Genomic DNA, 457,183 nt, shown 5'->3' with positions numbered 1-457,183 from the left:
AAAAGCCTGGCTGATGGCAGGCAGAAAGGCTGCAGCAGGAGCGGCCCCGGCAGCTGCTCCCAGCTGCGTGCTCCTGGGGGCGCACGCCAGGAGAAGCACAGAGGTGAGAGGTTGCCTCCCTGCACCCATGGGGACTGGGACCTCCCAAGGCAACAAGAGGCCCCTGTTGCATCACGGCTTCAGCCCCCCCAGCCCCCATGGGGAAGAGCAGGTGAGGGGTGGCGGGGTGGTACCCCCCCCCCCCCCCCCGAGGTCCCCTGGGGACTGGCTGCACTCCCCGTGGGAAGCACCTTGCCAGCGGGATGCGGCCAAGGATGGACTTCTGGGACACCGGCTGCGTGGGCCCTATGGTGCCGCCTTTCACCTCCATGGGTAAGGCCAGCCACAGCCCCTCCAGGAGCACGGCCATCACCCACCCTGAGAGCATTGCAGAGCTGCGCCCCTGCCAGCCGAGGCTTACCATGCAGCCAAGCACCATGAGGGCAAAACTTGGTGCTGCGCCCCCGCTGTGGGGTGCCTCCAGGCAGGCCTCTGCCACTGTGGCACTGGTCAGGGTGACCCGAAGGGCTGGGAGCTGGCAGGCGCAAAGGGTGACCAAGCCTTCACTTGCTTCCCAGTGAGAGCCGCCATCTGGGACACCGTGGCTGGCTATGTCCAACAGCAGCTCCTGCTGTGCAAGGTGGGCTCACACCCTTCTTCCCCTCTGCCTGGGGGCTCCAGGGTCCTGATGCTTCCCTGGCCAGGAACTGCCATTAAGCCTCCCCTCCCCAGAAGAGAGGGACCTCCCCTTAGGAGACCTGGCCAAGGAAGAAATAAGTCTTGTACAAGCGGGGGCTCAGTGCCAAGCTGAGCCTTGTTGCTGGATGCCCCTTGAAAGCCACAGGACTGAGGATGCTGCTGGCTCCAGCACAGCTTTTACGGAAACCAAGCAGAGTTGACAGCTTGTGTTCAGCACACCAGCAGGGCAGCCTCTGTTTTCCCTCCAGCTATCCTCACACTCCTGCCTTGCTGGGTCCATCTGCTGCTTGCAGGGTGTCCACATTCCCACCCTTGGTTCCTTTGACACCATCCCTGAACAAGTCCGGGTTCAGGCTGGTGACCTGACGGTGCAGCGCCCTGTCTTCCGCCTGGCCAGGAACCTGTCTGATGCCCACCAGCTGACGGATGACAAGGCATATGTGCCAGGTGAGCTGTCCGCCTACAGCCTTGGCTCCTGGCAGCTCAGGGAGGTGCATGTTCCCCCACTGCATGGCCGAGGTGACCAAATGTCTCCCATCCCTCTCCCAGGTCGGAGAGTTGCTGACAATCCTCAAACAGAAACTGCTTGCTGTGGAGCAGGTGTCACAACAGGCTCCTTGTGTGCCATAGCTGCAAGAGCCAGCATCCCTGAAAAACTGCCTGGAGGGAAGCAGGCCCCTGGAACCTGCTCCGCTGCTGGCTCCAGCCACAGCTCAGCACCATGTCCTCTGCAGCAAGGCATCCCCCGAGAGCCTGGGGGCTGCTGGGGTGTGGGTGTAGCCTGTGTTACTGCCCCATCCCCAGCCCTCCTGTGCGGTTTTCCAGGTGACAAACTTCTGGAACCCCTGCGGTACACTCACATAGCTGCAGCCACATTTGTGTCTGCAAAAAGAGTGATGGGGTGCATCCAGGCCACCATGTCCCTCTTCTCCCGCTGCATTGGGAAGGGAAAGAATGTAGCGCTCATCCTGAAGGACATTGGCATGCTCCTCATTGAAAGACCACGAGTGCAAATGAAATACTACCGTGACTTTCTGGAAATGATGATGGGGAAGGACACTCTGAAAGAAGCGCTGTTGAGGGTAAGCGTTTTTGTTCTCCACCGCTGCACCACACCCTTTGCAACCCCACTGCCACACACCTGCTAGCACTGCTCGCTCCTGGGCACCCGTGGGCTGGGTAGCCCCTTGGGAACTTGGGCCTTCGTCTCAGCAAGGACTGGTCCCTGCATCAGCATCCCAACTGCTGCGCTCACAAAACACCAGGCAGTTTATGATGCAGCATCAAGGCTGCCTGCTCATTAGGCAAACAGGCTATTGGGGAGGCGATGCGAGTGTTTCAGAGAGGCAATGTGGTCTTGTAGCAGTGGGAAGCCAGCTGTCCCAGTCATCTCCCCAGCATTGCATCTCCTCAGCTCTGCACTCCTCTGTTGCAGGTCCCAGGGATGCTGGACTTGGTGATCCCTCGCACAGCAACTGCAGCGTCCCTGACCTGCTCTGGGCACGTCATCATCTTTCCAGAGTGAGTGCGCATGCCCGAAGCCCTGGGCTGGTTCTGCTGGGCGGGCACTCAGGGCAGCCTCGTGCGAAGATGCTCTTCCCCACGACTGCCCTGGCTGCTTTTGCTTCTCACCCCTAAGTGTGCCTTCACACAGGGCCCACAGGAGATGGGCTGTTGCATGCATCCCTGGCACACAGCCATTGCCACTAGGCAGAGCTCAGCGGACATACAGATGAGTTTAGGCAACACTCCTAACTCAGAGCCTGGGCTGCTCCGCTGGGTGCTGCTGTGCCCCAGGACAGTCCCAGGGCCGTGCTGTGCTCTGCTGCAGAAAAGGATGGCCAAAATGGCTCTGCGAGCAGATGAGAGCTGCCAAGGCGCTGCGGTGCCTTGAGTCACACCAGTGTCTTCTCCTCACATCCAGGTTTGAACTGGAGAATGTCCATGACACACCGCTCAGGGACTACCACAATAGCCCAGGAAAGCGCCTCAATGAAGGCAGGCAAAAGAAAGCTGTGCTTTTGCGACCTCCCAGGCAGGATGAGAAAGGTAATGTAGCAGCTAGTGTCTTGCCATAGCGTGGGGAACCATTTGTTCCCATCTGATGAAGCAAATCCCGGTGCTGGTTGCAGAAAGGCTCCTAACTGGTACCAACACGTCGTGCCCCGGGTACACCGGGAGCAGAGCCTGGAGCCTGGCTTCCTTGGAGGGAAACCACCTCCACCAGAAGAGACTCCAACAGGCCACCAGCACCCAGCCGGGAGCACAGCCCTGGGTAACAGCTCCAGGAGAAAGGTTTGTGGCACAGGGGAGGCCCCAGGGCTCCCAGAGCTCGTGACTGCATAGCAAGCAGAACAGCCCTCCTACCTGTCCCCAGGGCAGGCAGTGGCATGGCCACGTGCTCCTGACAAGTTTTCTGCTCTCCAACACCAGGGACCCAGCCTGAAACGCACCTCCTTGGCCATGAGGGCCTTTCTCCAGCCAAGAGAAAGACGAAGGGAGTGATGGGGCAGAGCTGCGTGCCTCTGGGCAGGTGAGGCTTGTGCCAAAAGGCAGGTGGGACACCAGGGCTTGTGCCTGCGCGAGAGCTGTTTCCCTCAGTGCTGGAGCTGGCTTCCCTCTGGCACGCCACTGTTGCAATGTGTGAAGGCAATTGTGTGCAGGCCAGCTTCTTGGATCTCCACTGTGAAATAAAAATGCATCTTCATCTCACATGGCTGACTTCTTGCTGGCTTTGCTTTTCATGCTAGTTCAACTAGTCCATGTCCTGCCACTTTGACAGCCCAGGGTCATCTTTGTGCTGCCAGCAAGTGCCAGTCAGGGACTCCTGCTGCCTCACGGCCAGGCAGGGAAGTGTTGAAGGAGGTGAGGGGCAGGCATGACCCGCAGGGACGCCTGCTGGTGCCTGCGCCCAGCCCTGCGGCACCCTCTGCCACCAGCCAATGTGGCAGCCCCATCTCCAGGTCCCTGGCCTTGTCCTCTCTTGCCCCTTACAGCTTGAATGCTTGCCTACACCCTCCTCAGAAGATAATCACTTCCATGGCACCACGCCTGCAGCATTACTGACAGTCAGCAAGACTACTGCTACTATATCTAGCTCTCCAATGGAATATTTTCTGGGTATTAGAAGCCACATTTGTTACAACAAAAACAAAGGGCAAGGTAAGATGGCTCTCAGATCAATGTTGCATTGTTGCTGGTTGCAGCAACAGGCTTCCTGTTAGGGAGGCTTCTGTCCTTTTGTAAGAAACAGCTACAGGAACAGGGGCTGTACAAATCCGATCGTTTTACAGTCGGATCCCTGGGCTCTGAGGTTGTTTTCAGCTTTTTAAACGGTGCTCTCACAATCTAGCAGGCACTAGGACCTGCCTGAATCCTTTACTCCCAAGCCTGCAGGGAGGGAATAAATATAGCCCAGCCAGCTGGATGAAGGACAGCGAGGCTGGCGCACATTACTGCTGGAGGCAAACTGCCCCCCCCCCATACCCCGGGGCAAGTGCTGCTCGGCGGCAGCAGTCGGGGAGCTCTGCGGAGGGGTGCTGGTGGCACCGTGCCCTTGGCTTCCAATGCTCCAACTGGGCAAGGTGACCGCCTCGCTGCTCATCAGCAACGCCAGAACAGCCTGCGATGAGGACCTGCTCGCGCGAGAGGGGGTCACCTTGTGCGTCAATGTCACCAGGCAGCAGCCATTCCCCGGCCTCCAGCAAGTCCAAGGCATTCGTGTTCCTGTTTTTGATGATCCAGCGGAAGACTTGTATAAGTATTTCGAGCAGTGCAGCGATGCTATAGAAGAAGCTGTCCGGAGCGGTGGGAAGTGCTTAGTTTACTGTAAGAACGGCCGCAGCAGATCAGCTGCTATTTGCACTGCTTACCTGATGAGACACCAAAAACTCCCACTCCAGGATGCCTTTGAGGTATTGTACTTATACCTGCAGTTCTATTTAGACATCTTTTGGGTACTAAATGCAATGCTTATTATGAATAATGATGATTTCTCATGGAAAGACTTCTCCCAGCTCTTTTGGTGCTCTCACCTGTTTAAGAACAGTTATTTAGGTATGCAACATTTGAATATAATTCCACTGTAATTTTTTTCACACCCCCACTCCCCACACACACTTGGACAAATAAGCCTTCAATCTAAGGTTTCTGGGACAAACATAATTACAAACGCAGATATGCTTTAACACTGGTAGCAAAGGACACACTCCAAGTTGGTTGATTTACGATCATTTCCCCTATCATTTCCTTATTTATGATAAGTGAAGTTAAAGACAGAGACATGAAGCAATTCAGTGAAAATAAAAGGAGTATTTGAAGAAGTTGTTTTCCAGGATTTGCTCTTAAAGCTGTCACATACATATCATCTACGTGACATCTCAATGTAGCAAAGAAACATCTCTTAGGCCTGCTAAAAAGTGAGAGGCTAGCTAGCTACAAATAATAGCACCTACCTTTTATAAGGATTCTTGTATAATAAACAGGACTTGTGCTCTACAGTCTGTTAGTCTTCACCCATTTGGGTGAATATACATATATATATGTATAATTTAAGTGTCTAATTTAGGTAACTGCTTTGCCCTTACTACACACAGCCTTTCAGGTACATGGCAAAGTTTCACTTTGTGAGAGAGATTCACATTTCCAGCAAATTCAACAGCTCCTTTTCACGTCTTATCCATGAATCCATACTTTGACAAGGAATGTACACCAGGTGGTTTTAGCAAGCACAGAGTGAGGACATCAAAACTATCGATTTATTATTCCATCGCAAAATCAAAGCCAAAGCAAATCTCAAAAGTCTCAGAGGAAGAATCAGTTTGAATTATAACCTCCATTGCTTCTACAACATCTCTCCTTTTTTCTAGACGGTGAAGGCTGCCAGGCCAGTAGCAGAACCCAATGCAGGATTTTGGTCTCAGCTACAGAGATATGAAGAAGATTTGAAAATATCAAAGCAGTCTGATCTGCTGAACAAAGGACTTAACTCGCTTTAAAATATCTTCACGAATTGCTATTGTCAAGTGGCTTGCTACAGCTAAACTAGAAAAAAAAATCACTAACACTTCTCTTATCACCAATACATAAAATGTCTTACTCCCCAGACTGAGTGGATGGTCCATTAAATTCATTCAGAGCATTACTGTTGAAGAAAAAAGGGCAGATAAACAGGGGAAAACAGCAAAAACACAAAATTGTTGAAAGGGATATAAACAAACAGATGAAAGTCATGGTATCTGCAACGTTTATTTTCCCCTGAGTAACACTGAATACGAAGATAATGTATTGAATGAACGAATGAGTTACTACATGGAGATTTTTACTCATTTTTTGGTTTTCATTAAACTTCTCAGTGATGTCACTAGAAGATCCAATGCAAGACCGAGGAAGCTCTGGACTGCTCTCTCACCTACAGGATCATAATTCATCTTCATGAGCTGAAGTCTCTGGTGGGAAGCTGACAAAGGAACTGCTCCGCTTGAGATCTAAATTTTCCTTAATTTCAACTAGACTAAAGTACCATCACAAAACTACATAAAAGTCCAGAGGACAGAATATTCAGGTGATGGTAAGGTGTTCAGCTCCCACCTTGCAAGTTAAGTGGCTTTTCTGCTTTTGAAATTATTCACCAATACACCAAAGGGATGATTTTAAGAAGAATAGTTCATAGTGGAGGGATGACACTGGCAACACAATAGTAATTATCACTTCTTTTAGCTTTATTTACTAAGTTTAAAAAGATCTACAAGTGCCCAAATTCATGCTTTAATGGGTCAGTTTAACAAGTCAGCTGTTCAGCTGTACTTGTATGCAAGCAACGTGGCTAAACTATTTTTTCTAAGAGTACTTGCAGGTTGCACTGCGAAATTATCTATTTGGATAGACAAAGAAGGAAGGCTCAGGAAGATGCATGAAGCTTCTAAAGAAGACTACTGCTATGTTTTGCCAAAAGATGTTAAAAGCAGAAAGAAATACCAAAGTATTTTGTTGAAATGTATTAAAACATTTCTAATTTAAGAGGGAAGTTATGAACACCGAGAACCTACAGAGTGAAATTCCATTCCACATTGCTCAAAACATAAGGAAAGTTAGTTCATCTTCATGTCTTAAGTGCTTACATAAGCCAAACATATGCTCCCAATAGTGGAGTAGTTTAAGGCAGAAATTCTAAAGCTGGAATCACGACAGAGAATAAAGCAACTGATGAATGAGGCAATTCAGATGCAAGAGAAGTTCCCAAAGTGAGATTGCTGGAAGTTAAAATAGAATTATTTTAAAACCTGAAAACGCAGAAATAAAAATAAAAAATCAGGGCTGTCTTCTAGGTACAACAAGGCGTAGTCTGACCAAATGCTTTCTCCACTCCCAGCTGTGTTTGGTTCATTCTTGCATCATTTATCTTTCCTAGCTGCATTCCAACCAACAAGGAATTAGTTGCACATCTGCAGATATGGAGGCGAATGGAGGTTTCTAAAGGATTTTAAAAGGTTTCATACATTTTGACTATATACATAATATGTATTTCAGTATACCATGAGACTTCAAGCCCTGGTACGTAGACTGCATCTTCATTAATAGCCAGGATGCTTATCATCAAAAAATCTGTTTCAGTCAGTCAGTGGAATAAAGCTTTACTGTCAAAAGCCAAAGCTGCTAAACGTTAATGAAAATACAATACATTTCTAACAGTGAGCTATATTAACTTGTAGGCAGCTACAGCATATGAGTTCCACATTTTTTAGTTTTCTGAAATAGAAAAAGTTGGTCTTGATTATCAGGATGTACCACACTCTGTGATTCAATTTGACCAGGCTTCTCAGCACACAGACAATCTTCATGCTGCAGGATTTCATTCTCTGTAGAAACCTATTTCCACTTTAAAACCATTTCCAGGAGGAGGTGCTCAGATGTAAATCATCTCCAAATTAAGATGAAAGATAGCAACTTGGAACCGAAACACTGGAAGTAGTTCACTTTGCTAATTTAAATTCATAACCTACTAACATTACAAGTGATGTAAAAATATCAGTTTAGACATACTCCTTGGCACTTGTGACTGTCTCAGAGTTTTTGGTGTAAATTTGCTGCTGAAGGGCTGGCTGGCCTGCTGAATATCTGTATTTGCTGGCACTGTAAATTAAGAAAAAAAGATAAAAAATAATAGGCATTACACTCACAGCCACAGTATCAGATGATTAGGAAGATACTCATTATGGTCTGTATCCAACGCAGTGATAACACATGCTTCGCAAAGGTGCAGAAATTAAAAGCCTGTTGTTCTCATCAGTCTTGTAGTTAAGGGGAAGGAGATGGGCTCTTCAGCTTGTGGCACAACTGTCTCTCTGGTAGCTAGAAACGAACTCTGAATTCCTAACTAACATGTGCCTTTCCTTGAGGCATTTTAGTCAAGCACCTAAAGCACAAAAGAATCTAGACTTTAATACCTTTGTGCAAGCTGCAGTTCTTAATAAAGGAATTGAGATGATGAGAAAAGAAAACAGAACTATCTTCAGCCTAACCCCTTCATCTGTCATTCATCATGTTGAATGTGTTTTGCCTTCATCGGTTTTACCTGATTTCTCAAGATATTTCAGGGTATTTGGTACTTTGTATCAAAGCACGGTGAATCAGATCTAAAGTCCAACAAGGCTGATAAAATATTACCATAAAAGTTCACTGGTTTCAGATTAGGCAACAGAGTGTCAGAGGAACACTCTCACTTACTAGGTGTTTTGACATAACTTTCCTAAGACTAAATATAGTAGCAGTGATTGTGCTTCTTCCTTCTGTGTTATGATCCTCTCAGGCTTAGCCAGTACATCCTCCAAGCTATTTCAGTTCTTCTGGGTTGACATGGACAGTAGAGACTATTTCTGGCAATTTCATCCCTCTCTTTGAGTAAAGGATTTTCTGTATGTATGAATAATTAAAGATTGGAAAAAAAATCCAGGCAAGTTAAATATGTAGGCCAGAAATCTTGATTTCTCTGATTTGATGCACACTAAAACATTCCACAAGAAACAAGAAGATATCATACCTTTCTAACAATCAATTGGATACGTTTTGGGAGGAAAATGCCATTACATTTTCTTCAAATTAAATGGTGTTTGACCATTTTAATCATAGTGAGTATCACAGGATAATTTAATTACAATACACTATATTCTTTGATATACTTTTCTTCGGGCAAAACATAGTTTGCTCTTTAACTGCACATTTTCATCACATAGATATTAGATGCATCATCAGAATTATTGAAGACTAGCTATAGGTGACTGCTGATTGCAGTCAATTATCAACAGGTAAAGCATTTGGAAGGTACAAGTATTCAGTACAGCATCACCCCCATCACAAGTCTGTGATACACTGGAGCACTGAATTAATACGTGGAGTTTCCTGTTTATATGGGTGCAGATTTAAACCAGGGTGAAGGAGATAATAGTATGCAGGCAGAAAATGGTACATAATCAACAGCTACTATTTTAACTGACAAATTCAAGATTACCTGTATTCCAGTTTTTTCTTCCCTTTGCATGAGCAGGTTAGGAAGATACCACCAAGTATATAAAGAATAGATCCAGCCCAGCCTAAGTACAGAGCATCTCCTAGTTCGTATCTGAAACATGAAAGATTTTATGGAAGTAGCATATAACAGGATCACAAAGCCATTACTTCAGACTGAGCCATAAGCTACACAAAACATCCAAACAAACAAATTCCATTCTGGTAGAAGTCAGCTCACCGAAAGGTACTTCAGGAGATAACAGAGGAGAACAGATCTGGTTTCGTGTCTGTTCAGTAAAACTCTTAGGTGCATATTCAAGTGCTCTGCCAAATCGGTGACAGGACAGAAAGTACTGAGCAACATAAAGACAAGTAGCAATAAATAATTATGTACATTCAATAAACTGTTGATAATAAAAGAGAGAGATTGAACCTTAAAACAGAATCCATATAAAGCAATTGGTACGAGTACTTTGAAAGGAAAAGAGGAAAAGAAAAGTTGCATGCATACTCCTTTACATATGCTGAATTCCATATCAGTGGTCTGACTGTTACTCATCAACTGCCTTTTCTCCATCAGAGACCTGCCTCTTCAGTCCCCAGCAGAACGAAGCTACTAAGAGTCAAACCAGCACAAGGCTACCCAAAAACTGAAGAACTCCAGGACTTCAAGATAGCATTTGGGTAGGGAGCATGCTGAGCATAAATAAATGTGACAGAAGCAGACAAGAAAGAAATTTTGTCATACTTTCTCAGACCACAGAGATACACCTTTTTTGTACATATAGTCTTTGTTCATATATAAAAATGTGTTTTCCTCTTTTTGTCAAGCTCCTGTCAGACTTTACCAGGTTCAGTCAGGTCTAATCTTTGAGTTAAATTCATTATCTGTGAACTTCCTGGACTGTGGAATTTTCTGGAGTGTCTAGCTCTGTACAGTAAAACTGGGAACTGTTCTTTTTCATTTTGGGACTGTTCATAAATGTATTTCAGCCACAGAACCACAGAGAATGTTGAATATTCATTAGGATATGTAATTTTGTTATGAAACTATATAATAAACAATCAGCCTTTCCTGGTTTTCCTACTAGAAAGGAACAACTAGTTCTATACAAACAGCTACTTACAGGCAATCCAGTATCACGTACATAGAAAAACAATTCCTGTGGTTAGCTATTCCTCATGAGACAGACAGTAAGTAAGTAATATTTCAGTTTCACAAAATAACTTCAGTGGCAAGGCCAATATAAGGACAAAGTGTCATGGACTGTGCAGAATGTATACTGAAATCAGATTGTTTATATTCCTTCTATTTGAAAATATAAAGACACTACTTAACAGTGTCAATGCTTCTAACTCCAGAACTAGCTGGTATCAGGTAGGTTTCTAAGGTTTACACACATTCACTGCTCTCTGTGTTCCCATCGTACACTGGAGCCCCAAGTAGAGCTCACGTCTCCGCTGCTTTAGGCAGTATGCAGACACAGAACAGAGAGATAATCATTACCTCAAAAAAAAAAAAAGGGAAAAATTGCTGTAGGAATACTAAGGAACAATCAGAGAGCATCGACTACTGCATGCAATGGTCTCTGCTGACTAGTTGCCTGAAGATAGGAATGCTGTAGACATCATACCAAAGGGAAGTATAATAGGATGGATCCATGGAGGACTTAGGTTCACTTCATAGTTGTATGAGAAATTCCTCTGAGAATTAATAGAGGTTAATATTACTAATTTGCTTCAGTCATACCAGAAAAAAAAAAAAAAAAGTAAACTGAAAAACAGATTTCCCAGTTTCTTAAGACTGAAGATCAATACTGGCCTGCAATTGAAATTAAACCCTTCTCACAGACTCCAAGGAGGACAAACTTCCTTAAAAGAACAGAGCATGTCCAGCTTTACCAATGATCAAAGTTATTTCACCAAGAACTGCTTAGTAAACTGATAGTCTTAGGCATGAAGTTTAGATTAAAAAAAAAAAATCTTTAGCTACTGAATACAAACAATCTAGTAACTGATTAACACACACTGATGTTGGAGCCCAACAGCTATAAACAACTATAAAACTTGCTAGCTATTCTACAAACTGCAATTCCTTATCATCAGTCGTTTCAATCCTCTAACGTATTTATTACTCTTCAGATAATTCTCTCAAGGGGTCATAAAGCAAAACAAAGAAGTCTTAGAAGTGCAATTTCATTCTCAGAGCTTGTTTGGATATGCAAGGAAAACTTACAAACATCCAAGCAATTGCAGGAAGTACTTTGATTCGTAACAAAGCACTTCACTTCTGACTTCCCTGAACTGATCCTCAAGGGGAAACCTGTAAAACACTTCAAATATGATCCTAGGAAATAAAGCTTTATAGTTTACTGAGCTAAAAACTATATACTTGGTAGAGGTGCTGGCAAATTATAAACCTTCCCTCTTCCTCAACCCACCCCTCTCATGTTCCGCAGACAATGTGTTATTTGTTTCACTCACCCTTCTTCCCTCTTTGAAGGAGACACCCCGTCACCTCCCTCTACCCTTGCTCTTCATTGATAAATCCATTTGCCAAGATAAGCTATCCTAAACGGACGTTTAGTTTTGAAGATTGTTGCTTCTATATCAGGTAAGAATAAGGGTTTTTATGCCTCGAAACTTGGCTGTGTGCAACTGTATGAGCTGATAGTCCCACAAACTTTGTGTCATTTTAATTCATAAGACAATCCAACATTGAGCTGTTATTATATGGGGGGGATTGACTTCTTTAAGACAAGCAAGACACCTCAGTGGTATTCTTTATCTACCTACAGGCCTCTAGCACTCAGTTCAGGCTGTTTTATGTACTTTTGTTATATTTGCTTGTGAGACTCAATTAAGTCTACATCTCAGTGCTAAGAAAAATAAAAGGTAGAAGTCTTAACTTTCTTTGTCATTTAGACAAAATATATCCATGGCTGTTTGTATATCTGAGGCATTTAAACATCTTACACTATTACCAAAAAGGGAGCAGCACCACAGGTTAAAACATGAAAATACATGTTTGAAAAGTGAACAAACAGATAGTAAAGGCTGTTGGTACTGTGGCCTTCCCAGAAGCAGGCGTCAGCATTTGAACAAAGAGCAATGAATGATGGAGAGGGCAGACACAGATCATGAAGGACATGAAAGGGAACAAATGCAGCATATATTTGATGCCAATGAAGGCATAGCCATGAAAAAAACAAATATTTGAAGTGACAGCCAGGAACAATCCTGCTTCCAGCATTCATAACCAATAGTATAGCATAGGAAACTATATTTGTCAAGGGTACATAATTAGCAATTTCTGCAGTTAACATACATGGTAAAAACTGGAATCAGATGAGAAATACATGAGCCTTAGCTTGTGATCATCTAACCCTTATGTGGAAGTCTAGAGGGAAGATGCCTAACTTCTTAAGGCAGTTCACCAGGTCCCATCTGAAGTTGCAATAGACACAGTCAAGAAGTCTGCTGCTCTACTCACCACAGTTGACATGTAGGTGAATAACTCAGATTGTTTGCCTAAACCTCAGATAGCTAAACTAAGATGAAATGAATGCTTTCCTTAAAAACTGGGAGGTAAGGATCTAGCAGAAGTGCCATGAACATAATGTCCAAGATTATGAGCCAGTATGACAGAATGGTGATGCTGTACACAGAGAGGACAAAAGAGATGTATTTATTTTTTGCACTGTACCTGAGGATTAAGAACAGTCTTTTTTCCACAAATGGAATTGGAGGGAAAAAAAGCCGTAAGGAAAAGAGATTTCATGTTAGCATAAGAGGGTTCTGAAAAAGGACAGTAGATCTACCATTGTTTACCAAATCCGTATTCCACTGTCCTCTGTGATATCAGAATACCTACACAGGGCAAACAGATAATCAGGGGGACAGAGAGAGGCTCAGACAAAGATACAAGCAAGAAGAAAGGAATCACTTTGGCTCAAGCACAACAGCAGATCAAAAAAATATCTTGCTGGGAACTTCAGCACTATTAAATTCAGTTCTGGGTTTTGCAAACTGAAGAAGATCACGAGTTGCCAGTACAAGGGAGCACTCTGTGCCAACAACCCAATACAAATTTGGGGTTGATACTCCCCACACATTCACTAAACCTTCCAGGGAGACCTCTCCTCCCTCCCCACCAACAGCAAACAGCTCTGAGGTGAAAAATTTTCCTGACAACAAATGTTTCCTTCTGCAGGGCTGCATATCAGGATCCAGGTTCTGAAACACTGGAGCAGCTGAGGTTAGTCCTGCCATTTAACACATGCTGGAGTTTGGTATGACAGATCTATTAACTTACTTGGTTCCAGCGTACAGTGTGTCAAAAAACTGAGCAGTAATCATCGCAGCATACCAAGAAACAGCCACCATCGAAGAGAGACCTACCAGAAAAAGTTTTAAAAGCACACACTTGAGTGAGTCCTTTAACTTACAGACGTTACAGCTATAAACCAAGAGTAAGTGTTCATTTCATTTAGTCTAGTTGTGAAAGGAATGCAAAGTACTGATCGCATTCTCACTTCAGCTTCGATATTACCTCCTAAAATAAAGAGAAATCCTCCCGTGACAGCAAACTTCATTTTTCCATCTTCATCACTTAGCCCAATGTTTGTGCATTTTAAACCAAGAAGTGAGAGCACTGCAGCTATAAATCCCAAAAGGACGGAAACAATCATCAAGGCACGGCATGCCTGAATGTGGACTGAGTGAGAAAGAAAAAGAGAAAACAAATAAGGATTTATACAGAAATTACATTAAGCCTATACTGCCAAAGTATAAAAGATAGAAACAGTGACAAAATTACCAGAAGAAGCAATGAATCTTATCCAACCTTAACTGAGGATTTTACTTCACAATCTAGAAAGCTCAACTTACTGCTGTCTTTATCTTAAAAATGAGCTTATTGAACAAGATAAAGTCAGTTAATTAATCAATATTAATTGTAAGAAATTATCCTAAGCCCTGACATTGGAGGAAACACATACGACACCTTAAAAAGAAAAAAATATATACATAAAAAGCATTTGGTAGCTGACTAATTGATTTATCAAATGCTTCAAATTGTATCAAAATGTATCAAAAGTATAGCGCTAACTATACATAATCACGGTGTTAATCTTCTGCAATACTGCTTTAAAAAAGGTCCCCAGTTCAAACATTTGTGACCTGGGCTAATGGTGTGCTGAATTCAAAAGCTTTAAATCTGTTTCAAAAAAAAAAAGTAAGTCTGATATTTCCCGTATACAAAACACAAAAACGAACGTATACAATAGAGCCCAGCTGCCAATAAGGAAGCCTTTACAGTAAATCTTTATGGTCCTTCTGTTGAGACATCACCCCATGAACAAAGACACCTTTTTTTTTTTTTTAATCTGACATCTTCTGCTGTAATAGTTTCAGATAAGTTTCTGAGCAGCAATTTGATACACACCTAAATTAACCATGATAATTTCACTCCGCCTTGGCTCATATCTGTGAGTGCTACAGGCATTTCTTGGAGGTCTCACTATTTGCTTAGCTCTCATTGATCCAGCCCGACTCTCTTCCTCTATCCTGGTTTGCCTAGCTGTCCCCTCGACTTTTCCTACAGTTCTGTGTCTTCTAACTTATTTTTCAGTTGTCCTTTTATAAAACCTTTTCTTCTCAATTCTTCTCAGTTCTGCAAGCTGCTTTTTCCCTTCCCCTTTCCTCTGTCTACACCCCTCAAGCATACTGACATCTCCTTGACAGAGTAACTGACCTCTTCAGTGGATCACATCTAATCTCCACAAACTCATTTTCAGAGCCTGGCCTGTTAATTCACTTTCTGTCTGCCCCCATTTTTCCTTCGTGCTAATTCCATATTATTATCAGCAATTCTCCAGAAGCATTCCTGTTGTCTGCCTTCCTTTCTCTTTTGCTTTACCACTTCCACTCATGATGCTCTTTCCTGCCTCCCTCAGACGGCTTTAAAACCCACTTTTTCACCAGCAGCTCCCAACCTGATGTGGCCCTGCTGCCCACACCTACACAGGGAGCAGCAGTACAGCACTCTCAGGGAGGCAGTACTTGTGTAAATACCTCAGTGGCAAGATGCTGTGCAGTGTCTTGGACAGTAAGTTAAGAACCGACCCGTTAAGGGGGTTATAAATGAACGAAATGCATACTTGCACGAGCACCCTGCAGAGGAGAAAAACCTCATCCGGCTGGTGGTGATGCTAAGGAGTTTATGCAGGGTATCTGTTACGGTCCTATTAATACACACATGCATTTTAAAACCAACTGTTGGGTAACAACTTGCTAGAAAGATTGTTAGATAACTGTTAGAATAATGAAAAGAACAGATTATTCCCCCAGCATGGACACAGAGAGCTTCACAGCATTGCCGGGCTAGTTCCAGAGCTGGTCAGTAACAGCAGTTTAGTTCAGACTGAGAAAGAGAATTCAGTCCCTCATTGCCACTAATGCTGTGTCAGACATTCTTCAGATTAGGAAGATTTCTAATGAGTTGTATTGTATACAATTTTCAGTCTCAACGTGGAAAAAACACTACTCACTTCTTAGGTAAGAAATAGTATTTATAGCCCCTTTATGAAAAAACTCCAGATAACATTGGCTATCAACTACTGCAAAAGAATGCCCTTACAATAATTCCATGCAAATATGGAACTCCCACAAGATGTGTTAAAAATTACTTCTATTAATTCTTTCCATGCGATGCTAGAAAAGAGATTACACTATATTTAAAATGCCCACCAAATTAAATGCTTGATCAAGCGGCTTCATTTGCTTTATTTTAGAGCCCTTCCTAATGCATTCCACACATTATGTCAGTTAAAGATTTTTATAACTTCAACCTACAAAGTCTGTCTTGGCCAGAAAGACGTTATTTTCCAGTACTATCAGATCACAAAACCAAAAATCATACTATTTTTTCCCCAAAAATTCTTAAGCAATATAAACAAGACTGCACAAAGTCACATACCAGGCAGAGCAAACATAGAGTCAAATACCCTGCAGTTGGATACTCCAGTGCTGTCTTCTGCACAGCTCTTCCAGAGGTTTTCATACAACGTAGATGTTGTGATCACACTACCATGTATACTGGAGACTTTCCAATAATTATGCGGCAAAGTAGCTCCAATAAGTGCCCATCCACCCAAACACAAAAGAAAACCAACAATTTCCAGTGCAGCAGACATGCTTGTGAATAGTAACAGTTAAGTATCCCTATAATTAGATTATCATCAAGTGAAGTATTTCAGAAGCCTCCTTGCTGTTTTACCTCTGGGTTTCACTCCAAAATGAGGCTACCTTTGCTCTTTGCTCAACCCCAGAGATAAGGCTTACAGTCTACGACAATAAGAAGTGGGAGTAGTTCATGATAAATATATTACTATTAAAAAAACTCTACCAACAATATTAATTACTTTTCTAGTGAGAAGTGCCAAATTGAGCCTAATCTTACTCTCAGCCTAGAAAGTCTAGCCAGTATTCCTAGAAAATATTTTGTAAGAGTGGTGATATTGGCAAATATTTTCTCTCTTTCCTTCTCTTCAATCAACTAAGGTGCACACATGACTAAATTTGCTTGTAATTTTGTTAATGATCTCAAATTTAAAAAAAAAACAGCTTTATTGTGTTATTTTCTTGGTGACAAAGAGCTTGAAAACAGGAACACTTTTTCTGTTGCCAGAAAATTTAGCACATTTTTGGAATTATGGTCATAAGTGATCCACAGCAACTGTACTGCCAGCTTCTTTCATGAATGTTAAGTCTGTGGATGAATGGTTTTCATTAATATTTCACAGTCCATCGATCCATAGTTACACAGTGCTAAACAGTCCCACTGACACAGGAATACTACTGTGATAACGTGCATTCCATAGAAATGAAATATAAGGGATAGAACGAACCAGTGTGACAGAACTATCTCAAAAGGAGTACAATGATGAAGCAAAATAGCTATATGAGAATAATACATACCAGTTGATTGTATCTGTTCTTCAGATTATTATAGCATTAAAAAATCTATTCTAGACAAAGTAGAAGTATGTTAAACTTCGTTTGCTTGCTTCTGCTCTTCACTAGACAAAATCATATACTCAATTCACATCATCCACTAATGTTAATACCTTAAACAGCTTGTGTATCCAAGCAAGGTTAACCATCTCTCATAGTGATAACCTGCTCTTATCTCCAGGAAACAGAGTCACAGTTTCTTCATAAAATCACTCTGCTATGACACAGCATGGTAGCAAAGTCACGACATTTACATAAATACTCCCAGAAGGATTAGTTGTTGTAAGAGCCACAACTAGCCCGAAGCAGATATACCTGTTTTTTCAAAATTCACTGGTCACTTTGAGCCAAAGCTCAAAGGTCAGTAAGTTTTTTGCGAAAGGTTACTACCATGCCACTGTGATGATTTTCCTCCCTTGGCAGCCAAGAGGATCTTTGATTTAAGTAAGAACAGATTGGGCAGCATAGCCAGAATGACCTTCAGAAGTGATCTTCTCACGTGGTTTTTCCTTCCGCTAAATCACTGCAATTTGAAAATGATGGCACAGTAAAATGAATACACTGTGGTGGTATATTGGAATATCTGCATCCCGTTAAAAACCCTTCAAAGAGTCTCAGATTAATTTATCCACACACAGATGTTACTCTGGCAACCTCAGTAATCACTTCTGGTCATATGACTTCCAAAGCTGAGTTTAGTTAGGAACCTGAATCAAATGTCCCCAGATTTTACAATCCTGCCAAGGACTAAAAAATAATTTTAAAAAGATCATTTAAGAAATTCTCTCTTCCTAAAGGCTATTCAGAAGGCTATTTCAACAGGCAATCGTAAAGCACATGTATAAACAGAACAGATTAAACTGTAGACCTGGAATGCACAAGCTTTTCTTATGGGGCACTAGGCATTTTAATCATTCCCTTAAGGAAGACGCTCTTCTTTAAAGAAAATAAAAATGCTGTAGAATATAGGATTGTTATTCCCTAAATTTCATGAACTATGGTTTGGTAAGTAATGGGCTTGCCGGTGCCACTGTGCAATAGTATCTGCATCATCAGAATAAAAAAGTTGGTGTTGATAGCTTCACGTCTACAACATCCACGACTTAGGAGCTTTACGTCAGCCTTGGTCCAGCTGGTTGGGTGAACTGAATGCCCCCAGACGGCTGGCAGTCATGAGGTGCATTCCTTGAGAACTTTTCCCTACTTCATTTCAGCCAGGAGGGATCCAGTTTGTGCACTCCAAGGCCACTCCACAATGCAAACAAATGCACTCCATGTGCAACAAATGGAAATAATTGGAAAATTCACTATAAAAGCATACTCCTGCTGCAAGTAAAATGCTAACGCAGACATACCAATATATAGGCAATATACAATCAGAGACAAATTGCTACTCACCCCCCTCTGATATTCTCAAAACAGAGCATGCAATATGGCTGAGATAGGGCTTACAGGCAGAAATAGTACTTTTTTTTTTTTTAAATCAGATTCACCAATACAGGAAAAAAAAAAAAGTAATGAAAATATTAACACCTTAAATGTTTAGTCAACAGAAGCTTGTAACTTTTCGATCACTTCTGTACATTTGTTTCAAGACCCAGGAATGCTGACTTAGTGCTGTAAGAAGAGAAACTGCCCTGCAACAGACAGCAAGAACTCTCCAGACAGACACATGACCTGTCTGTTGGTTGTCACAAGGAACCCCACGCTGTTTTTAGGTGACAAGCAGTTCTTTGCACAGCTAAAGATGATCCACTGAGCCCTGCCAGCCAGGAGTCCTCACCTATAGTTCTGGGAGGAAGAATGAAGGAGGTGCCCTGGGGAAGGCGGCTGCTTCAATGCAGCAGGAACTCCTCTGTTCCTGTTGAATAATTTTTTTCCATGTTGGTTGCAATGAAACTGCATGAAAATATAGGAGGCTGTGCCACATTGACTCTGCTTGCCTCTCTAACAGGTTGGAGGCACCCGTTTCTCCCTGGTAGGTGAGGCAAGGCTGCCACACCATTGAACGCATCCATGCCAGCTTGCTACTGCACATGAGAACAGAAGGACTATTGGCCCCATCATTCTGCTTTCCAGAAATCAGATCTAAGTTTCTAGATGAATTTTAGGCAACCTGTTATCTACATAAAGCAAGTCTTGAAGAGGAGCACTCTGACAATGGGTACCAGAGAGGCAGGAAAAGCTGATTTGTTTCTGACTGAATGATCAGAGTTTTTAAAATCCTTGGAAGGATATAATTTGCTTTCTGAGGCTACAAATTCTGGCCTCATTACAGCATGCTGAATACTTAAGCTGGCACTATTGTTAAGAATGCAAATGAGGTCACTGGACTCAGGGTCCTGAGGAAGACCCATGAATCTTGAGAGTTTTCAGGAAGTCCCATTTTAGAGATCTGTATTACACAGTTAGGTGGTTCTGACTGCAGCAGAGTCCATGTCTTATCAAGAAAACCACATTTTCAAAGTCTGTGAGATGTGGTATTTGTAAGACCTGCTTCCAGTCTTGAGCACTGTGTGTTGAGAATAAATCAGCTGGAAAGAATCCAGAAAAACAGCAATGACAATAATCATGGATCCATAAAAAAGGGAACACCTGAAGAAATGCTTCCGTAACATAACGCGCAAAGTGACTGCCCAATACTGAAAGCTGAAAACAAATACATGGAAAGTTCTGTTTAAGACAAATATCGTAGGAAAAGACCAGTTTTCCAAGGTTATACTTAATTTTTTCTACATGCAATCTTCCGAGGAAAACTTACATGTCAGTCCTTTCTAGTCCTTTTCTATAAAAAAGGTGTTTACAGAAAAATATTTAAAAAAAAAAAAGAATAATCCAAACAAATAATTTTCAGTTCTTAGAACGACAATTCTTCTTTTTCTCTTTGCAGACAAACCACCACACTAGCACATTAATTCTACCTCAGAAAGCACAAAAGTACTACTCACATAGACATAGTTTATTTAAGCTAGCCACCTCTGAAAAATTCTAGAACAAATATACAGATTTATCACAAAGTCAAATGAGTTCTGGAATATCCAAGTCCTGTCTCGCACCAAAGAACAAACACTGACACTTACTGACATATTGCCTGCTTGTAGTTAAGAATGAAACTGAGTAAAACAATATGATATGGTATCAAAGCTGCCATACTTACTGACTTGAATTGTGCGGTAAAGTATATGGATTTCTCTGGGGTCCTTTAACCTGCCTGCAAGTAATAAAGGACAAATCCTGTCCATACGAGAACCTCTGTGACAACTGCAGTATATGCTGTCCAACTGCACTAACATACTGTCCAAAAAGAAGGAATAAAAGCATATCCCTGGATTTTATATACATATATACACTTACTATCTGAACTCAACATGTAGAGAAACTTCTTGCACTGTGTTGATCCAAAATCAGTAACTGTGCAGTCCATCCAAAGACCTTCAGAAATCCTTTCTGCAGGAACTAGCACTGCTGTAGTGTCAGAAATTTTCCATCTGTTGGACATGGTAGTGACAAGTAAAATGGTGAATCCTGTTAAAGCCAGCAGCAATGCACACATTTGTAACGATGATGCCATTCCTCTGACTGAAGTTGTTTTCAGGGTAGCCTCCCAAAATTTCTGATATTATAAACCTGTTGAAACAGTTTATACACATACAGTAGGTGGACTTATCTTTACACAAGTCACAAGTCCTTAGGAAAACATCACAAAGATGCCAACCTACAAATTTACCACACAAGAAAGATGTAGAACTGGAGCCTAAATCTCACGAAATAATTGGAATACTCGGATATTCCATGACACCTTAGTATTTGTTTGGGACACTTTTATTACTGTAGATGTTTACCCCACAAACTACCAACACGGCAAAACCAGAAGACCAAAATGAGGAATTCTCTATTTTGAAATTGCAATGCGTCACCAGTTCTTTACTTGTTTGCTAACTCAATCTTTTTAATTAAAACTATCAAATGCTTTTATAAGTTATTCACTCCCTGATTACAATGCCTATTGATACAAATTAAAAGCAAAATACATATTGATACTCACGTTTATGATACGTTTCTAACCTCTATCATTTCCTGCCAGACAGTAATGTCAGCACTTTGTGAGGATCAGTTTGATCAAACAGAAGGGTAAGTTTTGTACTCTTTAGGACCTTTCCCCCCATTCTAAAAATCAAGGACCCAGGGCTATAGCACTGCCCAACTGTTGCACAAAGGCTCAGACATGGCCTTTTGCTACAGCAAAGTCTCAGTGAAATGGATGATTCAACCAAGAAAATTACAACAAAATTGTGCAAGTTACTACCAAAAAGCTGATATTAACCTGGTAATCACTGGCATATAACTTGCTTTGTCAGTGCCACTGAGCTGCCCACGCACCATCAGATTCCAAGGAAATACAGAAAAATACTGTTACAATTTTCATAATGAGTGTTTTACTTGAAGCTTTTGCTGCACCTGCCACAAAGACACTGTTTTCATGAAAACCTGCATTTACTGTAAGACAGGCAAACAACAGAAGACAGGATTTGCTTTAGGATGTAGCCCACACTGCAATGGAATATACAAGTTTTATGCATTAAGAAGAAAAAAAAGAATTCAAGCCTCCTTCCATAATTGTTCATTTTAAATGACTACAACACATTGGGAATTCATTCACACAAGGGAAGCAGGATTACTTTTATTCCACTCCTAAAAGCATGTATATTCCACTATGAAAGTTTAATCTCCTGTTGAGGAGGGAGCACTTTTCTCTCAAGTGGTTGTGTAACCTCTTCAAAGCACACACAACTGTCAACAGAAAATATCTGAAATAAATGATAAATGTAAATTAAGCAATAAATTTAAGCAGACTTCGTACCACATGGGCAGACTGATAAATCAAATGACTGCTTCTGTCTTACGTTACATTGGTATGACCCAGGCAATCACAATTCACTCCTAACAGTAAGGAAAATAAGGTAAAACTAAGCCACCACTATGGGTAGGACATAGGTGTAAACATAAACCTCTCATTAAAATACTGTAATTTGAAATATCATATGCTTCAAAGTGAGGAAGCTTAGAAGTTAGATTCCACAAAAATACAGATGAACAACCTTCCTCCACCCAGCACACTTAAAATAACTGTCTAGTATTAATGTGTCTGCTAAAGGTAATATAACACAGAATCATCTAGGTTGGAAGAGACCTCCAAGATCATCTAGTCCAACCTCTGACCTAACACTAACAAGTCCTCCACTAAACCATATCACTAAGCTCTACATCTAAACGTCTTGTAAAGATCTCCAGGGATGGTGACTCGACCACTTCCCTGGGCAGCCCATTCCAATGCCTAACAACCCTTTCCATAAAGAAGTTCTTCCTAATATGCAACCTAAACCTCCCCTGGCGCAACTTGAGCCCATTCCCCCTTGTCCTGTCACCAGGCACATGGAAGAACAGACCAATCCCCACCTTGCTACAGCCTCCTTTAAGGTACCAGAGCCTCCTTTAAGGTACCAACAATAACACCCATGAGCTCTATACTGTGTGTAAATATTCCAAAGTAAAATGCACAATGGGTCTGAAACTAGAAGGTGATATTTCAATTCGATTTACATGGCAATGTAAAGTGGGAGGACGACTAAACCCTGATGGCGTGGTGCATGACAGATCAACTGAAAGATATCTTATTTTCCAAGCATGCAGAGAAAGCCTCTACTACTTGGAAAGTGAAGCACACAGTGCTGGTATCTGAATCCTTAGGGAGCAGGCGGTGGGTCTGGTCTCTCAGCAGGGACTAGGAGCCCGGTGGGGCACTTATCAATAGGACATACGAGGCAGGAACAGATAGCCCTACAGCCCCTCCTGAAATGCAAGTCTCCAGTGGGTATAACAAAGGCCAGAGGAAAAAATAGGGGGAGGGCATTTATTTGTTTAAACAAATCTACTTCCCTTACATTCTTTATATACTCCCAGCAGCATTCAAGCCATGCAACCAATACAGATGCCCCCAGCCCAGTGGATCACATTAAATACAAAGGTGTGGTTCATGATTTCAAACATGCCCTGAGGGAGGACAGAATCTCCCTGGCTCCCTCCCAAGGGAGCTCCAGCAGCACTGGAGGGCTCTGCAGCTTCTTGCTGCTGCTGTTCTTCCTGTTGTCTTCTTCATGGACTACCCCTGCTGCTGCTATGCAAAACTCAAGGGACAGTGCAGACAAGATACCTTATCTCCTCTGGGCCCTCAGTCATGCATAAGACTGCAGTCCCCACAGGATGGTCATGCTGATTTCTTACTGCTTGCACTTAGTTCAGACAGTGAAAACCACTGGCAAAAGAGAAGCTTTCAAAAGCAGCTTCTTTCAACTGACACAACATCTATCCCCCTCTTTCAACAAGTACTGCACACACCCCTTCAGGACTTGGTGCTATAACTTTTACTAGGTGCTATAAACTTTCACTGTTTATAGAAATGAAATGATAGCACAACAGCAAATATGCTTTGCAACTATTCAAGTATGACTGACCACAAAACAATGTTTTATGTTTAAACAAATACGTAACACCCAGAGCATCATCCCTAGCAAACTGCACCCATAGGCCATATACAACTAAGATCTGTAATGTGATAAAAATAAGCCCTGGGGACGAAAAAGAACACCTTAGTATGAAAAACAGCACAGCCAAAATGTATGTGGTTTGAACACAGGACAGGAAGAGTTAACAAAGAAAAATATTTAAGTCACTTAAACAAACAAAGCACTCTTGATAAGGTCTCTGAAAGAAAAAAAGGAAAAAAAAAAGTGATAAAAGACTCTAAGCTGCAAAGTTAAATCAAACATTTCTTTTTACTTCTTTTTAATTTTGTTGCATAGAAAAACAGAGAGCGGATTACCACAGTTTTCACGTACCTACACATGTGTGTTTTTTAACACCAGCAACATATAGCTTTGAATCTGCTAATCATTGCTTCATTCAAGCAAATCCCGAGGCTGACCCATGACCAACAGTGCAATTAGAAAGAGATAAAATACAGATTTAAATACAGTACTAAAGCACATAAGCAGTCCTCCATCACAAGCTTACAGAGGTTTCTTCAGGTCATGGCCTTGACTTAAGAAGGTAAAATCTTTCACTACGTGTTAAGAAAAAGGGAAAAGAGAAACAACCTCTATTACTTTCCCCTCCACTTCCAAATGATTTGGCTTTGTAACTGTATTCTTGAAGCAGGTGAGCTTACTAATGTTCTAATCAAGCTTGTAGTCACCTGCAGTTCCTAAAATATACAAATCCTTCCCATCTTGCTATTAACTTTCCTTCCACACAATGAATTATAGAACAACTGAGGCTGGAGGGAACCTCAGGAGATAGTACTGAGTCCGACCTCATGCTACAGCACCACTTTACAGATAGGCTGGGTGGCTCAAGTCTTGTCCAGTCAAAACATAACCGACTCCAAGCCTGGAGATTACAACTGCTTTGCATGTGAAATGTTTCCCTTACACGCATGCAGGACTTTTCCTGCAGCAACATGTGACTATCGCCTCGTTCTCTCCCTGTGCACCTCAGATAAACCACTGTTTGTTGAACTGTTTAATTTTGGCAGCTCTGCACTCTGATCTCTCATGACTGAGACGTGACTGGCATGCACTGCTCTTTGTTTTCTGATTTGTACCTCTACAGCAACGTATGTAACCAGAAAGGTGCACACTGCTTCTTGAAACTCAATTAAGCTATTTTCAAAGCAAATACGCTTTTTTTTTCCTTTCTCCATTTAATAAACCGTCGGTCTTCATGGCGCGCTGCTCACCCCGTGACAGCTTTTACTACCCCGTCACCGCCTGGGGACTGCTCTTCGCCTGCACGACGCCTGACGAGCCCTGCCGGGAGGCTGCGCCACCACGAGCGGCCCTGTGCCAAAGGGCCAGCCGCGAGGGGGCGGCGGGGCACCGGGGAACACCCGAGCCGAGGAAGGCGGCTGCCTGAGGGGCAGCTGCAGGCCGGCAGCGGCTGCCTCATGGCCACCGGTGCGCACAGGAACGGGCGAGACGGAGGAAGGGCGGCCTGGCGAGGCAACAACCCCAGCCTCCCAGTCTCGGGGGAGACGAGCAGCACTAGCTGGGGCCGCTCCGGGAGTCTTCTGCGGAGAACAAAGGCATACCCCCCAGAGGCGGCGCAGGGAGGAAGAGCAGCGCCCCCCTCATCGTGGCGGCTGAGGGCGGCCCCTCCCTCCCGCCGCCCCTCCCAACATGGCGGCCCCGCCGCGCCGGCCAGGGGCAGTCCCCCGGCCGCGCCCGCAAGATGGCGGCCGGCCGCCCCGGAAGCGCTCGGCGCGCGGGGAGGCGCCCAAGATGGCGTGGTGGTGCTGGGCCCGCGCCGGCGGCCCGCGGACGCACAGGTACGGCCGGGCCGGGCCGGGGGGGGAACGGGCCTGGGGGGGGCGGCGCGGCTCCTCGGCCGACCGCCCTCCCTCTTCCCCCACAGGCTGACGGTGCTGCTGGAGCCGCGGCGGGGGTTCCGGCGGGCGCGGCCGCGGGCCGAGGAGCCCCCCGCCGCCGAGCCGCCCGCCGCTGAGGCGCGGCCCGCGCCGCCCCGCCGCAGCCTCTGCCCACCGCCGCCCGCGCGCGCCGGCCGCCCCCCGGCCCGCCGCCTCGTCAGGCCGCTGCTCTTCGCCGTGGGGGTGAGTGGCTCGGCGGGCAGGGAGGGAGCCTCCGCGGGCCTCGCCGGCGGAGGCCCCGGCCGCGGGCCGCCGCCCCGGGCTGAGGTTATCCCGCCGTTGCCCAGTTCACAGGCACCGCCTTCGGGGCCGCTGCCATCTGGCAGTACGAGGCGCTCAAGTCCCGGGTCCAGACGTATTTTGAGGAAGCTCGGGCGGACTGGTTGGACAAAATCCGGCCGCAGAAGAGGGGGGACTTCAGAAAGCAGGTACGTGTGCCAGCACCGCCCGCACGGCTCCTGTACTCTTTGCTCAGGCTTTTAACGCTGAGAGGTGACAGGTGCTCAGCAAGCTGCTCCTCGTTCTAAGCAAATTACATTACTTCGTTCTCAGCAAATTACACTCCATTTCAGGAGAAAAATGGTAGAATCAGCAATAGAAAACTAATTCACAGCATCACTGCGCAACCTACATAGGAGATAAATACCATGTTCACCCTGAAATGCGTGGAGGAGAGGTCAGGAATAGTTAGTAAATATCTAAAGGATATTCCTTTTGCTTTTTCACTATCAAAAAATTCAAATTGCCATTTCTAAGCATTCTCAAAACCAAACTTGAGCTCCCAGAGATAATAGAACTAGCTTAAATTCTGAACATTAAGCATATTTTTTTGTTGTTTAATCTTCTGGCTTCAGAAACGCATTCAGATTTTCAGCCTTTACTGTACAAACCATCATGGTTTGAGGGGCTTTTGTAATGAAAGCTGACGTTTCCATCCAGCTGCTTCGCTTTGAAATTTGGGCAGTAAGAACAACGTGACTACTGCAAGACTTGCCATACAGTTAGTTGGTATTCTGAAAGATACCGGCCGTTCAGTTTTCAGTTAAGCATATTTAAAACTAAAATAAAATGCACGTGTGTTTCAAGGTTACTGCTGTAGCATGTACTAGACCAGGTTTGTTTACTTGTTCTGGTCTGCTTTTTCAAGGGAGGTGGGGCTGAGCGTGCCGCTGGAGAAGCACAGTGTCCTGGATGGCACACAGAGGAGCTGGTTTTGTAACGCCAATTGTGTGCATTGTGGTACTTTTTTCCAAATGGGCATGCTTTCCTGCTCAGTTTATATGAAGTGCAGGTGAGATTATGACTGCCCCTGAATTATACGTCAAATAATTTTGGTTTTGTGCTTCTGTTTTCCTTCAAAACCTGAAGGGGAAGATTTGCTGACTAGCTATCTAAAAATAAAACCACCCCGTTGTTAATAGGCTTAAATTCCCAACCCCTATCTTCAGTAGGTAAGTTCTGTTTTTAGATTCAGGATCTCCAATAGACTCTGAGGGCATTCTATTATTATGTTATAGAAAAATCAGGTTAGTGTCTTTGTACTGGAGAAATTGGTAGGAGATACTGATATCTATCCTGTGCCAGAGCATTAAACAAAATGCAGTGAAGCTGTTACACAGATACCAGATCGCACACAGGTAGTTTCATAGAGCATTATTTCTTCCTGCCTCCAGCCTATAACTGAGTTTTTGACGTTGCCCCCATTGATAAGATTGGAAGGTCATGGAGCTAGCAAGAAAATATTTGTCCAAAATAATTCAGAAAGCTTAAAAAGGGAAAGCGGGGGATGGAATTTGCGTGTGGGCTGACTGCACTCAAAATAAACTTTTTCAGGGGTTTTAAACTTGAAGGAGGGCTGGGTGAGCTGGACGCAAGGGGGAATGGATTCCACATCTTGTGAGCCACCTCTGCAAAAGTGACCCTGGCACAAAAGTGGAATCTCTGAAAGGTGGGTGGTGTGATGTTAGATAGCATTAGGGTGAGGCTTAGTTGAGGCAAGGTCGATGCTATCTTTGGTAACCTTCTAAAGTAAGCATTATGGGCTATATACCTCTTCAGTACAAGCAGAGGTAACCCATGCAGTTCTGCAAAATGATAATAACCCGCCCGATTCTTTTTGAAGAAACTCTTGATCTACTCTTGGATATTAAATGAGAAGGAAGGTAGATAACTACTCTTGAGTAAGGAAATGCTGACTTAAAAAGCTAAATCTCTAAGAAAAATAACAAGTTTGAAGCCGATTTCCTTGACATATTTCAAACAAATGCTTTTCTTAAAAAGGTAGACCTTTCTGTGACTATTTCTGAAGTTACAAATACCCTACGACGGCACTGATAAATACCAATTCTGTTTCAGGTTAACAGCTGGTGGAATAACCTGACTGAGGGTCAGCGGACTGTGACAGGTTTGTGTTAGCTTACAAGTATTAGACATTCACAGGAAGAGAAATATGGCAAACAGGTACAGTATGTCAAAACAGATGGCTTTCATACCACGTTTAGGTTGTTAGGCACCAAGCATGTGTAAACTTATACCTGCACATACATGGTTTCTGCTACACTTCCTTCTCAGAATATATTTTTATATGCATCAAAAATTCCTGTGCATCTGTGTGAGATTACAGAGGATTAACTAGAATCCTGCCCCTGGAATGTTTTTTTCAGGAACTGTGGAAAAACAGAAAATACTTTTAGAAGTAACATGAGCTAGTTATGTGCTTTTTTTGTGCAATTCTGTAAGCACTGTCTTGAAAGATTAGGTAGTTGTGAGGTGTCCCTAAATTGTGTGATTTTCTCACCCAACTTCTCACCCAACAAAGGCTGGCTAGAGTTGCATACTCTGTTAAATAATATGTCTGTGTTCACCACCACAGGGAGGAATATAACATTATGCTATGTCATTTATTTTTCTACATTGTACAATAACTTGAATTACTTTTCAACATGCAGTTGGGTCACGATACAGATAAGTGTTATATTGGGTCTGGAGGGTGAAGACTCCTATTCTCTAGTCTCTAGAGCATCTCTCAACGTTTAGTGAATCTGATAAACTATCTAAATTCTAGCTGGTATATCCTGAGCCATTGGGATACTTGCCCTTGACTGCCATCACAAGATTGGGCTTACTGTACTGAAACGGTTGACGGTTCTGTGACATCTTGGTGCAGCATGCAAGGAAAATATTTCCTCTAACATAATGGAATAAGATAGAGCATCAAGAGATGTATAAAAGTTTTGGTTCTAGGACTTATACATTGCGGTTTCTCACCATTCTTAAGTTTTGTTACAAACTTCAAATAGAGAATAATTACGTGATATTTACTATTCTGTAAAGGAAGCACAATTATTTTCCCCTTAAATGTTTTTAGCTATTGTAAAATGTTGTAAATGGCTAACTGTTTCTATAATAATAGAGGAGGCACTGTAAACAAGAAACAAATTTGCATCGCTGTATATCTAGTCATGTACATTCTCTTTTAAACTAAAATAAGACCACAGTAAACATTGGAAGTAAAAAGCTGCGTGTTTGCTATCTCACAGGGATGACTATGCTTTAGCAATACCAAGTCAACTTTTTTCGCTTTATATCTAACCGATATTATTAGAATCCCTTCAAAACCAAACCTGTCCGTAAAATGGAAGGGATGTATACTGCATGTTTGTATGGTTCCCCTAGCCTTCTCCCCTCCATGTGCAGTTAAGTGCATCTGTGCAGCTGGTTGGTGGCATTTGGGAATAAGCAGCTAGAGGCAAGAAATGGACCTCTTTTAGCTGGTTCTTCCTTCTTTGGTTCTATAGTGGAACATAAGTTTGAAACCAGAGCTTGAATGTTTTCAGTGCAGATTTCCTGGATTGTCACATTTGTTATATTGTACATCAAAATAAAACGGTTGCAGTTAAATGTTCTATTTCTAAGATTTCCATTATATAAGCTGAATTCCTGTATTTCTTTTTGCTTTTTCTAAACTCCATAAAGTTTATGGTATGATTTTTTGCAAGCATACTTCTTAATGCCTGTTTACAGTAAGTATTTTGACATGTTACATTCAAAATTTGTTTATACTTTTCTCTCTTACTAGGTATTATAGCTGCAAATGTCTTCGTATTCTGTTTATGGAGGCTGCCTGGTATGCGACGGATTATGTTTACATATTTCACCTCAGATCCATCCTCTAGTAAGTCAATAGTAATTTGGGTGACTTTTCTATGTTGGTGTATAATAGAGCCTTTGATCATACCACGAAAGCTTGGGATGGTGCTTTGCTTGTGGGTGATGGAGCTGCAAGTAAGCTCAGTCATGCCCAAACACGTCATTTTGTCTAGATAGGAAACACTTTGAATGGAGAAAAAGTTAGAGGTAATGGATCCATTTTGTAGGTTTTTTGTTTGTCTGATTGTTTTTTTTAAGTCAAAGAAGAAACCACCACCAGTACTTTTCTAAATACTCTAATATCAGAACTGTTGCCTGCTGCCTGGCCTCTTAATGCATTCAGTGGGATGCAGTTCCTGCCTTCCTAAAGATGAAGAGGCACTTCTGTTAGCGATATCAACACCAGCTGCTTTCCTGGACAGAACACTAATCATCCCAGTCTTCATAAAACATTAGTCTGTATGCTGTGTACAGGCACCTTGTTTCAAACTTTGGGTGGTCTTGTGTTTCCCCCTCCTGCCAAACAAACAAACTTGGCTTTCACTGTGTGTGAAATATTTTGAAGAGGTTAACTTAGGGAAGTAATTTACTAAAGTAAGTTACTAGTATTTAATAGCAGAACAATTAGCTTTCATTTCCACAGTAGAGAAAAGAATTAAAAGAATGAGACAAATGTGCATGAGGAAAGTTGTTTCTGCGGAAACGGAAACTCAACCAATTCCCCACACTCCAAAGCTAAAGCTAGCTATTATGCAAAGCAGTCATCCCAAACTCTCCTGCTTAAATAATGTTGACCTTTAAACCTGCTAATTGGCTTTTTTTTTTTTTTACATTTTCAAGGCTGCTGTTGCACAAAGAACTAGTTTTTTTTAAGAAAGTTTTCCTTTCTGAATCAGTCTCCCTAGTAAAATCATTTTATATAGTTTTTCCTATTAATATAATAAAAACTATCCCCGTGTACATTTATCCGAATCTTTCTTTCCAAAGCATAGAACAAGTGGTTTTAGATTCACGTTTTATGTGAAACGTTTCCTAGTAGGTAATTTAAACTTTCTAAAGTAGCTGTTCATACAGCTTGCATATTTTTGGGGTGTATGTTCTATTTTTCAAGAGGTATTGCATGGAATTTGAAGTTTGTTACATTTTTGGGTTTATTACATAGTTTGTATTTGAGGATTCTAAGTACAGTTAGCTTATAGTATCTCTTAACGAATATCTAGTCTGCATGACATGTTCAAGTTAAACACTGACTTTTTTCATTAATTTTTCTCTCTTGTAGGAGCCTTGTGTTCTCCAATGCTGCTCTCTACATTTAGTCACTTCTCTCTTTTCCACATGGCAGCAAATATGTATGTTTTATGGAGTTTTTCCAGCAGCATTGTCTCTCTTCTGGGATGTGAGCAGTTCATTGCAGTGTATCTTTCTGCTGGTAATGTGAAATACATATATTTGCAACATTTAAAAATATATATTCATGCAAATAAAGTGTACACGGTTAATAAGCATATGATGACAGATAGCAATTATTCAGCCCCACAAACTGCTCTATACTAACTGCAGTGCTTATTTGCTGTCACATGGAAGTCTGATGGCTTTAGGGTACTGGACTTCAAAATACCACAAAAATACAAGTATCTGGTTTTCAGTCATGCTTAGTTGCTGTACTGGGTTTGGCTGGGATGGAGTTAACTTTCCCTGTAGCAACCCATACAGTGCTGTGCTCTGCACTTGTAGCTAGAACAGCACTGGTATTATACCAGTGTTGTCTCCTGCTGAGCAGTGCTGGCACAGCATCAGGACTCCCTCTAATCCCCCAGAGCCAGCAGGCTGGGGGTGGGCAAGAGGGGAGGAAGCAACATCACCAGGGCAGCTGACCTAAACCAACCAAAGGGATATTCCATACCATATGATGTCACAGTCAGTAATAAAAGGTGGAAAAAGGAAGAAGAGAGGAGGGGTGGGCTCTCATGAAAACGTCTGTCCTCCCAAACAGTGGCTATGTGCATTGAGGCCCTGCTTCAAGGATGTGGTCAAGCATCACTCACTGGTGGGAAGCAGAGAGTAATTTCTTTCCTCTGCACTTCCATACGGCCTTTACTTGTTTTTTCCCCTTTTCCCTTTAGTATTATTATTAAATTAATACTTATTTTCCATAATAATTATTTTTCCTTTAATTAAATTATCCTTATCTCAACCTGTGAGATTTTTTTTCCTTTTCTTCTTTCCTTCCTCTTCTGAGGAGGGAGAGTGAGAGCGCGGTTGTGGTGGAGTTCAGGTGCCTAGCAAGGTAAAACCACCACAGTCACCAAAACAAAATAGCTCTTAGAGCAGACTCATGGGAATTTCCTATGAAAAGCTTACAGTTTTTTGTATTTTTTTTTTTTAATTTGAATAAAGCCCCTGCATTAGCTTCTTTAGAATGTGCCAATGACGTTGTTTAGTTTTCTGATGCTTGCCTGCATTGCAGATATCGTTTCTAATTGTCACTTTACCTTTCTAGGTGTTGTCTCTACTTTTGTCAGTTATGTTGCTAAAATGGCCACTGGAAAGTTTGAACCATCCCTTGGAGCTGTGAGTATCTAGAATATAAGAGACACTATATAGTTTCTAATGTTATTTTCATAGCCTGCTGTCTTCTTTTACCTGTCTAAAAGAATATATTCTGGATGATAGAAATGAGGAAGGGTTACTGAAACCAAGCAATCTAGCAGTTACTCTTGTGCAAGAACTTGGCTATTCTTCAAATATTTCAACTCTTGCAGTGACAGCCCAGAACTATATGTTTCTATATGTTGTAGTTGGTTGTAAATGAGTACTTAATGAGCAGGACCTCTTGTCACTGAGCAGATAGTTCAGTTCTACAACTTATTTCAAAGCTGTTATTACATAATTGTGTATAATTGTCTTCTCTAACTGAAAACACTACTTTTGAAAGAAATATGTAACCAGTCAGAATCAGCATGGGATGCTAGTGAAAGCTATAGGAAATACTGTGCAGAAAGCAGCACTGCTGCCCGAAGTCTTACTATATGAAAGGTACGAGGTAAGTCGAGGATGTGCTATGGTTGTCTGTTCTTTACAAGTATTTTTAGTACTATGTTTTAAAACACTGAACTTGCTATAAATTTTAAGTGAACCTAGCCATTTGCCAAGTTTTACAGCCTTCTTCTTTTACTAAACTTTTAGCTTTTAACAAAGGTTCTTGTTTTTCAATGGGAATGAAAAATGTTATGGGAAGTCCCTAAGTTAGAGTTTTGTTAATGCTGTCTTATTTTCCCTTTATGAATAAATTATATCTGGAGCAAGTTACTTTCCATTAGTTTTACTGATTTGAACTTACTGAAGTTGACACATGTTGCATTAGTTTATGGTATTCACAGCCTTTTCATTGAGAATTTTCATGGGATACAAAAGCCTGCAGTCACTTCAGTACAGACCAGGGATTTGTTGTTTCATTGACAAGAGATTTCTTGTTCCTGTCCCTCTTACTTTCCATGTTTTGTTTGGCACAAGCTTCAGACAGAATCCCTTCTTCTGAAGTGTTTGGGTCTGATTTAATGCATATACAGACTTCTATAAAGCTTGCTACAAAAAGCACATTAACGTTAGATATCTTAAGAACAGGAGGTTTTTTTTTCTTGATTATTGGAGGCTAGGTAAGAGCATGAGGTTCTTCCCAGTATTTGTAGTTCTAGATATTGACATTAAAATCTTATTTTTGTTCTCAACATTGCTGTGATACTTCATGACATATCACAGGGCTGTGTTAGAAAAATAATGAAAGCCAAAAGGAAAAAGGCTCACATTCAGAAAAATATTTTTTTCCCTTATGTAATATCTCAGCTTACTTCTATATATTTTAATGTTTTTACAGTCAGGAGCTATAATGACTGTCCTTGCAGCTGTATGTACAAAGATGCCAGAAGCAAAACTAGCCATCATATTTCTTCCAATGTTCACATTTACAGCAGGAAGTGTAAGTACCTTTGAACTTCAAAAGAAATCCTACACTTAAAACGTTTTTCTGTGTACCTATCCCTTATCTTAAGGCATGTCCTTTTCATTTGTGTTTCTAAGCTGTTAAATCTACTTTGAAAAAGACTACAAGGTCATGGAAGACCTGGAGACTGATTCTGAGTTAATGCAGCCTGGCAGAGTCACTTACACAAGTGTGCAGTGGATTCAGAATTATCCTAAATTTCATCCTCCATGGGTGTGTTGCAAATCTGATACTAAGAGGTGAAGGAAATTGGGAGTTCTTCTGTCTGAGGACTGTGTGCACACAAACTGTTCAGATATTAGAAAGACATAAGTCTTTCTGAAGGGCAATATTTTGTATAGCAATAGTGGTTACAGACTAGTATCTAGATTCTCTTTTTGAAGAAAGATTGGTCAAGACTGAGAAAAGAGTTTTGCTTCTCAAAGGAAATAACATTTTAGCCCTGGAAGAACACCTCCTGTTGATACTTCCAAGAACATTCTTGGGTTAGAAATAAACTGCTTAGACTTCCCTTTATGTGTACTACTAGCAGTCCATTTTTCATTAAATGCTTTGAGATGCGTTCATACATATACCATTTAAGAAAAGCTTCTCATGTATGTTTTGACTTGCTTGAATAAGTTAATTGCCTGTGGTCCACCACTTAACAGTTGCTTTCCTATGTTACCTAAGGTGGTTAATCTTTGCCGTCATAAGATGATGCGGTTTAATATATTTTTGTAAATACAGCTTACAGATGTCAACAACGTTCTCAAATATAGCCTTCATGTTTTTCTTGCCCTTCTGTTTGAGTGGATATGTTGTGTTGTTTTGTTAGTTGGTTGGTTTTTTTTTTTTTGCATGCTAACCTTCAATTGCATCTTTCCTGAAAAGAAACCAGGGTGAAAATACTGTCAGAGCCGCAGTAGCATTGCCATGAGGAAGCACTCGTTACAACAGTAAATAAAGAACAACATTGGCTATTATGGTGTAAATCTCAGAATATTTTCTGATATAGCCTTTAAATGCTAGAAGTTCTTAGTAATTTCTAAACTTCATGTACTCCTGTAGCCTACCTCATGTATACTGTAATGGGCTTTTCAAAGAAAAAAGCCAATATAGCAACATAGCTGCTATTTTAACACCTATGCTCAAGGAAAGAAATCCTACTTAAAGTAACACTTCATCCTGACATTACTTCTGTCAGTCTCTTGAAATGATGCATTTAGTAAAATGTTGCATAATTACAACTATGGTGGTTTGTCTCTCCTGAGAATGTTAAACTATTGCTCATGTTTCTTGCCATGGATTGTTCACTGTCATCCTGATTTTCTTCATTCTAACAGATGGATCACTTAGGAAAGTGTGATGATCAATAGCTATCAGAGGGGAAGACAGGGATGCTGCCCCACATTGTTCTGTCCAGTAGAGGGTTGTGTCATTCAGCTATGTCAGAATTAGTGAATGAGAATACTACAGTTTCGTATTTTATGGTATCTTTTATGACTGTACTTCTTCCCAGGTAGTTTTCTCTTTTTTTTTCTGACCTAAGTTTAGAAAATATGCTGATGTAAATTTAAAATATATGTAATTGTAGAAATAAAGCTTTGAACAAATAGATTATTTGAGAAGACAATGTTCCTCTCCAGCATTATTCTATGGTTGCTCATGACTGTATTTTGGCAGCACAGTACAGCTATCAGACTGAGTCCATTTTTAAAATAGTTTTTTTACAGCGTTTGCACTGATAAAAAGTTTAAGGGATGCTTTTTGATCCAAATGTTTGCTGTATATAAAGCTTTGTTACCAGTGTTCATTATATACTGTGGCTGATCCTATCTGTTGCATGTTCTCTTCCTTTCCAGGCTTTAAAAGCCATAATTGCATTTGACACTGCAGGGCTTGCTCTAGGCTGGAGATTTTTTGACCATGCTGCACATCTAGGGGGAGCTCTATTTGGAATGTAAGTCTGGTTTATATTTAAACTCCTCCTATTCACTTTCTGAATATTCGCAAATTCGCTTTCTTCCTGCACTTCCCTGACATAGTCTTCTCTTTGAATTTTGTGGGGTTTGGAAAGTTAAGTTGTCTTGAATAGCACTGAAGACAACTAGCCATTATTCTTGCAATGCCATAAAATTGCGTGGAAAGTACTGTTAACAGATTCCTAGAACTGAAAGGTGCTGAGCTGTCTTGAAATGACAGGTTAAACGTTTGATTGTCCTGTTACTGTAACCTGGACTGTCTTTCTCAGTCCTGCTCTCTCCCCAGAACATTGAAGAGAGTCGCAAGACAGAATAGTTTCTCACAAAACACGGCATGGACAAATTAAAACATCTCTTGAGTTGAACAGCTAACAAAATTCTCATGTATGAATGTTTATTTCTAATTACCAGTTTAGAAAGAGCTGAATGAGAATGAGCTGAGGCCAAGTTCTTCAAACAGCCTCCACTGTTGTTTATCAGTCTTGCTGCTTTCATCTTTTTGTGGAGCCTAATTGAGAAGAACTACTAGAAACTAGTTTCTAGCAAACAGTTCTGCATTGTTCATGTTTGAACTGTATTACCTAATGGGTTTTTCCCCTTTTCACACCGACTGTTGTCTTAACTTGCACACTTACTGCTAAGAGCATTTTTAAACATAGGTTAAAAGCCTACCCGAATTTTAACTAGGACAGGTAAAAAATGAATTTAAAGCTCGATGCAGAAGTGTGCCCAGTGAGTTTATTCTGCAGCAACCTTATCAAGGAACTTAGGATCCTTTTGAAATTTGCAGAATGTTGTTCCTTTGATCTTTTCATGAGATCAGACTGCACAGTGATTAACAATGTTTGTTCACGCAGTGTGATTAGTCTGGAAGATGTATTCTAGAAGTTGAAGAGTACTAATTTTGGTCTCCAGACTGGTTTGTCTTTTCTTGCTGTTTCTTTACTTTAGTGTAAATTTTGCTCTGCACAGCCTATTCTCCACCCTTTCTCTGGCATCACAGAGGCAGTTGATGTAGACTTGCCAATTTGTAGCTACTTTCTGCCTTGATGCAGCTATATCAGCTTCTTATTGTAATACGGACTTGTATATTATTAAAATAAGATAGCAGATGCAGTAAAGACAAGTTTTACAAGTAACTTTCTTTCATATATGTGTGCATATATATTCTCCTCAGTGATCATTTTGGCCATTTCATCCTTAAACAGGGCCTCTAGCTCACAGGTTGAACCACGTGTTTTCTATACGTTGCTTCACAGACAATTGTCCATTTCAGAAAGCCACTATATGACCTACTGGAATGGCCTGACAGTTCTAGATAAGCTAGTGGCTCATACAAAAGTACTTACTGACGGCTTGTGGGAGAACCTTCAACGTATTTTTATATAATTGCTTCCCCTTCCACTTCTCCCTCTCCTGTCCTCCATAACCTCCCTTGCTTAATCACTTACATTTATACAAAACTACATGAAAATCAGTATAAGTTGTTTCAGAACACTTCAATAGATTAATTTTTCATTGAGTTGTTTATAGCGGAAAATTCACTTTAAAGGAGTGTGGCTGTTTATGGGGGAGTTCCTGTTGTGTTTATGTACAAGAAAAATACCTGATGGTAGTAGTAAGGATTAGCACAAGCAACTGTACTGTTTTAACAGTGTTAAATGGAAGTAGGTTTTGTATCTTTTTAAATAGAATCCATGAGAGCGTGAAATTGGAAGGTGTTCATGCCTTTAATTCTCAGGACTGAGACAGGCAAGAACATAGAAGTTAAATGGAGTCAAGAGAACTGGTAGCTTAGCTAACATCGCTACTTTCCAAGAACGTTACTTGTGCCTCAGTTTAATCTTGTCTAGTATTACAAGCATCTAGCTGCCTTTATAGTGATCAGTCTGTTCCTCAGATGCTGAGAAAAGTTGCAGTTAAATTTTTAACTAGTACTTTCTTTCTCAGGTGGTATGTGACTTACGGTCACGAGCTCATATGGAAAAACAGAGAACCTCTCGTGAAAGCTTGGCATGAAATGAGGACAAAGAACACGGGAAAAGGAGGTGGAAGATCTAATTAATCCTAATCCTAGAGGTTCCTTGTGCTGAAGTGGTATATTACTTGAAGACGTGGGATTGAATTGGTTTTGAAGGTTGTTTTTTCTTGCTACTCCACATTAGAAACCTCGGCTCCTTAGAGGCCTAACATAAACTACAATTACAAAAATGCATACCAATAGAAAATGAACTCTGACAAAGGTGGAACGATAAAGATTTTTATCCTATTTCCCTGCAGTAGCAGCCTGTGTTACATTTTTTAAAAGATGCACAAAGCTTTCCAATAAAGTTGTCAACAAACTGTAAGTTTAGTATAGTTGGCTAATACTTAGGAAGGTACCTATTTGAAAAATTGAGGGAATTAACAGATCCCTATCCCCTAGCGTTCACCAGTCAGCACTGGGTGCTTTTCTAGATTTAGACATAGCCTACTTGGACTCAGCATAATGCTACTATGATGAAGTTCAGTGGTCTTTATTGTCGAAAAGATTGGGTTAGTTAAGACAATGGTCTCTTCTGATCTAAACTTGAAATACATGCAGCAATACTGTCAGGTTTGTACAGGTAGACATCCTGGTTAATGGTCCAGTTTTATTCATCAGCTTATTCAATGTCTTAATGTCTGTCTGCTTCCAAAATGCTGTCGTATCTTGTTACACTTTACTAACAAGATATGTTTAACTCTTTCATAATTATGTGAGTGGAAGAATTTCCTACACTGGGGTTTTAGACATTTTACCTTAAGTTATACTGCTTTCTCTCTCTTCTACTGCATTAATCTTTAAGTTGTGCTCTCTCGGTAGATTCCTTTAAGGTTTTTTGTAAGAATTTCAGAACAGTAACATTTGATTCAGAATCTGCTGTTAAAAAAGAAATAAGCAGCTTCAACAAAAATGGAAGAGGCTGAGATCAGTAATATTGTAACCAGAAGCAACTGCTAAAGTAAGATTGACCACAGTACTGTGGCCAATGTTCCTAATTACACAAATAAAAACACAAGTTGAATCTTGGGTCTGCTACTACTGTGTGCCTGTCCCTTGCAAGAGGCTGAGGAGTCTGCCCAGATACAAACTAGGGGAAACAAACCCTTAACTCCATGCTGTAGGTTAGATTAGTCATTCCAAATGGACTGACCTGCTGAGGAACATGCTGCATCTTTAAGTGCAAACAAATAGACCTTTTTTAAAAAAAAATTAAGCATAATGCAATACAGAAATTACATTTTCTGCATGTGTAAACAACAGTGCTAAACAGCACCAGCTGTTGTGATTGAGTACAAGCTTGCTGTGAACTCTCATACTGTCATAGACTAGTGCTCAGTCTGTCATTTTACTTAGCAAAACTTAAAGCATTTCTTTTCCTCCCTTGGAAAATGAGACACTTTGATTTGCTCATTTAAGTATCTGTTTACTTAAATGCTTAAAATGAAAGAGTACCTACTGTACCTTTTGCTCAATGCCAGAAGCTTTCCAGCTTCACATTTCTAATTCTTTTCATTTCTCCCTCCTTTTCTCCTCCCTTCTCTGATACTCAGGGCTAAGCAGGCCAGTTTCTAGGGCTTCGGGCCTGGTGCAATACTGCACACAGCAGAGGGCAGCTAGCTGTAGAGCAGGATGCACTGCTTCCAGCAGGAGCCACTGCCTGCAGCAGCAGGGAGAAGACAGCAGCAGCAGCAGCAGATGGCCATTAAACAGGCTTATGACACATGAGAGAATGCTTCATGCCAAAAGCAGCTCAAAAGCTGTAGCTCACAGTGTTTCCCATGCTGGTTTTGCTCATACTTAAAACACATGTGGTGTCTTTGACCACTTTTTTTTATTTCCCCCCTTCATCTTGTCTACTCTACAACTTTTAGTCTCTTCAGCAATACTTTATTTGAGAATGGGATTTAAAGATCCTGACTGAAAGCAGCAAGGAGTAACAGTGCAGGAGATGTGTAAGCCTGAAGGACATGATCTGCCTAGAAGAATAAGCCAAGATCATAGTTAAGTTCTTTACCACATTGGTCAATGCCTGCCTCAAAGTTTGAAAGTCATGTCCCTGTATTGCTGGCACAGACTGGAATCCTACTCTTGTGGTCAGTTAGACCTGCGAGAGCAGCATGGTATTGCTGTACCCTTTCAGCTTGCTGGAAGGTTGCAGATGAGTACCGAGATGTTTCAGGCTGATCCTTCAGAGGTAGTGCCTGCACTTCTGCTCGATTCTCAGAGCTGCAGGGGCTCAACACTCCTGAAAAGCAGCCTGGAACAGCCAGAGAGGTTCAGAAGACACTGTTTGTTTCAGGCAGCAGCTGTGGTTAGGGGGTTTCATGCTGAAGTTTAGTTTACCTTAAGCTTAGGGTTAGCAGGATTCACCTTTTGAGAGGTTAGTCAATATCTGAGTTTTCCACGCAAATGTTAAATACTTCTAGAAGTTCCACGAGCAAGGCGGTACAAAAGCATTCATGTGGCCAAGCAGCAAGTTCCGTGTCACCTTGTACCTCAGCCTTCACGCAGCACTGTCTACCAAAGTTAAATGGTCTTCTCTGGACCAAAACAACTTTCAGACTGCAATAGGAAAGTCAGTACTCAGTTCAGGCAGATGAGGAATGGCCTGGAGTTAGAACAGCTCACTACAGCAGATACCTTTCTGACAAAGAAGTGCCCTTCTTCCAAAACCTAGCATCAATATGTGCCAGTATCTCAATATTCAGTCACATCTTTGAATGGCAAAGAAGTTACAAGAATGCAAGAGCACCACCATCACCAACAAAACAACAACGAAAAAAAGCACATGCTGCACGGAAAGGCTTCTTTCCCCTTTTTCAAAGAGCCTATTATTGTGACTAAAGATACAATGTGGTAATTATACAGATGCTTGGCAGAGACATCATCTAGTGTTTGTGTTGGGGGGAAAAAAAACAGTTGTAAGTATGAAGTCATGGTTAAACATGAATAAGCACAATTGTTCACCTTTTCAAGGGTTTTAAGAAAGTCTAGCGTGGCCTTACCATGTTTAAGGAATATTTTGCTCCAGAGTACTGATCAGCTCCCCTGAAATTTCATTTTAGTATTAGAACAGCCTGACTGAGCTTTCAGTTCCCATCCCTGACAGTAAAAGCTGTTTTGCTTTATGATTTACAGGCTTGTCTTTGACTTACTGTTGCAGTATCCCCCCCCCCCCCCCCCCCCCCTTAATCATGATAAATCTCTTCTAAATGCAGTCTACTTTTTAATCTCGTCGAGCTCCTCCTGGTTTCCCTGTCTGAGATAGCCCCTTGTGCCAACCTCATCCTACACGCCGGCATGAGCAGCTACTCGAAGCCCTTGCCGATACCATAGCTGGGCTCTGAGACGCGCAGTGCCAGAGCAGTACTAGGAAGTGGCAGGCACAGTGGCAGCAGAGACATCCCATTTATTCCTTGATGTATTTTGCTCAATCAGGCCTACAAACAAGGATCAGAGCAGCATTTGTACTTTGCCAGTAATAACACAATCAAATGGATGTTCTGTTTTCGCCCAGACTGTAAAAACATTTTTCTTGACCAGGATAAAGTGTCTAAATTTTAAAAATAAATGGTATTTTGGTAACATTACTACATAGAGCAGAACAGTTCTAGGAAAAAAAATGTAAAGAGCACCAGAAAATTAAGTGGTTCCCCACTTACTCCTAGAACTAGGGTACTGTCTGAAGTTTGGGGGCAACAAGTAAAACTGAGCGTCTGATATCCCACATATTTAGGCAGGATTTCTCCATGGGACCACAATTTTATCTCAAATTTCTGAGCCTCCTTGCCCTGACACACATAAAAACAAGTAATTAAAACAGCTAGTAGCACCAGCAAGTGTCAAATCGTATGTTTTGGACAACAGGATTAGCTGTAAGGGATGTCTATCTATCCTTCTGTAGCTGTTTCACAGAGAGGCCAGACACTCAAGGAGAGGTCTGGTCATAGCCCATAGCCAGGTTTGTCTGTCCTTTCTACCGGAATCAGGTCCCAATCTCACCTAAGTTTGAGGTGCTAATGCACCACAGGTTAGATGGCTTAGCTGAATGAGAGCAGTAAATCTCAGCCTTCTGAGTTTCACTGCACAATTACTTTGTTTTTCAGTCTTACCAGATAACCAACCATCTGTAACTAGATTACTTTCTAAAATGAGGTACCCATTAGCTTTTAAATAGATGGTTTTCTAATAGGTAGAGTCTGCTTATGCTTCACTTTTACAGCCTCGTATTTCATAGTTCAGCAACCTACCACAAGATTCAGCTTTCTCCATAACACACTGAGTGGGGAATTGTGGAGGAGCATCATGGCCCGCAGCCACTTATTACATAAGATGTCCAATTTCAAAAGCCAGATTTATCCCCAGCGTAATTCTGTCAGCGTCAGTGATTTGCACCGGGACCGTTTTGTTTGAGACCCCCAAACGTGCAAAGAAAACCTGCAAGCTCCGGTCCCCAGCAAGCGGTAATATCGGTGGATCGTGTATGCAGTAGTGCATCCAAGAGGCGCTCGGGTTTCGGGCAGCAGGTAGCGCCTCCGAAGCCAAGCCGCTCTGTCGGGGACCCGCACCGCGAAGCTCGCCGTTCTCGCCGGGTCCCTGCGCGAACACCGCCCCTCGCAGCACGGCTGGGACCGACCCCGAGCCCCGGAGCGGGGAAGGGGCGGCGGGGGGAGGAGGAGGAGGAGGAGCCGCCGATGAGGACCGGAGCCGGCTGCGGGCGCCGCGGCCATGGCCTGGCCCTGCATCAGCCGGGTGTGCTGCCTGGCGCGCTTCTGGAGCCAGCTGGACAAGTCGGACCTCTCCGTGCCGCTCACCATCCACAACTACTCGGCCATCGACGAGCCCGAGGAGGCGGCCGGGGGGCCCGAGAGCGGCGGCGCTTCCCCCCCGCCCCGGGGCTGCCGCCGCCCGCCCGCCGCCCCCCGCCCGCGGGCCGCCCCCGGGCAGCCGGGGGGCCGCAGGAAGGGCCCTGCCGGGGAGCCCCCGGCGGCGGAGACGCAGTACCGCCGGGACTTCCGAGCCTGGCCGCTCCCGCGGCGGGCGCCCTTCCCCTGGGGCGGCGGCCGGGCCGGGGCCGAGCCCCCCGCCGTGCCCGCGGCCGCCCCGAGCCGCGCCGCCTGCCCCCTGCCCGGCCCCGGCGGCCCCGAGCAGCTCCGGCCCCGCTCGCCGCCGGCCGGCGGCCACACCACGTCCTACAGGTAACGGGCGGCTCGGGGCGGGGGGCGCCGGCTTCCAACGAGCCCCGGGGACTCGGCGACGCCTTCCCGGGCGCTCTGCCCCACCGCAGCCCCCCCGGTTCCCGAGCGAGCGGCGGGGCCGGGCGCGCCTCGGCGGGAGGTGCGGGGCTTTGGCTGCATGGCTGCGGCTCGTTCGTACCGCCCGCCCCCTCCTAACGGGGCTTGGGGACTGTGGTGTGCCGCGAGATGGATTCATAGAGGAATTCATCTCATTCTAACAGAGCCACAAGTGTTCAGACGCCGATTGTGCCGCGGGTACCCACGCAGCGCTTCCCTCGATGATTGCGGTTCACGACATTATTTAGTGCGGTGCTGTGAAGACGCGCACGGGGTGCCCTGCAGGAGCGCAGCACTGATCCTGCTCCCCTCTGCCCCGGCAGCTGCCCTGCACTCACAGTCCGCACCGGCTGGAGAAGGCACAGCTACACTGCTCGCCTTGTCTTGCCGCTGCTGCATCTCCCAGAACAGTCACAGAGCGATGGCTGGCCCTGAAAAGCACTTTGAGATTTCAAAGCAGTACAGAAATTACTGTGTCAAGGAAACCTTTCTAACACACCAGCGGCAAGGTTCAGCTTTCAGAAATGCAGCTGTCTCCAAATTGTTGCTGAACACCCCCCATGCAGAGTGCAGCAGAGCCACAGCCTCCCTGCCCAGCCACTTCGCATGCCTTTCCTCCCCGGCTCGGCTATTCCTACCCAGGGCTCCCTATGTAATAAAAGAGGGGAAAGTCTGCGGATCGCGGGACAAAGCTGGCTGCGCGAGATACCAGGGAGCAAATCACAGCAGAAATTTTACAAAAAGTAAGGCTTGCAGGTAGCCAAGGAACCCACCCCAGCAGAGCAGTGCAGGTCAAGGCAGGAGCAGGGCAGCTGCCCCAGAGCAGGGCTCTCCATGAGCCACATTTAAGCTGCCTGAAGGCTACATGCAGACAGGCCCTACGCAAGTCAAACCACATTTGTCTTATTCTAGTAATTCCCCCAGCTTTTTTGAATTACCACCTAGTGCAATACTGCAAGTGTAAGAAATCCCCATACCACTGACAACAACTGACTGTACCCTAGGTAAGTCACAGGAGCCACAACTAACAGCAAGAGAGAAGCCCACAATAGCCTTGCAGGCTGTGAAAATATTTTCTCATGCGTCATTGCTTTTCCTTTTTTCAAGGGAGACTAAGCAGGAGGGGAGCAGTTGGTACCTGTCTACTACTTGCTCATTTCCAGTTCCACTTGGGGCACCGGCAGTCCACAGCACGCACACAGTTTTCAGCCTGCACAACTACAAGGCCACCTTCACTAACTACAGAGCAGACCACTTTTCCTCTTCACCTTGTTGTCTTCCAAAGGCAGCATCACAGTGCGCAAACACTTACCTGCAGGCAGCAGCTGAACAGCACTGTTTGGCGTTGGTGCTCTTCATCTTCCCCTCTGGTGAAGGCCAGAGGGACCCCCCTTGTGCACACAGCAGCTCCTCAGTGGTCACATTCAAAATAAAAAAAATAAATAAAACGACATGGGGAGCAAAGGTGGAAAGTGCACACATTTTGGTGTGTGCCTTCATTTCCTTTCGAGGGAGAACCATGCCATAAATTCCCTCTTTTCTACTGTTGCTGTCTGTGACTCCAAGCAACCCTGAGGAGCAGGCTCTGTACGTGAACCAGCTGGGGCCACTCACAAGAAGTGGTCGTTTGATTTATATGCACTGCAGGTACATCAGCAGGCTCTGCGGCAAGCTGGGTCATCACAAGGGTGGGCAAAACAAGCCCCAGCTGGGCTTGTTTCATGTTAAAGAGATGAGGTCCTAAGGGAAGGACTGGTTTCAGAAGGACAGTGCAGAAAAGTTGGCATTGGTACCTGGTCCATTCCAAGCTTTTAATGACGTTGGCATTTTTTTGCTTAGTTCAGTAAGCTGATGGGGTTTTCGTGTTTGGGGTTCTTGTTCGGTTATTTTTAATTCGGGGATTTTGACGGCATGTTTCTACAACACTCCAGTGCACGTTTGTTCTCATGGAGCATACAAGTGCAGCAATGAATCCCCAGCACCATCCGGCATCGCTTGATCTGTTTTTGTGCATCAGTTCAATCCTTCGGTGAGACTTCCTTCTGCAAGTTCCTGCTACATCTTTCTCTCTGCGCTCTTTTTTAAGCACAGAAGGAAACCCAGCTGCATACAAAACCAGCTGTTTCCTTGCACGTGGTGCAGCCAGTCAGACCGACGTTTAACAGAACATCAGCGACCAAGACCAAAAGAGCAGTCCCATGCCTTGGGACTTTGTAGGAGTCTTTCCAGGGCCAAAAGAAACATAAACATAGAGGGGGGATCAGAAAAATGCCTTCCTCTCTTTGAGGAGGCAAATTTTTAATTATGAACTAACAACTCTGCACAAAGGGTAGGAGGCCACATGGCAGCCCACTCTCCAGAACATTGCCCTGTGTCCACAGCTCTCTGCATGGATTTTATAGCTGGAGCTCTGCAGGCTCCAACTGAAGTCAAAGCCATGCCGGGCTCCACAGGGGGAGCTCAGGCATACAGACCAAGGAGGATTGATACGAGCTGCACTTGAAAGGCTAAAATGGGATGTGCTCCAACTGCGAAAAGATCCCGGGAACTGCTGCAGAGGGTTGCAGTAGATTGCATCAGGTGGACGCAGGAGGAGGCAGAAGGAAGCACTGAGCCACCCCCTCCACACCTCGTTTGGGGTCATGGAAGGGGCTCCTGTCGTTCAGCAGTGAGTCGCAGGTGCTACATAATTCTGACACAGCAGAGATTTGAGTGCCGTTAATTGTAGCACTAGGTCCTGATTGCATTTAGAAATGGATGGGTGGCTTACTTAGCTCCTTGCTACAGTGGATGAGAGAAGCTGGTGCTATCAGCAACGCATCTCCAGCAGGTCCTGTTCGCTGGGCATCACCTGTTTTTGCCTTGATGGAAGGCAATGGGACGAGGGCATGACTGCTCTGCTGGGGCTGGTCCTGGTCCTGCTGAGAGGAGAGCTCTGGTTGAGGCTCAGCTGTATTTGTTTGAGTCACTTCAGACCTCAGTTTCCCCTTCCGTAACCTGCCAGCCTTGGGAAAGCGTTTCAAATGCATCGCACCAGAGCTGTGACTGTTTTGTCTCTTCCCCCAGCCATCAGCTTTTCTTGTATTTGCGCTCAGGGAAGGGGGAGGACAGCTTGAGTTTCTGCACACGCGCCCAGTGCCAGCCCCCAGCAGCGCCTCATCTCTGAAGCTGGTGTTCCAGCACCATCAGTGGTTTGGGTGGGCGTGAGGGCTGAGAGCACCCGGCTTGTGAGTGGATGTGGAGGCGCAGCAGCAAAGCAGACCAAACTGGAGGCCTTGAAATCAGCAAGGCTTGCTGCTCGCAGGGAGTGAGCAATTCTGGTCTGCTGCTTTGAGGAAAAGAAAACGTGTGAAGCGCTGGGGTTGTTCGGGGGTGAAGGCCTGATGTGCCCTCATGAACGGTTTTGGAAACAGCAGGGTGGGAGATCCCTTGGTGAGCTGAGCTCCCACCTTCCTCTGCATGTGCTCAGCACTGTGACCACAGAGCAGGGATCTCCCCACCAGAGGAGATACCACAGAACGAAGGGGAACAATCCTTGTTCCCCAGTGCTACTGGTGCAGTCACAGAGCACGTCATTTTGCTGTCTATACTGCCTGCCTGCCTTCAAATACTGCTTCCACAGAAGGCCAAGGTGAACTGTGGTCACTGCTGCCCAGTGAACACCATTTTATTTCAGACGTGCAGAAAGAAAAAAAAAATACCTGCACCGATGTTCAGAGCACACGTGAGCTGGCAGGGTTAGGAGTACTGTGTGCAAGAAGCTTCATCCGTGATCCAGCAAGATATTTAAACACATGCTTATCCTTAATAATAGGAGTAAATCTTTTATAATCAAGGCTTAATGTTATCTTTACATTCTTAAGTATCTTGCTGCTTGGGGAAATTAATACTGAAGCCCTGATTTTTATGGTACTTAACAAGTAAGCTTGCTTGGTGCAGGCACTGGGATAGATCCAGAGAGACGTGCTCTGCAGAGCCTGGCTGGGGGAAGGGGGACGGAGCCGTGGGAGGAGAGCACGAGGCGGGTGGAAAGGCGTGCGGGAGAGGTTGGCTGTGCTGCCAAGTAGGCTGCAGAACTGAAATGGGGAAGACTCAAAGCTGTTGCAGAAAGTTAGGAGGAATTTCCTCCAGTCAAAGTGCACCCAAACCTACATTAGATGAAAAGGAGAAAGAAGGGGAAATGGGAAAAGGCAGAAACCAAGACCCGAGACCTGCCCTCAGCTCCCCACTCCCATAGCTTTCTGATAAGAGGACGTCAGCTGCCCGTCCTCTCACCCCACCACAAGTGCTCCTTCCTTGGGGCTCTGTCTGGGAACAGATCAAACACCCCAAATTCCCCTCAAGCAACAGTATGATGCTTGAGGGTTTTTTTGGCCATCCTGCAGAGCTCTCGCCGCTGTGTCCATGCCTCGTGGCCCTCAGCTGACAGGGCCCTGTTGCAGCGCCCTGCTCTGCCTGGGCAAAACTTCCCCGTGCCCCCGCAGGGCTGGCAGCACGGCCACGCCAGAAGCTGCGGCTCACAGCCGCACGCACTGGTCTGGCTTCCCCAGCAGAAAGCTGGGCTACTGTGCACTTTGGAAAGGAAATGTGAACAACAGAAACTGCGCGCACAGCTTTGCCTCTGAAGGGAAATCATGGAAAATGTTAATGATGCTGCTTAATGCTCGCTGGTGTGCCAGCCATTAGAAGGAAGAGGTCAGTGGAGGACTAAAGGCAGTCTAGGTCAGGCAGTGTAGCTCAGAGTTACCTCCAGCTGTACAGGATGAGCCTTTTTCTCTACTTCTTAAAAAAAAAATGGGATTATAATGCAGCGGCTCAGAACACCACTGATAATTAAGTATACAAAGTAAGCCATGACATAAAGATGAGGTACCAAAATGCCAACAGTGATGGCAGTGGTGTTGTAGTACAGGGCAAAGGAATATTATAAATGCTGAAAGTAAATCTGCCTGGAAATGGCAGCCCCAGTACTGTGAACGGCCCAGGCAGTTTGTGATTTCCAGCCCTGGTAGAAGTGCCCTCCATCTCAGCGAAAGGCATTCATAGCGCACGCTGTCACCTTTTAACAACTAGAGAAGCAAAACAGTCCCCATCCCAGTGCTGCTCTGAGCACCCCCAAAGTAAACTGAGAGCTGCTGTCTGGGGAGGAAGAAGAGGGGTAGTGCAGGAAGGATGAAGATGACCACCTCCAGCAGCAGTCAGTGTCTCATGTTCATCCCCAGCAGCAGCTGGCTGTCAGACTATGCGGGGCTCTCCCCTCCTCCACATCACTCCTGTAATTTCCCCTCCCATGATGTCGTTCTCTTGCAAGTAAATGCAATTCATGTGATCTTGGACAAGGCACCTCCTGCATGCGGGTACCTCAAAAGTCATTCTGTCTCTCCAGGCTGTGAGGAGAACAACTCGGCTTCCGGCCAAAATGAGGGTCCTGCGATCCAAAAGAACTGTCTTTGGGGGCCTGCCAAATCAGCAAATGATCTGCCGCAGAGCACTGAGCCAGAGCTGGCTGCAGACAGTTGTTCCAGTTGTTCCTTGAAAGGAACAGGCCCAGTTGTTCCCTGAAAGCTGGGGACACGCTCCCCTGCAGGGCAGTGCAGCAGGGAGGCCAGCCGTCGCAAGAATGAATGGTTAAGAACCGATGCCATCAGCATCCTTGGGGCAGTCCAGCTTTCTAGGGGATAGCAGGCTCGAGTGGCTGGGAACTGCTGGGATGTAATTGATGGCTTTGTACCATTTTGCTGGTAGTTTGCCCAGCCAGCATCTTCCCTCTGGCTGTGCAGCAGAGCAGAGCTAGATTTAGCTCAGCATTCACAATTGTCTGGGATTCCCTGCTGAAAGGTTGCCTTCCTGGGGCACCAGTTGGCCAAAATCACCTTTCTGCAGAGGTGCTTCCTTACCTGGAGGTGCTAAAGCCTCAGGGGTTGCACCACTGCCACCAGGAGAGCCACGCAGGCACTTACCTGCTGCCTGAGATAGCCTGAAAAGCAAGACGCCGAGAAGGCAAGAGGTGGCAGCTCAGAACAGCAGGAACAAACTGATTACAGACAAGATTTGCAGTGCCCATGGACAGCCCCACCAGGGCCTGGTTGTGCTTTCCCAGGAGTGGGAAGCTCTCCTGTAGGGCAACATCTGTCACTAATTCTGAGTGCATTTAAGAACTCGCCCTGCCACTACACGAGCTGACGACCGGCTGCCAGCCCCGGCTGTGGGCTCCTGCCCATTGCCTTGTGCCAGGAGGGCAGTGCAGGCAGGAAATAAATAGCAACAACTCTTCAGAATTAACTTTGTTAGTTTGCAGGGTTGTCTCTAGGTTAGGTGTGCTCCAGGGCTGTACCCCACGTCTACAAATCAACCAACAAAAGAGGCAGCATTTTAAGGTTGAAACTGTGTTTAGAAATCAAGCACAATCCAGGCAGCGTGTATTCTAGCAATATATTAAAAAGATCAGAATCAAACTACACGTGCTAAACTACTACTCCACACTTATATACTTTAAATAAGACTTTTTAAAGAGGAATATGCAGTCACTATCAAAAAAGCAAATAGCATGCTTGGAAAAAAATGAAAATTAGAAGGGCTGTGGTCAAAGCTAGGCTCAGCATATTAAAAACAAAGCCTATTTTTCTAGCCTGGACATGGCTTAGGACTTGTGCCAGGGTCATGACTCAGGATCCTATCTACAACCATCAAGTGAAGTGCAGTTAAGTGTGGTTATTATCTGGGGTATGCCAGCGTGTGAACATCAACTTGTCACAGCTTAGTTAGCCTCCTCTCCTTTCGCTACAGAAGCTGCCTAAACAGGTTGTCAGAGCTTCATATGCAAACAGAGCGGACTTATCTTGTCCTTCTCTGAGAGCAAACAAGCCAGGTCAGCTGCCTGCTACTGCAGCATCTAAAAAGTCCTAACGAGGAAGGCATTAGCGAAGCCTGTCTGTGAGGAGCCAAAAAGCAGAGGGAAGCTGCATGCTCTTCAGTGCTCTTAAAACATACGCCTCTTTCCAAGCGCGCAGTCTCTGTACCCATTCCACAGATGCCACAGCTCTAATGATGAGGCACCCAAGTGCCTTATTCTCAGACATATCGTGCAAAGTCAAAGCATTTGTCCCCCGTTTGAAGGAAACCACTAGCTGAAGCATCTGGCAAGTGTGATGGTGTCTCCCTTCAGATGCATTTCAGCCTACATTGCTACAGAAGTGCAATACAGAACACATTGTTGAACATTCCTGGTGTCAAGAGAGCTAAAGGAAGGAACATCAGCAGATGGCCTCCCTCTGTGCATGCAAGGACGGCACTCCTGAATTGCCAAACCAAGATGGTTTGCACTGCAAGTGACCAATGAGTCAGTAAATGCTATCAAGCAAAAAGTTACCCTGACATTTTCTTATTCAGGAAGAAAGCACCGAGCACCTCCAAGACACAGCACATATTGCCAAGAATAAAAGAGAGAAGCCAGGGCAGCCAGTTAGACGGGTCTATGCCCTAATGCATCTTTCAGTTTGGGCTTTTTGAGAAAGTTAGTCCTCTAGGCTAAGATCTTTTGTTCCCAGATTGCGTTATCTAAGTTCAATATTATAAGCTGATTGTAACCCGACTTGCCTTCTGGGTTTGCAACCACTCTGAGCAGAGGTACCCTGTGAATATGTTGTGGTTTATAGGTTCTTTTGTCTTGACAATCTCATTTCAGGCAAGAGTATCGCCCTTGGACTGGAGCAAAACCATCCAAGCCTATAAAGACAAAGCAAGGCTTCATTATCCCAGAAGACCATTTTGTTCAAGAGACAAGTTACAAGGCAGATTTTAAGGTAAAAAACATTTTTTAAAATCCCAAAGTCAGTGTGGCTAAAACCCAAGGTACGCATCAGGAACTCATTTGCTACCAGTGTGGTGTGTTGTAGAGTAACGCCATGTCCTATCCGACTGCGGTTACCCTTTGCTTTCAGAAAGACATGCTAGAGGAAGCGATACCATGTCATAATTCAGCCCGAGACCAAGATTTTAAATTGCATGAAAGCCAGGAAGTCCAAGAATTGCCATTCCCACAATTGGGTATGTTGTGTAGGAAGTGCCATTACCTCTCTCTGCGTAAGGCCCATTTAACATCCTCTGCTCTAGCTAGCAGCTACTTGCATGAGACCACCGTGGAGAAGGGTGCTTCACAACCAGTGGCCAAAGGCAAGCACAGGCTGCAGCAAGTGGCTCAGGGAGCAGAGCCGGGGCTGAGCTCCCCAGCGCAGCATCTGCTGCCGTCTCTGACGGTACCACATCCTCCAGGGCCACATGTAAAAAGTAAATCTTTGCCTTGGAGGAGACAAGGAAGAAATGTTTAATCAGCAGACAGCAAAGTACCTCCTCCGCATAGGATTGCTGGCGTATTGCTGCAACGAGGCACACGATGGGTATATCCAGCTCCACTGAAAGTGGGACAGGCACCTCAGGCGAAAGAGAGAATTTGCAAACCTCACCAAAACTTCCTCCTCGCTCTGACTAGTCTGGGCTGCTTACTGAGGTGCAGCAACGAGGCCAGCAGGGTGGTTAACCCTTAAATCTTGTATTTTGACCCTCGTGTTTAAGGGTGTGTATTTTGGCCCTGGAGGGGCAAAAGACAGTGTCTTGGGCTCAGGCAACCTGAGACCCGTGCCCCTGCAGGAAGAGGGAGAAAGAGCAGAGGGGAGGGGAGGAGTGGGAGTCATGAGTCAGGCAGTACTGCCCTGGGGTAGAACACAGCTCCTCCGCTGGCCAAGGGTGCAGCACTGTGTGAAGACATACTCCCCTCCTGTGCTTCCAACCTGGCGGACAGGATCCAAAGGAGCTCCTAGATGTACCCTCAGAGTCTCTCTCCCACTTCTCGAGGAAGGGAAAGAGAAAACTGAAATCCCAGACATGAAAACACGCCACCGAGGACACCGTGCCTTGGACCATGCAGAGGCCCCATTTCCTGGAGCTCGTGGGTGCCACTGCAACACCTCTGGCACAGTCAGCACAGGCAAGGAATGGACAAGGTGCCGAAGAAACACCAGTTCAAACAGAAATGGGACTCCTCCCCAGTTTACACGTAGCCATTCAGACATTACCTCTTGCCTGAAGCCCATGGTTTCACTGGGCACATGAGCATCAGCTTTACATCATGTTGTGACAGCTTGCCTGTAGGACTCAGACTGCAGGTTGTATCCTGCTACTGAGCTGTGGACAGGTCATTTTGGACACTCCTCTTGCTCCTTAGCATGTCAGATGCATCCCCAGAGGACTGGAAAGCACAGAACAATGCAACAACAACAAACAGATCAATAGCTTTTTTCCTATACTTTTTCCCTGTGGCCTCGCTCTTCTTTTTTGCTTGGATGGTGCTATCAGAACCCCAGTACCCAGCAAAGCTTACCACCTGCTACATTTTGTGGCCAGATTCACTCAGTGTCCTGGGCACAGCACAACTAGGACCAGTCCTGTTTCAAATCCTTCGGGTTTTAAGCATTAAGAGGACACAAAGCATCCAGCCGAACTTCAGTACAACAGCTACATATTGGGTGAAAATTTGACTCCACAGAGGTGAGAGTTTTGATCACTTCTGTTATCTCTGTATTTCTTCCAGAGCTGAGGAGTTTATATCCCTGATAGAACTGTTGTAGTTTCACAGACTGGCACAGCCAGTGGTCTCCCAGTTTTCTCCCTTTCTCCTTCAGGTACTCCAGGTCTGTGCCAGGTCTGTTCACAACACAGTGAGCTTGTGGCTCCTTAGAGCATTGCAGTGGAGCACTTTGACAGAACCCTGATGGCGGTCTCCAAAAGGCTAAGGTGCCAGACACACATCACTAAAACTCCCCTCACTTTAATCCAGCACCAGTCCAGCAGTGAATTTGTCATGATGCTAGTCAAGTACGTGTCAGGGGGGATTTGTGAAGAGGGCAGCTCTTTGTCTTGCAGGGATTGGCACAAGGCTCAAGAACCCTCAAACTCTCTGGACAGTTGCACCCTGTGTCACACTAACGTTTCTCTCCCCCCTCACCCCACTAGATCCCAGAGGTGAAGACCAGGTTCTCCCCCAATCCTTCTGCTGTTTTCCAGGCACCATCACGGATCCTCAACGTATGAACATGGACCCTTCTCACACCCAGGCAGCTTAAATGTGTTTCTGATAAGATGTATCACTATGCAATTTTCATGAGGAGTGTTAAGATCAAAGCTCCGATATTATCAAAAGCAGCTCTAGTGATTAGTGATGTGCACACACAGTTACTCTGAACACGCAAAGCGCTCAATTCAGAACTGGCAAAACACACTGCAAGGAACGACCTAGTTTTTCACAGGAGCAGGTTCATTACTATGCCAGCTGGCATCACACTGGGAGATTGACTTTGGGCAGCAAAGACAGTATTGCGGACAACATCCCTATGCCTAACTGCACAGGGCAGGAGGGCAAATAATCATAATAAGCAGGACAGATGATTAAAAGCAAAACAAGTCTTATTTAGTAGCACCCTCTAAATAGGCCCAGTAAATAGGCCAGACAGGGAACATCTGGCTGACTTCTCAGCTTCTTGAAGTTTTTTGGAAACTAGAAGACAAACCTCTCACACAAACCTCAGATGGCATCACCAGAATTCACAGCATCAAAGGGGCTGGTCTGAACTTCCAGGTTTGTTTTAGAAGCTGGAGGAAGCACAGGGGCAAGCCAGCACTGATGAACTTTGAATCTGGCATATGCAGTGACCTGGGGCTTTAAGGATGGAAAGCTGGGTATTTGCAAAATTGGAGGGCTGGCGGCAGAGCAAGAGGGGACTGAACTTCTGAAGACAGCCCTGGCCATGCACCAGCTTGGTTTGGAGAGGATTGCATGGACACCGAGTCAGCTAAATATATACCAGGCTCCCGAGGATTTAAATATGCATGTAATTTGTATAGCTGTTGAGTGTAAATACTGTATATGGATTTTACCTAAAGCAATTCGTGATCCTTTAATAAAAAGGACATGCTAATAATTTTAATAAATGTTAACTCTTTGCATATGCAAGGTGGAAAATATTGCCTTGAAATTCCTAAATTACTGCCTGCATCTTGGTAATGCTAATGCTAGGAACAACCAGAAGTGAATGTTACTTATAAACTCTTCTTAGAAATGTAACATAGAATGTAAGACATCCTTCATTTTTAAGATAATACATTTTAAATGTTATTATTCTAAAGCTGATTTATTTATTTGTTAATATTAGCATGTTTTTAACTTTTGCTGAAGTACATGTGAGGTACAAGAAACCATTTTCTTTAGCCTTTGTTAATCCAGAGTGTAGTGGGTTTACAGTTTTTATCTCAAGGACTTATCCAATGTAAGTAGTTTACTGCTTACTTTATGTTTTTACTTTTTTTTTTGAGACAAAAAAGTCACAAAACTTTTACTTTGTGTTTGAAACATACAAATGCGTTGGCCAGAATGAAAAGAAACTCCGCAGACTCTAACAATGATCAGATATTCATTCATCTGTAATGAAATGGACTTTAACACAGGGGATTTCTTTCTTAACCTCCTCTCTAGCTGAAGTCAATGGCAAATTTAATGAACTTTGGGGACTCTGCAAACACATAACCATTGCTGAAGATTCCCATAAGAACAGCATTGAAAATGTTGGCATGTGGATTATATCAGGAATTCATGCAGACATTACCTTCTTACTGCATTATGTGAGAATTGAATATTGCCACCTCTGTTCATCATACCAGTAGGACCGAATGCAACAAGAACAGGTAACATCTGCAGCAAGCTGCGTTTGGTTGGACATGGGATGACACTTCTCCCACTCACTCTTGCTTTTGGACCCAGAGGAAAGTACAGTAATACCAGTGCTTGCCAAAATCATTTTTCAGGAGACTCATTTTTCAAGGAATTAATTTGAAACATTCAAACCGTACTAAATGTTTTGCATGTTAGATGTTTCTAAGAAAAAAAAAAAATCAATCTGCTTGATTAACCTCTTTATAATGTTTTTAACAGTTTTGTTCAAACAATTTCAGTCATTTCAATCCTGGGCTTTAACAGAAGAAAATAGTCTCTCCTCTTAATTCAGTGTATTTCTAAAAAAAATCAACCCAGTTTTAAATAAACTGGAAATATAATGAGCTTGTATTTTATCAAATGGACTGGATTTAATTTAATAAATTAAAATTTATTTTGGCTATTGGTTCTTTCCCAGCATTTTTTTTTTAAATTGTAAAACATAACCCTTGGATATTCAACCTCGGCAGCACAATTTTGTCACTGCATTTCTTTCCCACAGCTGCACCTATAGGACAGCACAGCACACTGGACACCAAGCCAGGTGTCAGGAAGATTCCCGACTGCATTACCAGCCATCAGCAGTCAATTCCTTATTCCTCAAGCTTATCTGCAGGCACAGCCTCCCCCCCCCCCCGTAACAATGGCTTGCAAAGCACATTTCAAGCTGTGACCTAAGTGCTGAGCTGAAAGCTGCAGAATTCATAATTACTTGTGGGATTTTTCCCAGACATTTTCAAAGGGAAATCAAACTATTCAGCATGCAGTTCATCAACACAGGGAAAAGGGGGCTGAACCATTGACACTGATTTGCTGCGTTCCACTACCAGACACACCAAGGCTACACCTATTCTAGTTCAGATACAGTGCTCTCAGGACTCCTTTTTCAGTGGTACCCACAGCACGTGCCCAGTTAACAGAAATGGACAAGCAACACACGGTTTCACCTTAGTTTCACTCTGCCAGCTCACACAGATCAGGGGAAAGTGATATTAGCTTTCAATTTTAACATGGACCATAGCTTTACAATTGTTCCTAAGAACATTTTAGTGAGTAAGGAAGGCACTGGCTGTGCAACTAGCTCCCCCATCTACTGCAATGCCAGCTCCTTGAGTGATGCTTCAGAAGACTTCTGGAAGAAAGCCAAAGACTCATGGTGCTGTTGCCTGACTTCAACTAACAGGAAGAACAGAAGGAAAACCAAGTAGGTACTTACCACCGAAAGGGACAGGGTGATGCAACTGGCTGCTGACATCTGCGACACATCTGCTTTTTCACAGGAAGTGCCCACCTTAGCAAAATCAAAAGGTATCAGCCCAAGTTCCTCTGAAGAGGGCAGATCTACAGATTTTGCAGGCTCCAGGGAGTCACGATGCTGGGACATCTTCCAACATTGCTCTCACACTAATATTCGTCTTCCCAATTGCTTTAGGTTAACATACAAGTCTATCTTGTGTTTTCAAACTGTGAGTCACACTGGAAATAGTGGTGATCTGATTTACAGAGAAACATCCTTTAAAAGGAAAGTCTTATACCTGAAGCTTTGTATTTACTACCTACAGCATGACACTGAACGTGCTTGTTTCGACTTGTCTTGCTGACAAGGGATACCTGGCCTGTTGGGATGCTGAGAGAGAGGTTTGTGCCTCAGTTATGCCAGGGAGCTGGGAACACCTGCACTTCTGCATGCTCAGGTGAAGCTCTGATGTGAAATACTGGATTACTCAGAACAATTCTCATCGCTTGGACTTGGAAACTTCACAAGCAGCGCATTAATGATTTTTCTGTGCATAACATGATTTCCTTTTATAAACTGTGCATTTCTCTTCGTGTTGCACGGATTCCTTGGGGCATGAAATATCAGATGCGAATTTTCTACCTCTGCCTTATTCAGAGATTTTCTCTGTATTGTCTGCCAATGTAATGCACAATCCTAAGGACCAGTCCGTTTTACAGCAACCGACTGTTGGTGCTGTTCATCCCAGAGAGGCTGTGCGTGCTTTCAGGGCAGAGGTGGCACAGAACGGACAGACGATCCCTTGCTCTGGGTGGTGCAGGCTCTCATGGCACCAAGACAGCGCACAGGGACCCAGATACACTGCTTGCTCCTGTGCCAAGGACTTCATTTCCTTGAGCAGATGGTTCAGTTTCTTCTGGGCACCCATTACAGGTCAGCCCGATGTTTTCCTTTGCCAATGGGGAAGGACCAGAGCAGGATACACACATACCTACGCATCAGAGCCAGAGAGCAGCTGCTTGGCAGAGCCCCTTCTTGCCAGAAGGGATGGCTGAGGGAGCATGAGGAAAGCAGGATGAACACGCACCTGCAGGAGGAGTTCTACATGATTACATTTCCACGTCGCCACTCTTTCATGTAGGTTATGAACGCGAGGACAGGGCTGCCACAATGCTCCAAGGGAGGCATCAGCTGGGAGATCCCAAAGGGGATCGGCATCAAGGAGCCAGCCCACAGCACTTCGTCAGCCTCTGCTGGCCAGTCATGGCTCTGGCAGCATAAAATGCCTAGCCTACACTCACACCGAGGAGGCCGCTTTTATGGGATTTAGTAAAAACAACTTTTGCAGCATCCTGAAAGACAACCGAGTGTGAAGTCTACTCACAGACAGCCCCTGCAGTCTGAGGAAAACTGAGAAATCCCCTTGTCTTACTTTTCTCCAGTCCTTTTTGTACGAGGTGCTGGTGCCCAGCTGCCAGCAGCGGCTCTGTGAGGAGAGTGTGGGGCTGCCGTGACCTGGACACAGCCGGTTCTGGCCGGTTCTGCTGACAGGAACAGCCTCAGCCCCTTGGGCCACCACGAGGGGACAGTGAGGGCACTGTGGTAGCAGGGCCACAGCAGGGTGGAGGCAGGGAAGGAGAGGAGGAATAGGAAGAGCAAGAAGTGTTCCCAGTGCCTGAACAGATTCCACCAGATATTATCCAAAACTAAAACATTAAAACAACACACTTATTTTTGTGAATTCTGAGAAGCTTGCTTTGAGTGACAGGTGACAGTCAGACAATCCCATCACAGCTAATAAAAGGATTTATTGTAAACATACGTATCTTACACAATTATACAGTATAATACAGATAACATAAAGGATTTAAACACTCAGCATTACAAAGAGTGGCAATATTTGTAAAGAGATCTATAACTCGTATTAAGACTCTTTACAGAGAAATACACCGTAACATTTCGGCACGCACCTGAGCAGGCGTGAGCAATTCCACCACCTCTCGTTCACCTCCAAGCCAATTCTCACAGGAACGTCTCGCTGACAGATTTTTCTCCCACCACTTTTAAAAAAAATCAAAGGATGCATTGCAAACATTTCCTACATCTGAAGGACTACAACAAATGTGTTATTTTCTATCTGCTTTTAACAGATTTTATTTTTAAAGCAAACTTTATGTATTATTAATATGGCATCTCCTAGGAGAATAACCTGTGGTTGCTAGGAAATGTTATCAGTAGATCTCCACCACAAGAACACCATTAGAAACAACAGGCACCCACCTGCCTGCTTCAGGACTCCAATTCAGAAAAACTGTTCCTCATGGAAAAGCAGAACAGAATCACAGAATGGCTGAGGTTGGAAGGGACCTCTGGAGATCACCCAGTCCAACCCCCCTGCCAAGCAGGATCACCTAGAGCACATCACACTGGATGGCATCCAGGTGGGTTTTGATTATCTCCAGAGAAGGAGACTCCACAACCTGGCCACAGGCAAGGAAGCCACAGCTTGCAAACGGATGCCCAAATACAAGCTCCTGCATTCTGAAAAACTGCTCTGGGCACACTGAAATCCCAGAAACTAAGCCCACAAAAAGACGGGGGCTGAAAACGTGTATCATCGCAGAAGATCCTAGCAGAACTGAGTTTGCCCAAAAGGCTGTTCCCACACAACCTGCAGGCTGTCATAGCGATAGTGACAGATAACTCAGAAATGGCCTCTTTTGTAAAAGCTGCATACAGGGGGGCCTGAACGCAACATGTACTTTGAGCTTGCAACAGCCTACAGACACAGTGTGGGGTCAGCAGCTCCCCAGTTACCTGGATTCCTCCCTGCTGAACTGGGACATAATCAATGCTCAACTCCTCCATGCTGACCTCCACCAGAAAACTAGTGTCAGGGCTAAGCTGTGCACTTTTCCTGTGCAGGCAGTCCTGCCCCAGGCTCACTGGAAAAAGCCAGGATTATCTTTTGAATCCAGAGTATCTGAAATGCCCTGCATAGGGAGCATCTAAATCCTTCTCTGAATGTTCTTTGGATTTCATCCATCAGTCTCATTTCACAGATTCAAGGACCAGGTACTGCCACTTGTATTCAAGCTAACTGCAACACCCCATCAGCTCTCATGAACTAAGAGGGGCTTATCTGCAGACCCTGGTTTTATTCCAGATGGAGAAGAAAGGCAGTATCTCATCTAAGGTACGCAGTACCTTCTGCAGATCAAGAATTGCATTTAACTTAAGTCAGCTCTCCTTGAAGCTTTTAATCATCCTCTACGTGAACCATCTTCCACTGTTCCTGCACACAGCTAGAGTTATCATCACCTGTCTTCTAGCCCAAAAAAAAAGCACCAAAAGATGACATTTTGAAGATTTCTGTTCCTATCCCAGACCAGGAAAGATAACTGCAGTTTAATGTTTATAAAAGGCTTTGTATTGCCAAAGCACGGCACCAACAAGAGTGAGAGGCCTCAGTACACCCCTGTGAGGTAGGTATCCTGCTCCCCATACTCAGAGATGGGGAAACTGAGGCACAGAGTGATTAAATCGAAGGCCATGCAGATCAGTGACCCAGCTGAGATGAGCACAATGGAGGCTCTGGCTATTTGACCCATGCTCCACCTGCCTGACAGCACTGCCTCACATGCCTGAAAGCATGAAAGTCCAACAGGGGTCCCATCCGACTTTGCCATGGCTCATTCACACCACTCGCAAGCACCCATGGGGCAGGACTGAGGGGTAGTAGAGGGGGTGGTGGTCAGGGTCTTGTTATGGAAGCCTTCTTCAGAAAGGTGTTGATAGCCAGACTGCAGACATTTCTCCTACACCATCAATGTTCCCAAGACAGGTAAGTGCTGGGGTTAGTAGCAGAATTTCCTCCCGTAGTCAGGATATCAGAGGAGGTCACCACAAGCAACAAACCTCTCGGTTTTTTGATCCTATCAGGCCTCTGTGTGTTCAGCAGAACTTTAGCTGAAGTGGCACTTCCGAATCCAAAGTGATCATTAAGAGAACGCTGTTAAAACACTAAGACTTGTACAACAGAGCTGGTCACTGGCCTTCCAGTGTAACACTCCAAAACTTCTGGCAGCCTAGAGAGGCACTTGTTGGGCAAACACAGGATTTCAGCCAGTCCAAGCCCACAGACACTGAATACTGTCCATGTTCTTCTCTTTACTTGTGCTGATGTAGCCAGACAACTCCTACAAAGCCTGACCACGGTTTACTCATCTTGACTGAGCATACACCAGTCTACCCATTCTGTGGTGACTGAGAAAAGTGAGATCTGACCTCCTCTAAAGAGGTGTCAGTAATTTGGTTAGGTTGCACTTAACTGAGTAAGCAAACAAGCCTCCCTAGCTGTGTTCTCAGCCACATACATGACAATCAAACAGGACTGGCAGAATTTGGTGCAGCCATCAGCCTTCTGCTCTCCTGCACCCAAACCTAACCAACTAATCAACCCATCTACTCAAACAACCCACCTTTAAAAACTGAATTTGAATTTTCTCATATTCTGAGTGCCAAAGCAACTGTTCTGCCCACTGCATGGGAAACCAAATGGTACGTAGACTGCATCAGAAAGCTTAATTTCTTTTCTAGGAAAATGTTCAATCTCATCAATACAGCTGCCATCACGGGACCAGGACAGTGGAGCCTCTCATAGCTAGCAACTTGACACAAACTGACAATGTTTGTTCAGCCACTGAACATACACTTACCAAGTAAACACTGACATTTAACAACTTGATTTGGAACAGAGCATCATTTTGTTGCATTAAGGTGCATCTTTAATTGGAGGTAACAATCTAGTAGCCCAATGTTATAAATGTATGTAATAGTGTCCTACAGAAATACTGGATTTGTCATCCCAGCTTCAGTCATATATCCACCTTTCCCGTAGCATCTTCTCTGCTCTATTTCATTGTTCCTCATTTAGTATCTTCATATGCTTGTTTGTGAGGAAGTCAAGAAAGGGAATGTTACAGATGGCTTTGTGAATATTCATCACTGTGATCTCTCTTGGAGTCCTGCAGGGAATGCATCAGAGTGTTTTTATAACACAGAAAAAGACATGCCCATAAAGAAGCAAGTCATTCAATTTACTAACAGGGAGAAAAAATAATAAAAATGAAAAACAGGATAAAAGAGCATGTGGTTAGAGCAACACACACACCAAAAAAAACACCATTAAAACATCACAGCACAAAAGAACCACTCAAATGACTAGGGGAAACATCTTGGGTGCTGGCACAGTAAAACAAAGTGCTGAAGTATTGATTCTTGAGCTTCTGTAGCACAAACTCTGTGTGCACAGTTACATTATAGATACTATATTTATATAGTGCATCTAGGTAATATTTAAACTGTCCATTTTCTCATAGTCACACTTTTTTCAATTTCATGTTGCCAAACACAAATCAAATGTGGTCCCATGGTTACCATTAAAATCACTCAGTATCTGAGCCAGAAGAGTGTATCAGTAAAATACAGAATATTGAGGTTGCTGAAGTAAGTTGTCACAGGTAAGTTGTCTACATGGTGACCTGAACTGGATGAGAGAAGGTCCTTCCAACACAGCTCTGCTAAAACAAGTTATTTGCCTCTGAGTATGGCAATACCAGCAGTCCTGCCTCAGTTTTTAATGTCTGTGTTTCCACTAATTTGCCACTATGGAGCTAGGAGATGGCTAACCCCTGTAGTTCATGCACACACACTACCCCATATCATCTGGAAATCCCTTGCTCACATGGTCTGAACCACACAAAATCTGACAGAATTCCTCAAGTACTTCAGCCCTTAGTGCTGGCGTAAGTAGTTCAAATGCTGTACCTGTTGTGAGGAGCTGTCTGGTACGCCACTGCCAGGGCTTGCCGTAGGATATCACTCATAAGCTGTTCAGTGGCCTGTGACAAAAGGCGACATTGGGTGACAGCATTATAAAAAGAGGAAAGCAGCGTGCTATTCGCTAGATTATCAGTGTAACCAAGCATCTGAAAATCTGACTCACTTCAGTCCTGTATTAAATTAGCAGGGGGCAGGCAGTTCAAGATGCACAAGTGACTTTTATTACAATCATAGAATATCCCAAGTTGGAAGGGACCTGTAAGGATCATCAAGTCCAACTCCTAGGTGATAAAGCCCAGTGATAAAAACTGAGCATATATTTAACAGAAAGTGGCCTATGGATACACACAGCTCATGACTACAACTGCCCAGTCTGGTTTCTCTCTGGACCCGCAGAGCACACGTGTGCTGCAGGATGGATGGATGGATGCAACGTGCATCCATCTGCACGTCGCAGGTGCATTTCCAAGAGCATTTTAGGGCCCAGCCTCACATGCTAGAGCTTGTTTGTAAGTGGCAGATGCCAGACGTTCTCCTGGTACTTGGTATATGCTTGTTAGCCTGGGCCCACCAGGTTTGCATTAAGACACTTACACAAAAACTTCCCATCCTAGACAGCAGATGCACAGCAGCTGTATGCCCTACATGCTGGTTTAATCAAGGTTCAATTAAAAGTCAGTTAGGGCTCTCGGCTTTCTGAGGCTATATCAAGACTACAGCAGAAGTTTCTGGGATTTTTTACTCAGGAAAGCTGGTAATACTCAACAACTATACTGGAGCAATCTGATGATTATAATCTATCTAAAATCAGATATATCTATATCAGACTTCAACTATAGTAAGTGACAGTACAGGAGAAGTGTGCACGCAAGTATATATATAACCTGGAATCAATTAACTTTATAAAAGTGATCTACAGCAGACTATATAACCTGTAAAAAAAAAAACTGTTGTATAAACAACCTAAAAAATCATCTTTGGCTTGAAATACAACAGAGCACTGCTAAAAATAATCTGTATTAGCCTTCAGTCCAAACTTGAGAACTCCAATTCCATGCTGTTCAAAGCTTTAGTAAGGAAGATTCTCTGCTTTTACAAAACTGAATGACAGATGAATGATTTCTTACACAACAGAGAATTGCTACTGACTTCAGGAATTCAGCAGTCTCCCAGTAGAGACAACTCAGGCAAAAAGCAACTCAATGGTATTTACGGAAAAACAGTTAATCCTCCCATAAAATAATCAAGTCTTATGGACCTTTAGCAGATTTTCCCCCTACAGTTCTAAAAGGTAGGGCAAACAAGATGGTAATTTCAAAGTTAAAGAGGAGCCAGTATCTTACTGGAAGTCAGGACGTGCAAATCAGCATCCTGTGTTCAAGCCAACAGATGATTAAGAAGCTGGAAACACACACACAGAAATACACAACTCTCTTCATCCAGCTATATATCCTTCTATACACATACATTATATTGACATCAGAATCTGCATCTCCTGATTTCATAAATGCATGTTACTATGGATAATCCATCTTTTTGTTTTTCCCCTACCTTACTGGGTTAATACATTTGTAGAAAATTTCTCATTGTAAAGTGATTTCTTACCTTTAAAATCATATCTTCTATTACTGATGCATAAACATTCTTCTGTACCTCAGCAGGCTGAAAAGAAATCCCTATCTATAAAATACAAGAGGAAAAAGAACTAGTACATCAAGTAACACAACCCACGTTTTGCTACAGATGAGATGGCAATGGTATAATAGAAACAATCTATTATAAAGGGTATTTAAAAAACAAGCAAGCAGGCTCTGCAGAATTTTCAGGCAGTATAATCTCACGCCTCATTTAAAAGAATTCTGGAGAAAATGAAGCTTGAACATTACAGTAGCCTGCAGAAATGCCTCTCAAACAAAAAAAAGAAGCAGATTTTCATTTTTGTTGCAGGGAGTCCGCAAAAAAAAAAAAGTTGTATTAGGTATTTTGGGTTACAAATAGAAGTTCCATTTTAAAACTGAACATACATTCAGTCCACGTATTCATAATCTTCCCTGCACCTATGACAACTGAAACAGCTTTAAACTACTTCTGGCACAAAAGTTCTGCATCAAAAGAATTTCATCCTCCAGTTCCACTCCCATCACACCTGTGCCCTTGTCACACATGTAGGAAGAGACTGGATATACTGCAAACCAAAATTTCATCCCTTGATATCAACATCTGAGGCAGAGACAGATATGCTGCTTCTTTCCCTCAACTGCTGCTTCTGTCTCTCAGTGGACAGCACCTTTTCCTACAACCTGAGTAAGCCTCCTCCTCTCTTTCCTTCCTGCTGCTGTGAGGGAAGACCACTCTCTCCCTTTCTTTTGCCTTAATTTGAGTTGGCGGGTGCAGGGGAATGACCAAAAAGCAGAGAAGTTTGCTGTGATCTTCACTTTACTGCATCCCCCTTTCCAGGAGCAGCATCAGTCCAGGCAACAAGCCCAGACCTTTCACAAGATAGGACAGGAGGCATTCCATGCCACTGCTTCTTTTCCCTTACTTCCCCTTGCTTCTGGACTTCCAGACCAATTTTTCTGGTGCTAAGCTTGGCAATGCAGCTTCTCTGAAATGATCTCCCAGCAGCTGGCATGCTTCACTTCTGCCAGCACTGGCCAGCTGAGCATCATGAACCAGAAGGTCAGATTTATCCAGGCCACTTATAAAAACCTTAATAAAGCATCCAGAGGCCCATACAGATGAAAGAAAGGCAACTAAATGAATGTAAGGGCACAACTGAGCAGCAATTCATACTAGCTTTATGATTCACTTATTACCTTCTCTGCTGTGTCCCTCACAAATTCTGATGCAGGCAAGGAAGACAAATAGAACTTCATCTCCTCTTGCTTCTCCTCCTGTTCTTTTTTAATGTTTATTTTTAATGGCTCACTGAAGTTGAGAACATCTACTTCCTCTTCATGTTCTGGTTCTCGTTTCAGAAATTGCTGTAGCTCCTCTAATTTTCGGCACAGATCCTCACCACTGCTATAAGATGACGGGCATTCTGAAAAAGAAGCAATCAATTAAACAAATTATAGATTATGGAAAGCTGCTTACAAACAGATGCATACCCAAAATATGGCAAGAAATTGAGGTAATTGGAAGTTATTTTTGTAGTTCCTACCAAACATATGGAGGAGCACAAACACTAAGTCACTGAGAGACTTCTAATTATGTCTTCATTACACTCAGTGCTCTCTCATCTGCCCCTACACCAATCAAGAAGGCTGTACTCCAAACAAAACCAGGCTCCTAAACATTCTTACAGAAGTTTTTTGACAACTGGCTAGGCAGTCTGATGCTCTTCAACTTGCTTGGAGATGGAGTTTTACTATGTAGGCACCACTTAACAATAAATCACACCTTTTACGTTGTGATGAGTATTATCAAGTTGTTTTTTTGTTCGTTTTATTTTTAAGAAAAATCAGAAGACAGATTCCCAATGGAATTACAAAAGCGTAACCTCTTCTCTGCACGATCAGCAAGAACCAGAAAAACCTCTTATGAAAAGCTAAGCAGTAAACAGATTGTTTTCTTCAAAGATAAACACAAACCTAGTTATTTAGACAAAAAGATTAAAAAGGTAGATATATGCTTCCTTCAACAATTGCAGTGCAGGACCAGGCTTAGCAAAGACTAATCACACACTTCCGTGAAATACAAGGACTTCAAGTACAATCAGGACAGAATAACATTCAGTTTTGGGAAAGGGATTATCTGAAGGTGAAACAAGGGAGCTTCACTAAACAGAACGGATGAAACTGAAGATGAATGTTTAATATATTCTCCAATGGGCTGTGCAGATCCCAGAGCTAAGCCTAGTGGACTAATGCAGAAGCTATATTACCACCACATGAAGTTTCACATACGCCAATTCACTTCACTTCTGGAGGTAAGTTAACCCCCAGTGTGCTCCACATTGCTGTTGCCAGACAATCTTTTGCACCTGAAGCTCATTCACACTGTTTGCACAGTAAGTCTTTGAACAGAGGCTAAGCTTACCCAATAATGAGTTTCTGTACCCACTTATAAATGATTGCACTGCAGATCTGGAATCATCTCTCATAACAAATACCTACACTGGGCCTCCAGGGGCCCCAAAGCACAACGAAACCCAGAAGAGGCCCCACAGAGCATCAGTATTTGTAGACATGAGAGACAGCTTCACTTGTATGCTTGCTCTTAGGGTCTCCAATATCTGTTATTCCTGAGTGAATTAAGTAAAAAAAAACAAAACAACCCTCTCCTAAAGAGGCAGCACATGGGTAAGCATACCCTTTCTTGAGCCAATTTAACCAACAGTGCCTTTGGATAAAAGGAATTTTCTGTCCCTGCTTGCTCACCTGGCTCGCTGTCTATCTGTGTCAGCACATCTTCAATCGAGTCTTCATCATTTCGCAGGGTCTCAGGGTCAGGTGGAGTGTAGCCATGGCATCGACACCACTGCACCACATGCTTTGTTTTCAGGGGCGTAATGTTGTGAAACCTGGGGTGCTTCTCTATGATTTCTTGAAGGATCTTCTTCACTGTCATTGCTCGTTGCCACTGTGACAAACCAAAGAGAAAAAGCTCATCACATTGGCTGAAGTGTTTAAAGCTAGATATGACCCAGAACAACAATGCGGGTTGCAAGGAAAACAAAAAAAATATGATTTTCTCAGAAGTCAGAATGACAAGGAAAAAAAAAAAAAACAAATGTGGGAGATGGTCCTAATCCTGTTATCTTTGGCAGTTCTGGGCAGGTCATTTAAACTCTTTCTCATCCAACCAAATCCTCAAGAAAGAGCAATATACAGGAACCCAGGCACACTTGCCTTGACTTGAACTGTTTCCTCTTCCAAATAACATCTTAAGATGGCATAATGCAAACAATCCAGTACAGCAAAAGATGCTTCTTAAAGTTTTGGCTAAACTCTTTTTTCACTTATGTTGGTGACAGCAGATCTAATCAGTTTTACAATCTTCCTTGTAAAAGTCCATGGCAAGATGATAAAATTGTTAAGAAACACAAGGAAATATAACAACCAGAATACAAAAAGATCCAGATTAACTGAAATATTTATCTCTGGTGAACACACAAGCTATGACATAGTATTTCAGTACTAGTACTCTCAATGCTCTTCCTACAAGAAAACAGCCACAATCCCACAAAAACATGGACAAAGTATATTGCAGAAAATTCACAAGACCATACAATGCCACAGAGGAATGATGAGAACCAAGTGTTAACAGGACAGTTTGCAAAAATTCTGAATTTTAAAATGTTCCAGAAGCGTCTTACTTTGATTCAACTGAAAAGTGACCTTCAGAGTCCCTTCTGAGAAAGGCTCCAAACAATAAACTGGATCATTAGCTGAGCAGAAATTAGTGTGTCTCGTGGTAAGGAATGCTTCCATTTAAAATACAACAGACTGCTTCAGAAAACAAGAACAACCAACAAGGCAGGTTCTGTAATTCAGAAACCTCTCTCATGCCCCTAATGACTGCTTATAAAACAAAGGAGAAGATTACCTCAGCTGCCCTCCTCTTCCCAATATTCCAACTGTAATACTGGTCCACTGAACTGGCACAAAAAGAGCTTGCGTCTTCACCTAGAAAACACAAAGACAAAAACAGTATTGAATTTTAGTAGGTGAAATAAAATACATCCTGCTTACAATGTTCTCTAGTGAGGAGGAAGGAGGAAATGTGTTTCTGCTTTTAGGTTCAAGGGCCATACAGATGTTGTGCTCACTCACTGAGAACACCACAGAGGTGTGCAGCACCTAATGTTCTTTGGATGCCAAAACAGCATCATTCTTGGTCACGATACCCAGACATCTGTGGCTATAGGCTGCTTTAAGTTTTCTCTCCCACCCCTGAACTGTAATGATGTAGACCTCTCAGTCTGTCTTATTGGTCAAACTCTCTTCCTTTGGAAGACAGATAGACAAACAGATAGATAGACAGATATAAAAACAAAATACATTCCAATATTGAGCTGTTATCATATTTGCAAGTATTTCTGAAACCCAGGCATTAAAAAAATAGCACATCTACTACGGAGAAAACCAGGGAAAATGAGGACCTACTTGCAACCATTATGTGAGGAAATACAATCTATTTGTAACTGAAGAAGTTAACTGCTTACAGCATACTTGGCTTTATTGGAAGAACCTAATTCTAAATGTGTTTATAATAACCCATGGAGTAAGCTCTCTAGGAGAATGGCTTCATTTCGTTCCGTTTTTCATCAATTTTTCAGCTACGGAGTATGCGAGGCATTCTGTTGATACATTGAAAATAGAGAGCAAAGCCTTTTCATGCACTGCTTACTTTTTTCAGCAATTAATGGAACCTTCTTCACTATTGCTGTTAAGAGCTGCTGGATGTTCTCCAAATATTCTATGCTGCAAAGGATAAAGAGAATCACAATAAAGAATACTGTTGGAAGTAATAAATCAGACGCAAAAAGTTTCAAAATCACTACACGGTTTAATGCCCCTAGATCCAAAGCATTATAGCAGTAATAGTGTGAGGATAAACTGTTATGCCCCAGTTTGGAGAAGGTATTTCAAGCAGCCCTTCCTCTTGCTGAAGCATGCACACATGAAGCTGCATTTGTCAATCCAAACAAACTGAAGACTGAAGGTTTTTTTGAGGGGTAAGAAGCACCTATTAGTGCAGGCTGTCCCAGTGGGAACATGGGATACTGCACGGGAAGCTTTATACTCCCTGCTGCTGCTCATCAGCTGGCTCTCTTAAAATTCCGTAAGGAGGAGAGGTTCCTGTTATAGACAAAGGTTGCACTCAGTGGCTCATTTGATGCCAGCACTTTTGCTTTAACATTAAAACTTGTGCTAATGGGAGTTTAGGTAAATCTCACTTAACCAGTCGTACTGTATTTAACTGATGGAAAGTACACTCCTGGCCATCTGTTTCATACAGCTGCAACGAAGACAATTTCCATTGTGTAGTGACTTGATATTTATTCCTGTCTGCTACACATACCTTCCATCAGGATAATGTTTACAGGGATGTATCAAGACAACGCTTTTCAAAACATGGAGACGGGGAAATATGCCAGTGAAGAATCAAGAGCAGAAGGACATCCTACGCATTACAGGAAATTTCCAGAGAAAAACTAAAAAATTGCAAACTGAGTTCTGGTGAAATACCTCTGAAAAGTACTTCCAAGAACATCACAAATAAGGCACTGGATTTCACAGAGTCCAGTGAACTAATGCTCCAATGATATTTATCATCTAATTCCAATTCTGAACTGAGAAGCCGTCATATTAAGTAATTACAGAAGTATATGATCTTATGAAGACTAGAGAGGCGAGAAGAGAGACAGTTCAACTTATTTCAGATGCTCCCTTTTAAACCTGAATTTCACTGTGTACAGTTTGGCCTCATTAAAAAAACATAGTGGCAATGGGAATTATCCAAGTGTTGGATGATAAAGATATCTTAGCAGCTTGAGATTTTAGCAAACCCCAAAACAAGTACAAATATTTATTCCCCCCCCCGCCTTTCCAGGAGCCCTGAATACAAATCCATTAGGGAAGACTTGCAACACTGCCTGAAACAAATGCCATCCAACAGGATTAGTACTGATACAATGGTGTATGTAACAGAAGATTTTACATTGTATTTCTGAGTCAAACTTTTAACAATGTTGCATGCATCCCTAGAGTCTCCTCCAACTCCCCTGGAGTTTCAAAGACCAGAAATCCTTACAAAGAAATGAACAATTACTTGATAACGTAATTCCCAAGTTCTGAACTCTCTTCTGTTTTTACTGCTGCTTGACCTTCTTGAGTACCCACAGAGCTGCAGTTTTGTCCCGTTGAATCAGGCTCCATCTTAACTTCAAAGAAACAGAACACGTTTCAAAAGAAAGAGCACCCATCAGCTTAATTATATGTCTTGAGTAAGACTCCAATAAGACTAAGTGTCTTACATATTAAATAACATCACTGAATTTGTTGTTTGCATTTTCTTTTAAACATGAACAAACCTGACCTTGTGAAGAACATAAGCTTCATCTATACTGCATGAAAGCCACAATAACATGACCAGCTCCCCCTCCAAATCTCAACATGATGATATCTATCCCTTTTAGAAAATATGTATGCACACCATCAATTGCCAATGTTTTGCATATGACTGCATGATCTAAACTGAACTGCTTAAAAATGTGTGCTGGCCTTTTTTTTAAGCAAAGAGCTGGACAGAAAGCTAATAACAATTTTAGCTACTAGTGGGATTTCAAATTGTCACCAGTGAGCTCTCACATCTAGGACAGAACTCTGCCAAGGCACGAGCAGGAGATGTTCCACACCCAGAATATCCAGGCAGTCTGGTCATTCAGCTGGCAGGGGAAAGACACAGCAATTCTGCAAGAATTGGACTTTCAGTCACTATTTTGAGGACAGCAGTGACTGTGATTACATACATGCTGCTCTGTGCTTTTCTGCAATGATGGATTGAAATGATGAATGTTTATAGTACTCAATAGTAGTTTTTCAGAATATTCCCTTTCCTCTCTGTACTTGCGCCTATGCTTTCGGCTTTGTTGAGGGGGAAGTCACTGTAAATTTCCCAGTCCCCAGATGTCATTGTAAATTAATTCAAACCCTGCTAACAACAGAAATGAACCCACAGTCACAAGGTCTAATTTCAGAGTCAGACCACTTGCATAAAGCAGCACTGGCATATTTCTAGTACTTATCTTACAGAGAAATTTCTTGTTACCTTTAGTAACGGATGCCGTAGAGGGACTCGGGACAACTGTACTTGCTGATGTGACAGCTGTAACAGCTGCAACTTTGCTGGTAGAAAGTGACTGTATCACTGGAGAGGAAATAAAAAGGACAACAAATTAAAAAAAATAAAAAACAAACTTTGGCATATAACCATATTCAGAAGCAATAAGATGTTTGCAACACAAAGTTTAGGGATGAATTTCCTTGCTACATTTTCTTCTATCTCTAACCTTTGGACCAGGTATGCCAACAGTGACGAAGAGCTACCCTGTGTCAAAGGGGATTTTCAAACACCATCTGTCATCCTCCTCTGCCCTTTACCTTTGTTCATAGGCATGAGTATAGTCTGAACACCTCCAGAAGCTGTGTTTACACCGAGCTGTTTAAGCTGGCTGGGAACTGTCAGAACAGCCTGCTGTGGACTAGACTGATTTGAGTGGATTTTTAGCAACCCTGCAAGAAGAATGGAAGACAAAACGTTAAATAAAACACACCATTTTGTTTATCTCCAGTTATTTTTCTCCCTTTCTGACTGAAGTAGGATGGCACGTAAGCTACCACTGCCACCGTCTTAACGAGCCACAGTTCAGCGAACTGCCTGTTAAATTTTTACTGACATGGATGACTGCTAAAGTACTGAGATGCATTATATGCTGCACAGCACTCTGACATTTGTGAAGCAAGTTCCCAATTACTTAAGTAATCTTAAGCAAAAGTTGATGTAAAACAAACCTTTCAAATGAAGCAGGCTCAGCACAGAGTAAAACACTCTTAACAGAACAAGACAAAAGCAGTTAGAGCATGACTCGCAGCTCTCCTCTCCTTTACTTGTGCTTAAGCATCTGGTAAGCCAGTGAATGACAGCTGTCGTACTTACACAGCCCCTCTCACCTCTGCAGCTCAGCTTAGCAGCACCCACTGCAGTTAGCAGAGCAAAATCAACCATGCTTTAACTAAACGATGAACCCAAGCCTGTGCAGCCAGTCTGACGAAGAATATACCTGAACTGAGCGTCCCATGTCTTTCTGTTACAAGCACTCAATGCATGCATCCATAAGGATGGCTGATTAAGCTATGAAGCACATTAAGAGGGGGGACTGAGTTAGATAACCGATTTTAGTTAAGTCTAGAAGAACAAGCAGGACATTGTGATATTAACAACATTAACAGTGGCAGCATCCAGTGACTTTGGTGGAAGCCAACATGGCTCCAAGCTGAACCACGGGACAATGACTGAGGAGCACTCATCTCCTGTTCCCCTAGCTCCCTCCTCCACAGTGATGACATCCCAAACCACCAAAACCAGAGCTCTAATACTATGATATGGGACTATGCTTATCATTTTTATTAGTAAACTGGCTATTTCCTATATAATTTTATTTAATGCTTTGACTGAACAAACTTTTATTCAGCTTTTGTTTTAGAAAACTGCAAACAACACACTTCTTAGTTTCGCAGTGGTAATTTTATACTCACAATGTGTTTCAGGAAAGTTTCTATTCCCCTTACAATCCATTACTATTGTTTAAGAAATGACTGCCTTCCAAGTACCAGACATGCAAGGTCTGATGAAAATGTCCCTTGGTTTTGAAAGATACATAACGCTGGTCAGTTAGACAATGAACACTGGGCAAGAAGGCTAGCCTAGTTCATTTTTAAACATTATAGAACTTTCTATTTGAGATTCATTTAAATAAAAAATACTATATTTTTAGAATTAAGTATCTGATGACACACATTTTGGCAAAACCTTTTCTTCTGCCTCCAGCCTTCTCAAATGTGCAGCACCACAATGCTCAAGCTCAGTGGCTGCTGGCTTCTTCTTTGATGCACTGCCCCCAAACAGCTCTTACAGGGATGTCAAACAGTAAACCAAAGCTCTCTTTGGGGACAGTCAGTCTTCAGCAAGCATTTAAATGTTCAGGGCTTCACAAGTTTCCTTCCAGAACAGTTTCTCACACTTCAAGAAAGTGTTATCATTTAGAAGTGTGGCTTGGGGGATGTCATAACTGTGTGATGCAAAGATGTGTCAGGACAGCATGGCAAAGGACCCAAACTGCAAGGCAAGTAAAAAGGGACATTTGCAACTATTCCTATTAGCCTGACAGGGAGGCAACTCTGCCCATTGCAAAACAACAGGAAGATTTGAGATTCTTAATGAAAAGTTGCCTTTAAAAATACAGATCTCAAGAATTCTAGCATAGTATTTCTCCCCCACCCGACACTGAAATAACATGTTTTATAGCAATTGCTTCTTTTGGGATTCCTGAATTTGCTTTTAATAATGAAGTCAGTGTCACAGACTTAAAAAAAAAAAAAAAATCTAGATGATATTCTTATATATGGCAGCCTTAATCAGAAAGCTATTTAGAATGGTGTATTCCCAACAAAAACTCTTGCTGCTTTGTTTGGAAAGAAGAAAATACTCAACTGCTTATTGCAGAACTGCAGCAGTCTTAACAGCTTCTGTTGTTTATTTTCAAGCTTTGGAAAACAGTGTGATGAAGAAAGGAAGAGTTTGGAACACTGCGTTGGAAATGAGAAGAGCTGCTTTAAAAAGGGACTGCTAAATGGGCTCCATGTCACTTAACTTTCTCTTTTTTGTATTTGTTTTGTTTCCCCTTAGTAAGGAGCCATTTCAAATGAGTATGACATACCAGCAGGTAAATTAGAAGTCAAAATGAAGATGTCTAACGTTAACTCATGATACTAAAATTAAACCTGCTATATTTGCTCTCCATAATACAAAATAAACTGGAAGACTATAAAACTGAATAAGGAAAACACCCCTCTACCTAGAGGCAGGCCATCTTTATTGCTCTATCTTTATTAAGTTGAAAGATTCCAGATCAAATCCATTTTGCTGTACTCAACAGATTATGACTTTAAAACATTCATTAACCTTAAATCAAAACCTCTCTTTTTCCAAGCCAAAAAGAGCAGATGCAAAGTCTCAGAGCCAAATTCTGCTTATGCAACTTCTCCAGCTTCAGTGGCAGTTCATTTTCACAAACTGAATCAGGTTTATAGTACCTCTGATACCTTGAACAAGCAGAATGCATCCTCTACAGAGGATTTGGCATGAAAACCTAAAATCCCTCTCCAATACCAGTAGGCAACTTGCACTGTTACTTGTATCAGATGCAGTCAATGCACTGTATTAGGATGCCAAATTATTTACACATCTCTTTGGCTAAGCCAAAAGTTATCCTAATAAGTTACGTTTTAGAAAGCATGACTCTACTTTCACCGCTCACAAAGGCGGATGATTCCACATTCTTCCTTTTACAGCAAAGACATCTAAAGAACTTGTACACAATTTTAACTTTCTGTAGAAAAGGCATGAAGGGAGAATACCTGATACTGCAGCTTTTCCAGTCACAGGCGTTGGTGTAGTCACCAGAGAAGCAACACTTACAACAGTAGAAGTAGCAGTCTTATTCACTGCTGATGAAGTAGACTGGCTCTGGTTTATACAGATTTGGTGTTGTCCAGACGTTTTTGCTGTAGGAGCTCCAGAAGATGATGAACTGGAACCTGCATTATCTATTTGCTGCATAAAAGAGGAAGACAGTGATAACATTCCTTGTAATTTCACAGATGATTCAGCAATAAACACAAGGAGAGAATATCTAGAAATAGCAAAAGCAGAACTCTGTTTTTCTATCACTAAGAAGAAAGAAATTAACAAGCACTTATCAAAAAGCCCATATACAATGATATACAACAATATGAAATGCAGAGAATGGAGACTATTTAAAGCAGAAATAACATGAAATTGTGCACACAGGAACCGTTACCACAATTGCTGCGATGATATCTGGAGCTAGGTCCCTTAACTCCAGCAAGCAAACCTCCAGATGAGATATCTCACAACATTAGCCACAACTTCTTTGACACTCATCAGCTCAGTCCCCAGGCAGATCCTGGTGTCCTGGCTGCTGTGTGGCCTAGGCAGGGATAGGTAGGCCAACAGGGTGCTAATAGCTGTCATTGGGAAGTCAGGTGGTGGTGGTGACTTTGGGATAAAGAGGTTGGACGGAAAATTGGAACCTCTGCAGCTTCACTGAGAGCTGTACAGAGTAAGTAGCATTTAAAGCAAATTTCAGTATTTTCACCAATATGTGCTGTGTATGCCAGGGTTCAGGTCTCTAAGGGAAGCATAGCCTCAACTCTCAACTTGTTTAAACCTTTGCCTCCCCATAAACAGAAGCAGGAAGGCTGGGAAAGCCTCCCAGTGAACACACTTTCCTCTTTGCTGCCTCATCCCCACCTCATGAACTCCATCTCCACTCCTGGTGGACAACCTGTACCAACTGGACACATGGCTGCATGCCCCCCTCACTCCAGGAACACAAATGTTTTACTTTCAATCTCACTTCATGGCAAAGCATCCTATTCCTACTCTGCACCGTTATGACTCCTCAGGGGTAGGGAGGAGTGACATCCCTTGAATGCGGTCAGAACCAAAGGACCATGAACCTTGGCCACCGTGAAGTCTAATCACAACAGATTGGGCACTGAACATTGTTGAGTCTGTGATCTCAGAGGAACAATCTACATTCTATCTACTGTTGGCTTTCACTGACCTACTGGATGCAGATCTTCAGGCATTTTACATTCTTCTGCAAATTTTAGAGCTAGTGACAGATTTGGTGTTTAAAGGCTAGGTAGCCCAAAAATATCATCCGTATGACTGCAAAGGCTGTTTCATATAAAGCTTTTCCTGCCTATCTGAATTTTAAAAGCAAGGAAGTGCAAGTTTTAAGTTTCCCTTCTTCCCTTGCTTCTTTACCTATTTTACGTAGAACAACAAGCAACTAATCTGCAAAGGAGTTAGTTTTGTACACAGCACCAGAAAACAACTAAAAAGCAGAAAAACCAACAATGCTGATTGGAAGAAAAACCACCAATAGATCATAAAGCAGAGGTCATCCTTTCCTGGGGATTATACTGGGTAGGGTGCAAATGTCATCTCCTAGTATGTTGGCAAGGTTGTTTCTCACCTGTGCCACCCCATTTGTGGGAAGGGCCACGGCAGGAGCAGCAGCTGTGGTGATAACACCTCCTGATACTCTCAGCACAGTGGTACCAGGTTTGGAGAGCTGGGATGAGGCAGGCACTGATTTCAGAGACCCATCTGATATTTTCATCAGTGATGTCTGTCCACTGGGTGCAGCCTTGGAAAAGAAATTCAGCATAGGGTAAACAATATCAATACTGTATCTGTTGTTTTTTGTTTGCTTGTTTAAAAAACAAGATGAATGCTTCTTATATTACTGGAAAATATTTTAAAATTACGTTTTTCAATGAAAGAGGCATTCTGGGACAAGAATAGTTGGAACAAAATTACTACCTCAAATTCAAATTTATCAAGCTGTAGAGAGGTTTTTTGTTTTGTTTTTTAAAGCCTACTGATTTTGAATTTAGGACGGTTTTCTGGCACTCTTGGTGAGTTTGAGTTTCACAGGGACTATTCAGAAAAGAAGGGTCTTTTGAGTGATCTCAAGATGACCAAGGCCAAAAATTTCTAAGAGATGTAACAGGTGATTCATTTCTAAGGTTCAAATATTTAAGCACATTTTTGCATTTATCTGTATTCACTCCTCTAATACTACATCATTAAGAAATCCTGGAGCACATTTAAGAACTAGCAACCTAAGCTTATAAATGACCCACTTTGAGAACATCAATAAAGCTGAAAAACTGTGTTCCAATATCTGCATATAGAAGTACACCTTTGTATGCTTTCATAGTGCAGCCGTAACTGTAACTGTACAAATAAAAAACTGACTACGAAAGGGGAAGCTCTCATAATGTGCAATTGTGGTTCCTATACTTTATCTGTCAATATGCTGACCAGTAAGAGATACACATCGTTTGCAAGTTACCTGTGTAAATAAAGCTGTTTTCTGTCCAGTTATCACTTTTAATGCTTGCCCTTGTGTGGAAGATGTCCCAACTCCGACATTGCCCTGAACAACAGATGCTGGCGTCAGCTGCTTCCCAGAACTTTGAGGAGAAGGTTGGCCAACCAGAAAGGTGCCCTGCTCCAGAAATAAGTCAGGGAGGTCAGCGTTTGAAACCACAGTTACGAGTCAACAGAAATCTAAGAGTGACAATACTGCTACAGCCTGTAGCTGTAGTGGAACAGCAACATCTGCAGGTATTCTGTGATGCAAAATAATGCTTTAAAAAGGTTTTTGACATTCTTTCTGTACTGCAATAATCACAAACGCTTGAATTAAAGAAGACAAAAAAAATCTGAAGTCCTCAACTTTGCCGACCCCACTGAAAGGTCTGAAAGGAAGTCTCCTCTCTGTCTACCTTCCAAAGGCAGGAAGCACGCCAGTGCCCCAAAACATTCTGTCTTCTAAAATAATGCATTGTTAATTACAATGGATGATTCTGCACTCAGAGCAAGACATAGCCGTGTCGGTGCAGAACCCTTTCGAACACAAAGGTAAAGGTGAAAAAGCTACAGTTCCCTATATGCTCAGAGGCATCCACTGCAATATAATACACATCATGCTCTTCAGGTTTATTCTTTGTGAAAAATACTGCTTAACCTGCAAGATCAGAGAGGCTACTGCTGGGCTAGGCAAAAAAATGTCAGAAATCAAACCACTGTCACCTTCTAGCTTCAAAATGCATTTAGTCACAGAATCACAGAATCATCTAGGTTGGAAGAGACCTCCAAGATCACCTACTCCAACCTCTGACCTAACACTAACAAGTCCTCCACTAAACCGTATCACTAAGCTCTACATCTAAATGTCTTGTAAAGACCTCCAGGGATGGTGACTCAACCACTTCCCTGGGCAGCCCATTCCAATGCCTAACAACCCTTTCAGTAAAGAAGTTCTTCCTAACATCCAACCTAAACCTCCCCTGGCACAACTTTAGCCCATTCCCCCTCATCCTGTCACCAGGCACGTGGGAGAATAGACCAACCCCCACCTCGCTACAGCCTCCTTTAAGGTACCTGTAGAGTGCAATAAGGTCGCCCCTGAGCCTCCTCTTCTCCAGGCTGAACAATCCCAGCTCCCTCAGCCGCTCCTCATAAGACTTGTTCTCCAGACCCCTCACCAGCTTCGTTGCCCTTCTCTGGACTCGCTCGAGCACCTCCATGACCTTCTTGTAGCGAGGGGCCCAAAACTGAACACAGTACTCGAGGTGCGGCCTCACCAGAGCTGAGTACAGGGGGACAATCACTTCCCTAGCCCTGCTGGCCACGCTGTTTCTTATGCAAGCCAGGATGCTGTCGGCCTTCTGGGCCACCTGAGCACACTGCTGGCTCATATTCAGCCGACTATCAACCAGTACTCCCAGGTCCTTCTCTGCCAGGCAGCTTTCCAACCACTCATCTCCCAGCCTGTAGCGCTGCTTGGGGTTGTTGTGCCTCAGGTGCAGGACCCAGCACTTGGCCTTCTTGAACTTCATACAGTTGGCCTCAGCCCATCGGCCCAGCCTATCCAGATCCTCCTGCAGAGCCTTCCTACCCTCGAGCAGATCGACACATGCACCTAACTTGGTGTCGTCTGCAAACTTACTGAGGGTTCACTCAATCCCCTCATCCAGATCATCCATAAAGATATTAAAGAGAACTGGCCCTAGTACTGAGCCCTGGGGGACTCCACTAGTGACCGGCCTCCAACTGGATTTAACTCCATTCACCCACAAAGGTTATATACTCAGAGCTCAGAAATCACAGCTAGATCTGGAGGTGTGCACTCTAACAACCTACCATCTGAAGCCTTGCATCCCTTTCTGTTTCACACCCCTATTTAGTTGTTGCTCTTTTCTCTTCATTCACCTACAGTCAAGCATGGATCCCTTCACACAATCTTCTGTTTTATCAGTTTTCTTCCTTTCTCAGCCTTGCCATTTCTCTCTAATAACTCTCCTTTATTCCCCTATCTATAAGGCTTTCCTAGAACTTCCATGCATCCTATTTATGTAAGATGGATCTTCTAATATTATTAGTCTTATCACCTCTCCTAGTGTGGAGACCTTGCTTCCCTGCCATCATGGACTTTTATTTCACCACCCACCAGTTGCCCTGAGAAAGTGCTCCATGCTATCTTCTCAGCCCACAAGGAGCCAAGCCCCAAGGGGGTCCCACCCTGTAAGGGGAGGTAAGGTGCAGATATGTGCAAATAGCTATAGCAAGCAGTAAAGCAGATACCTGGCAGAAGAAAAAGAGGCAAGGGTTGCTAGAGAGATTCAATGCAACCTGAAATACTGAACTGCTTCTATTAATATGCTTATGCTACTGACCTGGGGTGTCTGCTTCAGGATGTAGGATGTATAGGTGAGGTGCTGTGACAAGTTACTGCTTGTGCTTTGGGTTCCTCCTCCTCCACTATTCGTAGAAGAACCAGATTGGAGACCTGTAACCAGAACAAAAGGCTTGACTCTTTGGTAACCAGACAATGTCAGTTGCTGAAGTATCCCTGTATACACAAATAATTGAAAACAGCTTGCAAGATGCTTGCTGTAACACATTATGTAACCGAGTAATATCCAGGCATAAACACCGTAATTACCCAGTACAGCACAGTTCGGAAGTGCTGCTGTGCTCTCTTATAGATCAGCAAATACCATGAGCAAAAGGAGATATGGGGGGGAGTAAGGACTGGTGGGCATGAAAAGCTCATTTCAGGCTGATGTGAAATTTCTATTGAAGAAAACACTGTCCAACATGTAAACTGTTTTTAATCAGTCTTTTGCAGGTTATGAATATGCAGCAGAAGCTCTGGAAATACTCCAAATACTAGCTATGCTGCTGGTATCTACCTTCTTACATATTAAGCTGAATAATCTCTCCTCCCCAATGTCAGTACCAGAACTATGAGCAAACACCTGGCACCTAATCCATCTCCCATGTTAAACCCCAGCCCCAAAAACAGAGACATTCTGGGGAAGGCTCACAACAAAACTCTGCATCTTACACAGTCCAAAACCTGCCGTATTCTTTTCCTATAGAATCATAAAGGTTGGAAAAGACCTCCAAGATCATCTGGTCCAACCATCCCCCTACCACCAGTATTACCTACTAAGCCACCTCCCACAGCCAACCTTTTCTTAAGCTACACAATGCAATAAACTATAGAAAAATACTATAGAAAAAATACTGCCCATCAGAAGTATTTTAGCAGTGCTGTTCTCCAGGTATTTCACAGCAAGTTTGATTCATAAGCCCATTACCAACAAAGCGTTTCTGCTGGTGTCAACAGCTTGGGGTCAAACCTTTTATCAATATTCAAATCTATTTCTTTCCCTCATTCTAGATACAGTTAACTCATCCTTTTCAAAGCTAGCTTATTATGTTTCTAGTTTTTCCAGGGTCTCATTCCATTACTTATTAATAGATTTCACAACTGCATTCAAATCCAGCTCAGTTCTCCATTATGAAAACGCAGTTGTCTCCCCACAGAGAAAGCATCATTGCACAGTGAAGGCAATCTTTCACTGTGAATTACGGGGAAAGTTAGTCTGCTTTCAGCACAAATAGTAAGACATCAGGAGCCCTGAATGTAAAGCAGTTTCATCTAAGATGAAAGACACTTTTGACATCTCAGCTTTTCAGCTCCACGTACTGTGTTGTTGTGAACAAAGAACTCCCATCCCATTATTGACTTTCACAGTACCAGGATGCATTATAGCAAAAACACCAAACATATTAATTACACAGTGATTACATTATTTAAGGCATTAGATTTCCCACAAGACTAACTAGCATTATTTGTGGCTCTCAGTATGGCTCCTTGGGGTATCAGAAGCAGTTTTCCTTTCCCAGAAGGATTCTTGCTGTTGGTGGTGAGGTACAGTTTGGTGCCTGGTGGCAAGTTGGCCAAGTTTGCCAGGTTGGTGGCTGGTAACTGCAGTGTAGCCATGACTAGAAAGAAGGAATAAAAAGGAAAAAATTAGTGCTTGCAGAGGCCAGTATGCAATGAAGTCTGCACAGAATGAAAGTACTGGGAGTGGCACGCATCTAGCCTTTGATAATCCATGCTTAGCTGGCCTAACTGAGATTAACTCCCCCAGTGACGCACAAACACATTGAACAGGTCTGAAAAAAAACCTCAGTGTGCAGTACTTACGGCCACAGGCCAAAGAAGCACAGTGGTGGGGTTTGCAGGCTTGAGTCTAGAAGCCACACAGTACCTTTCAAACTGTCCAGAGTCTGAGCTGAGACGTGCAGCTAAAGCCAGCTGCGCGCACAAGCAGGCTCGGGGCTTCTGCCCACATTCCCGTAGTTGTAAGCATGGGGGAAGATGTGAAGATGCAGGAAGCACAGTTTGACTTTTGTTTGCTGGGTTCAAGAGTTCCTTTGAACATCCAAAGACCACAATGCTGGTCAAAAGTACAAGACCTGGCTCCATGAAAGTCCACCAGGTCTCTAGCACATTCCCCAGCATATCCTGCTGATCTCCACGCCCCACGACACCTCAAACACCCCCTGCCAATGTAAGTGAGGGCCATCTGCAGGTCTGACCAAACTGTGTCCTCTACTCATAGAACACTGCATGTTGTAAAGTACTTGTGCTCTCTTCCCTTACAGATAATGAGTTCAGATTTTCTTTATTACCACACTAGTCTCAGTCAGCCTGAATTTCCATAGACTTTCCTATTCATTGTCAAGCTTTACCATCAAACAATTATTTTAAAGTTGAAAGAATCATTACAGAGCCATCATGAGCCATTAACAAGGTATAAAATTACTCTACCTGATCCTTGAGATGTACTTTTCTGAGCACCTGTGGAAGCAACTTGCGCCTTTGTTATAGTCTGCACAGGCTGAGCAACAATTGTTCCTCCACCTCCACTCACGATGGCTTTGGCTACACCTTGAGTCACAACCTGTTTTGGACCAACAGCCTTTGCTACTGAAGAACTAGATTTTGCCACAAGTATCTGGCCACCACTGATAGCCACCGCCTGTTTCACTGTCGACTGTAAAGCAGAACCAACTGGAACGCCAACAACCTGCAACAAATAAGTATTGGGTGATGTGCTTCTTGCAAGAGGAACCACTTGAATTCTAGCTGGTATGCTACCTCCACCTCTAGACATTTTAGGACGCTTTCTACATGTCTACTCATGTAAAAAGGCTATTCATTCTGAAACAAAATCAGATTGGCAAGAGGCCAGCTCCAGGTAAAAAGCAATACACTGTTAAACACGATCAGGATTTCAGAGTAACCACAGAAGACTGAGTACATTCAAATTACAGAGCAATTTCATTTTTCTCTGATATATAAATAGCAGATTCATTCCAACTGAGGATAAAGCTTGCCTTGGTGAAATAAAGAAATCCAAAGATTTAGTTTCAACACATTCATAGGAACAGACTCCCTGGGAAAACTATGGCCTCAAATTAGAACCTGCCAAGTGCTTCAATTTTGTCTGTTGACAATACCCACAGGCAAACACAGAGTTTGCATACCTGCTCAAACAGGCAAATAAGGCAGTAAAAAGGGCAATGAACTGTTGAAAATGCAAATATGTATTTACTTATGCAAAATTCAGCCCTCCAAATGTAGTCCCTTGTGCTCGGCACATGATTTCACTGTATCTACCATGGAAATAGGCAAGAAGGGAGAGAACTTCTGACATCACTAACATCTCCATCTCAGAAAGGAGTCAGAACACTTTAAGGTTTCAAATACCTAAGTATTGTCCTGCTCAGAACATGCTATAAACCTGTCATCTTGTCACTGCACATTTACGATGCCTTCTGAGATGCTGCGTCACCCCTGTCACAGCAGCACTGCAATCACTCAGGTAGGATTACTTCCACCTTACACTAGCTCTATCCCAGCCCTCACCCCTACCCCTTATTTGTCCTGCTCTTTTATTGTTGCAGGCATGTTGTCCGAGGAAAGAATTCACTTCCTGTTACAGAGAGACCTGGATGAATTTCAGCAAGAGCTGATGATGGCAGCCAACTTGCTGGGTTGTCGGGACCCAGTTCAAAACCACCTCCACCCCACTGTTGCAATGGGCTAGACAGAGGTGGGAGATGTTTTCCCTAAACAACAAAATGCAATAGTCCTTGCTCACTCTGCTCCCTTGTCAAGGACAAAAGCTAAGCATGACATGAGCCACTCTGTGCACAGGGGGAATCTAGCCAGTCGGGGTGCCCCTGCCTCTTTCTGAGACGGAACTAACTCCACACCCCCAGGAGAAGCACGAGGTGTTGCAATGAAACTACACAACAGATGGCCTGCACCAACCCAAAGATGCCCAAGTGCCTCATACCTTAGACTGCACCGTCCCCTCGCCTGTGCTCACGACTGGCTTTTGCGGTGACAAGGCTAACATGTGGCTTCCTTTTACAGTGACATACTGCTGCACAGAGGTCTGCGGGGTTGTCGCTGTTGCTGGTAGCTGGGGCTGCTGGGGCAGCTCTCCTGGTTCCTGTTTTATTATCACCTTTTAGAGATGAAGAAAAAAAATAAATAACGCCACCACAACAGAAAAACAAATAACAAGCAACTCTAAATGACTGGGAGTCATTTCTGGAACAGCCTGTCTGTAAGAAAGGGCACACAACAGCGAGTAACTTGGATGTGGTTCTCACACACCATCAGGGGTAACTCACCTCCCAAACCTAATATGAGGGCTGCTCCCAGCACAAAAGTGTGCAGGCGATCTGTACTTACAGAGCATTCCAAATTTGAAAGGTGCTCACAGAAATTAAAGAACCACAGACAGTGGTAACAGTATTACAACTACTAGTTCTACTCACATACTAACATCACTAACATCTCCATCTCAGGAAGGAGCCAGAACACTTTAAGGTTTCAAATACCTAAGTATTTTCCTGCTCAGAACATGTTATAAACCCTTTTTTTCCCTCTATCTTGCAAAATTATAGCTAATATTATAGGTGTAGATATAACCAGATGTAGATATTGTAACTGGTTAAAGATCATATTATCCTCTTGTGTGTAGCTCAACATGACTATGTGTTTCTCTGGAACAGGCCCTAAATCTAATCACCAAAATCAGCAACTCAGGAAAGGCTGTTGATTTGGTGTTTTTTTTTTTTTTTTTTTTTTTGTAGACTGCTGTAAATAATGTAACTAGTAGGAAGCACTTTTTCAGCTTTTTAGCTGGATCACCAAATATTGCCCAAAGCCTTAAATTCAGTATGCTAACATTTAGGGAAATGTACTCACAAATGGCAACATCTGACACTCAGAAATCACTAGAGCATTTTGTTAGAAACTCTTGACAGATCTTCTACTGACTACTTTTCTGTATCCCACCAAAAAATACCTTTAAAAATCAGCCTCAATATGACAGCGATTCAAAGGAAAACAAGAAAGGATGAAAGAGATGATGAAAAGAAAGACCACAGGAACAGCAGAGCCACAGGAAAAGAAGTCAAGATACATCTTTTGAGAGGTGATAGAGAGCCCTCGGCAGCAAGACACGTTGGTTCCAGTTAAGTTTTACATGCACTGGAAGTTATACAGTCTGTGGCAAAAGTCAGCATGAAATGCTAATACTGTGCTCTTGTCCAGGCACAAAAGCCAAGAGGAATACCTTTGTAAAAGCTCCAAGTCCTCCAGTGACTGATTTGGGGCTTTGCACCTTGGAATGACTCCCAATGGGACAAAGGGGTGGCATGGTGGCAAACAGGGAATCCTCCTGCTGCAAATAGGAAGATGTGGCCAAAAAAAATTGGTGAAACATCCAACAAAAGAAAGAAAACAAGTCATTAGTAACAGAGGGTAGCATGGACAAGCTGGGCGATCCCAAATTACCTGTACAAATAAGCCACTTCCAAAATCAGTCAACATTTATGTAACAAGAATGTAACATACTTAATATAATTTGCTTAATTAAAATTTGTTTTCTAGATTGTATCTCCAACAGCAGTAACTGTTTCTTACCATATCATACACAAATAAAAGAAATTGACACATGTTCCCCAGCAGCTTTTTATACAAAGCATTTCAGAGCTGTAAAATTAAGGCAGGCTAATAACTGGCTTATTTTAGCCTTGAGATGGGAAGTCTAAGTGAGCATCTTACCGATGTGCAATAAATACCTGCGGGAGGGTGTGAAGATGACTGAGCCAGACAGAGCTCAATAGTATGCAATGAAAGGACAAGAGTCAATGGGCATGAATTGAAACACAAGAAATTCTGTTTAAACATAAGGAAAACCTCTTTCTTCCCGTCCCCTGTTCCCCCCCCCCTTTTTTTTTTAATGGTGATTGAACACTGGAACAGGCTGCTGAGAGAGGCTGTGGCCTCTCCAGCCTTGGAGATACTCAAAACCCAACTGGACACATTTGTGCACAACCTGGTCTAACTAACCCTGCTCTGGGCAGAGAAGTTGCACTGCATGGTCTCCAGAGGACCCTGCCAACCTCAACCGTTCTGCCAATCTATGCCCAGTCTCATAAAGAGAAGAGTATCTGAGAAGAAACAAGTTATGGAGAACACAAAAAAAATATATATATCCAATTTAATCTGCAAGCAAAATTATCTCAGATACTGATGGCACAGTCTTTTCAAGCAGAACTCGTGCATTGGCACAAACAGCGAGGCTACCTAACTAAATGGAATAAAAAACATTTCTACACCTGCAAAATGGTGCATCTGTCATTCCTCAGTCCGAGGCTGGCTGACACGTCACGTGCATCTGAGGAAGTCTGGCGTTGTTATGTTTTGCTTAATTAAGATAATTGTACTCTTTTACAAGCAATGTGAACTCTGAGATTGGTTTCACAACTACTTAGTCCATCCCGGGGTTGGATCATGACCAAAAAGGCCTCGGACTCTAAACCAGTGCTCCTGCCATCTTCCTTGTGCTGACACACACAGCTGAAAATAGGTTCTTTTTCAACCAGAGGAGTTGTTTGCTCTGGTTCACCACATAGCTACACAACTGCTAGCAAACAGGAAAAGGTGTGAAGATAAGTTTAGAGGCACAACCAGACTTTTCAAGAGCAACGTGCCTATTGGGCATTTTAAAGTGCCAAAAGAAACACAGGCATAAGTCATTTAAAAAAATACTGAGAAAACTTCCATATAGTGAAGGGATGAGAAAGTGATAAGTGAAGCACAATCTGTTAACGTCACATTGAACTATCAGACATCCCACCCTCTTTGAAGAAATCACCAAATTATCACTTTTCCACCAACCAGGAAACATATGGACATAAATCAAATATATTTCTGTTTACAGTTAGGATTATTATTTTTTAAATACCTTCAGATTTTAACTGACATTGCCCTGGAAATACAGATTCCAACTTTTATTAATGATATGCACCTACTTCGACTCACTTAAAACCTTACAGAAAGAACTGTCCCAAACCAGTGAAAAATAAATGTTTTTTTAACATTGTTAAGTAAAATCCTTAATAGCCAGGCTCTTAAAAGCAGAATAGCCAGCTGCACACCTGACATTTAAAATGCTACTCCAAAATAATTGTTTCCGAGAGCAATCTTCAACAAATTTTTCTTAACAGATGTAGGAAGCATTTCAGTTCCAAATGTGAAACGATTTGCTCTCTGCAGGCTGACTGAAAAACCTCCGCCCCTTCCCCACCATATCTAGCACTAATATCCTTGTGACTCAGAGACAGGGAAACGCTCCTGTTTTCAGCAGCACACCCACCAGATGCTTTCAAAAAGAACCTCACTTACGCCACTTGCCTGCCAGAAATACCGTTCCTTGTGCAAGACGTGGAAGAGGTTTTATCTGAGATAATTCAGTTTCATACCTTTTGGGCTTTGCAGCTAGAAGCGCGAACCTTATTCATCACTGTTTGTTTATACATTCAGTTACTCTACTGTTTACATGAACATTTTTCTAAATGTGGGCAGTTGTAAAGCCATTAAATGACCTATTTTCAGGCTGCTAGGAAAAGCTGCTGCACAAGATAATGAGCCAAGTGGAGGTTTTGAGGTAGGCACCTCTGGTTTAATCATATACTGTCACTAACAGAGTGAAAAAGATCAAAGTCAGTTAGAGAAGAGCTCTCTTGACAGATAAGACATTTTGCGAGCCGTGCCCTTTACAGATTTCCTTGTAGAAAAGCAAAAAATTGGTGCCTTTAAACAGAGGAGTAGGCAAGTTTAATTAGAGCTGCATGAATCAACGCTATCATCTTGTATAACCACCATGTTCTCACAGGGGTACAGCTGTTTGAGTAAATCCTCATCTGAAATGAGGACCAAAAGAGTTGCCTGAAATTCAGAATTCATAATACTAAAAAGCCCTACTGAATAGGAAGCTGGGTTTTAAATAGAAAGTATACACCTAATAAGAACATTACCTTGACAGCTGAGGTTACAAAGCCGCTCCCATGGGTCTTTGATACAGGAGATCCAGTCCTGTGAGAAGCCTGACAAACATTTGTCAGTTTGCTGGTTGGGCTCCCTGTGCATCGGGAAACAAAGCAGATTTCAGGTAAGGGCCGAATCTATATTGTCCATGAGGTACACATAACGAGGTCGGTACATCAGTGGGAGTTGGCATGGGCACAAAACAAGTCAATTTTCATTACAAATGTATTAGGTCTTTGTCTCCATCACCTGTACGAAATGAAAAAGGAGACTACTTTGCAGTGTTTGAAGAGTTTCTCACTTGTACTTCCCCCCAGCTGGCCCTAAAACCCAACGTGGCTCTGTGATACTCCTGAGGCCAGCTGCTGCACAATTTTCACGTGCAGGATCCACGCCCCAGACAACTCACTGCCCATGTCCACTCAGAGCTGTCTGCTGCAAAGGGTCGGGTAACTCCTGGATGACTGAGCATAGCAGCTACCGGTGAGATTCCAGGCAGAATCTGCTGATGCAAACGTAGCTCCCTCCACTGCCCAGAAACCCTCTGAACCTACACTAGCCTTAAACACGGGTATTGGGAAGGTTTGAAGGAAACTGGGAGGGAAAAGGAAGGTCAGAAAAGGAGGGACACTGGGTGAGGAGTAACCAGACGAATGGACAGAGCAAGGTAGGGAAGAGGAAGAACTAAAAACGAAGAACAAAGACAAGCTCCTGTGTCTGAAAAATGCTGCTCTTGGAAAATTGTGCCACAGCACTACCCTCGTCCTGCACCTGAGATGGGTGGGGGAGTTCTGGAATGAAAGGTCAGTGCTGAACTGGCCCTGTATTATTAGGGTATGAATACAACCTGTTGCTACTCAGCAGCACTTTGGTTACTGCTGCAGGTTTGATTTTGTAGCTCCATTTGTTTAAGAGATGCCACAGATCACACATGAAAACACAGTCACAGTCTCTCACACGGTTGTTTTACAAACTGCACTTACATTTAAAAGTAAACTGTGCAGCCATTTCTCAAAACAATGGGATTTGTAAAGGCTGGCTCACACAAAACATGAAGCTTCAGACCTTAGTCCTTTTTTTAAATACGATCAGCAGTTTTATCAAAAACACCCTGGTGACTTTGTTCATACACATTACCCTCAATCCCACCCGACTCCCAAAGCCCAGTCCCACATTCCCCTTGTTCCACATGGGGTCTAGTGACGTGGCTATCCCGACAACAAAACAATTTGGGGAGGGGAAGGTTTTAATTTTCTGCTCTGCTGCTGATCTGATTTGGCTCACGTAGGATGAAGGGAAGTGGCAGGAATACAAGGGGAAGGAGAGACAGCAGTCAGTTTCTTTCAGGCCAGTCTGTACTTAAATAACACTGATGTAGTGGGAAAGTGCACCTTTAGTGGCATTAAGACTTTCACATCCAAACCACCTGGTACTTCTACAGATCTTATCCTCCATGCAAAAATCACTACTATGAGAACACAAAAGTTACCCAAACCATGACAAACCATGTATGCAGAACAAAGTCAGGCTGGAGGTAAGGAAGAAACAGGAAAAAAGCAAAACAAAAATAAAAACCCTATCAGTAAAAGAGCTTCAGCATTACCACAGAAAGCCCCAAAACACACTTAAAACACTCAGCTATGCTTTCCCTACTAAATCCCCCTGTAATGAAATTAAAATGCGCACAACACGGCAGCTGTGTTCCCTCAGAAAAAAGAAGGGAATGTTACCAAGAGATCTATTTTTACAGCCGTGCACAACGAACACTTTGTGTCACACGCACACTGCAGTTCAACACACGGCTCTGAAGAACCATTGCTGGTAAGCACACACGTACACAAACAAGTGTGCTCTCAGAAAGCCATTCTTGGCCACAAGTCATAACAAATAAATGGCTTTTGAGTGACTTTTCCTCCAGCACCTCCACATAGATTAGCAGTTGACTACCACAGCCATCACCCAGTCTCCTGGGGTTCAGTCCTCTTCCCCTCCTGACCCCGGGCTTCTGTCCCCTTTAGACGCACCAAGGGAACCCGGTTCCGGAATTCCGGAACCAGGAATCCAAACTGGCTGCATTCAGACCAACTAGACGTTGAGAGCAGCAACAAAAACTAACATCTGTTCTCCTGGTAACCTGGCTCTATCAACCATTTCAACACACTTACAGCACAGGACTTAGGACTAGACCCGTAAGTTGCTGCCAGTTCCCCATGCTCTTTGCCCATGCCCAAGACAGAGTCCTCACCCAAGCACCTGCGCGCCATTTCTGTTAAAACCTCCGTTCATCACAACCTCTAACTCCCCTTCCCTTTTGGCTGTACAGAACAGGCTCTCTCTGAACAGAGATCTACGAATTCACTTCAGGCTTACACCACGTGCTGTTCCCTAAAGGGAGTCAGTCGTGTTAAACTCCACCATACCCTCGACCACACTACAGGACACTCAAGCAACACCGCCACTCTTCCTTTGCTGAGTACTCTGAGTACAGCGCAGACTGAAATGCAGTTACTGCAGTCATCACTTAAAAGGGAGAGCAAATTGAATGGGTAAGACTAAGTCACTGCCTTCTTTGATCACACTACACACCTGTGCTTGTGGCTGCTGCTCCAACCATCTGTCCAGGCTTGTCCACAACAACATACGGATTATTAATGACTGAACTAGCAGAGCCTTGCTTCATGTGCACCGGAGTGGAGGTTGGGGTACGAGGTAGCGGAGATGGACTAGGGGTCGATATTGGAGAACCTTCAGAAAAAAAGTCCAATGCTTCTATCTTATAAATGTCGTGAGAACACAAAAATACAGCAATAGTACTTTTGCAAATGGTTTAGAGAAGGAACATCTTTGAGGATGCACTTCCCAGCCTGAGACAAATGTTAGGATTTAGAGAAGAAAGGGTGAATAGAATGAAAGTTAAAAGAAGCGTAAAGCACTACGGCTCATACCTACCCCGGACATTCTCTGTCTGCCAGGACAAACAGGGTTCAAAGGGAACTTTAGAAGCTACCTAGTCCACCCCTGAATCCTGAGGTGGATTATCATCATGTAAATCATTCTCACTGCCAAGTCCGGTCCACCCAATGAGAAGAAGAAAGAGAGCAGAGTTCCTTGATGTGTGCTCTCTTTCCCTCTTGGAGCCCATGCTGCAGGCACCCCAAGCCAAGAACCAAGCAGCTCACACAAAAGGCCGTGTGATACAGCAGCTAGCAGGCAGGCCAGACCACTCTTGTCTCTTCACTGCTCTCATTACAGCAGACGACCTTGAAAGCAAACACTGTAGAATGTGCATCTTCTGGGTAAAAGGACCAGGAGAGAGAGAGAAAAACAGAGAAGAAAAAAGATGCACAAGGGGGTAAGCAAGAAATGCAGAGATAAGGACAGGCAAGAAAAGTCATCAGAGAAAGAAGGCAGCAAGCATGCTAAACTTCAAGTGCCTGTCAATCTGCTTTCTTGGCAGTAATTGACTATTAAAATGGAACATAAATGCTCATCAAATAAATTCTCTATGTCTTATAAGCTGCTCTTGAAATAGGAAAGGGGGGATTTTTCTCAGCAGACAGAGAGCCTTGGATAAATATTTTGCAGAGCAACATTTAAATTGCAAAGAGCAACAAAGAATAGTCCAAGGATTTTAAGAAAGAGAGGATGCACTATAATTAGTGCTTTCTGGACAGCCTTGGAGAAAGAAGATTAGGAGTAGAGCTTATTGGGAAAGAAGAAAACATTTGGCATAGGTTCAAATATAAATCACTAGCACTTTGAAGATATCAAGGAGAAATATTGAAATTTTGAACAAAAATGCACTCTTGAGGAAAATGAGCTGGGAGCGAGCTGATCATCAGAAATCACACACACTGATCACCTGAGGTGCTACATCCTCTCTAACCTGAACACCAGAAAATGAAGGGATGTAGCAGGTCATCTTTCAGCTTAATAATATGTGACACTGTGAGCTGTACATTAAAACTTTTTGATGTAAAACATCATCCAGTGGATGGCATCATGCCCAGGCAGGGAAGGGACTGTATGTAAAGTGAGTAAACAGCACCGTGATCATGTTTGGTTGGGAAACTATCAAAAGAGCATGACACTGCTCACTGCAGTCAGCTGAAAAATTAATCCAGAGGCTGGATGTCTGGAAGAGGAAGACCAAAGTTGTTCCATCTGAGGAGATATTGCAAGTGTAAGAGGGACCATTTGAGTGAACAAGGTTGAAAATTATTTGCCAAGTAATCAGAAAAAAATTTCTTCTTAATCCATCCCCATTGTCTGAAAGAGGGAGGGAGAAGAACGGCTTTTTCCCACATATAAACAGCCCGCATGGAAGTTGCGTCCTTGCCTGGGCCTTTCTGTGGGTAGCAGTCCAGCTAAGGACTACCATTTTCGCACCCAAAAGCATTCATGAAAAGGGAGAGAACAGCTCTCATCCCACTTTTGATCTCGTGCGAAGCATTTCACACTTGGGTTTTTTTCCTTGACCATTAAGAAGTGTGTTCAGCTCCTTACGCTAGTTTCCTACTGCCTGATGTTCAAACACTGGCAGGCAATCAGGGGAAGGACACAAACCAAGTCCAGCTTGCCCAATCTCTTGCTTTCCAGGGTGAAGCACTCAGATATGTAAACTAACATTCACCTGATACAATCTTGCAACTCATGGTGATAGGCTGGAAGGATTTTCCGGGTGACTCTGCAGGGCTTGGAATCTGACCTTGAGGCACTATTTTACAGCTAGCTGCAATGGGTTGAAAGGCTGAATTTCCATGAGAGCCAAAGGGAACTTTCTGGGTGGCTAATTTGGTGGGAGTCCGTTCTATCGAAGATGGCAGGGAATAAAACGTGGCATGTCTTTCGGTTTCAGCATTCCCAGGGAATCCTGATTAAAACAGGGAAAAGAAGAGAAATAGATCTTAGGCTGAGACATCTAATTCCTTACTGTGCTCCTCTACACAAACAAAACTAACGTATGACAAACACCCTCTGGAAGGAAGGAAGGAGAAAGCAACTGGTGGGCAGTGCTCAACAGGGAGAAAAAGGGGTGAAGGGAGTTCCTGCTGCGCACATCTGTCAGGTTTGTCTCTGAACCAAAGAATAAAATGTGAACATACACAGCCTGTTCAGCTTTGGTAGGTCATCAGCCACTTCTTACACATTTTCTTGAAAAGACTCTTCCACTGACAGAAAGCCGTGGATAGTTTCGTGTGCACAGACAGGGTTTCACACAACTAAGGCAGAATTTCCTTCACAGGGAATCTCGCAGTGCATTTTTTGGAGTAAGAGCACAAGGAAACCAACTGCTGCCTTCTGACCTGGGCTAAGGAATCAGTCTTATCTGATGTAGAAGGAGATGAGAGAAGCCACTGCCATTCAGCCTAAGAAAGAGGCAGTTTTAACTCCTTTCTCCACCTAAAGGTGCTGCTCATTTTCATGTTTTAATAAAAGGGTGTGCATTTAAAATTTGGCTTCATTTCCCCATTTTTGGCTGTGCTGCCACAAGAAAACACTGAACTTAAACAGCATTCTTCTTGCTAAGCCAGGACAATGCCCCTGGCATTGTACCACTGAGCAGAAAGCTCAACATGCAAGACCTGAGCATTACAGCCATTCCTTTAACACAGGAATTCAGGATAGATTACTAAAGGAATGAAACCGTGTTGCATGTGATCGTATTTTGAAATATACAGTTGCTGTTTCCAGCAAATTTCTCTCACTAAATCATGCAAACTATAAAGACTTCCTTGTTTCTCTGAGCAGTTAACTGAGATTTGTCTTAATATTATATATTTCAGAAAAAAAAGTTAAACACTATCAGAGGCACAGTTTTTCCTACTTCCCACGATCCAGAAATCAGAATAGTGTGCTCAAGTGGCCAGTACCTAGCTTGTTTCAGGCAATTCAAATGATGCTACAGCATCAATTGCCAGCACATTGCAGTGGGCACTGCATTTCCAGATCTTACAGGTGGGAATGAGACCAACAAATATACACTAAGTCTTCCACTCTCTACTTTCACCATCACAGTTACATAAAAAGTTTTTCTCAAACTCATCTCATGTTAGGAACCAACAAATACAACTGAACACACCGCTAGACTAATTCCTTAAATGAATACACAGTCCCCAAGACATTCAGAAACCTAAAAGCTCTCTGAAAAGTCTGCCAAGAACAAAACTGCTATTCAACAACCTTTTTCCAACTACGCATGCTGCATTCGAATGCTCCACATTCACTACATTTAACAAAACAGAGCTCGCTCAACAAACTCCAGATTAAAAAAAAAAATCAAATAAATGATAACGATTTCTAAATTATGTTTCCTAGTACATTAAGGAAAGAATTGTCTGAGGTAAGCAAAGAGCAGGTATCAACATTTAAGCCAAAGGAACAATTAAGAGAAAGTACCCAGAAGACGTTCCAAGAATTCCAGTCGCACCAATACCCATTTGCTTTACCTTTGTCTGCAGAAGCATCTGGGCTGGAGTCCCGCAGCTGTTTAATTGGTGAAGAAGCTTTAACTGGTGCTGGGATACTCAACGGCAGTGGTAAAGATGTAGGAACATCAGAAAGGTCGGACTCTGAAGATTGGGAAAAAAGATATTCCTCGCCGAGTGAATGCCTATGCAGCTCCACATCCACTACCTTCCAGAAGCAGGTGAAAAGACGACATTAATATCCGTTAGTTAGGTAAAGATAGTGAAAACAACTATGCCTTTTTGTTTTAAGTATTATTATTTTAAATGTCTGGAAATCTCTCCCCTTCCTCCCCCAAACTCTGCATAAAATTTCCATCCATTTTCATTAGGCTCCCCAGGGCTAAGACAAGAATATTACGACACTAAAGCACCATGGTAAAACAGAGCCTCTCTCAGTCCCCAGGGAAATATGAATAGCAAACATTGTAAGGAACACAGAGCCCAGGCTCCAGGTAAGCTCCTCAGGGACAGGCACAAAACTGTAGCTTGCCTTTTTGATAAGGTCCTCAAGAAAGGCACCACTACATCATCTACTCTTCAAAAATGTACATTCAACTTTAACATGAAATGCCTACGGTGATTTCTCTACAGATTGAAAAGCTGAAGCAATGCTATTTCAGAATAAAAATTTCCATTCACTAGAGTTTAACAGGGGAAAAAAAATATTAAAACTTCAGGGATATAACAAACTGAGTAATTCATTCATTTCTTTTATTTAAAGTTTTCAGAGTTAATTTTCCATGAAGGTACTGAATGTTGACGTGGGCAGACCTTTACTTAATTTACTGCATATTGTCAGCAGAATAGCTAGCTTTAATTTAAATTCTTGATGTTCGAGATCTGTAGCACATTAGAAAGCAAATCAAGACATTTGGTACCAAAGGCTCCAAAAAGAAACAAAAAACTGCAGTACAAGTTAAATTCTTTATGAAAGCTGGAAACAGTTTCCTCTGAACTAGGAAGGGAAAAATGATTGTTGTTGTGAACAGTGACAAGGTGTCATAATCATTTCACTTAACAAGAGCAAAACCTACATTCCAGAAATTGTGAAATCAAATGGGTCTGACTCCGTGCTTACTCCTTTCTATCTTTTTCTTTCTAAACATCTTTAAGGGTATCAAAGTACAACATCCATCCCACAACCAGCTGGCTCACCGTTTCTGCGCCGAGTGTCTGCAGGCCTGTGTAAGTCCTGTCCAACTGGATAAAGCAATAGAATATGTTTATATTAACCAATGCAGAGCAGCATGTTAGCTAGAATTCACAGTACGATCTGTTTGAAAGGAGTTGAAACTACATCACACAAGCAGCAGTGCATCAGGTTGGTTTTGAATCCATGGGGCCAGAAAAACGTGCGCTATTAAGGACCCTCTTCTGCTAAGAAGTCAACCACAACCCAAAGCCCACACTGAAGTAGAAAGGAGCAAAAAAGCTGAAGAAAATGAGATTTGTTGGGGAGACATTATTTCAGTCTAAGAATAGCCTTTGAGGAGCATCCTTTTTTAATTCCTGAGGTCTAAATAAAGAAATAAACAGCATGGATTTGCTGACTCAAGATCCTCACACTACTTTGCCAGGTATGAGCATCAGAGAGTTTTCTCGTGAATGCTTCTATTATGAAGCACGACAAGTAATATTTTCAGTTCTTTTTATGCCATAGACTGGCTCCGCTTTCCTCTGTAGGCTGCACAACACCCACCATGCTGTTACTGATTTCTTCTGAAGTTCAGCAGAAACTTGAGTCACACAGCCACACAGAGGTGCAGTGCATCACTGGAGGTTCTGTGAAGGAAGCTAGCCCACACAGGAGGAACGAGATTCAAGCACAAAGCAAACTGCATCAACTTAAAAGCTTCAAGTGTTCAAAGGCACATATTTTTCTCCAAACACATTTTTCTCATAGTCTACATTAAACGTTCCCAAGTTCCAGGGGAACATTTTCAACCTTCTCTACTGTCTCCATATGTGGTTACAACTCGGTATTTACATTAGTAGGAAAACCATCATTGCAGGTAGGGCTTAAATAAAACTAATCATGCTGCTCACATGAAAATAAACCAGCCCAGGACTTAATGCCTCTAATGCTAGGCACTGCTAATTAAAACAAAACCAAAAGGATTGGCCTAGTTTACCAGGGCTGCTGCATGCTATAAATCCTATTGAATGTCACAGGGCAGGTGAATGATTTGAAAGCAGGCTCTGTCCAGAAGGAAGGAGCAGCAATCTCAGCCTCTCCCTGCCCACTCTACCATCAGAGATAATCTCTAGCTGGTACGTGCAGGTGTGGAAGGAAGACAACAGTTGCAGCAATCACTGCCAGCAGAAAGACAGCCCTGCAGCAACCTGTCAAGCTAAAGCCAGGGAGAGCATGCTAAAAATCTCACGCTGTAGGGGGAACAATAGGTAAATGCTTTGCTTCTGCAAAGCTGGGCTCCTTGGCTACAGCATGGCCTTTAACATAGGCAAGGTAAGGGACTTTCCTGGATCTTTTTTGATTATTCATTTCAACTGTTCACGTGTAAAAGAACAGCAGGGAAAAAATACAGAGACAGAAGCACACACACACACAAGCAGATGCTCTTCTAGATCATGCAGAGAGATTATGCAGAGCTCATTTAATTGCCTTTCTCTCAAGCATTCTGTTCAAATACCTTCAGATTGTGTATGATATCAATCCTCTTGTTCTGGCTATCCTTGAAGTGTATCTGGACTCTCACAGGGAATTCTCCCCAGCCTCTCCTGGTCAGGTGGAACGGAGGTTCTCTGGAAACAAATGGCGATTCACATTTTGTATGCAAAACAGGTAGAGCTTTCACCTACCTCTTTTGCAGAAAGCTAAAGACTGTCTGTCTAACTGACAACCAAAGCTAGCTTTAGGCCTACTGTTCACGACAGAGAGAATGCAATCAAACCCACAAATTCTAATTCTGGGGACAGCTGAAAACATGCTTTTATTTCGCACAAGTGGACAGAGAAGGAAATGGTGTAACAGTTGGATGAAAGACTATGGGAAACAAACACAAAAAAGACTGTGTAATGACAAAAAATACTTGCTTTAAAAAAAAAAAAGCAAGTCAGCTCCTAGGACAATGCTCCAAGGTGAGTTTTCATTGCAACATTTTGCCATCTCTTTCTGATGTTCCCTGTCTCGTAGTAAAAAGGCATACGCTTCATGTAAGGCCAATGAAACAACATACAGACTACAAGGAAAAGCTAACTCAACCAATGTCATTCTCTAATCTGAAAAAGAAGGGCAGATTTATCTCTAGTATTTACCATCACTTTTTTCCTTTAATATTTTAGTTTGTTGTTGTAAATCCCAAATGCAGTTTTGCAATGAAACAAAACACTAACTTCTTTTTAGTCCAGAACACAAATGTTCATTGAAATGACTAGAGCTGTATGACTAGAAGAAATCTATTAACTAGAGGAGATTAAACAGAAGACAAACAGCACTGACACCAGATAACGGTAAACTGAGAAAGGCACAAAAAGAAAGCAGTCAAGTCTAATTTAGTATGCTATACCCGAAATGTAAAGGAGTTTGTTTTCATCCTGGTCGGCATCACCTTCTCAGAATCATTAGCTAGCACTAATACTTCTTATCTCAGATATGCCTTTCTGGAGTTGCCCATCAGCCAATTTAATTTTGCCAGAATTAAGTTGCCATTTTGTATGGAGGTGTTCTGCCCACTTCCCTCCAGGCAGGCAACTGAACCCTAAGAGAATAATTTCTTCAGGAAAACATGAAGCATTTTGGACCATCTTTTCCAAAGAACAAGAAAGAAAAACTGACAGGACATCTGCCTGCAGTAGCAAACACAGAACTGAGCCTGCTGATCACAACAGGGTCACAATTTTGACTACAGGTTAGGTGAGGACAGAAACTGCCCTGTTTCTGTAGCAGCAATACCGTGACACTGATGGGAAATTAATTCCACAAACCATGAAGTCAATGCCACTGATCTCACTGCAGTACAGAAATACCTGGGAGAAAGATAAAACTTGCCCAAACATACGTACGCAATTAAAACTACAGGTAAAACAGCTTTCTGAAACTTCTCTTTCTTTTCCGCGTACCACTGGGAGGAAGGTAGAGAACATCTTTCCAAATGCACCTTGCACAGCAGACAGCATAATGCATACAGATGTACAAACTCACGGGGATAACATGGGAAATGCAATAGATAACTTTCACCAGTACAAAAAAAAGGAAATGTTTGGCACATTTGATACAAAAAATAATGTAATTCAGCTTTTATTTTGAGAGTCTGTCAAGCCAAGCTGGAGGTTAAAGAAAGACATGAAACACAAAACCAGGACAAGAAGGTGCTAACTTCAAAAAAAAACAATTGGCACTGTAAGCCTGGCAAGCATAAATAGGAGAGTGACAACTGGAACAGCTCCTTATTACCTCACTTCTACCAGGTCATTAGGTTTGTAACTGGGATGTAAGAAGAACCAAACTTTCTTGACAAAATGATTTATACTGGGTTCTCTCCGAGAGCCTCGGACATACACCATCCATTTATGGGTTGACTGATCATTTTCTTCTCTCTTGTCAGGGGGAATGTACCTGGCAAAGAAATTTAAAAAAAACAGGGATGGTAAAATGCCCATGTGTAGCTTGTCCCCTGTATACTTCTGCTAATTATTCTATATTCTGACAGTTCATCAAGATCTGCAGAAAAAAATTCCTCCAGAAACAAACAGAAATCTCATAATTTACTCTATACTCCCAATATATTCCCTCGATTCTAGTGCACAACTGCCATAAGAAATTCATCCATTTAAAAAGTTGATTCTTAAATCAGGAAGACTTAATTTTAATATTTTGTCAGTGTCAAATGCTTCTCCCCATCTTTTGTGAGACATCAAGAAGTCACACTGCTCTAGAACACAGCGTCAGCAACTCTGCTACCATAACCCCCCCCCCCAAAAAAGCAATTATTCTTATACATTTTAAAGAAGCTTCTTAGTCAATAATTGGGTCTGGGTCCAGGATTAAATAGATTTTCAAGACAATTCTAATACCGTAAGTCTCATCAGCTAACATTTGCTACTTTCTATGCAAAAGAAAATTAACTTCAGTAGTACAGGGTAGAGTTAAAACCTTAACTTCTCCATAGCTTCCAAAAATGAATGCTTTTATTCGTTACTTTCCTCAAAGTTCAACAATTAGATAAATTTACCCGTCTTCAATTTTTTTGGGGGGGAAAACATGAAAACCATAAAAAATTTCTTCAGACTATGCTGTACTTTCACAGAGTTTTTCTCATTTTTATAATTTCTGATTTGGGGTTGGTTTGTTTGGGGCGGGGTGGAGAGTCGAGTGGTTGTCTTTTTTTTTTTTTTTGTTAAACGCATCCCCACGGACACATAGAAATAGCAATTAGGACAATTTGCTTTTCAGCATTTTCATGGGAAAACCTGGGATTTTACAATGGACAGAGAGGCTTAAAGACTCACCTCAAAAGAAACAGACCGTAAAACCTCTATTTATACTACCTGTTAAAACACCTCTTCCCCCAACAAAAAGCTCTTGCAGATACTCAAGGAGGGCAGCCTTGGGTCCAGTGTCAAGAGCAATACCTCCCACTGCAACAGCCTAACAACTTTATCTCCTAATTTTAACCTCTTATTCCATTTGATTCTGAAGTAAAGGCCCATCATGGAGACTTTGGATACTAACTTGGAGACGTTGCCAACCACAATCGTTTTCTTCACGTAGAGCCGTGAAGTCTCGTCAGTTGGCAGCCCGGCATTTCGTTGTCCTGGTTTCTGAGAGCTTGAAACACCCGAACTGTCCTGAGGGTAGGGGAAGAAAAAAAGGCAAACAAACAAACAAACAAAAAAAAACAAGCATTCCTCTTAAACATTACTTTGTTTGGCACTAGAAAAGTAAGGTGTTGTTAAAAAAGAAAACACGCATAGTTAAATGGGAGATCAACCCAGTGATGCCCCAAGCTGGAGCAAGGACAGTCACAGAAGCCTGGCATGGCATCAGCTTCTCCTCATCCTTCAGCCACCTCTGTGTTGGCCAAAGATGCCCCACCATGCTACAGCCAAGCAATCCAGCTGTTCCACCAAAGACCCCCCTGCTGAAGCTATCTATACTGGGCTGGTGGTTTACGGTACAGGTACATACTGTCTGCATGCTTCTGCTACAGACCCTAGGAAGGATTTCAGCACACCAAAGCTGTCACCCTGCTCACTGGATGCAGAAACAATGCTTTTTCTGCCACACCACATGGCAACTTGTCCAACTGCAGAACGCAGCCATATGCAGTGAGATACACGTCTCCAGTTTGGGTCAGAGGCTCTTCTCCTCTGGCAGGGCTGAGATGAAAGAAACTGAAACGAAACAGAAGTTTCCTCTCATCGAGCATTCAGCATTTCACCTGCAGCCAGTGAGCATCTCCCTCTGGAAGCTACCTGCCTCTGGTAAGGGAAGCAGCTGGGGCAGAGAGGGGCAGCAGGGCAGAGGAGCAAGCTGGGATGCTCAGCAAGCTGCAGCTTCTCTGCAGGAGAAATCACTTCTCTTCTGCAAAGTTTCTCTTCAGTTGTCTAATGGCCACTGTGAATAAGTACGTGGCTCTTTTCTATTTCCTAGAGCAAGAAAGACGAAAATAAGGGAAACTGGTGCTCACTGCAAGATGTAGGCTATGTTTTAATCACACGGTACTGAGGACACGGCTTGAGAAGGACCTTTTGGGCAGCTGTATCTGTTTCTAAGTGGGTTCTTAACTGCAACTGTACAATGATTTCTGCAGCTCCATAGTGAGCCATACACGGAATGGATCCATGTCAAAAGTAACACAGAAAAAAGCGCAGGGAAATATGAAAGAAGGTATTTTTAACGTGGATCAGTCTGGTTCAGTTAAGCAAATGGTAATATTAGTTCAAGAGCAAGCAGTGCCACCAAGAGAAAACCAGCACACAGTGCGCCCCCAGGCTCTACCAGCTCACGCCCCCAGGAGGAGCCAACCCAGCCACCACTAAATGTTCCCCACACAGTGCTAAGCAGCCCCAACCCCAAAGGTTCAATCACTCAGAGCAACGCAGTCCCCAGGGGCACCCAGCAGCATCACTATACAGAATATCACCAGCTCCCAAAGCACATTACTGGGAATGACGTTTCTCGCTCTTCTTTCCAGGCTCTACCCTTCCTGACCCGACTTCCATCCACACAGCAAAACCCTGTGCTCAAGCTGTGAAACAGCTCCTTCCCCAGAGACTACCAAGCCAGACAGCAGCAGATCAGCAGTGCTAACATGAACGCTGTCGCTGCTGCCTTGCTGACCTCTCTGTTGGGTAAGAATTAAGAGGAGTTACCCAAGTTACATACGCTTCAGTTAGCCTCACAGCAAAGCCAGGCTGAGAGTGGAAGCAAGCGGTTGGAGAGGGTAAGGAACAGATCTTCAGCAAGGTGGGTGACAACATGAAGAGCTCCTGGTGCCAGCACCGAGTCCAGACAGAGCACACACCTCCAACAACTTGACCACCACTCGCGTTTTACTTTACCCGGCCAGTATTTCTGCTCTGTCTCTGGTCCAGGCTGTTTGTCAGCCGGTCGTCTGCATCCAAGTTGCCATTGTCCTTGTCCAGGAGAAAGTCATTGTGCTGGGAGAGCGAGTCGCTCTCAGAGTGGTTGGCGGATGGAGTGTCTGAGCCCTGGTTAGCAGGGGACGAGGATCTGGAGGGCGATTCCAGGAACTTCTTGATTGAAGGGTGATTGAGAATTGTTGTGTCACACGTCCTGGTCCCCTGCAACAGAGGCCAGGCAGATCCAGTAATTTATTTTCCTGTAGCCCAGATAAAACGAGGCTGTGCCAAAGGGGAAAATTCAACATACAAATAACGAGCCAATATTTAATCAGCTGCCTTGCAGAAAAAAACATACACCACAGAAGAGAAAATCTTGCAATGGTTCTATAGAAGTAGGACCCCAGATTGAATCTGTTCCTTTAGAGCCTCTGATCCCCGAAATCCACCTGCCTTTGGAAAGGAGGGCTGCAGCAGACTGACACTTACAATGTCCCCTTGAAAATAACAGCATCCCCTCCTCTGCAGGCCTTCACCGTACACAGAAAGACCACAGATGCCTGATTCTTGCAGGCAAGCAGGGTATGCAAATGTATTAGGCTCCTTAATTTTGCTACCAACTGGTGGTCTTGCCAATGCCCATGAGGCAAGATACATTTATTAGCACCCTGCCTGCTGCCAAAGCTTAACAGAAGCTAAAGAGGAACGTGCTTACACACACTCACAGAATTTCATCAAAATGGGTGTTTCAGAGATAACATTAGATCCTCCTGAACCTGCGAGGTTTAACATGCAGCCAGTACGGGCACCAGGACAGGGCAGAACTGCCCTCAAGAGGTGGCAGCAGCAGTGGAGTTGAATAGTCCCCCACACAGAAGTTAAGGGCTCAGCTGACAGCTTTCCTCCCAGCTGTCCATGAGGCACATGACCTAAGCAACTGCCAACTCTCCCTGCTCAACAGCCCTTAAAAGAGTTTTGAAACCAAAATCCTGAACTTTGATATCTGGAGAACACAAATCCTATCAGTTTTCCAAGCATTTGCAAGAGCTCCATGTGAAACACACACACACACACATATATATAAAATCTTTAAAACAAGAAAATACCTAAGCTTCCTTCAAGTCAAAATAGACGTAAATCAATAAATAACCAACCCATTTTCCTTTCTTCCATCCAGTGAACTGACCAACACCTTGTCCACTTATTTATAGTAAAAACAAACAACCCAACACACAACTATAATTGTACAGAACCAGAAGCCTCAAAACCCAGAAGCACCAGGCTGAAGAACTGTTCGTGAGAACAGATCAGGAATTTGCAAATCATCTTCTTACAAGTTTACAAGCATTTACATATTAAGCACACTGAGCTAAACTACAAAAATTCCCATTCCCAAAAGTAGAAATAGAGGCAATCACTCCCTGCCAGCAGAATCAAGCACGTTAACCACACAACGAAAACAGACCTAAATGAAACCAGCAACAAGTTCAAATTAAAAAAAGACATGATCTAGCCAGCATGCAAAGCAGGACTTTTAGAAACAATATAAAATGCAATCAAAGGTACAGCTACACTAGCCATAAGCTCATAACAAGAAAACAAACACGAGGTCACACCAGTTTTACGAATGCTCCAAAACAATATATAATGTTAGCATTTCTGCAAGCTGTGAAACTCAGCAAGGAAAAAAAAAAAAAAACACCCTGCATGGCAAAACAAGTAAACAGGGGGCAGAACAAGCTCTTGCTGACACGTGACAACACTGGATGAAAGTACTTTAAAAGATCAGAATCTAGCTCAAATTCCTCAGCCACCCACACAAAACCGAATGCAGAGGAGAGATCTCCAAGCCTCCCAGTACCATCATAATCTTTCTCAGCTCCAGTTGCTCAATTCAAGTTCAGTGAGAGGAAAAACAAGGTGGACCATTACTTTTTTTTGTCCTCCACCAAGCCTTCTGGAAATCAAAATAGGAAAATAGGAATAACAATGAGAGCCCTTGCTTGGTAGAGAAACTCTTACGGCACTGGAGTGAAACCTCAGCTCTCAGCACACATTAACAGGTTTCAGTATCAGTTTAGATTTTTCCTGGAAAACAGCTATCATTTTTCCAACTCAGGGAGTTAACTAAAATAGGTAAACTGGCAGGGAGCTACATGTCAGTGAGGAGCCTGCATTCAGCCTCAGTGTGAGTCTCCAACACCCCGCAATTACCAGGCTACTAAAGAATCGGTGCTCAGAATGGGAGAGTTAACTCGTAGGGGCTCTGTTGTTTTATTTCTTAACCTCCTCGTGAATTTTTAATCTTTTTGTGATAGCTCCTTGATTTACCTCATGCTTCACTGCTGCCATCAGCCTGGTTAACACATCATTAACAGAACAACTGCCTGGGTAAAGGGAAGATTGTTTCACTGCCCAGGACTCAAGAAATGTGTTTTTTTTTTTCTGACAAGTTTTTAAGTCCATCTACTTCCACTCCATTTGTGAGATGGGAAAATTTGGTCTTTGCCCTCCAGGGCTTTGCAAGGATAACTGTGAAGTGTGGGAGAAGCCAGGTGCTCTGCCGCACAACAAAAAGTGACAAAAAGTGCTTCAAAAAGTGCTTCACAAAAAAGTGACAAAAGAGTGTTTCAGGAAACAGAACCAAGCACTGCCCAGAGACTTCTCACTTGAGTCAAGATGACTGAAGTGGCCAAGGCCCAGCTAGTGACACCTACCAGGTCACCTCTCCCACTGCTCTCCCAGCGGGGGTTCAGATTCCACTACTTCAGAAACTGCATCTTGAACCCCAACATTAGCTATATATCCAGAAGACTACACATCACTTTTCACAAATACCCCTCGAAGTCTTGTTTTTCACAAAGTAATCTTTACCTCTCCAGCTTTGAGAAGACCAGCAGAGGCATAATAGTTAGCCACGATACAGGCACGCAGCTTATCCATCATCCTTCTTGCTTCAATCAGGCGCTATGAAAAGAAAAGAAGTAACATATAGCAATGAATATAACATATAACAATGAACAGATAACCACTACCCCAATATCCAAAAGCAAATCACACCAGGACTTTAACTATTTTTTTTTTTTAGTAAGAAAACCTTTATACCTGATCTATAACTTCAATTTCATGTTCTTTATTCTTCATTTCGACAGCAAACTGTTCTTTAATAATTGTCTCAATCTTCTGCACAGCAACATCTCGAGCTGCACAAGGCCACACATGAAAAATAAAGAAAAAAATATTTCTATTTCTGAGGCTCCACTTGAAAAAAACAAAGATAAATCATTAACAAGTGAAAAGTGAAGTGATAATTTCAGCATCAAAAAAATGTCAAGGATAACTTCTTTGCAAAAGAAAGTAATTTGTCTTAACAAAAATCACATGCGTCTTTAAAAGCTGGCTTATGTGGAAGGCTATTTTTTTCTTTTTAGGTGTGAGATGACAAACAACATATGACCAAACTGCTTACTTCTGGTCTTACTGAAGCTGTAAACAGTAAAAAGACAAACAAAAATATGTTATTGTCAAGTGCAGTTACCACTGCAATTGTGCAGGAGTACCCTAGAATGCTATGTACATTTTTGTCTCTCCCTGGCCTAACTCATATCCAGGAAATTTACACTTCATGTAGCAATAATAATGCAAACCAATATTTTATACGTTTAGCACTGGCATGGAGCACAGCCTGCTCTGGAGTGCCTACAAGCTTTTTATTAGCCACAAAAGAAACTACATTACTGAAAGCTGGTGTACCTCCTACAAAATCCTCTCCCAGGAGGGCTGAATCAGAGCAATCCAAGCAACGTGTTCGTATCAGTTCTAAGTAAGGACTCGGAAGAGCAGTTGTACTTCTAGAAGAAAGCCTGAAAAAGGTCCTCCAGCTTGTGTCAGAAGCACAATGACCACACCACAAGGCAGAGGAGAGAAAAACAGCCTGGGTTCCCTAGAAAAATTTTATGTTGTTTCTAAATAGTACAGGAGGCAACAATACTAAGGCTGTGTTTTGAGCTTCAGAGGAAGCATCTGCTTGACTAAAGGGCATTTGTCTGTTCAAAAAGGCTTCTAAGATCCTACATGGAAAGAGCAAAGAAATCAAAAGCAAGTCAAAATTTGCTGGTATGATACAGCTATCAGGTAATTACTGTCACAAGGAATTTTACCGTCCGATCGCGTACCTACAATGTGAGTAACGTAACCTAGGCTTGCATTTGCAAGAGGGTATCCTACAGGTATTTACTGGTTTCCATATATATATACACACACATTATCTAGAACTAGAAATAGTTCAAGCCTACATTAAAACTGAATTATGATAGAATCTAGATGAGTAATGCAAAATTAAAAACCAGCAGATATAATTTCTCTCCAACCATGAACACCGTACTTGGGAAATTCGCACGTAAGACTACACTTAAACCTGAACACAGTAAGGCATGAAACGTGCCGTTCAGACAGAGACAACTGCATCTCTTCCCAAGACTGAGGCAGTGCAATACCAGGATTAAGACAATTAAAGCACTTTAGAATTTGTGGTTACATTACAGAGGCTTTTAAGAACACTTTATTTTCATATTTTGTCCTGCTTAGCATCAACCACACTCCTCAGTTAAGACTTAGTGAAATTTGTATACTTAAGGAATTCTTGTATGGAAAATGGGGGATCTTCTAAGAGAGAAAGACAGAAGCCAATTCGGAAGAATCACCTGAATAACAAGTTCCCTTTGGTAAGGACAATGTCCCAAGGCCCTAAGTCTGCTAACTGTTAAGATCTTCCAAAGAGTGGCTTCCAAAGCAGGCTACAAACACCTCTGCAGCGACAGGGAGACACAACCAGAGCGAGTGGCAGGTTCCAGCCAGCTCCAGCAATGCTCCCCTGCCAGCCCCTTAACAGACCTGCCTGAAAAACCTGCCCAGCAGCACATTCAACCTGAAGGTCAGCTTCCTCAGACTTGTCCGCTTATACAGTGTCCTCCAAAGCATCACCTGCAAAGCCGCTACCTGTCCCTCTCAAACCGGCAGCTGCAGCATCCTGCTGTCCCTGGATCTTCCTCAGGTCCTACAGCCAGATGCATTTTTCTCAGATCCCATTTCTTCAGCTCCTCCCATCATTATTCTCTCTCACCGGGCTCTGCCAAACCCCACTGGCCTACTCCCTGTGCCAGGGGCAAGAAGCTCTACTCTCATCTGCCCATAGACCCGCAACCTGCCCCAGGCACCCAGCCAGGGGGAGGGTTCCCAAAGCAGAAATTTCTGACAGCCCCAGTGCAAACCCACTCACCAGGCCACTACCTCCGCCTCTCCTTCCATCGCTCCTCCTCTCTTCCATCCTCCCAAGCACTTCTCTCCCTGACTTACCCCTTACGCTGGTGGGAAGGAGCATTTAGCAGCCATAGGAACCAGCACACACGGCTGGGGCCCTGGGGAGCTCGTGCTAACTGGTGACAGCACCAGAGGGAACGGCCTGAGGTTGTGCCAGGGGAGGTTCAGGTTGGAAACGAGGAGACATTTCTTCTCAGAAAGTGCAGTCAGGCATTGGGACGGGTTGCCCAGGGCAGTGGTGGCATCACCATCCCTGGGGGTGTTCAAGCAGAGGCTGGACGCGGTGCCTGGAGACGGGGTTGAGCAGGTGACATCGGCGGGGGGGTGACGGCTGGAGCAGGGGATCTGGGAGCCCTTTCCCGGCCGTACCGGCTCCTGTGCTCTGTGCCCTTGGCTGCAGCCGTGCCCGGTGCCCGCCAGGCCGGGCGCTACCACAGCCACAGCCCGCTGGGCGCGACCCCCGCCCCCGGGCCGCCGCCGCCCCCCCGCGGCCTTGCCCCCCCCCCCCGCCTGCCGCCTCCGCCCGGGCCCGGGGCGCCCACCTGAGCGCTCGGCCGCCCGGTGCCGCTTGCTGGGCTGCGCGATGGCGATGTCCTCGTAGTCGGGGTCCTTCTCCGCCACCGCTCTCTTCATCCCGGACATGCTCCCGGCCGCTGCGACGAGGGGATGAGCAGAGGCGTTACCAGCGCCAGGCCGCGGTCTCCCCCCCCCCGAACCCCCCCCCCCCGAGGGCCCGGTGCCGGCCCCCGCCGGGCGGGGCGGGGCGGGGCGGGGGGGGCGGTGCCCGCGCGGCCCCAGCCCACGTGCGCTGCTCCCCTCCCCTCCCCTCCCCCCGCCCGCGCACACAAAGCCGCCGCCGCCGCGGCCGCGCGCACTCCTCCCGCCCCCCCCCCCTCACTCCCGGTCCTTCCCCCTTTGCCCGCCGCTCACCCGCGCGCCGCCGCCCGGCCCCGGCCCCGGCCCCGGCCCCGGCCCCGCCGCCCGCGCTCAGCGCCGGCCCCGTCCCGCCGCCGCCCGCAGCGCCGCCGCCATGAGCGCAGGGCCGCGCGGCCCCTCAGCGCCGGGGCGGGGCCCGCGCAGGCGGACAGCGGCGGCGGGGCGGGGCCGGGCCGGGCCCGCCCGATTCCCCCCGGGGCCCCGCACCTGAGGAGCGGCCGAGCCCGCCCCGCGCCCGCCGCCTCCAGGGCCTCGAAGCGGGGCCCCCAGTGCCGGCCGTGGCCGAGCCCCCGGCCCCTCACAGCGTCCCCGCCCCGCCCCGCCTTCACGGGAAGCGGTTCGCTTTTCTTCCTTTTTCCTGCTAGCGGGAAGAGGAACAGGAGGGTGTCGTTAAAACACCGCTGCCAGTCTGTTTTTAAGCCTTAGAACTATCCTGTGGTGGACTTGCAGCGCTCAGAGGCGCTTCCCTTGCTCTCTTCTTTCGCCAGGAAAGGGCAATCCCCAAAACCCTGTCGGTTCCACCTCAGCACCACCCTCACACGCTGGCAAGCAGGAGCTGGGAGCAGCCCAGGCAGCAGCTTACTTCAGGAGAAGCACCTGTGTGCCAGTCTCTTTCCAAGCCGCGTTACCGCCGGTCACCCTCCTACCCTTATGCTACCCCTTCCTGATTTCCTGCACTTTTTGCCTTCAGAGCCCGTGCTCATCCTTTTCCCTTCCCCATACCCAGCAGTAACCGCCGTGTTACATCCCACCCGCTCTGCTTTGTCAGTTCTCCAGCGTAAAGAGGCTACAAATTGGCAGAATCTAACAAAAGACCTAAGAAAAAGAGGAAGGAATTTCCTCTCTACACAACCAAGCCCCTCCCTGGATCTCAGACCTAAAATAAAACACAGTCAATTATTCAAAAGGCAAATGTTTATTAGGTACATTGAACTTAAAAAAAAACAACTTCCAAAGAATTATGCAAGAAATACATTTAAACGTAACAGGTAAATGTTATTGCGATTGCACTACATTACAAAGTCACTCTCCTACTGTCAGCACAATCTGAAGACATACACGCCGCAACGTTGCGCCGACTCTGGCACACCCCAAGCAGTCTGCACTTCTGGTTCAGACATCGTTTGTGCTGTACCAGATCATCCTTGAAGGCGAGATCAGCTCTTAGCAGAGCTTAAACCTTTTCCATTTCAGTTAATAAAGAAACTGGCAAGGAAAAACATGAACTGCTGTTTTTTCTTCAGTCAAATCAAAGCATGATTTCAAGTGAAGAGAATATCATCTGGATAAAAGTTCAGGAGGTAAACTTTCTTTCCATGGCCAAGTAGTTCCTATTCGTCCAAAGTGCTACAGGTACACCAAAAAGGGAACAACCCGCATAGGTCTAGCATTTACATAGATGAAATTAGTAATAGTATATTACATTCAAGTCTCTTGATTTTGCTTATTGCCGTGCTGCATCATATTATTGCTTTGTATTGTGTATATTGAACAAGACACAACTGACAAGTCAGTGTGTTCAGAAACAGAGAACTGTACATATCAAGGACAGGAAGTCAAAGACTGAACTCCGATCTGTTGTCACTAAGAAGTGCTGAAAACAGCAAAGAGAAAAAAAACAAATTTCCCTAGATTAAATCTGCCATAGCACTGCAATAATGAAAGCATTCTAGGTGCATTCTAAGCAATAGCTTTAACCGTTCTTCTAACGAATGATTTATTTCTCTTAGAAGGACATCAACAGTCTGGACAGTAAGACCGATCCTAATAAACAGGAAGAATAATCCAAACTCTTTTTCACAACAGATAAAAATATAAGTGAATTCAAGGCACAGATATTTTTCAATATTAACGCACTATTTTCTTTGGAACTAATGATACAAAGGAAGCCATAATTACATTATCAACATGCTGTACACAGGGCCTTTTTATATGCCATACTCAGAACAGTTATCATAAAATGATCAAAAACTATTCACACACATGGATGTGCACACAAACATAGGAGTATAGACTGGAGCATTTCAGTAGAAAAAAAATGTTCCTGTAGAGTTCTTAGTATTTTATCAAGGCTATATACTTTGAGTAACAAATGTATGCATAGCGTTAGTTATGGAAGAAGCTGACACAAGGACATGGTACAGAGAACACAACTGGTTTGGGGCCAGGAAGAGGCTGCTTACTGTTTTGTGGTAACACTCGCAGCGTTGACATGACCATGATAAACTGAATGACAGTGAGATGGATATTTATTAATGCCATATGAAATCATGTAACTTGTGGAAACTTGTATATTAGATACATAAATTAAAAAAAAAAAAATCACTGTTTGGCCCCCAATCAGATAGCAAATTTTTGCATAAAAAATCTCATCTTATAAAGATCCTACTTTATAGGACCTTTATATATGTATAGCCCAGATTTTTTAACCAGGCACAATGGAACATTTTCTTTGTACTTTCTTGTATTCACAGGTCTACATTCAGACAAAAACATTCACGTTGCCTCACAGTGATCACATTTTAATGCTCTTAAATTGGCTTTTGCCATCTTCAGGCATGGAATAAAAGATATACTTGTCCAGTTAGGCAAGTAGGAGAACTGAACCATCGCATTTCCTGAACATCACCTCTAGAAGCCCTTGACCAAGTATGCATCTTTATTTGAGTTAGGAGTCTCGACAAATAGTAATTTATTTTTTTTTTAACCAACTGAGCTTCAGCATCTGGAATTGCAAGCTGAACATCCCAAATGTCTTGGTTCAGCAAACCCAGAAAATGCACAATCCCTCGTTTCCTCCTGCTGTTGTCCCCCACAAACTTCTCTGTGGTCTCTTTGGAGCTGGAGTTAAGTTCACAGCTCTACCTAGCCCCGACAAGGCGCAGCTCCAGCACACCCCTCTGCCTTGCCTGGGAGGGAAACTGAAAGCACAAGTGAGACTGCTTTCTTTTGTCCTTGCCCCTCAAATAAAACAAACACAGAATAAATTGAGCACTCATCTAAGATAAGGTGGTGAGCTCAGCTATTTGAGGAAGAAGCTGGAGCAGCCAGCAGTGCCCTTGCTCTCAAGCACAGGTGACCATCAAGCACAAGGTAATCAAAGCTTCCTCTGTGAGCCTGTCAAGGTGAGCACCACCTCCAGTTCCCCTCCAGTTCCCGCGTCAACCGCCTCTCTCAGAGTCTTGCAGTGGTAAAAACCTCATTTATAAAGCTTGAATGAATTATCATAAAGGCCCATATCAGCATCATTTGCATTAAAGATATCCACGAAATGAGCAGCCTTTGATGAGAATTGCATGGGTAATTAATTAAAAACAAACAAGGACAACTGTGGATTCTTGCTGCTATAGCCCAGAAAGCACAGAGCTTAATCGACAAGATGTACATGAGGTTCATACTGTAAAATTAACTGTCTAGTAGTACATATGGAAGAGATCCCACAAGTTATGCCTTTTTAAGCAGTACTAAGAGGGGAGCCTACAGCTAAGCCAAATGATTATTAGGCAGCATTGTATGCTTGACAACTGAGAGATGAAGGGATGCAGCGGCTGTCCAAAAGCAGGCGGCCATGGGCTACACTGCAACACAATACTCAAGCTTTCCATACAGAGCCTTCTCAAAGCCAGGCCACAAGGCAAGATCACCTTTCTTCTCAGTTAACATCATATTGCTAAGAATAGAAGGATGTCTCATGAAGTTTCAAGCAGGAAGTAGTGGATAGCAAAATGGAGAAGGAAAACATTCACTCTCGTTTCTTTTTAAGAGTGAAACTTTTAACATTTATCTGTTTAGTGGAGTGAGATACTAGACAACTCTTGAATTTTGTTCTAGGTGTGACTTTGGAGACACCTGATCCCCTCTTCTTGTGCACGGTTAAGCTGAAATTACATCTTAAGCAGGTGGCCCTGCTTTGGTGGTGCCAACCTGTTACCATGCATGATGAAAGTCTTGATTATACTAAAAGACATTCAAAGTTTTCTCTCCTGGCTGAGAGGAAAACAAACAACAGAACATGCAAACAACACAATTTACTGCTCAACCACAAACTAATCAGCTAGAAAAGTCAGAATTTTAATCTTTGAATCCATCTACACCTGAATGAAATGCATCAGAGAACAGGTGACTCAGGAAAGCAATTTCCTGAATAAAGCATCCTTCTAGGAAAACAGTACATTTTCATTAAACTGAAGTTGAATTGTTCAATTCTAGCACATCTGAAAGTACTGTTCTAAACAGAGCAGGGTTGTAAGTGAAAATTACTTAGATTCAAACCAAAGAACTTGTTTGTTTTGAGGAAATCACAGCATGAGTAACTGCCCTTTTAGCAATACTCCACACCTAACTGTTCAGCACTGAGTACAGGTTCAAGAACTGTAGCTGTAGAGGAAAACTTCTCTTTACATTTCTGCATTTACTGGTTCATTAAACACTTTCATTTTCAAAAATAGGTAACAGTACATAATTAAGAAATTTCAGTTTATAGCTGTATTTTCAAAACCAGAAAAAGCAGTATTTACATAGTGCAGTATTATAATCAGGTTAAAAGATACCTATACATTGATGACACTGAATCAAGAATGTTTAAAAACAGTTTAGCATGACAATCAGCATCACACATCTTAATACAAACAAGAAGGAAATCAAAAGAAGGGAGAATATTTTTCAAACTGCATCTCTAATGAAGTGCTCCTATCATTTTTTACATTGTCATTTACAACAATAGCACAAACTATACAGTGTTAGTATATAACATCATTAATTGGGCAATTACAATTGCTATCAATGGACCTTATTCACAGGTACTGAAATAACCTTTTCAAAGTAACACTTGGCAAGCAGGCACAAGAAACTTAGAAAAGGATTAAATTTAAGTCTTACGTTACCAAATGGCTTCCTATTTAGGGCATTGTGAATGTGTGTTCTCAGGGACCCATTTCCTAATGACATCACTGATATGCAGAGATTTGTATTTTATCAATATTCTTAACATATACAAAGCAGCGTTTGGTATTCAGCCCAAAACTGTTATTTTTGTCCTTTCCTGAGGTTACAAGTTAATGCATCACAAAGTGCAGCTCCCAGTGCTCTTTAAAAGTCATGACCATATGTTACTGAAAATGACGACTCCCAATTTGGCATAGCTTCACTGAGGGTCAGAATTTCCATCTCATGAAAAAATACTCTGGGAAAACAGATGGTGAAGAGAGTCCAGTGGAACAAACGACGTTCCAGACATGGTGCTTGTTTTCACCCTCCTGAGCAAGCATGTAGACCAGAACCCTGAGGCCAGGGTGCCTCTGCAGGAGCCTTATGTTTTTCTCTGCCCTGGCACTGACCAATTTCCCTACTGGCTGCTGTCCTCAGAATTCCTTTGAAAGGGAGTTCCTGAGGTTTTTGGTAATTAATAGCAAACTGGTACATAGAAAGTACTATATATTTTCCAACTCTCAAGTGCTATTTCAGTTTTCAAGAACTTGTGCCTCAGTTGTATAACTGTATACTGGAACTATGAGACATAGTACACAAATATGAGGACTTTAAAGATTAAAGAAATACCTTTACTACAAAAAATCCAGGTTGAAATATAGGCACTTTCTAGGCTTCAAAATTAGCCAGACATGTTGTGTGGGAGTTACCCTCATATGGCTACATGGTCAGCTCCACAGCTCTTTTCTAGTGACATAAGGGACCTTTCCAGAACCTCTTCCATCTGTGGCCAAGCAGCTTATACAGTAGTCGAATTGAGCTAGTGATTGTCTGAAGAAAGGCCAAAAAATACTTGGTGGGTAACTCCACCATCTCTTCAGATGACAGCTCTGGAAGACCAATTTGTAAGCTGTAGGGTACAACCTGAGTTCCTACATCTTCTACCAGGTAATTTATAATGCAATTCAAAAAAACAGTTGAATTCTGAGTTCTTTCCTTTATTCCTTGAGTAGTTTAGAGATGCTTCACATTGAGCAGAGAACAAACCCAGCAACTTTCTGGCTTCAGTCATATTATTCGGGACGTTAAAAACCGGGATTCCAAATCTGCTTCACAGATGCATACCTGCACCCCAGTAGTGGCTAGTTTTCCATGTCATGTAGCCTTGTATTTCTGACAAGCATTTAGTAACACTATGAATAAGGTCCATAGTGTTAAGGTATGCAATCAGCACTGTATGTTGCAGTGGCTCACAAAACCACCAAGATGTCACTGTTCTCCTTCAGAGGAAAGCATTTCTCAAGTATTCTAATATTTGTCCTATGTAGCTTAAATCATCCCGCCGTCCTCCCCCCCCCTTTTTTTAAAATCACAAATCATGCATGATCTTAAAATCTATTTGGTTAAGCCAAATAATCTGCTTGTAAGAATGCTTTGCGTATGTATTGTAATTAGACAAGCTTTTTCTTAACTGTAATTATTACTAGATGCTTCTTTGAAATTTATTTGCTACATATTTTTTCAATTAGCAGAACCTGAAACCTTGTAGGTATCGCTTCTTAGGACACAGGCACAAGTGCTTGTGAAGGCACTTTCCCCACAAAGCTTCCAAGATTTTAACTACTTAACACACATAGGGCAACATTTCTGATCACCAGTACAACATACTCTGGTAACTATACAGATTTGTAGACTAGTTTTAATTTTTAATTTAAATTAACCCCCTGCTTTTTTTTTTTTTAAAGGCACAGGATACACTTTTCATGACACTTAGGTAAGTAAAGGGCATTTTCCCACTTCAGGATTTAAAAACCTGTCTTGCAGCAGACCACTGGATTCAATCCTGCTATTTCCTCCTCCCCCCCAAGAAAAAAAAAAATTACAGTTTAAAGCCTTTTTCATTATATCTATGAATCGTCACACAGCCGTGATACGATACTGGCCTGGGCATAGCTGCTACTCCTGTGATAATGCCTGTTGCAGGATCATAGCAAAGAATAGTGTCTGTGGCTTCACCATTTTCTCGTCTTCCACCAAGGATATAGATTTTTCCATTACACACAGACATGCCACAATTCTCCTGTTTCAAAATATACAAGTGAATACATGATTATTAAAAAAAAAAAAACAAGATCTCAATTCCTGCACGTCTACCCCAGTAGAAGGACAGCATTGCAACTACCATTTGTAAACAGACTGTTTACGTTATTTCCTTCTAAAAAAAGAAGAGTAGAAAGCTCAGCAGTTGGAGAAAGCAGCAACACAATCCTACAGAAAGGGCTATTTCAGGTCCAAGCCTTCACTTTATGTAGCTCACCCAAGGGGTACAGTGGAATACAGCTGAATATCATACTCAGAGATGACCATTTAAATACCTGAGATAAGGAAAGGGGAAAGATAACAAAAGGTTTTCAGAAAAGGAACCACAGCAGGTACTATTAATGCAAAAAAAAAAAAGAACAAGCACCTTGGAGGAGTAACAGATAAAGAGGGATGTGAACAGGGGACAGGATAAAAACATGACTAAGAAAGAATGAATAAGAAGTGACAACACTATGTCTTATTTGAGACAAAAAGTTAAGAGTTTTATTTTTTCCTTAAAACCAGGCATGGAAGAATAGTAAAACAGAGAACTGGGCAGAAAATATAAAGAAGAGAGGGAAAGAAAAAAAAACATCTTTGTCAAGGTAGGAACAGCAGAGGAGGTGTTTGGCAGATATTAAAGAACACAGGGAAAAGTCAAATCAACACACACACACACTGTACTACTGAAGGGACACTTTTCTTTTTTAAGCGCTGCTAAGCATTCCATAAATTGAAGTGATACAGCTCTCACTGCTTAAGTCAGATACTTCATGCTAAATAGTATTTTTTCCCCACTGTAAACACATCCTTCAATGCTTTTTGTTGCATTGAAAGGCTTTAATCAACTAAAAGGAAATTACTATTTTCAATCTAAATTTAAAAAACCAACATGTAATAGAGCTTGACAGAGACCAGTTTCTAGACACTTAAATGTTATCCATCATACCGTTATACTGTCATCCAACAGTAACTGCTCTCAAACAAAGATTGGGCTGGCTAATTGACACTCAGATGAAATACTACTGGTTTAGAAACTCTTCTGTGAGGTTTTGGATTACATAGATGAAGTAGAATCAGAGATGCAATTTTGCCAGGGCTAAACAAGTCTCTACTCATTTCCTGTCAATATATTCACGTAAAAAAAAAAAAATACCTTTCAGGCGTCTACACCCTTTCAGTGTTTATTACCTGTCTGCTGAATGTATTCTGTACATGTATCCAGTAGTCCTCAACCGGATCATAGCAGTATATTGCCTTGGTAAGGCCACCAGCAACATAGATCAGATTGTTTAAAGACACAGCTGTAATGCACCTTTTCGCAATAGGGATAGTTGCACGGAGCAACCAAGAATTAGTATCAGGATCGTAAGATTGAACCTGAAAACAAACAGGCACATGGTATTAGAAGTCTAATTGAAATTATAACATGGCAGACCCACAGAGATTATAACAAGGGCAGAGAATCAATAACTCACCAAGAGAATGAAGTCAGTATTAATTCAATTCAGGTCCATATATCAATAACGTCTTTATATGCACTATATTTAACACCATTTTCCCAACACTTTGATTTAAGCATTCACACAGCTCACTTAATGCGTGAAGCCAGTGACAGTACCCACGACAGAGACCAAGTAATAGCACACTAATGAGACCAAGTAACAGCATACTAGCTAATGTTTTCTACTACATATTTTTGTACTGTAATCCCATCCTCCACTCAAACTGATTAAAACAGATCTCAGCATGATGTATTTTTAAACCAGCATTTCCCTTTACCGTGGATAGAAGATACAACCCCAGTTAACCAACCTTGTCAGAGCACGTGTTGTCATCAGGACCACCCCCGATCACAAACAGTTTGCCAACGCAGCTGGTGACTGCTGGAGAGCTCACAGCTTCTTTAAGGGGAGCCACCTCCGTCCATCGATTGGAAAATGAATCGTAACACTCCACGCTGCTGAGGCGGTTTTGCCCATCATATCCTCCAACAACATATACCTACGCAGTGGTGAAAAGTATCATCATTTCTAGATTAGTTATTACATTTAAATATTCAATTAATTTAATGCTGCAGAAATCCTGATTTGTTAGATTTGTGAAGGGGTACTATTATAAAAAAATTATTTGTAGGCCATATTCCTTATAATAGTTAAGAACTCCCAGGAGAGTTTCTGTTCAGTCACATGTGGAAGAATACTGCAAACAGACATCTAAAGCGTAGCATTATAATAAAACACAGAAGCTTCCTATTTGAATGGCACTTGTAAGAGAAGGCATTTCTCTGCATTTCACTTGTTAAAGACTACATTCAGCAACAGCAAAAGTCCACCTGCACATATCTTTGCTTTTCTCTTTCTTCCCCACCTCCCTTGCTTACAAAAATATTCCTTCTCAGTTCAGAAACCTGCTTTCTTTCCTGTTACTTCTCTCATACTTAAGAAGCAGAGTTCATTATCATTTGTGTCTACCTTCTTTCCTCCACTTGATCCATTTCTAAAAAAACTACTCCAAGGGGCAACACACACACTTTCCCTAAGTTTAATTAATGGATTCAGTTGCTTTTATGTTAAGGCATATATGCCTTTAAAATACAGCAAAAATTTCTATCTTCTCATAGAAATATATTTAATATAAAATAGTAAATAAAAGAGCATAGAAATGGATAACAGAAAGTAGTACTGCTTTAAATAACTACACAAACTATTAAACTTTGAAAGCACTTTTGAAATGGACAAATCCTGACACATCTTTGCCTGCAAAGAAGCTGTTTCTTGGAGATCAGACAGTTCAATGAAAAGATCACAGAAGAACCGTTGACTAGTAACATGATTTTCATATCCATGGATAGTATCTGACTGATCAAGAGTACAGTTATTTTAAACATTATTTTATTTGAAAATATGAAATGATTTGATAGGGAGTGCAACAAAGTAAAACTAAATATGTACATGTGTGTTTTCGCCACTATTTTCTTATACACATAGAATATCACAGCTAAAGAAATTATAAATATACTTCTCTTACTTTACCAAGAAGCACAGCCATTTTATGACGCCATCTGCCTTTATTTAAGGAGGCAACTCTGATCCAAATGTTAAGCTGAGAGTTATAAATCCAAACATCCCGACTATTGATTCTTCCACCTTTAAGAACAAATATGTCAGTCTGAATAAATTCATGCTTGAATGAGAAAGGTCAACTCCCAACATGCCCCTCCATAGTGTGTAATGAAATTATATCCTGTTTCAGTGATAAAGATCTTTGTACTTGATTGGAAAATTCAGTTTCAGTGGATTTTAAAAAATAAAAAGATACATTAACTTATTTTATGAGGAGTGGCTGAAGGAGCTGGGGTTGTTTAGCTTGGAGAAAAGGTGGCTCAGGGGAGATCTTACTGTATTTTACAATTACCTTAAAGGAAGTTGTAGTGAGGTGGGGATTGAGCTCTTCTCCCAAGCACCAAGCGATAAGCTGAGGGGAAATGGCCTTAAGTTGCACCAGGGGAGGTTTAGGTCAGATATTAGGAGAAATTTCTTTACTGAAAGGGTTGTGCAGCGCTGGAATAAGCTGCCCAGGGAAGTGGTTGGTCACCATCCCTGGAGGTCTTCAAGAAACATGTAGATGTAGAACTTAATAGCATGGTTTAGTGGTGGACTTGTCAGTACTAGGTTAAAGGCTGGACTCAATGCTCTAGAGGTCTTTTCCAACCTGAATGATACTATGATTTTACTTCTGTGAACCATAACATGCTGATATCACACTAAAATGCATTCCAATCTCAAGAAATAATCTAATGGCTTTTTGCCCAGATTTCCTTCAGTATCACTACCTGGATGAGACATTCAAAACAGTTATCTTAAGGGTTTGTGCCTTATGACACATTCTTAGCTGTTACCCTCTATTTGATCCATGCATCCACCTTCTTCATTTAAGTTTTGCTCAAATGACAAAGTGAGACAGATTCTTTGCTTAAACTAACATATGGTACTTACTATCTAAATTAGCAGCTGTACCATAATATCTACCCTTCCTAAAAGGCTGAATGAGAGGTGTCCTAAAACACATTGCCCATTTTGCCATAAAAGGCTGGCATGAATATATCCTCAACTCAGGTGCCAGAAGTCAAAAGAATTATTCACCTGAAACAAGAATATCATTCCGCAGAGCACACACTGCATACTCAGACTTGGTAAACTCTGGAAGTTTAGCCAGTGACTTCCACTCTCCTGTTACAGGATCATAGCACTCTGTATACGGCAGGTTAAACCCTCCAACTCGTTCACAGCCTCCAACGACAACTATCACCTCTGAATAACCAGTTGATCTAAAAAAGTGAAAACAGAAAACTAAGATGTTATTTATTAGAACATGAAAGCCAAACAGCACTGTCTACAAAAACTGCTTAAAAAGTAATAACCAGAAAGCTTACTATTTGCTCCTATACCATCCCTCTCCTCTAACCTCCACCCCCCACCAAAATCAGTGACAGGTTTTCATTGCTTCCTCTTGTCTCATTATATGAGATGTTACCACACAGACCTTTTTTTTTTTTGCATACATGGAGTCACACTGCACAGTAGTCTAGTAAAAAAAAAATCTCAAAAATTAAAAATACAGAAAGCCCATAGTCTAATAGGTGCATAGAGATATCAGAAAAATGTTCGAGGTCTTAGACAATTAGGTGAGTAACCTGTTGCAAAACTGTAATTATCTATTCTTCACACTGAAACCAGTCCCCGTTCCCATCAAATGTTATGAAATTAATAGCACTTCACATTGTTCAAGTATTACACAATTTAAAACACCTCTAAAATGTTTAGGTTATTTCCTGGAGAAGGAAGAAAACTGAAGGCAGAGTCACCAAAATAAAGAGGAGAGAAAAAAATCCTAGAAACATTGCAGTTTAAAAAAAGGCACCACCAATATAAAAAGCATAGTGACAGACTGAGACATTAAGGAATGATAAAACAAAAATTCACCCCTAAAATGAGCACTAGAACTTGGTGAAAAGTTTAGCATTAGACAGTCTGCAGTATATACAAATAAGCTTTTAAAATTGTTTCGTGCTCTTTTTCTCCTACTAGCCTGATCCTTCTGCATTATACCTATTCCATGTTCACGGTAATAGAAACTCATTGTATTTTAATCCACATTTGAATGTACCAGTCATCTTCCACATACAAATCAAATTATTACTCAATTTAATTGTTAAAACCTATAACTTACTAGCATTTCTCAAAATCCACTCTTTTCAGGGTTTTTTAAAAAGAGTTCTGCACTGATAGTTATTTCAAGGGCCGTTGTCTACTAACCAAGTATAACAATGCAACACTGACTTGATTTTTAGTAAGCCTTATTGTTGTCCTGTGCTTTCTTTTAACTTTGATCTCCAAATGAATAGAGAACTCATTTGTATCGTTGCTGAGGACTGCAGTCCTCTCAAAAAATTGCCCTTTGATTGTATTTGAGATAAGTCTTATGATCCGTATCCAAATTTCCTAATATGTGAACTTATACACATACTAGTTTATAAAACCTGATGACATTTCCCCCATTTTGAAGCATCAAGAACAAAACTAGCTCTTATCACCACACATCATAAGTTACGTTTAACTTCCTTCTCCAAATATTTTACATAAAGACAATAATAAATGAAAATGCACTATAAGATTACATAGTGAAGATCTGTAACAGAGGAAGCACACTTACGCACCTGAACTAGTCAGAAGAAACACTCTTCAGCTGCTCAGCTTTGAAGTGACACAGGTTCCTGGTTTCTATGTATTTACTGTTACTGTTTTTAAGAGGAACGACTCTGAAAAGAATCTCTCAAAGAGTAAGAGAGGGGAACTTTCTGTGCCAGCAAAGTATTACCCAGAAAAAGAAAAGAGCTTTCTCAAGAGCAAGATATTTGTCTCATAATTTGCCTAGAGGCAAGCCCAAACATATCAACTAACTGCACATACAGAAAATGTTTGTTCGTTGATTACTTTTTAGACTAGAACCAAGGCTTTGCCTTAATGAAAAGCTTACTGTGCTGGACTGGCAATCTTTATTTAAAATTAAATGAAAAACTTTGATTGGATAGGGCTCTTTATGAATTGCAATGAGAGTTTTACTATTTAAAGGAACTATTAGTTCAGTAGAATATTTTAAATCCACAGGAAAAGTAGTGTTTCCTCAAATTTTTATTACCTACATAGCCATATAATTACTTCAGTTAAGAAGTAAATTTTTTCTCTGTTACTTCTTGAAGGAGTCTTGTGCTGTAGAGGTTTTAAAGTTAGTTCAAAACCCTTCTAGTAGATGACAGAGGACGCATCAATTAAAAAGAGTGTGGGGGGGAATACACACAAAGAACATACATGCAACATCTAATTCCAGAAAAGAACTAATGGTATATATGAATGGAGATTAGAAGCTGTCATTCCCAGAGAAGACATGATCTCAGCCAGCAGTACAAGAAGCCCTCCTTGTAGCACTCAAAGGTAACAGTGAGAGCAGAGTACCAGAGGTGAGCTAAAACAGGCACTTAAGAGATTCCAGAAGAGACCCTGTGGTTAATTAGAGGCCAAATAATGGAAGAGTGGAAGACAGATAACAGAATATCATAATCCAGGACATCACAAAAAGAGGTTTCCGAGGGGGTCCTGAGCTGTATGCAGACTTTTAGCCTAGATGACAATGCTAACCATCAGTGTGTTAGCTGGACTAAAGAACCTTCAGTAATTCAAAGAGATTCCATTCAAAAACATTTTAAGCTCAGGAGGTAAGTTACAAGGTTTTTAAGTTACTACATTTTCTCCTGTTAATTCACTTGTGTAGCAAATGGGATGACAAATGTAAAGTGAAATAAAGTCACCTCCTTGGAGAAAAAAATAAGGAATTACATTAAAACTTTTCTAAAAGCAGCCAAAAAGAATGTGTTAAGATGTATAAATGTAGTAACACCTAACCTGTTAAAGTGAACATTCATGCCATCAGACATCTTTAAAGGAGCTGTTTGATTAAAGAACTCAAGGGTATATGAAAATCTGAAGATAATTTGAGCCATGCAGAATAAGAGCCTGTTTTGTTTTGTATATGGAAAATCACTGTTGCTCACTGCTTCACCTTGGCTTGGAGATTTGCTGTACCCTGCTGGCTGCGCTGCACAAGAGAGACTTGAAAGGAGTGAGACAACCTCAAGATGTCACTGTCATTGCAGGAATGTAACTGAAAAGAACTTCAGAAAGACCTTGTGTGTTTGTCAACAATGCCTAGTGGCATACAACATTAAAAGAGTGAGCAGGTTACCCCATGTTTTAAACTTCTGTTTACCTCAGGTTAACTCTTTAGTAGCTTAAAAAAAAAGAAAGAGTTAACCAAAAATGCAGTCTACACTGTTCTCCTAAAAAGAAATGTGTAGAACCCACTTTATCCATAATTGCATATATACCCATACAAGGAATCACAATTTCTGTAAGTTTCAGTAAAAACATTGGTTTGGAAGCTTCTGATCCTGCACAGTTTTGTTTTAGAAAGGGTTCATATATTAAAAAAGTATTTAGAGGAAGTCAAGAAAGAAAAAACCTTCCCAGTGTCCTCTCCTCCCTAAAACCCCAAGAAACACCCAGAAAAGGTGTGATGAGAACATCAGCAAAAGGGGACCTGGTAACTGTTTTACAACAGGATCTCTTTTTGCTATAGGCAACCGAAACAAATAGACAACAGAAACAAACGACAAAGAACTATTTCATGAATGTAATATAGAAAAGGGGGAAAAAATCCTGCTGGGAGGCCGGCCAGTTTCTCTTTGTAAATTACTTCTCTCATTCCTGCCTACTCAAATTCAGCATGGCTTATTAAGTCCAGCAGTGAAAACACAGACACCCATCCCAAAATCACCTGTATTAGACAAGGAATTTAATTTACAAATGGGAATGCTATGGTGAGAGAAAGGTTTTGTGTCTAAGCAAAGGTGCTTTGTTGTTTATCAAAGTGAATAATAAACTTACAAACACCACAAGATGCAGCCCCCTCTCCAATTCACAAAACAAGGTCTTTGGTCTAAGCTCTCAGATCACCACACCTCCCCCCCCTGTCAGGACCAAGCTCAGGGAAGGCTTCTGAAACTCGTATTCACCGGTTTCCAACCTGCAGTAAACCAAAAGCCTCCAGACCCTCCATGGCACTGTACAGCTTTGAAAGCCAGACAGCAGGGCTGCAAGGAGTTCAAGAGGAATTACTTCTCTCACAGCAGGATTCACGACTGGAAAGCCACTAATGGGACAACTGGTTTCCAGATGTTTTTTTCCCCTATAGGAAGGCCTATAACACATGCCAAAAAAATTAAGGTTTCCTGCACAGTCACTGCACAGCAACCACGTATGACTAAGAATAAGAATAAACAAAGAGGAGTAACTCCTAACACAACCTAACTGTTTGTCTAGACTAGAATATTGCATCACCTCAGTACAGCACATGAGGTTAAAACTGCAATTTAAATCAGCTGGAGTTAAACTGTCACGTCAACTACCACGTAGAGGTAAAGCTTTTACTGGGAAAGTTCTCTTTGGGGCAGGGGGAGGATCATCACCACCACTGAGCATAAATGCCAGGTATGGTCTTCCTCTTGCAAATTCAGTCACCATTTGCATTTTTGTGACACACAGTAATACTGGATTATTCAAATGTCATGGAATAAGTATGAAGTATTTCATGAACTGTTTTGTAATTCTTTAAAAATGAAAGATACAGTTTCTTTATAGTTAAGAACCTCTTGTTCTGTTGTCTACTGCAATTTTTTAATACTACTCCATTCGTAAAGCATTCTGCGATGCAACATGTTCTGTATACGTATCCTCATCCATATCCTTTATAGCACACCGTGCACTTACTTAACTGTTATAAAAAGAAAGAAGGCTGGGAAATGGAATTGTTTACTTGCTACAGCATAGTAAGCTGTTTTCAAGATGCTACCACTGTATGAAATAACTAAAGATCACATCCAGCAAACATTAACGTTCAGAAAATATTTTACTTACAAGGTCAAATAGCTTAACTTACCCGAGTGGTCATTTACTCCATAGCAACGGAACGATCTATGCAAAAAAACTCCTTTATTTCTATTTTGTAGACATGTGTGGGCTTCATGTGTTGTGGGGAAGTACACAGGTGTAACTGTAGTGCTCCAGAACAGAAAATAAAATTGTCTGAAAAATATTTTTGTTCTGGGAGTGTATACCAAACATCTGTACATCAAACCGTGTCCTCCTATTACAGGAAGAAGTCAAAAAAATTATTTCCTCACCTGCGTGGCCTAGTCCTGGGAGACATCATCTCATTTCCAAGGATATGGTACCGCCTGGCTTCATGCAGCAGCTGATAGCACTCAGGGGAATTCTGAATCAGCTGGTCCACCTCCACAGTCTGAACAAAGTAGTTTGGGTGTAGCAGTGGGAGCCTGACATGTGTCAGAAGCTCATGCAACACTGGTCTTCGCAACTCAACTGCCCGGTACACCCAGCGCATGACAGCTTCAAACACCATCTCTTCCTTAGTGATCACCAGTTCATCACTGCAAATGTAATCAATAAGCTCATCTTTCCCCAGCTCGAGGAACTCTTCATGCTGGGACACATCTTCAAAAGTCTGCAGCGCAAAATTCCTGCACTTGGTGAACAGTGTCTTGAGCGAGTGCGTATCTGCAAAGCGCTGGATTCCCAGGCAGTTACAGGGATCCAGCTGCTCCTCCAGGAACTTGGCACAGGCATCACGTAAAACACTAATCTGAAAGAGGCTTGATGTTTCAAAGAGATACTGCACATTCTCTGTGGTGATTTTCACCTTGCCAGTGTACACATACTGTAAAAAGCAATCCATAGCTTCAGCTAAAATGCCATTGATCTCCACCAACATCTCTCTGCTTTCTCTATGATCATTGCAAAACATAGCTCTGAAGTAGCTGCTGCAGGCTGAGAGAACCGCTCGATGGCAGGGAAACTCCCGTCCTTCCACACAGATAATGACATCTGTGAACAACCGGCTGTCTCGGAATTCATTGAAGATCTGGAGAATGCTTTCAGCATGTGATGATCCCGAGGAGAAGTCAAAAAACTCAGGGCCTGACAACGATTTTGGGTCCATTTCAAAAACTTTCCGCTTGGTTGCAGGGGAATCTCGTATCCCACTATCCTCTCTATTCAGTCTGCGTCCCAATATTAGTACCATTGTTACATTAGTTGGCTATAGAGTCATTGAGAAAAGTTGTCTGAGTTTCTCCTTTGCAGTGCTATGGTCTGAAAAATTAAAACACTTCAGTATTCAGTTTGGTATATTCTTCATTTCATCACAATAATTAGACAAAACACTTGTTTGGTCACTCTAATAATTGGCACAAGTTTTGACCTTTTCTAGAGGTGACAGTATTACTGGGCAAATGACCTTGTGCAGGGCAATGCAGCATCATCTGTTATGTGTTAAATACAAACCATACTCTATGTAGTATACATATATTATGCACAGGCATTATTGATGACAAATTCTGTCTGTACCAGCACCCCAGGCACTGCCTTAGTGTTCAAGATAAATAAAGTGAGGCCTCAGCTTTGGCAAATCACTTTACTGACAGAAACCACAGGCTTTCCTGGATAAAGATCCAGAGCTTGGCTTTTCTCATTTTTTCAGTGTAATCCTCATTTCAGCTGGAGCCTCCATTTAACACTATCAAAGGGTGAAAAAAAAAAAAAAAAATGAAATTTGCAATATAAAAAATCAGTTGAGATAATAATGAAAATAAAGGAGTGATTTATGTTGATCGTAATACAGCTTTATAGTACTACTGTTTAACAACCTTCAGTTATCTCAATGAACAGCTTGGACTGTAAGAACTGTTTTTACTTTTTTTTCCCTGCACCTAGAAGTTAGTTCACTGATAAGATTCAATCAATTATGAGTGTAAACCACTAATGTGCAAAACAGAATGGAGAAAGGATTAAATTTACTTGCATAAAAAATACTGAAACTTGGGACCAAGGGCAATTTACTGAGTAAAGGCAGATTTTCTGTTTTCCAAAGTACTACTAGCAAAAAATTACTAGCAACATTTCTGCTCACTTTCCAGTTTCAAGTACATAGTGTACAGCCTCCCCCCAGCACATAAACACACAGTAGTACTATCAGAGCGCTGAAGCTGCAAAAATACTATGTTAGTAAATGCCAAATCTAAAGTTCTCAAGTAAAGAAAATGCAGCTGATTTTGCAGATACTGCATATTAGACGTAACATGATCAACAAATCTAGCAGCAAGAGGGCTCTTTTCCGCTCCTGAACTTTAAAATGAACTCGATGACTGCCCACCAAAATATATTGAGGCAGCAAGAAGCTGGGTAGAATGCCCACATGGGGCTGACAAAGATGCCACTCCAAAAGCACTTACTTTCAGGTCTAGAAAGACATATACTGAATTATTTTAAAACGTATGGAAATTTTTATTCCCTAAATAATCCAAGAGATTACGTTCAGTTTCCCTCATTCCCCACTTACAGCCAGTAAACGTTAGCACCTAACTCAGTTTTTATTTCCTGACATGCCAGTGTCTTTAGAGCTGCAATTACCCAATCCGAATCTGGCTGCATCATCGCTTAATATAGAATACCAAAAAAAAGGCATTGTTCCTTAAGAAAAACCTTCTTTTAAATAAACACAGCCCCTTTAAAAGATACCGTCTTTATAAAGACCAAGAATATGCGCTATGCATCTACTCGTTGAGAAAAGACGTTTCTGACTTCTCATTTTCCATAAAGAATTTCTCACACATATTTACAAGGCAGATTCTCGGTACGGCTCATTTATCCTACAAAATACTTCCTTTAACTTGAATTAAAACAAGATCAAGTGTCACTTCACTGTCTGAAAAACACTGTTGTGATGAGCATATCTAGTAAAATCTCTCTGAGGCAATCAGTTAACAAGGCATAATTCCACAGCCTGATCTGCAACAGATACTCTATCCAAGATATTTCACAACTGTTCTACCCCGTAATGACGCAGGCCACATAAAAACCAAGAACAACAACCACCACTGCTGCAGCCACCCTCTCAACAGCTCTGTTGTTAACACCCTAACCCTTACACGGGGCTCAATCTGCAATTAACTCTACGCTACTCAGAGTGAGAAAGCGGGCAGAAACAAAGCATCAGAAGTAGAAAAGGGAAACGTACCTATGAAAACAAACACTAAAGGCTTGATTCCGGTGTCACACTTTTAAGCCAGAATTTCACTGAAGTTAATGGAGCTTTTCCAAAGCAAAGCTAGCCTGGAATCAGAAACAGGACACTGGCATATTGCATGAGAGGGCAAAAAACTGCGAGGGAAAAAAAGGTGTTCAAAACTCAATCTCATTATGTGAGCAGTTAAAGTCTTAAAAGAACCATATAACGCAATCACTAACAAATGGAAATAAAGCCTCTGGGTGAAGACTGCTCACTGGAAGAAGCAACATCATCTTTATGCTGGGAACTTGAAATAAGAAAAAATTGGTCAGCAAACGATGGTGGTTCTGTTTTTTTTTTGTTTGTTTTTAAATGCCGTAATGGATTAAAGAGATGGGAGACTGAAAAATCCATGGTGCAAAAACTAAGCTGGGGATAAATACCACATCATCACAGATAAGAGACCAGAATGGAAAAATAATTAAACTCCACTGCAAAAAGGACTGTTTTTGAATATACAAGGATTCGATTTCTACCTAGTCAATTACTTCTGTAGGTTTGCTTTAAGTAATTATGTAAGACTATCAATAACACTACCACATGTTCAGCTCCATCAGACATGCCTACAGTTCAGTCTTCTTGCAAATCTTGCTCTGGCAGTCTTAAAATGCCACTACTTCCAGCTGCCTGCCCCATCTTTCAGTCTCATAGCTGGCAGAGCAGAGGGGAATCTGTGCCTGATGCTGAGCTGTCTAGCACACAAAGGGGGGAAAAACTTGCAAGAAAATATACCTGGCTGCATCTTCAGTGTGTACAAAGGTAACTACACATGCCTGCAGACTCTGCATTATAAAGCATTTTTTGGGCGACTTTCACACTGAGATCTCTACAATAAGTTTAGACAAAGCAGAAAAATAATCCCTAAAGGCAGCTATTGGGAATTATTATGAGATATATAAAAAAAACACAGAACGCCTTGGACTGCTTGTCTGAGTAAAGGGCACCAAGAAAGGAGCTTAAACAAATCAAAGATGCTATTTATTCAAAAGAAATGGAAAGGGAAAAATAACTACACTTACATCAACAGGTTTTAAAAATGCTTTAACAATACGGACATGGCTCTTACATGAATATTACCTGCACACACATCTCTAGACTAAGCTGGGTTTACTGAAGATCAAGTTCCTCTATTTCCTTAAGGTCTACATTGTTTGTGGGCTTGTCTACAGAAGAGGTTCCTCAGAAATAACCCGAGGATAGCTGTCATTCAGAGGTCAGTAAATCAGGTACACAGAATGCTTGCCCTGACACCTTGTATCAGTAAACTGTTCCTGTACAAATTACTTTGTTACTCTGAACTCACCCTGCCTCTGCAGCAACACCCCCATGTTTTTTATCCCTCCCCTTTCCTCCACAGCTCTGTCAACAGCTAACCACGTACTGGCTGATTTTGTTTTGCTTTTTATCGCAGAGCCAGTTCGGCTCACAAGCAGAACTGACGGAGAGAAACAGGAGAAACGTGCGGCCTGCCCAGAGGTGAGGCTGCTCACCAACAGCTTGTCAGCAGGCGTGCCTGAGCGCACCCTCAAAGCTCACCCTAAGGGTGCAGTTTCAGAGTACCTGAAGCTGAGCCTCTGCTGCTGCCAAGGGAGGTGGCTTCCACCCAGTACCGGCACCCGCTGCTCCCTCAGGTCAACGCTGGCACTTGTGTGGCATGGCAGGACGTGTGACCATCTGTTCAGGGAGAAAAAGGAGGTGCTGGACATGTGCGGCTGCCCTCGGGAAGGGCGAAGACCGTCCCCGGGCCCCAGCACTGCCCTGCAGCAGCTCAGGCACGAAGCATCACACCTGCTGCTACCTGGCATGTTTTTAACAGCTCTGCTGAGGTAATGCAAACAAAGTCAGAAAACAAAGTTTTCTCCCCTCTCCATCCTGAATCCCAGTAACTCTAGTGCAGCTCTGGCTAATAACTTCAAACAACACAACCCGCAAGTGTGCTTTATCGCAGATGTACGGATACCACAGACATCAGTCAATAACTCTGTTATCTACTGCGACAAGCTAGCTAAACCCACAACATGTTCTCAAAGTTCTTAAAGAAAAAAAAGACAGAAAAAAAAATAAGCTTTTCCTCCAGCAAACACAGCATTTTTTTTTACTTCTCTGTGATATATATGAAGAAAGATACTGGTTTTAAGGGACTCATTATCATTATTTATTGTTTTGCAGGAGAAATTTAGTGTTTGGATGACACTCAAGTCTTCTACTAAAATATAAGTCACTACTATGGGTAAAAAATATTCTGAATGCCAACATTCAGAAATAAACAAGGTCATGACACATAAAAAGTCTGTGTCCTCAAAAATCATCAAGCAAAAACAGGAACTGATTTGGACATGAGACTATGATTAATTAAGTCCAAAAAAGCCACACGCACATGCAAAAAAAAAAAAGGCAACAAAGTAAGAACACCTTTAGCATGTGCAGATTTTAGGTAACTCTTTGGTAAATGAAAGGGGTAAAAAAGGGGCACGCCGCCAGCACCACGGCACGGAGCCGCCGCCGGCCCCGCTCCCGTCACGGGCGGCGCCGACCCGAGCACAAAATGGCGGCTCCCCCAACCCCCGTGCGCATGCGCGGCGCCGCCGCCCGCTCCCCTCGCCCACAACCGCCGCGCGCACGCGCGCCCTCCAGCTCACCTTCACCCCAGGCCGCCCTAGCGACGGCCCCCCCGCGCCCCGACCAATCCGCGGCCAGCCCCGCGCCGCGGCCCCGCCTCCCCCCGCCCGCCCGCCCAATCAGCGCCCGCGGGGACTCTCCCCCCGCCCCCCGCCGTCCGGGGGGCTCGGGGAGGCGGCAGCGGCGGAACGGCCGCGGGCACCGGGGGGCACCGGGACCGCCCGGCCCCGCGCTCCGCCGGCCGGGCCTCGCCGCCCACCCCGCGCGGGGGCCAGGACATCCCCCCACACACACACGGCATCCGGCACGGCCCGGCACCGGCTCTCCCGCCGGCCCCTCCGCCGCCGTGAAGCCGTGGCGCCGCCACCCCGCGTCTAACAGGCTGGGCCGGGCCGGGCCGGGCCGCGCCGCGCCGCCCTCGGCCCCCACCTCGGCGTAGCGCTGCGCCCGGTGGCCGCCCCTCAGCGACCGGGAGTCCGGCGCTGCCAACCGCCCCCCGCCCCGCACTCACAGCCGAGCAGGGGCCGGGCCGGGCCGCGCTGTGCCCCGCGGTGCTGCCGCTGCCGCCGTGAGGCTCGGACCCGGGCGCTCGGTGCGGAGCGGTGCGGGCCTCTCCCCGCCGCTGCCGGTCGCGCTGCCAGCGCCGCTCAAAACAAAGGGGCTGGCGGGGCACGTGACCGGCGGGCGGCACCACGTGATCCGCCGGCGGCCCTGGGAGCTGTAGTCCCGTGGGGGGTCACGGCCCGGCCCGGCACGGCCCCAGCCGCCCCGCAGGCCCTGGGCTGGCCCCCCGGGCCCCCCTGGCACCCCTCGTACACAACCAGTGCCGAGGAGGATCTTTGCCCGAGCCCCAGCCGTGCCCGACCTGTATTTTACGTTCCCCAGTGGCCGTGCTGCCCTCCTCCCGGCCCACCGCACAACGGCCGGGGTCGTGTGAGGGCGGCCCGAGCGGTGCGGCTGTGGCTGGGGGCCGCAAGCAGAAAAGCAGGACCCCGGTGTCATCGTCATGCCATTTCAAGGGCAGGTCGGAGCCTGTCCCGCAGCCCAAACTCACTTCATAGCCAAACTATTTGGACAGCGGCCCGCGCTCCAGCACAGGCTGATGGAACATGCCTGGGAGTATGGAAATTTATTTTTGCTCTGCCCTTTAGCATAAGCAAACTCGCAAGTCCGCAGCGCGGAGTAAGAAGGCGAGGGCAGGGACATGCATGCTTAAATTAAGTTTGTTACCGGGCACTAAATGAGCCTTATGCAACCCAGTGGAGCTGATGCAGGCAGGTAACGCTTGCGTTTTGCTTCCTAGAAGGATGCCCTCTCCGTATTGCCACTTCTTGCTGAGGGAAAGTAAGAAATGTGACATCTATTAGGTGCCACCTTCTTCGCTCTCCCAAATTCTGGGTATCAAGCAAAATGTACCTTTACCCTCCAGTGAACCTGCAGACTTCCGACCGCAGGCCAGCCCTGCCAGTTCCTCCCTTCGCCCTCCACCGGGAGTGCATGCCGTGTTGTGCTCTTTGCAGTGCCTGACAGAGCTCCTCCACTGGAGAAATCACCTGGAGGAGCAGAACGTGCTTGGGTCTCCCAGGTCGATCCGCAGTGGAGCAAACCAGCTTCAGATTTTCATAGGCTGCCTGAGCTCCGCTCTTCCCCCTAGTTGGGCAAATTGCAGCTTTGCAAAGCAGAATTAAAATCCCTAATTAAGAAGCTAAGTTTCTAAAAATAGACTGAAGATGTCAATCGATTCTGGCATGTAAATCGTTTTCACTAAGATCTTAAAAAAAATGAAGCCTTCAACCATTTTCCTGCTGCGCTAAAACTCAGAACTGCTTAGCACATTTAATTGTGAGACAATTCAGTCAATTTTTTCATTTGCTGCAAGAACGACCCCAAACTACATAAACAGCAAACAAAATCAACAGACAGTTCACCTTGTTTAGTACATTTGCATTACAATAACTTATTTCACCTACTGAAGATAGAGAAATTAGTAACCTGAAGTGTTACTTATTACAAAGACATTAGGTCCAAAAAGTACATGGACTAAGAAGAATATTTTTGCCTAACACAGAACTTTTTACCTGATACATCCTTTTGTCTGCCCCAGTCCTCTGATTCTTTAACTCCTGGGGTTGTTACGACTGTGTACAGATCACTTCAGAAAGCAGAGGGATTAAAGAATGAGTCATGGGAAGGAAAAAAAAAGATATCAATGAGTCGGCTTGAAGAAGTTATCTGAAAGGAGTGTGTTTACTCCAATCAAAGCTGCACGTGGCAAAAATACCTTGTGTGAAGAGGGTAAATGGGGCATTTAAAATGAAAATATTAATTAAAAATACTCATTGAGCAATCAATTGTTTCATAATGTGCACATGTATGCATGCAGTCACATCCAGGCACTTCCAGTTCTGAAAGCCAACGTCACTGAAATTAGGCATAGCTGAGTTGCTATGACATCCTATTGGTCTTCATTCCTCTGCTAGCAGGGGCATTGGTTGTTGTTTTTCAAGCTGCGCTGAGCATTTCTCTCAAAATAAGCAGTTGTGTGCTGCGTGAGAAGCTGAAGCCAATTATTAAAGATTACTCATTTCTATAAAGCTTTGTTAATACTTTTTTAACAATGTAAATTACTTGTAAAGCATTTAGGCCAATATTTTCAGAGGAGGTCAGGGATTTTGGAGATTTTGAGGTATCTACAGCTGGCCATTGGAAAGCTCTAAACTAAAATTAGAAGCCTACTTGAACATTCTGGCACGCATCCAGTGCTGTTCATGTGTTTTTCTGGCGGTGTTGTATTTGAATACCACCGCCGTCAGGCACTTTTCACACACATTTCAACAATGCAGTCAGTGCGCCACCTAAACGGGTCAGTGCATTCCTCCGGATGAAGACGTTAACTATTTTAAGAAGTCCTGTGCCAGTATGGTCCTGAGAATTTTCCTCTTTTGTGGGGAGCATCCTAACTCCTTATCGGGCTTTTCTAAAATTAAGCAAACCCCGATGGTCTTCAGGTAGTTAGTACACACAGAAAACAAAACCCAAGGACAACCCATGATTTCTTTTAGTAGCTATTGACTGCTAATGGACACCTACCCTAAACAGTCCAAGGAAGGGCCCTGAGCTGAAGGAAGGAGGAGATGAAGGTGAGCCGCAGCAACCGAGAGCTGAGTGCAGGAAGCTGGAGGAGAACATGCAGTGAGGTGACAACTGAACACCAAACCCCTTGCACTGATCGCTCAGCAGGGAGAACAGAGAGCAACAGAGACAACCTGGTAAGTGAGCAGCACTGAAAAGCCTCAATGCAACACAGGGATTGTACCAGAGCAAGAAGAGAGTGAAAAGAGACATTAGAGTTGAAGGTAGAGAACGCGGGCAGGTTAATGACTGACCCTGACTAAGCGAAGGCAGGAATGTCACGAAGAGCTGTGCAACACAACGAAGCAAACACCTCTCAGCTCCAGGAAGAATAGCTTCTCGTGTTGCTAGTAGTTTTAGGGGACAGAAAGCTTTGAAAAGAAAGATGTGTGAAGTGACGACATCACTGTACATCCTGACGCAAGCTGGCACAAAACCTAAAAGTAGCAACATCAGCCGTTCAGCAAGATTACAGACAGTCAGCACTGAGCAAAAGGAAAGGTGACATTAACAGCAATTTGTGAGGAAGAGCAAAAGAGTGAGTTCAGTAACTGTTGAGGAATTTACTTTTTGAATATGCCAGGAAAAAGGGCTGACTAAGTTGCAGTATGTGAAAATGAAGAGGCGTATGGAAATAGCATTGAAAGAGAGGCTGGATTTCGAGGAGGATAAGGGTACATCGAAGTCTCTTCCTGTGATAAAAGACCTCTCAGAGAAGTACAGGGAATACAACAAATCTTGCTAAATTCTTTCCCTCAACTTTGAATAGCCTTTCACCATCATCCTGCCAAAAGTTCTGTGGGTTCTGTGGGTCCCACTGACTTGCGTTAGCCTGCTGTGGATAACCAGCAGGTACCTGTGTTTCAGGGTGGAAGGAGACCTTCGAAGACCGCTCCCTGTCAGCCTCTCCTCCTCCGATCACCTGTTTAAAATGGCAGCTGCACCAGGTAATGCCATCCTCTGCCAAAGTGGCAGGATGAGCACAGGCCGTGTCCCAAGGAGCAAAATGGGACATCCTCCATGGCCACATGCGGCACTTGGGGCTGGGGCTGGGGCGCAGTCCCAACGCCTGCATGCTCAGCACCAGCCTGAATGCAGCAGAGAAGGGCCTACAGGCAGCACGTACCACAATGAAGGACGAGAGCCAGTTGGCAAAACATCGGCGACACATTTACCGATTCAGCCCTGCGATCAGCACTGCGCATCCCCCTGTGCATGCCAGTCCTCGCTGGCCAGCCCAGCCTCCAAGCCCATGCAAATCCTGCTCTTCCTGCTCATCCCAGCAGCCTTTCGCCACTGCACGAGCCTCAAAACAAGGTCCATGGGAATAGTCCTCCCATGCAGAGGGGAAGTGTCTACTTTTCCACACAGTATCTCCCATCTCCCAAGCATGGGAGAAGACTGGGAGTGGAATTCCAAACCTGAGAAGAACGAGTGTTGCATCACCGCTGCTATAAACACAGAACTATTTCCTTTTTATGGTCCTTACAATACCAAGAGAACATGAAAACAGTGCCTAACCCAGTGAGACAGGGACAGGATCTGCTGGTGTTTGTCTGGATCTTCTCTTCAGGGAGAACAAAGAGGCAAAGAAACAAAAGTTATTTGAGCTCTCATTAGCCACACAGGCGAAGACTTGAAGGGAGCTGGTCTTGCAGAAAGCAGAGAGCCGACACCCGCAGTCACTAACCTAGCACAACAGTGACCGAGGTACCTGCAAAAACAGTTCCCTGAGCAGCAGAGAAAATGTTCCCACCCAGCCCCATAACCACAAGCCCAACCACAGCTCCTTCATGTTTGCATTAAGGGCAATAGTATTTTTTCACTGATTCCTACACCACAAGCCTTCCCTTTATGCCACACTGCGGCAGAGCGCTGCACAGCTCCCACTCTGCCCTTCAGCCACACTTAATAGCTCTCTCCTCAAACCATCTGCCAATGCTGGGACCAATTAATAGGCAGGAGCATTGCACCTCTTCATCTATAAGACCTTCAGGCATTTCTCAAGTTAAATAAATCCTTTCTCCAGTGCAAATGACTGTGAAAAGCTTTGTCTGCCAGTGAAGCATAATATAAGGTAGGTTTCAAGAAAACAAGACTTTGAACTGATGTGCGCGTGCCACTCTGTCCCCAGTTTGGGAATCTCAGACTTGCAAAGCTAACAGTTGGTAGCATCTCCAGTGCTTGCAGATCCATGCCACCAGATCCTTCTGGTACACCTCCAGCAAGAGGGTGAGGACCATACCTGTTTAGCCACTGGTCAGCATGGACCTAGCAGTGGCCACGGGTCACAAGCTGCCAGCTGCAGGAGCAGCCACCCCGCGTGCTGAGCAGGTCCACACAGTAGTGATGCTCGGGCAAACCTCCAGATGGCCTTTGCCACCTTACAGTTTTTGCTACCCCTTCACTTTGGTCCTTAACAAGGCTTCAAAAGGTAAAGTTAATTCGGGAAGAGTTAGTTCTGCAGGTGCTCCGTGATTTTTCCCTCCTCTCCTTGCAGCCAGTCATGCTGACTGGCGCAGCCCCTCCTTTCTACCTCACGTGCAGCTGCCTTTTTCTCCATTAACAGCATTGCCATGCCAAGCAATGTTTCTCCAAGATGAGTGACAGGACTTGACTCTCAAAAGACAGATACCAGAAGGACAACCGACAAGTTTGTTCTTAAATCCCAGGCTTACTGCCTCCAGCAGAGCAGCACAGAAAAAAGCCCCCTATTCTCCAGAAATTACTGGTGGGACTAACCAGCCTGAGTTCCCAGCCCGCGTGGCCCGCATCCCTTGTCTGAAAGCAGGGGCAGCCCTGGGCATGAGCGGACAGGGAGCGATGTGGAAACAGCTGCTGTGTGGATGCAGCTGCTTTGGAAGGGCACACAAAATCCCAGCCCGGATCAATGCCCCGGTCACCAACTCCGTAAACAAGGTTTTGAGACCTGCTCTGAGGCCTAAAATGGGACTGCTCCCGGACCTGAAATAGCTCTAAAGGAAAGAGCTGTGTGCTTCTCTAAGACAGCTCAGCTCTGCTCAAAGTGCTAAGCCAGCCAGCAGCAACTGCTGATCTCTGGTCCTGGACAAAGGTTTGTCTTAGGAAGGCAAGAAAGAAGAGGGTAGCCCATGTAATCCCAGGAAAAACACCCTTAATGAAAGTCTGCAGATTCCAGTGCAGTAGCCAAATCAACATGTTGTTTTGCCAAGGAAACGTTGTGAAATCTGTGGTTTACTCTTTGATCCTAAGCCTTCCCTACGCATCTATTCATAAGAAGTATCATTAGACAGAAACGATTGTAAAAATAAGATTGGTCAGGTGGTGAGCTTCTGATAATAAACAGATTCTTTTCTCATGCCACAGGCAGCTATTACACTTTTCTAGTATACATCAATCCAGTACTGAATCTTGAAGGAACAATGAAATATATAAAGTACTGCATAGAGTATGGCAGGTTTTCTTAGCCCTTTTTATTAACATTTTTATGTATGAGACAGTATTTTGTAATTTTAAGAGGAGAGGAGAAGTGAAACAAGGAACAGGTCATTACTGTAGACAGGAAGCAATAAAAAGGCAAATACATGTCTCATTTCTCTAGATACTTGTTATATTTATGTTATTTTTATATATTTTTTCCTAAAATAAACCTATTAATATCCATCTTTTTTTTTTTTCTCACACTGAAGCACACTGACAAGAGTATGAAATTCTGAAGCTCTTCTGTCTTTCCCTGGGACAGGTATCAAGGAAATGGAAAATGCATAATGAAAATTCTCCATTTTCTTTTTAATGGGAAAACTACATTTTTAAAAAATCAGTATCAATTGGCAGAAAAATAAAAGTAGCATTTCTAAGGTTAAAATTCTAAAAGTAGAAGTGACAAACTTTTAAAAGTTACCTGCTTTCTCAAGCCTCTGATGATTTGGTCTCCTCTTTCTCCAACGCCATACCTCCAAAATCCACGCGCAGCCAGGCACACCTCGGCTCCCTCCCTGAAGCTCGGTGACACTTAACGCAGCCGGCAGGCCGGGCTCCACCTCCTGGCCCTGACAGCAGCCAGCACAAGTATCTGTCATGGTTTCCAAACCCAAAGCGTTGCAGCCTTCCTGAGCGGCTGGCCTGGCCTCGTGCAGCTGTCCCAATGCCCTACATTCCAGGCGGCTTCCCTGGCGTGTTGCACAGCCCCAGATAGCTCTCGTAGCGTCTCTCGAGGCCCAAGCTCCTGCCAGCCCTCAAGGCCTGCAGCCGCCACGCGACAGACTCGCAGGGTACGTCGGCCCTGCCAGCCAGCAGCCTGCAAGCTCCCGTAGGCACACCTTGCTCCACACCTCTCCTTGCACGGGGGGACTGCTGGTTTGTGCCGCACGGGGCCAGAAATCGGAGTGCTCTTCTCTGGCCGTGCTGCCTGGAATGTGCTGCACTCCCAGACAGAAAGCTGCGGCTAGTGACCTGGATTAAACCCAGATCTGGATTAAACCGCGATCTGGATTAAACCCAGATCACTCTCACTGGCTCTAAAAACAACTGACAAATGTGCAGGCTGCTAAGTGTAGAACTTTCCAATCCAGCATGCAGGCAGTTCAATACTCGGATAATTTCCTTTCCTTGTCAGGACATACTACAACTTCTTCAGCACTTCTGGTTTTTGTGTTTTAGATCACCGTACTTTGTGCAGCATCTATATTTGCATAAGGATATTAACAATTCACCTGCACTGTTTCTAACTTTAGATCATTCATAATTCCATTATGTAAAATGCAGTAACAATTTTTTGCTACTGGTAATAATTAGCTGGTTGTGCATTTCTATAGGATAATCTCTGCTCAGGCTGCTATTTTTTCTGTCGGCTCAGTTACTGTGCCAGCAATCTGGCATCTCAATTCCCCCACAGGCTGCAGGTAGCTGGAAGCTGGGAAGGAAGGAGGTGGCTACAGAGCCCTCCTTTGCAGAACTACTGCTGAATTGTCTTGAAAGCTGTCTGATAACACTGCCTGAAGACCAGTTTAACAGATGTTGAGATTTCTTGCAAAAGAGACAATTAAGACACCCTGATGAAAAATTGCAAAAGAATAAAATAATAATAATAAAAAAACTAACAGTATTTTAAAACTTGCTGAAATGAAACTGCAGCTGCTATAAGAGCGATGCGGAACTAGCTGAGCACTGTAATTGATATTTTTGAGCTAATGTTCAAGTTCATCAAGCCTTCACCATTTTTCTCACCATCAAGCTGAAAGTGTAAACCGCAACTGTAAGCTAAACAAAATAGATCTGGGGTTAAAAAATAACTGGAAATGAGACAGATATATACACTGATTTTGTACAGGACAGCACATGTGGAGTTGCACTAAGTCAAATTGCACTTTGACCAACATTTATATATTTATCTACGGAAAATATGTAAATTTCTGCTTCTTTCACCAGGTGGCTGCCAGGCAGCTGACTGATTCTGCCCTTCATTATGTCAGAAAATAAGACCCAAGAATTAATTACACAAATTTTGGTTTTCCAGTGAAAAACCCTTGTGTTCCAACAGTAGTAATAGTTGGCAACACCATCCTTATTTTTTGGATAATGAGAGAAACTTGTAAGTGGCACCTCATCAGCCAGCAGCGGGAACCACCTTGGACAGGGGTCAAAAGAAATGAATTCTGTGAGCTGCTGTGAGTATCACACAAAATGTCAGCTCCCTTTTGTAAGGTGTCCTGCCCCCTTCCTCTGTTACTGTCTGTGGCAAAAAATCTCATTTGGCTTCATCACGTTTAGATCTGGCTTCACTTGAACACTGTTTTTTGCTTTGGGTCCATGAGGGTTTCCAGTCAGCTATCCTTTTAGCCCTGCAGAGAGGGGAACAAAGCCGCGTGAGGCTAGGCAGCACAGCGGCTGGCAGGGCAGGCTGCTCTTCAGTGCCCACAGAGCACACAGACCAGCACACTGGCTTTTCCTCTTAAGATCTTCCCAAATAGTAGGTCGAGAGCTTTTACAGCCTGAAGAAGAATTCTGTGTTACAAACTAGCAGAAATCCATTGTGAAGAATGTAAGGACCACACTGATTCTGGGGCCAGCATTTCTAAGCTTCGGGCAGTCCAAAAACCAAAGCAAAATTCAGTCACAGCTCTGGAGCTTCACTCCTTAGTGTGAACTCCAGTCCAGTGTGAACTCATCGCTTAGGTATGTGTGCACAGAACTGGCTGAGATCGACAAGCTTTAATGAAAAATAAAGCCAGCACTGCTTCAGACTTCAATAAAATCTGAAACTGGGTTTATTTCCCATGCTCTGGGGTCACACTGTCAGCATTTCACCAGGCCACTTCACATATTCTGTGAATAGACTCAAGAACTGCAGTTTCAGCCCAACAGGTGTCCTTACCTCATTGACATCAAGCACAAGCTGTTAACACAGCCCTCCGTGTAACTCACTGTCAGTGGCAGTTTCGTGCATTTCCCAGCCCTTGCTATTCAGAACAGCTTTCCTTCATTTCACGTGGTACTGTTGTGATCATGTTTTTATCAAGCTGTGACACAAGTGCCTGAACTATAGCAGTATTTCTTCCTTCCAGGGCTGTGTTTCTTACCTGGGCACTCTGAACACCAGAGCCTGTCTGTAGCAGAAGATGGAAGTGCCCAAGGAACAGGAGATCGAAATATCACTGAGCACAACAGGCCTCTACTTCTACAATGGGTACAGTCCCTTGTGACCACTTACAGAGAGCAAAGGTGTAATTTACTTAGAGGGAGAATTATTTGCGCATAAATGGCCATTAACTAATAATACAGAGAAGATGCTTTTAAATTCAAATGGGCGGCATAGCAGCCAGCATTAGACAAGTGACCCAAGCATCTTGTTACTTACATAAACTAAAGCAGGAGGGATTTTGATGCTGATGACAAAACCTCTTTGTGAGTAACGCTGGCAAAATCTTTTCAAGAGCAATTCAGGACTAAGTTAAGAGCAAATGGGATATTTTCCTCTCTTTTAGTGAGAAACTAACTTGAAGAATCACATTTCTTTCCCTGTTTGCATACAACAGGGAATGGAAATAGTTGCTGCTTTTCTGTTTCAAAGACTGAATATCTTGAGAGTGAAAATATGAAGGGCTTTCCTGTTCTCATTAAACACCTGTAGTAGTATAAGGTGTTGAGGAAAGAATATCCTACTTCCATGGAGAAGGAAAAGACTGTTGTGAATGGGGAAGGCTGGCAACAGCACTCATCAGCTCCCATAGCACATACCTACTGCATTTCTTATGAGTCTTACCTTCAGCCCCATTCCTAGTCTCCAGTCCTTCCAGTTTCATCTAGGTGCATCTCATCTTGGGCTGTAAGGTCTTAAAATACGGTGTTAAATGATGTCTCAGCTTGTTCTGCCTGCAGCTTTGGGAGTGACCATACTGCACCCCCAGACCGCAGTTCAGCTTCTTCAAACAGAATAAGCACTTTATTTAATAGTAGTCTTCCTCTACCACTCCCTCAAAAGCCTGTGAGAAGGGGATAAAAGATTTCTCAAGCTTTACTGGCCCATCTATACATGAGGGTTAAGGACCTCTATAGCCAATAACACACAGGGGAACAATACGATTACGACAACAACCAGACTTTGCGTAGTAAGTCCAAATAAACTGGCATTTACTGTTTGGCTCTACTGGGACCTCTCCTCCATGCAAGGTGATAGCACAGTTTGGTGTCACTCATCCTTAACACAATGCCTGTCCTCCACACTGTGCCTAGGAAAACAAAAAATGGAGGCAGCGGTTATTGCAGAAACATCCCAATGACATAAAATACAAGGACGGTTTGCTAACTTGGAACAACTGCACATGCCCAGAGGCAGGGATATGAGAAGGCTCAAGGAGTGGGTTTTGAAATGGAAGGTGATGCTGGTGCAGAAGAGGGAGTACAACTGTGATCAAAGCAAAGATGCCAGCTTGCAGTTTATAGAAAATTAGGTCCACAAATTCTGGATGTCTATTCAAAAAAAAAAAAAACAACACATTTATTTCCTCATAGCTAAAATAAGGACATTATTTTAAGGTAGTGAACATTATCCCAATGTACTAGAAATACAAACAAAGAATCGAGCAACTTCCCAGGGTTGACAAGATTATCTCAGGCCTGGGCGATCTTACTTTGCACTGTGCTGGAAAATAGGCCCTGGTTAGATGAACGCTGACGTGTGTGCAGTCCTCATCTCTGCTTCCACACACAGGAACCACCTCTGCATTACGCAGTCAGTATTCCCAATGGCTCTGTGCTCCCCAGAAGGGTTCTGTGCATTGTAGGCTTTTTCGGCGGTATTTATCGGGCAGCACAGTGGAAATGATTACAATGCTGGGACTTCAGATAGGACACTTCAACTTCCCAAGACTCCTCTTCTGCCGTTGTTTCCTGCTTATGTTGGAGGCTGGTACCTTTCAATGGGCAACCTCAGATGAAAGAATGCTCCCTCCCACAACAACTAGGAAGTATGCTAAGATCGGAAGGTGCAGCTGCCAATATGTTGCTGGGTGGCATTGAGGCAGCTACATGCGCCCTTTTTTCTCTTGGTCCCTCTCAGGCTTGCTAAGTTCATCAAGTCTCTGTACAGGGACTGTGAGAAGCAAAACACATAGCAAGAACTGTCAGGAAGCTGCTTCTGTGTTTCTGCCTTTGCTTTAAGAGCGTCTCAGCTCCTTGCTGTTGGTTCATTCGTGGTGAGTGTCCCAGATGTGACTTCTTCTGTCTCTCTTTTTAATCATAGCCCCATGTCGATCCTTACAGAAATGCCTCTTCCCAGGGACTCCCTGAATCTTTCACTTTCCAGGATGGGAACCAGGATTCCTGGCCAGTCTAGGCAGATACACCTGGCACAGTCCAGCTTTACAGTACTGAAATGCCACAGTGATGAGATGCTGCTTTCAGCAGACAGCTGAATTCTGTCTGGTGTTGGCTGCAGGTCAACATTTAAGCAAAAAGCATGATCAATGGGCAACAGAGGATGCAAAGGTAAGAAGATCAGCGCAGGATACAAAGTAGTCTCTGCATATAGCTGGTGAAACATGTACAAAACCCAGACACATACATACCAGCAGTAATCTGTGATGTTACGTAGCTCTGTAAACTTACTATGCGAAAGAAGTCATGAATACATTATCTAGCCAGTAATTCCAACCAGTTTTCTCAAACTGGTATAGAATCAACACAGGTCAATTCAATATGTGTAAACCAAAGACAATAAACAAACACCTCAAGAACAGACAAGCCTTCGGCTCTTACCACATTAAGTGGTTCTTTTAGCTAGCAGGTAATTATTTAACGAAAACAGTAGGAGTGCAGCCAGAACAAGTTTCTAAAGGCCAAAAAGAAGCATGTTTTTGGAAGCTGCTACCAAGAAGTAACAACCTGGATTTGCCCCAGGATTAAATAACATGTTGCTGCTGCAGACTTGTGTGATGGAATGGCTCGGGCAAGCAGCTCCCGGATGATGTGTTCTCTTCTACTTGCAAAAACACAGCATTCACCTCAGTGCTGCCCTGGTTCTTGTCCAAATACTGAAACAAGCTCCTACGTTTACAGATTAATCCCTGAGCAAGGGATTCTGTAAACACCAGGCAGCCCTATAAAAACAAACAGAAAAAGGAAGGAGGGGAGGTGCTTGGCAGAAAAAACAACAACAACAGAATTTTAAGGGTTAAAAATAGATCACTTGGTTGGCAACACACAGGAGACAGTCTGCAGATAGTGATCAGTGCTAGTACTAGTCAACACTTGCTTAAAGAACTAAGATCCTTTCCACAGTGCAGTTAAAGAGCAGCATGCTGACAATACCACAGCTATCGACCGACCTATTTACTGCAAGGTTTCCGTTCCCAGTACTCACAGCTAACACAATCTTACTGCAACTTTTGCAACTTTTAATGCTTTGCTTAAAGCTTCGGCAACTGGAATCAAGTGATCGCTACTGAATCTCAGCTTTCACTTAAACAGATAAAGAAAATATGAAGTTTCTCACCCGCAGAGAAAGGCCTGATAAGATGAATTCCCTAAGGTCAAAAGTCATGATGATAAACAAAGAGAACCTAACCCAAGACAGGGTTAAAATATTGTGACTTCAAAACCACACCTGTTGTTTCTCAGAGGTCTTGTTCACTGCCTTATTGTATTCCCGGATCAGTATTTGGAGGGAAGATGGGACTAGATTAAAAAAGGAAGCATTCATTACCAGCAGTTAGCACAAAAGGCAGCAGGAACACATTTACATCAGCTGGGAAAGACAAACGCCAAAGCTGTGCACTGACTACACAAAATGAAGAAAAACATATTACAAGGAAATAGGGTAAGGCTGGCGCGAGATTTCTCACTTTCCTTCCTCTTGATCATCCACACACAAAAACTGCCTGAATCCAGCCCTCTCTGACTGCCGCTTTCACCTCCCTCTTCTACGCTGAGCTTCCCCTAACACTGTTAGTTCAGCTATACAAACTGGAAGACAAAAGAGGAAACCAAACACACAATTAAAACCTGAGGACAGGCCAAACCAGGATTCCTAGAAGTAAGTATCACAAAGGCAAGGTCTGTTGGCGCTCAGGCTACCAGGGTTAGAGGTTAGCCCTATATTCCTCTTTGCGGGGGTGATTTTCTAACCCTCCGGTGTGAGAGCTTCCTGAGCTTGCCAAGGGATTTACCCTGTTACTTTCAATAGGCTGTGTGGCTTATTATTTCAGTCAGCTTGTGTTTATGGGTCAGATGATGACATCTGATTCAATTCAGTCTTATGTTGAAGGGAAAACTTGAGCCTTGTTCTCGTGGGTTAACCCTGGTGCTACCCTGTGGCAACCCCACAGCCAGGTGCTTGCCCTGTGGTCCCCCCACCACCCACCTTCATCCTGGGGGCTGCAAGTTTGATCTAGATGTGACTCAAGCTGCCTCTAGCAGCGGGATGATGGGGATGAGCACATCCACTGCTCCCTGGGTTCTCTCCTTTAGCTTCCACTGCTACCCAGAACTGGTGGCACGGCACTGGCTGCACGGACCCACGAGAGACATCACTGTGCCTGGTAGCGTGGCCTGAAGACCCTCAGCTGGGAGCTTTTTGATACTGCTCCGTGTTCTGGAGAGAGTTACATTGATTTTACCTTAAAGAAAAGTGACCCGATGTTTGTCAGCTAACATGTCGTGATGGACAGAAACAGCCACCTGGAAGGCTTTCTGAATATGTGACCATATAATTAAACAACAACAACAACAAAATAAAACAAACAGCTCCATGATTAATTACCACATACCTGGAAAAGAGAAATTTAAAATAATACCCTCTTCCCCTTAGCTGCCCAGGCTGCCAGAAGTGACCTGATAGCCATGTGGTGCACCTATCGCTGCAACCAGCTGGCCTGGATAAGAGCAAAGGGCTGGTTTCAGGGTGGGAAGCAGGCCCTGCCTGTCACTTGTAATCTTCTCACATACAGAGGCATCTTAAGTCCTTTCTAAACACGTTGATACTGCCTGAAAATTCACGAAGAAAGAAAGAAAAAAAAAGTCTTTGTTTGTGTTAACAGGATGAGAAAGTGCAAGGCTTCCTGTTATGTGTGTGTGACAGCTACAGATAAGCGGAGAGCTCTGGACAGGAAATCCGCCTAACTTCTGCAGTGTGACTCGTCTGAAGCTCAGCGACTCTTTTTAGATCGAAGCCCCAGCAGAATGCGACGGTGCTGGCCAGAAAATGGGTGACACGCTGGAGAAGAGCTCTGAGGAGCCCGCGCTCGCTTTGGACAATGAGTGTTCGACGAAAATGGGGGACCTGGTGGAAGTCTCGAATGGTGAAAAGGTCAAGTTTGACGATACAGGACTCTCCCTGGTGCTCCAGAACGGCCTGGAGAACCTTCGGCTTGAAAACTCCCTCACAGACGTCATTCTGTGTGTGGACAGCAGGGAATTCTCTTGTCACCGAGTGGTCCTTGCCGCAGCAAGCAATTATTTCAGGTAAGGCACGTTAAGAACCAAACCGAGAAACTTAATTTGTGTCTTATGCTTGAACTGTAGATCTCCAAGGAGGGTAAACTGGGCAGTAAGCTCTGCAGCTTTGAGCGAGTCTGTGGTTCCTGATACCTTTTGGCTCTTTTTAAAGTTAAAGACTTAAAAAAGGCAGGCGTGAAGCTGTGGATTTGCTGGGGTTCTGGTACCAGCACCCAACAAGTCTGCTTGAGGCATGTAGAGAAAGGAATGGTTGGCAGGCAAGTGGAAAATGGTGTTTTAACCAAATATCTGGAACCATAGTCTCTTATATTATTCTTTTGAGACCGAAGCAAAGAGGGAATTTCGTTCAGATCGTGGGGTATTTTTACTGTGATAGAAGTGTTATTGCGATACTGTGATATCGTTCTGTGGGAAAAATATATGTCACATAAAATTATTGAGGAGGAAAGAGTTGGAATTTTTCAGTTTTCCTAATGTTACTGAAAATCAGCTGCAATGGAAAATATCAACTTGAAAGCAATTTTACCATTTCACCCCCTCTTTCTGGTCATCTTGAATATCGCATTCTTTCGCTACTACAGCATATAATTTATCTAAGCAAGAACAAATTTTAGACACACAGAGCGACTTGGTATCAGTTTTAACACAGATTTTCCACTATCGTTTAGACAATCACTTTTGCATGGCTGGGATTTTTTTTTTATTTTTTATTTTTTTTACTGCTGAAATAAAGTCAGATGACTGAAGAGCTACAGAGGAAATGTGAAAAAAGAACCTGTGACCACTTGTGACATGAGCAGAAATCTAATTTTAATGGATTTAGTAAGCTGTGCTGGCACTGCCTGGAAGAACAGTTCTGGTTTTGTCATCTCATAATAGAGATGGCATCTGTGAATATATAGAGATAGGTGTTATTTCTGCAGATGGACTACGGAGATAGTGTGAAAACTATGGATATATGTGAAAATATGCAACTAAAAGCAGAGATGCCCACATATGTCTTACCAGCATTGTGCGCAGGAGGGACAGCAGATGTGCAAATTAAAGTAAGAATGACCACAATTTTACTTTGAAAAACAGCAATTGGAAATAAGTCTCTTGGAAAGGTGCTGCAACCAGAAGGGACCTCAACAGTTAAAAACAGCCAAGACAGTTTTCTGCTATCTACTGTCAGTCAATTTTGCATTCAGCCCATGGGATGGGTCATCCCATCTCATTGCACTCGCACATGTGTGCAGGGATTGCCTCCCTGGTTGTTAGGGCTTCCTGGGGAGCTAGGATTCCTTATAGCACATTGTCTGCTTGTCTGTCAGCGCCTCTTATCATAAGTCTTCCAGTAACTTTTGACCAAACTTGGCAAAGGGGCAGAAATCTCAAAACTGTGATTTTCCCCCAGGTCTGATGGAAATCAGCAACGAGGCAAGGTGAGATGCTGGGGCCGGGCCCCCGTGGTGCTCAGCTGTGCAACCAGCACTGCGTCTGGGCCACCCACCACTTGGGTGCTCAGAAGTAGCCAATGCACACACTGCATTTGCTCAGTCAGACACGGGGAGAGAGGTGGCGAAATGCCTGCGAGCAGAATAACAAGAGAGAATGGAGGACTTGGGGAGGGGAAGCTGAGGTTCCCGTGGAGGGGGAAAGGAGGACAGAAGTCTGTAGGGGACTGAACTTCACTGGTTCTGCTCCTCAAAAAGTGGCTTGTTCATTGTGCCATCATTCACCAGGAGCTGCATGGGCTGAAAGAAAGAAACTCTTGAACCACACCGTTCCTGTGAGCACTTACCATGCAATTATAGGGCCTCTAAGACCCATGCACAGGAGCAAAGCAAAGGGACCCTGTGAACCATGGGCTGTCCCCTGCAGCAGTGTATTACACAATCCCCTTCCTGACCGTTGGGTGCCATAACGTAAGCAATCCATAGCAGCTGATATAAGCATGGTTAAACAAAGTTAACTTCTTCCTTCAGCACTGCTTGAGAGTAGGTAGACTAGTAGTTCTGACATGTCCTGCATCTGTGAACATAAAAGAATTAACTCTCTCACTTCTCCTGTGTGAAGGTACCAAAGCAGAGAAGAGCAGCCCCGGCTGGCCATGGTGGAGCAGGAGCTCTTCCCTCCTGCATCACCCAAGGCAGTGGGAGAACAGGGCTGGGAGAGGTTGGAGCAGTATTTTCCAGAGCATCCTCAATCTCCAGCACAGTTGTTTGAAGTCATTCATAATTTCAAGCACAAGCATTCCAGCATGGGTGGATGCTTAAAATGTGCTTCACAAACTGTAACCCTTAATTTCTTTCATTGAGATTTCTCCCTGTTTTTTTTTTGTTAATTTACCCATTTTTAGGCATCTAAATTTGGCCCTGAGCTCCTCACTTCAGACGTGCCTTTCTTAAAATAAACATTGGTTCAAAGGCCTAGCTTAGAATTACACAGGGAACGGGAACCACAGAAACAGACAACAAAATTGGTAGCCACATCTGAAGGGTTTAGAGCCCTGGAGAAAATAATGACAAACCTCTCTGGGTAAGCACAGGCAAACCCAGAGGATCAGAGGCAGCACATTTGTCCCCAGGAGCATGGTGTCAGGGTCTTCCCCCCCATCGGCTCGCAGGGTGAAGGTGCTTGCAGGCAGTACTGATGGCTATCCCCAGCTGACAGCTACCAAACACTCCAGCTTTGGGGGACAGAAGTGAAAGCTTTGCCTTCTCTCCCTGACAGAGAAGATTAAATACAAGACGGGAGCCACCAGTTTAAGAGATAAAAGGAACAAGAGCTGACAGCACCTGCACCCTCCGACAACCCATTTCTCGTTCAGACAAAGCTTCTGGTGCCTGTCAGCTCTGTGCAATTGAAGCAGCAGTTTTGTACAAAGCTCCCTTTCCGCACTGAAATACCATTCCCCTGGTGAAGTGGGCACCAAGTGCTTTTGTCTTCCAATAGCCACCTGCCTCCATGCCCCTGACTTACACACAACATTCAACACCACCACAAGTGGGAGAAGCCAAAGAGAAGCCCACTTTTGCGCCCACTGAGGTTAAGGAGCATTTCGTCTTCGTGCTTTTCAAGCACACGGGCTTCAGGGACAACAGCAACCGGCCATGGATCAGAGCAGTGCACCAAAAATCTCTCGTGAGCTGAGATGAGTGAAAGGAAAATGAGACTTTTGGCTGAACACCTTTTGCAACTAACTTCTCTCCCCAACTATTCTGCTCAAAAGATAGGTCTCTTTACCAAAATGCAGCCTTATACACTTCGGTATTTCTCTTGCTATAAAACCTCTGCTGAGACAAGGGGTGGGGAGCAATTAGAGCAGAGCAGTTGATTCCTCCCATCCATTTGCCAATCACCCTGCCTAACTGCTTTGCAAGAAAACCTGTTAACATTTCGGCTCCTGTAAGATGTGTCAGTCAGACAGCTTGCTTGCTGTAAAACCGGGACCACTTTTCCAAGAAGACCTTTGACCTCTAGACATCTCCCGGGTTGCAGCGTCCTGTCAACATTTTATGTGACTAATAAAGAAGGGCATGCAGTGCAAAGAACACCACTAATTACACTTTAGCTCTGCCTGGTTTTCCCCAATGCAGATACAAGGGGGCTCATGTGCTTCTAATCTGTTAAGCCAGGTTCCAAGTGATGTGAAATCTCACCCTGAATGCAGTGAGCAAGACTGGACTGATCGACCTGGTAAATAAAATGAAAAGCATTGCAAGAAACACTTAGAACTATGGATTGAAAATGCAGATGAAGATGTGTTTGCCTTGCATCTTCCACAATGCAAAGAGGATTTAAATAGCTCTTAGAGAATCTTATTATATCTCGCATGAAAAATCTGACTAGTGCCAAACGTGTATGTGGCTGTTGCCTTTCAAATGCAGCATTAGCCATTGAAGGAGAGCTGTTACCACCATGCATGAAAGCACTGGGCTTTCAGGCTAACACCAGTTCCTATTCATGGTTATCTAGACACTCCTCTGGCCCAGAGGTACTGACTCTGCAGTCCTACCAGAAGCTCCCAAAATTTAGCAGAGGAAAAAGTCAGCCTCTTAATTAAAAGCAAATCACTAAGTCATTCCCTCCTGGCCTATCCCTGGTATTAATGGGGTCAAAGATAAGTCGGGAAGCTTAGAGGTGAGGCTGTCAGACATGCGGATCTGGCCTGGACCTCAGGCTTCAGTCTGAGCAGCAGTCTGCATCTCTGAAGCACTGGGGTGTTGACCTTGCCAGGGTTATAAAATACATGTGCTACGGGTTAATGAAGTATGGAGAATGCCAGTGGCTTGGAGGCTTGGGCTTAATGAGCTGTGCCTGTACTGGAAATGTGAGGGCATCTGTAAGAGTCCAGTAGGTGAGACATCGGTGTGGGCACATCTGCTCTGCAGCATCAGCCCAGACACAGTGCACTTCTCAGGGCTGCCTTTTGCTGCCACGGAGCTCCAGGTCTGCTGCAAAGTCCAGCTCCATTTGTGTGTGCCTTATCAAATGAGTAAAAAGGTATGAAAACAACTAAAGGATTTTCCTTATTACTTTGCTACAGGGCTAATTGCATAGAATATGAATCAATCAGAGTATTTTGTTTTGAAATCTATACAATCAAATGTTTTCAGAATGCCTCATCCTGTCTGGGATGCAGTAAAAGACAAATGTCTTTCTTTCCAGGGCCATGTTCTGTAATGATTTAAGAGAGAAATACGAAGAGAAGATTATACTTAAAGGAGTTGACGCAGAAACCATGAATATACTCTTGGACTATACTTACACCAGCAAGATGCTCATCACAAAGCAAAATGTACAGAAAGTTTTGGAAGCCGCCAGCCTCTTTCAGGTACAGATAATCCCAATGCACTGTTCCAGTCCTGTCACTCTGGCAACACCATGCCATACCCAGTTTCAACACTGCGTGCTTCTCCAATTTCATGGCTTCCAGGGGCGTTTGGCTTCATAGGCACCTACACTGTGGTAAAAATAGGCCGTCCCATCCCTGGTCTGGGGTGCACAAACAGGCAGCCAGGTGGGCTCTGCCTGCGGGAGCTGCCCCCATGGGTGCTCACCAGGCAGCAGGCCAGGGCTGCAGCTCCCCAGGGCCCTGCGAAGGCTGGTCGCTCCTCAGCCCAGCCAAGTCAGTGGAGCAGGAAGCCAGCTTCATCCCTCTCCATCGCCTAGGCTCACCAGATAAAGTCAGCATCCTCCTTTGTAGGACTCGTGACGTAAAGGGTTTTAGTCCTGGCTGGCGACTGGTGGGAAGTCAGACTTGCGCAGCCTCACTCAGCCTTTGATCCATGAGGAATTCACGTGTCCTGTAAATCACCTGTGAGGTTTAGCAAATTGCAGTCCATGGTACCAAGCTGCAAATTGCTAACCAATTGCAACCAGCATAACCTGCCAAGTGCCAATGTGCGTATGTGTTCGGTCTGTACCTCCAGGAAGGTCAGAACACCCGACTCCATAGTCACCAGGGTTCATTATGCACTTAGGATTCTTGAATCTTACAAACATGGCACGTATTACTCCGAGATGAGCCTGTGGCCTTTGGGGTAAATGACCTGTGGCGCTTGGTGTGGGGAGAGAAGGGAAAGTTGTCTCAAGGTGCTCCCTAAGGTAGCAAGGAGAAGGTGGTGCAGCTTTAGCGTTGCCTGGGGCAGGAGTACAGTAGCTTATTGAAGTTTTCAGCAGCAGACCAATACTGCAAACTGGCAGCACTCAGAGGTTGCTTTTGGCTCATTTTCAGGACACTTTCCTATGTTTTTTATTGTTTATTTATTTGTTTGTTTATTTTTCTGAACCTTTTTTCCTTAGGATTATTCCTCAGGCTTTTTTATTTTTTTATTTTTTCTGAAACTATTAAGAGCATACACTTATGTTTTTTCTTCTCTTTTCCCTATTTTTCTTGAAAATTACGACTAAATTTGATTGCCAGAGCTGGTGCTTTAAGAAAACTATCAAACTGTGTAATAGTAATGGTAAAATCATGAGAGTGCCATGAGCAAGAAAAGGAAACTACAAAAACCTGGAAAACTAGGAATGTTTTACTGAAAGCAGTGATTCCAAGCCTTAATGCAACTGTCTTGGATACTGTGATTTATAAGGCCTTAAAGCCTCACATTAAAGAAGGGTGAGGTTTTTGGCTGAAAATGTGTTTTGTGTAAAAAAGATTTAGTAACTCTGAGCATTTTGCCAGTTTGCTTCTCCTATTTATGCTGAAGAAAAAAAAAAAAAAAGAAAAAGAGTCAAATGTTTCATTTCAATATATTATCAGCTAAAAAAATTAATGCTTCAATTTATTGTAATTGGGGGAGGGGGAGGGATTTCTTTCCTTTCCATTTAATAACGTGAGAAAACCGATTTCCAAACAGAACTTTTTTATCCAACTAGTAACAATTTTTGGCAGTGCTTCTCTTCAGTCTCCATGACTTGACAGAGAACCAGAAAAGGAGTAACTTGCCCAGCTCTCGAGGTTCCAATAGAGACACTCCACTTTTCTCTAGAAACTATTTTTGCCTGGTTTCCTACAGGAAATAGTTTTACATAATTATGCCTTCTCTTAGTCCCTTCTAATACCTTTTAGCCAAACGCAGCCAAAACTGACAGCAGGGAGAGGTGGCCGGCTATGCGGTGGGCAGGAGGCCACGCCGTCAATGTGCTCTGTGCACACACATTTCCTTCTGGGGTAAAGAGGTGAAGGGTTTTGAGCAGGGAGCTGCTGAACAGTTAAGCCTCACCCTGAAGTGACCCCGAGGAATTTTTCCACCTAGAGCACAGTTGCAATGTGAGTTCAGCAGCCACCTCCTCTGCTCCGTCTGTCCTGCCACCGCATCTGCACTGGCTGGTGCCGCCCCGGGCGGCGCCTGCTGCCACACGGAGCAGCAAACAGCACAGCTCATCCGCTCACCTCCAGTGCCAGCATCTCATCTGCTTCTCTGGGCTGCTATATCTGATGAAATTCCACAACAACCCTCACACCTGCCTACCTTCCTCCTGGCCCCCTGCGCCTCTCTCCTACCCCGCTGCCTCAGCATGGCGTGTGTGAGGCGGGCGCCTGAGTTGCTTTGCTGGAAACGAAGAGGTTGTGGGAAGAAAGCAGGCTCCTGCTCCTCCTTGGCAGTTATCTGAGGCGCTCCGTGTAGCCACGTAGCAGTGAACAGTGAGGGTGGTTGTGGCTGGACTGAGGTAGTTACACTGAGCTGCTGCACAGCGCCAGACCAGAAGGCCTGCTTTGCCAGCGAAGGGCTCCTCGGCAGTGCTGGCTCACGGGAGAAAAGGCTCAGAAAGCTGCCAGTCCCCAGAGAGCTGTCCTGCAAGGGTCACCGTGTCCCTTCGCTCCCTGCCCTGGGCCCCTGGGGGATGCAGGTGTCAGTTACGAGACAGGGCGTGCGGGGACAGAGCAGCTGCAGGGTGCAGGATCTGACCCCGGAGCACGCTGCACACAGCAGGATTATGAATATGGGCTTTCAGCCACCACTCCCCTCCCTTTCTGGGGGTCAGAGCAGGGGCAGGGCTACTGGCACTGCTTACATTAGATGGGCTGGATCAACACTGGGACAAGCAAGGTCTTAAACTGGGAGCACAAGGTTTTATTATTCAGAGAGAAGGCCAAGTGGAGACCAAGCAAGCATATGGGATGTCTCCAGCAAGTAAGAACCTGCATTCAAAAGGGTATTAAAAGAAGGACCCCATTACTGGGGAAACTGTTCTCAGGGAAGAGAACTTTCAAAGAGGCTTTTAAAATGCCCAGGTCACATGAGGAGGGATACTCATGGGAGAGAAAGGTGGAAATGTTGAGTGCCAGAAGCATACGGAAGGCAAATGAACTGGAGGCTCATTTGCACGCCCAGCATGTTTGGGGGAGTTTTGGGGGGAGTTTTGTCTCTACGTGGGGAGACAGAGCAGCACGGAGGTGAGGAGCAGCAGCCGGGGGAAGTCCTAGCTTGATACTCTCCTGGTCTCAGGCTAAGCCCCTGGCAGGGGCCGTTTCTCACACCCACGTCTCGCAGTTCCGCATTCGTCTGGCTGCATGTGCAGCGACCCAGGGCGATCAGAGGTGCCTGCATGGCCGTTAAACAAGCACTGCCTGGGAGAAAACCTCCGGTGTCACCTGATGAGTATTGCTCTGAACAAGCCATGTGTCAGTAATCAGAGCACTGTACCATGGCTGGGCCATATGGTGACAACGTCACACTAGGTCTGTTCCCAGACTTGTGAATGACTTCACGGGTGACCTTGGCAAATCCCACCTATTTTTTTTCTTGCATCTCATTACTGCCAACTTTGAAAGAGCTAATGCTTAACCTTCCTCAGGGCTGTGAACTGCCTGGTGTTGGTAAAATCCTTCCAGGTCCTCAGGGAAATGCACCGGTGGTTTCTCAGCACGAGCCTCTCGCTAGCCCAGAGAATGGCCAACGCGAGCATGGCCAGCACTGAGGGGCTGCTGAGCTCTGCTGCGGTCCCATGGTGTGCTGCTGACATGTGTTCAACACAAATGGCAACAACATGTTCTGAGACCATGCGTAGCTTCGTTCATCAGTCAGTTGCATTTCTCTAAACTCTTGACCACATCTAAATGTAAAACAGGAACCAGGTAGTCTGCACCCAGCGTCTGCGATCGTTCAGCTCTGGTAAACAGTCTAAATGTGTCAACACAACGTTGCGGGTCTAGAAGATTCTACCCTAATTACTGAAACAAATCTAAATAGTGCTCAAAAGTGCATTTCCTTTGTTTCACTTCCTCTTCCCCCTTGAATTACTGTTGTGCAACTTTCCCCCGTGGGACAGAATGAGTTAAAATGGTCTGCTCGATGACGTTGGATGGAAAAAGGACCCAAAAGACATGGCCAGAAATGCACAGCAACAGTCCTGACCCATCTTTCTGGATGTTACTATTTGCACTGCTCACTGACAAAACCAATACAAAATACTGATGTCCTGTCCACATCCGAAACCACAGAGGCAAAGGAAAGCCCAGGACAAAAACTTACAACCTTCCTACACAAAACAGGTTCCCAAATCCTGAATAATTACCAGCAACCCAGCTCACTTCGTAGTTCATGGCAAACGCCCCACCGATGGTCCAGGACCTGCACGTTTGGGACCCTCAGGTGGGGCTGTTGTGCCAAGCAAATTAATGACAGTAGTTTCGATGCCCTGTAAAACACAAACATGGGAAATTCTTTGATTAAGAAGACTCTGATTAAGAAGACACATCTATGTGTATGTATGTAGAAGGCACATCTATGTTTTTTGAAGGAAAACTAAGATCACTAAAATGTCCAAAGATCTCCCCCACAACACACCTTAGCCAGAAAGCCCTGGCTGTCCAGCAACTCAAAAATTTGCTGGTGCTGAATCTCTTGCTGCCACATTCCCCAGCAGGACAGCATGGCTCTGGGGAGGGCAGCGCTTTGGTCCAAACCTCGCAGACCTCAGCACTCATTTTCCACCACCCTTGCAAGGCCTCAGACACACTCAAAGTTTGGATGGTGGGAGGATGAATGCAGACAGTGTTTGGAGCCACCTGCACTCCAAAACCAGACTCTCTTCTGCTTGATCTGAGCTGTCATTCAAGCTGAAGGAGGGTAAGCACATCTGAAGCCTGAGGGTCTTATCTGTGCTTTGTAACTCCATGGTTGTTACTGCTTTGAGATCTCATGGAGGGAAGAATGGTAGAAATACTTTTACTTTTGTGAAGCAGTTTGAACTCATGACTGTCACAGGTTGTCTGCATCCAGCAAGAAGGAAAAGGAGCAATATGGATGCAGGGAAAAAAAAAAAAACAGTGGGAAGAGGAAAATTTTATTTCAGACTGCAGATTCTTGGAGACACCATGTCCTTGGATGACTGGTTTCTTGTCTCTCCCAGCTCCTTGCTGAACAGTGCATGGCTGATGCAGAGCTCCTAAGCTCTCCTGTGCTGTAGTTGTGTAAGTAACTGCTCTGTGCTATGTATGCTTTTTCTGTCCACAGTTCCTTCGCATGGTAGATGCTTGTGCCAGTTTTCTCACCGAAGCCCTTCAGCCAGACAACTGCGTCGGCATCCTGAGGCTGGCTGATGCCCACTCCCTGAGCAGCCTGAAACAACAAGTGCAGAACTACATTATCCAGAATTTCACCCAGGTCCTGCACTACGAGGAGTTCCTGGAGCTCCCAGCCGATGTTCTCTGCAGCACACTGAAGAGTGACGACCTTTATGTCACAGAAGAAGCACAGGTGTTTGAAACCGTAATGAGCTGGGTACGTTACAAGGAGTCGGAAAGGTTTCCTCTCTTGCCCTATGTGCTGGAGAATGTCCGTCTGCCCCTTTTGGACCCCTGGTATTTTGTAGAGACTGTTGAAGCTGATCAACTCATTAGACAGTGTCCAGACGTCTTTCCTTTGCTCCAGGAAGCAAGAATGTACCATCTGTCAGGCAATGAGGTGAGTAAAAAAGGAAGGTATTTGCTGCTCCTTTTAAATGCCTCATGCTTCTGCTCAAAAATCCCATGGGAAGGAAGCACTACTATGAGGCAGAAAAAGAGGTATTCACACTGACCTTTCACTAATTGGTACTACTGAGAAGTCAAGGTTGGCCTCACCAGTTATCCTGACGATTTAGAAAGCATGGAAGCTTTTGGTAGCTTGTTTTAATATCAAAGCATACAGCTTCCTGTTTGTGAACATCTGAGCTCAAACCTTCACACACAGACTTGAGGAGCTGAACAAAAACCCCAGATGACTTCCCTAGTGAAAACGCAAAGCAAATTGTACTGCTCCTCACACCTCACCACCTTAGCTAATATTTCAATCCCAAGAAAGGAAAAATAATTTCCACACTAAATTCTGTCACAAGTTGCAATGACCCTTTCACATCTGAGTATAGAACATCTCCGTCTATTACACATTGGTAGAAACCTTACAGAAGGAGGGGGAAGAAGATGGTCTCTCCACAGAGGAGAGTTGTGTCCATCTTCCTCACTTCACAGCTCTCCACATTCAAAGAGACAGGCTTGTCCTGACATCCAGTCGAGTCCTGTCCTGCCTGCTCAAGTTAGGCTGTGGTAAATCTCCAGTTCCTCAACTGCCCATCCTCTCTGGAAAGTTAGGTATCAGTCATATCTCCTGGACCAAAATGTGGGGTAGAGGGGAGAGCAACCAGAGGTTGGATTTCATAACCGGAGCAAAGGCATGTGAGAGTGTGAGGAAATGTGTGTGCCTCCCCAGTCAGAGAGCCAGAAGAAGGTAGGAGGCCTCAGGCAAGGTGCTGTGGATCCATCGATAGCATTGGATGTGAGCCACTGGAGAGGAAGAAGGCCAAGGGTGACCTGGGTGCTGGTGGCTGGGTTAGACGGTTCCCAGCCACGCAGGGCAAGGCTGGCTGCCCTGGCGGGAACTCCCCGAGAAGGCATTGCCCCACGCGCCCACAGACTGGGGCCTGCTCTTCAGTGCCAGCGGTGCTTCAGGTCGGTGCGGGACAGATAAAAGAAGTGTTGCTCAGGGCTGAACACTCATTGCACTCACCTTCAAAGGGGCAGCCGTCGGAGGCAGTCCTGCCAGCTATCCCGCCTGAGGCTAACGCCGGGAAATGGTGACAGATGGCTTAAAAAGAGAATTATGAAAGCCAGAAAGGTCTGAGATGTCTAAAAAAACTTGCCTAATGATTTGTTAAACATAGGGAGAAGAAAAGGTCTATGTCTGTGTAAATAATCTTTTTAAATATAGATACTTTATGCCATTTTATAGAAACATATTACAAGTAGTTTAAAACTGTAAGCAAGCTGCTTTTTGCCACAGCGTTTAACCTGGGGTTCACGGTCTGCTTCTCTAGGGCGTGCACAAGGGAACAATTGCAACTTGATTCTCACCAGGTGTAGGATTTCTGCAGAGCTCTCCCAGCAGGTTGGCAGATGCCCTGTTACATGGCAGAAGCAGAGGAACACCTTTATGTGTTCTCCTTACCTTTGAGACCACATTTCTTCCATTATGAATTACTGAGGGGGATGAAGACAATTATTCCTTTTCTCCTTCAGCACAGAGCTGGCATACCTTGGGACACAGTAACACACTCATCTGCACTTGTCTGCAAGTATTTCCTCCAAGCAGAGCAGAAGTTTCCAAGCACCCCTTGCATTCTTTGCTCCTGGTGACTTTTTCCCGGTCTCTGACCCGGGAAGTGACTTTTTCCAGGGTCTCTGAGACAAAGATCTGGTTCGATGGAGTGAGCCAACGGGCAGTAAATTACAACTAACCACGTATCAGAGTCTGGTGCTGGTTTTAAGTAAATCTTCACATTTTGGCTTACAATTAAAGCTTATAAATAAAGAAACAAATTTTTAAAAATACATTAGAGAATTACTATTGCTTTGACACTTTAACATACGTCTTCAGGACAAATAATGAGTGTTTAATTTCTAAGATTTCTAGTTTAATTGCTAGCACTCCCTGCAGCCTTGCTCTCTCCAGGCTCCCCAAGGCAGGCACAAACCCTGTGGCCCTCCTCCTACCTTGCCCTCGCTCTGCCAGCCCCAAGGAAACATCTCCTCATCAGCTACTCACACGCACGCAGCCTGGTCACTCCTGTTCTCACTGTAATGGTTCTCGGTGCCACACCGGGAGCTCCCAGGAGGGTGCTGGGATCTGAAAGGAGCCTTGCAGGTATTCAAAAATGACCAAGTCTAGTGCTGGAGAAATCCTGAAAGCAACCCCTACTGCAATGCTTCTAGGATGATTTCTAGGCTTTCAGCTTAGAGACCATCTGATAACTGGTTTGGCTGATTGTAAGCCAGTTATGATTTGCAAAATAGGTAATCAAAAAATAGGTCAGCAGACCTTTCTGTAATTGTAGGTGTAAGTGCCCTGTGTACTCACTCTGTCTTGCTTGCATTTTTGCTTGCATTTAGATTATTACAGAGAGAACCAAGCCCAGGATGCACGAGTTCCAGTCTGAGGTGTTTATGATCATAGGGGGCTGTACTAAAGATGAGAAATTTGTAGCAGAAGTGACTTGCCTGGATCCGTTGAGGCGAAGCCGCCTGGAAGTAGCCAAATTACCAATCACAGAGCAGGAGACGGAGAATGAGAATAAAAAATGGGTGGAGTTTGCATGCATTACGCTAAAAAATGAAGTCTACATATCGGGTAAGGAACAAGACCTGGGGAGTGGATGAGGGGCGCATACGGTTCTCACAATCAGTTCCAGCTTTTATTGAGAGCATGCCTGAGGCTGCTTTAGAAGAATTAAGCGCTACAGGTATTCCTAACGCTTTGGCTTTCAGCAGGCTCCAGAAAAGTGCCGGATGAGGACACTGCCTGACCCTGGCAAGAGTTTTAGCACAGGATTCCTTTTTAAACAATACTCATCTATATGCAGGGATACTTGTGTGCAGCACCCTAAACACCCAGTGACCATGGCCACAGAAAGGCCCTGTTTACCAAACATCAAATGAAGAATGCTTGCTCCAGCATCTTCTTATAAGAAGTCCACTAGCAGCTCTGCATGCGTAGAAATAATCTGCCAGAATTTGACTCACTCCGCAAGAATCAGTCCAGAATTTGCAGGGAACTGTCACCACTGCTTGGCTGCTACCTGAAAACTGCACTTTTGGGAGCACTTCTGCAGCGCATCGTCCAGGACTCTCGAAGTGCCCACCTGCTAAAGGCACTATTAGAAACCCAGGGGCCCAGACACACAGCATGGGTCCATTTACAGGCCCTCATCCTGAGAGCTTCAGGAGGTGTGTTTACCTTCCCACACAGCTACAGTCGAGCTCCATGTAAGAGTCTGATCTTGGAGCTACAGAGTTTTTACTTTGATGATCAGAAAGGTTAAACTCAAGCTTGTTAATCATTACAGTTTGACAGCTAGTTTTGATGCTCTGTCAAAAACAAGTTTGGTGCTCTTGATCTGCTTTCCTGAGGAAAATAAAAAAAAAAGACAGCAAGCTTGTTTAATTATTGTCACATTACAGACCATGATACAGAGCAGTGCCTCCATGGGTAGGAAACCTTTTCCTGCAAAATCATCCACCAAATGCTATTCTTGCTTAAAACAGGAAAGTAGAAAGGATGTGTGAATAGAGGAGGGAGGGCTAAAGTATGAATGCTTTGTTTAAGTATGATTTGCCTTCATTCAAATACTTTCCATTGCTTTTTCTCTTTCGGGAATCCAGATTTTTATTACTTCATTCCAATTTAAAGTTTATTAAATTTTTATCCTGAGATGAGAATTAGATTATTCCTTCCCTAGTTACAAATAAAGGAGTTTTTTTCTTTCATCCAGCCACAGGGAGTTTCTTCTTACTTTGGTGGCAGACCCTCTATTAAAGGTTAGCTCTGGAGAGGAACCTAAGTCAAACACCCTGACTAGGGAACATCCCTCACACCTTCACACCCTTGAGTGCTGAGGTCTCTTTTCCGTTTGCCTTTAATCTCTTACCCTTTCCTCTTTCTCAAGGTCACAAGCTTTTTGCTTTCTCTTATTCCTGTCATCTTTTCCAGTGACTCTTCGCTTTTCCTTTATGTTCTATCCAGGCTACCTCCAGGCCAGGCTAACATATACCCCGTTGCGGTGAGTATCAGCTGGCTTTCCTCCTGCTGCCAGTCCCACAGGTCCTGTCTTCCTTTTTTGCATTACCTCATGTCTTTCACTCCCTCCCTCTCCCCCTCCATTCCCTCTTGTTTTTATTATACCTGCTTTTCACCCTTTCCGCTCAAATAAAAGGTGGGCCAAAGTCCTCAGCAGTATCCTTCCAGCTAAACCAAATTATTCACAGTTCATTCCCTTTTAAACATCTGCCTCCTTCCACTCTGCTTGCTTTCTTCTAGCTCCTGTGGCTTGGTTCTTTTCTAACTTGACTTGCATCTCTCCTAACATGATCTCCCCTCCCACAAGTTCATTTCCCTCTGTATATTGTTTGGAGTCTCCCCTGCTCTTTTAGCTTCTGAACAATAGGAAAGTCCTTTGCACAATGCATTACTACTTTTAGATCACTATTTCCCCAAGCAGTTTGAATGGTTTGACTAGATGGATAGAAACACGTGAAGTGTAACTAAAAATGCCAGGTATCGTCCTCACCATTGTTACTTTTACTAACGTAGCTACATTTTTTCCTGAAATTAGAAAGAACTGTGGTCTAGAGAAAGAACAGAAACAAAATAAATCTCCAGTTCTCTCAAAAATCTCTCCCTGCTCCCTGATGTACAGCAAATTCGTCCCCCTGGTCCAGCTCAGGCTCCTGCCAGAGCTTTCAGCCTGTGCAGGAAAGCACAAACTCATGTAAATGGAGAATTTCAAGGGTGGGGGTAAGGGGAACACCTGCAGCCTCTCAGCCCTATTGTACGCATGAATGCTGCATTCAGGCCCTTCAGCCACTTGAGCTATTTGAGTGCAAATAAAATTCGACACATACATGTGAAAAATACTTAGACAAAAGCATTACAAACGGCTCTTTCTAGCATGCTAATTATCTCCTATTCAATCTGCTATTTGGCCCAGAGATGAGCCCATCACTTTGCAGTGATCTGGCTGCTGTACAGAATACCAATGAAGGCAGACACTTTCTCAATGGAATATGAATTCTCTTTTCAGTATATTCATCAGTGAAGCAAATGTTTAATCTGATGACAGAGCAAGCTACTCATCTGTGCATGGGGTTTCAGGCTTAACTAGTTCTGTTTGTATTCCAGTTACATCTAAAATGATGTGTAAACAAAAGTACTGGTTAAAACATTACTCTCTGCTTTAGAATGAGAAAGATTTACTTGCAAGTCAGCTTTAGGGTGAATTTACAGGGTCCAATTCTGATCTTCAGTGTATAAGTATGAAGTTAACCCACGTCAGCAGAGAAAGAGACCAGAAGGAGAGGTATGAAAATGAGATTCCAGATATATGGCCCCAGGCTGACTAGGAAAACTTCTAACACTCATGCAGGACTACTATGGACTAGGGGTTCAGGCAGGTCTTCTCCATTTACCATATAAAGCGCTAGCCTGGCTGAGTAGATCTGCCCTGCACAAACTGGCAATTCCCCAGAGCAGGCCTGCCTTCAAGGGATTTGGCACTCCTGACTGCAGCAGTCGCCACTATCTCATTTAAAGCACGTTTGCTTATTTGTCAGCTCTCAGCATCCTGCAGAGCCCCTGCAGTGCACAAAGATCTCCTGCATATTACCATGCCCTGTGCGGTTGGCATTTCACTCGGTGTTAAAATGGAAGTGCCAAAGTGGCAAAGAAAAGGTTGTGGTGCGCCGAAGTGAGGAACAGTGATTTTTATTTCCTGAATATTTGCTGCAGAAATTGTTCGGAGTTTCCTTCACTAGCAAATAAACCATAAATGCAGAAATTTTCTCCTTATATAACAGGGCCAGGCCATTGGTGTAGGAAGCTTAAGAAGCTAACAGTAAGGACCAATGATTTCTTTACGAGCAAGCCTTATTAAAATTTAAACATATTGAAGATTTTGAGGAAATACATGCTACGGTATCATATTTACATGTGTCATGGTGTCATGTGCACTGCAGGTGGCAAAGAAACACAGCATGATGTCTGGAAATACAACGCCTCCATCAACAAATGGATACAAATCGAGTATCTGAATATTGGGCGGTGGAGGCACAAAATGGCTGTGTTGGGTGGCAAAGTGTATGCCATTGGAGGGTTTGATGGCCTGCAGAGAATCAACAGCATGGAAGCATACGATCCATTTCATAACTGCTGGTCGGAGGTAAGATACTGCATCATACAACTTCTGACTTATTTGGAACATCTGAATCAGAAAACGTTAAGGTACCGAAACATAAAAATGAAGAAGACAGACTTGGTACAGTTCTTTTAACATACTTCTGGTTGGTGAATACCCTAACCATTTTCTCTCTAGAAATGCATATCCTTCCGAAACCAGAAATCACAGGATTACCTGCCAAATTGTGAGACACCTAATGCCTAACTTTACTTTTCTTAGTTGGCTTTTGAAGCTGGCACTCCATAAAACACCAAGTAAGAACACAGTGTATATGAACCACAGCACAGGCTGCAAACTATCCCTCTGATATATATGATACAAAATCAACCTGTGCATTATATATGCCATGGATTGCACATTTGTGTTGAAAGTGCAGGTTTCAAGGTAAACAGGATGGAGAAAAAATAGTTCTAACTACTTCAAACGCTCAGAGTATTAGACAGCCAATAATCCATGAAATTAGTGAGATTAGGCATCATAAAAGAAGATAAATCCTAGTTTTCAGATGATGCAACGCAATACAGAGAAACCTAACAATTGGAGCTGCAAGCAGAAAGATCAAAGATCACTATGAACAAGTTTCTTGGGTTTTCTTTTTGTTTGTTTTTGATGTACATAAGTATGTAAAGGAGATCTGGGGCATTTCTGACATTTCCTAGCTTTTGAATTGCTGACAATGTAATTTTAATAACAGCTTTTGAACTCAGCATATTTTTATTAAGGGATTTATGGTCTTAAAAAAAAAGAAAAAAGAAACAAATACTTCTCCCTTATTCTTAAATATATATTATTCTCTGTACCCTACTGATCACCTTAAAAGGATGTGTGACTTAAAATTCAGCAGGCTGCCACCCTATAGGTGTCAGTTTCACAACCTGAAATCAAAACAGCCACTAATCATTTTTTATGGTCACACAGGCTGCTCCCCTCATGGTCAATGTAAGCTCCTTTGCAGCAGCGAGCTACAAGAAGAAGCTCTATGTGATTGGGGGAGGACCCAACGGGAAGCTGGCGACAGACAAGACTCAGTGCTACGACCCTGCAAACAACACGTGGAGCCTGAAAGCTCCCATGCCAGTAGAAGCCAAATGCATCAATGCTGCAAGTTTCCGTGATCACATTTACGTTGTGGGTAGGTGGAGCATTAATGTTCTGTATTGTCCAGACACACCAGGGCTTGTTTCTGCGTGTTGGCTTTACCCACAAACTCTATGGAGTGTAATCAAATGGTCAGATGACCTCCCACTAAGCCTACCAAGGATGGGAATCTGGTACATTTACAAACAGTACTGAGGAGTCACCAAGTCAAACCCCCTGACAGCGTGGTAGCTATCTTGGAAAGCTGGAGATTGCTCAGAGACAACTTAAAGCCATCCAAAGGTGGGTGTGTAGTGGCAAGGGCATGATCTTGTGGCTGTGTTGTGTCTCCCTCTCCTCCCCAGGAGTATTACACAGCCCAATGCACATGGGATTTATGCAGGGAAATGAGTACTAGGAGCACTTACTGGGAGTAGAGCCACTGACGCCCACCTCTTCACTAGATCATGGCCGGGGCTAACTCTGCCAGCTACCAGAACTGGAAGCAAAGACAGAATAACAGGAGTTTAATAGCGGTGAGCTGTACTGTGGAGGGAGGAAGGAGCCTGTACACGTCTCCAGATGATGCCTGCCAAAAGGAAGAGGCCCATCTGTTTCAAAAACCTGAGCCCTGAAAAGTTCCCTTTCCGTCTCTCAGCCTTGGTGCAGAAAGTTTCTCACTTACAGTATCATCAATACGGTGCTGACGGCTGGCATATAGCCAGAGAATCACCAAATAGTAAGTGGTGTGCTGAAGGCAGATCTATAGTGTGCATGTGTGTCACAGTGGCTGGACCATCCCTCCAGTACTGGACTAGCATTGTCCAAAGCAACTTTTAGTACAATACAACAGATAAATGCTTAATTTGGCAACAGGTAGGATCCCAAGCTTTGTAGCAACTCATCAATAAGACCATGGCTTCTAGGTTTCCTTGGCCCTATTCAATATAGGTGATGTAGAAAACACACCCAGTCTTCGCAAATTTCAGAATAGGAACCATTTAGCTGTTAGTACTCTCAGGAGGAAATAAATTTCCAGAGATTTTCTTGGGAACTGAGGCACTGACTTTTTTTTTTTTCAAAAGAAAAGGACCTTGTAAAATTGGGAAAGGGGTACAAAACGTTTCAAGAATGACTGCAGATTTGGAAAACATGGAGAAAATGAAGGTCACTCTCTGTTTAGCTTATCCATAAGAAGTTTACAAGCTCAGTTTAATAAACCCCTAAAAGAGGAAGGGGCTTCTGAAAACAGCCAGATTCAGGCCAAAGGTAGTTTAATGGGAAGGTGGACAGTGACTTTAGAGGAGTCAGTGCAGAAATCACATATCCATTTCTAATCATGACAGCTTACCACACACAGTCCCTCATGATCTGAGCTCTTTTAGACGAGTTTGTATTTTTCTGAAGTCGTGTCCTTAGCTGAAACAGCAGATATGACAAAGGTCCATTGCTGGGTGCACTGTGGTCCTGCTGCATGTTCTGGCCTTAAATTCCACAGCCTTGTGAACAATAAGTGACCTTCTGTGGATCTGGCTGTCAAAACAATAAAGTATCCTATGACCTTGTTTTTTCTTAGCTTTGGGTCGTAAATCATTCTTACAAATGTCAGGAATGGAGCCTTGCTGAAGTGGGTTGTTTAGCTAAAATCTCTTACAGGAATGGCTGGCGCAAACTGATATCCATTTCCTCTCCAGGTGGGGCGATGAAAGCACTCTACTCGTACAGCCCCCAGGAAGATACGTGGTGCCTCGTGACTCAGTTCACCCATGAGAGAGCCAGTTGTGGGATTTCTCCTTGCAACAACAAGCTGTTTATCACCGGGGGCCGAGATGAAAAGAACGAAGTTATTGCAACAGTGCTGTGCTGGGACCCTGAAACTCAGAAGCTGACTGAAGAGTGTGTCCTGCCTCGGGGGGTGTCTCATCACGGGAGCGTTACCCTCAGGAAGTCTTACACACACATCCGTAGGATTGTGCCCGGGGCAGTTTCTGTCTGACCGCAGGAAAACTGCACGGAAACCCAATACCTCAGTGCCCCCATGGCACAGACTGCAATGATGATGTTTTTTAGCTGTAGGTAGCAATGGATGGCAATACAGCCGCTAGGGTCGTCTGGGGAATATCTGTATATATGCTCAGCCCTTGCATTTCCTCTGTACAGTACATCCTTAAATTATCTTAATTCCTTCCCTCCAGAAAAAAGAAAGGGACCAGCTGTAGTTTATTCCTGCCAATAAAGTACCTCCCATCAGGCAAAGAAATGTGATATGTAGGTGGGAAGTTTATTTCCCCGCTATATCTGCCCTGAGACATGCTTGAACTGGCTCAGCCTGGCCCTGAAGTTTATTCAACTATTTATTGTGACTAGTTGGATTTGCAGCACCTGCTAGTGAAACAGAGAAGATGCTTTTTGGAATGAAAGATTTGTAACTTTGGTAAAACTCAATGTAGTTTCCTCCAAAGCTGTGCTTTTTCTTAGTGATTGGCACATCAGCTTAAGTTAAAACTGTTTTGTTTGTTTGTTCACTTGAAGACACTTCGTTAGGTTTTCGGTTCTGAGTGATGAAAAAAAATCCATCTCAATTTGCAAGCCTTGCTGTCAATCCCAGGAAAGAGACAATGCAGGCTGCAAATATAAATGAACGCTAACCTTGTTCCACTGAACATTCATTGTCGCTGTTTTCTAATAAAGCAGACCAAAACCTAGCTTCCCCTTTGTTCTGTTCTGGTGTGGTTTACTCTTCTGTCTGAAAGGCTTTCTCCTCTTGCTAGTGAGGTACACAAGTGGAGAAGCAGTGTCCCCGGGCTGCTTACATCTCTGCCTGCGTCCCCGCTGGGTGGCAGTGCTCTCCAAGGCTTTTCCTCGTGGGTTTTGACTTCCTGGAATGCAAATGGACAGAACAGTCTGCTGGAAAGAAAAACAGTTCCAGGTACTGTACCCAGTCTTATCCCTGGGACCATCACATGCTGTACCAGAAGAGGCTAGGAGGCCTGGAGTCTCAAGCCTCAGCATCTGGGTCAGTTGCAGAGAAAGAAAAATAAACACTGAAGAGGTCATGCCTGGGACACTGGGACACTTATGGCCAAAGGCTGGGAACATATTCTCATCCCTCCTCCCCTGCCTAGCTGCTGGAAAGAGCCAACCCGCTATTAAATCAAAACTAGAGAACACTGCACAAAACAAATCTGTTCAAGCAGAGAGCACCAACTCCTTCCAGCTTCCCTCCCTCTCTGCAATGTCTCATTTTGCCTTATACAGTATTAAAAATAATCTCTCTCTCATGTTGGTCTGAGATAAAAATGTGTCTTCCTGAATTTCAGCACACTAGTTCCAGAGTGCTCGGTGGTACCATGGGGCCCCCGACCACACCGATGAGTCTGTCACAACTCTGCGGGGCTGTGCAGGATAGGCACAGAGTGTGGGGCAGGTGTGTGCCCCGCAGGGGGGCTCCACTGTGTCCTTCCCCCATAAAACCCGCTAGAAATCCGGTCTCTTCAATTTACCCCATTCCTCGAAACTCAGTTCTTTAATTCCAGCTCATCCCCACATTTTCGTATTTTAAATCTTCCTATAGACCTTCAATCTTCAGCTATTTTTAACTTATTTCTTATCCTTTATGCCCTTGTTCTGCAGGGTGCAGCACTTCTCATGCTCCCACACTGGTCCAGACTGATCCTGCTCTGCTTTTCAGAGGGTGTGAAGCAACGCCCTCTAAAAAAAACTATTTATTTTCAACAGGTTTTCATGAACAAGGCACCAGTTTTGACCTGGCTAGCATTACTGGCAGGTGTGCAGGGACAGAGAAAGCGGGTGGGTAGGGGAGTCTCCCCTTCCTCCTTGCAGATCTGCACTTCCCTACCTTCACCTGGTGCCAAAACTAATGATAGCTGCCATCAAAGCTGACCAGTTCCTCCTACTGGGAATCATCCTGAAAACCAGTAGCCCTCAAGAGCTGCTTGCTGATTTTCTCCCTGAAACATCAGCAGCCATTTTTTTTTTTTCTTGAGAAAAATAATCCACTGTGTTGGAAAAAGTTGTCCTAATAAACTTCAGCACACGAAATCCGTAGCTCTGCTTAGCAGAGACAGAAAACAGCTTCTTGTCTGATCTGTGCTGGCTCCCCAGACAAACCTGCAGAGCTTGGACAAGCACTTGCAAGACCATCCCTCGCTGACAGCCATCAGACCACAGAACCATAGCTTGGCTCCTTTTCCTCTCCTAGCTCCTGATATTCCCCCCGAAATTTGGATATTTTATTAGCAGTTCATGAAGAGTTGGTCTTATTTGCCTTTCAGATTGGTACCTTCTGTCCATATTGTACCTTTCTGATTTATGTTGCAATCGGAAGGACTAGAAGCATACTGAAAAACAAAAACACTCAGCATCTGTGGTTTCATGAAGACACCAAAAATCATCACGAGGCTTGTGAAAAAACTGCAACAACTCGCAGTGCCCTCAGCTACCAGCAGCGAGGTGAGGGTGGAGACTGCACACAGCAGAGACCAAGTTTCAAGGAAACTTGTCATTTCCTTTTCCTATCAGGTGTTCTCTCTCCTTTGTCACACACACCCGCCTCCCACAGGGAATGGCCACAAGCACAGTTTCTGTCTGAAGGATGCACGGTGTTTCAGAGTACAAAAAGAGTGACGAGCAAGGCCAAGAGCTGAGTGGGACCCGTCTCGGGGCAGCTGCTGAAAGGCAGCACTGGCTTCTCAGGGCTCTCTCCAGTGCAACCAGGCAATCGCTGGTTCCCTTCTGACCTACTGCTGTACCAAAGTTCCCTTTGAAAATGCCAAGGTAAACTGATGGAGCGGGATTGGGCACTCCGATATCAATTACTAAAACTGCAGGAGGCTAATCAGTTCTACTGAATAATTACTGAAATTGTAGCAAATGAAGGGAAATCTAATTCCAAAGCTGTACGACCGTTTATCTGTCTGGGGACTCTGTTTCTCATGACACTGAAACTGCTCTAATTTGGGGCGCAGATCTAAGCACAGATTTAGCGATTTTTGCAGCGCTGCAAGGCGCAGAGCCAGCTCCTGGGAGCACAGGTCAGACTCTCTCTAGTCTGCAGGTTACAGGCAGAATGCAGCTGCACTGTGAATCCAGCTTAAAGAGGGAAGAGAGATGCGGTGAGCTCAGTGACAATGTCGGCACAAGAAAAGAGGGGAAGAACTGACCAGGGGTGCAATACATTTAGGCTACAAATTGGAAGACTTTTCATGACTCACACTATAGCAATTTATTGAAGGATTACTGCCCCCAGCTGCCAAATCACATGTTAGAGTCAACTGCTCTCCATTTCACTTTAAATTAAAATGCTGGGCAGACACCCTGACATCCAATAAGTTCCCTTATGTGACCTTGGAGAGGCTGATAGCTGGGCTGTGGTAAATAGTCTCAATCTGAATTTCCAGAGCTTATCTGGGGACATCCATAGAAGGCTGCTAATCACTACTGCCCTGAAGCTCTGGGAAGTGAGGAGGCCTAACTATTTTTAAGATGAAACTCAAGACATTTATGAGAAGAATTATAGGAACCTCGTGCCTGTGATACTGCCCTGGTGACACCTCCCGTCCTATTCAGATATACAGGGGAAATCCCCAGAGGTAAATGATTCAGGTATACAGTGTGTTTCTCGTATGCATGCTGGTACATGCTGCTTTTGTATCAAACAGCACAGCAGTACATTATGGGAAGAAGTTATCTACAAGCAGTCACTTAAGAAAATCTTGCCTTTCTAATGTTAAACCACCTTAAAGTGAGTTAATAAAATAGCATCAGCTCTCCACATGGATGACTTTTTTAGGACTCAGTTCAACTTAACTAATTTCACTTCAACTAAACTCTTTTAGGCAAACACCCGTTCTAGGAAGGAGTTCAAGGACACTTATAAGACGACTGCATTCATCTTTCTTAGGTCATTTCCACAAAACTGTTTTGTTTGCTTGGTCGTTATGATATCACTGTAGACAAATTTCCTATGTACATAAACTTGCCATGATCACCAATTGCTTCTTTCAGTGTCCTTCTTTATGATACTGAACTTGTTGTTGCCTCAAAACACACCCTTGGGATGTATATTAAGAAAGAGTTACAGAATTGGCAATATATTCTTGTCTGAGTCTGTCCTGCAGGTTAACTTCATAACTGACAGAGACTAGCAGGGAAATCAAGCACTGTTAACCTGCAGCTATACAGTCAGCTTACTTTGTACCATTTACACAGGTTTCTTCACTATCCAGCACGACAATTTACAATACAGGCAAACTTTGGGCAATAAAGCTTGAAAGAATCTTCCATGGAGAACTATCCTGTAAGTTACTGGCCTTTCTGCCAACAGGCAGAGGTGTAGAGATTTGCCCCAAGATACGAGCAGCCTGGGGAGGTACTGGTATATCTTCCATATCTGATCGTACTGCATGTTAAAGAAATTCAGCAGAAAGCACCTACCTGCTGTACAGGTATTTCCCCCATCCTTACTATGGTATGGGAGACCCTTGTTAGAGGCTGAAACTGAAGGCTTTATACAAACATAACTTGTGTGGAAAACATCTACAGAACATTCATCTTGGAGAAAAATAAAAGCAGCCAATAAAAAGCAATTGTCAGGTCCTAATTTTTTATTGAAGAGGATGAAGAATTTTTTCTTGGAAAACAAAGCAATTGCTCAGTAATTTAATGTTCCTTTGGGTAAAAATAGGGGAAGCACAGAACCATGCTTAAAGCAAATATGCACTAATATGTTGTTTTTGTTTTTGTTTTTTTTTTCACTTACAACAACTTTAGCTTAAAGATGCTCTTACACAAGAAGTGTCCCGTCACAGCAAAGCCCCCAAGGTGCCCCACCTCTGACATGAAATTTGTCACCCCCTCAGTTGTGCTGACGCAGATGTTTGCAGAACATGCTAATAAACAGATCCCTGGGATAATCTTGGTCAAGATGAAAACAACACCACTTCTCTTTGGAGGGATATTTTTAGCCTGCAACCCCACGAGCAGTTGCATTAGCAGACTGGGGAGATCAGCAAACCGTGGAGTGAGGAGAGTAACCAGCACTTGGGGAATGAGGGGAGAGGGAGAGAAGCAGGAACCTCTCAAACAGGCTGCATTGCCAAAAACACCTCGTGCAACCAGACACTGATCTCCTGGCTCCCGCTTAGTGCCATTCTTCAGATGAGTGTGAAACACCCCAAACACACAAACAGCGCTTTTGGGGTATTGCTTTAAGTACAGAGAAGGCTGAGAGAGTCTGCAACCTGGCAGCACTGGCAGGGACCCGGCAGGGACCCGGCAGGGACCCAGGGCTCTGGGCTGAGCCTGGCACCCCGCAGCAGGCACTGCCTACTTGCCCCCTTGCCACCTGCTGCTCCTGCTCATCTTTCCTCACCAAGCTGCCCGACAGACACCGATCAAAGATGACTTCCCATCAAACTGAGATTTTACAAAAACACAGTGTTTTGCACATTGTCAGACAGAATCCATAAGGCAGAGAGTACACTAACACACTGCCTGAGGTGAAGCAGTGTTTCACTGAGTACGGCAGTTTCCAGAGGCATCTTTCATGATGTGTTACAGAACAGAACAGTGGCTACCAACCTTGCACAAATACACCATGAATGAAAAAAATAGCTGCTCTGCTCACAGTACGTTTGTTCAGTTAAGAACCCTGTCTCCTGTAGGCAGTGCTGCCAAGAGACCTGCGGTTACCCCCTTTGCTCTGCACCCATTTGCTTTGCACCATCTATTTTTCATTTTCTATTTTCCAGGAAGACATCTGCCATGGATGGATGGAAATGATCCTGACTCACCATGTCCTCCAAAATATGCTGCCCTCCCACATCACAACAAAGTGCAGAATTTTGTCCAGGGCAGCATCTGCTGTAATCCCAACTGTGATGTGATGAAAGACTTGTGCCCTTCTGGCACCAAGGAGGCAGAGTGATCAGCCCACATCTCACACTTGCAAAAGAAGCCGAGTGATTTCCACCAGGCTTGCACGCTAACAAGTTAAGGACAGCTCTTCTGTTGTAGCTGTCCTCTGCGTTGCCTCAGGATGGTGATGGAGCAGGTGACACCAGGTGAAGATGCTTCCTTCTGACAATGGATTTGAGAGATGCTGAGATCTCTCTGTATCGAAGTCCATACAGAAAAGGGAACAAAACTTTAGGCAGAATCATCAGGACATTGCAGATTGTCAGGGAGACCCAGATTCCTGTCTCCAGTCCAATGACAACGTTAACGTACAAGAATGATTCTACAAAAAGAACCAAGAATGGAGAGAAATAAAAGAACAACACAGTGTTGTGCATTAAGAATGTCACACTGGCTCTGGAACAGATGCTCTCCCATATACCTGATTGCCTGGTTTTAAAATAAAGAATAGCATAACAACAAAATATTAGAGACAGGAAGAGAAAGACAACCATAGCAGACAGCCAGAAACAGAGTTTCACAGCATCAGTCCCACTCAGAGTTAATATTATTATTAGTGGAATCGAGCACATTTCCAGGACACAGGGCACAAAGTTGTGAGTGCTGGATAGCACCAAGAAGAAAATCCCAGGGAGAACCCCCGAACAGATCCATAGCAATACAATCACTTTTTTTGTTCGTGAAGAAGGCAAAATAGTAACGTAGCGCAAAGGAAACAAAATAGCTATGTACGTGTCCAAGACTATGGCAGCAGCTGTGAACAGTCCCCCGCAGTAAGCCACTGCCAGCAGAAATAACTGGAGAACACAGGCTTCCTTTGGGAGACTTACATGTGCTGCGCTGAGAGTAGCTGACAGCGTGTAGAACAAAAGGTATATCAGATCACAAAGCAGAGCATTCCCCAGCAGCATGTACCTCGTTTCCTTTCGGATGCTAAACCTAGAGAAGATCACAAACAAGATGGAAGGAATAATGAGGACACCTGCCACGAGGCAGACAACTGGAGGAATTAAAAACATCTTCATGTTTGTGTCTTGTGGGTTGAGAGCCCATTCCTCCAGCAAGTAGTACAAAGAAGCTTCGTTCAAATTTGAGGAGGTGTTGGATGTGGTCTCCCGGAGGAGGTTTGCAGTTGCATTCATTCTTGTCGTCGAACCACAGAGAAAGAAGTTCATTTTCTTAGGATTTGGGGATGATTGTCCGACTTGGAGAAAAGCAAGATCTTCTATGCTGAGTCCTTAGACAGGCAAATGAAGCAGAGGATGCAAATGCCTTTGGAAGCAAAGTGATTTCCTTAGCCAATTCGACCAGCTCTTCTCAAGGACAAGCTGAAACTTGTAAGCAAATTCTGTGGTCCCAAAAGATGTTTTTGCCTGAAGTGGGGACTTTCTTTTCTTTCTGCAAAATCTAATGTTTAGAAGAGAATGAAGCCTTGTGGGCTTTAGAAAAAAAATCTAATCCCTCAGCTAGCTCTTTGATGAGAAATGAACGAGTTGTTCATTATCAGTGATTTGGGTTTGAGCTCATCACATTACACTCCAATGAAGCAGATGGAATATTAGCTCGATTAAACAGACGTGAAATGATACAGAACAACATTCCAAGTGTACTGAAGTAGGAGAGTCATAAATGGGATCAGATGATGTTTTGCACCGATTTGTGTCAAGCAACACAATTGATTTGAAGTCATCAATAAAAATGGCTTTCAGTCCTGTTGTAAAATTGTATCACAATGGCTCCAGTGAATTAAATGATCCTATTTATAGATGACAAACATTTTTGCTTCAGTGAATCAAAGCATCTTATTTACAGACGATAAGCCTTCCCCTGTCTTTATTAATGCATGATACACAAATACTGAATTCTCATCTATTGCTGCCTTACAGTCAATTTGTAAATTGTCCAGGCTGAGTGTCACACACTGTAACATACCAGCATACCCTACAGCACACTTGGCATTTCCAACGTCCATTTGGATACCTTTTCTTGGCTTGCTGGCCAGCACACTGCTGCCATGCTGCGCTGCTCTTACCATCAGACCTCAGTGTCAGAGCTGGGGATGCAATGAGAGAATGGGAAGATTCTCTGTTGTGGAGAAGGAACTCTTCATATTCTTCCAAGAGTGGTCTGATCAGAAGAAAAGTTGATTTTTTTCATAGGCTTCACATTGGCTAATAATGTTTCAGTCTTAACTAGTCAAAAAAGACTTTATTAATACAATTGTTCATCATCTTGTGTGATGCAAAGTAAGCAACATTGCTTGCATGTTGTGGAGAACACAGAAAGGAAGGTATTTGTATGTTGGTATTATGTGTTATAAAGAAAAGCCTCTGGTGGATTTTAAGCAGTCATAAAAAAGCATCCATAGTAGACTATAAAAGACCAAGCTGTGGTTTGGGCAAAGGAACTATTCTTGAAAAAAGAATAAGAGTAAATTTGTTACAATTCTTGTGTCTTGACACTTACTGTTTGGCAAGGACCAGATGAACCTGTGCTTAGGTTGGAGAAAGGCACCTCAGAGCTCTTTAGGTTTTATAGCATATCATGAGGTGCCACTGTTAGCAAGGGGAACTGGGAAATGCGTCCCACAACACACTACCTGAACAGAAGATATGCTCATTTATCTGTGTTGAAGCAGGACTGAGAGCCCTAATAACAGGGACTAGATCCCTCCATGCTCGGTGCTCAACACACAAAGGGTAAAAAGGTAAGACATGCCCCACAGAGCAGGATCAGGCCAGGGACTGATGCAGGAGGACATCAACTTGCCTCATCCTTTCAGTGCTGTGGAGGACGTGGTGGCCTCCTATAACACATCCTGAGAAAACTGCAGAGCATGCAGGCAATGAGCTAGAGTAAAGGACGAAAGCTGAGAAGGACAAAAAGAAGGGTGAAGAAGGTGCTCTAGGCTGCATGACAGAAAATTTGCAGTGATTAAAATAGAAGCAGAGAAAGGCGAACTTTGCTGATGAAGGTGTATGATTGAGTGCTCATTCTGAGTGATTTGCTAGGGCTGCTAGTATGCATTTATGGAAAATGAATTGTAATGTTCGCTTTAAATAAGAGTATGGCCCACTCCACTCTGACAGTAGCTGGCCTGAATGCCAGCAGCACAGAGGGGCTGCATATTGTCAGGAAAAAAAAAACACAGAAGACGACTCAGGTTATTTTTTCAAAACAGTTAAAAGAACAAGCTAAGACTTATCTTCTATTGGCTGCCACACTCCAGGGATAATCAAAGTAATTTGCTGAGAAGGCGAGAGGAGAAGTGGTCACTGGGCTTCAGGACAGAGCAGCTACCAGGCTATGATCCATTTGCTTATTACGTACATAGAAATTCCAGTGTGCTTCCTTGTTGCTCTTCATGCTTTACACCTGAGAGGAATGATTAATGCACGCACTGTTCTGAAGATGCTATTTCTGTGGCAGTATGCAGTCTCAGAAGAGTCCATGACAGAGCAGTCAGGGCAAGAGGATGGAAGCAGGACTGTCCTATGAAAGGGGTACTCCTACAAGGGTTTACTGTGGGTTAGGGTGTTCTGCCATAACAGCACTGTTTTATTTCACAGCCCACACCTCCTGCAGTCACTTACCTCTGGGTGAGCAGCGCACAAAGCCGCACATTGCTGCTACGACATCACGGTACTTTGTTGTTTACACGGAACACAAGCAACAAAGACAAGAGATCTGTCACCTCCCAGCTCTAGGTGCTCTTCTCATCAGGTGTGCAAGGGTATCCAGAAGCTTTTTAAGTAACAACAAACATCAAAGGATTACTCTCAGTATTTGAAAAATAGCGTGCACGCAAGCCAAGCGTCTAATACTATAGTCAAAATAGTCAGTGAAATCTACTGGCTGCTCAGCTCGTTTAAGTTACATTATTCATTTAGGTGCCTAAAATAAAACTGTCTAAGTTCAGACAACTGTTTTGGCAGTCTTGACAAGTCCACCAGAACCTCCCACATTCACCTGCATGGCAAGTCTAACTATTGTTGTAACTATGACTTTCCTTCTCCTCTCAAGCAACACAGAATGATTATTTCCCCAGAGCTCCCAGCATGCTTGAACACTTTGTCAGCATACAGTAATTCAGTGTGGTTCTGTCCATGCGTGACAGTGCATAGTCTCACCTCAGAGAAAGACATGCTGTGCCATGGACATGCTGTCTCATGGCATGCCAAGTATCAAAGCAGACAGCTTATGAAACTCAGCATCGGTCATCAAACCTTGTGTACAATGCATCTCCCTCCACACCGATAGCCGGCATCCATGGAACTGCATGTTAGTACAGTTTGACGGGCAGAACCATATGGAACAAAGGGATAGGAAGAAAAAGCAATGATTGTTTTAAGAGTAGCCTTTCAGTTGCTATGGTGCCTGGGTAGGCAAAACAGAAGGTGACTATTTTTTCTTGCTCAGTCCTGCATCCACTGGAAAGTATGGGAACAATATTGATGCAATTATACATTTGGCCTCAGGATCATGTCCTGTTTCTATCAAGTCACAGCACAGTTAATACCTTAAGTACACAGCAGCACCCCAAAAGCCCAACCGTTGAATTATACTACTCTTACAAAATGGAAAGGAAGCAAAGAAAACTCAAGTGTGTGTGAATCGCCTCCGGCTATAATTTTAGACTCTATTAATAGTGGAAGTCTCCTCTGCCTCCCAGCATTCCCAGGATGTCGTATTACTGAGCAGATTGTCTTGTTTCTGTGTAAAATCACGCCTGTATTTTCCACCAGCTGGTTAGAATTAAATGTGAACAAACAAAAAATCTCATTGTCATCTCAGCTGAACACTTGGGTGATGGTAAAAATAAATGCAAATACAACGTATGATGATCTGCTGGCATTTACAGGATTAATGCAGTCAAGTATTTTGCACACTGATGTTACACAGCAGTGTAGGTTCTGTAAATATATACATCAAGGACTTTTTGTTTGCATAGAGTTTTTCTGCTAACAAATAATTACTGTGTTTTCAATCTAACAGTTTTTCTCCTGAGGCCTGAACACAACCTCTTATAGCAGAGTTATTCCTTCCTCTTGTGTAAAAGAGCTAGTTATCATGGAAAAGTCAGCTAGATCTGGGAGAGCAATAAATGCTGACATCCTCACTACCAAAAAGTACAAAGCAAAAGTGGAAACTCCAGCAAACCTTCCCCTGAACCGCATAGCTGTTCTCCACTAATCACCACGGAGAGCAATAACTAAAGTTCAACCTATTACAGCGGTATTATGCGGAGAGCTTTAGTTCTGGTACAGCTGTGGTATTTGATTGTGTAAATTTTACCAAAAGAGTAATTTTTTTACCACTTTTAAAAGTCCACTTCTATGGCCATAAAAGCATGAGCAGGTATATAATATGAAGCGGAAGCAAAGGTATGAACTTGCAAATCATTCTGCAGTAGCTGGCTGCAGGTCCACTCTGAGCCCAGAGATCCTCATGGCAAGTGGGAAATGCTCAGTTCTCTCATTTAGCCTTCATGCAGAGTACCACAGTGCCCAGGAGATATCCCAAGTTCATAGCCTTGCACATCCTGTGCTCAGCTATTCACCTACTACAGCCTAAGGATGGTAGTGTAAGCCCTAAGGCTTATATACGGCTTCCCTTGTTTGACTTTAGTTGTGCTACTGTAAAAGCCTTAGGAGTGCAGGTAGGCTTTAGTTTTACAGAAATGGAAAATACAAATAACTGGAAGACAAATTAAACCTCATCAGACCTGGCCATGTCCACCCAAAGCCATTCCCCTCAGATTTCCATGCAAGTCTTATAACTGTTGAGTACAGTTCTGCTAGACTTAAAAATCCAAAAGATCAGCGCCTTGGTACACTGAAACAGAGACAGAATAGGTGGCTCTGGAGAATATCTGGTTGTTGTTTCTCTTAGTTTTCTTCAGCTTAGGAGGCATTCCACATCTGGACAGCTTGCAAGGAGATGGTGAACCTGAAGATCACTCCAGAGGATATTGACCTTGGACAGCTGCCTTGCCATTATGTTCAGTGTTTTGTGGTACCAACCAGAATGGTTCTCCTGCAATTTCCTGTAAATCTGGCCTTAATGCTCTACCTATTGATTTTTTTAAAATGTTCTCTGGTGAATTTATGTTAGATGGATTCACTTTTTACATATCTTGCTGATCCAGACCTATAGTATTAGCAACCTTTCTTCTGGTTCTTAGTTTACAGTTTATTGATTTTAAAACTGAATAATACACTGTTAATTACTTTACTCATTTCTGCTTCAACCAACATCCCAGTGAAAGCTTAGCTATCTTATCTGTTGAGTTTGGGGATCTAAGAAGGCACATATTCAGCCATATTGAGCACTACCAATCCAGCAAAGGCTGTACTTTATTATAGGTTGGTACTGATTATAAACTGATATTGCTAAATCGAAAAAAGGAAAGGTCAGAAATATTACCTCTTACAGTAGCTGCTATGGATTTAACTGTGTGCACACACAGGGAAGCCTCCTATTTCACGAAGAGTTTAGTGTAACCGATTCAACAGGTCAGAGACCACACTGCTGCCATGACATTATCCGGGAAGAATCATACAAGAAAGAGAAGGATTATTGTTTCGTGGTGGTATTTCCAGCCAGGTTTAGTAATAGAGTTTTGATCTCAGGAGCATTCACATGCCATTGCAGTTTCTTCAATTTCCTTCAATTTCTTCAGTTTTCTTCAATTTTTCTTCGACTGGGCTTATCGAGGTCCAGAAGGCACCTTACCTGCTGGTGAAGCTCTCCCAGCAGAGCGCCCATGAGCAGGTCAGCTCTCCCCACAGGGCAGGGAGAACCAGCTGTAATTCCTTCCTGGCTATATCCATATTCTCACTATGGGGAAATGACTGCCAGTGAAAAACAAGTAATCAGAACAGTTTACCTGTACTGTTTTCTGGTTGAGCTTTCTCATTATATTCTCCTTTTAATAGGAAGTCCATTAAAAGACATTTTTTTCTAAACCTTCAAGATTCCCTGTAAGCTTTTCTGCAAGTCTTCAGGGTCGGGAGCTCCAGGTGAAGAAGTACAGCTTGACTGTCCTCTTCTTATTTGCAGGTATCTCCATGTTTCAGCTATCTGTCTCCACTTGGCTCCAGAATTATTGAAAGCTGTTCAGTGTCTTGGCTGTTATTTGCTATAGATAAGAGGCACACACATTGCTCTTGTAACTGTACAAAGTTCATAAATCAGGCATATCAATTATTAAAGTTAAGGAAGTAGAGAAATGGGTGTGAAAACTAAACTCAGATTGCAATGATTTTAAAGGTCAAATGAAACCTGTTTTTCCCAAAGAAAAGAGAGGGTATTGAGAGACTGGGAAGGCTCAACATTAAATCCCTGAATCACTTTTTCTAATTCCAAATACCATCAGGGCATGGTGATCACAAAGCCAAGGCAGATTTTGTACCAAACTTGTCTTTCAGGTGCAATATAGAGAATTAAGCTGGAAGTCAGAAGGACAGGATTTTGGAATATATGACCAATATTTCAATAAAAGGGTGAAGAAGTTATACAACCTGAGAAAAAGAAGCAAACCAAGACAGGTTTTCTTCCTCTGCCACAGTGATTCTTTTGTGCTGAAAGGATCTGTATGATTCATCCGCTACCGTGTTTTCATGTGACGAGCTGCAGATATGACCAGGGATTTATGGTAACACCTGCATGGTCTTTTATGGACAGATTCACAGAAGACTAAGAGAAGCATCCTAGGCTGTTTCTGAGATTGAAAGTTCTCTCCTGCCTACCTTCTTTACAACAACGCATTTGCAAAACAGAAGAAACGCCTTACTAAACAAGGCCTGTGTTTAAAGTACCAGTCTTCTTTCCTAAAGCAGTTTAGTTCATATAGAGGAACCTTCATCAGTCTAATATTTCTAAAATAATTTCAAACACTATACAACATTGGCACTAATGGGAGTTACTTGCATAAAAATAAAGCCTTAGGTGAAGAACAATACCATAGTACTCTTACCCAAGGATTCATTGGCTGTCAGATAAACACCATATTCAAGATCACATGGAGTCAGGAGCAGAAGAAGAAATGTAAGTCTGAATTTGCGGCTCTCTGTCCTCTAAGTCAGGGAGAAAATTCCTTCTCCTGAGGGAAAGCTTCTCAAACAGGGAAGCTACATACATCCACCAACCTCCTAAGACCACCAAGCTTCTTTCATCTCAGGCTTTCTGGTTATGGCTGGCAACTAAATTCTTCTGTCTCTGTCTCACTCGCTGCCAGCAATGATCTCCAGCATTGCCAGGGAAGGACTGTTGCAAGCAGGCAAAAACAGTAGTTGTCTGGCTATGTCCCTGTCTTGAAATGCTTTGTCTCATATAAGAAGCCAGGTGGTACAGGATAAGTTTAACACGGTATTTCCTTTAAGGATGATTTGATGAGAAGGGAGACAGATGGCTGGAAAGCATAAAGTGGAAGATAAAATGAAATACCCAAAGAGAGATGGAAGGAAAAAAGGGTAGAAAAGACAGGTTTGCATATACAGGCAGACAGGCAGGGGCTTTGGTGGGGATTCAGCAGCTGGGAGGACCCCAGCCACAGCTGAGTGCTGTCTCGCTTCCTCCCTCCCAGCCAGGCAGCGTTTGCCTGCACTGTACAAGCTGGGGGCGAAGAGAATACAGGAAGCAACATGGAAGGAAACATGGTAGAATTGGAGTAGAAACAGAGAAAAGGGAGGAGAAAAGCAGCGAGAAAGCAAATACATCTGTTATCTCTTCCTATTTGTGCCTTTTGATGACAGATTGAATGAAGGGGTGTAATCTGTGCGGGGCATGGGTCAGCACGAGGCTCGGTGCCATCCTGGCCTGGAAGGAGCCTCAGTGCCAAGGCCACCACGCTCCCTTCCAGCTCCCCGCACTGTGTCTAGGAGCGGCAGTGCTTCCCAGGTGCCAGAGACGCTGAAGCGACATTGATTCTCCGAAATACCTGTGCCCGCAGGGAGACGCTGACCTTATCTCACACGGAAGAAGCAGGTGCCAGGCACAGCCGCCATATGGCAGGGAGATTAACTGCCAGCGTGTGCCCAGTGAGAGGCACCATCTCTTATTAGCCGAGTGGGGGGTTTGCTGTGGGTCACATACACAGCGCCATTCACAAGCTCTGTCATCCCTTCCCAGCAGTTCTTTTGCTACCTGTCCAGCACAGGTGCTTAAAATTAAATTTCTCTCCATGAGGCCTTGCTCTTCCTCATCCTCATCACAGCGGCTTTGAACTGCTCCCGCTCCTTCCCACAGCCGTGCGTTGTCCTCACCTCATGCGGGAGATTTGGAGCTCTCTGCAGGGAAGCGGCATTAGGGAGGGAGGAGGCCAGCTGGACATGTGCTCCAGGTTCATAAAGAAAACCAAGATTTTCTCTGTTAGAGAAAACTACCAATGTTTGGGCTACGTCAGTCCACACCAGTCTGACTCTCCTGGGGACCACCAGAGGCTCGAGGCAGAGGGCAGTCGCCTGCTGCATGCCCTGAACTTCTCGCCCAGCTGGTGGGGCTGCACTCACCGCAGGCAGAAATGGAGGCTTGGAGAGAACATTGCTGAAGGCAGCCCACAAGCTCAGATCTCCACTAAACGTGATCAAGTTCATTTCCAGTTTAGTTATTTGTTTCTTTAATCTCCATCCAAATTCCAGCTCATTAAAGGGTGTGCATGAGGAGCGCCGGGGAAAAAGGTGCCCTTTTTCCCTTTGCTGTCTTTAGCAGCACCGAGAGCCAACAAAGGCCCTGTGAACAACAGCGTGATGCTACCTGATGAAGAACTGAGGCCAGAGGCATTTTCAGCAATTTAACACAAATCATACTGACAAGCAGCAGCAGATCCAGGAATTATAATTTCATCTGCTGAGTTCTGGCTCAGTGCTGATGTATCTTACTCCCTTTTCATTCTCTCTGTGCTTGCAACCTACTGGCATGGTCACCAGCTCCAAAATACCTCCTGGGAGCTCAGGCACAGCTCAGCTATCCACTGGCAAATGCTCATCTTGTAAGAATTCTTGATATTTACAGCTACTGGGGTCAACTAGAAAACAAACAACTTTTCTAACCCATTCTTGACATTTTCCTGGGAATTCCTATGCCCCTTTAGTTGGGCTGCTTTTTCCTCCCATGGAGCAGCAGTTTCTTGCTCCAAAGAAAAGAGCTGAGTGCCAGCCCAGCACAACAGATAGCAATGAACAATGCAACGTGTACAAAACTGTTGTACAGGATCACAGGAGCTGCAGGATGACGTATACAGGATGAAAACAAATGAATTACCAACCCAGGTACAAACGTGCACCATTTTAACGAGCTGCGAGTTGAACCGTTTCAGAGCTGCACTGGTCCCCCAGCTGAAGCTCCTCGGTGATGTCTGGGGCAGTTCAGGGGCACCCCCTGGTGCAGCTGCCGCTCCTGGGAGCACTGCCACCATCGGATGTTCGGATGGTCACCCCAGTACCAGCCCCTTCCCTCTCAGGTCTCTTCCCTTCCTGCCAAATATCATGCCAATTCCTTTGGCTGATAGCTCTGAGCTGCGACATCTCCCTGCTTACTGCTTATTTCTCTCCGCTAGAGACTGCACATCTCGTTTTCACTATCGCTTCAACACCACTTTTCACTTCAGCTACCTGACCTTAAAGCCTCTTAGGCTGTGGATCTGTGAACCGCTTCAGCTCCTGCGAATGCCTCTGTGAGCCGGTTTCTGATACGTGTCACCGTGCCCCTCTTCTAGTCACAGCCAACACACATCTGCGGCTGCTTCTGCTGCTGGCAGCCCCAGGGGCTGAGCAGTTGGCCTGAGGGGCAGCCCCTCAGCACCGGTAGCTTCAGATCGGCATGGGCAGTAGCACACAGGCTTTCCACACCAACCAAATGTTCTTGAACTCGTGCTGTTTGCTTGGGCTGACAGCGGGGCTGCCCGTTGTGAGGTCTGCAGTCGGTTTCACAGCAGGCGCCTCATCTTGACATCTGCTAAAAACATTGCGGCAGCAGTGACCTCGGCCACAAAGTGAGAGAGTAAGAACAGGCCAGAGGAAAGTAAAGGCCCTCAAGTTGTTTACTGGCAACATTCCCAGGCCCACCCTTCCTGTTCCCAAAATAGAGAGCGGCCTGTCTCGTGAGCAGCCCTCAGCAAACACCAGCCCCGTGCCTTTCCCACACCGAGCAAAGCTTTTCAACCTTTGCAAGAGCAGCTGCAGCAGGACAGCTCCCTGTTTGCCAGGCTCCGGATAGGGTCCTTGGAGTCTTACGGCATGTCTGCAGTGACACAGAACTAGAAAAATGGATTTGTGTTTGTAAATGAACTGAGGGAGGGCCAGTTCCTCCTGCCCACCCTTTATACTGTCCTTTTCTGGTTTTAGCGTGCTGTAAATGACCAGCAGCTCTAACAATCTGTGCATAACCAGGACTGATTTCCAGCCAGAGGCCCAGCAAAACCAGCTCCTAACTACAGTTACTTTATTTGTGTTGAGATAATACAGTAGCCTAGGAACAAGCAGCCTGCTTTGTTTAGGCACGAGAAGATCTCTAACCTGACAGAGAGCTTGGTCTGAAGTTAGGCAGCATCAAGTCTGTTCAAGGTGGGAAGAAACATGTTCCTACACTCATGCACTGTATTTTTCTAAGGACTTCTCCTAATCTGGATTTTTTCTCCATTTTCATTTACTCTGGAACTTCCTTCTGCCTCTAGGTATTGTTTTCCTCTTCCCAGTGAAACATCAAGCCTGCGCTGAGCTTTTATTTTCTGGGTGTGGGAGAAAGGGGAAGGAAGGCCAGGGCTCTTGTGTACTAACCTAGTCCTAGAAGCTGATCAGCTCAGGCCTCCTGCATCTCCATGGAGTTCCACTGAAGACACCAACAAATGCACTCAGCAGATGTACCATGCTGCTGAAACCCTTGTAGGAATTAAGCCCGTGTGAGAGGATGCACAGCAGAAGAGGAGAGATGACAACGGGGCTCTCTGGCCAAGTAAGCATGGTCAGTGCTTTCATCTGATCCACTGACATTTCTGCACTATGATCTCTTGCGAGGACTTGACCTTAGAGGATTCTGGCCGCTGTGAGCAGCACAGAAGAGCCACTGGAACCTCAGCCTGTGTGACGTGCATTTTCCCCTGCTGGGTTAGGGCAGACAGGTTCTTGCTACCAGAGCCCAGGAGAGTTGTGAGTGGTAACTCCACGACTCACAAGGCTCTTTGGGGGTGTGCCTCTGACTACCTCTGCCTTGTACCGCTGAAAAGGATGGGCCAGCCTGGCTTGGACTGGGAACAGTTTGGCTCAGGACGATCTTTTGTTACACCGCTCTGGCCTGGGCCTGGCTCTGCTACAGCAGAAGATAATTACTAGGCCAACTTACCGTGATGATCCATGACCATGTGTAAGCACCCTTTTTCCCAGACTCTACTCCCATACTGCGAAGCAGTTGGGTTAACACTAAAGCTTGCCTTTTCCTTCACAAATGCACACTGGTGGTGACCCTTTTAGAGTTGTCTTTTCTGCAGTCCACATGTCTACATCTCTTGTTGGATGCTGGTTCCAGCCTTGAGGTTGTTCAGATTGTCCCTTTGTCTGTTGAAGACCTCTGCACTAACCATGTTAATCCACAGCAAGCAATCAAATCTGCCCATCTGTGCTTTTACTATTCCCCTTGGCGGCAGGGTATGACTTCTCTATTTTAATTAACGAGAGTTGGATGCCTTGTCAAGACTTACCTGCTCTGATTTTTCCTTAAGTTATCCTAATACCATTTAGCAACATCACCCTTCTCAGCAAGAGAAACCAATTCCAGTCCCTTAAAGGCAGTACGGCGAAACAAAGAGAACTCACCAGGGCCCACGGCAACATTCAGCTGCATTCTTGTTAACCTGCTGCAGTTCCTTCCCAGTGAATATACTAGTTCTTGCCTACTCACAAAAGTATGTTTAAAAATGCATTTTTTTTGATAGTCACAATCATTTAGTTCAAGTTTTTAATCCCTCTGTGCATTGCTTGGTGAATGCCTCCTACACATACTCAGTTCGTGACTTATTTACTTATTACAGCATCAGTTATTAATACCACTGTTTGCCCTTTTCAAGCCAAACAACCCATTCCAAATTGTACTGAGCCTATTTCATATTTTGCAGCAGTTTAAGACCAAAATTCCAAATGTCACAACATGAGAAGGAAGATGTTTGCTTTTGTTTTAGTACAGACATTTCCAAACCTGCTTAGCTGGGGTACCCCTGTTAGCTGCAGTGACTGAGAGGACAGCAATAGCTCCCAGCTCTGCAATGGGCTATGTGCACTGCACTGGGGAAGGATGCAAAATTCTTCTATTCCATCTTTTTACTGCAGTCTGCAACCCATAAACCTAGTCTCCAACCCCTTCCTTACCGCCAACCTAAAATACACCCAGCCTCAACAACACCTTACCCTCGGTCTCATGCTCTTCCTCAGGCCTGTTTCCATCTCTTAAATTGGTATGTGGTTCTTGCAGGTGCTGTGAGTTGCCATTTGTGCATACAACATCAAGTTAGCACCAGTGATGTTTTGCATTAACTTCTGGTCAGCTCTTTGGTGAAACTCCGTTTGTAACCACCTGCAAAGCAGCCGAATTGGACAGTCTCTGCTACACATCCCTCAGGCCCATTTATAAAGCTCTGGAGGGGCTGTGTAGCACTGCAGTGTGTGAGCTGTCCTCTGGGAATAAGCAGCACTGGAAAGAGCTGTGTGTACAAGGAATTTACCTACATGGAGCTCATGGCAGGAAGATGAGACTTGTGTCAAGCATCCTGCAATTTAACAGTAAGCAGCAGTAAAATGTAAGAAACACAGGAAGCCGTTGTTTGGACAAACAGCTGTGACCTGGAGCAACAAATATAAGGAAGTATTCTATGCCCCACTCCATGAAAGAGACCTCCAAAAATAGCCTCCTGTTGACTTGTCATGGGCAGATTATCAGAGGGGAACTCTCAGTATTTCTCAACCAAAGCCAAAGCTGAGGTTGAATAATGCAACTCTTTAAATGTGAATAGAGTAATGTCAGTTTACATCCTCTGAACGTTTAGTGTTTTTTTTTTTTTCTTTCTTTTTTTTTCCCTTAGGAAACCTTGTCAGATGTAAAAATGGTAAGCAGAATGGGTGCTGCATGACAAATAACAAGACTGTGACACTTTCTTTGTGCTCATGAACACACACAACAACCTCGCCACCTAAAGTCTCAGATCCCAGTTTGTTGTATGTGGATAACAAGAACAATTAAAAGCCACTTATATTTATAACTCTGTCGATAGCTCCCATATACAACTGGCAGGATTTTAAGCATACATATTCTGAGCATAGGTTGACAGTAAAAAACACAGGGTATTTTAATGTAGGTATAGGGTTGTAGGAATAGGGCTGCCCAGTTTCAGGACTGGGGGAGGCTGGAGTTTGGCCTATAAGAATCACGGGACAGAAAGTTTGGATCTCCTTGGACCTCTTGTTGACAAAGCTTAATATGAAATTCAAAGCCGAGAAACTGCAGTTTACAAACTGTATTCAGTGCTTGATGTAGAGAGCCATCTAGTGGAAAGTTTGCAACAACAGCCTGAACTACATGTAGTGCTTTGCAGCACAGTCTGAACAAAGGCATTCTTGTTTGTTAGCATCTTGGAAATGAATTTATGAGCTTTCCTTTTCAGGCGGAAGGCTCCCCTGTTGAGCTCCTACAGCATCCACAGATGAGCCTTTGGAACAAGAAATCAAGCCTGTCTTGCTGCAGGACCATTTGCAATAAAACGTGCATTTCCTAAAATTAATTCCCCTTGACGAATCACTTCAGGAAGCTTTCCCTAAAACAAAACCAAAACCAAACCACCACCAACAAGCAAACTAAAGCCCTCAAACCAAAACCAAACTAGTTTCAATTTTTGTTAGTAATACATGTTCAAAAAGTCTCAGCAAAACTATCAGGCAGCATACTGGGATAGTGCAGAAAGGCATTAGTACGTATGGACTGCTGCAACCTTGGTATTTGACTGAATTCATTGGATGGCTACTCAGTATTTTCCACAGAAATATTGAGTGTTCTGAGCAAGATTCTCTGGTTAAAGGACTGTAGTAACCCAGAAAATATTGGAACCATTTCAGAGAGGTTCAGATTCATCCTTCCATCTGCCCAGCTGGGCAATGAGGAGGGTGAGATGGGTAGTGCAGCAATTGTAGGGTTACCTGTATGTTCTATCACAAATCTGCAAAACACCTAGCATTTCTGAAAGCCTGGAGAAATCTCATATATTTAGGTTCTTACCATTTTCTCGTACTTTAATTACTACTGCATTAAAGCTTATAAACAATTGATGCTTCACAGATCTTTATTTTTTTCCCCACTGATATCCATATAAAGTAAATAGTTCAGGCACTATAACAACACCTTTCTGGGATCCTGTAATGTGTTATTGATTAACTGCTTTTGGTACCCAAGATGTTCATCTACCTGCAATGCTTTTTTTTTGTTTGTTTGTTTTGTTTTGTTTTGTTTTGTTCTGTTTTTCTTTCCAGACTTTTTTCCCAGTGGATGCAACTACATGGCCCCTCTCTGCTAGCTTGCCACCTGATTTCATGAAACTGAAAAAAGGTATTTTTTTAAGGGCTTTGTCAGTCAGTACTTCAGTTAGGAAAAACCTGGCTAATAGAAGCAGTTATTCAAAGTTATTCAAAGGCAGGGACAAGTAGGCAGGTATAAAACTGCAAGAATCTGACAGATCTGGAAATTCAAGCTAAAAAGAAATTACAATACTGATATAAATTTTCCTGTTAAAAACTCTGTAAGAGGGTGAAACCAGTTGCTTCATTCCATTAACACAATTATATTAAATATATTAAACAAGAACACACAAAGCTTAAGAGTATAGTTTGGACTGTTCTCTAACCAACCAAATAAAATGCAATAATTAATTTATGAATACGAATTATGCCAAATTCAAACAGCAAAAGGAAAAAGAAAAAAACAACCCCACAATAAAGAATTAATAGCAGCAATAATCCACAAATTTCCCTAAATATTTTTTCTGTGTAGGAATATTTCAAATGCTTATTAAACCAGGACTATTCTTACTGGCTTGCTTTGACTCTCCTTTTCCTCTCCTCTCTTATTGTACAGGGTCACTATGCACACACTGCCCCTGAAGCAGCAAGAAGACACTGGAGACCCCGGTGCTGCTCGGTGCCCTCTTGCAGCCCTCCTGCCATAGTAGCAATGCTGGCAGCTCGTGCACACGCTGTGGAGGCCGCAGACATATGTGCAGCAACCATGCTTCCCTTGCCCTGTCCCGTCTTCAGCCGTGTCACTGCACAGCCAGGCTGTCACTGAGCCTGTTACCCCAGTGCTGGAGGGGGGGCAGAGCACAAAGATAACCTAGTGCTGGGGTGCTAAAATGCAGTGTCATTAAGCCTATCTGCTTCAGCAGTGGATTCGCTCTCCCTCTCCTTCCAGAAAGTGCTGATGATTGCCCTAGTCTGACTGGCCGATCACCTCCACAGAAGGCTTCTGCCCAACCTGTGAGGCTGAAAAAAGAGTCAAAGATGAGAACTCTGAAATAAAACACACGTTGCTGCTCTGCTCAGCCCAGCCCCTTGCATGCTGAAGGGAGGTGACAGGCTAGCACCTTAACGACCAGAAACAAGTCAGACATATCAGGTGGAGACAGCAGCACACATTGGGTAGAATAGGCCAAAAAATCACAACTTCAAATTCACATGTAGGTCATGATGAAGACCTCGATGGGACGGGGAAAGGAAGAGCTGCAGTGGGTGCACTCACCTGGGAGCTGCTTGGACGAAAGAGGTGATTCTGGCCTGCGTCCCCTGCCGCGGCAGGCCGAGGCCTGCGGCAGCTGCAGCTTGCCTCCTTGCTGACTGATGTTTCTAGCTAGGGATCACAGCACCTTGTTATTTTAGGTAATTTCTAATTACTGGAGCAATACTTCCCAAGCTGGGGCAGGCTAACCTGGGTTTGATCCAGGTTGGCATTAGGGAAAATGCCTGTAATAGGATCGAGCCCAAGGCAGAGAAGACTGCCTGACTCAGGCTCCAGCCAGCAGCAATGGCTCCTGCGACTGCCCTGCAGGGTGTGAGGAGATGCAGCAATGTTTCTTGTACTCAGCACTTCAGGCTGAAGGAACAAATGATGAAATCAAGGTCCCCGTCCCTCTGCCATTCACATACCATTTCTGTGACAACACACATACCTACCTGTCAACCCAGACTCCACTCTTGGCTGGGTAACCCAGTCAGTGGGCTGAGGAAGAAGTTAACTCATTTTGTGGCTGCCTTCTGTCCCTTGTGGCTTACCACTCTCAGTTAGGTCTGAATGCACCAGGCTCTTTGAAATCCTGTCAGGCCCCACATGATTTCCTATGGAGCTGACAGTGCAGGCTGTGTAGCTGTCACAATGTGGTCAGCAGCAGTCTCCGCTCCATACATTTTCATACACCTTTACACCTAGGCTCTGTGCATTCATCAATCTTCCATCAATCTTCCACTTTTTTTTTTCCCCCCTACACTAAATCCCAGTAAGTACAGAGCTTTGAAACACCTTAAGGTGTCTGATTTTTAGGAAGAGTTGAACTCCCTATAAGATGTCTCAAACCAGGAATCCAGGAACAGACTTGTCAAAAAAATAAAAAATAAAAAAATCTAGTCCTCTTTAGAAGTATACATTGTAGTAGCAGTTCTGCAGGGCAAGAAAATGCCATCCCTGTATTTAAAGCTCAAGAATGATTTCTGAATTGCTTTTCCCAAATGAACGTGTCCTGTTTCACAGGCTTGGCACACCTGCCAACACACAGGAACAAAGAACATAGCACCCACCCTACCATAACGCAGTGCCAGCCAGCATAGCCCCAGCTTGCACTTGTCTCCCAGTCTCCTGTCCATGAGCATGTTGCTCCTGTCTTCCAGTCACCACACCATCCTGGCTTGCACTGACACTCTGCTACTGGTTGGAAAATGGCTACTGCACATTTGTAAGAGAAATATGTAACAGTTTAATACGCTTGAGTACTGCCTAGGTGTATCAGCTGGTTTAGAAACTTTAATAACTCCTCTGGGAAAAATCAAACAGCTGGGAGAGATCGTTCTGTTCCAGAGCTATGGAAGTGCCAATGCCATGAAAGCATAAAGCCCAAAGAATAGTTCTTGACAAATCACCCCTCTCTAAATGGCCTGACAGATAGAAGACCCATAACATACTGTATTTTAAAACCTTCTGGTAATTAGTGTGGCTCTAAACCAAATGATGACCTTGGCATTGTCAATACTCATGATACATTATTGAAGCATTCTGTCAGAAGCTGGGTTCTTTCAGTGTTACTGTTTTATTTACTGCCACTGCAAAAATATATTAATAGTCATATTTCACTACCACAAAAGCTTTACTTGGAATGCCATACTCCTACCACAAATGTCATTTAAAGACTTCAAGGACCATGCTCAGAAGTTTCACCTTCCAACTGCAAAGGCAGCTGAGGCAGCGGCAGGCAGCCAGCTTCTAGTGTTGGCCATTCCTGAACCCACAGCAGGCGAGAAAACAAAACAGATGCATATCATCAAACATCACTTCTAGGTCTGCTAGCAAACAGCAGTTCAAAGCCAGTATTTTATTCTAAGATATACCTCTTGCCACTTCAAAATAAAATTTCTCTCTGACATATTAATTACCACCACCAGTACAAATCCAACACACAGATCTCTTTCCAAAATGTATGTTTGATCAAGTAATCAACCATAAGCTTTTGTAACTGCATTATTACCAGCTGTACTGCTGGTGATTTCAAAGGCTTCATTTTCCATCTATCTTTCAAATTTTCTTTTGTTTGCTTGTTGTTAAACACTGATTGGCAGACACGTGGGACTGCATGTAAAGCAGAGGTCTCCTTGTAGCAATTAGCATCTGTAGTGCTCGTTTTCCTTGAGGTCCCACCAACTATACATTCAGCCCAGAGGTTTCTTCTTTCAGGACAGACATTGTGATTTGCCTTATGGCCCCCATACTACCCATGAGGACTCATTTGCAAGATCTGTGAAAAGAGCAGTATCTGCAGTGTGACCAAGCCAGAGTCTCTGTGCAACACGATTTATTTTTTTCACAGATACAAAATAAAAGCCTACAGACAATGAAATGCAGAAATGGGAGCAGCAGCCTGTGTCACTCACTGTTCAGTATCCCCATCTGTGCACGCAGATCTCAGCCTGCTGTGCTTCTGCGCTTAGCCTCAGAAACTTTATGTAATGGCTCATTTCTTTCTTATCGCGGCCTTTTTGGTTCTCGCCCTCCTTTGATCCCAGCTTCAGCCTTTGAAAGACGATTCCATTAGAGCCACTGAAACAGTTTCTCCCTTACTGACAGCCTGTTTGTCATTTGAAGCTGTGTATCTATGTCTACTTCATCCGTATCTTTGTTTTTGGTTTCCTGATTGAGTATTTAACAAAGCCTTCAGCGCACTTAATTATATGTGCCCTGGCAAAGAGCAATACAAAATCAAGCAGGGAAACCAAGTCCCACAAAACAGTCATTAAAAATTTCCTATAATCTTCCCTCAAGTCATCACACCAGCATCTTCCCCAACAGAAAATTTTGCTTATACGTTTTACTGGGATGCCTGTGGAACAGTGCATTTTGCCATCCCCCATGCTCTATGCTGAATGATTATTTTGCATTTGAGACAGCAAGTGTCTATTAATGTCAGTAGCAGATCAATAAAACAGAGCTATTTTTGCCTCATCTAGACAGATATCTATGATACAAAGGCATATCTGGAATGGAGAAACTTTTGAATATGTGCATTGGATATTTGTATTTAAACATTTCTGTAGTCAGGTCCTCGAGGTGTTATGCCCCTCCTAGGTGTTGTTTCTGTTCTCTAGAGCCTTGGCATTCTTCATGGTTTGGTGAAACAACTCTTCTGGAGCAGTTCTCTACTGCATTTAATGCAATTAATTTTTCTTATACTGACTGTATAAGTAAGCATTTATTTCCTGAGAGCTTTTTGTTTAAAGCAAAAAGTTTAATGGCAGCCACTATTTTAACATGAGCAGCTGGTGAAGTGTCCTCCTCCTTTCCCCCCCCCCCCCCCCCCTCAAAATCCCCTTTCATTCTCCTTTAAGGCAATAAGCAGTTTGCAGTCAGTCATCCACAGTGCCCAGAACGGCAACACTGAGAACGTGAGCAGTCCCACCTGGAGGCACTCAGCACTCCTTTGCATCTTCACTGGTGTCCTTGCTGGCGCTCCAAGGGCTGTCAGGCTGGCACGAAGGCCGAGCTCTTTAGTACTGATACTGAAAGAGGCTCTCACAACCCTACCTGCTCCATCTCATCCTCTTGGCAGCAATTATGGCAACAACACTGCCTCACAGGAAAGACAGACAGGAGATGGTGAGGTGGAATACACTTGCAGAAAGCTGTGAATAAAAATGCTTCTATTTTCTTGTTAAGTATTGATGTTACTAATAACAATCCTAAATTTTGCAGCAGACACTGGTTCACCAAATAACTGAGAAGAGAGTAGCAAGTAATGTAAGCCATGGAAAACAGTCAGATAAGTTGCAAAGATTGTTTGCTTCAACCTATGAGAGTCTTCTGCCAATGAACTGGAGAGAAAAACCTACATAGCCCATTACCAATTCTCTACAACACGCTAAACTAATAAATACTGATAGGAGTACATGAATAATTAAATTTAAGCTGATGTTAGCAGAAAATTCAACTAGATTTTTCACTGGCTCACTGGCAGGAAAAAGCCTGGGTCAAATTCATTCTGAAGTAATTCACTGGAAACAAGTACAGCTGTCCAGCAAACAACTTTTTCTGAGTCTCTGCAGGTTTAAAGAATCAGTTACATTCTTTCATGAGAGAAGATTCTAAAATAGAATAATTTGCTTTTTGTGAGTTTCTCATGCTAATAGTTGTCCTCAATCACTTGATGCAACCATTTGCTGCCCACACAGAGGAGATGCGGGTCTCCAAGCTCCGGCAGCCTGAGCTTGCTTCAGCTAAAGACTCCCTCGTTGTCTTTCCATACCTGCCCTCATGTGGATTTTCCTCCTCCTTTCCCCAGTCCTCCTCATTGGATACCAGGGATCTCTGCTGCCCTCCTGCCATGCCAGGGACTGTATGCTCCTTGGTCCCTCTTCTCTCAAGGGCCCTTTTCTTACTCCTTGTGCCAAAGGCTGCGTGCTTCTGCTGAACAGATGGCAGTTGTTCCACATGCCCCTCATCTGCAGTTTTCTGATTTCCCGTCTCTTTTATTCCCAACATGTTCAAAACAATTCTGAACAGACTGAATTAATCAGAGAGGATTAGATTCTCCAAGAAATAACCTTTTGAACCAAGGTGATCAATAACCACAGTGAAAGAGCCTGAAATGAAGTGACAGCAGAAAGGCATAGTCATGGAACTATAAGTTGAGAACTATTTAGGAAGAAAAAAAGCTCCATTGCAATATAAAAAGGCTACCATGGCTCAACTGCCAGTCAATGCACTGCATATTTACTGACACATGCAATGAGATTGTGATTTAGGCTTTTTAATGCTAAGGCTACGGACTGCTAAGGCCATGGACGGCTAAGGCCATGGACAGATATCGCTACATATGGCAACAGCGATGGATTAAGCCATTTCCATTGCAGAAGGCAAATAAACAGTTCCAGAAGATGGAAATGTTGTCCAGGGGGACATCGTAAAATATACAAACATCCTAAGATATGGAGTTCTTTCATCACGGGAGCTGCTTTACCTGAGTCACCATGAACAGATTTGGGTGTCTGATCCATGTCTAGAGTGATCTCCTCTAAGAGGCCCAGCAAAGTGGCAGCAGGTACTATTTGTTAGAAGCAGGGACATCTATACAAGAGCTATCCCAGTCTCTGAGGAGCAGTGATACACTGTCCTACAGCCAGCAGGTCCAGGACGTACCTGAAATGCAACTGGGTTGTTTCTGGGAGTTTCTCCCTGGCCAGACTCTCTTCTCTAGATACTTAAGGCTTGTCTTACTGAGCTTGAACTGAATATAAATTAGACCTCACCTGCAATTGTAAGTGCTCGCTGTTGTCTATCTCCCTCTCCATGTGGCATATTTAGGTATACCTTTTCTGATGCACCTTTAACTTGAGTGACTACACTTCAGAGTTCAGAAACTCAGCTCAGAAATAATGTGCATGCATAATTTTCAGGTCAAAATTCTAAAACTATGGTTTTAGGTTTGCTTGGACAATGATTGCTCTTAATTTTCTTGCCAGAGCTACTAGGATTCACCCACTACTTTTTCCCTCCTCCCTCCAGTCTTCTGGTGAACTCACTCAAGGACTTTCTACTTTCTGCAAGTTGGACTGACCCTGGGGCATTTTCCAAGATGTAACTTTCCAGCCTCTACCATCACTTGAGGCTTCCTGATGGGCATTCAGAGCAGGAGCACTCTGATCTGCCTCCTTTAATGTTCACTGGCTGACTTTTTAGCTTCGGAGGCTTAAACAGGACAAAATTTTAAGCTCCTTCCTTTCCCTGTCTCCAAAATTCAGCTAAAGCACACTGTAGAAACAGAAGATGAGTGTTGCCAGCATTATTCTTGTCCTAAAATCCAAAACACAGCATCGTACCAGCTACTAAGAAGAAAACTGAATCTATCCCAGCCAAAACCAGGAGAACAGGTAACAGGTTAAGTAATGCTTTTGTCCCCTTTCTGCTGTCATATGGGAGACAGAAGAGATCAGCTATGAATGATGCACCCTCTCCAGTTTCTAAGGGAATACTCACCTTCGGTTCTTAGGGAGATGGAGGATTTGCTAAATACCTGCCCAGATTAGGCTTGTCTGAACTTGCTCTGTTTCACTCAGTCACCTGAGAGCTGCCCAGTCATTACCAACAGTGATGCCAGCCCCTCTATTGGGTGGGTATGCTGCCCATGGGTACACCAGTCTGTACACAAACTACTGCAGGATCCTAGAGCACAGCTCTGAAACTCCAGCTCAAAGGAGAGCTACTGCAGTGGATTAAGCCACTGCTTCATAACATATACTTTTGCTTTTAAGAGGCTGTCTATCACATCCCTAGAAGACGTGTTTTAACAAACAGGAAGGAGAAGGCAAGGGATTTGAAGAGAGTTAATTGGGAGGGACAATCAAGATGTGATCAGGTTGGAAGCCCTTCATGGAGAGAGAGCTGGGGCAAGGATGACAGCATTACACTTTTGTGAAATTAAAGCTGTGGTGTTTGTGATGACATCATTCTTTGTTACGGAGATGAATTTATTGTCATCACATCACTGCACACTCAAGCAGAAGTTAGACTGTAAGGAGAACTTGATAAATGATGGTCAGCAAAGGCACTATGAGGCTAACACCAGGAATTTTAGCTTTGGGCAGCTGAGATACTTATTCTCTCCCCTTATGCCACTTTGCTCCCACATAAAATCCCCTTTGACTTCAGCATTAACAAAAGCCTTACTAACCACTTCTTCAAAGTGTGGCACAGTCCAATAATCTGCATCTCACTCACCTAGAAACACGTTATGACTGCTTTTCCTGAATTCTATCAGAAAGAAAAATCTTTGTGAGAAATGAAATTAATTTGGATGTATTCCTCCCCATTTAATAAGCTGTCATATAGAGAGGAACCAAAACGCTGGCTCAGAACTCCCGGGCTTATCTTCTGGGTTTTTATTCCTTAACAAAGGAGGCATTTCTGTGACACCAAGCAGATGGCTGAAATAAGCATCTTTCCTAAATCAAGCTACATGTGGAAGCCTAGCATCTATGTAAGGTATGAAAAAGCTGCAAGCAGGAGGAATGAGGGGGTGGGGATGAAGGAAGAAGGAGGAGGAAAAGACGGGGGGGTGGAGAGTAACACTGGAGAGCAGCAGTGATCCAGCCCCTCTGAATCTGAAAAGCATCACCGGAGCCTTTGGATAAAGACCAGCTTCAGTAGCAAAGCTAGGAGGGAGAGGATTTCTGCTCAGTGATAAAACATGGTGAGTAGGATTTTTGTGATCTGCCTTGTTTTTTGCTCTGGTGCAATGGCACTTCCTTTGCTCTGACAGACTCCAAGGGACTATTATTTGGGGATGACTGCTTGATTTTGAAGCATCACTTTTTAATTATTTTTCCATACATCTGACAAGTGTATGCCTGTGTTTATATAAATGCACACCTCCTTTTCAAGCAATAAATTGCTGAAAATGGCCAAAGCTGACAGGGTTAACACTTTGCTGTCTGGTACAACAGGCTGCTGGCCAGGGCAAGTAAAGATGCTCTGTTTCTCTTTCAGGTACACAGCAGAAATTTCTGCTCAGCTGCCTTCTCCTAGCAATAGGCTGATGATTCAATAGCTCCCTGTGCAGGAGTTTATGGTGCCTTTTATATGGTGTGTTTAAGAATGTTTTGAGCAGTTACATTTCTTTCAGCCTCAGGTGCAGAAGAAAACTGAAAGAGAGGTGCTGAGGTTTTGTCAGAGAAGGAGCCTCTTTTTGTCATGGTCTCACCCTCCTTCTGCATGCCTCACACTGGGCTGGGGAGCCAGTGGGTGCTGTTGTTCCCCCAGGGATCCCTCCTGTCAGCACACAGCAGGATACTATGTTGGGAGTAGAAATGTGGTTAATTTTACTATGCAAAAGCCTGAGCTTTACAGAACAGTTGGCAGGGCTTAAAAGAAGGTTCAGACTTCCCTACAGTACATAGCTAATAAGATTAAGCGTTTAACTACACATCCTTCTGGTATTCTGCTGGGGAATATAAGATTTTACTTTGTGTGCTCAGTGGAATTAAGATTTAAGAAAAAAAAAAAAAGCCAATGTGCTTTTTCCTGGTTCTTGTGAGAAAGCCACCGCCTGACCTAAATGTATATGCAAATAATTAGGCATCCTGGGTTACTCTAGAGAGACAAATGATTAAGAAGAATGATAAGATACAGCCAGAAACAATGATGAAAGGAGTACTCCTAACAAGAAGCATGATCTCAGTTCAGGTTTGTGTGTCACACAGGTTTCTTTCAAAATAAACATTCTTCTGCATTGTGAATCAAGCCTCTCCTGATTACATCCTCCATCCCTTCCACCCCGGTTCCACCCTGTTCTTCTCTGTTATCTGATGGAGATGAGATACTACCAAGAGTAATCAGTTCAAGTGAGAAGATGAACACTGCTTTAAAATCCTCTTTGGTTTTCACCATAGGAACTGTTATGCTTATTTGCTCACTAGAAACAGTGTACAATGACTGCAGACAGGATATCACCACCCACCAGCAAGCATTGTATTGATTTATAATTAAAAATGCAATTAACAGAATGGAATGTATGCTTATTATTTTTAGTAAGTATTTCCATTATTAACATTCATCTTCTGAGCTAGAGCTAAGGTTTTTAAACAGTAAATAAATGATCTTATTCCAAAAATAAGCCCCGCTTTACTGGGAACACAAGCTCTTCTTCATGCATTGCTAATTGATTGGATCCTAAGCATTAAAAATGAGTATCATCCATGAACCAACTGTAAAGGTGGCTGTGGTTTTCAGCTCCCCAGGCTTATTTGTTTATGCATTTTAGGACTTCCAACTGGTGCCCAGCAAAAATCCTCTTGAGATTAACTAGCCATAGGAAGTGAGAGCCTGCCAGAGCGCTCAGCTCTTTTCCCTCTCCCTTTGCACAATATGTCAAGAAATATTCTAAAATAAATTTCATTTTTAAGTGCACCCATTTCAACCATAATACATATCCAAATGCCTAAACCAGATAAATGTTGCCAGGAAATTTAATTATGCTACCATTTTCATTTGGAAAGCAGGAGTAACCTTTTCAGAGGTAACTGATACTCAGGATCTTCAGTCTCATTGATATGAAGCCACTTGTGAAAAAGGGATTTTGGAGTCATTCCAAACTTTTATCATAAAACACAAAAGCAGTGCAAATACAGTTTTCCCCATCTTTTAAAATTAAACAGCAACAACAACAACAACAAACTAGAGGAGTATGCAGGGTTTATCAAATCTATTTAATAAAAGGAAAATGCTTGGAGGGAGGTGAAATTAGACCCCAAGTGGAAAGCAGAATTCTGCTCAGCAAGGCAGTGAGGCATCACCTCCACAACTTGCCAGTTTTTATGAATCAACTACACGTAAAAAAGTGGAAAGGGCACTCCTATCTACTCTGAAAAACATCATCTGTATTCTGAATTTTGCTAACTTCTAGTCTCCAAGAGAGACAATTATATATAAATTACACATCAAACAAGCAAGTGAGAGTGTCCAAGGCAGGCAGCTGATAAGATTTTAGAATAAATGAACCTTAATTATACTTTTCCCTGCTTAAAGCAAAAGTAATTTTGAGCCAAACTTACTGAAGCCAGAAAGTTCATCTAAATTTCCTTTTCATAATCCTATTATTTCTATCTGTGCACTCAATGAAGCAAATATTCCTAATTTCCCATTAGGCTGATCTTCCTCGAATTACATCCAAGAGGACTGGTATTTTAGGTACTGACACATTAAAGCACAATCTGGTTTACCATTTCTTAGAAGACAACTTAACCTAACCTTTCCATTGACAGATAAGCTGTTAGTGTCTAAGATAATAACTTGGACACCAGCCCAAAAGTCAAAAACAGTCTTCCCCCATTCCTCCAGAGAGGGGGGATTTCAGCAAATTCCCATGTCTCAGCCTGGCTGAAGGCTTAGGGGTCCACGGACAGAGGCAAATGTGGCCCATCTCTCCTCCACTCTCCATGCCGGAGGTAATATTCAGACAGTTTGAATCCTGCCCCCACCCATCTTCCTCCTGCTTCGTAATGAATCTCCAGACCAGGCATACCACACTCCTCTCTAGTCTGCTCGTCTGTTGACCTGCACTGCAGTTGAATTTAGGCCATCTGAAGATGGGTCATATTAACCAGAACACTTATCTAATTCAGTCTAGTCCTTATAACCAGGACTATTTGCAATTTCTTTGACTGCCCTAAAAACAAGTCTCCTCAGCCCACACACGTGTTTACCTCCTCATTCTAAAACTTAATTCACTGTTAGGTGCATCACAGACACAGTAAAACCCTTCTGTGTTTATGAGAAGGCTGTCAGACACCCTGCACAGATGGTATACATTTGAGCACAAAGTATCTGCATGTTGCGAGCAAAGTTATCCAAATTTAAAGAAAATCCTTTTTTCCATATAAGCCCAACATTCAGATCTAATTGCATGCTTAGAAACTTGTATCCCAAAGGTGAGCAGCTAATATGACCAAGACAGACAGAAGTACAGGTTATGGTAGATTGGAAGCCTCAGCACTGCTGTACCTAACACCATTGCAAATGACAATTAATCTGCAGCCCAATAGAAGATTCAAGGATGCCTTCTATCTAAATACGTGTTCCATAAGTAATTATGTGCATGTAATTCCATGGAAAAGAGACCAAGAACCACTAATGAAGAAAACATCCAGAGTGTGTTGAAAACTGAACAAACCAGCCTTCGTAAACTGACCGCTGGTTTCCACAGGTTTCTGTTCTTTGTAGGGATTTTTAATTGCAAAATAAATTTCTATTGCAAAGGTGGAAATCAGTCCCTCATATACTCTTGATCCCTGTGGAAGAAGAGAGATAATGCAAGTTACTTCAAAGAGGAGAATAATTAAAAAGGAACATAGGCAATACTGTGGCTGAGTGCACATGTCAAGAAGTCCCAGAGATGTACCACCTTTAAATGCCCAGAATCATTTTTCATAGAATTTTGATTAGCTTTATATAACCACTGGAGGGTAACTTTTCTTTGCGCTGATTCTAACTTCACTGGTACAACTTCTGGGGTTACAATTTGCATCCCTATAGACAGAAAAAAAATATGTGTTGTGGTATAGCCCATTACAGTTAAAAGTGCTAAAAGCATTAATAAACATAGGAATAGAGTGGCAATGCATAAATATTTTTGTTCTATATTTGAAAAGAAGCAAATCAATAATTTATGTCATGAGGCTGCAGAGAAACTCATAGTAGGGGAAGTTGCAAAACAACACCTGGGGTGAATACTTAAAAAATCTGCAGGTTCTGGTAGTTTGCACTCCTTTCTTGGAGCTCATTTTTAACATTTTAATGGGGAAGATTCCCAAAGTTGTACCAGTGTTCAAATAGAGTAAGAACGATGACACAATGAACTAAATACTAATCTGGCATGAATCCCGGGGGAAATGAGAAAAAGAATACATGGAATTAAATAGAGACATTAAACAATCATAGTGCAAAGATGATGATTAAATGCATAGAAGATCATTTAACAATATATATACTTTTCTCATCAGAGGAAACTGTAAATTAAACCCCAAAACCTCTCAAAAATGTTTGCCTTTCTGCCTTATGACTTTCTGACTAAAAACTGATGCCATGCGATAGTGAAGGATGGCTCTGTCAGAATCCCTGGCAGCGCAGGCATACTATATGTATTCTCAGTACAGACGTTATTCAGGACATTTGGGATTTCATGTTACAACTGCCCACCTAATCTATAAAAAAGGAAAGAAAAACACGACTTGAAGTTTCCACACCCAGCTACCAAACCAGTAGTCCACTGTTTCTCTTATCAAGGAGATATAATCCAGACCAAAGTTTTCTTTTCTCAAAAGATTATTGACCAACATACTGAATTCTTTGCTTTAACAACTGTCGTACTTGACAATAAAACAAAACCACCTCTAAAAAGCCTTTTAAGACAGCAACGAAGTATTTATTCCCAAATATGCAATTTCCTACAAAAATTACCCTTGCTTAATACTCAGAATGGGTAGAAACAGCTGTAGGACACTTAAAGAGCCCTTCTGAGTATAACATTGCTATAATGCTGGCATTTGACAAGTCACAGGCCTCTAACGAACTTCTCAGCAGCAGGACTTCCCACAGGAACACAGTACCTGCTTCTACCGTTGCAAGAAACTGAAATGTCGGACATTTTATTTCTGGGTTATTATTAATTGGCCTTGTGTCGGCTGTTTCTGGTTATTTTCACAACTCTGTTGGAGTTCTGTGCACTGAATTTCTTCTCAATTGCACCTTGCTTTTCAGACAAGGAGTGTAATCGTGTCCCAGTGACCTATTTCTAAATATGCAAACCAGGTTTTCTGCAGCACCAGTGAACTCCAGCTAACTGACAGCGTAGTAAAATGTTTACCGGCTTTCATTAAGAATGCTCTGCAATCCTCACATGCAGCCCCAAATGCAAGTAAATATGCCAACATCCCAATCATACTGACAGACCCCCCATTACACCACCCACCACATTTTCCATAGCATTCATGCTCTTGATGTAGAATATTCCCACCCTACCCTTGTATTTCCTACCTGTTGTCACTGACCTACATTTAGTTGTAAATATCGCTGATTGCCTGCCAGTTTGCAGTTTGGATGAGAAGTCGGCTGTTACTCATCGGCCTGTTGGAGAAGTGCTGGGGGGAACAGAGCTGGCAGATACACAGACCTGTATCTTGTGAGGTGTTGGTCACAGTATCGCTATTCCCAGCAAACCCTGGCAACTGGTAAGCCTCTGGAGGCTACAGACAGCTGCTAAAGATCAAGGAAGCCTAAAGACAGCTTTAACTTTTACTTTAGGAGTATGCAAAAGCTTGTCTTGGTGCTGAATTTAAAAATTCCCTTGCTTACTTCATACTGGGTCCAAGGATCTTATATGAGATTTTTCTGTCGTGAGTATGAGCAATTTTCATTTCATCAGAGCTGATACACGTGGTTTGTCCAGGAGTGATAGGTATAGCACTGTTTTGTTTGTGCGCATTTCAGAGTTCAAGGCTTTAGGCAGTTTTAGTTATGTCTAAACAATTTAAAACAAGATAAATCTTTGATTGAGGTTTCATTAAGGAAAGTTCCAAGCAGACTCTTTCAAGAACGGGACTTAGAATTTTTGTTCTGCTTCCCATCCAGTAAAAAATGGTTTCTCTAAAATCTTTCAGGAAGTATTTGTTGTTATTGTCTTACTCACAATTCAAATTGACTTAAGGCAGGAAAGAATCAGTTGTCTCTATGAAATAACTGCTGCAAAATGGAAAGGTCACAGCTAGCATAATTAATAATTAGATGTATGAAAACATGAAACAGGTTCAATATTGCACCATATAGGCAGAGACCAAACTTCATATGGATACAAGTAACACAGTAAGTTTAGAAAAAGCTAAGCAATGCACAATGCAGATTCACCTTGCCAATGCCCACAGTCCTAATCCTAAATCCAAATACCCCTTCTTTCTAATGAATAAAATGTTCTTGGGGCCTCACCTCCCAACACACAACGTTCTGTCTTCTCCCTGTGGGATCTTCCTGCCTCTGCAAACTCAACTTCTCTTTCACTTGCTCTATTTCTCATGCAATACAAGTGATGGGAATTTCAGACAGCAAACAAAAACGATTATATAATGCTATAATGCTTAATATCTGCTCCTCTATTCCCCAGTTACAGTTGAGCACCTGTTCCAGCTGGTCTCTTCAGAGACTTTTAGCTGACTGCTCAGTGCCAGCCATCAACCTAAAAGTACTCTTGTTCTGCTGATTCCTTTACAGAAACAGATGTGAGGAAACAGCATGGAGCTCAAGAGAGGAAAAACTTTCATCAAATCCAGTGTGCAACACGAGAAAGTGCTACCAGAGCACACAGCTTCTACAAACAAAAATGATATAGGAAAAGAAAAAAAGGCAGCCCTGGAGGGAAACCAAAGTGCAGCTGAAGTCCAGCTGGCATACCTGGCCACACACAAGAACTACAGATTTTCCACCAGAGCAGCAAGGAATGGCGCTGGTGACAACAGCCTGGAAAAATCATCTGGGTCCTCCTACAAACTTGTAAGGAAGAGTAAAACCCATGACTGTGTTAGTGAAGCAGATAAAACAGAGCAGTGCAGCCCCAGCAATAGGGCTTGTGAGGAAGGTTTTTCTGGAAAGGGGAAGGGGCGACTCGTCAATAGCATCAGCTTTTCAGGGATGTCCAGTTCCAGCAGTAAGAAAGAGTGTGTAGTAAGCCCCAGCCAGTCTGCCTGCAGCAGTCAGATGATTGATTACAGGAACTTTGTGCCACAGATGCCTTTTGTACCAGCTGTTGCAAAAACCATCCCCAGGAAGAGGATATCCCTCAAGAGATCAAAGAAAGGGCTCAGAGATATATTTCATATTAAAAAAAATAAACCGGAGAGCCTCGCATTCATGGTTGAGAAGGACAAGAACCTATCCTCTCCAGGCTGCAAGAGTGAGTTGCCTGGGCGTCTCGCAAAGTACCTTTTCAAAACTGGAGAACCATTTGCAGCCGACTGCTTGTCACAAGACTGCTCAGACAGTGAACTGCAGTCTGACTCTTCCTATGACTGCTGCAACCCTCTGTGTGAAGATGTTGCATCACTGAAGAGCTTTGACTCCCTCACTGGCTGTGGGGAAATCTTTGCTGATGAGAGCTCTGCTCACCTGGAGCTGGAGAACAGCAAAGAAGTTCTGGTGAGACGAAGCAAGCACAAAGACAGCCCCATCATGGGCTCCTTCCAAGGGGGTGTGGAGCAGCTGGCCTCTCCGGGCCAGAATGAGGCCATTGAATTTGGGAAGTTTTGGGACAACATTAACAGATCAGTGAGGCTACATCAGAGCACACTGTTTGACAAGAAGTTACTGACAATGCCTGGTTCTGACATGGGACAGGCTGAAAGCCAAGCTGCTGCATCTGCGACAGACCCCCAGATGTCACCTGATAAAGATGGTGACAATTCCAAAGAGAGCTCCACAGAAACAGGAACACCAAAAAGTGACAACCAGGAATCCATATCCACGAGTGATGAAGGCTACTATGATTCATTCTCTCCTGGACAAGACGACGAAATGAAGGAAGCTCAGACCCCTGGAGTCCCAGGCAGATTTCCAAGAGACAGCTACAGTGGAGATGCCCTTTATGAGCTCTTCTATGACTCAAATGAAGTCAAAATAAACCCAGTCCTAGATGATGACTTGTGTACATCTGAAAGCATTTCAGAACAAGCCATTGAAATCCCTTTGTCCATCTACAGCTTTCATGTTGGAGCTGAGGAAAACACGGCTTCCCAACCAGCTGTAGACATCATTAGCCAGGGTTTTTTCCACAGCACATGGAAAGGCAAAGAATGTTTGCTAAAGCTCTGTGATACTGAGCTTTCACTAACCATGGGGATAATAAACTGGCTGCGAAAACACTCAGGGCTTGTTTCCTCCCCAGACTCTCTTCAGAGCCCTCAGTCACAGCCAGAAAAGGGTAATCATTCACCAATCCCTCCCGGCCCCGGTCCCGAGCACAACGTGAGCACAGCACAGCAGGAGAAACAAAGCAAGGAAGATACATTTAACCGAAGGGTGTCTTTGGACAAAAGTAAAGATGCAACCCAGGCCTCTTCAGTAAATGTTGCTGAAAGAGACTCTTGCACTAATACATCTAATCTGGATTTCCAAGGAAGGGAAGGTAGTCACCATGAGCATTCATCTACAGTGCCTGGGACTGCGGAAACCACTGCTGCATCAAATTATGCACCACAATCACAGGCAAATGGAGACAATCTGCAGACATCTTCAACTGAGAAGGCGACAATTTCAGAAGGATACGAGACATCTGAAGATAGAATTCTGCTGGCAGAGAACTTGAACAGACAGAGTGGCTCACAGAGCTCTGAAAGCCCTTTGTTAAATGATAATCATGAAGTAGAATCATGTTACTCCTATAAGACTGCTGCGACCTCACCTCTGGATACCCTTGAGAGGGAGGACAGAAATAAACCAATGTATCACTCTCTGTCTGTTTGCTGTGACAAACCACCGCAGCCTCTTACTCTCAGAGGCTTCCAGAGCTACATCAGCCCCACACCAAGGGACAGCAGCACTAACATAGTGCAGCTCTTAGAGCGATGCGTAACACAAGTGGCATCACTAAAACTCAGCTATGAAAACAAGCACCTGGAAGACAAATATATCGGGAATGAAATGAACAATATCATTTGTAAGATGTCTCAGTACAAAAACAAGCTACTGTTGCAAAATGAATGCAATTGTGTTGCTCAAAAGCCAGAATACTCCAGTATTGCTTGCACAAACCAATACAATTATGAAACAAGTTTCCAAGCCAGCAGTCTATATCATTTGAAACAAAATGGGGAGCAAATTTGCTCCAAGGACCAGAAAGGCAGAGCAAAAATCCTAGATGAAGTTGCTAGAGACAAGATCAGTTTTGAATATGCCCAGCTAAATAATCAAGCGTTCTCCTATTTACAAGACTTCACATTTGCAAGCGATTCTGCTCCCGCTACAATGCTCAGCAGGCCAACATTTTTACCTCTCTTTAACTCTCTCTGCTTAGACATACCTGCTACTGTTTCTTCAGCTCCGTATGGCACTGCCATCCCTCCAGCTGAGTCACTGCAGCCCAAGGAGGCCGAGCAGGGCAGCCCAGGGCCCTGGCATTATGCAGAGTCCCCTTGCAGAGGCCTGTCGGGGGTGACAGCTCTGTCCCCTCACCCAGAGGCAGCAGCCCCGGACACAGGAGTGGTGGGGAGGAACCAGCAATAACACACCTGTGTAGAGAAGGTGAGTGCTTATGGGAAGTCTGAAAATAAACGTGAAATGTGAATGTCAAACATATAATACACAATAAATGTGAAAAAATAAATGTCATGTTAATGTGGTTGGTAAGAGTGATCAGAATGTCAGTTACACAGTTCTCCATACCAGAGGCCAGGTACAGAAGGTATCACATTCACTGAATCTTATGAATGTCATGCAAAGGCTGAAGCCCAATCTTCCTCCTCAGTGCAGCAGATTTTACACAAGTTGAAGCAGGGAAACTTTCTCCTTTTCCTTCTCCAGGATCTGCCGTGTTTGGAACAAAACTGGGGATGTGGCTGCCAGGCCACAGACTGCAGAAAGCATTCAGCCTGATCTTCACCACCACGTCATGACATGCTCTTGCTGCATAAAGACAGCTTCAAAATTATGCCCTGCTTCCCCTCCTTGGTGACAACTGGACATCAGACAGCTCTCTGCTGGAGTCCTTATGCATGAGCTCCTGCACAGAGGGGTCACTTGAGAAAGCCAAGCACTGACAGTGTTGTCACAGGCAGTCAGACATACGCTGTCCTGCAGATGTGCGCATACGGTGCACCCTCGGGCACAAGGGAAAGCCCACAACAGTCCTCTGCTGCTGCTGAGTGTACCAAAAGGATGCTCTTCCCACCAGGGTTTCGGGCTGGAAGGCTCTCCTCAGCACGTGCAGCTGGTCTCAGGCCAAGCGGCACTGGGGTGGTGTGGAAGCTGGGGCTAAGACAACCTCATGGTTAGCAAGCACGACTTGACAGGCTGTGCAGGAGAGGGATTACAGGGTCTGTGCTGCACCTCTGGCTTTTGAAAGTCCTTGCACCACACTTTACATAGCAGAGGGACATCCAGCAACTGGTCTCTGACATGGGTTAAGAAACACCTCTGCGGTACAACAGGCAGATCAAGTATACAGCCTCTGTGCTCGTTTGGATTCGTCCATCACAGGAGGCTTTAGGCCAGAGCAGAGCAGACACTATCTATAGTGCTCTAACTCTACTCAAGCTGAGAAATCCTCTGTCCTCCAGCTGCTGATAGGAATCTGTCCTAAGAAGGAAGCCTTTGGATGTGGTGGAAGGTGGAGAAAAGGATGTAGCAAGGGCCAGGACAGAGAAATAAGGAACAGCTCATTATTGAATAGAGGGGCCCAGAGAGCACAGCACTTCCCTGGCTCTTGTTGCTCACAGCACTGTGACTGCTTCCTGGTGATCTCTAAAAGCTTCCCAAGAAGCACAAAAAAAAACAAAACAGTGTTTTTCTCTGTGTGAGCACAAAGCATCCTTACAATTTCGAGTCCTGGGAGGTTCAGCCACCCACTTTGCTATCCACATCTTCATGAAAGTGCCCTTCAACACTAACATGCATCTTCCAGTGCATGGGAGAGGTGTTTTTTAGGGGCGTCTGTGAAGTTAAGAGCCAGAGACTGTCAGTCTTCAATACCCTTTACTAATATATTATCCATTTATAACCTGTTCAGCAGTTTGTGGTCACAGATAGTGTATGCAAGATACCAGTGCTCAGCACAGCTTTTTAGGTTAGAACAGCAGATCAGTGTATGTATTGGCCCACTATTTTCAGTTTGTTGTGAATATTAATCCACAGGGTACTGCTAAGAATATCCCTGCATTTGCAGGCTAGGAATTCACAGAGAGATTCTAATTTTGAGAATTCACTTGCTTACTGGTAGAAATGGAGCATGGAGTCATAGCTGCTGTGACTGTCAAATGTGGCAACTGACTGTGTCCTTGCTCTGGACAAGACACTGTATGGCGAGTAGACATCACGGCACTCGGGGCACTTTCTAATGCATTGTATCAAATGGCAGCTGCTGTCTGTCACCGCCTGTCAGCACTCATACTTGCGGTGTCAGAAATGTGACACAGTTCGTGCCCTATTACCTGTGTCCCAGAGTGATAACTTAGGCTTTTTTTCCAAAAGGGGTCTGCCAATTTTTGATAGAGGTTTTCTAACAGTAAAACAAATGGCATTTTGAACTATAGATGGGATTTGAGTGACTTTGAGAAAAGGTCTCACCTAGAGGAATCATTTTACTACAGGCTTGCTGTTTGTTACAAATTTCTTACAGAAAATGAATTTACATAATAATTAAAATGGCATTTAACATTATTAGAAGAAATGGCTACGGTGACACATATAAACATTGCCATATGACTGAGTTTTCCTACCCAATGTCTTCTTGCCTGCCCACATTAACAGATGGCTTAAAGGTTTGCTGGAAATCTTAGTTTTTTTTGGAATATGGCTCAGGAGCTTTACCTTAACTATGGGGGTGGTGGTGTATGAGGCAAGATACAAACATGGTACCAGCTCTGAATCTATGGAGACAGACATCATCAGGAAACACTCCTACTTCAAGACATGACTGTGTAAACCCCAGGAGCTTATACACAAAGAATGCTCTAAGGTTCACTGCTTTAAAATGACAGACTCGGGAGCTGGGAGAAGTGACAGAGCCAGAGCCAGCTCCCTGCTTTGTCCCTTAAAACAAATGTCGCATGAGCAGCTCCAGTGCAGCCTCTGCTTTTCCCATGGACTCTCATGGTGGGGAAGAAAGTCAACTTTCTTACCATTTATCACAGGCTGAGGAAAAGCTGATGGAAAAAGCCATTGAAGTCTCCAGCTATTGCCACCCATCTCCACATGTCCCCATACATACAGGAACAAGTGAACCCATCCTCTCTGCTGCAACTAGTGTGTGGTGCTTCCCTGAGCCACACCTGGCCTCCTGGGTTTCTCCACCCTGCTAAACATAGATGCACAACTTCAGTGATGAATAGTGCAAGAAGTGGCAGTCCCAGCTCCTCTTCTGTTTCTCTCTTCCCTGTTTTCGACAAAAATTTGCAAATGTCTCATATTTGAGCTCAACAGGAATTTGAACCCTGATAGTAAACAGCACCCTTATATGGGGATACAGAAGGGTTATGTAGGCATTGGAAATTACCAGCTAGTTGTCTTCAAGCAGGAAACTCTTCAGCCTCAACAAGGGACCCCTGTCCTAAAGCAGTGTGTTGGTATCTCTTCTCCTGGCTGTAAAAATCTCTGGATCGGGCATAACAAGCAGACAACGCTGCATGTCACAGCAACTGACACAGGCAGACCAAAGCCCTCTCTGCAGACAGCAGCATTTCAGACCACTGAGCCATTTCTACCACTTAAGGTGGTTTGAACTGCATCTTCCATTGACTGGTAAACGTGGTGGAGTAACAAAAACCACACATGCTCCCACCAATACATGCTCATTTCATTCGAATGCTGAGCGGCCACATTATGCACCAGTTGATGCTTTTGGCTGTGTTTTAGCGATAGCACTAAAAGGAGTGCATTAGAATAAGCTTGCCCTCAGGTCAGAAAAGAATAGATAACTGTCGATCAAAGAGGGGCTGTCATAATATATAGGGCAGCTGTAGATGAAAGAAGACAGTATGGCATATGTGATTGCTGTTATCAAGGAACTGAGATTCAGAAGCTGATAAAATACAGCCCAGACACTGTGAAGTGACACAGGATTGTGTATCTGATCTTTACCAACAGCAGGGCTAGTCGCAGTCTAGGCAATTTCTGTAATGTTTTTTAATTGCCCCCTTGTTCAATTTTATCCCCTTTGTCTGAAATAAGGCTGCATTTCTGCCAGGCAGGTATTTCTCTATCAGCCAGACATAGGAAAGGAAGAGACTGCAGGACTTAAGTTAGACAAAAAGGCAATGCAGAATGTGCCTCATATGTATATAGGCAAATGTTTGATAAACTACAGTATTACTTCTCAAAATGGCCACAGAGATGCATCAATAGGTGAAAAAATAAAGGCAGAATCCCTCTGAAATGCACACATCAGAGAAAGAGCAGGGTAACACATTCAAAGCCTGGAGTAATAAATTCATATATTCTTATGTTTTCTCCATGGTATAGCAAAGAGGTCCTCTCCCAAGTCTCACATAATGAAATGTAAAAACAATAAAACGCATAGACAGCCAGCACATGCGCTGCCTTGGAAATGCCCCTGGCTCTGAAACGTACACCTTTATAATGTAATTTGCCCAGATCGTCCTGCACTGAACCAGATACTGAAATCTCATCTGACAGTCCACCAGCCACACACACACACAAGCCCACACACATGTGCAAGCACATACACACACACTCCCATTCAGAGGAAAGTGTTGTAATGTACATATGTACTGTTTGTCACATATGGTACCACATAACCAAGGAGCATGGAGACAGAGGTGACAGGTCATTGCCTCTGCTAATACATTGAAGTGTTAGTCACCATGTGCCCAGATACTTGCGCTAAATGCTAAATTAAACAATTTTCTCCTTCATTGAACACTGTTGCTGCTGGACTTGGCTCTGTCACATCGTACTGTCTTCATGGGACCTTGTCATTAATGCCTATTCTACCCCAAATCAGAATTCTATCAGGATGAAGAAACATTCTTGCCAGCTTATTTGCTAGAGAAAGGTTTTTCAACAGTTATCAGCACAGATGATTTCTTACATGGCAGATGCACAGTAATGTTGTTAAATGGGTTTCATTTTAAATTTGAAGAGATTGATTTGCTGCTTTACTTGCTATTGCAGTAGGATGGTTTCCATGGATACAGTCTTATAGGGACTCTATTTCTCCCCTGTTGACAACAGTACTGAAAGCTACATTCTCTTCTTCTTTGCACCAGTATGAATGTGAAGCCAGGGGAATGATTCCCAGATTTAAAACTGAGCAGAATTTGTCTCCCAGTCTCTGCAGCCTTGCATCTGAGATCTCGAGGCGGGTGGCGATGGAGGAAAGGAAAAAAAAAAAAGGAGAACAGTTTCTTTGGGCAGCCGCATGGGCTGAGGGATGGGACATAGTATACAAACACAGCACCTCCATATGAGACATGGGGAGAAACCAAGGCAGAATGCAAACAAATTAACTGTTTATTTGGGGGTGTGACACAACTGCAAAAATACAGATCAGGCTTTGGTTACGGAAGTTTATGACATTATAGTATCTGCATGGACTTTAGCTGAATATTGTCCCATTTGTTTTAATGAGAGGATGAATCAGTTTCTGCTATCCTGAATAAAACCTGCTTCCATTCTGTTTTGCTGTGATGCACAGGAAGACATAAGGGTGGGAAGAAAAGCAAAAAATTTGACAATCACAGTGAAAGGCATGAAGCTCTGCCATTGTGAGTCAGTTCTAATGAACAGTAAGTAGTTCAGGGAGCCTGCACAATGAACTGCATTTTGAAGGGCTCTTCTAAGGAAATATCCAAAATAAGCATAGTTTCCTATCGGGTCTCGTGGAAGGCTGTTTTGTTTAAGCAGCTCTCCTTCTCAGTTCTTCAAGAAAGGCTAGACTGCATACATCTGGTGTGGCAAATTTCTTGTTTCATTCAAATCATGGGGACTGCATCTCATTTACAACACTTGAAAGTTCACAGTTATTGGACAGCAATACAGCTCAGGGTTGGAAGGAGCGAAGAGGTGCTGCCTGTTAGATTCTTCCAGCTGAGTAAGGCATTAAATTTAAACCTCTCTCTCCAAGCACCGTGGGAGGCCTATTCAGGTAAAGCTCACTTAGTGACAGTGGCAGCCAGTGATGACAATTGCTCAAATGACACAATCAAATGGCAGCAGGTCAGGATAAGGATGTTATTTGAGATCTGAGAAAAGAGAAGGCCCTCTTTGTCCCTATATCTGATTAAATGATTCTCATTTCACAACGGAGAACAAAGTAGGAGAATGCAGATTTTAATTGCCTGTCTCCCTATTATTTATCTTCTCTAACTGTGTTAATTTTCCTTCCCAAATTTACCCCTTTTCCCTTCAGGACAACTTTCCCTCCGAGTTGCCTCGCACAGGTTCATCTCTTTCCTCTCACATTCTGTACATTCCTTTTGCTCCCTCCTGGTCGACACAACCTACTTCACCCCCCTTCCCTTTCCCCACCTGCCTGCCGAGCCTGCACCTCCTGGCAGCCTGGTGTCCCTCCCAGACAGCTCTCCCCACCAAGAGCCTGGAAACCCTACTCAGGCAGACACGGCCTGCTCCCCAGGCTCATAAGATCCCTGCATCCCCACCTCACTGGCTGAGCCTGGAGAGGTGGGGAAGCCCTGGGAAAGCAATTGCACACAGAAGAAGCAAAGCCATAATTTAGAAGCAGTCCTTTGCTCCAGCAAGGCTGCGGTACCGTGGGCTCCTCTCTCCTCCCTCTTTCATTCTGAAAAAGAGATGTGCTGACTCTACAGAATCTCAATCTGCAGCATGTTATAAATTGTTATGCACAAAATGAAATCGAGTGCTCAGCACACTACGAGAACAACCAGGTTTCCACAGCACCTGCAGTGCCATGCCCACAAAAGCTCTGTTTAACTCCAACAGCAGCCTCAAAACTGAGCCTTGGGTTCTGTGCTTTGGTCGCATTGGCAGAGGTGCAGGTGGTGCACATTGACTGAAGGTGACAGGGAGGGAAGGATCACAATCTGAGACTACACAGGATTAAGTATTTTTGTCCCACCACCCACCTTTGTTATGTTTTTCCATCTCACAGACAATAAAGGGAAAAAAATCAAGCTACGGAGGCTTCTGGGCTGTGATACACAACCACAGAGAAGTTTGCAGAGGAATCAATAGCAGAATATATATTTTTTAAAAACATCTGACTTCGGTAAGGACAAAGAGGGAGTCTCCTTTATGGCAGTAGAAACTCTGGACAAGACACGGCATTGTAAATTCGCAGAGCTCCATCTTTTTAAGGGAGATTGTGCCCTCTGTTTTCAGCTGCACATTTAGGAATTAATCAGTTAGGTGTTATCCTTAAGTAACCCTGGTGCAGTTGCATTTCTAAAACCACGTAAGGCTGTATTTTATAAAAAGAGCAAAGGGGTTTGTCAGCGGCAGAAAAAATGTTGAGGAAATGCAGCAGCTCTCACACATACATCCTTGACACAGGGGATGCCGCAATTTGTGGCTCAGGGAAATGCAAGCTCAATCTCGCTCCCTTAGCCATTCTGTCTTTCTTCAAACATAACGGCAAATTGGGTTTTCCTCTGCAAAAAGCACTAAATAGACTGTTGCTATAGCAACCAACTCCTTCAAATCCATTTATAATTAAGATGGTGATCTAACCACCTACAGGATACATCTTGAAAAAAAAAAGCCAAATTAAAATATGTTTACAGCTTTGATTCTATCCGATCAGGGCAAGGTTGGTTAGGCTAGTTTGCAAGAGCGATCAGCTATTTGGAAGTAGCTTGCTAAGTAACTCAGAAAAGATGGCAGGAAACAGCAGGGTTGAAATTCAAGGATTTTTTCTTTTTTTTTGCTAGCTTCCTCAAAGCCTCATTTAATAATGTGACAGTTCTTGAATCAACTCAGCTCTCAAAAGTGCTCTTCAACTACAATCTATAAAAAACTGGAACACCTAGTGAATCATACTTACAAATACAAAAATGCCCTTAACTTCTTTTCACAATTCAAAAATCATTTGACTTAAAAATCAAGTAATAAAGCTAATATAAAAAAAATTGTGTTAAAAAAAGGTATGTTAGTTTTTCCTTCAGTGTTTATTAAATGGGATGCCAGCTACACTGTATGATTGAGTGCTATCCTTGAAACACAAATTAAGCATGGATGAGATTCGTTTAGAAAAGACAGTTATTGTTGATTGAGAGCTGTATGATAAGAGTGATAGAAATGTGAAGGATTTATGTTAAGAGATCTTATAGAGATATCCGTATGTACAGACACTTAAAAGGCAGAAAAACGCAGTATTTGTATTCAAGAAATGTTGGTTTGACATTCTTACTTACTGCAGGCTAAAATCCACCCACGGACTGACCTCAAAATTGGAATTTAGGTCTATGATTTTGAAGTTCAGAAGGAATTTTAAGAATTAGGAATGTACATGTCCCACTATACTCCTTTTCTCTTCCTTCTCCCTCCAGAAAGTTCCAGGCAAATCTCTTTGAAGTGCTGGTAAAGTATCCCCAATTAAATGGACCCATTTGATTACTCTGTCAAACAAAAGGACTTTTAACATTCCCAGTAATATTGTACATAGCCTCATGCCCTTAGGGGAATTTTTTCTAGTACTTTTTTTGGTGGGACTAATCTATAAAAACAAGATAGAGATTCATGTTAACCAAGAGCTTGCACAAATCAAATAAATAACAGAGAGAAAGACACTAAATGCAAACCTTACTGCCTACTGCAGATTACGTTTTGGAACCCAAATGTTATCTATTGCTCTCTTGACCTCTGGAGCTTACGCTTCATATATTATAAGATATAAAGACATTGTTCCCATCAGTGTATACAGAAATTGTAATGCTTATGACCCCCCAGCAGTTCAATCAAATCACCATCAAATTATACAGAAACATAAAATGCTGGAGCAGCTTATTGCTTTCCAGGTAAGACTAGCCTCTATTGCAGTGTGTCTCAAACTTACTTAATTAAAGGGCCATGTAGTCAATGAATATATAAAAAAAAATCTAATGATCAGGCAGCCTTTTAAAAGAAGTCCAGAGAACAGGCAACTTTCCTCAATAAAATTTATTCTAAATATTGACTGCTCATTCACTTCTTCTATTTTCCTACTTTTTGTTTGTTTCCTTTGTAAAATATATGCTTTCCACTTTATTTTCTCAGTACTTTTACCAGCGATGTTCCAATATTTTACAGACTGGTAGTAACCCCAGAACCCCAAGCTATAAACTGCTGCTCTGCAGTATTTTCTGAGCCATCCAAAAAGTCTAGATTTCACAACCAGAAAAGGGAGTTTCCACCTTTCTAGTCAGCTTCCAATAAAAGCTTTTTCCTTCCAGCTTAGCTATAGTCCTTATCAGTCACCATTGTCTACCGTAACGCCTTTCCCATCCTGCTTTTCCTCTCTATGCCTTAATCATGTTTTAGGGAAGCTGTATTTTTGCAGTGCCAAATCCTGTAGTTCTTTTCCAGTCTAACAACCAGTAAAACTGATAGCATACTACTCCTAAGACCTGCAGGATTTCCTCCGAAATCAATGTCACAAATCCTCATCATGTGTACTCTCATGTGAACCGTGCTTCACTGAGCTGTGCCCTATCTCTTCAGATCAGCAGGGTAGGATTCTTCCCTGAACTGAATCGTCATATGTCTAGAGGTATGCTATCTTCCTTTATTAGCTAAAGAAATAAAGAAAAAGTGTACAATAGTGTTAGATGGTAACTATTATTGACCTAATCCTGAGTAGCAGAGGGACCTCAGCTGTTTTTGGCTTATCTTCAGGGAGGTCATTGAAATTCTAAGTTGCCCACATCGTCAGGCAGTACTGACAAAAATAAACAAAGAAACTAATAAACAGTTTTTCCATTTCTTTAGCTAATGTTACGCCTTACAGTCTACCAAAAGAAATGGAAAATCAAGCAATTCAAATGAATGTACCTGGCTGAATGTAGACTACAATTAAGATTTTTCGTCTAGCAAACATTGAAATCTTTATGCTGAAAGTCAAAAATGAATAATAAATTGACATGTATTGTGGTAATGTATTTTAAGCTTTAGAGACATCTTCTTGAGAGGCAATACCAATCTACTGGAGGAATACACTCTAAAACTACTTGCTTTTCTATTACCACCCAGAAAAGGCCTAGTAGATTATGGCAGGAGACAAATATAACAGAACAGCTGGGTTACGCTTCAGCTGTACTAAGAAGCAAGCAAGCCAGGAACACAATCCTCTATAAGCCAAAGCCACTTGGCTTGGGCAGGATGGATGTTGTACACTAGATGGACTTCTTGGCAATCCAGGAAGCCACTGGAACAGTTCCAAAATGGAGGTGGTGTCCAGACCTCCTGCATTGTGCTAGAGTTACTGTAGCTGTACTAACTCCAAAGAAGGAAGTTAGCAGAATTAAAACATTCTGTATAAACTTCAAAAGAGCAACCAAAATTATTATTACATACCAGCACCTTGAAAATCTGCTAGTGAAACACTGGCAATAACCTAAGCAGCACAATTCAGCTATCTTACAGGCACTCCTGTTGTTATACTTTTAAAATCACATACTTCTTTCCTGCAGATGCCCAGGATACACAGGCAGTGAGGAAGGACAGTTGTTTCTCCACAATCAACCCAACAGCTGTTTCTGTGTTCCTGAGGAACAGATTTCTTCAAGTCCTGACAGATCTCCATTCTTTCGAGTCTTCAATGGGCTGGGAAGACCTGGATAGTGTAAAAATATAGATGATAAAGGCTCTCAGGAGGGACCAAAGGTTTTTTTTGTTGTTGGTTTTTTTTTTTTTTTTTAAGGAACAGCTTCCATTTGGCCTGACCTGCTATAGGGGCTCAGAAACCCAGATAAACCTATGTTCTGGGAGAGCGGATCAGGTACACTATGCTTCCACGCACTTGCATCATTGCATCATGAGGCACCTTAGCCAGCCCTGCATACACAGCCTGCTTAATCAACAGTTTGAGTAACTGCCCATGGATCATGGAGCATTAACTGTAATTGCAAATCTACTTGTCACCTGTGACTCTATGCAGTGATTTACTGAAAAGCACCCTCCCTACAGTGTACATGCTATATACCATCCTTTCACATCTCCTTTTCACAATCTGCTTCACAGCCCAGCCATTACATAGTTTCTTTATGCTAGCATGTCTGTGAAATAGGCAACGACTTTGGCCCAAGAACTGCAGTGCTCAAATAAGCTGACTTGTTTAGTTTGTGAGGCCAGTTCTATCAATAAATGCACTGTTAGTCACTGGGATTTCTGATGGGATGCTACATGCGTTGAAAGGATGAATGCTTCATGTAGCTTCCAATTAGCTTGGAGATGTTTTCTGGTTCTTTGCCTAGAAGGACTCAGACAACAGTAGCATTGTTAGCAAGGAACTACCACCTCTTAATGTAGAGTTACAAGAATTACTGGCTTAGTAAATTACCACTGACCTTCTCTTATTAGTTTGTTTTTAATTATTCATGAAGCTTTTGGAAAAGGCTATAGAAAAGATATTTTAAATTAGAAGAGCTTGTATTTAGAATAGATGAGCGTTTACAACCCTGTGGTACCAAACTATTGTTCAGAGAAAAAAGACAGGATTCCTAAAGGATCCTAGACTGGCTTCCTTACTGGTCTGGAAAAAAAAGAAAAAGAAAAAGAAAAAGAAAAAGAAAAAGAAAAAGAAAAAGAAAAAGAAAAAGAAAAAGAAAAAGAAAAAGAAAAAGAAAAAGAAAAAGAAAAAGAAAAAGAAAAAGAAAAAGAAAAAGAAAAAGAAAAAGAAAAAGAAAAAGAAAAAGAAAAAGAAAAAGAAAAAGAAAAAGAAAAAGAAAAAGAAAAAGAAAAAGAAAAAGAAAAAGAAAAAGAAAAAGAAAAAGAAAAAGAAAAAGAAAAAGAAAAAGAAAAAGAAAGTTCAGCAAAACAGTCCTTTTAAAGAAAACTGCCTTTTGGCAATTGCATATCCTGAGCACTCTCCATAAGGATGGGGTGCCAGATTTTATTTCTAATCTTCAGACACAGCCTCTCACAATTCTGCATTACTGCCCTGGTTCTGCTGCCTCTTTCACTTAGCACCGATTCCTTTCTGCAGGGGGGGAAGAGATGACGACCAGAAGATAACATCACTAGAAACATTATCTTGATGTGCTAGCCCCAGGAAAGTGGCTGCAGAGAGAGCAGTTCCTTATCCACCTCCCTCTATCTTTTCTTGTATGTTGTTTGGACACAAAGTTGCAGGACTTCCAGGAACGGACTTCCAGACCCTACTCTACTCAAAGCAGAGAGAGAACTTACCCTTAGCCTGACTGCAGGCATGTGATGTTGTCTCAGTCCTCATTTTATTTAATTAACCTAGGGAATCTGTAAAAAGTATTGATTTCTAATAAGGTAATCATCCACAGAATATATATCAATAAACTTCACCTAACAAGACTTTACCACTCATTGTATCACTCAGCAAGCCACTTATAACAATGAAATGGAAGATAAGAAATTTAAAGTGGGGACAACTGAATTAAGAATAAAAGCACAATACAAAACATTTCACAGTGGAAAACAAATCCTACCATAAAGGGAACTTTCTCCAGCATACAGGGAAAAAATCCTTAATTTGATTAAGGATCTGACTATTATCAAGTCAAGTGAGGTGAATATAGAAAACCTTGATTTACAATGCATTGAGACAGGAGATTCACAACATTTTACAGGAAATAGTTTCTTAGTTTCTTGGACATGAGTCCATGATAATATAAATACCCTCAAACCAGCATAATCAATTGGCAATTTTTCTAAAAAATTATAGATCTGTACATAGTATATTTCCTCATGTTTTTCATTTCTTTCTTCACTTCTCTACCTGTCCAGTTTCCATGCTGGGAATACGACCACTTCACCAATCTTTCAGGTATGTTTTCAAATCTCTGGTCTGCAAGCTGGTGAAACCAGTCATTTTCCCAGCTGCAGCTGAATATTAAAGGTTTCTCAGGTGGGCAGTCTGATGGGCAGTGGCATTACATCTTCCTTTTCAAGAAAACTCAGTTCCAATTTCCTGTGACTATTGTTTTATTTCTCTTCACCTAGTTTTCCACATTTAAAGTTATTAATGGTATTGGGCTAACCTCCTTTCTACTGAACAATTCTAAAGATCAACCCAAAGTTAGGCAAAAGCATAAACCAACCAAGAATGGATAGCAATGGATCTGATTTTGCTTGAAGGGCTCAAGTCCTTCTTCAAAGACAATCTCTTAAGATGGGGAGGGATCACTAGCAAGACTGATTTCCTTCTGTTTTGTACACTAATGTCAAACACCTAACAAAGTCAAAACTCTGAACTCTCTAATTTATAACTTAGTATTATTTCACAACTGTATTTCCACAAGCATAAATACCTAAGAGTACAAGGTGCAATGGATGATATCCTTCACTATTTTCTGGAAGCCTTGTGCTTTTTATACCCTGGCAGATAACTGAAAATGAACAACAAATCTTTGCGTTTTTATCTAAATTGCAAATCTGGAAAAGCACTGCTCAGCTCAGCTGTAGTATCAATGAGGTTCACTTCAGTGGGAATTACAACTGATCAAGGCATGAAGGCCTAGATGCAATTTGTAACAAAATATTGCAATGGAAATAACAAGATTCTTGAACTTCTGTGCAGTATTTCACAAAGTTGAACTCACACCTTCCATAGTTCAACAGTCTACCGGAGGAATTCTGTACTCATGAGTGACAGAAGAAGAGACACAGTGACAGTTATGACACACAGCTACAGCAGACAGAAATAGACAGATTTTTAGGATGGATACTTTTATTAATAGATTTGACACTAATCATTTGCATTTATATGAATATGCAAAACATGCATATTGGATCAGATGAAAGCTCCATTTATCTTTTCCCCAGTAGTGACCAGGAGAGAACGCTTATGAAAGAGAATAAAAGTTGGGCAAATGAAAAGTAATCCACATTCTCTTGTGTTTCTCACTGTCTGGCAATCTGTGGCATTAAGCTATTTAAGCTAGAGGCAAACGACATTCATGCCACTATATATAATATAAAGATCTACCTCCCACTAACTATTTAATCTCATTTTGAACCAATACATACTTTGGCTTCCATGATATTTTGTGCTAATGAATTCTACTTTACCACTACTGCCTGAAGAGTATTTGGGAGACTATTAGGCCCTGTATTCTATGACAAAATGAATTGTTCCCTTTTCATCATTTATGTACCATTCATGTGTTATTTTCACATTTCTAGCAATGACCTTTCCAAAGTAATACAGAAACATGTATACAACTGGAATATTAACTATTCTCCTTGAAATTACAGAAGCCAAGATTATACAAACTTCTTAACATTTTTCATCAGGTGATGAAAGCTCAGCAGTATGCTACGTATTAGCAGGAGTGAGGGGTCATATGATACTGCTTTCTCTTCATTTTCTATTCTACAATTTCTTATTACAAATTTTACCCATGAAATTTAGAAAAACCCTGACTACTGTGTCCTGCTAACCTTCTAAGTGACTTTCTTAAGGCAATGGAAATAAAAACATGAAAACACAACAAAATATTCATTTAGGATGTCTAAGTTGCCACTTTTCATCTTTTAAATAAACAGGATGTCCATATACTGTGTTAATTATGCTGTATAGATGTAATGACCTTTTAATTGATTCATCTGCAAGAATACAAATAATTACCATACAGAAATGCTAACCATGTTAGTCATCTGCCTTTATCAAATAGTGCTTCCTTTCCCCAGAAGGAGCAAAAAAAAAGCCACGTTCAGCTGATCTTATTGCAGTGGGGAACCCCTGGACTTAATTTCCCATAGACTCCAACCCATACTATATTCACATCATTTGAAGGACATGCAAGTTTACAATAGGCCGTGTCCTAATTTTGGACAATGTTGGGGAGAGGCAACAAAACAGTCTGCGTTGCAGTTATGAGATGAAAATAGGTCACTGATTCAATGTTCTCTGACAAAGTGGTGGGTGAGCAACCCTAATAGGCAGTCAAGAAGATGGTAAATTGCAGGCCATAACCTTAGGTTTGATTAAGAACTGTAAATCCAGTGGTTCCTTTCTCCAAAGAGTGCCTTTGTGGAAAGGAACTAGCTGGATGGCTAAGAAAAAACAAACAAACAAACAAAACAAAACAAACAAACAAACAAAAAAACAAAAAAAACACCTTTCAACAGTATTATCACATTATCAAAAATCAGCAACATTTCTGGGTCACACATTCATACTGGCTAATCTCCTGTTGGCAGAGCAACTCTCTAGGATCTGAAACAAGAGCATCAGAAAAGCCTTCATAGATGACTGAAGCAGAGGAATGGAAAGATAACACAGAATTATTCTCTTCACCGGTCAGTGCAGTGCTGGTATAGCTCATGTGCTACTGCAGGAAACTTAGCTGCATTTGTGCTTTTCTGTTTGCATTTACCTCTAGGTTGTGATTGCTTTTAGAGCAAGTTCAGTAACACAGGCATTATCTTCTGTGTTTGTCATCATTATCTAAGCAGATCTGCCTGGATGCAACATCTGTGGCTCACTCTACCTGGCTCATGGTAATAACCAACAACAGAAAGACCTGTCAGTCTTCACAGAGGAATACCATGTTTAATATTTAGTATTAGAAAAAAAAAGAATACTGTCTGGAAAGAAGTATGTTAAAACATAACAGTGTTTGCACAATATCTAACGTAATGTGGATGTTTTCACCGTTAGAAAATCCAGCGATGGCTCAACGTAGTACTTACTCTACTGGAGTCTGTAGGAGAGACTCATTTTCCTTCAATGGATCTCCCTCAACTCCCAATATAAAATCCCCTTCTTAGTTCACAGCACTTGTAACCTATTGTACCCATCACTGGGCAATGTAAGCTATTCACCTTGGCAGAAACCTAGAAGTTATAAGCTCAAAGGAAATAATTTAGGCATTTGCCATTTGCCTACCCTGAAGTGTTTACCAAGATGTGTCCTGGACTGACTCACTTCTTTGCCTTCCTGTTTTTCTAAGAGGCTACTATTAAGTTAAACCCAAATAACCATACAGACAGTTTCTAAATAACAAGGTTGTAATACTTAAAGAACTTAGGACAGTCCAGACATATTGCTGTTTTACATCATAAACACTGCTGAACATAGCACAAGAAAACGTCTTTCTCTCTTTCTCCCTACCCTATGCATGGCTGACAGTTACATTTATCAGATTCCCAGCCCTGACAGTTAAAAAAAACACAAGAAGGTAGCTTCCAAAATTAAAACATTCTCCTTCAGCAATATGAATGGAGTCATTTATACTAGCTAAGATGTACCTCTACATTCAAATCTCTAGCTACCTGCATGACATATACCAAACTCAATAGTAAGTTTTGAAAATATCTCAAAAAAAAAGTCCTTAGAATAACATCTAAGTTTTGTTTGGATCTCATCTTCCTTTTTTAGCTTGTTGGAGGCAACTGAGTTTCTTTAACAGTGATAAACATAGTCTATTGCTGGAGTTTGTATTTAAGAAACAAAAATACAACTCCAATACTTCAGAATTCTGCAGAAACTGTAAATTAAATCCCTTGCTAAAAGCGATTGGTTCTAAACTGCAAAAAGCCCAAAACTCTAGCATTATCAGCACTTTTCCTTAAAGTCCCTAACACATTAATCACACTAAAATTTACAGTCTTGTGTGTCTAAATTTAGATTTCAAAAGCAGATCCAAAATTCTGACTCGGCCTGTACTTTTCAGCTGTACGTATTTCATTGGGTGAAAACATCAGACTAAAACAGGGACATTCTAATTACATTAGTCCAGAAATGAAAGAAAGTTAAAATCACCCTGACGCTGAGCTAACTGCACACAAGGGGGGCATTAGGTAGATCAGCTCATCAATAATGGAATATGAAGACTTTCAACACTAAGTAGGTCAGTGGTACATATTTCCATTTTACCACTAGTCACTTAGCAGCCTACTCACATTGAACTCAGACTGGCTGCTTTCTCCTCTCACCAGACAGACTTCAGCATCACAAAACCTATCAAATTTTGCCATCCCTGTTGAGAACTTGTCATCTGAACATGTGTGGGGATTGAAGCTGGGTAGTTTGAAGGCTGAGTCATCCAGAAGGTTGTGTCAGTAAGTGCATTGATATTGCTTATTCTGTGTCAGCTGGGGGAGTACAAGGAAACAAGTCTGTGTGGCTACTAAAAGGTACAAATCTGTATAAATTCGATCCCAATTTGCTGTATTAAATGGAAAGCTTCCCATCCACAGATACTCTAAAGAATCACAAATCCCTCCAGATCTTTCGAGCAATTTGAAGGGATTCTAAATCAATACATAGCATGACTGAAATATAATATTTTGAGATACTTACATGAAGCAATACTGATAGCTGCGTTACTTTTGGTTCTTTTACTAAGAAAATACCAACACAACAATGGAAGCACACTATTCTGGAAGTCCCACTTTTCCATAGTGGCTGTAATGAATGAGTTTTAATAATTTCATTTAAAGGAAACTTGCTTGCTCTTTTTCTTTTCAAAATTGTTGCCACAGGGATATAAGCAGAAAGCTGCCCAGGCAGCCTAACAGATACTTGCTGAGACTGTGCTGAAAAAAAGTTCAAAGCTGATAGAAAAGGAGCTGTCCAGTTCAAAGTCAACATCACCCAGCCCTGCAGGAGAGTAGAACAAGTGGAAATGTAGAGGCAACTGTCTATTCACAATTCATGACATCTAACATCTACAGTAAGAATGCTGCTGATTAACAGAAATCTGCAACGGGACTCTTGCTGGGTACATTAATAACCAGACAGGAGATCTAATAGCCAAAGGCAGTCTAGAAAGCCAAACAGACTATTAATCCCTGGAAACACTTACATAAGGGTTATTTTTACTGCAATCAAGCTAAATAGGAAAAGCAAAATCAAGCAAACTTAATACATCTCTATGGCTATGTAGATAGTGACCTCTCAGTGTGGCATACTGCACATAGCATGAATGAGGGATTCAAAAACATAACAATTATAAAGACCAGATATGCAGGAATGAATCAGTCTGGTAATTTTAACTGCTAAATAACATGTTTTGATTGGGTTAGCATGTGCTCCCACCAATACAGAATACATCATTTTTTCTCTATTGATAAACTTCATTGATAGTATCACAGTTACACTCAGGGAAAAAAAATTCTATTCATAAATCCTAAATTATAGAAAACATTCCCTAATCTATCTGTTAAATCAAAACATTTATTGGAAAATATGTCCAAAATGAATATATGCTCTAGAACATAACACTTTAAAGCCAAATCCGTTTGCCACCTCATGGCACTTTTCATTTGTTCTCCTCATTCTTTTTAACTGAACAAATTATTTATGTGAGTAATGAAAATAATCTTATTGTGCAGCTTTTAATCTATTATTCAATAGCTAAAAGAAAAGTATAAATCGCCCTTTCTATCAATAATTCAGGCCCACCGTAGCTTTAGTGCTAATGTAGCCATTCAGCTGTCCCCCCTTTACTAGTCTCATACATTTTTAATGCTTAGGTTGTTTGTTAGGAGGTCAAATGTGTGGATTGTGATTAGAAATGCAGTTATCAGGTGTGGGAAGGTCAACTGAAGAAAATATTCCTGCTGCCAACAAAACAAACTAGAGTTTAGGAATGGAAAGGAAGACCACACAGTAGGGTCCTCAATGCCTGATTTTGCTGGAGACAGGAAAGATAAAGTTCAGAGAATCCTAAGCTGCCTGTGCTGAGGTGGCAATCCTAGATCTTGGCATTTATGGCTTTATGGCCGTAGCTTTAGCTTTATGGTTTGAGGGGCATTTGAAGACAATTGCTCTTTAAACACCATAATAGTTTTTAAAGCCCTAGAAGTATGGATGGTTTCCTCATTCTACTTTTCCTGTAATACATAAATCAGATAATTGCAAGCTAAGCAATAAATTTGTTTGCAAGGCATTTTCATCAGCTGATAACCTCCTTTGAGGGTGTAATTTTCCCTGATAAATGTTAACTCCTGTGGAAAAGATTAGTATGTCATGAGATCTCTTCATGAGGGCTGCACAACCTCAGCTCAAACAGGCACCATCACCTCTCAAGGGGGGCACAGAAAGTTCCTCGGAACTGACACCAGAGAAATCTGTGAACTTTCAGACCTCTTCCATGAAACAGTGCACGTGAACCTGGCATTAAGGAGCTGCTATTATCTTTGCATGCCTTCCCATTTTGTGGAACACAGAGGTTCTGGTACACAAGATGGGACCTTTTCCCCAGTGTTCCTGGAATAAAACATTCGTCTCCCAGTATAACAGGCTGCCCCAGGGAGACTCATTCTTCTGCTGAAGGTTCTATAAATTAGCTGAAGTTCTGAATTGGAAATAATTCCTTCTTATTTTTTGCTCTTTGAAAACTTGACATGACCCAACACTTTTTAGAAAGAAGTAGTGATAGATTTGCCTTTATTTATCATCGCTCAAAATGAAGCAACCACAATTACATGTAACACTTGGCAATTTCTCTGTAGCTCTATTGCCTTCTGTTTGACCTTCTTCGATAAGACAGAGTGAAATTAGTTTGTTCCTGAAAGTGTAAGCATTCATTTTAAATCTGGAATTGTTCCACACGGGAAATTAAGCTGGTTCCTCTGTGTGTCACATCACTATTTCATGTAGATTTCCATTCCAATGAAACTTGTAAAAGCCCATATAAACAGCCTATACAATGGCTGTTTACTACCAAAAAAAGTATCAGAGCACTGCGGTGACTGGCAGGATAGTGGGCTATGCCCAGCAAAAGAAAAGGAGTTGGCTTAGGAAAATTAATTGCAAACATACTTAGTACGGTTTGGTACCCGCTACAATGATTGCAAGGGGCTTTTTCAGTGATCTTTACTTAAGTGAATCAGCAAGCATACTGCAGAGCTGCAAGGCAAAGATGATACAGGATTCACTGTGATCCACGCTGACTGTGCCCTGCAGACACAGCTAGCTTGTTCTGAACAGTCAATGAGCGAGATGCAGTTGTAACACTGCTAACTGCCTGTAAATACATTTTTGAAAAACTGAACAATTTGGGAGGCTGTACTTGCCTTCATTACCATTTCAATCAACAGCAGCAAAATGCAGCACTGACAAGATTTGAATGAGTATTCAGTATAAACAATCTGAAAGGCTCATGTTAGCTAGGGGAAGAGATTATTTACAGGCAATTGTATTACATGCCTCCTTTTTGGCAAAGATTTTGCACATGTGAACTTGTCCCGATGCATCAGATCCAGGTCTGTGCAGGCAGTTCTTTCATAAAGAGAGCTAAAAAAAGAAATAAGGTTGAGGAAGGTGGAATGGAGGCAAATTGATTTTCAGACTGCCTATGACCTTGTCTCAGAGGTTGAATGTGAGCTGTGAAGCAGACAATGAGGATGGGAACAAGCTGCAGACAGCAAAACTGCAGACTTCATTTGGAACCAGAGATTACAGACACAAATTCTGACAGCCTGATCCTGCCCACGAAATCATGTGCACTAAGCATGTGACGATACTTTAACTTACAGGGAGAGTTGGGTACCTATGAAAGCAGAACTGAGTTCAGATACTATTCCTCCCAGGGATAACACTTTACAAGGATGTCATTTGAGCCACTTGTGGTAAAAAAGGGGTGGTATGTGTGTGTGGGGGGAGGGACACAGACAGACAGACGGACAGAGATTTCTAGGCAATATATCAATTACATTATCACATTGTGATAATCACATTTGTTTACATGCTCATGGAATACTTCTACTAATTCACCTTCTGGTCTGAAATTTTTTAGGATGTGTCTGCAGAAAAGAAAAGATTCAAAGGAGGAGTACAGTCATGAAGGTAGAGAAAATTACTGACGTCAGGGAAACTACATGTGATAGAGTTAGGAAAGGCATGGAAAATGAAGAGTGGCTGCTTACATTTGAAGTCTGTCACTGACTTATGGGGACAGATATAAACTGACCTGATTACCAGCAGCACAACCAGGGACCACATTACTACTACATTACTATGTTTCTCCAACAAGAAACAGTTAAAGAGGCTGGTGGTTTTTTGTTTGTTTGTTTGTTTTCTTTTTTCCTTTCTGTGCCTTTTCTGTTGTGTAGCTTGGGGAACAGGAAGCTGTTCCTAGCAGGTTAGGTTAGGTCCAGACTGGGAGTGCTTTGTCAGCATAGGTATTATGCTTTATAATACGCAGTATATTATGCTGGCACAGCATTCTCAGGCAGATGTAGTTTGTAACAGCAGAAAATGTTTTTACAGTATAGCTTCTTGATTCCTTGGGAGTGACAGATGAGCTTTCTTACAAAGGTGGCTTCTGGCAACATTACTGACAGGTCACACCCCAGCATGTTGATCTCTGCCCAACTGTGTCATGGCAAAATCTGTAGTACTGTCCTGGCCTTTGAGCTATAGATGAATTACTCTTCTACCTAGAAAACACTTTTTAAGACCCCTGGAGGAACATATTAAAGGTTGGAGAAAGAAAGGGAGCAGAGCTTGCACTCTATTTCTTTCCTGTCATAAAACTCATTCTAACTCAAGTTGAGAATTTGAGGTCTACAAGGAAACAAAAATGCACAGTGTTCAGCGTTATAACATTATATAAAGGATTGATAGACATCAATATCTCTAGACTCTTATGCAGAGTTCCTCTTAACTCATGGGGTGCCAGAATAGCTGTGGGCTGTTTCTATTTGGATGGTGAGTCTTCAGCAAGACTGAAATCCAACCTAGTATTACCAATAGTATTGGAAGTTTCCTACAAAATGTGCTTCTGAATAGAAATCACTGTATTTATTTTTGTGATTGTGCAATAGTGTGCTCAAGGTGCTATTCAGAAATGATGCATGCCCAGAGAAACTGAGATGAGTGGGAGATAAAAGTTCTTCCTGCAACAAATGGGCCAATTTGTGATTACAGTATTTTAAAACCATATCTTTCATTGAAGAGGAGCTTCTGAATATCTCCATGGCAGTCTGTTGGAATAATTTCTCTGTGTGATTTGGATCTGCTGCTTTTGATCAATTCTGTACTATTAATGGGCAAGTGATTCTAGGCAATTCTAGGCAATGATGCATTTTTCAGATTTTCCTGGAAGGATTTTTTTTTGTTCCAGTAAATCTGAACTCTCACAAAATTCAAAACTTTTGAAAAGTAATGCATTCTCCATCTGCAAATCATTCCATCAAAAATATTCCCAGCTAACTTCTAATCTACATAACCAGCTTGAGCAATGAGGTCTGTGTGATAATGCTAAAGCAGAGCTATTAAATAACCTTGGCATCAAGGTTACAGCAATTCAAATGGCAAGGCTAGACAAAGAGTGCTTCAGGGCATTCCCTCGTGGTAGAAACAACTCCTGCAAAGGGCCTGCTTCAATTTCCCTTTCCAAGCATCTACTTAAATTAAGTTCATCAGCTATTTTTTTTTTTTAAGGGTTGGGGGGAGGCATTGGAGTCTCTACTGATCTCTTAACTGATTCTGTTATTAGTATTCCAGTCCTGACTTTGATTTAGAATCTCACCCTCCTGTCCCCTTCAGCTATTGTCAGCGGGCTTTTCTCCTAGCTTGGGGAGTACACATTAGCCCAATCTTCCTTCAGATATATGGTTAACTCTTCACTCATCTAACCACTCTGAGTCCTGAGGCTCATAATGCTGGCATATCTTTGTCCCAGATGAGAAAAAGAGAAACTTTATATTGCCCTACTACAAGATTCTTAATTCCATGCCCTTAAGGGATCAGTGACCCTCCAGTCTAACTTGCCCTGACATTAGTAGCTTCCAAGACACTCTTCTCTCTAGCAAAGGATACATCACATGTTTTTAAACAGATTTGCTTAGGCACATGAACAACCAATCTTGCAAAACATCCCCTCTGGCCTTAAAGGGTAAACAAAAGATTAGAACATGTTATGTTTCTTAGCAAAACTCTAGAAAACTATATGATTCGAAAAGAAAAATAATTGCAAAAATCCAAGTACATACAGTGAGGCTTAGAAATTTAACTGAATTTCTAAGAAATCACAAGAGAATTAAGAAAAATTTTCAAATGTGCTTGTTGGAGGCAGGACTGAGAGTCAGGACATCACTGAGACTATCACACAGTTTTAATTTGCTGGTACAGCTGAGATACCACAAAACCTGCAACACAAAAGGGGAGTCGCTAGGAGGAGCTGATTAATTAGGTGCCAATAAAGGCTGGGCTGATATTTACCCATAACTCTAGGGAATGCGCATCTGCAGATGAAATGACTAAGCTGCCAAGGGAACGTTAAGAAGCCAACATTCTGCCACAGAACTGGACTTAGCAGTGAAGATGGCAGCCTCAGAAATGGCAGGCTGCAGAGCCCTCTTGCACTGCCAGGCTGCGGCCGAGACTTGAACACCCAGCTTGTCGGATCTGCGGCCCTTGCTCACCCGGCTGCTATTCCTGCTCTGCTGTGCCACCTTGTGCTCGCCAACTGCCAATACACTGCTTCATGGAATGAGTTAGCTGCCCGATATGACCATTACAGTCCTTCCGGCTTAAACCTGGAGTCAATAATAATGCATAAGCCAGTCTGTGCCATATGACGCACCTATAAACAGGAAACATGAGTACTGGAATGCTGTACCATCAAAATCCTTTCTGTATTCTTGTGAAGGTCAAGATCTCCATGGATGTTTTCGGATGTTTCAGTGATTACTGGCATAGTTTTGAGTTCATTGCAAGTCAGATCATCAAGTAAAATCTGCACAGTGGACATTTCTCACTATTGCTACTAGAGGCTTTGTATTATTCTCTGTCCTTGCCTTCTGGGCTTTCAAGAAGCATGTCCCAGCAGGGGACACACATTAAGATCTTCCCAATCCCATTAACAAATCTGGGGCTGACTTGTAGTATTTAGAATAAGCACATCACCACCCTGAGTCTTACATACCTCACTGTAAAATGGATATAACATTTATTTCACCAGCACAACAGGGCTTTGGTGAGATTTTTCAGAGCAGACAATGCTTTTGAGATCTGCAAACCACGCTACTTGCAAGCTGACAGAAACACCTTCCTGAAGACAGTCCATGCACTGGGAGCTCAGCAGAGAACATTTAACCAAAATAAATCACAGGAATCCAAACAGATGAAGAATACCTTTGCCTTTAGTAGCTTTTCAGGTCAGTTTTACAGACACATGCTAAACCTCCCTATTGTTCAGGGACTGCCAGCATTCAGGTTATGTGAGGATTTTCAAATGCCAAAACCCTCTCATCCTTGGCAAGCACTCTGAATGACTGGGGCATGGAAAAGAAAATGTACTTGTTAGGAAAAATCTTAGGAGTGATAGAACCTGGGAGGCTACCCGATAAATTCCTAACTGCAGCCGATCTGGCCTCATCAATCTAGGCATGTGAAGCCCAACAGTTGAAACATGTTCGTTACGTAAAAATTGTGCAGGAAGGGCCCCCCTGCTCGAGGCTGCTACAGCAGACGCACAGAGATTACATCCCAGGGTCTTGAAGCTAGAAGACCAGCCACTAGGTGTCAGGGCTGTATTGCACAGTGCTAGATAAGAAATTGGTTCATCGGTCACTTAAACCATGGAAAAACAGCCCCCAGGTCAAGAAAAATAAACTGCAGAAAGCTTATGAATATCCCAAATTCCTGTGCTGGCCAGCCAAATTAAAAACAAAAACAAAAACAAAAACAAAAAACAAAAACAGCTGGGATGGACTTCACTGGTATACAGAGACTTAGGAGCTCCTGAAGCTGTGGCTCGGAGTATTGCTGTACTCTCAATTCCCTCAAGCTGCATCTAACCCCTGGACTTCTTTATGTTAGTGCCTTCCCACCCATGAAGCAAGTCACTTTGCTGAGCCTTTGCAAAGGACTCTGCTAAGTCTGCCCTGGCTTTCTGAAAGAAGACACATGAATGACTCCAGAGGAAAACAACTGGACCCATCCAAGCCTATTTGATGTGTTTTAGTGTCACTACTGTGAAAGCCAGCAGCAGAGACAGAGATGTGACATTTTGAGTTATTCCCATTTTTATTTATTACTCTTTGTTCATTCTTTCAACAATATATTGTTAAATAAAAAATCACACATAAATGTGAACTTACGCTATTTTTGTTTATATTGCAGGTGCAATGCTGAAGAATCCACATCTAGACCTGGATGCTGCCCCCCTTCCACACATTATATAGCATGACCGGGTACCACAACACTACATTGATGTCAGACTCAGCAAGGATTTCTCTCCAGAGATCCCACTTGAGGTGTCGCAGAAGCAGATCATGCCAGCCTGTCTAACTAACCAATACAGTTAGGAGTTCCTGACAACTTCACACACTTGAAACCATATTTGCAGATGGGTGGTAACTAATATTCCTTTTAAAACAAAAATCAGGAGAAGAAAAGTCACTTTGTTCCACATAGCAAAGGAGACAGTATTTCAAAGGAAACTATTATTTCTCCTACCTTACAGAGGCACAGGACAACAAAAGATTTGTCTAACATTATTTCTCCCTGAAATTGGTGTCCTCTTTTCTCTGCTCTTTTCCTTGCAAGTCCTGATAATCTGTCAGAGCTTCCCAATCCCTGCTGCTGCTCACATTAAAAGTACCCAGATCTCATTTCTTGTGATCTCTGCCCTTACTGCAGAGGCAAGTGAGCACTTCTGCTCTCCTCACTTTAAAGCTGGGCTATGTGGCACGGTCAATGCTCGGCCACTGATCCCTTGCGATATTACGAGTGCAGACAGGAAAGATGGGCTTTTTTTCCTCTTATATCCCAGCCTTTGAGTTTACGGGCACATCTAGCTGTAGCAGAAAGAATATTGCACTCTGAAATTCAAAGGTCCTGGGTTTGGTCCATGCTGCCAAATGAACAACTGTGGAACTGCATTGTAAACCACGGAAAAAAATGCCTGTGGGTAGTCTATTCTAATTCTCCCCATGGAGCTACATGAATGCCAGTGCAATGCTGGGGGAAAGCACAAAATCTTCATGGCTTAATCATTCTCCAGTTGAAGAACGAACAGAAAATCCACTTCCTTGAGATCATATTGAATCATGTGTTTACTGGGATTGGCTGCAAACTACTTTAAAGTAAGATGAACAACATCTTCTTAGGAAAGAAAGAGACGCTGGTGAAATGAACCCATAAATGCGAATATTCAATTTCGTATATGGGGTGTAGCTGTGAGAACATGTTCCCTCAGCCTGCTTAAGAGCCTAACATAGTACTATGCCCCTTGAGAATTAGAAGTCTTAAAAAGTACTTAAAAATTTCAAATAGATAATATAGAAAATAAAGATAAATGATGAAAAAACTTGCACAAACTTGTAACTATAGAATTTCAGATAAGTTTCTATGAAACTGCTCATCTGTTTCCTGTCCTGTTTTTACATGAATGGAAGTAGTGAACAGTTAAGTGCACAAGTAAGATCAGAATAATAATTAAAAAAGAAAAATATCTATGTACTAAGGACAACCTTGAAAGAGGAAAAAGAGGGTTTTTCCATCTCATGGATCACTAAAATGTAGAAAAATGTTCTGAGAAATATTATTTTTAAAAAGCTTTTTTCTGTTAAGGACATCAAGCTTTGACATTCCTTCTTTTAATGCAGCGTTCATTTGAGTTTCAGAGATGTTTTGGGAACTTCCAGCACATAGACCTAAATATCAGATATGAAGTATCAGGTACCTGAGTACCCTTAATAAAACACTACCTACTGCTGTGAAGGGACAGAACACTTAACACTTTAGAGAACCAGAGTGTAAATAATCTTATACAGGTAAAAACGTCCAGAAAAAAATGTATGAAGAAATATCACACATACATGCACTGTCGAGTAAGTAAGTGTTCCTTCCAAAAGCAGAGTACTAAAATGGAGTTTGGGTATTCCAGTCAAAGATGAGTGACGTGAAATTAACAAAAAGTTCAAGATTCATTTTTTTGCTTCACTTAAAATGTTTCATTCTCCTAAGTAAGTTAGAGTGGTGGCAAGATATTGTAAATCCTTACACTGTGCAGGAAAGGCACAAGAAGCAAAAAAAGCTGTAGGTCAACTAAGGGATATTCAGGAAAGAACGATGTTGCATATTCTGACTTTTGCTCAATTAAAAGGATATAGACCTGTGGTACTCTTGGAGGCTGAAATATGCATGCATACCGTATGTATATACACACCTAAAAAGAGGGTTCATGCAAATTTGTTGAGTTCAAGAATAGGGAAGAAATAAGAAGCATGTACCATTTAAAAAAATCCGACTAGCAGATTAATAAAATTTACCATATACATATTATTTATTATGTAATTATGATACATACATGCATTTATATGTTATGTTTAACGTATTTTGTTAACTATTTTTCATATATGTAATATTTGATATATATATGCTCTATGTATTATATTTTAGTTACCATATTCTACATTATGTATTAAAGTCACTTGAATTCTGTTACATTTGGTCTCTAATCAACATAATTACATTGTTTTACATGACATTAATGAATCGCTATTTTCCAGCACTGAAAATTCATCACTCGGAAAAAAATCTACTGCTTATGAAGAGTTTATACCTTTTTTTAAATCCCTAGCCTATAACAGAGGCTTATAGAGGCACTATCCCTCTAATTCTTCTCCTCCGTACAGAATAACCTGGCATATTAGTCAATCAGCATTGGTAGAATCAGAACACTGAGATCAGAATACTATGTACTCTAATCTTATCCTGAGGAAGTCATTTGGAAAGTGGATTAGTTTCTAAACTTAGCCAGTTACTGCTTTAAGAATAGCCATGTTTAAGAGGAACGGAAGTTCTGGCCTCTCTGAGAAATTACTCCTGATCTAACTATTTAACAAAGAATCACCCTTACCTTCTATGACATGCTTTACGAATTAGTTGGTTGACTCCTTGAAGGAACTACTAATTTCCAGGCGCATCTTTAAGTGTCCCATCTTCATAAGTCTTAACTGTCTGAAGAAATAAGGAAAATAAATTAAGGGTTAAATCACAAGAGAGCACAGACTGGAGTTTAAAACTTAACACAAACTAAGTATATACGCACGTCATATTTACTTGTCTTTCTAACTGTGGCAAACCATTTAAGTAAAAGTATATTTACAAACACTTCAGAATTTCAGCAAGTTGAAGATGCCTCATTTGTTAAGCTGAAAAACTGCTTTTATCAGTTTAATTTCTGTAGTAGTATTTTAAGTACATCTGTACAACTCTCATACTTTCTAAATACTTCAGAACAATACAATGAGAGCTAGCAGATACATTCCTTTAATTGTTACTGCAAACAGACTATTTAAAATAAAATTGTTACACTACTATTAAACTATTGTCAATCTATATTCCACCCTAGCTTCAGATTCATTTACACCTCAACACACATTGTGCAGGTGCCGTCTGAACTTCCATAGCATTTGCTGATTCAAACTATTTTGCTAACCAGGGAACTCCAAACTGGCTGTGTGGTGCTGAGCACCACATTTCCCCTTGAAGTTGGTGAGTACTCAGGATGCTAAGCAGGTTGGTCCCTGAGTACTCACTTGTCTCATATTGAGTATTAAAATGGATTTAGTCACAAGCATCTGTCATTCATTTACAAGGCTTTTTGAAGCAAGAATTTGCTTAATGCTAACATAATTATAGCCATGTATTAATTCTAATATGTAGAAAGTTGCAGAAAGGGAAGGAAGAAGCTCATCTTTCTATGATGGAACACCAATACAACAAAAGCTGGTATAACTTGAAACACTGAAGTAATCAACCAAATCTAATCACATATTCTTATGAATGGGCCTTCAGTAGAAGCAGAGAACCCTTATCAAAAACAAGGTAATGACAGGCACGATTACCACCAGTGAGTGACACACAATCTCAGACACACACTTAGTTTCTTAAAATATAAACAAACCAAAAGCCTCAAATATTTTCAGTCACCTTGTACCTCTGATTTTAGTGTTTGTCACTGTACAGGTAACTATTAAGTGGCTCTCAAGCAGGCCTTGCCCTGGTTTGGCGTAAACCTTGCAACTAGCATTTCACCAAGCTGTGGAGAACAATGCCAAGGCCTTAAAGTCTGCCGACAGCTGTGTGGCAGGGACACCCCCAAGGCCTCAGGGTTTCCTCATGCTGGCCCTGCACAAAAAGGAGGGCAAAACGGTGACCGCACCCCCCTGGCTGGTGGGGGGCTGTGAGAGTGCCTGAGGGCACTGACCTGCTCTTCCTGCCCAGCCCTCGAGAGAGGCTGCAGCCCCGAAATGGAGGCGTCACAGATGCTGCAGCCGAGCAGTTCAGCCTCCCGTCATGCTGAGGAGAAGCAGGCCCCGGTGACCACCCCTTCGGAGGGGAGGATCGGGCATCTGCTGGGAGACCCCTCCAGGGGGTGCCGGGCAGGCCCGGGGGGATCGTTCTAGAAGGTATGTGGAGGGTGCAGCAGCCAGGCTGGGGTAAGATGCTAGGGGTGCAAGCGGTATGAGCAGCGCATGGCTTTTCAGAGGCCTAGGGAGCGGATGGCAGCCTGCAGGGCCCTGCTCCGTCATGCCCATGGTTGGGGTGGGAAGGCTACGTGGTGCAGCCCGGGGTGGTGCAGGCTGGGAGATCTCTGAGGTAAGAAGGGGGGGGCGAGGCTTTTGGGCAAAGCCTCAGCAGTGTGTGTGGAAAGCTGAATGTTTTTCCCCTTTCTCCTGGGATATTGCAGAGATTCAGAAACAGAGAACAAAACATTCATTTACTGCCACTCCTCCGCACCAAATCCCAGGGCACTTCTAATAAGCTAGGAGTAAAGATGAGTGCTCAAGCAGGTGGCCAGAGCTCTCCCAAGGAAGAGTAACGCTTGCACAGGGTGTTTACATCCTGCTGTAAACTCTGAGTTTATTTCATGCCAGACCACAAGCTGCTGGTTGAAACCTCAGCTGAACTTCCTTGCTGATCAGAGGAGCTCCATTAACTTTGGAAACAGACAGTTTTCACTTTCACACCTTTTCAGCTGGCTGGGACAAGAACCAGATGTACCAGAATACAGCAAGCTCATGTTCCTGGGACACTGCTGACCCAATCCCAAGCAGCAAGCATCAGAGAGTATGTTAAAAAAGGGTGCTTTCTCTCAAAAGATTTATTGGTTTTGTTTTCTGAGGCTCGGGTGGTCTGTGGGGTTCATATAAACACTACGTTTTTTGGCTTTCTACGTTTAGCTAAACCAAGTCCCAGATTCTTTCAAATCTAGGCATTTCTGTGAGAAAGCCTCATATTTTTCATATGATCCGGTTTCATGCCTTAATATGAGGTAAAATGCTGCTTCACCAAGCACAAAGGCTGCTTATCCCCCAGAAGACAGTGTGTAGAGATCTGCCCATCCTGTCTTTCCTGTTACTGATGTTGAGTTCACTGCGTGACTAGATTAATTCCAAAGCTCCTCAGTGTTTTTTGTATAACCTATGCTGAAATAGCTTTAGTGCTATTGGTACACAAACAAGTTAACTAGCACTAGTTTGGGAGCATTTACATGTGCTGCACTCATACCTTCAGTTCCAGTGCAATTAAACGCTGTGTGTATCTCGGTGGAGGTTTCAATGGATGGCAGTCCGTCAATGACTCACCCATGGGGAAAAAAAAAAGTTTTGAATACTTCTGTGCATTTGCAAATAAGTATGAAGTGTTAAAAAGCTCAGAGAAATATGCTGAGAAATAATCCAGCCGGATGGAAACAGTCCATTGGATACCACAAGAAACCCACTTACAGTGCATCACTCCGTCACTGCAGATTAGAGAGACTTTTCAGTGTTACATGCTGATTAAATCTCTGTGCACTAATGCAGGATTGCCAGTAGGTTCAAAACAATCATAAGTATTGAAGAATACTGTAGCTTCTTTTAGGATTTCTGGTAGCCAAGATGCTAGAATCACAACAGTTTGGAGTAAGACATGCAACAAATCTTTTGTTTTTAGCAAAAGGCAGTGAAAAGGGCAGTGAAGAGGATAGCTTTCCGGTAGGTTAGCTCCATCCTTTCTCCTTAAGGCATGTTAAGTTTCCTTAATGAAAGGGTAGAGAGGACAAGACTGGAGGATGGCTGGTCCCAGAATCTGTTAAGAGTCAAGGGATATTACTCCCACCCTATTCATAGTCAAGTAATTTATAAGGAACTAGGACTCTCATTTTAAACAGATTTCTAACCATCAGAACCCTGGAGAAAATTTTGGGAATAAACATAAAATGCTCTGAAATATGGATGCAAGAAACTCTCTTCTGGTGGTAGGTGGAGAGTGGGAAGCCTTACTCTCCCAATGCTGAAGCTTGGTTTGTAATTGATAGGTACCTGGTCACTGACTCTGGATGAGAAAGGGCAATATTGTGGTGTTTAGTAAAGAAGTGAAATCTCCATCTGTTTCAGATCTTGAGTTGTCTCATCCTGGAAGGATTTACTCCTGTCTTTCCCTGTACACCTACCACAGCAATTAAATCAAAAGCTTCTTCTGTTTTTTTTGAACAAACAAACAAAGCTAAACAGTAGAAAATGACCATTGTGCCGTCATCTAGTAACTAGAGGTAGCATGATTTAACCAGTTATTTTTTGTAAACGTTCTAGGTACCATTAATATTAGTGCCAGCTTACAAGTATCTTTACTACTGTCACTGCTAGAACTAAGTCTGATAAAAGAAGTAATCAGTCATGATAGGAATGAAACGGGCTATACATCATTTCAGGATTTTACTTATATAGATTGTCAACATTTTGTAGGAGTTTAAAATGCTCTTTATTGCCATTTCAGTGGACCATTCGACTGTGCATTACTAGAGCCCGTGACCATCAATTGCTCACCTAAAACCTGATTATATCAGCTACATACAAATTTACACTACTTAACTTACGTATATACTCAGATTGTACTTTGTATGCAACTAGATACTTGACAGAACCTCTCTGAACTGGAGCTTTAATTTGATACACAACGACAGGATACCTGTTTTAGCTATATAAGCCGTCCGGGAAAATATCAGGGTTGAGCAGTCTTATTGTTTAAGTCAAGGTTAACTGCATTCCTGGGGCTTTAAGTTCAGTTAGATAAAGTTGTTGGAGCCTTTGAGCTAAGAGTCTCCATGCTTCAGAAAGGCATCAATGTAGAATCTGGCAAGCAAAGAGTGAGATTTAAACAGCTCCATTCACTCATTGTATGAGATCAGTTTATCACACCACCTAATTTAAGTCATCACAGTAGTGTTGCCAATATGTCCTTCCTAACTGGAACAGCTTCTCAACTGCCTTATGTCTCATTACCTTGTCTCTGTAAATTCTCTGTCATTACCTGGTATTTTAATTCATTAGCTCCTAGCTGCTTGCCCTTCAAAAATCCCATTCCTCTGAAATTTCTTGTCTTCCTCTATACAGCCCCTAGTTACTTTTGAGGATGGACTTGGAATAATTGTGATGTCAAACACTGTTCACCTCTTAAATACCTCAGAGCTACTTAATGTTATTAACAGGTCAGGGATGGATTGTCTAAGCATACCAGCAAAATACTGATTTGAAGAATATCAGCTACTTTCTGATTCCAGTTTGCAGAAAGTCTTCTTACAATATGCTTAGAAACACATGGAAAAATAAGGTGGAGGGGAGGGTAATTGAAATAAAAACAGTTTTTATTTTTTAAATCTTGGGATTGGGAAGCTAGTCTTCCTATCTAGAGCTCTTGTAAGCAGCTGTACTTCAGACTGGGCAGAACTGAACAGGGAACTGGAAGCTGGATATGGAAGCTGGATATGACCTGCCAGGAGCTTACATGCACCCTTCTGGAGTGTAACACCATGCTTCTGCTTTGATTCATTTTTAATTTTAAAAACAAATCTGCATCCACCATTGTAATTTCAAGCTCAGTTGGCAGTGTGTGCTGAAATTTGGAAGCTAGCTTAACTATTTGCTTCTTGACATTTCTTTGGTTTGACTTCTTTCCTGTCATATTCTGTCAAGCGTGCCTTAACTACGTGTGAAATTGGCAGCAGTGGAGATACAGGCTTTTGGCATGACCACAATTACTTTCAAACAAAGATAATAGACTATTCACCTCTAGAGACAAGCAAGCAAGCAAAGTTGTGAAACTTTCCTCTGCATGAACTAGTTTGCTCTCACAATCAGGAGAGAGGAGTGCTAGCTTGCTGTGCAGAGAAGACTACCACAAAGGCTGTGGTGGCTGCCTGCTGACATCTGTAGCTCCATGAGCAGTACCCCAAGCAGATGCAGGTAGGAAAAGATAGGGACTGCTGTTGAGGATATTTCAAATGTTGTGTTATATCCGAGTGAGCATCATGTGGGAATTGCAGGCACATGTTGTTGGCAGCGCAGGGATATGGCCAGGAGGGGTGAACGCTGGGATGCTATCCAACTCCTCGTGGTTGCTAGAACCAGCTTGCCTTCAACATCTGTACTGTGGGAGTAGAAATGGTGTTCTGCATTGTAACCGCAAGCAATCACAGCAAGGTTTGGCTCCGGAATTCAGTGCATTTTCTCTTTCTCAGATTGGTGTGAATATGAAAAGAAAGGGAAATAGTGGCAGCTGAACCCATCAGGGGAACCAGGTGAGCTGGATACCTCACAGAATGTCTCAGACAGAAGAAATGTGTTAGGTTTTCTGCATTTCATTTGCCATTCATTATGGACACACTGTATATGGGTGTGTAGTAACTGTCTTTACCTTTTATATTCTGAAACACCCATTCTAATGTTAAAACAATGTAAAAATCACAGGTAGTCCTGTAAAAATCATTGAGATTAGATTAAGGTTGTATTTAATATGATTGAAGGCTATAAAATTCGTTATTAAGTATTAATAATTGCTATGTCTGTTGCTTAGGAATGGTTCAAGGCAATGGAAGCTTTGGGTATCTGATCTTCAATATGTTAGAGGGCTATGTTCCTAGATACCAGGGCACTTGACTAGTTTTTCTGCAAACCACAATGATTTCTTCCTTTATTTGAACAGTGCTCTCACAGTGCCAAAAAAAAAAAAAAAAAAGTTGGCAGAAAGTATAGTTTGCTACATGAAATTATCTGGAAAATTAACGTTGATTAAAATGAAGTACTTAGTTGTTGATGCTGTTGAATTCTCAAAACTGATACAATTAAGCTGAAACCTTTAGATCTTTTCTATCCATCACCAAGAGTAGGCTAGAATTGTTCTTAACATACAAATTCGAGCTGCCACAAAGCACAAATGAGCTGCTTAATGTTTAGCTAAAAAATTGCTTAGTTGATCTCTTGCATATTTTCTTCATATTTTGGCCTTTGGAAGGGCTATTTGTTATGTCAAAATGTCTTGGCCATGGTATATCTGCAAGACCTCATTTATCCTTTTGAAATTTCTAGCCTTCACAAGCTTGGCATCTACAGCATCACAAACAATGAACTACTGTGACCAGAAGTCTCTAGAATTAAAAAAAAAGAAAGAAAGAAAACCCTCCTCCGTAAGAACTTTTTTTTTTTTTTAAACAGAATTGGAATTTGTTGTGCACATTTTTTTTTGTCACAGTTGGCAAAAAAAACAAACCAAAACAAACGAAAAAAACAAACAGATTTTTCATCTTCCCCCCCTCCCATCCCAAATGAATGAGGAAGTACTGGTGCTACGGACTTGCTCTTTAAATAAATGGAATCTTTCTTTTTTCTCTTGGCAACAGCAGGAGTATTCTTGTGCTGTATGACAAGGCTAGCTGGTGCTATATTTATCTTGCAGCTGTATGCAGGCTTGCAGGAGACTGTTCAGTAAGAGAAAGGCAAAGAGTCAATGCAGTGTAAAGAAACTTTGTTCTACCATAAGCTAACTTTTTGGATTGGCTTAAAGACAGGGCTACATAGTTTCAGAGGAGTGAGGAATATTGTTACTGATAGGAGATAAAAACTTTACTGAGATGTCTCTGGAAAGATCAGGGCTTTGTTAGAAGGGGGAAAAACATTCATAAAATGGAATTCAATAAATGTTTGGGTGCATCAGCAGCAGCAGCAGAAGGAAGAACAGAGGGTGGGGACGATGATATTAACAATGCTGGCAGTAGTGTTGTCCATGAAGAGCTGGATTTGGTACAAATGTACCTTACCTGTTTGCCTGAAAGATACATGAAAGCAAAATTCACCGGGGCAGCATACTTGATGTGCTGGTTATTGCTGAAACTGTACAAGGTAAGAGATTTTAGTGCAAATGCATGATATTTTAGTTAACTGTGTATGTGCTTAAAAGGCAAATTTAGCAAAGTCTCTGCTAAAGTATTTGATAGTTTGTTAATATGAACCATACAGTTTTGACAACTGTACCACACAGTTGTCTTCACTCTTTATTGTAAAAGAAGCACTGTAATTATTGATGCTATACCCAGAAATAGGTCATCCAACAAGGGAAGACTTGTAGGGACTACTAGTGGAGTAGTATACAAAGCAATACACTAGTAACTGCTAACCAGGTTATCTCTATATTCTGTTACTTACTTGCAAAGGATTTGGTATTAATTTAGCTTATTTTCTAAGTGCATTTTTCTAAGTGTAAATTTCTTGTGGTGATCTTCATTGGCTTATATTCATCTCTTGTTTTGAATAAGCAACAGAACGTATTTCAGGCCCAAAAATGTAAGCATTATAAAAGTCAAAAAATGGGGGTTTGGAATATTTTGTCAATTATAGTGGGGAATTAGTGTAGAGGCTGTGGTGGGACTTATTTTAAATGTGATCTGAGCACATCTAATTAAAATGCTTTTGCTTAATGTGTTACTCACTAAGGAAAAAATAAGGCATCAAACCAATTATAAATGCTATAGTTCAGGCCATTTCACTTTGCAGAAAGCTGCTTGGATTTGCAGACCTACGTATGAAACATTCGGTCCTATCCACGTGATCGGTTTAAGGTTTTTGATTAAATCAGAGAAGGACTTTACACTTGAGCATAGCATGTTGGTGTTTTTATGTGTAGCAATGCTATATGAATAAATTTGGAATGTGTATTATTTCTTCCTTTGTCTTCTGTATTGTTGCATTGAAGACTTACTGTTGTAAGTATTTAGTCAATGGGAAGATCACCAGATAGGCCAAAATAAATGTCAAAGCAGTGTTTCCTTTTTTTTTTTCTTTTTTTTTTTTTTTCAGAAGTATGTGGCAGACAGGAAATACATGATGATGATGTGACACAGACCACAGGTGTGGGACCACATAGTGCCTCAGCAGCAGCAAACCCTCTCCTACAGGCTCCTCTACATGTGTGTCAGTAGCTGCATCATTTTTTTCCAGCATAGCTATGCAAAACTGTTACAAAATGTAAACTGACCAGTGCTAACAGTTTTATCTGTTAGATTGTTAGATAGCTTTGCTTCCATATGTATTCCATATTTGTAGTGGCTGTGCCTGTTGGTAGGGTTTACCACATGGTGCCAATTCCTTGCTTTAGGGGGCAGATACAGACACTTTTCTGCATTTGACTTTTCCTTGTAATTTTTCTGCTTGCTTGCAGGCATCTTTTGTGAGATTGACTGAAAGGGGTAGGAACCCATTGGGTTATATAGTGGTGGGAGAATGAATAGCCCCCAGGGCAGATGCCAGAGCAACAAGTCAGGGCCATCATGTGGGCAGATGCCCAACGCTGGGGAAATGCAGGTGCTGTCCAGGTGTTTTGGCAGAGTGCTGATCCTGGGAGGGGAAGGCTGCCCCTTGTCTGGAAAGTTGCTAATTTATTTGGTTGTATTTGTTGTGGCGTGACCCCTTTGCAACCAGACATTTGAATATGTAGGTTTTAAGAGCCATAACTCTGTTGCAGAATGAGACAAAGCTAGTGGGCTTACATCCAGTGGTCGATCTGGGTGCATACGGAAAGTTTAATACCTTGGACTCATTGCCAGTGCATAGATTTTTTGGGCATTAATCACGATGCAAAAAACTTTGAGTGGCATGCATACAATAGTCTTGTGTGCATGCTATCCATTAGTATAAATGGTTGTTTTTACACCTGACAAGTGGCAGACAAAATGTGTAGCATTGGACCAATGGGGTGAAAGTTAGTGCTTGATGCAAGGAAAAGCATGAAATGTCAATACCATGCAGGGAAGCAGGAATGGACAATCTAGCCAAAGAAGCCTGATGTCCATTCACCTCCCTTCTTCATGTAAGCCTGTAACTACACAAAGATCTCCATGTGGACTGAGCTGTAAATTACACAGTGTCACTTAGTACTTTGTACAGATGCTTATGGCTGGAGTTTTCTATGGTTGCTCCATCACTGAGAGGATATTATTTTGTAAATAACAGGAAGTGTTATTAAAACACACAAGCTAGCAAAGATGCTCCTGCCTGTGATTGTATCTGCTTGCATGTAACATTAAATTTGCACAGTGTATATTAGTCCTTCAGTTCAGGAAGAAACAATTCATACTGCGTGAAAGAGTGAGGAGAGCTTCTGTTAAAATCACAGGCTTTTTCAGAAAGCTTTCTGAGAACCTTAAAATGCCCTGACTAAGCTGAGAGGATAACTAAACTTCTTTATTATAGCAACATTTAGTTCATTAATGCTTCTTTCTTGCTGAGCTTTCTTAAAGACTGCTCAGATTTGAGACCCCATTTTCTTATTTCCTGATGCTCTTCCATGACTTCAGTCTCTTCCAAGTCCTAGCTGACATTAAAGGAGTGCGTTATTTTCTCCTTCCCACTCATAAGAAGCAGCACAGTGTTCTGTAGCTTAGCAGGGTCCAGCAAGCCTGCCCCAAGGTGAGGCCGGCAGGCGTGAAATGGTGCTGTTGTGTACAGAGGCACCTTCATTTCATGGCCTGTCTACATCCCCTGCACATCAAAACCAACACAGTTCTTGGCTACACACAGGGCTCCGTGTGCTCATGGCCTGGAAATATATCGGGGCTGCCTATGACTTGTTATCAGCGCTGTCCCCGAAGGGGAAATAGAATTGCGTGGCCTGTCTTGTGGTATAAGTGGTGGAGGGAGCCACACAGCCCGCTCAGTCTTCTGCAGACTTCCACCTGGGAAACCTCTCTCTCACGTGTCTGAAGGTAGGCTTCGAATCACCACAATTTGTGAGGATGAGAGAGACAACTTGAATCTTTCTAAATGTTCCATACGCCACAAAGATTATTCTTTCATCCCTTCAGCTGGTTCTCCTTTTCAAGCCCCATTTATGAACACTGAAGTATTGTAAAGAAGGAATTCCTATGCACTGATTTATAGATGCCCATGAACAAATGTACCCTTTTGCTTCTATCCAAAGATGCATTTGGCTAGACAGCACAGCTTGTCGATAGGTGGGGCCTTTCTAATTTCCCAGATACTATCAAAATTAGTTGTTCTCAAGATATCTTACAAAATGGTGAGGTTCTCCTCTTGGGCTGCAGGTTTTGCAACTAGTAGTCCGAATTGTAATGAAATCTCTTGGATCTGTAAGGTTGAGTTGAAAACCTTGTGAGAGCCGGTCTGGTGCTGGATCTCAGACTTGAGCAGTGCTTCCCTCACATTGTAATTGCATTTGTTGCTGTTGCACAGGGGTAGACTTCAATTATTTTGGAACAAATTTTCTTGTTTCAAACTGCATGAGTGTGCACACAAATTGGTGTCTGTTTTCGCACTTGCTAAGCACAGTCTGTCTTCATTGTGCATCCTTTGCACCATAAATAATCCCTTCATTTTCCAGTTTTTGCCTGCTTACTGTATTGTGTCCAGAGGTACTTGCTCACAAAGAAGCAAACAGCTTTAGAAACTTTAGAAAAGTTTTAGAAACAAATGATTAAATTGGCACAGTCCCCTGTGGGCAATTCCCTTGTTGTATATAATGGTTTATATCGGTTTAAATAAGCTGATTCCTTTCTAGCTTAAATTAAATGAAATAGTCAAAATAATCAGTTCTGAAACACTAAGACAAAAAGAAGGTAGTCACAAAGGAGGGGGATGGATGTCCTGTTCTATTCAGAATTCAGGTCAGAATTTTTTCAAAACCTCAAAATAAAAGCAGGCTTTAATTAAAATTTAACATAACTTTAGTTTCTGTTTCAACAATTCAGTAACATCTAGTACCCCTGTATATCAAAACCAGTTGATTAATTCACGTGATATCCCTGTTAATTATTATACCTTAAGTATTTCCTGTCAGCTCAGCTGGTGTTCCTTAACAGTCCAAAATCTATATAAAAGGCAAAACAAATGGTGAGGCAGATCTGTAATCAAATTTCTTGTCTGGATGCATCCTTTTGTGTTTGTGATACTAAGGAGCTTCCAATTACTGTTGCTGCATAACAACTTGAACACTATGAACTTTGACAGGTTACATGAACCTGCCAGAAGGAATCCCAAATGAAAGATAGGAGTGCTTAAATCACTGTCCTGTGGTTTAAAGCATAAGGGCTTAATTCTCAGCTGTACAATGGATTAATTACTCTGCAATCGTAGTCTCACTGCCCATGGCTCAGCTCATTGCCTGTCAAGGGGAAAACAAATTTGTTGAATTTTTTTAGTTTGACTTTTAGTTCAGGTTATAAACATTGTAGGCCTGGATTATCTTTCTGTATGTCTGTGGCACTGTTAAAGGCAGCCTGTTCAAGAATATGGGATGAATCCCTTTCGAGAAGTAAGAGCAGTCTGGTTTTCCAATACTGTGAATAAATCCTCTAACCATTAGGCTTTGATCACAAGGAGGTTTGGTGGCACTACCTGCATTCGTTTGCCTTCCATTTGAGGGGGAAAAAAAAAAAAAAAGGATGCAGATAGAAAGTTCTAGTCTTTTGTTATTTGCTGACTTCTAAAAGATCTTCAGTGAAATTGTGGCCCCTTTTGGAGTAGTCAGTTATGTATCGTATACCTTATTTCTCATCCCAGGATCTACACACAGCAGACTGGAAGCTAGAGATGTAGGTGATTTCTTGAGGAGAGAGGTCTGTCTGTGGATTCCAAATAACAACCCCTAAGAAAGCTGTCTAGTGAAGGGGGAAAGGGACTTCAGATTGATCTTCTCTTCACTATTTTATACTGATTAGATAAAATTGTTGCCTGCTGTTACTCTCTCTTTAACACTCTCCATGTACTCTGCCGAGAACACTTATTGTATGTTTTAAGAAAAACAGGAAGTTGGCTCTGGAAAACCCAGTTTGAGGTTCTTTTTTTTCTTTTTTTTCTTTTTCTTTTTCTTTTTCTTTTTCTTTTTCTTTTTCTTTTTCTTTTTCTTTTTCTTTTTCTTTTTCTTTTTCTTTTTCTTTTTCTTTTTCTTTTTCTTTTTCTTTTTCTTTTTCTTTTTCTTTTTCTTTTTCTTTTTCTTTTTCTTTTTCTTTTTCTTTTTCTTTTTCTTTTTCTTTTTCTTTTTCTTTTTCTTTTTCTTTTTCTTTTTCTTTTTCTTTTTCTTTTTCTTTTTCAATATATTTTCTTAATTTGGTCCAAATGTAGCTTACTCAGGTCACAGAAAGCTTTTGGCAGAGCAGGGAGCTGAATCTTGATCTACAGAATGCGAGACAAGGGCTTAGCCAGTGGACCGTGTTTCCTGCCCTGTCCTGGTAGGTTGCAGTCTGATATCAAAAAATGAAAACACTGCAGTGGGACCTGGCTGAGGCCCTTCATAGTTATTTTCCAACTGTTTTAACATAAGTGTTTGTTGGAAACAGTAAGATTTTTTTTTAGTTATTTCATGGGTTTACATGATCTTGCTGTGTCTGTAACTGCTTTAACTCTTGAATAGTGGCCAATTTCAGCAAAATTTGAGTGAGGTAGAAGCTGCAGAGTTCATATCAGGGATGCAGAAGTAGGTAGGCAGGGATTGGAAGCAGAGATTTAGCTAATGCCCCTCCTGAGGGAAAGGTAAACGATTCCATCTCCACTGTGGAGAACTGCAGATCCCTAGAAAACCAGACTGTGTTGGTTCAGCTGCTTGCAGAAATATGTGTTTTCCCTGTAAAATGTTTTTTATTTGGCTGTTAATGGAACTCCACTGAAGCTTACTGTTAGCCTTCAGCCCTTGGAGTGAAAGCCAAGTGTTTTAAGAAGTGCAACTTGAGACAGCTGAAGAGGGATATATTTCAGGAAGCCCTAAACATTCTCTCTGACCCCCTTGAAATGCTGGATTGTTAAGCTCTCTCAGAGGTGAGAATGCTCAATCTTCTTTTGCTTATTTGATCAAAATTGCCAATATTTTATTTAGGGTCACAGGCTGTTAGGGTGAGCAGTCTGATCAGATACACTCTTAACTCATAAAACATCATGAGTAGTTCTATGGGACTTATTCTGTTCAAGGTAAAAATTTCTAACCTTATTTGATGCAGTTTTTCTTTCATTTATGCCCAAATATTCTGGGTTCATTTGGGCTAGAAATATTAAAACGGCCTGTCTTATCCTGAAATGGTATGTGCAGTGCTGGGTGGGACCTAGGGCTGTAGAAAGACAAAGCAATGAAAATGGAAAACAGCGGAGGAACCCATGGCAGGGGGGTTAGAACTGAATGATCTTTGAGGTCCCTATCAACCCAAGCCATTCTATGAAAATTTTCTTGCTCAATAATTACTTTCTAATTATGTAAGAAAAAATGACTGAAATCCAGAATGTCTAGTACAGTACACAAGGCGGACTGAGTACCTGTAAATAGATGACTGAGAACAAGTGATTTCTTCCTGTGCATGCTGAAATACTTTAAGCTCTTCCTAGAAAGTTTCTCATGATTACAGTCATCTAAGAAGGTGCTGTGTTTTTTTCTCTCCTCCTGGTATTTTCTGCCAGAATAAAAGCAGAGCTGGTATTGGACAAAACAAAACAAAAAAGGCTTCAAGTACGGTGCTCCAAATGCACTATTATAAATTCACAGAACTGGATGAAAATTGGCAAAGATTGCAGAATTGGAGGTGTGACAACTGCACAATAAAAGCAAACCCTGAACGAGATGTTGCCAGATAGCACAATATCTAGGTAACCACAAAAATGCTTGGGCAGGACAGCATTAAAAGTTAGCTAGATCACTCTACCATTTTGTAACAAGGAGCAAAATCAAATTTGAACATCTAAATATCAGCAAATGTATCCTTTCCACACACTCGTCTCTGATTTATTTGGAAACTTGCATTTGCGCTGAGGAAGAATGTGTCTCAGTGTGGAAAAGCTCCTTTTTTAAGGCTATATGACCTTCAAACACACTTCCCCACTTCTTGTAAAAATAATGTACACTAGTACGGATAATTTAAAACAAAACAACAACAACCAACCAAACAAACAAATACAAGCTGTCCCTTTGCTTTGAGTTTTAATAGATATGTCCATTTTTTTCCTTGTAAAAAAACAGGTTTTACTCTCCTTTAAGTCTCAGCTTTGTTTTGGATGGAATCAGTGAATTTATTCATAGATTAGAGAAAATTGTGTAATTCTGATTGTGATCACTACATGTGGACCATCATTTTGATTCTAGAAAAAGAAAAGAATGGGATAAACCTTAGTAACTTCTTGTGCAGGAGATGTGATTGTAGTGTTGGTGTTCAGAGAACTTCCTGGTAACAGAGGAATCGAGACAGTAACATTTCTTAGTATGGGTGCAAACTCTGGGCAGAAAGGCAGGTTCACAGGCAGATTTCCAAGAGGTGTCTGTCTAGGTTTACCACTCCAAATTCTCCTGTCGACACTCTGCCAGAGGATACTGCCACTGCTGCAGGGGCAGTGTAGTAGGATGTGAATCTGCCACCTGAACCAGTTTCTAGCATCGCTGCTTTCTTTAACCATTACAGCTAACTCTCTGTGTTAATGTAAGTGAAACTCTCTAAATCAAACAAGGTCAGTATTGCATCCACTTATATTGTACAGGTGTTATGAATCTGTCACTTGGACATCATCTGGAAAAATGGGATAGTATGTTGTGTTGCAATCTTAGCTAATAATATCTTACATATTGCTTAGTAACACACTATGATGGCATTGCATGAGACACCGAACAGCATAAAAGGTACAGCTTTATTTACAGCTCCTTCTGTATTTACTTTATCTTCTCCTTGTAATTGTATGTGATATTATTCTTCAGAAAGGAATATAAATGCCCTGCATTAATTACACAAGAGAGAATGTCATAGTCTTTGTTCTACTTCTTGTCTGTATTTTCCTGCGGAAATAAAAAAAAAAAAAAGAATGCAGAAAAAAACCATCTCCTAGTATTTGGAAACATTCGAAAATATTTCTTTGCTGCCAAAGCAGACAGATAGTTTTTGTGTGCAGGCAGAAAGTTATGGGGTGGGGCAGGCAAAAGGGATTAATACTGTTTCCATATTTTTTTTTCTTTTTTTAAGGGGTATTATTTGCTATAATCCTATTAGCAAAATGAGTAACCCCAGTGCAGTGCGGTAGCCAGTCTCTCCCTGCCTAAAAAGAGAGCAGGCCCTTAAGGTGTGGTGAGAAACGTGGGGGAGATAGACTGGAATGTGAAGTAAATATTATTAATGGCAATACTCAGGAGAAAATAGCTTTCATAATGTTGGCAGTAAAAGTTTTCAAACTGGAATTTTTTCCCTGAAAGTCCCAACTCCTGGAAGCAAGTAACTGAATGGGGGTCTTTTTTAAAAAAAAAACACACAAAGTGTTATAACTGCAGAGGAAAACTGAAATATTAGTTTACAATGGAAAGTTATCAAGCTATGAATATTTCATGCTTGGAAATGTCAGTCATCTTGCAAGTGTTTTAGAGCTTGGATTGGCTTGTAACAAATGCTGATTGTAATAGCTGCTGGATTGACTTTTGTGCTTTGCTTAGCCCAGATAAAAATTGTAAATGGCATAAGTACTGCAAGTGTTCATTTGAAAAGTGCAGCCTTTCATTTCCCAGCCCACGTAAATAACCAGCTAGGATGCCCAGCAGTGAGTGTAGGGGGACTGACATCAGCAAAATGCATTGGAAGCATGGAAAAGCTTCCTAGGAAAAAAAAAAAAAAAGAAAAGAAAAAAAAAGAACTTAAGTTGCTGCTGGAAACAGGCAAAGGCTGCACTAAAGACATCCTGGGAACTTTGGCAGTCATAAATGGTAGAATGTTTCACATTGTCCAGAAGTCCTGGATACACCACTCTCTCCTGGGGAGAGGACAGCTGCCTGTTGAATCACCCCTTTTTCCTACGGCACACCAGTGCACTTCAGAAAATGTCCTGGCTTTGGTACCTCTTTGTTAGAGAGGTACAGGAGACAGCACGTAGAAAAAAACAATAAAATAAAGTGATCTCAATGTGATCTCAATGTGATCTCATGACATTTCTGATCTTGCTGAAACTAGGGCTCTGCATACATCTTGTTTTTTGTGGACATGTGCTCAATTTCATCCAGCTTTCTTCAAGGTATCTGCCAGCCCAGGCACCTCTGACTTGCTTGTCATGTGTCTGGAGATCCTGTTGGGAGTGATGTTTGCTTGTGTTGGAGACCACTTACGTGGATCCGCAGGGACACAGCAGCCTGGCTGGAACCAGTGTGTGTGCAAACCCTGCTCTCCAGAGCCCTGCACTGGTGGTCCACACACATCCCAACAGCACTATATTACTGGATGTGCTCAAACCAGGTTTACGCTTCCAGTATGGTAGACTTCATTCTTTCCGGACTGAGAAATTTGCACAACACTCTGTGAAAGCACTAAAGATCTTTATTCATTCCTGTTTCTGATTGAAGCTTCCTATAGGGCTTTGGCGAAACACTTCATCTCTGTGTCAGCTCTTTATCTTAGAGGAAATACTGGCATATTCTCACCAGGAAGTATATAGCTTTTCTGGAGAAAGGATGTTGGCTTGCTGGCTAGCAAGTCTCCAGTTTGGGAAGTGGCCGGTAACTATCACTGCAGTATAGACAAATAGAAGATAAAGAGGAGGATTACTTGTTAGCTGGATAGAAAAAACTGAAATTTGAATGACATCTACAACTTGTAGGTTAAAAAGTGTCAAAAGTTATTGGAATATTTGGGGTTTTCAGGTTTATTTTAGAGCTGTATAATAAAAAATGGTAGAACATTCTAAGAAGCTTTCACAACTGTCTTTGGCTTTTAAAGTTTTTTTAATTTTCACACTATCAGTGAAATCTGAGTAAACGGACCTTTGAAATGGTTCAATACTGCCACACGATTTTTGGAACGCCACTAAGCATGTGTTATCATTACTTACCTAACTAAGCTTTTTGGGATGGAGGGAGTGAAAAAAATATGCATAACCTACTGTGTTTCTGTACCTGTTGATCTTTCTCGTCGTAAAGAACATAGTTTCTGTGAAGCTGATGAGTGAACGGAGTCCTTAGACATATAGGAAAAATATCTGGGAAAATATGTATAAGGAATGGGGTTTGGGATCACTGTTTAGAACAGAATACCATTTTTCTTTAAGGTATCAGCATTGACAAAATTTCAAGAAAAAAAAAAAAAGCAAAACCTTCAACTTGAGAGCTTTATTTTGCTTTTTCATTTCCAATGCAAAGTTCAGGGCAAGTGCAGTAAAGTTTGTGAACCCTTCAGCAGCAGCTGGCTAGGTTTCAAACAAGCCTGAAATGGTATATGGTTTTGGGTGCAAATCAGGATGGTTTTGATCCCGAGCCACTTGAAACACAGCACTTTTGGCTGTGTGCAACTTTGTATTTCAGTCTTCATTGCAGTCCAGACCCAGAGCTGCCCAGAATGAATCTTCTGCTTAAAGCCCTGTGAGCGGAGCCTGCTGTGCTCCTCGCTGCCTTACCACTTGCAGAATACATCCGCAGTTGAGCTGGATGGCCACCGTGGACACATCCATACGTCTAAACATGGACGCTGATGAGGCGATGTGTGGGCCTCATCCAGCTTTCCATGGGTAGTTTTATTCAGAACTCACCCCTGGTGCTACACTAAGGCTGGGGAGAAAGGTCTAGGACAGACTGAGCTGCTTCCAGATGGTGTGCATTGAACTCTTCCTAAGCATTGCTTCTGATTTAATTAATCAAAAGGAATTTTCAAGGAATTAATCCCTTACATGCTTTCTGGCCCTATGGGAGTAGATTTCTCCACATATGTCTGACAGGTTTCTCAGTTCTGTTCTGTGTAGTGTGTAGGGCCAGGGGAAGTTTCTTGAAGAAGCCACGTGTTGGCTTCTGCAGCTCTGAGATGTCTTTGTGCCAGCAGCGACAGTAAAGCCATGTGCCATGATGGCAGGGTTGCATCTTAGGTAATGCAAAGTGAGCAAATCATGGGCCTTTCTATGTAAAAGGCCTTGACATTTGTTGAGTTGAAGATCTAAACAAGATGTTATTAATTAATAATTATTAATATAATAATTATTCTAAATGATGGGAAGACTTTTACAAAAGCTGTTATGGAGTGACTTTTTTGCTGTAAAGTAGTAGTAGTATACTATTATTTTACTACATTGGGTATCCTGCCTTATTTGTTACACCTGTATTGCACAGCTTTGAAACTCCAGCTGAGTAAACCTGCAGCTTTTCTGAATTTGCATGGGATAATTATGCCTTGGCTGGGAGGTTTCTGACATGGTAATTTTTGTTCACATCCTTTGCTGGCTTGCTTTCTTGTCTGTGAAGGGCAAGCCTGTAAATAAGATGACTGGGAAGTAAATGCAAGAACCTGTTAAGTCATAGCACTAGGATTAAGTCTACAGCTCTTCTGGCAAGGGCTTAAAACGATGTCATATAATCACTTCCTTCCGAGCCAGCTCCTGTTAGAGAATTCCTGGGATACGCTCTCTGCGTAGGATGCTAAACCCTGGGGCTCAAGTGAGGCAGTTTTTAGCTCTGCTTTTTTTTTTTATTATTTAATTTAATTTAATTTATTTATTTTTTGAAGTGGGGTTGCACAGCAATCTTTCAGATTGTTGTAAAACTATCCGAACACTGCTGCCTTGATGTATTCATTTTGAACATCTTTTGTTCTACACTCCACAATCAAATCTAGCATTAAAAACAATTTAACATTGTGAAGCACCACTTTTTAGTGTATTTCTACATAGGTCGCATTCTGTAATCTCTTTTCATTTTGTATAGTGCCTTTTACTAGTACTGTAACCCAAAGAATTACTTCTACTAAAGAACAGACAACGTGGGCTTGTGATTTTGCAGCAGAGCAGGCTGCATGTGCCTGCAGGTAATACAAGGGAAAATTTGCCACTAAAATCTGTGTTTTCACCAAACCTTGTCTTCATCCTACCTCTGTTTGCTCTTCTCTTCCCAGACTAATCTCAGCTTCTAGCTGTCAAATGCTTCCCTCCCCGCCCCATCTGGGTGTTGGTTATTCTAAAGATTTTTTCCAAGTTCTTTTCAAGCACAAATACTTCTAAAAAGGGCGTAGATTATACACATGAATCCAGAGGCATATTCTGAACCTGTGAAACCAAAGCTCTTACCAGAAGCACTATATTTCCACAAGGCTTTATTACATCCAAACTAAGAGTATTAGTGGGAGCATTAAATGTTTGCAGGATAACAGAATTTCTTCACAGAGGCAAAACAAATTGCACCATACACTGCCAATCACTCTAAACTAATCTGCAAAACATTAAAGAATTTAGGATTCACTTCTAATCTGACACTAGTTTTTTCTAATGCTGGTTCCAAATAAGGGAGTTATGCCTGACTTAAATCACTCCGAAATCAGGGAATAGTTGGGACATTTTGGGATGTTCCTGCATGAATCTGCTGACGTTTGTGTACTTTATGGTTATATAAAATTTGCCTCAGAGAGCTTCCAAACTGAACTTCTTGTGTTAGAAAAATTCTTCTGAGTGCCCATCCAAACTGAGGTTTTGATGTGGTTGCACCATGTAAACATGATTGTTCTTTTAGAGGGCTCATAATCTTACAGAGAAAGGGTAAGTGAAAGGCTTATAACATGCAAACTAACTGGGATACTGCTGGGCAGGGACTCTAGTGTCTTTTTGTAGCATGTGCGTACAAAGCCTCCACTCCTCCCTCTTACGCTGAGCTCCTCTCTAGGTAACTGCTCGACTTCCTTTTTCTAACTGCTGGCTTTTCCCCCTCTTCTTTTCACCCACCCTCCCGGAGAGTCCTGAATACACAAAAAGCTTTTGCAATGTGCCCTGAAGCATGTATACTGATGAAGCACATACAATGTAATTATGGATAGCACAATGCAACATCATGAAGCGCCTTTATTTACAGCTTCTCTATCATGAGAGTATAATGAACAGATTCAGTAAGGAAATGCAAAAGCAGATGCCTTTGGCTGGCTCCTCTTGTTCTCTTTTTGGCAAAGACAGAGGGACGAGTCTACCCTGGGACAGCCCTGCTGAAGTCAGATGAGTTACACCAGGCAGGAACTGGAACTTTTTTCTTTTCTCCTTTTTCTTCTTCTTTTTTTAAAGAATGCAGTTGCCAGATCTCTTTCCCCTGACTGTCACAATTTCTCTTTCCACAGAAAGCCTGTGAGAAAAGACTCTCTGCTTCTGAAAAGGTAGGATAACCTTTTAGTCACTAATAGATAATTTGCTCAGCAGTAAACAGTGTGTACCTACCAATGCCTGTAATCAAAAAAATAATATCCAACTACGTATAGAAAAAAAAGAGATACTAAAATCCTAAAATCTAATTTTAGGGACAGGCATTTAGGAATCTAATTTGGGGACAGGAACAACAAAAAGCACTGTGAGAGGGTTGGAGTACTAACACACAGCTGTACTGCTCCAAGGGTATGAAATCTGCTTAGAGCTGGCCTAGGTATCGGCATATAGTATTGACTTAAAATGTATAAATATACCCTGCATGTGCTCAGGTGTAACATTGGACAGAGTTTCTAGGGGGTGTCTAAGGAAGCACCCTATTTTCTAGAAACTTTAGGGAAGAGGAACCTGTGGAAACTCGTAGGATCAGCCATATTTGCAAGTGGTAATCTTTAAAACAAATTTATTAGGGCACACCTGGGAATGCACTTCATAGAACAGGGTAGTAACAGAAGTTACAAGGACTGCTGATGCTTTGTGCTTGCTAGTGCTGTGGCCATACTTCTTGTTTTTTTCCTCTGCTGAGGGCCTGAATGGTGCCTCTCATATAAAACGTGCCATTTACAATTTGCCTTTTGCTGAGGCCTCCTTTGTGTTCACACAAGGCAGCTGGCAGGAGTGCTGACTCCCCAGAGCAGAGCCTTGCCAGCACTGGCTAATCAATATTCAGCAGATTCCACTGCTCATTACAGAGCCATTGATTATCTCTGGAAGGTTACTCCCCCTGTGTGAGTGTCATTTTTCAGTCTCTTCCCTTTACCCCCCTTCCCCCAAGCTCTCATGAGGACAGAGTACTGGGATGGAAATGAGGTTCCATTTCAGGATCTGAATAGCTTGTCCTCAGCTGTCAAAAGAGCCCTTGGAAAGTAGGTAATTTCCCCACTGCTGTGTTGGTTTTTGTTTGTTTGTTTTTAAATTTATTTATATCAGCTTTATACTTTTAATTTCTGGGACATATCTAATGATTGTAAGTTGTAGCACTTGTGGTGTTTGTTGTATTTGATGTAGGCAGGTTGTATTAGTTGAGACTTGGTCTCCTGTGATGACAGGAAAAACCCACATCTTTTACACAGCTGTAGCTAACCTTTCTGACCTCTGGCACTGCAGGGAAGAGACATGGATTCATATTCATGCTATTCACAAGCAAATGGACAGGGAGACTCATGGAGAGATAAAAACATAGTGCAAGCCCTCATCTGCTGACATGCTACACTCTGATTATACCCACATGCACTACACAGCAAATTCCCTGTCTCTAATGCAAGAGGAGAGGCCAGTGAGCAGGTTTGTGCGGGACAATACCTGTTCATTACCCCGCAGTCAGTCTTGCAAAAATCATAACTAGGTCTCTTTTTAAATGTGAATTGTCTACTTATGGGTGTATTAAGTCATCAGTGCAGCAGTAGAGAACTGAGAGATGAATATGCAAGTCTAAACATTTGAATTTATTCCAGGTGATAGAGTAGATGCCAGATATATGGACTGATACAAAAGACTTACTGGAACAATTGTTTTGAGTTCCTTACTTTGATTGTAAATGTGGCATTAACAATCACAGCAGAGATTACATGTGAAAAGTCTGAGGTCTCAAAGGAGGGGAGCAGGCAGCTGGAGTTAAGATACAGATGGGACTCCTGTGGAGGAGAGCAGTTTTAACTGTAGATAAAAAACATAGCAGAACATAGACCATGCCTTGCTGGTTAGCACCTTGCAGTAGTGCACCCTGGTGCATCTCAAAGAGAGGATTGTGGTTTGTCAGGTGCTGGTGATTTAGCTCCCGTCTCCCAGGGCGAGTTCAGAAGCCAGCTCTGTGACCATTGCCAGCAATCCTGTCCAGTCATTAGCACATACCAGAGAGATGATGACAGGGATTTGAAAAATGGCAAGCTGGCATTAACTGGGTTTTGTTTAGCCAGGGGGGCTTCCCGTCAACTCCCTGTCTTCCTGATGGAGACATGGGACACAATGGACCTGACTGACAGAGAAAGTTTGGTGAAGCATAAATCAGGAGTTACAGTGACAGTGGACAATGGAGAGAGAACTCAGCTGTCAGAGAGGGAGTTGTCCCTGGCATGGGAGAAGAGTGGCTCCCTATGCCATCCTGTTTGTCAGGAAGTGTTCTCTTTCCTGTTTCAGTTGTCAGCCCACTGGCATTTGTTAATGTTTTGGTAAATTTTTTGCAAAGAGGCTGTGTTGCTACTCAAGGGAAAGGATCCCTGAGATACGGTTTCGTAATAAGCTCAGAACAGATATCATTCTGAGCTTACTTGTACATCCAATTTGGCTTTCACCTTTCTTTTACTCACCTAAGATGTATTCGAAGGATGAGGTGAAGGACTGATACTCTGCCTTGGCTGGAGAACATTACAAAGGAAATCTTAACAGAGAGCATACTGTTCCCATTCCTCTATTAGGCAGAACTCTTCCTGTCCCATATATACTGACATTAGCCTGTAGTAATCATGTCAATGAAAAGTCCTAGAGGGAAATACAGAACTGAATATATGTAGTGATTGCAGCAGATAAGTTAGCATGCTTGAACCAAACAGCTCACACTATTCACTAGCAAATCTATCTAAGCAACACAAACATCTGTCTTCTGTATCTCCTTCTCTTAGTGTTCATACCACCAGTGCTTTGGGGAGGTAGTAAGTTGTTAGGGATACAAAGAGCTTTCAGGGATGCAGTGACAGCCAGTGGGTTAAAGAGCAGTAAGCTCTTCATGAAACACTATATGAAAAACCTCCAAAGAGATAGGAAATTCCCTGAAGCCATCTTACGTGTTTGGCAAGTGACATTCAACCAGAGTAGACTCACATTTTTCCATCAATTTTTTATTGTGCATATTATGCCTTCTAGCTGCAAAATGACATTTAAAGTATCAGAAAATAAAGATCTTATGAATAATGTGTTAAATATACTGCAATTTTGTAGAACAATGCAAATCCACACAGTTTCAGCTATAGACTCTCCTAATGTTCAATGAATGCAATAAAGTCTTCAGCACCATTGATTATGTTTATAATCTGCTGATGGAATTTGTATCAGACATAATCAGATTCATTAGACCTCATTATCAGGAGGGACTTTGAATTTTAAGATATATTTGTCTTACAGAGAGACCTGAACTACCTGTCAGTACTGGCAGTTCACTTGGCTAGCTTTATCTCGACTAATACTGGGTAAACCTATCTAGTCTAAATTCCTGGCTAAGCTTGTTCCAGTACAGTTTAGATATACTCCTTCAGGCCAAACTAAACTATTACCAGGATTTATATTAAAAGAAATGAAAAAAACCTACATGAAATTACAATAAAAATCAATATAAAAAAACATGATTTGGTGTACATGCGAGACAGAAAAATGTCCTGTGCGTGTGTTTTATTGAATATGAGAAGTCTGCATTTGTTTTGAGCACGTTTTTAGTGGAGAAAGATTATGTACTCCTGTCTTGGCAGCAAACATGGAAGGAGAGTTGCAGAAATTGTGCAAACTGTGTGAAGTTTTTTTTTACGTCAGTTTGGTCGTGCAGTAAAAATAACTATAGGACTGACTTCCACAAATGGCAGGTGCAGAGTATAAGTTCTTGTATTTTCAGTGTGGCAAATGAAATGTCTTTTGGGATTCATGACTGCAGAATAAAGTCTTGAAAGATCAAGAAGGCTTTTGTTGAGAATGTTATTCTTGCATTTTTGAAAATATTTCCCTTAAGGAACATAGATGTGAACTAATAGCCTATATTTTGGGCTATGTGGATTCTCAGAGCTACTCCATATGTCAGTGTGGCTAACAGTCTACACACTTTTCAGACTAATTTGGTCTGAACCTGTGAGTCTGTTCACACTGGAGACAGCAATAATCACTGAACACATGTGGACCCCATTTTATTAGGGGACTTTGTGAACACTTAATGTACCACTGTCTGGAAGTAATAAAACTCCAGCATCCAGAATTGTGTGGGAAGCCATGAAGACTTTAGTGGCAGGTATGCAAGTTCAGACACCTCTGTGTACTTCTCTGTGAAATACTTGGCCAGAAAGTATTTTCAGTAATCCAGCTGCTTTGTGCTTGTTCCCAGGCAGAGGGCTCCGTGAGCTATTTGTGCTAAAGTCAGCATTTCACATTACAAAAAAAAGTAGATTTCTGTTAGATAGAGGTGAGCTCTTACCCTGCATCAAGTAGTATTTTCTAGTGTTGTTTTGCTCTCTGATTAAATATCAGTAAAATACCTGCCAAGTAATCTGTCTTGGGTGTTTGTTACCTGAATTAGGATTATGAACGTGCTAGAATTGTCTCTTGCTTTCCATGCTGAAAATGTGCCAAGCATTTTCCCCTGCATAGATGAAGCGTAATGCTGGTTGTTCTGTTTGCTGTCAGTGCAAACTCTGAAAGGAAAGATAAAATCTGGATTAATTTGTCTGCAGTTAGAACTTGCTTGCATCCTGGCACTTCAAAGGCTGATGTAGGAAGAGTACAGTGGTGACTGGTTTGTTAGTACATGCCAGCTGAATCTGTCCCGTGCAATGAATAAACTTATCAGATTCTTGCTCTATCATTAGCTTTCTGATAACTTGTGTTAATTTCTAACATAAAGGAAAAGAGTGAAAGGAAAGACTGAGGTGAAACCTTGGAAGTTTTCAAATGACATTTGCATGTTGGTATTAAGACTGCTGCAGCTACCATCTGTGCAATTTTTAGTGTCTATGCTGTAAAGAGAATAGGGAATCTTGTTGCTTTCCAAATGGATCTACAGCCCAGTAAACACTTCTGGTGTTGTGTACAGCATGAGATATATCAGTAAACCAGGCTTAATCATCACCATGCAGCCATCCAGCCCATTTTTACCCAGCACAGAGGGTACCTGTCCAAGCCATGGGCTGCCAGCTTCTCCAGGAGAATACTGTGGGGGACCGCGTCAAAAGCCTTGCTGAAGTCTAGGTAGACTGTGTCAACAGGCTTTCCCTCATCCACCAGGTGGGTCACCCAGCCTTAGAAGGAGATGAGGTCAGTCGGGCAGGACTTGTCTTTCATGAACCCATGCTGACTGGGCCTGATCCCCCGGTGGTCCCGCATACATTGTGTGGTTGCATTCAAGGTGGCCTGTTCCATCACCTCTCCTGGCACCGAGGTCAGGCTGACAGGCCTGTAGTTCCCCGGGTCCTCCTTACGACCCTTCTTATAGATGGATGTCATGTTAGCAAGTCTGCAGTCATCTGGGACCTCTCTGGATGACCAAGACCACTGATAGATGATGGAAAGCGGGCCAGCAATCTGCCAACTCCCTCGGCACCCTCGGGTGGATCCCATCTGGCCCCATGGACAGGTGGAGCAGCAGGTCTCTTAACTGTTTCCACCTGAACTGTGGGGGGTGTTTCTTCTGCTCCTCATCCCAGACTTCCAGGTTGGGTGGCTGAGTACTCCGAGGATAAGTGCTCTGGCTAGTAAAGACAGATGCAAAGAAGGCATTAAGAACCTCAGCCTTCTCCTTTATCCTCTGTAGTCATGTTCCCCCCTGTGTCCAGTAAAGGATGGAGATTCTCCTTGGCCCTCCTCTTACCCTTAATAGATTTATAAAAACATTTTTTGTTATCCTTAACCATAGTGGTTAAGCATTTATGTATTGACAGGCCAATGTGTAAGGAGTATAGAGGGGAACATAGCTAATGTGGTGAATAGAGGGTGTATTAGGGGACAAAAATCTGTAGGAAAGCAGGCTTCATCAGTTCTGTCTTGTGGAGAACAAGCTGTTGTTTAGCAGAGGACAGAGATCCTGCACTGATGCAAAACCTCAGTTACAGTTTACCTTTTATCTTTCAGTAACAGAATATAATATGTAAAGATTCTTTCAACGTTTGGATAGTGCAGCTGAACAAAAAAGAGACCATTATCTACAATATCTGTCAAAACTAAAGAATGCTCTGTGCTAGCCTGCCAAATGCAAGATTTGTTCAGTGGAGGATTATCTATTTGTTTAGTCCAAAAGAGAAAATGATCTAATTTCTTTGGTTCAGTTTGTTTATTGTGACAAGTTATTTGAGGCTGATTATGACCTCTCAGCAAGTAAACCAAAGCTACTTTTTGCTTGTTTTACTTTTCAGGTCTGGAAATTAAATAATTTTAATATGTAGTAAATTGATTGACAGAAGGAGTCTCTGTTCTTGCGCTGAATTTTGCTTTGAGAGTAATGTTTTGCGACAGTGGCTGGGGAGCAATTTCACAGCATAACCATCTTGTTTCAGATTTATGGGAGAGAGGGCAACAATAGAGCACAGTAGGAATGTTCTGGGGGATTAAATTCATGTGATTCAGTCAGATGTAGGAAAACTGGACAGACCACACCCTGAATTATTGTGTTAAGTTTTGGGCACCTTGCTACAAGAAGAATAACAAATTGCTTGAGCGTGTATAGAGAACAGCAGTGAAGCTGGTGAAGGGACTACAAAACAAGACTTCTGAGGAGCGGCTGAGGGAACTGGGGCTGTTTAGTGGGAGAAGAGGCCGAGGAGAGACCTTACTGCTCTCTACAACTCCCTGTGATAGGATGCGAGCAAGATGTCTCAAGCATTGTAATGGGCTGCCTAGGGAAGAGGAGGAATCTTCATCCCTACAGGTATTTAAGGGATGTGTGGATGTGGCATGTTGGACGTGATGGATGCACTTGATGATCTTGAAGCTCTTTTCCAGCCTAAATGATTCCATGGTTCTATGGAACATTGGAGGAGGGGACCCTGACACAGCAAATGTTCAACTTCAGATGCTGGTCAATATTCAGCAAAGTGATAGGTCAGATTCAGCCCAGAGGTCTGCAGACTACCACAAAAGCAGACTGTTATGAGTGATCATCACCCCCAAGCTGGATCTTCCAGCTTCCAGAGGTGATTCCCTGGCAAAGCCTCACGTCACCACCAGCACCACCGTGCTGTGGGTTGTGGCTCATCACAAAAACTTCTTGGGCCTCGCAGAGAGGTCACAGACCTTCAGTACATAAGGCTTCGAGCAGATCTTATTGTTACCCTTTACCTGCAAGTCTTGGTAACTTAGTTTAGAAATATTTAAAATGAGGTTTGAAACTCATTTTGTCCCCCAGCTAATGGACTGCGTGGATTGAAATAGGGTCACTCGAGGAGCCTAGTTTGGAGAGGGTCTTCATGTCTGGCTCATCTTTCAGTTCTTCCTAGCCAGCACCAGCTTGTTACTGCCTCTCCCTTACCCCAGGTCAGTGCAAAGGTGCATTTGCTATAAGCTGTGTTAGAAGGAACTGGGAAGCAGGCCGCAGTTGGAAGAGGATCCGCGGGGCTGGAGGCAGCTTGCCCCCTGGCGGCCGCCGGGAGCCAGCCGGCTCGGTGCAGAGCAAACCTTCCTCCTGTTCTGCTGCAGGGCCAGCGGCTTCGTGAGCTGGCTCGGGGATCGGGCTGATTCTGCAGATGTCCTGGTCAACCAGACCTGAAGGGGTGTCCACATAAAAGCTCCTTTCGGAGCTTGCCGGAGGACACTCAGTTTTCTGCCTACAAAGCAACGTGCGCAGTAGCATAATCGTCCTCAGACTTGAACCATCAGGTGTCAGCCTTGCTCTGTCTCAAGGGCTTTCAGTGCTGCATTATACCAGTTGTCTTCCTCTTACAAGCTCCCTCTCTCTGCCCTGTCATAGACACAAAACAGTCAGATTCTCCCAGTGAAGTCCACAGCACCGTCATCTTCCAGCAGAGTGAACAAATGAAGGGGTGGATGGACAAGGCAGGAAGGGACAGAACTGCTTTGTGCATGCTGGAGTGTGTTGCTCTCTTTTATGAGCAGAAACAATATATACAAATGCTGTGCTTTCCTCCTGCTTCCTTTTCAAGTCAGAGGGAAGGGCAATAAGGGTGACACAGTCCCTCCCAGAGCTCTGTTGTGCACTGGGGGTTACATACACCTTGTGTTCATGTATGCAAGCCTGTCCACCCCACAGCTCCTCCCTTCCTTGTGAATTGTTTTTTCAGCCACCCTGAATTTGTTTCACCATGTCCTTCTGTCAAAAAGAAAGATGTTTCCATAAGCCTTATTTGTTATGTTTTGATGTTAATCCTGACATTCTTTACCTAAATCCAAAGAACGTGCATTGATTTCCTTTACAAATCTAAAGGAAAAATACTTATCTTGGATCTTAAATGTTTAATTGCATCTGATTAAATAAAGCCTTCTTAAAATAGGCCCCAAAAGGAAAAGATCCAATTGTCAGCCTGTTAAATACCAAAGAAAAACAAAACACTGAGGAAATGAATGGGTACCAGTCAATGGTGTTACTGTTGCTTAGGGACTGATAGTAAGAAAAGTGGCATGTGTCCAGAAGAGGCCCAGAGCAAAGAGAGGAAACCTCTGTCTCACATTCGGAAAGAGGAAAGGCAGCGCAGAAACTGATTTATATGTACAAGTGAAATCTGAGCGAAAAGTGTGTATACACTTTATAGTTCAAAGACTATTCATGAAATAATATGAAAGAAAGTGGAGAAGAAGGTAACTATGATGACAAGAAACAACTCAAAACACCGCTGTTTTTTTTCTTTAGCTCCCTGAAGACTGCAGGTCTTTGTTTTCAGTGCATGAGCTACTGTTTGGCAGGTTTCCTGAACCACTTTGTCTATTCACTTCTTGCTAATGTGAAAGTGCCCAGACTCCCTGGAAAGAGAGCTTTGTTGGAAACCTTTCATTATCAAGGATTAGCTGTTTGGTAAACCTGTGTCCCCTTTAATAGTCTGCCGGGAAGTGCTGGCTAATGAAGGGCTCATTGTGGTGATGCTGTGAGTGTGGGACTTGAATCCATTTTATTGCTCAGATATCAAGCCAGGATTTGTAGTGCTCCAAAGGACTGAAGGGAAACTGAGTCCTACCCTTTGGTTCTGCCACAATTTTGTTGAAAAATCTGCTTTCCTTTCTCAGTATTCTTGCTGAATTTGTGGTCTAAACACTTTACATAGCAGGAATTTTGCTTACTATATGTTGATATGTTAAAATTATTCATGTAGACTTAAAAAGTGTTGTGTCAATGACTGGGGACAGCTTGCTTGAAACATTTCCATATAACACCAACAAAAGAATTGAAATAATAAAAGCCATTAAGTATAAGCCATTCAATCATAAAGTAGTTGTAAAGCTCTTGGCAAAACCAAGTGTGAACATCCTCATTCCACCTCCAGTCAGGTAGAAGACATGGCAGGCAAGTGTAGGATTTACTTCTTCCCTAATAAACTTCCATGTTTGTTTTAAATCTCAAGAGATCTAAAGATAAGTTACCAAAGGTGTTTGTTCGTTTGTTTGATCGCAGTAATTTACTAGAAGTCCATTCTACATGAAAAAATATTTAAATACAACTTAGATCATGAAGAAATAGTGTTGCAGACCAGTCTGTAATATTAAACATATTCTTTTGTCTCAGTAATAAATCTCTCTTACTGAAGCTCCAAAGCCACAGTTACATTGCACCAGTTAAACAATCCACTCCTATGAATGTGTATGTGGATTTGTTTTGCTCATTGCTTCACAAATTCGATGCTCTTGGCAACTATCCAACTGTCTGCCACACTATCCTTCTTAAACGTGCAGTCAGAATCGTGATTACCCCAAATCAGGCCACAGAGGAGATACACGGTGCAGTGAAGGCCCATCAGAACCACCTGAGGTCAGCTGAAAAGCACTGCTGGACCCCGGTGAGGGGCTGTAACGGACTGTAGTGACCCAGAGGAATCGATGCATACTAAAAATGTAAGTCAGTGCAGTTGCACATGAGCCAGAAAGTCTAAATTTCCAGCCGTGTTCTTTGGTTATTCATGCTTAATATATGGGAAGAGGCAGTGTCTGAGAGGAGCAAGCGTTCATAAAAAAGCCTAATTATGGAGTCCTGACACATGCTCTCACGTGGGAGAGTCTGCACATGAATCAGTGCTCATTGCTGTGACTATTTAGCAGAGGCATCAGCATCAGATTTATATGTTTTTGCTGCGCTGTGTTACCATTAAGTTGAGAGGTGATGGATGGAGACCCCATGGGAATGATCGTCTCGCTGTTTATCTGTAGTTGGTTGCTGGCATAGACAGGATCTTCTGAATTTAGCCAAACCTTCCTCTGTGTCAGTGGGGAAACAGAGGTCAGTATGGAAACATTTGGAATGAAAGGGCTAATTTACATTCATTCCCACACCACGTGAAGAAAGCTGTGTGAGCTCACGATTTATAGTAATCCTCGCAGTAGGCGTGTGCCTCCTTCTGGGTTGCGTGGAGCGCAGCGAGGCTGTATCTGTGGGCTGCCTGGAGGCTGCGAGTGCAGTGAGCCTCCTGTGCTGGGCACGCTGTAAGATCTGATGGTTGGACTAGACGATCTTGGAGGTCTTCTCCAACCTTAATGATGCTAGGATTGTTGCTACAGCCTCAGAGGGTGCCTTCGCAGGGCAGCTGGTTCCTAGGGCTGGGCACAGCACCGCGCCGAGTGACCAGGGCAGCACAGCTGTGCTGATGGTGGTGTGCAGGAGTTTTCCACCCACCTGCAAAGCATTGTATAGACACCTCGGGTCTTCTTTGGTATGCCTCCTAGTGTGGCACCATACATCCCATATAGGGGAAGTCAGGTTTTCTGCTGGGAAACTGATTGGCACCTAAATATAGGTAGATGCGTGTGTAATGCTTGCCCAGAGTATTTTCTGCTGCCCCCTTCTTCCATTTTTTTTTTCTTTTTTTGGCAACTCTTCTAAGGTGCCTAGGGGTGCAATATGTATGTATTTAAATATCCTAGATCTTTCTAACATTTAGAATATCATTAAATGTAATTTTGCCCGTCAAACATAGTTTAGATGAGTGACTTTCAAAACTAGTTTAATTATTTAGTTGTACCCCCTTTGTAAGATAAGTTTTCACTCAAAAATATGTGGCAAAACCACATAATAACATCAAATTGGGATTTGCATACTTGTAGTAATGTAGACTCCATGAAATCTTTGCTGAACTTCCTGTGTTTATATGTTATCTAGTACCTTTTAAAAAAAAATTCTTATGTAATTTTTCTCTTCTCAATGGATTTTGCTATGCAGTTAAAGAACATCTTTCACATCAAGTCAGACTAGAATAAGGTATTTTTAGGTAAGAGGCTTGATCTAAAGTTAAAGCCTGCTTAATTCTAAAGTTTTAGAAATAAAATTGAAAAATAATTCTTATCCCATGTGGAAATGTCAAATGCACTATCTGGTCAAAGCAGATTTTGATTTAGGGACAATAAAAGCAGAAGAAATATCTCTTGTTATAAATACATGAGAGAGGCCTTTGTTCCCTGCTGACTTCCATTGTTGCTTGTAGGACTTTTCTGCAAAAATGATTTTCCTCTCATGAGTAATTTTTGGAACAAATTTGTTGTTCTACTGGAGGGTTTTCTCAGAAGCCTTTCTCTGTAAGCCCAGCATTAAGACTCACTGAAATTTGCACAAAATGGCAGCTAATCTTCAACTCTGTAGTTTCAGGTCTTTGAAGACATCCAGTCTTATTCAGACTCATTGTTTTTTCTTCATCCTTGAAGAGCTCCAAGCACTTTATATGAACAGTTTTGTTTTGCTGGCTTACCAGTGCTATTTAGGCAGTAGCCAGAGTCTGATTTGTAATTGAAATAACAGTAGCTCTCTAATCATTCTCAGTGTCATGGTGTTCCCTTGGAAACATGAAGTTCTGAGACTTTCAGCACCTCAGAAAACTATTTTTTGTCATACTTGGCAGCTGTTTGTCCCCCATCCCAACCCCCAGCTCCTTGCTCTGCAACTGGAAAAGCTCTGCCAAGAAGACCTCACCTTTGCTGGCAGATCCTGATCAAAAACCTAGGCTGGTAATCAATATACAGTTGTGAGGGATCCTGTGAAAGAAGTGAGAACTCTGTTATTGTCAAGTTGGTATATGAACTTACAAACTCACATAACTAGCATGGAAACCTCTCTATCACTAAAGGAAAAAAATGTTTTTTCTCTTGCAAGCTATACCTGGAGATAGCACCTCAATAAACAACAGGTATAGATAGTGTCATTTTTTCCACACATGAGACTAACGGGAATATTTAATTCACCAGTTAAATGTGACTACTGAAATTAGCATGAATCGCAAGGTTCATAACACAGAATATCAGTTTCAACTGTGTTCCAGCCCTCAAGCACAGTCTAGAAAGCAGGAAAGGAGTTCCAAGATAGTGATAAAATGGAAGACATGGAAAGAAAGATATGTACTTTCAAGATACAGTGTGACGATTAGGGGAAAGAAATTGTTAAAAAACAGAGCCATGTATCAGAGCCAGGATAACAAAAGAGTTTGCATGATGAAATGACCTGTTAAGTATCTCTGCCATATAGATGCTGCAAATGCATTACCAGAAGACAGTCTTCCTGAAGATAGTTCATAGTCTCTTTGGGTTCCAGTTTCTACCAGTTCAATAGGAGAAACCTCAGTTCCCCAGCCCTAAGTTACCTCCTGCCTGCTCTGCTGTCCCCCAGCAGAATTCTCCTTGCAGACCCACATGCTAGTTGATGTGGTAGTGCGCAAGTAGATTCTTCCATGACCTCCATGTCACAGAATTTCCAGCTAGGCAGACTCAGCTGTATTTACAGCTGATGTTTGCAATATAACTAGACAAGTCATCCCCGTATCTTCACTAGAAGAATATACAGAATTTTGACTAATATAGTGGCATTCTTTCACCCAAAGCCTGTCTACATTTGAAAATGTCATGTATTTTCCAAGTTAACAGTGAATGGTAACCTAAGTCCCTAGGATGATAATTAGTGTTCAACCATTTAACTGAATTCACGAGTGGCATAAAATATATTAAAACTTATTCTCTGTGTTTTGTTATTTTTTTTTAATCAATTGGAGTCTTATCCTATAATCATAATTTAAAGGATGGAATATACAGAGGAGATTTTGATGCAAGTGAAGTCTTTTCAAGATATCTCTTTAAAATTTAGTCTGTATCACAAACCTTATTTTATTGTGTTTTGATCTCACATATTTGTGCATCAGATCCAACTTTGATTGGTAATGGTAGGTTTCAAGAAGTCATATATTAAGTACAATAGAAATACTTACACTACAAATGCCTTTCCTTTTCATATGTTAATTTTTCAATCGTGTGAATATCCTCATTGTCCTTGCCTAATAAATTGTGTTCTTTGTAAGCATGCTTTGCTTGTGGTTCTATGCTTTAGACATTTCCTTTCTCCTTATTTACTCAATTACTCTACTTAAGATGAATGTCAGGCATATGTATTCAATATAGTATAGGCTCTCTTAGTTGTCTGGACTTTCCCATGTCTTTTCAAAAATGTTTGTGACTACATTGAAATTATCTTTTTGTCTTCTCACACCCAGGGATAAATGAAATTAAGCCGACAAATTGGTGGCCAAGTTTCTTCCAATTTCTATATCAGTTCTTTATAAATAGCTACTCAGAAGACTGTTTTATCTTCATAATCATGATTACTTCTTGTTGAAACAAGGCCTTCAGTCTCTGCCATTTCACAGTTGTTAATTTCATCAGTTTCCATCTAATAATGATTCAGCTTTCTCTTTTGCACTTTTTATTACCTGTGTAATAAAAGATGTCCTCTTTCCCCAGGTTCTCTGGCTCTTTTGTAAGCCTCTGACTTACTCTGCCCTAGTGAAGTATTTAGTTTTTCTCACTGTTTTCCTTTTTGTCAGTTGTAGTTCAGAGTTATTCTCAGTAGGCACATTTTAAATCATACTGAACTTTTCTCACACTTCCAAATATGCTTCAACAGAAGAACTGTATTCGGTTGAAAATTAAGTATTATAACTGCATTTCCCACCATGTCTAGACTACGTTACTGGCTACTTTTTGCCTTGGAATATTTCCAGGTTTTAATTCTTGGATATTTAAAAAAATTAAATTGTTACACTTAGGAATTCTATGAACTCAGTCCTGACATGGGAAAAAAAAAAACACAGACACTGTATTCAGCATAGTTATTTAGGTCTGTGTGATCATTATTATATCGTCTAATACTCAGGTCCCTAAATACTTATGTTGTCCTTCATTTTCTTTATGTGAGTCAATATTTTTTGCGTAGGTTCCTCAGGGAAACAAGTTGAGGTTGTACAGTTTGGACTGAAATATCTTACGATACCAAGTTATGAAAACATTTATTATCTTGTATTTCTTATACAAAGAGGGGTTAGAAGTGTGACATCTAGGGAACTGCAACTCCTGGACAATGCTTCAGGATCAGGATCAAAGCTGCTCATTTAGCTTTAAGGGCACTCTATTTGACTACCTCAATTACAAAAATATTTTCAAATTATCTGATGATGTTCACATGCTTCTGAGATGGAATATCATCCAGATATCCGTCTGCTGGCAAGATGGGTTAATACAGTAAGTACTACAAACACTACAGGACAGCTAAAAATTCGTCTCTCTGAAGATGAAATAGTACCAGCATACAGCCAGACTCAAAAGAGAAGGCAGTAAGAAGAAATCAAAGCTCTTACAGTTCAGTAATTACAACTAGAGTGCCCCTTTCTGATTAACATGGAGACCTTGCTTTAAAGCTTTGCAAGCATTGCTTCTGCTCAGAGTTTTAGAAGACGTGGACACAAATGCAGCGAGTGCTGTCTACCCACTTTTCAGAAACCGGGCGACCACATACAGAGGTGCTATGCTACAGGGCTGTCCTCTACCACTCAACCTCAGCCTGGCAAAGCTCTCCTGCCTCTGGGCTGGGGGTACCTGCTCAGGGTCAGTTCCTTCTAGTTCAGTCCCTCCTGGCTTACTCACAAGTGGCGCATCTGTAACCAAAGCCTGGCTTTCCAGTGAAGTAAGGCAGAAATGTGGAATCCACCTGTGGCCTTCACCTGGCCTCTGCACAGCACGAGAGTTTCCTGTTTGGCTGTTCTGCAGAACCTCCTTCCACCAGAGGGCAGCTGGCAAAAGGAGTGTGATGGCCTGGCCTGGCTCAAGATGAGACAGCACATAATTTGATGCCAATTCTTCTGGTTTTAATATCCTCCCTAACCAGATGCAAGCCCCTTTAGACATCTCCAATGGCTTATGGAATGCTTCCCACAATAAAGTGAGGGCAGTGTTCCTTCCCAGTTCCCCACAAGATCCATCCTCATGCTTACACAGTCCAATTAGTTAATGATATTCCTGAGTTATCAAAAGACTAAGCTTTAAAAATCCACTAATGCATCAGAAATATGAATTTTCAATGAGTGTATCCCTGAGTTCCATTCTTTGCAGATCTCGCACATTTTTTGTAGCCTAAGGTGGGATGAGCAGAGGAAGGTAGCAACTATTTACAGAATGGTCAGCACTGCATCTCCTGCCTTTGTGAATGGTATGGAGCCACTTCGGTGTCTAGACATAGAGCTTATGGTGAAAACTAGTGTAGGATCACAAGTAAAAATAAGTGACATCTGCTCCCTACTGTAGTAGTACATGAATATAGGGAATGAAGAAAAAATACTTGCGCTAAGTACTTATCCTGGCTTTCCTCATGGTAAAAGAAGGTGTAGTAGGAAATCAGTTCCCAGACGTGGGATCCATCTGCGCTAGTGTATCTCATACTCCCTGTTCTGATGTGTTTTATTACAAGTTTCAGATAATCACCTAAGACAGAGATAAGAGTTCAGTGTTTTTAAACAGAGAGAAGTAGCAGCTCCAACCATCCCATAGTGACTAACCTCAGTCTAGTTGTGTTTGTTGCTTTTTGTCTTTTCTCTCTTTCATAGTTTCTTTCACTTTCTCTTATGTATACTGTTAGTTGCTCTGGGGAGAGAGATTCGCTCCTCTAACTTGTGTTGAGGCTGAATTCAGCCAAAGTCAGTGAGGTCTCTAAGGCACTAACAGTAATGCTTCCTGTGGAAATAAATGGGACTTCAGGGGAGCTGGAGCTTGGTGATGCTTGCAATTGAAATTTTAATTTAATGCTTTCCTGTTTAATGTTGTAAACAGCCATATTGCATAAGCAAACCAAGTGAGACATCTCCACAATACAAGCCTGGGGGATGAGAACACAAATCTATGACTTTCAACCTCATCAGATGCGCACAGAAGTCATTTTTCGTGATAGACCAGACATTCAGACTTTCTTCTTCAGCCAGATGAAGCCACCTGCTGTATATCTCCCACAATAAATAGCAAAACATTACTTATTATCTCTTTCTCTCCCTCCAGAGATGCCACTAATGTCAAAGCTGAATGCTTATAGTTATTTCCAAAGTTTTAATTAAGACTGCATCAAACTGAATGGGGGATGTTCTCTTGGGGCTAAAGGCATTCTGCCACTTGTTACCGTCTTTTCAGGGTTTGACTGGGAACTTCACATTTACATACCCTTGGTCCTTCACTTGTGACTACAGGCTGAGGACAGATGGGATATGAAAAGAGTAGGGGGATAAAATAAGAGAAGGACTGCATGCTCTAAGGCATGCAGGAGAATGCCTGCACTAGTACGGAAGTGAGTTCCTCTCAGTCACCAGATCTATAAACAGCAGAAACCTCTGTCTTTCTGGAAACCCTTAGTGGTGCCCTAAAGAAGCCACAATTTATGCAATGGCTGGCTGCTGGCATGGGAGCAAGGTCTGTGCTTCTCTTTCCTGCCAGCATGCCTTCAGTTTTCCATAACACACAAGGCTATGGAGACGTTTTGGTGCCTAACATAGTTCTTCCATCTACTTTGTACACTGAACAATGATGATAAAGCTAAGTGCCTGAATACTAAGTGAGATTTATCCGTTCCTGTGTTGAATGCAGCTTGGAACTTCTGGAAAACACTTTAAGTTACATAATTAAAGACTGTACTGTAATACTTAAGAGAACTGCTTTAGGGTCACATGGGTAATCTTAATTCTGGTAATTCTTAATGTTCGAAAGCTTGATCTTGCAACCAGAGTGATCTTCCTTTAACCCTATTTCATATGTGTAATTTTTTACTTGACTTGAGAAAGTTTTTCTTTTTCTGTTTTTTTTTTTTTTTTGGTGGGCAGGTGAATTGAAAAGCAACTGTACTGATAGCTCCTTGCTTCCTAAAGCTGAAATTCCAATTGACTTTTTTCTTCTTCCTTCCTAACATCTCTGCATAGGAGTGTCATGGAAGTGTTGTAATAAGGACTGCTGGAGAAGCAGAAGAGAGTACTTCTGAGACGAGACAGCTCCACATCCAGGTGCAGAGTCCCTTTATGTATTTGAGCTGGGAACATGCTTTCTCATTCATGGTATAATCAGAGAGACCCTTTTATCTACAGGGACTGGAACTAACAAACTCTGTTCTACCAGGTTAAAACAAAATCCAGCTTCCTTTATGGGGGGGAATTTTTCAGCATTGCAAGAAAATGTGCAGAAAAAAAAACACACATCTATTTCAACACAGTCTTGTGATGGTCTTAACCTGCAGGGCTGCTAAACTGTACCACAGCTGCTCACTCACTCCTCCTCCTCAAAGGAAAAGGGGGACATGTGACAAGTGGTGAGTGATCTCCCTGTCCTTATTTCAACCCCTGAACCCTTTCCTTAGAAATTCTGCTCAGTTACTGTACAGCTGGGAGAACTCAGTAAGTTCCCCAGTTCTTCAGTATATAGTGGAACTTGAAAACAAGTGATTTCCTCTGTTCGTCTCACCTGAGGTTCTTTATCTGGTCAATATATTTATGGGTGTGGGCTCTGGATACAGTGAAAGGCAACTGATGTTGCTTTCACCTTTCTGCAGTAGTTCAGTAGTTAGAATACTCAGTCAGGACACAGATGCTGGCCTTTCATTTATTTCCTTCCTGTGAGTGCTAAAACCCCTTTTTCTCACTCTTTGGAAGAATACTCTCACCCCTCATAGCTCAACCATGTGTTGAACAGCTGGTAGGAATGTTCTTGTGCCTTCCCATTGAAACTGTTCTACTCTACATGTTGTAATAAAGGATCAACTGACATGAGAAAGATCACAAGAGAACATTACTCTTCAGTGGTTAGGACCTTGGGGGTAGAGGTGGGAGGGAGGTGGAATAGCTGCAATACGGCTTGTGTCTGCTCAGTCATTTTGCACAGTTCCCCTACTCAAAAGCTTATTATAGAGTCTACCATCTTGCATCTTCTCTGTTTCTTATTTATTACATCTGCATTCTTCCCAAAGTCTTAAACTACCTCAGTTCCCATATGTGCATCTTTTCTGCTTCCCCTAATCTGGCTTTTGTCTATCTGCTGCCAAAAGCATTTCATATAAACTTGAGCCAGGCTTCCTAGCTATAAAAGTGATTTACAAGAACATATTAATATATTGTTCTTCTAATTTAAAATAAGTGAACTTTAAAAAAAAAAAAAGCAATAAAAGTGGTGATGCAAGTAAGACTGTGAAAGCATCTGGCCGGTGAAATTCCTTTCTGGGAGGTTCCCTTCCTTCCCAAGCTGGTACATGGAGCAGTTCACACATCATGCTGTTGCACATTTCCTCTGTAACTAAAATTGCCTCATTATGTAAGGGAAATTGCTCTGTGTGCTTGTGTGGTTCTGTGTGGCAGTCTTGAGGGGAGATGTAAGTTGAGGAGAAGCCCAATTTAGAACACATTTAAAAATGAAAAATAAACCTAACTGCTTAATTCCAAGTAACGTTAAGAGGAAAGTTTGCAAGTCACTGCTATCTGTGGCTTGTTTGCAGCTTATGGCCTTTTCTAGCAGCTACCTATGTAAAGTGATTAAAATGCAGTCTCTTAATTTGAGTGAAATTTAAACAGCATGCAATTTTCTCTGGCAGTTTAATATGTGTGAAATATTCTGCCATTCCAATCCCTGGAATTTCATGCTACAGATACATAAATCTATCCCCTTCCTTGTATTCTTCTAAGACAAACATCAGACAACACCCTGTACATGCTTGCCTTTGAAAAGACAGAATGGTAAAACTGGTTTCATGGAGTTCCTGTCTGAGAGAATACCATTCTTCAGACATCCTGGATATTAAATGTTTCTGCTTGCTCCCTAGAAAATTAAGTAGTAAAACAAGCTTGTGTGTATGTGAAACCAGTTATAAAAGGCTTCCAGCTGAAAGTGAGTTGTCTGCTTATGGACAGTCTTGAAAATGTGATGTTTTTCATATAATGAAGTCTTCTCTGTTTGCTTTTAACATGGGAGCCTATTGGAAAAGTATAGCAACTGTTTGGGAAGATGTGGACCACAGTGTTCACAACAGCTGAACAGGTGCAGCTCACTTCCTTTACCGGTTCAGAAAGGTGACTGACTTAAAAGCAAATTCAGGTCTTGCAAACAGCATTGAGAATCCCTTGAGCTCAAAGGGAATGTTTGATACTTCTGATATCCAAAGAATGCAGTGTTTCTGATAAGAGCTGCACATCATGTTTAAATTCTAAACATTTTATGAGTTCTGGCCCCTGTTTGAAAATAGGGTACTACAGACAAACTGTGAAGTGACAGCTGAAATGTTCAGCCTCTTGGTATAGATTTAAAAGCCTGTACTTAGTATTTGTGTTTGAAAATTTTGGCTGGTACTTTTAGTCTCTACAGATTCCTCTCCTCACAAAAAGACATTAGATATTAACTCAAACCTACCCTGGATATTTATGGTTTACCAAAATTAGGATTTATGTAGAAACTATGCCCTCATTTATATTTAGGGCTCTCTAGGTAAGCAAATTTTCCTGGGGTAATGCTTATTATCAGTGGAAGCATGCCACATTTTGTTTGCTGAAACCATAAAAGATAAAAAAGCGTGATATCCCCTTCATTGATTTGCTGGAAACAGGAGGCATGGGCTTCAGGAAATAGCTGCTGACAAGGATGAGATGTACCACATAGGCTCATGTGATACAGAAGAGGTCATGGAGGACGTTATATTGTTTTTCAATCCGCATTTTCTTACTGGTTGTGTTCAAGTGGATATTAATTACAAAACCTGGGATCCCTGGAAGTAGAAGCACAAGTTCTCTTACTTGAGATAAGGCTAGCACAGAGTTTAAATAGAGGCAAATCAGTCTTCTCTGTGGTTTGAACTACAGTTAGGAAAATAAAAAGCTTAGAAAAAGCTATGCTGTGGTATAGAAATGTGTAATACAGACAGCTACATACAGAGATACCTCTAAGTGGAGATGTAGTTGCTTGAAGTTTCCAAACAAGTTAGCAGATTTAGAACGAGGAAAAAGTTGTCCACAGCTAAAATGGATTTGTTTAGTTGAGGAAGGTATCCGAGCATTATATGATTGGAAGGTAGTTAATTTAATGACAGTTAGGTAACACTGCTGTTTTTCTATGTGTATGACCTTGGTCAATTTGCAACCAGAATCAGTTTTTCAGCTGAAATGGATGTATCTAGAATTCATTTAATCCTCAGTGAGTGAGGTCAGTCATATGAAAGACTTTATTTTTTACTGTACAGTAGTTCAGCACTATGGTTGGTAGAAGAACTTTTAAGTACAACTTTAATAAAATAATACTTAAAAAGTTGGCATAGTATTGTCAAGACATGAAGCAGCATGCTGCTTTCCTGATGTATCAACACTGTCTGCAGAAGCATAAACTCTAGTGAACTTCAATTTGTAGAAAAGATTGTTGGGGTGAGATTTTCCTAACAAACAGCACATAGCATAGGTAAGAAAAAAGTGAGGAAATACTGTTAACATAAGATTTGCATTAAAGAAAAGATGGCAAATGGAGAATATGGCAAAAAGGAACTTGGCTTCTTTCCACGACAGTCTATGGGTTTCACTGTCCTAGAGCTGTGCAACTGGTTTTGTGTGCATGGGGCAGATGGGATATGACAAGCTTAATCTTGTTTTTCTTGTTGTTGGTGACTCACCTGAGCTTTAGTACATGTGATTTGAAGCTCAGTGATTAAACAGCAAGGACTGAAAGGGCATAAGGAATGACATATCTTGTAAGTCAGAGGGAGTGCTGTTTCCATTGTGGTTTGGTATATAGCTGAGAGCCTGAGCAAACCAGGTCTTCTGATTTGGTATTTTCTGCAAGCATGTGTGTTTTCTGAGAATCTTTTTTAGACTATATCATACTTTGTAGGAAAGAAACAGTTTATGGAGAACCAAAGAGAGCCCATTAAGGTAGCTAACCTTGAATGACTCATAAGAATGGTTTGTGTCCTGCCCTGATTTACTGCAAAATCAGAGACAATAAAGCTGGCTTTCAGTCAAATTACTAATGCCAAGCATACACAAGAACATTAAGACTGGGATGCAATGACTTCTTCCTAGCTTGAAACATTTCAATTTCTTGCTTGAACTGCAACTTTTGGGTCAGCATTTTCTCATCTTCATCTTTCCTCCTTTGGAAAGCTGATTGGAAAGAGATTTTTGTGTGATTCTCTTGCAAGATAGACCTGGTGCGGTCAACACAAGCAGAAGTAATGGTCACAGCAGGCAGTGGGTATGTGCAAACTGGAACTTGCAGGTCCATGGCACTATGTTAGTGCATAGGCAAATGCAAGCCAAAATATAGACATTGTCTTATACACACACTGTGTAAGACTTGTCCAGTTACTGTAAAAATATTTTAAAACTATTCTTCAGGGAATAATGTACTTGAATTTCTTTTTCTTATGCCTTGAACTCTCGAAGGGATCTAAAACATTCAATAGCAGTGTTTGGCAAAAATTCAACAAATCTTCTAAACTTGGCTCATTTTAGGTTATGGATTTGCCAGATCTTCAGCTTTTTTTTTTTTTCCTAACAAATTTCTGTTGTTTGGGATGTTTAGCTTGAGGGCCTCATCACACAGTATTTTTACTGGCATTTGTGTCTGGGTTCTTTGGGCTGTACTCACAAAGTATCCTGGCACTTGTTAGTTCATTCAAGTGTATAATGCTCTGCATCTTTGACTTTCTCCATTGCTTAGATCATCCAGATCCAGTTTTCCTCTCTAGAGACAAGTAACTATTTTACTTTTATCTCACTGTCAGCTTTTCTCAGATTTTCCATTTCTTGTCATGGAAACTTGCTCTAAGAATTACAATGTAATTATTGCAGTTTTTTCAGGAAGCTGAAAAATGGAGGGTTTTATTGGAAAACAATTTTTTTTTTGTCTTTATAGTTACAAACCTTTTCCCTGAGTTATTCCTGAGGTCTTCAAACACAAGTTGCATTGTCGTGTTTTTTTTTTTTCTTTTTCTCCTTCTGTGCTGGAATCCACCCTTATTGTAGAACTGTTTACCTCAAAGAGCAGATATGTTAGTTACTTGAATACCTCCTCAATTCCTCCTTGTTGTTTTAAACAAAATTATGGCACCTCTTGGTAAGCATACCACTGGCTGCATTTTGTTGGAGGACCTTGGTGCAATTTAAAGTGAGCTGGCTTGACTGGTTGCTTTTCTTTTGCAAAAACTGGATGTTTACTGTAGTTGTGAGGAATGGTGGCATGGGGAAGCAAGGCTGGTAAAGTGTTTCAGCTGGTAGGACTGGATCTGACCTATCTTCATTCCATTCTTTTATTGGGATCTAGTAACTTTCCTTTGCTGTCCTTAGTCTTCGAATTGTACTAAAGAGAAGCTTAACATCAGGTCAGCTGGCTCAAAGCAGCAACATGTTGGCGTTTGGGCTCTTCTGATGAGGTTATTCAATGTGGTGGTAACAGAACATAATAGTGAACATGAATCATGTCTAATTCTGTCTTGCCATTAAAGTGTGAGTAAACAGTTGGAATTGTGTAGTATCCAGAAGGATGAACCAATGTTTCTGGCTCTCTAGGTGTAAGAATTGTCTCTGTTCAAAGTGGTGAGGAAAGCTTTAAAAGCTTTCAAGTTTTGGAGCGGAGGTTAAAATTGTAATTAGCCGGGTTTGTACCTGTATGCATCTATCAGTGAACATTTTCTTTCCTGGCAGTTGTGCTCCCTTTGGCAGGATTTTATCCTTCTCTTAAAATCAATGTGACAAGCCTGGGTATTTGGCCAGTGTCTGAGAGGTAGAACTTGACCCACGATGAATGTGAAAAGTTGCTATCCCAAATATGTCAGATGCATGTAAGAAGAGATCTTGCTGTGAATAGACAGGGAGTGCTACATCATAGGCATCCCTTTTCTGTTCATCCAAACCTAACAGTACCTTACCAAATGGGAAATAATCCACATAACACTCAACAATGGGAATAACTGGAAGGGCAGCGAATGCCAGATGCAGGTCAGGAATGTCATTTTGTGCTTGGCATTTAACAAGTGGAAATATCTGTTGGACCTCAGCGGGCAGAGTTAAGAATACAACGACAACTTACAATCTGAGTGAAATGCAAGGGACGATAATAGAAGGCAACACTAACAAAATTCCTGAACTGCAAAAGCTGAGTATATAAAGACATTGTGTGACAGATGTTCTGGGGCAACTACATACTCAGTGTGCAGATTAGCAATTTAGGATTGTGTGATAGTTTTGTCACTGTGATGACGCCACTCTGAAATCTGAGCAGCAATCAATGTATCTGTTTTCAAGTGACTCTGCTTGTCCAAGTTCAGTCCATAAACGTGCAGAGATGCATTTATGAGCTTATAGTTCATAATGCACCTGGAAACATTACATGGTCAGTGCATATCTCTCCATATTCATTCTTGGATCTAGCAGTGGGTAGGAAGCAGGCCTTTGTTGAACTCACTGGGGCTCCTGATAAAACGTTGCGTGCTATCAGAGAGCATAGCCTGAATGAGGAGGAATGGCTATCTGTGACTTGCCATCTCTGGAAAGCAGCACACATTTAACCCTTCTAAGGTATGAAGAAATGTGAAGAATGACAAAACTTGGCAAGATTTACAGTTCTTAAAGTCCTAGCCAATAGAATGGCATTGTGCTAAGAACTTTAGTTTTCACTTTGGAAAGTGTTTCTGCTCCTTACTGTTGTCCAGAGCAGAGAAAGGCCAAATGTTAGAATTAGAAAGGTAACTAGAACAAAACTGTATTTCACTTCTTATATTACTGGGACCAGACTAATAGTCTTTGGGTAGAAGTTAGCAAATGTATATGTCTTTTCTGTTTCCATAGGTCTAGCTGCCACAATAACTCTCAGCTTGTTTTGATTTGTACATGACCTGGCTTTTCTTGAAAAGTAGAACCATATCAATATCCCCAAGCTGTGCATTTTGTGGAGATTATTCTAAGGACCTGTATGCATTGCAGCTATAGCAGACCTTGAGTAACTAAAATAATAGCCATGAAAGTGCAGCTGCCTGATATCATCCTGAGTTTCCCAGTAGACTGCTACAGGTTGTGCTGAAATGCATGTAGTCTTATCTTTATTATTATTACAGCATCGATATAGCCTCATAATTAGTTCAACTCTACTGGCATGTGAAGCAGGCCAGTATTATAAAGGTTGAGTAGAGGTCTAAGTATTTGATTTGGTATCTTTTTAACAAATATGCCCGGTTTTCCAAGATTCATCCAACTTGGATATGTCATAGAGAGGAAGTAGAGAAAGAGAAAAATTCCTGGTGGGATGAAAGAGTAGTAGTACTTACATGGTTACAAATAGTCTCTTTTCATTCCATGCTAACACTGCTTGACAACACTCCAAGTTCAACAGGAACTTCTGCAGTCCCCAGCCATATCACTCCAGTGGATACACAAACGCTTTAGGACACAGCAAGCTGAAAATTGGCATGTAAAATGTACCTTCAATACCAGTTGTGTCTGCTATCAAGAAATGTATTACAAGTCTTGTGGTACTGATCAGTGGAAAAGGTTGAATTCTTAGACATGAATTTAATTAATACCAGCAGCAGAGTTAATACACACACAGTTATTTCTTGGATCACATATTAAATGTGTGACAGTGACTTGGAACAGCTCAAAGATGAATAGGTTTTGTTGCCTGAGAAAGAGATCCCAACAGATGGTCTACTGCAGTATCAGTTCTGCAGCTGTAACTGAATTAATGCAATCACTAACAGAGCTTTATTTTTGTTTCACAAATTTGTTTTTTTGATCTTGAATGCAGAACTGAAGAAATGATGGCAACAGGAGCAAGCTAGGCTGGTAGTCTATGAACTTCAACCTCCCTTCTCCCTGCACAAGGCAGTTCCAGTCTGCAGCAACTTCTGTTCCAGTTCTCATCTTCCTTTCTCCTTTCTCAGTCATTTGCAGTGAACCAGGTGCATTGCAGTTGTGCAAGCAACTAATGAGGCTTGCTTGAGACTGTTCTCCTGCATGACTAATTCAGGATTCCAAAATATTTAAGTTAAAGTGATTCTGGGGGCTTTTGACACCTGCCCATTGAGGTGTTACTATTTGCCATCTGTATTATGACTCAAGTACAAGGTCACAACATGCCTAACAGCTACTAGTAAGTTGCCAAGAGGAATTAATGCTAGTAACTGTGTGTCTTTAACTCCTGTCAAGTGCTGTGCCTTGCTAGGAAACAGATGCATACCTTCTTATTTTAATTTGATTCTCTCTCATCTTTGTTGGACCATTTGTGTATGGGGAGTTTCCAGCAAAAGCTGTTGGTAAAGGCAGAGCAACACGTGGGGTTTCCAGTGGTGATTAAGTCCCAGTGCAAACCAGCAAGTTTGGTGGGATGTGCAGAGTTCTTAGGTGTCCGGCCTCTGTAGAAAGGTGGAAAATAGAAGCAGGGTACTTGAACACATACCACTTGCATTCTCTTTCAGGAGAACAAACTGTTGAGTTCTCTCCCATAGCACAAAAGGAAAGCAAGGCAAGAATTCAAAGATATATGTGAAAAAAATTCCTACTCAAATGAGCCAAATCTAACACAGAGAAGTGAAAACCAGAAAAACCAGGAAATCATGTACATGATATAATACTGCAGGAGAAGCATGTGCAGGAGGGCAGACACAATAAATGGATATTGAAGATAGTATAGAAAAAGTATGGCATGATTTCCTGGAAGTGCTGCCACACTAACAAAACAGGAAGAGGGAAAACAAATTAGTCTTAATTTTATATTCAAAATGCAGAGAAAAAATGTTTCTTATGCCTGTGTACGCAGTACTTTGGACTGTGTGCTTACAGGCTTGAAGGCTTGACCTGCATTTAATATTCGTCATGGTAAAGTGCAGCAATATATGACAATAACAGCATACTTTGTCTGTGACTGTACAATCTATTGTGTGTTGTGTAGCCATTGTCTATGTATACACAATCTAATTATTTCTACTACAAGTGAAAGCATACAATGCTAACACCTTGGTTGAAGACATATTGGTTAACAAGAACAACATTTTTATGCTAATCAAAGGAATAATTGTACAACGAGTACAAGGACTTTGTTTTCCTTGGTTTTGATGTAGTTCTTGACTGACGAACTAACCCCATCTCAGATAACTAACCTTGTGATGTCACCTGCTTGGGAAGAAAGCTCTCGACTTTCTCACTCCCCAGTGATCGGCTGTGGGATCTCACCAAAGAGGGACACAGTAGTTTATGGAAATCTCTCTGCTGTGTGTGCACTGTCAGTTTCTGGAATCATTTTCAGAGCTTCTGCTCCAGACAAGCTTCTCCATAAGGTACTCTGCCTCTGCCACACACAATAAACTTACTAGATTAGAAATCTGAATGCCACAAGCCCTTGAAATAGTATCATAGTCCTAACCAGCATCTATCAACTAATTAAAAAGTATTGTCTTATTTCCTTTCTTATCAGATCTCCCCAAAGGCCTGTTTTTTCTTGATTCCAGTAGAGTCAGGCCTTTAGAGTGGGATTGCATACTAGACAAGGACTCTAACCTGAAAACAGTCTTTTAATAGCCTTGGTATTGACTGTTTTCATTTTCAGTCTCTCGTCAGACTGAGAGTACATAGTGCTGGTTTATGTCTCTTTATGTCTGGGTTCCTAATGGCTTGGCACTACAGAATTAGCTCTTCATCTGGTATTACTGCATCTCACCCTACTGTGGGTGCCAGCAGTTTCCATGCATCCGGGGCTGATGCAAAGGTAGGAAAATGGATTTTATGTCCAGTGTAGGGTACATTAAGAATGATGGACTGGATTCTCATTTGCACCACTGTAATGTTTCCAGCCATGTAGAGGAGGTATTAACAGCAAACTTGAATCTGAGATAATGGTTATAACTTTGAAACAGTTTTCTAAAACCATACCAATAGCTCCCTATTGGACTAAGTTACCAGGCATCTAATTCCAAGTTACCTATGCTTCTAGTTTAGAAGAGTATCTTGGAGACCTAACAAGCTCTAAATTGACTTTGTAAGATTCATAGCAAGTCTGCTGTTTTTCACAATCTGGGCACAATCTTGAATAGAGGTGTCAAACTGCAGCAAAACTACCTTCATCTGCCTAGGGGACTGAGCATGTGGTGACAGCAGTGACATTCCTTCCACCTGTGGCATCACCAGCAACTCCCAGTGCATGTGGTGAGACAAATCAGCGCTGGGTGCCTTTACTGAACACATTTGTAGCTTCCTTTTAGGGTTAGATACGTGGCTGTTGCTGCACAGATTTTATTTTTCCATAGAAGCTCATAATTAAAACAAACTTTTCATCTGCCCTGTCATGTAAACTATAGCCTGAGAAGTTCTAACTTAGTTGCTGTTTGCTGATATGTGTCAGCAATGGGATTTTCTTGGGTGATGGTGGCCAGTGTTGATACATGGAGATTTCTGGCTTAGCAGTCCAAATGTTTACCGAGCTGAGAGCTGAGGCTGTGGTAAAGCACTGAAATAACCATCTCAGCTCCCTAAAGTCCAGTTTCTCATTATAAGTCCAGAATCTCTTACCTTCTATGAAGACAGAAAACTTACATTACAGGAGGGAAATTCAGGAGGATTCGAAGAGTACTTGAACCAACATGTTAGGCTGCATCAGGAGGTATAGTTTTATGATAATGGGAACCAAATGAACTGCCTAAGGGCAAATAAGTAATTACACAGTAGATGAAAGTGTCTGACATGATCATTCAGAAATTAGAAGACCTGTTTGGTCGCATAAGTCATCTTGCTCAGGCAGTTAGTGATGGCTGCCTGCAGTATGTCCCTTACCGCCCAGGTCAATGTGACAGATAAAGTCTTCATTGCTCGAGCTTGTTGTTTCCAACTGCAGCATTTCAAAATATGAGTCTGGGGATAAGAGTGATGATTTCACTAAGCCATATTAAATGTCCTTTTTAATAGACGATATTTGTCTTTACTGGCATGAGAACATTAACATCTCTAAACTTTGTATTCTAAGGGGAAGGCAACATATAGCAAAAATTGTTATTGTGTAACTAATCACCATCCTGAACTACAGTCCGCTTCCTCAAAATACAGAAGTTGCTCCTTGGAGCAAATGATGCTCTCAGAAAAGGCAAGAAGACAGGTCCGGTCCCCATCCTTACTTTATGCTATGCAGTATGCACATAAGACTTCTTGTGTTTGACCCTTGCAGCTATTAAGCTGGAATGACTATCAGCATATTTTCTAACATTTGTTGTTTTGGAAGCCAACATGATAGAATTTACATAATATCCATCTATGTTAAACTAACCCTAGTGAAAGGTAAATGAAGTAGTCAAATATTTGAAATAATGTGAAGAAAAGTGTTTTACCAGTACAGTAGTGGAGTTTCAGTGTCACTTGCCTGTCTTTAGAGAATCCCAGTCTCAGTGCTCCACAGAGTTTTGGTACCTAACGTTAGACAGATGTCTGTGGTTAAGGCACCCCATACTGCCTGATCGCTGATCTGCTGGAAGCAGTGTCTCTATGTTTGGGTCCATGTCCTTCTGGTTTTTTGTTTGTTTTGTTTTGTTTCAGTGCCAGTTTGAACAGTAATCTTTGTCTGTGGTTGTAAATGGCAAAATGGATTTTTTTTTGTTCTGTGATTCTGTGACAGTTTTCAGCTGCTGTTCTTTAAAAAGCAGAAAAGGCATGCAGATTTAGATAGCGTATCACTAAGATACACTATCTTAACTATAAGCAACAGTGACTGGCAATGGGCACTTGGGGATTAACAGCTATATGCCTGTGCTGACAAGAATACATCCCCATTGACCAAATGAAACATCAGGATCATACGCTAAAAAATAATCACTGTGATTTTGCAAGCAAAGCTTATGTCAAGGGACAAACTCCTCACTCTGAAAATAGACTCCATAATAGCGAATGGACTCTGTAATAGTGAACTCCTGGGAACCCATGGTTTGCTTTTAAGCAGGGGGATAGGGAGAGAGGTGGGGAGTGAGGAACCATGAAAGGTTAGCTACAAAAAAACAGCGTACTGGCAGTAGGCTGATGTTCTAGAAAATGCACAATTTTAGGCAGTTTTTTTTATACATTCACAAATCAAAGTTACTGTCATTAGTAACTTTGTTCATTAGATGTAGAATAAAGGGGGAAGGGAGACCTTTTAGTCATTTGTACATATCCTAACACAGATTAATTCAGGCTGCAGGTTCTCTTGGTTATGCTAGGTCTGCCTGTTTTTGCAGTGCCAGACACCCACCCAGCTGCTCTCTCACTCCTTGTCCTCAGCAGGACAGGGGAGAAATAAAACGATGAAAAAGCTCCTGGGTTGAGATAAAGGCACTTAAAAATTACCACCATGGGCAAAACAGACACAACTTCAGGAAAGTTAACTTATCACCAGTTAAAATGGAGTTGGATGGTGAGAAACACAAACTGAGAGACCTTCTCTGCACCCCTCCCCTTTTATCCCAAGGTTCACTCCTTCATTCCTTCACCTCTACTTCTTTTCTCACCCCCAGAGGTGCAGGGCAATGGGGAATAGGGGCTGTGGTCAGTCCATAACAGCCCCCCTGCTGCTCCTCTCTCCTCACACCTTCCCCTGCTCCAGCACGGGTCCTTCTCGTGGCCTGTTGTCCCCTAAGGGTAAACCTGCTCCACACGCACTCCCCAGAGGCTGTAGGGGAACCTGCTGAGGTGCAAGGAGCACCTCCTGCTCCTCCTCCTACTCCCCTCTGGCCCTGGCACCACAGCATGTGCCCCTTCCCCACCAGGCAACCCTCACCCTCGCCCTTTCCTACATCTGAGGCGCCCCCAGCCTCTGGTTGGCTGAGCCTCGCCTTGCAGCGGAACCTTCTGGAACCGTCTGGAGCAGGCTGGAACCAGCCAGAACCGGCCTCTCCTCACAGAGCCCCTCTCCTCACAGAGCCCCTGCAGCCACCTGCTGGCACCTGGGCATGGGTGCTGAATTTAACCTGTATTGTTCGGGTAGGTGAAGAGATTAACATAGCCTATAACGATGGGCTGAGATGCAGATTTGCAATGGGCTGATTTCTAGGAAGTTTCTTGCAATTTTTGTGAAGTTTTGGACAGCAGACTTCTCATAATAGTACTGTTGTCTTTAAAGAGTTGCAGGATTAGGGGAATGCATACAGGCTGCACATCCTATTTGGTGAAGCAGAATGAAGTAAACTAGTCCAAGAAATGTAGCAGTCTCTGAAGAACAGATCTCATCTGATTTACAGGAATCTGGTGAAAGGGTCAAATATCCTTATTTCCAACCCCAAACGAGTAAAGCGTGGATGAATAGGGTGGGAGATGAGCATTTCAGAACCTGAAAGGGGAGTCAAGAGCTGTGGCAGCCCCCCCGGACAGAGGCAATGTCCTGGTTTTGGTGTGCTGTTTGCAGTGAAGGAGGCTCTCCAGGCAGTAGAAATACTTCACGCATGTAAGTTGCTTTTTTACTAAAACCACTTCACACGCAAATATGGCTTTATTTTCCCTTTCATTTGTGAAAAATAAATGCCAAGGTGGCTCAGAGGTGGGCTACTCTTAGTGGCCATCTCCTTCTGCTGCCAGCCTGAGGTCAGCTTCGGCTTCAGCTGCACCTGGGCAGAGAAGCTCCCTGGGCCAGTGGGCAGGAAGGGTGAGTGCCTGACAAATCTCCAATAAGTGGAGTGTAAATGAAAGATGGTAACTTCAGAATTAATCATGAAAAGTAATCTTCAATTTCAACTTCAGAATTAACAAATAAAAGCATTGAAAACACTCCAGCTGGGCCCACTCACTTCTTAGGACATTTTAAAATGTCCATTTAAAAAAAGATGGATTTTTAATTGTTGTTGGGTTTTGAGACTTTTTAGGATTTAGGTCTGTCATTTACCTCCCAATTTCTTATCTAAATTTTACTTAAGAAGATTGCTACATATATATATTATTGATGTGTTTATCTTTTAAAATTGAGATTTAAAGGAAAGCCCTTTAATCCGTGAAATCCTGTGAGATAGCAGGACTGATTTCATTGAAGAAATACTGCCGTTTGGCAAATCAAACCACTGACTTTATTGTATTTCCAGCCTTATGTTGCAATTTAGAAATTATTGGCCTAGTTTCTAACAAGTTAGGTGTGTCCTTCCTTATGACTGGGTATACTTAACTTATGCCGTTCCCACAATGGCAGAAAAAATGCGTATATGTTAAAATACAGCTTCCTGCTCTAAAGTATTTGATTTATGCATAAATGTCTTATTTGCATGTCCTACCAAAACAAAAATATTTCTATTTAACATAGAGCAGCAAGAAGAATGGCTGCTGGAAGCTATAGAGGGGTTTGCAGTATTGCAAATCCAAGGCATGTGGGGGACGTGGTTGCTGGTGGGCGGTGACACAGAGATCCTCCATTGCACAGGGCGGATCAGAGAGTGTGTTTCATGAGTGGGCGTTCCTCTCTGCGGGTGTTCTGGGACGTCAGCTGTGGTGTTGGATTTTCTCCCTCCTCCTGCCTTGATGTGCTGGATGCACAGCACATCTGTCTGCTTAGCCTAATTTCTCTCCTGTAGCCAGCAGCACAGAGTATCAGGAACTACTCTGGGGCAGGTTCCTCAAACATCTCTTCTTGGTGTGAAGATTTTAGTGTCAGGTATTTTGAATAGTTCAAATATAAGCCATGGATCAATTAAAAATAAATGAAAGCATGCAATAACAGGCTGTGCCTGACAGTTGTTGAGGTGTAGAGTGATCCTGCTCTGAGAACTTGTCTGCACTGTGTAGTTGCTGTCTTTTATTCCACTCTAAGTTCACTCTGAATAGACTACCTGTAACTTTCAGTCCTGGCAATTTAATGTTGAAAGATTTTTTACTACATGGCATAAATTACACCTCTGTGTTGTTGAATGTTGCTGAAATACAGATAGTCTTTAAGAGACATTAATGTTAAGTGAGAGAGAAGAAACTGAAAAATGTCTGTACTGTTCTGCATTTCAAAAGACTTGTTCTGCAATTTGCCCTCACCTTTAAAGGCAGTAGCCAGAAAGCTCATACTGTGGGAGCCTTTGCTTTTAAATGCTGCAGCACGCATAATGCTCACTGATTGAACTTTAAGTTGGCAAAAGCGAAAGCTGGGGGGGATGTAAGGGAACATGTGCTGTCCTTTGTAGTTCCAGTTCTTTTAGAAGCACTCACAAATAGCTTTAGTTTCTTTAGCAAATACAATGGCATCATTCTGGGCATGCCTAGTAGAAGTGTTCTGGGGCTAGTAAACTGTGAACAAACCTGTTTGCATTGCTGTACTGTACAGCACAGCACAGATAAGCCCTAATTGTTATGCAACTCCTTAGCATAAGCTCCTGGCATGGCTCACATGCTTCTCTTGTACTAAGACCGTCCAAAATAGCAACAAGAAAGCATGTAACTAAAGACACAGCAGGAGTGTAGGAATTCACCCAGGCCTTGGATGTTCTAAAGATTGAACAATTCCTCATTTTAAACCTTCCAAAATGCTAAGCATAATGTATTTTCTTCGGAGCTTCTTCAAGGTAAGCAATTTTAAACTTTTCCTAAGTGTGGGAGTTTGGTTTAGTTTTGTCTTGGCAGGAGAGACTTAGATATGAAGTCGTTCTAAGGGAATGTAGAAAGTAGTTGTCTTGAGAATTGATGCCCACTAAGTGAGTGCATTCACCAAGTTTGCAATTTGCTTTGCTGTATTAACATTTGATTTGTTGTAGAAAGTGGTTATTTTCTGCTAGAATAAAGAGGAAACTCTTCTTTTGGCTGATGTTGGGAGATTCTTATATGATGAAAAACATAAAATTTATGGTGCAAACCACATCCTTAAACAGGGAGTTGTAGTAGCAGCAAATGCATTTTATGAGGCAAAAACAAATTATAATTTGTTATTATTACATTTTCCTGAAGTGTCTTTCGTATTTTAAGCATGCTAGGTCGACCAATTGAATGCTACTATCACTGAAAACATTTTAGGTACAAAATAAATTACAAAATGTTGCACAGAAGTGTAAATTTATCTTTCATATTATTAAAACAACCAGATCAAAAAATCGAAGCCCCAGTGATGGGTATGTAACTCTCTGGGGACAGTTTCATTCCTGTGAATCTAACAACTTCAGCAGTGCTGTGACTGAGGACGTGCTGCTGGCTGCTGTTGGGCTGAGGTGGCTGTTTCACACTGAGTACCAGCTGTGGCTTTTATCCTGTTCAGAGTGACGGCTCGGTGGTGGCTGGAGCGCGTGTTGCAGGTTTCACTGGAAGCGTGCACTGTGAATGCCTAGATGATTTGGGGAAGTGTGGGTCAAGGGAAATGGAAGTTTAATTGGATTAGCAAATATTGGATTATTCTGTGATCTAAGATGTTAGAATTTGAAGAGTGATAGAGAATTATACTGACTTAGAAGGAACACACTTAAGGAACAGAGTAATTGTAATGAGCTGAATTCCCACTTTCCATTATGTTCTCACTGACACATTTTCACATCGAACTATTTCATGGTAAAGTATGCCACAGGATTGTAGCCACTCATGTAAGGTTAGCAGTAAATCTCAGCACAGGGTAGCTCTGTGGAAACCAACTGCTGTTTGATGTAACAGTGAGAAAAAGTTTAGTTTTCTACCTAAAATGTGTAGCTACAATTAGCACCTGCAACTGCCCACTGGTTTATAAAAAAAAACTGTAACACTTCTAAGTGGATGGTAGGCCTCATTTTTGGCAACCTTTGATAGGGGGATTGTGCGGAGCTTGTCTTGAAAATTATCTATATTTGCATTTAGAATATCAACTTAACTTTTTCTGAATTACTTTGTTACTGTAAGCACTGCATTCTTTGGGAAGTAAAAATGAGGGACAGGAAAAATGCAATAGGAAGGTTTTTCTCCATTACTGGGATACAGCTATTGACTCATCATACTTGTATTGCTGTATTATCACATGACAAGTCTACGACTTTGAAAAGTTTTAACATAAAGCATGCTGCTTAGGTGTATCTAAATATCTTTAAGGTGACAGTGTATACTTCCCACTACTTAAGAGCATTTATTTATTTATTACAAAAACACGAGACATCTACAGTAATGTTAAGACACTAGTTCTTGAGAAAAACAGGACCAAGTAAAAGCGGTAGCTGTCATCTGTATTATGTTGATAACTGGACCCATTCTGAAAATTATCATTTTAATTTGTAGCAGCTTTGTGCCATCTCTGTTGGTTTCAGTTGGAGATATTGACAGGTCAGTTTATATCTATTGGTTTCATTTTGTGTTCATTGTCTTAAATCTAAGTTGGCTAAGTCTGACAGACTTTTTCCAAATTGGGGGTTAATTTAAGTGTATTGTAATTACAGTTTCATCTTTTTGTTTGTTTGTTTATGAATTTTTCTTGGAATAGAAAGCTCTTAATTGAAAGCTGACCTGAAGGCAGTGTGTAGCTGTCTTTTGCTGCTCCTGTGCACCATGCTGCACTATAACATTCTTGTGATTTGGGTCATATTAAAATGACCCAAATATTGATCATATAATATTGGGTCGTATTAAAACGACCCAAATAGCTTGAAAAGCAATTTTGAGGTCTTAACCATATTTCTCAGTCAGATTTTATTTCTTAAGATCCCCATATTCGCAGCTGGACACTTGAAAAGTATCACCCTCTCCTGACGGAAAGGCCAAACAGCTAATAAGCCTGCCCTTGGCTTTGGGATAAATGCTACTAACCCTAAGGTCACTGCGGTGCTCCTTGCCCTCCTCTGGAAGTCACATCAGCTGCTGCTGCTGGGAGAAGCAGGAGGAAAGGGAGCTAGCATGAGCCTGCTCCTGCAGCTGTAGGAGGGAGCTGCAGCTCTCAGAATGCCCCCATCTGTTTCTGGCCAGAGGGCTTGCATAGTGGCTGTGGCTCTAAAAGCCCTAGGAGTCTTCAGCAGCTTGGTAAGGCTACCTTCTAGCATGACTGCTTTCTGGGAGAGCCAGGGATCTGGAATAAGGCTGGACACTGAAGAGACCATTAGCTATTAACCCAACTCTCCATCCTAACTTTTCATTCTTGCCCTTTCTAGATGTGAAATACTTGGAACTGTATCTCGAAGGCACAGGACACTGGGTAATCAGAACTAGTGACCATCCCATTCTGCCCCAATTTCACTGTCCCAGGCTATTTAAACTGTTGCATCCTTGGCTTTAGACATATAGACACCTGCACAATATTAGAAGTGTAGAGAGCTTGTGTTTATGTTAGGCCCACAACAGGTTCATGCAGCTGGGATTTTACCATGCGTAACGGTGTGCCAGCATCACAGGTCCTTTCACTGCCTGGTCAAAGTAGACGCAAAATTGCTAGTACATCTGATCTTCTGAAGATGTATCAGCAGTGACGTGCTGTTATATCTTAGCCAATCAAGATTTTTATCTCCTATAAGAATCCATTTAAAGGCTTAATATGTTTATTTTTGGTTCTGCCAAGATAAATAGAAAAAGATATTGAGGTTGTTACAGATGCACTACTGCATTGTTTTCAGCTGCTGTTTTTTTCATTAATTTAAATAACCCTTTCTTTGAAATATTCTGTATAGCTGTCCACTTGACTTGGTGTGAAAATAGTAAGTTTTCACAGAAACGTACAGAAATCAAAATGTAACTCCTTATTGAATGAAAATCAGAACTGGCTCAGATGATCCATAATTGGTCAGTTTTTGTGAGGTGCAATACCAAAGTTCTAAGGTATCTGACTGTTTTCTTTAACTTCAAAACCAGAAAATGCTGGTTAGTACTGCTGTATTTCATGATAGCCATAATAATAATCTTGTTTTCACTGTTGGCATGGAGCATTTCAAAACAAGCAGCCTGTTGCAGTTATTTTCAATTCCTGTCTAATACCACTGGTACAGCAGTAAACAAGGCACGGATGCAGATTTGCCACTAATACCTTTAAAGCCTCTAAAATAGTATGCCTATTGTTCTCTCTGAACCAAAGCTCCAGGCCACTAATACCAGCTAAACAATTCCCGGCCACTTTAAAAGGCCAGTGTATGCCTGAGCAGCCAGGCGCAGGCAGAGCTTTTAGGAGCCCTGCTGCTGCTCTCATAATAGCTGTCAGAGCACTGCACTGGCATTTCTGCTCAGCACTATCAGAGGCAAATGGCAAGGTTAAGGCAGTATCCCGTTTTCTGATGTCGTGTGTCTTAGGCGGTCCCACCAGGTGAATAGAGACAATGCTGGTAGAGACCCTTGTTCTGGGTACTGGTGATAGAGCTGTGGACTTCACATTGTAGGATTTTAAGGAGTGCCTTGTTGTGCATTCCTTGAAGACTAGTTGTTGCAATAAGAGCTTTTCCTAGCTTAATTAGAAAGGATAAAAAAGGCTCTGGGGGAACAATACCTAGACAGAAGATTATGTTTACATTTTTCTGGAAAATGGTTTGAGATTGCAGCTCTTGCTCGTATCTCTGAACTATTCCCTATAAAATCAGTGTGTTCCACCACTACAGCAGCAGATTTGCTCTTAAAGCAAAAAGTTTAGCTAAAACTGGAATATCTGAACACAGTATACAATGATCTTCGAAAAGCAGTCTTGCACAGCTGTAGAACATCCTAAATTCATGTCAGATTCAGTTTTCAAAGCGTTTCATGCATTTCTCTGTCTCAATGGCCACAACTTTCTTTTAATTCTGCTCAGAAATCTGTGTGTCTTCTGCTCGGTTAGTTTTTGCAGCCTATCCAGCTTAGACTTTGGATCTGAACCTGGATTTGCTGATTCTTTCTTTGAACAATATGCAAAGCTTAGATTTACATGCGTCAGACTGAAGAGTTGGTCCACAATATATGTGTTTCTCTGAGGGATTTTTGTTCTGGTTTAAGAAATCAAATATGATATTTGTAGAAGTTTTAGGTCTTGCATCTGTTTCATTAGAGATTCACTTATCCTGACAGGTTAGGTGTCTGCCCACACCTTGTGTTTTATTTTTTTATGACTAATAAAATGACTGTCATTTTTATGACTATCAGTCTTTTACCTGGGCTAATCTTTGTCAGTTTCAGCCTTGGCACCTCTAAAGTACCTGTAAAATGGACAGTAGAATAATGTCTGGTTATTCTGCTCTTCAGGTCAGCCCCTTATTCCCTACCAGTGAAACTATAGCAGCGATTTTTAAACAAGGAGTTCTGCTTTCAGGTGGACCTGTACCACTTTCATAGAGGCAGAGACCCTGCTGTGTACCCTTGCAGAAGTCAGAATCTTGTCTTGATGAAAATGTGCCTTGTCATCTGCAGAAGTGTTGGTTTTGTTATAAGCTGTGACATTGCTGTTACATGTCTTGTCTTGGATGTACCATATTTAATTGAAAAATGGCTGTGGATGTTGCCACAACCTTTGCCTAAAACTAAGGCATGACTGTTACATACAGCTGTTTTAAAAATGTGTTTATCAGTTGTTCATCATCTTATCTAGACAGTGTGGTGTGTGGTATACTACTGTGATCTTTGAGCATACTCAATTATTAGGCACAGCGGTGTAAATATTTTAATGGTGTATTGACCTCTTGCATCCAGTGAGCGTGTGGAATCTCAGGTTTCAAACTTCTAGATATCAAGGTGGTCCTATACAGCTGGATTTTCCGTATGCCAATGCTCCAGCTTTCTGAATAGCACCAAAAGCTATAAAGAAGAGACAAACACACCATCTCAGTGTTGGGTGGGAACTGCTTTATTGCAAAACTGACTGAAAAAGACTGACAGTGTTTAGCTAATGAACTTCTTCTAGTATAAATTAAACCAAGCCAATGTAAAGCTGGAGCTGAAATGACAATCTGACAATGTCATCTTAGATCCTATAGTAACATCTATAGCAACTCATGCTACCTGACTAACAGCTCTACAGGTAAGACCAGAATACACACCTGTTCATTAAAATCTTAGAGGGCTGCTAATGTCTCATTTAGTAAGCAAAACAACGAATTTGTATGATTGCACATATGGTTGCAAGAACCCCTGGGTTATATATACATGTAGAATGAATATCATAGTCAGTGCTGTGAATGTTTATTCTTTCAAAATTTAAAAAAGTCTTGTGTTTTTAAATGTCTTTAAAAACACAGCTAAATGCCTCTGTGAAGGTCTTACTTTCAGAGGAACTGAAGTAGTTGTAGGTGAATGTTTTTCAACTTGAGATAACTACAGCCTCTTAATTTTGTCCATAGAAAGTAAAATGTTTTTGTTAAAGTGCATTTTTCACTGACACAATGAGTACGATGGCCAGAGTTAAATTTTCTAATAACAGTTTGGATACTAAGGAAGGGTGAGAATTTATATATTTTACTTCTGCAATGGCTTCCATCTAAAAAGCAGTAAGTTGCTTCCTGATAGTGAATTAAGCCTTAGAGTATATGGCAAATCATCAAGATTGAGAATTTCTTACCTCAAACAGTTTTGTAACATTGTGTAATACCAATGTACCTTCTTAAACCAAAAGTACTGCATAGTGCATGAAGAGGGGCAGTCTGCATGGGGAAAAATTGCTGCAGTATGTGGAAGAATGTGATACCAGATGAGAGTACAGAACCTATATATTTCTGTATCAGAAGCAAATAAATTGGAGGGATTAAACTAAGAGCTTGTTCACAGAACAGAAGATTAGCCTGAAAATAGTATTAACTGAAAAATGAAATGAGGCTTGGATCATTCTTAGCTATTGTGTAAGTGAAGATATGTTATTAAGGAAGTGAAGTGTCAACTGAAGCCTCACTATTTCTAAGTGAAAAAGAGAGTGAATTTTGCCTCAAAGGGACTTAAGGAGAAATAAAGGAAAAGGTAGAACTGTTTAGCATGCAAAAGTGTCTCTGAAAAATTAATGAGTCTTTGACAGTAATGGAAACTGGAATTAATGGCAGCCAGGTAATTCCTGATTAACCTGCCTTTATGTATGTAAATTAACAGGGGTGATAGACACGCACACACAGGCACCATCTGAAATCTTCAATACAAGAGTGCTATTATTAGTCCAGGAGGGTGGAAGCAAATCCTGCATTCAAGCCATCGACATTTGTGATTAATACTTATTTTAATAAATAGTAATGCCTGTCGATTTTATTGCAAGACAGACTGATCCGTGGCTTTCATTGTAGAGGATGTCCACTGAAGAATGGCTATAACAGCCAGTACAATTAAAATGCATTCATTGATGGGACTTAACAAATACATCCATTTGCTCAGCCTTTACTTGAGAGAAGATAATAGAGATTACGTTTGTGGAATCACTTGGACTTCTTCACCTCTAGGATTATTTATAAATTTAGTCTTGATATGTGACAAATTGTAAGCTATATATGTTCCAATAGAAGTAGGAATTTATTTCTTAGAAAAGAAAACTTTGCAGATTAGAGGAGTGCATGTGAAAGGTAACATCCAGGGCTGAAGAATGGTGTGTTTACAGGCAAAAGTGTGGGAAACCTCCTCAAGGTCTTCGTCAGCTTTTGTGTAATCATGCAATCAAAGCTCATGTTATGTTCAGATCCAGATTTCCTGCAGAGTGGTCATTGGTACCTTGTCAACAGCCAGCAAAGGGACAATTCTGTTGATATGGCAGGCTGTGCTGCAAAGAAGTCAAGCTGCTTGGGAGTCACAGTTTCTTTTTCTCTTCAGAGATGGAATCCCACAAAGCAAGAATAGGGCTTGCTGCTGAGAAACTTTCCGTAGCGTTATTGAGGTCATACAGATGAGCATTTACTTAGATAAGCAGAATTTTAATTAACGTGATTGCAATCTAGTAGCACTTAAACAATGTTCCTTAAGAAAAGGGTTTCACCCTGTACACAACATATAAATGAAGAATGAAAATCTGTGTGATTAAACCACACCACAAAGTTAAAAATTACCAAGACCTATACATAGCCTTAGGTTTAACTTTTGACCCCACGAGAATTGTTGCCTGAATAAAAATCCCAGGAGACAAGACAAGAGTTTGCATGAGATTAATTGTCAGTGACAACATTTTTGTGGTTTAATACAATATGCAAGACGAAGATTAAAATAATGAACACCTTGCAACACACAAGCACTGCTGGTATAGGACAGCCTTGTTCCAGGCACTTCAGCCAGCTGGGTCTGGAGCCACTGGAGGTATTTTATACATATAGCTGAAACACTTCTCAGCTGAAACATCACCTTTCATGTCACAGAGGTAAAAATAAAGGTGAAATACTGATGTAGTCTTCAAAGGATGAGTTATGCTAAGATTACAGGTGGAATTTCATGCAGTGCTTGCTCCAGCAAAGGATGGCTCCTTCTGAACAATTGTTCATTTCAACTACCTTCCACTAAGCCAATTTTCTAAAACGATGCTAAATAGGTGGGGGCTAACAAACAATCTGAAGCTCAACATTTTGAATAGACAACTCTGATCAAGCTTACAATTTGACCTTTTCAGTCTTAATACAACTTCAACAAATCTGTTTACAGCAGATAAGCATCAAATAGTGTGTGTTCTGTGAGTTTTAAAAAGAGGTTGAGTATAATAATTTGAGAAGCAAATAACCAGCTGTATGAAGGAAACAAAGTTTATGTAAAGCAACAAACAACAATTTCATGCACTATCACCTGAGCTCTCAAAGGTGAGCAAAGTGAGGTTGGGCTAAGAGTTGTTATTTCTGCAGTTCTGGGAAGGAAAAAACATCTTTCAGTTTATAGTATGTCCTTATTAATGGAGATAAACTTACACAGTTTACTTAAGGAGCGAATTATTGTCTATCTCAAATTCTAGTTTATACATATTCCAGTGCTTAGTGACTGGAATATAAATGAGAATATATGTCATTAAACAGTATGTGGGATATACTTCATTCATTTTTCATGGGAATTGAGATGTGTGAGATGAAAGTCTTAGGGATCTCTGTGATAGAGAGGGTAAAAATGATGGGAAGATAACCATGACTAGGACAGTTAGAACTGACTGTAAAGGAGATCGTATCTTTTGAAAGTGAACCTTAACATTGTCTAATAAATGTGACCTCTCTGTTTTCAACTGACACTGTGCCTTCAGTGGATTTAGCTCAGACCACATCTGCTACATTGATTGCTCTGTCCAGTTAGGTCTAATACTGATGGTTAGTGTGCAGGTGGCTTTCAAGTGGTGAAAAGAACTGGAATGTACTTGAAAGCACCAGCAGGCAGAAGTAATCATGACCAGATGGATAAGACTTTCATACTGTTATGAAAGTTATTCTAGAGTACCTGTGGTTGGTACAGTGCTTGAGCTGGTATCAGATACCACACTGCTATTAATTATGTTAGTTTTTTATCACACAGTTTCTGTAATGCGTGCTGGAAGGTGATTGTAGTAAGTATGCATGAAGGTAATTTTAAAGCTCTCTTTCTGTGTAGATTCATGCAGACTGAAGCTTAACATCCCAGGGTAAAGACTGATCCCAGCTTCAGGAGGCTGTTTTGAAAGAGAAAGGTTTAAATATTTACCATCAATGACAATAATGACAACTATTTCTTCAGAGGGAATGGGTATTCAGGAATTGCAGATCATGCCATAACACCTCGGCTAGCTTGTTTGCTGATGGTGAAGTAACATGAGACAAGATAGGGACTGATGTCACAGCAAAATCTGCTTCGATGTCTGGGTAAACAAGCAAACCTTGAGTTTGCATGGAGCCACTGCTGCCATGCCTGTGCTCTCTCTCACCTGTTTGCCAACTCCTGTTTTGGCACATCTACAACTGTTGCAACAAATGTTGGTCTGAATTTTGAAATGATCATCTCCCAGATCAGCTGTGGGGGTGATGTTTTTTTTGTTGTTGGTGGTTTTTTTTTGAGAAATGCTAGCTGATTTATTCGAGGAGATGTGAATGCTACCTTATTCTAATTTTGGCCATTTTCAAAAGAATCAAGCTATTTGATTGCCCTTCATTTATTTATGAAATGAAAGATATCTGATCCAAAAAAACCCCAACATTTAGTAATTCCAGAGGTAATATTATGTGATTCCTGAACAAAAATTGAAGTAATCTATATAATTACTTCTAAAAATTAATCTCAAAGACAGCCATTTTACACTGCTACATCAATTTACATATAAGATATGTATATACATACTATGCATTATATACATCCTACATTGCTGTATTTCACCATTTCAGCAAAAGAAAGCTCAAAGGACATTCCAATCTATATCTTTGAGTGGAAAAGCCAGAAATGTGGTGTTGCCGTAAGAGAACAGATGATTATTGCAGGGGTGTGCAGTTACGGTCATAGTGTACTCCACAGTTATTTTCAGTTACTGAATTTACTCCAAAATAATATAGCTGATATCACCATGTAAAAAGAATAAACAGGAAACCTAAAAAGTCTTTGGCCTCTCCCTGTTCTTTTCTTCATTTGCTCCCCAAATACAACAGAAAATAGACAAACATCCCTGTATTTAAACAAACAAACAAACAAAAAACAACAATAACAAAAAACCTGCTTCCTCAGCTTTTTTCATCTTGCTGTCAAGAGCTCAGCTCTGCCCATTGCATTCTGCCGGCTCGGCAGGTTCAGCTGGATGCTGCCGGCTCTGTGCTGTCGCTCTGTTTTGTTCAGCTCCATTCTGCCGATGAAGCAGCTGTGTCTCAGTGCTGGGGGAAATCAGTCTTGTGTATCTTTTTTTTTTTCTCTGGGGTATGAGGTTTAAAATCCTGGAAAAGTATGACCTACACAGACAGTTCTTAAAAGAGGAAAGGAAGCCAAAGTCAGCTTGAATAATGTACTCCCAGAAGTCCTCTTTTCTGTGAAGAGATAATTTAGAACTCTTGCTAAGATCCTTGGCCTTCTACCATCACACCTGGCCTCTCTCTGTTAAATGCATCATCCAGCAGGCGGTAAGAGCATGGGCCTTCACACCTTGTTTCTGGACTGCTGTTTCTTACTTGCTGGTTTGATATTTTCAGTTGTTCATCGTTCAGGCACCAGTAGCTAATGTCACGGGTCTTTGCCAGAAAGCCTGAAGGAACTGTAATAATTGTGATTTCCAATGTCTTTTATTCTAATTAATTACTTTATTTTTCCATTTTGAACCCTAGTAGTGTTTGTCTTTCTGTGAGACTTCTCAAAATAGGCCAACTTTTTCCTGTTTGTTTATCCAAATCATGATGCAGGCATTCGCTAAAAGTAATATGTTTTTGATCTTGATGTACCATTCATACCTTCCCCAAAGCCAAGAGTTTCTATGGCAACTAATTAATAAAGATTAGCTTTTCTTATGGAGTGTAAGACTCAAGTACATCTTGTTTTGTGAGGTAGATAATCTCTCCATCTCTGTCTGCTTTTGGAGACTGGGTCTTGTCAAAGACGTGGCATAGATTGTCACAGGCAATCTGTTCTGATTTATAGCCAGACTCGGAAGACCATTAGGGGTGAAATCTTTTTGATAGCTTATACTTTCCTAGTTCTTATATTTGTCCACTTGCTTGTTTGTGAGTAGGTAAGTTTCTCAGCCCCTTTAGGTTTGAAGCACACAGAAGTAAACCACACTCCTTAACTTTTGCTATCTTTTTAAAATTAGACAAAGAACAACCTGGGTCTACAGTCATCTAGGTTGTATTAAAAGAAAGGTATTCAGGTGAAATGCATTGGAAAGAGTATCACTAGAACTTCTTAAACAAGCTGGATGTTGCCCTGTCAAATTATTTTCTGTACTAAGAAACAAATACTTGATTTCATAATGAATCTTTTTGCAACTTCATGGTTGCTAACAATGCTGTTATTGTCTATGCATGGGAAAAAGGAAGACACAAATATAAAAACTCTCTTATTCTTATGTACTTTTAATTTCAGCTGTGCTTGAGAAACACCTGCTGTATGTTTCAACCATACTTAGGTGCATGATTTTACTTGAATATCTGACCAACTTAAAACTCATTTTGTTTGCTAAAACAAAGAGATTTAGATGAAAGAATTTTTAGTTAAATCAAAGGTGGTGACTTTTTACAGCCTGAGAATACAAATTTTGTATCCATGCATTTCTTGTCTTTCTGTATCAAAGAACAGAAAAAATAAGAATGGCAGTCTATCATAAGTTTTGTTTTTTATCTCCCTTTCTATCTGCGCCTTTCTCTTTTGAATCAGTGAAGTTGTGCCTGGCAGTTTTTGAGGCTACTTCAGTCCTGTGTTAAGCTATGAGAAAATTCTCCCAGTAATAATGATTTAGAGCTGCATAAGAGTGGTAGCGCTCTATTGACTACTTTGGAATTACAATTCAGCAAAATGCTTTGTTTTGTCTTGACTTGTGTACCTTCTTACTGTGTAAAGCATTTTTTGCAAGTGAAATCCTTTCTAATGCTTACATTTTATAGGCTTGTTGGGTCTTTCAGCTAGCAGCCAGGTACCATAAGCTTTCTGATGTGTGGTCAGTGGAGTGAACTCTGCTGTTTGTCATAAACCTTTTGATAAAAAGGTAGTCTAATATGATCTCAGTATCTCCTGAATATGTTTCTTTTATCCTTCCTTTAGTACAGCAGCTTCTTTCACTAGGCTTGCAATGCAATAAGCAAGGCTTGACTGAAAACAATTTTCTATAAGGTATCTCAGTAGCCGTTCAGTGCCACACCCCATTTACATGAACTGTGCCAAGTGCTTTTGGTGCCCTGGGAATGAGGACCATGCTCTTGAAAACTGAGACGTAAGCCAAGACCACCCACAGTTAGAAGGAGGCATGCACTTGCCAACTGAAAATGTTCTGATGTGACATCCAGCATCATGGCAGTGTGCATTGGGCAGAATGGCAGTAATAGGCAATAACGTGGAAGCTGAAAGGCAGTAATGAATTAGGCTGTCACAAGTCTGTGGAAAGGCATGTTGCTAAGTGTAGCGCAAAGGTCTGACTCTTGCCAAATTCTGAGAGTCTGTTTTTCAACATTTCTAATGTAGTCACTTCATCCCCACATCAGTATTTAGAGTCAACCAGAGAGCAACAGAGGAGTAGCCTGAGTTGTGTTTCTGCAGATGTGCACAGCTGGACTGTGCCCTACAGGGCTAGGAATGGAGAAGCTCCCCTCCAGGGCCTGTTCCAGCCTGGGGCTCTGTTTCCGCTGCCAGCTGCAGAGAGGGGCCTGGTTCTTTTCCGGGGGATATCATCATGGAGTCTTTGAGCCATGGAGGATGTCTGCAGTGCTGGTGAGAGAGCTGGGCTAATCTGTACCCCAGTCTGTACCCCAGCCTATGTCAGGACAGGGCAACAACTTTGACTAACCAACTGCAGATTGGATGAGCTGTGGTCCAAAGCCTGGCTCATTCCTTGTTGTTTCTTGTTGCCTGATCAATACCTCTAAAATCCCTAAATGGTATTCTAAAATCTTACATTTACATGCATTGCCAAAAAGAATGAGATGTCAAAGTAGAACACAATTATCCTGGAAACGATTTAATTCCTCATATCTGAAACCACACTTCTGGAACACTGCTGCAATTAGTGGCATATGGATCTATGTCAAGGAATTGCATTTGTTCTGCATTTCTGGCACAGGAACTGAGCTGAAAGTTTGTAAGGATGTCATATGAAAATACACAGAATCTGCTTTTGCTTCACAAGGCATGTGATTGTCATCATCTTATTCATATAATTTCTGTTTCCATTTTGACACATCTATGCTATTTGAAGAACAAACTTTCCCCACATTGTTAACGCTGGGAGTTCAGTGTTTCAAAGGAAATGACACTGCTGCTTCTTGCAAAGAACCATCTGAGCTGGGATATCTGTGCAAATGCAGAGGTTAATGTAAAGGCAGCTGCCTTTACAAGTAAGAAACACGTGCAGGAAGTATTTTCGTTGGAAAGACTAATTCCACTACTGGGCTGAAGAGATCATCCCCTCTGTTTTGTACTGAAAACTTTACAGGGTAAGAAGTTTGGCATCAAATTGTTTGAAAAAGAAAGTTTTTCTCATTTTGTAGATGGGTAAGAATATTTATTCTGCCTTTTCTACGATCAGAAATAATTTCTTCACTTTTACTCAGTTTTGGCCTGTAGAAAAGGAATGTATGTGGCCTCTTTTTACAGGGGTAATTTTTTTCAATCAGATCAGCATCTCAGACAAAGATAAAGACAGATTTGAGCTTGAGAGGCTAAAGTTATGTTGAAATAAATAAAGCATATGTAAGCACAAGGCACTTCCTGGAGAGATGAATATGCTGGTCTGAAAGCTGGCCAAAATATGTTAAGAAGGAACAGTTTCTCCTGCTGACATGTTTGGACAATTTACATATGATTTTCAAAAGAGATTGTTTTCAGCAGTGGCAGGTTAACAGGCTACATTTCTATGCTCAGTCCATCCTCAGCTTGAATTTATGAACAGTCTAGAAATTAGTTAGACATCAAAAACTGTGACATTAACTGTGAAACAACAGAAAAACTAAAGAAATGCTGAACACTCAGTATTAGTGTGAATTACTATTGCATATATCTGACACTTCAGATACCACCTCACCCTTCAGAATAACTTGTGCTAGAAAACAAGTTCTCAGGTAATCTGGATCCTCAGATAACACCCTCCTCCCTAGGGACAGGGAGGAATGAGAGGCAGTAGGCTGTGGTGTTCACGGGCAAAGGGACCAACTGAGGCATGGGAACAGATGTGAAGCAGGGGCTATTGGGCAAAGGGGTCTTTAGAGTAAATCCTCTTCTTATTATCCATGTGTGCACAGCATTGCTAAATTTGAGTGATCTTTTTATCTATTCTTAAACATGTATTTATCATATTCAAAATGACAAGTTTTTTTGCATGTTTTTGTAAGTAATATGTGGAAAAGTTTTACATAGACAACAAAATTTCTCAGTGTTTTTTTTTTTTTTTCTGAAAGAAACCTTGAATTGTGGAAGTAGAATAACCTTTGCTCTCTGAGAACAGTATTCATCCTATTCCAGTTGTTCTCATAAATGAGGCTTTCAAGAGAGAAAAAATAAGACTTTTACTTTTGTATCAAGCCCCAAAAGTAAGGGGAACAGAGCACAAGGCTGTATTCTTGTGAGGGGGGTATTATAAAGCCCCACTAAAGCAAGAATTCAGCCTTGCAAATAAGTGAACCTTTTGAGATCTTGCTGTTAGTCACTCTTAGTCTTTGATACAGAGATATAACATTATTTTAAAATTATTCATAAATGTTTGAGGCTTGTTGTACAACTGGCACATTGTACAACATGGACATTGTGAATTAAAGCTGATGCCAAGGAAGTTACTTTACCACATTCTTTGAGAACAAGGCCCCAGACCCTGGAAATGAAAACTTTAAACCATAATAGTCTATGGGAGTAATCTGAAAATGGCATTTAGCTGCTTAAAATTAGAACTGTGTGTTTCCTTGTGCTGAGTTGTGTATGTTGTACAACTTTGCTGTCTGGTTTATTTGTGTCTGTCTTCCCCTGAGGCAGAAGTCACCCTGACAGAGAAAGTAAACTGTGATATTGGTACCTTGCCCCTTTGGGATTTTCATTTTATGCTTGCAAACATGAACTGGATGAGTTCACACTCCTTGAGCAGCTCTGTCTCCTTGGTAACTCCAAAGGGAGGAAAGATGTTGGGAATGCCCTTACAAATAGCAAGCTGGAATAGAAAAGAATAGTTCGTTGGAGGGGACCTGCAAAGATCACGAGGTCCAACTGCCCGACTACTTCAGGGCTAACCAAAAGTTACAGCATGTTATTGAGGGCACTGTCCCAGCACCTCTTGAACACCGACAGGCCCGGGGCACCAACCGCCTCCCTGGAAAGCCTGTCCCAGTGTCTGGCCGCCCTCGCAGTGAAGGGATTTCCCCCAGTGTCCAGCCTGAGCCTCCCCTAGTGCAGCTCTGGGCCATCGACAGCTGGGAGCAGAGCCTGGCACCTGTCTCTGTCTCCCTTCCTCGGGGAGCTGCAGGGAGCAGCGAGGCCACCCCTCTGCCTCCTCTCCTCCAGCTGGGGAGCTCGGGGAGTTCATCAGTTCATCACCCAAATTAGCACGAACCTGTTTATCCTACAGTTGGACAATTTGTCCAGAAGGATGCTGTGAGGGACATTATCAAAGGCCTTACTAAAATGCAGCCAGATTACATCCTGCATTTTCTTCATCCACCAAGCAGGTGACCATATTGTAGAAGATCAGATTACTAAGACAGGACTTCCCCTTGAGGAACCCACGTTGACTGTGCCCGATAATTGCTTTGTTCTTTAACTGTCTTTCAGTATTCCCCAGGACAACCTTCTGCATAACTTTTCCAGGGACTGAGGTTAAACTGATAGCTCTGTAGTTTCCTGGCTCTTTTCTCATGCTTTTTCAGTAGGTGGGTATGGCAATGGCTGGCTACCAGTCAGCAGGGGCCTCCCCAGGCTCCCAAGACCTCTGGTAAATTGTTGAGAGGTGTCCACCTATAACATCCACTAACTCCCTCCATACTCTGGAGTGGATCCTGTCAAGTCCCATGGACTTGGTCCCATGGAATATTCAGCTGATACAACTGGTCCCTTACAATTTCAGTGAGTACAGGTGGAATGTCACTGCTCCCCCAGACGTGGTCCTCCAACTCTGAGGACTGGGCAGCCCAAGATCTGTCAGTGCTATTAAAGACTGAAACAAAGAAGTCATTAAGCGCCTCCACCTTTTCCTCATCCTTATTTGTTAGGTGACCATCTGCATCAAGTATCAGTCCAGTATTTTTCTCTAACCTCCTCTTGCTGTTGACGTACATGAAAAAGCATTTTTTTTGTCTGACACCCCACTGGCCTGCATCAACTCAAGCTGAGCTTTGGCTTTTCTTGTTTCCTCCCTGCAGATGCGACCGGCAGTTCTGTGCTCTCCTTCTGAAGCCAGACCTTGCTTCTAGAGATAATACATTTTCTTTTTCTGCCCTAGTTCCGGTCTTCTGCCCCTCTTGCTTGACTTGTGGTACAGTAGAATTGCCTGCTCCTGGGCTTTTACAAGGTGGTTCTTGAAAAGAAACCAGCTGTCACTCACCCCCTAAACCCTCTAGAGCAGATTCCCAGAGCATACTGCTAACTAGCTGTCTGAGGAGCTTAAAGTCCAGGGTGGCAACTCTGCTGACCATTTTTCTCCTTACACCAAAAATTGTGAACTCTATTTCATGATTGCTGTGGCCAAGACAGCCTCCTACTGTCACCTCTCCCTCAAGGCCTTCCCTATTCTCAAACAGCAGGCACCTTTCCTCTTTGCCTCACAAAGTACTCGTGACAGGAAATTATCTTTAATATGCTTTAGGAATTTCCCAGCCTTGCTTCTCACAGCAGTATGCTATTCCCAGCCTGTGTCTGGGAAGTTGAAATCTCCTATAAGGACGAGGGCAACTGATCCAGAAAGTTCCCCTAATGGCCTATAGGGTAGCTCATCTGTCCCACTGCAGAGCTGCTCTACCTCTGCGTGTACTCCTGCCAGTGAGTCTGCCACCTTAGAGTGAGCCTGCTGGCCCTGCTCTTGCTGACTCATAGCACGGGCCTTGCTACTTCAGACAGCATTTTCAGACACAGATAAAAATTACTGCACCAGTTGTGGCTGTTGATCATTACTAAAATGATTCTAAATAGTATAAATGTGAAATAGCTGGCCATGTTTTGAACAGCAGAGGTCAGTGAATCTACATGTTGTCTCTCAAGAATATGAAGAGACTGCAGATGTTTCGTAAACTGGATGTTTCGGGAGCAGATCATAGTCATCTCTCTTCAGTTCTTCTCTCTTCATAGCCAAATACAGATTTATATCAAAGACATGTTTTGCATGCTGCTTGTTATTAGCCATGTCCCCACAGGAGATGCCAGTAAAGCACTTTCATCTATGTGAAGTCCTTCCGACTTAAGCTTAGACTTAAAAGACTTAAAACACAGAAGGGCTGTTAAATGGATTCTTCTTGAAATGCAACATTTGTATTGTTTATGTCTAGGTAATTGCCCAAAGTGAGAAGCTCCAATATGCTGTCAGTGGCTTTTGTTAGCTTGAAAAAATGTGTTCCCCCTTTGACTTTCTGAGCCCCAGTTACTTCTTCCAAGAACAGTGTATTAAATTGATGGCTCCTAATCCAAATAACTTAGAGACAGGTCCTTAGAGGACATGGTGTACATGTGCTGGAGTTTGATGTGCTGTTTTGGATGTCCTGATAATGTTTTGCAAAGTTGTACAGACAACCTTGTGCTCAATTTTCTGGATCTCTGAGCTGGAGGCAGATGACCCATTTCCACCAGAGAACCTTCTCAACCATGTTACCATAAACCTGCATCTGAACTAGTGTGTCCTGACTCGTCATGCTGATGGGTCATGCACAGCTGTCTGCCCCCACCCAGACGGATGTGAACCAACTTCCGTGCTTGGTGCCAGAAATGTAAACTAACAGGAAGCACTGATAAAAGAGCTGTATCTGAAATCCCTCTTTCTTCCACTTTGAAGTCGAAGACAACAGTGGGGTAATGTGATGTTTGAACTATCATTTTTGCATTACTCCTTGAACAATTTGGATTTTACAGTCAGAAACAAGACAATAACAGCCTGGCTGCCAGAAGTAAACAATCAGTGCGAGGTGGTATCCCATGTATCAGCTGATTGTGTCCTTTGAGTAGAATTGTTAGTTTTATCCTTTTGTAGCCCTTTTCCTTGCACCATTATGGTTGTAAGGGATATCCTGGAGATATTTTAGGGCAGGATATCAGAGCTTTGCAGCAAGGTGTTCTCAGTTTGTCCCTTTTACAGCCAGCTCAGTATGTTCATTTGGGCTGGCGTGTGAAGTGAGGGAGCATGAGGATTGAAGAGTGGGCACATGACCCAATACAATGGGTTTTTATCTGATGGTGACGTGATCAGTAACAACAAAATTTAACAATTTCAGTATTGCCTTAGTAGTAAATATTGGATGTGGAATGACAATTGATGTTGCTGCAAAGAGCTTCCCTTTGATTAAGTAAAGTTACCAGGGTGTATGGGAGTCATCTGCAGACTGCAGCAACTGAAGTATCATGGTCTGTGCTTGCAAAAGGAGCAGATTCCCAGTGAAAAAGTACTGCAGAAGTATGTAGGAAAACTGAATATTTATAGTGTTATAGAAGTGTCTGACCTTTCAAGAAAGGACAGACTGGACTCCATATATAATCTTACGCGGTGTTTATGTTTAAAATATACAGTTGAGAAGACAGGCAAATGCTGCCTTTCTACTTGGCAAATAAAGTAAAAACAGATAGAGCAGGACAAGTGTATGATGGCATAGCTGTACTTCTAGCTCTCCGTGCACTTCTGTATAGCAAAGCCTCTAGGTGATAAACTTCATGAACATGCCACTTCTGCCAGTCCATGCAGTAGGCAGAAATCCTGCCTGAAATCCTGACAGAACAAGGTCCTGTATGGCAGCTGTCCAGTCATGGTTAATCAAATTAATAATCATCACCATGATGATGATCAAGAACTTGATTTGCAACAGACCAATAAGCTAAAGTTTTGGGACTGATCTCAGAGTTTAGAGAAGCAGTGAAAAGGACAAAAAGAGAATAGTTTGGAGGTGACCCAGGAGAGCAGCGAGAGACAGGAGGCCCTAGCTTTAGCTGTTCTGGTTTGACTCCAGAGGGGGAGGTACTGTTACACTATCTCCCTGGTGAAAGGTGGCGGCAGTTTGAGACAGGCTTATGAGCCTGTTTCTGAGAAAAGTATTGAGAGGTTTGTTTGAACTTTTGATTACCTGTGCAAGAAAAAGGAAGACTGACAAATAAATAAATAAATAGATAGATAAAAATGGAGTGACGAAACTGGTGCTGAGCTGGCTTTGGCTTCAGAGGAGTTCTTTGGGTTGTGAGTGTGTGGTTTGTCTTGGAGCTCCTAACTCCCTCAGGATCCCTGAGGAAGTGTTTCTGTTACTTTATGACTTATTCCTGCCACCCACAGCCATACCACTGGTACAACAGACCTAGTGCAAGAAAGAGCAAGGTTTCATTTGGCTATGAACACATTTTTGTTTCGGATTTTTCTCTAATAATAGAGAAAATTCCTTTTAGTGATAGAAGTCTGGAGACTAAGGACTATGTTGACTGCTCAGGATTACTTACATTGGGAGAACCACAAAATAACTGAATCCATCAGAGAAATTGAGGAAGTGTGTTCTGGAGTACTGTTGTATAATCTTGAGTGTTTTTACATGCTGTATTTTTATTTATACTGTGCTTTAAAGAATCAATGCCCTGTGTTGATTTTGAACTTCAGGCGCAACGCATTTCACCTGAAGTTGAATGTTTGAGCAAGTGAAATTCTGCCAAACCACTTGTGACTTGTGCAGCCACTCCAAAGCTGTTTCCCTCCTGCCAAGACCTCTTCTGTGCCTTCTAATATGTCAGAAAATCCAACCTTTTCACTTTTGGAATGAGCCAAGATTCAGAGGGAGAGTTTGTTTTTAACTTTTGTTAAAACAGCTGTGTATTTGGGGAAAAAACAGATACTCAACCCCTCTGGTGGAGGAGGTCTGGCTGAGGCTTTCCTTTGGCATCTGTCTATTCTCCAGGATGCGATAATGTGCATTGGGATCTCCCATTTGAGAGTAGTGGGACTGCAGGGGATATGCATGTGCCCTGAAAGGAAAGCTGTGTGGCATCTGTTCGGGGCAAGCTGACTGACTACCCATCACCTCTGCTAGGGGGCAACTCCGTTGTGGTACAGCTTGGACCCTTCTTGGGGTCTGAGTTAGTATCTCCATGCAATGCTATTCTGCAGATACAGCAGCCTGTTCAGGGCCTCCTAATCTGATGTTAGACTGTGTGGGGTAGATGTATTCCCTGTGAAGAGCTCCTCTAGAGATCTTTTTGACTTCTCTTGTGCAGGGAAGTATTACAGTCCTGTCCTGTAAGGTTTGTAGATTTGTCAGCAGATACATGAGGTTACTGACTTCCTCTGTCTGGTCTCCTTGGCCAGCCAAGCGAATTTTTTTGCCATTTGGGATGACTGTTCCCTTGTGCCACTGGACTGATCAAGCCACGCTTCCAGTGTGATCCTTTCTGTGCATAGAGGAAGATCCTACCTGCTTGGGCAGTGGGGGTACAGAGCTTTGGTTTTGCTCTCTGGAATCTAGTGTGGGCTTCTCAAAAACAACATGCTTTGGCCAGGGCTTTCAGAGTAGTTTATTCTTCTGTTTATGCATACGTGTATGTGTTTGTACTTCTGATTGGTACTGTTCTAAAACTGACAAAACCTAAGCCTCAATAGTTGAGGCAGAAAAGGCAGAACAGAAGAAGTTCAGGTACCTGAATTACCTGACTTCTTTGCAGGCTGGGAGCCCTAATGTCTCTGTAAGAGCCTTCCGGGCCTCCCAGTTGCAATGTAAAGCTGACACTCAGTATTCACACACTGTGGGATCACTTGCCTGCAAAGGAAGCTTGTCTTCCTAGGGACGGCAGCTGAGCATGGACTGACAGGTAACTTGCTGCTCTGCAGAAGGGGAGCAAGAAAGCCCAAGATGTCTTAGTATGAGATAGGCCAGGGATAAAGAAAGTAAGGGCGTTTGGGGATGAACAGGTCAGACTAGGTCCAGAGAGTTTAGACTAGCTGCAAGACTAAAAGGAAGCTGTGGGAGAGGAGGATACAGAAAGGCTTGAATACTTGACATGTTCAAGGCTCTCTTTTCCTTCAGAGTATTTTCTCATACCCTAGAGAGCTGCTCTGCCTGTATGGGTGGAAGTCTTGTTTTAGAAAGCTTGTTCTTTCCTCTGGAAAGGAAGGAAATAATAGGTTGAAATTCCTTAATAGCCTAAGGAAGCAGGCTTTCTACAGGCTGAGGCTCAACTTCACTGAGAGCAGCAAGTCAGAGTAAGCTGGTCTTAAGCTTTTCCACCCATCAGCATGCTTTGCCAGGCAGGAGTGGAGGAGTCCTCATGTGCCGCAGCTTTGGTAGAGACCCCAGCCTAGGCACATCTGAGTTTTTGGATAGACTGGGACATTTAATGACTGACTGCACCCATGAGACCTGCTTGACCTAACTGAACTCTTGTTCAGCTGCTCAGTTTCTTTGTGCTTTAGGTTATGAATTTTGCTTAATCCCCAGCATGATGGATGATGGCTCCCAAGCACGAATTGTCTTTTCTCTGACAGACAAGTGAAGAGTAAGTGTACGCTGCTGTGCAGTGCTGGAGGAAAACAAGGAAAACCAGCAACACTAACTCTCTGATGAGCCCCAGTATTTTAATAGCAGAAACAGAATTGTACTCCTCTGTGTTGCTCTCCATGCTCCAGACACTGCTTACTTTGCCTTAATCAGTTTTGCAAACTTTCTGGACAGGCAGTGCTAATAAAGGAAGGACTAGCAAATTCAATGGAGGTACTCTCAAATAACAGGAGGTTGTCAGGAATGAAAGTCAGTCTTGGTCTGAGCAGTGCATGAGAGATACAAATCCTTTTCATATTAAATATTGGCTTTTTGCTTTTTGTTGTAGAGCTCAGGTAGGGATGAGGAGATCTCTTGGGAGGGTAAAGTAGCATGCATCATGCTAGGCCTGGCAGGATTTCCAAAGGTTTAGATTCCACTTTTATAAATTTCAAATGTATATCCAGATGCTTGTCCAAGCAGCCTGAACTTTGTATGTCTAAATTGTTGGGCTGGAGTCGTGCAAAATAGTTGAACATGGGAGTGAGATTTCTGGTATGTCTTTGGCTAGCTATAGCAAAGCAGGGAGCCACATATCCCTGGAAACTGCACTCAGTACATATTTCTCTGGTTTCCTTCAGACCATCTGGGAAAGGAGTTTTTAAAAGGTTACGAATGTGGATGATTAAAAAGTGAGGGGACTTTTTTACTTTTTTTTTTTTCCTGTACTACACAGCTCTAGGACAAGTAAGTGTATCTTTACTGTGCCAGAAAAATCCAGTTCTCAACTTCTGCCTGTCATAAGTCAGCTATGCAGATGAGTGAAGATGAAAGAAACTTCTGAGAGGAGAGCGTTATGGCTGGGCTCCACCTGCTGCCGACTGGGACTCTCTGCACTGGGCTGCTGCTACCAGCCACAGCCATGGACAGAGATTGGACAGAAACACCAGTGATTTGTGGTCACAGCCTTCTTTTTATCTACTCTCCTGTGCAAAAATTAAAGTAATGCCAGAAAAGAAAATTGTGTCCTTCCCATCCCAAAGCTTTAAATTTCACTCGTGTTGTTGATGTAAACGCACATCAGTTTCTAATGTTCAGTTGTGACCTGTAGGTGTTGCAATGTGTACATAGTGCAGTACCTGCTCCTGGAAACTGCCTGAGCTTTGGTCATCTGTCAGTCATCTGAATTAAATCTTTGAGGTTTCTCCCTCTGAGCATGGAAAGATTAGTAAAGCTGAGTTCTGTGTATTTTGCAGTAGCAGCCAGTGCCTTTCATTATTGCTCTTAAGTAACTTTGTCTAAATAGTGCTGTAGTTAAGTATGTTTCCTTCAGTAAGTGCTCGTAGTATACGTGGTGCTACACAAGAAACAGAGAAAGAGGAAAACAAGGAAAAATTCATAATTCTTGTGCTAGTGTGCTTTTGTCAAAAAGGGAAACTGTCCTTAAATGTTCCCTAGTATTGACACATTGAATACAGTTTTAGGGAACTGGATGAGTTGACATTTGCTGCTTGGATTACCGTCCAGGCTTTCTACTTCTTTGTATGTGATGATCTTTCCACTTTTGTTTCTTATCAATTCTTTCTTTTTCTGCCATTTCTGAGTAGAGTATCATGACTCAGGCTGGATTATGAGAGTCTGGAAGCTGCGCAAGCTAGATTGATATACCGAGCAACAAATACTGTTTAAAACCACTAAGTGGCAGCATAAGCATTTTAGTTCCCCCCTTCCCTTGTTCAGTTTTCTTTATTACAGTGCACAGTGCTTTAATCATAAGCAGAACAATTAATAACAGCAGACTGTGCTGTATACATAGCAGGTGCTGGCTGGATTGCCCATACACTGCTCAGGACTGAAACGTTTTCAAGGCACCCATGCTTGCTCTTCCTGTTTTAGGACTTGTTCGGGCAGACATTTCTGCTTCAGTGCAGTGCTAGGTTGCTTTTTTTTCATGGCTACTAGTGAACGGGATGAAATGCCCACACTTCTTTCCTTGAGACAGACTTGGGCTTTTAATCCAACTGTTAACAAAGGAAAAGTTAACGCATTAACTCTGAAGTACACAACATCCTCATATACTGGTTTTGTGGAGGAAAAAAGAACCGCCAGAACACCCGCCAGAACAGAATAAATAGGATATATGCAAAGGGGGAAAGGTAGGACATGTCTATCAATGTCAGTGACTTGCAATCTTTAAGAGTAGTGAGTATCCCTTTTTCGTGGTCTTTTACACAAACCAACTAAGCACATTCCAATTTTGAGAATTAGAATTTGGGAAGCATAATGGAAAACCATTAATGGTCTTATTCTCTTACTGCTTTCTGTACCCGGTCCTGTTTTTTCTGCTTTTGAAAGTATGAGCTGCGTGTTCCTAGTTCAAGGACTTTTTCTCTGCCACATATGCTATCGTAGCGCTTTCAAGAGCCGGTCTCTGCAGTGACCATGTGCCACTGTGGAAGCATCCACTGGAGCTGAGGAGAGACTCAAGATGCCTGAGGAGAGTTCTCATTGTGAAGCTGATACCTCCCAGCCCTAGGCTTTACACATTATTTTGTGCTGAGAATCTTCCTTTCTTTCTTTTCTCTCTTGATGGTTCAGCATATCCTCTTTAGACTTTCTCATTATCTTGTTAAGCCTTTCTGTGTTGAGACAGGTAATCTTCCTGGTCCACCTTCCCAAGTGAAATGGAGGCTCTATTCCAGCCTGAACACCACAGTACCCTGCTGGGAATGGTGGTGCAGCTGACCAAACAACTGCAGAACAAAAGGAATTTAGTTTTCTTTCCTGCTGTACAAATCTTTAATTTCAATTTCTAAACTTTGACCAATACCATTTATTTTATACTGCCCAAACTGATCAAATATTTCAAATTCAAGTGGTTAATAAGGTTGTTTTTGTTGCCTGAGTAGTGACTATGGGCAATTCATTATTATTATTTTTAACAAACTGTAGTTGACACTGGGATTGCTTCTTGTCCTTTTGACCAGCAAAGCTCTATGTCTATACATTTTGAGAGAAAAATTACATTTTGTAATTTTCTTACCTAAGGAAGCCTAATTTTTAGAAGTCTGGCCTGGCATAAAGGAGTTTTATAAACAACAGCTTTGCAATAAACACGGTGGGAATTTATTAAATATGGAAATGACAAGCTGTTGCTGTATTGGCATATAACCTCAAATTTTTGAGGTTTCCAAAGCTCTAGTCAAACATCTGTGGATGCATACCTGATATCTAGTGACTGACCTAGGCAGAAAAGATTTTTTGGTGCAGGACGGTAGGGTTTGGTAGTGACTGAGCCTCTGAGTACTGCTTAGTATGTTTCCATTTGTTTTATTGCTTAAGCTGCAGAATCATGCAGTAAAATATGGCAACCATAAACTGATATTTCTGATTCAACCTGGTTTTGGCTCTATTGTGCAAACATGTTGTGATCCTCAATGATCATGCAATTAAGCATTACCTTCTCCATGGGATATCTGCCTCTGCCTGTACCTAGGATGAACCCCACAGGCAGAACTACAAATGTGTGGATGGTTTGTGTTAGAAGTCACAGAGAATTTGTCATTTGTTTAGGGTTGCGGGAAGCTCTGCATTTTATCCTATGTTGGCATCACATAAATCATAAAATTATCACCATAAAACTCTTAAAGAGCAGAGCATTTCTGAGGTTATAGGGATGTGGGATGAGGAATTTGTAAGGAAAAGGATTATTTTTTGTTGGGTCAAAATATGTACTTGGGGGGAAAAGGACAAAAAAGTCTCCCTTCTTTTCTAGCTAGAAGAAATGCGATTATTTAATTCTTCCCTCACTGTATTAGTGTGTTGTCAAGGGCAGGAGATGATCCTTCTTAAAGCAGAAACCCAAACAGGAGACACCTTTACTGGTGGCATGATGCTGACCACAGTATTTAAGGATAGATTTGCCTGTCTTGTTCTTTTTCTCCTCGTTATGAAATCTATTGACTGTTGGAGCTAAGATGCTGGGCTAGATGGACCGTTAGTCTGATCAGGTGGGTTCTTTTTATGTTAGATGTGGGGGAAAGGAAATGTGATAGACTGAAACTCATTTCATTGCGGTCCATGCAAAATCTTGAAAATATGAAGCACGAGCAGGTGGCATATGGTCATTTAACAAGTCTCAGGCAGAGCTTCTTTTAGTTCATGACCTTTAATTTATGTCATTGCTTGGTTAGAGGAAACTTATTTTGGTTGAAAAGTAGGTCCTGTGATTAGCTGCATTCAGAGCAAAATTATCATCTAGATTATTAGGACTAAAAAGGCTTCAGAGAAAAGGACTGAAGAGCTTTACTCCTTAGAGGTTCTTAGTGCAAATAATAGGAGAGATGTACAGGCTGCAAGCACAAGATGGGACTTCACCGCAGCCCCAAAGTGAAACCACATCTGTGCTGGCTCAGAGAGAGCTGAACATCTCTCTGGCTGGAGGATAAGCACTGAAGGACGGCTCCCAGACACCAGCTGGCTGCACTTTGCTTTTGTTTAGTTTCCACTTATGCACATAAATGTGTCCAAGAGAAAGCAATAACAAATAGAGTAGTCCTCTTAAATGTGGAGAGGACAGTGCCCTTCTTCACACTCACATTGAGAACTTGAAAAAGCCCCATTTGGAGACAAGCTTTCCATGGAAACTGCTGTTTTAAATACAGCAGCTTACTCTTGTATTTCTTATATGCATATTAAGCATGAGTAAGCCAAGCTGTGCATCAATATTAGCCTCACTTGTTCAGTTGGTTGACGTGGATCTGGTCTGTGGGCAAGGTTCTCCAAGGGCAGTGAATAGTTGCTGACAGGCTGTGTTTCTCAGTGTTGGGAAGATCCCATGTGCAGTCACTACGGGTGTGCACACTGACAGGCCCTGCGGTGTAAATTAGGCGTGAGTTCAGAGCATGTCACCTCCTCTGTGGTGCCAAGCGATGAGTCTGTGTCTGGGCAGTTTCCTCTGTTTCATCACTGCTTTTTTGGTATAGGCTAAAGATAGTCCTTCGTATCAAAATCTCAATTTGGAGAGTAAAAAGTTGTTTCCTTTTCTCTCTGGTTGCTGTTGAGCTGCTGCTGTTCATCTAGCAATCTTCACTAGCTGCTGACTTCATCTCCTTTACCCAGCCATATCACTTTCCTCCTTGCCTTCTCTGAAGGGTTCCTTTCTGAGAGATTCCCTTAATGTCCTAGAGCAGATTACATAGTGTTGTCACTGAAAAACCTCACCCCATAAATCTTGTATGCAATTTAAGATTCCTATGGGGCAACCCCCTGCATGTAAACATGAAGTACATTTGTAGAATTTTCTTTTAGCATCAAATCTTCCATTAATCACAAGTCCTCCTGTGATGAATCCCTGATGCAAGGACTCTGTAGTTTTTGACTGAAAATTGCATGCTGAAACTCCCGAATCACTTGCTGAAACTTCCTGTACTTCAGGGCTACTTGTGTAAGTAATTTAGAGGCAGAGATCTGCGGAAAAGAGTTTGTGGAAACCATGCAGTTGTGTATTGTTTGTAAGGAATGGCTGGGCTTGCATTTGCAGTGTGAATAAAACTGCTTAGAAGTGAGAGGCTGCACTCTACCTTTGGATCTTTAGAACTTTAGAGAAGCTGTGTTAATTTGAAGCAGCAAAAAATATGACCTAATGTGCTTTATTTGAAGTGGTGGCATTAAGAATATAGGAACTATTTTAAGGGTAGTACTGCTTCCCAGACTGATGCAGTGCGTGCCTTCCCCATTTGTGTTAAGAATCAGACTTTGTGGCTGACATTCCTTGAAGCATATGTCTATGACAACTTGGTATTGTGTCTGAAGACAGTTAAAAAGCTGGTATTCTCTAGCTTGTGAAGTAAGGGTAAGTCACTATTCTAGGAGAAGACAAATGAAGATATAATAAATGTATGCAGTATTCATTGTGTGGTGATGCTATCAAAATAGGAAAGTATGGTCTACATCACAGATTCCATCCTGGAAAGTCTGATGTATAAGGACTTTATACAAAAAAATCCAAGGAAAGCTATAACAGGGTCTTACTGAGTGTCCTTTGGAAAAGAAAAAAGTAATTCTATTTAATTTTTTTTTGACAGGGGTTTAAATGTTAGCATACAGCTTGGTATGCATTACTTTTGAGAAAGATTGAGGATTAACTGTGAAATGCCAAAAATAATATGCCTGTGAACCCATTCTTAAGTAAATATGTATGTTGTTTTAAATAAATTTATACAAATTTATATGTCTAACCATATAGTATGGTATGATTTATAAAATTTGTTGTATTTGGTTAGTACTGTGGATTCAGTATGGTAACTCAAGTTGGATTATTATCTAACTGTTCCATAAATAAGACATATTTCCCTCAGTGAGCCATCCTGATTAATTATTATGAGAGCACTAATTGATTTGGCAATATTCCCTGCTATTGCTGAGTACTATCCAAACTTTTCCTGTGTTTTCATTGTTGTGGCTTAAAATGTGTATGACATAACTAAATGCCAAGTTAGCACATTTTTATTCTGTCTAAATAACGTGGTGCCAGTCTTTTTTTCCTCTAAGAGAAAAAAAATAATAGTTACACAGTTACCTCATAGAGGCAGGAAGGCTTTCACATGGATGATTCTCAAGGGCACGCACAGCTTAAAGCTCAGCACTGTCTCCCAGTACTGAATTTGGTGGAGTTTTCAAGACTGCCTGAGGAAGGTAACTTCCTTCTGCACCTGCCGCATGAGGGTCCATTTGTTTCCTCTTCCAGGAGCTTGCCCTCCCCAGCAAGCATTTCATTGGTTACCAGGATATCCACTGAGCTTTTCTGTAAGACACAGTCTTCAGTTTAGTCTTCTCAATACTCCAGAAATAGTGATTGTTCATCATGAAGATGGAAAGTACAGGTATTGGTCTATGATCACTTTGCAGACACAGATCCCCATGGACACGTTCATCATCAGCCTTCTCCAAGCCTGAAAATTGCCTTTGGTCTCTTATGTCTGGTGTATTGGGAGTAAAAGCAACGTACTCAGAGTTGTTGCAGCACATGAAATATGTTTTCTGTCTCCAACAGTTGGCTTGGTGCACAGTTAAGATTTTTTTTCTCAAATGAAAAAGAAATCCCAAAGCACTGTACATTTCAGTTATGTGAAACATCAGAGACCTGAGCTTTAGAAAGAAATGTTGCAGGATACATCCTATCATCTTCTGAGAACTCTAACAAGAAAGTTAGACACAAGGCCTAATTCAGAAACCCAACATCTGTGGAAGCTTAATGCTTTCATTTTTATCTTAATTTCCCATGCTTGTTTTACACCACAGCAGATAAGTTAACAGCACAAATCCCGCACACGCATTCTAAGGCTGAAAGTGAGAGCTAAATGTATACTTGATCAGACAGATATCAGACAGATATCAGAACTGGTCCTACTGTGGTCAGGTGCTTTGGTTTTGGTATTGAACTTGACAATCTTAATCTTAATATGTATCTTACCATCTTTTGTCAGTTAAGTGCTGTTTCTCACACTATAACCTTGAGAATATTACATGGCTATCTTCCTTTCCCTTCCTTTTTCCTGTCTCCCATCTCCCCTCTTCTCTTTCACATTTTCTTTCACATTTTTTTTAATTTTTTTTGACACTGCAGTTTTTTTTCCTGGAAATAAATAAAATAAAATTTTGGACTGTAGGGTGTGAAAGCAAGAATGATTCCTCTATGTCTGTTTTTCTATAATGGGCTACTCATTAAGGCTAAAAAAGGAAGCTCTTCTCTCTTTACTTCAGCTCATGGAAAATAAATAAATAAATAAATAAATAAAACAAAACACAGAGGAAGACTTTCAGGTTTATCCCCAAACATTTGACTTTCATGAAAATATCAGCAAAAGCACCCCTTAGATTTTTCCATCTATGTGCAGCTTTAGACATTGGAATGTTACAACTTTATCCCGTAGTATTTCAGTGTTACAGTCTCATAATTCCAGCTGCTGTGAGGCTGGCACTACCAAGGCTTCATGGTCAGATTTTTTTCTCAGTTTTTGAACACTGAATGTGGTGTGGGAGAAGAAAGTACATGTGTAAGTACATAGGTACAATGGAAAAAAAGAGGCAGAGAGATGCTTACTAATACCCCAGGAAACCCTGGAAATACATGCAGCAATACCTAGATCTTTAAAACAAATAGACAAACAAAAATCCACCACCACCAAAACAAACAAACAAACAAAACTGTTCTCTCTCTTTTAGCCTGTTATGTCAAATGACAGCGAATACCAGTGGGTTCAGATTCACTTCGTGTTCATATTACAGACAGAAGCATTATGGAATAACATGAAGCAAGCCAAGGTAATGCTGGGAGTCTGGCAAAGTCCAACTGAATTCAAGTTCTGTAAATTGTCTGGTGTCACAGAGGAGAGGTTAAATCAGAACATTGTTTATCTCAACTTGGTACACACTGTTGAGCAGTGAAGCAGCCAGTGCATTCTGCCTTGGAAAGAAGCCATCTATTCCAGTGAGTAATGAAAACAAAAGAGGGCAGGGGTGAAAATGGCAGTTAGGACATGGGAAAATGCGCATCTTATTTTAGAGTGCAAGTCTTCACTTGTACCAAGTTCAGTGCTGCACACATTGTGTCAATTCCACTGTACAGTAACAATTCTGAATGTTTGCCTCACCTGAAGATAAGTGATCCTATTCCTAACACCATAAAAATTTTAATTCAACATCTTCTTAAAATTGTACAAGGTTCACTAATAAAAAGAGACCCCGAACAATTACCTTACAATTCTGCTCTTTTTTCTTTCTAAAGAAGTAACAGAAAGGGCTTCTGTTGCAACCCAGCAGGTCTTTCAGCTATTCCTGGTTCTGCTGAATCACACTTTTTGTAAGAAGTAGTTACTTCAGAAACTGAAGTGCATGATGAGTAATGCACAGGATTTTCTAAAAGCTTCTAGGTAGGACTATTGGAGCCACAATCTGTCTGCCTCATCAGAGAGCCTTTCTAGTGAGCAGCATGTTTATTGTGATAGCTCGGGGAAACACAGCTGGTGAAAAGAGTAGTGATTTGCTAGGGCAGTCATTTGCATCAAGCTCACCATACTGTGTCTGTCTCTTTGAGGTGTTTAATGATCAGTTGGCACTCTGGGTCCAGCAGCCACTGAAGAACTCGGTCAGTAATCTTCTTTATCTACAGAGGTAGGTAGGAATTGGATTAATATAACTCTACCTGAGCAGGAGTTACTGGCATGAGTTCTTATATTCTCTGGCCCAATCCATTAGTTTCTTACTCTTACTAAGGGGCAAGAGAAAGCCTTGTGAAGGCTTGTTGTTGCCACCTTTGTTCGATGCAATGATACCATACTGAGAAACTCCACAAAGTAGCTGAACCGCTTTACAGATACAGGTCTTTGTGGCAGCGTAACACTCCTGGGGATCTAGCCCCACATATTTACAGTCTTGAAACTGCTGGAATCTGTGTAATTGTAAAATTGTTGATACAGGTTTTGCGTTCAGACTACTGAACTGATGTAGTAATGTAGGGGCTCTGGGACTTAAAGTAATCCAGGAGTTTCTGGACTGTAACCAGCTGAACTGCCTCCTTTCATGCTGTCAGTATGGGAAGTGGTGCTGTTCCCAGGAGGTTCAGGTCATTAATATTAAATGCTTTGACATCTGGTATGAAAAATTCTGTGGGACTGAAGAAATGCATCATACTGCAACTTCTGTGTTCTTCTTAGTGGTATTACTTCTCTAGTGAATGTAACAATCATCCTGTCTGTCATGTAACCCTAGGGTTAACAGCTCTCCTTAGATGCACTATTTATGTTTTAAATGGGAAATATATATGTATACATTACTATGTATGTTAGTCTTTCTGTATAGTTACTGTCAGTCCTGCCAGCGCCGCCTCCTTTAAATAGCATTGCTTTCCACAGGAGCTAATTGTTTTGCCCCTAGTGAGCTGTTGTCACCAGTGCAAGGAATTTGTGAAATGCCAACTGGAAAGTCAGATTTTATGAGCTTGCAAGGTGCTATTGCAGCTCCCAATGTTAACTGGGATCCAAATGTAATGCCAGCCTTCTACAAATCTGATCTTGTTAATTTTATACAAAAATAAGCTTATTTTTAAACTCATTATCTTAATTTTACACCCCAATGTTGATGTGATTCTGCAGTGAAAGCTTTAATAGTATATTTGCCTATGCTGGGGAAAGTGCCACTTGAATTTTTTCTGCCTTTCCTGATGTTGATGCTCAGTGAGGTTTGTGATTGGAAAAAGTCCCTTTCAGCTGATCCTAAGGGACCTGTCTCAGTACTATAGGGTGTTTATAGTATCATCTTCCTTCACATGCGTACATGTTGTGTGCAGAAAGGGCAAATCAAGCTGCTGAGAGGACAAATGAGCTGCTTTGCAATATTTGTTATGTTTACTTAAATGAACTGAAAGATGCTATTGCAGAATCTCTCTTTCCACACACCACTCTGCAATGCAAAGTTTAGGTTTTCTGGGCAAGCTAGACAGTTGTCACTGGAGGAAACCTGTAAAGAAATCCTTGAAGCATCTGGTTCTTTTTATTTACTGGATACTTTCAGATATTTATTTCCTTCTCCATAGGGCCCTAGATGGCCCTTTTCTGTTTAGTCAGGCATTCCTTCCTTTCTTCCAAAATCTCAATTTTTTTCTTCAAGGAGACAGGCATCAAAGGTCAGAAGGTAGTGCAGAAGTCATCCCCCTGCTACTGTGGTCTCTCCCCCTCCCTTTTCATTTGGTCCCAGGTAGGCCTCTGCGTCAGCTGCAGCAGAGAGTGCTGTGGCAGAGGCAGCCTCCCTGCTCTAAGGTGACCTTTCTGTGCCTCAACACATTTTTGCCGGGTTAAACTGAGGGTCCTGTTTTGAGCACCTTTCATGTTAGTATTCCTCCTAAAAGTATAGATATTTTCATGCTAAAAGACATGTATGGAAAAAGGGAGCAGTGTTTTTGTTGTTTTTGTTTTGTTTCCTAAAGTCTTTAAATTCGGTTCTGGATTAAGAAGTGGATTGCTGTTTGCAGCAGGCCATATGGCAGTCACATTCTTACCTCAGATTCTGAATTCTATCTGTGCTGCCTCCTTTCTTGCATGTGATGGGAAAGTTGGATGCCATAGTTCTGTGCTATGAGATGCTCACTTCACATTTTTCAAGGTCCATGTCCAGCTAGATTCAACCAAGGTGGTGGTAGTATGTGAACTCGTGGTTGCAACAACCTTCTGTTTCATTTACTGAAATAGGTGTGGCATGTTGTATGCCTGCATCCCTTTCACTAAAAGGCTGTGGCTGAGCAGCAAGAGAGGAGTTCTACATTTTTTATCATCCATCATCCCTGAGGCTACCTGCCTCAGTTCAGAGGAGCAGAGACAATTCTTTTAAAACAGGCTTAGCCAATGTGAAAACCCTGTACTCCCATCTTTAATTACTGAGTATATAATGCAGTAAGCTGGGATGGGCAATGTCTCAGAAACTTTGATGTCTTGGAGCTGTCCTGCAGAAGACAAAAGGCCAGGAGATGTGGTCAGGATTATTTCAGTGGTGTATTTCTAAGCCATAGAGATCCAAATGACTTTCAATAGCTCTCAAGGTGAAGAGTGTGCTTCACAGCAAACCTGCCTGAAGGACAGAGTTCCACAGTCCTGGGAGTACTGGGGTAGAACTGGAGAAATGTTGCTCACACTAGAGCCATTATGGAAATGTGCAGTTTACAACTACAGGGAATAAGGATAAATCTGTGACAAACTCCCTATGACATTTAAATACAGCTCCTAATATGAATTTACTGAAATGGGAAAGGCAGGGAAAACGAAGAGGATGGTGAATGAGGAGAGATGACACCAATTTTTAAAAGTGCAGATTTATTAGGAAAACATGAAATGATAAACATATTTTGAATATTTCTATGCCCACAAAGCCATGTAGATGCATAAGCTAGTATACGGTTTTCAGCCAATAGGCCTTCCAGAGACGATCTGGATATCTTGCCCTTTCCTGTTCATATTGCACTCATGGGTCTTATCTTCTATAACCAGGCAGCACAGAGTTTAATATCTGTTAAAGAAAATGTTTTGTTCCTCAGTTTTCCATTATAAACTTATAAAATCAGAGCACTTTATTTACAGGGAGTGCAAATAAACTGCAGTGCTCTTGGTTTTAATCAGTGGCAGCAAGTATTACAAGCAATACACTGTTCTGTGTTTCTGGTATTCCTAGTTCCAGCAGGATACCTCCTGGTATGTGAGCAGTGTGCAGTCCCTCCTCTGAGCAGCAACGCAGAAGTGAGTGGGCAATGACAGAGAAAATGCCTCTTCTGCAAGGCAGCTGTAATCAGTGCTGAAAACTTACGTTCAGTCACACTAACATGGAACAAAGCAATAGTTACAAAACGGAAGGGCTTGATGAAAACATATTTTCCATTGAAGCTGCTGTTTTTCTTTGCAATGTGATAGGGTTGTTTATATTCCCAAGTCAGCAGAATTTCAAGTATGATGGAGAGCAGAAATATCTGATCTGCCTGCTCCGGTTTGTCTTGTGGTGTATGTTTGTAGACAAGAAATTTTAGGTGATGCTTCAGAATGCTATTTATGCATCATTTTAAATATTATCCACAGTTTATTTGCATATTTCTGTCCCACTGGTGTTCTTACCATGATAGGGCTTAATCATGTCTTAACAGTGATGCCAGAGTAAATGGAAGCTTAGGGTGCAGCCAGCTCTTTCTAGTTTGTCAGGGTTGCACTGCTAATGAGGAGAGCCTAGGTAAGTGTCCTGAACGCTAATGCCATTTGTCTAGACAGCGCTGCTCCTGTCACTGAAAGAGTTGTTGGCAGTGATGTCTGTGTGAATCTGGGGAGTGTTATCACTTGTATCAATAGGATTAATGATTTCCTGTTTCAGTGGCATCCTGCCCACACAGGTGAACACCGAGCACTGAACACATAGCTCTCCTTTCTGCTGCCAATCATTTCCTCTATGACATGGAGCAGAACGTGCACAGTGGTGACTGTGCCTTACTGGCATACCTTGCCTGCCTTATAGGCAGAACTCTTGTAAGGATGGTTTTCTGAAGGAGATCTCTGTAATTTGGATGAATACATCTTCTCTCCTTCTCCCTGGTAAATCTCCAGGGCAGCCAATCTTTTGGGGCTCATGGAAGGGTCTTCTTCCCCTATTTGGTCAACTCTTTCTCTTCACTGAACTCCTGTCTAAACAAGAAGCAGTCACACATACTTGTCTGTTTTCTCCTAAGTTAGATAGCAGGTGGGGCACTCTGCTTTTCCTCAGCAATTACCCTGGCATTCCCACAGACTTTGAATGCAGAACTCTGAGGAGGATAATTACAACCTAGAAAAGGAGCAAACATCCTAACAGCTTAGTAGTAACAAAAATGCTCTACTAGGCATTTTGGGTGTCTTCATGAGAAAATATGTATATTTTATAGTTAATCTGCATAAATGCTTTCATTTGGGAATGGTTCATAATTAAAGCAAAGAAACAGAAACAACAAAAAAGCACTAGGTGTGTCTGAGTACAGCTGGAGTGTGTATCAGACCTGCTGGCTCAATTCACCTGGGACCCAGTTGTCCAACAGCTGTCTGCTGTCACCATTCTGTTCCCAGGCAGGTTTTCTGTTCCTCCTCTGTCAGTTGGTGGGTTTCAGCTGGTGGATCCTGGGAAAGGGGGTGGCAAGGAGCAAACTACTTTCACAAAAGTTTTCACAAAAGTTGTTGTCAAATGTCTCATTCATGGATGGCAGTGATCTCTTGAAGGGTCACTCAGACATTATTAAGGAGCCCTATATGCTCTGTGGGTGCGAGACAGGCTTTCTGGACGTCTTCAGTAAGTCCAATTATTTGTAGTCATATTAGACCAAGGTCAGATGGCATGTATTAGACCCACTACCTTGTAGAGATCAAGACCTCTTGATTTGAAAAGACGTTACAATTTCAATTGAAATACACAAAGCCACTCTGCAGTGTATTTACACTTAACCCAACCTGATTACTTTGTTTGACTTTCCATACTACACAACAAAAGTCTTTGAATAGTGATTTTTTAAGGCAGCTTTTCTAAAGAAGACATCAAGAATAAGGTATCTGTTTAAAAATCCGTCTTGAAATTTCATGAAGGAGGTAACTTTTTTTGACATCATCCTATTTGAATTTGTTTCCTTTTCTGTGAAATGAGGCAATAAAAATGGCCACAGTGGCCAGATGGGTCTGTAATCTGCTCCATTTAGCCCAACATCCTGTGTCAGTCAGCGATCAGTAGATGATGTCCAGGAAGAAGGATAAAAATACACCAACCATATTGTGAGGCTTCTACAGAGTATGCTGTCAGCTGCCATGAGCTTGTAGCTCGGGGTCCTCAGGCAGATAACTCTTTTCAAATAGGGTTTTCTTTAAATGGGGTTGGTTGTTATCAAGAGCTGGGATGGTGACATCTTCTGACTACCTGCAGTATGATTCCAGGAGTAGAGCTGCAGGAGGAATACAGGGTTAAATGAGCAGTTGAATAAAGTGGACTGGGACACTGAAGCCCTACCTGCTTCTTCTGGCTTTGTCTCATTTATTGTCAAGAGCAAAACATGTAATGTCTGTGAGCTCCCTTTCTTTATGTGACTACGGACCTGGGGATGGAATGAAGTGTGGTGTGAATAGGATATGTTAAAGGATCTCATTTGGTCCAGAAATAGATTTGGAATATTGGGATTCAGAGTCCCTCTGCATCCCTTCAGCACAGTTATTCTTCTGGGTCATCTAATCTTTTAGGAAAGGAAACATTTCTTCATATACCTTGGATGTGCTTGAATAGCAACTTGCACTTAAGAAAAATACTTTAAAAGCTGCTTATATTGCTGAAACTTCACAGTCTATTAACATTATCTGATATCATCAGTGTATTTCACTGGTAGTTTTGTCGAGCTTCAGTAAAGAACTGTTAAAGAGTTTTAACCTCATAGGAATTCAGACAAAAGGCTCTGCAATTACATCTATTCTTTTCTTGCCCATCTGTGCACTAATTGAAATGACTATCATTGTTTTTTTTAAATGTAAACTACAATCCATCTCCTCTCATGTCTTTTTTGTTTACCAGCTTTTGGCAACATTCACTTTTTAATTAGAGTTCCATTAATTAAGAAGTAGAAGTAAGGACGTAAAGGAAGTAAAGCAGCATAATGGGTACTGATGGATAATTTAAATCCATGTTCCAGTATGTTAGACCCATATCCTGCGTAGGTTAGTTCTCCAGTTGAGCTTCTTCAGTTGCCTTCAGGCTTTGTTTTTTTAGTTAAATGGATTGTTCCTACCAGGTGAGAGTCTTTCCATTTCATCTTCTTGTTTCCTTCCCATGTCCATTCAGTTTTCTCCACCCATGCTCACTTCCCCCCAGTCTCACTGCCTGCATGGGAGGAGCGCTGTATTTCCTGCCCAGCTGGACACCTCGGGCTGGAAGGCAGGAGTCTTTTACATGACAAGAAATATCTTCCTGGTGACATGAGTCAAAGCATTTGTGATGTGCCTCCATGCTCTTGTTCAGAGGTAGTGGAAACACCTTGGACCTATATGGTGGTGGCAGTGAAGACTGGGGAGCTCCAGTTGCATGTTGTGGCTGGATTATATCGCACAATTTGCTGGAACTGTGAAATGTCTTAGGCCCTGATGTCATTGGCTGATCATGAGATTTGGCTGATATAGTAAACTGATGAGTGAAACCTGAAGACTCCATAAGGACTATTCTCAATCTTTGGATGTGAAAGATCAGAAGGTTTTTATGACCCTGATTTCAGCTGTCTCCTTCAAAGAAACCATGAAGAAATTTCCTGGGCACATTAAGCCCAGGCAGAGTGTGGTACTACAGAGGTTTCAGTTCAGACAGCGGACAAAACAGTGAGGTGAGACTTTCATAACCTTTTGCTTTCGCACTGCAAGAATTGGCATCAGCCCGTGCTTTTGGCTGTTGGCAGGATGAGCTGATCCTGGATCAGCTAATCGACAAAGCAGCAGACTGGTGAATTCGGGAGAAGCTCTTGATGTAACTTGCCACCTTGACTCTGTCCCGGGCAGTGGAGCTGGGATCGCAGATGGAGAGGGTGTTGCAGAAAACTCACCCAGGGTTTACTTCTGTACTGACAAAGGAGTGGGAGAACTGGAGTGGCGGCAGTAAAATCTGGCTGATGAGAAATGATAATTGCTGTAAACTACGGTACTACTGGGGACAGAAAAAGTTCCCGGATTTCACAATAAAATATCACCAAGAGAAGCAAAATCAATTCATCCTTTCTTATCACAGTCCAATGTCATCTGCAGCAGTTATAGAGAGGCAGCACTTGGGCTGGCAACTGAGTCCTGTCACTTCAGATACAAAACACAGCAGAGTCAGGAGCTACAAGGTAGGCTGTTGGTTCTAAAGTGACTAGAGAAGAGTGACAGAAAACTAAACAAGGGCACCTGGGACCAGACTGGAAACTGTGGGTCTGTTGCTTATACAGAATTCTAACTCTAGACCAAGTTACAGTCCTCCAGGTTATGTATGTATTCAAGTGTGAAAACTTTTCCTCTGTGGAATGACGTTATAGTCTGTGAGGCATTACATACTGTGGCGTTTGCGTTTTTGTCTTTTGCAAGACTGAAATACTGCAGAAAGGCTTTTGGTGAGGTCTTAACAATTGTGAAAGCAGTGTCTGCACTGTTTCTGGTGTATTGCTGAGTTGGCTGGAGGCTTTTACTAGAAGTTGGCAGAGAAATAGTGCTAGTAACAGAGTTTTGAATTTGTACTAGACAAGGCTGTCTACTGCCTTAAAAAATCTTAGCTATTCATAACCTGTAGGAAAATAATTCATTTCTGTAAGAGCTAAGATTTGTGGAAACCATCATTCCATAGCCAGTGTGATTTAGAATATAATATTTGTGTGATGAAGCATCATATTTATGCAGCTATCTGTAAAGAAAGAGCGTAATAAATAACACATAGGGAGGGGACAGGCCAATGAGCATCATAGATTGGAGTCCATATCTAACTGAGATACCTATGAAATAAGGTTGTCATATAAGTTCCACTGTAACATATCTATCCACAGTATTCTGCTCTACTTTAGTCTCAGCTTCTTCTATATAGTGTCAGAAGACAGGAGGATCAGCTCCTCCCTCCCTCCCTCCCTCCATCCCTCCCTCCCTCCCTTCTTTTTCCCTATCTTTTTCATTAAAAAACATTATTTCAGCAAGGTCTTTGATTCTGACAACCACTCTCTGCTTGATCTCTGGCAGATACGTGGAACTAGCCATTTGTGTAATGTAATATAATAACAGGGTTGGGAAGAATGGAAACAGTGATAATGCTTCTATAGAAAACTTGATGGAGACAGATCTGAGGAGAGGACAGTTGTTAGCAGAAGTGACAGTAAAATAAAAGAAGCCAAGGCACAGTCTATGTGGAACTGGGCACTGCACTGGTGCAAGCTGAAGTAGTCGCTCTTTAAAAACCCAAGAGGAAATAGGATTTGTACACGGTTTTAAGAAGTATCTCACTGCGCTCTTTGTTTTGTCATTGCTGAATTCCATGCTGTGAGCTGAACAGGCAAGCTGCATCCCCTTGCAGCTGCCCTGTCTTCCCCAAGGCAATTATCTGTGATAAGCTACCATAATGTAATTAAATGTTTAGGCTGGCCTGAACAATTGAATATTGTACCTCTAACACAACCATAATATAATAATGCCTGTTGTTAGTACTATTACTGACAGGTAATGAAAAAATGATTGAGGCTAAAGATGTCTGCTGCTCTTTGCATGCTCAGCATTGAAACAAGTGAAAAGGCTGACTAAAGAGAAATGAACTGTACTGAGTACTCTGACCTGGAACAATGGCAGCGGGATCTTGAAAGACTTGAAAATGTATGATTTGCATCTTTTTGTTTCCTTTTAAATGTCACTTGATCTTTGTGGTTAAGAGCAAAGTTGAGATCTGTTTTGTTAACTGAAGTTTACAGCTTTTTGGATGTTCATGAGGTCTGTGTGCCATTTTTCTGGAAATGATCTTAAGATGCTATCAAATGAGACATGACTTTTGCAAGTTTTTTTTTTTTTTTTGGCCTGGTGATGATTCTGAATCAGTGCTGTGCCAAGCAAAATCATCAGGGAGGAGGCTAGAGTTACTGCATTCCTGATTCTTCAGGGCTGAAAGCTGGATTTTGGCTTAAGCAGAACACCTTTGTGGTTGAATGGCTAAGCTTCCAAATCTTTCTATGTGTTAAAGTTAGTGCTGTATAGGTGAGGGATTGTGGTATGAATTGAGTGATTGGATCTTGGTCACCCATGGCTGTGTATTCCCTGCCACATAGAGTGGCTTTTTGCCAACATGCAGCTTGGAATACAGGGCAGCTGGGGAGCGTGGGAACAGTTGAGGAAGGAACGACTTGATAGAACCACACCCAGCCCTGCCTTCGGCTCACAATTCTGCTGCCCTGGATTCTCTTCTGCAAGGCCTCTCTCTTTTCTGCACGTTGCCCAGTTTGAGAAATTGGGTGTGATGTGTAGTTTGTCTCACCTCCTCGAGTCCTATCTCTAACCTTACAATGCTGAAAACCAAATCCTTTTCACTGAGCTAATGAGTAACATGTACATGAGGACAACAATTTTCTGGGGCAGCATTTCTATTTAGTTTCTATTCTTTCCATTAAAAACAACAACAACAACAACAACAACAAAAACCAACAGTGCCTAAAGGCACCTAAAGTTTAAGGAAGCCAAAATAAACAATTTAACTGCGATCCTAGAATCTCCCTTAGTAATAAATAGGTATGATGGACCAAGGAGCAGTTCCTCCATCTGAAGACCCAGACACACAATTTGTGATCTTAGTCAGGGACATAATTCCCTCTGCTGGTGGAAGAGAGCCGCCATACTATCCATTCTCCCAGGAGATAAAGGCAAAACTCAGATTGTAGGGCGGATGTGCCAAAACAGAGTTCTGCTGTGCTAAAGGACCTAAGATACTGACAACAATTTCTATCCCTTCTTCTGTCGTTGCCATATTGCAGTTTTGAGGCATGATTGAAAAAACAAGGTTGTAAGGGTTGGGTGGTACATGCCATTTTGCAGTGTGAGATCTTTTGTAGGCTGAGCAGTGGGGCTGGTTCTTACAGTCTTTTCTTGCATGTCATGCTTTCTAGACCTCTCCTCTCTTCAGTGGACATTCTTGGGCCATTCCTGAGCTCTGCAACTAATACGTGGTTGCCTACAGTTGCAGGGCAGCCCCGATTACTGTAGGTCTGAATTGCTAAAGGAGTCTTTGCATATGACTGCTCTTCTGTGTCACTTCAGTGTTACAATGGTGTATTCCCCTGGGCCTGTGTATTGCAGTAAAATAACAGAATGGTCATCTACAAATTAGTAATTATTGAATTAGAGGGCTATGAGGAGCCAAAATAGGTCTTCTCATCTATTCTTCCACTGGAAATCAGCTCTACCAGTGTCATTCCTCTCAGATGTGTATCTAATCTGTACTTAAAGGCAGAAAGTGTTGGCTACTCCACGCTGCCCCCAGACAATCCATCGCTGGTTTTTCATGTTCCGTACTTTTTTTTTTGTTGTTGTTGTTTTGGGGGGGGTGTCTGTTGTTTTTTGTTTTGTTTTGTTTTGTTTTTAAACTTTTATCTAACTTAAAGCTACTCTGCTTCAAGTCCCTTAGGTCTTGTTTTATCCATCTTGTTTTATACATTTGGAGAGGTTACTACTTTGTAGCAGCAGTTAAAGACAGTTTTCACATTGTATTATCTCTCTAGATTACCACTGTTCTTTCAATCTTTGCCAATAGTTTATTCAGCCTAGATCATTCTTGTTCTTTTGACTACTGCCAGTTGTTCTGTGTATGCTGATGTAGGATACACATCAAGCCTTTTTTGAAGGGCTACAACTGAGGCCTCTCCCTTGTCAAGTGGAAGTTTCCCATGCCACTATAATTACTGTTTCTATTGTTTAAGCCATGTGTAATGTTGGGAATGTCAGAAAATCCCTTGAAGCCATTGACATGAATGAGACAGGAGTCTTGTGGCAGAAGTTCAGTTCATAGTTATACTAACTCACACATGTAGTGAGATAGTATAAATTATCAAAGTCAAATCAAATGACATCAAATTAAGTCATCACTGTGATAAAAGGTTTCTGAGAATGGGCAGGGTCTTACAGGATGTCAAGAGAAAGGGGCATTTTGGTCATACAGAATCATACAACCCTTGTGGATCTTGAAAAATAAGGCAGGGCTTACATGACTTCAATTCATCTCATGAATCAGGAGATTTCATTCTCCTGTGTATAGTCACTTAAGCTTGTATTTACAAATACAGTTCTGAGGTAGGGAGGTGTTACCATTGTTTTACAGAGGTGAAATCAGATACCCAAGGTCAAAGGAGAAGTAAGGCATTATGCTGGATACTGAGCAGCTACACCAAAAAAAGGCACTTGAGTCATTTCCTGATCCCAGGAGCTGAAATGCCTGTGCCCACATGCTGTAGCATGCAGTACACCTCAGCTTCAGTCCATCTGAAACCATGGCAAACACTTAACAGCAAAGGCTTGCTTTGCTCCTCTCACTGTGCCATGTGGACATAGAAACGGTTTGAGTTTGAGGAGGAGCAATGCCCCCTGATCTCATGTTTCAGCTGCAGATAAAGCCTAGAGCAGGTGTAGTTTCATTGCCTCCAGTGAAGTGTGCTAGGCACATTTTAGTTCTGTCAGCCCTGTGAGTACATGGCTGATACATACACATACCTTTTAGTCATGTTTCTTTCCTTGTTGCCCTTGAAATTTTCTTCTCTGTTTAAGTAGTAGTCTGTGTGAGAAGGCCTCAAGCCTCAGAGAGGCATTAGACTCAACTGAGAAATGAAAAGTTAAAAATAATGAGCTAAGATGGTTGAATTCCTGACTCTGGAGCAGATGCCCTGGTATGTCCTGAGAGAGTAATTTACTCTGAATCTATAAAATGAAGACAGTACTTCCTCCCTATCCCTATTTCCCTCCCTATATCTTAGTTATAAACACTGTGAGACATAGACTCAGCACTTTTATCAAGCACTTAACTCAGTTAGGTCATGTGCTTTGTAGCATACAGGAACCCAGCAGCAAAACATGTCAGAAGAAGGGGGTTTGGTGTGACAATATTGCAACAGGCCTGATCAAAAGGAGTAGCATGACAGCAGAAATACTAGTTCAAGAGCAAAACAATGTAATCAAGAGGGAAATTAGTGGCTGAGTGAAATGGGAAATCTCTGATGGTGTTTCCATCATGAGGAGGTCAAGACAGACGAGGAGATAAAGAAATGCAGGACTTTGTATCAATCATTGCCTTGTGTCTCTCAGGTTTCACAAAGGCTCTTTCCATCAAAGTGCTGTTTTAATTAACAGTCTGATTTATAACTGTCTGCAGACTGATTTTCTTGATTAAACAAAGAAAACCTAAGTTTCTGAAAGTGGGGTGAGTGATTAGATTAATTTATAAGATAAACAAGCCATGTATCTCATCACTTTGCACTTGACATCCAATTTCATTGCTTGGGCACTGAATTGCTGGTCATTGAGAAAACATTATCTGATATCTTGTGGCTACATTTGCACCCATACACTTAGGATTTTTTGGACCACACTATATATTTAATGGAGTCCTTTTTCAGTAGCTTTCTTCTTCAGAGGAGATTGCCCTGTCTTTAAAATATTTGCTGTCTTTCTACTCCTCAAATTCAGCATCCCTTGTATAATTTCTCAATGGCACTCAAGAAAACAGAAAGGCTTCAAAAAAATAGTGAATATGTTTAAATATTTAAATGTACTCTCAAAAAAAAAAAAAGTGGTTGCAGCAAGTTTACAGAAAGAAGTTACAGAAATACAAGCCAGCACAACACCCCCTGCTTGGTCTGCTAGACCAGAAGTCTCCATTTTTTTCACCAAGAATCCTAAAGTTCCTACTCAGCAAACTGTTCAAGCATGTTCTTAAATGCCCTGAAGTAAAAATAACTGTGCTGTGTTCATTTAACAGGGAACAGGAGGCCAGGATCCCCTTTTTAAGAGTATACAAGTTTCCGTTAGTAGAAGGGTGTTAGTACTTGAAAGCTGTCTAGCCACACAGCTCAAGAGTTCAGCATGAGCTCTGTCTTTGGAGAAGGATTCACATAACTTTTGGGCAGGATTTTTGGTCTGTACAGAGCTAAATGTTGCTTCTACCAAAGAGCTTAAACCTCATGCAAGAGCATCTATCCTTAGAGAAAGGTGAATGGTAAAATTTAGATAAAAGCAGGTGTAGATGTAGATGGGAACATAGCAACTTCTGTTTTTTTTGTTTGTTTGTTTGTTTGTTTGTTTGTTTTCTTCTGAGACAGTTCCGAGCTCTTTTCTGTTTAAAGAAATGGAGGGAGGGTGGTAGAATATTAACTTGGTGTTGTAAGGCAAGCAAAAAATACACATTTCATGGAAAGATAATCAAATCTAGCAATGTAGGCCTGCCATGTGTTGAAGGTAGACGTGCAATGAAGCAGTGTTTTCCCCTTCACATTAGCCAGCAGAGGGAGTATTGCAACGCAATGAAAGTAGATTGTTTCGAAGTGCAGGGAAGCTAATTGTGAGTCTGAATTTTTTGCTGTTCATGTTCCAAATTTTATTTGCCCTAGTATATTGTTTGATTGACCAAGAAATGATTTTTTTATATATTTTAGAACAGTTGCATTATTAATTTTTGATATATTTTATTATTTTACATTTCAAGAGTGAACCTATGTAGTTAGTGCTTTTGCTAAAATCCAGGATTTCTTTTGATGCAAACAGGCTGTCAGTTTTGAATGTACTTGTGAGAATATATTTACAAATATTTTCTTAATAGTTGTGTCTGATATTGCTACATCAATAAAAATGTACTTCTGGCACAAACTGCAGTTCTTATATATTATCTTCTACTTTTACTTCAGTAAATCTTTATGCCTCTTTGCTGCCTCATCATTTCTTCTGCTGGGCAGCCCTCTGGCTGAAGCTAAAGCAGTTCTGAGGGATTTGTTGGTGAGATGCTTGACCTGCAGCACAGTAAGGGACTGGAATGCAGCTTGCATTTATTAAAGGGAGTATGTATTTCTTTGCGCAAGCTGAGTCTGACCAGGCTCTTTGTTGCAGCCTCTAGATGGCACCCAGACGATGCAGTTAGTAGAAACTACTACTACACCTTAGCCAACATGTTTTGGCCAAGATTTCTGCTAAGCAGTATGCGGTAGTAGAAGTGTTAATGTCAAAGCAGGGAGATAATGGTTTTGGCTTTGGGTTACAACAGTGTTTTCATGTTGGAACTGGCTTGCTGAAAGAAATCAGAGAAGCTGTGTGGAGTGCAGCAGGCCACCTGCTTGTGGCATTTTTTGCTGACATAGTCCTCTACTAACCAAGTATCATTGAGACAACGTCATGGCGGGGTCCAGATTTACCTCTGGAGCCAGGTTGCTGGGCTGTAATGTTGAAGCACTCACTGAACAGAAGTGGAATGCTGCCACTCGAGCTGACAGGAGGGGAAATGTACTGAGTTTTTGCCAACTGCTGTTAAAATATTTTGATACTCCACTGGTTCTGCACAATTTTGTGGCCTTTGCTTGCAACCCCGTCTCCCTCTTGCCTTCATCTGGCACTACCACCTTGAGCAGTGGTAGCTGCCAGAGCCTTATGCAATTGCTTGTATAGTCCTACTGATTTTGGAATTGCTTAGCTTTTTGGAGGCTTTCTAGTGGAGGCACTAAATAAAACTAGAGCAGGACGCTTACACAGAGGACATCTGATTGTTGTTTCCTCGTGCCACTGTTAGCGTAGTGCAAGTTCTCACAAATACTGGCTTTGAGATTTTCTTTTTCAGCAAAAAGTAAGTGTATTGTTTGGGAGAAATAACAAGCTCCCACATCTCTTGCAGAAGAGGGAGATGTATGGTTTTAGTAACTTTATGAATCACGCAGAATCACAGGGTGGTTGAGGTTGGAAGGGACCTCTGGAGATCATCCTATCCAACCTCCCTGCTCAAGCAGGGTCACCCAGAGCATGTTACACAGGATGGCATCCAGGCAGGTTTTGAATATCTCCAAAGAAGGAGACTCCACAATGTCTCTGGGCAGCCTGTTCCAGTGCTCTGTCACCTGAACAGTAAAGAAGTTCTCCCTCACATTATGATGAAACTTCCTATGGTTCAATTTATACCCAATTACCCCTTGTCCTATCTCTGGCCACCACTGAGAATAGTTTGGCCCCATCCTCTTTACATGGTCCCCTCAGGTATTTGTAGAGATTGATGAGATCCCCTGTCAATCTCCTCTTCTGTAGGCTAAACAGGCCCAGCTCGCTTAGTCTTTCCTCATAGGACAGATGCTCTAATCCCTTAATCATCTTCATGGCTCTACTCTGGACCCTCTCTAGAAGTTCTACATCCCTCTTGTACCGGAGAGCCCAGAACTGCACACAATGCTCCAGGTGTGGCCTCACCAGAGCTGAGTAGAGGGGGAGGATCACCTCTTTTGACCTGCTGTCCACACTCCTCCTGATGCAGGCTACGATCCCATTGGCCTTCTTGGCACAAGGGCATACTGCTGGCTCATGGTTAACTTGTCTACCACGACCCCCAGAGCTGCTCTGCAGCAGGTTAGCCCCCAACCTGTATTGGTGTCTGGGGTTATTCCTCCCCAGGTGCAGGACCCCGCACTTGCCCTTGTTGAACCTCATGAGGTTCTTCTTGGCCCAACGGTTCATTTACTAAACTCCTCTTCTGATTCTCTGTTCAGTTCACTGTTCATATTCTCCTGTCAAGTTAATGCAGAGGCAGGCAGAAATTAGGATTTTTTTCCTGATTGAAATCTCTCACACTCAGTATACAGCCAAAGCGGGCAAAATATATGATGTGCTTCAGAACTTATTTTTGCCTTCACTAGTAGGAATATATTTTTGTTGTAATGCAACTTATGTCCTTTTTTTCATTGCAATTTGGCAGCACTGCAAATAGTTACAACATCCAAAACTGTAATATTTTACATATGCACTATAGGAAGATAGGTTCTGCTGTTCACTCACAAAACACCTACTCTTTTTCTTTATACACTTTTATCAGAGGAACACTTACTGTATTAAAATCTTCTGGTCCTGCAAATGTTAATGAAAATTCCCAAACCATGACTGTTTCTTGTCTTATTCATAGGAAGTTTTTACTTTGCACATACCTAGTATATCCTCACAGGTCGCCAGGGTATCCAGATGAAACGTGAGTACTTTTCAACCCTACCAGTAAAAAGAAGTCTTTATAAGAGAGGAATATCTGAATCCTTCTTCCAATCAGCACCTTGATTAAAAGCTACAAAATCAGTTATGCTATTATACTCTACCACCACACTGATGACTTTTCACAAGTTTCTTGGGACAGATATTGTATAAATAGTGCTCTGCTGTCACCTGTTTTAGATTTGATGTCACCTCCTTGCTAAGACTGTCTGCTTTTCTAGGGATTTTTCACCAAAATTCTACTTCAGCAAGAAGCATTTCAATTGCCTTTAGAGCTTTCTCCTGTTTTCACTGCAAACTTCAGGACCAAGCCATGTCCCATGCCCTTTGCAAAATTACTCACAATAGACTTAACAGACAAAGAGATAAATACATAAACAGATCAATAGATAAACACACGGTCCTAGCAGAGAAGTGTTTCCCAAGCTTTATTATGTTTCAGAGTCAGTCAGGACACCAGTGATGCATAAGGATGCATTTGCTTTCCCAAGAGAGCAGTGATTGTTTCCAGCAGTTAGGGTGTTTCACAAGATAGCCCCATGACCACAAAATTAGGCCCCTTAATGACTGGATGGCACTCCTTATATATGGCTCCATATATAAAAATGTGAATGGCTCCATATGTAAAAATGTGATGGAATATCCTACAGAAAATGATGCAAATGATGCAAATACAGAATCTGGTCCAGGTAAACAATGATACATGACTTTCATACCATATAGAAAACTTTCACAGACAGCAGTGGCTGTGTCTGCTGTTCCCATGGGAGCAAACGGCACATAGCAGCATTGTCCATCCCTAGTTAGAGGCCAGTGTGTTTGGAGGGTATCTTACATTATGGAGAGAGGTCTTCACACCTGAAGGTTACAACTTCCATCCTTCTTTAAGTGACTTTAAGTTGACATTATTATATATGGCTGCATCCAATATATTAAGACAGATCAGTAACTTTAATTTCACCCTGTGTTCTTGGCACTTTCAAAGACAGTGAAAGACAGGCAAGAGAGATGCAGTCAGGGACAGCATTGCTTTGGTTTGTCTATTGTCTGTGAAATGCAAAAGGCTTTCTAAGGTGTTGTTAGATAGGAACCACTTCCTCTAAGCCAGAGGAAACTAGAACATTTCCTCATTTCCCACAAGGTTTAGAGGCAGTTGTGGAACCTCTGCTTTAATTGCGTAATTTTGTGTAATACACATAAAGAAAAAATGAATTTGGAGGGGATGGTGATGGTCACAGTCTGAATATCCTGACATTGCTGTGTTTGGAATGATAGGTAGACTGTAAGAGATCTATGCCCTATTTTTTTAAAAAATGTAATTCATAATTATCCTTGGGGACAGTTGGGCATCTTCATTACTTTGTTCCTACTTGCCTGAACAGTTTTTATCTTAGTTTATTGCCATCTGTAAATTTGTGCTCAGCACACTGTTGGAGAGGCAGTGCTATTACTGCTGAACAGCTGCTGCTATACTCACTGCTGTGTGAGCCAACTGCTCATGGTTTGTGCTGTTCAATCATTATGTGAAATGCTAGTCTGTGCTGCCTTAATGCTGGTCATATCTGTCCTGGTGGTAGTGGGATTTGACTTTACTCAAGGACCTCCATTATGTGTATCACTGACTGCATAAAGTAAAGGACATGTTACTCTATTGGTTACGTGACTCATGCTGCAGTTATGTTGCAATTTGGTCAGGTTTAATTGTGTGGACTTGGAAGCATTGAATCCTGCCCTCCCTCCTCTGTTCAGTTAATATTTTCCTTCTTCTGTCAAGAGAAAATACCAGTCTTCTCACTGAGGCTTATCAGAGATGTCTTGAGTGTTCAAAATAGGATGAGAGAGAAAAAAAATACATTTTTTTTTCTTTTTCCAGAGCTGACAGAGACCTCCCTTACCTCTCCAATTTTTTATCTGTTTCAAATCTATTCTGTTTCCTTGGCTTACCACAACTCCCACTTGGAAATAACCCTATTTTTCTAGTGACTTACCTTTTCCAATTTACCCTGCATGTTTCGGATTCTGTAATCGTAAATTCTGAGACATACCCTTTGCTGTGATTTGGAATTTGACTTCCCATAAATGTGAGGTCTCCTCTGTGATGAAACACCCTGATGAAGGTGACATGTAACTGAGGCCAAGGGACCTTGTGTTCTAATTTGGTGGCTGCTGCTTATTTGTGTGTGTGTGTGTGTTTGGTGTGTTTGTTTTTAGAAAAGTCTTTCACTGTTCATTACTTCTTTTTTTTTTTTTTTTTTAATCTGGTACATCTGGAGAACTTCTGACAATAGTTGTACCTGAAGCTGACAGAGAGCAAGTACTATTTTTACCTCAAGAAATCTTGTTGTGATTTCATTTTCTGCTTTATATTTGAGAAATATATATCCAGGTTTCTTTCTGATGGTTAAAGACGAAGATTGACACTATCCAATGATGCAACAAAGATGTTTCCTAATGTTGATAGTGTGGTTTTGATCTTTTTGCTTTCAGTCACTGATTTGGATGTACTCTGATAACTCAAATATGTAGTGCTCCTCGTATAAGCCTTCTGCAAAATGACATCAAAGACGTCTTTCACCTTTGGTTCAAGCTTTGGTATGGGTAGTATCCAGTTATCCAAGTGCAAAACCATTCTGTATATATTTGTTACATTTGTGTAATTTGGACAATGACGATCACTTCTCTGTTTTATGGCATAAACTGCCTCCTTAGAATTGAAGATGGATCAATTAGAGCTTTTAGATCTACTGGCAAGGGATTATTTCCATTTGACTTATTTGAATGTGAAATGTGTCTTGGTAGTGGGCTATGAAAGTGGAAGCCAAAAGTTAAATTTTGGCCTCTGCATAAATAAATATTAAAATGAAAAAACATTAATTAAGAAGCAGTAAGAAAGAAAAACTAAGAAATATGAAGACCTCAGGACCATCAATAAGTAAAATGTCAAGTATAACTTCTAAAGATATCACAGTGTGTTAAATCCATTGTGTTCTTAAGTTCCTTTTCTAATAAATCATTGTTAAATAATTCTTTGCTGTTTATTCATAGACCCCAGAGCCAGTTGTCAACTACGTCAGTGAAGGAGAGTTTGAAGATGATCTGAGTTCTTCTACTCCAAGCACAATAGAGTTGGAGATACGAGGATCCAGCCAAGACACAGATGAAGATTATTTTGAGACCCTGTCACATCAGAGTGGATCTTTGTCAGATGTAAAAACTGAGCCTTATGAGAGTGCATCAGAGACAGAATCTGTTGCCAGTGATGTAACTGGAGAAACTTGTTTGGATTCAAACTGCCTTTTTACAGAAAAAACAAATCTGTGCTGTAGTCTTCCTAAAGCAAAGGCAGAAACAACCTGCCATGAACTTAAGTGCTCAAGGCGAACAGAATTTAGCTGGCAGGTGCAGTTAGAAGCGTCTTCCAAAATAAAAGTAGCACCAAGCAAACAAGAATTACAAACTACAAAGTCAGAAGGTGAAGTGGGTGTTGAAGATCTAACATTAAGTAGCAGTATTTCCAACACAGCAAACCAAGTGAGTGAAGAGGGCATTTTATCACAGACAGACAGAAAGTTTGTAGTGGAATTGCAGAATAAAACAGATTTTGAAAGCACTGAAGTGCAGTCCTATCCCAATTCCTTACCTACAGAAGCTGCTGTTACAAGACAGGAGGAACGACCTGCAGTATTAAGCATTGCTTGTTTCAAAGCTAACTCCGGAAGTTGTTTGATTTTTCCTGAGGTACAGCAACTTTCCTTCCAGTCAGATGCAGCATCAAGCTGTAGTTTGTCTAATCTTCATTTTGAAACAAATGGACCTTACCATGAAAGTTACACTGACATATCTGACTATAGATGTGGACTAGACTCCATGTCCAGTATAAAATGCAATAGGAATAACTCAGCTGACAGTGAGAAAACTACAGGTAACAGGATAAAACATGGAAGTACAGAAACCATGTTGACATCACATTCATTCTTCTACCAGCGCCACTTCAAATCAAAATCTCCACCTTGTGGGTCACTACACACAAGGTCAGAGGTTACAGGAAGTAAAACATGGCACAGTGTGCCTGAAAATATCAGTGCTCAAAGAAAGGCAGAATATTTTGGGAACTGTATTCATCCAACAGACAAATTTAGTTGGTCATGTTCCAGAATACATCATCAAGGGCTTGATTTTGAATACGCTTGGAAAAACTTAGCAAGGGTACCTGTTGGCCCTGAAAAGGCAATAAAAGAGGGCAAATTTGACATAAAACAATTCCTTCTTAATACTGACATAGACTTGAATGAGGGTCAGCTTTCTCAACCAGCAGGCTCCCCCCAGTGTGTTGATTTTTATTTGCACTCTAAACCAGTGGCATGTGGCCTTAGCCCAGAAGCAGGAAGTACATGTGCTGGTAGCTTATCTTCAACCCAGACAGATGCATGTGAGTGTAATCCAAAACAAAAGGAGACATCATCTTCCCTGGACTGTGAACCAGTGATCATAAATGCTGAAGAACTTCTAAAAAGTACTCGGTACAATGCTGAAAGAGGTCTGGAAGCAGATCAATTCCCTTGTGATACTAATGTTGAATTTGGGAATTTTGACACTGAAAACCTAGCAGCTTGTCGTGTAGGTTTTCCTGCTGTTGTGGAAAACAGAGATTGTAATTGTTCTGTAAACTGTGCTTCCTCTAGTAGAACGCAGAAGAAAAGTTTGAAGGAAAATGTCCTGGAATCTGAACTGTCACATATGGAAGTCACGGCTGGAGGAAGACAAGAAAACAATCCTTCTAACCTTAACTTCGGTTGGAAAGTCCCTGAAACTGCATTACCAGGTGGCAGTAACACAGAGGCAGAGCATAAAGTTTCAGTGCATCAAAATACAAATTGCAAAACTGGTGCCTTAAGGAGTCAGTCTGAACCAGTAGCAAATGAACATCCTATTCATCAAGGAAAGGACAAGGACAGTTTCTTTGCTGTGGAAATGACTCCCAAATCAGATCATGTAAGCCAGGGAAGGCACTTAATGAAGCTTCCAGAGCTAAAGCCTGCCCTGGTTATAATATCTGTGGAACAGAAAGGACTACAATCCAAGACACTGACTGATGACCTTCATACTGAAAGGGTAACTGGAACACTGAGAAGCATAGTGAGCAAGGACTCAGTGTCTCCTCATACTTCCAGCAAAGATCATGATGAGCCAGAGAGAGTTCTGAGTGAGTGCTGTAGCTGTGAAGAACAAATTTTGGCCACCCACACCTTTCTTGGTAGTGCAGAGCTACTCCCTATTGGGGATATGGCTGAAGGGAAAACAGAAATTTCACAAGAGCAAAGCGAGAAAACAGTTTCATCCTTAGTGCTCACCTGTAGTAATTCCACAGTAACAAGTAAGAAGGTAGAATTCAGCAGTGTTACTGCTCCACTGGGCAATGATGTACTTACTGCAGAAAATACAGCAGATAAATGCGAAGAAGTGCTCTCAATATCACATAGTAGATGTGGTATTAAGATCTTTGAGACTGAGGCACACAGAACAAAGACTGATTTTGCATTAGAGACAGAAGAGTTCAGAAAGTCATGGGCTGAAACAAAAAATGACCAGGTCACTAAGGAAGAGGAATTCAAAGCACATCAGGGCAGAAAGGAAGAAGGTTATATAACTAGAGCAGTAGCAGTGGAAATGTGCAGCATAAGCAATCTGTGTCAGGGAGATGGTGTTTATGATGATCTTCAAGGACCCAGCATCAACACCTCTGAACAAGCAGTAGGCAGGGAAGGAGCTGAAGGCTGTAAAGGTTCAAAGGAACAAATAGGTATTTGTGAAGAACCTTCTCCTAGGGAAGAAAAGGAGGCCTCTCCTGCAGAAAACACAGCTACCTCTAGCAAAAACAGTGCATTGAATCTAGATGTGTGTGATGTCTTTAACTATTCTGTGAAGAGAGAAACCCACAATGCTTGTGTGGTTGGCCTAGATAATATAAGTACCTGCAGCACTAACAGCGAGGATATGGATGAGAACTCATTCCATGGCCTGGGAAGTAACAGCAGTCTCCATAAAGCTGTGCAAAAGCCAACAAAGAACGGGAATAGCGGGAAAGCTTCCAGGTTTTTGGTTTTCTCAAAAATGACATCTTTCAGGAAAACTAAGCCTGCCACAGCAGAAAATCACGGAAGCAGTAGCTTCTTTGGCAGCAAGGCAAAGACAGAAGAATTGGATGTTGGGAAAGGAGATGAAGACACTGAAAGTTTACAGTCTTTCAAAAGTTGTTCATCTGGTTCTGCCTTCCACAGGAAGGAAAGCTATGCCTCTGAGTACTCTGATGATGATGATTTATTCTATGAGAGGCCTGCAGGATTATTCAATAGAATGAGCCTGAGGAAGGCTTCTGGCTCTGGTCGGATACTGATGGAAGATACCGATGTAAATTCAACTTCTCTCACACTGGCTGCTGTCAGATATGCGGATGGACTAGTTTCAGGTTCATCTGAAAGCAATGACAGTGAACCAGTGGAATACCCTGGGTTTAGAAAATCCTTCCCTGAAAATGAATACAAAAGAAACAAAAATCCAGAGGGCAAGAAGTTCAGGGCAAGGTTGGCCTTGGCACACAAATCACTCTCAAGCTTATTTGAATCTAAATCTCTAGAAAAAGAAAACACTGAGCAAAGTTCAAAAGTATCACTGAAAAATGAAAAGGAGAAAACCAAACGTTGCCAGAGCACCTGGAAAGCTTTTCTAAAAAGCAAGGAGGCAGATGGACTAAAAAGGCCTGTCCTGGCAAATTTATCACCAACGCAGGAGAGTGTAAACACAACTAGAGGCCAAATGATGAGAACAACATCAGTAGAGCAGCAAGACAGTTCCAATGGGCACACATTTTTGAAAACAGAAACATCTAATGGTTCGTCAACAGACACCAACTCTTTTGACACCTCTGTGGAGCCTGTTGATGTTTCTTCACCTGCAGATATGTGGAGAAAACGAACACGGTCCCATGACTTGGGCATCAGATGCTCACAAAGTTCAGACTGTGATGAACACCAGGATGCCCTGGGCAACAATTTAAATACTTCTCTAGAGGAATACTGGATGAAATCTCCATTTAGTCCCACTGACATGCAGTTACCATTTAGTCAATCAAGTCCGTCATGTCCCCAGCTCTCAAATTCTGAAGGTAAAGATATGCCCTGTAGGCCTATGAGCCCCAAACCACAGAGTCCACGATCTGCTTCTCAACGCAAGAGCTTCCGATACCCTGGAAGAATATGTGCCACATCAATGATCTCTCTTGGGAACAGCTCTGCAGCTGACAGCAGTTTGGAGGCTCCTGAGAGACCAAAGACACTGAAACCCAGAGGTAGTCTCTTACTTTCTGTACACTCATTGGACAACGAATACCAGAAGGATGACAGTGGGATAAGCAGTCAATCCCAGATCAGCTTAAACACAGCTTCTTCCATTAGTGACATTCTCAGAGATGAGGTGAGTTGTTGTCTGGGAATGATCAGGTGGTGTTTTGTCTTTTGTTTTAATGTGGTTTATGAGTTCTAGTGAAACTCTTTAATGGCCGAGTGAACACCTTGGTTAGATTGATGCATAAATATTCCTCTTTGTCTAAGGTAGGTGGCACTACTTAGTCTTTGAATTTCTGTTTCTGTTCAAGACTATGTAAATTGATGCTCTCTTTTAGGAAGGATTTATCACAGAAATCTAAACGAATAGAGTCATCACAACACTGCTAATGCATAATGTTCCTCAGAAAGGCTATCTAGGTTCCACCCTGTTTTTAGCTGGATTTTACCCCTCTGGGATAAGGTAGAATCAAGCCTTGTGACTAGCGTATAGCAAATAAGTTTCTCAAAGTGAGTGGCAATGTAGAAATCCATTTCCATTGCTAGCAGTCACTTTTAAGAAGAAAAATCTTTTTTTCTTTAGAGAGTGAGCAGCTGTCTTTCAGAGTACCACAAGCCTTTTGCAGTCACCGTAACTACCCTTTCCCTTTAAGTGCCACTAGGAATCATGTTTTGCCTTTTCTACAGCAAATGGGAAAAAAAATATGGACTCTTTCTGGCTCTCCTTTTGATGCTGCATTATATTCTAATCCTGGTAACAAATTAATTTCCTTGTGATAGGCCAGTTCTCACGGAAAAGAGTATGTCTTCAATAGAGATTTCTCAGTTGCTTCAGGCCTTTTTAAAAGCAGAGACTTCCTCTTGTAATCCCAGACAGGATTTTCTAAATTGTAAGTGGCCAGGATCTTAGGAATCTCTTTTGGTGACTAAGCACAAACCACCAGAGTGACTGAGATTGATCTGTTAGGTGAGATCCCAGAACCTGGATCAGTCATGCTACTTTTTTAATATTGCTGATGATGAGTTTTGACATTAGGAAGTAGGCAACATTATTTTGTTGAGTAGATTTTCAATGGCGTTCAAGAGAGGGTATGAGATTTTCAGTCTCTTGCCACACCCCAGCCAGACACTTTTCAGAGAGTTCATGAATCTGGAAATGCTTGATCAATTCTGCATCTGAGGATGGTTGTGCTCAACTCTCATGAGCCCTTGCACAGCTTTTGCTGAAGATGCTGCCCTTTGTCTCTCACATCCCAGGTTATATTAAATGTGTAAGATACCCTTCAAAATGGTCTTACCCTATACTTACTCCTACTTGATGTTTTGTGTAAAACAAACAGAAAAAGATTGGTTGAAAAAGACATCAGGAGGTCATCAAATCCCATCTCCTTCTCTAGACAGGACTAGTAGCAACAACAAATAGAGAAAACCATGACTTTGTCTGGCCAAGTCTTAAAAATATCTAATGCTGGAGATTTTACCATCTCTCTGGGAAAGGATTCTGATGAAAATTTTCTTCATATTTCTCAACCAGGATTTTCCAAACTACAGTTTCCAGGTTTTGTCTTGTTACATTATCTGACATTATGAAAGTGCTTGGATCCACTATCCATGTAACTACAAAATTAATATACACCACTCTTATATTGCCTTTAGTGTTCCCTTATCAGCTTGAATAAAACCAGTTCCCTCAACCACTCCTCACATATTCCCAGTGAAAGTTTTTTACTTGATTGTTTGGATTTTCCTTTTTAGCTTATGCTGTCTGGATTCTAAAGAAGCATGTGGGTGGCAGTTTGAGCAGTGAGGGCTGTAGTACCAGAATTGCTGTGGGCAGACGGGGAAGAGAATTTGCTTTATTCCCTTCTGTCCTCTCTACTTGAAAATCTTTTGTTTTCATGGGTATCAACCTAACTTACAAACTTAACACCACATTCTGAAGAGACCTGCAGCTTTACAGCAGCCTAGCAAAATACAAGATACTCAGAGTATGGAAGGTACTCTTAAAACATTGCCAAGAGATGAAGCCTGTCAGAGGATGAATAAAATCATCGACCTGTAAATTGTAGCTCAAAAGAGCACCTAGAAAAGAATGGAGAGATGCGGCATGTATAAAGCCTTTAAAAGGCAAGCCCACATTCTGGAATGTAGCCATTAGGAGCAAATGAATAATTACTTAAATCGATTTCTAGATTACAGAATTTAAATAAAACTGTGAAAAATTTAAATGGTTTCTAAGCCATATAAAAACAGTTTAATTTTACTGATTCTTCTGGAGGCTGCATAATACAGTATCTCAAAATGGATAAATGGAGCCTAGAAATTGAAGTAAATGTCCCGACATCTAATCTATTCAAGCAGATAGGGGGTTTGTTTATTTCCATTTTCATGACATTGTGAAATTAAGTAGAACTGCATTCTGTTCCATGGCCCGTGGGTTTTGGTAATTGAAGCTGTTTTTTTCAGGTGTCTCTGGAAAATACAGCAGAGACAATTAAATCTACATTGGAAAGAATTTATGCTGCAAATACACTTATTATCTAAACACTAAACACATTCCTTATATATGTTGCTAAGTAAAAAAGTCATAAAATTAAGTTTAATGGTGGTATTAAAGAAAAGTCCCTTTCTGTCCCACATCAATAAAGGCATTATTGCTAGACAAATGAACAGTTGTGAAGTTCCTTGAAGCTTTATTCATGTTATAATTGCTGTACCAGACCGCAATGGATCAGCTCACCCCTGAGGTCTCTGGCTACCACATGGGTAAGTAACCCTTTTTAGCCTGATGGAACACACAACAGTCCCTCTGTCATTACTTGCTAATGGCTACCATTCTCCAGATTATAGCCAAGACAAAGATCTTATGTTGAAATCAGCAGGATAGAACAACTCTACACAATTACCAATATGCCCATGTGGCAAGGTCTTCATTACATGTTTGCAACATGATTTTACTTACATAATCGTGTTACTGAGGAGGCAAGAGTGAACCATCCTAATATATCCCATGTTTGGGGCCTGTGGAAGTTCTCCTTTTTTGTCTCCAATATGTTGGGGTTAGGCACAGAATACCAGCAGGACACGCTTTCCTTTCTGCTTAGCATCTAGTAGATAAGAAGCATTTCTAGACTGTGGCATGTCTTCCCAGGGGCAATGAAAAATTGATCTAGGAGTGTTGTTCAGTTGAGAACAGATAGGGAATGCCTGCAGTGGTTTAAGGATTTCATTGTTTGGGTTCTTCAAACGTACTGGAAAGAAACTGGAGAGATACTATTGTCATTGCCATTTCCTTGGCAAGAAAGGAGACTCCTAAGATCATTCATTCCTTGATATTATCTCCCACCTTAAATATTACTGATTCTAACTGCGCTACCTGGCGTAGTAGTTAGATATCTCAGGGCATCTAAAGTTGTTCCACTATAAAAGCTGTGATTTTGTGCAACCACACAGTAAAAGCACATGGGAGTGAAGGGCAAAGCTGCAATTCCTTTCTCTCAGCCCAACATCAAGCAAATAAAATGGATGGCATAAAGAGCACCATCAGAAAGCACAGGGCTTAATATTATCAGAGCTGCAGCCATTTAGGAAGCATTTTCACCTTGTATAACTGAAGTACAGTGGGAAAAACAGACAGATAAGACTGGCCTTTATGCTATTTTCAGAGACACTATCTTTGCAAATAATATACAGACAGTGTGACCTACATCCCAGTAGTAACGTTATTGTAATATGCCATCTAGAATGAGGGTGAAAAGGACATTGTCCTGTGCAGAGGGAGCATATACTGCACTGTCTCAAAGGGTAGCAGAACTGCTGTTTCAGGGTGGAGTGCCCCTAAACCTATGGAGAAAGTTGAATGAATAGGCAGGCTGCCTTCAGCCAGCCAGCACTCTTGGAGAAACATTTTCCTCTGAACGGTTCTGCGGCTAGATAACTGAGTTTTGCCATCTTCTGTTCAAACTGATTTGAAGCAAACAAAATTTCCGATGAACAAACTGTGTGTTTTCACCCGCTGTTTGTAAAACAGGAGACCAAACAGCAATGTCAAACACCACCTGAAAAGAGTCCAAATGAGAAAGGGGTTCCCCATCGCAAAAGGAGGCCTCTCCTGGTTCCACCATCCCCACGCCCTATCTCCACCCTTGAGAACAAAGCCTGGAGGCTTTCCTTCCTTGCTCCAGATGAAAAAGACAAGGAGATTCCAGAAAGGAGGAGGAGGAAGAGACCTAAATCCCTTTATAAGTGCTTCAGCTTCGATGATGTTTGGATGGAGAGGAACCAGAAAAGGAAGCTAGAGAAAGAGAGACAGCCAGAGAGAGGGATTCAATTGCAACACCTACCAGAGGACCAGTTAAAAGTAAGAAACCGTACACTGTCCTCCTCTGGCACTGTCTTCCTCTCTCTGCTCTGGCTTCTTCTTTCTACTGTCATCATATTCTTGTCCTTCTACTTTGTCTGGTACCAGTTCTCTCTGCTTCTCTTTGGGTCTGTTAGTCTGCGGAGACTGATTATTTAAACACTAAACTTACCCATAAGTGGTGATTTAGAGGCGGTGGATGTTTTAGTTGCTGTAAGCAAGCAGTTTCTGCCCTGTGCCGTGCTGGACAATAGGATGCAAAAGCACCAGATTGCTCTATGGACTGAAAGATAGGGAGGGCAGGGATGAAATCAAAGTTGCCTTAAATCAGTATAAATTAAGCTGATGAAATCTCTTTCAGTGCCCCGTGGCATTGCTATATAATTTTAAAAAGGGACTTATAAATTAGATTTCCCTTGTATCTGAGGCCAACTCCATGCTTTTACTGAGGCAACTTCACACTCTGAAGTGCCTAAGAGAATACTGCCCTTGGAGTTTTAGGTACCAGTAGTCTCCTCTCCACTGGGGTACACTTTTAGGTCAGCATTGTGATTTTTTGTGACAAAATTTGTGACTGTTGTGACTCACACTGATGGCATCTGTTACTCTTGGATCCAGAGCTAAGGTCTGTTCCCTTCAGGGAGAGCCGTGAATCTGTATCCAAGAGCCAAATTTAGTCTTCACACATTAAAAAAAAATAATTTCTGGGTAAAAAGGACATGAGATCAGAGGGACACCCCATGCACCTTCTGCTGACAATACCGAGGAAGCTTCTGAAAATGGCTGAAATCAGTTGTAGATATTCAAATAAAAGCTTTCCTTGGGGTTTTCTGTTTTGGTCTGTTCTCTGTTTCCCTTTCTCTGTTGTCCTAGTTGCCTGTTTCTGGATTGTTTTGCATCAAAATGACAATGTTTGAGGGGAGCTGCTGCCACAATCCTGTCACCACCACTTCAGCATGTGCCTGAGCTTATGTGCACAAATAGTTCTGTGATGATGAGGGGGAAACACTGACTGGACACAGCTAAGTTCATGTGCTAGGGCTTGCAGGGTGAACCTCCTGCCACATACCCATCTGCCTGGGGGAGCCGCCTGTTGAAGCCGATGGACACTTGGGACAGAAAGCCAGGCCAATTCCATAAACTGGGTTTCAGAAGAACTGCCCGCTGTTCTCTCCTACTCAGACAAGGGACTAAAATCTGGGCTGATTTGTATTTGTATGTTTTCAAAAGAAAATGTTGCCAGTTGAGGTTTGGGTGTATGATTCTGTGATATATTGCCCACGCTCTGTTCAGTGAGGATGCTTTCCTGGCTCAGCCCCACTACTACCTATGTGTTGAAGATACTGAATAATGCTCCCAAGGCAAGTGTATATTATGATTTCTTAAGAATAGAAAATGTATTATTTTTGTACTATGCCCAGAGTTCTGAGAGACTAATTAGTGCTGTATGGGCACGAAACAAGCCAGGGAAAATGCATCACCGGCTTAGTTAAGCTCACTAGTAAACAGAAGCCAGTAAAACATACTAAAAATATTCCTTACAGTTGCTTGACAAGGATGGATATTGATGGAAATATAGCCCATGCTGCAGGGTATGTCGGCTAGCACTGAGACCATTAGTGCTTCTAAGAGGAACGAACGGTTAGCCCAATAGCTTCCCCTAGAGCCATCAACTTACACAGCTTGAATGCTGATTGACTGCACATTCTGATGCTGCCAAAACCCAACTTCTTTAGGCATTTCCACCCTTATTTTCTGGTGTAAACATACCTCTAAATTGTGATCTGGTGTGTAATGGGTAGCAGCTGCCGCAGTTCTCATTGAGGTATCTTCACTTACCATCATATGTTGGGGGGTGGGCGGGGGTTGGGTCTGAGTTGCTTTTCTGGTTTATTCTTCTTTGGGTAGCAGCAGTGAATAGAAACAGAGCAAGGTTCTGAATAGAAGATAACTAGTAGTATAAAGCTATTTTTTTGTTATTATTTTATTTTTTACTACTTCTGTTGATTTGAGTGTGTTGTGTATGTTATTGATACTTTTTGTGGGAAGACCAAATCTGACTGAAACAAGTGTTGGGATTCAAGGGCTATTTCTGGTAATGCCCATGTGAATGCATTCTTTAGCCTGTATTTTTTACTCATAATAGTCATCATGTAGCTTCTTTTTCCTATTGTATTTTATTCTTTTTAATGCTTTATTCCTGTAATAGTGCTGTCTTATTCATACCCTCATATGTGGTGGGAGTGCTGTCACAAGCTGCAGCGTTTGGGGGCAGTTTTAGAAGGATTTTGGCATCCTTCTGATAAGGAGAAATAAATTATCACAAAAGAAGCTTTGTAAAATTTTCATTGTCTGTTGTCCTTTTGCAACTGAAAGAATGTACCTGTATGTAGCTTTAGATCTGAAATTGCAAGTCTGATGCTTCCTGACACATGGCTGTCTTGGGATGTGTGGCTTCAGTTATATTAATTCATATTGGGTTAAGTCAGGCTCAGGTTAGCATACAAGGTAATGCTGCAGTGTTGTGGAAACAAGTGAATAGGGCACACCAGGGATGAACAGAGGCAAATTCTTAACTTTCAGTGCTGATTTCTGCTACTACTCTGTCATTCAGGTCCATGTAGGCAACTGAGTTTAGTGGATATATGAAGCTATCCTGAAGGCTAGCAGTTAGGATTCAGATGCAGACAAGCAAGAAACTAGCTTTAGACTAAAAAATAACCACTTGCAATGGCAGTGCTAAACAATTCTATGTACTGGTCTTTGTTTTGCTTAGGCCCAATGGATTGCTGATCTGCTTTAAATGGAAACAATCTGTGTAAATCCCTGGAGTCAAACTCAAAGCTTGGCCCAGCTGTCCATTATAATGAAATGCTACCAGTAACAAGCTGAGCAGCTTCTAATGTTCTACTTCAAAGTGTTAACCTTTAGCAGGTTGTGGCAAACCTCTGAAGGTTGCATCTTCCAAAGTGGAATGAGAAACTCACATGGTTATGCATGAGCCTGCTTTCTTTTGCTTGGCCATTGGCTCTGCCTTTCACATGGTGAAGAGTTTTGCAGTGTAGCCTGGTATGCTTTTCCTTTTTCCTTTTTTTTAAACTTATTTATTTTTCAAAAAGCTTTAGAAACTCCCTAGCTGGAACAGACACAGTGCCCCAAACAACTGATGCATGTAATGGTGATAGATTCTGTTTTGGGATTTATTTTTGCAAGAATTGCTTTAGTGACATCTCCTAACTGCCTGCCTGTCTGCTATCATCCTTCTCTTTTCTATCTTAACAAAAAGTTAAAACCTGACGGTTAAGCTTGAGGCCTCTCTAGTGTGTAGTAATAAAGCACAGATGTGGCTTCTACATGCATTTGTTAGAACACAGTTTCTGCACTGTCAAATTAGAGAGATTCCTAAAAGACTCATTGGGGACTAAGTCCAGGGGGGTATAGTGCAGCAAAGCTCTGTCTTTTATTTCGAAAGAGAAATGAGAAGCAGTGAAAAATAGATATTTAGCTTATTGTCCTGAGTATGGCTCCCGGAAACCTGATTTTACCCTATCTGAAATAAGAGAAAATGAAGTTTTGCAGTGCACTACCATGGTTATGAGCGTTATGGGCACCTCAGATACACTTCAAGAGGGTAATGAAGACACTTTGGAAAGGGGATTGAATGAAGTACGTACAAAGTACAGGAACGTAACAGAGGTAAATGCCTCTGCCAGGGGCTGAACTGCTGCTCATAAAAGCATAGAAATAATCCCTTTGAATCTATAGCAGAAAATGTGGAAGAGGGATCTTTACTATATTCTTGTCCCTCCTTTCCCTTTCCTTCCTTTGTGGGGTGGGGTAAACCCTGCCCACATTTGCTGACATCTCTGGAAGTGCTTCTTCTCCTGCCTTTGGATTGTACAGATCTGACTTCTCTGCAGTAAAAACCATATGATGTCCATACCTGAAACCTGTTCTGATGTCCAAGGGAGTAGTAACAATAAACCCTGCAGTTTTTAACTGTAATAGATTCCTGATGCGTATGCTGCTTCCTAGTCTTAAACAGAACAACACTTTTTTCTGTCACCTTTCATGTAACTAATCTAGACCCTTGGTATTTTCAGAGTTATAGCTCAGTATGTTCCCTGTTTTGCTTGATTTTGTTGTCTCTGGAATAGCGTGTGCTCCCACTGGGGCTTTGTTGTGATCTTCTAGACAAGCAGGCCTGCTCAGGTTAATTTGAACAGGATTTGTGCTGTCCCTCTGGAGATGGTCATTTGTGACAAAATATTGACTGTGTTCTGTTTCTGGAAAGTAGGTCTAGGAAGATTAAAACAAACCAGGAACAGAGCAGCAGCATTCTCAGCTGCTTGGGCAGTATGTGGCTATTCAGTAGGCTGTTTGCTGTTTCATTTTGGAAGGATGTTTTGGATAATAGCCATCTTCTAAAGAAGAGACAAGCATCTAGGCTAGTCAATGGACTTTATGCTGATGTGATATGGTGTGGGCTGGCAGGGAGAAGGAAGGATCATAGATAAACTGTTGCATCTCGATATCCTGAGTTCTCCTTTCCCTTCTGTGAAGGGCGGCGATGTTGTAACTGAATGTCACAGTAGCAGAAGGAAGGGGCAGTAGCCACGCAGAGGTGAAAGATGGCTATGCCCATAGGACCAATGCTTGCTGACCTGCTGCTTTTCAGTTGCTCTCCCAGTCACTTGCAGTCACTGATGTTTGTTTTCTGTGTGTGCCAGCCTTAGGAGGGGTATGGGATGGAGAAAAGAGAGGGAAGAAAAAACTAAGAAAAGCATATCAGCGTTATGTACTGCAAGCTTCAGTGACTTTGATTACAGTCTGTATCACTCATTGTCAGATGATCTATAATCTTATAGTGTCTTGCTCATTTTAAAGTGATTTCTTGACGATGTACCAGGAGAATGTTGGTCTCATTTCCCTTTATCGATGAACCATTGTTTCTTGGTGTGGCAAGATTGTCAGAAAATGTTGGTTTTGACACAGAAAAAGTATAACAGCCTTGCTTACATTTTGGATTTTGTTGGCGTATTTCTTAAAGTTTTTTGAAATGAACATCTGCAGGAGAGAGTCGGTTAGTCTGGGTGGTTGGACTATTTTTATGACAGTAGTTTATGTGATTTCTTCTAAAAAGCACAGCTTTTTTCTTTTAAAGCCTGACCAACTGAGGCAGGTGTCCTGAGCTGTCTATATGTATTTGAGCATGTCTTTCTCCTCAAAGCACTAAAAGTTCTTAGTTCAATGACATCCGGCAATGGTATAGTTTTTTCAAAATTTCATGAAGTTCTGTAAGTTTTATTAAAAAAAAAAAAACAACACCTAACAACAGGTAGAGGTGAGAGAGATCCTATTTATACCTTTAACTGAAAGGAAGAATGTAGTGTTGGCTGCATCCTTTATGGCTATGTACTATTACTAAGAAATCTCTGAAGGGGAAAGGCCTATTGAATCTTTAAATACCAAACCAGCAATTATGAGACATAAAGTTGTAGGAAGCAAAGGTTAATTAGTTCTGTAGGTGGTAGGATGACTTCTTGTGGTGATGTGCTTCATAGGAAGGAGTGTGACTTTCTGTGAATGTAGGTACACATGGTAGTATGTGAATGTGAATCCAGTACCTGGTTATCCTCTTTCTCCTGTTATTACCTTGTAGCTTTCCCTGCATTCTTGCTGTTTTCTATCCTCTCTAGCCACCCATATGTGTCTACTAATGGACTACTTACATGAGCAGGCATGAGGTGGGGAATAAGGTGTTCTGTGATGAGTGCTGTATTTTGTCCTCCAGGGTATGTAAGTTTAATGTCTGATGTCTTTGTTTTCCATCTATTGTTGCAGGCTGGAATGAGTGCATCCATCACATCTGCTGTTGCTCTTGACATCCTACCACTGAAACTGCATCCATTTTCCCAGAGCACTCCGACAGGCTTGGACTGCGTGGGCTGGAAACGGCGCATTTCTGCTCCTGGTGTGTACACTAGTCTTACTTTGACATGAACTGCAAGAGAATTATACTCTGGTTTACTGAGTATGGAAACGGAATGATAAACACTAACTTATTTTCACCGAGTGTTCCATCTATATCTGAGTAGAAATTCGCTTAAAGGCAGTGGTTAGCTTTAGAGTAAAGAAAAGCTCACTAAAGGCAATGATAGTGTGGCTTGGTGTAAAAACACTTGTGTTGTCCCCTAAGAATTCTATCTTACCTGGGATGATGTCATATATATCACACTTTTGAATTAGGTTTCTGCAGACAAATCAGACTCCCTGCTGTATATTTGCTGGAGAGCACTACAGTAGTTACAGTGAGGTTCTTCTCAAGTTGCTAATTAGGCACTAAAGTAACTAAATGAACCTCTAGAGGTACAATTTCCTGTACTTTAAAAGAATCATCTTAAAGAACAAGTATGCTGTATTTTTACAATGAATGCACATGAAGTATGGTGTCTGCTTCATTTTCAGTGATTGACACTTTTTTCAGTGTTAAAATGTAAGATGTCTTATTAAACAGTGAGATGTATTTTTGCTAGGCTTTTAAGTTCTTCATCTGACAGTGCTGACCCAAATGCTGCAGATATCTCTATTATAGATCCTTGGGGTGGGATAAGAAAAACAGGTTACAGGGGAGTTTTTTGGTACCTAGGAATCTAGGCAGGGAAAAAGGCAACTGCAGTTGGGTGCCAAGCTGCCTTTTCTGGCTCAGAAAGTCTCTTTGTACCATTCATTAAGCACTACTGGAATTACCTAATTAGGGAACCATAACTCTGCTAATTACATCAGAGTCGAATGGTCAGAATATCTTGTCAAGCAAAACTGTTTTGCTTTCTGACGCATAGTACAACTTGTGCACAGAATCATGAGTTTTTTTCTGGAAATAAGAAAAAAAAAATACTTATTATGGTGTCAGGAGCCCTACCTCTGCTCTCTCAGCACTGAGGGCTTTGATCATTTGCTGTCACAGGCGTTTGGTGTTGCCCCCAACACTTAGGACCAGCTCTCTGGCTGAATTTTAAAAGCTGCCACCTCAGCTTGTGGAAATCCCAGATGGAAACCTATCATTGTCAAGTTGTCTGTACGTCTCTGATATTAGCTGAAATCCCTAAGTGCCACTGTCATAGAAGTAACTTCTGAGTCACAGCTGATACAAATTTCATGATAATTCTCAACTGGGACCTGAGAGAGTTAATATAATGTGTGTGTATGTATATGTTGTGTGTGTATATATACTCACATATGATGGGTGGAGAAAAGGAATAGATTTAGATGGACTAATTGGTAGTCCTGTAGCTGTCTATATGCTATCTAGAAATGGGACACTTGGTTTTTCACAGTCCTCTCTAGTTCTTCAGGTATAAAAAGATAGCTGACATGATCCTAGCCCAAAAGGTGGCATGCATGGCTGTGAAATTTGTCATGCATCTACTTATTACCTGAGAACAAGAGTGTAGCTGTGTACAAACTTACTAATTTAGGTGAGGCCACCTATTCCCAGCTAAAATATATCATGAGTGCTGGGAGAAGGGCTTCATTTTTTTAATGCCATATCTGCTGTACTCATTAGATTCCAAGACCAGTCATTGGCACTAGGGCACTGAGACATTGTTCTTTCTACCTTTATGTCAAATTGGGAGAAGTGAGATGGGCTCAGACTTGTCGTATGGATATTCCAGCAGTTAGAATCAGCTATGCTGTGGTGCTCTTTATCTCTGATCAAGTTTTGCAGACTACCTTCTTGTTACCACTTCTGTCCAGGGCAGCCACTTGAGAAAACTGTAAGAAACCAGTAGATGGCTCTAACATCTGTGAAATAAAGAGCAGTTGAGGTGTTACTAATCTTCTCTATTCAGCAAAGATTGACAGAGTCTTGAGCCTCCTCCAGAGAAGTATGGAGGTTAAGCACACAAACACACACACAGGTTAGCAAAAGCAAACAAACAAAAACATGCTTAATCAGGAATGTTTAAACATTTTGGAGGGCCCTTCTTGGCTTTACCACATGCTTTGGTAGGTACTATCGTTGAGTATCATGCATCTTTCCCCTGTAGTTGTCTTGTTATGCCCATGTCTTCAATTTGCACCTTGCGGGATATATCTGTCCCTTACTGCCTGACTTACCACGCTATTTGAAGCTAGAGTGAAAGACCAGTCTGGGACACAAGCCACTTCCTAATGTAGATATGGGAATGCTTTTCTACCTTTTCAGCAGCCTCTGAAATCTTGAGACCATTTTACCCAGGACCCACCAGGAAAGGGCTGACAGGGAGGGCCCACAATTACAGGAGGGAGCAATAATAGGGTAACAAGGCTTTGGATTTTAAAGCAGTGGATCAGCATGTTTGTCCTTTGGCTGTTTTATGTATGCTGTCCTTCCCTGTCTCTCGACCAAGTCCAATATCTGTTTATTTGCAACATGAAGACATTGCCTAAGATTGGGTTGTGTTGCTGGGAAGCTGTTTGATGGATGTAGCTGAGACTGCTCCCAAGCTAGGAGATGGGCAGTTTGGGGATGGGAGCTACTAGCCCACAGGACCAGAGCAGAGGGAGGTGTTGCCATTTCCAAGCTTCTTCATCAGGACTTATCAGCCAGAGACTGTCACAAGGTGACAGATACAGGCAATTATCTAAGACTTGGATTTGTAGTTCCTAGAAGTCCCATCTCTTACTGCTTTCTGTGCTTCTTAGCTAGAGGCATTTCTTTCCTTGTACCTGTCCTTGTTACCTTCTAACAGAAGTTTTACCCTTGCTACCTCTACGAGAATCTGTGAAAATTTTGGATAGGGTCACACATGACCCTTAAACCTTCAAGATCTGTTGTCTCCCCATGAAAAGAGGAACTCATAACTAATGTATTACAAGGTCTTATTTGTCTCATACAGCTTTGCTACAACAGACCTTAAGCCTGCTTTATCTTAAATCATTATTTAAATGCAGGCTGAATCTTTCTAGCAATTTTCCCTGTGTCTTTAAACAGCCAAAGACCTTTAACTTTCCTGCTATCATATATCTACAGATGCCCTGGTGTTCTACTGCTGTGGCGGTATTGGTTATACCATCCTGAGACGCATACATTTGTTCTGGCTGGCCTGTACTAACGAATGTACTAGGGGTCTTGGAAATCTTGCATGAGCAGTAACAATAGGCAAGCCAAGTTCTCAAAGTCTGAGTCTTCTGTTGAGAGCCTGGAAAACAGTGACCACTTAATGATTCTGAGTTATCCTCTGGCCTGATTGGTATAACGGAAAGTTTTTCTCAGAGGCAAAAGGACTGTTTGTTTACTCAACATCATGTGGCCAACTTTCATCTTATTTTCCCAGCTATAGATGGGCTGTTAAGCTCACACTTGGCAACAGTTAATGTGAAGATGTTTGACAACCAGTGGAGAAATCTATTCAAGAGGGAAAATATTAGCTTCAATAACAGGACTTCATTATGTTTCATAAATATTTAGCAATCCTGTTGTTCAGAAAAAATAATAAGCAGAGCTATTTATTCCCATTTTTGTCATTTTAGTTCTTGAAGGGACACAGAAAAAAGCGGTGTGCAAATATGCAGAAATGTATCATCGTAGCTGTAGCATGAAATGGCAATACCATTCTAATCAACCCATGGAAGTACCATTGAATTTAAGTGGCTAAAAAGTAATCACTTTGCCTATTGTATTTTTCATTCTCTCTCTGAATCACAGAGATCTTAGACCTGCTATGTCAGCCTTGATTCTGTTTAATCACAGCCACAAATATTTGCACTCTGTGAGGTCTCTGATAACATGTGCTCACTCAGATTTTCATCCAACATAAAAATCTGGGCCAAGAAGTGATGGCCGAGTTCCTGAAAATTTGTCATAGCAGGTTGAGTGGGATTGTATATGTTAGCTATTGAGATAAAAGATTTAGCATATCAATAAAAACTTTTTGTGGAGTAAAGAGTGAAAAAGTAGATCCTAGCAAATCCTGAATGATCCTGTCAATTGCTGTTCAAAAGGTAAGAGACTACAGAGTCTAAAGCATCCAGCAGATATTAAGGATCAGGCTGCCGAAGGCTGGGGCTACCTCGACTAGCTTGGTCAGGCTGCACAGTGAGATCCCTAATCTGTAATTGGAGACAGTTGCTGCTACGGCAACTTTAATGGTACTGTCTTCTCTATCAAATGTCACAGCAAAAAGTCAATGGAGATTTAAAAAAATAAATAAGGCTATGAGGTCTGTACTGAGGTGGAACTCCTCTGTGGTGGGTTGTAGTTTTAAAACTCTGATTTTAAATTGTTATTGCCAAAGCATGGCTTGTAGTATTTTTCCTGTCTTTCATTCGCACTAGAAAATGCCTTTCAGTGCATATGCATACTGCAGTAGTACCTTCTGCTAGGATTACAGCACCATTGTCTCTGGCCCTGAATAAACATCTTTTGGTCTTTGCCAAGTGTATTCAGTCCAGAGAGTGGGAGGGTTAGCGGAAGAACAGATAGTGTCCTAAGCAGGTTGGGGGCAGAGCAAGGGCAGTTGCTACAGGGTCTCTGTGAATACTGTCTGGTTTTGTAGTTCAGTCAAGAACCGATAAAGCTACTTGGCATTTTCTTCCTCTTGTATCAAGCATAGATTTGAAGGAGCAGAAGTAGGATAGCTGGGACTGAATGTAGCATCTTATTGCCTCTCATGTCTAGGGACCTGTGCTGTCCCTTCCTCTTCTCAATGCCCCAAATCCACCAAACAGCTGCATTCATCTCTGTTGTTTACACTTTACTTACCTTCTCCCCTGTTATTATAATCAGGCAGTGTTTCTCTCAATTTGTACTTTAATGCAGCCAGTTCTAGGAGGCCCTGAAAGGACTAGATCAATAGAGAAGAGTGGTTCTACTGCAGTCAAATGGGGAGCACATTTCCACTTCTGTATTGGGAGGCATTAGGGGAAGATATTTTGGTGCAAGTGGATAAGATACATTCTGATAGCTATATGTTATGATAACTGAAGGATTTTTATTTATTTTGCTAACAGTCAACTGGAGAGAGATTATTTTATGTTTTTTGCTGTTACTGTGGAGACCCTTGTAAGGTTCCTGTAAGGAGTAGCTGAAATGTTTAAGGACTCAAAAGTTGTCTTAGTATGATTGGATGCTTTATAGTAAACTTCAGTGATGGAGGGCAAAGGATGTCTCTTTTAGTAAACATTCAGTAAGACAACAGTCTGCTGACCTAAAGTACTCCCTGCTATTGCACAGACAAAGGGATCTCACTGTTGGAGCTGGCTTTGGTCATGTTAATAATGTGACTTTATTTACTTCGGGCAGAATTACTTAACACAGAAATAGTTAAACAAGTGTTTTCACTTCTTGTATGAAATTATGCTCCTAGTTCTGAGTTTGGGTGCCTAGACACACATTCGCTTTGCAAATGGTAGGAGCAGTTTGATTTTTCTCAGCACATTCCTTTGTGTCCCACCTGTGGGTGACTGCCCCCCTCTCAGCTGTGCTTGTGGTGCTGAGCTGCTTGTTCACTTCAGTCCAAACCCTTGTGAGTAGTTACTGAATCTCACCTGGCCACCATTGAGCTGACCTGGATAAATTCACAATGAAGCAATCTAGTTCTGATCTTTTAATCAAAACACATGTTCTGGTGACTAGCACAAGAAACATTATAAAGTGTTTTTTTTTTGCCATACATGGTACAAACTATGTGGCTACTTTTAAATTATTTTTGATAGTGTCCGACAAATCTACCATTGCAAGGCAGGTATTTATATACCTCTAGCAGAGTGGTGATCAGGAAATGTCCTTTACCATAAAACCTTTGTGGTGTTTCAAAGCAGTTAAACAGTATAATTATTTCTCCATTCTTGGGAAACTACCATTATTTCAGAATCCTTTTTATAGGGGCATACTGCATCACATGCTAGGTAATGAGAAATAGAACCATCTAATTAAAAATAGTGATGCTGTTTCACGTGGGACTGAGGCCTCTAACAAAGATCCCATGTTGAAATAGAGACCATCCCAAGTCTATAGTCTGGGAGTGGATATTAAATGACTTTTCAAAATTCCCAGCTGCAACCTCCCCAAATCTCAATCTGTGTTTTTCTGGCTTTGATTTCATTTTGAATTCTTTTTTTTCTGAGGACTTACAAAAATAGTTTTTTAATAGCAGCAGCAGCCACAGCCAGTTCTAAACATGATTAGTTTATATGTTAAGTCCTTTCCGAGTTCTCAGGGGAAGCAGATAACACAAGGTCTCTCTCACTTGGGCATTTTTAAAAAGCATGAAATCCTACTATTTCCACTTATTTATTTTTAATCTGACAGCTCTGTTAAATTATGAGGAAAGATCTCTGTCCCGCCCTTGCTTTTTTAATGCCTTGAAATTGGCTGTAATAAAAATCAGCTGTTAGAAGCTGCAGCTGAGAGCAGTTGAAATGCCACAGAGGGAGCCTCCTTAGTGGACCCCTATGATGTCAGGATGCATCGAGACAAGCAGAGAGGAGGATAGGAATCCAGCTCAGTCCTCAGACAGCGCTACCAGGTACCACTGCCCTGGGAGCAGCTACAGAGCGCTCGGCCCATTTTCTCCCTCGGCACAGCAGAGCCCCTGGCTCTCCCTCTTACCTGCCTGCATGAGGACCCAGCAGTGCCCCAGTGAGTCCAGTGGGGCACACAGTGGAGAAAACTGCAGTAGCAGTGGAAGCTCCGGGCTCTCACCGGGTTCAGATTCAGACAGCAGTGGGGTGGTGTGTGGTGGTGGTACTGGGATGAGAGGTGTCCTGTCCAGATACTGGAGCTTGGAGAGTCTTCACTCTGCCACAGGTAAGGGACTTTTATTTTTTTTTAATTGCTCTATGATATTGCACTGACCTTGAGAAACCAAATGAAACCTGAAAAAGAGTATGTCATTAGGAAATGCAGTCTCTTAGTCATGAGAAGTAACCAAAACAATTGTTTGCTAGTTGATCCCTCTGCAGATTTATAACTGAGGCAGAACAACACAGACTATTAAAATGTCTTAGGTCAGAAGGCAAGAAATAGGTTCTTAATGGCTTTGGAAACAGTGCTTGGGAAACACTGAAAACCTGATAAAAGCTGTCCTTTTGTTTTAGCATTTCTTATTTCAGCTAAGATATATAGAGAACCCAAACTCAGAGCTGGCATTTCTGTGTAAATGCCTGTGTAGAGTATTGTTGCCCTCAGAAAATATCCAAGCGAGGTGCTGTGCAGCAGAAGAGAGCTAAGTGGGTTTGCACTGCTGTGTACTGAGAGAAGGAAAGGCAGTTCCCTGAGCCCGCTGTTCCAGTTCGGTTTCTATTTTCCTGTCCTTGGTTTAATTCCTTTTTGTACCAGAGATTTTGGAGGTATGTTTACACAGCCCACTTCTGTTCTGCTGGCCATGCCTGGATCCGGCATTCTAGTTTTTAATCACTGATGTGCCTGTTTAGGGCTTGAATGTTTGAACTGCAAGCATGGGAAGGAAGCTTTCTCGTTCCCAACTGATACCAGCAAAGGAGCCTGGCAATGATTTTAGTGGCCAGCGATCGCTAAGCTGTTCAGTTTGTTGCTTGATTGTTGCTGTCTCTAGAGAGATTTTTAGAAGACCTGCAACAAATGAGTTCTTCTCTCAAATTCAGACAAGGCCACCAGTGACTGCCATTTCCTTAATAAAATTACTTGATGCTTCCATCTACTACTACTGTAGGTTTGGGGCTGTTTAATGAAATCTCCATTGCTGCTTTGGAGGTCCTCAGCCGAAGTGGGAGAAGGGGCACTGTTGTACAGCGAGAGGTTACAGCAGGGTGGCCAGCCTATCTGACTTTGTAACCCACACACCAGACCTTCCAGGTGGCCAAGAAACACTGAATACCTATCATGTGTCCTGAGAGTCCAAGGGCAGGAAGAAAAAGGTCAGGGTGAGATCGGGCTGTTGGCCTTCTGTTTTGGGGAAAGATCTGTGCTGGGAATACAAGCTACTGAGATGCAGAATTGTATCCACATATGCTGGCTCATTTTCTCCTGTACCTGGGAATGTAAATAATTCCCAGAATAGCTCTGACACTGTCATAAAGTAGCCCTGGCACTAGAACCTTTTTCAAAGTGCTCAAGAGCTACAGACAGGGTGGTGACTGTAGTTACAGTCACCTCTGTCTTAGAGGATTTGCTGTCAGCTGTCCTCTATGGATGTAAGTTTGAGCTTAATCAGGTCAGTTGATATAAATGATGTACAGTGATATCAAAGATGCAAGGTTGATAACAAAACCAAACTTTGAAGTTAAGCTTTTTCTAAATGCCCTTTCATTTCCAAGTTCTGGTTCCCGGGGAGGGGGGGAGCATGGTGTCATTGTGTGGGTGCATGCATTTAGCAGGTAATGTAGAGATAAGAGGGAATAGAAAATGGTATGGAAGTAGACTGTGGACAGGGAGAAACTAAATCAAGTTTCATAATTACAATATTGGTATATCAGTATAATAATAAAAGATCACTAATTCAGGCTTCTTGCTGCCTCAAAAATGCTATTGTTGGTAAGTGTCTTATGGGTAGAGATGTCTGAGCAGGTTACCCCTAGTAACTAACAAAATTCAGGTCAGAGTTAAGATTAAGCCTTAAAAGCAATGCATCTCCCAAAAGAATTTACTTTGTTTTGGTTCTGCTCTCTCTGTATTCTTCTCTGTATTAAACTGAGGCAGCCATGGTAAGGAGCTGCTTCTTGCCATCAACGCCAATTATCAGGCAGAGGAACAAGGCAGGATTTCTTTAAGTATGTGCTAAATAACATTTTTTTAATGAAAAAAATAATATACTGCTTAAAGAGAAAAAGAAAAACAGCAGCAGCAATAGCAGCTGGCAGTGTGTATGAAAGCAGCAATAACTGGAATGCATAGCGGTGTCCGTGAAAGATTTCACCTCACCTTAGCTGGTGAAGCATGGCAGTCTTCAGCACGTCGGGGTGTCATGTCAGGAAGTCAGGGGAAAAATGAGTACAAACTGTGTGCAGACACCATGAACTACCCAATGGTGCATTTAAAAAGGCTGGAAGATGAGTCAATTTCTTTCCCTGATTTCAATTTATTAATAAGTGGTTCTGGGTTTCCAGAAGTGGCCTTGAGGCTGGATAGGTGGACTTGGCAGACGTTTGTTTTTGGTGTGTTTTTTTTTTCCTTCCAGCGTGAACACAATTTTCTATAGGGATCTTCATACTGAGTTTGTTCTTCTCTGAGACCTCAGAGAAAGAGACTAGATTTAAGTGATTGAAATGTAGAGGTGAAAAGGAGGCGAGAGATCTTCAGTACAACTGGAATGCAGCAGTTTGAGGTTTTTACATAACTCAGATTTCAAGAGAGTGTAAAGATGGATGTATGTTTATACATGTATATAGCTGAGAATGCGTGACCTCAGAAATACAGACATCTCCTGCATAGAAAAGATAGTGTTCTCCCAAATTTGCAAGGGGGAAAAGCAGTTTTCAATTTAAATTCTTCCTCTGCATTCAGTAATCAAGTACAGTTCCTTTTGTTTTGGAATTGACTTTCCTGTATTGATCAAAAGGGAAGTTGTATACGTGATAAAGAAATGAAAGAGAAAAGACCAATTGCTACAGTGCAAACTGCTTTGCAAATGTCATCTGGAAAAAAATGTAAAAAGATTGACTTTATACAAATTGAAAACTTCTACTTTTTTAATGTCAGTCAATGGCATTTTTGGTCTAACTGTCAATATACGTTATGTTACATGAGAGAGTCCCTCTCCCTGAGGCTAAATATAAACATGAAAAGAGGGAATGCTTTGCAGTTCTACTTAGCTCTCCATTTGAGGATGCCAGAGGACTTCGTAAGCATTAATAACCCTTGCACAGGGCCCAGAGGCTTTCAGAGTTTGATTTAGGATAAAAAAGAGATGTATATATAGTTTCATACTCAGAATAGTAGCCTTGCTGTTTAGATACCTATTTTTAAATACTTGCAAGCAATTTCCAAATGTTTGGCCTCTGCAGTACTCCAGTGAGAAAATGAGTGGGAGCTAGGGTTGCTCAGCAATTCTGAAAATCAGGCTTTATGTATCTCAGCAGGACAAAAAGACATGAGGCATCCAAATAAAAGGTCAGCTGTGACACTGCTCCAGCAAGTGATTCAGTGGCACTACAGGCACTCTAACCCTGGTTTCCTAGGCAAGACATATCCCAGGCTCATGCTGCCTATATCTCATTCACCACTGTTTTACAGCTCTACTGAAAAGTTTGTTTCCTTTAGCATATTTCCAGAACCTAGCTTGTGAGTAGGTCTCTGCTTTTCCAGTTCCTTTGTTGCTAGTCCAATCCTGACCTCATTAATAGTCTGTGTATTCTTTTGCTTGTCTAAGTTGAGAAAGACTAAAAGGGGGGTTGCCACTTGGTAAACTAGGTCGATGTAATTTCCCAAAGAGATCTTCTGTGTATTTGTGAATATGTAGCAATTGTACAGACTACACTTCAGTGCACCACTGCACAGTTTCTATATACTGAAATGCTCATCTACTTGTCTTGGGAATGTGGCCTCAAAACAACGAGAAAACATGGAGTGGGGAGTTATTTTCATTTAGAAATAAAAAAAATAATAAAACAACAAAAGCAACAAAACAGTATTTTGAAGTCATTCATTTCATTATTGTGGCTTATGAGGGAGCCAGTAATAGAGCTGTGGCAAATGGTTTGCATCTCTCTTGTTTGGCAAGAAGTTTTATTTTGGACTCTTTATTTTTCCTTTTTCTTCCCCTAGCTCTGCCTTTTTGATATTGAGGTCTGCAACTGTGTTCATGGACTGCAGTGCATTATTTCACTGACCCTTCTTTCTCCAGGGTCACCTAGTCAGCAGGAGTTCAAGAGGTCACACAACAGGAGATTGATTTGAGGTTCAAAGTGTTTCAGAATGCTTCTGAAGACAAAAAAAAAAAAAGGTGCTTCAAAGCATGCACTATAGGATGCTGATGTTATGTTTCACCCTTGATTTGGCAAATTATGAGCTCAGAGACTTCAGCTGGATTCATTGCTTGTATTGTAGCATGTCCTATGTGTTCCATTCCACCCCATATATTTCCTGCGTCATCTGCCAGAACAACTTCTACTCATCTTCTGAACAATTCATTAATGATTTTAAAAAACAAATACAACAGTCCATGCTAAATTGACTCTGATTTTTCTCTCTGTTAGGATTCATTTGTAATGAATTTTTAAATGAATTTTTAATGAGATTTTTTTATTTTGCATTAAAAGGAGTAAATGCGTATTTTCATCATGTTCCAGTGAGGCTTCCATGGGTGTACATCATCACCTTGATTTAAAGAAAAAAATTTTTTTTTGCTTGACTGCTTTCAAAACATCTCCTAGAAAGGATGTTTGGACTGTGAGTAATATTGTCCTTTCTGAGGAATGTGGTGTCTTCTAAGGCTGTATTTCCTCAAAGACTCAGTTGCATTTAAAGTAGCCTTTCAGATCAACACTTGATTTCAGGTTCATCTAAGTTGCTCCTGTTTTGTCAGGTAGAAGTGAAACAGTTTAATGCCACCTAATCTGGGGACTACCAGCGTTACAGCTCTTGCATCAGGAAACTCACCTGGTCCAAAGGGGAATGAGGTGGTACCGTGAAGCCTCCCTGACCTTCCTTTCTCATACCTTTGGGTGGATGTGCAGAGGCTTGGAGTAACTGTTGCATGTGCTGGTTCATCTGGACCTACTTCTGGACTTGCTTTTTTTAACAAAAGCAGTGGAAAAAATGTGTAATAATATGTGCTGGTAAATAGTGTACATGCTCAATTGCCGTGAAGGCTGTATATAATTCCCTATACATGATGAATTTTTACTAATATTGCTTAGTTGTTAGATTAAGCAATAATAAACAGTAATTTCTGTACTTTGCCATGGGGGCGTAACCTTTAACTTGTTAAACTTGTGTGCAACTAAGCTTATTCCCCACTAACATCCTTGTCCTCCAATTGTTCTGTGTCATAATAAGTATTTTTGAAGGATTAGAGAAACATAATGGTCTCCTGAGGGTCAGTGACTATCTGTGGAGGTTTCTGTTTTAATTAAAAGTCCTGCCTCATCTCAAAATCCTTTGAAGTCTGAGGTTTGTTAAAACCAACCTACTTAGTTTTAGGCAACCCTAGGTTGCCTAAAAATACCAGGAACAAGCTGGGTGCACAAGGCTGCATGGGGTGCTGTTCTGTTGTGCAGTCCCAAAGCTGTCTGTGTAAGCATGAATACTGACTATGTTAGGTGGCTGTGCCATTGCCACCAAAACTGCAGGTAAAGGCGGTGTGTATGTGCATGAAAGCAAGACATTAGCTTGGCTGTGAGCTCATGGGGCCATAGCTTGCTACTAGTTAGCTGCCTTCGATCACATTCTTATTAAAGTCTGTCCTTGCAGACATAGGCAAAAAGATGTGATAGGAAACCTAGTATTAACACAAAATGATTAGTTTAAATGGGCAGGAAGGATTAAGATGTTTAAGCTTTCCATGCCAGGTATTAAAAGCCCTCAGCTAAGTACAAATCAAGATCACTACTCAAATGCACATGCAGAAAGACGTACTTGGCATTTGGAAAGTGCAGTTCATAGATTGCTTCAAAAAGAAGGGTACGTAGATTGTGTGTGCACTAATTGGACATAGCTCCCTGTTCTTGGAAGTGTCATTGAGGTTCTTTTCAGTGATCTTGAGAAAAATCATAGCATAAACAAGTTTAGAGGAGGTAAAACTGTCTGTATGTGATTATTGAATTAAAAAAAAAACACTATATGGGAATAAAAGGCTCAGCTGTAGCAATAAGACTCAGTCTAATCCGTGGAACAGGTGCCACCCCAAGACTGCTGGAGCTGCTTCTGTTTTGTGACTTCTGTTCATGTCTTTCAGCCGACTTACCGTTACGTTCTCTTGCACAATGGAGTCCAGCCCTGCTCAGCACTCTGTTCTGAAGTGGTCACTTCAGAGGTCATCTAAAAAATTTACCCCTGCAGCGTTCAAGCCTAACATCAGCTTACATTGTGAAGTGGTTGCAAGGGAGAAGTTACAGCAGGATGCTGAAGGCAGGAGCGTGGTCCAAGGGCAAGGCACACTGAGCTCCAGGCCTGCAGCAGAGGGACCTGCTTATGTGGTTCATTTGCAGATTTTGTTGTGTGACCTCACAATGTAAAGAGCAGTGTCAGTTCTGGAGCTTTCATTTGAACCAACAAAGATGTGGCTCAAATGGTGCATGGGCAAGAGCCACTCTAAGCAGTCCCTGAGCTGAGCAGAGCTGCATGGTAACTTGAGGTCACTGCTCATACATGCTGCTCAAGGCAAAACCGTACCCTGCATGCCCAAAAGAAGCTTTGACAGTAAACCTTTTAAGAGAGTTTATTACAATCAGACAGCGTTACTAATATCTTGAAAACAGTGGATTTGAAATGTGGCACTCTTATCAGCCTTAAAAGCATGAATAAATTAAAAATATGCAGAAACCATCTGTACTGAAACTTGTTGATTGGATCTACTCTCTTTGGAAAGAGCAAAATATTTTTTTGGCCTATTCTGAGCTTCACCGCAATTCCTATTTCATGCTAGTTTAATGCTGCTACTCTCAATAGTCTGAATTCAGGGGTTTGGTCAAGCTTTATCCTACATATATGTGGTCACGGTGGTATAATGCTCACCTGTGTTTGTGCTGCTTTTCCTGGCTCACATAAGAGCATGCATAGGACAGCTAGGACTTCCACTTAGTCCCCAAGTACTGCTTGACCATGATCTCTGTGGCACTGGAGGAATTCTTTAAAGTTATTCTATGTGGGACAACTTATGCATCTCTTAGGCATCCACCTGTGGTGGTCTGCTGTAGATAACTGCTCTGGTCTGGAGAGTTTAGCTTTCTGATGGAAAAACATTACAGTTCCAAGGGTTAAATAAAGAAATGTCACAACTTTTCAGGGCTGTGACTTGACACGTAATCAGAATTATTTAAAAATCCACAAATTAGTAACAGCCAGATAATTAGTAATGACTTACATAAATAAATCATTCTTGATGTCTCTGGAATCACGAATATAAATGAGCATGAGCACTTCTGTGTCGGTTCCTGAGACTCTGCCTGGCCAAATACAGGGTTTTCCTAAGCAAAGACAGGGACTGCAGCCTGCAGTTCTGCTTCCACTCAGGCACTGCCTTTCCTTTTCTCAGTGCTTGTTTTTGAGAAAGGCAACTTGATTGAAAATACCTTGCAGCTGTAATAATAATAAAAGATGGTGATGATTTCTGTTTTTTTTGTGGGAACATAGTGCCAATACAGGGAAGAGGAGGATCATTCTGACCTCTTGTCAGAACACTTCTCTATTCTTACACTTTACACTTCTAGTAGGCCATTCACTGATGTGCAGTGGCACCAGTGCTTTAACTTTGCAACTGACTGTGACCCAGTTCCTCCTTCATGCCAAGCAAAGCAGGGGCAGTTTGGGAGTTTCTGAATGCATCTTGCCTAAGTGCAAGCTGTATGCAGGTAAGGGCAGAAGTAATTTCTTCTGGTTACTTTCCAGCCTTTACATATGACAGAGGTTTATTCACATCACCTTCACTTGCGTGGTTCACTGTGCTGTGTGGAATATTGATCCTTTTCCTCAGTCTGGCAGCAGTGGGGAATGGAAGCTTCCCTCCACCTCCTTCCTGCTGTAATTGGCAGGGAGGTTAACTGAACTGATTGATACTGACTGTCTTCAGTCATACTCCTGTTTCTAGAGTCCTGGAGAACTGAAGCATCCTCTGCAGTAGGATGCTCCTGGACTCTTTGCCTACTGTAGAAAGTTCTAGTCTAGCTTGAGGGCTTTTAAGGCAGATCTCCCCCCACCTCGACTCTATTGGTTTAGGCATCTCTGTAGTCAAGTCACCCTTTTCCAAGTGGGATCAACTACAGTGTGTTGCTTGGGACTGTAGTCAGTTGGGTTTTGAATATCTCCAGGATATCCTGGAGATATTCAAAAACTCCATACCCTCTCTTGGCAACTTGAAGGCCGTGACCACCATTACAGTAAAATTTTGTTTAAGTAGAACTAACAGTATTTCAGTAAGTCGTGGTCAACACTGAGCAGTCTGGCTTTATTGTCTTACCACCCCATCAGATTTTTATACAAATGAAGATTCCCCCGAGCCTTCTCTTCTCCAGGTTGAACAATCCCAGCTTGATCAGCCTCTCCTTCTGTGTCAGATGCCGTAATCATCTCTGTGGCCATTTGCTGGATCCACTCCAGTATGTCTGTATTTTCCTTAGAGTCTCAATTGCATTGGTTGTCAGCTGACTTCTGGCTGAGTTTTTCAGGTCTTGACTACCTTAATGGTCATCCTTCTCCATCTGTGTAGCAGAGCAACTGGTGTCATATCATTGGCTTTATCTGGCCAAGTGCTGTCTTTGACAGAGGAGGTAGGTAGGTTAAATTTCCTGAAAACAAAGCAGAAGCAAATCTTTACTGCCGCAGTTCTGAGAGCCAGTTTGCTGACTCTGGATTGCCAGAGGCATCCCAACTTGCTTCCTATTTATCAGGTGAGGGTATAGTTGGAGAAGAAGCTTTATGAAGACAAGATAGGTCAGAGCTGCTTAACTGCAGCAGATCTTGTAGCTGATGGTTCATTGGTGACACATACCTGTACAGACAGCATTTGACACTTAAAGCTCTATATTAGTGTTTACTTTTGTAGCCTTTGAATTGCATGGCGGAGGTGTTTGGTTTTTTTTGTGTCCTCCTGCTGCACAGTTCTACACTTGCTAAGTGTACCAGTGGGAATTGGGAGAACTAACAGCTGGTCAGTGCTGTTTCTACTTTTCTTAGAGTAATGCAGGATACTAGCTGTATCATGGCCTAAGGCATAGTGTGCATGTGAAAAGGATCTGGTTGCACAAATAGTTTATGCAGAGCTGAAGGCCTATCTGAATTATCTCCAGAAAGCACTGAGGCAATGTGCTCTCCCACCAAGCCGTGTATGTGGTTTCTGTGCTATATACACTGAGATTCATTGAGCCTCTCTATTTATAGCACTTAATAAGTAGCAAGTCATGGCACAGAAGGGACCTACCACATTGGACACAACAGCATATTGTTTTACTGCTGCAGTACTGGAATGATTAATCCCAGAAACCTATGTTAGAGGCCAGTGTATTTGTTATAATGAGTATTTATGAGTAAATGCCATGGATAGCCCCGCTTACATACAGCATCCCTTGGTTGTGAATGTCATCCCTTGTTGCCCAGTCTGTGGGACACAAAGGATGTGTACACAATTGATCTAGCAATTGTTCTTGTGCAATTAAAAGCATTGCTAAAGGAACAGTTAAATAGGGCTTCCACCTGTAAACACTGACTGAAACTGCTTGCTCCTTGTCTAAGCACCTGAGATAGTGAGACTTCAGCAAGTTTTTAGGAGAGACTCTGGAAGTAGACAAAACTGCTGGGGGGGGGGGGGGGGGCAGGGGTTTTGGTAATTACTAGCTTCATGTGCTCCCCTGTGGCAGGCAGGCACCTTAGCTTAATTCTTACTCTGTTTCCCCTGCTACAAAGTCTAAGGGATAAGCTTGTGTGAGTTGCTAAGCACTGTCTGTTAGATAATCAAAAGGAAAACAGAGCTGGGCCATAGACCAAAAACGTTGCTCTGAGTACCTTACTAGGGCCATAGTGAGAGCTCCGACTGATGCAGGTTGGAATTTCCTCGCACCACATGCAGCGCTGAGCCAGGATCTCGGAGCCACATGACCTGGGGTGTCTTAGAGGACTGTCGGAGTTGAACAGTAGCTCTGTGTATCCACTCACTATTTTAAGTGGATTTATATTAAAAGCCCAAGCAATTCACACATTGCGGCTCTAGTTGTGCTGGAGTTACATTTACTACTTAGGTGCCTGCAGTACAGCAAGAAGAGTAAGGTGCTCTTGTTTTGTCTTACAGTTAATTACGCTAGGGCAGCAGCTGGTGAGGAGTAGCTCAGGTCAGGTCCTGCATTGTATTGGGGTTTCTTCAATGGCTGGTGTTGTTGGTGGTGCTCTGCAGGAGGCCCTACTGCTGTGTGAGCCTTGCTTGGCTTCAGGAAGGAGGAAAACTGGCAAGTCCTTCTAATGTGACTGAAGAAGTCAGTTCTTTGCTTCTGCCAGAGTTTTCTGCCTTCAAGGCAGAGATGGTGAAATGGAACAAGTGCATGAGCCTCAGCTCTTTCAAACTGAGAATGGGAAACAAACCTCCTTTCATCAGCAGTTGTATTTCAAAGGGTATTCAATTCAGTCTTCTCGGAGTGTTTGTCTGTGGTTGTAAGGAAGGAATTGGGTCTAAATGCAGTGCAGCCAAACGCCCTTTAGTCATGTTTCTTTTTTCTCTGTTTGCTGGAGTCAAATGTCTATATTTGGCACATCTTAGGCTGTTGTCATGGAAATGGTTCTATTGACACATCCATAGCAGTGCAGCTCTGTTTGGTACAGAGAGATTGGAAGGAAGATGGTCGAGAAAGGAAGAGGTCTGTTCTAAGGATTCAGACATTCAAAATATTTGTTCTTCAGCTTGTTAGTTCCAATTGGAAGGCATATACCTGCTGGATTAGTTGTTTTGAGCCAATATAGAAAGAATTATGTAGAACAATACCCAACATTTGAGCTTTAATATAGAGCATTACTGAACATTATGCTAGACAGGACCCCAAGGAAAAATAGCGACCTCCTTGTAGCTAGTGTGTTATTGGCTGACAGCACTGCAGAGCAGTAACATCTCTGCTCAGTCTTTTTACCTGTATTTTTAGTTTAGATGAGATCTTGCCTACAAAGAGAGAATGCCCTTAGCGTTCTGAAAAATGGGAGTACCCTTTTATCTCATTCTTTGTGCTCACCGTTTAAACATTGTAGCTGGAAACTTCAGGGACATTAGTCAGATGTTTCTCCCTTTACACATGGAGAAGAGTAATATTTGAAGTATAAATGAAGGCTAACTTAGAGGGTAGAAGTCATTAATTTTGGCAGTCAGATTTCTTGCCTAGTGTGCTTTCTGCAGCTGCCGGGTCGCCCTGCACTTCCCCCAAGACAGAAGGTCAGTTGTGAGAAGGGGAAGGAATAGAAGAATGAGTTCTGGATGTATTTACCTCATATCAACAGAAATACTGTGAAAATACTGTGATACACAGGGAGCTCCTCGGGGAGCTTAAGGACACGAAGAATCAGAAGACAGGAAACTTTAGAAGCAGTGAGAGAAGCTGCATCCTGTGTTTCAGGACTGCGCTCTGCAGGGGTCTGTCCTCTAGTGCCTGGATTTGTGGGAGGAGTTCTTCCCCCTTCCTGTGCATCTTGAATGTGGTAGGAGGACGTTTCAGTGTTTTTAATCAGATTTCTTATTTTCCCCCTCGGTTAAGCATACAGAGGCTTGTACATGCTCAGTAAAAGCCGTGTTGTTTCGCATGCAGTCAGGTGTGTATCCATCATATGCCAGATACAGACTCCACAAATCATCACAGTCAGACTGCAAATATAAGAAAAGCCTTTTCTTGTTCTGTGTCAAAATCTTTACTTATCATGATGACCCCTATGGATTGATAGAATGCAAGTAAAAGTAGTTCCTATCCCTGTATGACAACAGTTCCGTGCGCTCCAGATACCCCCTGTAAGAAACTTGGGACAGGACTAGTACGGGAACCAGCCCCAGCTGTGTTCCCAACCACTTTTAAGTGTTTTAATAGCTTTCATCCTTTCAGATTTCAGGAGTGTTTATTCATTAATTGATTTCCTAGCTAGTGAAATACCTGCTCTCTCATGAGCAATCTCTAATAATTAGATGGGTAAAAGGTATTTGTAATTAAATTTCCCAGAACTTAAGTCTTCAAATTTTGCATTGCACCCATTTCTGAAAGGGAAGTGTGTATTTGATTTAAAAAAAAAAAAGGCGAATTGTTGTTTTGCTTAAGGTTTTGGTGCAGATAGCCTGTTTCCTGGTGATTTTATTGCCTGTGTGTGCATGAAGGGAATCAGATGGGATTTTAAGTTTGTGTAGAAATTTGCAAGATAAAGAAGAATGCTTTAATATTTTACCTGCTTATGTCTGTGCCAGTTGTTCTGCCTGAGAAGGCTGCTGCTTCCTTAAGGGTTCTGTGGGTCGTATCATGGACTGGTCACTGTAAATACTGGTAGCTTAGGGTTATGAAACCCATGGTATTGCTGGTGTTCAAACAAGAATATCAACAGCAACCTGGAACTTACTGCTTATCTTGATAAAGCCAAAAACTGAAAAATATTCTATGAACTCGGTCCTTGATTGTCATGCCAAATGAAATGAAAGATGGCCAACACTTTGTCTATATAATCCAGGGGTTATTAGATAAATTGCTGATTAAATTCTCCTTTGTTTTATAGGAAGATGTCTTTCTTGATCAGAGATAGCACATCTGTATTGCTGCCCTGGGCACAGATGACAAGAATTTTTTTTTTTTGGCTTTTGGCTGCAGGGTATGGTTATGGTTGAATAATAGAATGAACGAAATATGAAATGAAGTCTAATCAGAACAAGTTCCCAGGCAGTTTTAACATGTTAGAAATTGGGGAAGACATGGAGAAGAAATATTTTCCTTTAAAAAGTGACTTTCGTATATGTTTTCCAGTTGCTTGGAGCAAAGGATCTTCTGCAGATGCTCACAACTTGATGAAGTAATCTTTCCAGATCAAACAAAAAAAAAAAACCCTCATCTAGGGAAAAAGGGAGAGTTGATTGCTTCAGTTAATTTCTCTGGTGAACTTTGTCTATCTTGCAATGGTAATGTAGAACCTTTATTTGCTTTTGATGCAACCACCTCTGAGGCAAATGCTAAATGACTATTTAAGTATGCTTACTGTCTTCATAGCCCAGTGGAAAAGTTGGAAGAAATCGTTGGGAATTTGGACATGTGTTCTGTTGAGCTGTATATTGACCGTGGTAGAAAGTGAAGGCAGTTTGCAAACTGACCTTTTTAAACATAATAAAGGTATGGAACTGCTGTCCTTACCTGGCTGCTTTCAGTGGAAACAGATAGAAATCTCTCCAGACGCTGCAGTGGAAAATTTGATAGAGTGCAGAAGCAGAAAATGACAAATGCAAAAATGTCCTCGTTCCTGTTGTAGGACGCCAACTTGGCTAATGCAGTAAGTTCAACTCTGTTATTTTGCAGTGTGAAGCATTTCACATACAAGCTAGTTAGCCTGGCCAAAACTTTCTCAATTGCACATTGCAGCTCTTGCCAGTTTCAAACAGACAATGCTTCCCCCCTGTTACTTAGTGGATCCAGTTTCTCTGTTTGTATTTGATGGCTGCAGTTATGGTAGGTGGCACCTTTGAGTTATTCAGAAACACTTTTATCAGCCAGAATTTAAGGGTTGGAAGGCCTATTCAGGAGGAGCAAGTTAAAACTTCATAATCACATTCACCTAGGCAACTAGTTATGGATAAAACAGCGAAGTATTTTATTGGCTTGCTTTGTTTGCCCCCAACCACCTGGCATCTGAATAATTAACTGATGTGATCTGTGGAGCCCATGACTTTTGTGATATTGGTCAGGGAATAGGATTTAGTGGCTGATTAGGTATTTCTGATTGAGAAATCAGATATGCAGCAGACTATAATAGAAATACCAAAGCCCAGTTCCTCAGGTGTATCCCTGAAATTTTCAGGCAGGTGACTTCATAGCTGTTTTTAGCTTTTGTGAAGTAACATGTCCAGGATATCTGTCAGCATCGTGTTCATCCCCTACACTATCCATAAGATCTACTTCCTTATTTGTGTTCCTACCTTTTCTGCTTGCAGAGTCAGTCACCAGTCTGCCTATTGTGGATTCACAGGTTCGTACAGTCACCGTGGATGTCTTCTTTCTTCAGCTCTTCTCAATCATGCAGATTTCCTCTTCCTGTCATCCGTACGTGGTCAGCTCCATGCCCCTCTCTTTACTTCCCAAAACTTCTCCACTATCACCTTCCCATTGCTGAGTCAATCTCATGTGCTCCTAATACAATCTATCATTTGGGTTTGATTAGTTAGAATTAAAATCACGCTTTCCAATGGGTCTTACTCCTCTTGTATTTCTCTGAACTGAAGTCAATTCCTGCAAGAAAGAATAGTAGAGGTGCTGATGCAGGCGAGAAGATGCTATCTTAATGAAACAGTTTCCAAAACAGTTGCATGGTATAAAGTCACATAGAAAATTAAAAGCTTTTTTGTCTGAGATATTAGCTCTGACTAACTGAATCTTGCCCTGCTCAACTCTTAAAATTAAAATCTAAAATAGTGATTATTTCCATCAGGTATGTCATTCACATTCAGAGGTCCTCATATTCTGATAGATGATTCTGTTATTGATGGATTAAAGAAATCTTAACGGTCTCTTCCAACCTAGATGATTTTGTGAAATTAGTTTCCCTCCTTCTGCAGCCGAGTATAGTTGTAGATAAGTAACAATTGTGATACATAAGACGTAACTTGGGAATGCCTGTCTTCCTCCTGTGTGTACTTTCTTATCCGTGCAATAAAATTTTGTATAAAACTGTATTAAACTATCCGTGCTAGTCTTTAACATCTAACTTTGAATCTAATTTTAATGATTTTGCCCTTACGAAGACTTGCATAGACTGAATTAACTACACATAAATTAAAATCCATTCAATTGTTTCATGTAGGGGTCTCCTGTTATGGGGCTTCAAGGGTATGCATTTGAAATTGTTGACTTGCTTGGTGAACTAGTAATTAGCAACATGTATCAGAGAAATGAATTATATGCATTTGAGTGTGCAGACGTGAAGACTTTCTGTGGTATCAACAGGAAATACCAATGGTTTACAGTGGGCAGCTTCTCATTATAATGCAAATAAGCATGAGTTAAATGGTTGGTGATAGACGAAGCTTTTAATGGAAATATAAGGACAGAGGCAAGCATGCAGAAGAAAAATTTCAAGTAGAGCACTTAGTGCTAGAGAGAAGTATTCTACAATATTAATTAGGCAATGCCTTTATTATAGTTTTTGTCTGCGTGCATTTAAGAATTTTGTAATAAATAGACTTGAAGACCAGTCAGGATATTTGCAGTTAATGCTAATTTATGATTTAGAACAATCATACCTCTGATTTGTGATAGTTGTTGCTTGGGAGACTGGATAAAGTAACAACAAAACAAGGCAAGCATGAGATTTATGCTATACTGCATGGGTTTTGTGATTAAGATTGGAATACCTCTCAGTCAGTGGACCTTTCTGGTAATATCTGGTGCCTCTGGTTAGGAGCTGATATACTCACTGTCAGGCTGGTTGTAATTCCGACAGACTCACAGGCAGAAAAACACTTAACCTCTGGCACTGCTTTTGCAGAAAGGAATTCAAGGAGTGTTAGGTAACCCTTTCAGATACGTTTTCATGCTTGATGTGGCAATAAATACAGAAGCTACCATACATTGCTCTAAGTTCCTGAGGAGGACTGTGCTTTATTTCTATTGACGCATTTTTTTCTATGCCAGATGAAGTCTGTAACTCATTTCTAAAATGAAGCATTTATTTGTGGATGTGGGATTATTGGAGTGATAGCAGGAAATAGGTTGATAGCTCAGGAAATCAGTTCTGTCCATATGTCTCATACGCATGTGCTGGACTTCCAAAATACTGAAAAATACTGATTTTTGTTCTTGGGCTTTTCTTTGGCTGCATAGTGAAGGCTTTTAATCTTGTGGTTAATGTTTTTTCCTCAATGTTTCCATTTAGCCCTTGTAAATCAAGGAAGTAGATATTCATTAGGTTTTCATGTATGAACACTTGCCAGAAGGACAACATCGATCCGCCCCTGGAGGCATGAGGCAGTGAATAGATGCCATCCATTGAAACGATTCCTAAACTAGGTCACAAAGACAACCATTTACCGTGGCAAATCCTCTGGTACTTACTGGCAGCTGGCTGTTCATGAAGGCCTTGAGCTAGCTGGCTTAGGAACTTGGGTGGAATCAAGTTGTACAAATCTGGGCTCTAATCCCCGTTTGCCTCAGTGTTCTCATCTGTGGTTTAGCAGTATTAGGTACTGTATGTACCAAGGCAGAGCTCTTGGTCATTGATGCTGAAAGAGATTGGAGACACTATTTTATTTTCTATGCATTGGCTTCCAGAAGTTCTGTGCTATCTGGAGAGCAAAAGAATCCAGGCACTCTGGGTAGCGATGGATCTGCATCGGGTTTAGTCTGTTCAGAAAGGAGGTTCTGCAACTCTTAATGGTTGTGTTGTGTGGCCTTGGTTGGTGGGATTCGTAAACTGCCTTGGTTTGGGTAACCTTTCTTGTAGCACCATTAACAGAATTAGGGCTGTTAATTGCTTAGTGGAGCCCATGTCTGGAGCGAAATCAATTTCTTCGTTGAAGAAGGACATGGGATGCATTGCCATATGAGTAATACTCACCTTAGATGGATCTGTTTTCTGGGAGACAAAGGAACTCCTGTTTGTGTTCATACTCTTATTTTGTTTGATCTGCTGGACAGTCCAGGCTTAGCTGTAGGATGAGAGAGAGCTGAAAAGTTCCTGTAAAGGGCACTCGGTCTTTCTTAAATGCGCACCAGAACCTTTGTTGCGAATGTGTTGTTTTTTGTCTATGCAAAACCAGCAATGTTTGAAGCCTTTTTTTTTTAAACAGTTGTCAGTTGAACTTTAGAATGATTCTGTACAGTTTTGCTTTCAGAGAAATAGGAGTATTTAATGATACGCTTATTTTCTGAGGAACTGAATTTAGAGCATCTCTAAAAATCTTAGCTTGACACCAAAATGGAATACAGAACAGGGAGAATCGGGCTATCATTCCTAAAACCATATCAGAGATGAAAAAAGCTGAAAGAGTTAACTCCTAACCCAGTGTGACAGCTTGTTTTTTTTATTTTATTTTATTAATGTTGTCTTTAGAAACTAAGACATACTTGCTTAAGTTTATTCACTTTTTGAGACTGATTTATCTTCTGAGTGTGGCCCTACTATTTTTCTTTAGTGCTATGGAATTTGATTATACTAACAATGAAAGAAAAATCCAGTGGGATGATCTAGAGACAGTCATAATTTATGGAGGGAGGAAACCCAGTGAGAAATCTTATTCTGGTTCTCAGTAATAGAAGGAAACTATTCAGTTCCTTTTATCCAGATATTATGGCAGACAGAACTCCAGACTTAGCTGCAACAGTTGCAGAAAACAGAGTTGGCACCTGGGAAGCTAATTTACTACTTGGCTCTGAAAAAGGAGGAGACTGGGAATCTTTATGCAAAGCATATTTGGGAGGAAATAACTGTGTAATAAAGAAAAAAATCAGGTAGCCCAAAACCTGAACTAACTGAACACTTTTGGAAAAATACTACAGACCCAAATGCATTGTTTTAAGATTTCAATAACTGTATTATAAATCCAAGGCTCTTACTTTGAACAAATTTTTATTACTGCGTACAAAAGCAACATAGTCCAAGCTGACAAATACCATTTCTCTTTCCTCCACTTCTTGGAAGAAACTGTTCACTATGAAAGGACATTTTTTTTTGTTACATGCCGCTGTACTGTGATCTGTGATGTGTAAGGGCACAAGAACATGAGAAGTTCAAGACCTAGTTTGTACATTACAGAGGGAGTTGCTTTAAATTTAGAAACTGGACAAGCTGTGTAAACTTCTCCTGCATTTTTGGTTATTTGGTTGGATTGTACAAAATGTGTTCAGAACTTCATCCTCCTCACATATTCTTGGCTCCATCTGGGAGTAGTGGAACATGCAGTTAGGTCCCAGCTGTGCTGAACACAATCACCAAAATAAGGTAAAGGTTGAGTTCCAAAATCAAATGGCTTTCGGGGGGGACAAGATTCTTCTGTTTGTCTTTTACACGATAGTCTCTGTCTTTGTGTCTCAGACACCATGTAGTAGTATGTTTCAGGATAGAAGAAAATATTTCTCTGTCTTAGGTCAGTGATAAGCTAGTTTTTGTTCCTAACTGTGACAGCTAACTGGAAGGAGAAGAAAGTGTTATAGCTGATTTTAGGTTAATGTGCTATCTTCGCTGATTGCATTTTTGCAATCAAAGAGCCTAAGCGTAAAACATTGATATGTCAGAGCATTCTGACATTACCAGTGACCAAAATTAACAGAAACCTGATGTGAATTAAGATTGCAGGAATTCAGTGTTTGTAACTGGTTTTGCAGCAAGTCTTCAAAGCACTGTTAAAAAAAGGTAGTGCCAAAATTAGGGGTAGCAATAAAGACTTGGAATATGATCATCAGTTGAAAAAAAAAAATAGTGGATTTCACAGTGTCTAATAGATAAGAATCAGCAACATATCACCTTCCTATGGCTTTGTTTGGTCTATAAAGCTAACAGGAAAAGGGAATAATATCTTTTAATTGAAATATAGTTCTGATCAAATGTGCTCGCCATACCTTTCAATAAGAATGGTTCCTTCCTTACAATCATCTTTCCACTCTTAATTGAAAAATGCAGCTAAAGGCTTTAATCCAGCTGCAAAGATAAAGCTCTTCCTAACAGGAAGAGCAAGATTTTTTTTTCTTTTTTCTCCTCTCTGATTGTACTGTGGGGTCGAATTTAGGTCTGGCACCATTTATGGAAGAGTTCAGTTGAGTTAGCTTCTCAGGTAGACAAGAGAACTTTATTTAGCTGTGACATGCAGAGCATGCTCATTGTCTCAGCCCTATCGTCAGGAACAAGCGTCCACATCATGATAAACACAAACGGATGTTTCTTAATACCTACTCCAGAGCCTGACAACAATTCATCAAATCATCCCTAGAGATTCTTTCCTAAATAGGAACTTTCCTAAATAGGAACTTGAACTGTGAGCTCCTGTACACAGCTCAGATAGCCTCTGCCTTTGCTCCACCTTCTCTACAGACAGATGAACACTTTAAAGGGTTTGGCAGCATATTTATGTTTCTCTAGTGCTTACTTCCCATCAGAGCTGAAGGTGCTATCTGAGGACATGCCCTTGCTAACCTTGAAATGAAGTGATCACAGCCGGAACGAACATGAATTAATTCCTTTTACTTCTAAGTGTTCTTCTGTATGACTTCCCTTTGTCTGCAGCTAGGCTGAAGCTTGCTGGCTCTTTGTTTCCTGTCTCATCTTTTTCCTTTTCATCTAGATTCACCCTCTTATTTTTAGGTATTTAGGTCTTGATTTGTGAAAGAGGAAAAAAGGAATCTCTGATGAAAGAGGTGTAGGTGTGACCATGCATTTAAAGAGAAAGTGAAGTATTTTGTAACATGAATATTTGCTGCAGGGGAACAGGTTGTTCAGTGACACAGACTGCTCATGGTTTTATTGTGAACCACAATGAAGTTCACACCCAGGGGAGCTACATGTAGGCAATAGCAACAGCCCTGCTAGGGAAGGCTGCTTTTTTTTTTTTTCCCCCAAGAGATTTTTCTACATGAATAAATTCAGTTTGCACAATGGAGTGAGGAATACCTCTTTCTTTAGCTGACCTCTTTTTGGCTTCTCAGCTTCTTTCACTGTCTAATAGCCAGAGACAAGCTCTATCTGAAATTCCCACAGTTCTTTGCCCCTTCCATTCTCTGACCATCTAGAAATCACTTGCTATTTCTGGAGTAGTGCTGGGAAAAAGTAATCTGGGAAGTTTTACAGTAAGAGAGTGCATTTCAAACAGCATCACTACATCTGGAAGATGAAGTATACCTGTGTATGGACTGAAATTACTGAAGTCCTTTCCCATATCCAGAGTAATAACTAGAGAGCAGAAGTAATGTTGGCAAGACAATAAAACCAAGATATTCTCAGGTTTATGGCTCTTTTACTGCAATTCTGGGATAGAATTGGGAACCCTATCATTTCTAGAAGATCTGTATTTATCTTGTCACTATATGTATTTAAGCAATGTAGCTGCAGAATAACTAATTTAACGTATGCTGTGTTTTTTTCTTAATATCCATAAAAGTGCTAGAATGCGCATCTCAGACAAAACAACCAGCCATTGTGATCTGGATTCTGATTCCTGCACTAATTCCTGAAGCGTTTCATGGTTGTGCCTGATCTCTTTAAATAATGAGGGTGAAGAGGGAGATGGTAGAGCCATGTTGTAGCCCCCTTCTCTTCCATTTTTCCCCTTTATTTTTTTTGGAGAAGTAAAGAACACAGAGGAGGAAGAATGTGGTATTTAGAACCATACCTAATTTTCTGAGCATTCTGTAAAGGCTTAATTTTGTTGCTTTGTGCCATCAGAACTGTTGGTTTTTTTTCCCCTCACAAAGGTTTGGTATGTAGTTGATCATGTTTGAGCCCACTTTCCAAGACCAATTCATTGGCACATTTCAGGTGCAATGAAGAAAATTACATTAACTTGCTTAGTAAGCATGTTATTTAATAGTGCCATTAAAACTGGGGAGCAGCCTTTTATTGTAGCATTTTCCATGGGATTATTAAACACGTACAAGATATATCAGTTCTGCATACCTGAAGCATCAGAGGACCCTCAGTGTTTCAAAAACATTACTCTTGAATGAGTTTCAAAACTCATTCCTCTTGAGTCATTTATTACTTCTTTTTTTTTTTTTTTTACTTTATTTTTTTAGAATACACACCTTGGGCTCTTCTCTTGCACTGTTGCAATCTACAATGTTGATCTGCAGCCAGAATATTTTCCATCCAGTTCTAGGTGACAGGTGGCTTTTCTAGAGAATTTCTTGAATAAAATGTGTTTCAACTCAAGTTCAACAATGTGTATCTAAACCCAGGCAGCAGACTTCTGCTCCAAGCTGATCAGCAAGTATGATAGAAATTTATATTGCTGTTTAACATGTTTTCCTTTGGATTTGCTATGAGGTAAATGCAAGGAATTAATTCTCAGAAAGACTTAGATCAAAATTGTTGGGTTTATTTTTATTACTTTGTGGAAATTGCACATAGAATGTAGGTCATAATTTCACGGCGATAAAAATGGATCAAATATCTTTTTGAAACACTGAGGGTCCCTTGATGCTTCAGGTATGCAGAACTGATATATCCTGTACGTGTTTAATATACATGCCTATCATGGGATCTGCACCAATCATGCACAGAAAGTGTACGGGTTTGTAAGTAGATCTGGATTTATGATTGGAAGACCTAACTCAGTGTGGTTCATAACCAACACACTTGATGGCCTCAGGGGAAGTCTGTGATGCACAAGGAATGTGGGTTTTCTGCCAAATATTATAAAATGTGAAGCTGACAGCTCTGTTCCACATAGCACAGTCTAAAAGGATGCACAGACATCTTTTATGTGATTCTGGTGTCCTTGTTTTGAGCAAAAAGAGAAGATAAACTAGGAAGTGCAGTAGCAAAGGTGGCTCAAGTTTTCTGTTCTAAATGTAAACTTTTATCTTGCCTTATATTACTTTTACTAAAAAAGAAACAAAAAAAAAAGGCAACTTTGGAGTCTTTGTATACGAGTTTCATAGCTCCCATCCCTTACCTAACTCTTACTGTATTTAGTCAGAACTAATGTGTGAATCGTAATCTAGGTGTTCCTGCTCCAGCAGGGAGATTGGACTAGATGATCTTTCAAGGTCCCTTCCAATCCTTAACATTCTGTGATTCTGTGTGATTCTGTAATCTAGCTGTGGATCTAGTCACATTGTTAATCAGAGTGAAGTTTTGGAGTTACACAGTACTTTATCACCAAGTGTTGGCAAAATTGCCATTAATATCACAGCCTCTTGTAGAACAAGGATTTTATACTTCCTTGCAAATTCTCCTCTACTAGACAAAAAGAGGGCTTGATGGCATATGATGGGTTTTCAGTGGTAAACGAAATGGAGTGAGATTTCAGGTGGCTGTTGTGGGCTGTTCAAGCCATTGATGACTTTCAACTAAAATAGTTCTTAGAAACACTGTGGCTAAAATCACTCTCGCTTGTCTTGGAAGAGAGGTTGCTGGGGAATGACTTTCAGGTCTGTCCAGATTTTTGTGAACTTTGAGTGCTGGATCTTCTGGTGACTGTTGAAACAGCACAGTTTTCCAGAAGGCCTGTTCTGTGAAACCGAGTTTGGATCTGCTAACCATCTTTCAGCAAGGTCATCCTTCTAGTGGTGCAAGCACTTTTGCTCACAGTTGTCTCAAACACCATTAGCAATTCCAGTAAGAGTCTGGATTCTGAACAGGCCAATTTAGCGCTGCTTTTTGGTAAAGTATGTGTACTTATATCCTTCTCTCTGTCCCCAACAGAATCATCATAAGCCTGTATGTCAAGTGTTTTTCCTGCACACGTCACTAATAATGTGCTTCCAGAAGCTGTCTGCACATCCCTTGTTTGCCTGTCAGACGCTACTGGGAATTTGTGGAGTGTGAGCTTCCTTTGGGACAGACCTTCAGGCTGAGTGCTAATTAGCACTGCAGAAAAGGGAAGTCTGAGGGGAGCTGCTCAGGAGGAGGCTATAGAACTAGGCGGTTTTGTTGTTGTTGTTGAACAAATTTTCCATTTTCTGTTGCTGTTATTAAAGAGAAATCATGCTTGTACAAATGGCTGCTGCGACATTGTTAGCTGTGATGCCTGTACTCAACCTCAAACAAATCCACATTGCTGGTAGTGGTGTCTGAGCCCCTGCAGCATGTTAATAAATCTGAGGGTGGGCATGGAAAGTGTTCCGCCTGTACAGGCCAAAAGATGGGAAAGGTCTGAAGTTGAGTTTGATTCTTTTACACTAGAGAATAGACCAACTTCATTAGCTCGTTCCCACACAATAGCCATGATTCTGTAGTCCTGCTTTGCCGGTTTTGGTCCCTCTCTGAGGTTAAAAGTTAGCTTAAACTTCTTCAAACTGTCATTGTGGCAGCTCTCCCACACTTGTGCCTGCAGCACACCAACCAGTCCTTGCTAACTGGTGAACAGTTCACTTGGAGTGTGAAATGCTATTCCATGCTGATCTCTTTTGCCAGGTGATACATGGGTACAAAAAGCTGTCAGTTAGAAGTTCTGCATCATTACTTGTGCTGGCTTGATGGCATTTCTGCATGTCATTCCAGTAGTATACTACCCTGAATCTCTTTGGAAGACTATACAACAGCTGACCAGAGGAAGGGAAGGGAAATCCCCCTTCTGTTTCAGAATATCTGTGTTGATGGTCTTACTTTATGTCAGGAGACTTGCTAGTTCCCTAAATCTGAAAACTTCTTAACAACATTTCAGCCAAATATGAGCACCTGTTATTGTTATTATTTTTTAAAGGCATTGAAAGTAGGAGATGATGTCAAACTCTACAAGACAGTATAAAGTCTTACCTCTTGAAAACAGCTATGAAGATCAGGACTCTTAAGAGCTTTTTCCCTGTGTCTGTTTAAACTTCTAAATACAAATGAAAGATTTTTTTTTTTTAAAGATACCAGCAGATAGTAGTCAAAAGGCAAATCATAATGTGAAAGCAAGTCCTGTGCCAGACACCAAATTCAGGCCTCACACTTTTAACAAGTCACAGATACTTTGCCCTGCAAAGGGGAGCTAGACATGGTTTGGCACAGAGTAGCTGGATTACATTTGTTCCTGAACTAATCAATAATTTTTATGCTATATGAGCAAGTCAGGCTTTGGTTTACTGTTCTGATAATGACATGCCTTTGCTTCGTGAATTAGGGATCCAGTCTGAAATGTGCTCATTTCAGCAAGGGTAGGATAAAACCCCACATAGCATCTCCTGTAGGTTAATATCACTGCAATAGTTAGTGGGAAGAGAAATTCCTATTACTTTGAATCATTTGTGAATCCATTTTATTTTATCTTCTTCTAGATAGTGGTATCCAAGATATCCAGAGGGAACAATTTAGTAGTTTTTCTGCAATTAATATGAGCATTTTGTGCAAATAAAATGCCCCTAATCTGAGAGCAGGTTGGCAAATAAGCAGGAAGAGCAGGTTGGTCAGCAGGCAGGAATGAATACCAAATATTTTTCTTGCTGCCTGCCATATTTTTGGAAACCAATTGGAAGCCAAAAACGTTCATTGGAAATGTTCATTAAAGTGGTCCCCAAAGTGGATTAGTCAGCTAGTTCTCAAAAAACACTGACTATTCTTTTCTGTTGTGCTGTTGGCCTCCTTGCATCACTATTAATTATGAAACTTAGCTCTTTAGCAGACTGCTAATTAAATTGGGCTGCAGTGATACAGACAAGTATTGTACCTCTTTCTATTCTCTGCCAAGATAGTCATATATCCTGGGGATGTCACAAGGAAAAGCCAGCCAGTCTGCCAGTTTCCCTTCCTCTAGGGATGACATGTCACATTTCATTTGACTACCTGTCTATTACAGTGAATCTCTCCCTTCTCTGTAATTTTAGAATTGTTTATCTAATCCTTTTTCAAGGCAAGAGTTCAGCTTGACAGTGCCTTTTTGACTTGGTTTGAGGGCTTTTAAGCAGTCAACTATGATTCATTTCTATCCTGAAGGTGGTGTGTGTTGGCTGTAGTGCGGAAACTCAGGACAAGGACAAGAAGTTACTAATAGTAGCATCTCTATAATTGTAAATACTGTCCAAGTTCTATAAATCTGCTGAATTCTGACCATCTCCTTTTGTGAAAGTCACTTAAGCTACAAGTGCCTTACAGCACTTCACTCTGGTCAGACTGTGAGTGTTTTCTCTGACTTCCCTGTGGGGAGGTGATCGTTGCTTCGCTGTATCACCTGGTTAGTTTTCTGTTCTTTGCTAACATAGGATGATGATGGAAGCTACGTTTTGTTCTGTAATTTTACTATGATTTTCTGATGACAAAAGGAGGCTGAAGATAATAGCGACAAAAGTGCGTTTTTGTGTCATCTCACTGAAGATAGTCAGCTAATGCATAGTGTGTTAGGGCTTACACCCTGTTGTACAGCTCTTCTGTGCCTTGATATCTTTCAGTTTGAAAGTCTCTTCCATGTTCCTTGCTGGCCAATTACTAGCAAGCTATAGCATGATACTTGTATTCTACCGCTTCTTCAAACTTTTTTCTGTATGAACAAGATTAATTGAACAGAAGACATCAATTTTGCTCAAAAAGAGTAAGGCTTTCGTTCTGTGTGATACGTGGCTGCTATACCCTGCTTCTCCACACCAGCGGGAGACTGTTCTGGAGAAAGGAGAAAACAAATGCAATGTCAGAGCAAGCAGTGAGTTAACTTTAGTTTCCTTCTTTCTGAGTATTGAATTCCAAAGCCTTATTAAACAGAAAGTGCAACTCCATTACATTTTTGCTAGCTATGCTATTCAAGTATTGATCAAAACCTGCCTTAACTTTCACCAGTTTACCCAAATAGCTAATATGTTGTTATCTCTGAGATAATAATCTGTTAACGAGACTTTTCATGTTCTATTGTTTTGATGTAAATATATTCTTCCAGGAGTTTAAAGCCCATCTAGCAAGCTTTATGGGTGGGATTTTACAGTTGAAGAATACCAGGGGTGCTGTGCGCATGTAACCTTAGTCCACATTTCAATTTTAAACAGATCAGAGCCTTTTCTGTTGTCAGTGGTATTCACCCGTTACAACTGTGTCATATTTACTATTAGTGTATAGGAAGCATGTATATTGATTTTGGGTTTTGTTAAAAGTTAACTGTAAACATAATTCAGTCTTTTCTGTCACAGATTCCTTATTTTAGTTTTCTGTAATACTTTTCTTTCAAATTGGAAGACAGTATTTAGTGGGATTTTCTTTGTGTTTTTTTTTTTTTTCTTGGGTTTTTGTTTTATTTTTTAAATTATTTTCTTGTTTGGTTTTCAGCTTCTGGTACGGGTGTTATTTATTTCAGTTTGGCAAGGAACTACCAAGCAAGATTGTTATAAACAGCTGATCAGACACAGGAATTCTTCATAGTATGAAGTCATGATCACAGCACTTTAATTTATGCATTTCTGTTAGAAGACTTAGTGAGATAAGTGCTATTGAAACTAGATGTTGTGTGAACTAAAAATGGTATGAATTAAAATCCTCTGTTAAACTAAATGGTCTTAAAATAAGAAGACAAGACAACTATATAACTGCATCTAGAGAAATTCATACCTTCACTGAGTTTATTATACTGCGATCACAAGGTTAGCCAGTGCTGTGCACACATGTACATATGAATAAAGAACAAGCTGACTGACAAAAATTCAACATACAGTTTGCAGTTCAATAAATTCAGAATTGCCAGCCTAAAAAGCTGTGAACATGACTGCAAATTTTTTGGAAAAAAAAAAAATCGACCTGCAAATAAAGGGACTGATTAATCGTGGCTATGTAGCATACCTGAAGGAAGTAATTACTTTCAAACAGGTTTCAAGGTGTTGTGTTTTTTTTCAGGCATAATTCTGTTTTGGCTTCCTCCTGTGGAGAATTCAGTGGATGCTATTCAAATAGGGAGGTGTTAGCTCCATTGAAAAATAGGTCAGTGTTTCCATTTCAGTCTTTATCAGGAAGCTATCATTGATGCTGTGTACAGCAGAAAGGATCCCAGCCACAAAACCTCCTTACACTTACTGCTTATGGGAATTTTTTGCAAAACAGCTTCTCAGCAGCCTTGTTCCATGTTGCGAGTCCGTTCATGAGCATAGCAAAGTGATTCTGGCAAACAGGTAACAATTTTCCTGAGGCAGGAAGGGAAGCAAAAAGTTGTTTCACAGGACAAATGTAAAGATTCTTGGAGGGATTTTTTCTTTGGCATCAGTGTTTGCCATACCTATTGAAGGGGTCGAAAACAGGTCTTCTCACCAGCGTCTCCTAACTGTATCTTTGTAAGTTTATAAGTTCAATTGCAACAGTAGAAATTCTAGTTAGATAAATTAAGATTTTTTAACAATTCTGTCATCTTGCTGCCTGCTGCTTTCGCATTAGTTGGGGAAGAAAGGTGACTAACTATGGACACTGAATCTGTAGTGGCCACTTCTGTGTGTGTCTGGCTTTCCTGCTCACTTCTGTCCCGTTTGTTGGTGGAGTGGCAGAGTAGTGTCTGTTGCCAACTGGCTGCAACTGTCCACTCAAAGTCTGGGGATCGTGGTTTGTTTGGTCATGTACAGCTTCAAAACTCAGCACAACGCAGATTTCTTACTCAATGGTATACTATGGTGGATAGAAAGATGAGCATGCTCTTGGCCCAACAACGCATAACGCAACACTTGAGGTGCAGTGGCCCAAATCTAAGCTTCAGCTTTCTGTTTTATTTATATCTTAAATTCCTTACCTAGTGTTTGTGTTTCTCCCTAAAAACTATCACCTTCAGTTTTGCACTTCTGAACTGGTTACTTCACAGGTATGTGAAGCTCCACTCTTCAGCTGTGACTATGTTCTGTCTGTACACTTTTTAGAGCTGTATTTGGACAGGCTTTAGCCTGCACACATCCATGTTGGGTGTGTTTGGTTAGCTCTTTGACATGCTACAGATGGTCTCTTTATCGTTCTGTTATCTAGCTGCTTATCAGTCATGCTCTCAAACTCCAAGCCTTGTTTCAGTTGCACAGCTGCATAATTAGTCTTCATTGTTGCTGTGCCTGCATAGCATTGCTTCAGCCCACAAGTGGGAGTCCTGTGACAGCCCACACATGTTTCTGTTTGCCACCCACACAGAATCTGAGGAGGTGGAAAGTGAGCAAGCTACGCCTGTTCTGTAGTTTGGGAAAAGTCCTTTTTTTTTTTTTTTCTTTTTTTCCCCTCCTGGATTCTGCTCTGCTCACTTGAATAGGCTCTGATCTTCAGCCAGGAGCCTTACAGCAAAAGACCACCTACCAGAAAGAGGTGACCTCAAGCAGAAGTCTTCAGGGAAAGTTGGGAAAGCCTAGCATTAGGGATGAGGCAATGGAATTGGGACTGACAGGGGAGGTCAATGGAAGATTGCAGCTCCTTCACCTTCTTGCCCTCATTCTTTATAAAGTGGAAGATGAGTGGAACTGATTAGTTTCTTTGAAGGAAGCAAGAAAACTCCTGGGTTTGAATCAAACCAAGAAATGGCTGTAGCAGAACTGGCTTGAAAAAAATTTTGTAGCATGTGAAAAGCTGAAAGAGATGTCTTATTTGTCTATTCAGACAAATATTGTAGCCTGAGGCATTTGAAAGGATAGAGCTGTACAAGCAAGAGTTATATCCCTTCTTGTACCTCATTCTTGGATGAGTGAAGAGATCCACAAAAAGACAATTTGATCAATTCCATTTAGTTTGGAGAAGCAAAATGACAATAGGATCTTATTTCTTTCATCTCTGTTGAATTCTAAGGTAAGTTTCTTCAGAGGAATTATGTGGTCATGGCACTTTAACGATTTAGCATTGTATGTGGAGTTAGAACTACTAGTTCTAAAGAAGCTGGAGCCATAACCTGGCATATTGAGCTATCCACAGTTGTCTAGTTTTGTGAACCTTTCCTGTACACAGTCCAATAACCTTGATTGCTAGGGGATTTTATGCCCCTCTTCCTTATGGGTGCCAAGGCAGGGATCTGAATGTCTTGAATGCATTCAGAAAGGTAGCCCAAGGTACAGCTGAGCTTGTTAGGGCACTCTGGGACTCCCCCGCGCTTTTTCCTGCATGTGTGTTGTGAGCACCCTGGTGGGTGTGTGAAACGGTCTGTAACATGCAGCAGAGCAGGGCCGTTCTCCTTACAGGCAGTAGTGCTGGGCACGGGTGTCTGACTTGGGTGCTTTGTTGGTTTGTGTTTTCCCGGTAGTAATGACTGGTCATTAATTTGTCATCTTTAGTTTATATTAACAGAAAATACAGGACCATCAGGCTCTAGCTGAGTCACCGACTTGTAGTCTCAAATAAGCCAGTGACTTATTAAATAACCTAAAACAACCTTTTTCTGTTGCAGGAAACTCTGATCTGGGGTGCCTCTAACTTATTTCCAGCAGTGTCTCTAAATCACCTACATTTTCCTGCTGCTCCATGACGTTGTGTCTTAGAGTTCCTCCTGCAACCGAAAAATGGCTTCCCAGTCTTAAATTTCCTTACAGAAAGTTTGTCATGTTTGTCCTTGTGCCAGGACAATTGTTCCAGAAAAATGGTCTCTCCCCTACCTCCAAGTTACGTAGGCTTTTCTTTTCCAAGAAGGCCCTATTGCTCTGCTTGTCACAGGGCCATCTCTGTGCCAGGGGAGCTGGGCTTTAGCATTAAAGGCTGTCCCCACAAACAAGGATACTTCTGTGCTTTGGGAATTTTATGCCAACAGTTGAAAAGAACCTCAGCTTCCTCTGACCCATGCGAGTTCTCACAGAATATGTGCTTCTTAAATAAAAATCCCCCATGTGGAAGTCTTTGTACTCCTACTAGCTTTTGTGATCAAAGAGAATCCTCAGGTAACCAACAAGCCAGGTGCTTCTGAGCAGAAAAGGCTAGGAGTGCCAGGGATTGTGGGTGTCACAGTCAGTAATTTAGTAGTCCTTCTGCACTGAAGTGACTCTTACCATTGAGTTTGCATAAGTTTAAATTTCTTACTCAAACGCTGAAGAAATAAGATGTTTGGGTTACAGCATCTGGCAGCTTCTTTCTTGCATGCTTTTCTGACCATTTTATAGCTAATGTTGAATTGAAGATTTGGAGTTTCTAGGCTCTGTATTAATGGCCATGTTGAATTCTTTACATTGTTGAGGTTTTCTTATGTCTGTGGAGGCTAAACAGATTTGATAATGGAAGAATCAATATGTTAGCTGTGCAGGGAGAGAAATGAATCTTTGGTTTTCGTGTGCTGAAATCAGCATAGGACTAGCCTTGTCTAGAGAGTCAACATTAAGTGAGTAATTCTCACTCAGTGTTCAAGATCTTAGTTGTTGTTCTGTCAACCATCGTGTAGGTGATTTCCTTGGACGCTCAAATATAGTCTTTGCTTTGATGTCACCAAATATTTATGTATAATTAATTTGTGTATCCTTCTTTAAGGAAGAAATCCATGTTAGCAAGAATGGGAGGTTGGGCTGATGATTGGCTGATGGATTTGCATTTGAATCCTCTACCAGCTATGGTACAGGGTAACACGTTCTGTGGCTGGATTTCTATCTGGCTAAGACACAAGCCGTGACTTTCAGTTTACTGACCAACTTTGATTTTTAGCTATATTTCATGTTCAACTGAAGTTTAAAGAACTTGTACATCTGCCAAGATAATGAGGCATTACCTCTGCCATAAATGCTGTATGTTCTATAAACGTAGAGTTTAAGCTCCTTTGCATTGGATTTGCTTATTGTGTGTATGCTGTTGAAGGAGCCCTGTGTCTTTGTTCTAACTCCCATACCACTCAAGGAGGAACGTTCTTATAGCTGGGGTACAGAAAATGTGGAATCATATTAGGAAAAATAGCAAACAGATGCAGTGTTTAGATGACGTGTAAGAGTCATCTTTACGAAATGAGACTGTCAGCACAGAGCTATCTGCCACCTGTTTGCTCTCAAACATTCTTCTGTTTTCCTATTTTTAAGGCTCTTGAGGCTTTTTAAGGCTGTTGAAAGTATTTTGAGTTCCAGCCCAGGCCAGATGTAGCTAGGCAGAGGACTACCAGGCAACGGAGTGCCATGTTGCAGCTTGTGCAAGTCTGATACTTGTTCAGCATCTGTGCTGTGTTTAGGACGTATTTGAACATTAGGAAGGATAGAATTTTAAGAGTTTCTTGTGGGTTTGGGTGTTGGAGGATTTCTTGCCAGCATGAGTCCATGAGAACAATAACATCCTGGCCTGCTGCAAGCGAAACAGCATGCTTGTGTGCATTAGGAAGCTTGTGATGCATGTCCTGAACGTGACTGTCGGCAAGGCGCTCATATTCCCAGGCAAAGTCAGAGAAATATCCTGGTATGCGTATGGATTGAAGGGATAATGTGCAGGCTTAACGGCAGAGAGCTGATTCTGTGGGTGTTTTGAAGCACTAAAGTGTGTGGTTCTGGCATCCCCCCATTTGATTCTGGGTATTGCCATTTTCCCTACTATTTTCTTTCTCCATTGTAATTACTGCTGGATATGTCACCCAGCTTGCTAGCTTTGGTGTCGTGCCTTTTTTGTATGCGTACAGCAGAGCAGAGAGGCAACCTGGGTGTTTGCTTCTACCTAACGAGAAAGCAAGCTTGAGGCATGCACAGCAATGGAAGGACCAATAAATGCTGCAAGCCCCAGCTTTTGCTTCCTTTTTTCTAAGCCAAGGTTTGGGCTTCAGCTGACTTTTTCCTTCAGGCAAACCACGTATGTGGCCACTCTTCCTTCCATCTGGACTTCCTTCTGCAGCTTGAGAAAGTGTAGCCAGAATAATCGTTCTAGTCAGCTGCAAGCATTGTATTACGATGGTGGTGAAGTCCCACCAGCCTGCAGCCCCATTCCAGTCTGTGTGGTACAATCTGCCCTTGGAGGCGAGACTGCCATAGGTAAGTTTCCTGTAAACTGCTGGGCTGTATAGTATGAATGTGAGTCCTGCCGCTGAGCTGATCAGACAATAGCCAGATCAATGAAACTGTAATCTTTCTGGCCAGACTTTGTGCAAAGTTGTCTTTTCATTTAATCTCTAGCAATAAAGTCAAGCCCTTGCTTAGGCATTTTTATTAGTATTTTTACAAGTGGCAGAAGAGTAAACTTCAGCAAGTCTTTCCTATCTGCATGTAATCTGCATGTGACATAGTAATCTGAAAGGATGCCATGGTTGATAGCAATTGGATAAAATAGTTACAGAAACAAGTCAGCTTTCAGGCCTGTTTACAGCACCAATATTGTGAGTTTCTGTCCCAGAGGTAAGAGCTCCAGGGTCTATTTGGCCAGGAAGTACAGCAGGGGAATTGGCAGAATTTTGTGTTTAGTCCTGTCGGTGAGCACGATTGCAGGTAATGACATGCATGAGTTAGTGGTGCAGCAAAACTTAGACGAGTAAGGATGACAAGATCTTGCTTCAGTTTCAACACTGTTAGGAGCAAGTTTCTTTTTTTTTTTTTTTTTTTTTTTTTACCATCAGTGTTGTATCACATTTTGTTCCCTATGGTACTCCCAACTAGCAATGTTCCTGTTCCCTTAAATTGCCTAGCAGAGTGGGGTTGTGATATACTCTGAAGTTTCTTTGCTAGTAACACAAGATCGTCAAAGCTTTTTGGGAAAAAAAAAATAATAACAACACTCCTGTTAGTTTTGGAATAGGCTCACTGAGTACCTTATGCATAAAAAAATAATTGTATTCTTGGAGTAAATGGGCAGCAGAGTGGTTTCCATGGGGAGGTTGTAGACCATGACTAAGATGTGACTGTTTCAGAGCTTTATTTTAATGACAGTGTGTTGCTGTATGTAGAACGCATTTTATACATTGAGGCAAATTCATATTCTTTGACACCGGCATCAGAGAGGTTATTGTGAATTCATTATAAGCAGAGAGGCACAATAGCAATTTTATTCCAAGCTGGCCTTTAAGCAGCTTTGGGATTATATTGCAGAAAGCTCTGCGGTGCCTGGATTTTATGCATTTGCATTAAACACCAACGATTCCAGGAAGCGTCTGAGTTGTTGTGCTGCTGATCACTTGCCTCTGCACTGAGGACTGTGTGTAAGAGTGCAGACTGCAGCTAAGGCTGATTCATCTGAACAAGTGGAAGAATGTCTTGTTGCTTTCAAAGCACTGCTTGTTTAAGCAAGGTCAGAAAACTGTAAACTACCATGTCTTCTGGGCTCAAAGTCCCTGCTTGCTGTGCATGACTACAAGGCTATATTGGAGCTGTGTACCTCAGCTCGAGACAGGATAACAGATTAAGAGGACTGCTGAGGTCATGGTTCCAGTGCCAGGGGCTGGGAAGAAGTTTGATTCTGCTCCGATCTGCACCACAGCACAACGTGTACAGGATCTGCGCACTGCGGATGCTGAGCTACTAGGGAGGTAGTGGTTTACAAGGCACAACTGCAGGGAGCATTTATGTACTAATGTGAGTGAAGGACTCACAGTTTAGCCTTCGATGCTGAATTTTAGGTTGTTGTGGGCCCTATTTTATTGGGGCTTTAAGTGGAAAACAGTATTTCCTTCCTGGAAAGATCTGTGGCTAAAAAGCTTAAAAGTTAGCTTCCACCTGTCAAAACAACAGCGTTAAAGGTTTCCACAGTAGTTATGCATGAACATATATGTTTTTGTGGGTTAGATCTTAGTGGTCTGTCAGGGACAGTGATCAACAACCTGGCTAATTAGTCTGGCTGAAACAGTGAATTGATGCATCCATGCTCCTTCTGGAGCTAGGTCATTGTGGGCTAACTTGCATATTGGTCCTTCCAGTTTTAAATTAAAACTTTAAAATCACCTTGTGCTTCCAGATGCACGTGCTGTGGTTGTAAGCTGAGGCACTACCTTTAATTATTAACCTCATTCCTGACCCTAGCACAGCCGTGCTGTGCTGGTGACCACAAGATACCAGATGTGATACAACCCAGACAGCTGTAGTGTTTGATGCCCTGGTGTGCTTCCCATCCTAGTGTTGAGGAGAACAGAAGCTGAGAGAGCAAAATCTTAGTGAGAAGCCAGCTAAGTTCTTAGTGGGTCTGGAGGTCAGGACCATAACTATCAGCATCAGCTAGGTGGCTTTGTTGTGGAATGGCTTCTGGCCCTTGCATTCTCCAGTCTCCACACCACAGCACATGCATGCTACTACATCAGAGCAAAGTCTCTGCAAAAAAATAGGCAGATTTATTGAGAGAAAAAAGTGCAAAGTGCAACTTGACCAGAGGAATTTCTTGGTGGCATTTGAAGTGAGGCTCGAAGTTACTCCAACTGCAAACTGAAGTTCTCAGGGTAATGGGCTAGTAAGCAGCTTTGAGGTAACTGGAACAAGATGGCATTATCCAGTGCAGCTGTTCTGTCATGGCTAGCACAGGCAAATAGCGCTCAGAGCAAACCTTGCTGGTCAAAACCGTTCAAAATCCAGCGAGGGCTGTAGGTTATGAGAGAGTTGCTCTGGTCCCTCTGGCTGAGCTTCTCCCTGTTCCCCCGGCTGGAGATGAGGCTGGGTGGGAGGATTCTGCTCAGCATGAATTCCTACCCGAAACATTCCTCCCTCCCTGCTGTGCTCCTGGTGGCTGCTCGATCTGCTGTGCCGCGTCAGATTGGCCTCATCCCCTGCTTCCCATGGCCTCTTCCCACTGAGGGCTGGGGCAGCCAGGGTGCAGCGAGCCCCTGGTGTGATAGCAGCCTGCTGGCTGCTTCAGCAACTCTCCTTGACCTCAGCCTCTGCTGCAGCAGGAGTCGAGTAGCAGCTTCTTAACCTACTGCATTAGTGCTCCTGTGATGGTATTTGACAGGGCCCATGTTTTGTCTAGGAGGAAACTTTAACCAACACAAGTAATAGCATCTGAAATATTTTTGCTCATGACTGTGTGCAATTGAAAGCAAAATGTCACACGGCAGTGTTAGCTGCACATTTTTAGTGAAAATATTACACGATGATTTGGTGACAGCAGTTAATTAGTTTGTGTAAATGATCTCTTGCTGTGGATGTTTATCGTGGCAATTGCATTTATTGTCAAACTAACTGGGTAGAAAAAAAGGGAAGGGAATACTGTCTGTCCTTTTGCATTAGGAAGAGCAGATCATCAAGCTGCGTGACTTTGGAAGACGGGGACCTTGCCCTGTGCTTTTTTCCTCAGTTCTTTCTTTTTAATTTAAAAAAAAAAAAAAAAACTCATCAGCTAGAGTGTCTCCTGAAGGCCACTGAGCTGCATGCAACAAGAACTGACAAGGCTCTTTCCAGGATCTAAGTGAGCTGCAATCAGTAAGAGAAAATGAGAGACATCTAGGTTCAGCAGAGCTCTCAGGAGTGGTGTGTGGAAAACTCAGGGTACCAGAGCCTACACTTTGTGTTTTCAATGCAGATTGAGAAAGGCACAGTGAATAAAAGCACTTCCAAATTATAGAGCATGGTTGTGTTAGAATGTTTTGTGCTGGGTTTTGAGCAGGTGTATAACTGTCTGGCACCTTTCCCAGTGAATAGTGCTGAACTTCCATGAAGGGAGCAACACCTACTGGTGCTTGGAATGCGGTGCCCTTTATTTAACTAAATTTGACTGAGTACATGGTGAGTATATTCATGTTGACCAGGCTAGTCTAAAATGCACTACGTAATCTTTTCTATAATTTAAAATAAAGCTGGCTTGAACTCTCAGAGTTATCATTTGAATGTGCTTAGTTTGAAGTACGAAACACTGCGTATGGAAGGCAGCGTGTGGGCTGACTTGTTAAGTTTAAGTGTATGTGTCGTTGTTTAAAGGACATGTAGTGCGTATCGCTGGGCACCACAATTAAGGATGCTGTGGGATGAATTGAAGAGGATCCAGAAGTAAGTAAGGAGTAATCTGGGTAATTTGATCTATGGGAGAAGTTTGGATGATTTAAGAATGTGCATTTGAGGAGAACGGGGGAAGACATGAATCTTGAAATACACACCACCACCACCACAAAAAAAAAAAAAGGTTGCAAAGGAAGTAATTTATTTTTCATGCTTATGAGGGTTGAAGGGGGTAGAGAAATCTGTAGTGAAGAAGACTCAGATTGAACATCAGGGTAAGCACTGGAAAAAGACTGTCTGGAGAGATGGTGAAGTCTCAGTGAAGGTTTTGAGGAACAGGTTGAGGAAATCTTTCTCAAAAACTACTATGGCAGTTGTTTGAGCTTTGGAGCAGACAGATGGGCAAGAAGATGTTGAGGTTCCGTTACATCCCTTCCTTTTGTATGAAGGGTCAGAATGAAAACTGGATTTGGAGGTACAATGTAAATAATTTACTTCATTGATCTTTTTATTACTATACAGTAAATAACTTCAGTTGCATTCCAAAATTCTTTACTCTGGAAAAAAGTTGTATTAAATCCTTCCTGCATGGTTAGGAGAGCACAGCTATCGTTTCAGGATATTTCCTGCTGATCTGTTAAGTATTTAAAAGCATTTTCTGTATTTGTAAAGGATGAAGATGGCTTTACAGGAGACCTCTTTCCACTTTCTGTGATGTGTAGGCATTTGAGATGAGACTGTCGTAGAACAGTAGAACTCAATAGGGTGTCTGGATGGTCCTGTAGGTAAATCAAACTACCTGAGTCATGCAGGGAGGAAGTACTAAATGAAATGTGGGGTTCTAGGAGGCTTAGTGGCCAGTCTTGGAGAACTTAATCTGTGGAGAGTCTTCATTCTGTTCCAAAAACAAACAAAAAATATAACTCATGGCTAACTTAGATATGATAGCATTTAGCCTTTTTACTAACATCATCAGTTTCTGGTGTGTGAGAAATGGAATCCAGATGCCAAACGTTATCAGGGAATGTTTTCATCAGCAAGGCGCTGCTCAGTGGTTAATGGCACATGCAATTTTTGGTGGGTTGTTTCATGCACTGACCGTCTTCCAGCAAGCACTGTGCTGTGTCTGTGTTTTCTTGCCTTCCTGACCCCATTCTTGTTCTAACACGGGTCAGCAACTACTAAAAATGGTATTGTATACATGTGGGGAGTGAGGGTTACAGATTCTCCTCTGATGCCTCTGGGGCAATCTCCATGTTGTTCAGTATTATTTCTAACTCCCTGCATGCAGCTGAGTACTTGGTCATCTTGCAGCAGGGAGAATACTGGGGAAAGACTGATGGAAATGTAAATTATCCTCTGGATCAAGAGGAAATTGAGGCAGGCTCTTAACATCATTCTCACTGGATCCACAACACCACGGGGCCTGGGAATAAATTTGCAAGTTGTTCTTTCGTGCCAGAATTTACATGCTTCTCACCACTGGATAAATGCCATCTGTTAGTCAGTGACTGAAAGGACTTGTTCCAGTTCTTGAGTTGTTTCAAACTGGTTCCTGGAACAGATTTATTTGGCTTTGTATGTTACTTCCAAGGCCCAAATCACGTCCTTTTCTCTCGCTACAGTGGAGAGTGCTGGTGGTTATATTCAGCTGGGTGGTAGCAAGAGGGAAGCTGCCCCATCTGCAGTGTGCTGGGAGTGGGGAGAAATGCTCCCTTTCCTGGGGTGTGAGGATAGGTAAGCAAGCAGAGTATCTTGCTGGCATCACCTTGCAAAAAGTCTATACATGATGCGGTGAAGAGTGTGTTAATTTGGTCACAGATCCTCTCTTTTCTGCAGTAGTCCCTCACCAATTTATCTCTAGATGGTAGATTAGGAGAAATTCTAGAATCTCTTGAGTTCGTATATCATAGCATTTGTGGTTGTAGGAGTTGTTTTTTTGTTGTTGTTGTTGTCGTCCTCTTTCTTACTAAATTCAATAAATGCAGTAGAAAAACAAGGAATGCACTGATGATGTATTCAGAAAATATTCTGCTATGATGATATGTGGGGGAAATGGATTGTTCCTCATCAGGGAAAAGAGAACTTGGAATCACGGGGGTATTATAGAGAGGATGATGAGTGGAAATGGATATAGGCTGAGTATAGATTTTAAAGTTTTTTCCTTAAAAGCAGAAAATAATTTTCTATTGGTAGATGTGCCATAGCATAGGAAAAGAAAATGTTGTCTCTTAGGGATTTGGAATAAAACAGTATGGTGATGCTTAGGACTCTGCCCCTCCTCCTCCTCAGCAATGTGCTTGGCCTTGCTTTGCTTTTTTCACGTCACACCAAGGAAAGCAAGTAGTTATTTGGCTGTGGTAACAGTAGCCCCACTCACAGATGTCTGGGTGTATACATTAATAATTGAGGAGGTGGGGGGGAATGTTCTGTGTTAGGGATCCTTTTCGGGCATCCTCCCCTTTATTTGTTAATATTAGATGAAGCTGCTACTGCTTGCGTTCTAGTGGAAGAAAAAGAGGTTATCTGTGAGTCCACTGAGCAGTTCTGCAATACGTACTTATCTTGCTACTAACTCCTGATGTCATCTTGCCTTTATGGTGGCTTAGCAGTCATGTCTGCTCTGGACTCTCTATGCACTTTGTATACTTTGGGCGTTTATTGTTTTCTAGACTGGGGAAATATCAGGGATTTTAATACAAGAACTTTGTTCTGCCTAGAATTGCTATTTCCAGATAATTAATTCTGATTGTCACAGTGCTGAAGATGTGACTTTTTTGTGCATAAGAAAATACTGACAGAAGGCTGAATTAGATACAAATATAAAAACCCATAGCAAGTTTCTCCTCTTCCTGCAGTTTTATTTCGATTTGTTTTCAAAAGGAAGATCTAATTGTGATTATTCTAAGGAGCAAGATGGATGCTTGGTTGAGAAAGTAGCATCAATTGTGGTGAGGTGAGGTTCCTACTGTTTCTGTCCTTCCAAAGGGAAAATAATAGTCAAGTCAAGAAGCCACCCTCACACAAGCCAAACTTGGCTCACACGTGGAACTGAGTGATTTTGCTGATCAGCTTTTCATATGTTCCAGCAGTAGCTAGGGCCAGAAGAGTCAAGTGTTTCATACAATAGCTGCGCTGCAGCATTGTCACCAGAGAGTGTGGAAACCTTCTCCTTGCAATTTCCAGGCTGGTTCTTCAGCTGTCATAATTTTGGAGCTTTAAAAAAAACACTGTTGACTTCTTCACCAATCCTTTCTCAGACTGGCAGCAGAGATTACTCATTGCTGAGAATAACATCCTGATAACAAGCTTCTCTGCTTCCTAAAAGGCTGGATTAAACCAGAGTCACTTCAAAAGTAAAGCTGTAGATTCAGACATGGAGTCACTGGAAGTACGATTATCTGTGACTATAGTATCTGAGTGCCAAACGTTCCTGAATTTCAGTTGTCAGTACCCAAGCCCACTGTTTGAGACAGCTCATGCCTCTGGTGATCCCAACCACTGTGGAATGTGATGGGCAATGACAAGTACAAGTAAAAGATTCACGTATTTTTCCTACAATATTGTTTTCACCTCGGGCAAAATCCAGGAAGGCTAACATCAGGGGAGGTTATCGTGTGTTTTTGGAGTGGGAATACTAATTATAGTGGGCGTGCACATTCGGGTGCATCAGATTATTTTTCATAATTTCTCTTCTTTTTTGTCCTTCTCATCTAGTTTGTCTGTTCACCATTGAGAGATGTGTACATGGACAGCATTTTTCTTTCACCTCTGAAATATTTTTAACCTGTATTAGACTGAAATGCTGTGCTGTATTGAAACCAGGCAAGTGCAGTTGTGCCTGTTTTGATTGTTTTGCTGTTGACATTTTTGACATACGCAACCAGCGATCTGTGCAGTTTGCTGAAGAGAATTAATTCAAATTTTTAAGCTTACTGTGAGGTTAGCAATGAGAACCTGAACTGCTCAGAAAATGCATTGGAAACAGTTGGAGACAGCACTGTGTACAGAGCAATTATTCCCCAGAACAACAATTTCCAGTTCAAACAAGCTCAGGCTGTATTTACAGTAAAAGGATACTGGAGTCAAGGGGATTGTGTAAGTTCTGATACACTTTGACATCCGCTACGTTTTCAGCAGGAAAGATAAGCAGATGCCAGGAACATAGTTTAGAAATGGTAGAGTTTCCTGCCTTCAGTGGGGTTGCACCTGCTGAGTTCAGAAAGGGCCTTTGGAGGAAAAACGTCCCGTTTTCAGAGCCTGCCCTTTGCATTTAGGCTTGAAAGGAAAGGAGGCAGACAGAAATGTCTAAATGTTCTCCCACTAATCAAGGTGGGAGGAAACAGGATTGTAAATATGTGTATATATATATATTTATATATATATATGTAATCTGCACATATAATGGCTCAAATTCAGCTGCATGGGGAGGCTGCAGCAGGGCGATGTGGGTCTGTGTTCCCTTCATCCTTAGGGCTTGTTCTGAGGACTGCAGAACTGGGAGAAAGAAGGGGAGAACAGAGGGTCAGCACAACTTGTTTATGTCAACAAATTGCTAATTTGTAAATATTTCCTCTTCGCCTTGGGCTAGTTTGTGAGTAGAAGGCACATACCTCAATGGTCTTTTTTTTTTTTTTTTTAAATGTCTGCCACTGCCCTGGAAAGGACTGCTATTGCCAGCAGTGCTGGTTATCTCCATCAAGAGCAAGAGCTGAGGTGTGTTAATCATTTTGGTTTTCTAGGCTATCATGATGGTGCTGCACTGCAGCATTACCACCTAAGCCAGGCTGATACCGTGTGCTGCAATTTAGCCATACACTCTGAATGCAGTATGTCAAGCACCAAATGTATGTGTGTAGCACCCACATGGCTTCATGGACTTGCAATGTGTCCTACATTTTTTCATGAATTTTACAGCACAATAAACTTCCATGATCCCCAGCATACATGCTACATGCCGCACTCACTAGTTTAATCACTAGAATAATCCCCTGCTAAAGCTCCTTTAGAATACAGCAGTAATACTCTAACTATTCCCTTATGCTCCTGAACTCTGAATTTTGTAGAGACTGGTAAGCAGTAGACCAGGATCTCCCATGATTTGTTCTGGGGAAAATCTGGAGGAGTTAAGTGAATGTTAAGGAGAGAAGCTCCAGACCTTACCTGATGTGTGCGCAACAGCACAATAGGCAGTGCATGCCTAGCCCTGCTCTGTCTTTTCCTTCTGTCGGTCTCTCCAGGTCTCTCTTTATGTACTCCATACTTGTTAAATAAAGGTACTTAGAGCATCGGTTGCTGTCAGAGCCAGGATAGATAGCTTTCCAGGCTGGGTGGATGTCCGGGAATTTGTTTTAGGGGCTTATTTTTCCTATTGGAGGAAAGAATTTATTTCTTTTCACAGTAATCTCCTGGGGGACTCTTCCCTGTATTGATAGTTCAGCGTTGTCCTTTGATTTAATAACCCTGCATTGCATAGTCTGTCACTCAGAAATGAAGTTGGGCTTCTGGAGCAGGGGAATACTACCGGTCTTTAAATCCACAAGACAGAGATAACAGCTATGCCTTAACTTAGAGGAAGGTACTGCTGCACAGAACTATTCATGCTGAATATGAAAATAAAGCATCAGCTTGATTTCATAGAAATACAATCTAAACAGATTGTGTTTATACTTCATCCAGGTTATGTCATCACACAACTTAAAATGCACAGATACTTACAAGTAGTCCTACTGTCACATTTTTTTTAACATACCTTAATGGTATTCTGTTCTCTTAACAGTTTTCTTTTTGAGGAAAATCATTTGTTTGATAACATAGAGGTATTGGTTTTGTTTTTCTTGGAACCTCATTTAAAAAAATGCAATTAGAGCACTAAGACTACCAGCACATAGGATTTGAGCTTGGAGAACCTGTGTAGCTTGGCTTAAAAAAAAAAAAAAAAAAAGAGAGAGTAAAGCTGCACTTTTATGATTTGATTTTTTTTTTTTTTATCCTTAAAAGTCTAGTACCTTTTGAGAAGGCAATAGCTACTGCTGAAGGGTATCGGTCTCTCCAAGGTCCTGTGGCATATCTGCTAGTCCCATCTGCCAGTCTGCCTCTGAGACCCAAGAAGGTTTTCCAATGTCAACATTTAGTTGACTCAAGTTCTTGCTTTGTGTAATGCAGAAATGAAACTTAATTTTTATTGATGTACTTTAATACACAAAACCAGTGAGAAGTAGAAAATCGGAAAAATGTTCATTGTTTGCCCATAGCTTACATTCAAACACCAAATTTGCACATCTGCTTAAAGCTTTCCTATATTTGTAATCAGAAATGTGCATGTGTCCAGACCTTCTCTGCACTGCTTGGCAGTACTTCGAACTGCAGGTGCTCAGAGGTCATAAAGCACAGAGGCTCCACTGACTTTGATAACATTTGCATCTGTATTTCAGTCAAAGCTCTGCTGAGGGCATTTTCCTCCATTCTCTTAACACTGTACTTTGTCCCTCACTTGTGAGATGCAATGTCAGGAGGAAACTTGGAAGAAGGTCATATAAAAGAAACAAGAGAGAAAAGCTTAAACACTTTAGGGAATTCTTTCCAGTAAAGACAAATTGGACTATGAACCCCTCTGTATATCATCTCCAGATCATAGCAACAGACCCTTCCAGACAGGAATACCCCAGTTCAGATATATCCAGCATCCAGGGAGCCTCTGCTTAGCTTTGGAGGTCTTCGATACAGAGTGTGGAGGGGTGGGGGAAAGATGGGGCTTCTTCTGTATATGTTCAAGTTCTTTCTCTGCCAGTGCCATATAGGTGTGTGCAGGATCACTTTTCTCATTTGGACACCCGCAGTTGGTTTTTTTTTCTACTGTTGTTCTCTGAAACAGGCAACTAAATAGGAGCTGTTTTCTTCCTTCTTGGTAGACTACGTGAGAGGAGTGTGTTGTGTTCTTGTCCCATTTGAGATCCAGAGCTCACAACTACAAGGTATACTTCAGAGGTTTGTTTCACTTACAAAGGGTTGTGTTTGGTGTGCAGCCATGCTTTTTTTTTTATCAGTAATGGAAGTAGACTGTAGTTTGCTATGCAGCAGTGAGCTCTGCTTTTGTAAGATGCAGGTACTTGTAAAACAGTATCTGCAATTGTTTCCTTGGGGGTGAATTGCCCTGATCTGTTTAAAAATGATATTAGCACAACTTATGTGTGTGGACAAAGCTGAATCTACTTCACACTAGAGACCACCAGCTAAACATATGAAATTGGGAAGGCAAACCCCAGCATTAATTAGTGTAAGACTTCTGTGCACGCTCCAGAACTAAGAACATAGATCACGTTTTATGTTAAAAGTGCCATCAATCGACATGTGGCAATATTTAATGTTAGTGGTATGGTTTAAGTTCAGTGAAGTGACTGTTCCCATTTGTAAATCACTTCCTGACCATGACTGCTTCTCCCAGCTCCCACTCTAGCAGGAGGGTTCTGGGAATGCTGTATGTGCTACCTGGTCCATTCTCAGAGAACACATAGCTTCCTTGGAGGAATACGTGATATGGGTCACACTGTAATGAAATACACTGACATTCAGACAAGACCTTTTAAAATCAAGTGCTACCAGCTGGAGCAAACTTCTAAGGCGAATTTGTAAGAACAGGCCCAGGGTATGGGACTTGCAGCAGCATCCGCTCTGCTGGCCCTGCACAGGATCGATTGGCAGGGTATGGCCATCCATGCTTGAATGTAAGTACTTTAGAGGGATGTTGCTGCTGGCTTCTCTCTTTGCAGTTTCAGAACAAAGAAATCTGACACTTCTTGACTGACTTCTAGATTGAGATTGTTCATGCTGGAAAAAAAAATCAGTGGAAAACACTTTTTTCCCATGCTTACATGCTATCTTTGATTTCTAACACAGCTCAGGGAGAAGATAAATGTTTTAGTCTCTTATAACTACCAAGGCAGTGTAAGACTTCAAGCAAAGGACAGGTGAATCCTGTATTGTTACCACCTCCTATTAAAACCATGAACTGTTTTCTACTGTTTGTATTTAGCTTTCATATGCATACACGAACTAATTGGCTGCAGAAGGGACATGTTTTGGTTCTGTGTAGGGGCAGGAAGAAGGGATGGATGTTGTGTACATTTTTGTTCTCATAGTTTTGTCATTCCAGGCTGATAGATATGTTAACAGACAAAAATAGGCTGCAAAGATACAGAAATGAGCTTGGTTAAATTGCTAGGGAAAGAAGAAACCGAACACTTAGATTTATCATCCTACGTGAACATGCATCAGGTTTAAGACTTCTGGAAAATAAGGTTAATTTAAATTTCACTTCACTTGGCAAGATGTTGCTGGAAGAATTTCTTTACCATTTGCTTTAGTTCTGAGAAGCAGTGATTTTAGACACTGAAGAACAAAATAATTATGTAAGTAATAAATCACTGTGCATCCTTGAGCACACTTGATGATAATGGTGTATTTTATAAATTTAGTACCTTTTGAAAGCTAGGCAGCATGGGGTCTAGGCTGTTTGTTTCCTCTCCCCCACTCCTCAGTCAGATGCCCAGTTTAGCTAGAGAGATGTTGGGGAACTAGAATGCGTTTCTGGAATGGTCTAGAGCAAGTGTGCTTTTTTATTTTGTTTTGTTTTTTAATCCTTTCTAGATGAGATAACTACTCTGGCTGCTTTGGAAAAGCTAAGGGTTGTGAACTCATAAATGTACAGTTCTGTTCAGTAGATTAAAGACATTTAGCTCGAGTTTATCAAAGGGAATTTCTAAGAAACTGCTTTTAGCCAGCTGGTTCTTCAATACGTGTGACTGGTGTGCCAACTACAGTACATTAGTTCTGCTTTCCAAGAGTTTTGTTTTCATTTTGAATTTTATTTCTTTTAATAACAGAAATAAAGCATTGTCCTGTTCTTGTTAGTGACATATGGGATCGAAATACGAATCATTTCATAAATGGAAACAATAACATCACTGTGGAATTAAACACTTTGTTTTGGCTAATCACAGGAAATAACAAATTTGACATCTTTGCTGTTATGTGAAAGGATTATTATTTGTTTTATAAACTCAAATAATGATAAAGAGCTGCACATTTGTTGACCAGTGCGTTGGAACATGTAAACAGAGTTGCTTGGGAAGGCACTGTCTTTGTTTCAGCCTGTTCTGATTTTGCAAAGTTATTAATTAATATGTCAAATTTCCAAAGATTATTTTGACTGCTTCAGCCATCTCTTTCTAGAAGAATGTCTCTTTTCTCTGACATGTACCTTAGGTAAAGCTACGTTTGACTGTAAGATGAAGCCTCTTCTATCCTTGTATAGCTACTTCATTCTCCCTTACCTTTTTAAGGGACCTTGTTCAGTTTAGTCACTGCTAATCAGCAGTGATCTTTTATTGAAAGCATTGAGATTATGTTGCTGCCTGTGTTAACGTACTTCTCTTAATTTTATCATCTTCAGCTTGGGAGAGGGTTAGCTTTTAAATCCATCTCCAAAGCTTCCAAAATATTCTTTGTCTCCAATGATCTGTAAGTGGTGTAATGTGTCATTTTGAATTCATATTTCAAAAGCACACTTAGCATCTCAGGCTTATGATTTTGCTGAACTGCTGATCTTAACAATTTTGCTACTCTTACTTCTTTGTTGCTGCCCACAGTAAACATCTTAAGTAATGAATTTAACTACTAGAGGCACACTGACCAATATGACCTTGCCAGAATGCTTTTTTCTTTTAAAGAAGGTGATTAATAATGGCTTTGAATGGAATACTTAATGTATTCCAAGAGGAATAATGTCTTCCTTGGATGAGTTTTCTTGCTGTAGGTTGAGATTGCACCTGTTGTATTCAGCTGTAATTTAGACCTGGAGCTGATTGTTTTGAAGTCACTCCTAATGTACCTTCTTAACAGTTTTCTGGAAAACTTGAAGTTATTGAATGTGAAATCTCCATTTCTTTCGTGATATTTTAAAATTTATTGAGATGCATCAATCAGCAAATCTGGTACCTTAAGCTTAATTCTTTATATTTGATCTGTGGTAAAATATCATATTCTGCATCCTCAGATTGCCAGGGTGCAAATACTTCACAGTGGGCATCTCTGGTCCTACTACAGTGTAAACAGTATCAAAGACAGGTTAAACAGCTTTATACATTTGAGTTGTTAAATATATTTCATAGGAATATTGCTGTACACTTACAGTTTGAATTTATTTTGGTGCAGTGTCTCACTTCCATACACATCACTGGCAGGTAAGTCTGGTGGCATGGGGAGGAGAGGCCAGGCAGGCTGACTGGTGCGGGGCTGTGGCTGGAGCTTGTGTGAAACACAGTCCCAGCCATGGAATGAAGGCAAGAGACTGCACTGTCCTCTCATCCAGGTGTCTGCGCTCCTGCCTTCTTCATCCATTTTTTTTGTAGGGCTGGTCTTCATTACAGGTGACATATTGGTATTAGATATCAAAACCATCAGTCTTGGACTATGGCAGTGAAGGTTGCACTAACAGAAATGTAAATATCTAATGTCTGAGTGAGTTTGAAATTTCCACCTTGTCTCTATCCCTGGGGTCTCCCCCTAGACAGAGCTAATGTAGCGCCCTCCTATTCTGCACCTATCTTCCAGTGGGGACGCTCTTGGGTCTCAGTTTACTCAGAATATAGAGACTGAATTATGCTTGACCATGCTCAGCATCTCTCCTGTAGCTTGTTTGGAGCTGCTTTCCCAGATATGTTTCGAATAAAACCAGAGAAGGATCAGTCTAACTCAGAACATGGGTTTTGCTCCCTTGTTTGTGCACTGCTGTGTAGTACAAAAAGCCTGATCCCCTAGCTGTTGTGGCAGTTGTGGTTGAATAACATAGATCCTTGATTTCCCATTTTCCCTTTGGAAACATTTGCTAGCTTGATCTCAAGGATTTTCTTAGAACTCAGATAGAACTCAGGTTAAATAGGGACAGAATGATTTTCTAAAGGTAAAGCACTTTTGCCAGTATTTTTAATGAGAAGACTGTAGCCCCACTATGAAACCAGATCTGTTGCATGTTACGTAAAGACTGGTCATTCAAAATAGCGTCAACAAAACAATCTTACTGCCCCTTGAGACTTATGCTTGATAAATGCACAAGAGCAATTGAAAGTCTTCTCATGGCATTCATTTTTAATTACTTCTGTTGTACGAGGTCATAGATATAAGCCACTTGTCTGCCTGGATAGCTTCACGAAGACTAGACTAGATTTATAGCGTTATGCAGAATTGTGGGGAAAAAAAAAAGAAAGGTCACATTTTTCAAATTTAAGTGTTCGAAGTTAGCTTCTGAAATCTGTCTTCAGACACTTATGCAAACAGCCTGCATTTCAGAAGTGCCAAGCAGCGGCTCTTTGTGCTGACTTTGCTGGAAATGGTATGTGCTTAGTGCGTCTGGGTTGTTCATTGCATCAGTCAGCTAGCTATAGGGGATGGGCCTTGTTTCAGGTTCTAGTGTTAACTAGTTTTATCTTAACCAAAGATGTCAGCATTTAAACTATTAGTGGATTCTTTATCATTCAAGTTATCACATAAATTAGCCCATCTTAGGAAAGACCCATGCCTCTTTTTTCTGCTACAAGTTTGACTGTTGTAAAAATAATGTAAGGAAGATGCAAAGTTGGCATGAGTTGGTGCAACATTTGAAAGACTTCTGTGGTGTAAATTGCTTTGCTTCCTAGTGAGAATTCTTCATAAAAATGACTGTAGCCATTCTTTACAAAGTGGTCTTTTCCAGGCCAGTAGGTAAAGCTTAGTGTATAGTGGAATATTCTTGTTTCCAGACTCTGACTGGAGACAGAAGAAAACTATGCTTTTTGGCTTTAGTACAGACTTTGCTTCCAAGCTCTTGGTCTTCTAAGGTTGTACTGTGATGTAAAGACATAATAAAAGATTTTGGAAATGTAAATCAACTGTATTTTCATACAGCACATTTATATTCTTTCCTTTTGTTTAACAAAGTGACAGGTATAAGAAATGAAGCAATATAAGAGCCGATGCTAGCTTAATTTCTAATATGCTACTGTAAATAGTCTTAGGAAGTTGTTTTAGAGGTGAAGCAAACATCACAGCTGCATCAATATAATTAAGACAGACAAGGGCAGCCTGAGACTTGGGAGATAAAAACAGCACCTGCATTATGAAACTCCAATACGTCCCTGGAGAGTAGGTGCAGAGTTAGGAGGAATAATGCTCCCTGAGTGGTTCTGGGGAAGCATTTTCAGTTCAAAGTTCTCATTTGTGGACTGGTAATGACTAGAAGCATTGGTTACGTCCAAGTTGAGTATTTCTATTTTTTCTGGAGGAGGAAAAAGAAGGTTATGATGTAGAATTCGATTAATTCTGAACCAGTGCTTTGGTGCAGATGAAATAATGAAAAAGCAGTAAGTCTCGGTAACAATAGTGTGACTCCTTTATTTGAATATTCCTTCAGGCAAGTTTTTTGTACTTGTGCAAGCAAAAGATGAGAGAAGCCCAGAAGTGACCTTTAAGAGTGATGCCACACATAACAGTGCACTGAAGTAGTGGTATGTGTTGAGATCATGTTGGGGAGCCTGTGAGAATAATCTTTAAGAAAACTGTCTTTTCTGCTGATTTGCTACCTTTCCACATTTGGGATGTGTCTGTAAGGCTTTGAACAGCTGGCGTAGGTGCTCTCGTAAAAACAAACAAAAATGGATGAAATCTATTGACCAAGCCCCTTCAAATTCACATTTCTCAGGCTTTTCAGCTGCACTAACACCCTTTGACGTTGCTTTTACTTTCTAGGTTTCCAGAAGTAGGTGGTGTCCACAGTAAATAACTATTGTACTCATTTCCTGGCTTACTTGCTCAGGTTTCCTCAGTTCTGGTTACTTCTTAGGGTAAGAATGGACAGACACGTAGACATAGATATGGTATTTTCATCTTTGCAGATGAATTGAAAGCTCATCTGAGGTTAATGCTGATCTGAGTTGACTCTGATCATGCTCTACTACACAGAGTCAAATATATTTGCAAATGACACCAAGCTGTGTGGTGTGGTCAACATGCTGCAGGGAAGGGATGCCATCCAGAGGAGCCTTGACAGGATGGAGAGGTGGGCCCGTGTGAACCTCATGGAGTTCAGCAAGGCCAGGTGCAAAGTCCTGCACCTGGGTCAGGGCAATCCCAAACGTGAACACAGGCTGGGGAATAAGCAGGTGGAGAGCAGCCCTGAGGAGAAGCACTTGAGGAGTTTGGTTGATGAGAAACCGAACATGAGCCGGCAAGGTGTGCTTGCAGCCCAGAAAGCCAGCCACATCAGAAGCAGCATGGCCAGCAGGGCAGGGCGAGGGAGGGGATTTCCCCCTCTGCTCTGCTCTCGTGGGGCCCCACCTGTGCTGCTGCATTCAGCTCTGGGGCCCCCAGCATAAGAAGGAAACAGGCCTATTGGAGTGGGTCCAGAGGAGGGCCACAAAGATGATCAGGGGGGCTGGAGCACCTCTCCTGTCAAGATAGGCTGAACAAGCCCAGCTCCCACAGCCTGGGGAAGAGAAGGCTCTGGGGAGACCTTACATCGGCCTGCCAGTACCTAAAGGGGGCTGCAGGGAAGCTGGGGAGGGACTTGTAACAGGTTTTGTAGTGATAGGACAAGGAGTAATGGCTTTCAACTAGAAGAGGGGAGATTTTGGTTAGATCTAAGGAAGAAATTCTTTACTTGGAGGGTGGTGAGGCCCTGGCCCAGGCTGCCCAGAGCAGCTGCGGATGCCCCAACAGTTAAAAACTGGGTATGTTTGGCACGTCGATGTTTGTTACCTGTTAGAAACAAGAAACACAAGCATTCAGTCATTTACAGAGGAAACTTTGAAAATATGATGGCTAGTTTCATCTACCCTTATTTTTCCCCCCAGTTAACTCCTTTAAATAACAGCTACATCCATGAATAAGGCTTGTTACTGGGGCAGTGACAGACTTTCCAAACAGTACATCCTGCTTAGGATGCAGCGAAGAATGTGCCTGGATCCTGGAAGAGATTTGTCTGCTATTTTTGATTGCTAGAATTGATTTTGTGTTTAGATTGTGATAGGGCTTAAAGGACTAAACTAACGGTGGCCCCATCATGTTCAACACTGTCCAGATGTAAAGTAAATAGCATTTCCAAAGACATCCATCTGAAAAATAAGAGCAAACAGGTCTGTATGAATGAGTAATCAGACCTCAGCAAATAAATAGCAAATACACAGAGTAGGAGGACATGCCTGCTTTTTCTACGTCAGTAGCTGTGACTGGAACATAGCCAGTGAATTAATAGTTTGTATCATGTACAGCAAAGGTGCTTTTCAACAAAGAATCAGACTTTGGATCAAGACCATACATGCTATTTCCTATCCATTTTTCCCATAATTTCACTGTTCTTCAAATCTGCTTAAACTGCTCCCCCACATCTCTTCCATTTGCAGTGCAACTCGGCAAGCGAGCAAGGGGCCAGGGCAGCTCTCTCTGCCACATGCCTGCTGAGGCAACACAGATCAAAGCTGCAAGTGTGTGGCAAGCAGTAATGTGGGAGTCAGAGCTGCAGAGCCATTCATAGTCCGCATCTCGCTTCCCCATAATTATCTTCACTACCCAGGAGAGTTGAGAACTCCCTTAAGCCACACTGCAAGTCATTTAGATTCTAATTGGGGTTTAAAAACTTTTGAAACCAGAGTGTGTGGCTCAGTGCATTATTGCTGATGAATGTTACCCTGGGTGATGCGTCCAGCAGATGCACAGAGGACCTGCACTCAGCTTTCCATTGAAGAACTGTGTCCTTTTTGTTTTCAAGTGCGGACTTGCTCTTTGCCTCAGCTAATTAGGAACTGGTTTCATTCACAAGAGGAATTCCACTAGTGGCATTGTACCAAAATGCTGATTTTATTTTGGTATGTTGAATCCTTTTCCGTATTAATTTTTCTTTAAAATGGGAGAAAGAAGCTTGCTTTCTCCACTGAAATATTTTTCTTCCTCTTCCACATGCTGTTTTTTTCCTTTTTTTTTCTCCCCTCAAAGGTTCACCAAACTGTTTCATTACCTTCTCATAAATGTCATCACAAAGATCTTAGCTCTGTAAGGCGTGGCTTTGCAGGCCTACGTCCTTGAGTTTTTACTTTGGTTTTGTTTGTTTGTTTTTCCTCCGCATGAAGCTCATACTAACTGGTCATTGTTCCCTTGTTGCTAATTCCCCAGCAGACTTCCCTCTGCCTGTTAAACCGGCCCACAGCCATAAACAGAATGATAGGAGAGAGTCCATCAGCACAGTAAAGAGCTGGAGAATTGCACTGTTGGGGCAGAAGTGAGATGACGTCACTGATGGATTTCACTGTGGCAGCTGCACAGGGACCTGGGTATATCAAGCAGCTGATGAATGATGCACGTAATTCAGAATAGGGCTGGTGGATGCTGCAGCACCACAGTGGCAGCTGTTTCAGAGAGAGACCAGTGTGCAGCAATTCAGAGTGGGCAGAGAGGAGGGTGGAAGGGCTGTCTTGATCTGGGCAGTGGGTTTGGGGTTTGGCTTCCACACCCCACACAGCTCTTTTGTTTGGTTAGCATCTTAAATATCTTGAACCACCCCCTTCAGCAGCTGCAATGCAGTTTCCTGTGGGCACTGCACATAACCACAGCAATCTCTGCTCAGTGAGGCAGAGGGAATGATGTTGTTAGCTCTGAATTAATTTGCTCTGCGAGTGTAAATCAGGCTCCTACTGTTATTTCGGTGAATTATTTTAAATGTAAATGCTACATAGAGACAAATTAAGTGTGTGGATGTGATACTGGAAAAGCACACTTGAAGAAAGGCGTTTCCAATACACAGAATTTGTTCCCTTTGTCATTAACATAATGTGCTTTTAATAAAATATGGAGGCTGTTGGTTTTTAAAGCTGTCTGTAATCATCGATTCCTATCTCAGCCTTACCCCCTAAAAGCTGGAGGCTGCATAAAGACAATTTTGGGGAGGCTGCCTGTGGCCCATCTTCCATCAGTACCAAGTCCCTGTCTTCTGACACAGGCACATGGCAGGAGCTTCTCTCTAGTGGGGTGAGACTCACACCCCCATGTCTTAGAGGTCTCTGCTACCAGGCTGTGTGAGGTCTGGGGTGGCAGTGCCCAGCTGCTCTGAGGAAACTGCTCCAGAAATGAGTTCTGTGTTTCCCCAGTGAGGGTGGGAATCTTTTTTGGTGGTGTTAGGGTTGTTTGCTTGTTTGTTTTTATCCAACTATCAACAACTTGCATTCACTAATTCTTGGCATGTAGAATGTATAAAGCAAGTCCTTCCTTTGAGTTTGGGAAGGAGCTTGGACGTGATGAACGATGTCACGTTGAGTTAAGACTCTAGACTATGGCTGTTCTTCTTCAATCTGTGCTCTTCAGTAGATATCAAATCCCAACTTCTTCTGGTTAGATGAACAATACAAGGCTTTGCTCCTTTTTTCCTCCCTGCCATCTTCCATATGTAGGTCAAGGCTGTCCCAGCATGGCCCAGTTGTTCTCCAGCATCAGACAGGCTGTGTGGTGGCTCCCAAGAGAAAACACTACATACAGGCGACTGCCCTGGATAGGAGAAGGTGATTCAGATTATCCAGGGTCTGGAATAATTTACCTATAAGCAAGATGCAGCTGTCTGGCCACTATCTGAGCTGCGCATCTGTGGCTTGTACTGTGGCCATCACAGGAAATGCCAGTCTCCCACTGTGGGCACAGGAGGTCCTTCCATGTGAAACCCTGGAGCTGAGAACAGCTTCAGTGGCTTTCTGGTGTGACAGAGAGCTCTGTAGCTGTGTAGAAGCACCTCTCGGAGTTACTTGGACTCAATCTTTTGCATGCTCTCTTCATCAGGGTGGAGGCACAAGCAGTGCCTAGCCTGGACTCCTGCCCACTGCTGACCTCTTATGCTTGCAGCCCAAAACCTGTAGGAAGGTGTGAGGGTGAACATTATACTTTATTCCTCCATTTTGATCAAGCTTTATTTTATTTTTATAGAACCGCTCCTTTTTGTTTCTTTGATCATCCCCAAACATAGCCTGTCTTGGTGCTGTCTGCTCAGGCACTGGAACGCAGACTGCCTGTGCTGTTCTCAGGGACATTTTTTGTATAATTCTTGCTGCTCCATATCTTCAAGATGAGTCCTTGTGGAGCCAGGCTACTGACAGGCTACTGATTCTCTATTCAGATACATAAGAAGGTTTTGTGCAGCATTCTTTTGTCAGCCAGTATTGCCAGCATTATCCATCTGCTTTTGTGCTATCATACCATAAATTCTGAGCTTGATCTCAGGCTAACAGTAGTAGGAAGCAGAGTTTTAATACTTGCACAGAAGGCTGTTATACTAATGTTGCTGATGATCCCTGTGTCACTGTGTATGGGATTTGTTGCTGTATTTAACAAAATCTAGTATGACAGCCATATAAAATATGGAGGAATCTACTTGAGTTAACTGGATGAATTTTGGAGGTTTGGCATTAGAAAGAGCAATGTTGTTCTCTTGCTGCCTGATTGCCAGGGACAGGTCAGATTAGTGGTTTCAGAGAGGCCAGCTGTGACTGTATCAGTGGATTTCTGTGTTAAATGGAGATGAGTGTTTGGTGGGGAGGGGAAACGGGGCATCCAGACCAACTACTGTGCAGTTTAATACTTGCCTGTCCAACTCGTACTGTGCAGTTGAGAATCTGATAGACTGCTTCTTCAATCTCTGCTAACTTGTCTTTAAAGATTTTTGTACAGTGCTTGCTTCTTTTCCTCTTGACCTAGTTTATGCTGTGCTTGTGGAGTCATTACTGACATTGAAAGCCTTCGTTCTCCTGCTTCCCTGATGGGTTTCTAGTGCATTGGGTCACCATTTGAGACTACTGTTTTAATTTGTTTGTAATCGTGTCTCCCATGTAAGCTGCTTCAGAGCAAGTTTTTATCTTTCGTTCTCTCTTCCGTGGATCATCAGTCATTTTGCAGAAAACATGAAATGGCTATCTTGGGCCATTTGACCTTAAAGAATGACCTATATGATCATGAACTGCATTTTTGGTGGAATATGTCCATGAGGACTTCTTAAAAAATTTTTCCCCTCAGAAAAGTAATCCAAAACGCAATAACAGTTTGAGACTGTAGAAAATTGATGAACTTGGTAATTTCAGAGAAGAAAAACAAGTCTTTAGTAAAAGCAAACACAGCTTTCACAGCACTTAGCAGAGGTATAGAGCATTTTAAGTAATACAGATAAATATCTCCCTGGAGCTTTTGCTTTTTCATCTAAGCACAGATCCAGAGAACAAACAGGAAAATTGGGGGCGGGGACACACAAAAGCTTTAAAGATGTCAGGGAGCATTTTTCAAACTGAAAATTACTCTTAGCAGTGAAAAATAGTAGAAGATGCAAAAGCAATGAAGCCATGCATGAAATAAGGGAAAAGAATGAGATCAGATGAATGCGAAGAAGGTTTGAATTAAGCGACTGCTAACTCTCTCCTTAAAAAAAATGTTCTTGAAAAACATTTCTAATTTGTTTTTGTTGTTGTACAAACATACTGAAAGTTGTTCATTACTATTAGACAAATATTTTCCAGGCTATGTATGAGCAAAAATTGACACTTCAATGTTCTTTTTTTCAAAACTGCAAACTATGGTAACTCTGCATAAAGCGATATCTGTGGCGTACCAATTCGTTTTTTGAGTCTTACATGTAGTGGACTCTGTCCCAGAACTGCTTTTATGCTGTGTATACTACCGGCATGTATTCAGTAGAAAACATCTCATCTGTGTAGTAAAATGATGTGTCAGAGCAAAGCTATGAGAATACTTGATTTTATTTTATTTTTTTTTTTGGTCAAATGTCACTTAATATTGTATGGTTGGAGAGCTACACTTCCACAGAAAATTCTGCTCTAATCATAAGTTCATGTTCACCTCCATGTCCTGAACTTCTGTCAAAATTGAATGGGATTCCAGGTTTAGATGATGAATATGTCTTTGTGTTGTATTTATTGAATTCAGAGCATAAACAATCAGGTATTTAGTTGGAGGGGGGTAATCAAGTAGCTCATAAACCAGTCATCTTGATGTTAAGTAACTGTACTGAACTGATTGATGCTACAGTGAATTTACACCTCACCTTGTTATTGGACATATTCTTGATGCAGCCTTAAAAAAACATCACGTGTAATGAAACCATTGATGAGTATAATGTTTGTAGCTCTTGCTGTAACCTCTGTGGCAATTTATTTTGTATTACTGGGAAGCTTTGCTTTCAGGTAATAACCTAATGAAACTTTAGTCACTTTTATTTTCCCTCTCTTGTCATAATTAGGCTCATAGCATGCACTTTCATTATGGAATGAAATGAGGAAACAAACAAAAAAACACTTTGACCCATGCTTTTCCTATCAAGTTGTATGATGTCAAGCTAAAAGTTATTTCACCTGTTCTACAAAAATTTTGGTACTCAGAATTCATGTATGACTTTTGACAGTGAGAATGTCACCATGAGTAATGACACCAATATCCGTATTTTCACTTCATTCAGACTCAGTAGTATAGCCATGTTGAGTCCATTAAGCTAAAATTAATTACATCAGCTGTTGTTCCCTGAATCATTTTGATGTCTTTGTGTTAGTTACTTATTTCATGCATAGAAATCTTCTGTGAAGCCCACCTCTTTGTCATGGAAACTGTTTTTCTAGCAGTTGCTAATCCAGATGAATATGTTGGCAAACGTCTTCTTTAATCATTGGCATTTTTCACAGATTTTGAAAACTCAGTAGCCTAGACAGATAGGGGATAAATTAACAAGTCATCAACTTGCCAGTGAAGTATATTTGCTAATGCCTTGAGGAGACCTTAGAAAAAGGTTCCTGCCTATGAAAGAGAGGAATAGCCATTTTCTCCTATGTATAGCAAGTATAAATGCCATTTTTTTATTTCTTAGGCTTATGCTTATGTCTTAAGACTTGTTCACACTGCAAACTGCTGAACTTCAATTATCTGCAGCTTATTCAGTGTTATCCTGAGCAGAATGGCCCTCCTGTGGTAATAATGGATACTTGTGTAACAAAGACCCTTCTAGGCAACGAAAAAGGTTCTCGGAGTGGGTGGAAAAAGAGGAAGGTGAATGGCTGAGAATTTCCTTGGTCTGATAGGATTTTGATAAATTATAATCCTCAGCATTTGGTTTGGCAGACATGAACCTGTTGCCTTGTCATTTTTTCTGTCAACATAGCAATGTTAAGATTGTATTTGCGTTCTCTGCCTTGCGCATATATAGCTTCCTTGTCTTTTTGTCCTCTGCTATTATCACACCACTCACTCCCATCGAGCTCATATAAGTGATGCAACCCTTCTGATGATCTTGTAGTCTATACCGATTTGTTCTTTTTCTTGTTGCAGTGATTGCTGATGGTGCACTGGATAAGACAGCTCTGACGGACGATGTGGGAAGTGAGGAGGACCTATACGAGGACTTCCGGAGCTCCAACCACCGCTATGGCCACGCTGGGGGAGGCGGAGAGCAGCTTGCCATCAATGAGGTATAATTCATGTAATGCTGGCTGTTTTTTGGCAGGCAGGATGAGGAAAGATGTCAATTCTTGCTTTGAACTGTAAGAGAGGTCTGGGACCAAATTGATAATGGCAGAGAGGATAGATGTGGCTTCAGATGTCACTTACTGAGGGTACCACTTGTAACTGAGTAATGACAGGGTCTGGGCTTTCCATGAAGCCCTCCCTAGGAGTGGAGAACAATGATGTAATGGGATGCAGAGCCACAGTTAATTCTGCTTTTGCATGGTTTTGGACAGGAAGCTTAAAACCATTAATGAGCAACCTGATCAGGGCTGGCAAAAAAAACTTGAAATATAGTGTACTGAAGGCATAAGAGTGATGTTTATTTAAAATAACAAAACAACAACAACAAAAAACCAGCCTATGCACCTCTTAGTCAGTAGGTGAGAAGAGTACAAAGTTTAATATTGTAGGCTTGGTCTTCACTGCTCCTTCATGTTAGGTTAACTCTGGGGATGTGAAAGACATACCTTTTAATTCAGTGCTTTTAGCTATTTTGTTTTATAGTTCTGGCACTGATTAACTTGAGATAAGCAATTTAAAAACATACTTCTCAACTTAATATGAGCAATAAATTAATAGGATTTAAGATATTTCTGTAAAAATATAATGGCTTTGTCTAATGCATTAGAACTGGTGTCCTGTTACACACATTGCTTTTTCAGTGGCATGAACTGGTTAGCTTTTCCATTGGAGGAGTGAAGCATGTTCACCATATGAGCGATCTCTTATACTCATGTACACATGACTTTCTATATTCCGTAATATTCCCTATACTCTGATACCTTCACAAGATGAGAAAGCAAGGATAAAAGATGCATATATTTTCTTGTGGTTAATCTATAACTGAAATTATGTTGACTGAAGCTCTATGCCTCTATGTCAGATACACACAGTGATGGTGCTTTTGGGGTCTGCAAAAGCTATAAGTAAACTGCATGGTGAGGATAACAGTATTTCCTTAAAAACAGCTTCAAATGTTCTTTGAGCAATTTTCCTGCCTCTTGTACTCAGAATTCATTACTACAGCGTTGGTTGTTTGGGGTAAGGAAGAGATTTGCTGTATTTTCTTTCCCTATTGTTTACATGAAGGGGTTATCAAACCATGGTCAGAGCTTTTGATTTAACCTCAGCTGTTTCAGCTCTTGTTATTGGCCAGCAAACAGTGGAACACAAAAATAGCTAGCCATGAGATGCGACACAAGAGGTTTAGCTTAAGTAATTTTTTCTTCATTTCCTGTTCACAGTGTTTTGCACTAAAAGGGATTGTATTACAGGTGCTGAGTTGCATTCTTTCACATTTACCTGGTGTGCTCTTGTGAGAGGCCCAGGCACCATACAAGTCAATCCCATAGTGTGCACTGAGAGCATGGGAGGACAATTCTGCTTTCCTCCCATTCAGGTGCTTGACTTGACAGTTCTTATTATTGTGGCTTATCAAACAGAAAAACCACTGGATGTTCTGTTTCATTATTTTATAGTTATATATTCTCTTCCTTTTTATAAATATATATAAAAAATACAAATTTATAAAATATATAAAAAGTATATAAATATATAAAAAATATATATTTAAAGGAAATCTTCACAGCTCTTTAAAATCAGAAAAAAAATAACTTGGCAGTGGGTGTTAATATCCATCATACATGTTTTTCTCTTTCATCATTCACTGTTCTTGAGGACAGTTGCTTTTCTTTTCTTAAAAAAAATCAAATCACTTCATTTGAGTAAAGTTCCATCATATGACTTCTGATCAGGAAAGCAAATGGATGTGTCCAAGGCTCGTATAATTTGTATAGTCTTTGAAGCATATGTAGGTTTTGTTGGCCAGTTGACTGGAAGAGAAAAGCTTATTTTTGGCATTTTTCCTAGAAACTTGCCTGTTCAGGGGCCAGCAAAACTGTAAGAACAGGCAGTACGTTATTTACTTTGTCAATGGGTTTCTATGGGTAATTAATCGCTCTTACCTTCACTGAGCATTAGTAAAGTGCTTCCTACACAATCGCTTCCTGGAACAAAAGAGTACAGAGACATATGAAATCTCGCTGGGGTGAGATACTAAAACTGTGAGGTACGGATTTTACATAAAGAGACATCTTAAGTGTTGGAAGTGAAATATCTCATATAGCTGGTAATCAGAAAGGCATAAGCCTTCAGCTTCATTACTGGTCCAGAATCTGGGGATTGATTAGTCCTGAATATTTTCAGTAGTAATGCTAGGAGTGATCCAATTTGAAGCTATCAACATTCAGCTGTTTAGTGAATCTTCTGAGTAGTCTTGTCCTTGCTTTACTTTATTCCAAACTGCATTTTATTGGTCATGGATAAGGAAACTATGGTAACTGTATTATTCTTAGTCTTCTTGGAAGAAGCAGCTTTCAAATAAACAGAGAAGTCTGAAATACATTTTTAAGGCATTTGGCAGTCCAAATGTTTCATTGAAGAAGAAGAAAAAAAAAAAGCAACCACTGATCTTTAGCTCATTTTGGATCAGAAGAAAATGTTTATGGGGAAAAAAAAAAAAGAAAAGAAACCTTTCTTTAAAGTAGAATAATTTATTGGCAGGAAGACTAGAGGGATAAAAGAAAGCTGTGAAGGTTGTGCCCACCTAAGAAGATCAGCAGGAGTGTGTGTTAGAGCCAAGAAAAATCAGTCAACAAATAGTAATAAGGGTTTAGGATGAAAAAAGGCAGGGGAAGTAATTTTCTGGGGGCATCTGTTTGACATTCTTTCAAATGCAGTCCTGATGTTTGTGAAAAGAGATTTTAGTGTTTAGGTTGATTTTGGTGGCATTTACTTTGTGGTTGTTCTAGGTAAAGACCCTATCCTTGCATTATTTTGCTTCCACAGTATAACTTGGTAAAACATGGCAAGGAAAATGTATGCTCCCAAATGTATTGTGGCTTCGTCCTTCCCGTACAGAAATACTATGTAAGTACTATGTATAGGACAGACATAACTTCAAGCTGCGTGAAACATGGTACATGTAGACTGAAGTCGAGAAATTGATTAATTAATTAAGTATATAAAAGCCTGCCTGCCGAGCTCTTGAGCGAGGATTGTGATAATGAGGAAAACTGCTGCTCTTGGTGGCCTGTGCAAGTAAGTTAGGTGTGTTTGCTTGAAAGTTTCTGATATGCACAAAGTGCTTGTTCTGCCCTACTGCTGCATGAAGGATTCCTCGTGGCTCTGTAATTTGGGAAAAATGCTATTGCAATTCAATGTGGGTGGAGTGTTTAGCCTCTTAGAGCCCTAGATGACTGGTGTTGTCCCCATCTTATGAAAGCAAAGCAGTAAATGTTTGGAAAAGAGTAGCATGACTCTCCCTATATTTTCCTTATCTGTTATGGCTCTACATTTGATAAGCTTGGAATTTGGTATGTGAAGTCTTGTTCCTGAGGAAATGCCGGGATTCACTGAATTCAACAATTCAGGATTTTATCTAAGACATATAACATCATTGCCTTATGTTTTAAAATGAGAATATTGTAATGTGTTACAGATGTTTGTGTTTTACCAGTGCTTATTGACAGGGTGCAATTAAGCTAATTTGTCATACATGTTTCTGATTTAACAAAGTAATTCATACAGAAAGATGTTCAGGAAGTGGTGTAAACAACACATCTACCATTTACCAAAGGCAACAGATATTGTAACAGTCCTCACTTTCTTGTGTTACTGAACAGTGTACAACTGTGGCTGAGTCTCTAAAGCATTATTTTTATGCTGAACCCTGATCACTCACTGGGAATTTGTTCTTTTAGTGTCACCCAGTGCTCATCCAGGCACATCCAACCATAAACAAGTAAGACATGTAAACTGTAACGGAATCCACTTTAAATAAATAAATAATTTTAAAAAATATTAAACAAATGTTAATGTAGATGAAATCAGAACAAAATATTTCAACTTTTTCAAACATGAATAACAGCCTTCATGGCATTTTTGATGTTATTTTATCTACATTCCAATTAATTAAAACCTCTTGTGCACCATAAAAGGACAAATTGCAAGACAGAAATAAATAAAATATAGCAGCAAAGTCTTGTCATCCCTTTTTTCTTTCCTTTTGGTCATAACAGATTTCCAGACAGAATTACTGATCGTATGGAAGGAATACATAACATTCCAGTGTAATCTGGGAGAGAAGATTTATTATAACTTTTATATCATAATGTGAGTATATTGCTCTCCCAACTGATACTAGGGCAAACAGAAACCAGTTAATAAATACCCACCTTTTTTTCTTCTGAGGGTTTAATTCCTGTTCCTGTGTCTTGCATATTTCTGCAATCAAGGTTGACAACTGGAAATAACTGGAGGCAGTATGATGGCTTTGGTGTTCTTGTGTCTGTCCTGCCAGCTGTTAAATTGCAAAGACTAACAGCTTCTGTTAACGCTTGTTAATGATAGCTGAGAGTATGAGGGGACTCCCAGTAATGTCTGTTGTTTGCTGGCAGTAGAAGTGTTGATAGTTACTGGGGTGGAGGGACAGGCCTGGCTCCACAAACAGTTTTCCCTTTGGAGAAGAAATGATCCAACATTTTAACTCCTGAAGTTACTTGTGCCAAATCATCTCCAAGTCTGCCTGTATTGTATTTGGTGTATTCTTGGGTTCCTAGAACTCTGCCTGATCACACATATAGCATGATTGCTGATGTTAATAACAAGATGTGTTTCCTCCTTATGGTGAAGGCTCCAACCAACTTCCAGCGCTTTGGCATCCCATTACAAAGAGCTCTGTTAATGCGTCCCAGTTGCTTTGTGTCCTGTGGGGCTACAGGTTACATTTGTAGAAAGCCTTGGCTTCCTCCCTGCCACTCCTAGCTTGAGGGCCATCTACCTTGGCGCCACTGAGGTTTTCAAATCCTTGCTCTGCTGCAGTTGAGATAGTGTGGCAGGCAGCACTGTCTGAGGTCCTGGTGGTCCCTGCCTGCTCAGGGCTTTCACCTGTGCCTAATTGCAGGCTTTCTAATCTGCCATCCTTCAACCAGTGTTGCCTGCAGGACCTGATCAATCAGGCCCTGTGCAAGGACAGCCAATGGTAAACCTGTGGGCAGGTGAAGATGAGCAGTTTCACCATTCACATGTAAAGTGGGAGCCTTGCTTTGAAACCTGCCCTGTCTGATACAGCGTAGGAACTTGCTCTGTCCCTGGTCTCTCACTAGCTGTCCTTGGGAGCTCCCTCTTTGGCTTTCAGGGGCCCTTGGTTTGGTACCTAACTCTCCACTGCTGTTCTGCGGCGGGGCGTATGTTAGAAGTAAGGTAATATTTGCACCCCTTTTAAGACTTGACCTCAGAGATTGAGCATAAATTAAATTGCAGTTTATTACTGGTTGAATTTGTAGCATGATGGTGTGCAAAGTCTCTTTTGCAAAATCTTGTACTTCCCATTCTTTCTGCCAATGTCTGTATTTTAAAAATAGTTTGGGTTGTCTACCCCTCAGTTGTCTAACACTCAGCTGGTTCAAGAAACACCTGCAATGGATAACAGCACAATAGCAAAGTGGATATCAGAGTACAAAGATTTGCTGAGAGAAGGGGATAAAGGAGGAATGTGACAGAGCAGGAATGCTGGGTAAAGCTTAGTGGAGAGGTTATTCCAGGTTTAAGCTTCTGCAGAGAGGAGTGAGCATATCTGCAACAAACTGGTTTTATAACACACTTGTTCCTCAGGTTCCTCTCAGCATGGCTTTGATGTTAGAAAATTTATTTTTGTTCTTCCCTCTCCAAATCCTGACTTAGAGCAGCTCATCTCTGCAACCCTTTTTTTTCCCCATAATCTACAGAACACATTTGAACTGTGTGGCGGAAAATTAAAGTCCCTCTTGACTCCTCTGGCCCTTCAGAGAGCACTGCTAATCCCTCAAAAGATGTTTTCCTTCAGCTTCAGCCCTGTCCTGTGACTTGTCCTACACTCACTGAGTAGGGGACAGATTTAGCAGCAAGTTCAGCCATGCATTAATGCAGTGAAGGCATTGGCATATTCTTTGCAGCTTTATTTTACTGCTTTGATAACAGCAGCAAAACTGTGGGAGCTGTTGAGGGAAGAAAAGTCAGTGAGAACCAAGTTCCTGAAGCACCAACCCCACTTTTCCTGAGGTTCATGAAAAGACTGCCTATCCCTCTGGGGCACCAGGGGCCAGCCCTTGCTCGGTGCCCTCATGGTGTCCTGGCAGAGCCTGTGCAGGTCAGTCCTACGCCTGCTCCTCGCAGCTTAATGAGACAGTATCACATGCGCTAACCCCACTACTCCCACACTCGAACACGCACGTTCCAGAGGCAGACAAACATAATGGCCTCTGTCTCCAGCAGCGTGGGACTGACTCGCACACGTCCATGTGGCTCAGACATGCACAGAGAGAGTAATCAGGGCCTTAGTGGACAGTAGTAGGGCTGTGCTGCTTTACAGCTGCTGGATGTCAAGTGCAGGTTCTCTGGAGGTTTTGGTTTGAAGGGCAGGTGCAGTTGTAGAGAAAAGCAACCTAGAAAGATGGTGGGGGGCCTTATTTTTCAGTGCTGCTTCCAGCTGACTTTATCTATAACCTTTAGAGAGAGGATCTTGCTTCTGGCTATTTCACCATTGTCACCTGCTGCTGGCAGGTCTTCATCTCCACAGGCTTTGTCAAACGAAAGCAGGTTGCTTGCTCTATCCGGGATGAACTGAACATCCTGTTTCTTCACGTTCCTGTCCTAAATAGGTGCTTTGCTAGTAGAGCAGAGGGGCACCTTGGTTACTTATTGTTGAAGAGCAGCATTGGGGTTATCAGTTTTGCATCTCCACTTTGTTAATCATCTTAAAAGCCACTTACCAAGTTTGCTTCTGAGGACACTATCAAGTGACTTATGTTAGACTGTTTATTTCTTTGATGGGGCAGGCTCTTGGTGAACAGCCCTTCAAGACTTATGCTTTAGGGGACGCTGTTCTGCTGCATTAGGCAGTATTGCATGAGTAAAGAGTCTAGGGAGGTACTGGCTATAAAAAGTGTGTGGGCTTAAACCTTGCAGCAGTAGCTAGAAGAACATGCAGTGGGAGTAACTGTGCTCTAGTAACACGGTGGGGGCCTTACAGCATTACACCCTATAAAACCGAGAGCAAATTGTGGACCTTTAAGAGATTGTTTTCCATTTTAGAAATATATGAACATGTGCGGTTTAAGAAGCTGTACTTGTTCTGATGTTTTCAGGCTGTGTCCCTACAAATTATATCCAATTGGGAGCTGCTAATTGCAGTTGTTACCAAGGGTTAATTCGATACAGAACAGGGTTTATAGTTGCTTAGTTGGGATGTTGGATAAAGCGTAATGGTGGAATATTGGAATATTTTGAACATAGAGAAACTTTTTTTTTTTCCAGATTGATTTCCAGGTAGCATTGCTTGCCCCTTTTGCAGTTTCATTCTCAGTCCTTGATTTCAGTTGCTGGACTGTGAGTAAAAACTTGTCCATTGATCATCCACTCAAAACCTGATTTTTTTTCTTTTTGAAAGATGCATTTGAAATGCATGGTTCCTAGCTTACCACTTGGAGCCTTGCTTTTCAAGCCCGCTTTCTTGTGAGTGAGGAGAAAGGTGCTGATGGTGGGGCTGGTCCACAGGGCCAGTGCAGTCTGGGAGGCCTCAGTCTGAGACGTGCTCACTGCCATCCCAGTGCACAGGATGTAACTTCACTGTTTGTCTCCTCCTCAGTTATTTATTTGCCTGGTCTGCTGAAGCACCTGTGCTGTTTATTACACTTAATTTTTCATATTTATGTACATATGCCTTTCAGTTCACAGTTCAGCTGTGATGATATTGAAACACTTCATTTGATAGGCAAATGTCAAATGGTTTGTCTGTACACTCCTGGCCTCGTAAAACTGAATCTTAAAACAGCCTTTAAAAGCCTAAGCCCCATTTGCTCAACTTGCAAGCAAAGCAACAGGTCAGGCCTGGTCAAATTATTCCTGAATAATTTAAATTCTGAAGTCTTAGTCACTAACTCTGTGACTGCAGCGTGGCTTTGTGTCATCAGGCCTTTGGGCTGCTACGTACTTGCCATTTGCAGTGGCTGGAGTGATAGCATTATTCCCTTGGTGTGTTCCTGTTCCTCATCTGGCTGAGGATAGCTCTTAGAGGAAGGATTAGAAGTAAATTATTACAATTGCAGATCAGATTCCAATGAAGTTTGTGCAATATTCACGTGAAATATGCACCCTCAGTGATCATTACACAAACTAAGTCCTACTTGTCTACAAGCCACAAGATAAAACCTTCAGTTACTTCATCTCTCACTGATGCCACCTGTCACAGAAGCTTGTCTGATTAGTGAGTAACAGGAGTAAGGTTTTATTTGTGCAAGAGAAAAATGCCACGTGGCATTACCCAACCACTGCAAACGCTTTGAGTTGCCATGGAAGTAGCTCCCCCATGCACAGGCTGCAAAGGGGACTCACTGCATGGGGCTGAAAACAAAAGTCATGTCACAGCTAGTGTCACCACAGTTTCTATACTTGTTAAGACTGGTTTCCACTTATGTATGCTTCATTCACTGGGGGGTCATAGAGGTGACTGCAACTTAAGGTTAACTGTGTAGTGCTTCAAGGTGTATACGAGGTAAACACGTTAGATGTGCTCAGGCAGTGTAGTGCAGGAGGTCTCTTAGGTCTGTACATTCAAGCAGAGTAACACAGCTTTAGTTAAGGACGTTTCTTACAGACAGCTGCAACAAAGTTAGGTGAAAATGCACCCTTCATTATAAATTTCCATCTTTTTTCATAGATTTTCATCTCGGGATCACAGTTCCCTCGCATTTCTTCTTTCAAGAGGTCTCAAAGCAGTGTCCAAGAAGGAAACTACTTTCCCCTTTAAGATGCATTTTTAGATATTCAAACTTCCTATGCTTTCACCATCAAATGCTCAAACGTGTTCATGAACTGCAAAGATTTCAGGAATTTACTGGAGAATTATACCTTAACTGATTTTAGAAATTGTCCAGTACCTTATGGCAACAACAATACAGCTCTGCCAGCTTGTCTCACTGGTACCTGTCTTGGTGGGTCACTGGAGTTTGTCTATTTCTGTTCAGTGTAACTGAGGGATTAGAGAAGATGGTAGTTGCTGTGCAGATTTCAAAGAAGCATGTGTGATAATGCTTCCCCCATTCACCATGATTACCTTCTCCTAAAGATCCCTCCACCCCAAAATACTGTTCTGTGGCTTATAACCAAACGCAGTCTGTTCATGAAAAGCCATGAAAAATAACACTGAGGTGCTGGAGCATGTCCAAAGAAGGGCAATGAAGCTGGTGAATGGTCTAGAGAACCAGTCTTATGAGGGGTGCCTGAGGGAGCTGGGGTTGTTTAGCTTGGAGAAAAGGGGGCTCAGGGGAGACCTTATTGTACTGTAAAATTACCTTAAAGGAAGTTGTAGTGAGGTGGGGATTGAGCTCTTCTCCCAAGCACCAAGCGATAAGCTGAGGGGAAATGGCCTCAAGATGCACCAGGGGAGGTTTAGGTCAGATATTAGGAGAAATTTCTTTACTGAAAGGGTTGTGCAGCACTGGAATAAGCTGCCCAGGGAAGCGGTTGGTCACTATCCCTGGAGGTCTTCAAGAAACGTGTGGATGTAGAACTTAATAGTGGTGGACTTGTCAGCACTAGGTTAAAGGTTGGACTTGATGCTCTGGAGGTCTTTTCCAACCTGAATGATTCTATGATTGCAGAATGCCCAAGAGTTAAACAATGCAATTACTTAAGTCTAGACTTGAAGAACTTTCATTAAATTGAAGTCTAAGTTCAGGGATAAGTTCAAGGATCCAAGTATTGGGCCAAAAGCTCAAGAATACTTGGGAGCTTGAGCAACCCATGGGTCCCAGCAGTTTGCTTTGTATGGAAAGTATTGCTTAGCAGGTCCTGAAGTTGTACTGAGAGCACAAGCATTCATCCTATGCATTATTCCCTCTTGTTCTGTGTTTAGGCTAGAGACAAGCAGATTTGTAGGATCTTTAATTTCAGAAACCTGCAAACTGAAATAATTCTAGACTTGGTTTTGGTTTTATGCTACCTGAGAGAAGACATCTTAAATGTTACAGAAGCTTAAGGAGACAGTAGAAATTGTTTGACTGCTTAGCACTTTCTACATAACCCCTGCTGAGGTTAGCACAGTTGCGGAGAAAACAAAATGAAAAAAAGTACTTAGCTAGACTGTATCTCTTAAACGTTTTTCCTCTTAAATCTCTCACCTGCTGTGTTCCAGGATACAAGCAGGAGCTGTACAAATCTTCTAGAAACTTTATGGACATTGATGTGCTAACACCTGAACAAAAGAGATAGCTTGTTTTGTATGCCGTCTTCATTGTGAGAGCAGCTGGGTGCGTTCTGTTCATACCTGCATCATGCTGCTGCTCCCTCACTTCCCTTCCCAGAGAGGGATGTGTTTAGCATCGTTGTTTATCAGTTATCACCTTTAAGGCAGTATATGTGACTTCTGGCTCCTGCTTCTAGGAATGTCAACAAGTGTCTGTGTATATTCTTTTTGTGTGTGTTTGAAGCCGTTGGGTAAAATACGGAGTCGCCCTCTCCTATTTCCATACTAGCTACTGTATCATCTAGTGCTAGCTGCAGGGACTGGATTCATTTTTCATTGTTTCACTGGGGGAGGACGAGCACCTGAGAGCTAGATGTGGAAGTACCTCCCTTCAGAGAAGGTCCTGTGTACTGGGTCCTCCTCATCCCTTCCCAGGAGTGCTGTCGCCACAGGCAGAGTGCGAGGTGGGCTCCGCTTCCCTGGCTGGAGGAATGAAAAGGGCTGCAGCAGTTGTCAAAGAGCCTGGCGGTGACGGGTGCTCGGCAAGAGCCACCCCTGCCCTTCGTCAGGAGCAGTGCCTTTTTGTGCTTGTCAGGCACTGATGGGAGCTGTGGTTAGGCTGGGGCATCTGAGAGTCTACGCCGAGCAATTTGATACTTGGTGAACTTTACAGTCCAGCAGCAAAATGTGAAGCTCGCAAAAGCACATTTAAGGCTCTGCAGAGCTGACTGGAGGCTTTCTGGTTGCAGACGTTTGGGTTTTAAGTCCCTCAGTCCCACAGAGGCACTCACAGAGGTAGCCAAGTCCTTCAGACATCCTGGCTCCAGGATCCTGCCAGGAAGCAGGCAGTGGAGTCAGACAGGAGCTGTGTCTCCCAGACCCCGGTCAGAGGTCAGCATCTCCTGCCTGTCCTCCCCTCAGAGGCCAAGCACCTCATCGCATGCCCAGGTGTGCAGGGAGCCACACGCCCTCGCCCTGTCCCTGTGCCCTCACACAGGCAAGGCAGCATCCCCCAGGCGCCCCGGGCGGGATTTGCCTCCTGGCAGGACTTGGCTCTGGTGCTGGCACGTTCTCAGCGCGGGTGGAAGGATTTAAAAAAGCAGCCGCCTAATCCGCTGCCGCCCCTCCTTCAGAGCCTCCTTGCGCACCCCACGCTGGGCTGGCGCTGGCCGCGTTGCCAAGGCCCGCATGTATCCTGGAGACGGCGCCCAGCAAATAGCCGAGCCGCTCTCTGCAAAGCCCATATCGCAGCCCGGATTGCAGTGCTCCTCGCTCAGGCTCCCTGCAAGAAGGAATCCAGCGCCTGCCTCCTGCTAACGTGATGGCGACGGCTCCTTCGGCAAAGATGTGGCGAGCCGGGGATGCACTGATGGGCGTCCCCCTGAGATAAGGGCGCGGGGAGGGGGCGTTTGGCACACGTGCTGTGCGCGACCAGCCATGGCTGTGTCGGACCATTCAGACCTCTCCTTGTGAGAGCTGCAAAACAGCTTTTGTTCCCAGCCCTCTGCCCCCACTCGTGCCCCTGCTGTGGGCTGTACAGCAGTCACTAAAGAAGCCTGTTTTTTTTCCTTTTTTTTTTTCCTTGGGGGCTGAAGCTATGGCAAAGGTCCCCGAGCGAAGCAGGCACAAATGGAGTGCGCTTCACACTTTCCTCCGCTGCAACATGAACCCGGAGACCCAGCGGGTCGTGGTCTTTGTCATCCTGCTCTTCCTCATCATCGTCAATGTGGTGCTGATGTTTCTTTTGGCGTTCCACTGAAGGAGGACTGCCGGTAGTGGTGTGGTGGCTGGGGGTTTCCAGGACTGGGCGATAAATCAGCAGGTCAGCATGTCGTTGTCTGCCTCTGGTCTGCCTGTCTGCCGTTACGGTGACTGTGTGTCTCAGAGTATCTCTCCTTTGTTTTTTAATCATAACCCCCCTTCCCCACCCTGCTCCCCTCGCTCTCCTCCTGTCATCACCTGTGCCTTCTGGTTTGGATCTCACCGTTAAACCTGAGAGGGAAAGAGCTAACAGAGCCAACCTGCTTAGTCGTAACTACTCTCTGTGGCACTAATCGGCCTCGATTGCTAACGATGACAATACCATCCCTATCCGTTGCACTTCTCAGCCCTGGAGGAGCCCAACGTGCTGCTGCTTTGTTTGCAGAGGGACAGTTGTGCTATAACGAGCCTTCACACAAGGACCTGCTCCATGTATGCACCCGCTGCAAAACGCTGAACCCTGTAATGCCTCTGCTGCTTGGCTGTTGTCATCGCGAGGGCTGTGAACGTTGTGCTGTGCGGTGGTGTCTGAGTAATGTTCAATTAGCCAAAGTGATTGATTGTTAGAGTGCATCAGGAATTCGGGCTGAATAAACTGCAGCAGTGTGGAAGGAGTATTTTGTTGGCTTTTATCCCGTTTCCTCTGTTACATCTCAGTGCTTATCTGCTATGTGTACGTGTACTAAAATGGCTGGCAGAACCCCGGCACAGGACACTGCTTGCAGGCCTCATGTTTCTTGCTGGCCAGCAGCAGCCATGCACAGCAGGGAAACCACTCAAGGAGCGTTCCTGTAGAGCTGTTAGGAGAGAAGGGCAGCAAAGCAGCATGCCTGCTCCAGGCCTGTTCACGTTGGTGACGTTTTATCAGCAGTCCTCTACATCACAGCACTTCCAGGCTTGGACATTGGCATCTCAGTGAAGCAACCCTCTACTTGGTGGCAACAGTGGAAACGATTCCTGGAGGAAGACAGACTGGAGAAGAGCCTACAGTGCCCTACTCTCATTAACACTGCTCACTTTTCTGCTGGAGACTGAAAAATATTCAAGCCCTTAAAATTTGGCAAGATCCTTCATTTTGTCTGTTAGGAAATCTGCAGTTAAAGCACAGCTTTCATGAGGGCAGTACATTTTCTGGCACTAATGGTTGAAGTTCCTGCAGTCCTTTCAAAGCTGAATGTTTATGGCTCCTGCAGTCTGGTGTGAGGGTGAGAAGGGCTGGGTGGTGATGTCCTCTGTCATCTTGTGAGTGATGTTCTCTGTACCACTTATTTATGTGATTGCGTGTAATTATGTTGGTGTTGTACAATCCGCATTGCTTTAGCACACAAAGAAATGAAATGTGTACTTGCTGAGCTCTTTTTTGTTTCATCTGAGTATGGAACATGCTTCTTGCTGAGAAAGGAGAGTCTCCCATAGTGCTGAGCACGGAGCAGCAGGCCCTAGCTCTGTGATTCTCTGGGAATCTCATGCACATTATAAACTATTAAAAACTTGACTATTAATTCTACTAGCTAGACCTTGTCATAAACAGCCACTGCAAGCATCCATTGTATGTTGTTTTCTGAAGTTACCATTTCAAACCAAAGAAACGAACCTACTACTGGCTTTCAAACAAACCTGTTTTATATACCCTCTCACCTTTTTCAGTGGCCTTAGTTTGAATCAGAACTTTATGGCATAAGGTGGAGACAAGATTGTTTATTGGAAAGAACAAGTTCTGTGTAGATGTGAAAACATAGCTTGGTATTCAAATGATCAATGGGGGACCTGGGTGTGACTTTGGGTTCATAAGAGCAATGGAGAAAGCTTTTGGCAGCTCCTTTGGAGGGCAGAATCGCACACAAGGTTTGAGCCAGCTCTGAAAGTGTCTGAGCATGCAGAAGGTCTCACCCCTCCTGCAGGTGGTGAGCATTTTGCTGTCAGCAGCAGTGGGAGCAAGTAAGAGGCCTCAGCATCGTGGCAGCCCTGCAGTGTGTTTGAGCTGTCAGTTATTGCTGTCTCACCTGCTCCGTATCTTGGAACAGTGCAAAACATCTGATTAAAAGAATGAGAACTGCAGTAATTCACAGGGTCTGCACACACGTGCATAGCTCTGGAGAGCTAGGCAGGTCAATTCCAGTGTTTGGCTCAACACATGTAAGCTGTGCGGGGCAGCTGGTGAACTGGGCACAACCGCCTGCCAGCCAGGACGTGCCTGAGGTTCACAAAGTGACTCATGCTCTTGTCTGCCAGGTGTCATGTAGCTGAAGCACTCCTTGGGTGGCTTTTATCACCAAATTGGAGGCCATAGCTGTTTCTTACGCTGTGCCGGAGAGGTGCTGGAGGGAAGTTTTGCAGGAACTTCATTTTATTTAGCATGCCATAATATCGATCAGGTAGCTGAAGCTGGTGTTGTGGTGATGAAGTAATTAACCCTCTGCTAGCTGCTGCTGGCTCAGTTAGGGGACACCTTAACTGTGAGCCAGCAGCTCCTGCTGGTGTCACCTCCTCCTTTCCTTCTCTTTCTGGCCCTCCTCTTGCCAGATCTCACCATACCTGGCACGGCTTCCTTGTTTCTAAAAAGTCCTCTTTGCTCTGCCCAGCTGTTTCCCTTTTCTTCTTTGACACATTAAAGCTTGGGCAGAATCAGCCCGTGCATGCAGAAGCGGTGGAGGAGTGTCTTACTAACAGCTGATTCAGCACCCCAGAATGCTCATTGTTTTCTCCCAAGGGCCATGGGAAGCCCAGGACCATGAGAGACCCCCCAGAAGAAAAGGACATTATAGAGAAGGTAATGCAGTCCTTGGTGAGATTGCCCCTTATAAGGAAAGGAGAGGAGAAATTTCACCAGGTTATTGGTACCAGCATAGTCTGGGGGCAAAAAAGTAGAACCATTCTTTCTTTTAAAAATTACAATAAGACAAATTGCAAGATTACAGAGTACTCACAGAATCACAGAATGGCCGAGGTTGGAAGGGACCTCTGGAGATCATCTGGTCCAACCCCCCTGCCAAGCAGGGTCACCTAGAGCACATTGTGCAGGATGGCATCCAGGTGGGTTTTGAATATCTCCAGAGAAGGAGACCCCACGGCCTCTCTGGGCAACCTGTTGCAGTGTTCTGTCACCTCACAGTAAAGAAGTCTCCCTTATTGGAGATGTGTTGTTATTATAACTGCATGCCACAGGTGATAATGCTGGTTTCTAAGAGCATAGGAACAATTTTCCTCATAATATTTAATGTTACTTTTTTTTTTTCTTCCCACTGCTTATCTACACACTCAATACCTGACTAATTCTGAAGTAGCTGTGTGCAGTTGCTTTATGGGAACCCAGTGTTTTCCTTCTTTCTTGACTTGATCTGCAGCCATATACGTGTAGCTGGAAGCTGTGGTTGATGTGTCCATGTGAATCAGTCTGATACTAGTTGTGACTCATTCAAGCCTGCCACAGAGCTTGGCTGAAGAGGCTGTGATTGCTGATAAAGGCCAGGAAAAACAAAACTGGTGAAGGATCCCTGAATCATGCAGGAGCTGGAGGTCTTGACTGGATGGTGGGGAAGGAGAGGCCTTGGGCATTTCAGTAAACAAAGTTCACTTTTTCTTTTCTCTATTCTCAGTCCACTTATTTGACCTAAGAGACAGGGACTTTCAGGGAAGCTGTGCTGAGGTGCCTGGCATATCCAGCTGTATGGTGTGGGGCAGGGTGCTGCCTCTGTGGGCCCTGCACGGGGCATTTTGCACTGCCCGTGAGTGGGGCAAGATTGCCAGAACATCGAACAGGCAAGGGCTGGCAAAGCCTGCTCTGCCACTGCCGGCTGTGGAGCCTGAGTGTAAAGAGCTCTCTGAACAAGAGCAAGACCAACGCATCATTTCCAAAGGAGCTCTGGGCTTTAGATTGTATCTTTTCCCTTAATTTGTTCTCTCAGGCTAAACTCATTTCTGTGGTGGTATGTGGTATCTGCTGTCTTTGTGATTTATTCTTGGAATCTAAGGCATGAGTTGGCCAGATAAGAAACACAGTAAGCATTTAGGATGATACCATCAACAATTATTTTTAATTAATGCTTCTAATGTTTTGATTTAAAAATAAATAAATAAAATCCTAATATACAGGTTACGGAAAGATTTTTAGGAGGGGGAGTACTTGTTATTTATACCATGTCACCAGACTTGTTAACTACAGAATGTGCTGGAAAGTACAGAATAAAATGATGTCATCCTTGAATCTCTGTATCTGTTCTTTAGCTAGGATTACCCCAGACATGGCTGTTGATGCCCCTTACAGTGCATTTGGCAGTGGTTGAAATGGGTCTTGGAGCATTGTCGTGGAGCTGCTGAAGACCCAGGGTTGTGTTCTCTATCCTGTTGCACTCATGCAAACCTCTGTATTTGTGGTAGATAGTGACAGGCAGCTCAGCTGTGTGGGAACTGTCAGAAGAAAAATATCTACCCAAGCACGAGGATGTTGAGTCTAACAGCAAAGGAATCCGTGGGAAGTGAAGGACCATGGGTGGTGGAATTTGGGAGCTTGCTCTCCCTTGCTGCTGGCCAGCTGATCTGGCCTCTCTGAGCAAGGGCCTGTTGTTGCAGGGCTGTGGTCCTACACGTTCCCCTGCAGCACAGATATCCTGCACTTCCCTTCTCCACCTGGGGCCTGCGACCCTAGCACAGCCTCTTCCAGCATACTTTTCCCTCCAGAGTTCACCAATTTCACATTGGACACCTGAATCTCTGCTGTCCCTTAGGGGCAGAGCCAATGGAGCCTCCACCAGCTGGGAGAGCAGAGCTGCCTTCACCTGCTCCTTCCTTCCCCCAGCAAAGGTGACACGGGGCAGGGAGCAAACCACTGTAACATCCATGCTTAGAAATCTTGTTTGGTATTGCATCTATCTAGGATATCAATACAAAAATGGCATTAGGATATCGTCTTTTACTAGGCCATGTGCTTGTGCTATTGGCTTGTAGCCAGCGCTGTGCAAGGAGGGTATGTCAATGTTATAGGCACATTTTCTGTACCCTTTGTGATAAGATGGCTGGGAACAGCACAGCGGAGCTGGGTTGGCTGCCGTGGGTTGTTCTGAATCACGGTGCTGTCCAGTCTTGGTATGTCGGGCATCTGCAGAGTTGTGGCAACTGTATGGAAACACAAGCACCTTATTTAGGGATTGTATGTGAAACTAAAGAGCTATGCCTAATTCTCTCATCAGCGAACTAACACAGATTTCCTCACCTTGCCAAATAAGATCCACCAAGAGATTAAGAAAATATGGGCTGCCAAGTTGTGACCTGTTATTTTTGTATCCCAGTTCACACCTGTAACACCAAGGAGTCAGGACCTGTTCTAGCAAACACTATCTAGAGAGAAAACTTGTACTAGACATGAAGAGGAAAATGACTTGTCCTGGGACATGCGAGCCTCGTGGCCAGGCTGTGAGGAGAGCCAGGGACTGTGGTGTGATATTGTTGCTTGACCTACCTAACATGCTCTGCATTGAGCTGCCTTTGCAAAACTACTCCTTTGTCATACTGAAAAGCCCGTGGTCACTGTGAGAGGGCTGTGCAGGGAGGCAAGGTGATCAAAACAAGAACCTGTAGGGGACAGGAGAGGTGTTCATGTTTTCATATTTTGACTGAGGAAGCCATGTTCTGCAGGAGGAATTGCAGACATTGCACTATCCCGTATAGAGGGCTTGTTTGCAGCATGGCCATGGAAACAGGAGCGTGGTTCTGGGTTGAGGCTTTCGCTTTGCTGAAGCCATTAGTCCTCCTCATCCAGGTTGTGTGGACTTGAGAAAAGTGAAGAATATGGAAATACTGAAGAGCATAATACTACAGTCTTGGAAGATCCTAGGAATCTGCTGCTGTTGCTTGAATGAATCTTGTTTACCTAGCCTGAGACATTTGCAATATGGAAAGGTTGGTGCATTGTTTTTTGTTGGTGGTGAGGTGTGGTTTTTTGTTTTTTTTTGGTTGGTTGGGTTTTTTTTGGTGTGATTAGTTTGTAGAACCATCTGTGGGACTACAAAAGAAATGACTTTTTTTTTTTTTTATATTTACAGATACTAAGCAGAAACAAAGGCTAGGCAGCCTCCTTTGCCTGACAATAAGACAGTATCAAGGTTCTTTGTTCTTTTAGTCTCTCTAAATGCTGATGTTCAGATTTTTCTCTGCTCCATTTTCAAAAAAAAAAAAAAAAAAGATCAGACAGTGATCCTTAGTTTAGTGAAGAAAAGATCTGTAACAGTGTGTGCATTAGGAGGGAGATCACCGGGAAAAGGAAAAAAAAACAAACTCAAGTTTTGTGTCACTGAAAGCCTGCAGGACTTATCTTCCAGAAGGTGAGGAAAGGAAGCGGATAAATTTTGCATGGTTAAGGCAGGGAGAGCATCACTGAGAGCCAGGTCATGAAGACTGCTAAATGATCGCTGTTGGCCTCATGTCTGCCAGCACCTACCAATGCTGTGCAGACTTTGGCACTGTGTTATTAATCCAAAGATGTTTTCACAGGAGATAGGAGCAATAAATATAATTTTAGTGTGTTCTTTGCTGTATGTCTCATTAAAATTAAATCGTGCACACACAAAGGAAAAAGCCATGCACTGTTTCTGGCTTATTGCCCACTGCAAGCGCAAAGAGATGTTGACCTTTTGATGATTCAGAGTGGTTTGCTAGCAACGCAGTTTGTATCAGCTTTAAAATGTTTTCTTTAACCTTATTTGTAAAACAAATTTAGATCAATTTTCCTTCAAGCTATAACTGATTCTGTAGCAACAGTCGTCAGAGAGTGTAGAGGTCTGGGAACTGCATGGGTTCCCTTCCTTTTCTTCTGCGAAGAGCCAGGAGGCAGCGTTTATGCTTGCTGAGTCCCCACATTGGATGGACTGCAGCTGGCCTGGTTCAGTGATGTTGTCCTAAGACCCTCTGCCACAAAGTGCAGCAGTGACATGGGGGATCTGTAGCCAAAGAGGACCTCTGCTCCCCACGTGTCCAAAGTTAAAATGGTGGAAGAGGAAGTGAAAAAGGAGGTAGGAAGGCAAAATCTCAAAATTAAGTTACGGAAGACACAGTGGAATCAGGAGCTGTACTGTAATGAAGGAAGAGGAGAGGTAAGATTGTAAGTGGATGTAGTGGTGAGAGTGCACAAAGGAAATGCAATCCTGCAGGCAGTGGTAAGAGGAGAATGGGGAAAATGTGTAGCTTAAGTGACATAATAATGTGTTAATGTGCCATTTAAATATATATATTTTTTCTAAATAAAATCATTTCTATTTGTGACTGAAAAACAGTAGCTTCAAAAGGATGTGAAAGTAGTCGCTCCTAAATGTGCGAACAGCCAAACAGAAACATCTTGGGCTATTTGCAGTCCCAGATCGTACAGTTAAAATTAGGGCATCAGAAAAGGTATTGTGTTAACCAGGGAAATTCTTCCTATCCTGAAGTAAACGTGAACATCAAAACTGTTGGGGAGGTGGAGAAGGGGAATCAGTAGGTGTATGCATCTACAGCCAGAATGGAACTAGAAACGAGAAGCTTTGTAGCTTGTGCCCCAGGACAAGTCTTGTTCAGATCTGAGAGTTCAACCCCACCCTTACTCCTTTCCAGTCTTTCAAAACAAAGAAAATAAGGGCAGAGGGTGGCTGATTTCCAGACGCAGTTATGGCACCAGCCTAGGAAGCCCTGCTACAAACAGCTGAGTGTCTGTGCGCCTCCTCCTGCGGTGCAGACAGAGTTGTCAGGAGAGGGCTGCACCGCTTCCCAAAGATGTGAAGAGCATTAAAAAGAAAGATTCTCTCAGAGATCTGGGCTCTTTGGGTACACCAGACACCTTAACCTGGCGTGGCAGGTGCCATGCACATGCGAGAGGTGTGAGAAGTGGGCTTGCCAGAAGCTGAAGATACTTAAGCCACTTTCTAAGCCTTAGAGCTTTTAAGCTCCTTAAGCCACTCAAAGGCTTTAGATGGGTTTAAAATGCTTAAGACACTTTAAGGCCTTAGATGAGTTTAAGCTGTTTAAGCTGATTTAGAGCTTTGGAATGACTTAAGTTCTCTGGCTTTGTGAGCTTAAGGAGGTTTTTAGGTTTTTGCGCTCTTAATTGTAAAGGCCTTTCTGAGCATCTTGAGTGAGGATGCAGCACATACCCACCTTGTAGCCTGCACACAGGGACTCCTCTCTGAATGCATCCCAGATGTCTGATCAGTCAGGTTTCCCTGGGTACGCTTTTGTCCTCCCTTATTTTCCTCCCCTTTTTCTTTTTTGGGCAGAAAACAAGCAGCCAGGGGGTTGGATGTCCAAGTGTTAGAGGCAAATGGCTGCTCCGTGCGTGTGACTGACGTTCCTCCACATGCTTGGCAAGTGTTGCATGGATAGGATGTACAGCATGTAGGATCTGTTATGTCTAAGCTGTGCAAAAGTGCTGCACTTACCTCTGCTTGAGAAGTCCCAGTCCTACCCCAGAGGACGTAATGTCCTTGTAATTACTGTGTTAGCAATTGCTAATTTTCTAGCTGAACGACAATGTTGCTGTACCTCAGGGAACGTATCTGTCTGCGTCAAGTTAACGTTTTGGGGTCTCACCTTTTCAAGAAGTATTTGCAGGTAATACAAATAGTCAAAATGGAAAATAATAGATGTATTTTCATTTGTATTTTTTACTGCACTAATGACCTAAGACCAGCTCTGTAGGGCCAGCCAGGCCCTTTTAGCTGTAACTTGGGGTAACTGCTTAGGAAAACATTTAAGTATGGCCCTGTTCTTTCCATTGTGTGCCTTTCCAGATGTGTTTAAGATCCTTGATGGGCCAGAGGTGGTATCCAGATATGATATGTTTAAGTGGCCTTGAAGGACATAGATTTGCTTAATCTCTTTTTTAAACCATCTGTGTTTGGCTCATGGCATCCTGTGGCACAGCGTAATTATGTACAACAGGAAAAAGTACTACTTTTGTATTAAAATTCTCACCTGGCGATCTCACACATGGGCCTTGCATTTCAAGCCTGTTAATCATTTCATAAACCTTCATGTTGTGGTCAGCCTCCATCTACCTTTTTCTGTTGCAGCTTCAAAGTCTGTTCAGCTTGTTCTGGCCTGGAAACTCTTCCAGACCCCCAACTGGTGTTGCTCTTTGTGCCTTTTATAGTTCTCTGCTTCTTTCTTTCCGAGTCATCCCTGACATTCAGACTTTCTGACCCTGATGCACCAGGCTGGTGTTTTCCTAAATCTGTCTGCAGAGACATTCTTGAGGAGCAGCTTATTTAGAGTCAGCCGTTTGTGTTAGATACTGCTTGTGCTACGTTTATCAGCAGAGAATTTCATTTGCCATTTTATCACCAAGTCAATCACCACTGTATCTGTTTGTTTGAAAAGAGTTTGAAAATATCACTTATACCAGAAAATAAATGTCTTACAGACATAAGTTTAAATAACTGTCCTCTGGAAACTTGCATGAAAGGTTAAAATGGAAGCTGTTTAATAGCTTTATTTACTCTAAGCACTACTGGCAACTGCTGGAAGTAGTGAACTTCTATATGTGATATAAAGATAACATTTAGCGGAGTACTGTCAAATTTGGTAAGAGCTCTTGTTTCCTCAGTGCCAAAGCTTAAGGATGCTAATTTCCCAAATTAGTAGACTTCTGATTTACAGGTTATGAGAGAGTGATGGCTGGGGTACTGAGGGCACTGACAGGACCTAGATGAGGAGGGGGTCTCCTTAGCTGCAGGTCACTGCCCCACTCTTTCGAAAGAGCTTTCCTAGCCTATTTCATCTGAAAGTAAAAAGGTCTAAAGCAATTTCAGTCTATTTCTTGCTTTAAAATAATCAGCTGCTATATCTTAGGTGAGGAACTGGGAACTTCTTGCATCACTCTGGACTTCGAAAAATCACATTTAGCTGTGCTCATGCACATGCCCCTGGTAAGCTCTGTCACGCCGTACTCTTCACACGCAGGTTGAAATAAGATGAAGCACAGCTCTGCCGCCTCCACTTTCTACAAGGGTTGCTTCCCTCCTCCTGTGGCTGCTTCAAAGCTTCTCCTTGCCTGCCGCACGGGGACCCTCCTCCTCTGTCCATCTGTTTAAGCCACTTCTGAGGGGGAAGCTGCAGTTGGATGGTATAAATAAAGGGGAATACTGTAATTAATGCTAGTCAGAACGGTTTTGTAGGAAATCATTATTACCAAATAAGCTGATGACAAATATTGAACATTTGGTAAATGGAGGCAGCTATACAAGATGTCACAGGGGGAGCAGGAATTCAGACACTGATTAAAAAAGCAGTGCTATACACTGTCAGTGTAGTTTACTTCCCAGAACTAAGATCTTGGCTGACTGACATCTCAGAGAGATTTGTTAAGGAGAATGCTATCAAATGAAAATACTCAAGTGGAGATGTGCAGTCAGTTAGGGTGCCTTGCCTCTGGGGACAGGACTGCTACAGGGTTTAGATGTGTGATGTGCTGACCCAGTCAGCCTCAGCCTGCACTGCACAAGCTCTGTGTGTGTGTGTGTGTGTGTAAGGAAAACAGGCCTTACAGGAGCCAGTTTTATTTACCAGGAAGAGCCTGAGTTCGCAGCTCTTCATGGAAGGTGCCTGTTTTGGGGTCACAGAGCTGTAAAGTAAATTCCTTTTTATTGGCACCTTATTCCTGAACTGCTCTGTTCCTTCTGATGCACCTGGGTACATTTTTTATCTCTGTATGGTACAGTGTACTTAGCATTATCAGGATAAAGCTATTTGAGTTTAATGCAAATAGAACCAAGTAGCTCAAAAATAAATGTTTCCTAAAGTGTTTCTCATCCCTCCTCCTGCAAGTTGTCTCGATATTTTATCTCTGTTTGGATTGCCTGGAGTTCCTGCCAGAACAAGGCTGGGACGTATGAGGGAATTATGTCAAGGTGTCTAGCCCAAGACAAACAGGGAGAGTGGCTGGAATGTAAACAGGCACAGAGACAAGGGCCTTGGCACACCAGATCTGTTTCCCAGGTGTAATGGACTTAATTTGGGGCAGCTATTTGCAACAGCCCAGACTGCGTCTCCTTTGGCAGCCTGTGCACAGCCATGGCTCGGAGGGGTAATTCCCCCCACCCGCACCCTTGTTCCATGGTAGCTTGAGCAAGCTGCACGAGCAAGGCTGCACTGGCGCCTTCCCTCAGCTTTGGCTCCGTCTGTACATGAGCAGCGAGGCTGCAGCTGCATGGGCAGTAAAGGAAGCAACTGCAGCTGCACGGAAATGCTAAGGCAATGCTAGAGCTGCAGTCCATTTTTGGTTTCAAAGCATCAGTGTTAGTACTGCCTTTGGGTTGCAAACAGTACTGCCTACAAACTTAGGGGTTGGTATAAACAGGGAAAAATAGCCAATGCGTTTGTTTTCTGTGCTGCCTGCTGCAGTAGCTTCAGCGGCTGAAGGGCAGCTGGGTTTGCATTCTGTCTCCATTCTCTTCTAGGTTTGGGGCAGGAGACTGTAGCTGTTCAAGAACATGCACTGGGTTCTCCTTGATATTACAAAGCCAGCACATAAATGTTGTTTCATATGGAGATTAATTAGTTGTTTTTCAAACCTTGCTTTAATTGCAAAGATCAAAAACTGTAATAAGATGAGCCATTTTGCTCCTAGGAGCTGCCATGGTTGGAAATGGTGAGTATTCCCTTTAATACATGCTTCTTTGGAAGGCGAGCAGCTCTTACAATACAGCTCGCTGATTGTGCTGTGCTCTAACACATTTTGCAGAAATTCTTTTTTTCTGTTCGCATACTTTATCCTTCCAGGGATGGGGAAAGAGTCCCAACCCTCTTCCCCCAGTAACAGTACGCTCCTCAGAGAGGACACTGCAGCAAGCTGTGCCCCGATCGGAGCAGCTCTGCTTGCTGCAATGCCATGCAGTAACGCAGGTGCTTCTGAGCCATGGAAATGTCAGTCCTGGCTCAGAGCTACCCCTCAGTATCTACTCTGGGAAAGGGAGTGTTACACTGGGTATAGCTGGGATTTCTGTATAAGCCTAGGAACTGGACTGGATACAATTGAAAAAATAGGGTAAGGTACAGACTTGTATAGGTTGAGAGCTAATGGAAAACTAAGCAGTGAATGTGGTGATCATTAAACACTTTTCAGTGATTGTGTCTGCTCCCCTGCCCTACCACCTCGGTGTATGATCACAGATGGAAGCAGTGCAGAGAGAGAACAGCCTGCAGTCATGGAGGTGTTTAAAATGCTGGTGTGATAATTTCAGTGAGACTATCCAAAGCATATATGAAGTTTTTTGTTTGTTTTTGTTTTTTCTCCATTCTTGCTTTACTTTTTTATTGGTCATTCCTCCCTACAAACATGGTGTTTGGTGCCAGTTAAACAAACCGTAACCTGTATTTCAGGTGTCTTTTAGTCACTTCTTTGAAAGAGAACTGTCTGTGCTAGTGGCACTTCTGCTTGCTTGTAGTTATTTGGACAGGCTGGTCACTTGTGATCTTCTGTATTTGGCAAACATATTCATCATATGACTGTTCTTGAATATAGGAAATTTAGGATACTAATTTTAGTGGATGGACTAAAATACCAGTTGAGGATTCACTCGTCAGCCGTGCAGCTTTCAGTGACTGCAGTGAGAACCAAGCGGCTCTGCCACGTTGGGAGCTGGGTGAATCAACCGTGACCTGCTGTCAGTGCTAGCTCAGGCTTGGTCTTGTCTTCTCATCAAGATGTTGATATCTGACAATTTGGTACTGTAAGATACTAGTGCCTTCACATCACTGGTGCTTTACTGGTGTGGTTGTCAAACTGCTGCAGAAGAGGTCCATTTAGTCTCTCTCTGGTCCCAGTCATGGCATGTGTGCCAGCTGCCACATCATGCTCAGTGATTCAGCACGGCATATTTCAGTACATAGCAAAGGGATTTTATCTTAGAAAGAACCATATTCCTTATGAACTGGTCAGAATGTGCATGTTGAAAAGGCTGCCGAATGCCACTATGCCCAGAGATTTACGAGTTAGCATGGGCATTTCCCGAGTGCCAGCCAGCCCCTACCCACCGCATTACATAACCCTGCGCAGCTCGGCCGCAGCTCCAGCTGCAATCGCACTGCTAAAGCAAACGCCCAGCTCATGCACCCACAGGTGGCTCAGCAAAAAAGCAGAGGCTCTTCGTGAGCATAGCCAACATCCGTCACCCACAGCTCAGCTGCTGTTCCTGTAGCTGAAGCCTGGTAGCTGAGTTTGGAAAATTGTACCTTTGACATCCATTCCTTTCCCTATTCTAGTCCTCTCTACTTTGTGTTAGAAAGCTAAAGCTCTACATTTCTAGAAGACTGACAAGACTCACAAGATTTCAAAAAATAGAGGGTTTATTCATAATGCTGAGTACACTTCAGGCTTGTCAAAGTCTATGCAACAGGCCTGCTAAGCGACCTGTGAGTTAACAGCATCCCAGATCACTCCAACACCTTTACTCATTAATTGCCAAGTCCAGCTGTCCCCCTCCACAGCTCGCTGGGCCAAATCCCTGCCACTTGACCAGACTGAGCTGCCTTTGCTGCATTCGTTGCCAGCTCTTTATGTTGTAATACCTTGGCTAGTGAGACACTGTTTGAGACTCCTGAATTATTTTCCCACTGTAGCACTGGCTGTGTGACAGCCCTTACGTCCCCTGCCCGCTGGGCTGCACCATAGCAGTGCTCTTCTCCCTGAGGAGCAGCACCCTGCAGCGAGTGCGCACGTGAGTGCTGTGGCAGTGCAGGGCAGCTGAAAAGAGGCAGTGGGGAGCACTGACGCCTGGTTCTGCAGAGAAGTGGAGCCTCCCATCCTCCCCTTCCTAACCATCCTGATGTTATTTTTGTCAAAAGGGATACACTGCATTAAGCTGTTTCTGGTTCAGTGAAGGGGCATTTGCTATCCAGAGGCAGACTATATTTGACTTTTTTTTCAAATGCCTCCAGTTAACTCTCCTGATTTACTGTATGTGCTATTATCCTGTCATTCTTTTACAACATGCATCTTTTTTTCTTTGAGAAGGACAAAACCAGTCACTATGAGCAGTAGATAACTGTGTGATCAAGCCAACCTAAGGTGCACAGCATGTGCATTATGTAGCAGGGCCGACAGTGTTACAGTGTGGCCCATAACCATGGACAGTGGGTTTTGTACATCTTTTTCTCCCTCTGGTCTCCTAGATTCCTCTTTCCATTGTCTTCCCAGAATTTATATCTTTTTTTTTTCTTTCCTAGATTAGGCCCTCTATGGGACATGGTGTCGCACAGACAACTAATGGCCCTGAGCACTGGCACTTGAACTCACTGGGAGACTTACTATAAGCAGCTTAAATGCTAAGTTTAACCACTCTAAAGGTTTAAAGCTCTTACCATCCTAGGCCAGCACTGAGGCCTCAGAATACTTGCTGCTCTAAAGTGTATCTCTAAACATTGACACTCACGCTTCTATTTCAAGGTTGTCTGTAGCAGGGCTGCACTGGCAGCACATGGGCATCCTTCACCACCGAGGTACCACTGCTGAGCCCTGTTTGCCGGCTGAGGCAAACTCACCATTATGAGATTGCAGTACATCAAAATTACTTTTTTTTAATGGTGGTAAATGCACTGTGCCCAAGTGATTTGGAACAAATGCTACTGAGAGCAAAGTCAGTTGAAGCACCTGCCAGACTACCAACAGCTCCTTTTCATATTTCTCATGAGGTGCAAGCAGTAGTCAATGCTTGTTTGGCTCAGCAGCAATTGTGCCAAAGCTGCAGCTACACTGGCTGCCTGTGCTGCTTTTCTGTGAGGAGCTGGCAGTTTGATGTTCTCTGTCCACAGCTCATCAGCGATGGCAGCGTGGTGTATGCAGAAGCCCTCTGGGACCATGTCACGATGGATGATCAAGAGCTGGGATTCAAGGCTGGTGATGTCATTGAAGTAATGGATGCTACCAACAAGGAATGGTGGTGGGGAAGGATTCTGGACAGCGAAGGCTGGTTTCCAGCCAGCTTTGTACGGGTAAGAGCTTGATTTTTTTTCATGTCTCTCCATTACCGCCAGGTGTTTTTTTCCCAGGTTCTATGTTCTGTACTGAATGCTGAGAACTTCTACTGCTAGGATAGTTGGTTCAACATGTGCTTGTTACCATTCCTCTATGCATGGCCATTTACATTGAACTCTTGGGGATGGGCTGCCACCAGTGTGGAGAATTCCCTCTTTGCATCAGTAAATCAGAGCAAGGACAGTTTAGTTGTAGGTTCTGGAGCTAAGCTGAGCTGTACCAGCTGAGGAACTGCCCTGCATGGTGGTTTGCAGCCTGGGCTCCTGCTTACCCAGATGTGTATCGGCTGGTTTGCAACCAAGCACCCAGAATCACCCTCAGGAGTAAGCAAGTTATACTCCTCAGCAAGATGTACTTCCTAGCAGAATCCCAGAAGCAACTGACAGAGGTCTTCACTGTAGGGTCTACTTCAGACAGTATGGATGAGCATGGCACCAAATTTAGAGTCCAGTGCTATACACCACATCCAAACATCTGTGACAACCTGACTCACACACACCTTCTCCTAGCTGTGGAGTTTTAAAAACATAAGGCTGCTGGGCTACAACACAGCAATGTATTTCAGGCACTTAAAATAGAGAAGAAAAAAAACACATAAAATGGTGTCTTGGAGGTGATGTTGTCAATTACTAGAGGGTGAATATGAATCACTTGATGTTGACCAATTTTGGGGCCAAGGCGCTCTCCCTGGTGCCGCTTACAAAGACCATATGGAAATAGCTATATGGAACAGGTAGACAGGCCCAGCTGTGTACAGCAGAGGTTGGATTCATTTCCAACCATTATGAAACACGTGAATTCTCCATGCAAGTTGGGAGTTGGGGGGCAAGAGTCTGGGTAACTTCTGTGCACTCTTTTCCTTCTGTGAGGAGAAAGGCTTTTTTCATTTCTTTGGGCTGTGACTGTTGGTATGTATGCCTGACTGCTTTCACCATGTAAGCACAGTACTGCGGAGGTGATGTGGTGCCTAAGGACAGAGAGATTCTTAGATATTCAGCTTATTATCCGGATCACTTTAGATCACAAATGACCCAAAACCAGGTGAAGCATGAAAGGAGGTTATCTGGTGTCTGTAGCAAAAGTCGTTGGTGAAGCAGAGCAGGTTGTGCTATAGAAGTTGTGAAATGCATTGTTATAGAGCTTGCAAGAAACGGTCTCAGCTGGATAACTGTTACAAACAGTATATGTTTTTTTGCAAGTAAGATTACTAGGACCAAATTCTCAGCACTGGTGGAGATGGAACTACTATTTTCACAGTCAAAACACAGGCCTTGTTTTCGTTCATGTTACTGACAAGTTGTCCTGCTGGCAATTTCAGGGGAAAGCAGACTAGTGCTAGCCATTAGGGATGAAGAATAACAAGTTCTTTTAGCAGAGTAATTACAACACTTATTCAAGCATCCAACTGAAGATTTCCTACTAATTATCTCTGGGTCTCAAGCTTACTGTTGGGAAGGGCAGAATGTTCTGGGACTTGGGTAAACCTGCAGGTCTCTCAGTTACTCCACACAAGTTTCAGGCCAAGGTCTGAGTTTAAAACCAGCCAATGCTGTTTTACTCACAGCGAAAGAAAACCAGGATTGCACATCTTGAGGGTTTCACCAACTGTAAACAGTAAGTAAGTGCAATCTATGCCTCTGCTGGCAAGGGATGGGTATGCATTATTTTTTATATAGAGAGATACATGTATATCAAGAGAAAAACAATCCTGCCTAGAAGTAACAACATTAAAAGTTTAAAGCAGGCCTGTATCATTGTATTAAAACTACTTACATTTATGCATGTTCTTATCTCAGAGTTTTTCATTTCTTTCTTGTGCTGGGATTGATGATTTGTATACAAAATATTCCCATGGGTGCTCTGGGATCTATTAAATATGCAGTTACAATACTAATATATGAAATAAAGCTCCTAAGTGAAATGCACCAATAATTTCTTGTCCTTAGCGAAGGTACTTTGGTATTGCTGACAATATATGAAGTGACTGTAGTATAGCATGTCTACAAAATGCTGGTGCTCGTCTCTGCCCATGCTATGCTGCCATCTCATGGGCACTGTGAAGGAACCATGAGTTACACGCACAGCCCTGTAATGTAATGCTGCTTTTCATTACATTATATGCCCACTGGTGTCTGCATTTGCTTTTACATTAAAAATACATTATCTCTAAATAACCTTGGGGAAGCAGGTACTTCTGAGGGCTATCTGCTATTTATGATATGAGAATAATAATAATGCTATTATCAAAAAAAAGGCAAATATTTACTGGTTTTCCCCTCTCTCCCGAAAAGTCCCCTCACAAATACCTAAGCAGAATTCACTTCGATAAAACATTTCCTGTCCTGATTGTGTATGTGTTCTTCCTCAAGGACTTCATATCATTCCTGTGACTTCTGTCCATGAGAGATGCCTGCTTAAAACCACCCATATCATGTATTAACAGTTAATAGGCTTGAAATTACCATCCCCAAACTGTCAAAACCTTACCTTCTGGGGCTATGTGTTTACACATTACATACCATGGGAAAATACATTTACAGGCAGTTATGTACAGAGTGGCCCTCTTCCCTCCTTATCCTAGCTCAGTCTTTGTCTGCCATTCTGTCAACCCTCCCAAACTTCCTTTCTTTGGAAGACTTGTATTTATTACTACAAACAGTGAATGTCTTGTGTGTGGTACAGCTCCGAGTGAACCAGGATGAACCCATGGAAGATTACCCTGTAAAGGCAGAGGGTGGCAAAGAGGACGACTCCAGCAGTGGTACGCGCCGCTTCGGGATGGGGCAGACCACCAAAGATCAAATGAGGACCAACGTTATAAATGAGATCCTAAGCACAGAGAGAGACTACATCAAGCATCTGAAGGACATTTGTGAGGTAACGGAGTAATGGGAAGCAAAAGTAAGAACATCCCTAATGGAAACTAGAGGCTGTCCTGTTCTTGTGCAGACACACGGTTCCCAAGTGGGTAACTTTCCTCCTCTGAGAATGAGATGGCTTTGCCATCAGAGCCTGTCCTGCTAAATGACATCACATGCTCGGAAAACAGAAGACAATTCATTACAGCAATATCCCCAGTGCTTCTGAATTTGGAGCACCCAGTTACGCTCTGATTAAATGGAATTAATTGCATTTCCCATGCCAGAGAAAAGTAAATGTCTAGCATTGCTGTCTTCTTTAATTCACGTTCTGAGGTAATATAATCAGCAACTCCAACCTTCAGGCAAGTTATGCTCAGATTGAAACAACTGGGGGATATTCAGCCTTTCACTTCCAAATATGCTGAGTATTGTGACACCCTTTCCAGAAGTGACACACTGTCAAATACACTGGGGTAAATTAAGGTAATTGATAAAAGAGTAGTGCAGGAACACAGACTTTCACTAAAATGACACAAAAAATGTAGTGTCCTCCAGGAGAGCCAGCTGGGGCAAAGCAGCAACACTTACCAAGCACCTTTCCTTCATGCAGAGTCCAGAATTCTCCCATGTCTTTGAATAAGTGATGAATTTGGTAACATGAGCAGCCACACCAGATCCTGAACTGAATTTAGGTGTCAGTGGATCAGTGCAGGGGTCAGAACACCCTGTAGCCTGCAGACAGACAAAAATGTTTTCTACAGGTGAGAAGGCAGCTCTGGGTGTGGATTACTGCTTCATTTCTGGCAGTGACATGACTGTGGGTTGATTTCTATTTCTACCATTAATTTGAGTGATATTTGAGGAAATAACAGCTAAGGGATGGATGCACTTGCGAAGGAAGGGGGTACAGAAACCTGTACAACTGACTGCAGTCCTAGGGTTTTCTGATGATTTCCAAAGGCCTCTGAGCAAGTGCCCAGCAAGCTTTCCAACGTGGTTTCCTCCTAGGGTTACATTAAGCAGTGCCGCAAAAGAGCTGACATGTTTACAGAGGAACAGCTGAAGACAATCTTTGGGAATATTGAAGACATCTACAGATGCCAGAAGAAATTTGTTAAAGCACTGGAGAAGAAATTCAACAAAGACCACCCACATTTAAGTGAGGTTGGCTCCTGCTTCTTGGAATATGTAAGTAAATTTCACTTAAGGGGAAAGAGGTAGCTGAATATGGGTTAGGCCAGAGGATTTGAAAGTTGATCTGAGAACTGAAGCTCTGTTAATACAACAACAAAAAACAGCCCATCAAGCAAACCTCCCCCCAGCCAGCTAGAGGAGCGCTTGTGGCTGCAGCTCTTGCGGCTGCAGGGAGAACATTTCCAAAGTGCCTCAGCTCCTGAGCACTGTATTGCCTGCCAGACCATGCTACTTCAGGCAGAGGTGTAAATCCCAACTTGGGCCTGAGTTTACAGCTATGGTATTTTCAGGTTTGTGCAGGATCAGCAGTTGCTGAGGCAGTCATTAAAAACATACAGCTGAGCACAGGCCAGAATAGACAGAAATGTCTCAGTCTCTCAGATAAGCTGCACGAGCCTCAGCTTTAGGTCTCCTGGCTTCAAAGTGTTAGGGGAGCATACAAATTATCAAATAGCCCCAATGTGATACAGGTTCGGGGCCAAGCCATTGCCCAAAGAAACACGGACAGTAACTCCCTTTAATTTCCTTTGCAGCAAACAGAGTTTCAGATATACTCTGAATACTGCAACAACCACCCTAATGCCTGCATGGAGCTGTCCCGCCTCACCAAAGTTAACAAGTACGTCTACTTCTTCGAAGCCTGCCGCCTGCTGCAGAAGATGATTGACATCTCTCTGGATGGGTTTCTGCTGACGCCAGTGCAGAAAATCTGCAAATATCCACTGCAACTGGCCGAACTGCTCAAATACACCAACCCTCAACACAGGTAGGTCAGCATGGTGTGGAGGGGAGGAGTAAGAAACGGACTAATGAAGAATTTTGTATTGAGAGCAGCTTACTAAGAGCAGCCAGTACCACGATTCTTCTGTGTTACCTTGTAGAAACAAAAAAGAAAAAAAAAAAAAGAAAAAAAAATTTCAGTCAAATACATAAATTTCCATTACAGTAGCACTGGGCTTCCCTGTCTGTTAGAGACCTGAAGTTGCAAAGTCCACCTTTTATCATGGTGCTTTCCTATTTATACTCGGCCTATGTATCTGTGGTACCTGCACATACAGACTTCGTAGTTGTTTCCTGTTGTGATGGTATTGAAAACTTTGCCACCGGAAGCACTGATTGAATATAGCCCAACATGTCTATGCACCTACACCAGAGCTTGTCGAGGCTGAAAGGTAGTCATGAATTTTGCTTGGTGCTTTCCCTGTGGGAAGTCACAACCTACAGCAATCAAGCCATGCCCACTCAAAAGCCTGCAAATCCATAGCTCCATTTCAGGGTGAAGGCAGGGTGAAGGCACTGCTGTTGGCTCAATTAACAGTGTGACTTAGTAAAGCATCTGAAATAATTACCTACAGAATTAAAGCATGAAAACCTGTATTAAAGTGTTGATATTGGTCCCTTGTGATAACTTAATTTTAGCACCCCGATTTACAGCAATGGTATTTCTCAGATTTGTTTTACACGTCTTATTAAATCATAAGCATGTTGTTCTGAAGTTCTTTCTTAACAGAAAGCTCCTTAATGGAGTACATAGATGTTAGAAAATTGCATTAGAGACAAGTTGTGCCGAACTGCTCCTTCTCAGCTACTATAACTCAAAAGAAGTAGCTGGTGGCAGCAGATGGTGTGTGGTGAGGGTGGATCACCTTCTGTCCTACCATTCTGGATTAACTAGCAGCTCCTATTTGAAACCAAGCCACATCTAAACCGTCTTACCTCTATGTGATAGAATTGTTCCCTGTAAGAAAACTGTGGCATTATGAATATATTGTATTAATGTGGGGAAAAAAACAATGCTTAGAAAGCCATGGAAATTTTTCCAGCAACTAGTATTTACACCTCTGTGACTGGATTTCATTACTTGCCTCATTCTCTTTCACAAGTCAGGCCTGGATTTGTTACAAGACTATATAATCTGTGCCTTAAAAGCAGCACACTTCCGAAAAGCTCCCCACAGCCACATGTACCTAATACATTCAATATAAAGTTGCTGGGGTAGAGCAGCAAGTAGAACTAATGTTTTCTGCTCTCCAGCCCTACAGCATGCTAGGTTGCACTCCTTTGGAGCGTAGATGCAATAAATGTGTCCTTTTGTTATGACTCACAACTCTGCTCTACCACAGGGATTTTAAAGACGTCGAAGCTGCCTTAAATGCCATGAAGAACGTTGCTCGGCTCATCAATGAGAGAAAGCGGCGGCTAGAGAACATTGACAAAATTGCTCAGTGGCAAAGTTCCATAGAAGACTGGGAGGTAAGACAGACTTACTTTCCTCATGTGATGAATGGATTGTGTTTACTCTCTTCCACTCTCCCTCACCGCCCCCATCTGCCTATAGGAAGAACTTCATAGCAGTTACTGACTAGCCCTAGCTCAGTTCTGTTGTTCTGTGGGTTTGTGTGTGTGTTTTTTTAAAAAGATGCGATCTTTTAGTACAACCAAAGAGGTCTAGCACAACCCAGCTAGACCAGCTGCCTTTTTGCCTGTTCCCTGCGATTTTTTTTCCAGAATAAAATTGGAATGTAGGCTGGTGAAATCCTGTTGTTCTCCTCTTGTTCCCCATTCTACTGAGTGATTTAGAATTGGTCAAAATTGGCAGAATTACCCCTTAATGTGCTTATTAAGGCACATCATTCTTGCAGAAAGGCAAGCTCTGATATAGCTAAAATGGAAGCAAAATTTCACTGTAGATTCAATATAAAAAATTAGCTAAAGAAAAAAACCACAAAGCTACAGAGTCAGTAAAACCACTCCCTCTCCCACCAAAGGAAGTCAGGCTAAATTCTCAGCTATCTCCTAACATGGTTCCTTTAATGTCAGGGATGTACCAGCTGCCCTAAGCAGACTCCCTGGAAAAGGAAAATTTTCATTTAACACACTATTGTTCTATTCCAATTCAGTTCCTATTCCCTGGGTATCAAGGGCACAGCATCCTCTCCATGATGCAACAAGGCTCTTTCTCTATCATAGAGGCTCCCTCTCATTCCTGGAACAGTGTTTCACCAGCAGGGCTTCAGGCTACACAACCATTCCAAAGTTCTCCTGTGAGACTATGGGGTTATTTCTTCTCCCTTGTTTTGGGATGGCACAGACCAGACTGTTCTTTGTACTGCTCTCACTCTCAGGGTGAAGATGTCCTAGTCAAAAGCTCAGAACTCATCTATTCTGGGGAACTAACCAAAATCTCCCATCCTCAAGCCAAGAGCCAACAGAGGATGTTCTTCCTCTTCGATCACCAGCTTGTCTGCTGCAAGAAGGTAAACTTGAGTAGACAAATCCAAGTTACAATCTATTACAATGCTGAAAAATGAATCGACTCCCTCAGTTCATTTCCAGTTGTTCTCTACCTGTCTGTTTCTGTAATACTTAATTCTGTTTGCATTGTATGTGCTTCTTGCACAGACAAGAGATTTAGGTACATTCAGTGCAGTCTTTTTTCTGGCATCCTGGTGTTCTGTATAGCTGACCAGAGCAATAAGCCAACTGCTAGCCAAAATCTTATAGCAAGAGAGCTGTAAGAGCACACTGCACTGCTTCTAGGATTAGTGCGTGGGTTTATTTTATGCAACTCAAGTATCAGCACTGACGTTCTCATTCTTTTAAATCTGTTCTTTTTTCAACTGCACTTCCACAGGGGATTAATATCACATTCAGAAGCTTTCATGTAAAAGCTACAGGCCTCAAGAGTCAGTAAGAACACATTAACATCATATGTAGAGCCTGCAAGCACAGCCTGGACTGTTGTTCATACACAGTGCAGGTAACCTATTTAAGTAATAAAAGAAATCTTCCTTAGTCAAGCAGAGGAAAGGTACCTTCCTTTGGAATTTCAGAACTGAACACGCTGTTATTTTTTGTATAATTCATAGCACATACGTAGCCCTGGGTAACTTAGGCATGAAACTCTTACTTTTATCAGTGCCATCTAATTTACTTTTCATTGGCAACATGAAAAACAAAAGCTAAGTAGTATTTTTTGTCTAATTTTGACTGTAGCATTCCAATACTGCATTCTGACACTAGCTTAATGAGGATTTGGGATCTTATCGAGAGCTCTTCAGTGTAGCCGATGATACCCCAGAAGCATAGGTTCCAGCCTGTTATCCTGACTCCACCAACAGAAGAAACCATGTGGTTCCCCTCACAGCCCATGCAAACAACAGGAGCTTAGCACTCTGCATATCCAGAGATTCAAATCCAGTGTCACTTTTCCCTACAGCACTGTAATGCCTGCCAAGAAGATTAAATATTCCAGCATATCAAAGAAGAAATTGAATGTTTCTGGAAGGGAGAGAACAGAAAACACTGAAATCCATATGACTGTGATCTCTCTTACAGGACCTTCTGCGTCGGGACATCTTGTACTATAAAAGTCGGATCAACATGGATGACATGGAAATCCTGGATGTAGAAGATGGAAAGGACAAGGACTTCAGTATCAGTGTAAAAAATGCATTTAAATTATACTGCCGCAACACCGAGGAAGTCCACTTATTTTGTGCAAAAAAGCCCGAACAGAAACAGCGCTGGCTGAAGGCCTTTGAGAATGAAAGGAGACAGGTTCAGCTCGACCAGGAAACAGGTATGGACAAAGCAATGCTGTGACACAGGGTTATGTTTTTTATTTTAGTTTTAGATTTTTGACAGGAAGCCAAAGCATGCTCCAGTCCAGCTCTGGGCTGCTGACTAGAATGCACTGAATGAATTTGTGCAATTTGAAAAAATACAAACCACAGTGATCAGACTCTGCAGGAAGTCCTCTGAGACCTTGATGTCTTTAATGAGTTCAGGCAGGGCTGACAAAATAGTCAATGTATTACATAGAGCATCAATTATTTTGCAGGATATCATGAGAGCCTGACATGGCAGCATCTGTACAAAACACATTCAGTCAAAAGTTCGCACTGTGAGAGAGGGTTTTCATTGTTTTGTCCAAATAGTTCAAACGTGAGATCTGAGCCACAAAAGGTCTGGACTGGCTTTGTCAGCTGGCGGGGAGAGGTGGGGTGGGGGCACGGGCAGGCAGTAAGCCTTGCCTGAGAGGTAAGGACCAGGCGGGGGGGAGCAGTATTTGCCCCAGGCAGCTCTGGGAGTAATTTTAGATGGTGACCTCCCACCTCAGGCATTTTCCCGCTTCACGGTTTCTCTTAATGTCTATGCAAGTGTGCTCCCATGAAATACAAAGGGATGACCTGCTGCTGACAGTCTCTCCTTTATTCTCCAGGTTTTTCAATAACGGAGGTGCAGAAAAAGCAAGCAATGCTGAATGCCAGCAAGCAGCACCACACTGGGAAGCCTAAAGGTGAGTCATTCCTGAACTTAAAAATGCTGCTAGAACTGCAGGCTGGGGGCTGGTAGTGGTGTTTATGGACTACATTACTAGTGCTTAAGCTGCCACCTCTGAGAGCATTGCAATTTTTGTTTAAGCCTTAAGTTGGTGAGATACCTCTTCCCACGTTAAAGTGCTTCAGTTTGCGTTCTCATGGTCAGATAAAGGTAGAGATGGTTGTCAAACAGCTAGGTAATGAGCAACTTCAACTGAAGTGATCATTCCCAGCTTGGAGATCTATATATAAAACTAAATAATTCTCACCAAAGATGAAGAACAGTAAAAATTAAGCTATCTTACCCTTAACAGCACAATCCGTCAGTGAGACTGAAGGCCACGTTCAGAGGAACATACAGCATCCAAGAGCTGCCTAATATAGAATCAGCTGACTTTGTAATCCCTCTGCAGTTTCTTTCAGAGTTTCCCTGACATTTAATTTTCCTTACTGCAGATCACAATTGCTTGTTCTTTCTAATAAATGGCAAACGTTCTTTGTCATTCATACCAGCATTGTTCTGCTAGATTTCTTCTAGGCATATCTTCTCCAGGTAGGACTCCAGAGCTAAACACTGCAAAGTAGTCCTGGTACCTCTAAGCCCTAAGACTGTATTAGATCCAGCTGATAAGTACCTTTCTTTATATGGCTGCTACAACTCTCTCCTATTTGACTTGAACTAAGAATTCATGGCATTAAGCTTCGAAACATAAAGAAAGGAGCACTTAATCCAGGGCACAAAAAAATGCTTTTTTTTTTTTTTTAAACTGTGTTGACAGAGCTCAGATGTGGGTCATGTTCAGTAGAACATTTTTCTTGCTAAAACTTCATTGATGTGTAGCAAAAGATACTGGTGAAATGAAGTTTTAATGGTTGGTGTTAGTGACTTACCACTATCACGTGACTTTTCTCTGAATAAACCCATCTGGGACTATTTTCAGTCAGTGGTGTTAACAAACTCTTGAGTAGGCCAGATGGTGAACTCCCATGTGACAGTGTGCAGTACAGTTCCTGGCTGATTCAGACAGCTGGAGTCAGGAAACTATTCCCTAACTACAGGAGACCTGCTCTGAACCTGATCACTGAGTGCTGAACCAGAAACCACAGCTAAGCACAAGCAGCATCCCCTGTTCAAAGGCTAGCTCACAGCCTCACCCTAGATGCCAGGCTCTCCAAACAGCATGACATTCCCTTTGTGAAGAGACAAGATGAAATTCTGTAATGATTCCTAAGATGCAGAGGGTCATAAAGGCTACTGCAGCACAGACCTGTCCTGCCTGTGGCAAATGCATTAAAACTTGCTATTTTGGCAGAATCCCATGAGCAGATGGCATGCTCATTAACAGTGCTGTTAAAATAAATAAATAAATAAAAATTAAGTGGCCAGAGGAGTGCAAATGCGAGCAACAGAACAAGCGGTTCCTGTGCCTGAAGCACTGTCATCTAAGGCTTCCTGCCACCCTTTTTTGTGATGCCTCCATCCCTCTTTATATCCCAAAGAAGAGATGTCATTTGCTTTCCTTTAGGCCCACAGAGAGGCAACCAATTCCTTGTGGTGGCAACAGCCAGCAGTAGGATCCCAGCTGAGTCCCCAGTAAGAAAGCTTGGCTACATTTCAAAATAAGCCAGAACTAAGATATGGCCACAAACGGAGTTTGGGAGGAAGCCAGACCACGGTAACAGTTTAAAAACACAGGGGCCAAGCAGAACAGGAGCACAGCACGCCAGTGCTGGCTGCAGGCTGGGCGCTGGCCATTACGACTCAGAAATGTTTCTCAAGTCCATATGCTTTTACCAGTGCGGGAAGGCACAACAAGCAGAGGCACACGCCTATCAGCTTCCTTTCCTGGAATGCAGTGACCGGTTAAGTTTGTCACAAAGAGATGAGCTACAGCGATCTAGTTGCATTGTACTCCTGACAGAACACTGTCAAGGTATGCCTGACAAGGTATGCTCTAGGGCTTCCACAGCACCAACCCTAATCCTAAAAGGCAGTGCTGAAATAAGGGGTAAGCTGAGGGAAATAACATTTGTTCCCCTGCTGCTTTAACAGGGATGGGGCAGGGTATATGGAAAGAACTGTGCTCAAGTAACATGCTTCACTTATTTCCTTGTCATCAGCTGTCACCAGGCCATACTACGACTTTCTGATGCGTCAGAAGCATCCCACCTTGCCTACCACACTCCCTCAGCAGCAAGTCTTCATGCTGGCAGAGCCCAAGCGCAAGCCCTCGAACTTCTGGCAGAACATCAGCAGGCTGACACCCTTCCGGAAATAAGGACAGCCCCATGTTTGTGCCTGAACCCCTTCTGAGAAAGCACTTTATCCATCAGTCCTAGGAGGTGGAGCCCAGGTTCTTCCAATCCTTTGTTTGCAGAGGATGGCACATGTGCTCCTGCTGTCTCTATTTATTTTGCAGACCAACTGACCTGGCTCTGAGGTGAGACACTGCATGTGTGCTTGCACACATGTGCATTTGTGCATCGAGCCAGCCTTGCACAGCACCCGCGACAAACTTCCAGGAAGAGATCACAGAATGGAACCGATGTGTTTCATCTGAAAAGATTTTGCCTGTCAGCTGTACACCGAATCACTCCTTTCTGCTGTGAACACTACTGCTGTCTGGCAGCAGTCAGAGAGGGGATGGCAGCTGTTAAACCTACCGGCTCCTTGTCCACTGACATGCTCAGAACAACAGCTCAGTGTCGCTGGCATACATTTTCCAGGGAGTAAAAATCCCTTCCATTCTCTGCCCATTCCCCCACCTTTCTGATCAAGGACATGATCTTCCTACACACTTCTAACTAATTCAGTTAGCCTTTGCTGGCACTCAGACAAGACAACAGTGAGTATTACACTGTGACCCTTTTCTCTTTCCTTTAATTCAACAACACTGATGAACAAGATAGTTCATTAAATGGTGCCAATCAACCTGCAGCATGAGTAAAGGTCAAGAATCTCTCTAGAGGGTTTGTTACATAAGTTAGAGAAAAATGTGCCTAAATTAATACCATCAATTCCTTAGACTCTCTTTTATCATTCTGCCATATTTCCTGGCCAATGAAAATGCTCACTGTTTGTAATGTGTTTATTTATGGTATAAACCAGAACTGTGTATTTTGTAAGTCTGTAATTGTTCTTGTCAGATGTTGTTAACTTGATGCCTGTTTTGTCTGTTTTTATTTTTTAAATAACAAAAGGTCAATATTTGCAAACCTAGCTCCCAGAAGTCAGTCTGCAGTTTGACACTGAAAAACTAAAACCATGATAGTTATGCAAACTCCTACAGACCCTCAATTCAAGGGGTATTATTACAGGGTTTTGACACCTTCGAAAAACACAAAACAAAACAAAACCCAACCTAAGGCTAATTGCAAAAGGCCAAGACTTAACACTAAAAGCCTCACTTTAGGTACCCAGCTTTCAAACTGTGGCCAAGAAAAATTAAATTTAAACCTTGGTTAGCAAAAGGAAAGATTTGCCTTACCATAGTGAGAGTTAGAAGCCATACTGACTGAATTTCTTAGCTTAGGAGACGTTGGAAGGAAGACACCCCCACGTTCCAACACGATGCTATTTGAGCGAGCACTAACTGCCTGCAAAGCTCGGAAGTCCAGTGTTTGTTAATGCTGTAGCTGACCAAAGTCTGGTCATCCAGGGATATCTGCATTCAGTAGCATGTACAAAGTCATTCTTGCACTATATCTTCTCCCCAGACCAGGGGCTATATAATTTCATAAAGAAACTTGTAAAAGTAATGCTCAGCCTGTGTTTGTGTCTGACATGTCTTATCTGTGTAAAGTTGTTTCTCTTCAAAATAATTGTGGAGATTTTCCTCTTGCAAGTTAACACATGACTGCTAATCAGTGGCGAAGCGCCTGCAGGCTGCCCTCAGTGAAGCCATCTTTTGGATGGCAAGCTGGTGGAAGTGAGAGATGGCACCAGAGAGGCACTGGTCACTCAAAACACTGATCAAGGTTAGGCAAGTCATTGGCTGCACCAGCATCTGATTCCCAACTGCCTGCTAGTTACTTAAAGGGGAAAAAAGTCAAGTAAACATGAAAAAAAGCTGCAGGGGGTGCTGAAGCCCACTCTGAGCAACAGGGCATTAAAGAGGCACAGCAAGATCAGTGAATTAAGAAACAGTCCTGAGAGAACCCAGCAGTTTCTCCTGGACCTGGCACAGCCTGTGCCACACCTGCCACTGTTCCTGGGAAAACGCACACCCCATGCTCCTCTGAAAGGCAGAGCCCAATGTGCCATCACCACTCAACACAGTCCTCTAGAGAATGGCAACAAGAAACCCAATAGAAAAAAAAATAGAGGAAATTAGGGCTCACCAAATCGAAACACATTCTGGAGCTGCTTTCTACCTGCCTCAGTTACTCGAAGCAGCCCCATCACTTATTTCTGTCGTTTGTCAAAAAATTTCTCTCTGTGGCATGCAGCAGTCAGGAAACCAAACCACTGGGACACTTGCAGGAATAGCCTTTAAACATTGAAGAACCAGGCACACATCACTAAAACATGGAGGGGAAACAGAAAAAAAAAAATCAGCTCTCTATTGTGCACTGCAGCTGCATTATCAGCCTTGCAGTGCTCTTCCTGTGTCAACACCTCCAGCTCTTTGAAACCATGCAGCCCACGAGCCCTGGCTGGGCTTCCCCTCGTGGCTTAGTGTAGCAGCAGCCAACAGGACCATCCGCCAGCTGGGCTGTGCCACCTGAGATAAGCAGCAGCAGAAGTTTTGTTCACTTGAGGGGAAGAGGTGTCAAGACCTCGGGGGGGGGGGGGGGGGGCAAAAAAACGATTCTGTCAGAAGGCACTGAGGTAAGCCCCCCGCCCCCCCCCGCTTCATCTTGCCCATCAGCATAATTTACAGCACCATGTCGTAGCCATACACAGTCTACTGACTGCTTTGCCTGCCTCAAGCAGTACGCTGTTTGGCCCTCCGCCTCCTACACCCAACCTAAACACTAGTTCAGGTGCCACCTGGCCACAGCTCACCTGCCGCTAAATGCTGTAGGCTCCAGGCATGAAGACCAGCATCCAGCACTGCCCCTCTGGTAGGTCAGGAGCGCTACTGAGCTGACCCCCCCCCCCCCCAACCCTCAGGGATGTCACCTGCACTCCCCAGTCCCAGCACCCAGTGTTAGCGCAGCACCATCGCACAGCTACCCGCCAGCAGGCTAAGCCTTTGCACAGGCACACTTCCTTTTTTTTCGGGGGGGGGGGGGGGGGGGGGGGGGAGGCGGGCACCCATTGCTCCCTGACTCACCAGCATAAGCTTTATTCCCCAGAAGTGCTGAGCAGAGCAATCCACCATTTGGACTTCACATCATCCTGCACACTAAATGATTACCCTCGCTGCATCGCAATAACCAGAACAGAGTCAGCCTTACAGAAAGCATCAGTAAGAGAAAGCAATCATTTCGCTTGTGTTTACCCTAAATGTGTGCACCCCTCCTTTCATTATCCATGTGTCTGTTTTGATTGGCCAGGAAGAAAAAGTGTTGACACAGAAGGGATCAATTGTCTGAGCCTATGAGCTCTGCAGTATTGGGGGGGGGGGGGGGGGGGGATGCTGGATTGAACCAGACTAACCCAGGCCAGAAGAGGTGTTGGGATTTTACTTATCACAATTCCCCCAACAACATACATGCATACACACACCCTCAAAATAAGACTTACTGTGAAGCTGCATCAGGTCACTCGCAGTCTTGTCACGTTGCTATCTGACTGTGTTCCAAGGATGGAGACTGCCCAAAACCTCACTGGGTCCCTGTCCGGCATGTCACCATCCATAGTCTGAAAAAAGTTATCACACCTGTTTGAAGTTCTCTTGTTGCAACTTCTGATCCGTTTTTAATTTGTATTTTGCTTTATACAGACACTCAGCTTTAAGTCTACACTGAAGTTACTCCAGTACAAATCCTGATCTATTCTACTGAATGAAAGGGGGTGAGAATGGCACAGAAACCAGTACCCTGATTTTCTGCAGCTTTTTGTTGCAATTAAAAAAATAAAACAAAAAAACCCTCCCCACAGTGACCACACATAAGAGCTGATTACTATTATCTCTGTATCAGTACTCTGAACTGTAAATTTGCATTAAGTTAGCAGGTTATTTACCATCTCTTCCAGAAGTTATTCCATATATGATCAATTCACACAAATGATTTATATTGAGAAGCTTTATAGAAATTTTTGTTAAGTGCCAAAAGAGACTTCTCTGGCCAAACAGTATCCCAATGGAAGAAAAGCTCTTTATTTCTGGTAGAGGAAAACATGTCCTCTACTTGACTGTTCATCAGTAAATATTTTTATTAAGTGTCTTTGGTTGGGATCCTAGCCTTGTAAGAAACACTTGGAGCTAGGATCTGACTCCCTATGCAAGACTGAAATCAGGTATAAAAGTTGATTGCACTGAAAGAGTGGAAACCTTGTAACATAGCAGGTGGAGTTACAGCATTAATAAACAGGTAAGAATCAAACTCAATTTGCCCAATGTAACCACACACCCACATCAGTGTAACAGACTGTACATCTGAACAAGATTTCATCAAGAAATGACATTCTTTATTTTCTACCCAGCACCACTTCCTGCTTCAGAAACCACAAAACCCAACCAACCCATGTATCAGATCGTGCACGTATGACCTCCACTGATTTTTAAATGATTAGGCACTCAAAAGTCATCTCCTTTGCTAAATGAAGAAATGGTAAAATGTACATATGCTATAAAGTGGTAACAGACTAACCAACAGTATTTCCCTCCTTTACATCTTTCATCTGGATTTTAAACGGCGTTATTCAGCATTTGTACTGTTAGTTAAAATTATCAGGGAGAATGTGTATGTAGGATAGAAAGCTTGTATGTGTGCACGTTAAATGATGACCTTGTGGATCTTCCTAAACTCATAATAAGAGTTTTTCTGGCATATGAGCAGCAGGTCAAGTACAACTTTCGTCAAGCTTTCAGAGCTTACCAGACAGAACAATCTCAGACGCACAAGAGAAGCCCATGTAAAGCACAACAAAGCAGAGACACAAAAACTTCATTACCCACCTCTCCTCCTCTCAAAACTGAGCCTTCTACCTGACCAGAAGTAAGGATTTTCATGGAAAGAACAAACAAACAAAATGAACCAAAACAAACAAAAAGCTAACACCACTTAAAGCTCCTACTGTGAGTCTGCACAGCAACCACTCAATTCATGACTTCAGGGTAGAACCTAACTGCTAAAAAAATACTTCTGCATTTAGTTACAAGAAGAGGACAAGATCTGATCCAAGCGTGGTTTCGTGTTTTCATTTGCTTCTGGCCATGTCTGCCCCCTTCCCTCCTGTAGCTATATGTTTAGAAAAATTCTTGTGAAAAACAGCCACATTTCCTATTGAGTAAAATCTGCCCAGATTTCACTCAGACAAGACACAGACTTCTGTGAACCAGTCACGAGAATGATTTGCTGAAGTTATCAATCAAAGAGAACCAGTGGCTGCTAAATAATCTAACTTTTGCTCTGGAAAAAGAAAAAAGTAATCTCTATATTATTAGTCTGGAATAACGGAGTCAGAAAACGTGGATGGATACACTGGAAAATTGCTTATGCTTCAAGTCTTGATAGCATCGAGACCAGTATAAGCCATCTTTGAACCTAATCTAAATATTGAAAAGATCAGTGCCCAGAGCTAAATATTCCCATGAAGCGACCTTTAAGATCTTCCCTATTTAATCCTTTACCTGAAGAGCTTTGGGGTGCAGGTTGGTGAAGAGTCCTGCTTGTGTCTGGCCTCATCCATCACCTCACCACAGGTAATTGCAGCTGTCCAGGATACTGCTCTGCAAAGCCAGAACTTCACAGTCTGCCACCCAGAAGCCGACAATGCAGAGACTGCCTGCAGCTGGGTGTCTGAACAGCTTCCTGCAAATATCCAACAGCCAGGCTTCCACATCATTAAATCAGAACAACCGAGAATTGAAACGTTTATGAGTAACAGATATCCCAAAGGAATCTTGGCTTCAGACCGAAACCACCACATTTCTTAGGATGCCAGAATGACAGAAATTAGCTTTTCTTAATGAAAAGGTCTTTCATATTTCGCAATATAAATCAAAATATCAGGCTGTGCTCCTCTCAATTTACTGTAGCAGAAGAGTATCTTTGTGTAGCAGCAGAATCAATTATATCCACCTTCCAGTGATTTTTAAGTTATCAGTGTTCTGAAAAAGTATCATATCACTTGCTACACAGACTGCTTAAGAACTTTGCCAGGATTTAAGACATGGTACAGCTTCCAGCAAGTCCTAATTTCTTATTTTATTGCTATTACTGAAACTGTCTTCAAGTTTAGCCATCTGCCTGCTAACGAGGGGTATGGCACTTGCAGTTTCCACAGCAAATACGGTACTGTGGTAACTCAGAGCTTGAGGAATGGAGCTATCCAGGCTTCATTCAACTGCTGGAGCCTCAGCCTGCACCTGTGGCTACTTGAGTTTTCTGCTCAAGCTAGCAGGACCTGCCGCTGCTATTGATGAGTGGCAGTACCACATCAGTTTGATAAGATCTCCACTACGATGTCCTGTACACCAGCCTACCAGTAGAAAATCCCTGCCCCCAGAGCTCCCAGCCTAAGCAAAGCTGTAGGATCAGGTCTTCAGGTAAGTAATGGGTTTAAAAAAAAGTAAAACTCTGGTAACGGACAGAAGTAAACTGAACAAAACTGAAGTGTTTCCAGTTCATTTGAAGCTACTGAAGGTGTAGTTTTGTTCATTTAATTTAACAGTGCAGGGGAAGGAATTAATCTACGCAGCAGTGGAGACAAATCAATGCAGCTCATTTCAGAACTACACTAGTGCAAAAAGACACTCAAATAGGACACAGCAGCAGCATCTTTCTGCTCAGTGATGCACAGAGATCAGGGTGGGGTAGGAGGATGGCCTCCTGCGTGCTCAAGAACAGCAGCAACCTGGATTGCTTTCATAGTCACAGCTGCGTATTTCAGGCTTGTAAGAGGCCAAAGCACTGTCCTTCCGGACCATGCAGCAATCGCCACTTGCCCTGCCTTGGGATTAACACCTCACACCACATTTCATTTCTCACCATGTCTCCCATCGTTCCTTAACAGACTACATTATTAAAATCCCACGGCTTTGGCAATGCTGGTGGTATCAGCAAAAATGCAGGCTGCTTGTTCTTACTGCATACCTTTGTCATTTTCCTCCCTGCAACTACTCCACTCTTCTCTGCATAGCGAGCTTCTCTTTTGCACAACTTTGCTACCAAAGCAGCT

The 457,183-nt window shown here is 42.3% G+C and overlaps 10 protein-coding genes and 5 long non-coding RNA genes across 42 annotated transcripts; 7 read left to right on the top strand and 8 right to left on the bottom strand.

Moving 5' to 3' along the window:
• The first annotated feature begins 244 nt into the window (after window positions 1-244).
• Window positions 245-8,022, top strand: DUSP28 (dual specificity phosphatase 28). The gene is made up of 7 exons (XM_067002597.1): window positions 245-1,185; window positions 1,564-1,820; window positions 2,174-2,259; window positions 2,663-2,787; window positions 2,871-3,033; window positions 3,172-4,652; window positions 5,607-8,022. The coding sequence occupies exons 6-7, from the start codon at window positions 4,305-4,307 to the stop codon at window positions 5,733-5,735; spliced, it is 477 nt and encodes a 158-aa protein (XP_066858698.1). The 5' UTR covers window positions 245-1,185; window positions 1,564-1,820; window positions 2,174-2,259; window positions 2,663-2,787; window positions 2,871-3,033; window positions 3,172-4,304; the 3' UTR covers window positions 5,736-8,022.
• On the bottom strand, window positions 7,538-25,190 carry LOC106039201 (claudin-15-like). 3 transcript variants are annotated; one of them, XM_067002593.1, is made up of 6 exons: window positions 25,055-25,190; window positions 20,614-20,886; window positions 13,796-13,960; window positions 13,559-13,640; window positions 9,245-9,355; window positions 7,538-7,869 (listed from the first exon to the last, which is right to left on the bottom strand). In XM_067002593.1, the coding sequence occupies exons 2-6, from the start codon at window positions 20,828-20,830 to the stop codon at window positions 7,770-7,772; spliced, it is 675 nt and encodes a 224-aa protein (XP_066858694.1). In that variant the 5' UTR covers window positions 20,831-20,886; window positions 25,055-25,190; the 3' UTR covers window positions 7,538-7,769. The 3 variants fall into 3 exon arrangements, with proteins under 3 accessions (XP_066858694.1, XP_047933322.1, XP_047933323.1); XM_048077365.2 differs by lacking the exon at window positions 25,055-25,190 and adding an exon at window positions 21,305-24,825; XM_048077366.2 differs by lacking the exons at window positions 20,614-20,886; window positions 25,055-25,190 and adding an exon at window positions 16,223-20,593.
• Window positions 25,191-25,478: 288 nt separating this feature from the next.
• Window positions 25,479-38,202, top strand: PARL (presenilin associated rhomboid like). 3 transcript variants are annotated; one of them, XR_010833634.1, is made up of 10 exons: window positions 25,479-25,642; window positions 25,729-25,924; window positions 26,029-26,169; window positions 28,097-28,145; window positions 29,820-29,915; window positions 31,170-31,319; window positions 32,391-32,461; window positions 33,765-33,866; window positions 33,968-35,391; window positions 35,735-35,832. XR_010833634.1 is itself a non-coding variant. In XM_067002591.1 (10 exons), exons 1-10 carry the CDS (start codon window positions 25,494-25,496, stop codon window positions 37,917-37,919), a joined length of 1,167 nt encoding a protein of 388 aa, XP_066858692.1. In that variant the 5' UTR covers window positions 25,479-25,493; the 3' UTR covers window positions 37,920-38,202. The 3 variants fall into 3 exon arrangements, 2 of the variants coding, with proteins under 2 accessions (XP_066858692.1, XP_066858693.1); XM_067002591.1 differs by lacking the exon at window positions 33,968-35,391 and adding an exon at window positions 37,805-38,202; XM_067002592.1 differs by lacking the exons at window positions 33,765-33,866; window positions 33,968-35,391; window positions 35,735-35,832 and adding an exon at window positions 32,826-33,753 and having other exon boundaries at window positions 25,494-25,642.
• An 860-nt stretch (window positions 38,203-39,062) lies between these two features.
• On the top strand, window positions 39,063-55,338 carry MAP6D1 (MAP6 domain containing 1). 2 transcript variants are annotated; one of them, XM_067002596.1, is made up of 3 exons: window positions 39,063-43,078; window positions 50,859-50,976; window positions 53,234-55,338. In XM_067002596.1, the coding sequence occupies exons 1-3, from the start codon at window positions 42,609-42,611 to the stop codon at window positions 53,258-53,260; spliced, it is 615 nt and encodes a 204-aa protein (XP_066858697.1). In that variant the 5' UTR covers window positions 39,063-42,608; the 3' UTR covers window positions 53,261-55,338. The 2 variants fall into 2 exon arrangements, with proteins under 2 accessions (XP_066858697.1, XP_066858696.1); XM_067002595.1 differs by having other exon boundaries at window positions 53,183-55,338.
• A 2,622-nt stretch (window positions 55,339-57,960) lies between these two features.
• On the bottom strand, window positions 57,961-107,620 carry YEATS2 (YEATS domain containing 2). 9 transcript variants are annotated; one of them, XM_067002550.1, is made up of 31 exons: window positions 107,602-107,620; window positions 107,001-107,111; window positions 104,245-104,342; window positions 104,014-104,106; window positions 101,119-101,361; window positions 99,287-99,402; window positions 98,009-98,170; window positions 96,246-96,357; window positions 94,750-94,794; window positions 93,574-93,760; window positions 91,758-91,997; window positions 89,711-89,869; window positions 87,115-87,218; window positions 84,366-84,473; window positions 83,073-83,246; window positions 81,539-81,797; window positions 80,545-80,706; window positions 79,086-79,198; window positions 76,697-76,852; window positions 75,812-75,985; window positions 74,163-74,358; window positions 71,127-71,258; window positions 70,795-70,893; window positions 69,796-69,907; window positions 68,371-68,444; window positions 67,567-67,646; window positions 66,399-66,600; window positions 64,833-65,059; window positions 63,622-63,696; window positions 62,002-62,075; window positions 57,961-61,199 (listed from the first exon to the last, which is right to left on the bottom strand). In XM_067002550.1, the coding sequence occupies exons 2-31, from the start codon at window positions 107,098-107,100 to the stop codon at window positions 61,091-61,093; spliced, it is 4,185 nt and encodes a 1,394-aa protein (XP_066858651.1). In that variant the 5' UTR covers window positions 107,101-107,111; window positions 107,602-107,620; the 3' UTR covers window positions 57,961-61,090. The 9 variants fall into 9 exon arrangements, with proteins under 9 accessions (XP_066858651.1, XP_066858649.1, XP_066858650.1 ...); XM_067002548.1 differs by lacking the exon at window positions 107,602-107,620 and adding an exon at window positions 107,389-107,526; XM_067002549.1 differs by lacking the exon at window positions 107,602-107,620 and adding an exon at window positions 107,393-107,410 and having other exon boundaries at window positions 107,001-107,112.
• Window positions 89,179-92,668, top strand: LOC106039203 (uncharacterized). Of its 2 annotated transcripts, none has more exons than XR_010833636.1 (3): window positions 89,179-89,313; window positions 89,448-89,670; window positions 92,370-92,668. It is a non-coding gene; the product is annotated as an uncharacterized lncRNA (long non-coding RNA). The 2 variants fall into 2 exon arrangements; XR_001209098.3 differs by lacking the exon at window positions 92,370-92,668 and adding an exon at window positions 90,377-90,599.
• Window positions 107,621-108,291: 671 nt separating the features above from the next.
• Window positions 108,292-136,444, bottom strand: KLHL24 (kelch like family member 24). Of its 10 annotated transcripts, none has more exons than XM_067002590.1 (9): window positions 136,295-136,440; window positions 128,224-128,337; window positions 126,613-126,755; window positions 123,701-124,688; window positions 118,548-118,732; window positions 117,433-117,551; window positions 116,218-116,406; window positions 115,594-115,782; window positions 108,292-114,400 (listed from the first exon to the last, which is right to left on the bottom strand). In XM_067002590.1, the coding sequence occupies exons 4-9, from the start codon at window positions 124,618-124,620 to the stop codon at window positions 114,200-114,202; spliced, it is 1,803 nt and encodes a 600-aa protein (XP_066858691.1). In that variant the 5' UTR covers window positions 124,621-124,688; window positions 126,613-126,755; window positions 128,224-128,337; window positions 136,295-136,440; the 3' UTR covers window positions 108,292-114,199. The 10 variants fall into 10 exon arrangements, with proteins under 10 accessions (XP_066858691.1, XP_066858689.1, XP_047933128.2 ...); XM_067002588.1 differs by having other exon boundaries at window positions 126,613-126,707; XM_048077171.2 differs by lacking the exon at window positions 136,295-136,440 and adding an exon at window positions 129,794-129,957.
• A 7,399-nt stretch (window positions 136,445-143,843) lies between these two features.
• Window positions 143,844-164,825, top strand: KLHL6 (kelch like family member 6). The gene is made up of 7 exons (XM_013186078.3): window positions 143,844-144,351; window positions 148,999-149,164; window positions 154,296-154,745; window positions 157,205-157,442; window positions 160,823-161,025; window positions 161,962-162,175; window positions 163,815-164,825. The coding sequence occupies exons 1-7, from the start codon at window positions 144,092-144,094 to the stop codon at window positions 164,114-164,116; spliced, it is 1,833 nt and encodes a 610-aa protein (XP_013041532.2). The 5' UTR covers window positions 143,844-144,091; the 3' UTR covers window positions 164,117-164,825.
• Window positions 164,826-164,860: 35 nt separating this feature from the next.
• LOC106039174 (uncharacterized) lies at window positions 164,861-232,567 on the bottom strand. 2 transcript variants are annotated; one of them, XR_007168454.2, is made up of 4 exons: window positions 232,371-232,567; window positions 231,018-231,118; window positions 213,677-213,832; window positions 164,861-164,999 (listed from the first exon to the last, which is right to left on the bottom strand). It is a non-coding gene; the product is annotated as an uncharacterized lncRNA (long non-coding RNA). The 2 variants fall into 2 exon arrangements; XR_007168453.2 differs by lacking the exon at window positions 164,861-164,999 and adding an exon at window positions 203,467-203,600.
• GPR148 (G protein-coupled receptor 148) lies at window positions 169,388-171,279 on the bottom strand. The gene has a single exon (XM_013186080.3). It carries the CDS (start codon window positions 171,231-171,233, stop codon window positions 170,175-170,177), a length of 1,059 nt encoding a protein of 352 aa, XP_013041534.3. The 5' UTR covers window positions 171,234-171,279; the 3' UTR covers window positions 169,388-170,174.
• Window positions 193,684-231,011, top strand: AMER3 (APC membrane recruitment protein 3). 3 transcript variants are annotated; one of them, XM_048077165.2, is made up of 3 exons: window positions 193,684-194,026; window positions 200,593-203,613; window positions 228,275-231,011. In XM_048077165.2, the coding sequence occupies exon 2, from the start codon at window positions 200,614-200,616 to the stop codon at window positions 203,593-203,595; it is 2,982 nt and encodes a 993-aa protein (XP_047933122.2). In that variant the 5' UTR covers window positions 193,684-194,026; window positions 200,593-200,613; the 3' UTR covers window positions 203,596-203,613; window positions 228,275-231,011. The 3 variants fall into 3 exon arrangements, with proteins under 3 accessions (XP_047933122.2, XP_047933121.2, XP_047933123.2); XM_048077164.2 differs by lacking the exon at window positions 228,275-231,011 and adding an exon at window positions 213,690-213,826; XM_048077166.2 differs by lacking the exon at window positions 228,275-231,011 and adding an exon at window positions 203,893-206,227.
• Window positions 232,568-237,903: 5,336 nt separating the features above from the next.
• Window positions 237,904-451,656, top strand: LOC106039165 (uncharacterized). Its single transcript, XM_013186073.3, is given in 17 exon segments — window positions 237,904-238,320; window positions 251,505-251,540; window positions 268,686-268,766; window positions 334,099-338,523; window positions 342,424-342,753; window positions 348,598-348,727; window positions 411,295-411,434; window positions 438,287-438,466; window positions 441,192-441,386; window positions 442,379-442,558; window positions 443,098-443,330; window positions 444,688-444,817; window positions 445,690-445,821; window positions 446,903-447,146; window positions 447,789-447,866; window positions 450,010-450,107; window positions 450,110-451,656. Coding segments are annotated over 17 exon segments (6,921 nt in total). The 5' UTR covers window positions 237,904-238,104; the 3' UTR covers window positions 450,203-451,656.
• LOC106039176 (uncharacterized) lies at window positions 255,811-278,118 on the bottom strand. Of its 2 annotated transcripts, XR_007168455.2 has the most exons (5): window positions 277,877-278,118; window positions 276,958-277,132; window positions 276,047-276,175; window positions 263,387-263,448; window positions 255,811-255,971 (listed from the first exon to the last, which is right to left on the bottom strand). It is a non-coding gene; the product is annotated as an uncharacterized lncRNA (long non-coding RNA). The 2 variants fall into 2 exon arrangements; XR_001209084.3 differs by lacking the exons at window positions 255,811-255,971; window positions 263,387-263,448 and adding an exon at window positions 267,027-267,210.
• LOC106039175 (uncharacterized) lies at window positions 340,518-348,625 on the bottom strand. The gene is made up of 3 exons (XR_010833639.1): window positions 348,486-348,625; window positions 342,926-343,036; window positions 340,518-340,865 (listed from the first exon to the last, which is right to left on the bottom strand). It is a non-coding gene; the product is annotated as an uncharacterized lncRNA (long non-coding RNA).
• LOC136791469 (uncharacterized) lies at window positions 348,624-355,489 on the bottom strand. Its single transcript, XR_010833635.1, has 3 exons — window positions 355,349-355,489; window positions 350,372-350,559; window positions 348,624-348,757 (listed from the first exon to the last, which is right to left on the bottom strand). It is a non-coding gene; the product is annotated as an uncharacterized lncRNA (long non-coding RNA).
• Window positions 451,657-457,183: the final 5,527 nt, after the last annotated feature.

This window comes from Anser cygnoides, chromosome 9 (genome assembly GCF_040182565.1).
Source record: "Anser cygnoides isolate HZ-2024a breed goose chromosome 9, Taihu_goose_T2T_genome, whole genome shotgun sequence".
Classification (NCBI taxonomy): Eukaryota; Metazoa; Chordata; class Aves; order Anseriformes; family Anatidae; genus Anser; species Anser cygnoides.
Note: the sequence above shows the minus strand (reverse complement) of the source record. Positions and strands in the feature narration are given on the sequence as shown.

Excerpts from the sequence above, each read along its gene's own strand:
- DUSP28 (XM_067002597.1), top strand. The coding sequence starts at position 4,305 with ATGCTCCAACTGGGCAAGGTGACCGCCTCGCTGCTCATCAGCAACGCC. Across the intron at positions 4,653-5,606 it reads CACTCCAGGATGCCTTTGAG|ACGGTGAAGGCTGCCAGGCC; the intron begins GTATTGTACTTA and ends CCTTTTTTCTAG.
- LOC106039201 (XM_067002593.1), bottom strand. The coding sequence starts at position 20,830 with ATGGCATCATCGTTACAAATGTGTGCATTGCTGCTGGCTTTAACAGGA. Across the intron at positions 13,641-13,795 it reads ATTTCTCTTTATTTTAGGAG|GTCTCTCTTCGATGGTGGCT; the intron begins GTAATATCGAAG and ends TTTTTCTGGTAG. Across the intron at positions 9,356-13,558 it reads ACACTGTACGCTGGAACCAA|ATACGAACTAGGAGATGCTC; the intron begins GTAAGTTAATAG and ends TTCATGTTTCAG.
- PARL (XM_067002591.1), top strand. The coding sequence starts at position 25,494 with ATGGCGGCCCCGCCGCGCCGGCCAGGGGCAGTCCCCCGGCCGCGCCCG. Across the intron at positions 28,146-29,819 it reads GGGTCAGCGGACTGTGACAG|GTATTATAGCTGCAAATGTC; the intron begins GTTTGTGTTAGC and ends CTCTCTTACTAG. Across the intron at positions 35,833-37,804 it reads GGGGGAGCTCTATTTGGAAT|GTGGTATGTGACTTACGGTC; the intron begins GTAAGTCTGGTT and ends TTTCTTTCTCAG.
- MAP6D1 (XM_067002595.1), top strand. The coding sequence starts at position 42,609 with ATGGCCTGGCCCTGCATCAGCCGGGTGTGCTGCCTGGCGCGCTTCTGG. Across the intron at positions 43,079-50,858 it reads GGCCACACCACGTCCTACAG|GCAAGAGTATCGCCCTTGGA; the intron begins GTAACGGGCGGC and ends ATCTCATTTCAG. Across the intron at positions 50,977-53,182 it reads GTTACAAGGCAGATTTTAAG|ATCCCAGAGGTGAAGACCAG; the intron begins GTAAAAAACATT and ends TCACCCCACTAG.
- YEATS2 (XM_067002550.1), bottom strand. The coding sequence starts at position 107,100 with ATGTCCGGGATGAAGAGAGCGGTGGCGGAGAAGGACCCCGACTACGAG. Across the intron at positions 74,359-75,811 it reads CCACAAATGGGGTGGCACAG|CAAATAGATAATGCAGGTTC; the intron begins GTGAGAAACAAC and ends TCTTTTATGCAG. Across the intron at positions 65,060-66,398 it reads ACAGATAGACAGCGAGCCAG|AATGCCCGTCATCTTATAGC; the intron begins GTGAGCAAGCAG and ends CTTCTTTTTCAG.
- KLHL24 (XM_048077172.2), bottom strand. The coding sequence starts at position 124,620 with ATGGTACTAATATTGGGACGCAGACTGAATAGAGAGGATAGTGGGATA. Across the intron at positions 118,733-123,700 it reads CCCAGGACTAGGCCACGCAG|ATCAACTGGTTATTCAGAGG; the intron begins GTGAGGAAATAA and ends TCACTTTTTTAG. Across the intron at positions 117,552-118,547 it reads GAATGATATTCTTGTTTCAG|GTGGAAGAATCAATAGTCGG; the intron begins GTGAATAATTCT and ends TTGTTCTTAAAG.
- KLHL6 (XM_013186078.3), top strand. The coding sequence starts at position 144,092 with ATGGGTGACACGCTGGAGAAGAGCTCTGAGGAGCCCGCGCTCGCTTTG. Across the intron at positions 149,165-154,295 it reads AAGCCGCCAGCCTCTTTCAG|TTCCTTCGCATGGTAGATGC; the intron begins GTACAGATAATC and ends TTCTGTCCACAG. Across the intron at positions 154,746-157,204 it reads ACCATCTGTCAGGCAATGAG|ATTATTACAGAGAGAACCAA; the intron begins GTGAGTAAAAAA and ends GCTTGCATTTAG.
- GPR148 (XM_013186080.3), bottom strand. The coding sequence starts at position 171,233 with ATGAACTTCTTTCTCTGTGGTTCGACGACAAGAATGAATGCAACTGCA.
- AMER3 (XM_048077165.2), top strand. The coding sequence starts at position 200,614 with ATGGAGCTCAAGAGAGGAAAAACTTTCATCAAATCCAGTGTGCAACAC.